Raw genomic sequence first — 576716 nt, 5'->3', positions numbered from 1 at the left:
ACAAATATAACTCATTTAAATACTCCATATAAAGCACGAAAAATCATATGCATACGGATGGTAACTGACAATATTTATACGGGTTTAGTTACATGAATAATTACAGGGGAGAGAACTGACATTACTAGCTATGTGAATACCGTAAAATTTTCAGTATTACAATATTTACAACGATCGCTGTACCTGCTCGAAAAGTTAATCACAAAATAATTGCAGTAAATTTCTTTTACTGTAGCTTTTAATAAAATCGGAGAGATCCTCAAATTAGACAATTTGCGTGAATACTTAAGACAAAATGTTTGTTTTTATCTTCAAAGACTATGGTTGATAGGAAAGAGTTTTAACGAAATTAATGAAAAATTATTCAAGACGCATATAGGAAACTCTTTTATGAATTTCTCTGCAGTAAAAATATTTGAACTGCACAGCCTAAAAAATGAACATTTAATTTGTAAGACAAAGTAGTATTGTCACATATATTGTTATTTAGCTACCCTCAAAAGTTTGATTAGTATTACTTTGTGACTTTCTGAAAATGCGATGTGCAAACATAGCGTTAATACCGAGGATATACATGACGTTTCCGAATATTAAATATAATTATCTAAATGTCTTTTAGTCTTCAAGCCTTTTTAGTCTAGTAGTTCAATCTTATAAGATCTACTAATCAATTATAATAATTAACAGATTCATAATTAAAATTGCCATGTATCGATGTTGCAATTAATCTGATTAACCTTAACAATACGTAACACAATACAAATATTATGATTATTTCCGTACTGAAGATGGATTAGCTCGATTTAGGTATCTTGCATTCCTCATTGCTTGCGCATAATGAATCATGATTCATCGTTCGACGATGAAATCACTTTGTTCATCGTTGCGCCATGAGTGAGCCCAATGAATTTTAGATTCGCTTACGAGATAACGCAAAATCAACGTGCTCGTAATACATTTAATTAAACGGCAGGTACGTTTCTCCTTGATATCTCTTTTAAGAGCTATTTCCTATTAAGAATAAAATGATTATACAACAGGTTTAAAAACACAGCGTATATTTGCTATCCCACAAAACCGTTTTATCCGCGTCTATTTAAATAGATCGACACATACTGTCACAGTCTCCGAAGCCGACCGACTCGATTGATAGTATAAAAAAAATACATCCTTTCGCTCTCACATCGCGGATTCGCATTGGCTTTTGCACGGTCTCTAAATCGTGCTTCTTAATCCCAGGAACGTTCTCCTTTGCCGAGGCGAGAAAGCGAACGGCCGACTCGAGAAAGCAACAACACCGGACACTCCGCACAACTCGATAGTTCAATGCAAAAGGATTACGATTTAAAAAAAAGGATGATTTTTCAGTTGGTATTTTTATCGTGCTAACGAGGAGACTTGTGCTATGTAAAATAACGTTTTTTTTTTATCAATTTACCTTAAGCCTTAAAACTAACGGTTTATGAAAAAATATTTATATGTTAAATGGCTATGTTAAATTACCTTTTTAACTTTCTTTTATTTTTATGATAGTTGGAACATAGATTTCCTTATTCTTTCCCTTGGCTTGGTAATACCAACTGAAAAATTCGGTTTTACGCTACATTCCTTTTGCATCAAGCCGACATGTTAAGTACGTTTCACGCTTACGCTATTGAGTGTTTTGTCTCTCGGTGATTCTAACGAATGTATTTAGCGAAATGTACCAGGGAAATTTTATCTACACGTATAAGGCACGACATACACGCGCGCGTGTGATTACCTCGCGTATCTAAGAGTAGTGTTTCTGTATATGACCGAACGATTTAAGCGTTAATTGTGAGTTGCGTATAAATGTATTTTCTATAGAAAATTGAGGCACCATGAATAAACGTACAGCTATTATTGCGCCGTATGCGTAGCGCGATATACTAATGATAACGTGTCAGCCTGCATCTCTGTGTCTTCGCGACAGATCAATTTGGAATATCGTCGAATTTCGAAAGATACTGCAAATGGTAGGTTTGAAAAAAGAAATAAATATTAATGTATTGATATAACCTCGCTGAGAACGTAGCCTCGAGAAGAACGCTAGTCATTAACATCGCAATTTGGACCTTGATACGACATGCTTGAGGTTTTTACGTGAAATTTAAGATAGCCGATATTACACTAATACTTTCATCGATTTAATTTTATAGGCTGATAGAACAATGACAAAACGCGCAATTTCGGGCATATATATATATATATATATATATATATAAGCGCGAATTCACTTATTCCTAACTAAAAGACTTTTAGACGCCTGGATCTGTCGAGGGAAACTCGTCACTATTTGTTGTAGTCACGATTAATCGCATGATACATCGTCACCAAGTTATTATATATATCTCGTTATTATTTTTTCTCCGGCTTTAAACGATGAACAACGTGAAGCGTACGACAAAATGTAGTCACAAATAAGATGATTAAAATAATAGATTGATCAACGAAAATAAAGTTAAACAATTTACAGTTAATATTTAGAGTTAATCGTTGTAAGCTTAAATAAATATTATGCTTCACAAATAAAAGATAATTTTTATCTTTGTAAGTAATTGTTTCAAAGTTGATATAGCAGGGTCTTTAAATAATTTTGATAAGTCGCGGATTCCGTGATCGTACAGATCCAGCCTGTTGGAAGGGCATTTATCCTAACGATAATTTTCCGCCTGGACCGCCATCCCGGCTTCTCGGCGATGCCCCTCTTACGCTACGTAACCCCGTTACTCCCACATTAATATCTCGTTAAGTATAGTGACTATTTCTACATTATTTACAGAGCGTTACAAACGTTAGCCAGTAACGTTTGTACGTTTCCCGCTGAGATGCTTCACTCGCCACATCGGCATTTGCGGATTCGCCATTGCAGTTACGGATATAAGCCTTACACATCCTGTAGATATTTTTCGAATATTTCTAGAAGACATGCCCAAAATATTTTCCGCGACATGTTTTACAGTGAAATTGATGGTGACAACTAAATTTTAGAATCGTGAATTATAAACGGCAGTGAGTGACAAGCAAGGATGACGCGTAATAGACATAGCATAAATAACAGTGATGGGTGAAGCATCTGGAATATAATAAATTATCAACTGCCGGCAACATTATCTCTCAACGTTTAAAGTTATTGCACCTCTGAGAATGTTGGTCGTTTCGCGATGCCCAGCGGGGGCGTCGATCGCCTTTTTTTAACCCGTTGTCTCGCGAGTCTCCTCAACATCTGACTTTCCTCTCCATCGTCTTTCTCGCTCTTATATAGTCACTCTCGCGAGGCAACGGGTCGACATCCGTCGGATTCCTCGCTCGATCGATCGCCGTTCTCGAGCTGAGCACGCTCTCGAGAACGGTTTACGAGGTTGCATAGTTGAAAAAAAAAAAAATCAATATTACAGGCTCTCTACTTTACAGGAATATGCTACAAGTATTGTATGGACTTTGGAGCGTCTCTCCCTCTCTCAGTTTCTGAGCTCGTCGTTCACACATTAATGAAGGAACGGGTTCAGCGCGTTCAGCGACAGCGGTGGCGTGATGGGTGGCAAATGGTCACCGCAGGTCGGGAAGTTCGGCGGTATTGGCGGCAAATCCGCCTGCGTCCCGACGTGCAGGATCAGATTCATGCCGATCAGTATGTGGAACAAGAAGTGGCAATGGAACAGCCAGTATCCTATAAAGAAGCTCGGCGTTAATATTTCTGCTTATAATATTAAAATAATAATTGACGTTGATTATGACGACTATTTTACACCGCAATAGCCTGTGATGATAAAATTTATAATCAAAGTAATAGTAGCTCTTTTTAGTAAATGTTCATAATTTAGCAGCAATACTTATTGATTTTATCGTTAGAAGTTTGAATTATAATGATTGTAATTTAATTTATTATAATTCTAATTAAATTTATTATAATAAATGATTAATGTTATGGTATTAATACCATAACATTATATTAATACCATGCTTGTGAAGCAAATACAAGATTAATCTTGTATTGGTTTAACAAGTATGTGGGAATAATTTTGTTTAGTATAAATCTTAATATTTTATTATGCGATATAAGCTATTTCAAATACACAAACTTTTTTCATTAATATGGAATTAATTTTTATAACAAAAATAGTTCTGCTAATAGCTTTTGTTACTCAACCCCAAATGTTTATTTGCGAGAAATTATTTCTAAAATCGCCAAGTACGAAGTTGACCGGATATTTTAGAGTATAGTTGAACAAAACGCACAACAGAGGTAGGTCAGTGCATGCAAATGTGCCGTGACTGCCGTGCAAACTTTCGCAATTATGCGAGCAGCTATACGAACGGAAGCCGCTTTGCACCTCATCGGACTATCGCGCGAGAAGTTTTCAATTGTCCTTGTTAACTTACCCGGATTGTCCGCGCGGAAGCGAAAGATGACGTAACCGTTGTTGGGAACAGCGATGGTGTCTTTAGCGGGGGGCAGGTTGAACTCTCTGTGCAGGAGACCTTTCTTATCGAGATCGAGGGCGTGCTTCAAATTGATTTTCTTTACGTTCCTATCGGGAGAACGGCCGATACCGACTACGTTGAACGCGTATCCGTGCAAGTGGAATGGATGCGACAGGTTGGGTTGTTGTACTGTAATCAATCATACACAAAGGCTTAAAAAAAATTACGTAGCTTTATAAGATTAATGAAAACAAATTTGTTTCACGATCAAAAAATTGTGTTGTAATAAAAAAGAAATTATAGGATCAAAAATATAAGATTTTTGCGCTCCTTTTTAACGCGATTTCTTTGAAGTGCAACTTTTTATTCAATACCGGAATAGTCTGTCTGAAGACAGCTAGTATAATCATAGTGAATGCGGTGTGCATACCTTCGTCTACGAGAACCACTTCGACGACCGCGTTATATGGAATGTCGACCTGATGTGTGCACATACAGTTGGCGCCGCAATCAGCTGGTCTATTATCACCGTTACAGAATTGTTCAGGTGGGATGTCCTCGAGCTGCGAGATTGGAGGCGATGGCGGGAACGTGAACGAGATCTCATCCACGAGGGAAATCACGTGGTCACCGGTCGGCGCAACTGCGGACATATCGGAATTATACAGTGAATCGTTTCTCGTGTATTAAATCAATGTAAAATAAACTCTAAAGTGAAAGAGCTTAAAAATCGTGTAAAATGTTACAAAAAGTTATATGTATATTTTTGTTTAAAAAACTTCAAAACCTCAAATTAATTAAAATATATGCAATTGAAAAACGCAACGATGGTTCCGGAACACTGTACGTTTGATTCCGTTTCAATATTAGTGCTTTATTCAGTTTGTTATATTAGCGAGTCTCGAAGAAAAAATACCGCCATAGCAAATGTATCTTGTGAAGTACCTACTGAAATACCTCGCGTAATTTTTGTAGCTTTAGGGATCGCATGGTGTTGCATGCAACACGTACCTAAATTGTATCCCTTTTCGAAGGGGCACATCTTTCTAAGAAAGCCTAAGAAAATGCAGCGTCTACGCCAAAATCATACGCAATCATCGCGTGATGCGTTTGCTTCCTTTTTGCGAATTAAGATAGTTATTAGCGCTTTCTTACCGAGGAAGCGATTGTAGGTTTGCGGCTGGAAGACCTCTTCTGGTCTGTACAACAGGAAGCGGAACGGCAGGAAGATCTTCACGTCAGGGCGTTGCTGCAGAATACCCTCATCGATGTGACGAGCGTTTTTCAGTTGGCTCACGCAAATCGCATCCTCGCGCTGTCGGTTGCAAATGGCATCCAGAGGATTCAGGACCTGAAGAGAAAAAATGCTTGAAGGTTCGTTCCTTGCGCCTTGAGCTTTATTAATTTATTAAAAGACATTCTTAAGTCTATAACTTCTAACAACTAAAAATTGTGTTGTACTAAGCTCACATCGTATACAATTAATTTTTTCACACTTAATATCTAACACGAAGCGTATTCTATAGAATATAAAAGCATATTAGTTCCTCACTTGTAATATAGTCGCATTAATCCTTTCAAAAATTTATTCTGAATTATAATTTATAACCATTCGACAGATTTTTCTTTTAAATAAAAAGATTTTGAATTTGAAGGGATTTCAATTCAATTTCAATTTATCAGAATTTTTCTTCTATACTTAATATTTTGCGTAATATTTTTTTTTTTTTTTTTTTTTTTTTTTTTTTTTAATGTGTTACGCACATCTTTTCTTCTATAACTGATATAGATTAGAAAGCTCTCTATTGTATCGTTTGAAGATAATGTTCAAATCTTCCTCTGTTACGTTTCGTTCATATATACAAGTCACATTAAAATTGATGTCTTAGTTGACTTAGTTAAAACGTACAGATATTATAGTATTTAAATTTAAATAAAAAATTATAGTTTATTTTTACGATCTATGTAGCGTTTTTTCACTTGTCTCATTCGCACAGATGGCAGTGCATACAGAGAAAAAATTTCATAAGATCACAGAAATTGGATGTATTTTAATTTTATGAGAAAAATTTAATTTTGTCTTTACGTCAAACGAAGAGCTATATGATACGTATATCTTTGATTTCTTAATATAGGAAATAAATATACTTACAACGCCCTGAGGAAGACCAAAGTCATACGTAGGCGGTAGAGTAGATGGTTGATAAGGACCACGAGCATATCGCAGAATACCCAGCTGCTGCGCTCGCTGAATTCCGCATTCTCCGAGAGAACGAAGCTGAATCCAATAAGCGCCGACAGACTGATCGGCATTTATGACGAAATCGTAACGTTCACCTAAGAGAGAGAGAGTACAACTGTATGTGCCACTTGGTGCAGGATTGACAATGGAATCAACTTTTAATCAGTCTTGAGAAGAACGCACCATTAAGGCGCTGATTGTGTTCAATCAAATCTGTCATACGAATAATTTTCCTCGATATCATTATTTAAATCAAGCATTTAACTGAATTAATTATTTGCCAAATGACATTTTAACTTATTAAGTTCATGCATTTACAACATGCTTCAGCACGCTTTAGTGATATACCTATATATATTTTTTTTTGTGATCTATAATTATTCTAATATAAAAAAAAATTAATCATCTTTTTAATAGTAATTTTTCTGCTTGCCTTGTTTCATAAATAATTTATTCAATAATTGTTTAATTTTAATAAAAAAATTTTAATGAATTTGGATTAGTTGCTTTACCTGAGAATGAAATTATGGTATTCACTTGTACTGGCTGCACTGCTTCACCATCGGTGGCGATAACAGTAAGAGTATGACCCTCGACTGTAATTTGGGAGGGACATACTGATCCGTAGGAATTAATCAATCGGAATCGGTAACGACGACCTGGAGTTATCGTGAACACTTCGAGAGGCGTGTTCGTCATGAAACCGGTATTAGGATCCTGCAATAAAAAAATACAAGCTGTTAATGCAACAAAATATTGGAAAATAAAAAATTTCCGTTTAGTGATTATAATATAAATTTATTTTTTAACAGTAATTTACACGTTGTATGAAATGTCTGGAAAATCGTAAATTTTTTATTTGCAATTTATATTCAGAAATATAAATCTGCTTAGAAAAAAATTGTGTCATAAATTGTAAATTAAAATCTGCTTATCTAATAATGTTAGATAATATTGTTCTCTGTTCAGTATCAATTAATATCCATAAGTAACGTACCCTGAATTGACCTTTCCCGTTGATCAGCGCGCTTTCTGGTGCTTGACCAACGTTGACTGCAAGGCGGCCAGGGAAACGTTCGATAGCGCTCTCGTGGAACCAGTCACTGATGAGTACTACGTGCGTGGTTAAATCGTAATCGTACAGATTGCTGTTGGGATCCTTGCTCGGTGGCTGTCGGATTATTACGCTTCCGTAGACACCATCTATTTTTTGCATGCCAGTGTGAGCATGCCAGAAGTGTGTACCCTCATTTCCGGCTGTCCATTGATACCTTCATATATGCCATATAATTATTTTATTTTATTTTATAAATCACAAAATTTTTATGTATAAATTTTACAATATATACATATGTTAAGAAACGTGTATGTTGTATATTTATGAAGCTTAATTAAAATTTTGAAAACCATTTATGAAGACATTTCTTCGATAATAATCGTTATACATCATTTTAAAATGATGTAAGCTTTTTAAATCTTTAAACAAGTCCTTTTTTAAAACATCAAGTAAAATTCTCAGTTTCTTCGAATTATGACAAATTTAATAAAATGTTTTGTCATTTTATTAAACGTAGATAATCTACAAAAATAAAAAAATTACATGCTATATCAGCAAATAATTAAAAGTTACACAGTTTTTCTTCAATAAATGATATAAATTTGTTATAAAAAATATACATTTGCTAAAAGTAAGATTACGTACCTGAATGTATTACCCAATTGAATAGGACACTGCGTCACGAAAGGTACACCATCGTAATATTGAGATCCTCTTTGCCATACGCCATGCCAGTGAATCGTGACTTCCATTCCTTCTATACGATTTTCTACATCAATAACGACTTTGTCACCCTGACACACCTGAATGCTCGGTCCAGGGATCATCCTGTTCGTGGTTAAGATACCTCGTTCCACTCCGTCCGCCAAGACACACTGACACTCGCTCCACACGGAGTTGGTAGCGTTCGGCGTGCATATTTGACACGCTCTGAAAATTCATGTTTACACAATACTAGTTAAAAAAGTTAAGCAATACATATATTTTAAAAAAATTGCAACTCTATATAGACATAGAGCAGCTCAGTTTTCAACAATATTTTTGTCAATAAAAATTAATACTAATTTAAAAGAAAATCTATTTTTCTGGAAAAAGATTATTTGTGTAAAAATTATAAATTATAATTTTTGCTTTGCGGACCATACATAAAAACAATATTAATATCATCTCTCTCTACTGAATAAAATAATAATTAAATAAAGTAATATCATAAATATAAAAAATTATAAATATAAAATAATATAATAATTTTTTTTTAGTCGCTTTACAGCTTCTATCGTTAAAAGTTAATCGAAAATACTTCGTAGATATGTATACTTACGCGCCGAGTACGGTGTAATGCTCGAGTGTGAAGTGATAATAGCATATTCTGGGGGGCTCGTTCTCACGGCAGGCGCGAGCGCACTCGTCAGGCGATGAGAGCGACGGATTTCGGCGCAATTCAGCGGTAGAACGTTCATTATAATTGAGAGGCCGCGTCCTCGGCGGCCTCATCGTCACTCCCCGAGTGCCGAGGTTGTCCTCCCCGCCGAAACCGCTACGGAATACACCACTTGTCGGGTGAGTTTGCACCAGGCCATGGGCCGTAGGGAAGAAAGTCCCGCGGTTGTCTTGAGAGAAGATATTGGTTGATTTGAGGGGACTCCAGAAGGACGACACTGACTGAGCCGCTGTTACTTGATCTGGAACTAATATATGACATTTGAATAAAAATTCGAGAAAGAATTAGCCAGTATTCAATTAAAGAAGAAACAATTAGAAATATATTAACAATGCAAGAAGCAGGTCCATTTAAGCAAGGTACATTTTAAGAATAGTTAACATGCATTTTACATATGAAATGTTAATTAATACACGCAAAAGTTATGTATGGGTGTGAGCTTATGTCGTTCTCGTAGGATTATTCAAACTTAATTTTTAATAACTTTGACGTATAGGGTGAGATTGAAAACAGACAAAATGCAGTTTTATCAAACTTTAAAAAAAATAAACATCATTAATATTTTTTTTGATATTTTCTTAACGTTATGCATTCGAGTTATTTACAGAATATTGCAGAATATTATTTCTGAGAAATTTCATTCTTCTTAATTTAGTAATAACTTGCGTAAAACGCAAAGTCTTGTTAGCTTTCCGTTTCACAGATTAATTCAATTGCAATAGAAAATAGCTTTTCAAGAAAATTTTAAATGAGAAGCCATGAAAGATATAAAACAGAACTCGTGTCTATAGGCATTTATTCTTCTATTCGTAAACACACTGGATTTCCAACTTGCGAAATAGTAGTCCCTTGTTACTCGCGAATTTTTGTGCGACCAGCGTGTGATATATCATTATTTTGTCGTAAGTTACGAACGGTGGCGTAACTCTATCATTACGCGAGCTGTCTTTCTGTTTCTATTCCGGAATTGATTAGTCGTGTGAGAATACGATGCAGAAGAAGCAGGAAAAGTTTGACTACAGTAATTCGCAACTCGTTACGTATCACGTTTAATAGAATTTCTTTCAATTTGCAACAATTCATGAATAGCTACGTATACATCGAAGTCGAGACACCCTTCGAAGAGAATCGAACATTTTCAATGTAAAATTGATATTCTGCAAAATCTTCTAAAACTTTCCATCGCGATTTGCAGTCCCGCAATGTTTGTACATACTTATTACGTTCGCGGACAATTGGGTCGTAGCTCAGAAAATCAGAATATCGTCCGCAGAGCGGAAATGATTTTCGAGTAGAGAAGAAAGCTGCCTTTTTCGCAATACTGTCAGATTTAGATTAGGTCTAATAAGTGCACTTGAATACAAGACGTGAAAGTTCGATGAAGTCCTGACATTCCTGGCGCAGATATAAAACGGCATTCTTGTTTAGAGAAGGTAGAGAGGTATATTCCGATTGTAATTTAAGAGATCCTACGCGTCTTCTTAGTCGCGAAGTAACTGATTTGTACTCGCAATATTTTAAAACCTTCACATCAGGCTTTACATATTTTCATTTTTATCGATTGTAAATAAGTGAGTATATTAAACTGTAACTATATATATATCTTTGCATTGAGTCCAACTTCTACTTTTCGTAAACAAACATATTTCTTTAAAATTGATGAAAAATTAAGAAATTGTAAAAAAATTATTTTGTACTTCCAATCCAACTTTTTTTAATAGTATCTATACCCGAGACTTAAATATCTGAGATTGAAATTTCTATGTATTTCTATGTAATTGGATGATCGTTATCGGATATTGCTATTTTCAGAAAATACCTTTATTAATTTCGTCATTGCATAACAGATCAGATTAGCTTCTTCGACACAAAATTCCATGAATCAAAAAGAAAGAGAAAACTATTCGCGTATTGTAAGTCACGTTTGACGTCAGCAAAGGCATACTGCGATAGAATGCGCTATTAGTAAAGATCAGCTACCATTGTCTGTTGTGAGATCTTCAGATCTATATCTCGTGGGATTTTACAGATATGATGTTTTACCGATTGATCGTAAATGCTCGATCGGATAAAGTACAATTCAACAACATTCTAGTTTATATGATGTAGATCTAGAATTATTGCCCAATTTTTACATTACATTACATTACACATTAATTAAGCAATATCTTAAAATATTGAATATAAAATTGTCTTTTAAATCAGATTTTACATTTATTTCATATAAATTTTACCTCTTTAATTTGGTCAAAAATAAAAAAATTGCACTTCGTTAATACATTTATATGTGAAAAATCAATACAAATTTATAATCTTTGTTGAAAGGAAAGAAAAATGGCGTTTTTCAATAAGTACTGCAACAAGTTCAGCGTGATTATTACTGTAACACAACTTTGTGTCGCTTCTTTGCGGTGGCACCGACATCTCCCGTTCTTATACTCAAGCGAAACTATTTTCTTACTTTTTATCGAATTGTTTTCTTTCAGTGTAATGATTTGCAGCGTCTCTTTGGGATTGTTACCGAGATAACCGCAGAAAATTTCTGCAACATCCTTGAATACACATCACTAACATATTATGTACACAATAGATTAAAATAAAAAGTTATAAGCCAATAAAAGAATATTAAAATAATTTAATAAAATTTTTGAAAATTATTCGTTTGCAGCGAATTCGGGATCAGATAGGTACAATTGAGAATTAGTTTTGTGTATATGACCAAAAAGCTTTTATAATAATATAAAAGTAACAAAACTACATTTTAATTCATATTATTTCGAGATATTTGAAGTCATTAACAAAAAAAATTACATTTCATAAATCTAAATCTATTCAAAATGTTATATAAATTATTTTTTCCTTAATTATTGGAATCTTTTTATATTTATAATTGTTTGTCTGTTTTCAATGACCTAAATCACTCTGGATTGTTCTACTCTGATTCATTCTGTGATTACGTAGACGACTTAATGTGAGCGATTAATTCTGCGATCGGTCGCGTTTCGGACCCCGCGAAATTGCATCGGAGTACAAATACTACAAATGCGCGCCGTGCGCTAGTTAATTTTTTCCCATCAGAATCGTTACGTGTTACACGGCGAGTGATGTAACGGGGCACGTATTGAATTACGAGTTCCTGCGATCTGTCCGATCGAGTTGGATCGACGTCGATCTGATAGACGTCGAAGTCGGAGTTTTCCGGCCGTAACGCACCGCGAGAAATACCATTCCAACTGCCGAATGATTTATACCCCGATAAAAGTCATGCGGTGCGCAGCACCACCGTGTTGCATTTCGCTATTTTGCCGCACGCCGATTCTACGAAATTTATCCGTCAGTCGACAAAATAACGACTTACTATGGTCCAGTTTCGTAAAAGTCATGCCTGTTTGTCCATATAAGAATTTTTCATCCGCCAGTTATCGCCTGGGAGAGTCTGTAATCCGCGAGAGTCTGTATTGTCGCGAGAACATTATTTATTGATTTATGCTTTCACGTTGATTATACGTTTTATAGGTGTATGATACATTTCCGTATGATATAAGATTGCAAAAAAATTCATTTTGCACTTAATATTTGCAAAACAATAATGGAAACAGGAAAACATGCTGTAAATCTCTCTCATTACGCACTTGGATTTAAAAATATATATTTTCGAGTCACAATTTTATGTGTGTATGTTGCTCAAAGACAGTATAGGTACACGTAACATGTACAAATTTTATAATGCATATATATCTTAATAGAGTATTCGATATTTTAATTTTAACAAATAAATAGTATATAAAAAACTATGAATTTAAGTTATATTATAATAAGAAAATATATAAATTACATTGTGTGTTTCAATCATAAATTCTGCGTTGAATTTTTTAGTACGTACGAAGAGCCAGGTTTCTTAGAATGTTTTTTTAAAATATTCGGCGTGTTTCGTTAAAAAGAAGTTTTTATTGAAGAAAGTCTGAGACAAGAGATTTCTGAATCTTTGCCGTGAAAAATCCACTTTGCGCGTCCGGTAGGAACCGTCACATGGATGCTCGCCGTGACGATGACAATGCGGCGATGAAGCAACGTCGTGCTAGCTCGGTCGCGTCATTTAGAGCGAGTGCATAATGCGGGCGTGTAACGACTAGCCCTCGCGACTTGGCTGTTTATTATACCGGGCGGGATGGGTGACGGCGTTGTTGTAAGACGATTTAGTCGTAAGTCACAGTTGTGCAAGGAAAAAAAAACAATGAATTAAGTAAGACAGAATCACGCTTTCACGCTGCCCCGCCGCTCCTTTCGCGCGGCAATTAATTCGCCACACTGCTATTTTTACCGCCTGCCACGATTGTTCGACCGGTTTCCGAGTAACGGTACATCCTGAGGCAAGACCGATGCTCTCGCGATAATTGTCCCTATAATCGCTGCTGACGTAATGATGAGCGACTTCTGAGCGCTCCGTCAACTGATATTCTACATTTTGATATATTCGCTTTTATTATAATATCGTAGAGCTGGTCGGATTATGAATAGACGTACCAAAGCAGAACGTGTCGAGAAGTTGCAGGTTCTCCGTAGCAAATGTCGCGAAACGCAAACGTCTCGATCGTTTCTACTGAAATTAACTATCTAAATTTCGACACAAAAAACGTTACTTTCGAGTTAATTATATGCATTCTACTATAATTCGAGCTTTCGCGAGAGTATTGATCATCTAACTTGACGTCGAACGTCGAACTCGTGTAATGACACAAAAAACAAACACGGCACAACGTGTAATTTACATAATTTTCTCTTCCGCATGCTTTGGTGATTGGCATTGATTTCTTTTTTTTTTATGTTTACGCCAGAAGAAGAATTAAAAAAATCGGTAAAAGCATTCAGAAAAAACCTATCAAATTCGACAATTGAGAGATAAACTCTGAGCATCGCATATTTCTCTGTCCTACCGCGTGCTCTTTGCAATTTTCATTTTTACATCAGCAGCATGCCTGAATAATATATAAATTGCTCACTCTTCTATTTTACTTGTTTAATTTACACCTGTAAGCTATAAAGATTGTTATAATTTTCTTAAATCGTAGTAGTTGAAAGATTTAAAACTCATCCATTCATTTCTTCTCTGAATGTAAATACTTATGCTGTCAACGTCAAATTTCTTTCTGTTTCATTCTGTATTGCATTAATAAAGCATACTATTTTCTTTATTTCATACAATACTTATATTCAATATATTCAATTTACAATTTTACAAAAGAAACGTCATTTGCAGTCAAAGATTTAACGTTGCCTTTTTAGTATCGAAACAGAAGTTACAGCTCATTTTCGGTTGATTGGCACGCGATCTCGCGTGTCTGATCAGTCGCACTTTCTTCGATCACTTCACATCTCTTTGCTTTTCTTTCACGCAATTTGACACCCTGCATAATAATGCACTGCATTTCTGGCGTGTGATTAAGTTCACGCCTGGCAAGACCCTTCAGAGACGTCGGTATCCGCCCCCATTAATTATCTTATGTTACTTTAACAGCTTTAATTGAACGGAACCGCCTTTCAACCAACTCAATTTTTTACAACTCAGAACAGACACAGTTCCCTTTCCCATATATTTTATTTTGTTTTATTTGGACTGCTTTTGATATCTGAATGAAATTGAACCATCTTTTCAGCGTCAGAGGAAGTGTTTCAAGACTACATGTACATTCGATACGTTTAAAAACATTTTTGAAAAAAGTTGTTAGCAAAAATACAAGACAGAGCAAGAATTCGTGATATTATACAAAATTTCACAATTATTAGCGATTGTGTTTTCGTTCATTGATACTTTCAAGGCAATGAAGCATTATCGTTTGCGAGTACATCGACGTCTTCTATGAAATCAGGAGCGACGGTCAAAACGAGCATAATTAATGATCTCCCAGTAGTTAAATCAAAACTAAATGTCAAACAAGACACGTAAGACACCGCGGTAGTAAGATATCGCAGGATTTGAAGCGCACGTAACGGGTGTGCGCGTTGTTTCTGGAAAAGTAAATGTGAACGAAGTAACATTAAAAATTTTTATTTTGATTTATTTTAAATAAAATTGTATACAAATCCTGGATAATACTATCATTTTTTTAACGGATTAATTACGATAGTGATTACTTCAGTGTGATCTTAAAGATAAGAAGATGCAAAAGTAACGTTTACAAACGGACAATGCGATGCGCGAGGAAGTGAGAGCGGAATCACGGAATTGCGTGATAAATAAAAGTGCACTTTCGTTTCGAGCAGTTAAGTGCTCGCGTGCCAAATTGTGTGAAGGATAAGAATCTATGCGAGCTCTCATATTTACGGAACTATTGATTCATCGTATCAGCCAGAACGAAAGTGTGAAGAGATTAACACCTCCATGAAGAAGAGATATGTTTCCGACGATTGCGCTACAAGTTGCAAGAAATCACGAATAAGAAAGATCTCGCGTCATTATCCGTCTTGAACGCTTCAGAAGGATCGGATTTTCTTCTCACCATATATGCATGTTATTGATATTTACCGTGGGAGTCACTAGACCGAGATTGCGATCCGTCTTGTGAAAGTTCAAATAAAATGCCAGCAGTCGACTTATGATGCGACGGTATCGAGTCGAGTACGCTTATAATGTCGCATCTTGATCGCAGTCCTTCGACCTCGTTTTGCAGGCAAAAAATGTACAGAGGATATTCGCAAGCTTGGTTCGCTTAATTCAATTAATTTATACTGTTTCATTTAAGAAACTGATTTACAAAAAATTACTAACTTGAGTGTATATATGCAAGAATTTTATTATTAGATCTGTCTGCAGCAATTATACAAAAAATAGTTATATATATAATAGTTATTTTTTCTTTATCTAAAGTTCTTATTACTTATTAAGTCAAAATTCTTACATTAATCTAGATTTTATTGCCATTAAAATTAAAAAAAATTTCTGTAGATTTAATAATGTATTTTTTAGCGAATTTTTTTCGCAAAATTCAAAAAATAGAAAGACTCGATTACAGTGAAATTGCGAAGCAATCTGTGGTTACTTGAAAAGATCTAGCTGAGAAGTACATAAGCCGGAGGGAATGCAGATGGAAAGTGTGATGATCCGCTCACAAACTTGGCCTTGTCCTTGCCCTCGTCTCGTCTTATGGAACGGCTCGAAGAGTTGCTCTTGCCGTTGCAACGCCGATACATGCTTGCGCGAAAGGAGAGAGACGGAAAAAGACTGAGAAACGGGGGGGGAGAAAAGAGATTATGTCGACGTGACAAGAGGAGCGGTCGCGTTAAGATCGGTATAATGACGGCACGTAAAGGCCGCCTCGATTGCGCTAATGGACGTAATAACAACGATTTGCTCCGCAAATCGAGGGAGGGTCTTTCCGGTACTGTGCGGAGTTGTGTGTTTCAAATTACAACCTACGACATACGGAAAGTTAGTCGCGGCCACGTGCATCGTGATAGGAGAAATTATCTCAGGGAACGTATTCATCATTAGCGTACGTCAATTTCCAGCTTGATCGGCGCATTATTGAAAGTGCTCGCTGTGGAGAACCGAGTGTGTTTCTCGTATTAAACCGAAGATCAAGCGCGCGAGAGAGAGATATTTCTCCTCATGATTGCCGTTACGAATTGACGTGAAAGATATCCAGGAAGGCTGGAAAAGTGTCGAAAAGCGCCCTTTTAACATGCTGCAATTGCTGATGGAAGATCGCAACGTTCTACATCCGCGTAGTTCACACCAATCCAGACTGATTTAAGAGATCTTAATGTGTCCGGAATGATAGAAGACTCGTCGCATATTAAAAATAAGCTCTTCCGTCTATCATCCATTTATCTAAACGTTCATCTAAGTTGAGATCGAAAAGTACCTCGCACCTTTGCTCTCCTCTTAATTGCTCATCCGTCTTCGAAAGTTAACGTTTCGTTTCCACGTGATTTATCTCCAAAACAAGAATAAAGTCGTTACCGACTTACCGCTAGAACCACTAATTGTAAGAACCGACCGATTTCCTGCGGACCTTGAGATAACGCGATTGCCTGACGCCTTACCGCGCGGCTCAGCTCGGCTCGGCCGGGCAATTAATCGATAATTAATACTGAGCGTCGGAGTCAATGTTCTCGCTTGATCTTCATCGTCGTTCGTAAAGATCCTCACCGCGATTGCGTTAGCCGCGGGCGAACATCTGCTTTCCTAGCGCCTCCGTAGTGCAAATAAGACGATCGCGGGACACTTAAATAAATGATTCGCTTGAGCGATCGTTATAAGAGAAAGGCTTATCCCGCCACTGCGTCGTCGTTGCCGCCGGAAGTGCCTATTTATACGCACACGCACAGGAATAAATTTCACGGTCAGCAATATCGTTAGAATCTACTAACTCCTGGTTCAAGTACCTAGCCAGCAAGTTTCCTCCGATCGTCTCCCACGCCGCAATTTATGCTCGCATGAGCAATTCGCAATAAAGTACTTTCATTGGCGATCGTGACACAAAGTTGCGACTCCACCTTCGGAATCGGCCGATATATCGAGAAGTTCTTTTTTCTACGTCGACCAAGCGGCTGACCGATCCGACTTGGACGCTAGTTCACGCATTGTAATTTCCGCAGTACCGTAATTATCGGTACCGCTCGCCTAACACGATATATAGATTGCGATCGTAAAATATTCCCATGACTTTCCCTTCTGCCGATGAACGGCAGTGTTTCTGATATAATATTCGGCCATTATCGCGTTCGAGCATCTCTCGACGCTTTTTTTTGTCGCTTTTCGGACGTACGAGGACCGATAATTATGAATTATATGGTTGTTATAATTATTATAATTATTACAGGATAATAAATATAATTAAGAAGCCATTCATTTCGACGAGTTAGTTGTCGTATGAATGAGAGATAAGATTTAAGCATGTTCAGTAAACGATGCAGATGATGTAGATATAAAATAGCGTATTGCAGAACAAAACTTTTATGCGCACATCAGTTATGTGTTCATGCGATACGCGATATCACCAACCTCAACTTTGATTACTAATTGTAAGTAAATTTATTTGAAATTTATTATTTAAAATCCGTAAAAGAGACTGAAATCCTCGATGTTGTCAATGTTACGTAAAAGATTTTAAAAAATTGTATATATATATATATATATAGTTATTCTGTTTAATTTTAATATATATTTTACTAGAAATAAGATATTTTATTTCCTTGATATGCGTCTAATTTTAATTCCAAGTTTCACTAAGGCTGACCTTCGTTTTTGCATGTTCCGTTGCGATATAGAAAAAGCAGAGTATGCTGATCGTTACGAGAAGTTAGTCATGAACGTGAAATTTTCCCAACAATCTGAATGCAATCGTACTTGAGAGGCGTGTACGTGAAATGCAATAACGAAATAATTTGATTGCAGTAATGATAAAGATCGGGTCATTACGTTAAGGCCTTTTGTTATTAAGATCAACGGAGAAAGTGAAATTTTAGTAATAACGCGTACATGGCACGCTGCAAATTATAACAGAAGGCACGGTCAATCAAGATACACAGTTTTCATTCAATTTTTTATGTCTCATTTACCTTTATTAGTTATTTAATAGCATAGTTCGAGACACTCTAGGCTTTCTAAGTTTTGAATTCATTGAGTAACGAGTAACATTTTTAACGTTTATTCGGAAAGATGCCTCTCAGCTTTATATCTCCTTGTACATATAATTTTATATAAGTATATAATTTATATATACATATATATATATATATATATCCTATATATATATATATATATATATATATATATATATATATATATATATATATAGACCGAGAAAATGTCTAATGCATTTGAGGATTAATGTCATCGCGCTTTATAATTCTAGCCTTTAAATAAGTTCAACTGTAACATACTTCTTGAAAGCAACCATATTGCGTAATGTCAGAGGCATGTACATGGCACGCTGCAAATTATAACAGAAGGCACGGTCAATCAAGATACACAGTTTTCATTCAATTTTTTATGTCTCATTTACCTTTATTAGTTATTTAATAGCATAGTTCGAGACACTCTAGGCTTTCTAAGTTTTGAATTCATTGAGTAACGAGTAACATTTTTAACGTTTATTCGGAAAGATGCCTCTCAGCTTTATATCTCCTTGTACATATAATTTTATATAAGTATATAATTTATATATACATATATATATATATATATATCCTATATATATATATATATATATATATATATATATATATATATATATATATATATTGGTATATATATATATATATATATATGTAGGTCCAGAGGTATGTTCCGGGACTGTTTACGTTTTTTGAAATGTACAGTCCTGGAATATAACGCATATATATGTAATCAGATTCAAAAAACTGTCCCGAAAATTGCCGTAGGACATCAATTTTTTCCAGGACAGTCCTGGAAACTGCCAAATGTCCCGGAATATACCGATATCAAAAATAAAAGTCCCGGAACATACTTCCGGACCTACATATATATATATATATATATATATATATATATATATAGACCGAGAAAATGTCTAATGCATTTGAGGATTAATGTCATCGCGCTTTATAATTCTAGCCTTTAAATAAGTTCAACTGTAACATACTTCTTGAAAGCAACCATATTGCGTAATGTCAGAGGCATAATATTACACGTTTGCATTGGGTAAACATGTTTCGTTTTCCACGCAACGCCACGATCTTGATATTCACAACATGTGCATAAATTACATATCTCTATTTGCGGATCAATCTATGGAGAGCGCTTTGAGCAACCGGCCTGTGCCGCAACATTGTTACATAGCTCATAGAGAGATGCTAGGTAATTGCCACGGAGAATCACGTCACGCTCGCAGACCCCCCGGCAAACACCTAGACGCCGAAGGTCTTGGTCCGAGGATACCGCTGCATCACGATGCAGAGATGCACGCGTCGCGCTGCACGGTGGTTTGACTGCACGGCTAATGCACCCTTCTGGTTGGTTCAGCCGATGCCTGGCGTCTTTATTGCAGGCGCATCAGTAGAACCGGCCAATTAACGTCAGCCGTGCTATTGCGTTACTACATTGAACTTTATGCACCGTTCGTTGCTCTTTTTGCTTCTGTTCATTGATCAAACAAAACGCTGTAGAAAATAGAAATGTACGGTTCTATGGTTCTAATAATTCAAATATGAGAGCAGTATAAAAATCAAATTAAATTTTTAGGTTTTATTTTATCAAAGAATTTATCGTCCAAATATGATCTAACATTCTAACTAGAAGATTAGAAACTGTCTATATACGAATGAGCAGAACGGTAACTATTATTAAATTTTTACCAGGGTAAATCACATTTGGTTCAATTTTGTTTAATGAATTTTGAAATAAAACTCGCGATGTGTGTCTTGTAATGGGTAGTCACATTCTTGTGGAGTCATGAGAATTTAATCTCTACTTGTGCTGATCGAGGTAGCTAAATAATGCTTAATGCTTACTCGATGGCATGGTTCAATATTCCTGTGTCGCGTTCACAAAATCGTGATAAGATATTATTCGTTTGTTTATTACGTTAAGATTTAGTATGGAACATTATTTCATCTTTTTGTAACAACAGTGCCTTTTATATAAATAATATAAAGAATAAATTATATATAGGTGCGCTCAAATATATATATAATATAATAGATTATTTTTTTTATTAAGAAATATAAAATAACACATTAAAACGCATTCACGCCTTACTTCAGTCATTACTGTTCAAAATGCGGTTTGATATAGAAAATCTAAAATATCCTCGAAAACTAGAAAAACTTCATAGAATTTATAACTTTTTATTAATACAAGATAAAAATAGTTTATTTATGTATAAATTTATATATATAATTTTATAAATGCGATTTAAATTAGAATTGCAAACATTTTTATATTTTTATATCATGAGACAAAAATAATTATAATTAAAATTAATAGCAACAGAGACAGAGACATTGCTCTTATATTAAAATTAATAGTTCAATATATGGGACATAAGTTGATTTTCATGTCCCGATAGAATTTACAAAATCACTCATTGTAGGGGTGCAGAAGTATCTAGGACATTCTATTATCGCTATATTATAGTTATTAATCGTCATTAAATTCGCACTTCAATTTAAGTCGAGAGTGCGAATGTTATCAGTTAACGCAACGAGAAAGTATCGATTACAGTCTTGTAGAACTATAATCAAACGCTAATATCATTTATTATCGACATTTTGCTTTTTCCTCTATATAACGTTTTTTTTTGCCCTACATTGCGCGAAATTTTTCATTCTGAATTTCAATGAAGTTCTTTTTATAAGATCTTGATGTTAAAATGTAATTTTAAGTAGGATTTTCGATGTTCGAAATTACTTACTAAGAAATTTAATATAAATTGCATAAATGTTAATAATAACTTTTGCTAGAAAAAACAGAGATCCAATCCATATTTTATTGCCTTGGATATTAAAAGAATTCATTCTTGCTGTTTATTAATTATTATGTGCTGCTTGCCTATTATTTATTTCCATTGAATCATTACGTTTTTAAAATTGTGGACTTAAGTAACTTAGGTGCATTCAATGGGATTTTAATTATTTAAAACTGTTCTGCAAATGATATTATTTGGCTAATCATTGTATCTATTCAAGAGCATAATTCGCTGAAAAGTATACGGATTATGCGCTCTTATCGGGTATAAGATCTCCGAGCGTATGTATGAATTATATATCCCGTAATGGCATAGTTACGTCTGGGTCATTGCCACTTGTCGAGAAAGAGAGCTTGCTCTGCTCCTTTCTCCCCTTCATATTTTTTTCATTTTCATCCGTCGGCGAAACGAGCGGTATATAGTTCGATCGCTCGCTTGTTTCCGCTGAGATTACATTTCGTCCTTTGTCCGCGAGCGAACGGGGTCCAGTAAAGCCCTGATTATAGAGAATTATGTGTAGCCTTGCGTTACGCCGTATCATTTGCCCGTCTGGAACAGTTCCCGAAGCGTCGAACATCATCGCGTTATTTAACGCGATTGCGAAGTTATGCAAAGGCAATCGCTTTCCTGCTCCTTCCCATGGGGGAGAAGTTCGTAATTTCATAATAATGGTTACATTGTCTAAGTAAGATGTTATGTAATGGAAACTGCGCGGAGCGGGAAATTACGCGAAGTCGATTGATACGATTATTGGCGCCGGCACAATTTTTTTTTAGGCGATCGCGTAATCGATCAAATTCTTTGCGAACTAAAATGTACTTTAATTATCTTGAGAAGACACGCTATCTAATTAGTTGCTAACTTTGCTAAAATTTTTTATTCAACTATTACATTATACATATATTGCTTCATATATATAAATCCAGTTTTTTCTATAATTTTTTTTTTTAGAAAAGGCATAATAATATTTTATGTTGGTCAATTATTATAAAATATGTATATAACAAATATATGAAAAATTTTACCTTAAAACATTTAATTACAATGCCACCGTGTATCAACACTTTCAGAACCACTTTTTGTCAGTGAATAAAAGAATACGAGTACGAAATTGTTCTCCCGAGAATCTAAATTAATAATATTACCGATTTGAGTTCAAAATTATAATGAGTGTCTCGCGATTATTTTTTCGTAGATATCAATATCATTTAGTATGATGAGCAGTTTCTTTGCTCTTCTCCTTATAATCTGATACTGATTTTGTACACCTAAATGTCAAGCGACATGCGTCTTTTGTAATACATATAACGTATTGATTAAGTAGAAAGTTTTGATCGTGTTGTTACGACATAGTTGTTATAAAATGCGTCGCAAATGAAAATAGCATCCATTACTGTAATGAGAATATGCTGGATATTCTTTCATCTATAGGTACATTTTTTTACTAATTTTAATTTATGTTTTTCTAAGAAAAAAAATTTCTAAAAACTTATTTTTTTACAGCTTACATTGTACAAAATTATTTTGCTAATTAAATCTTAAATTTTAATTTAAAAAATACAAGACGTAACTTAAAATTATACGTATTAATATTTTGGTCCGTAACTTTTATTTTTAATCTATTAGTTTGTTATTGATAAATCCTCCGATATTTCTTTAAGCAAAAATCGTATAAGCAATCAGAAAATATAACAGTTTTCCGACAAATTGTATTGTTTGACATTTTATAAGAACAGTAAACGTGTGTCAAGCTTTTACAGTATGATGTAAATTACAGAGAAAGAAAAAGGTCGTACAAGCGTATAAACATTTGTATAATCAATTAAATTCTTCTGATGTACTGTCACATTTTTAAATTAAGATATTAATTAAACGAACACAGGAATACGCTTTAAAAACGAATCTGCCCTTTCGCAGCTGATATACCATCACGTAGACTCATTTATCATCTACCCGACTTATAAGTACGAAGGATCATCTTTGCAGTAGCCATCGGTGTGTTGTTCGAATTCAACTGATGCCATGCACACGGAAACGCAATTCTTTTTATTACGATCAGATTGCACTTGATGAACTGCCTGTGCGAGATATTTGGACCCACGCAGAAAGATATCGATCAGCATTTCACATTTTGCGCAGCAGTAAATGCGAAACTTAATTTTGATAAGATTTATATTCTGTTATAATATTTATATTCTATTTTTCTAATTTTAATAAAACTTTAGTTATATATATAGTCGTTACTTAGTTATTATTAGCAGTCGTTACTGTCGTTAGATCATATTCATGCAAAAGAACGACGAGTTATATGAATTATTTCGCGAGATGGTTGCTTTAAGGTGAGTTAACATTGCGTTTTACAAAACTGATAAGTTCGTCTCCGAAAGATTCCATTTAAAGGCGAGTCATAACACTCGCTGAAGGCGACGATCGGTTAGCCGCGCCCGCACAAAATCGATTTTGCTTCTATTTGACCGGCGATTGTCTACGTGCCGGCGAAGTGATGCAGAAAGCGTGACACAGTTTTCAACGGCTGATGCCTCGGACAGCTGCTTCGGAAATAGAGAGTGGTCGGTCGGTTTCGCACACGGAGATCCAGATAGACTTCCTTCTTATGTCTGCATCCATGATGTTTTCACCGGCGAAAATTACCTTTCGCCTTCGCTTTTACAAATCGGAGTACACGTATTGCTGCGGTCTTTCGGTAATCAATTAATAATGAGATTCACGTTGAATTTTACTCCCAAAATGTCTAACTCTCGAAATAGTATTTTTCTAATTGCAATGTACAATTACAAAAACACATATCTTTGAACAATAAAATATTGTATATTAAATATTGTATATTTTCCATTTAATTGGAAAAGACTTTTAAATATGTCTTCAAAAAATTCCTCGAGACACTTTATGCATAGGTAAATGTATCGTGTTGAGATATAGTTCAAGAAATTTAAGGAATCGTATTATATTAAAAGCAAGAAAGTTTATTGGCAATTAGATTTTTCATAATATTTTGTCAACACTTCTCATATTTCAAGACCTTTCAAAAATTATTTTACATCCAAAGTGCTTAGATTTTGAAGAACTTTGCGCACCTATATTAAAGAGAGTTTTTCATGGTTTTTTTTAAGTAAATTTTTAAATGGCAATTACGCTTGAATGCAAATGATTACAGTATCTTTATAAGAAACAAGTAGTTCAGTCTGCAGGTTTTTTGATCAACGCGTGGCGGGCGTGATAAAAAAGCGGCGGTATCTTTCGACCTTGTACGAGATATACTGTTGTTCTTCGACCGATAAAGAGAGGATGGCATTAAGCAGTCAACGACCGGCTGGAAACCCACCGGGCTAGTTTCGTAAGGCCGTATACATCGGGCGCGCCGCGCCAGTCTCGCCCAATGTCAAGTGCACGCGTTCAAGGTACTCCGGCTTCATCTCGTTTAACGCCAACTTAATGACCCGCCCGGAGTGCGTGCGATCATTACGTAAAGAAAAATCCGACAGGGTCATTTAACTTTAAACTCAACAAATGCGTATAAAACGAAAAATATATACGCACGAACACGTAGCATGTACGAATAAACGTACAATATACACAATGTAATTATAATCTTGCATAAATAAAGAAAATTTGATAACGCGTTATGACAAAATTCTAAATTTTATCTCATTTTAAATGTGATGTTTTAAAAGTAAAAGTAATTCTAAGAAAAGAATACGAGAAAATAGTCTAGCAGCATGTTGAAGTTTCACTTTTTGAACCGTGTCATTCTAATTGTGTTAGACTCGAAGCAAGATCAACATCATCATAGTAACAATATGTCATATATAATATTAGTTTAAGGTAAGCAAGCGTGTGTATCAACAGCAGCCGAGGCTCTCTTTACGGGAATGCGAAAGAACGCGAGTCTCGTAGCAATTAAACTAATTAACGGAGTCATACGGTTAGTGGCTCCTTTCTCTGCGACCTACTAATTAGGAACCTTGGCCTGCACGAATTGGGCTCGCCCTGCAGATCACCGGTCACGAGGATGCATCGCGCTTGCAATCGTTTGCAAGTATGATTGCTAGTTATACATTCGGTCGTTAATTGTCAATCCGTATGTTTTACGAATGGCGAAGTCGATCCGGGGCTCGATTCTTGATTTTATTCGCGAGAGAAACGTATACGCAAATTCTGTTCTTACAGAAACATTGAAAGATAATGCCATGCGATAGCCAATCGATTTGCAACTTTTCTGTAAGAGCAAAATTTGCGCATACGTTTCTCTTGCGCATGAATTCAAAAATCGAGTCCCACAGCTGATATAGAAGCTGTATTAAATATATATATTATAAAATAAAAAGATTTTTATAATTTCTTTTGTTGTATAAAACTTGAAATATAATATATATTAAATAAAAATATCGCTGACGAAAGAAGCGTGTATTCTATTCCTGCGAAAGAAGAAAATAATTAAATAAGAGATGTTTAGCTCATTTAAATTACAGATTTTTTAACTAATTTGGAAACCGTGATATTGTATATAACAGAGACGAGTACTTACGAACTAAGATAATTTCTAGTATGTTATATATATAGGTAGTATGTGTTTTCATTATGACTATATAACTTTCATTACAAATAACTTGTAATGTATCCTTAACTGTTCGGATAAGTCGACAAACAGCTTATTGTGACGATATATATTGTCGCAACAGAAAAGATATCGATTTATGAAAGATGTGAAAATCGTAAAAACTTGATTTCCCGTGATTCGAATACTCTATATAATTTCACAAATCTTTTTTAGAGATATGCAAAGTACCGAGAAACATCGCGCGTTTTCTTTTAACGAACGATAACGTCAAAGGTGCATGGAAAGTTTGTAGTCGAGAGATTTAATGTTTCAAATGTTTTGTATAACTGATTACAAATCTGTTTTTAATGTAGCTCGGGAAAGTTTACATCGCGCGCACAGATTAGAAAAAATACATAAATTACGCAATTTCGAAAAATAGTCAATTACTTAAGGATAAAAAGATATATCCAAGGTACTTTCTTGATTAAAGTGAATGCACATAAGTCTGCCCCATTGCCCGGTATCGTTTTTTACATCGGGCGATCGAGTCACTAGCGGAAACGGGAAAAAAATCCACTAAAGGAAACCTATACCGATCGTTACTTCGCGCACTGTAAATCTGGTCACGATTTAAACGAAGGTAATTGGATTTAATTAATGATTCAATTCAACTGCTATTTTGATTTCTTATTTCCATTCATAATGTGGTATTAAACGGATAATGAGAGGAAAGTTTGTGTAAATAGCCGTAGTTTATGGAAATCAAGTAAATTTATCAGCAACGTGCATCGAGAAGAAGTAAATGCTATATAATATATAATATTTCAATATTATAATATACAAAAGTATATACTCTATATTTTATAATATCAAAAATTATAACTATATGAAACACACATATATAAAAAATAAATAATTTTTTAAATAATTGAATCTAAATATTCGCTAGCTCTTGAAAGAATTGTTATTAATCAATATATGTGCACAATTATAAAATATGAATATATATACATATATAAATATATATATTGATATTGTTATAGCTTATAAATACTTTCACATGTGATAATTTTTTCTTAACTTCCTTAACACTTTTATAACTTGACTATTAGCTATTATCATGTTTTAGAAACTTCAAGATAAACACGCTCGACCTACATGGAGCATAATTTATCATTGTCAAAAAGTAGCGACACTGTCATTTATCATGAAACTTTTTAGTTATTTTAAGGATTTGTGTAAATAGCGTTCGCGCAATAAGGTCGTAAATAGAAGCAGATTATTTTATATTACAACGGTCAATTTATGCAAATAATTATGGAATAATAGATCGGAAGCTCTCAACAAGTTTCTATCCATCATCTTATCTCGTTGATGCGCAAATCTATCTCTGGTAATAGAATTATTACATACCCCACGACTTCATTAAACTGACACGTTGTGTCATTGCAGAATCGGATGATTAATCCACGAAGACACACAGCTAACATTTTACAAATGTGACATACTTGTAAGAATTCGCTCACTTTTCTATGATGCTTGCCATATTAACAACGTGACATAATTTTTCTACTGCTTTCTCTTCTTTTTTGTATTTTTGATGCATTTCTTGTCGATAATTCTCGCGCTAAAATAATTTTCAGATGAAATACGAAAGGTCCGATATCACGTAGGTAGATAGTACATGTGCACATGAAGACTCATGCTAGATACAGTCCCTTTTGTCGTATAGATATGCGAGTCACGATCTTTCTTTTTGCCTCTATAATGCCGGGCCCCTTCATTTTACATTGCACGACCTTTAACGTATACCGGCTGAACTTGCATTGGTTCACTGCATCAGAGTAATAGCGATTGCAGATATATTGACACAATAACGAGATCTCTTAAGATGATTACTATTAACTACCAACGCTCCATAGATTAAGATTAGGTAATACTAATTTAATCGTTAACAGTTTTAAGCTCCGTAGACTGCTCTGGAATTGATATTTCATACTAATTTAGTTGCGTATATGTATATATTTGTAGGATACAAATGTTAACAAATTAGATTAAATTAAACATTAAACAATCAAAATTTGACTAACTAAAAAAGAAATTTATTTTCGATCAGATTATTACAACCATTTTTGAAAAACAAATGTTATTTTAATTTGTTAATAAAAGATTATTATAGATTATTATAAATTACGGCAGTCTTGTCTTAATCAAGTTTCACAATTAAATTTATATAAAATAAGCTTTTTTATAATCATAAGAGGTTTTTTTGAATAATTTTTTTTTAATATTTCTCATTATTTGTAAATTAAGCATCTGTAAATAACTATTTCTTGTAACTCTCTTAAAAATTATTACGGTATTGTTCGCGGAAAACAATCACAAAAATTCAGATAATTAATATTTTCTTTGGTTAGAAAACTTGAATGTTGTGCACGTCATGGACATAATGTTAAACACGTACTACATTGGCCAAAATTTCTCTGTTGACCATGCACGATTTATATTTATACTACCATTCACGTGAGACGCATACTAATCTCGGTTCATTTCTTTTTCTACAGTTCAAAGACAGAGCTCTGAAATGTGTCTTCTTATTAAATATTTTTATTGCATTATATATATATAATTAATTTTTTAAACTTATTTCATTAATTTATTTTACCAAATAATTTCTAATGGTTATGTGTATGTATATAACCGATACCAATTTGCGAAATAATAACGTATAGAAAAAATACGAAATAATATCGTGATTCTGTGATTCTGGCGCGTCCAATGCAAACTTAAATATCCCGAAGGGACAAGATTATAGGCACCTATATCGATTCGATGTCGTTGCCTAATTCAGACGGAGATTTAGCCCGCAGGCTGATGGACGTTAATCCGATTCACGTGTCGCGTGACTTCGTGAAATTGGTTCCGCGATACTATATTGCCCGTACGATATTATAGCCGCAAAGAAATCGCGCGCATAATAGCGCAAGTATTATAGTTCGACAACGAAACGCAACGAATGTGTGACGCGTATTAAAATTCGCCGACCGGGATCCTGTAACACGAATCGAAATAGTATGCCTGTCGGACAAGTAGAAAGTAGGAATGAAGCTGTGCGAAGTAGCAAGAAAGACATTCATTTTTAGAAAAAAAATACGGGCGCAAACTTTTTGTGTAAATGACTATGTAGGATGTACTTATTATTCCTGTTATGCTCATCCATTAATATATATTTCGTGTTGAAATAATTAATTGCCCGATATAAATTCCAATACGCACCACCATACTATTATTCGGCGGAAAAAAATATAATATCATAATGATAAACTACTCTCTCTTCGTAATTAAATGCTTATTAAATTTAATTATGTAAATTAATTCAGATTAGTTAACAAATCAATGTAAAGGCTTGCTCAAATTTGAACTTGAGTGCAAACAATATTTCATCATATAAACATATTTGTGTTGAAATTGCACATCAAATGTCATTCAGCTTGCATTAGCGATAATAATAGAAACTCGTTATCAACGGTTTAAATAATTCCGGAATTTTTTATCTAACTATCGCGAATACTCTATTTTTTATTAATCCCTGACGGGATCGCGATTAACTTTATTGGCGTCCGTTCGCGGATTATACTATCACGAGTACACGGGTCGATTCCGCGAGTACTGACCACGCTAAGCACCGAGCACTATTGTGCGGCGATTAGCATGAGCCGGGATAAAACCTGGGAAAGGTGGACTTTTGCCATTCTCAGCTAATTCCTATTCATTAAGACGCAACTGGTTCATTGTGCGGCATGAATCATTGCGAATGCAACGCGATCGCTGCAAAAACGACACCGGTCACTACTGCACGGTGTTTATTCGCGCGTGAAGTACCTATATAATCGCGTGACAGGTGAACGCAGATTTTATGAAAAAGAGAACTTTCTACTTTTCGATATAAATTATATAAAATCCTTATAAAAATCCTTATAAATCCTTATTATTTTTTCAATATGTCTGGTAAAACACACACACACACACACACACACATATGATTAATTGGATTTCAATTATTTTTGTTTTATTCTTCAATTTCAAGGATAACTCATTAAACTGTTTATATGTATATAAGCAATGTAGGATATTTATACTTAATTACTACTTAATTATTATTTTTCTATTGTTTATTAAAGTTAATTTATAAGTGTAATAGTCTAAATAAATTGTATGTATCATACTTTAATAAAATTAAGATAAATTATGATATATAAGTATTATCGACATTCGTCAATTGAAACCCAGTGGCGAATTTCTAGAAAAATTAGTAATCGCCGCTAATTGAGGTGAGAGGTCTCTTTAGCCAGCTGTTTTCTATAACGATATCGAAGCGCGCGATATTTACTACAAAACCGATAATAAATAAGAAAAAATGTAACACGTGCGATATCTTCTTTAGAGCGGATCCTGAGAATCATTATATTTTATAGAAAATATACCATACGGAATAGTTTTATAAATTATACAATTTAAAAACATGATAGGGATTTTTTACATATCGGGAAGATCATATCGCAACACACATAAAACTTGTAAGTCAAAATTTGATAATTAAATTTTGAAAAAATAATATGGAGTGACCTAAAACATATATAATATACCAATATATAATCGCGTGCAAAGAATATTAATCAAGAATTAATTAATTTATAAAATTGTCACAAAAAAGGTCGATATTCCGAAGTGCAATAAAGATATCGGTCTTCATAATTCCAGCATTTTTTTTTTAGCTTTTCATATACCGCTCTGCAATAACAAGCCGATAGCCGGTAGTAGTAGTTTCATTCGCATCACGTTCATGTTGTTTACGAAGGAAGAAAGAGTAATATCCTCGTTCGCAATCCTCGCGAGCCGAAAGAGGAAAGCTGATGCGTCAGTTTAATGAGGCAGCGACAAAAGCTTCGTGAGCGATAAAAAATTCTCGCTCGCGTTCGTCGTCAATGCGCGTAGTCGCGTGCGATAAGAGAGATTTCACTCGGGCGCCTGTGTCCGGTGCGCATCTCCGAAGAGGCATAATCACCTCCGGTGAAATGCAATTCACGACATGTGCTGTGCTTGCCGGTACAGCGCGGAACGAACAATTGGATAAAATGAATAGCTATACGTCACACTGATTTGTTGGGAATTTAATGCCCGAAGTAATTAGTCATAGGAATGCTTAAAGTGTTTAAGTATACTCAGGGTTCAATAATACAACGCATCCTGTATAAACTATGTATAATATGTGGAAGAAAGAAACTTTAACTGTTGTCGTGTTCTTTTCTTTTATTTATGGATTCTTTTTTTTACTAATTTGTCTTTTTCAAGCAGAAATAAACTATTAAAATTATGAACAGTATATATATTATCTCAGTGAAATTGAACGACTGTCAGCCAATTAACTCCGGAGTCTATTAAATAACCGTTAATATTTTTCATTGCCGATTAATATACTTTACTTATATGTTAACATATCTTTTTTTCTAGAGAGTAGTAGAGAGTGAATAAATATCGTCACTCAAAGGCTACGAGTATCCTAATACCTAGAACTAATAAAGTACTAACATTAATGCATCTTGTATTAATAAAATGCTCGTCTTTCTTATTTCTTTTTGTAAGAGATCGATGATATCGAAAGACACATTCGGCAATGAAAGTATCAAGAAAATATAGTCTTCAAATGAGAAATCTGTGATTAGGACCTGTGATCGTCCTAAATTTTACCTCACTATCTTACATTTCGTTGCCCAAACAAGAACATCGAATTCCAGTGAAAAATGTCGTATTTAAATTTATGATTTCCGAGTCCCAGTTTCGCTAGCCGCTTTCCTGCGCGATCCTCAGACGGATGTATAAAGTTCCACTCGAGAAAGCTCGCCTAAGTCGCTTATACACTGCTAAAGCATTGTCCCGGGTACAAACACGTCACGTTTCGCTGTGTCACCGACACCATGTCACTGGTGACATAGACGTAATAAACAGTATTACGGATATCTAGATCGCGTCCGGACCTAGAACGAGAAGATTTACGACGCGTCAAAACGCATCGCGCATCTAGAGCATTCGAGCACGAGTCGGAACTAACAGCCCCTCTTGTAAACGCATGCGTCTAATTAAAGGAACATGGCTCTCCTAGCACGATGTACAAGGATTTGAAGACACGACGAACGATCTGATAGTACTGCAAATGTAGCTGACTTCCTAAGCTAAACTAATGGACATGTATGTATAATGAAACGTTATTCTCCATATGCATAAGCCATATGCTAATTTCTAAAAGAAAGGGTTTCAATTATTTTCTGAATATGTAATTTGTACATATTTTTATTAATAATTTTAAATATATTTAAAATAATTATTAATAATTTTTTTGAATATTTCATATTTTTCGCTGAAAGAGGAAGTTTTCGCTGAAAGAAAGTTGCATTATGATATTTACCAAGTGTTGCATGTTAAGATGTTACGAAATTCGGCCGTGAGTGCGGCCTGCGTGGTCAAAACAATGTTGTTATACGCTCAATAAAAGTAGATTTATGCAGCATAATTATTCTACAAAAATTCTCACGAGCTGACTCGTTCTTTAAGGCAACGTTTTCTCATCTAAATATATGAGCAACCACAACGGGACTCGTTGCGTGATGCGCTCGATTCATAACACATCCATTCTTAAAGCAGAATAGAGCAAACGACCGTGAGTTGCATGGCGTGTGACACGTTTTCCCTTACCACCCGCTCTTTATTCGTACCATTCGCAGGTCCACTTTTCCTGAAACGTATTATAAAAAAATTCTGGACGGTAAAACTATATTTTCACCACTCGCTTCGCAATTATTTTTCGTAAATTTGTTCATTTACATTAAACATGTATATGATATAATTTTATGTATGTTTATTTTTGATAAATCACGTTATGTGACGCGTCAGACTTTAAATTATAGTATAAGACAAAGCATTACGTAAAATGTTATTAACTTTTAAAGATAATTTTTCAATGTGTTCAGTTAAAATTTGAACAACTCGTTGATTTAGGTTACGATTAATTTTACTCAAAATAAATATAAGAACAACATCGATTTCACAACCTGAAAAAGGAAAAAGAAAGATTCGAGGCGTTAAAGAGTCGGAACTGACGTGCTCGCGAAGCAATTTGGGCGATATATTTTCAACGCTATTCGGTGAAAGATCTTATCTTTGAATACATTTACGATCATTAAAGACGGAATTCTACCGTTAAAATGCAATAAACTCCGTCGAACGCACAAGGTTTTCAATCTTTATCGAGTTAATGACTTCATTTGACGACGCTCTTATTCGAGGAGGAAATCGCTGAAACTTACGTATATACTGGGAAGAGAATTCAACAAAATAAAATATTTCTGCAATATTTCTTGCTAATATCTGTTTGTTTAATAACAGTTAAAAAAGTTACCGTAATATATTAATTAAATTATCAAATAAACTCTGGAATAATTGATATATAAGTATATTGAATGGAAATTGAAAGTAATCTAGTCAGGCTGTAATACTATCGGCAAGTTGTACTCGTTTATCTTTCTGTAAGAACAGTTTATATGGCTGTTGATTGGCTACAGAATTAGTATCGTAATGCATTGGAATAGTAAACAATTAAAATCTGAGCATTTTTATGTTAAAGTTGATAATGTATAAGCGCAAATATTTCAGTCCTCTGATATCAATTTACTTTATTCTTTCAAGACAAATTTTTTTATTTTAAATAAAGGAGAATAAGTGTAAATATATTATTAAAATAAATAACTCTCTTAGTCGCGTTTTAGAATCGTTAATTTCAATTGGAATGGAAGATCGTTCGCGATAGAAAATCTTTCAAGACTTGATCGATGCCGCGTGATTCCTCGTCTGCGTTTGTGCTTCAATTCAATTGTATAACACGCGTAAAGAATCGTTGATTGCGCCGATCTGACGCAAGTTAGAGAACCTGTCTGCACTTTGACATATCAGTGCGAATTACGGAAGATGCCGTGGAGTGTAGTCGCGCGGAGGGTGTGGTGAAGCACACAGGATTAGATTACGGCAAGAATCGAGAACAGCAGGTCGGCAGTCGGCACTTTCCCGACCTCGTCACGCCGCGCCGCGCTGTCGTCGCCACGCTTTACACGCTCCTCTATTCCTGCGGAGGATGCCAACTGGCAAAAACCGGCTTCCCGCTCCCAGACGGTGTAGGTGCCGCCACAGACAATAAACCTCGCTGGGATAAGTGGTTTTCGCTTTCTGCCTCGTCACGACTGATCGGTATGTTAGGGACGAATTTCACCGTCATTCCGTGTTGCGAACGCTCGCTTTCCGCGGGCCGATTTTTATACCGATCTGGGGAAAATGTGTAAACTTTCAAGAAAGCATCGTTGGCAGGCTCCCGATATTATTCTCTCGCAATTTCAATAATTGAATCAGCAATTGTTATAGTGATGATACATTCTTCGTTCGCGTCGTTTAGTTGTAATGTACGATATTATCATTATTTAGTTAAAAATATCTACGACCTTTTTTTTAAAGTCAAGTGAGAATAGCCAAATAAACCGTATAATATTTTATTTATTTGCTTATTTATTTATTCTGATTGATGGTATTGTGCTTTCTGGGCACGCACCTTATTTTCTTAATGGAATTTCTTTATATGAATGGATTACATGTATATAATATATCCATATATTATATGAATGAATTCAATGAATGATTAATAAGACGGAATTATAGTATGCGATGGAAATACTATCTGGTTGGAACGAGAAATCACGAGTAAGCGTAGGCAATATGCGCATTGTTCCAGTGCAGTGCAGCGAAGCAAGCTAGGAAAACACGATCGTCAATTATGTCGGAAAATTATATATTTCAGAACTTACGTTCTGCCGTGACGCAGTCACATTGAATACTGAAACTGTAAGGCTATTTCCTTTATATAAAATAAATAAAATGCCTCTGCTGTGCAATAAATAAAATAATAAAACTCTTGAAATTTAATTGTGTTAAATATTTTATAAAAACGTCTTTTGTTACATAAATAAGCGCCGCTGCTTATTCATTTTATTATTCTTCGGCTTGTTGCTTATGCGAAAAAAGAATAACATTCGCAAAATTCCACGACAGTTATTTCTTGATTTTAAGAATAGCAAATACGACAAGAAGTATCTCACGTTACAAAAAGATGTACGAGAATTGCAGTCGTATCATGGACGATATTTCCTGAATGCACTCGTCTCGCGTAACGATATTACAATCGTTATCGTACATTGTGCTAGCAAAGTCTAATATAAAAATAGCGAGACAGACAGAACACTCTCCTATAGTAGTGCGTTTCTCATATTATAAATTATACGCACGCATTACATAGAATTATTATTTAAAAAAAATTATAACTAAACAATTTTAAAATTATTTGAGTATTAACAACTTCAGAAATCAATGCCATAATCTCTGATAAAACAGCTGACGCAATGTAGAAATGGCAAAACGTAACGAGCTATTACAACAGACAGATATTGGTTATTAATAAAGCAGAGATCAATTTCAATCCCGTTGCTATATTTTAAAACTTCGCAAGTTTTCAGTTTTATTTGTTTCATTAAACAGATTGCGCACAGTAAAAAAATCACTGTTTTTCTCATACTTTTTTTTTTCGTAAAAATGAAGAATATCCGTTCATCTCCCAAAGTTAAGTAACCATCGGCGGGCGTACCAGCTACACGTAACAACAAGCTCATTGTCAGAGAAACGTTGGCAAATGTCCGCGCAAAAAGTGACACGGTTTCGCAAGTCCAAGAAGATCGTGACGTGCGAAAAGTAACGAAACGAACGAAATGTCACAGCAAGTCGCGCGAGCTGTTGCATCGAAGTTCCGGAAGCACGTATCGCGCCCAGGGATTGCACGCGTGATATTATATCGTCGTGGCGGCGCGGCGTATGGTGCAACTTATACGAACGGTGTCCTATTAGGTGCAGGAAGTGAGGCAAGTGCGCTACGAGAGCTTACGGTTCATAGGATCGTAGTATTCCCAGCATCACGGCGCGGTTTGGCCGACTGTTAATTAGTAGGCGGACGGTATTCGTGCGTTTTGAGGTTTCGCGGACGGACAGGGGACGAAGATGGCATAATGCTTAATTGGCTCGGGATCTTAGGACGGCTCTTTATTCTTCTGACTTTCGTGTCGCGAAAAGTGCGAAAATTCTAGCCGGTGTGAATTTTTTAACACTAGGGCGGTCGAGAGTTTCTGGTTATCGAGGAGAACAGTTTCCCATTCTTTTTTTGTTGTATAATACGTAAGAAGATGGAGGAAAAAACAAAGACTATGAAATAATATTACGTTCTTAAACATAGAATTAGATTTAAGATAAGTAGACAGCACACGTTCATTATACTTCATTATACTTATCTTTATGATTTATATGCATCCCAGTGTTGCAAAAAAATAAGTTATATACCTATATAAGTTATTTAAAAAATATATTTAAAATTTTTTAAATTTCTTTAAAAAGATTAAAATAACATGTCGGTAATTTTACGGTATAATTATACGTTATTATATTATTTCATTATTGTCATTTTTCTTCTTAAGAACTGGTTCTTTGTTATTAAAAAATATATTTTCGATTTTATAATATATATGTATCACTTTTTAATATTAGATGAAATTTAATATAGTCGTTACGGTTAATAAAAAAGTATTGCACAATCAAAGTAATTGGTTTTACTGTTTTATTTATAACGTGCGTATATATAAGATGTTAGAGCACACGTGCTATAAAATATTGCCGGAATAAGTATAAGTATAATGAATTGAACTGCCCTCTAAAAGATTTTGTAATACGTATGATAATAACATTATTGTGGATCTAATATCGATTTGAATACTATGGTAGCATTATTGCTGGCATGCTTGAGGTGTTAATAAATGTTTTATAACCAACTTTTTAAGAAAACCGTAATCAGCGCTGAATTAGAGTTACTGACCACTATCAATTATTTCAGCTGAGCGAATCGGATACGATGCAAAGGACTCTTCTGCTATGGCAGTGGGCAAAGCAAGGTTCATAATAATTTCGACATTCCAAAGACAGCAGCCACCGCGGATTCTCGATAATTATTGTTCGAGCACTGCCACCTGTTCTCACGGTGGAGTTAATGGTATTATCTCTTTGTCAGATTATCCGTCGGCATTTGTTTTTATCGCGGGTCAAACGGTGCATGGTATGGTGTGGCGCGTGGACTGCCTTTCGCTTTTACCCCGAGCGAAGTCGAAGGCTCAAGGTGATCTTTCTTTCTGAAGCGGTCCACGCCGCTGCATCTCGTAAAGATTCCGGACTGATAACTAGACTTTTATCGTTACTGATCGAAAAACTTTACTCCTTGACTTCTTATAGCGATGCGGCGTGCTAAATTGCTCATTAAAAAAAATAAGACACGCAAAACAGAAAAATTACAAAATTAATATCTAAATTTAACAGTTCTCGTTAAACTTGTAAAACAGAATTAAGAAACCTTTCCTTTCCAAAAATGCAGATTAATTTTCCGGAGTGGAAGAATTACCTTTTACATACTTAATATTTGCAATTCTTTCTTCATCAAATCGATAATAATAATTTTACATTCTTTTAGCAACGATCATAAGTAATATTACACGTTTCAAAGATTTCAAGATGTTGCGCTTGAATGAATCACAAAAAATAATCACGTGGCAAGAAGGCCGATCAAGGCTCCAGAGGACGCAAAGATTAAACTGTTACTTGTCTGGGGAGACCTTTCGTTTAGAGTTTAGACTTCAGAGATCACTAGATGCACATGATCACGTTTCGTACTGTGCCTCTCGCTTTGGACCACGTTCCGTTCAGCTTCGACGCCTTTAACTTCGAAGTTCTGAGACACGCCTTTCGCGCGCAGCTCGTGGCAAACCAACTCCTTTCAGCATTCTTCGACTTAGATACGTTGGCATAGCAAGTACATACGTATTGTATCCCTTTGTGCATTACGTCTAATTGCAACCTAACGATTCTCGAGACGTATATATTCGTACTCAACAATGAATTTGCATTTATCTCGCAATTATCACGGGAGACATATGACTGTATCTCATTAACGACTATCTATCATCCTGACGTGTGCAAATTAAATCGACCGAGAACAATTCTGTGAAATGATACTTCGTTGGACGGGCTCATCGTAAATAAAATTGCACGAATGGATAATTACTCCAGAATAAAATAAAAATTGACGAAACAAAATCAGAGGAATAATTTATCTTTTCAATATTGTCAATTTTGTTATTACATTAATTGTTCTTGATTAATCTTGCTTTCAATCAAATTTTTTCTAGTTAACTATTCGCATTAAATTATTTGCGTTTTTAATTAATCGTAGTAATGATAATTATAATTAGAGGTATAACGCGTACATCAAATATATAGTAGATTAAAAAAACCAGTGCTTATATTGTAGTGCTCACACGCAAGAAAAATGAAACGTATTACGAAACGTGGATTACAAAACGAGTATTTTGACATAATAGTAAATAACGTTAAAAATTCATGACGATAGTGTGCCATTAACATAAACCGGAAGCCAAAGTGGAAGGAAATTATTCCATCCCGGCGTTCCGGTTTAATAACTTAAACGATTACACGATATATATCTATGTTGTATATCGACAAAACATTTATTAGACCGGACGTATAGCATAACGAAACTTATGATAGCTATAACGGGAAGTATTTTTTTTGTTTATCTTTATGCAAGTACTTGCACGGAATCTTTGGCAACTAGTTAATATAAACGATACAACAGTTGCGGAAACATCAGCAGTAAAAAAAAATTGCATCTTCCATTAAAAAAAAATAAAGTTTTTCAAAGGTTTATCTTTGGAAATTTTTAATCTTTTGGTGATATTAAAAAGACTAAACAATATAAAATAAAAATATAATATGCAGACTATAGTTTGCACCTTGACATACAAATTAATGCTGCAAACAAAAAGCTTTTTAAGTAATGTTAAAATGTATAAACAAATAATTTTATAGAAGATATTTTTAAATTGCATCATCATGTAATTATATATTTGTTATATTTTACATAACCGGTCGTATTTAGACATACTTGTTTTATGTAAAATGTAATGTGCATTCTGTCGAGGCGATATCCTGCGGTTATAAAAAATTTGAGAAACAGGATGCAGGAAGACTGTGCTATGCTTTTTACCGGTAGCATTGCACACGCCGGAAATGCCTTTTAACGCACGCGAATTCGAGCGCAAAGCCGTCGCGTAAGCCGGGAAATTCCTCGAAAGTTTCATACATGCGTTTACGGCCCGACCGAAGAGAAAAAGGAAAGCGAAGAGATAAAGCGTTAGATACTCTCGATTCTTTTACGTATTGCGCCTCACTGTCCGTCGACAAGACAAAGATGGATTTACAAAGCGTGGGGTTTGGCGAGAATCATGGGAATTTCTCCGGTTTCTACGGGTAACACATTACGCACTGCTAACTTTTATGCATTGCTAATTCGACGGTGCTTGCGCGTAATGCGACTGTCAAAAAGTTTAACATCAAGTTTAATTTTCACATTGATGATGTAATAAAGCTCTATTTTCGCTTTATTATATTTTATAATTATTATACATACATATATACATATATATATATAGTTTCAATTATAAATAATGTTAATCTTTATTAAGTTGCATGGTTTTGTTTAAAATCAAATAAAGTATAATAATAAAAAAATTAATGGTTAGGTATTTAATAATTTTATAAAAATTAATTTCAACATTGAAAAATTATCATTATATTTAGCTTCTTCATACCTTTCCCACGATTTCGACCTAATGATTTCAATTACTTCATTTGAAGTTATAATAAATGCGACCAAAATTCGTAAATTTGAGACGTTTAAACTCTTTACATATTAGAAAGCAGTTTAGACACGAATTTCTTTCGATACAGAATTGTTTTTTTAACACAAAAAAGATCAGCATTAAAGGAGTTACTCGTCCTTTTAAATGTTATAAATAAAAAAGAAAAAAAAGTTAATTGTGTATCAAAACGATAACTCATTGCGGTTCGCCACAACTGGAGTTCCGGAAAAATGCAAATAAGCGCATGAAAATCACGAAATATAGAAACCTGCGATTGGGGTGAAATCAGCCACCGATGCGGAACTGGAATCCCGCACGTGGTATGTACCTGAGAGCGCGGACGCAGACGTTAGCTTCCCGATACATTGCGGACTTTCTCCCAAAAACTATTACTCACTCACCGACTCGGAATCTTGCCGACAAAAATAAAGGACTTATTTTTACGTTGTTGATTCCGATCACTTAGCTGTTTCTTAACCTATAGACCTTGAATGTATTGGCAGACATGAGAAAGCTATAATCGAGGTAACGCTTGCAAAATTTCTGATAAAGGTATCAGCGAGTCACCGTTTGACAGCCGAACGAGACGGTTGTCATTTCGGATCAGAACTATTATTTATCTAATTATTAGTATCAGTAAGTATTAGCTTGCAAAATTTCTGATACAGGTATTAGTAAGTATTAAAAGCATGAATTTAAGGTAAATTAAACTTTTGGTTTTTACTACTAAATCGTACTACTAAAATAAATGGATTTTAAAGGCAAGAGAAAAACTTGATCTGTTGAAGTCTAATTTACATGTAAAACGTATTTCATTCTAGACCGTATCAGTGCCAACACATACTGGAGTCTATAATTACATACATTAGGCAGGTCTGTATGTAAATGCAGAATTTTTTACTTTACTTTTACGCATGGCACATTACGCAGATAATATGCGAAAATGTTCTGATCGTAGATAATTGCTCATCCATCAATCTGCCCCGTTATTACTTAAAATTACTTATCAAAGACCGATTAAATGTGATCGCCGACAACGATGAGCCGACAAGGCAGACCAAACGGTTGCAATAACGGGGGAAGTAAAATTCACAATTGCTATAATAAACTTAAACAGCTGCAAAATAACGGTTTCTTATTCAGCAATACAATTTTTTTACGATTTTCTAACAGGAACATAAAATGCGTGAATCATTAAAATGTGAATTGTAGGACCAAAATAAAACTTCTTCCTTAATACTAAAAAAGTTTTTTATAAAGATAATTTACTTAATTCTTTGAAAAAATTTTAAAGGTATTATTTTATTTTTAAACTAATATTAATAATTATATATATATATATATATATATATATATATATATTATATTATTCGAAATAATTTTACATCATTTTTAAAATAAAAATATAATTATACTTAATGCGGAAAAGTATTATACCTCGCAAATTTTTTATTTTAGAAATTTGAATGAAAAAGATTGTGTTAAAATAATTAACCCGGACACGCGCCAACCATCGCGACTAAATTGATCGCCGCAACTTCAAAATATGCCTCTTAATGAAACCATGCACCTCGTAAAAAAAACCATCTGCCTGCTGGCGATTTAAATCTACTCGTTGCAACAAAGTACCCTTCTATAACGTTAATTGACTTGATCGATGAAGGTAAATTGATTGACCGGCCACGCCAGGAGCGATCACTGTGATTCGATATTCATTCACATTGATTGTCTCGCTCGTTATGTCCTGAAGAATCGCGGATGCTGATTATATCCGCGTGTTGAGCTCGCAATTTCGAAATTGGATGTCGTTAAAGTCAACTACGCGTGTAACACAAAGCGTGAGAAATCTCTTGTTTAGGCGGCAAAATGTGAAACTTCTCTCGCATTCATTCACGAATATTTCTTTGCAATTCATATATGTGTGAGGCACATCCAATTTTTTAATTGTTTATTTCTTTTTTAATTGTTTTTTTAATTTTTATTTCTACTAAAATAATATAAAAACGTTTTTATTTTAAACAATTTATATATAGTATTAATAAGTAATTAATTTTTAAAATATTCATTATTTTATTTGAATTCTCATTTATTTGCTATCAACTCGAGTATCGTCGAATTTACATGCCACAAAATTCTCAGATGTATTTTCGAATTAATTATCTGCTCGCGATCGACAATTGTGTCATTAGTAGATATTCGCGAGCATCGGTTAAAGCCGAAACGTGATTGCTAATATCAAAATTACTCCGATATTATTCTATTCTATACCAACAAAGAAAACGTCCTTAAGTCTCGATGATCATGCAGAACTATATAAAGGATTAATTATTGTACATCATATCCAGATTGAAATTTAATCGTAATTTTCTTAAAGAGTTATATACATACGCCGGTTCTATATTAAAACTACTCAAAAGTGTCGCGCTCGACTGGTCGTATCTTGTTAACGAGAGCCGTATAAATCCAGTCAATTAATCTAGCGTCGTTTAAACGGCGGATTGAAACGCGTACGTGAATTACTTCGACACATAAATGTCGTGCTTTTAATTATCGATACGGTTGCATTTATTAGCCAGTTATTAATTGTCATTCGACCGTTAAGAAAGGCAAATGAGAGCTGCACTAGTCAGAACGAACGTCGGATTCGCAGTTCGGACTATTGGTGCGCGTCATATACGATATTGCTGCAATTTTACAGCTGTTAGAAACAATTTTTTTTCATTTATCAAGCGAATACTGTAAACGCATTCTGAGTGTTTGAGTTTGCTTCGTGATTCAGCCGATTATTTATTGCTCTCTATATCTTGACAAGCAATTATTTTCCGTTATTTTCCAATTATCTGCATTGCTACTCGGCTACCCAGTCGTTCATAGTACAGATAAATTACGACAAAACTTGCTGCACGTCAAAAACGGTAAATTGTTAAGTCATTAAAAGCGAGTGAATGTTGCTAATTGCAGAGGAAAATCTGTTTCAATTTAAGAGAGTTTCTTTAAGACTTTCCTTTCAACTTTAAACATTTTATAAAATATTTATAATATACACAATATACATTTATATTGTGTATACACAATATAAATATTAGTATATTTAGAAGAAAAGTTTTAAACAATAATAATTTTGGAACTAAAATTATATACACATGTGATCTAGGATCTCATATATATCAGTTAAAGATTGAATGAAATTTCCTATATACTTTCATTTCGACGATGATGACTACCATCACAACGATCGGTTGATGCGCCATTCATGTTAGCCGAAAAACGTGCAATCGCATTACTAAATAAGCCATTGGTGAACGGGCGTTGGTGAAGCGTTACTTTCAGTCGTTCGGGGTACTCGTCCATAACTATATCTATGCAGAATCTCCTCGATCGACGATCGATCTGGCGGCGCTCTGGCAGGGAGATTGCAATTTGAAATCCATTAAAATCGGTTTTCCCGGATGGAAACCAGACTCGAGCGCGAGATACGCGTGACGTATCTGCGGCACGTTCGCTCTTAGCAGTTTCACCGTGATTGCGATCTACCGCCGCGACGAAACGCGCTACGATGAAAAAGAAAAAGAAGACGAGCTCGATCGTTGATCGGAACTCCGAGTGTTTAGAATTATGATACGAGAATACGAAGTTTAACCCAGATTCTCTGACAGACGCATTGCGGAAGAGCAGCGATTTTGATGACGATAACGATAACGACCGCAATGATACCATAGCGAAAATCGGTCGGCGACTCGCGACTTTAGCCGCGATTTCTATCTTATTCCCGCTCCGCGCGTCTTACACGGTCGTTATCCCCATCCGTCTGTAACGATACTGCTTGTCCGGTGCGTGGAGAGAAACGCAGAAAGAAAGAGAGGTAAGAGAGGAACCGGTCTCCAGGTTCAGTGACGCACGTATTTCACGAGGCTCGTTTGTCCGTGAAAAAGAGCGACCGCACGTCATCGTTGTACGCGCGGATCCCGAGACAATATACTGGTTTTTAACTCGGCTCGAATTGTCATCGTTTACTCGTTCGAGCTGCAAGCGATTGGCATTGAATATCATTAGGTTTCATATCTAATCTAAGGCTGTTTCATGTCTGTTAGCGATCGGGAATCTCGAAATTGATTTCAACAATCAGATGGCAAACGAAGAAAATTATAGAATTATAGAATACGTACATGTGTGTGTGTGTAGAAGTCCAAAAATCTTATCTCTCTCTTTCTGGTACTATAATATTTTATTATAATAATATAAATTGGTTCGCAGGCATTTATTTGTAGGCAACATCATGATTCACGATGATGTAGTGGAATTCCCGAATTCAAGTGATCTAAAATTGCAATGAGTAATCAAACCCGAAGGCGGACCTAACTATGAATAACTCTGATAGCTTGTGTAATGTTCATTTCTTCAGACATTACTGTAAGTAAAACGACATGCAAGTAAAAAGATATTAATAAAAACTGAGATATTAATAAAAACTGAATTTTGTAATGTATTTCTTAATTGCCAAAATACGTCATTAAATTTACGTAGCATAGTGCATAAAAATACAAAAGCTTCAATAAGTTGTTATTTAAATGCAGCGACTATATCGAATTATTAAGTATAATCGAAGACATCGACTTCAGAATAAATCGATTTTCTTTTTACGATAGAAAATTATCTTGTAAATCAATCAATCATTTACAGTTATAGCCACTGATTACTTATAGTATATCGACAGCCATATATAATAAACAAGCTTTACAGAATAGTTCCTAATCTAATGGGTGGTCTCTAACTGGGAACACGTAGCATAAGAAATTACATGAAATACTTTTAAGGAAAGCACTTCAACTTGGACGTGATCTAATAAGTCAACAAAACTTGTTACCGGAACGGTTTATGCTTTAGTACAAAAGTATTAAAGAACAAAGGCAGAAAGTGTTACGTAATGTACTAAAAATTAATTTTCTTTCTTTATGAATGCCTATGCTATTTTTTGCGGATTGAATGTATAAAAATCGCAAAGTATACAGTTTTCTGTTGTGTCACATGTCACATATATATAATACTGAAATAGATATTTACATAAATCAGACTCTATTATGTAGTTTGTAACATTTTGTATAATTTTTAAATACAGATGTTGCAAGAGATAATAAAAAGGAACTATCTCAATGATGGCGTATTTAAAAAAAATCCGTTCTATATACAACATATTTTTTATATAAAAATATGATGTACCTAATAAATAAAATATTTTAATACGTATTTGCTGCGAAAAGTCTTTTCACTTTCATTTTTCATATAACAAGTTTAAGCTAAAATTTATTTTTTTTTCTTTGAAAGTTAATTAAGCAATTTTAGTTATCTGATAAAATGCGATTAAATGTATTTTTCCGCGAAGAGACCGATTTCACTTGTGGCTTCTCTCAACTCTAACATAAATTTAGTCACTTGTGTAGCGGGGAAGAAGTTACTTGTATATGTATAAATTACAGAAGACTTACGAATGTTATCTGTCGGGAAAACCGGTCTGTGAGTAGTTCGGTTTTACAATTTTCTCCTTCTACGATTTACTGATAAATATGTTAATAATTGAGAGTCAAGTTCATAAATTGTATTGAAATAAAGTACACTTATACAAGAAATAAGATGTTTTGTCTATTTCATCTTCAAACATCTTTTTTAATCAAATATCAAAATAAACACTATTCTTTTTAGTTTAACTTGCTTTATGCATTTCGATTATGACAATTTCAAATTCCTTTGCATGCTTTATGTCGCGTTATTAAGATTCGTTTGCATGCTTTATGCTGCGTTATTAAGATAAGATAGTGCATCATAATGCAACATAATATACAATTATTCATCTTAATAAATCTAAAACCGAATATAGTCACATGAGACATGTAACACATTGCTATTTTTAAAAACATTTTTTTTTTTATTCGATCTGTAAACAATAATCGATTTTGGCGTATACGCGCTGACAATCGTTCGGCAGTGGAGATGTAAGGCGATAACGAAGGCACGAGCGGAAGGATTCCGCGGCGTGTGAATGGCTGCTGCATGTAGGTGAGCAAGTTACTTAGCCAGTCCCGCGGTGAACTGTTATATGCACTGGCATGCCGCCAGTCGCTCGTTGAAAAGCCATTTCTGGTGGCAATGCCAACGACGAAGGCGCTATGCTATTAGAAAACACTTACAATTCCACGTGCCGAACTTGTTTCGAAGGCCCCGATAGCGATCGAACGCATTTGAGAGGTTCATGGTACATGTTTCCAAGTCTGGGAAGCAGTCGTAATAGAAGCACCGAAAACGCTAAGTCTATTTTCAATTTGGTTCGCAGCAACGCAACAAAATTTACACTTAATTTATTCACTTCAATCTTTACATGTGTGTGTGTGTGTGTGTAAAAATGACAAATTATTATGCACTTATATGTATCTATTCAAGTACTCATATCTCTTCTTGCCACTTTGCAATATACCTTTCATCAGATAGCAATATTCTTTTTTTTTTATAATATTAGTATGCGAGCACGCATAATTTTTTACAAGCGCAAAAAACGCGGTCAAATCAATTTCAAAAATGAAACTTTTCGAAAGTTATAAAAATTTCGAAAGTTTGCATCAATAGGATACTCAGGTTTTTATTCCAGAATAAAGTAGCCGTGTTAATAAACGTCCAGAAAATTTTCGATTTACAGGTAAAAGTTTGTACGCAGCAACAGCATAATTAAAAAATTCCGAAGTCAGCGTTTCGCAGGAAACGCGTCCGGATTCCCAGGTTAGGAATGATCGTTCGTCAATCGTCGTCGTTCACGTTCCGCGGTAATCGAGATCGGCCAATTTAGGATGTATGGACCGCCGTTGAATCAATTTAGCGCTGTTCTATTTAGCCAAATGTACGAGGTGTACTGCGCTTATATATAACGAAGTAACGAAATATACTGGCAGCTCGAGGGGAGAAACTGACGTGTTTCGGTCACGATTTTGTTCTCGGCGAACTCACCGTGCAACGCTCGCATATATTTCCTTGATCGAACTCCGATATATATCGAAAGGTCGTGAAATCTCACATAAGATCTGATTCAAATTAAGAAACGATAGCGTTTCTTCCTCCTTCCTTAAAGTTTCATTGACCTTTGATAGTCGATACCGAAAGGTGACGAAAAAATTTCATTTTCTTTATCTGAATAGCAAATTCGAGTTAAAGATATATAGTTCTTAAAATAATTTTTTTTTAAATCAAGAGACAAATTGTTTGTAAAACATTTAATTGCTATTTTTTTTAGCAATTTTAAATGTTACATATGTAATTTCTATAATATTATATATTATCAAATATTATATTATCATAATATTTTATTAGTTTTCATGATATTTCGTGCGTATATTGTGCGTATATAGATAATTATTTTCTCAAAATCGAATTGCTCAACTTATAATGAGTACAGTTTTTATTTAAATAATTCCTATTAATTTCTGGTAATATCTTAATCTATGATCTCAATATTTTTAACAACATTTATTTCTTGATTTCTCAACAGAAATAGAATAATAATTTTATTTTTGATTTAATGTGATTGGTAATAAAACTAATAATTTTTTTCATAGTGCTATTATATAAAGCGAGCATCGCGATGACAACAAACGGCTATTTATTTTTAAAAATGTCTAATATAAAAAAATATTTTCTCGATTAATACAATGGTTGTCATTTCACTCTACATTAAACACGTTGGAATTCATGTCTTACTAAAGATGTGCGCGCAAGAACTCGTTACTTTCTCTCCACCATTCTCCGTCATCATCAATCTCTATCAGTTAATTGCAATTGTCACGCAAGGCTGCAGTATCGATGTTTTACCTAGTTTTGTATTATATAGGACACGTGGAATTCTTTACGATTAATTGCGTTAGAAACCGAAAGTAGAACTTTGTGTAGGATTCACATAAAATGTCTATCAGAAGAGAGGAATAATATGCGGATTAATCGTGGCTGAAACATGAAGAGAAGCCATCAGCGTCTGTAGGTTTGAAAAATAATTGGCACTTGCGCATAGCGATTAGTCACGCTTACTGTAATCACAGTAATTATTTTCATAGGTGGTGATCGTGGGTCGTCTGTTATATTTTACAGTTACGACGCGTCTAAATTGGCTTTTACAAAGAATAAGGCATTGCTTGAAAATCGACCACCGACCCGAATCTTCGCGGAAGCGCCATTTTCAACGAGAATCTATGTCGAGTGCTGTTAAACTTCGAAATCATGTCGTCATAATTCGCCGACCTAAACCATGAAGGAGAAGCAGCTTGGCGAAACTGATGGACGTAACGGTGTAGCATTACGTGTCACACGTTCCGTTTTGTCACATCAGTAGATTTACTAGCAGAATTCTTTCGAGATAAAAAAAAAATGGATAAAGACTTTAAGATGCTGAAAAGTCATAAACTATAATTGTATTTTGCGGAACTGTGTAGCCTCAAAGATTTGATTTATCACAGCTAATCCATCCGTTTCACTTATTTCGACCTATTTAAGACAGTAAGTTTAACAGTAAGTTAGTAATAAACATTAATTTTAACTTTTCAAAATTTTTCAAATTTTTTCTTTATTTTTAAGATGTGTATTTTGTAATAAAATAAAATAAAAAAAGCACAAACATATTTAATTATAAACATATTAAAATTTGTGATATAAATTGTATATAAAATTTTTATAAATTTAAAATTTTTTAATTTTAATGATTTATTTTTTGTATACGCTGAAAATTTCATGTACATAAACCCAGCGCCACAAATTCTCGGTCTAAGTACCGCTATTGCGGAGGACGCTCTAAGAATCAAGATCTGTACGATATATTTCAAGATTTTCTGCGTAAAAGTAACGCTACAAAAAAAGATAGTAACTAAATCGTAACTATACATAAAAAGTACAATAATATATATACTTTTCATACTAATTAGATTATAACTATTTCCTTTTGTATGTGGAATATTTTTGTCGAATAATTTTATAGATAAAAATTGACTTTTAGATTTTTTTCGATCACGCCATTTTCTTCAAGAATACAAGCCAAAAATATTAAATGTATTTTTCTAGTGCAAGAAGCAAATCGATAGTGTATCGAGAGCCGAACGTATTAAGATATCGTTTGCAGTTTTTACCCAGATAGCATATATTAGTTTCATGTACGTTTTTTGAACGTATGCATAGGTTCATAACCGTAAAGAACCATTAAGAAACGTTTGAACAAAAATGTTTTTAAAACCATGATTTAAGAAACGTATTTTTTACGTTTCTACAGTTAACATTTTTTCTTTCAAAATTATTATTTGCTTTATCTATATATACAAATAATAGCTTTAATAGCCTTTCTTGAAACATTTAAATTTATATTGAACTAATTATTGCACAAAATAAATCATTTTATCCATGTTCACATATATCCACTTATTTACTTAAATTAATTTTTTCCTACCGGTCTTAATCTATTTGTCATCGGACAAATCTGAGCTTAGAAAACTTCCAACAGTTGCAAAATAAACGTTCTGCTGAACGTGGCCATTGAAAGAACATTTATACGTGTGTTCCGTTTTGAAGAACTTCCTGAACTGGTGCACATCAGTAAGACAATATTAAGTTAGAGTAAGACAAATATATTTTGTTTCACTTTAACTTATTGCACGAATGTGCACCAGTTCAGGAATTTCTTCGAAAAAGAATAGACGTCATAGATGGTATATGCATAAAGCTTCTAGAACATTCTCACGCATGTCTCAAAGACGTCATAAACACGTTCAAAAGACGTGAAAAGTAGGAATTTTAAATGTCTTTATCTAAAATGTCTTTATCTAAAATGTCTTTATCTAAAATGTCTTATTAAAACAAAACGTTTCTATAATAGTTTTTTAAACGTTATTTTATCGGAAAAAAAACGTTCCAGCGAACGTTTTTTGAATGGCATTCCGAAAGACATTTTTACTCATGAGAAACGTTTCTAGAAATCGATTATAAAACGTTTCGGAAAAACGCTTATAAAACATTTCTAAAACGTGTATGTGCTACCTGGGTATCGTTTGCAGTTTTTATTTTTGTGCAACTTAATGCAGCAAATCACATGTAATACGCCCACTGTAATACGCCGGATTATGTTAGTTTCATTGTATTCTTCATTATACTCTGTCTCGGGATATTCAACTCGCCGATCAATGTTCAAATAGACACAGCACCGTGATTCACTTGCGTGTTTGTCGTCATCTTCCTACGAATTTTGCACAATCCTACACTTCACTTTATTTATCGATGTGCAACCGAGAGTACTTGAATGTCTGATATGATCACGACACACGGCTTAAGCAGAAAGTTAATTGTTAAGAAAACAAATATACAAGAAAGCAGAAAAAAAAGCGCAACAAAAGTAAAAGAATAAGAGACAAAAGAAAAAAGGTCAAACGGTATCTTAATTAAATACTCGATGGGAAAAGAGTATAAAAAAAACTATAAGCAAAAAGAAAAAATAGAAAAAAAAGTTAAAGAATGTAGATTAAAAATTTTTAAAAATAAAAAAATAAACTGAATATGAAAAAAATACGAAAATATATAGAGCAGTCATTTAAAAGAGCAAAGAAAGATAACAAGTGAGAAAAAAAAATAAAAAAATAAGATGTATGAAATATAATAAAGAACACATTTAATGTCTGAGAAAAAGTAGAATGTAAAGAAGGAGTCAAGATATGTGATAGATTCGACAGCACGTCGCACGAAGGAGAGGAAGAAGTAGACGGCGAGACGAAGGATGCGTAACAAGCGGCGCGCGAACGAGGATGAAGGTAGAGGGGTCAGTAAGGCAAAAGAGGAGAACATGGGTAAGTAGCGAAAGCACGAGACAGGAAGAGAAAAAGAAAAAGAAAGAGAAAGAGAAAGAGAGAGAGAGAGAGAGAAAAAGAACCAGAGCGAAGAAGATGACTTACCGCTCCTGCCGTTGGCCACTTGTTTTTTGTCGCGTGCGGCAAACGTGCCGGTCATGTGGGCGAGAACTGTCGCGAGCACGACGAGTGCCCGGTAGCAACCGTAGGACCTCATGGCCGCCCTTTTACCGAGGGTTTATCGAACTAGAGAAAAGAGAGAACGGTAAAACGCGAGATCGTAGGCGACTCTCTCAGGATTCTCTACCGCCTCGAGCGGACCTGCTGAGCGCACTGCTAGCTCAGCGTCGACTGAGACGTACTTTGTGCTCGCAGCTCTATCAGCAGGAGGACCGTCACTCCTCTCGGTACGTTTCACACCGCGGCCCGTATGTTTCCCTCGGGTAGGAAACTACCACCACAACGAACGGACAGTGAGTGCCGGGCAAGTGCTACTACCCGCCGCACAATGGGCCCCCACACTCTTATCACCCAAATTTCAATTCCAGGTGGTGCCACTGCGGTATCGGTCACCGCCAACTTTTTCTCTCGTATCCACGCACGGATCCTGCACATCTATTTAAAACCTATCGCTCCACCTCGCGCTCCTTACCATTGGCTCCTGCCCCAATTCTTTGCCCAATGGTACTCTCTCGCGCGCGTTCACCTCCTTTTCAGATCGGCAACGGCGGCAGTGGTAGCGGACGCGGTCTCGGGTAGAGAGAGAGAGAGAGAGAGAGTGAGAGAGAAAGAGAGAAAGAGAGAGAGAGAGAGAAAGAGAGACAGAGGGAAAGGTGGCAGATGGAGATCGGGTGGTGAAGTAGGCAAGGTAGTAGGTGGCGAAGTCCCCCGATTTTGCCAAGAAGGTAAATACTATTGTCGGGCAAGTCCGACGGGCACCGCGCGCGACGGTAACGAACTTCTCGAGTTCGTGAAACGGTGACGTTGAAAATTTCCCCCCTTTCGCGTGCTCGCGCGCGCCGATCGCAGTCGACGAAGGTGAAGGGAGTTTTAGGTGGGGTTCGCGTGCGAGCAAGCCAAAGATCGGGCTGCCGCCGTTGCAGCCGCTGACTCCGCTCGGTTCTCTCCCGGTTCTCTTTCCGCGTCTCTTCGCATAACTGGTCTAGGGTACCGCAAAATTGTCCAGCTGTTTGTCTGGGTTTCGTTACGACCAAGCAAAATTATAAGCGTTGTGTGGCTATTCTTAGGAAAGATCAACGTTGAGACACGACTTCCGCAACACGACTGTATGTATTTACATGGGAAAAACCAATGAGGAACTTTAATGTATGGACAAGATTGAGGTGAAAATTGGCGAACGCCAATCCGCTAATCCATGACATGCGTTGTTACTATTGCAATATTCTATCCGCACCGACATACGAACGATAATAGAGTGAACAAATGCTAAAAATACAGATAGGCAATCGTGGGCTACCTAATAATACTATATTTTTGAAGATGTAATGAAAGTATTGAGCACTGCTATCTTGTGTTTGAACGATATATATATCATATTCTTCCAAGGAGAGAAAGAGAAAAAAGAAGTGAAAATAATATTATGACAATTACTATTGCAAAACTATTTATAATATTTCATTTCGAGTATCTAAAGAATATATTGGATTAAAAAGTTGCACTTATATATATTTTATCAGTTCTGGACCCAGTCTAGAGAAATAGAATTATTTCGAGTTAAATTCATATTTTCAGTTTTAATTTATATATCCAAAAAGTTCATAAAAATATCAGATAATCGACGAATTTGCAAAAGGCAAAACAGCGTTATAGATTGTTTATTAAAAATGAGCATAAAACATTTCGGAATAGACACACTGATAAACATCGCTGGTAAACGCTGCAGTGGAACCCCTCCAAGGCTCTTTCGGCCGCTGTACCGTTTGGCGAACGCGTGCTCCACTACTGCGCGTGCACCGCGATATGGCGCAGCTATCGGCACATGCTGTGCAATATCGGGATTGCGCACTTTCCTGTTCCTACCTTTCGATTTCATCCGCGTGTTCAAGACTATTTCGATTATAATCGTCCCGACACACCCCGACTTCAAGTACCTTGACGTACCTTGGCAATGAGCAACGATTCACTGGCTCCTTAGATTGTCTTACCTTGGCACTTCCCTTTCTATATAGCTAGTACAATGCCGGTATTTCGCGCTTGCAAAAATCATGGCCGACTTTCGATCGGCAGTGTCGGTCGACAACTGTCTAATCTCGCGGTGATGTCTTTGCGACTAGATGTGCAACAAAATCGTTACTCTTTCAGACAACTTGACCAACTTGAGTATCGCATCGACGCTTTCTCAGATTGTGATGCCCATTGATTTCGTATTGATGCTATTTTAATATTAAAAATGATAATAGTTATGTATCTTATATTATTTATATAAAACGCACAATTATTTGATAATAGAATAACAATAACATGATAAAAAAAATAATAATACAACAATAATAATAAGCGTAAAGTTACTACTCAAAATTACATTCATAGTTACCCTCATAGTTAAAATGTTCATTATTGTTTTTGTTTCCCAAAAGACTAGTTTCAAATATTTCATTGCCATTTTAATCGTTTGTTTTAAATTTACTGAAATAATGTTGCATAAACATTTTCCGAATTATAATTCGGAACTATAGTTCCGAAAAAACTATTCTTTTTTCAAAACTTGTTTCCTTGAATCATTTATACTGTCACGCTATTGGCAATTAATAATACAACGCTGTTTAATTGATTGATCAATCAATAACGATTACGCGAGATTACAAGAGTCACAATTGTTCATGCGAGGCTAATTACAATAGAGACACGGCGATCGTAGTGTACGCCTTCGTAATCGATTAATGTTTTTAATCAGCTGGTCGTACTCGCCAGGCAAAATACGACTGCACTGTACTTCGGTAACAATCTCAATTGTTCATCGTCCTTCAGATCTTATTAAGCATCGACGATGAGTCGCTCGCGCAACGCGGAAGCTCGCCACGCTTGTCCGTGGGCCCGAGAGTGTCGAAAGGATTCGTCATGGCGGGACAGGTGTGACGATGTTGTGTATTCATTGGCGTGATCTCGAGCAGCAAAACCGTCACACATACTGGAACACTTTCCCCCGGGTGGCCCGTCTACCGCGACGTCGTCGTTGACGGAAAATAGGAAAAGACGGGTGCGCGACCGCGCGAGAAAGCCGACGTGACGATTCGGTCAAAGATTCGCTATAGATAACGGCTCGATCGAGTCGCTTATACAATCGGCAGTGCATAAAAAAAGTGATGTTGTACGTGTATTAATTATAGCTGTTATTATAACAATAATATTGTCAATTCAATAACAATATTAATAAAACAAATACATCAAGCTCTTGTTTTAATAAAATGTTATTTGTATTAATACTATTATTGAATTAACAAGATTATTTTCAATTAGACTGCTGTCAGCTGATGTTGTTAATACATCACTCTTTTCCGTATCGAGTTTTACGTCTTTAATCTATTTAATGTTTTGTTCGCAAAAAAAACGTGAGAAGATAGACAACACGTATAAGAAGATAGAGCTGTCCATCACAGTCTAATCATCGTAAAAAAGCGAGTTCATAAAAAAGAGATATGTACTTTCCACCAGACACATTTAAGTCGAGAACATTAAAAAAAGCTTCTGTTATGTACACAAAGAACACCTGAATGAGTTAAAAACCTATTTTATTAAAAAAGCGTTATAGCTTCTCTGGCTTGACGTATATATATACGACAAATTTTGGCAAGCATTACTAGAAACGGGAAGTAACGGCGAGAAAAGTACGGTGCTCAGTGACAGACTTGTGCCTCTACCGAGACGAAAGCAATCGATTCGATCGCGCATCTTACGCCGAGCGTATCAGTGAAATGTGTTTTGCACCGGCACGCGACGCATTCTAATGCATTCGCACTGGTCTCTTTCTCCTTGTGAGGATTCCCGAGATCGTGCGGTTTCCGCCTGTCCGTTACCACCGCCGCCTCGTTGCTCCGCTTCACCGGTATCCGTGATTCGTGATAGAAATTGAAAGGGAATTCATTAACGTGCCGAGCGGAACGATGTAGATTGCCTCGTTGGGGTTTTAGCCTGTCGTTCGTACTTTTTAGCCGGTCATTCGGCCGACTGAAAAATGCCGGGTTTCGTTTGCCGGTCGCACGAAGGTGCCGCGCGAACGGGTGAACGGAATCGAGCGGCGCTGCTCGATAAGCCTCGATTGCTTTCCCGATTTTTGTCACGCATATCTCGCCGTGCAAGGACGTCGTCTATAGCAGTGCTTTTCAAAGCGGTTGCTGATTCCTGCCAATTGTTACAGGAAAGAAAAAAGAAGAAATCATATTTTTTAAATAGACTACAGTGCTAAAGCACTCTATTTTAAATCACCCTAAAAATATAATAAACATATTAAAGAGTAAAACAAAAAAGATGTAAAAACGTGAGATAGAAAAATTTGAAGCATCAGGCTGAGTGTGATTTCAGTTTGTTAATAAAAAGGTATAAAACCGTTTAATATGTAATGGTCTAGAGTCTAGACAATTTGCTAATATCATCGAAACGCAAGGAAGTTGGAATTTATTATGTATACGCATCAAGAATTGATGACATAAATTAGATGGTTTGAGAAGCACTGCTTCAATGCTGGATTTGTTTATCAGGAGAGCGGATAGTTTTTGCTTCGAATTTGAATGTGTTCCTTATCCATGCGAACGAATCGTTCCTTACGTGCGTGCACGTAATATATGCATATATTCATAAATAAACCCGTCGAAAGGAAAAGCACTTCTATTCGTGTCTATGTGAAAATAGGGCATTTCAATTTTTCTTGTCTGCATAAAAATAAATAACTTTGTGTTTATGCAGTTGAATAAACAAAAAGTTATAACTTTTACCAAGCGATAAACATGAGCGGAGATTCAAAAATAGAAAATATAAATTTTTCAATTCTATATTATAATATATCGTATATTAAGAAGAGGGAGGCGGAAAAATTTTGCCTTATATGTCAACGGCGGTCTTAATTACCCATGTAAGTATTGTAATTAAAAGGTCTGCATTGGCCCGAAAGCCAAAGTGACAAACAGTAAAATAGAGTCTAATTATTTTCTACATTTAATATAGCTTTTAGCTGTGTATTTTTCTGCAATTTACTCAGATTAATAGTACTGAAATAAAGTAGTTGTAGAAGTAAAGTACATGTTTTTAAGCGTACTTATTAAGCGAAGACATGTGTGTAATACACACATTGAGTTATGTAACACATGAATTTAAAGTCAGTTATAATCATTTTAATCTTATCACGGATATTGTTCTATCGGGATAACGGTTACGATAATAACAAAAAAAGCGTAGTTTTCGTATCATATAAGAATTTTTCTCGAAAGACATAATAATCCGCTATAAATAAATAAGGAATTGAAGAACAGTCGAAGAGAAATCACGAAAGCGTATTCGGAAAAATCACTGCGCCGATTTCGTTCTTACGAACTACGAGAATATAAAAGTGAGTAGTTAAGTCAAATGTACACGGATACGTAGCAGCACTACGAATCAATTAGTACTTTCACTGATCCGAATTTTGTGAAAAAGTGTTTCGCAGCCTCGCTTCGGTTTATAGGCACGCTAAGTTTTTGTTCGCGTGAAAGTTTAGCAATAAGCAACGTCTTTCCTTTTTTTTTTTTTTTATCATAGCGCATTTAATTGCTATATAGCTTTGGAGTGACATTCGCGTGGTGAGGAGAACTGTTTTGCCCAAAGGGACGCATGATTTGCATAAAATTTATGATTGTTTTTTATGAACAGAAAGTGAAGTGTGAATCACACACACGAGATTTTATCAAACAGTAAAATATTATTATTCATAAACAAAAAAATATTTTATTCAAATCCGTGATAATGCATTTTAAGTATCTAATTGTTTTTAACTTAATAACTAAATAAATTATTTATTTATTTATTTGAAAAAGTTAAATTTATCTTAATAACAAAGTTATTAGTCAATCAACATTTAATGGAGTACATATATAAAAAAGGTAAGATGTTTCAGATCGCTTACACTTCTTTTCATCTGTTGACAAACTCGAAATTAATGTTTCTTTAACCGTGGAGGAAGTGCAGAGAATGAAAAAAATATAATTAATGTGAGAACTGCGGTATATAAATCTTTTTTACACTAATTAGAATTGTAATTAATGTGCAGCTATGAGGTGCAGCTATATGCGTTGTAACTAACACGACTCTGACCAAGATAAGAGATGATTATCGACCATGATTGTTATAATTAGAGCTGCTAGAGAGTGATATAGCTACAAATGTAATTTTGTGTACACGGACTTAGACGCAGCATTGCTACGATACTGGTATTTGGCTAATTGAATAATTTTGCAAGAGAAGTCATTGATTTGCGAGGAAAAACTCGCTATAAACGAATCGCTGAAATATCAGAGGATGCCATTAGGATAATTATCCTCATTTATAAGCGTGGACTCTATTGCTCAAAACAATAAAAAACCGCTTTGTTTAGAGGACAATGGAAACCTGTTAAATAACAGGCACGCTGCTTAACGAGGCATGCCAATTAATCGCTATAATTATATGAGAGCTAGCTGATATAAAGCTAGCTTTAAAAATTGGTAGTTTTAAATTATGCGCAGTCGAAGCTTAGCGGAACTGAATACCGATTTTCGAGCATCAACGCGACATGGTACCGTTAAGAAATACTGCGATATATTCGAGATTTGCGTGAATGCTGAGTAATCGCTTTCTGTGCTACTTTCGAGTTCATATCGAATCTTCGCATAAGAGGCATTTTTATTCAAAATAATTCTTTTAAACCTTTGATGTCAATCATATAAGAAGCTCAATAATTAAACACCAAGATCAATAAAGAATTAATTAATTAATAGTAAGATTAGTAAGCCGTCTTACCATTAAGATAAGTGTAGAATTTCGCATAAGTTTCAATAACTTACTCGTGTGTATATTGATATTAAAAACTTTTTAAAAATTCCTTGTAATTAAATATTTTAATCTTCAATTCATTAATAAATAAGGTAGTTTAATAATATAACTAGTGTAATATAACTATTATAACTAATACTAGCGTAATAATCTCGTTGCTCAAGATAGATAGTTTCCTGAAAAAAGTCGCAAAAATCGCATACCGATAATTTTAGTGTGCCACGACCTTCATCTATACGAGAGAAATACTCTGGTTGTGTGTATTTCTGGCGTTCGTTTGCGTGATAAAAGTTTTGTTCACTTTCCGGAGACATTTCTTGTGTACAGAAACGACAAACCGTGTTAAATCGATCTCCGGTCAGGCATGCAGATTGAGGTAAGAACAAAGAGAGACACGAGTGTCGTAATAATCTCGGTTAACTGAGCGACAAACGACTGTAACAAACATGGAATTTGCCTGTTTCACGAGCCAAATAAATCTTTCACCCCCTATTTTTTGCCATTTAACACAAAATAACGACATGTCAATTGCGTGTCCCTGTTCACATTGAATGTTTTACGCGTTATATTATGTAACAAGACAGGATAACAAATTTTTAGTCAAATCGATAAGTTTTAGCATGACGAGAAGCCATTAATTATATATTCATTATTTTATATTATTTTATTTAGAATGTTTTTGAAGTTTGTTTCTTTTTGACAAACGTATCGCTTGAAAAGAACGAACGGCGAAAATGTAGATCATGAATAAAATGTCTTCGGGGGAATTCCGTTCACTTAAATGACAACTGAATGAGAACACGAGAGATACTTGAAGAATGCAACAATAATTACCCCCCTCACTTGAGCGGCGCAGATTAAAATGCATCGTTAATTTCCAGCCGTTCGCACAGTTCTTTCCACGCATGATCGGCAATATGTGGGAAGACATGCCCACAATTTACATTTACATTGTTACCTCTTTCCGATGCTTCACTTCTCGCGACTGCGAGGTAAAAGGTAAAAGCGCTCGTAATGCACGCGCGCGCGCGCTTAAGGCCTGTTTATTTCCTATAGCGATCTTTGTGAATGTGAATCGTAACGGTTCTGTATCGATCCTACGATGCCGGTATACACGAGGTGCACGGATCAATGACGTAATGCCGTAAGTGATTGTGCAGAACAACGAAACCAGATAGTCGATTGGATATAGAGCACCCGGATGGGCGATCTATGACCAATATTCATAGTCAGATTTTCTATTTAAGATCGTCCCAAAGTTTTTATCTTTAGATGTACGACTCGTTTCATTGGCGGAGTATCTAAAGATGAACTTAAGACGATCTTATATATATAAGATCTGACTATGAATATCGGCCTATGATATACAACGATATATGAATTCTAACAATCGTCGTAACTATCAACGATCAACGTAATAAATCGATTCACTTTCAATGATGAAGTGAATACGCTGAATGAACAAGTTGTTTGGATAAGAGTGTTTAGCTTCTCTTACGTTAGGAGTTCCTCTTAGACTAAACTTATTTGTGTACACATCTCCTTATAACTTATTAAATTTACTTTTCTTTTACAATTCTTTTACTTCGTATACTGCGAAATAATATTTGAACGTGAAATAATGTTTGCAAAATAATTTAACGTTGTTGATACTTAACATTTGTTTTAATATTAATGTCGATTATTCAGAAGTTATTTTATTGCTATAATAATACACGGTACAATTTTATTTGCCATTCAATATAAAATCATTTTTTTTTTTTAATAAACCTTATACAAGTTTCCTTAATGTTGGAAAAGCGATTTTACATATTATAAAAGAGTCATGTTCATTTTAAGAAGATGCTCTGATTTATTAAAATTATGGCAACAAATGTAAAAAATCAAATAAAACTTAATCTTTATTTTTTATAAAAAATAATGCAGATACTATAATAAAATTTGGCTAATAGTTTACAGTTTACACAATAGTGATTATAAGTTACCAGAGAAATTTTATTATTTTATTTTTTACGGCCTCTATTTTAAATCTTCTCCGTCCCTCCAGCAAAAAAATAAAAAATAAAAAAAAAAGCTATGAACGCCTATGACTATGACATGATGCAGCAAAAGCGAAATGCAATGTTTTTGTCTGCCGAACATCGAGTCGTCGACTGTAATCTGCGAGTTTTATACGGTATACTCCGTAGATGTTCCGCCTCGCGTGAAAAAAAATTTCATTCGTCATGATCCGTGATACTTGACGAGGGATGGGCCACAATGAAACGGTTGTCGGACACCGGCCAGCATTATAGTATATGCTAGCGCATGAAAGCGAGAGTAATGCGTACATTTGATTGGCACATTTATTGCTGCGATTTTATTCTACGGCTTCGTATCTTTCATATGATTGATATATTCTTCTAACGTCTTTCATTCGGGAGAGAGTACATTTCCCATGACAATATCATCAAAAATTTTTTTTTGTACGAATGTGAAAAGCGAGATTGTTGACAGCGACGCTGAATGGCTCAATAGTGGAGCAATATATTGCAGGCTATGGGATCCTATACAGTGAAGGCCGAACTTCCTCGATGTCGATAATGTCAACATTTCTAATCCTGTTTTCTCTATACCTGTCCTTGTCTAACTATAAATATCTGTCCTTGTCCGATCGCTGTGTTATCTCTCGCTACACGAAATACTGCTTATCCTATCAACCTGCATGTGCTTTTGCACATATAAAAGTTAAAAGCATGCAACTTTTTTTCTAGGCTTTTATCTTATAGTTGTAATTGCACGATATTGTTCTTCAATGTTTTCCCTAGAGGGCTTGTATCTCATTTTGTATATAATATAAACTGCAGTATTTTTGTATAAGCAAATATTGTCGTCAGTGACAGTTTATGTGCCCAAACTTTTAATTTTTTTTTCGTTTTTTTTATGTAAAATCGACCCTAGTCCTCTACATTTTTGTGCGTACTTAAATTCTGTAAAAGAATTTTGCAATTCCGTAAAGCTAATTAAAAGTTTAATGTATTTAACTAAATGTCGGTAACGACTGCCACTATAGGATCCCTATAGTTTGTGGCTTCGACTGCCCGACAGGATTACGCTTATGTAAATGGGCGGAAAATGAAGAGCCAGCTCGGTAGCGGTCTGGAACGCACGTACGTTTCCGGAAACGCCGGTAACTTTGAGTAAACATTCGGGGAGCGCTTGTGCAACAGTTAAATTACTCTTGGCAAACTAATGACATCAATATACACGCGGTTGAATACTATCGCCCGGTTAAATCTCGCCTCGGTTCGACTCGATCGATTAAAAACACATTCTGAAGCGGAAAAAAGATCCTATAGGCTCTCAAATGATTTCTCGCGCCCTCGATTCACTCCGCGGATTTCACATCTCGCGCTCACGTAAACCGCAGAAACGCACCCACGGGGAAACCGCGTGCGTGAGCAAGTGCGTGTGTGAAAAACACTTTCTTCTCGCGCGGAAAACCGTGTTACCGCGCGGTTTCTCTCCACGGGCGAATATATGGGCGGGCGACTGTAAATTTTGCGCGCCCGGCATAATTAAAGGCGAAGCGCGGCACTGCTGTCCGCCCGCGAGTGTTTCTCTCAACACTTCATTAGTCCATCGAGTAATTTTGTTATCGAGTAGTTGCATATTTGTAATTAAATGCACATGCGATTGGAGGATGTAATTGAGATTTATGGAGATATTTCTAAAGGCAATGTTTTAATATAGTGCTTCGCACTTTCTATATTATTCAAGATATAGCGCTATCGCACAATTAAAAATATATTACTGTTTATTGAAATTGCAACAAATGCTTGCAACGTTAAAGCTTTCTACCTCTCATAAAATTCTTATCAAAAACAAGATATTGATGATATCTCGCATACACCAATATTAAAAGAAAAACTATAAAATAATTTGTGACCAAAGCAAAAATATCCTTAATAATATTCAAAAATTCCTAATGATATTTTCAAATATTTCTAATAATATTAAAAAACTTACTTGACATAAAATTGTTTTGCACAATCCGTGGGAAACGTTTCGCTTCTGGTGGCTTCTGGGCAGTTGACTGAGTTAAGATCCCTGAAAACATAGACGTACATGAACCATAAACGATTAAACTTTACAAAGTAACGCACAATGCGATGTTCGCGGCGACTAAATGAATTCAGTTACGCCGGTAGAATCGCATTTGCACATGTATTTTATACACGTGCGAGTTTAGTGCGTTTACAATCGTCGAATGGAACTATTCAGAAAAAATTGCAGGCAACGTTTCTTTTTTAGGAAAATTGTGTCATTCTCAGGAATCCTTCGTACTCATGATATATGTGGGTCAATGTATAAAAAATGCGAAACATTTTGCGATAAATCGCAATTTTTCTGTTTAATTACGAAACAATAACACTTGATACAAAAGCCATATATGTCAATGTGACGTGAATAAAACAAAAAATAGTAAAAAAATTTCAAAATTAATTTATAAATGTGATAGTAATAATTTTGGTTAATTAAAAGCGACATTAATCAACTAAAAATGAAATTAGATGCCTTATCTCCGACAGACTTCTTATATTCATAAAAAAATTTATTTTGAGAAACGTGAAAAGAGAAAAAGAAATTTAAAACGCTTGAAACAAGAAGAAGATTGAAGAAAAAATGAACATAATAACTCGGTCTTATTCATTTTTTAAAAAATAAAAATACTTTTTCCTTTACTTAAATCTTTTAATATATATATATATTGAATACATAAAGTAAAATATAATAAAAGTAAGAATTGATTTCATCTAGAATGTGCGCATTTACGTTAGCCATATTTTTCCTTTATACTTTCATATGATAATTATATGTGGACAGGTATGGTGCAGAAAGAGAAGGTCCAAACATCGCGTTACCTTTTTCTCTCCTATCTCCCACATGCTTCACCGATCAACAATGCTGAGGTGGGCCGTGCATCGTATATCCGCGTTGTATCTGCAACATTAAAAAAAAAAGAATTCCGATGAAAGTGATAACGTCGATGAAACGTTTCCGCGCTACGAAAACTCAGCCGTCAAGCTTCCACGAACGTCGCCGTAGACACGCATCGTTAGAATACAATTTTCTCGCGAGACACTGATATTAATATCCCGCTATGCGAAAACAACATTAATGTCACGTATGTTGGCGGTGTGTGCACGGTCACGACGGAATGATCACCAGCCGACACAAGCCAATTTTCTCGGATAACGCGAAACAAAGTCTTCGTTTCCGAATCCCTGCGCCGCGGAATTCTTTGCCGCGCAGAGAAATGCAGCATAAATCGACGCGTGACGGAGAAATGCGGAATATACTGCAGAATTTACTGCTCTAATCTGTTCAGATATCTATATAAGATTATCTTTTCTTTAATGTGAGGCACGCTTGACAGAGGGAAAAAAAGAGAGAAATCGTAGACTTTTCATTCTTTCAACACTTTCGACATACGCTGTACCTATACGCATATATTATAGCAATTAAATCGACCAAAAAAATATTACTGTATTATTTTTGAATATTTAATAGTAGATTATTATTCTATTTTAAATTAATAATAGAAGACAAAATAATGGGAAATCATATTATAATAATCGATATGTGGCTTTTTGTATGTGCTTTATATTTGATGATCATAATTGTATAAAGACGCAATGATGAAATATTAACTTGATAATACATTGGCCTGAATTTACTCCAACTGATATTTTGACCAGCCCATCGAGGGAAGACATAAGTTGCTAATTTTAATAGAACATTTAAATTATTGGTTATTACTTATTGATTTGTGTACCACAGATAGCGTTAACAATAGTCTTCGGCCTCCATAAGAATATGAAAGCCAAAGGTTTTATGTGTGTATCGATATTTTATATATCATTTTTTCTATATCGAGTTATTGAATCTCTATTATAGTGAATCTTTCTACTACTTTCTAAAATGGCTCAACGGCTCAATATTAATTTAGCAATTTAGCTCATATCAAACGTAATTCAATTAGTAATAGTCGAGATTTTAAAGATACTTGAAAAATTAAAAACAGAAGTTCTCTATTATATTCATCAGTGATTTATAGTCTTGATTTGTGAATATTTTTGCTACTTAATTTAAAGATTATCAGAGAACAATTTTATGGCGTTTTAACACATGTTTCAGTATAAATACAATACAAAAACGATCATAAATTATACATCCTCCATTACGCATGGGTGCTTGGAAGTCCTTAGTCGAGATTATATTTATTGCGAAAGACATGACAAATGAATACAATGATACCCGTGCATTTGTATCATACGTATTATAGATTAATAAACTGTTACGCGCAACGCCAGACTAATCAAAATCAATATTACACGTTCTTCCTCTCCAACGGTCATACTCAATTAAAATGATTCGGCGCGCGATAAAACAGTATCAATTAAGCGCTGTGACTTAGCGAATCATGAGAATAGCTGATGCACAGCGTGAAAATAAAACATGTCGGAAACATTAATTTCAGCAAGTCGAGTGCGCTTATAACCGCGCTCGACGCGCCTGTTAAATAATCAATCAGAGCCTAAACGTGCTAATTGGAAACTTGAATGAAAGAACGGTGCAATAATTCTTCAACGTAAATTTTTTACTTATGCTAATGATCGTGTTATTAAACACTCAGTATTATTGTATTCATGCATAATATACCTAATATATTTATTTGTACGTACAATTATTTTACTGCTCTGATAAGAGAAAATATGTGGAGCTTCGCTCACAGCGACAAGTTCATAAATAATTATTTATGTAAATTAATGTTTTACTAAACTTTGTATGAGCGTTATCAATAGGTTTCCAGGAAATTACGTCTGCAACGAGAGAGATGCTCGTTCCTATTTACATACTCACTGATGTACATGAAGATGAAAGTCGCGAAGCGACAAGTGACCGGCGTGTATATCATCACGCCTGTCGTTTATTAAAATATTGCAGTCAGGACAGTGCCGCTTATGCAAGACTTACGCGCTGGTATAAGTGGCATAATTAAGTACAAAAAGTAATTGGGTACAAAATCCGCGATGTCTATGACTGTATCGATGCATCGGCGTCGCATCATTAAGGTCGCGATGTTATTACTAACTGATTTCCGCGTTATGAGACAGTCCGTTACGCGAAAGACCGCCTTTAAAATTTAACTGCATATCAGTTGATGACGCGTTCCAACACTGTTAATTAGAACGTGGCTCTCTTGCAGACTAGTGCTTCTTTTTAAAAAGCTATATAACGGCGCAAACTGATGTGCAAGGATGAAGTGATTATATTATCCATCGTAATAGGTGCTGAGCAAATTCGAGCACAACTTGATGATTGCGTGTGCATACTCATAAGTAATTTTAATTGGTATTAAAATAATGGCAATAATATTTATGAGTAAATCTTTGCAACTGCACCGATTATGTCACAACAGAGAAACTCCGTATGTGCATAATTCATTATACGTATGAATTATTATAAAATTATAGTTTCTTTGATTTTTTAAAGAAATCTGACTATACGCGAAATATATAATTTTTATTTGAAAGTACTGGCGTAATCTGTTACGTTTTGTGAACTCCGATTTCTTTCGTCTTATTCGTGCAACTTGAATTGAGAAACCCCAATATCACGTAACTCCTTCGATTTTATATCATTATATTTGATGTGCAACAAAAAGTCGAAATCATTTGAATTTAGGGAATAAAATGCAAGTATTAATACTAACGTATAAATTAGGAAAGACTTTTCTTCAAATTATGGAGAGTGACGAGATTCATAAATAAAAGTGATACTCATGAAAATGTTAACTACATTGTAGGAAAAATATCGAGAGCTTTTGATAATGTTACAAATAATTAGCACGTTTAACCAATGGTGTAAATCTAAGGAATGTATTGCTATTAATGGCACTCATAAGTATTAATTATGAGAAACCTATCTATTTGGACCTAATATATATGATATGATGTAATGATATGTAACCCCTCGAAATTCTAATTGGAATTATGTGTAAATATCAAACGTACGATTAATAAATTTTCTCATTAATGTTTACATAATATTTAATAATTACACACACATTAACCACATTTATATTACATTATATTATCCTGTCAGAATCAACAGTACTGAATAAGAAGAATTACGAATAAAATCAATTTTTTTTCATTATTTTTCTTCATTTGTTTCTATAATCACAATGCACAATGCAATACTAATTGCACATCTTAAACAACTTCATCTCTCTGGAACAGAAATATATCCGATATATGATACGTTTTGTTTCCTATTTCAGGTTCTGTCAGCCATAAATCATTCTTCTCTTGACAAATGGAATTTCTCGTGGGAAATTAACAAGATCAGCGATCATACTTGACAATGATTCTGAAGTTGACAAGATTTACAAGTTATTTATACATGTGAAGAGAATGATGGACTTTATATGCAAGCTAACATAAAAAAGACTATTTATATTTTGCAACTGTTTCGCTGAGTAATGAGAAAACTTTTAATCTGGTCGTTGCGCTCGTAACCCCAAACAGTCACGGGTTAAGGATGTGAATTTGATAATTATAGATACTACGAGACATTGTACAAAGTGCACTGAGAGGCAGAGGTATGAGTTTTATATCTAATGAGTCATTAGATAGGCATCAAATATTAGCTGTGCGTTTAACTCGATACTAACGAAACTGGTTTAACGAATAAATACACGTTTTACGCGGATACCGTCGTTGTAGGGTCTCAAAACAGCGTTCTAGTTGATCGTGATATAAGAGGTGCTGCCGTTGTAGAATGGCCAGGTGGCATTTCACGGTACATTTCGTAATTAGATTGAAAGCGTGGAATGACTTTTAAAGATAACACACAAACAATGCGCTCGTAAGAACTAATTAAGATCTTACAAATCTTTTCGAGTAACTATTTGATTTGAAAGAAAAATGACAACTCAAACATATGCAAAATGAGACAAGTGTTCCTTAATTTGTGTTACAATATTTTTTAATATTAGCCAAGACAGCATGAAACAATTGCATATTTTTCTAGAAATTGTGCTCAAAACTCGTAATTAACAATTTAAAAAATTGATTATAAGTAGAACTAAAGTATTGATTTCGAAGTGATTTTTTAATACTAATTTTTCCTTATGTATATCGAATGTGTCAATTTCGTAATTTCTTGACTTTTACTCATATATTCTTTTCATGAAGCAAGGCTATTAGATTAACTGGTTTCACAGCGTTGCGCTGAGATATTATGAACATTACGTATGTGGTTATTTAATACACAGACGGTCAGACGATAGCCTAATTAATGACATTATTTTTATTTTGCGAATAACATTTTATACCCTATTCTGTTATCAGTAGCGTTACGTGAGAAAAACGAGAAATAGAATAAACACTTTAATTAATTTTTATAATGTCTAGAGGTACACATGTACGTAAGCACATGCAATATTACGTAAATGCTGGCGGACACAGGGGATATTAGTATCTACTCCTGATATCTCTTACCGGTATTTCGAGTATCAAAGAGGAAAGGACAAAGTTACTTCGCAGTTTCTTAATGAATTTAACGAGCGGGTTGCGTCTCGTCTTTTACGATAAGAATCGCGACTCATCGAGGGCGTTACCGAATGCTTGCTTTCGGCTAAATTAAATCAATTCGGAAATAAATGGATATTGATTACTTTGAAGCTCGTCTTTTCTTTTGAATATAATAATTTTATGCGCTTATATATAACATAAAAAGTAAATCTCTCTTTTTAACAATATATCCGAATAGAAAGAACTTACAAAAAACTAAAAGAATTTAGTATCTATATATAAAAATAAAACAAGATGTAGTAAATAATTAAAATAAAGCCACATGTATATATTTTAGATAAAAAACATTGTATTAATTATTTCAATTTGTATTTAGATTTTTTTTACACCTTTGTGTTTCGTTTGCTATAAATAACTTTAAAAAGAAAAAAAATTAAACTGTTAAAAGTTAGACTGTAAACTTATCATTGTTTCGAATTGACAGAATTGCACGATAATAATCAATTGGCATCGCGGAAAAGCGAGATAGATATGCCTTTGAAATTGGTTTCGTTCAATTTCTGTTAATGTGAATATGATTGATCGACCCTGTCGCATAATGGACGGTATTGTCATACTCATTGGGGCAACTTGCGGCATGCAGAAATCACAGGGGATCGTCGTGAAATGGGAGAGAGATTTTCAAAGGGGCGATTAAGTGATTGCCCGGCCCAGAGAACCGTCAATCAGCGATTGTTCGCGCTCCCACACGTGTTCGAGAATGATTAATTACGATTTTCACTCGAGGCGCCCGTGCGTAGCGTCAGCCTCGAACGTCGCCTACAGTACTTGCGCAGTGCATTTCGCCGATGCATTTTGACGATGCACATCTAGCATCGTTTCATTCGTTAAGTAACATAGATACAATATTTAGAGGAAGAGATTTTCAACAATTTAATTTATGTGAAACGTAATACTGTGTTCAGTATCATGAAACATATTCATGTTATTTTATGCCATCATAAAAAAGTGTACATATAACAAATACAAATAATATAGTACTAGTAGTTAAAGTCAATTAATGTTAGACACACAGATATACGGCATGAAGGGTCAATACATTTCTCATTACCAAATAAAATTTTTATCTTTCAAACAAAAGCTGTTAATTTCATTAAATAATAAATTTAAATCAGTAATGATAAAAAAATATTAAAATTAAATGAATAATCAACGCATATATATATAAATGTCAGTTTTACTAAAAATAATTGGTTTAACGAATAACATGAATAATGATTATGGGCTATTCTTCTTCTTATATATTTTTGAAATAATAATGTTACGTTGTTTTATCTAAGTGTACATATGTAGACGTTAGAAGTAATCATTCTAAAATTTTGATACTTTGATCGATGAGTTATTGTATCTCTGAAAAGTACGACTCCACCCAGGTAGCACATATTAGTTTCATATACGTTTTTTGAACGTATACATAATAGTTTCATAACCGTAAAGAACCGTTTAAAAAACGTTTGAACAAAAATGTTTTTAAAACCATGATTTAAGAAACGTATTTTTTACGTTTCTACAGTTAACAAAAATACCTATTTGTTAAATTTTTTCTTTCAAAAATATTATTTGCTTTATCTATATATGTAGATAATAGCTTTAATAGCCTTTTTTGAAACATTTAAATTTATATTGCACTAATTATTGCACAAAATAAATCATTTTATCCATGCACATATATCCACTTATTAACTTAAATTAATTTTGTCCTACCGGTCTTAATCTATTTATCATCGGACAAATCTGAGCTTAGAAAACTTCCAACAGTTGCAAAATAAACGTTCTGCTATGAACGTGGCCATTGAAAGAACATTTATACGTGTGTTCCGTTTTGAAGAACTTCCTGAACTGGTGCACATCAATAAGACAATATTAAGTTAGAGTAAGACAAATATATTTTGTTTCACTTTAACTTATTGCACGAATGTGCACCAGTTCAGGAATTTTTTCGAAAAAGAATAAACGTCGTAGATGGTATTATATATGCATTAAAGCTTCTAGAACATTCTCACGCATGTCTCAAAGACGTCATAAACACGTTCAAAAGACGTGAAAAGTAGGAATTTTAAATGTCTTTATCTAAAATGTCTTTATCATTAAAACAAAACGTTTCTAGAATAGTTTTTTAAACGTTGTTTTATCGGAAAAAAAACGTTTGCGCGCGAACGTGTTTCGAATGGACATTTTTACTCGTAAGAAACGTTTCTAGACGTTTCTAGAAATCGGTTATAAAACGTTTCGGAAAAACGCTTATAAAACATTTCTGAAACGTGTATGTGCTACCTGGGCATAGTGGTCTTGAAACGGCTATACCTATATTTCAATCGCCGCGAAATTTCCAAGGAGACGCAGACATGCATTTGCTCCGGTATGCAAACACCGCCGATCGGCATAATTGGCTTTCGGATCTTTATAGTGCGCGCAATATCGGGCTCTCGGCGACGTACGAGACGCGAGATAAAATCTCATACACGTGCATAAGGGTTTGCTATGGGGAACGCGGCTTATGTTGTCGTCCTCGTCGTTCCCGCCGTCTATCGTTGCATTCCACAAGACGTAACGCACCGCAAAAGCCGCGTCACTCGCATTATACGACGCACACATTCGCCGATCTTGTGCTCTCCCGCTCGGCGTTATCGTGGGAAGGTTATGTTGCTTTCCACGTGGAATTCAAACATATGTAAAAGCAATAATGTGAAATTATCTAGTGTGAGGAAAATAATATAGGTAAAACCTGGGAAAAATGGACATAACATTATCAAATCATATGTTTGGAGTTGTATAGAGTACTCTGATACTCTGTAAAAAGCATGTAACATAACGCTCATTATTGCAATATAAATGGCAAATTAGTATCTATAGTTCGGAAATATTCTTATTCTAAACTTCCTCGTACTTATATGTATAAAGAAATTTAACAAAATACGATAATGTCTGCTAGTACAAATAGATAATCACTGACTATAGAGAGAATAAAATAAAGACAGATAAATAGATACTCATTTATAGGACAATTGTATTTTCATAGCTTACTTGTATCCTCAAATCGACAAATTCAAATAAATTTATCAGATTTATTACGTCATTTAAATTACTTCTCTTTTTTCTTTTCTTCCTTTTCTAATCAGCTTAACTTTTTAATCAGAGTTAACGTGTACGTTAAATTTTCTTTTTTTATAATTAAATCTTTATTGGTGGTGATTTGTTCTGCAAGATTAGATGTTATTTATTTAATTTGTTCATTTTTATTGCGTTTTACGTAAAATTTACGTTTTCCACAAGCAAGTGTTTTACTGCTGGGTCAGGCGAAGATAAGTTTTCAGCAAGCAGGGACACATGCAGTAGGACAGCACGTGCTCGCGGACACGGACGCTCTGCATATATATTGCGGATAAGAGCGCAGCATCTCTTCGTTTTCTCCGCCTGCCCGCCACCATGATGTAAGCACGTACACGCGGCAATCCCTCTGCGCGTAACACGCAAGTCCTTACAAGGTAGCGTGCATTCCGCGATGGTAGACACCAGCGGTAACGAAGTGCCGCCGCGCCGCATCGAAACCGTTTCCCTCCTCGACAAGTCCTTAGTTACAAAAAAAAAAAAAAAACTAAGAGAAAAAGGACAATAAATGGGCGAGTTTGTGAGTGTAAAGGCTACTGGCAGCAAGGATGTAAAATGTGTTAAGAAAGATGTATATAGCTTTATTTAAGTTTCTGGTGTCCGATCAGTTAAAAATTACAAGATTACGGCAGAAAAATCGTGTAATATATTTTTATTTTATATATTAGATAAATTGTAATTTAAAAATCTTTTCTTTTATTGTTAAATAGAAATTTTCTTAATTGTCAATTGCGTACAATTATTGCAGATGTTTCTTCAACGTATTTTCAGCTAATACATATCGCGTTTGATAAATCCAAGTTCGGAGATTACTTTATTACTAGCAATCGTAAAAATACGCTGCAAGATTTCTTCAGGAAGATGTACAAAAGTGCAATGCGTGAATAATAGCATGGTAGGAAAGCGGAATGTATGTTTAGTACGTATTTTACCTGTAAAAGTATAATTAGCAGATACACAACAATTACATGCACATCGCGTTTATTGCCGCAAGCACCTTTAAAAACTCAAGTCACGAGAAAGTGCATACGGTCTTCAAAAGCAATGAAGATATCGCTCGGTTTAATGACTTCTTCAGCGCCTGAAATTATCAGAGTTGCAACGTTGCCCTCCACGCATACGAGAATCATTTTACTTATCTCTCGTGCGGATATAGAATATATTTTTCATTTAATTTACGAGCTACACTTACGCTTGCATTGAGCGTTATTAATTCGTTTATAAATATCATAAATTTTTAAAAGACACGTACTTTGAAGGGGATTGCGTGCGCACGCGCGGCGCATTCCTCCGCACGTACATTCGCAAGTACCTGCATGGGAAACGGATACAGACGCCATAAAAACGTTACGACTTTCTTCTATAAGTTCTCATACCGATACCGTATATATTTGAATATGGATCAGGCTGCGAAGTTTTGCAGTTGCGCGGCGTGGCGTACGATTGTTGATCAGATCTCATTACTTCCGGCGAAAACAATTTTTCATTGCTCTCGAATCCTCTTATACGCGGTGCGTTTTTGCATACGCCGTTGCATAATCGGATCGCATGCGGTACGTTGCACAGATTATGTTTTTATTCCGCGACATTTGCGACGGACGGTATTTGCCGGTATTTATTATGCAATGCGGCATTTTGCAATTTTGAATTTCGTCAGCTATGTAAATCCGCTTCACGGACGTCAATGCCATACTCGGTAGAAGAAAAATTGCATATCGCATATCTCATTTGCGATTAGTTTGGTTGACATTTTAATTCGTACGTTAGTTTTTATAAACTACTATCTTAAACACGACTCACTTCGTAGGCTTTTAATGAAATGCGTCGAAGGTTTTTCGCCATCGCCGATCAAAATGTAAGATTGCAACTCAGGCACTGTATTTCAATGATGGCTATAGTTAGCCGATATTGATTCTAATCTACAGAAAAAATTGGCGAATGATTCAAACTACGGTTTTATGTTATATGTATATTGATACCAGCTCCGAAAAATGACACATAAATTTTATTATAGTATAAAATCCGACATACAAATTCTAAATTTCATTCCAACACCATTCTAGACATTTATTATCAAGGTTTACTATCCTATTCATTACATCGATCCATAAAATTCCAAGATGCTTTCTTTTATATTGCGATCAAATATTTTAATTCATTGTTTCCAAATATTAAATTCTCCTCATCCATTTCAATCAGCTGTTGCTCAATTCACTATTTTATTTTTCTTAGTTTGAAATAAAAGTCTTCATAAATTCATGTTTATCTTATTTTTTTGTATCTTTTGTTTTATTTTATTTCATTTATATTTTTTACTACAGTGTTAACATATTCATCGGCATGAGACAGTCACCGATGACCAGCACTGAGCTTTCCGTTTATGTCTTGTCGGTCATCAGTGAGCATCATGAAGCGATAGTCAAATAAATACGTATTATAATTTTGTGCAATTCAATAGTATAAATTTATTACTATTTTATTGTCCTTTTTAGTAAAATAATTCAATTGTCGTGAACGAAAACGCTTGGCGGTGAACGTGTTAAGTATAATAGCAATATTCTCGCCTTTTGAATGTATAATCTCTTTCTTCGCTTTCGTGTATATACATATGTCAGTCTTGTAAAATATCGAACATGCAATAAAATTATTACTAGTATTATTTATTATTAATATTAAAGTGAACGCCTTTTGGTCATTTATGATGAATTTCCATCTATATCTATATTTTGATCTGCAGTTTCTTTGAGACTGCAGCGCTGAATAAAGAATGCTCTGTATAAGAAACCAAAAAGGTATCTACTTGGCGTGCTGCCAATTTTATGTCAAGCCAGACCAATTGGTAAATACATCACAATATATACGCGATGAGTAATTGCGAATTATCGCGGAAATCGTAAAACCATCTGCGAGGCTGTTACATTTACAGGAAGTGACCAACATCCTGCATTTCTAGTCACCAAACATTAAGATAACGAGTTGCTATTGTTTTTCCTTTCATAAAAATTTACATTTTACGCATCTTTATGTGTGTAACGGGCGTCTTGAAATTATTACTAGTATTATTTTCTCTCTTGACTATAGATTCTTTGAGCAATACATTAGTAATGTTCGATATCAAACATTTATGTAATTAAAGTTAAGATTAAAATTTTGTCAAAGATCATTTAAAACTGGATGCAACATAAAATTGTGTTGTTAATTCACGTTTTTAAAATTTAATTTGCGACAAAACTTTCAAATTTCTTATAAAAAGATCTATTTATAATAATTTTACGCACGAAGAAATCGGCTGGAAGTAAAAGAAAATCGTTAATAAATATTCTTGTATAACTAAGCTTACTTATTTTGCACTAATTTGCATTAAATTAGAGAAATAATATATAAAAATTGTTTCTTTTATTCTGACTTATATAATTATGACTTTGCGATATAATGTTGCGATATAATTGCAAACTATATTTCTTAGCGATAACTTTTTATATAGCGGTAATGTCAGCTCAGTTTGTCAATCAACGAGCTAATAATTGTGCCTCATGCATTTACTTTCTCCCTCTCTTTTCGCTCGAAATTTTTTGTATATTTTACTGGACTCGCATGGTTCCGCTCTATATATACATACTCTATACATATGCACGCAGGTGCACTCGTGCCTACGCGCACGATTGCATTTACGTAAGTGCCATGTTTCCATCGTGACGTCGACCCGCGAGAAAAAGATCGTACCGGAACGGAAACAATTCGGCAGTTCTTTCGCTCATCAGACTTTATCACGCAAAACAGAATCCCATTCCCATATTATAATTATCGCGTAATTACACTAAATATGTAAAACATCGATAAAGCAATAAGTTTAATATAGTCGTGCAAAAATTTAATATTCTGCGAACTTATTAAATCGGTTTCTATTTTGTAATCGGCTGAGACTGTGAGAAACCATGCGATAAATAATGGCGATACAAGCGAATGTGTGTGGGCAAGATAGTCCATCATCGCTACCCCCAATAAATAATTTGTAGCAGTTCTTATTTCACATCTAGTTATTCAGAAATTTAATAGAGAGAAAATTAACACAAATGGCCTTGTATGAAATTCTCATTCGCAAAAAGTCAGTTCCAACTTCACTAAAAAATTCGTAATTGAAAGGTGCAATGGCAAAACCATGTAATCTGTTGTAATGTACGCATACATCGAACGAGGTTGGACGAATTGAGACCCAATATGATAAGCGCGGCTTGCGTTGTATTTTTCGTACATATATATGCGTCGGATAACCGGTACGTTCTCCGAAACGGTCGAGAGTTGCAATTCGTTTCGCACGAGCGAGCGGCCGCGCGATTTTCGAATCTTTCAAGTAGTGCTAGCTGAACAAGTCGTTTTTTCCGCGACAACGTACGCACGACTTGGGATATTAAATAATGTCTCTCAGGTCGATCGCTTTCACCCACTCTATACGACACGCTTTGCAACGCCGTGGCGCCATAGCACTTCACGAGAGTTCGGATAAACCGCGATACATTAGATCGTGAACAGTTGTTCCTGCACGCAAGATGTAAAAGTAGATGCAGCGGTCGACGCATGCAACTTTAAATGCGTGTAATGCACCTTTAACAAACGCGACTGTTAAACCCCGGTTAACAAGCTCGCTCAAAAAGCCGGAAACTTTCGTTCCTTGCGCGCGATCCGATCTTCTCGCGGGGTCGTGCCACGCCGGACCGTTTTTCCTATCAAGTCCAATCCGAGGCTTGACCCGGTGCACCTTCGATGCAGATATCAATATACCTGATCGATATTACGAATCTCGTTTTCCTGCTGCCGACACGCGGTTATCACGATTGCAATCGTTAACGGCCGGTCGCGGTAATTTCGGCCGCACTTCCTTCGGCGATTCGGTACGTGCGCATGATTCGTGAGATCCGCCGAGAGAAAGTCCCAGGCGAAAACAATGCGCGGTTCTTTCTCTCCCTTTTTCTCTCCGGCCGATTTAATGCGTGTAACGCGGGACAATAATTAAGGAGCTCACCGCGAAATATATATAACGCACGAACCGCAGAATCGACCCGGTAGGTGCGGTCGGTCGATGTTCTCTCGATCGTAAAGGCAAACTTACGCAGTTCACTCTCGGCGAACTTGGTCGTGAATTACCTGAAGCAAATTTTACTTCAATGTTAGCAAAAACTGTGCAGCCGCATATATAGGTATGCTTCATACGTAACACTCTGTACTCATAAAGGATCTAATTCATATTTAAACGTCCAGTCCAAGCATTGTAAGTTTCCATTTATATAATATGTTACGTTATAAAAACGTTCATCAAAAAATCGATCAAAATCGAGGATTTACTTATCTACCGATGTATCGCTCATTTAAAGTAGCTAATAGAGTGACATTTCTTTTATCGCGTCGCACAATACGGATAGTAAATTTTTCAGAAACAATCATTTATTAAAACAATTATTTACAAGATATATTCTTTCTTATCCCCGCGATCAGCATGAATAACAAAAAAGCAAACCGTGTAAATTCACTTTAACCCTTCCACAATGAAGCAGCCCACGCGCCGTACTCGTCCCTCTTAGTTGCGATCTTTAATTTATCTCCCGCGGCTCTCGTAATAACCACTATGCGCAGCATGTCCTTGTCGCGAAGGATACGATTTATTACACACCTTGCACACAGCGACTGTGACGAAATGCTACCCGGTCAGCTTGCGTGAGTGCCCTTATTCGACGCGTATACGTATATGCGAGACTTATATAAACTTCTAAGCGTATCCCGGTATGCTGTCGTTTTCCATTAAATCGATATCCTATATGATTATATACGGTTAACTCATGCTTGTACCATGTTGTGCTTATAACCTGGACTGCTTTCAAAGGGTTTTTTAATCGTATACGTTAGGAATTCTTCTTGAAATATACGAAGGAAGGAAATGGATATACGAACTAATGATACATATCTTTCACAATTTTGCAAAGAAAATGAAAATAGAACTTTGATATATTATCGTATTATACTCGGCTTTGGACAAATATACTTTATACTTAGAAAAAATTACTTTACGTAGAATTTCATTATACTTACAAATATGAAAAATGTGTATATATTTTTTATAAAAAATATCTCTTTGCCTGGCATGTGCAAATGCTTGGTACAACTATTCTTTAGCTATAATATTTCTATTCTCGACATGAATAAATACAAGTTTCTTCATTGCACCTCGATTAAATAATCAAATTAATAATTTTAATTAAAAGCACGTAATCGGTTGATCTGACAGCTTTCACAAATTATTATATTTAACGTATTTTATAGCACGCGCGCGTTGCTAAATGATACGTTTATGCCGAAAGAAAACAAGATTTTAATGATTGTAGGAACGCGCTAAAATACACCCACAAATACGCACATCGTGAGATATAGATTGAGATAAGAAGATAACAAGGAACGTACGTTTCTCATGAAAGCGCAAACGGAAAGTGGCAGATCCGGAACAGGTGTAGTCCGAATCAAGATAAAGTGCCTTAAGAATACTATACGCCGTCTTTTGTATAATGTTAAATCCATTCTCGCCACGCTACTAAATGTCACAACACACTGGGCTACAGACAATTATTATTAAATTTTGATGCGCTTATGACAATTTTATATGATGTAAAAATGTGACATTCGATAAATATTCAAAAATTATAACATCAAATATCCTAAATAAGAATTTAAAAATTATTATACAAAAGTTTAAATTAGGAATAATGTCGGAATTTATATATACGTTTATGTAATAATCTCCTAAATACATTTCAATAAAAAGAAAGAAAGAGAGAGAGAGAAAATAGAAAAAAATCAGAAATTAATCTAAATTATAAAATTTAGATTAATTCTCTAATCTAAATAATCAAATTTTAATAATAATATGTAAGTAAAAGAAAGTCAGTACAAGTCCACTTTCCGGTATCTACTCAACAGTGTACATTGTTCATTGCGGCTGCATAATTTGAAAAAATGAAAGGCACACGCGGAATGTCACCATACATCCTGGCAATCTAGCGAAGTAGACCGCGATATTTCATTTCGTGTACTTTCACCGAAAAATCTCACTCACATTGTCCTGACACCGATTTTTCGCCGCAGTAAAGTGTCATTTAATAAATGACCATGTACATCATATTTTAGTGGCCTCATCATTTTTGTTTAAGGATATTTCATAAGGAATTCTTAAAGAATACATTATGGATATATCACCTTTACTTAAGAACATGAGGGTTGTTTATCCTTCCTGGATGCTGCTTTCAGATTTCACTCTTTGTGACATTCTTCAAAAATATCACAATAAAATGAGTGTCGCGTTACCTTTAATATTATTTTGAACAGCTTTACTATTTCGATATTAGACTCCAATCATTTTTGTGTGACAAAGGTATTTTTATCCAATATAAAAAAAATAATCTAACATAAAAAAAAATTCGTATGCCATTGCAATGACATTAATTATCTCACGTAAAACGCTGCTACATCATTTGCCACTGCGTCAATCCTGAAGCGAGTTTACGCGTTTCGATTGAGACAGATTACTCGGCGTAAATCAATACATACAATTCGAGTTACATCAGATGCACCACTACGAATTAAGGATAGATTAATGATCCAGATCATGCCAGCCGAACCGTATACGGTGTAAGTTCGTCGATCGACAAGTTTCTTTTTGTATATCTGTAGCATGGTTAAGTGCTCTCATGCGTAATTGGCAACAATTACACTGCTTATACGTAAACGGCTGGTGACACGTACAATGTTAAGTTTTCTTCCTACATACGATAATTGCTTAAAAAAACGTAATCGAGACGATCAGATTACCGATTAAACATGTGCACGTGTGTAAATTCAAATTGATACTTATATATTTCCTCTTGCAATCTCAGAAATAGACTTCCATTAGTCGTTCTTCCCCCTTTTTTAAATCTGTCCTGGTGTATTTTTTCCTCACAAAGAAAATTATGTTAATATGAAGCAGTGAGAAAGACAATATCACAATAGACCGTTTATTAATGTTAACTACTAGATGTGTACAATAATAATAATAATAATAAAATAATAATTACTAGCATGTCAGATTTTTATAAATACAAAAATATTTTTATAGTAAAGTATACAGGTTACGTAGCAACCTAGAAACCGATGTAATTACAATTTTCATAGGGTGCAATGTATTTAATTGATATATGAGTTAATCATTTCACAGTTGAAATATATACGTTTATCTCCGCTGAGCTGATTTTCGAATATACGTTCGAATAATTTTTCTCCACGCTTATTACCGTCTGTACCCTCGGCCACAATAAGGTCGAAAAATTCCCTCAATCCCCAGTGCTCGTAACAAAAAGATTGTTAGCCTTCGGTGAAAGGCACGCTTCCTGGAAAATGTGTGAAGGGAAAGGGATGGTACACACATTCACGAAATTACCGAATGACTGTCTTGGATTTACCGATCTGCAGATGTACGGCAAGAAGAAAGCCCGACTTAATGAATGCCGTGGAAGGAAGGATAAAGCCTTTCGAACGGGATACCAGCTTGAGATTTGCAAAGTTCTTTTTAACTAACGTAAAAGAATACATATTATTTACTATTTGTGAGAAGTTATTGATGAGAAAATATATATTTTTGATATACATACATTTTCAGAATGGTTAAATTCTTCTGATTTAATTCGAAATACCGATTGCACTGCGAGTTTTCTCATTACATTTGCGATACTTCAGGAGAAGAACATGTATTAAAAATTCATTTCGTTTATACCTCTTTTTTATCTCTCTACATAGTTTACATGATTGCAAGTATAAGAAAGTTGTTATTACGTGATGTCGAAAATAGAGCGTATGGCGACGAAGTTTATGCAGCGCACAAAACAACGTATGCAAAATTTCGATACCCTTCGCGTGCATTTTCTGCACGAAGAAGCAATTTCCTTCCCCGCGAATTATTATTGTAATTTTACAACAACAATAACGGTAGTCGCGAACCGTAACGAGTGCGCGCTTGCAAATTCGAGTGCCGGTTGTAACCCGCCGTTAGAAGATATGTTGTCAGTAATGCTTGTTAAACATTGCCCTGACGTCAATGGCATTTTTTATAAAAGGAAAGAACGGTAAATAAGTCGCATGACAGTATATAATCTGATCGTATTTGTTCCCCTTTCTAAATTTAAGAACTACTCCGTGCTCTCCCCCAAAGTAATATATATTTTCAATATCTTATGATTATTTTTTTTAAATTACTAATCGATTCAGAAAATACAAAAACTTAAATATTTATCGTGAGTTTATTGAAGAAAAAGAAATGTATCAAGTATCTGCTTGAATGACTGCACTTTTGAGACGCAAGATTAGCTTTTAGCTGATTTAAATACTTCCGTTTTTTTTTCTATATATTTTTACCAATAAGAGTATTTATCGGTAATTATATAATAATTTCATGTCAAGGTTGTAGTTTACTCAATCCATCACGTCAATAAAATTAGTTAATATTGTAGATAGAAGAAAGAAAACTGCTGTTTTTGCTCACAGTGTTGCAATTGTGTAATAAGTACTGTTCAAACGCATGGCATTGACCAGCGACAGTTTGATATTAAATAACGGAGATGTTTAATTTTCGTAATTTCATGTTACGCGTTCGTTTTTCATCCACGTGCCAACCGATTGCCGAAGATTGTGACGCGTTTAAGTTATTAGAGTTAAGTGCTGCGTTTAAGGGGCGCAATTTTGCTTCTGTGATGGGTTCTGCGCCGGGTTCGTTTCAGTTTTGACGGAAGGGAAGAATGGAACAGCCGGATGATAAAGACGAACACGAGGCGAAACAGGTTTAAATAACGATCCGGTGGGTCGGCCTTGCAACCATATTAACGCCAGAACGCGTAAATTATGCTCGAGGATTATCCAGTAATGGCACGTCCATCAACACGCGATATTATGATTCGGCACGCGGCATGCATATCGCATAACTATTACCGAAATTATAGCAGGTAATTACTAATTAGTATGCTTTGTTCGTGAGATCTTACGGGGAGTATACGTACCGTTACAAGTTCTGACGTAAGAACTCTTACTTTTTTTTCCGACTATTTCGCGTTTTAGGTTCTCGCATTATGATTCTTGTGCAAGAGCGAGTACTGGAGTTATGTGATCTGCGAATTTCTTATAAGAAAATGCATACTTTTTAATGTTATTATTTTCAGATTTTCTCAGCGAGAAAAAGATGTTGATGGTTCACAAGACAATTCATTATATAAAAATAACAATAAGTTATTATTGTACTTCAAACTAGCCGAGCAATATGACAAAATATTGCTATTTAAAAAACGAACATTAAATAATATAGTACAATTAAATATTCATGTAACTAATATAAAATTATAATTGTACCTAATATTACATGCGCTGGATAATACGAAGCGAAATGATAAATTATTTTGTTTTAATAAACTTAAATATTCCATTTAATTTTTTACTTTATTCGTAATGTATTTGAGTAAAAAAGTATAAAGAATCTACTTGCATTTTTAAAATGTTTTTATACACGAGCGGGAAAAGTAATCAATTAATAAAATTTGCTGCTCGATTATTATATTTATATTACACGCGCCGTGCTTATCAAAATTCGAATGTATTCTCGAATAAAAGATACACGACTTTTGTTTCTTATTTCTTCTTATACATAACTTCTTCAATTTACTCATGACACTGTAAATAATAACGTTAGTTTTCTGTCAGTTTGATTTCTATGAACGTATAGCCTGCGTTCGTTTATTTTCTCATTGGAAGTTATTGAGAAAATAAAATATATAATACACGTAACCGTGTATTATAGATTTTATTTTGAGACATTAAACTCTCTACTATGTGTGTGTGTGTGTGTGTGTGCGTGTGTGTGTGTGAAAGTGTTATAGATGTTATTTTATAGAATATTAAATCGATATTTTGCAGTATAATGCACATTTGTATAATACTTTATCATGTATTACGATATCAAAATAAGAAAGCATATTATACGGTAAAACACGTTTCATGATACGTTTACAAAACTGATCAAGTATCCTTCTCAAAAACATACTGTAACATAACATTGCTCGTAAAGTGATTTATAATCTAGTTTCGCGTGATGCAAAGCAACTCGTATTTTTAGTCGGCAAGATCGCCTTATTAAATCAAAGCAGTAGAAATATATGATGAGAATTTGTAGAAATCATATAATTATATAGTATAAATTACAACTAAGCGTATTACATCATTTAATTTTATTCACATAAATGTAAATTATGTAATATAGAAAATTTTTGCATAAAAATTTTCATGAATAATGAAAAATCGTTCAGTTAATAAAAATCGATGTTAATGCTATGGAGGAATGCGATTGTATAAGCGTGAAAGAAAAATTGCACGTCATTTTATTACAATGGAAATTGAAACCATGAAGTTTCGCAGATAAAAGGATTCCTCCTTCGCATAAAGTCGCGTTGCTATAATGGGAAGTTTGTTAAACATGGGGCTTACATTAATCTTTAATAGCTCCTTAACAACAAAAAATAAAAATGCAGTGGGCGTGGTTTTCTACAAATTCTCATTATCCGTCGAATGTTTAGATAACGGTTGAAAAACCGGACATGTATCATAGTTTTGTAAAGCAAGCGGTGGCATAAGCGATCTATGTTTATTTATCATATAGTCATGCTGACAGTTTTTCGACATGCATTTTCACATTCGATTTGTCGACGAGAAATTCACTCATCTAAAGCGAGCATTAATTTATACTTCCATGCTCGCTTTTTACTTAGGAAGTTATTATCGAAGTAAATGGACACTTAAATTATGTAACATACAATAAAAGAAGTTCAGATTTTTTCTTCTATTAAAAGTCAACTTAAAATTATTTAATTTTCTTTGTGTATGACATTTCCGTGATTCTTTTTATTTGAAGTATTATTTGTTAAAAATATTTTATGATATCTTAATTATTTTTTAATTGTTATTTTACAAATTTTACAATAAAGCTGAACGTGCGTATGATTTTAATATATCTAATATATGATCTATGAGGTATTTTCTAAATTATATTTAAAAAATGCTACCATTAAATGTGTGAAGAAATTTATAACTGTGGGAAAATACATAAATTTCAATGTAGATAGTATAATAAAGAATAAGTATAATTGCTCTTTTTTTCTGTTAGAATAGAGATCTAGCCGGAGTAAATACTTTTCTCGACATTGATTGGGCATATTAAATACACGTTAGATGCCGCATTAGATAATTTATTTTCATGTTCTTCATTTAAGTACCTTTCCGAGCAATTAAATTTGAAACATCGACAACACGCGGTGAGGCAAAAGAAAACTCGCTCGTTCAACGGTGCATTTAACGTTTAAATTGTTCGAAGAATCTGTTTGTTTTGACAGTTAAGTAATAATTTAATTCAGTATATCAAATCTAAAACAACATTTCTCATAATTTGCAGATTAATATAATCGTTCACCTATTTTCAAAAAATTATTACAAAGTCACAGTAAATATTGACAAAACGTTTTATTTAGCTTTCCATTTCAAGTATATTAATTGTTTACTAAAAATGTACAGTATTTGAAATAATGAGATATATTAAGTTACATAAAAAATTATAAGAAAAGCAGTATTACATGAGAAACGCACTTGCGAAAAGAGTTTTATTAAAAGGAGAAAATATGAGATCTGATTTACTAATTTCCTATAATTAACTTGCGTTTCTTCTGAGGTACGTATAGCTAATAGAATTTTAATGACATTAAGCCTTGCAAATTTAATATAGAAATACGATAATCTTTGCGACACACGTGAAAATGCGTTTCTTAATAGTAACGTGTAATCACGTGAAAGTGTTTTCCACTGAAGGAATGTAAAACGAAACGCTATAATTTCAAAACTTTTGATCGTATACACTTTCGTTTTTCATTTTTCTTCTTTTTTGCAAATCACCATATGATTTTCGATAGGTATGCGTGCGGATGAAGCAAAATATCATGTAAAGTATTTTGTGACGCAAATAACGCTCCATAGATGTTTCACTTTGCGTGGGCGAAACTAGCGTGCATAATCATTATTCAACTTATATAATTTCCTGTTTGTTGAGTGACGAATTTTTTTTGCACATAATGTACTTAATAAGTAATTATGTATTCACGTTACGTTTCTGACGCATAAAATACTCAAGAATTATTTCTGTAATTCCTTGGCAAAAATTAATTTTCCTTTACCTTAATTAAACATTATCTTATCGAACATTTCGACAGATTAGATAACTTAGCGGTTTTAAATTTGAATTTTATTAAAGTAAAGTATATTTACACAAAGTTATACAAATAAAATATCATAATCTACTTATTCTTTTTAAGATTTTAAAATATGAATTAGATGATTATATAACTTGTGTTATAATTTAGAATATAATTTTATTCATAATTTTACGTATCGTATAATTATGTAAAAAACATTTGACAAGTCAGAAATATACAGATGTATAAAATATATATTAAAATACATATATGTGCGTGTGCATCAAAATACACAGCATATAAAGTTATAACAGAATTATATTCTGAAGCCTGAGGCAATTAATTGCTAATTTATCCACATATACCCTTGGCACATGTTTAGATATATATTCAACAAATAATCATTTTTCAAATAGATATAAGTTATATCTATATATTTTATTATATAAGATTATGTTATATCATATAACATATATTTTTTCATATATCAAATTTTTAAACTGTCTTTTATTTTAAAGAGAAAGACGCATAATAACGTTGTGAGCTTAGGTCTATTGTTAAATCTGACCAATATTACCACATGAAAGCTACTGTCTCATGCTGATGTCAATGGCCAAGTACACCAAGCAAGCTATTTTCATGCACAGTAAAGCAGTGCCCGACATAGAATGCTGTAATAGAAATGTATACGCTTAGACATTCCGGACAGACGAGTCTTAATGGTTCTTGTCGCGATTCGGTATGCACTGCGACTCAACTTTTGCAAATACACATGTGATATAATGTGTTATACATGATAATTATAGAAATATTTAAATTACATCTTTGTGCTCGTAAGCATAATTATGTATGATTATACTGTGATTATAATATAAATACACATAAACTTTGATAATAGTAAAGTGCGCATTACATATCTTTCCCCATGCAATTAATTATTTCGACTTTATTATTTCTGTATTTATTTCTGACTTTATTATCTCTATACTTAAGGTAGTGCGGTATCAAAAAGAAACTCTTCTGAAACAAATAGACCGTATATAGATTTTTCATTAAGAATCGATAAGTAGAGAAACCCCACTTCGAGTCAGACAATGGTTTTCACGGAAGTGCGATTATTCGTGTTACATATCTTAATGTAACTATTATAGAGTATGCTATATTTATCATAACCACAAGAGCAACAAGTAGTATATCAGAATAAATCATATTATTCTATCTCATATATTTTTCCGCGCACGTAATTCAGTTATACATAATGCAATTAATGCATTTCACTCTGAATTTGTTTATAATATAAATTGTGCCGTTTGACATTATATACAATAAAATTCCCAACGTAGAAGTTCAATTGAAGTTCAATAGAAATAGGACAATGTCTATAACAAGATTCGCATAATTTTACGTAATGAACGTGCATTCAAGCCTGTGAAAATTGTGCGCGTACAGCAAAGTGCGTAACAGATTAATTTACAAAATTTACCGTGCTATTCTGAATAAACTAATTAGACAGATTAACCGATTTCCTAACGTATATCGTGAAAACTGGCTACGGTAACGATTATTGTACAAGTTCCAGATAATAAATCTGTGCTTAAGTGATGCAGCGGGTAATCTTCTAGTGGTCATATATATCGGTCGAACGTTTATGTACTTGCTATAGAATAGTCTATGCATCAGGTACGGAGTATTCAACCCGTGATTTATGTTCCCGAGGGGAAATCTTTCTCTCATCCACTATGGTACGTCGCTTGTGGTCTAGCATAGTGAAAAGCACGACGGAATTTCGCCGCGCTTAAGAGTAACTTCCAGTGAATGCAAAAGCGCATTGTTTCGCGTGGTGCAGCTCGCATCCGTGGATACTATGTGCTTAAGCAGAATGATTTGTAGTAAAATTGTTATCGAATTTACGCAACCGTGTAACTTTCAGTAAATTTATTAATACGAAAACGATACGAGAAATTAGGGAAACGTAATAAGTAAGTTTATAAATCTGTGATTGTAATTTAGTATTTTTATACTTCATCTAGAATCGATCAGCCTTCAAATTTCATATGTGGTTTTCAACTTTCATCGTAGTAAAACAACATTCACTCTTAATGCGGATTCGTGGATTTATGTGCAAAATTAAACAGGTGGCTTTTATAATATACAAGTAATATGAGCAGAGAGAGAAAGGACAAAAGTACTTTATATTTTATCTAGAATTAGTAATTTTAATTTCAAGAAACGTAAAAATCGCGGATAATCTTTCATAAAGCATCGCTGTGTGATCCGAAAAAATGACATTGTGTATTACACTAATTGATAAAAATATTATACGTATACAAAAATATAACGGCTTATCATCACAGGACATTATCACTGAAGTAATATCTGCAATTTACATTTGTAGAACGATGTGTACAGTTGACTTTCCTGCTGGCATTTCCTGTGCAGCTGCACAGACTGGAATTATCGTGACATTTAGAAACTGGTTGAACCACGCATATAGTTCGGCAAATAATTTTATAAGAGTTTTTCGTTGTATTGGTATATAAATATCTGTAATAAATAGTCAAAAGGATAACTGTCGATATTCACGCTTCAAAGAGAATTGCGTTTGAAGAGATGGTATCGACATATTGCTTGTTTCCAATTTACGTTCCGTTTCTAGAGAAAAATACTCGTGTATAACTATGTATCACATGATACATTTCGCGCGTGTCACGCGATATATTTCGTACGTTTTGCGCAAGAGTGAAATTCTTATAAAACGTTCCTACGCGTTAAATTCATCGTGCAAAAGACACGTTACATTTGCAATGCCCGTCTTATTATGTAAGTGTTTTGCGCGCGTAGAAGAATTTCCCTTCTTAAATTAAAACTAAACTTTCGTTAGCGCCTATAAGGCAAAATATTTAATGCATGTGTTTTATTCCGCAACAGTTACATTTCCTCACATAATAGACGCTTTATGTATCACGCAAGTCACCAAACGATTTATAACGACGATTTACATCTAATCGCCGACGTGGTTTTTAGAATCGCCGTTTGTGCAATAAACGGCGAGCCATAAAAAGTGTGTCTGAAAAAGAAGTTGCTAAGTACCTAAATTTCTCAATTCATTAAATTGTTGTTTCAATAAGCACACACAAATATTTTTTCCTTACTTTGCGATAAATATATATAAAAGCTGGAAAATTCTTCGAAAGGCTGAGGATTTCTTTCCGAGTAAAATTATCATATCGATGTGCGGCTTTACCAATTGCATTCGTTGCAACTAACACGGCTATTACCATATCTTTCCTCTCAGATTTCTCGCAGATATAATCACATTAGCGCAGCTTGTTTATCTGTTACGTAATGCGTACGGTCTCGTTGCTGTCGTTGCCGTATTAGAATCAATGATATGTAAATAGATCAGCATACTTTTTATTCTATTTGACTAAACTTTCACCGATATTCATTCCCAGACCGTGTAGCACGTTACTCGAGGACCATGGCGGATCGAGTCCACGGTACTAAATCGCTTTTCCTACACTGTTCGAAAGCGATTCCGCTTTCTTTTTACATTGCCGCGCGCAAGTGCGTCGATTTCGCGATGCGCGCTTTAAATGACAGAGCTGAATAGTAATAACAATGATTAAACAATTTTATAAATAATGTGTGTGACTTCGTAATTTTCTAAAATTGATACAAAATATAAAATGAGCAGTAAATTAAATTATATATTATATTGCAACTCTATATATATATGTATATGTAGGTCCGGAAGTATGTTCCGGGACTTTTATTTTTGATATCGGTATATTCCGGGACATTTGGCAGTTTCCAGGACTGTCCTGGAAAAAATTGATGTCCTACGGCAATTTTCGGGACAGTTTTTTGAATCTGATTACATATATATGCGTTATATTCCAGGACTGTACATTTCAAAAAACGTAAACAGTCCCGGAACATACCTCTGGACCTACATATATATATATATATATATATATATAATATAAAACGTAATAATATATTCACAGAATTTTCAATCATTTTATAAATACTAATACTTCAGATGTTGCGCGGAACTTCCATATCAGAATATAAATTTTTCCATATAGTTACATGGAGCTATTTTTATAAAATCAAATTTTAGTCAAAACATATGACTAAAAATCATCTTTAATTTCTAATTGTATAATTATTACCTAAATAATTCGACTGTTTTGATAACAACGTAAATAAAAAAAAAGAATTAATGCTCTATCAGTCATTTTTATACATTTTTGTGACTTTATTTTAATTTTTTATTAATTTCGTCGATCTTAACTGTTTTATCATTTTTTATACTTTTGAATTTGTTATTTTGTATATAAGACATTATACAATAACTATATTCGCATTGGAATCTGTATTAAAAGCTTGAACGAAGCAAATTAGTCCATCAAGAAAGTCATGCAATTATTCTTAATCATACGCGCAATTAATTACTTCCACGTCCTGCCACAGTCATGTTCGTTATGCTTTGCGCTCGCGAGGGTTTGATTGTGACGCCTAATGAAAACGTTTAATCCAAAACCAATGTACAATTAACCTTGATTTATGATGGACCGCGGAGATTCGATCGTAATAAACTAAAATTGAATCAATGATGTAATTTGGCAATAACGAACCACAAACTTATATTAGTTTGCACTTAAATTGACTAAATGGACGCAGAACCAGATCTATATCTTTTCAAACGAAGAGTGAACAAATAGAAATAATTCTCTATCCAAACATTTTAATGGCCATCAGAAATGCATCGCGTTGCTGAAAAGCGAGATACAAACAAGATAAAAAATGTAGACATCTAGAAATGTGTGATAATGTAATTTAGTAATGAAGTTATTATCACATTAACTAAGGTATCGCGAGAAACTGCTACATAAGCTAATTACTTCTAATTAAATTTCTTTTGGAACGAACAATTAAGTACATTCGCACGGTCTTTGAAAGCCAATCTCTGTTTCAGTTGCTAATCGTGGTACTTTGAAACAATTCGTTTTTCCGCACGTGTCAAACATTCTCGGATCTAGCTCGTGAATCTATGCTAGCATTCGTCGTTAGAGCACACAAGAATGCACGTTCTTGCGATTTCTGCGAGCTTACGACCCATCTATTACGACCGAGAGAGAGCCACTTAACTGTATACTTCACTTTAATGTCGATACGATATTCAATCAACGCGCTGGTTCTGGTAATTGTGGAACAAAGTCGTAAAAAAGAAATTAAGCACCGGATGAGTATGTGTTTCATGCCACTACATTTCAAGGTCCAGGTTCGCAATAAATCATTTCGAGTTCCGTTAATGGCGAGATCAGAGGGTCGTTTTAGTCATTAATCATTATAGACGTTATATGTATTAGAATTTTCAGAGGTTTATCAAAATTTTTGAGGTAGTCTTAATAAAAAGACTAATTTACTAATCTTGAAATGCAAAGAAAAATAATAATGTAAAATTTTTGAATTATATAATAAGTAAACTTGACCGCTAACACAATAATAGAAAATGTGCTTTATCAGGTTGGGCTGAATCTTTATGGTGTGTATAATATTTTTGCATAAACATTTTTAAGCTCAGCAAACTACGTATAGGTACTAAGTAATGTTGGTCTTGAAAGGCAGTCTCAAACTGAAGCTGAAATAGCATAATTAAATTGATAGTCAATTTAATAATAATAATGCTAATAAGCATTTTTAGAAACAACTTCAAAAGATTTATTGCGAAAAATATCACCCCAGCATTTCGAACCTTGGACCTTTCTACTACATATATAAAATTTTTAATGTTGGATTAAATGTTTAGAATATGGTATTATAACTAAAATTGAAACTAATAATTATAAAAAATTGTTTGATATTTAAATAAATATTGGGATAAATATCAAAAGCTTTGAAATAATCCTCTAAAGAAAATCACATATTTTACAAAAAATTTTTAACGGATTCTGTAAAAGGCATATATGTATCTATATTTTAGCATTTAATATGAGAAATATCGCAACAATATTTGAAGTATCGCTCTACGAAATTTCTAATACGCCTCCACGCAAAACCAACAGAATTATGTATTGTGATCGTTTACAAGCCACTATCACAGCGTATTATATTCAGTGACCACATCAATGGTCACGCATGGTATGATTGATCTGTTCCATATGTTAATATCCAATTAACACGTTTCGACATCCTGCAAATTTGTTTGGAATGTGCGAATTGCAGTTGACACACGCAACCTGATGTGACGGAAAACATTTCGTATCCGATTATGATCGGCATTCTGACAGCCGCTCCCAAATTTTAATTCAAAACAAAAAGAGAAATGTACCGTTCAAAATTAGAACTACAGATTGAGTGATCTGACGTTGAAATAGTGCAGGCCAACATGTAGTCACATCGGCATATGTTATAGTTACAGAAAACGCAATGCTAGATTGCATCAACGACATATCTTTCAACAAATATCTCAGCGAGTGTCTCAAGGCAAGGTGTCTCATAAAACAAATATTAGTTATGACAATTTTGTGCCAAAAATGTCAATACTTTAGAAAAATAATGCAAAGAGTAACTTATAATTTACTTTAAATAATAATATTTTTACATACGCCAAATCATTATATCTTAATATGCCAATGATGTAAAGAAAATATTCATCGCTTGCAAATTCATCGTCTTTATTCTTTTTACACACGACTCTGCTTTCTACCCCAGATCGTGAAAGATAATGCAATTCTTTCTTTGTGTGAGAAAAGGCATCTTCACATCAAACGGTAATGGTCGTAGCGAGCACTCCGCTATGAATAATCCGATACTATTGTGCATCTCCCGGGGCTACCACTTTATCTTCGGGATTTCGCCAAAGTGCAGGATGCATCGATCGCGTCGCGGAAAGCACGAGATTTATACGTAAGCAAATCCCGCGAGCAAACGGAATCGATTCTCATAAATATGCGCGAAGGTGGACCGAACGTTTACTTTCCTTTCTAGAGTAGAACGCGAAGGCGTACAGACACCGTTTCAACAGTGCAGTCCGCCCTCGTCGGCGGCGAACGGCCGCCGCGCCGCCATCGGAAACGGTACTTGCTTTATAGCCCACCTTCCTCTCGTCGGTCGGTCGGTTCCTCGAAATTCGCGACCGTTACTTTCCCTCGCGAGACAGAAACGATCGACTACGGTTAATTGACGACGACTCCAATGCTACGAAAACCGCACGGTTCCCGAGGGAGGAAACATAAAGACATTTTATGTTACAAGAAGTGAAGTAGAATGATGAAGAAAAAAGATCAAAATTTGATCAAAACGAGAGACAAGTTGGTTTCTTATCGCGCATTCAATATTTTTTCAGTAGTAGAGAAAATAATGTAAAATTGTATACTGTTTTACAATTGAGGAATAATTTTGCGAAATAAGTCTCAACTTTTTTTTGCCGAAAAACATGTTTCAGTTAGCTGAATCGTAATCTGTGCTCAGTGACTGTAGCAGAAAGTGTCAATTCATTAATCTCGTTATCCTTTAGTACTAAATAAAAATCTGCAATAAGATATGAAAGTAAAAATAAACGTAATAGTTGTAATTTCAAGCTGCTCAATAGAAAATCTAGTCATTGATAGACTTGTTCTTGCAGAAAAGAGAACTACTGATATAAAGTTATTGACACTTTCAGCGATTACAATTTGTGCGGAATTGGTTATCATTAATCAAACGAGTTCTTGCGGAACGTTCGCGTGTAGATCTCATTATCCTTATTACTCTCTATGATGCGCGAAAGGTCGATGATATGGACAAGATGAAGAACAATACCAAGATCCGAATAATAGAAAGCCGGAATCGCAAAACAATGCTTCGTTGTGTTGTATATCAAGACCTGCCGGTGACAAAGCATCTTTTTCCAAGCTTTCTCATACGCCTAATACATCCGTATGTACATTTGGCTGCCTCATGTATTCACGTTACATGGGCCTGTGTAAATACATATTATACAGTAACCGGCTCATATCCTATTTTATCTGCATGATATTCTTGCATAATATATATACATAACCGATTTGCTCGAATAATTCTGATTCGATTAAAATCGATAATTCGTGCAAGCATATACGTCAATGTTTATAATAAAGTATAGTAAAATCGAGAATGTAGATATTAATCCATTTTTAATATAACTTTTTCTTACTCATTAAATCGTAGATATTAGATAATATGTTGTTATAATAAAATAAAGATATTTTTAAAAATTACGTTATTTTCTTGATATCGTTAATTTGATAAAATAATGTCAAATTATTCAAAAATATCGATCGCTATACTTATATTACTAATTATTTGAAACTAATTTAATGGTATTTAATGGTATAATAGTCAAAAAAGTACCCTTAATTATTCATTGCAATATTATAGTTAAAAGCTCGTAACCGAATTTTTGGAAGAAACGGTAAAGAAGAGAAAGATAGGAGAGTAACTTGAGAATAAGGTCGTCTACGCATGTCGATCGAGAAATCGAGGGGTTCAGTTTATTATTTCAGAAACTGAAGTCACATGTACACCGGAAGCATCGTTTTCTTACTACGAGGAAAGGGAGAGTGCAGGGGAAGAGAATATCATAGTTTGAAGTGTGCGTACATTGAGATTGCGATGCATTGTGCATCGCGAAAATGAAAATAGACGCTCGGCTTACACACCACACGAAGGATTTCGCGAAAGTGTCCCGTGTGCAGTGAAACTTCATTAGCAATCCGGTAACATTGAGATTAGATTGCACTTATAATCAGATAATTTTGCATTAGAAATCCTTTGTTTCGTTCCGGATCCGTCCATAACAAAAGCAGGCGGAAAGAATTAAATCGACCCAGATCAAGCCAATTCATGACATTCGAACTAACTCGCAATCTATAAAGTTCTTGACAAATTGGATTAAATATCTACGTTAATTATATATTTAATTAAAATGTAAGTTTACTTGTCCAAATTTTAATGTTTCCAAAAGTAAAATAACTGTTTTCATTTTGCTTAATGAAAATTTTGGTAATTAAACAAATTATGTACTATACCTACTTTAAATATGTGATTTTTCGAGATATTTTATGTACAAGTTTTCCTCGATAAAAGAGAAAGTGATAAACATTGTAAAAATTCTATATATTGAGTAACGAAATCTCTCTACGAATGTAATGACATATATATATATACAATATACATATATATAAACGCATATATGCATCAAACATACAAAATAATTGGAATATATCAGGGCAACCAATTTCCGTATCGACAGAGAAATCGTGTCGCAAATTTATGTAACTTCGAAGAATTCGCCAATTTATGGAGAGAATACAAAGCGACTCGTGCGAGAAACCTTGTGCAAAGAACTAAAAAAAAAAGTAAGTTCACGGAATGTCTGTGCACACGGTTGCGACCACCGGAAATGCATCGAAACGAGATCACAGCACATACGTACTGCTGATTCCATACGTTTGAATGTAGAGATCTCGAGGCGGTAGCGACTGTCAGCCTTCTGCTAGCCGCTCCTTAGTTTTTTATCCTTGCCCGAGATGACGACGGAAGGTCCGTGCCGTTCTCTCGCGAAACGACCGCGAGGAAATGACGGCAAATGATATTCAAAGAGAAAGAGAGAGAGAGAGAGAGAAAGAGACTAGCGTTTTGTTCTCCAGTGACCTCAAAAAACCTAAACTCGTCGACAATGCGCTTTTGACGTCGAATCAAAGTGAAGCGATTACGAGATCGTCCCCGATTTATCAGCTCGGAATCTGTGTTCGCGTTTTGCGTTGTGTCCCATTTATCCGCGATATTCCATATAAGAATTTTTTCACTTAAATGAAGGTTGCATCAAGACGCGCACTGACTATTAATCATTCGACAAAGAAGTCTTTTTCGCTAAACAAATTGATATGTGAAATTACCTGAATTATCTGTCTCGTTACAAACGACGATATATGTACTTATATCGTTTTTTGACATCTTTTAATGACGGTTATTAGCAATGTTGCGCAGATGGTTCAAGTTTTATAGTTTAAGTATTTATGAAGAACAATCTTTTTTCTTTGAACGCGAAGATAATTTCGTTATATGTAATCCGATTTTTAATCAGTTGATAATAATATCTACTGATTCAGTGTAATTATAATAAGTCAAACTTCGCAAAAAGAATTAATTATTTTAAACAACTATAAATATTTTTAATTAAGGTACATAAAAAAATGGGTTTTTGCTATATTATTTTATGTACATCAAGTACATTTATATATATGAATCTTGTTCTTATCCCTATTTATTATTTTTATATTAATTTAAATCTTCCTTTATATATAAATGTATGTGCGTATCTGTATTGAGCTCAAGTCCGTGGGTTTGCTAAGCCTAAATGACTGTACGGTTCAGTCATCCCAGCGGAAACGCCAAGAGTAACGCGATCAATATCAGCTGTTGCCATTTAAACTCGCATAAGGGTAGAATGTCCGGATCGACTCCAGTGGTTGCGTGCCGAACTTGCAATATCTGTCAATCTGTCGATCGCTGCACGAAATATGCATGTTACATGCACATTACTCATTGACATTAAGATGCTGTGAACTGACATGTGTCACTTCGTTTTACATGGCCACGTCGTCAAAAATTTCTGCACGCGTGCACAGATTCCTGTCACGCGAGATTAATTTGATAAAGCTGTTTCGTAGATTTTACAACACAAGTGTTTCTCGGAAATTGATAAAAAATAAGAATATCTATATAAAAAAAAAAAACAGTATAGCTTAAAATATTATCAATTTTAGTATTATTTTATGTTTATTATAACTTAAAATAAATAATATTTACTGCTTAAGAGAATATTTATTATAAAATCTGTTAAATTTTACTATTTTTTAATATATCTTGATAACTATTTTCATAAATAAATAAGATATGTCTAAAATCGGCGGAATATAATGTAAGATTATAGTTTTTAAACGAATTGAACAGTTTTAAAATCTATTATTTCTACTACATATTATATAGATATGCTTCAATTAATTATATAAGAAAAACTTCGTACATGGAACTTTGTAACAAATTCAATTTTCTAATATAGAAAGTAAAAAATCTTGATAAAACATAATATACGTATAATGACGATTCAATTTATTAATCTCAGAAAAGTTATCGATATAAAATGATTTAATCGCAATATCCGACTCGTGCCGGCAAGGGATCATTATGAGGAAAAGTCGATACAGCCGATCATATACTAAACGAAGAAATATTAGTCAAGTGTATCATTTAATGCGATTTCGAGCACGGTAATAACGAAGGCGCGTAAATCTTCGCCACAACCTGCATGGCATTCACCACTGTTTTCGCGATTGACGCTACACGCGATCTTCATTTTTTTGCGCGTCACAATAATTATTTTGCAGCGCGTTTCTCGCCGGATTACGATCCCTTCGCGCGAGCTCCGTCTATTTACCGCATTCGGATATCTTTCGCGGCGATACTAATGATAGCGGCTAATTACGTACGTGCTGCCGGGCGGTGACCCCTTTAACGAACGGAGCAATAAATAAGACAATTCGCGAGACTTCGCGCAGGTTTAACCATTTCTGCCATACGTGGATTCGCCATTAACTCTTTCGACATTCAAAAACAATGATACGTATTCTCACTGCACGTATCATCTTAAGTATATCTATAATATCTAATCTTCATCTAATGTCAACGTTAAATAGATAAAAGAATAATACTGAGTAAAATGATAAAAATTAAAAAGATTATGATATCTCAATGATGTAATGTATCAAAATCTTATCATAATTTTCTTGAAAAGATAAATCTCTCTTTTGCTACAGTAATCGCAAAATTTTTCGCAACAATACGGCGAATTTTTGTTAATTTATTAACAGATGTAGCGATCACTCGTTACAGCCAGTGTGAAATTTAATACATACTACCCTCAAGATAACATCACTATGATAAAATATTGCGACGTTTGCGAAACATGCGAATGTCATGTCATTTGTTATCGTTTTTTTCTCTGCAATTATTGATTACTTTAGAAATCTATATTGTAGCACATAATGTGTTCTCCGGTTTCATAGCATTTATTCTTGTTCAACGTATAACGCGATTAATTATATTGCAGTTCGACTTTTGTTTCGACAGGGATTAGTTACAGAATATACAATGCGATGCGTTTAATAAGCTATGGATGAAACTTTGCTGCATGGTGATAAATGCCGACAAACACTGATAAAATGATTTATGAGCTTAATTATGCAAATACGCAATATCTTACATTTATTACGTTCATGTAGTTTAAATATAGGAGACTGTTGCAATCTTTTCATATTAAAAATATAAATTTTTCTATGCTTTTTTTTTCTAAGGTGCCAACTCTTATCGCGTAATGTTGAAACTACTCGAGACTTGTCATCGTTACTTGTTTCTTATACCAAGTATTATAAAAAGACTTAATAGTTGTTGAATATGTAAAATAACATATAATGTCATGATATATATAATGTCATTATATATCGCTTTTCCTCTCACTGAGATGCCAAATTACATATTCCGAGACCTTGTCGTGGACAACGCCCCGCTCGGTTGTTTCGTAAAGTGTAAACTGGATTGCTCTCAGCTAACCACATTACACTGAACGTGCAGTCAATGAGCTATCTGCATTCGCAATTCAAGGCCGCAGTTAAAGAGAAATTCGCGAGAATAATTTCTAAGTAACTGTTACAATGCTGGTGTAAATATACAGAAAAGATGCAGCAAAGAAATTGCTACACAATAGTTGCTACACAATTCTTTCTTGCGAATTATGAGAGAACGAATCATTAAAGGATCGTTAATGAACGGACGATTAATCGTTGCAGAACTAATGATTTGGATGATTAGAAACCTCACTTGGTAATGACTAATTAGCGGAAAACTTAAGGGGCCAACGAAATTATTGTCAAAATAATTAAAAGTTAACAATGTGATTCATCTAATTATTGTTATAAAACTATTATCAATGCAGATATCATTAAATTATTATTTTTTGATTAATTAATTATTGCAGATTTTAGAGAAACGATTATTATAGTAGAATTAATATTGGTGATTCATTTCTGTAAATATTTATGTCTACAAATATTAGTGGGTACTCTATTTCGATGTAAGACGCTCATTACATCGAGAATCCATGCAACCTTCATTCCGCTACACGGCAATCAGTAGGAATGCGCTCGGACTGTTGCGTCAATTTAAATTGAAACTAGGTCGCACTGCGACGTTAGAACGATCAGGAAACTTAAAATCTCTTCTCATCGATTCGCCATCGTTATCGTTTATCGCGATTCGCGATTCGTAGCTTTGAACAAACAAATCTTACGCATTGTGCAACCGATTGCCAGCATAAAATTGGTTAATTGCTTATCGTGCGCCGAGTATGATTAGTCAGCGGTCCAAATGTTCTATTGAACGGCTTATTGTACAGATATCTAGTCCGTGATTTTGAAATTAGTAATTCTCCGTGTCGCCTAAAATAATTTGAAACGCGCTGAATTACGGCGCATTATACGCAACGGTAATTAGCGTAATTGATACACTATGTTTTTAGCTGCAACACGTAAATATAATATAAACATCTGTCAGCAAATTCTTTAATAATAAATAATGCGTTACATTCAACCTTTCACTCTCAGCGTTTCCAATTATGTGTAGACATATTTCTTATTTATGATATACCTACAAACCTATAATTTTAGATTCTCTCAATCTTCTTGACTTAATCTAAGAATATATTTTATGTAAACACGTGTACATCATCAATAAGTCATTGTCAATAAAAACAAATGTTATAACAGTTATTTAAAAATTTGTGAAGCTCTTGTAGAAATAAAAATAATGCATAAAAGGTTTAGATCTTTCTATTAATAGATAACAATTCTGTTATATTCAAATAATTAATAAATATATAAGTATGTAAGAAAAGATTCCGTATACTGAGAGAAAAATATTTGATATTGGGCGACTATAATTGCAGAGTAAAATTATCATAGTAGGGGTTCCTATTTTTATAGTTATTATTGCTATAATATTAGTAAATATATTTACTAATATTATATAGCAATAATAACTATAAAAATAAGAACCCCCACCATAATTATTTTACTATGCAATTATATATATATTTTTCTCTCAGTGCGGGATAATCTATGCGCATCACGTTTCTTGTGTCGTAAAATGCTATTGCATATTAAGCAAAATTTATTCACTCATAATGTGGCTATGACATAAATAATTCACATCAAAGCAAATAAGCAATTTGCACGTGCCTTTTTAAAAAACATAATAAAATGCGCATAATGCGCATACGCGACATGAACAAAATATCTATTTTCGTTGAGGACATAATAATTATGTAACAGCAGCATTTATTACTCTCAAACGCATCACTGATCGTTCTTGGTGCCTTTCATAACCTAATCACGTTTCACGTGATATTTTCTTGTGAATAACGGATATCTATTACAGCAGATTGCAAGGAGAAAGAAGTTTGATCAAACTGCACGGTTATTACAAGAATTAACGAGCCTCACGAGTGCCCGTAGGACCTGCCTCAAAACTAACTAGTTATTGAACGAATACGATGTACACGATATTTCACAAATTATTTTTCAGCAAATTATCTTTTTCATGTCGTGCATGTGACATTATATTATATCCGTGTGTTTATAACGACAATAATTTATGTAAAAATATTAACAAAAACAGTTTAAATAAGAAATTTTAGGCCACAAATTATTTTAATATTGCGTATAAGACATCCGTTTTATTATTGCGTGCACAGAGGCATCTATAGGCGTTGCGAACAACAAGAACGACGTTACATCTTCTATAACTCGTGAAAGCGCAGCATGTGCGTAACTGCTATTTAGTAACATTTTTTAATCTTTCCATAATGTTATTTCATTGAAATTGTATAAATGTTCGGGCTAGAATCTTCGTAACGCTTTCGGCAAATTCTCACGATCCTCGCCCTCTTTATTATAACATGTCTCGCCATTGTGTTCACGTAATCATGCGTGTCACAGAAAGTTGTTCGCTCTAATTTTATCAAGGCATTGTTTCTATTTATTTAAAAAGATCTCGGCTTTCTCTCTCTCTCTCTCTCTCTCTCTCTCTCTCTCTCTCTCTCTCTCTCAAAGAGCTATTTTTACGCGAAAAATGGAAGTGCGATGCGTGTGGAAATTCATAGTTTGCATATTGCAAGTGAAGAAAATATTTGTCTGTTACAGTAGGCGCCGGAAGCAAAAGGGTATGTCTTACAATTAGAGAGACTTATTACGATATATATGTATATACACGAGCGATGAAAGAAACGGGAAAACTCCACAAGTGCTAATTAAAAAGATTTACGAGCGTCAAGAGCATTAATAAAGTTATAATTGGAGTTATATCTGACGTTAATATGTGCTGTTAAAAAAAAAGATCACATTGATATCGCAATGCATGCGATGTGTCTCACGCGATTGCGTAACGAATCGTCTGCCCTGTGCAATACAATTCATAATAATCTCTTTTCCCGGTTCGATCGCTGCGAAAGCTCGGCGCTCGCTTATCGAACTTTCACGATCGATCCACACGTCTGCTTAGTCAAATTGCACGTTTTGCATTTCCACGTGATACACACATAATGCAAAGTCATACAACACATAATGGCGACCTTAGTCGAGGAAGTAGAAACCAATTTCCCATCAAGCTCAACATCCACTATTCGCCGTAACTGAAGTTATTGTCTAGATTCTAATTGAACTTCCTTGATGGCTGTCATACTATATTATCAATGTAATATTGCATTCTGGTAAAGTAATTAAGGTATAGGCATTAAGTAGTTATAGGTTTAGTAAGGTATTAAGTAATTTGATCTTCAAATATACAAGAGAGATTGTGAGATAAAACAAAAATCGATTAAAATACACGTAGTAAAATGGATTATTCTCCGAGCATTAAAATAAATATTCTCTAAAATTTAAATAAATACGCAAATTGCCAATTTAAAATTAAAAAAACGCACCAAAATTTTATCATAAAATACGTACATTTGGAGCTTCTTTAAAAAATTCCAAGATGCAAAATTTCTGTGCAAAATTTTGAGAAAATCAAATTTTTGTAATCTCGAAACTTCTTCACATAAAAGAAAGATGTTATGAGAAAGTAGACAAAATGTAAAATAAAATAAGCAATAATAAATTCATCGCGATTACATGCTTGATTATAATGCCTTTGTATTTATCTTTTGTTTTTTTTTATGAGTTTTATCACGATTTGATGGAGATGAATAAACCGCTTACACAATGCAATATTATCTTTCAAAATCTCTCCTGTGCGATCAATCTATACTTATCTAAATAATCATTCTCCGTACGTTCACAAATAAAAAATTTTTCTGAATGGAGAACGCCCAACTTTCGCGGCAAATCGTGCAAGAAATTCTGTATCGTAACAATGAGAATGCACGCCGATTGGAATGCATTCTGAACTGAGAGAGTTCTCCTTGCAATATTATTGCGTTCTCACGATTAATGCATGTAATATCGACAGGTGCGTTTTACGCTTTTGCGCGTAACCGCTGAAATATAATGTAATAGTAAGATACAATGGATATCGTCATGACGATTCATTGATCTAAAGAATATCGTGGTGTAACGTGTAATTACTATTAATATGGGCTTTGTGCGCAATTGTAGTCTTATACATATCATCAAGAATAATGTAAATTTGAATTTTAAGTGTTAAAATTTGAAATGTAAAATATATATCCGAAATCTCTTTGAAAAAAATTCAAAGATGTAAACTTCGCAAAATATAGAGAAAATTGTAGTTTTGTGATCATAAAACAATTTTGTGCAGTAAAGATAATAAAAAGTCAGTAAAAAAAAACAAGAGATTAGATATAAAAAATAAAATAAAATAATCAATAACACGTTTAATGTGCTGTTTTAAGTGCAATTGTTTAAAATATATTACTTAAACATTATTTAAAACATTATTTTAAATAAGAAAAAAGTGAAATAAATTACAATAAAATTACTTTTTACTTTTGTAAGTAAGATAACTCATTGTGCAATAAGCAGTTCATGCAAGCCATAAACTGTATAAATTTACGTATAAACAGGTGTTAGAGAGAATCCCATATTATACATGTATTAAAAAACCAGTTTAATTTATTATTAATTTAAAAAATTATTATTATTATTTGTCAAAATTAGATTATAGCCTAAAGAATTTACATAACAATCTTTAAATCTGATGACATAATCAACATTACTGTATCGCGTGTTTATCTTTGAATTTGACGCTCTAATTGACACTTTACAAATAGTCCTGAAACATCTCAATTAGTCATTTGCGTCTGTTATATGAATGTCTCACGCGTTTATCTTTGAATTTGACGCTCTAATTGGCGTTTTACTAACAAATCTTAGTTCTGCGAACTCCTCAGTTACTCATTTGCGTTTGTTACGAATGTCTCTCCCACGTAAAGTTGGTGCAAAACATGCGATGTATAGTACGCGATATTTCTTGAGTCAAGAATAAAAGCGGGAACGTGTTGACAAAGTCTCTATTTCGGATGGTTAAAAGAATACACCAGCAGATAATAACAGCAGACTCGCTTGCTAATTAAGAAGATTAACAGTCGCCACCGGTACATATCGGTTAATTTGTATGAGCGCAGATGAGCGCGAATTTAACGTAAGTCATTAGCAAAGAATGCGAAAAAAAATACATTTTTGTAGATCATTACCCTTTTAACTTGTAAAGAATGTGTCTTCATAAGATGCAATACATGCTTGTTATGCTGAAAAAGTATATATATTTTTTTTTCTCCGAAAGTAAAGTTTACAGAATCGATTCTGATGACGATAATTTGTCGAGTGCGCAACATTTTTATGCTTCATGTATTATAGAAAAATAAAATATATGAGAAACGTGAAAATTCCCTCGCGTATTAACAACAATTATTTGTCGCGAAAGAGATGCAAATTTTATGTATCAACAGTTTATTAGAAAGGGTAACTGTCTTTTAAGTAAAACGTGAAATTAAAAAATAAAATAAAAGTATTATTTAAATTCTTGTCAATCAACTCTGAATTGAATGTATACAGGTATAGGTCGACCGCTTTACACACGCGACTGTGCATATACCAGCCAGCGAAATGTCGCGAAGTGATCGTGTATCGCTATTAGCACTTTAGATACAAAATTGGAGATATTGAAAAATATCAAAAATAAGATCTACTTAAGAATGTTCATGGAAAACCTAACAATTTCCAACCTTTAAAAGAAAATGAAACTAAAAAAAGTTCTGATAAATCAATAAAAAAATAAGAGTAAAGACATTTCGCTTATAAGTGTATGCAATGTGTATCCGGTAATCTCTTTTTATTAGCTTTCTATGGTAATGTAAACGACGAATTTATTCATTTCGTAAAAAAAGAAGGTCGGAAAATGACTTTCATTCCGCTCTGCACGATTCAACATCGAAGTCAGATTAAAGAGCAAATCGGGCCACATTAATATTATGACTATATATCACCATCGAAATAAAGCAACGTTCAATGTAATGCAGAGCTATATATAATTGTAGATAATAAGCAATTGCAGTATTTTAGTCTTGAATTGACAGGCATAACTCTCTCCTAATAAAACATTAATAAAATGTAAATATAATTGATTAGTATCATATATTTTCTTGTATCCTTATAAATCTAAGATATACTAAATTACAAAGAAACATCTGCAAGATAACTTGGTCGTGAATGCTAAAATACAAACATTTATGCTTGCGTTGTACAAAAAATTTGATTAATAAATAAAATTAATATGTTGTATAAAATAGCGTTATTTGAAAGTTGTGCTGATTAAGAAATAAAACGGAAGCATTATTATCCCGCATTTTTGACATTGAAGTAATTCGTATCACGCCTAATCAGGGTGGGTGTGGCATTCGTGACGTATTTAATATGGGCTATACAAACTAATCACTACCAATAATAAAGAATAATTCATATAATAAATAGCACTTATGGCAAATCGTAAAAAATTTACACACACTGACAAGCGAAAGTATACGCATTTCTATTCGTAACTACTCATTGATTTTCAAGCAAATGTGTTTAACGTGTAATTTTCAAAACGCTGTACTTAAAATTTCAAAAGTTCAATTAAAACCAGAGAAAGATTAAAAAATGTAAAATAAAAATTTAGTATTTAATTTTATTCTAAATATTTAACTTTATTCTGGCCATTTTTTTATATCATTTCTTAATACAAAAATTAAAAAATGATATAAATTGTACAATATGATTGCTCATGAAATTAGAATATTTTACTGACACGATGTTATATGACAATGTCTGAAATGTGCACAAAATTCACTTTATATCTATAACAACATTTAATTGCATAATAATACAACGTTAACTTTGTGTTATTATACAAGATTTTTATATTGAATACATTAATCTAGTTATTATCGACATATCAATGAATGACCATTAATTCCACTAGTTTTATTATAAATTATTGACTTGCAATCATGTTTATTAAAAATTCTCGAATATAATTATATTTCAAAATAAATCTCGAATTACTATTGCGCTTTATAATAAAAGGTGGCTTTATGGTAAAATGTTACATATGGTAAGTAAATACTTTTCGTATAATTGTGGGTTTTTAATTTTTTTATAAACTTCAAAAAATCTTTAAAAATGCGTTATTGCCGCTGCTATCTGTTGTAGCTTTTAATATTATATATATATACTATGCAAATAAGTTAAAAAAAAAAGTAATTCTTAAGAAAATATTTTATATTTCATATTTTATTTTAAATTTTCAATTTAAATACAAGATATTCAAAGAAATAATGTAATTATTTGATAAAAAATATTGAGTAATTTCCTAGTTCTATAATAGAAAAGTATATGTATGTGGATAATTTTGGACATTATATAATTAAGATTTAACAAAAAAGTTGCACATATAATTCTACAATTTAGCAGTGTTGTACGTATCAAAAATTTTAACAACCACTTTTTGGTAAACAGCAATAAAAAATAAGTCGGTTTTAATGAACAAGAAACAGCAAAATGACTGTAATAAAGATTGACCTTTGCGGGCATGCTAAATTCCTTCTTCCTTGATAGTGTCTACTTTCAACTCCATAAACTAGAGAAAGGGAAATGATTTACGTGAAAAAGCTATAAATGAGATGCTAAAACGTAATAATAAAGTTGTTCTTAGATAATTGTTATGTAATTATGTGCTATTCTTTTCATATAATAATTTGTTCGTTCGCTAATATAATAATATACATAAATATTTCAATATTGTTATATAAAATGTGATAAAAAATTTAAATTAATTATTAAAGATTTTGTAATAGAAAATACAAAAAAGAAAATTGACTCCTATATTTATTACTACTGTCAGATTCATATTATCATTTATATTATCTAACATTTAAGAAGTTGAGATTCAGTCAAATCACATTTCCAAATGTTGATTAAAAATAGCTTTGCGACAATTTTTTCTGCAAGAAATTATTATTTAAAAATTAATATTCTTTCTCTTTTCCTTTCTCTTCCCTCCTGATTAAAAAGATTACTTGGCAAGTAAAAAATTTTACGTAGATTGCTCTTTTGTCGAAATTGCATGAATTTTTAGTAAGTTAACTATTCAATGACATTGCTGTTTTTATAAAATTGTCGCGTATAGCACATCTTCATCCAAAATCATTATCTATTCTGAGAGCGATCAGCGACCGTTTAAAATGCAATCAGCGGAGACTACCGATTAAATCCTTGTAAGGACGACGCCAATTAAACCGCATTGCACGCATGACGAGACTCGGTATTGCGCGCGTCCGAGAGACAACACATAGAAGATTCCTTTGATCTTCAAGTTCAGGGCGCGCGTCTCTCGGCGTTATAGCATAGGTTGGCGAGAAACGTTTGCATCATCGAGTCTTCACCACGAAGAAATTACGGACACGTCTACGAGCAAGCCGTGGTTACATCACTGAGGATCGTTGCACCTCGCGAGCCGTCCTCGGATCGAGCAAGATCACGGATCGTCCTCGAGACACGAGCGCGCAACCTCCTCGACTCTTCCGCACTTCATTCAACGTTTTCTCTGATGAGTCACTCGCGGATCGTGATTCCACGTGCTCGGAGATCAAATGATTGAATGTTACCACTTTGCAAATGCACCGAATTACAAATCTTTACGATACCAACGTAAACTGATTTTAATTTTAAATCTCTATATATAAAGCTACTTTATCTACGATGTACGTTAAATACAATTTTTGTTTTTAATAAATTATTTACACTTTAATTAATTAAACTTTTGTATTTTTGTAAATTTTAATTACTTTCTTTATTCTGTAATACTATTAGGAACAATTGTAATACATAATTCAAACAACTTAATTGAACAAAACTATCTTAACGTTTCAACATTAAAATAAGATTAATAAACTTAATTTTATATTATTACTAGAAAAATCAGTTTAATACATACATTGCCTAGAATCTTTATTATCAAAACTGCAAACGATTATTTCCGCCTTATTATTGATTTTCCTCAATACGAGCGATATATCTTGCAGTGCCAATTTTTTGTGCGGTTTAACGATATGCTTGTTTATTATATTGTTTATTAACACATTCATTTAATTACACTCGTTAAGAGCGTTATAACTCCTACGTGTTAATAATTGTATAACTCCTATAGCTTTATCAAATGTGAGATCGCGGCATACCTTATTTTCCGTTCGAATTATCATCGATTGGATCTCGACACGTCGCGGCTCGCTACCATCAAGAGAAAATTGGGGGCAGCTAGGTAATCAATTAAAACGCACCGCCCGCGAATAAGTATCACCTATCTAACAATCGCGAAGTGTCAATGTTTCGTAAAAGGCTCCCTGTGAAGGCTCGCTCGCTCGCGCTCGCTTCACGCCGCTTAATGGCTACTTGCACGTCGACGCGATATAAACCAGGCCGCTGGCATTGATCGCTAGATATTTCATAATCTGTGCTCGCTGGCCTGTTATTTTCCTGATCCTGTAATAATTAGATTCCGCGACTACAAACCGCCCGTCCAAACCCGTCCGTTCCGGTATAGAATGATGATCGGCCGAAAGGAAAACCGTTGATAAGTACCTGCTCGTTTCTCGTACCTGTTTTCCGCACAATTATTCGTCTTTTTTTCGTTTTAAACGGCTGTTTTGAAACTTAAAGAGCGTGCATGCACGATCAAAAAGTCAAGTACAGTGTTGAATATAATCGTAATCACCATAAATCGCGAGTAGATCGTTCACCTTATAAATCTAAATGCAATTTAAAAAACTACAAAATAATATTAAAAATAAAACAGAAGTATTAAATGCAAGGAATTCATTTTTAATCTGCAGGGAATAAATTTTTAATAGTTATAACCTTAACAGATATTAATTACTTATAAGAATAAAAAAGAAATATAACAAGTATTGCATTTAAATATAAGGAAGGCGCTATTGTCACATCGCATAATGATAATTCACTTCCCGCAGTTAACAGAGATAGTTATTCTCTCTCGGCGATTACTATCGATACCGTTTCTCGCAACACAATACACAATGAACGAGATACGTGCATTGCACGCGATGGATATATGCACGTACATACTGTCGAGACGATATGGCTCCGATAGTAGGGTTGATCTCTCGTAACGGATTCCACGATTAAATTAATTCGTTTCCAATTAGATGGTCCCCGGTGCGGCTCATGCGAAGGTAGGCAAAGCGTGGATCCCGTAGCGTGCAACATTTTAATTATGCGCCGATGCGTGGGACGAATCGCGCGTGACGCAACGGAGAAACTACGCGATAAAAGCTGCCGCAATTTTCCAGGTTGAGCACAGAGGCTGCTGTCGACGCCTTTATGGTTGCGCGACTGCTGCGTGTCGTTGATTAATACGGAATCGAGGCACACATATTTGCGCCATACGATCAATTCTCCATTTGCGATGATAAAGGCGCGATATGCCGCGTTATCTTTTCGCTAATCGATCTAATGCAATGGAATCCACGCCGCCGTTCCTAATTACAATCAAGATGGTAATAATTTCTATTATACCTTGCCGTTGATGTGCAAAACTCAAGCTTTCAACACTTCACGTTTCGTATACACAACGGCGTAATACGTTTCCATGACAATATAAAATATGTCCATAGATATTTCAATAACATGAAAAATTGATTGATAATAGATATATAAAAAAGCGTATGTCATATTATCATATTTTGCTGGAATTAAATGCGCGTGTACGTTTGTGATGTACGCTATTAAAACAATTACATAGTCGAAGTAGCGTCGTGTGCAAGTAACGTTTCATAAAACTCTCATTAACCATCGAGCGAATATCTAATGAATAATTCGTAGCGGCAAATTTTTTCGTTTTCAACACGCATTTCCGTAAGTAGAACCGTGCATGAAAGACAGTCACAAAATCTTGTTTTATAATCTTTCTGCGGTCTTTCTTTTTTATAACGCAATGTTGCAATTTTTACTATAAAGTCAATTTTAAACGAGATGTATGAGAACACTGAATGCCATGGTCTTACTTCGTTTAATGCAAATTATGGATCTAATTATTGCTACATGCATGCGTACGGAATGTAGTTTGTAAAAGCGTTATTGTGTCAGTTTATGAACGCATTGACTCCTTGGTTCAGTGGAAAAGATCAATCAACACACAGCTCAGCTAATTAAATCCCTTTGGAAACATTTTCGGTGTTTATAACAGGACTATTTTTGGCAGTGAAACGGGATATAATATTCACACCGAAAATTATACGTTATAAACGAGATTTTGAGCATGAGAAGCTGCCTTTTAAGTAGATTTAAACATCCTCGGGAAAGTTCCTTAATTACAGAATAGCAAGTATACTCGCTATAGAGTTTGTGCGGAAGAGCAAGTCGAATATTATTCCGGAAATTATTATCTCCTTCTGAACGTGAATACATATCTTATTTAAAATTAAAATTTATCTTAAATATTTAACTTTTGTTTATTTGTGCATTTTCTAATTTTATCACTATTTTTTTCCTTTTTAATTTCACAATTTATATTAAACTAGAAAATTGTAATTTAAAAGAAACAGATAAGCGTACAAAACTTGTTTCCACATTTTTATGTTATTTATATTTGTTCTAGATATCTCGTTTCTAATATTTATAAGAATATAACTTCGAGTATTTTTGCTTTCTTCTGCCAAGATAGCGTGGATAAGTTTTCGTCAAAATGCGCGAATGTCTTAAGAGATGTTCCACATAAGCTATTTGCGTAACAGCACGTACGATATTAATGCGTGGGGCCTCGCCAATATTCGCTTATAGAGCAGCAACGTGGATATCTTATGCTATTATAGAGCCATGCGTGTAACCACGGAGAAAGTTCAGCGTGCGGCTGCCGAACCATAATGCAACTGACGTTAATGCGCACTAAAAATGGATCGCGTTTATTAACGTTGCCTCCTTGCGGATACACTGCCGCGTATTTATCCGGATCTATCGGAATGAAAGGAATTGCCGCGGACGAATAATCAGATACCGGTAGGAAATAACGCCCCAGCGTTAATGCGATTTTGTCGGGAACAAATAATAATTTTATCTCTGATCGATGCAGCGGATTGGCCGCGCAGCCTTTGATTCGTTCATTCGGCAAACGATAGAAATGAAATTGTTAAGCAGCAAGCAGGAAATTAAAGTCCTGTTTATTGCGCCGCTGTTTGCTGTTCGAAAGTGCATGTTACCTTTTCGCTACGGCCACTTTTGGAGTCGCCGAGTCCATTTGAAATAACGAGAGAGAAAGTTGGATGACACAAAATAACATATAAACATTGCGCGAAATATGAATTCCCGCGTAGATCAGTAACGCAACAATGACCGTGTTGCATTGATAATATAATTTATAGTTTATCTGATCCATAATTTTTAATCGCACTTCATAAAATCGTAATACAATAATACTGAGACGCAAAGTGCTCGCGGAAATTAACTAAATCGCATCGTGTACACACACACACATGTACTGATTTCAACGCGGATATTCTCGTAAGAGAAATTATAACCACACGGATATTTTTTGTGTCTTTGGAGAGTTTGTATAGTCAACGTAACATGACGTAAATATAATAATTGTCTGAACTTATGTACTAACTCTTACTATATGTTTTGTCGGACATACACATTATAGAAAATTATATACTTAAATTATTATGAGTTGTATATATGTTTTGTAGGTCTATTAAAGCTAGCAACATACCTATATTTTGCCAGAAATATTTAGATTTTTAAGTAAAAGTTTCATAATTTAATTTCCATAAATTATCTATTCAAAGAACAATTTACGTAAGATTTTATTTCTTTTTTCAGTCGTAAATTTTTGCAATACGAGTAGCACTTGCTTTTTTATCAAAGCATTTCTTTGACTGTTAACATTATAGGTGAAACTGAGTCATTATAAACTTTTGTTGCTTTAATTGTTGAGGCACACATTTAAGCATACGTGTCCACGCCGTTTTTCTTCTCCCTTCTCTTCAAAAATTAAAATGGAATTCGGAACAGGAATTCGCATTTACTTAAGGCGTATATCCGATATGTTGTAAAGATGTAAAGAAATAAAGAGCATGTCAAAGTAATATTTTTAATGGCAATTTTCACACGGTATAGTAACTGTGTTCGCTAGTTTTATACGTAATCATGTACAATATATTTTCCCGGCCGTCGTGCCGTTTCATGGTTCGAAACCTTCAACAGCTGGCGTACGAGATCCATTAATCTTGCTACGTGATCTACCTGATTCTGATTGATCAAGAACGTTGATGTAACTTTAAAACGTTTGTAAGCTTGCCGGAAAAAGACGACAATTTATCATCGCGTAATAGATCCCATTATTATAACTTCACGCTAGCTTGATTCTATGCGCAGCATGTGTCCTATCCTATTTAGTAGTCTAATGATAAAATTATCTAACGGTTTTAATTTGCTAAGCCAAAAGCACAAATAGCTTATCATTCTATAGATTTTTTCTTATAAAGATATTTATTTGTCTGCAATTTTATTTAAATTTGTTTTAAATACATTGTACCATTATATACATATATTTTTTTAAATACATTTTTAAATAGGATCGCCCGTTTAAGTTCTTAAAAGAAAAAATTGTAGAAACACGGTTTTAAAACATAAACTTGTAGAAGAGAAATGTTTTGCAATTTTATAGATTATTCGTATCACTATGCAATCGATTAGTATAAGTTTAGATAGTATTTCTTAAGTAATTAATTAAATGCATAATAAATGTGGTCTTTGACCACATAAAAGCGCAAGTTGAAAGATTTACGCAAGATTTCTCTTGCAGATCTTTACATTATCGATTACTATAACGTGTCTTAAATTTATTGATTTGGCTAATTGCTTTATTATAAGATTTTACGTAGGTTAAGTATTTGTAAAATAAAATTCGAGAAAAACAACGTAAATTGCATGCATACCGATTAATTATATGTTGTCACATAAAATATATGTAACCACAGAAACTTCAATGATAAAGGTAAGAAAATCCCCCGTCTCATGTTAATGCATGCATGTCTGATCAGTGTTTCAATATTATAATTACTACCAGAGCCGATTTCTCTATGCAAAACGGCACAAAATAAAAGTATTCAAGTCATTTTAGTAAATTTAAACGTGTAGGTATAACTATAGTACAACTTGTACATATGATTAATATATCGATTTTTAATCAATATCGATGATTAATAACGTGTGTTTAATTCGTTCAGTTATCTTTATCAACTTTAATACAATGTTTTTCAGTTAAGACATTTTAATTAATTATTTAAATAAGCAAGACAACCGTTAATAGTTCTGCTAAAAAATAATTCGTAAATTCGCAGAATTTTTAACTATATAACTGTGTCGTAAAAATTATATATTCTGCGTTTTTCTATTTATATATTTTCTAATATATTAGATATACATATATATATTATTTTTTTCAGAGAATATATGTATACTTTTTTAATATAGATAACATTATTTAGACAAATTATCCAATGTGATAACGTTAATCCTTTTTGTATTCATCAACAATTAATCAACTTGCTTTCCGTTAAGAATATATATGTTTTTGTTGATGTAATTAAATTATAGCACGCACAACAGATAAAGACGTGCTCGTAAATACATCTGATGTGACACGTAAGATATACCATCGCGACTGGGGTGGTAGATAGTAGAAAAAGCGATTTATACATCTAAAAAAGGCATTAATAATATTTCTGTCTACCGAGTTGGGTGTGAGAAGTAAATGACGTTCGCGCGAAAATGGCTCATTAGATTTGCGCGATAATTAACATGGCTGGATGAAAAGAGAAGTCTAACGGTGGGACCAGCGCGGTACAGCTTTGGATAAAGTGCCCAGGAGTGAAAGTATCCGCAATTTCTTTCGTAAATGTATGTATCTGGCCGCCCAAAGAGGAGGCCAAGAAGAAAACGAAACAGAGCGTTGCACAAGGATTGCACAGTAGAATTATTATACAAATATTTAATTGACCGTGAATATCTGAATATTATGTAATTGAATGTTTAATTGCCCTAATAATGCTGTAAATTTATATGTATACATTATAAAAAAGATTTCCACAGTGCAGATATATATAATGCCCTTTTATATAAGAATATAAAGGTTTTTTTCTCAATCTTAAAACAATTTCGTGTGAATAATATCTCTCAAATTGTAATTATATGACTAATAAAACAGCGGTAGCTTGTCAAATATAATAAATATAATTTCACTCACCCCAATCGTTGCCGTTCGTAATATTGGATCGCCACTATAATACCACCGTTGCGTTGGGTTGGTCCTATACGTTGTATCATCGTTGCTTCACAGTCATTTATATCTATAAACATTAAATTACAATATTATAATTATATTGCATATCTAAATAGAAGTTTTGCTAAATATTTTCTGTATTTTGAAGTATTAAATCTAGATTTATATATATTTTCATATTACATATATACGCGTGTATGTGTATTGCATGACAAAGATGCATTGATAAAATATAAACGTAAAATTTATATTAAATCCATTTTAGACGATCCCATAATTTTCATCAGATTTAAGATAGAATTTTGTTTTATTAGATTTCTCAATTTTAGATACCGTATATCTTTATATATGCATGTATTTTAATATACATATACTTTACATATATCTATATTCTAATTTTTTTACGTTCTGTATTACAGATGAAATTATAAATAAAGTTCTACCTTGAGTTCTGATACGAATTATCTCAAGTAGAGAGGTTTTAAACATTTATTTTATTAATTATAAAGTAAGAAGCTTCGAGATAATGAAAAACACGTACAAAGATGAGCAAGCTAATTAATAGCTCAGCGTGGTAGATGGCAAATTGTTCTTTCTCGGGCGAAATCGGAACTCTTCGGAAGTGTGACGTTCTAGAGTTAAAAAAAAATGTAATTTAATTTAAATATTGTTCTTTCTTGCAGAAAAAAAAGACCTGGCACGTAGATCGCAAGAAATACAAAGAGAATTACCACGGCCCGCAGATGTGAATATGAATATTTTAAGACCGTATATTAGCGCGCTATTAGCGCTATTGCATCATTCTATCTTTATCGCTCATCAGGTGTAAAACAAGGATAAAATAAGCAAATAGCACTAATAGCGTCTTCCCGAACGCACCCTAGACCACACTGCCGCCTAATTTATTTTGTATGTTTCGATCTTTTTGTAGCATCTTTAGCAAATAATAATCGATTTACTCCCACATATGTCTATCGATAATCCTAGCTCACGACTGAGAATGGTCCAAAACTATAGAAACAAAACATACAAAATAAATTACACTCAACAAAAAAAAAAAATTTGCGCACCATTTACCGCGTAAAGTTCTTAATTAGCCCACTCCTTCTTTATATGTAAATATTTTATTAAATATTCATATTGCTTGTTGCGCAAAAGAATTTCTCATCTTTCAAAAGTATTACAATTGGCCGTAATAATCAAGAATTTCGAACAGCGTATTTTACATACGTTAAATAATTTTTAAAATCGCGACACATTTTAGGATAGAATTCTACTTATAATTTTATGTCATGTATTTTGATGTACAAGTGTTTTTTTCATACATATTTTATATACGTATATATTCCGATATACTGCACTTATTCCGTGTATATACTTCAAACAAAAAATTTACGTATTATACAATAGATTATATTAAATAATAAATAGACTTCTATATCCTCTAAATTCTGATATAAATTACAGATCGTTTAAAAAAGCAAGCGTTAAACATCGATATTACTCGAGAGTATGCAGAAAAGAATTATATGCAAGAATAAATAAAAATTGTCACGACAGTACGAAAGTAATCGTCCCACGGAATACTGTAATCGTATTTATAAAACGATAGTTGTGGCATTTTACTTTCGATCGCGGAGAATGTATCTGAATCTCTTCGGTAACGAAAAGAACGCAACGAGTTCCGAACCTCTTCGCTCCTTCTCATTTCTCGGAGAGAAACACGCTTCTCCGCTATCTATTTCCACGGTAATATTTCGGAGCTTACTATTATCGCCGATATAAACGCCTCGTCTGTTCGCGCTCACCGGCCGACGCGACGGCCGACTCGAGTTGTAAACAAAGCGGCTCGCCGGCGAGGGCTCCCCTCCCCCTCCGCGGCCTCGCGCTTGTCCAAAATAGTTTTTCGCCGAGGACGGCGAGGAGCGAGGACGTCGAGTATCGCTCCGCCTGTCGTAGGAGCTGGTCGGTGCGACGCATCGCAGGTCTAGCAATAATGCTCCCGTGATTCCTGTGTACAAATGGATCGACGGTTATGCTCGCGCTGTCTTCGCCTATACTTCTAGGCGATAAACGAAGCGACTTACCGTGCTCGCCGACCGACGCGACGTTCCGAGTTCCGAGAGCTTGTAATAATTCTTCCCTGCGCAACGATGTTTTTGCGCTCGCCGGCCGGCTCGAGCCGCCGGAGCCGCTCGAGTGGTAAACAAAGCCCTCGTCGGCGAGGGCTCCCCTCCGCCGCGATCCCGCCGCGGCTTCGCGCTTTTCCAAAATTCCAAAATAGTTTATCGCCGAGTATCGCTCCGCCTGTTGCAGGAGCTGGTCGGTGCGACGCCTCGCAGGTCTCGCAATGTTCCCATGATTCCTGTGTGCAAAATGGATCGACGGTTACGCTCGTGCCGTCTTCGCGCAATACTTCTAGGCCTAAGCGACAAACGAAGCGACTCACCGTGCTGACGTGGACGTTCCGAGATCTTTTAATTCTTCCCTGCGCAGCGATCTTGTGGTTTTCCGAAATGTTTTCCGCCGAGTATCGCTCCGCCTGTCGTAGGAACTGGTCGGTGGCGACTCGCGACTCGCGACGCTCCCGTGAATGTGTATGCCCGTGTTCAAACGGATCGGCGGCTATGTTCACGCTATCTTCGCGCGCTACTTCAGACGGTACAAACGTAACGGCTCCACCGGCTCAGATGCTCGCCCGCCGGCCAACGCGACGCCATGACGCGCGACGTTCCGAGAGCTTTCCTTCCCCGCGATGCTTTTCCGAGATAGTTTTTCGCTGATCGTAAGTATCGTTCAGCCTGTCGCAAGAATTAGTCCGAATCTCCCGTGTTTCTCACCCGCGCTATAGCCGAGATAAGATTCGTTCCGATCGGAGTAGAGGCATAAGGTACGAGGCGTAAGGCGTAACAGATTAAAATTTATCTATAAATATTTCGGCATATTGATTAATAATTAATAACGATATTTGTTGTGCGATATTCTCGCGTTACGATACGTGCGATTATACGATATGTACATTTGATTAGGATTCTCGATACGCATGCACGTTCGTTGTCTCGTCACGTTCGACGTCACCCGATATATCGCGTTTAACGGAAACGGCACTCGGTTGACTACGCCGTTGACGGCAGCCATATTTGACTCGCGTAGTAGATAAGATAACAGCGAGGCCCGCCGGACGGCCGAGCCGGAATCGCGGATTCGGAGCTCGGAGCACAGTGACGTCGGTGACTGAGTGACGCAATAACACGGTCGGTAATTGAGACCCTTCGTGCTTTTGAATAATCTGCGGCGTCGGGACGCCCGCGGCGCGGATTTCGTCGCGATCGAGCATCGGGAGTGCCGAATCAAGTATCGGGCGTTAATAATATACATATAATCGTGATCAAATCTTGGAAAGTTAAATTTTTGCGAGTGAGTGCTTTGTGAAATCTGGATGAATTCGTCGTCGACAAAGGGGCTCTGGCGGAAGGGACTGGCAACGTGGGAACAGCTGGTGAGTAACTTTGTTATATTCGTGTATTTTGATCGAGTTATTATTTTTGTTGCACTCTTACATAACTTGATAAACGAATGCTAGAATTAAAATTGCTGTTACTGGGGCAAAATTTTAAATAAAGCCGTAACGAAATTTAAAAAATACTTGAGATATTAATTAGAAGACCATATATGTATATTTTATTTATTGATTATATATATTCTGTCGCGTAGAACTGTGAGAAAAATAATTACTAATTAATAATCACAAATTGTTAATAGATGCAGCCAAAGATGTAAGCAGACTGTCATCGGAGATAGAATGTCATCGCGATGGTGAGTGATGTTACATATTCGTGTCACTACAGATGCAATGATTTGGTATTGTTACATCAGAGTAAAATTCTTAAATCATTTCTCTTCCAAAAATTATAAAAGTTTAGAGATTATGAATATATTTAATTTAAAAAAAAATTTATTTATTTAACGCATAACAGATTTAATTTATTTTTTATAAATTTATTTGAAATTATATATACTTTCCAAGTCTCTTTTCTTTTAAATTTATTTATATAATAAGACTTGTGTGTGTGTGTGTGTGTGTGTGTGTGTGTGTGTGTGTGTGTGTGTGTGTGTGTGTGTGTGTGTGTGTGTGTGAATAAAACAATAAAAGCGATGTATGTATTTTTAAATTGATTCATTAACTTTTTACATTGATATTCTGAAAAGATATTATAATTATATCACGCAATTAAAATTGCTAGTTACAGTTTTAATTGGTATTATTAATTGCGAACTTATTTCGCAATTGGTGAAACGCTCTGATGTAGCAATAATCATCTTTTACCTAATGTTCAGCGACATGATTCGATCGAACAAAGATTAGGAAGAGAGAAACTGTCCATGCTCAATTAAGTTATTCGTTGACTATTAAAGATAGTGAGACCGATGTTAAATTAGAAAGAAAGACTTTCGAAATGTAGCACGAAGAGCAGAACGGTATATTACTAACATATACATGGCATATAAATTGTCTGCCGTTTTCACATGAGCTTTACTTTATTATCGACGTCATAATTACAAACGACAATCCAGAATGGCGCGAAATCGTAAAACGGATCAATTTTACCGCGTCAGTCTCGGTATTACCGAACCGTAAACAGACTTAGCTTTGCTTCCCTTTAGTTGTTCATATAATTCTTCGCGGATTATAATGCCATCTTACTATAACGTGTGAGTATTATCGTACTCGTGCAATTATATTGATGCATGGAAAATATCGTTTTATTCCAAATGATAAGTAAGTAATTTAAAATCGTTGCATCTTTAAAATTATATTTTATTGTGACAATTTCTGAAGCATGTGCATATTATTCCTCAAATTTTGTTGTTCAGAAAGTGCTGTAATAAAAATATTTAATCTATTGATGTAATATGACATAACATTGCAGAATTTTCGGTTTATTCTGCTCTAAATATTATTTGAAATTGAAGGCAATGTTATATAATTCGTTACATTAGATTATCCAATTCGTGTAATAATTGTGTAATCGATAAATATAAGCAAAAAATATATATTTGCAATTACAAGAAATATGCGTTACATTCCAGTTGACGTTTATCTAATAATAAATTTAGAATTTAAAATTATCTAAAAAAATAGTTGTTCACGTTATTATTCATTGATTTATAAAAGTTTTAACGAGGTTCGATAGTAACAAGATTAATTCATTCTATTGATTTATATATATATAAAGTTACAAAGAGCGGTGTCACTTAAGAATTTAACAGCGAGTTAATTTTTGCAACGAATTAGTGCACATATAAATGATATCTAATTATACTGATACGTAAGAGCAGAAAACTTATACATTTATATTTAATTTAATCGTAATGTAAAAAAAAAACGCACACGCAAAGTCGGTAAATTCTTAGCGGATTAAGTTCAACGTGCGAATGACCTCACGCTTGCAAAAACAGATAGGTATGCGTCAAACACCACGTCACGTCTGGTAAGTAATCCTTTCTCCCACAGCCTTTAATTTTGTGCCGAATTCCGAGTCTGAAATAGTCCGGAGTTCAACGTATTCACGTGTATCACGTCACGCTATCATTAACTTGTCCTTTCTTTTACCCGTCTTTTTAACAGGATGTTGACTTGCGAAAATACGAGTATTATTGCGAAGTGAAGTAATTTCTTCTTTTTAATAACGATAGATCTGCACACAATGTGTCAGTATTATATTTGTGATCAGTACTAATATTGTGTGCACATCTTGAAGGATGTTTATATCACATTACATTCACATTTGTAATTACAATTATATGTATAATTATAATTATATATAATTATAATTAGAAATTTAAATATAATGTGATGTGAATCTTTTGTATCAAAAATATATGTATCAAAAAATATAAAAATGTTATATTATTTCTAAAACAAGTTTAGAAATTGTATATGAAAGAAAGAGTAATTATATGCGATATGATAAAGCGATATTTTCTGCAGAGTTATTGCTTTACGGTGAAACCGTATCTTTTCAATAGTCTCTCATATTTCTTCTTATTATATCAATTAAATATACACAATCTCGATATTACTCGCTTTACTTCATGTACAATGTTCAATTTATCCGCTACAACTTGGTTCTTGCTCGCTAGTGGATCCAATTTCAAGTAGCGAGCGGGACCAGTCGGTCGAGTTTAGTCGTGAATCACATTTGAGAGTGGTCATTCGACCGGTTAGACGCAGCGATCCGTCTGTAGCATGCTCCGTTGATCCGGTGGTATGGTGAAAGGAGTTTGCGCGGCTTTTAACGCCCGCGCGTTCCAACGAATTTGCCCGCGATCTAATAGTATATGGCTGATAGGCATTCGCGGTAGCGTAACACAGGATTGTGTTCTCGCGTATATGACCGTGCAAAACGCACGTCCCATCAGGCTAGCAAAATGCATCATTAAACTTTTAATTAACTCTTTTAATTAAGTCGGCGTGTTGGGCGGCGTGATGCTTTACCTAAATTAAAGCGGCTAATAAGAGAGAGAAAGACATCCAGAGAAGTTATATAGGCGTTTGCATGTGTTGGTAGTGAGCAAAATAAAATTGAAAATTTTATTTTTTTTTAAGTAAATTATGAGTCTCTCTTTGTCGGCAAATATACTACGATATATAGCAGATTCACTATCGTGGATTTGCCGACTTTGATCGCACGGTCTAGCCTTCGTTCGCATAATAAAACTAGGACTCTCTACGGCCCTGAGTAGCACCTTTTATCGGTTACCATCAGTGAATGCAGCTGTCGAAGGACACGCTCGGTTACAGCCGGTGCCATGTGGATGTTGTTACGTACGGTACTGAATATCCGTTACCGCGGAGTAAACGTCACGTCGCGCAAGTCATCGGCTGGAAAGCGCCCCGGGTACAGATCACCTTAGAGTGATTCTTCAACACAGACTCGTGCGAACCGAGGTCTAGACTTTCACGGATAGCGTGCGATCGGTGCACGTGCTGGGCGCATATATAGTTTTATCCTTTCTAATACGACGGTTAACATTAGAGTTTACGATCCCGGAATTTAGTTTTCCGCACGGAACTTCAATTGATCGTATCGCGAGGAAGATATGAGTGCTTTGTTTTCTTTTTTCTTCTTTCTTTTAATGAGATGACTTCTGGAAATTAATAGACATGATATAATTGATATATAATTGATATTTCTCGCTTTTTTTTATTACAGCGAAGTTTGTGCAAAATATATGCACGTACATATATACAATATTTTTATATTATATATATAATGCGAAATATATTGATATGTATATACAGTATTCTTTTATTATGATGACAATTTGAATATTGCTAAAGTACTTCGCAAATTTGTTGCCACGCGATGATTTATACCTTAAAAATGAGTGAACAAAGATAAAGTGATCAAATAATAGAAAGATATATAAGGCTTTTTTTATACAAAAAAAGATACATATTTATCCTCTATTAATAAATAGATAAATACATCTATTTCATTATATTGCAAAAATATTTTTGCTATTATCATCTCACGTGAAGATTAATGTGATTCAGTTATCTATATTAATAGATATCATTATATAGTGCATTCTATTATCCGTACTAATAAATATAATTAGCGAACTCTTCTCTATGTAAATTCAGTTTCTTATTGCGAACGGATTATGAACTCGTGCAATTTTTATCCAGATTTAAATTAATCTTACCATTACTTACTTACCATTACTGCAAATCTAAGAAAGCGTTTAATTACCACGTCAAAACGTATAATTAGTTGAAATATGATAAATATGAATTATATAATATATAAATCTTTACAAATCATCTACCAAAACAGCACGATAAAAATTTGTTTGAGTCTATTTATTATAATTATAAAAAGTTAAAAATAGATGTTAAGTCAACAATAAGGAAATTAATAAAATAATTTATATTAATTATTTCTATTTTACTAAAAACATAGGTAACGCACATGACAAGTTAGCAAAGATTAAAAAACGTAAATGAAGAAACATAGTTGAACCTACTCGGTCATCTACGGTGACTTATGTTTTTCGGCGTCTAACTTTCTGTATTACATTCGTACGTCTTATCGATCTAAGTACGGTGTCGATTTGGTAATATTGCAGATCGATCGGAACCAGCCTCGGAATTATTTATGGTTCACTTGTTTATGTAGAATATGATCGTATCCGTCGATGACTTTTACTTTCGTGAACGTGGAGAACGCTGTCGTTGTACGCTTATTCGTGCGTGGCAAATTCGCGAAATGTGTGTAGTTTCTGTACCGTTTCGCATATGATATAATTATCTAATCAGAGGAAAAACAATTTTGCTCGCACTTAACGCACGCGTAACAGTACGTTTATAATTTCACATTTTATCGTCATTTCCGTCAACTGCCGTGAAGTAACTATTGTTGTCGTCTTTTAATTGTGTCTTGATGATTTATCCCCATGACGCAACGTGTATAATTAGTCTTATAGTCAATTCGCGTCTATCTTTATCGTAACATAATTATCAGGATCAAAAAATAATTGAATTTATTTATAAAATGTTTACACGAGAAATGTACGTAAATATTTTTATTTTGTAAATTTTGTTTTAGAAAGCTATTTTTTTGTGAATTTAAATGTAGCGGAACTTTATTCTAATAAAATAAAGATTTCTTGTAAAAGCGCGAAGAAAAAATATCCATGATTTAGTTTTGCATAAATCAAACAGGATCTTTATACCATGATTGCATCGTAAAATTTATGTAAAGTTATTTTTTGCGTTCATTGAATAGTGGTAATGTGTACCTACTTTGAGACAGTGTTTTAATGCGACGACAGTTTCGATAGCATGCGAAGTGCGGTTGCCTTGGTTTCTCGCAATAACACTTTATGAACGGCCGCTGTTGAATATCAATCAATCGGGAGACATTTTCCTTTCTACGGGATCTAAGTAACGCGTCTGGCCTTACATAGTTACTATGCGGGTGTTGACCAGATCTTTAAGATATTTGATGATTCTCAAACATCATTCTCGGTCGTAGCGAGCTTTTGACATTCTATTTTTGTTTATTGCGTTACATTATTACGTTATACAAAAAGCAATTTTTTTGGCGATTCTTAATATCTCAATTTTCATATAAAAGACTTATGTTTTTTAATATTAATCGATTAACGAGATAATCTCCTGTTGTGTATATGTATAATATACATATTATAGGTATGAAAAAAGAAATAAAATGTTTACCTATAATACTTTCATGGAATTGTGATTTCATTCTATAATAGTATTACGTAAAAGATATATAATTTCTTATATTAAAACTACATATGTTTGCACGCATGCGACCGGTTTTTTACGAGGTTTTTTTGTCTTGTACTATAACTTTCATTAATGATATATTTGCCAGTATTTTGCAAAGACTTGCCGTGGTATAAGAAATTAGGTGTTACTTGGCGATTCCTCTGGCTGGTCATGAGCCTGGTCGTAACAAGACGTTCTCTACCCATTCCCAGCTCGGAAACCGCACCATAAAACATTTATGGGAAACGTGATTGGTTTAACTTCGAACGGGCGTATGATCTTGTAATTTGTCCCATACAAGGTATACAGCTATTTTCCTTAGAAAGCGCCAAGGGAGATTTCGACTGCTACACCAATTAACCGCGCGCGCGAATTTGTATTATGTTTGAAGGAACGGATAGAAAACCCATACGCGGTATGGGCGGTTTGTAGAATACAGTTCTTCAACCGTCAATGGGCTGAAAGTACGATCGAGAAAGATTTATACAATCGCTTTTTATCAATGAGGTACGACGAGAAAATTGAATTGTTTTAACTGATTGAATTTTCATAGAAGAGATATTGAATTAATGTGCGAATATCTCAAGTTTGTATAAGTAATGCAGGGGATTACATCTTTTACAGATATCTTTTAAAGATATCTTTTATAGCTGTCGAAATCAATCAAGTGACTTTCACATCACGGTTTTGAAATTAGTAGTCTGATGATTTCGATGGATTGCAATTGTCGACAATTAACATTATGATAAATCATCACGCTAGTTTGTTACCGTTTACATAAGATTTGTCGGCTTCATAGTATAATAGTACTCAGTTGTTTAAAATATCCGATTCTGATATCAGATATTGTCCGAAGTATGTACTGATTAAAATGAAATACGGGCGTGGTGGAGGATAAATGAAATTTCCTTTTAATATCTATCTTCAAAATGAATCTGATTTGTTTGGTCGGTACGATAATCACTCGCGAACGATTCTGAAACGAATTTCAATTTACAAAGAAATGCGGGCAAGGCCGTATCTTTAACGGAATGCAGCCAAGTTTATAGTAGATTCTATTAGCTGGAATTGTGTAATTTACTGTAACTACCGGCCCCGCGACTGTGAGTAGCTTCGAGAGGCAATGCATGCATAAACTAAGCTATGCATCGCATTTTATCACGGAACAGAATGTTAATTACACACTTTTCTTCGCGAAAATAACCCTTAGCAGCGTCAAAACAGACCGAATGTTCTCGTTAATAGGCAGAGCCGTAGTTAATCATAAGTCACTCAATTATATCATTTTGAAGGTTGAAAACAAAAGTGATTAAGTCAATTTTTTTCTTGTTTACATCATTATGTCACTTATGACGAAATATACTCTCTTACATATATAAAATATTAATATACCCATATCTTTATTTTTATTAAAAAATTATAATTTATAAAATAATTTATGAAAAAGTATTTTATATTTTATAGGTAGAATACATACATACATATATATATATATATATATATATATGTACATATAAATATAAGATATATATACCTGCGTGCATAGCTTTTGGCTTATAAATTTAATTTATGCATTTTCTTTTAATCATATTTCAAATTTTATAATAATACGAATAGAAATTGCATATAGATTATACACTTGAAATTTTTATGCAAGAAGTTGAACTTAAACTTTGAGATTGTAATTATTCCTATCTTGTTTCATATATCCTTGTTTTATATCTTCTCCTTTAAACATAAAGTATAGCAAGCCAATAAATGTTACGACCAACAAAATAACTATACATAGCATTCTGTTTGCTCGCGATTGGCAATTGGTATACGTGCATCAGGCCAATTTCGGTCGATCGCGTTTTAGGCACTTGTACTTTCTCGCAGCGGGACTTGTTTCGTTGACTAGGTGTAATACGCGAAGGAGACTGCAAGTAATTGTGGCAAATCGTTCGTTCTAGCCTTCACCCACTTTCTCTTTCATAGGCCGAGTTTAAGTTAACAATCGGATCTAAATGTGTCGAGCCAGACATACAATACAACACGGCGATATCCGTGTTTCGCTATTTACAACATATATTACAAGAGTGCTTTGAACTTTAAAACAATTTTCTCAAACTATATATAGAATTGATTCTATACAGTATCGATACTTACCGAACTATCTATATTTCTCTGATTCATAAATTTTTTACTATTTTTTGTAATAAAAATGTCGAGATATTAGAAATGTTGACATGCAAGCTATTAAAGATTAGTATAACATTAAAGTGTGTTCAATTCGAATTTGCACTATTCTAACAAAAGCTTGATTAAACATTTGTGAAGCTTAAATATAATTTTATAATAAAAATAATTCGACATTCTCTTAACGTATTTTCAATATTATTCAATTCATAAATTTAAATAAAACTTGTCCCGGGGATAATCCTAATATGAAGAGTTATATATACTTTGTTTTACATGGTACAATAATCGACTTTTAAGGTCTCATTCTTAGCTGAATGTAATCTCAATCGATTTTTAGGCAAAATGCAATTATTGTAACATCCATTTTCAAGATATACAAATTTATTTTAATCTTATTTTTTTACATTATTAGGGCAAGATTTAAGTAAAGATAAGCGACTTAATATTGTAAATTAATAAAATAGAGAAAATATAGAAATGGATATAGGAAAAAGATACATAAAAGTCAAAGAATCATTAGAATGAAAGATATTCAGTATGTAAATAACAAGTATAAGTGAAGAATCAAGCGTACTCGACAAATCAAATGTAATCACACATTTTCTTTTACTTTTAAAAGGACATATTACATACGTACATCATGATAAAATATTCGGGAAGCGTCGATTAATACTCTGCAACTACGTGAACTCATGCAGTTATCGAATTCGCAGCAGCTGACTCGACTTAGGCGCCTAATTGGCGGAGAAAGTCCCGTCAAACGTGGCGTGCACCGTAATTAAACGAGTGTTTAATCGCGGTAGTGCATTTCTGAGAGCTATGGTTTGTCTCTTGAGACTATTGCGAATAACCATAATGACGTTAGGCACGACGCGATGAAGAAGTACATACGTGCGTTATTCCTGCTGTGCGTTATATCACTTCTGTCACGTTAGTATATTTTTAGAATTTTGATGTCATTAGAGTTTGGTTATTTCTTTAAAACGTTCTGAAAGTTTTAACATTATAAAAATTCTGCTATAATTAAATATGCAAAGATACGAGGTATCAATATTTGACACTTTATTACGCTATATTACGTTCTTATTATATAAAAGATAATGAGTTTTTTGTCTTAATTAGAATAGATTTAAGTCATAAAAAATGTTGAATTGGTAAAAGAAATATTTAATTCAAGTTTATTAATGTTAAATTAAAATTAATTTGTATAATATATTACTGTATTATGAATACTCTTTAATTTATTTTTAATTGTGTGTTGTTTTGCTGTCACGTAGTGGGCGTATATCTGTGTATGATATATTTAAAGTGGAATTTATCGTGGACATAGCAATCAGATCAATATTTTATTGAAGAAGCTTGTAAGGGAGATCACGCGATCAGAGTTACGTCGTAACTTACTTTCGAATGAGTCTTGCTTTAATTTGAGTCGTACATCATACGCGAATGATGAATGTAACATGTAACCCATTGTCATATCTTATACATATATGAATACTTATTTATTATTCTTAATAAAGACTTAAATTTTTCTTCGATAAATGTAACCGTAACAATAACTCTCATAACAATCATCAAGAATTAATTATATAATTAATTTGAAAAAACAAGACACATTTTTTTTTATTTTATCAACTAATATTCATTTACATACAAATTGTTAGATATGTTATATCGATATGAGCAAAATGTAAATTTACTTAATCTGTTATCATTGCATTATTAATATTACTATAATTTTTAATGTCGGAGTGAATTCGTTGATGAAACAATTTTGTTCGCATAGATTTTTTGCAGTAGAAAGCGGATGACGTGCGAAAAAGCGTAGCTGTTCTCAACACTCAAGTCACATGTACATTAATATTAATACATATTTCCGTGATGCAATCAGATGCGGATTTGTCGAGTGTCAAAAACGATTTGAGATGAGCTACAAAGAATTATTTTATAGTTGAAATTAATTATAAATTTACTTCAAATTCAAATTCATTTAAGATTTTTACAGTCTATCAACAGTTATATATGTACAGGTTTACATGAAATCGTTAAAATATATATTCCAATGTCAATATACATAGATATAAATGAGAGCAATTTATAGGAAAAAATAAGAATAATTTTTGACATTATATAATTCAATAAATTGTAGTGCCGCATCAGTAGTTTTATATATCGAAAAAAAACTTACTGCGCAAGTAGGTATTAGTCATGAGAACCGTTCAATAGGAAATTTTGAGAGTTATTAGACTTATCGATAGCACAGGTTTTTGATAATGTTGACTAAAAGTATCAGTTTATTCCAAATTCCGCTCTTCTGATAAATGAAAATTATCACGCAATAAACTTTCTCGCGTAATTCATTCTCAAGTGCAAAAATAAACCACCAGCTTCTTAGGTAACGGCGTAAATCAGGCTATTTAATTTGCTCTTCGTTTTTTGCAGTCGATTCTTGTCAAACTATCCAAAAAATTGCCAGTCATGAACGATACTGTAAGAATTATTTTACTTTCACTGAACAACGATACAGTGGCGCGGTTCAAATTTTGACAAATGCGTACCGTTTGCACGTTTTCTTTAGCGTGATGCACTTTTTCTTCTCGGACACGTATTGAAATCATTTCCGTTTCACCAATATATGAGCTCAGTCGATCGTAAATATATACCGGTTGCGATTTCTCGAGTAATTTTAGAGGCACAATACTCTACTAAGGGAACATTATTTTAATATTGTTTTTAATAGGGAATAAATCTGTATTAGCCACAACGAAAATTCATAAACGACAGTTGTTAACATACAAGATACAGTACGAAAATGTTATTTGTTTTATTATTTGCTATCATAGATCATAAATTGGGTTTAGAGAATTGTCATTTATCTAAAATTATAAAAAGTACAAAATTGCGCATGTGTGCAGCGTGATATTTACAAGATAAATGGATATGTTTACAGTCGGAACGAATTATATATTTCGGTTTGTGCAAGATTTAGGAGTTAGAAATTTCATTGGTGAATATACTCGTTTTGCCATCACATTTGACTTACATGTCGTTGCTCAAATAAAGATTGTTGAACGCGATATTCACCATCACAGGATGTGCGAATGTTATACGCACTTTGATATAATATACTTATTGTTTCGTAATAACGAATGCTATTGCATTTCGGAAGCAGGAATTATTTCGTTTTTTATGTATTGGCTTTCTATAATGGAGTATCGAACCGTTAGTGGCATTTAATTCCCCCGCGATTATTACACAATTTCAAGTGCGAAAGAAATTTTATAGTCATCGGTTGACCGAGCTATAGACCAGTGAAAGGAACTTTTCTTCTATTATTACGAATGGCGCCTCGTTTACCGAAATATCCCGGATAATTAGTGCGGAAATACAAGTAACCGTAAAGTATAGGAGCTAATTTTAATTATAAAATATATGACGATAGTCACTTATTTTATCTTTATGATCGAGATAGGACTGTCTTTCGTATAATCGACGTGAACGTATACCCCCTTCGCAACGCAGAAATCTAGATTCAAAATTTTCTAGTTTTGTTATTTTGTTAACGAAAGTAAATCGCTTGCAACAGTTATATGATACTTACGAGCTATTATTTATAACGTTCAGCGCACTGCACTTCAAATTTATTGCGTTTGGGATAAAAAAAAAGTATAATATGATATTATGTTTAATGTAACGTTTATATCATGATGATTAACTCTCATCAATATAAAAATGCAATTTGTAAAAGAAATATATTTTTTTTACCACTAATCCTTGAATTTCTATAGATTAGGAAATATCCCATTTATTTTATAAATATATTTCGCTAGTTCTCTCTCTCTTAAATATATAACTCAATCTTTAATTTCTATTTTAGAAAGCTAAAAATGAAATAAAGATATTTTTAATTTATTAAAATTATGCTTATATGAGAGAGAGAGAGATAAATGATGTGATATATATTAGGATTTAAAGCGAAGATTAAAACATGTTAGAATTGTATAATGGAATTGAAACGGTTCTTAAAATTACTTTATTAATGCTTAGTCTATTACGCGTGAGATCGCGTGTAATACGCATTATATGAAGTCAAGAGATTATCTTTTCCATATTATCATATTATATTTTTATGACATCGACTTTATTATGTAGTGAAATCGTATTACAATAATGCTCGAGTTGACTGTATACATATAAGAAGAACTGGAAGGTCAATAGATTGGATCATCGGGACATAAAGTTACGACACTTCTATAGTTTCAGTGACTCTGACAAATAATTGTGCTCTCAGCGAAATTCATGTTCTCTGATGTATAATAAATGGGTCGGCCATTTTCACGCGAAGCAGATTAGTCTACGACGACGTGAGAATCGCGATATAATTCCGTGACTGAACATTTCAGATACCCGATTTGGTAATGTTTCTTACAGCATGATTGCATACGCTGCGACGTTTATTATTGCTGTACTTATTATTACGTGGCTCATTTTCAGAACAAAAATGCCACCGGTCGGACAGCTATAGTGATCGGTGTGAACGATTACGAACATTTGTTTTAGTCGTGTGAGTTTAGTCTATTATTATTTTATTCGTCATTACGATTTGTTTCGTACAACGTGCGAATCTTACTATTAAAAAAATGAAAAAGATTTTATTAAAATTAATAACAATTTTTTATAATACATTTGCTAGTAATTAAAATAATACATGATTATTTATAATGAGAATTGTTTTATTTCTAAAAGAGAAAGAGCAATTGTTGTAGAATATAATCTATATATTTTATTTAACAAATTTTGTATTCGTGCAGTTGCACGCAAGTATAAAAAAGAATGAATGAATATAAATATATAAATATATGATTACAAAATCTCTTAAAGATCTTTATCTCAAATCGCTTGTCTAAAATTATAACACTTTTCTTTGATAAACATTTTTCATAAAACTAAATACAAAGTGCTTTCTCAACCTTTATTTTAAAAATTAAAATATTTTCTAATATAATTTATTAATTCTGTATGATCTCTCTACATATATCAGTCTCTATCAGTATCAGTAAATGTTATGTATGTATGATAACGTTCGGAAGGGGGTAGCCCCGGACATTATTGAAATTCAAGTATACCGCGTATCTATATGGTCATTAAACATTCTGCATATGTCGAGATACGCAGAAGGGCATATTATAATGTTTAAACAATGGCCATAGATACGCGGTATACTTGAATTTCAATAATGTCCGGGGCTACCCCCCGTTCTCCTAATGGTATCGGCATTTGTCTCATTAATAGTTTATCTTTTTCGTTGAATATATTATAGAATAAAAGAAGATAAAGGAATATATTAATAGGGAATTTTGAATTGTAGAAAAAATATATTTATTTTCTAACGCATCTCATATATTATATATACTCGCATATATGTATATATGTGCATATATGATGTGGAAAACAGTCTTTATTGCAGATAATGACAACGACATTTTCACAGATTAAATTATCTTATTTTTATAGTTATTAAATTAACTTTTTAAGATTACTAAATTATTAACGTTAATAAGACTTACTATTATAAGAATCATCTTCAATCTGATTACTGAATCACATACAGCGTTGCAGAAGTAATATATTTAGAAGACGAAAGAAAGTTACAATTTTTTTAATTAATTACAACTGAAACAATTTCGCATTCATTAGGAATTAAGTTATAGAATCTGTTATAATGATGTAATGTCAAGACTTATACGGAGAAAGTAGCGCCTTGCACATTTCAACGCGATGCGCTACTTTGCGCACCGGGAAAATATCGCTCAGGCGCAAGGCACTCATAAAAAGGCACGCATAAAAAGAAATAAATACGCAATATTTACGCAGACATCCTTAATAATTTAATAACTTATTACATATGATTAATATTACATATTGAACCTCTCCGTACTTTCACGTGTAAAATCTCGAAACAATATCTAATGATATTCGTAGAGTAGAAAATTATAAACTTTCTTCGCGACGTAATCAACTAGAGATAATTGCGTTGGGCTTTGCGCGCGTACTCATTTCGCCGTGATGAAAAAATTTGCATCGCTACTTTACTTCGCACAAACGTTGATTTACTCGAGGCACTCGATTTTCATTGCTCCTGGCGTCGATTAAAAACGGAAACGTTGTGATCTTCACTTTGTATGATGAAAGTCATCGAACGTCAGCCAACGATACCACGGATGATCGTAAACGTCCAATTTTCCTCGGTATAGTTTAGTGGTTTGCAAAAGCGCCTGAATGATGAAGAAGGAACGCTCTCTTTCTCTGACGGGCGTTGCCAATTGCGCGGCTAACAGCCAGCTACCGAGTGCCCATCTTCATTATCAGCTCCACTTAGTCATCGCCTCCCGTCATGACTTCCATAAACTCTGAAAGTGCGCAAAATGCGGGCGTTAGCGTAATCAGGCGGTGCCTTGCATTTCCCGCGGGCTACAAACTTGGCGAACCACCCAAGGCGAGAAACTTATTGAACGTTCGATCGACTTTGCTATTAGTGCCGGATACGTTAAGCTTCGCTGACGTTGACGTGCGCGAAACGAATTTAAGGCCTATCTACATAAGACGCAGAACGCGAGTCGCAAGACACACGCACAGTCTACATGTCAATCTAACAAAGAGGTTAGATTGACATGTAGACTGTGTGTGTGCTGTGCGTGCTTGCGACTCGCGTTCTGCGTCTTATGTAGATAGGCCTTTACTTTTGGCTCGGGGGGCTTCGTAACTTGAGCATATTTTAAATGAACTACTTGGCTTTCGAAGCGTGTCACATATTATCGTATTTTGCAAATTACGCTTGTTAGGTGCAATGTGGAGCACTTCTCAAACACATTATTTTTAATGTCATGAGTTTTTGAACATGTGCCATATAGCTTTTAGTGATACTGACACGTTACCTGACACGATTATAACACTGAATCTAGTATAAAAGGTTCTTTCTATAATTTAACATTTAATAGTATCTGTTTTAATAAACGCCAGATCTAGCGTTATACTCTATTAAACTTTAATGAATTTTAAAAATATATTTGCTTAAAATTTATTCAAGAATAACTAAATTTTAAAAGTTAATCTAAACCATTTTTCGAGGTTAATAATCAATATCGCGAAATGATAGAAGAGATATGTATATAATAAAAATACCGTCAAAATCGAGCGTTCCTGAACCATCAGCGTCAATCTCTTCGATCATTAGATCAAGTTCTTCCGGTGATAGTTTGTCGTCGAGTTCGTGAAGAATATCGCGAAAGACCTCAGTAGTTATGTAACCATTGCCCTCTTTGTCATACAACCGGAATGCCTCGCGTAATTCTTGCTGCATCGCTTCCTGATCCTCTTCTACTAAGAATCTAGCAGCCAGCGTGCAGAATTCTTCGAACTCGAGTTCTCCGGAACCTGTCAGTACAAGAAATGCATACATGAAGAAACGTTAAGCGTAGGGAATGTGATCTCGATGATGGATAATCAACGGAAGTTTATTTACCATCCTCGTCGACTTCTTTAATGATATCCTGCAGCGTGCTGTCGCTGAGCTCGTAACCCAACATGGTCAATATTGTGCCTACCATGTTGGTGCCGATACTGCCCTTCTTTTCGTGATCGAAGGCATCGAAAGCTTTCTTCAACACTGTACAGAGATATTATTCGATATATTCTTCGATTAGTGATAAAACTTTATATTATTTTGAATTTTTTTATGATAAAAATGTTTACTTACGAGCTATCTGGTCCTTATTTAGGTCATCCTGGAATTATAAGAGATATTTAATTGTTGTTTGCGATTATATAAAATATTAATTCACTGAAAATAAAGTCACTAAAAATCAGGTTTTAATATTGTAATAAAAATTTTGCATTATGCAAAACATAATTCTTGCGTTTATCGAAAGCATGGCATATATATGACTTACCATAATGATGGTAAATATACGCGCTGCCGGTGGTACACGTTAGCGTCGACGGTTTATCCGGGTATGCACCAGGTTCTGGCTGTGGACTTCTGTTTTAAGTGATCATAACGATGATCTTCTGGCACGTGATTGACCAGATAATTTCTACATCCCAAGTCTAGCGGTTTTCAAATTCATCGAGGACGTTCTCCCCACTCTATTTTCTTAGACACACTTTACCTAATTATACAAAACTTATAGCAGCACATTTAATTTCGAAAATCATCCACAGCACTACCAGTGATAGATTCGATTTGTTCCAAATATTTTGACGTTCTTATAAAATTAATACATTGACAAAATTAATACGCGTGCGATATGTTTACATTAATTTTGTATTTCTTGATGCAAATAATTAATTATAATGTCCAGGTACAGGTGTATCAATTATATTAAAGTTTATTTTACATATTTATAATGAAACAGTTTAAATTTATTAATAACTAAAATTAACAGTTTTTATATATTAATTATTAAAGTTTTATATATTAAATTTATTAATCAATTTATGTAATACTTTATAAGAACTATATGTTGCCAAATATGTAATGTGGTATTATGTACAGAAAAATATACCATATCAATTTCTTACTACATTAAATTTCTTCTCGAGAGCTCGAGTAATTGTACAACAGATATCCAAATTATTTTTTTTTTTTATATTCTTATATGAATGGACCCTTATTTTGACATATTGATAATATACATACATATATATGAGAGACTTATTTTTTTATATAAATAATTTACTACGATATAATATGTATCTATAACGAATCTGAATTCGTTCATTTTAAAGAAATGTTTCTGTGTATGTCGTCTAAAAAACTATATAGGATATATATATATTATATTATAATTTAAAAATACACCACAAAAAATAATTAATTTACTTAATATGTAGTTGTGATAAATTATTACTCAAGGAGATGACGAAATCTTTTTCTCAGGATTATGTCGAAACATTTATCGAAACATACAACGATGCGAATTTTGCTAGTACTTGCAATTTTGCTCGTAATTTTTTATTGAAACGTTTCTTTCAATTTCTCTTTAAACTATGATAGAATTGTCACGAATCTTCCAACCAGATTATCGCGAAGACATTTTATGATTAGAACTTGCGTCGCCATTGCCGAAATCAAGCAGTTTGTCATGAAATTTTGCAATATGTCTGAATGGCAAAATTTACGAGCGATATAATGTGTGTGACTGCTTAGACGCAACAATAGACAGAATTGGCACATCGCCGGAGGATTCATGGGTGATGCTGACCCAAGAGGGTTCTATGCAATAATTGTGCATGTCTTATTCTTAGAGTCCTAATTATAAGCTCATAATGCCCGGTGACTGCTATTATATTTAGGCGATTTTACCGTTCATTCCGGAATACAGTCGCTTGCCATCGCATGCATTGTCGAATTTCTTGGTTCACACGTGTCTTTGCTACTTTTCCGACAAAAGTTTACAGTAGGTTACGCTACTATTACGAATCGAGCGTATAATGTCACGATTGATGCGTGTGAAACACGTGCCATCGTTGTTGCCAACACGCGAGCATATATTTTTAAATGTGACTTCTTGTATATTAGGTATACTGCTAGTAATTACAAATATATAGATTTTCTACAATATAGTGAGATTGTTATAGGGAGTAGTAAAAACATATAGGTATCTTCGTGCAATTATAGCAATTATATTTAGAAAAATGTCAATGTGTTATCAATATCTACATCAAGACATTAGTAATATTTAAACTGCGATTTGATGATATCAAAATTTAATAGAAATTAAAATTTTATTCTTCTGGTAATTATTAATTTTCTTTCAAAAGTAATAGAAAACAAAAAAATAATGAGTAATACATTTTATGCATATCGCATATTTTATATTTTCTCGAAGTTTGAAAAATTAGAGAATAATCCGACATCCTATTAAAGTTTGATTAAAATAAATACGTACATTTTTTTTAAGTTTATTGTTTTATATATATATTTTGTATTTACATAATTGATATTTATTAATTTTTTGATATATATATACGTTTAAAATTTAATAATATATTTTAAATATATATGTTTGTTATGTACATAATTACACACCATTTTAAATAGTAAATTATGATATAAAATTTAATTAAATTAACAGTTAATGGGAATTCAGTGTTAAAATCCTAGTAGAGAATAGCAATTTTGCAATCTTGACAAATTAAGAGCTCTATAAATTTCAAGGTATCGATAATTGTCATTATTATAATTGAAATATTATTTCAGAGATACCAAAATCTTTCTCGAATTCTATTTGATATATTTAACATTTGGCAGTCTATTTTAAGTAGAATATTAAGATTCAGGATTTATCTTTAATCATCTCTCATCGCAACCTCGCCGTAAAGTAAGTTTTACGACGATTTTTTCTGATATATGATAAACGAACGAACATTATATTCTGCCAGCGTCGATTTTAAAAAGATTTCGGTTTCTCTGTTTGTACAGGCACACTCGTTGTTCGATACGTGGGCGATCGACACGGTGTATTTGCGTGGTGCCAAAGTCATAATTTATCCTGTCATGACCTCCATGAATTCTGTAATGTAAACGTTGGGTTAGGTGCGCATAGACGAAGACAAAGTGAATTAACACCTGGTGCACCACGCAAGATCTCTCACCATCGAAATCAACCGTGCCAGATCCGTCAGTGTCCACCTCCTCTATGATCATGTCAAGCTCCTCCGGAGATAATGCGTCGTCCAATTCGTGAAGGATGTCTCTGAACACGTCTGTAGTGATATAACCATCGCCTTCCTTATCGTACAATCGGAATGCCTCTCGTAACTCCTCCTGTATCGCTTCCATGTCAGTTTCCTCTTCGAGAAAGCGCGACGCTAACTTGCAAAACTCCTCGAATTTTAATTCGCCATTTCCTAAAAATAGAAATTTTGATTGATATCTATTATTAGTCTCTGTTATGTTATAATACATGTATTCTTTGTTAGAGTTGTATCTTTATAAATCTATCATACATTTTAAAAATAATTTTCTCTGAAATTTTTTGACAATAGATGATTATCGCGCATTTCTGGACAGGTTCTAAATATAATATAAAACTAAATAATTTTTTATTTAAACAAAAACTTTGTAAAATTTTATTGGAGTAAATGTATTATAAAATATCATTATTGCTTAATTAGAGAGACAGTCGTATATAGTTGAAAAATGCGATTTCTCTTTCGTTCGGCTTTTCTTTTGTCGTGTTATTAATAATAATATGTATTTACCTTCTGTATCAATTTCCACAATAATTTCTGCGAGCTCTTCTGGTGAGACCTCGTGACCAAGCATACCCAAAATTGTGCTTACCATATTCGTGCTGATACATCCTTTTTTGTCATGATCGAACGCGTCGAATGCCATTTGCAAATCTATTCAGAACAATTGTTCCTCAATTTTTATGTGCCGAACATCTAGATATGTTAATTATAATCTCTAATAATAATTTTTTTTTAATTGAACACATTTAATATATTAATAATAAAAATAATAATGCTTTAACACGCAAGTTAATACTTACGAGATAATTGGTCTTTGCTAAGTTGAACTTCTTCCTGTAATCGAACTAATATTATTAATAACGAAATATTTACTCAACGTATTATAAATGATTAGAAATATATTACAAAATCACGTAAAGCACTGAATGAAGAACTTTTCGCGATTATCACTACATAATTAATTCGGATATTTTGTAGATATTTGCCGTAAATTTACGTAATAATTACCATTGTTGTTAAAGTTTACTTTTCTAAAACTCGAATTAATCACAAAATCGGACAATTAACGCGGATCTTTTTCAGATGCAGCTAACTTTACTCCTCCAACGAAAAAGTCTTACTGAGCCGTAGTAAACTAATTAGCAGCGCGATACAATAGAGACACACCCACAATCGGTGTTAATAGATCATCGCCAATCATTCGAACCAAACTCGCTATAAAAAGACTTTTATTTAGGACACCTTCACGGCTGTCTCTTCGCGAAACAATTAACGTGCTGAAGCAATTGAATAAACATACGAGTTCTTTTAATTGGTATCTTTGAAAATTAATGTTACATGACATTATTAATTGTTACAAGCACGTGGGCACGTGAATTACATAAAGGTTATAATTTTATATTTTTTAGTAAAAAAAATTACTGTAACATTGGATATATTGCACCGTTCTTGGTTTTTATGTATACAGTTTTTTGCACTTCTATAAATCTATTTATTTAAATAGAATCAGATTTTTATTTTATAAAATGTGAAAAAAAGTGCTTAATTTTTTTTAAATAGATATAATTAATATTTGTTACTTGACTTGTATTCAGAGATGACATAATCTAGGGAAGAATTCGTAGCATATTTGATGTTATCTTTGTATGACGTAGATGATAGTTATAGCGAGTCGGTTCCCCCGCACAGCGAACTATTCGCGAACATGAAAGCGGTTATACATTGCATCGTATCGCACATACAGCGGTTTGGCATTGCATCCTTTTAGAGGATTGCAGTAGATTGCTGACAGCTCGTACGTGAAAAAATCATCTGGCAACTACCTTTAACTTCGACATATAATACTTACCAGCCAATCAGATAAAGCTTCGACGTTAAATCGAACTACTGATCTAACAACTAAAAATAATTCTGGGGAATTGCTTCATTACCATAATAATAAACGATTCATTGCAAATCACTAAATTTAGGATAGTTAAAAGTGCACGCTTTTATCGGTTATTTTGATTTTATCAGTTTCAACATATATGTGTTTTTTGTCTGGTAATTTTCAAAATAATTTTCTTAGTATTTTTTTTTGTTTTATTTATTTGATTATATAGCTTTTTATCTCTGACATGAAAGATATCATTTCCTCCAGAAATCAAACTAATCAACTTCATTAAAAAGTAGAAATAATTGACGAAATTATAAAGTTATCATGTATGTGTGTATGCTCTGATATTAAAATTAAGAAATTTAGAAAAAAGTAGAATTGATCAGTTAAGAGAATCCTTATACAAAAATATATATATACCGGATACAATAATAACTGTTACAATAATATTACAATAATGATTGTTATAGAAAGCATATGTATACAAACATATGTGTATGTATTATTTTAACAATAAAATTATAGAAATATTTTAAATTAACATCTTGATATAAATTTCTAAATCAAGGTACATACTTTTAAAGCAAAATTAATATTTTATCAAGTTTCTTAGAACATTTTTAATAAAATTTTTTAGAAATATTATTATTATAGATTTTAATTTTTTTTCAATTTTTTTTTAAATCACACAACATTATTACCGTAAACCTATCACATGCGTTCTTAGAACCTGACATTGACTTTGGGCTGTTAGCCAAATTTAGCTTAGCCCAAAGTGGATCGAGAGTTTCGAACATATTCATTAGCTATAACATCATGTAGAATATATGTATAGTGTTTGAAATATAAATATAAATATAAATATATATCGCAAAAAAATATTTTGATTTTGTAGGGTAAAAAGAAATAATTAAACAATTTAATTTAAAATTAAAAAGAAAAGTTTTTTAAAAATTTGTAATTTATAAATTACAAAGAAGTAATTTTACAATATTTTGTTACATATTGTTGTGCATATTAAATCGTTAGAATCACAACTTTCGTTCAAGTCTGTTTCCGTTGCATGATACGAATACGGAAACGGCGATAAGGGTTCGACTTCCCGATTCATGTTGAAAAATCTTTTTAACTTCCACGATTTCAGTTGCGATAATATCAGTTCGACATCAGAGATTTAACTCGTGTCAGCGCTTTATACGTCGACGATAAAGTCCTTATTCAGTTCTTGCGCATTAGATTTTGCGCTGATAGCAACGATGTAATGTATTCGTTCTCTTTTAAGTTTTGCGAGATAGTATAGGTATTGCGTCCTGCTTCTCAAACTCAATAGTATATTATATCGAAACGAAAGTTTTTTCTATACAGCATCAAAGCAAGGGTTCTGCGTTTCACGTTCACGGATCATTTAGTTCTTCTCAGCATCGCAGGGTGTTGTCACACCCTGAAAGCGACACTTACATGTTATACGTCATATTAATATACATTAGGAAAACTATGAACGACAATAATCACATTCTTGTTGCTGCTGATCAGCTAGGATTTAGATTTGAACGACGATGTAGTTAAACCCAAACAATTTAACAACGAGAATTTTATATTATTTAACGAATAAATTGTGTTAACTTTCTCGTTTCTGGCTGCAGGCCCTGCAGTAGAAAAGAATCTCTGATTTTGTTGACGTATCGCATCGATCCTTTTGGTCCAGTTACGCTTGATTGTGCATTTTTGGCGAATCAAATTAAGGATACGTCGTTTAAATCCGGCAGAATAACTGAAAACAACATTTTCGATTTCTCTTGTGGAGAAATTCCGTAATCGTATTTCGAGATTGATCGCGGTTATCGAGAATATTTGAATTTATTCGAATAATTCAATTAAATTAGTTGGCTACAAAAAGGCCGAAAATAACACGAATTATCTCTATTGTGCTAGACATTGTAGCGGGCATAGTTGAAATAATTGTTGATATGTTATGGCTATAATATATATCGCGATATCACCATTTGTTGTGTTTGGCACAGCTTTACCACAAAAGATTGCAAACATGAAGGATTTACCGGTATTCTTTTTGGGCGAGCTACAGATTATTTTCTTACATTCGGTTAATCTCTGATCATATTTTGCACCCATTTGAGACTGCAATTGCAGTGCCACAGATATTGCCAGATCAAACTAGAGATGCCGCTGAATTATCGAATCAAACAGACCTTCGGTCAAGATGGTGATACTGTTGTGGCTCATCTCGGTATCTGTTTTCACAGATTCGGAGATTGGCTCGAATGCGTTTCGCGCAAATAGTCATGAGATAGTTATTACATGCAAATCGGATAAATAGAGAGATATCATATTGGATATCATATTGGATATCATATTGGATACATCAGAGAAAAGATGTGAATATTTTGTTCATTATCCACGAGATAATAAACAATTATATAATCTAATCCACGAGATACTTTCAACATTTATATATGATAATTAAAAAGGGGCTGTGTGATTTTTTAATTTCTATGCCTACTGTGAGAAATATTATTTTTTTTATAATTGTTTTATACATATATATATTTCCATATTTCCATTTAAAATTTACATAATGTAATATTCATTTATTACTATTTGTATTATAAATTGTTATAATATTGTAAAATGATGATTATATGACGATATTTTGAAAGTATCCTTAATGAAGATCTTTATCACTTCTCCTCGAATTGTTCTGGTATAAAAGAACACATTAATTTGACATGTTTCAAAATAACATTACGATGGCTTCAATGTCCAGTGATTTCCAATAACGGTGATATTCTGGGTCACTTGCTCTGTTATTTCATTGTTGTGGTTTAATCTTGACGAAATAAACGGACGAGAAACGAAATAACCGATTACACTGCATAGTAATGCAACCGATAAAAGCTTCCGACATGCAAGGATACTGTATTCCAATTATGTCTACTTCAAAACAATATATGATTAGATAATGAACAAATATTGACTGTGCACAGATATTCAAATATTTTTAGATTGACAGATCGACAAGAGAAAATTGAGGAAAATAATATAGATGCAATAAAAAAAGTTTTAAAAATTTTTTTGTGTAATTTTATGTATGTAAAAAATATTAATTTGCTAAAAAATTAAATATTTTATTAGCAATTATGTTTCAATATTTATTACAATACGCTTTGCTGCGTTTTTAATTTAAATTTTTTTTCTAGATTTACATAATTTTAATTAAAGTATTTAAAGCAATATTAAAAATCAAGAATATCTTTTTTTCCAGAATAAAATCACAGATCATCTCTTTGACATTATTGCTTGTACACCAAATATACTATTACTACGTGATGCTGTTCGATCGATATATCTTAGGATATTCTGGCATCAAATCTAGAACCTGTACCTGTCTGTGTTTGTGACATTGATTAATGTTATCTCATGCACTTGTCGATACATATCTCGTATTGATTACCGACGTTACTAAAGTGGAACTTTGATAAATTATCTCGTACTTGTATTCCAATTAAATCACATAATGTATTTTGGATATAAAAATATCTATATTTTAACTCGATATATTAAAAAATATCTATGTTTTAATTCTGTATATTAAAATATCTGTATTTTTGCAATCTGTTAAAAGAAATTTAATGAGTGAAAGTAAAATTAAGTAGGAGTAACAATAAATAGTGTTTCTGCTTATATCATTTTTATTCATTTGAAAGTTTCACATATACACGTTAATCGTTAACGACATAATAAACAATGACATATTATAGAATTTGAGTAGCGAGTCGCGAGTCGATAAGGGAAAAATGTCTCATAATACATACATATCACGTAATAGTTATCATATAATGACTATATATATTTAACATTATGTATAGACATATATATATATACAGACGAAGTTCGTGTATGTGTGTGTCACATAGTAACCATATATATAACATCAATATAGCATTAGGCGTGGTTTAATCTCGTGTACGTGTGTTCGTTTAGATACTGCGTGTATACAAGTATACGTATCTATTAAGAGCATTTATGCGGAAAGATGTAGACGCGTGTGTACATTGATTCAAGAACTAATCTTTCTTTATATATCTAATAATTCTACACGAACTCTTTATTTTTATATGCACGTAAGATTTACGTCCTTTATCTATATAATCTAGAAGACAGTGAAGAGAGAAAGAGAGAGAGAGAGAGAGAGAGAGAGAGAGAGAGAGAGAGAGAGAGAGAGAGAGAGAGAGAGAGAGAGAGAGAGAGAGAGAGAGAGAGAGAGAGAGAGAGAGAAAGAGAGAGAGAGAGAGAGGAGAGAGGAAAAGGAGATGAGAAAGGCTCGTAAAAGTATGTAAGACTAACGTATCATGTTTCGACCATGTAGGTGGCGTGTTTATTCCGTGTACGTGTGTGTATAGTGATGGTATGTGTTAACACAGATACGAGGTTTCTGGAGTCGTGCGAAGAAGCGACGTGTGAGCGAGCACCGAGATTACAAAGATAAATCCTTCGATCGATAGTTAAGCTCCGTTTATCGTCCTTACGCGCGGGTGGGACTGTCGATAATTTCGTTAACACGTCCCGCTAACGCACACACATGCGTGTATAATATATATGCATTTATATATAGGTATCATCGTGTCTGCACACATACGCGTTTACGCGTCTTCAGGGTATCGCGCGCTATTAAATGAAGTAAGTATGGCGAGCCGGTCGTGCGTCCGTCGGGCGTGCCGGTAACGATCCGACCACATTGTAAGACGCTGTACAAAAATATCCGCTTATAATAATTAGTAATAATAAATCGGCGCGCCCGACAAGTCTAGCGCCGGCTCCCAGCGATATGTCTCGACATGGTTCTGCGGGCTCGACGTCCGGCGATCTGTAATCCTTTCGGCCGCTGATAAGTGTTCTTAGCTGTGCAATGCCCATGAAATGTTAAAACTCTGAAAACGATTCCCCCCCTCTTGATTTTATTCAATTATTATTCAAGTAGAAGCATAGAAGATGTAGACAATTCTATATGCATTGTACGCGTACAGTACCTTTTCATGTACAGTAATCAGAGCATATCTTAACAGCGTATACCGTTATGGTATTCAGCAGAAAAGATTAGAGTCGCACAAACTCCCGTTTTCGCTTTCGTCTCTAAAACTTGTCTAAAGATATGTCCTATAATAACATCCGAGCCGGAAGTTCTTCAATAAAGCAATCTTTCGCGTGTATGAGCAAATAATCAATTTGAATTAAACTTTTGCCATGACAATGTCTTTGTTCTATTTCAGTTTAGTAGCAAAAAAATAGACTTTAGAAATAGGAAAAATATGTAGAGTAAAGAGATAAAAAGGTTCAAGTAACTTGAAATATTGTTAGGAGAATGATTGAAATCCAGAATGCTTATGGCGATGCTTAAAAAAGAGCTCTTTTTATTACATTATTTCTTGACTGCGCAATTTTTTCTATAATAGCAAAGTATATATTTCAAACTTCTGACTCAGGTATAATTATGCTATTTCACTAGTTTTACTTTCATCTCTATCAACTTTTTTTAATAACTCATTGCCGTTCACACACTGCCGTTTTTTCCTTAATAATCATAATTGTATATAGATTTTATGGTAATCGCAAATATGCTCGTGATTTATTCACATGTAATTATGAAAAGAAGAAAATTTAAAATGTCGTGCATTAGATATGCCTCGTACGAATCCTAAGCTAAATGTAGGGCCTGCAGAGGATTGCATTCGGCGTATCATTAATTTTTATTATCTAACGTATTAAGATTTAATGTAGCAATCACGAGCATTTTTTAATCAGATCTTAATCAAAATAAAAATTTTATAACTGACAATAAGACAAAACAAAATATACGAGTAGAAAGGTAGACTTTGAGGATTTAAGTGGAAACCAATTTTACAACGCCATAGTATGTGCCCAGCAGTTTTATACTATTATCAATATAACTTCTTAGGAAAAACATTTAGTGCATATATGTATATATAAGAGATATAGGTATATAATATATATCTTTTATAATCGTAAAATAATGCATAATAATATACATATTATATGTAACGTATGTACATATATATGTATATATATATATATGTATATCTTAACAAATAAATTCTCTTAAATCTCGTTCTTCACGATATGTATACGATCTTTAGTCGTTATAGCTTCGTCAAGCCTTAAATCGACTTAGTTAATCAATTTATCTTACAAGTAGATTTGGGCGTATAAATGATATGTGTATGTGTGTATGTGATATCGTCGCGCGTCTCTGCCTACGTATTCGAAAGGGAAGATCTTAGCTCTGCTATTGCTCGTCAGATTTTAACATTTATTTTTAAATTAGGTATAAAATCTTACAGTTACAATACAATTCCTCTGTTTCCATTTTGAGTTAAAAAATTAAAGTAAAATATCTTAATGTCTTTATTTTTTATATAAATTATTTTGTTTACGTAAATTTTCCTTACTAGTTTGTTGAAGTAATGGACTCACTTAATTAGAAAAAGGATTTTAATATTTTATACATGAAAAATATTGGCGACGAAACTGTTGTAGTTATACAAGGTTGCGTATTATTTTCCATACTGAACCGAAATGTGGAAAAACCAAAGAATTCAGATGTTCTCTGAAATGTTAGCTCCAAAATTCACTTTCGAAAAGAGTTCGGCTTGACACGACATATAACGCATATCGGTGACCTTAACATCCCGCCATACGGTGTTTGCACTTTATAATAATGCCTTAGGCTTAATTCTATCTTATTTTCATACGTATCGAATAGCAAAACACATATGTTACTTTCTGCGTTAGCACTGTGATCAGCACTACGTCCTGTGAACTACATCCCTCGTATCAATCGGTCTCCCGCACGATGTCTTCGCTAAGAAATGCGTTCGTTGCTGAATATATTCGCTTCGAACGTTTTTCGAAGCGAAACACGCCGAGTGTATTCTCATATGCCACGATCTTCCGTATATAAGCGGGAATTATTGTTAAAGGACGGGAAATATTTTAAACACAACTGACAGATATTATGCTTCAACTATTTGTATCTCGTGTCTCGTGATCGTCGCGAACACGTGCATCGCATACGTTTCCTTCTGTAAGATGATGCAATTTTAGTGCACACGTGAACTGTCGCGGCGGCGAAGTAACCGAGTCGTAAAGCGAGCGCAACGAGGCGTTTGAATAACCGCGTTTGTGCTCTACCGGCTTTGACAAGTGTCGGTTTCCTGTTGAGAGTATCGTTGGGAGTATTACGTGTCATCAGCACAGTCGTTATCTCATTTCGCGCGGTCGGGTCTTTGCGAATCGAGTTAAGTATTGGGGCGATCTCAAGATGTTAGCGACTACCGCGCGGGGACATTCTAGCAGAAAACTTGATAAAAGATGAAGTCCACGAGCGTTATTTTCTTTTAATTCTCGATTTTAATTGATCCATTTTATTCCTTGATCGTATCTTAATTAATAAGATTTAATAAAAATTATTCATGTTATAACGAATTTAAGCAAGAAGATCGAATGACCTACTTTCTGACAATTTATTTCTTATCCATTTTATTCCTCGGTCAATGTGTCTTAATTAATAAAAATTTTTATGTTATAACGAATTTAAGCAAGCATGTCTCGAATGACCTATTTTCTGACAATTTGTTTTTGATGAACATAAAATGTTATAACCGTCCGGATAATTGCTGTAAATTTCCAAGCTGAAAAAGGTTCTGAATAATTAATAAAGAATAATACCCAATGACGTCGAAATCTTGGAAGATCGTGGTGTACGGAAAATACCAGTGTGCGGAGGATGTCGACTATTCGCAGCACTGTGTTCAACAGGAACGCATTGATATGTATGTAACGAGTGGCCCGGAATCTGACTTCCGGTCACTCAAATCCGCTAGTGAGTATACTACGCTTCGCGCCGCGAGCTTAACGGATAACCACGAAATAATTGGCAACGATGCTGATATGTAACGTTCCGGTGAAGAAAACTCGTGCGCTCCTCGCGAGCGAGAATTCTACGGTCCACTGATCGATCGATGTGATCGACGTTTGTTCCTAGCAATCGCTCAGATCCTATACCATCGAACTACATATCTAATAAGAATTAAAGATATGTACTTTATTAATCTTTATTTGGTGAAAGTTTTTTCGACGAATTATCATAAGCAATCATGAGGTTTGCAAGTCCATTGTTTACTATAGTTGCCATGACTGTTTGCAATTCGATCGTAAAGCATCTGAGGGTTCTATAAATAACAATGACATTATTAGAAATAAATCCGTCGCATAGCAAATGTATCTCCTACACATTGCTCGTTATATTAATATCTAGCGGTCCTACACAATGTCTGGTGATTATTTATCATTTCGACATGCGGGAATTGAAGGGATTGCTCGTGATACTCTTACTGCGATCTGACTTACCGCAACGATTAACTTTTTAACACGATCATTGTACTTTCGAATTGTATTTCACGGGCTTGATCAAACGCGGCGAATAAATTGGACTTATAGCTGAACATTAATTTATCACGAGAATTGGAGTCATATTACGGTATCAAGGAATTTAAAAATGGCACTGAAAAAATGGGTATCGATTCGATTATAATCCAAATATTTCGGCAAACTTTCTTGCAGGCAATAAATAGATTGTCGTGCGCCTGATCGAACCGAGTGCTTGACAAGGACCATTTCGGTGACTGGACTGGAAAAGAAAATAACGCGGAAGCGCCCGGAGAATATCCGGAAAAATTTAAAGTATTCAATTTTCTTAAAAGATCGATTGTCGCTGTTACCAAACGTTATATGATTGTCCACGCGGGATCGCATCGCATGAACGCGTGTCTGCACAGAAAAGCAACCGTCACTATACGCATAATATACCTCTCCGCACACGGAACAGACATATATGTCCTCGCGTGCCTCCTGGGAAATAAAAAAAGCAGCTTTTTAAAGGGCAAAGGAATCAATCATTCCTACCCTCCGCTTCGATCGTAGCAATCCGTTCGCGAATAGTAATGCTAGATGCTCGAGTCTTCTTTTGTCAGCCAGTGTTCAAATTTTGTTATGACTCGGCCGATCGTGACAAACAGACATCGTAATAATGCGCCGACTTTTCGTGTCGTAACTCCCTTGCGCCATTTCCATAACAAGCCGCATCTATCTCACGAACGTGTTAAATTATTACGCGGTAGTACATGATAAAAGCGTTTCAATTTCTGCAAAAGGATATGGCTATCATGGAATCGTGACGCGTCTCCGCTGTCGCGTCACGATTACCTCGAAAAGCAAGAAACCCTTATTCTTTATAGAACTGAATGACGAAATCGAAAATTTATAATAAACGGCAATTATGAGTTACTATAATAACAGCTTGATGAAAACGGCACATATATGATTATTAATCGCTCCTTCGACACTGAAACGAAAAGTCGACCGTCTGTCATCACGATGCCGCGCATCTTTGCGGGATTACACTAGAACAGCAGTAAGAACAATCAACGGTAATGTCGCGTCGACGTACATTCTACACCCAGTAGCTGACGAGAATTTCCCGACGTTCTTGCCCGCGCAGCCCATCCTGTCGAGCGGGATATTCTGCACGGAATATTCACGATGTTCCGTAGGCATCGTACAGACTGTCCGCTTCTTTGACATCATCTCGTCGTCCTTGTCGCGCAAACTTCCAAGCCACGCGGCGTACCATCGTAGCTCGCAGTCGCAAATCAAAGGGTTATCTGCGCGAGAGAGAAAAACGGAGCGGAAGAGAGACGAAATTAATAAAATCGCACGAAATGAATTGAGCTTGTTTTCTATTGAAGTTTGCTTTTGTTAAAAGTATAGCTTTGACGAGCGTGATGCTATTTAACTCGGTGATTACTTTAAATTTTCAATAATATTTACATGCAGTAAGAAAGATATTAATGACTTGTGAAATATATTTCATTTGTTTAAATTAAGTACTAGAGACTTAATGGTGTAGATTCAAACAAAAGGAGTTAATAAAAGCTTCGGAATTATTACATATTTGACTGAGAAAAAAGCAACGTTAGTGTTAAATGTTAAATAAAAGGAAAATGATATATGTTACCTGTCATATCGATGTGACGTAGAGTGTCAATGATGTTCTCCGTAACTTCTTCTGGGATATGTGTGAGTTTGTTGTTTTGCAAACTTAAAGTTTCCAACGAATTGAGATTTTCAAAAACCAATGGCGGAAGTGTTTTAATCCTGAAAAGATTATGTAATAATTGAAATGCCCTTTAACTTAAATTTCTAAGTTGTGTATGTGTGAAAGAAAAAGATATTACATATTTTTTTGCAGATTCAGGAAAGTGATGGAATCTCCGTAGCCCGTGAAAGTATCCTCCAGAATTACGGTGATGTTATTTGATCGTAAATCCAGGTGACGTAAGCGATGCAAACGTCGCAGAGCGTCACTCGGTATCGAATGCAAATTATTATCACCCATTCGTAAATATTGCAGATTTTCTAAAATAAAAGATTGAAAATTACATATTAAAAGAACGTATTAAATATATGGTAAAAATAACGCCAATAATTTTAAAATTCTCTTATTACAAATTTTCATGGTTACTAATTTCTTTGTAAAGGAGTAAATTGATTTTTTCGTATGATGATATGAGTAACGTAATTGAAATAGTCGTACAAGGATATGAAATATGTATATTAGAAAAAGTGATAGGAATCTGGGTTGCAGTAGATAGCTTTGTTACGTGAAGAGCATTAATAATAGCTTCAAGAGTTACAATAACACGCTCAAACAAACTTTTTTAGATGAATTGTATAGCTAGTTATAATTAAATCAAGCTGACGCTCGTAGAAATGAATAAATAACTCTCGATCGGCAAGAATTTACGCAAGCATGAATCAAACATTTCGTTCGCGAAAGCTTTAATTGGATCCTTCAACATTGATAGAAATAATACATGATTGAAAAGTTCTAAATAGATGGGCTTCTAATAACCAATTTTAATTATATAAATATTGGACAATGAGTAAAAAATATTTAAGAGATATTTAATAATGATTTTGTATATAAGGAAAGAACATATTGTGTATATTATATTATAATACTTTATTAATATATTAGTACTAGCTTGATACCCGTGCTTCGCTACGGTGTGTGGGGGGTAACTATTTTAAATAAAAAATCAAGTCGATATCTCATCGAGCCTAAGAGATATTGGAAAATCCGTGAGAATACATTTTACCATTTTTTATTTCGTTAACGATCAAATTTTTAAAAATCCCTTCTTAATGGGTGCTTACGTCATGGAAGGAATATACTCCCCGAATTTCATGTTTCTAAGGTTTAGGGGTTTGGGCTGAGCGTTGATGAGTCAGTCAGTCAGTCAGTTATTCAGGACATTTGTTTTTATTATATATAGATAAATGTGAAAGTAAAATATATTCTTACAATAGAGACGCTTTGCAATTTAATCTCATTTTGCATTTGCTCTTTGCCGTATAAAATTATTCTAAACAAGATAGAATGCGAAGATTATCTTATCCACTATACTCATATTTCATTAATATTTGTTTATAACGGCGTTTGTGTCTGGTTTAATTATTATTTATTTTATTGATTGCGAAGCTAACCGTGTAAATCGTTTTGATATATATGGTCGTCGAAATCATACAACTGTATGATTAATATAAAAAAGTAGAACGACGCACAAGCCTTAATTATCTCTTCGCACATTATTAATAAAAAAATTTTGTATAACAATTTGTTATACATATTGATCTGTTAGATTTTAAAATGTTTTATTTAAAAAAAAAAGCAGTGGATGAAGAATGATATTAATATCAAACGTACTATAATCTAAACATTTTAAGTATGTTCGTGTATTCTTATAGTCAACAAGTTAAACACAATTAAGTATATTAAATTGTAACTATATATACACTTACCCTCAAGACCGATGAACGCATTGGCATCCACGTGGGTAATCTGATTTCCGTCGAGCTCCAAAGAGTTTAATTGCGTCAAGTGGGAGAATACACGCGCCGGGACCTCACGAAGGTGATTGTGCGCCAATCCTAATGAATCGAGCGCTTTTAATCCTGAAAGGATAAAACGTTTTATCGATGAGCCCATTTCATTTAATTGTATGAAATGCTCGTTACACGTTTATTTTATAAAAGCGCTTTATTTATATGCAGATTGAATATATATATATATATATATATATATATATATATATATATAATGTAGCACACACATTAAAAAAGACATTGGTATAATTAAAATTACAATTGTTCTGCGAAATGGTTCAGCAAAAACTGAAATGTTAAAAAAGACACGTCTTATAGAATAGAATAGATTAGATATTGATTTTACCTTCAAAATCTCCTTCTGATATGCTAGATATGCGATTCTCTTGCAGTTCTAGTTTCTTTAACAATTCTAACGAATTTAAAGCTTGAGTTGGAATTCTCGTGAGTTCGTTTCCGCCTAAATTAAGTCTTTTGAGTCTCCGGCTAAAAACGCGAGATTTAAAATTATTAAAATTAGGCTAAAATATTGGGACTTATTTTTTATTTAAAGTTTTTTATAACAATGTATAACTTTAATAAAATCACAAATTTAGGAATTAAATTAGCTATATTGGCATGCAAATAACACATCTTAATTCAAGTCTCTTTTGCAATTTTGGGTAAAAGAGCTTTTTGATTTGACTTTTATTGACTTGGAACTTATAAAATCAGTAAAGAGCAACTTACTTATCGAGTCCTTTAAATGCATCTGCTTCTATACTGGAGATCTTGTTCTCATAAAGGGTGAGGATTTCGAGTGTGTCGAGACCTTCGAAAGCTCTACCGTGGATGGCTGCGATTTTGTTACGGTTTAAATTCAAAATCAGGAGATGGTGAAGGTCTCGCAACGCGATAGATGGGACGCTACTCAGCGAATTTTGGGAGAGATCCAGCTGTGTCAATCCAGTTCCTGTAATGACGTGTATTATTTGACTCTCTATTTGTATTCGCAAGATCGCTTATATAAATCTTGTAATTTGACCAATGCTGTTTTCGGGAATTTCTCGAATTTAATACAATAATTTTACATATTTATTTCATAAAAATTATTTTGTTAATTTAATAATACGTATCTAATAAAACGTAGCGTATAAATTTGGAGTTTACTATTCATAGTTATTGTTTGAATAGAAGGCAAATTTTAAACGTGATATCATCTTGACTATTATTGACTACCGTCTTGATTACTATTGAAAAAAATGCGATTATATCAAAATTGTTTTAAAGTTAGCTAAACTTATGATGTTTTGTTTAATTACAAAACAGTGATTTACTATGCATGTTATATGTATATATTAGAAAATTTTGAAATTACGTACGTATATTTACATATATATATTCACAAGAATGTAAATATTATTTATAAATCTGTTGAAATTATCTTGCATTTTGCGGAAACTGATGAATGGTTACTTCGCAGAGCATAAAATGCCGCACTGACTAATAGTACAAAGTTTCCTTCCTCGTTCATATATAATTAATTTGCTGTAAAACACACGTGAGCGCAAAACCGGTTGAAAAATAACATTTTCTACATTTAATGTACTTTCGACGTTGCGAGTTAATGCAACTGAGTGATGTCACGCCGAGACGCCTCGCAGTGCTGCATTCCATTAAGTTCCCGGTATACACGCGATGTCGTTATCTCCGCGTATCTTGAATACGGTAAATGTAAAAAGAACGTATTTTCCAGTTCCTTACAGTAATTTATTCCGAATCTGGGTGGCCGCAAAGGCGATGTGGCAATCGCGTAAGTCCGGGATTTTGTGAGTTTAAAGGCGGGTTAAATTTACATTCGACTTTAACGTGAGTCTTGCGTGACAGATTGAGTGCTTCAATGTTGGCTTTAATATAAAAATATTGCTTTAATATAAATCGTTCAATAAAAATATTGATTTTAAATTGTCCATGAAAGTTTTTTGACGCTTGAGAGACCAAGTACTGTTTTACGCTGTAAAATATATTACATGGAATATGTATTATAGAAAAATATTACGTGAGCTTCACTACTTCTTATTGACCGCGATACACTTTGAAAATTAAAACGTTGATATATTCATGGCTGACCTTATTCGTGAATTGAGTTTTCTACTGTCTAATTTTCTTTAGAAATTATTTCTAAAAAGAATTCTCAAAATGTGAATATTTGCATGAATGTACTAGATTACTAAAAAAAATTTATGATTCAATTAATCACTTGTCAAATTATCATGAAATGTAAAAATTAATATCTTAACAATTTCTGAAGTTAAAAATATTTAAATATTTAAGCATTCAGTATTTGGTTTTTTATAGCATTTAACTTTATACTCAATTGTAATGAAAATGTTTGTGTGTGATCCGAGGTGTGATCGATAGTAGCTATCTATTGTCAAATGACTTTTTAACCTTTGTTAAAAGTCTTTAACCTTTTGCGATCCTATTCGAATAAATTAAACACTCGGCAATCCATAATGGTTTTTTAAATAATTTCCTGATCCAAATATCAATAACTAGGTCACGCTGCGATAAAATTAAAACGTAAATAAAAAAAAACACAATTTGCTTATTTGTGGAAATTAATTCGGATTTTGCAAACAAAATTGATTTCATAAATCGTCGTGTTTATTTTGAACCTTAAATTCAATATATTTTAACGAAACATGTAAATCATATAGATTTCATATATCTCTACTTTTTCTGAAAAAGAGGTGAAAATCTTTTATAGCTCTCTTTCGCGCGTACCACTGATATTTCTGTTTGACTCCGCTATAAGTGAATATTAATCACACACTCACCGATAGAACTAAGGGAAGATTCCTCGAGTACCGCGAGGGTACTGTTATGGATGGTGAGGTGGCGTATGTCGAGCCCGAGGAACACGTATCCCTGCAACTTGGGCAGGTTGTTATGCCTGAGCCTGAGATAGAATATTACAAGGTTCGGCCTTCCCTTAAGCACGGCCATGGCCTTGGAGATGTGTTGCAGGTCGGTGATCTCGCACACAATGTCCAGGCCGGATTTCTTTAAGCTGCAGTAACAGGGCGCGATCTCGGCGTGGGACGGACAGACGCCTTGCGACGTTTGCGCTAAGCTCGTCGCCAGAACGAGGCAGAGCAACCACACCAGCCGCCACACATCCGACAGAGCTAATTGCTTCCTCATTTTTCGTGCGACTCCACGCTTTCTCCCCCACGACTTTGTCACAATGGCCGACCCTCCCGTACCTTACTTTCGCCCTCCGTGTCTATCCCCTTGGCGTTCACTCTCGTTTTCTGTCGGCCGCACGCCTCTTTCCAATCTTCCCCTCGCGCCGTCTCCGTTTCTGTACCTGCAGCCTGCTACTTAGCCTCTGCTCTTTTCATATCCATTGTTCGCTCTGCCACGGTGTACCAGTACACCGAGTCTGCAAGTAAAACAAAAGCTTGGTAAATCGAAGAGAGATAAGGAACATGTAGCAGTAGTCGGAAGAGCAGGAAACTTGATATAAATACATTAGTCTCTCAAACAACTTTCTTTGATAATGAAGCATAATGGAAAATGTAGCTTGTGCAAACAAGGTTGATTTTAATTTTTAATTGTGACATAAATGGAATATTTCCAGCCTATCTATTATGAATATCATAAATGTCGTTACTTTGTTACGGAAATAAAATGTATGTATCGATTCAACAATTTCTTTGTTTATTTAAACGTAATCTGTCTTTTTACAAATCGTTTAAAATACTAGTTAGTGCATGCGCGCGGGTACGAAAAATGCCATGACACAATAACATTGCTAAAATAGTGCAATGTTCAGCATCCTTCAGTTTCATATTTATCCAATATCTGTGTAGTTTATATGTAAATGGAAGATGGAAATTCACTGAAATTATTGCTAGCGCAGAATAGCACATACATTCTGGCACGAAGCAATAATGGCGTTACGAGCGGTATTGTAACGCCACTGATGTATACTGCAAACTTATAATACGAAAATATTCATGTATATGCGTAATAAAACGTCGACTTATTGGCAGTTACGATAACTGCGCGAAACTTTTATGCAGAGTCGTTAATAACTGTAGTAACTGTAGTAACATTACGTTTTAGAGTATTTATTAGGCGCTATATACAACATTGCAATGCAATTAACATAATAATATTTTTAAAAATCTAGCATGTCGAAAACCAGCACAAATCACTCTTGCACCTTATTTATAGACGTTTGTTAATTTATATAAGCAGAAATGAGACATTAAAAAGAATTGATCTTCTCTTTTTGGATAGACTTAAAATTTACTTTTTCTTCATTAAAAATTTACACAATCCAACAAAGGAATAATTTTATATTGGAAATAAATAAATTTAATTTATTTCCAAATTTTTTAAAATTTCGATAGGTTATAAACATTAATAGTACTTTATATTTAAATGTGTTAAAATTTTAGTTTTTAACGAATTTTAATTAAATGCTTTTATTCCAAGAAAGGAATTTTATTTTATTTTAAAAATTAATGCGATTAAACGTTTATTATGAAAAAGCCGACTCCGGATTTGATCTTGATGATGTTATCGAATTTTAATATCAGTGTGCGTGTGTTATTCATCTTGTAATAAATTGTAACGCGCCCAATTGCGTCATGAGCAATTTACACTTACCGAGCCATGCGGCGGATACCGTATCTTCTTCTAGCCCGTAATATACTCAACGGAAGACGCAAAATGGAATGACGATGCGTACTCGCGTGATCACTAGGCATCGCTTTTGATATCACTATGTGAGTTATTTCAAGCGATTAGCTAATCGATCGCACGCACGCAACACTGACGTCTTCTCGTACACTCTTGCATTCTTGTTATGCAACAAATATATTCAAGCGATTAACAACATTTACAGATGTCCACGAGGAAACTTCTCGGCCCGTGAAGCAAACGCGCTTCAGCGCATTGCAAGTCGGTCAATTCTCACTTCGTGCACGAATATTGAAATCACTCTCCCGACGATGATATCTGGGGAAGTTTCAGGCCACAATCGCAAAGTAACGTTGATATTGTGTAACGAATGTGTTACTATTATGGTCGTAACTCATGATTCCAGTGGTGTGCGTGAATGATTTATTTTCCCGATAAACACCTTTCACCGTGGTCTACACTCTCCACCTACGCGGCCGCAAACCCGATCAACAAAATCGCCACAAAGCAGACAAAGCTTCCGCCACCACCCACGAAGTAATCACTCACTGCTTCCCCATTTGGTAGTAATATTCACACTGCTGTCCATCCGGCGCAATTGCGCCGCGAGAATCGCCTCGGTATGTTGCGTCACGATGTTATCGTCGTTCGCAGACAGTTATTGACAGGATGTATCAGTGACTCGTTAGCGCGGAATCAGTCTCTCGTTAATTTCCCCCGGAAGAAACACATCTGCGGTGCGACGCACACATCGATACACAATTCACTTGAATCCGTCACTGGAAATGTAAGGCACGATCAACGTGATCCCAGGTAGATTTGGTAGTGATTCGGTAATAATCCACAGTAAAGCCACAGCAGAATCGATGATACCGATAGCGAAGCTATCGCTAAGACAGTCTCCTGGCCAAGATGCGAAAGCGTTACAATTTGTAGAACCGAGAGCTCTCTGCTGCGTGGCTGGTGACCGGGTGTCCGTTGGCATTATCATTGCCCGACTAATGGACCCCTTCCGGTACACGGATCATGAGATTGCGACCGCGAGAATACGCTGGCCAACATTATTGTTGCGCGCTTACGATCGTACATAAAGTGTTTTATGTAAAGAGTTTGTGACTGCGAGGGAAAAGTAAAGAATAATGAAAAGCTTAATATCTCGATTTATGAGTTTTCCATGTTAAAACATCACGTTCATATATCTCGGCATATTCTTTTTCCGTCTTTGTTATATGAGAAGATTCATAAAGCACTTTTGCATTTCTTAATAGAAATCTTTTTAGAGTAGCAATATCGAAAATTTAAATATTAAATTATGTATAGTATATTTTTATTAATATACTTTCAATGTTTTTTGACAGCTACGTCATTTGAAAGATTGTATTTGAAATGTGTGATACTCTGTTTACTAATTCTTTTAATAACTCCAGGATATAGGTGTGACGTTGTATATATGTATAGACATTAACAGAAGGATAATGCAAAACGAATTGATTCCTTTTTACTTTGAAATGTAAAATTCTCTTTTCACATTTCCTATATGCGAATTTGCACGAGTAATTTCTATATATCAGCTTTGTTAATTCTATAAACGAAACGAATGGATGGATGCAAATATAAATTCATACTCAGGAAATATAAAGTTTTAACACAAATGTCATCAGCAAAATGAATGAGTTCATATTCTGGGCTTTGAAAGCATATATATGGAATAGATATCTATACTATATGTTTGGAAGTAGAAATGTTATATATTCCGAATTCAAACTATTCTATTATTATTGTGTTCAAATTAATATTTTGTAATAACTTTGTATTACTGTTTCCAAGTTATGCATGTTCAAACACATCTTTTTATCATCAAATTTATACAGCTGGAAACGACATTAATCTTTCTATATATCTAAAGACAATTTGTTTTGGATTAATATTCTATTAATCATGTCTTAATCACAGATTATTAAGCCAATCATTGCAGGAAGATAAAGAAAAAGGCAGACGATATACATTATTCCGAATAGGCCTTCATACACTCTTTTTGAAATTAGGGCGACAGATATAACATGATTGCTAATTGAGTTTGATGATTCACAGAGAGGGAGGTATGAGTGACATTTTTGCGCGATATCTCTTAAATTCCATTCTTATTTAGCACAATGAGCGTAAATTTAAAAAGTTATCGACGTGTCACAGTCGAGAATAAAATGTATAAATATAAGTTATGCGATGAAACGATATCGTCATCGAGATGAGAGAACATAAATATTAAAAAAAAGTGGTAGCAAAAGTTATAATAAATCCCTTTCTGCAAATTATGTCGCGCTGTACGTTACAAAATGTAATACGCTTTTAGCGTCGTGTTTCTCAAATTGTGATTTACGATAAAGCACCGAGAATAATGTGGGGCCGAGAACAGTAATTAGCACATCGAATATTTGGACAAGGGGCGAGGTGCGAGTCCTTTCGGTTAACCAGTCGACCAAATCGATTCGTCTTTGCTTGCCCGACAATAGCTTACCTCGTTTTGTTTGTATGGCGGTTAACATAGAATAAATTGTACAATTTAATGAGAGAGAGAAAGAGAGAGAGAGATATATATATATATATATATACTCTGCAGTTAAATTGAATGACGTCGACACTTCGATCTGCCCTTCGTTTGCAGCACCCGCTTTTTTCATTTTCCATGCCAACGCGCTTACGCGATTGATTTTCATCTCGAGCAGAAGGAAGAAAGAAAGAGAGACCGCGAAATCTAATTTAATAATCATAATCTCAAATATTACCGTTTTTTTTTTATAACGCGATATCAAAGAAAGATGCGTCACGATGCTTTTAACTTGCGATTAATGTAGAAAAAAGATGCTTGTTCACATTTCATATTGTGTGATCTACAGGTCATACAAACGATTTTATCACATTACGATTAAATTATCTAATTGTATTCCATGACTTGCGTCTATTTTATTTTTCTTAACAGACTCGAGCAGATGCTTTCAGCTTAATTGTGACAATCAGGTTTGCAAGAAATTTTGTGATATTTTATCAGATTAGATTTTTATTAATTTAGCGTATGATAGTTCGATTATCCATTGCTCAAATATCTGATAATACAGATCAGAATGATTTAAGATAAGCTACTATTTTGCTCTTTACTTACCATTTTCGTCAATTAACTCGTAATGATTATAGAATGTTTCTCTTCGCCTCAATTACTCCATCAGTTTTATGTGTTTTCGCGATCGCATGACATAGCCCACAGCTTGATCATGTTTCCGATTTTATTACATTATCATACTATGATCCTCGTTATCTCACCACGATCAAAACGAGACGTTTTACGGTTGAATTATAACGATCCGATTCATATCAAATTTTCGGGATGCGGCCTAAATCCTTAGCATGCTTCAGCGTTAAATATATGATGAGCTTGTTACGCTTTATTAGCATACATTGCGCGTGATTAACATGCATCGTTGGGTGCATCGACGCATATGAGGATCGACGTGTTCGTTTGCGTAGAAGCAAATCGATGGCAAATGTCGCATACGATTAATATGCATTACGACCAACGAAATCAAATGATAGAGTTGCTAGAATATTTTTATTGCTTCATATGTTCGCGCACAGCGATACAATATTGGCTAAAACCTGCCTGCGAATGATCGTACGCTTTGTGGATTTTATGATGAATCCGGGATTTATATTACATTTTAATTTATTCTCTTATAAATTGTAAATTGTAATTATAGAGAAGCATTTAACTCTTCTGAAAGAGCAGTATACTTTAATCTTGCATGCCCTCATTTCTCATCGCGACATTTGAATTCAATTTGGACGTTAGGAATTATTAAAACGATTGATTATACGTGTGTGAAAACGCTAATTATAAATTTAAGATTTCCGCACAACATATACATATACATATACATATATGTCATTAGAACATTAACTAATTGTAAGTAATAATCCCAAACGATCTCATCTCCAAGAAGCTGTGTCGCATTTGGGTCGCGAGTAGATTCGAACGTCGGAATACCTAGGTTTAATTGGATATTTGCATAAATCTTTTATGCATATCGCGTAGGCATTAAATGACAGCATTGCAAAAGAAATATCCTACGAATTCGCAATGTTCTTAGTTCGTGAAATTATTTCCAGAAATTGTCCGTTATTCCATCTCAGTCGCAAAATGATAGAGACAGTACCCTGCTTTTCCATCCTGTCGCGTAGTTATATATTTCTCTCCGGTCGAGGGAAAGCTACATTTTCTCTCAACCGACGGAAATCGCTGAACTTCGGCGTGTCCGTTTCATGGATGCTCTTACCTCCACTGTGTACGTCTTTTACGAGAGAAGAACTGTCTGCCGTGTGACAATTCGGGTGGGTGACAGGTAAAAAGGACATTTTATAAGTAACGCTGTGCCAATGGAGAGTGCAAATCTCGCAGAGCCATTAAATTATTGGCTTTGCAAGGACTTCTGCGTGTAATGTGGGGCGGATTGGAACTTTCCAAAAACGCGCTCGTATTCTGCCGTAAGAAGATTACGGTGGAAGATTATGGTACGAACTCTCTTTACTGAACACACATGGGAAATACGTTATTCACATTTCCCTTCGCTGGTCGTTTCTACCGTTTCTAGCCCCAATTAACTCGATTTGCCTTTATATTAACGCTAGCGGATATTACGTTCGAGCATGCATATCAATTCACATCTCGGCTGCACGTCTCGGCTGAAACTTACAATGTATAATACATTAATCTTTCTCATCCCTTCCGTAACGTTCCGTATACGGGATTCGTACAATACGGAACACAGTTGATAACGTATCCAAAGATTAAACCGGGCGGGAACGTATTTATGAAACGGCGAATTATCCCGTACGTCGTTTTATATCCGGAAATGAGAGCGTTATTAATGCATATACGTCTGATCGTATCGGAATAACCTCGATGTGTGTATTATTTCATTCTTCATTTCGGTAAATGCTGTCCATCTGTGTACATAGTCCGTCCGTGCGTTTCGTCTTCGCAAAATCGAACCGTCCATACTCGAGAATATGCGCGGCGAAAGATTAAACCGTTGAAATATCGGCTGGATATTTTTGCGCCGCTATTTCAGAATTAGATTGATAAGGAGAAACGGAAGTAGCGTAGGCGCACCGGAGCGTATACGTTTCGCGATTACCGTACAACTTGCAACGTTATTCACTGGCAGCCAGCATCGCATGTTCTCGGCGAATCCGAGAGTGTGCCGCCGGCGCATCTACTGCCGCAAAATGCGCGAATGCGAAATGCCGAATGCGCTTCTCGCATCGCGGCATCCGAATGCGCCATGCAAGGCTGAACTCTTGGTAACGCTCGTCAGGTAGAATTCGCAGTGCACTTTTAATTCTGCAGGAGACTGTACAGTATATTCACCCTTTACCCCCGCGGCAGCGTGACGGGATGCGACGAGTTCTAACTGAATATTTTGTTTCGAACACAACAGGTGAAAAACTCACAGACCTGCATTACGTTTTCCAACCTCGGGAATGTTTATTTTGATCAAACTTTTAATACAAATTGTTTCATTGCGAGTTTCTAGATTGCATATTTTCAAAAACATTAAAGACAGAGGAAGATATGAAGTAGAAAGAAAACTAATGATTGGAAAATGAGATTGAAAATTATATATCAGAAATGATGTCACTGATATAATAACATTCTCGGAATTATTACACTTTTCTAAGTATTTATTTTCTTTGTTTTTAATTGGTTTTTAATAAAACCATATGCATGTGCACGGAAAACTAAAACGCAATAAATAAAAAAATTTTGCCATTGTGCAAAAACGATTTTGGATTGTCATTCTAACATTGAAATACAAACGATCTCTTTTTACTATAAAATCGTGTGAACGTCGCGAACATTTGATCCGACGTTATGTCACAATGTGCATTTTAACGTAAAAATACGTCGCGACGTTCTGTCAACGACTTGACAAATTTTCGATAAGTGCCTGAGGCAGGAAGAAGAGAGCACTGCGCGAAAATCCGACAAAAAACCATCTTTATAGCTTGAAACGGGCACGCTTTCTTTGGCGACGCATTCGCTATAACAACTGGATAAGTCTTAAAACGAGACGACAGACAAAATATTCGTCCGTCAGGTTTTTCGCCTGGCGCCTGATGCTTGAGGAAAATATATCTAGCATAATGAAGTGCCCCCAGTTCCAACTAATGGCGTACCATTAGTCAAAACGAGGCGCGCTCGTAAGAGGATTTCACATTCAAACACTAACGAAAGGGGAAAAGGAACGATCACAAAGTTTCTCTTCCTTTTTTCCTCCCGTCCGTGCAAACTCTCCAACAGCTTGCCAATTTTTTTGAATGCCCAATTTGTCGTCCGCGCAAGCTTACTGGAGATTTATCGCTTTGTGCAATCTATATTTTCGTTTCAACAACAATCCACTTCGTGTTCTTATTCTTTCACAAGCTTTTTCTACTTTGTACAAATATTATATTTATCCTCTCGATTTTACGATTTATACGCTGTTAGAGCTTACATTTATCTTTAATTTTAAAATTTTAAATCCATTTTAATCATTATGTTACGTGGAATATGTTTTGCCCTCATTAATATTTATATTTATATTGTATAAAGATTTCTTGTTATTTTTTCTGAATTTTATATATTATTTCGTAGTTGTAAAAATCTGTACATTATTTTATGGTTTTAATGTTTAAATATCCATAATGTAAATACGATATAATCATAAATAATTTTCTACGTTGCATTCAATACAATGTGTCATAGCACCGATTTTATACTGAAAAGATGAAATTTTATGCAACATCCTGCGCGTCACGTTCACCACGTCCTTTATTAACTATCTAGATTTCACTAGATTTCAACATCCCAAACAGAGCAAAATTAATGGGCAAACCTACATCGCTTTCCAATTATCGCCTGTCTACGGAATGTGTATTTTCTGTTGGTCGTTTCATCGACGTACCATTTCACCTGTTCGTATTTCGTGTGTCCCCATAGTCTGCGAACTCTCAAAAGAAAATTGCACAAAATATTTTAGCTTTTGAACGTGGCAGCAACGCGTACATGTGTAACTCTATTCTTTGCCGAATACGCCCGGTAACGACAGTCGTTAAAGAACAAAAACCGACGTTTTATTTTCAAACGGAGAACACACGTACATAATAACAACCTACGCAGGTTAATGCCAAATCCCACTCTTTAATAAGTCTCCATGTTTTGCTTCAATTTTCCAATACGAACGGACGGATATTAAATCATCAACGCATGAAAATAACGTTATCGCATGCATGAATATCTAGAAAAAGATTGCATATTTCTCCGTGTACGCGGTATCCATTTAATTATGAAAACAGCTATGACGCAATTTTTACATAAACCAGCGCGTAGCTACAGGCAGTTTTCAACTTTTATATTTGAGCGATAGAAAAATCGAATTATCAAGAACATGCGATATGCAAATTCAATCACATGCGAGTAATCGAACTCTATCGTTCATGAGCTAGTTTCTCTTTCGGCCCGCTCTTATTTCCTACCGAAAACATTTCTCGCTTGAATCGCCATAGATTTTCGCGAACGAGCTGCGCTGTGTCTGCGAAACATATGCAAGTGCGACGCGCAGCATAACAGCAACACCGTCGCGCATCGGAAGTTTGCATATTTTCCACATATATACATGTGCGTGGCAACGGACGAATGCGTTGAATAAGGACGCGTCGCGACGTCCAACTTGGTTCCGGTCGCGGAATATGGCATTTGTCAGCGCCGGTATAACGGCTGAATGACCTAATGAACCGTGCGTGCGTCCAACAGCGGACTCCTAATTAGATCTGACTCGTATGCCATGACATTGTCCTGCCGCGCCGTGCGTATTAATAAACAGTACAATAGCGTGTCCATCATGGTTAGAAGTTAGAACATGCTTTATTTAATATTAATAATTTTAAGCTTATATTTTAAACACACGTATAACAGTTATGTAGTTATAAGAAAGTGATATATTAATTTAATGGTGAGCAATATATATATATATATATATATATATATATATATTTTATAAAAAAATATGATTTCAGAGTACATTCCTTATTTACTCAATTAATTGTGTAATATATATAATATTAAATCGTTGTACAATTAGATTGGTTTGGGATTGATTATTTTGTGATATAAATATATTTATATTTATACAAAATATAAACGTCATTTAATAATTAATTGTTGTTAAAATAAAAATTTGGCAAAATCTCTTGTTGATTAATCTAATTACAGCAATTAAAGAATGACTGGTTATGAAATTTCTCGACAATATTAGTTTAAAATTGAATAAAACTATTACGTGGAACAATTTCAAGTGTAAATTTGGAATGAAATTGAGTCATATCACTTTTAAAAGTTGGATATTTTTCTTTCTAAGAATTCAATATTTCAAATATGATAGTGCGTTTTTTGTTTTTGCCATTAAAATTTTCATATTTCTATTGAAATTTTATCGCAATTTTATTGAAAGCAAACTTCAGAAATGGGTTATTCGGGAAATTGTTAAAACACAGCTAAAATATAAAATAATTTATTACAAAATAATTATTTACTTTATATATTTTTTGTAAGAATATAAAATATCATATAAATTAATAATTTATTAATTTTTTCATGTATTATTTGTAACAAATTATTTGAGAAATGAAACACATTATACAGTAATATACCGTATCGGCATAATACAACATTAACATAATATATTGATATTATAGTTAATCTACATATAAATGAGAAATAAAGATTACATATATTTTACTAGATAAAAAAGAGAAAATTTTTTTTATAAAAAAATTTTAACGGTGAACATTATCAAATCTTGATTGAAAGTATTTTATATATGTGTGTCATATAAGCATTAGATAGGATATTGAAAAATATAGTAGTAAGAGAAGCCTTAAATAATGCGGTGTATATTACAAAATTTATTATAAATCACATCGAGTCAGGTTTCTCATTCTATTGACAGAGAGATTTCATTCTCTGGCAGATATAATAAACCATAAAATCCGATTACCGCGTATTATCGGGCCCTTCATTATGCGACAAGAATCGATAGGTGAGCCTTCGCCATCACACGCCATCGCGGCGGAAATCTATCGAGTCTTCATTACGAAATCACGGTGAAGTTAGAACGTTTATTCGAAGAATACACGCGATAGTTCCGAAAGAAGGACTACAGGTTGAAAAAAAAGAGGCGAAGGAAAGATGGCAAAGGCAGAAATGCTGTGAGAAAGCCCAAGGCTCGTGCATCAAGTGATCCATCCGTGACAAACTGAGGTCGGCTACAGCTCTCCACGAGAGGTAATTTTATATTCTCCCCTTGGCCTCGTACTCACAGTCACGACGTTACTTCACCTGTTGGTTACTCGACGTTTCGCTTGGCCTCCCTCAACGTATACGTAATATTGATCCGCCACCACCCGGAGGGAGGCGAGGTGGGTTCCGGCTGTCCTGTAAGACCTTAGCGAGTATAACGTGACTCGGGCGTATAATCACGATCGCTCCGACTGGTATTCAGGGAAGACAGCGCCGAAAGAATGGTCCCCTTAAGGGAGATGACCCATATCCCTAGATTGGCCAATTATACGCCTTGAAACAGACTGTCGCCGTCTGTATTAACGATTCTCGGAAAGAGAAGAATACGGCGCCTGAGACTATCTTCATCATTTGCACTTCCACGCTCAAAACTGTACGCAATGCACAGCAGATACCAGATATATCCATACACGCGTGCAAATCTATTAGAATGTTTAAAAATAATATAAATTTATTTCTATTAATACGTTTATTTTTTCTTGTTATTCAGAAAAATAGTAGTGTTATCTTTTATCTCTCGATACGAAAAAAAAAATAACATATAGAAATAGAGTTTGCTATTTTAACCGATAGTTGATATTAATCGACGAAGAAACAAGAACTGGTTTTTTGGCCTTGAAAGTATTAAAATCGTGCTGATAAACTATAAGCCGCACGCTTTCGTGTCTTCCGTTTTTGGTGCATTCGTAAGGTATAGATTAAGAAAACGCGGCAGCTCTTCGCAAACTTCCACGAGGTTTCTCGCGCTTAATTACCCACGCGCCGAAATTTAATTCGCGGTCTATTTAATTTGCCCATAAATTTCGAGCCGTGTTGCTTCCGCCTGTATCACGCGATGCCATTTTATGGAAGAAACATCGCGAGTAATCAGTCTTGACAAAACAAAGAAATATCTAGCAACAGGCGAAACAGATTTTCGTGGAATCTCTCTATATTACGTATATATCATTTAACGTCATTGCCGAATAAATAAATAAAAATAAATTTTGACCGAACGTTGATATTACTGGGTCAGTTGCATTTTGCCATTTATTTTATTACGAAAAAATGAATTAAAATAATTGCACATATTGAAAATATAATTCGTTATGTTTATATGTTAGTCGCACGGAATCGAACAAACAGATATGAATAGCGGTAGTTTAATTAACGTATTTTTTTATGTATAAACGCCAAATGTAAAACTGGCAATTACATCTTACGACTGCGTACAGTACGCGACCATTTATGATATTTACGTTCTTCCTGTTAAACGAAAAATTTACTTCACAAATAATTAACGAAACATTCTTTAGTAATTAGTTTTGTAGATATGCGCAATATTCCTATAAAAAAAAGTTATATTCTGTAAATTTTTTGTGATTAAATTTTCGAGAAACTGCTCTTTACAATTAATCTGTACTTTTTTAATCAGTTATCGCGCGCATTTATAATATACAGTTGAACTTGCATTTTACATTTTTGTCATATTAATGAGCATCTACCTGATGCTTCGATTATTACCATCTGAAGTGTAAACGTGCTTGCATCAACGTTATTACGCGAAACAAGTAACTTTCTATGTCAATCAGTCAATTCAGAGAGAACGCACTTTAACCTTGTTTATAAAATAAAAATGCATCTCTCTCTCTCTCCCTCTCTTTATAAGTCACGTTAAAAAAATACTGCAAATCTTATTATAAAAGTTAGACAATTCTGAAAAAATCAAATATACGTGGTCAGTTTTTGTGCTATCACGATACCTTATTTTAATTTTTTTAAATTAAAAACAGATTTTTTTTTTCAGAAAAATTTGATTGCAAGTGACAAATGATATTTTATCATATAGAATATTTTAAAGTGGCATCTATTTGTTACGTGATAGCAGAGAAATATAGAAATATTAAAGTTCTAAATTTTTTGGAAGAAAGTTGAGTGTTTTTTATATGCAAAAGTGTTTTTGGTATAACATGAATAAAACACGATCAAGTCAATCATTTTGGCAAATATGACCATTTTATTGCGGTATCGTGATATTACATTTTTAATGTATTTTCATGATTCTTCCCGACATATCTTATTTTACGAGAAATAGTGAAATTGTCTACTCTACGAAGTTATTTATATCTCCATCATAAAACTTGATTTTATATCGGTTTAGAAAGGAAATTTATTACTATTTTATTGTGTGTATTGGAAAAAGTGTTTGGTATTTATAAAGATTAACTTTTTTCTATTTTTGGATATAAACTATTATTTGTAAAACTTAAATAAAAGTTTTAACTGTTGCTTAAAAAATATAAAATATTTAAATTTCTTAATTTTTTTCTAAATTTTATAAAAAATATATAAAGAATATTATTAGATGACATAGTCATATTGTTTATCAAAATATATGCACGTTACTTTTTTTTAAACTTGAGCTATAGTTTTATAAAGATTGATGACTATTTTTTGGTTTTGAGGGAGGGAGTAATAACTTAAACTTTTTTTTTTACATAGCATCTTTCCTCTCATCAATACCGTAATTTTATGGCGAGCTTACTTTTATTTAATTTATAATAGTATATTTTTATAAAAATGTAGAATAACTGAAATTTATTATTATTTCTAAGCAAAATGGATTGCCGAAGTTGGTACATATATATATATTTTTTTAATAAAAACACCATTTAAACAATTATATTGGCGCAATAGCAATTATAAATTATTTGAGTCAATTGCGATCGAGTCAATGTTATGAAAGCTTTAGATGGATTTCGCGGTTGGAATAATTTCATATTAGCGGAGATGCATCGCATACGTGCAACAAGCTTTGCAAAATATCGTTACCAGGCTTAACCTCGTTTTTCGCTCCGGTGATATACGTGAACATTACGATGTCATCGAAGTCACAAGCATCGTCGTACCGGTCGCGATAAAACGTGTCAGATTTTCTCCAGAAATTTTTGAAAAATTGTATCCTCTATTATAGGACACGTTCCACGCGACGATCTGAACATGCAAAATTCTGAGAAAGAAATCCCAGAATCCGAAAAGTAGGATAACATACCGTAAATCGTGCAAGTAAACAACACGTCAAAATATATTTTCCCGAAATATTTGAAAAATGTATAATTTTGAAATTAATCACAAAAAATATAAAACGATCACAATACATAAAAATATTTCTGTAAAAAAAACGCGAATAAAGTTTTAGTATAAAATTTTTTATATAGTTTTATATTTTTTTTACACACAACTAATAACTTTATATTCTTTACTATTATGTAATTTTAATTCAGATGATTTGGTTTGTTTGAACAAAATTTTAATACAGAGTACTCTCGTGAAAAAGAAAGATAATTATGAAAATTATGAAAAGTATAGCAAATAGATATTTATTAAGAGAAAAACGTTTCCATCAAGTTATTGAATTCGCATATGTGAAATTATTTTGATACTTGTATTTCCATTCAAATAAATTTTATGTAATGAAATGATTCAATTATTTGCTTTTATTAAAACATACGGTTGGCGAACAGAAAGGGAATCGTTAATTAAATGTGTATGAGATATCGTAAAATATTACAGCCGATGTATTAATCCGTTGCCCAATATCAGCACGCGATTATATTAATTCGTTATGTCAGCTGCATGCGTTGCCAGCGTTGCCAAAAAATGACTTTACGCCGCATCTATGTCCACGGCATTACCGTGCGCTGGAAATGAAATTGCTACATTTTACAGCGTCGGCGATATGTTATGGCTTGTTGCTGTTTTAATGTTCCTCTTTGTCTACGTGTTATTATAGTTCTAACCTCCAGACAATACCCACCATGTATCATATCGTTAAACCCTACATCTTTCTTCTAGTCGTTATCACTTTCACGGAGATATCTTTGCAATAAGAGGCACTTTTAGTTCCGTAATACAAAAGTATTTTACAACATCAGCTGCTTTGCTCGCATATTTTTGACATAGAAAAATATCGGTACGGTTTCGTGGATAATATTTTTAATGTGTTAAATGAAAAATTTTTTTTGAACCTATTATTTAGTTTTCCGTATATGTACTCGTATATAATACATTATGTGAAATTCGTAATGTATTGTTCTCATAAGTAATACTAATTCAGTAACTGAATTATTCAATTCGATAGTTTAGCCAATCGTTAATAGAATCATGAAAAAGTAAAGATAATTCGGTTAAAGAGAGGCATTGAGGAAACAAACAGTGCTCACTAAATGTAGTACGAATATAAAAAAGGTTGCCACAGTTCTATTTTGCAGGACATACAGTCTTTTAGGGAAGCATAATCAAATACAACATAAAATTTATGTTAACAAAAGACAAATAGTAAGCGCATACGCCGAAAGAATTTATGACAAAAAGAATTTAGTTATAGCTTTTATCAATTATATATTAACAGTTTTAATTATTTTGAGTTAACAACACATTTCATTATTTAGTTATAAATTACGCTTTTTTATTTCAACTTTACTTTATTTAATACAAAAGAAATTTTAGAAGTCTGTTTCTCATTTTCAACATTTATATATAGATTCACACACACACACATTTATTTCTTTTAATTTAAATAGATAGTTTTAATACTCTTTGTATAAAGATTTTTATCTTATTTTATAAAAAATAATTAATTCTTGCTAATCATAGAGTATACAGTGTTGCAAAGCGCATACGAACAATCGACTATCAGAATTCGTACACTAATGCTGACAAGTTCTCTGAATAAACTGGCATCTTGATTTGATTAAACTGTACAGAGAAACTTGTATCTCGGAAATCCCGCGCGAATCAAAATTACAACTGTCTGCCCAAGCTAACTTGTGGAACTGTAGGAATATTAGATTATAACATTTTGCATGAAAAATGTGTGTTACATGGATAATTACGCTAATGTATAATTCGAGACAAAAGAGAGAGATATTTGAGATAAAGAAAACGTGACTGTTTTTTAGAAACAGCTACCAAGTTTTTTTTTGCGATTACAAAAAGAAAGTTGCTATCACAATTATCGCTATTACTGCATATTTTTAATTTAAAAATTGAACTTGATATAAAAGCTACCATAATTATTTTTTTTATATTATAATAAATCTTTTAATGTTCGTTTAGCACATTATGGTTTTTCAAACCCCTAGCATGCTTCCACATGGTTAATATTACAGTATATATGCTGTGTATATTACGTGATATTACATACCAGTCATGAGAGTCAATATTGATCTTTATAAAAACCTTGTCTTTGCGGTGGTACATGACAACGTGTTTAACAAAAGTATATCGAAACATCTCGAGGATTGAAACAATATTGCGCATAACACGAGCAACTATGTGGCTGCATAGAATCGAGTATCAGAAGATAATAATCCGGGTTAAGTTCTGGTTTAAGTCTCGGGTTAAATATGCGGTCACCCTAGATTTGCCGCAGGAGTTAGTAGTTTTAGTCTTAGCACTCATTATTCATCGTATATGCTCGTATATATATAGAAGAGCCGGTAAAGATTTCCTGTATTTGCGGGAGACTTGACCTCTGAAACCATGAAAATTTATAACTTTTTTTAAATTAAATTTGAGCATATGTTATCTTTAAAATATCGCAGTCAAAGTAGATTATGATTAGCTCTAATGAAATCTTTACTAATAAAAACGACATTGAAACATTGATTGTAATTTTATCAATATGCCATGCATCTCAAAAACAACGTTTTTGCAACTCTTAGTGTTTCTGCTTTCAATTTATGAGTTATAATGGTAAAAAATCGCTCTGAATTAAAAATTTAAAATTCTGTGCATTCTCATAAAATTATTTGACCAATACTTATATGTATACATAACACACTAACAAGGACGAATAACATTCTTGGTAATCTTCTGTGTAATTAATATTCGTGCGCATGTTACGCGATTATTCCCCGCGGAGACGGTGCAATGTCCTAACTTGGAAAAGTTATAATCATAATCGTACAGTTACTATTTTAAGCATACGTATATTATAATTGATGCCGCGGTCTAGACTCGGACCGTCGTTAAAAAAGACTCATGCATGTGCTTCCGTTGGCCATAAATAACAATTAGTGTCTGGAACTCTCTGCAATGTTAACTAGGATTAGCAATGGCCGTTTCTCTCGCGAGTAAAATTAAAATATTCCGGCGCGCAACGTCCAATTATAATTCCCCTGCTCACTAGCCGAGTTCCCAATCGGCATTATAAATATATACATAACATTGCATGCCAAATAATTACACAACATAATTAATCACAGGCGACATAAAGTCTTGTATTTAATTATATTAATTAACATTATATTAACGCAATTGTCATTTTATTTGAAGATGAACATTATCGAATTAATGACATAATGGGATAATTTTTAATTGTATCCCTACCGCGTAATTTGTACCGCTTGATTATTATACTAACACGTACAATGGCAAAGTAGTACCAGTAATATTCACATAATCGACATCATATATACCTATGTACCGACATACATGAATCACACGGCGGGGCTAATAACTTCAGCGCAGGCGATTTGTGGGATACCTTATGATGAAATTCATTATGGAAGATAATCAGATATTAAATTTTTAATTTGCAGAACAAAATTGGGAGTGAGAATAACAAAACCCCTGTCCTTTTTATTAAATCTATTTGAGCGAGGCCATGATGTGAGGTTAAATCTGAATCGAAATTTGAGCAGAGATATTAAAAAGTCTTAAAGAAAAAAAAAGAAAAAAAACCTAGGAGAAGATTAATATACCGCGACGTAAATTATAATTTCGATTGTATTTCATCGCACAGCCTCGCGTATTTATCTTCGAAAAGCTTTGTAAGCCATAACGATTTCCGATAGCGAACCTGGCATAGGTGTGACACGAGTGCCGCTCAAGTTTTATTCGTTGCGCCGGTGTATCTCGGGTTTGGTTGAAATGTGACTAGAATTACATGTCACAATTTTTACAATAATGTCGGCGATTCTATTTCCGAGACAGGAAAGAAAATCTCTTTAGTAATATGCGCGCCATGACAAGAATAACGGTTTTACAATATTCTATACCATTGCCATATACAATATTCCTTTGATAGTAATTCCACATGAAAAAGTTCTTATTAATAAAATTAGAAAGAGAAACCTATTATATTATTATCTTAATTTTCATTTGCGTAACTTATTAATTTTTAATATTAAATAATCCTGATCATCACATTTAAAAATTTGGTTAATTAAAATTTATTAAAAATTAAATAAAAATACATTTTATGTGTTTCCTAACTCCGGAATTTATTTCTTGAAAAGCATTTCTTACTTCTAATCGAAATTAAATCAAATATTTCGTAATAGATTTATGCCTTGCTAATAAAAGCTAATAAAAGTTTACCCACTGTTGTCTATGTATAAAAATTAATAACCCATTCGTTATATTAATCGACTACGGAATAATCAATGGAACCGAAAGAAACTACAGTTATTTTGATATGCTTTCGGTATCTGACATATTGATTTGCGTCTTTTAGTAAGTAAGACTGTTTCAATTATTGCATCAAGAAACGAATTTTCCTTGACCCGCCAAATGTCGCGTGTGCATATCCCACGTAAAATGACTGTACTAATTGAACGATATCTGTCGATTGGTGGAGCATTAAATATTACCGTTGTGATATAGTTCAGAAATAGCCGATTATCCTAATTACCTTTCCCGGCATTGATTTCCATAATGGCTATGTGTATATGTATATCACAGCGTGAACATTAATTTCTGGTGTGAAATAGTGATTTTCGCATTTGAGGACGAATATGCGATGATGGATGTGCTTAGAAGGTAGAAAGAGACCGGAAACCAGCAGCTCGGCGGCTGCCGAGGCGCAACGGCTGTGGTCATGCTTCATATAGTAATCAGAAATCGATACACCGTTATGTTTTTCTTTATCGCTCGCGACGAGGGGATGAGAAATAAGTCATATGCGTATGCAAATATTGTTACTTTTAAAATAGTTTTTCTATTGAGTAGATTAATATGTTAAAAAATAGGAAACGTAAAATTACTCTGTGTATTATTTTCACTTCTTTTTATGAAATTAAACCAAATAATTTTCAAACTAGCGTTAAGACAGTATTTTTTTTTAAACAGAGAACGTGACCAACACTAATATGTCATATGTAGAAAAGTGCGCTTAAAAAGGGCGGGTAATAAAAAAAATCTTGCAGGATGATTTAAAGTATAGTAGTTTCTAACTTTCCAATCTTTTTTCAAGTCATTTGTAGAAAGATTCTTCTCTACGTAATGTCAATGAATTCGACATAACTTTAACACGGAAGTAGAGCAGTTGTAAAAGTAATAAGTTTAATTATGTATTTTTTTGTTTTTAGCCTTTAGTTTATAATGTAAACGCTTTTAATGCTCGCGAAGAATTTAGCTAAAATTAATTCGTTGTTTCTACGTCGGGATAGGACGTAATAAACCTGCGGAATTGCCTCGACTGACGTGAATTTCATCCACGTGTAGCATCAACATCAGCATCAGCATCAGCATCACGTAGCGACGCGATGCGGGCATGGTAGCTGCCATCTAACGCAGCAAAGCCGACGTAGTTAGGGAACGATACGTGTCGCGAGAGATATCAACGTAATTAAGGAGAAATGATCGTGCTCGTAATGGCCGTGACGGTAATCCGTAGACGGTAATCTCGTAAAGATTTAATCGGAGTTAAGACTGAATTTTAAGACATGGGCGTTATTTGCAAGAAAATTCTCGAAAAGTACTCTGAACAATTTTCAAGTTTCCGCCGAACAATAAATTCGAAAAGTCTTGGCGTGGCGTATCGATCGCGAACGTAACAACTTCGATGATGAGCGCCTTCGAAACTCGAGCAGGAAAATTATACGCCATAACAATATGGATTAAGGCTAGTGGTTAGAACAGGCTTCACACGCGATCTAAAATCGCAACGGCTATCACTTTAACGACATCATTTGGCGTTTTAGGAACCGATATTTTGACGAAAGCTTAATGGAACGTTATCGTGCAACTATTAAATTTTTGATATTGAATATGATCGTACCTTACTCTTACACATAAATAAAAGTTTTCTTAAAGTTAAGTGCGCTTAAGAAACAATAGAAAAGCGAAAACATTATATGGAGAAGCTCGTGAACTTTAAATAATATCAGACAATTCTCCAAATTCTCGTTACGGAAAATTTGACATAGGAAATATACAATAATAAATCAGCGTATAGGAAAGAGTGAGGTTGGTGAACGTACAATTCTGATGTGACAATGATGAATCTAAATCCCGTTCCGATGTACAAGCTGCAACAAGAGAGCATGCAAAATTTTTCCGAACGGATAGAAAAATGTCTGTTCTAAATGATGAATTATTAGAGATGCGGGGTTTTGCAAAAAGAAAATTAATATCGCGCGTCGCTATTTGATGCCAGGCATCGTTGCGGGGGTTACGTCGATGGAACTTTGCGAAGCCGCGAACAAAAGCTTGTGTATTGAATAACCGAGACAAGCCGTTTGAATCCCAAGGGAACAACCGAGCCTTACTCGTTAAAGGCGTAAAATATTCCGTAAAATATATCAAAATACGAAGCTGCCATGGTATACTCCTGTATATATTTACTCCGCTCCGCCCGTCTTTCGACTTACGGTGGTCACGTAGTTAAATCCTCCCGGACGAATAGAATTAACTGCTCGATTATATTCCTGGATATAATTAATTCATTTATGCCTCGCTCACGTGACCCAGAAGCAAAATGTATAGCGTCCTTCCGAGAGTATGGAAATTGATTCTATGTACAGTTTAGTAGAAAGATATATATAGTTTTACTAGAATAAACCGATAAAATTTTTAACATATATTCCAACAAATGAAAAAGTTATAGTAAAAATATATAAAGCTGCCTGCATTACATATATGTATGCAGGGTGTACATATAAAAAATGTAAGAAATTCCGGGACGACGAAATATTTTGAAAAATGTAAGTTTTATAAAAAATATTTTAGATAAAAGCTTTGTAGGATTTAAAAAGATCTATTCACTGGCCTTATCAGTTTAACCTTGGATGGCGTCGCGGAGATATCAGGTCAAGATCACCTTAAATTTTTTTTAATTTACCCATATTTTTTATCGCGTATTTTTATAATCCCTCTTGAGACTTTTTTAAAACACTATAATTTTACCCGCTTTGGGTCGTTCGGAAGTTATCGAGTTTTTATGGTAAGATGTCGGCGACTATAGTTTTACCCAAGGTGAAAAACCCTCGTATTATATCATATTATACCATTTGCGCGAGATTGCGCTGTTTTTGCGACAATTATTTGTTGATCAATGCAACAAACGTTATATCTTTGCATTCGTTTTTTAACCAACTTTAATGGACTGCATAAAAAAAATACATAAGTTTATTTAAAAAATCAAAGTAGGAGCGAGAATCTCTACAAATAAAAATCTACAAAAAACTGTAATTCGGCAAATTATATGCCGAATAACAGCCGAATAGCCGAGTAACTAGTCTGTGTGTAAACGAGTTTGCATTTTCAAAAATGTCACATATTCCCATCAGGTGTGCACTAAAGGCTGCCCAAAGACTATTCGCTAACGTTTCAGCGAAGTTGTGAAACGGCTGTCTACGGTCACATGTACTTTTCTCGCTTGCATTCTGTTAAATATTTAAGCCGACACCGCCTGATGCTCACACAGGTTGTACGTATAGCGAGACTGACAAGATCTTTCCCGCGTTATGCAAATTGTGCCCCGAGGGTGTCGTCAAGGTGAAAATTGGAGAGCACGGAAACGAAGATGGTTCTTCATCTCGGAAAGATACGCTTAGCAACGCGCCGACTGTAATTTCACTGACTTTGTTATTGCAGTAGAAACAAAATATCTGAGCGCCGTTGCGCAAGAATGATTAGCTTCCTCATCACATCATTCACATCGGTCATCTCCGTTTATGTAGGTTGAGCGGTTTCTACGGTTTTACGTCGGATAAACACCTTGTTCTCATGAATAATATTCTTGAATTGTCAACAGTCTGATTTCTTCTGCGATGCAGTCAGGAATTGTCGTGCTCTCTCGCGGACCAGCAATATTCCGGGCACGTGTTATAAACGTTGCGTATTAAGGAAACTTGATCTTGTAGAGAGAGGAGATCGTTATAATATAATATGCGTAATTTCTCCAGTCACGTGTGCATACACTGTTACCTTGAGATGATGCCAGAATAAAAACGTAACTATAATTTTAGATACAGAGAGAGAGAGAGAGAGAGAGAGAGAGAGAGAGAGAAGAAAATTAACTATTTTATTTTATCATGTCTTGAATACTTAATGAGTTTCATGTATTTTTCGCCTATACATGCACAAAATAGAAAATACGATCCATAATACATAAAAATACATGAAACTCATTAAGTATTCAAGACATGATAAAATAAAATGGTTAATTCTCCTCTCTCTCTCTCTCTCTATATATATATATATAGGACATTTAATTCTAGACCACAAAGTTGGCCAAATGTATGCCAGCTGTTCACGTGTATAATTGTCAAATCAGCGATATCTGGTGTCTATGTGTCCTTTATTTATTATGTTAAATTATAACGATCGCTGAAAGATACATGCTGTTGGACAGGCTATCTATAATTAAATCTAACGCGATTACTTAATACGTAATAATTTGTTATTGACGTTTAATTAAAGTTCGTGTAATTATATTTTCTACACAATTATTTGTAATTATTTTGTTACATTAGATCGAGTGTGGATACAAAGTACGTTTTATACATAGAATGAGTAACTACTAAAAATAGATCGTTTTATTTAGTATTAAGCTTTTTTATATTCTTTTAGAATAAAAAAATTTTTTAATAAACATTTTTTTCCGAAATTGTGAATTTATATATTTGCTTTATGTTCCGATATTAAAGTCTGTCTGGGTTACGAATATTATAATGACATTAACAGACAAATAATCTCAAAAACGAAAATATTTGTAAAGACAAAGAACTTTAGATTTATATTACGTCTGCAAACTTTGGAATCGACCTAATACATTTATCATTAGCGGTACCATCAAAGCGCAGAACCATCAAAGACGAAAAGATTCCGTTAATTCTATTTGTCTTTAAGTCATTTAATTTTGAGATAATATTTGTTTAAAATGGATCCAAACCCAGCCCATTAAGTAGGCGCATTAATGCCAGATTACTGTAGTATATATACACGACGGTGTGCCAAGACAGTCAATTTAAGACTAATTAGAACATAGTACGCGACGTGTACGGTCTTACGATCTGACAGTGTAGGGGTGGATTAACATAGATCCAAGATGGTAACTTAAATTACCATAATGTTCTACCTTCAAGTACCGACATAAATACAACTAATATTACAGGAAATTTCATAAAGTGCTCGAAGAAGCTGGAATGTGTGCGTGTGTGCATTCGTCATTTTTATTAAGTAATACATAATCTTGCAAATGTTTCTCATTGTTTCTGGTGCTACTATACCGATATATTTTTGCACGTTAAACACAGCAGCAATAAAGTTGCGAGGGAAAAAATATATTCACATTTATCGTACTTATGAAAGAAATCTGGAGTAAATAAGTACCAGATAATAAACGACGTTCCGCGTAATAATGTTTGAATATGCACAGCTGCACGGCAGAAACTCCTGCCTTTGTCCTGAAAAGAAGGAGTCACCGTAGCTTTTTTCCGAATAGCGTATTTGTACAAGGTACAAGGTACTTTCATCTCTCTTAATTTAGCGAAATATTTTAATTGGTATTCTACAAAAGAGAATAAATAATATTTGTGCAAAGCGAGACGAATAATGGTTTGTTCAAAGTAAGTACGGTTACCTATGTCGCGTAATCATGCAATCTCAAGTAGTTGCTTTCATTACCAGAAATGAGATATTTCTGCAGTGCTATTATTGATTAGCTCGTTAATTTCTCACACAAATATATATATGTATATATATATATATATATATATACACACACACACACAACTTTCAAAAGTTGATTTATAAAATTGAAGTATTAAAATTGAAGTATTCTTATAAAATTGAAGTATTCTTCGCGTTAGTTTTTATTAGTACGACTCTTTGCGTTTCTATCGAATTGTGTCTTCGTATTCTTTGATCGACGAAACTTGTCATTCCCGTAATATCGCGATATCTCGGTCGTGCAAGCGAGTAAATAAAAGAGTCGTCGAGAAAAATATATGAGTCTCATGCGGTGTTATAGCATCTAGATACATCAGCACTTGGATGTCTATTTTTTTATTTTTATACCTAGATAGACAATCGAGTTCTTTTCACGTGTCACTATTTGCGCGTGGTAATTTCTTGTCGATGTTTGGTTCAAAATGTGTAGAAAAATGACTATTTTATTTCATTTTCTAATTAAAAAAAAATTAAAAAAAAACTAAAGATTTTGTAAGTATAATACATTAAGTAAGAAACTCATGCTCGAAAATATGCATAAAGACTTAAAATATTTTTTGCGTATAATTTTTTCTATATTTATAAAATTCTCTCGCATTATATATTAGGGTTGCCACTAAGGGTGGCATGATTAAGTGTCAATATATCCCAATTCTTAACATGCGAGAAACATTTTTGAAATATTCAGATATATCAAGCAATTGCCCATAAATCGCCCTGGACCATCAATCGACCTCATGAAAAAGTATCTTTTATGGCTCGCATACGAAACGGCCTGAAAAAAAGAACTTTGTATCGATTTCGCATGTGAGTGGTTGTCGCGCACTCGCCAATCGCGATCCTCGCTTGGATAATTTAAGCGTAGTACGGACCGGATTTTAAAGAACCACATGCTGGGCTGCATATTTCATCGTTTATTGTCGCACACAGATAGCGGCGCATGAAAAAGTACGAATGTTTTTTAATCCGTGAAGCGAAGTAACATATTTCGTCGACGAATCGTGGCTGCCGCCACGGCCGCCGCCACCGCCACCGCAGCGGTTTCGCCGCGTTTACTCCTTTTCTCTGGGTTTTGTGCTCCCGCCTCCCGCCTTTATCTCCTTTTCTCTCTTTCCCCATTCTCTTAGTTGCGCTTTGTCTATCTTCCATGCATGCAAAGCACTTTTAAAACTAATCTGAAAATGAAACCAACCCGGTACCGTGCAATGATACGTTTCGCGGTTGACCAGACAACGAGCAATCTCGCAATATCTATGCGCGTAAGCCGATATTTATTTCCCAGTTCTTATAACTTGTGGAAGAACGCGAATGAAAACGACGCCAGGTAAAAGAAAAAGAGAACTGAGGAGTACCAAGTTCTTCATACAAAATAACTCTGAGCAAAAGTGATGTTTATTTTAAATGATGTAGACTGTGTCTTAATAAACCGAAATAAAACAAGCAAATCTATTTCAGCATAATACCAATTAGTTAATTAAAAATAGTCTTTAACTGACCGAATTTTAATTTAGAGTTTAGTTAAAAATGTGATATTAAAAGTTGGCAAATTAATGATTCTTTAACTCAATACACAACTTCAATTTATCAAAGAATCTGTATTTAAAGGTACACCTAAATTTTTTTGATTAGCTATATTTAAAACCTTTGGTTTAAATAATCTATCTACTAAAAAAAGTATGATATAATTACAAAGGAAGACATTAAAATGCGGTGAGGCACGAGTCGTTTTTTTTTCTTTTCCTTTCTCTTTTTCTATCGATTGCCGTAAGCCCCGCCGCCGTAATTGCTTCGAAAACAAAAAGACTGCACGTCAACATAATATCGATCAATATCGCCGCGGCCAAATTATAAACAGCGCTATTGGCGCATCGAGGAAGATACAATGTTTGCGCCGCAATTATAACAGCCGGGACGTAACTCATATCGCGCATGTTCTATTATTCAGATAAATGAGGCGGAAGTGAATTCTCATTTGACCGAGACGCATGCGCCGTGTTAACTTTGCGCGTATGTGTATGATGTGATAAAACTGTAGGGATCCTCCTGAATCCGACGCGATAAATAATGTCGCTGTATAGCGTTAATTAAAAAGTTCCAGACGGTTCTGTGCACCAGACGTGGCGGTTGCGTGTGCCTCAATTTCACGTCTGCGATTTACATAAAACGTTCCAAAATTGCATTTCTCTGTCGCGCTTGTCGTTGCTTCATTTGCCTTCCCCAGAATCTTCGATTTCCCCGAGAAACGTTTCACCGGCTTATCATAGCGGAGTTTCATTAATCACCAATTATTGGAACGATTCGAGTAATTACATCGAATTATTCGAGAAACGTATAATTAATTGTGATTAATGTATAATTGCGATAAGTTTAAAACAAAAATAATTTACACAATTAAGAATTTAATTGACTATATACTGGCAATGATTATAATCGTGCATGGTAACGATTATAATCGTCGTGACAAATCGTCGAGTTTTTTATTTGGCCGAGTTTCGACTAAGGATTCTGGTAATTCTAAAGTTGATGTAAAATTAATTTATCGAATACAACGTTATTTCTCTTTACCAAGCTACAATATAAAATAATGATATCGTTGCTGTTATACATTAATATTTCTTTGATATTAACGAGCAGAAAGATAATAAATCTTAGATTCTATTACACATGACTTATGAAATATTAAGTCAATTTATCTCAATGAAATAAAAATCTTATTTTATAATTTTTATATGTATATGTAATGTCTAGTATTTATTAATATTGTATAATCATAATGTATTAAATGAGTCTCGAATTTAGACAAAATTTGCAATTAATTCGCACAGTTCACGACGGTCTCAACTCTTCTTTCTTTTTCACTTTGTATGCACACTCGAATATAACAAAATAATTACAAATAATTGTGTAGAAAATATAATTACACGAACTTTAATTAAACGTCAATAACATATTATTACGTATTAAGTAATCGCGTTAGATTTTATTATAGATAGCCTGTGCAACAGTTCCCAGGTCTTCATGTCAATCAATTTAACTTTTGACATATTTTTTACGCGGGATGATCGAGCGGACAAATCGCGCATTAATCTTTCAAACCAATTATTCTACTAAAGTGGAATTTGTTTCCTTATTGTTAATGAATGAAGTTGTATCTGCCTGATAGCTTCAATACGTTACGTGGCAGATTGATATTGCTGCAAAGAAGTGCAGGACAATCGAAACTTTCGTTCGAATAGCTTTGAAACATTAAATCTTCCAGTACCTACAAACAATGTGACTTTTTCACGGGAGAAAAATCGATTCGATTCTCCGCGATGCATTGTCCTACAGAGAATTTTGTCATTTATAAGCATTCCCGAAAGGAAACTGCAGCTTCTCCTGCAACTTGAAGTGTGCACTTTGTAACAATATGACCTGTATGCACATATCACACAACGTGTAATATCGTCAGAGCAATGCAAATATGTATTTCTATAAAAGTTTACGATAAATACACGATACGTGTGATTATAATACGATTTACTCGTAAAGCACTATGTTAATTCTTTCAGTATAGTTAAGAAAAGAGTTTGTACTGTCAGTAACATTGTCATTATAAAAAATTTAAATTAAAATTAAAATTATACATTATAAATCAATTTATTGACCATAATAAAAAATATAAATAAGATACATATAATAATATCCATTATTCACTCGTTTTTGGTTTTTAAAAATTTATTTTTTGCTAAAGATGGTTTTATTGTCGGAAATTTCGGGTGATTTCTGTGATTGGAGACAATAATTGTCGCACTACAATTTATAATATACATATCCGAAGGTACTCCAGATATAGTTAACTCGACCGAGAGAGAGAAAGAGAGAGAGAGAGAGAGAGAGAGAGAGAGAGAGAGAGAGAGAGAGAGAAGAGAAAGAGAGAGACGTGCAGATGTTTAATATTACAAAAGACGTGTTTTGCGCGTAGGTTTTTTTCACCAACTCGATCTTCGCATAGTTCATGGAACACGCTGTTCATCCATTAATTTCGCCGCATATATTCCAGAGGATTTCCAACTCTGCGAAATATATTCTACGTCAGTTCGCGTATACACTTGGGAGGGTCAGAGCGAAATCAGAGAGTTGCAACTCCGACGGGTTTACGCGGACAAACGCAATTGTAATAAAATCTCCACGACTGCTGCCCGACAGTGCGATAAACCCGCCTCTCGATTATTGTTTCTAGAATTCCATTCATTACGTATGGCAGTACTGTCCACCGATTCGGGATATCAAAGTACACGTGTTCGATGTTCCACTGTGCAATTTCTCCCACTTCGATTAACGTTAGTTAATTAACGTGGCGTTTAATGTGAAATCACGTTACACGCTTTGAATGCATGAGACCTGTACGCGATGTAGTTTATATAATATAATGGATACAAATTCAGAAACGGATGATTTATCATGCTTTCTGCGAGCGTATAGCGCACAATGTTTCGTAAAAATCGATGGAAAAATGGATGACGTATGGATAAACGATTTTTTATAATTATAAAAAATCCATGCAAAACAAAAGAATTGTAAGCCGGACGTTGTTCGATTTCGTGTAGAATTTCCAATATCGGGTCGCAAAAGAGTTTTGCTCGACATCTTTTTTTTTTCGTGCTCTGCGCTGAAATAAAAATAGCTTTTCGGTGCTTCATACGCGAAATTAAATTTTTTTCAAAGCAACACGTAGATAACGAAGAATTCCAGCAGCAGTTGCATATTTACGTTCATAAATCTTTTGCGTAAACAGCGATTACAACACGATTTAATACGCATACATTGCGTTTTCATTATTTTTTTAATATTCCTTATATTCTCTCTTATGGCAATTCTAAAATATGCATAAAAATTTGTCTGTAACTTTTACAATTCAACGAACATTATTTTCACCGACAGAACTAGTTTAAATTTGTTATTCATTTCATTCACCTAGCCTAATTAAAGTTTATCACTACAAACAAATGCAATTCAAAAGTATTATACGTATAAACAGAAATAGGTGAGTAAATTGAACATTTTGATAGTTATTTCAATTAATTATTAATTATTATTGGTCAAACAATAAAGAACACAAGATAAAATCTTATTTATTCTAAAAAAATAATTTAAAATAAAGCAATATTTTAAAATTTGCAACAAATGATACCAAATAATGCAGCAGTAAAGATTATTAAGATGTTAGTTAGATACTTAGTAATTTTTTATTTTTTATTTAAATAGATTTTGCGGCAATTATTATATAACATTATACGCATATACCATATGCCTTTATTAAATCGTGCTTTTGCTTCGTCATATCATAAAAATATTTTCGATATCATTTTATTATTCTTTTTCTTTTATTTTTTTAAAAGCATTATTTGACTAACTTTTTCGAAGTAAACTTAATTACCTACAAGTTTTTGTAAACAATCCACTACTAGTGTTTATAAAAAGATTTTCGTATCGTTATATTTTTCTCTACAATTCTACTTTATTTCTCCAATTCTTCGACCATGAAAGTGCATTCGTCTGCCAGCAGAGAAATAGATGCACAAAATGTCATTCTAGACTATTCCGTGAAGATTTCATTTTCTAGTTTGTCGGACCGATACCTTCGATCGTTCTTATCGTGTTACTTATTTTGCTAGTCCTCCAAATCGTATTTTTATGGATCGAGTAACGGAGAGGAAAAAGACGTACGTATGTGAATAATAGAAAGTTTACTTCTCTTTGTACTCTTTCGGTTCGAATTATCTCGAGTATTGAATAAATATTAACTGGAAATCCACATATATACATATATAATTCTAAGTACAATTATTTCCTGTACGTTTGTTTATTTTAGTAAGATGTACATGCTTTTCAACAAGCTACTTTACGTGTCTGATAATTATTTCACAAAACGCATATATCATGACAAATAAAATTTACGAGTTGCAGAAACCGCACCTTTTGTCACGCATTGTAAAACCGTACTTTCTTTGTTACGTGTAAAACATGCGAAAATATACGCTTACGTGTTACTTTTCTCCAATTAAATGTAATAATAGTGTAAAACGCTATGGAAATCATCTGTTTAACAAATTTTAAAGTTTTTTCATTAAAATAATCAAAAATTGTATATGCATGGAAAATAATAAATGACATGTTTAAAATAAAAGAATACACATACGATTCTCACTCACTCTTCTTCTCTCTCTTTCACTCTAACAACATTTAAACAATCCATTATTTGCAACAATTTGGTTAACAATCGTTCTAGTAGATTTGCAATAGAGCATTTGAATGAACATAGAATAGAGTACTATCGATTGCAATTAGTAAAAATACATATTTATATTTATTATATATAAAATTATAAATAAGAAATTTTTCAATCATATACATATATCTGGCTTGCGGCATTTGCGTGATTTGCGTAATCCGCTGGAAAATCATATTTTATGTAGTTTATATATATGTTACGAGGTATGTATATTATTGTATTTTGATAAACTTCATGAGAATATATGTCTCTCATAGTATATTGCAATCAACGTGTGAACTAGTTCCTATATGTGTATATATATATAAATATATATATGTATATTTGTATTTTTAACCTTTTATATGTATGTAAAACAAGAATTGTGTGACGTAACAATGTGTTTATCTCGTTCGAATTCGCGATAGCGTATTATTTTATACGTGGCGAAATATTTACTCACCGGATGTTGCGGGCGTTTCTCGTTTAATGGAATTCTGCCAGTTGAAGCTTACATTCTGTACGGTACGTACCTGCAATGAAAAGGATTGCACAAATGGAACCAACGAATATACAATACAACAATACGACGCGCATTATTTTGAAGCGTCAATTTAAAAGCTCGCTTGATATAGAAAGGAGTACAATACGACTGCAAATTGTATACGTATCGAAAGTCAGAAATATTTTAGGACAAACTTTTAAGAGAAATATTGGAAATAATTATTTCGTGCAATATTTCCAAACAGTTACATATCCATAGAACACGTCTGATATAATAATTTATATTCACTTCTAACTTATTATCATGATTTGCAATTTTAATTTACTTGTTTTATTAAAAACATTTATTCTATATTGTTTATAATCGTGTTAGATATAATTACAGATGTTATAATCACAAATGTGAAATAGAGGAAAAATTTTAGCCGCTTATAGTATACCAGGTGCAATACTCAAATACTCGTAAGAGCATGCATGTTTGGATAAGTGTTATCATTGATTTCGAAGTGCAGAGATTTCGTGATGTCCCGGAACAACGTACATCCAATTTCAATTAGATTGTTACTACTCGCCGAGATTCGCTTTGGACAAACGGCTGATTGTTATTAGCGTCTCTCGGTGCTTCGCGATGAGATATGAACATTCGCTGCACTCTCTCTCTATAACCCTGCACAATTACAGTTTTGCGCGCGAGGCGCAATGCAATGTAAATTGTGTATCAGCGTATAATCGAGAATACATTTCGTATGTTTAGAGAGACAGAGAAATCTTTGGAGAAATCATATGGGATATGTTTTATATACGAAGCGCATAATGCAGAAACATTTCCTGCCGAGTTTAAATTTTGTTTTAAAACCCTAAATATTTAAGTCCATAATTGTATAGGTATATAACGTGAAAATATAAATACGGCATGAGAACAGCTTTTACTTGAAAAATATACAGCGGATTTAAAATTAGCAAGGATTATTATCGTTATTCTATGCATTTTATTTCTTTATATTATACATTCTGCAAAATGTTCAGACCAGACTCTATCTTTTCTTCTGAAAAATAATTCTGAAAAGAAAATGGTTTGCGTATCATTAAAATTTTTTTTGCGATTTGCAAAAAAAAAGATATGTCATTAAAATTATACGATCTAGCAACGCGGTAATGTACTACTCCAGTTTTATATTAAAGTCGAGAAACTCGAATGAACATCTTGGATTCATCCTTTTGGCGAATGATTGTAAAAGTGATGTAAAAACGGATGTATGAATTTTAATGAACATTCGCCTAACGGCATCATTTATGTTATAAGATCTTGATTTCCCCATGCCTTTCGAAAGAGGTATGAGGTAATGAGGTACGCTTGACTTAATTGTAAATTGACGTTCATCTCTGAGACCAACGATATTTTAATTCAAAGACACAGACCTTAAATCTCTTTTGTCTAAAGGAAAGAAATTGTGTTTACATAAACCGAGATCGAGAAACATATATACGCTTTATGTGTTGCCGCTCGAGATATCAATGCGAATTGTTTGTAAAGAAGATATTCTCGCTCGGTGTCAAATACAACAAAAACGAATGAAAACGTTCGCGTTCTCTAAAAATTTCTATAGATACCTGCTTTTTACTCTTCCCTCGAAAACGGATTTCTTTATACAGAGCACATTTATCCTAACCGCGCAAGTTACTCTTTATTTATTAACATATTTTATAAATAATTTTATTTTTTCTCTTTATATAAATGATTTTATAGTGAAATATAAAATTTGTAATTAGAGCATTCCATTTTCTAATTTATTAATAAATTAGCAAGAAAGATAAATCGGAATCATATATTGTATATATTAGAGAACAAAGATTACAAATAGCATTATAAATGAAATATTTTATCTCGGAAAGGCAAATGCTCTTGCATTATTCATATAGAATTACCTTTTATTTTTGCAATTGAAGGTAACATCGTGATTAAAATTACTTTCATCTCCCGTTTTGCATATTATCACGTTTACACTTTAACGCCGCTTGATAGCGCGGAATTTCTTGTTATGCTTTTACGCGCGCGTTGAACGCTGTGATTCTAATTATTCATACATCAAGATGCGTCGCGATAAAAAATGCATTGAAGTATACGTCCGTGATATATTTTTGCGTCAGAGTAGTGAAAGAAAGAATCTGCGAAGAATCCAAAGAGGGAACGTTCTATTGATTCCGTCTTTGAAGTTTCGTGAATAAGAAAATTCGATTCAGGCATATATGCCATTTCTCCAACGGAACATTATGGTATTATTTTTCTTATATACGAATTTAAATAGACGTTCTCAAAAGATACGATTTTCCATGTGTTCTCGAGAATAAAAATATTTACAGAACATTTCAGTTATGTTCGTTCACGCTCTAATTGTTTTATAAGCATGTAAATGGTGCAAAATCGGGAAACCGAATCTCGGTGATAAATCTCTCAGAACGATTTTACTAAATGCAGTCTCCGCTCCGTGCAAGCAAGTTGTACTGCCGCACGTGAAATTATTGCCAGACATTACTCCTTATAAACAATACCGCGCCGACACGAGTAAAAGTTGCAGTGCATACATTTTACAAAATTGAACTGCAACACAAAAACGGTGTGTATTCGTTATGTATTTATGTAAATTCTTTTGTTATATCACACTGTATGCAAATTATACAAAGTTACAACCGTAAGGTGAACATTATCACTGACAATTGATATCTATTTTTACGAGCTTGCTTTTTCAATTAGTTAACAGATTGTTTATACGATATTCAATCATCAAGTACATTTTAAACATATATATAAATAATGAATATTAATATTAATAAGAAGATTCACGCAAAATTACGAGAATATTAAGAAATATCGATAACAAGATACATGGATGCTCGATTGAGCAGAGGACCTGAAATGGCAAACCCATTTTGATGGACATGACATACGAAATAGATCCTAAGGGCCCTTGTTAGAACTGCCCGCTTCAGACAGGTCAAAGGATGGACATAGACGTTGTTTGATAACACGACAATCAGATTGCACAGTTGGAAGTGTGACAGACTGCAGTCGGGGTCACGACGAAGGAGGGTATCCGTTGCCATAAAGAGTTACACCGAAACGAGACGTACGGAATACCTGTAGCACTGTAACCTTTCGCCCCGCGGCTACATTCACATACTTTGCTATTCTTCTGGGTCAGCAGTACTCTCACGTATCGATGGAAAAACGTGGGGGCTGAAACAACATTCCAGATCTGAAGGAGTCAGCTTTACGAAGCGATAGTCTCGGTATTTTAGTGATAGTATACATGTTTCAAGTAGAACAGTAGTCGAACGGGCTCGTTGGTTCCGACAGTATAGGTGTTAAAGAGGGCACTCGCGCGAATAAATCTGAATGGTAATGTTTGATAACGTGTATGCGTTCGATCTCGCTTTTTCGCGATTTATACTGACGAAAAAAGAGAAAGCAAGAGATACGTGCAGGTCTCTTTTTGAGTCGGATAACTATGTATCAGAAAGTAGCCGACAATACGATTGTTTTTAGTCGATTTCAAGCGCGCCTGAAGAACAAATTTTCATTCTTTAGAATTTACAGAAAAAGCATGACTTATTATGTAATAAAATTACATTGCATCTAATTGTCAATAGTGAAACGTAAATAAGTTTTATCATAATTGTAAAATTTAGTATGAGAGACACGATATTTGCTTATAAAAATTAAGATAATTCAATAATTTTAAAACTAGTTTTAGCACAAAATTACTCAGCACTTATCTGAGAGGAAGTCATTTCGCGGATTTCAATCTCTGTGAAAAAGTTACAGAAATCCACAAGATTGGGTCTTAGTAACTTTATGTAATTTCACGCTTTAAAAGACAGCTCGCAGAAATGCAAAATAAGTCGATTTAACCGCTGCAGGTTACGAGGAGAAAAGTCTTTTCACGGATATCAAGAAAGATTGCGATTTCGTTCGTCAAGACGAGAATAAAAAGAAATTTATCCAAAGATCCTGTACAATTTTCGCCGGCGTAGGGCCGCAAATAAAAAATGTGTTGCACATCGCGAGCATAATAAGATTATTACCTTGTAGTAGCAAGAATTTACGGAGAAAAATGACATTTATTCTTTGGAGGATTTCTAACGGCAGGATGGTATTGGTAATTGGTATATTCTCTAGCGATTTCAGACCCATCATGGGGTATTTCATTCTGGGAATAGTAACGTGTTTCTAATATAAGAGTATTCTCGTAGGCGGCATATCAAAAGGATAGCATATCAAAAGAACGATGTAATATGACGCAGATAAGACGAGCTATTGACGTGCTACGATCAAAATTCTGAAATCGAAACCTCTCTTAACATTTCGGTCAAAACTGATACAGAAGTTCACCTACAGTAATAATTTAGTCTTCGTTTCTTTCGATTCGTATACAATACACGCGCGCATCTCCTCTTCTAAAGCATAGGAATTATAAATTGCCCCAATAGGAATAAAAATATAAAAATAGAAATTATGTAGAAAAAATTGTATAAATATGTATGAAATGCAATGTATGCTCTCATATTTTACATACACAACAAATTTTGTTAGAAAATATCGTATTTTTGAATGTTTATTGTAATATTCAGACCCAGGAATTCTTATTCTTCGTTTTTTCTTGCTTTAATGCATTCTGTGTATAAAATTTTCGAATATTATTTTAGAAAAAATATGAATAAGAATTTGGAACAATATATACCTACTTCGGTTCAATTATTTTTACACTTTGGAAAAGAAAATATTATTTATTATAGATAGGAGAGATAGTATATATTGAAGAAAAAAGATTTGCGTAATATATCGTGTGTAATACATTTAACTACATATTAATTAACTACACATTAATTAACTATATATGTTATCTAAAAATATATAATAAGTATTACATTATAAAACTTATATACATTTTATTTTTGATCTTTTTATTATGATTTATTCTAAATGCTATTTTACATTATTTTATTCAACGCGTTTCGTTCCATCGCGTGCATGATCTCACGTACTCGAAAGCTTAATCAGAACAAAGGTTCGCTATCTTACAGATAATTTCTGAGCAACATGTTTCGTGCAAGTCTACGTGATCGTAGTGGTAGGTCTTCCGGGTCTTTCTCCGCCAGCCGGGAAAATCACGCGGGCGACGTGAAGTAATGCGATTTTGGCGAACAGGAGATCCGATGCAGCAGAAGTAGCTTTTCGCGATTCCGGATTCTCATGGGAGTCCAAGAATTTATAAGAGACTGCGAGTCGGATAAATCGTATCGGAACAAGAAAGTAGAAATGTATTGCTTAGTTTTCAACAAATACATTGTTTGATGCGCGGAAGAAACCGATTGGATTTTCTAGATGTATACTATTATATAGATAGAAACTACAAATTTCAGAAAATTATTTATTTTTGCCGTAAACTAGATAAATTAATGTCAGGAAAACTTTCTCAATTTTGATATTCTCTTGTAAGATTCCAAACACATATTTCTGAAATTTTTTATTGATAATTTATACACGCTTATTAAAGAATATAAATTTGAAATCAAAGAAAATAAAAATTTAACAGTATAAACAATACAGTTCAGTATAATGCGATAAACAATTATCTGGTGTGAAATAATATATAAAAAAAGGGCTACCAAATAATTATAAAATATTAATTGCACGTAAACGTATGCTTGTTGTAGTTATTGATTTTATTTGTCATAACAAATTAATGTGTCGATTATAATTATACGTGAATTTCTTTTATATAAATTATTATTTCATTATTTGGCTATTACTAATTCAAATATTTTAGTAGAAAAATGTAGGGAAAAAATTCTCGTGTAAATACTAATATTTATTCGAGCAATTTTGCCATACTCATACACTAATGAAAATAACAAAAAAAAAATATTGACGCGTTTTACTTTGAAGATCTTAATTGGAGATAATCAAATATATTCCTTTTACACGGACTCCAAAAGTAGCCCCTTGGCTGAAAACAGAAATTTAAACATCCTGCTCAAAATTACATTTTTATTTGAAAGTAGTTGTAGTTGTAACTAATGCTTCTCGAAGGCGAGACATGCTCGTTATAGCAAGAGCACGTATAGGCGATAACGTTACGACATAGTTGATGCACTTGAAGCAGCTACTTCGGTGCTAGCAAAAAGAAATGAAAGCAATGCGAAAGCAAAACGTGCTGCTATTTTCACTGCCGGTGTAAAAATCCAAGGCAAATAGAATATTCCATAAAAATAACTTTATTAAATTTTGTACGATAATTAGGTACTATTTATTGCCAAAATATTTGCGTTTTTATACATTCATATTTTTATTTAATATGAAGACATAGAAAACATTTTGTTAAAAGAAAATAATTACACGACTAAATGAAAACATTTTTTTAGTAGAAATAAGTTAAATTTTTACTGAACAAATTGTTTTAAGTGAAGTAAAAAGTTTTAAAGAACTGAACGTTTGCAAATATTAATAGAAAAATTGCAGATCAATAGAAAAATTCCGAGAAACGATATGCGAATGAGAGTTATTTAAACAAATATATATTTCTACTTCAAGTACTTATCAGGCTTTATGCTTTTATAATTACGGCTTTATTTTCAACGAGGAATACGTCACTTTATAGCTATCTAATGTGAAAGGAACTTTCGCAAAGTTTTAATTGAATCTAATACAAGAAGTAAAGTTGAGTCTCGGTTAACTGGCTTTTCATCTGTACGTAAGATGAAGTTACAGAAATTGGCAAGTGCAATCTGCATATGCGTATAGTAAACGGCGGCGAGTAAAACTTGCATCATGCGTTTATTGCACTCAACTTATGGTCGTGACAAACTACTTAACGCAAGTTTCGAAATACGCGATTTCCACGTGTTAATTTCACCAGGAAATATCCAACTGTCGCATCAATTTTTTTAATTAGTAAATAAATATACCTTTCGTGTGGTTTATTAAAAATATGATTTTCAAACCAAGATTTTATAGGGATCCAATTTCTAGCTGGAATATTTATATACGGTACTTATAACCGTGAAGTTATTAAAAAAGAAGTAAAAGGTATATATATAATACACTTAGCGCGAAGATCTCCGACATCGGTTTACCGGATGGAAATTCTGCTAGATTTTCGTATCCCTCGCTGTATACCAATGCGCCTCTAAATCCTTGGATCACAGCACGGTTGGAAGCATAAACGGGATGTAGTTTCATGGCGGACAAAGCACCGGGACGTGGCACGAAACTATAATAGGTCGTATCCTGAATGAAGGATATGATCGGTAGTGATTCTATTCTCTTCCGCTACGCTTAGCGCGTAATACCGCTAATAACGTTAAACATTATACCTTACCAGCATGGATTTTGCGCACCGAGGTTTTAATAAGTACACTATACGGCAAAGTGCACATTTATATAACATTACGGTTTTCATATAACGGTAATATCTCGGGATAATTGCTTTGGTTAATTGATCCCGTGACGCGACGTCTAGGTCTGATAGCGACGCCGGAGAAGAGAGACAATGTAATTTTTTAACATACCTATATGGATCTTTCGTACAATGCGTTCGAGCATATCGTAAGTTCGAGCATGCATCATGCAAGCTACCGCTCCAGGGCGAATTTGCGATTCGACATCACGACTTTCCCTCTAAGTCACGCGCGCCCACTCGAGATTACTTCGCGGAATCGAACGTCGAATGGCTCCGAATAAGAGCGTTGCACTTCTGAGACTTATACGCCGCATATGCACAGGCATTTCTTTTATCGGCATTTTCATTCCCTTTTGTGCCAACAATTCCGAAAGCACAAAGGGCCAGAATCACCTTTCACTTGATTTATTAAGGCGCATGTTTCGTTTCAATACACCAGGCGCTTTATAAGTCTTCTGTCGAAACTTCACAATACCGTCACGTTAGCGGCTTTTCATTTGCGAGGATTCTTATCTCTTACGTTCCCGCACGCTAATAAAGTAGGCACAATTGTAAAAAAGACTTTTATTCAAACTAATTGAAGAATAAGACTTTTTAAAAAGTCGTTATACAAGAAATATTATTTTTTTCTGATTTTAATTACTGTTACAGTTATTAATAGGCTTTTTTCAAAATTTAAATATTTAGTTTGTCTATTCTTAGATAAAATTGCTTTTTCTTTGCAAAAAGAGCATAATAAAAAATGAAAAAAAAGTTTTGAATATTCTATACTATAACTTTATCAGTATAACATTAATTTATAAGAATGTCTGAAATTGTTACCGTTAATGATAGCGATGTTGTCAGAACTGCTGAGTTCTGCAGCATTCAACGTAGTTAACATAAATTTTATGAAACAATATAAATCAAATTATGAATTATTAAAATTCTTCACTATTATTTTGTATCCTTATACATCTCTATCTTTTCAAGCTTTTTCAATTTTATTTCAATTTCAGAGCAAGAAAGTTAATAACAGGCGAGATAATTAACGCGAGATAATTAACTAAGTGAAATAGCTTCCTCGTTAAATTTAAATGTTTTTAATTAACGAACTTTTTTTTGTTGCTTCCTTCGTAAAGACGTTATGAATTAAATGTTCTGCCTTTGAATTTTTTCCATTTTTTTTCCAATTATTGTAATATTGATTTTATAATTATTTTATAATTGTTAAATATACGTTTAAAAATTATTGAACGCAACGGAGAAATATTCTTATTTTTAACAAAAAATTATTATTTTGGATTTCAAAGATTGCATTGTTATTTGTCATACGCGTATTAACTATTGCCATATATTTTGTTTTATTGTGTTTAGATAACAACTGTAGAAAATAATGTAACTAAAAATAAACGGCAACAAAATATGAAATCGTACATTTTCACTTTCTTTCACGGCGCGGCGCGGCGGTGAGAAGAAACGCAGTTGGCATATTGAGTTGTAATAATAGATTAATGTTCAATATTACGTCGGCAAATAATGCTATTACTACCGTTTGATCGTCTACCTTCATATCGATTAAAACTACTTACTCTCACAAAAACATGTATAATCTCTGCTGTTTTTGCATGAATTGTGAATGTTTAGTAGCAACACATTAACGAGCATTTAAATAATACGTAAATTATTTCGACTTTCGTAATAGGGATGCGCGTATGTGTACATATACAACACTGAAATTTTCTTCGTAATAAAACATCATCAATTTTTCCTCAAGTCGCCTCTCGGTGAGCTAATAAGTAAAGGAATTATATTCCACGTGATAATATAAAGTGGTTCAACCTGTATACACAGAAACAGTGGCAATGACTTCCCGTACTTCATCATACAACTTCGCGTTATATGATGAAATATGAGGCGGAGAGGATCATCTATATTTTCTTACACGTTATATCACTTTAGCCCTAGCTCGCGCTGTACTTGTCCGCCCGCCAAGCCCGTGTCGGGCGATCCTTAAAAAAACACAGAAGTATTTGAGCTTGTAACGAGGCGAAAGTAAAGCCTGCGATGATGATTTTAAAAAATTAGCATTCCGGCGTGCCAAGAATAATATCTCCTTCGATAAAGTGAGCGAGCGAATTGTAAAATTGAAAGCAATTGCCGGCGCGAAAACTTCGAAGTAATTAAACTTCCGCCGATCTTATACGCGTTTCTCTGTCTAATTTATTTATTTTTTTATTTATTGCGCAACCTACTTTCTTTTTTCACTTTATTATATTGGAAGCCGCGTTATTATCTCGCCACATATTTCATCCCCGCGTAAAAATCAATTTCCGTGCGTATCTTTGATATGTGCTTCGTGCATTATAGCGAGGTAAATATCGAGGGTATACATTTTATGAGAGTAGAAGCATATGAAGCTGCGTGGAACTAACTTCCATCGCTTCTAATATTGAATGACGACGTTATTAGTATCGTTTTATCACTATCTTCAAGAAATTACTTCCTTCTTTTTCAGTAGGGAAAAAACTTACTGTGATTAAATGATGTAGGAACCAGAAAATGAAGATGCAGAGTGTCCTATAACTATTCCACAACTATCACGTAAAATATTTTGACAGCTTTTCTGAATATTAATCAGATTTGAAAATCATGTAAAAATAAAAAATGTAGAGATAGTAATAGTTTTCGAACTCCAAACGCTCGATAAAGTAAAATTGGTCAACGATAACGTTTCAAATTCGTGAGCTTATTAGGTATACCTTGCACTCGTGTACATGTTTAAAAATTGTAATAGATAATAGTATTCATAATATACATACTATATATATTACTATATATTAGGTACATACAATTGTAATTGTAAATTGTATGTACAAATATATATGTATTTACATATAAATGTATATTAAATTAATACAATATAAAAATATCTAAATATAACATTGTATTAATCCATTGCCTAAAACGAATGGAATAGATTAAGATCGATATTATTTAATCTGTAAGATATACGTACAATATTCATTGATTTCTTACACATATAAGATTTCACTTGGCACGCGAACTTAATGATAAATCATGTTTTATATCGACATGTTACTTTTAAAATAGACACATTTTGATATCTCATTTCATAGAGCCATTATTACATAATAGAGTAATTATTGTTGAGATACGCTAATCTGACATTTATAAAACAATCTCGCAAGTGTAAATATTAAATACGATTAGAGGAAATGTATCACATAATAGAGCAAGCTCGGCAAAAGAGTGATAAATGATGTAATTTTCAGGGAAGAGATACATTATTTTTAAATCCTACTAAAAAATATGATCTCTTACTTATATGCTAGATATTTTATATACAGATAAGATTGGTAGGGAACGCAATTATAAACAGCATTATAAAGTATATTAATATACAGTATATAAAAAAATTAATTTAAATGATTTTATTACAGATTTTATTACATTATAATTGATTTTCTTAAAAAACATATATAAAAAAGAGAAATTAAAATAAACTACAATCAGAGTGAAATACTGATTTTTTAAATATAAAATTTTTAATTTTTTTATTACAAAAAATGTTAATGTATTATGTATAATACGCGTGGTAGGAAAAAATTTTTAATAATATAATTAAAATTGCTAATGTGTCATTTGGTTTCCTTTCTTTTCCTTTCCTGAAAAAATATATTTAATATAATATTTAATTAATATTATATAATTTATATATATATATATATATATATATAAAATTAAAAATTTACGCTTAGTCTCTTTATAATCTTTTTATCAGGATTAAATATTAAACTGATGAAAGAAAAAGTAATAATTTTTTCTACATATATGTCACAAGTATAAATAAGAGATAGAAAAGATTTCATAGTCACGTAGCATTCCAATAATTTTTCCAATAATTCATTTTATAAAACAAATTGTGCTGATTGTGATTATGGATTTTATTTAATCTTATAATGTTATTTTTTTATTTTAATCTTTTGTCTATCCATTTATTGGTAAATTGATTTTAATAGAAATAAAGTAGGATAGAAAATAAATAACATTGAATGTAATAAATATTTGGCCGAAGAGCAGAATTTTTTACAAATTATCTGAAAATTAATTACTTATATGTGTCAATAAATTAAAGATACTTAATAATGAAATAATTTCTAATGTATCGTACTGGAAAAAATATATGTATATTCACATATATACATGTGTGTGTACATGCGTGTATTGTATATACAATATTGTTTATGGAAAACACGATTTAAAATTTTATAAATATAGGAGAAACGAAATTTGTATCTTTACTTTTTTATTTAACCCTCAATGCTTCAGATTTAGATAAAAGTATCAAACTTGCCTCAGTTGCGGTATTAAATAGTCAGTATTACGAGTTAGTATTCCAATAAAGAACGTCTTGCTCCGAATAAGGGATGTATTTTACAGAGATCCACGAGAGCGAGCGAGCGAGCCAGAGAGAGAGAGAGAGAGAGAGAGGGGGGAGGGAGAAACTTTAGCGTATTTCCAGAGTGTAGATGAAACGCGCAAGGGGTGGATCATCTCTGGGGACATTCAATCATTCTGCGCTCTCTGGAGCGTTTCTTCCCTTCAAACCGGCGAATCATTAATTCGCCCTCTGCATCGATGCTAACCCAGATGGGCGGGAAACTGGAGAATAAAATAGCACGTTAACGCTTGTGTGAATCGATTTCGATAAAAGTTAGCAGAATTACAAATATCTTAGCTAGTTGGAACAAGCATCATCCTTTTAAGGAGATTTAATTGCTTTTTTGAATGACATTAAAAATAATAAATATTATTTTGAAATTTTGCAAAGTTTCTCTTGGAGACTTTTGAGGATAAAATTTATAAATTGCTGTAATAATGTGCATAGTATTTTATTTTATATGTTGGTTATTTTAAAATGGCGTTAAAATAGTGACGTTTCATCAAGTGTGGAAAGTTTGATACGAATTATTTAAAAATATTTTTTATTAGGGAGTATTCTATATTCTAAGTAGTGCGTTGTTGTTTGAAAGAGCTATGTCAAGTAATGCTTCGTGAAACTTCTTAATCTTTAGTTTATTATATCTTTGTTTTAGAGTAACAAACAATCTTACAAAGTAGTTTAAAAAGGATTAAAGTATTCTCGTTAGACAGTTTCTCGGGTCAAACTGAACTAGAAACTTATTTTTAACTGAATTAAGGACTTTTTTCCTTGTTAGACGGATCTGAGAATATATTATTTATCCGTGCTGTATCAGAGACATATCCGAAAGTTTCGTACACAATAAGCGAGGAATCTTTAGATCTTCACGGATCGCGTTTATAATCGAGAGAGAGGGACTTAAACAAGGAGTAAAAAAGAACTTTAATCTTATTTTGCCGCACTCTATTCAGAATTAGGCTTTGAGCATACTTTAAGCAGGCGAGCGCCGTCTTGGGTACTTCTTACCCTCATAACGGGGATCGTTCGAGGGATCTTATCGCTAGTTTTTACAGTCCGGGCCAGAACGCGCTTAGCCGCGTTTTCTGATTTTAGCATGGGATAAGACCAATACGTGAGTCGGCGACGGGGCCTGGCCCCCGGGCTTCAGCTTCGCTGTATACCACAACCGTGATTTTATCGCTGAACTTTTGCGCCTTCGTTTTCCCCTGGTATGCGCTACCCTTGTCCTATCGATTTCTGTGACGTAGCTCGCTCACCTCGACTCACTTCCCTCGGCGTCTCTCCTCTCGTCCTTTTCGTATTCGCTCACTATATCTCCTCGCTTGCTTTTGGTCCGTTCCTTGATTCTCTCGAGTCCTTTCGAAGCGATTGACGATGCGAGTGACGTTGCCGACAATGAAACAGCTTAGATGATTTAGTAGTTTGTCTTTCACTTCTCCACGTTGCTTATATACATATATGTATCTATACAGAATGCTCAAAGTCATCAGGCACTCTCTCTTTACTTCACTTACGAGCTTATATCACTTATATATGTTACACCGAAATCGATATTTTCTCAATGAAAATTTGATTGAATGCTATTTTTCTAATAATTTTCTCTGGCATTTTATTTTAAATATTGTGTACATTGACAAAATGATTTAGTTTCTTAAGAGTTGTTCCAGATACTGTTTTAGAAGATGAATTTGTTGCCATTTGTAATATTATTGCTAATTTAAGTGTACATCCATTCTTTCTTCTTCTTTCTGCAATGAATTGTCATTTGTAGCGTTTGAATTCGTTAGCATAAATTTATCTTTTGGTTTTCGAAATTTAAAATTAAATTTGTGTGTTGAGCAGTCTCTATTTCCTGTCAATGCGTTGAAAACTGCTATTTTTTATCGAAACGTCAATATGTTCGGTGTCTGCCCGCTGTAAATTTCAATCATTGATCGGTTAAGCAATTGATCATCGATTGAGCTACAATTTGCATCAGCATCAATTTTATAGTTCCGCAATTCAACCACTTTGGATAAAAGTTAGGTATATTAAGTTATTTAATTGTAAGCCAAATTATTAGAACACAAAAAATTTTATATGGAATTGATTTGCTAATTATTTGCTATTTTTTGCTTTTAAAAGTAATTTTTTAGATAGCTTAATATACTTATAAAAGTTATTCTAAACTAAATTTTGTATATTTTTGGCATTTATTAAAGTAAAGTTGATGCAAATTTAGGAATATTTTAAGAAGGATCAGGTATCTTTTATATTTTTATTCTATCCTATTTTCTTATTTAAAATATATTTTAATATAGCTCATCCTGTAATAAGATCTGGTAAAATATACGTGAAGCTTTTAGATGACCACATTGGGAGGTACAGAAATGCGGACTATGAAGCTATACCTCAAATAAATCCTTTTGCTATAACGGCTGAGTCCAGCAATATCTTAGCTTTCACAGTCGTGGAAGCCGTTGCGAAGACCTTATATCTTACATCTTGTTTCACTTGTTTGTTTTTGGGTAAAGATAAGGATAATTCTAAATTTAAAGAAAGCATAAGAGTGATAATAATGACGAAATAAAGATGAAGAATATAATTAGAATAGCGCGGAGAATATAAGAATTTAAAAACATAAAGTTATTTTATGTTGTACGAAGGAGTTGGTCGGAAGTATATCCGATATGCGGATAATGGATACGTAAATAGATCAAAATACGGAAATACATTTTCCGTTCTGTGATCTTTTCATCGGCGTCGCATGTATATATAGGGAATATTCAACGTTCTACGTAAAACGTAGAATATAAGAGGAAAATGGTGATAGGAAGCAATGTAAACGAGGCTAAACAAACGGGGGAACAATAATGGACGGAGGAGTCAAACAACGATAAAATCATCTAAATAGCAAAGCACGACAAAGACAATCGCTATGAATAACAAAGCAATCAAAAGAGCACAAAGCACTCTCATGCATACGTATTCATCATGCGCGAAGGTATATACAAAGGCGGTAATACTATCCGGCGGAGAATACTCCGAAAGACTCTCGTGTTTGTAGTAGAGTATGCGTACAACAAAGATATAGTTCGCAAATATCCGTTGAAAATGATAAAAATCCGATATTCTGTTTTTGAGGCGAAACGCGTGTGAAAGTATTACCGTGTATATTTTCAAAAGGGTATACTCTGATATTAACATCGACGCGCGTGCGTAACATTAAAGGTTCAAATTTTCGATATTTTTAAAACCGTCGGATATAGATATCAAACACACAGTCCACGCTGGCGCTGGGTGACAAAAAAAGGGTGTAAATGGTTAATATTGAAGTTTCTTTTTTCACTGGAATTTACCGTTTTTTTGGTCAAACGCAAAAGCGACATAGAGGAACACGTGGTTAAAGAGAATACGTTAATAAATTTACGACTTTGTTAGAAAATCTCTACGACGTAAGTTCATCTATTTTCAAGTATTGAATAAAAGGAAAGATGTTCGAGTGCCGCACTGAAGAAATAAGATAACTGAATAAACAGAAATATGCGGAGATTTGACTTCTCTTTCACATTGTACTTACGTGTTTGCTTTTGATAGAACCAATTAGCAAGCTCAAACGCCGAACACTGTGGTTATAATCAAAATTGAAAGTTATTATAAATATGACAAGTGTAGAAACTTCAAACTGTATTTCAGATAAGTATTTAAATGTGTCAGTGGGAAATTGCAAAATTGACTTCACAATTCGTAAGATATGTAATTTTTATTTTATAGAGGATAATTAATCGTATATGTTTTGAATAAACTTTGTTAAAAGTTTGATTTACATTAATTTTGATGGTAATAATTATACTTTCAAAAATTATCCGAAAATATTTACAAAGACTAGGAACAATACTTTTATTCTATAAATAAATTTATTCCTGATTAGAAGATTAGATATGATTTAATTTTAATTAAATTAATTGTCAGTCTTTATTAGTTAATCCTATAACATCAAGATTCGATTAATCTGCAATCTGTGTTAAGAAAACTCAACTTTGATTTCATATTATTCAACACGCTAACAGTAATTCAAAATATAATAACGATCTCGTAAGCATTTATACAACGATGTAATTATAACTGAACTTGAAATGAAAATGCACGCGTAATTAAAGAAAATCACACACACACAAAATGCGGGATTTATATAAGTCAAGAATGTTGTCGGATATAAAGAAAAGTACAGCAAGACTTTTACCTAGGAGTTCGTTCTTTATTGCCTGGAATGGCATGCTTGTGTGCTGCGGTAGCGTGGAATCTTATTGCTTTTCCGACAGCGCTGTGAATTTAGAGGACTCCTACGTTAAAGAAAAGGAAAAAAAAGTAAATTGCTAAAAGAACATTTCTATTCAACGGGGCGCAAAAAGCAACGCGCGTATATTCTAACCGCTCTAAAACGCTCTAACTACGACAGTTTCCACATGTTTATTTTACTTGAATTTAATTAAGCAATATTAAATATGGAAATTAGCAATTTATTGAAATTGGCATCTCGTGTTTAATATTATTTAGCATTAATTACGCATGTTTATTATCTTTGTAATCTCTTCAAAAAGTTATTATAAATGTATTGGTGACCATCAGTAATACGTAATACCAATTAGGACATAGATTTTCATCATAAATCGATGCTGAAATATGATGATTACTCTATTAGCGCATTATCATTTTCTATCTAAAAATAATAATGTTGAAATCGAAATTAATATTTCGATAGCTATTCATTAAGTCTGTAACGTATAAGATTAACCCAGTTTTATTTCATACGATACGAGATGGATTATTTTAAATGCATCTAACATTTATAAGGAAAGAAAAGAAAATTTATTATTTTAAAAGAAAAATTTGTTTTTACAACAAAATAGATTAGATTGTGATATTGGATTGCGCCAGGTACGATATAAGAACGAAAGGATAGAGGGAAACGAAAACTTTTGGCAGAAAGTTGCCCCTGTCGATTTTTTTCTGTCTATCCGTACATTAAAGTCTCGTTTTGACTTCGTAAAATAAGTTTGGATTTCTTTTGACTTTAATCTCTCTTGAAATTGGCTTACAATGGGCAACATTTTCTCGTTGGATCAATACGGACAACAGGATCTTACAAGTGCAAAGAAGAGATAAGAAATAATTATACAGAAGTTGCAGCGGCCATCTGTCTCGGAATGAGCCATACGTTCTCTTGCGAGGAAACGCTGAGGAAATGTTGATTTAATGAAAACAGATTAGGAGAAAAGAAAACAAATGTGTAAATCCTGATGGTGGAGGCGAACGAATGTTCGGAGCCATTGAGATCGGTCGGCGCAACTAGTGAAACGAGATTGGCGTCTGCAGTTTATGGAAAGATCCACTGAGCTGGGGTTATTTCAGCCCTTTAATGTCTTTAAACCGCTATTATATTCCTCCCCACACATAAAGCGCAGATCAATAAACGGACCGAAAAAACAGAAATGGCGGTTGTCTGGAGACGACAAAGAGTGAAAGAGGATGGATGGAGTGGTGACAAAAACTCTTAAATGAATCTTTCTCCGAGGTTATCCTCGCTTTGCACAACGTTCTTTTATTATTATTATTATTATTATTATTATTTTTGAATATAATACAGAGAAAAAGAGAATTTTTTTAAAAGAAAAATTTAATTAGTTTTTACAAAATGAACGTTGGTAAAATCGTACTTGCTTCATTTAAATCCTTCGCGGAATTCACAATAGAGTTTTTTAAACAGAAATGTTGAGATATTTAAGTTAGTAGTTTAATATAGCTTTTATGACGATTACGAATATGAACAGAAATTAAGAACATTTCGGCCCTCGTCTTTAAAGTGACAAATAAGTAAGAAAATATTTTTTTTTATTTAATTTTAAATAAGTTTTGTTTTAATAAAATTATTCTTTGACTTCAATGATTTAGTTATGAGAATATATGTATATATATAAAATTGAATGCTGAAAATGTTTTTAATAAATATCGCATTTTGTTCGATTATTTCTGGATCAATAATATAAATTAAAATTTATGATCATTTGAAAAGAAAAGCTCCTGAGCATATGCGCGTGCATATCTCATTTATAACGAAAAGAAAGATTATTCTATTAAAAGAAGTATCAGATATTGTACTTTTAGTTGCAGCAATCGGATTATTTCGCGCATTTCTTTGATTCGAGAAAATTGAGACTGGTATGACAGAATATTTATTTTGGAATATCTATATGTTCGCTTAATAATTCTTTTGTTGCATTTTGCAACAAGGCACAAATAAATTTCTATTATTTCGTCGAAAGGACAAAGGAGAAAAGATAAAAGCAGCAATTTATTTGAATCGCACATAAAAGGCAATTGCAAGAACATCGCGTATAGAAATGGGTAAAGGTAAATTTCTAGATGAAAAAGAAATATGGGGCGGGTGTCGCGCGGGCGTACGGAAAATGGGATATGCACATATCGAGAAATACTGGCACGAAGAGCCATTTCCTTATCCGCGAGCACAATGTGACAGTCACAACTTCTTTGAGTCGTTGAGATACACGAATCGACAGACAAGACGAGCGTAAATCGGAAAACAAGGCACAGAAAAGTCGGAGAACTAAGGAAACACGCAGCCCACGGAAATTAAAAGGTCAGGGATCAAACTTTATACCTAATATAAGATATATGATTATAAATGGAAACGCGAAAGCAACAATTTTTAGCGGAAATCGCGCGTCAAGATAAATATCCGGATAGCTTCAAAGCAGTAGGATTGCGTTGCTTTTTAACATGTATAATATAAATTGATATTAAACGTTTTGCAAGACTTTACATAGTTTACATGATAAAATTGTGATAGCATGTATTTCGGTTTTTGTTTGCCGACAAACAATGAAATTGAGTCTTTACTGTTTGTTTTTTTTTTTTGCAAGAATAGAAAATGCCATGAAAACACCTTAAATGCACATTAAAGATATCCGGCGAGAAGGGAAGAAACTGATTGCTTCTCAAGCTTCCTCGGGAATGTCAACTTCTTCAGTCCACCGTAATCGATCTTAATCTGTGAAAGGTTGCGTTACGAAAAATCACATTCTTGTTCGCCGTAATGCCGACGTGTTAAATCTCGGATTGTATCTTTGATTGATTTTCAAAAAAGGTACTCAGATATTACGCGCGCACGTTCTAATATAATTCCTGCTTTATTATCCTCACATTTCTTTTCGTAGTATTTCTTACTCAAGTTAAACTTTATTACTGAATATATAGTTGTTCTGTTTTACTTAGTAGTTTGTTGGTTTCCAACTTTCGGAAATGTAATCTTGTCGACTTCTATAGCAAACGAAAAGCGGAAAGAACAGAATAAGCAGTGTTGCTAGTCGCGTTCGGTTCTCATGAAACGACTTTCTTTAAATTAAAATTGCATATTTAATAACACAAGAACACACAAAAAATATATTTATTTATTTACAGATTAAAAAGATTTGCAAAAAATTGCATCCCACATGTGAGTATTACATATACATATATGTAATACTTGAGAAAAAGACGCAATTGATTGAAACCGTTCGAATACTTTTATACTGCATATAAAAAATGTCTTTATTTTTATATCAAATTTATTTTTTATAGCGGCACACAGATTTTTACCTTTTTAATCTGTAAAATAGTTTGAATGTGTATGTATAACGTATTAGATTAATGAAAAGTAATCCTGAAGTGGAATTCGATTTAGGCATATAAAGATTTTTGGATAAAAGAAAAGATATCAGCATCGCCTCTCGCGCAAATCGGAACATATAAATGCAAACTAGATGCCTGACAAGTGCAACTTCTTTTTCTTTCAAGTTGAAGCATTTCTGTCCCTCGAGTCGAGTCGCAGAACAGTCGTATGTAAATGTAAAACCAAAAAGGAATAAAACATAAGGGTAGAGTGAGAAATGCAACGAAAAAAAGGTCAAAGAAGTTTTAAACTCTCTTCTGCGTCTTATTATAGTTAGTCAATTTGAATTCTTAAATAAAAGCTATAAATAAACCTTACAAAACTATAATGAATTCACGAGATGTCATAATTTTAATTTTTACAGATTAAGAAGTTTAAGTCAAAATTAATATAATTTCACGAAATCTCTCTTATACTATACGTCGAGAAATTTGATTAACGTACAATTTAAGATCCTCGTGGTTTAATATCTCATAAATGTCTGTATATATTCAGCAAATAAGTTTTCATTGGTAATTTCTACAGCAAGCCACTAATAAAATCATAAAACGCAGATCACAATTTGAAATTACACCGAATGAGATATTATGTGGATAGTCCACGGTATGGAACGTGCTTGTTTTATCCATGTAATAGTGCTTTAATCTATGCTTCGGTGCGAATTGAATCACACATTTAGCAGTTGCGACAGGGGAAATTACTTCCCAGGAAATCTCCGGAGAATTAAAATTGTATTGGATCATACTCCCGTCTCGTCTCTTATCGGAGATCGAAACCTTTAAGCTTCGCTTCAATTTCCTTTACTAGCGCTCGAAATCGATTTGATTCAATTAAATATAAAAATTATGTTGTAATTATGTTATTATATCCATAAAAAAATTTATATTTATAATAGTAATTAAATATGAAATATGCAATTTTTGAGAGAAAAAATACATTTCCACTTATAAATATCGCAAATATCGAATATATGTATATATATATATATATATATATATATATATATATTCCCACTTACATTTATATGTAATTGATGAGCACTGCTCGTAAGTATCATAAATTTTTTATGTTCTTTAAACGCAGCTGCACTAAATTATACTTGACGTTTCGCATTCACAAAGATATTTAAACACTTTGCATTCGCAATTATGTGATTGACCGTTTGAATCTTTTCTGTTATTAAAACTTATAAAATCATATCCGCGGCTATATATAAAAGGATGACCTCACTTAAACGAACGGATGTGTTTCCACCGTCTATTTCTAAAATTAGTTCGGGATCAATATCCTTCTATCTTGAAACGCATGTCGGCGGAGGGCATATTTCTTGCAAATCCGATCTTTAAGTATGCGTGTACTACATGCACTATACCTAGTGTTTATTCGCATAACATATACAAGGCCGACCCGCATTATGAATTTATTATATATAGCTCCGATATCGTTACTGTTACGGCCATTACGGGCCATAAAATATTGCCGGGGGCATTACGGCCGAAAAAGCGACGTGTAGCAGTTCCGCCGGTTTGCCCGCGCGTGCTTTTTGCATACAGCGCGGAAAGATAAATCGAGCAAAAACATCGGAATTTTGATAAGGTCGTAACGATACGTATGACCGACGACTTCAAGTAGCCAAACTCGCACTCGGAACGAGGAAACATTTTTTGCATGGTAAAAGCCGCACGTAGGACCGGCGAGAGAAAGCACATACGGGCCGAGCAATAACACGCGCGCGTCCACGACACGGCACGGCACGACGGTATATTTGCATAATATTCACGTGACATTCTGTATAAGTTAGCCTACTTTGACCCTACAATTTGCTCGGAGAGCTGGGCATTAACATGGGCATGTGACCTTCTCTTTCTTCCGTTCATATATTTTCCTATCTTCATAAAACAGTTAGACGATCTGGTAAGGAAAGAGAGGTCCCTCAGCTTCGAGTCACCATTATAAAGAATTTAACCGTTTTTCGCTGATATTATTGTAAAAATAATTAAAGAATTTTTTTATTAAGCTAGCGATAGGAGAATGGCTGTCGCATGCACATGAATAAGTAATGATAGACATTATCTTTTTATTTATTCGCGTGACCTTTGCGTTCTCTTTTCCTCTTCTTTGTGTATTTTATATTTGTATCATATTATCTTTTACAGTAAAATGTGATCGCGTCATTTATTTCTTAATCGATAAGATGTACTATATGGAGAGAGACAGGGGAGAGAACGTTATTAATTTCTAATTAATAAAATATAAATTACAAATGTGGCTGGAAATGTAAAACGTTTGGTAAAGCGATAAGAAAGTTCAGGATAAAGTTTAAGACACTTAATTACTTCCCTGAATATTCAAAAAGCTGAATTCGTCGGAATTATATCCGACGAATTTCAGTGGAGTTTCAGTTCTTGCGCAGATAATACACCGCGCTTTGTTACATTAAAATCAACGCATCATACTTTCATTATTGACCTTATGAGGCACAACTGGCAATAATATCTCGCGCACATTTACGCGTTGAGAAAACCGACGAGTTTTCAACATCCATCATGCAACGTCGCGGAGCACCGGGAATCAAGGATGATCGAACGTTGCTCGTAGAACCACGCTCGGCGAGAAATCCCTTAATTTATCGACTTGATTTGTAACCATCACGTGCGCGCGCGCCATAAGGCGCGTAACGAGAACATACAAGGAAAACCAAGTCAAATTTACACTGCTAGGCGGGACGAGAGTACCAGCGGCGGCGGTATAAATGATCGAGCCCGATCGATCCGAAGACACCACGTAGGCGCTAAAGCGAGATTTCCTCGCGCCGTTGCAGCCGCGAATAGCTAAGTTCGTTATCGCTCAGCATCTGAAAATTGCTGCCGGCCAAACGCGCGAAATCGAATATTCGCACGACAATTCGCGTGCCCCTGTGCAAACCCGCTTTTCACACATTTACGTGCACGCGAGAACAATAGGGATTGTTTTAAGATTCGTGACGCACCGTACACAGGCACTGTCTTGTATTAAATTGAACCTAACATGCATTCTTGATTTTTAAACGTAGCCCTCGCGTTTTCAAGAAAATATATTCTTTTCTCCAAAATTGTATTAATTTATAAAATAGCTTCTTTTTAATTATGTATAGCTTTACTTTTTTCTTGCGTGACTTTATTTCGGCGATATTTATACGCCTAATGGAATTTTACTGATTAATGCAATTTTACGTTTTAATGATTAAATAGCGTTGCAATTAATTAAGTCTTTATAAATTTAAATTTACTTTATTTGTTTTGTATTTTGAGACTGATAAATCTTTAATTCTGATATTTTCACAGTCTCTAGATATCTAGAGATAAACCGATCCTCCTTTGGCTGGCCAAACGTGATTCGAATCTTAATCTATCTCAACGATCTATTCTCAAACTTTTATATTATGTTTGAAACGTCACGCGCATGAGAAAATATATAACCATAAGAATATAACCATATTTACTGAAAATATAAATATATTCCAATTTTATTTAAAGTTTCCATTAATTATTAAAATTTGTTGAATATTATATAGTTTAAGAAAATTGGATAATGTTGAAATTTGTTGAATGTTTCAAGACAATCGAACCATGTACTCGAATTATATTTCAAAAAACATAATGAATATTTTTATTTTATTGGTAGGTAAAAGAACAATTGCATTGTTTGCAAAACTATCTAATATAATCATGGTAAAGTAAAATAAAATTTTAAGTATCTAATAAAAATGTGTATCTTTTAAAAATATGAAATTCTAAATTGAAAACGTCAGTTTTAATTCAAGATTAAATTATTGAATTATTAAATAAATTATTAAATATTGATATACTTATAACGTAATATTTTTAATTAGCTTTAAATGACTTTGACGGAAATTTAATAAAGATTATAATTGAATCTCGCTATATATACGTACATCTGAGATAGGTATTTAATATTGAGAAACGAGACATTGCCAAATATTTATATCTATCACCAAAAAGGAACCCGGTTCAAATTTCAGTGAAAAACATTAACAGATATTGATATTCTCCTTTATTTGCTGAACAAAATGAAATAGCTCAGAATATAATTTAACTTGAGAGAGCAGATTATAATGCATATCCCAAGTATGAATTCTATGAACTAAATTACTTGCTCAATCACGAATAGCGTTAAACTGAAGCTAAAATTGCATTGCGGAGTCACATAGGTATCTCGAATGATTTATGATTATACGCTTATTAACCGTTCGATTTGCCCTTTGATCAACCCGTCCACATACGTCATATATCGAATGTAACTCACAGGTCCTCGGTGCGAGTGTGCTTGACGTCAAGAGCCTTGCTCAGAAAGATAGCTGAACTTTTGCCGAAGAGCGTGATCGATATATTGAACATGGTATATCGACGGCGAATCGTGCTTGTTACAACTAAAGTACGCTTGTTACGATCTCTTCGATTGACAAGGACGATTGCCTGTTGACGCAAATTAATCGTTTGCGAGCTAAGGATTCACAAAATTCACGAGAAGCAGAAATAAATTTTTACTGCCTTTAGCCACGGGTCTGCAATTTCGTTCAATTTGTATTGTATAAAAATAAAAAGAAAAAAAATATGTACCATGATTTTTCAATAGATTGGATTATTCCTTTTTGACCGGTGAAAATTGCAATTTATTCGAATCTTAATTAACGCAATGTGTGCAGCACGTTATAGTAAATGAGTAATTGCGTGATTTCTACATATTTTGTCATATAATTCAAGCACACCTCGGTGCATTGAATAATGCGCGAGAGTTTCCAAATTATTCCAAGCGCATCATAAATTTATTATTCAGATTTTAATTCGCCAACGTCAGCATGTTACTCCCGTGTATAATATTTAAGAGAACAACAGGGAGATGCTTTACTCGTATTTCATATTTTTCGCGAACATTTACAATAACACACACTGTCGAACGCATAACATACTGTTACATTCATAAAAGTCGTCTACGAATGTTAAAGCGATCCAGATATTACAGATACACATATATCACAGAGTAGTTATTCAATATCGATAAATAACACATTGATTTAATTATAATTTATAATTAATAACATTTAATTAATACGAAAGCATACAAATCCAGATAATATTTAAATGCATTTATAAATTAATAGAGTATCAATGAAACTCTAAATATAGAGGTCGACAGCCCAGTGCGTTTCGGCATTTTATATCTATATATATTTCGTTATATCTCTATTTCGTATATATTTATATAAAGAGATTAATGTACAATTTTTCATATTTATAATGAAAAATCAAGCGATTGTACTTATAATCCGTTTAGTTATTGATAATATACAGCACAGTGAGTTCTACATTTATTTATCACAATAAAGGTGCGAAAATTGGTGCGAAATTACATGTTTTCCAATTGATATTTGTATCAGTTGAAATGGAGCTCGTACACGGAAATTGCCGGTGTTACTTCTCAATTTAGAAGCTTATCGCGAGGCTCTGTACATCGGGATATTCAATGGTTCGTCAGGCGTCGTGTAACATCACTCAAAATCGTTATATTTGACACACTTCGGAAACGAAGTTAGCCCATTGAATTTGTCTGAGCTCTTCCTGAAATTGCGCAATTGTGAGTGACATTACCGAGAACGTACTGACATCGGACTGGCATTACTGGTTCAGCGATTCTCATTCTTTAGTCTCGGTCTTATAACCGCTATTTTTCGACCGCGACCAAGACGCGAAGTCGTCAAATAAATAATGCCGCGGATATAGGTCGACCGGTTGGTCGATAAGCCGACCGTGTTTAAAACGGCTAGCTAGCATAGATGAGGAGCATAGATGAAAAGTAACGTATGCATACTAGTGTGAGATATTCTAAAGTGCTCCCTACATCATTATTTATTCTGACATGTATATGTATAAGCGTGCCGGATCTTTATTACCTACTTCCTTATACGTTAAATTTATCACGGTTAACATCATTTTGGATCCAATTGGGCCATCGTTGATTTATTTTGCAATTATAACTGCAATTATAGCGTTTGTTAAGTCATTATTCAATAACAATGTTTAAATAATTAATGCATTTAAATAATTAAAATAGATGATAGATTAATACGCTGGTAGAATTGTAATTAATAGCTGCGTTGCTAGTTTGTATATAGGGAAAGTGTCACAACAACGGACGCGTTTGTAATTTTTCATATCTATATAATTATTGCAATATGTGGATTGTAATCGCTTAATGGAATTGTATCCAATATTACAGCTATTCAGACATTACCGAAACACTCCATATTTGATAAATTATACATAGTAAAGTACGAGAATTTTTAGGATGTTACACAGTTGCAAGCATGAAGCAACATCTTCATATCGTATTTTGTGTTACAACTTGAAGTGAAACATATACTTAAAATGTTTATTTTATTTTTATTTTTTAAATGTTTCTTTATTATTTCTTTCGATAATTACATAAAGTTATTTAGAAATTTTGGAAATATATATGTATTGCATTATTTACATAATTAAAAATAAACGTAAACGATTTTAGTTAATTATAAACCTTAGAATCATAAAATCAATTATTCGATTAGAATCGAGAAATTTATAATTTTCAGTTAATTTTAACTATAAGATTTTAAGAAAATAATGATCAATTTTTTAAATATTTGATGTTTTCAATTACAAACTGATATTTTAAAATGCTTTGCTAACAAATAACTAATCTTGAAAGAAATGGTTGAAAATTTTATCTTTTTTTGAAAAAGAAATTTGACTTACGTGAACGCCATTACAGATTAAATACGGCAAATAATAACTAAATTAGAATCAGCATAATGAAATTTGTTCATTACACTTTTATGTCGCTTGGATCATAGCCAAGTCGTTATTTTCATTCTCGCCTCAACGTATGAGATATTTCCGAATTATTCAAATGATTTCCGACACATCAATTTGACGTTAAAGACTTAAAAGACTTTAGCAGTGACCAATTTCATTATTTTCAAAAAATATATGAAGATTTAAATAAATTTTGAAAATTCATGCATTTTCCAAATACTCCGAATATTATAGTTATAACTTCATAAGTTTGCCGATTAATAGAGTTCATTTTAGAATTAACCCAATTACCGTGATCAATAATCACGACAGTTTTAGCCTACTTCGAAAACCAGTAATTCTTGTAAAATTAAAATATCTTGCAGAATATTTGTTACAAGTTTTCAATATTAGTATTTATTAATTTGCATTTTAATACAATCGATCACATGAAAGAAAAGAGATCTCATGTTATAATTTTAAATTTTCAACTAAAATATAGATAATTTATAAATTTTTAGAATAGATCTATTAGACATCATTTTTACATATATTTTTACCATCAAAATTTTTTAGAAGCAAGAGATTTAGTAAATATGTATCATATTTAAAGAATGTTTTTATACAAAAATAAGTTTAAAAGTTTAAACCAAACGGCTATCTGACGAAAATATGACTTTTACGGTAAAAAGAAATTTGTTTTAAATTATAGACTTAGTTTTACTTAGTTTTACTCAGCAAAGAATTTGTTATCTTCTCATGATAATAAGAGAGTTTTAAATATTTGCCTAACATATTATTACGTTCATGATGATATACAGCAAATATGCAAAGCATAATGCTATGCTCGTAGATGAAAACGCATTAATCATTATGTCATAACACGTACATTCTTTCAACATGGTGACTACAATTAACATGTTATTTTACGCAAAATCTATATACAGTACATCCACGCTCATATATATATCGAGCGATTTGATATTCGCTATTTGATATGACGTCCAAAGCGGTATGCAATCCACCATAATTATCCAGCTTTGCATAATAATTAAGAGCTAACAATTCGCAGGACAAATACTACTATGACTAATTCTGCATAGTTGCATCTAATTATTACAAAAGCATTTGTTATACTATATCTAATAGAGTAAGCGCACTTTTTCACATAGACGTTGAAGTCGCCGGTGCTGCGACAATATAGTTAATAATTTTGTCGATCTGGTTACCCAAAATCTAATTTTTGCTTAGATAAACAGGAAATGAGGAAATAGTGATTATATTCAAATAAAATTATATTTACATAAAGATAATTAAAATATGAATACTCACACAAGTAATATTTAATATATTTCTAACGTACGTGACTTTTTTTTAGGCAATATCATTAGTACATTTTTTATGATGTCTGGAAAAAAAGAAAATTGTCAAAATTATTTTACTATATAGCTAAGAATACGCAGAATAAATACCGTCTTATATCAAAATCATTATAGTTGTATTTTTATTACATGGATCAATCAAACGTGCTTTCTCCGTTTTCAACGCGTATTTATTAAGCCGTCAATGTTATACGCGATACATTCAACGATTCTTCAATACAACGAGGCAACATTATAATTTGTACTAAATTTATTGTATTCGTTGTCCAGTCGTTTTTACGTGACCCGATAACAAACAAATAAAATTTAAATATTATTTGCATAAATTTAATCGAAGCTGCTCTTGTGCAAAGAGATAAAGCAGTAACATTTTTCCATAACGTTCGCAAAAGCAAATCTCGTTCCGATAACCGTTTCGATGGAATTGATAATTTCGATATACCGTGCAAATGTCAAATTAGAATTAATTCGACATACTTGAATGGTAAATTATACATTATACATATACCTCGACTCGTGTACAACAGTTATTGACATGCGTTACATATTTCGATAAATGATATATAAACGATTCGTTTGCATTTGACATGACAGAGATTCTGATTACAGAGGAATGTGCCCGCGAGTGTTCTGTTTTGTCGCGTGGCCGATGATCGTTCGTTGAAGCTATCACAGATTGATACGGAATGTTGATCACATCCCCCGCAAAAGTAATACAAGTTTATCACTGCTGTCGACACGAAAACTGTATTGATTGGCGCTTGTGAATTTTGAATTCCCGCTGGGATTGAGAAACAGTTTCAATGCCTGTGACGTTATACAAGTTAGCAGAAATGTTACGGGATGATGGTACGTGAAACTGAATTCTGTATGAGACGTATTTATTTTATAAAATTAAAGAAGGGGGAAGACGAAGAGCGTAGCTTCTTGACCAAATCTTTCAAGTGGAATAAATTAAAAAATTTAAGGGAAATATTAATTTATTCGGGAAAAAGTTTTTTCATGTTATTAGTGCGCCGTTTCTTGAATATCTTATAAAATGGATTCTACATTAATAAATGTGCGTAGGTAAATGCACTTATGTACACAATATCGCAAGATCTGAACTTTTTTTACTTATAATTTCTTTGACAATGTTGAAGTCGGAAAGAATTTGATTAAACGCCAGTTTTTTATAACATTTTAATATGCATTAAACTTCTCTGAATTTAATTGTAGAATTAAAGTTTTAGAACAAAACTTGAAAAAAATATAAGAAATAAAATCTGACGCATTACCTACATCCATAACTATTTTTATTACGTCATATTTTGAATACGTATTAACCCGGAAAAACAAAGGCTCCATAAATATATGTCTTTTAAAAAGGAAAAAGACACTGTACTGGAACAATAGGATAAATTCGAGCAATTTAAATATTGCTTCGTAAAACGGGAACTTCCAGCATTATTTGCATTTTTCGGCAGCAGAAACGTCACGTTGAAAACTTTACAGTACACAGCATTTAAATTTTTCAAATTTATCCTATTCTTTTTCAAAATGTACCTTTTTCTTTCTTCGAAAAAATTTGCCGTAACAATACATGAACGTTAATTTTATATTGCACATTAATTATATGCGAAAATTTTACGTATCGACAAAATACTCGCATTAAATAAGTCATTTATCATATATTGCAATAAACCATTTCAATATTAGTCATATTCGCAAGCGGCATGGAAACAACGACACGTAACGTTAAAATTGAAATATCTTGATCTCGTCGAAATCTCACCATGTTTATTAGAAATCGATAAAATTGTCGGAGCGTAATTGGGACAGAATTATGGAATCATTAAATTTCACGGACCCATAAACTGGATAATTGCCGCGTTCTCGTTCTGCTTTTTTTCTTGGCCCGGGCAACTTTTCCTCGGAATTAAATTCGTCATAAATCCGTGACACTCTCGTAAGATATTGCTTTATATAAGATAAGGTCCAGCTTTCGAGTAAGATCTATTGCTGCTCCTTCGTTCTTTTTTTTCTTACTGCGATCACATCGGTCGTGGAAACAGGTGGCTCGTTTCGATTCTATCTGACTTTTCAGTACCATTTTTAGTGCCGCGCATGTACTGAATTAATAAGAGCTATCGATTCTTGAGATCACGAAAGAAAATACAGAAAATAAAAAATGATTTGCTACCGTTATATTAAATATAATAACAAATGCTTTGACAAATTTGACATCTTTGTTTGAAAATTTCATTGTTCGTTGCAATCTCTTTCAATTTATAATATCACATATTTTCGTAGTCCACGGATATTATACATATACATCAATAAACTCATTGAAGTAAAATCACTTTTAAATTAAAAAAAGGACATCATATATTATTTGCAGTTGTAAAATTTAATTCGCAAAACGTCATTTATCTTCAATTGCAAAAGGAATTTGACTTCAATATTACAATTCTAAATTATTATCGTATATTTTTATGACATATATAAAATCGCAGATTTTGGGCATTGTTTTTTTTACACATGTGTAAACATGTAAAATGTATTTGGGAATATTTTCATTAGATTAACAATGATATGAAACAAAAACATTGATTTTCTGTTTCGCTGTGATATAGAAATTACTATACAGTGATATAGACGAAAAAAAATTGATGAAGCAATCAATGCTCTACAATGGCCTCTGAATAAACAACAACTTGTTAAACAACTATGTGGATACAATGTAAAAAAGTACCGAAATATTATAAAATAAATATACTGTATTATTTGCAAAACATGTTTCGCGGTATGTAGTAACGCGCGGTATATATATTTTCTGCAATATTTTATAACAACACGTTTGATTCCATTTAAAGAAAGACGATCGATTCGATAACATGTCGCTATCAACTTTTAACTCATTTAGTTAACTGCAAAAGAGCTTCCTTTATCGCCCACATCTAGGATTCCATAAAAATGGAAATTTGCCGAGCGCACTTATGGTACGAGGTCAATCGATGCCACGGAAATCGTATCCACTATACGCGAATTTTTCACACACCAAGTTACTGCGAGGTGAAATACAAATTGCTGCTTTCGCCGGCCGATGTATCACGCGCCGGGGGCGCCCCGTCTTAATATTCAAACCCATCTAGTACGCCAGAAAATTTAATTTCCCATCTTATACATTTCTTCCGGAAGATATATAGAAGATAAATGTATCACCGCGCGAAAGAATATAGAATTCCACCGAGAGAGAACGCAAAGATCGTTGTCGACGCAGATGACATAAATTTCGTACGTTTCCGCATGCAGTATTTGCGCTAGATCGATTTTGGTAAATAGAATGATATTTCAAGAAAATATTGTCTAGAAAAAAGAAGGGAATATCCGGAATATAATTGTTTTCCGATTTACATCCGTATGAAATACTATATTGATCCAATCCTTGCAAACTGCGGAAGTTTATTCAAACAGTTAATGTCGAAAATGATATACATAGAACCAGTGTACGAAATACATAAATAATAATTTTAAAATGTCAATTAAATTTTAATGTTCTACAATTGATAGTTTCCTGCTGTTCAATAGGAAATAATCAAATTTGTCGAAATTGCTTTTGAAATTATGCATTTCAATTTGATCGCGGAGTATTGCAGAGGAAAATAAACCTTCTGAAATACAAGGCCGAATTGAAAGAAAACAATCCGTGGAAATCTCTACCCTTTACTCTGAAGCATCGTGATAATCTGCTTTAGGAAAACAATCAAAAGAGAAAACACGCGGAGCTCAAATTAGAGCTGCGAACTGTTTTAGTGATTTCTAGTGGCCACTTGTCGAACCTTCCGAAAGCAAGTCTGGATTTGGTAGTTCTTAAATACAAAAGAAAATAAACTTATAACGATAGTAATTAATTGAAGAAAGATTTTGAAAAATTTTTCTTGAATTAAACGTACATTTATGCCAATTTGTGAAAGACAACGAGAAGAGGTCACGATTTGTTATTTTATGTTCACCGGTGAATATCATCTGTTAAAAATGTTTGTTTCGTTTACCACATATTTTTTTTGTCAGAATACCGAATATATATGTAAAAAATATGGATATAATAATACGCTAATTGCAGGGTTTGAGGCAATTGTGGTTTTTCTTCTGGAGAACTCCCCGCGGTTACAGTTTTTATGGAAGAAAATATCAAAGTGAACTTTCCACGTTGATGGCCTATTTTTTTTTATTTTTTATGTCATATGTCAAACAATGAAATGTCAGGTTGTAGATATGTTTGTATAGACTATCGCCTGCGCGATATGTGACTGCAATATATATTCGCCGCTTTAGGAAATCGAGTTGGTCTTACAAGAAAGGATAGCAAAGGGTGTCAAGTAGGAACGCTTATTACTCCGCGCTATCCCTTAGGGATACTTTTCAATATCGATTCGCGCGATTATGCAAAATTTCTTTCGCTTCGTCTTTCTATCCCCAGCGTTACATTTCGTTGCAATTTCTTATTACAGCTTTAAATCAATTTTTATCTCAAATTGATACATAAGATGAATGTGCGCGGCAGAACGAAATAAATCTTATGCGAGATAATGAAGAATAATATTCTATCGTATTACACTGTGTTCTATCGAACGTGCAAAATTACGCATGGATGTAACGCGCGCGAATATCTTTATTAAACGATGCATAAAATAATCGCGCTGGTTCTATATTTTACCGACCGTATAAAAGCAATAACACATTTATGCAGTAACACGGAAAATTGCAATTATACAGCGGAAACTTAGGTTTTTTACATCGCGGGATGTTAGTAAAAATGTATTTGTTTAATATTTTATCGCAATGTGTGTGTTATATTTACGAGCCAACGTCGCGACACCGCGTAAATGATGTGGTACTTGTGCGGTTTGTTGAAAACAGGATTAACGTTTATAATCACTGACGCGTCACCGAATCATATTACACGGGATTGGTCATCGACAGCGTTATATTGTTTTTTTCCGCGAGCCGATTGAAACAGTCGCCGACAGTCGACCGGTCGGTCGTAGCCGGTGCCTGAATAAAGAATCTCGTTGCGGCATAAATCCGGGTGAAAAGGGTCGGATAGGCGATCGATTCACCTCGAAGGATTTCCGCCGCCGGCAAGAATATCTCGCGAAAGAGCGAAATCGCCCGCGATATCGATGCCTGCACTCCACATCTTATTTCATCGTGCTCGCGTAGATCCCGATAAACCGATACACTTGACAGGAGCTCTACACGAAAATAGTGTAAAGGAGGTATTGATTTTCTATACGCGGCGACGCGTCCGTTTCACTCGTCGGACGACGAAATAGGAAAATTAATAAAATGTTTGTTTCATACGTCTCAGGCGACGTGGTATCCGGCAGATAAACAAACGAGAAACACAAACGTTTGATTGGTCGTTATTGCCGCTCTGTAAACGCGAATTTCTCATAAGTGCTACGGCGAAAAATTGTTCCAGCGCTAAAATATGTGTGCAAAAATGAGCGATAATACCCAGAATCGTACGGTTAAAATTAAAGGTAAAATTTACATGGATAATTTAATTACGTTTTTAATTTAATTACAATTTTATCAGGCTTGGGATTTTCCCGAGCAAAAGCAAAATTCGAACGAATGGCTTTGCGATTTCCCGTAATTTAATCCGATTTTCTGTTTTTGTGCGCTCTCTCTAATTGCTCAATAATATAAAACAAATAATATTTTGATCAGTATTACAATCTTCTGAAGAAAGACGATAAATTTTCATCTTATTTAACATCATCTCTCCTAAAAAAACAATTTGCTACAACATCTCGTATTCTATATCACAAAAAACTGAGCAGGATTAAAGTGGAAAAACATTTTTCGCCACTTTAATCAAAATATTCTTCTCCGCGCAATTCTATATAGCAAAAAAAGAACTAAGCAGGATTAAAATGGAAAAACATCTTACGCCACTTCAACCAAAATATTCGTGCGATTCTACGCAGGAAATATCACTTCGCCGGCATCGACCAATATTTATTATATACGCTTGCTCGTTTATTTTACCATGTACTCCGTGGACGCTATCGTATCCAAAGTTTTGATTAGAACCGGAACGGCAGGTTGGGATCCCAGTTTTGCTGGGAATGACCCGCAACAGCGAGGGAGGGCTTCACTTGGTTTGCTCACGGACCTAATTCGTCACTTCTCGTCTTGTTCTATATCTATAAAAGGGCACTTAAAGCCGACAAGCGTATTTCGTCTTTTGTCAATATCATTTAACGATATCTCGAAATCTTCTCGTGTATTGTACGGATATCAGCTGTATCAATACCATCGCCGAGATCTATTTGCGAAGAGCTTTGAGTTTTTCTCGCTTTTTTTTTCCAAAAAGAGAACATTTGTACGTGATACACTTTCAAAACGATTTTTATAAATGATCTCGCGATATAGGTGAATTAGCTTCAATAAGAATACCGTATCCGATTAATGCTGTTGACATCCATAAAGCGTTCTTGTATCTGTGTAGCGCGTTGCGAATGAGCACCATACCAGTTCGAAGTGCACTATTGATCTGTCCTAAACGTGTTCGGAGTGTCAACGGATGAGATGTATCGTAATTAATTGCTTCTAGCAATCTGAATAATTGTGTTGGTCGGAGAATAAGACGTACGCCGGTATACTAATAATTAAAGAGAAATAATAATTGGTAACCGGAGACGATAAACTTGCCTGCTAATCTCCTTGCTTTGCTACGAATGGGACACGTCAATTAATATTATTAAAGGAATTATTACTAATTTACTAACTGTTTTGAAAATGCAAATGTACATCCGACGTATAAGAGATACGTACTTAAGCGTGAACGTAATTGTCTGCAATAAGAGGCGCTCCGTCATCGCAAAACTCCATTCAACTCGAACAAGAGACAATTCCGTTTCCATGCATTAAACGCCATCCAGAGTCGCGAAAATTGCCAGTTAGCCGACGAATGGACGGGCGTAAGTTCTATGTAGTGAATCGATGGCGAGGCCGAGTTGTGTACATCGTGCAAGAACTCGCGATTCCAAACTCGCCCAACTCCGTTTATAGCTCGGTCGCTTCCCGGCTGCATCACTCGACGGTGCAACTTTACGACTGGCCGAACACCTGAGGAAACGCGCTATGTCTCTCGAATGGGAAAGTAATTCCGCTTTCTGATTTCTGGCGCTCAATTCGCCGAGTTGTCAACTCCAAGTTTCGGACGATATATGGAGTCTCGGTTTCATTATTGCGGCATTTGTAGTGCGTAGATTTAGGCCCAAATCGGTTTTCTCTATTGTAGCGGTTGTGAATTGTAAATTGGGAAAAACAAAGCAGTATGCGTAAAAAAAATTGTTGTGGATAAGCTAAAGAAATTTATATTCGTATATCACATAATATATTTCTCTTTTAACAGAATATTATTTATATAATACACTTTCCTTAATTTTTATTAGAGATGCAGTTTTGGAGGGAGAAAAAGTGAGAAAAAGAATTTATATTAATTTATATATAAATATTTCAAAAAGTTCGGTATGTATTAGTTGTAATTACATTAAAATACAGTTATGCTAATATTAGAATCATATAATTGTAATTTAAAAATTTTTATAAATTTTAGATTTAATAGTAGTGAAGATTTCATCGTTGGATAAATTATTTATCGATTAAGCTTAATGAGCTTAACTCGGACTTTTCAACGGTTTTATGTCACAATTGCAAACGAAATTATTATAAACATTAATATTTTTCTTCTCTTTATTGGAGAAAAACGAGAGGATATTTATAGCAAGATATGTGATTGATATTCTATAATAATTCATCACGGAAATCATTTGCATATGCACTTACTCATTGCACTTATTTTGAACGATTAGAGAGAACAGTTTCAAAAATACCTTTTTTAATCAATCTTTATTAACTTCAGCTTATACCAAGAAACTGACTTGGTTTAAAATAACTCACTCATACCTTTCATGCAACCTTAATACTTAATCCTATTCAGAAAACCTTTATGTGTTATATCCAACAGTAAACGTAATAAAAGCAAAATCTATTAATAATTTAACGACACATCATATGGAAAAATTTGAACATTTTAAATTATTTTTGACATTTTTAGCGCAAAGTTCAAGCCAAATGTATGTTGTTAAATGCTAGCAACATTTCTTGAGCGAAAGTAATTTAGAATTCAGGCTTTCATGCTAAACTTATACTCTACTGAACTTATATATGCAATATTACATATATGCAATAATTTTGTCTAACAAAGTCACGTTAACAGCACAATAAGTTTACAAAGAACAAAGAAGTATTCATCGTTATATCAGATATCCATCATTACCATTATGCTGTTCTCTGTTAGTTAATGTGAAAGAATAACATTATATCATAAACGAGAATTTGTTGTTATATTATTTCTCGAGTATCAAAGAAATGCATAGTAAATATTATATATTTTCAACCATGACTTTAATCAATTTTGTAGATATAATCTGAAACACGATATATTACACACATGCATTGAAGTGGCAATATTATTTCAGTTTATACATATGTTACATGTTAATATTAATGTGTACATAATGTATTAGCATGTGTTCTGTCTAAAGCCGCAATTGCAATGGTTTCATGTTAGCAACTAATTGATTGTAAATATCGATAAACACATTTTATGACGTCGCATAATTTATCGTTACTGGTCTTAAATATTTTTACTTCTATCGAGGGTCAAATTTCCTTCACAGAAGAATCTTGTTCTATTTCTACAAACTAAAATTATAATTTTTACGTTACACTGTTATCAAAGTAAATAATTATGAAATTTACTTACATGTAACTAAAGATTTTTGTAAAAATACATTTTTCAAGTTTGTCAATTTTCGAAATTATGTTATATATGTTTCTTTTTTCATGACATACGCATTTTTATTTATTTCTGTAAATATTGTCGAACTAACTGTATGAAGTAGAGAGAAAAAAAAGAGAGATTGGCAATATTGACCTGACCCTTGATAAAGTCGACGCATTTACTACCAGCAAGGGACATACGCGTAGAAAAATTGAAGCAAACCAGAACTGTTCTATCAAACATTACGGAGCCAAGCACTATCCCTCACAGGGACAAGAATGGTATTTTTTATCACGTTTCGCGCCATTATCATTTCATCCTCCATTTTCCCTCAAGAACGGAGTTAGGTCCTTTTTCCGAGTAGACTTTTGCAAACTCGCACGTTACGTATAGATACGTTCCACCCTCGATACATATTTCTGTCACTTTTTATCGATACGAATATGTATATTAAATATGCCATGCAAACGTGATTCTTTGATATCGAAACTTATTATCAATGTTTTCAAAAAATGAAAGCTCGATTAGATAACTCTCTAAAATACAGATGTATAAATATATAGAAACAATCTGAGAGAAAAATATTCAAAAACTTGTACTTAAAAAAAATACACAGACAACTGTGCTGTCACAATTTCTCTCTCACTAATAGTTAATATTTAATGTATACAATATATAAAGTTGCATATTTTCAAATATTCTGTAAAATAAAATTAGAAATTTACATTTCTTTTCTTTTTTATTTTGTGAACAAGATTCTTGTTTATTTGCCCTTTTTCCAATTACTCCCTTAATTAATCTGAGTTGTAATTATCGAGAATGTGATTAGTTTGTCACATCGTTACATGTTGCAATGTAGATTGAGGAAACGCGGCGAAGCGTATCGCAATAAATCACATAAAACCGAGAATTTAGTTCTGTAATTTTAAAGTTTCGCAATGATGCGAAATCTAGATGATGGATTATTTCCATAAGATGATGCGTTTTTCAAACTCTTGCTCGACTTGTAACCGCAGTATTTCTACTTTCGTAGTTAACTCAGTTTCAACAAATTTGTTATTATGGCGTAGTTACATTTCCATGTAAACAACTGCAAAACAACGAATTATACACCGTGGAAAATAAAACAATTTTTCTTTATAAACATAAATACTATTTTTTTACTTTTCATAGTAAGATAGAGTTTATCAGCGGTTTTTTTTTATTTTATTTTATGCATTGGTTCGTATCTTGATAAATGTTTTGCGTTTTGTGATTTATTGTTATAATTTAATTTTATTGATAAATATTATTTTAATTTCAAATATTTTCAATATTTTATGCCATTTTGATATGAGATAGTCTAAAACAAATTGAAATAATATTCCAAACAACCACGTTAAATGTTTACCAAACAACTGTTTTGATAAATTTCATAATAATTATAAGCATTATTTTTTTTTTTTAAGATATATATAATTTATTAAAACGAATAGAAAAAGTGCATTTTCCACGCGTTTGCATGCTGGGCACTCCACAAATAATCGAGCAATCAAGTCCATTCTAATTCTCGTTGATGGCATTTGTGTTATTATTTTATGATTAAGTCTGCACTTCCACCGAGGTATAAGCTGTGCACCAACGTTGCTTCCTACGTAATTTATTTAAAGTCTGTTGCACCACATATGCGGATGTTACAGCCAACAAAGATGAATTAGGCAACAAATATCGCTTAGGTTCGACGAATTTACGCCAGCAGCAATCATTATGCAGCGTTGTAACCAAGAGATAACGTACGGTATTATTATATGCAAGGATGTTAGGCGGATACGCTGGTGAATGCCTGCGGGATATCGTCGGGAATATCGACATATCTGAATCGCGTCTATACGCAGATATTTCCAGGATATACCAGATTATGTTATCTCCCTGTTGCCAAGCTATACGTTGCAATATCCTGAGATTTCTGCATGTTCACGTGAGAAAATAAAATCGTGAATGTACGTAGAGATTGAATGTAGAGATTGAAAGGCTCCTTAGAAATAATAATAAATTACCTCTGTTTATATGTAAATTAATAACAATATGTATACATATATAGGAAGGAGAGAAACCTTTTTAATCGTTTTTAATCAACAACAAAACAATTACACTAATGGGATAATTAAGAACCAACTCCAATAGGGTAATTGAAACTAGCTCCAATTATATACCTCGGGCAATATACACATTGTAAACGTTTATTTGTTTTGTTAAATAATTTTATTTGCCATTTTGCATTCATAAAAACGTATTATAAAATGATAAAAAGACTTAAAAATGATTGATCTCGTCTTACGTAATAGAAGATGATAAAACCTATTTTATATATTTGATTACTGTTTCCATACTTTGTTACTCACTAAATGTTCCGCATAGGTAATCTCATTACCCTTCAGGTGGTTCTCATTGCCCGATGCCTGATGGGGTAATGGGAGTCTGTTAATTTACAAAAAAATTAATTTTTTGTTGATTTTATTAGAATTTAAATATTTTTTTACGCCAAGTTCGAGTTTAATAATTTTAGAGTATAAATACTAAAAATTTAAATAAACACTTGGTGAGAGATAACAGTTTTATTTTATTTTCAAATGAATACTCGGTAACACACACACACACACACACACATATTTATTTTATTTTTTTCTTTAACTGATACCATTTTCCTCCGTCTTTCTCCCGCCCCCACACACACATATAATATATCTGACGATAATTTTCCTTCATATATTAAAAAAAGATTAAATTACAGTGCTAATATTTAGAACGGATCTTTTATTGTTCTATTTAAATTGATATTATCGTTTCAACAACCGTATTGTACTGATTTGGCGATTATAATGCACGTGTGCATTATCCGTGCAAAAGTAATCCCAAACCAGGCGGGTCCCGCGCGGCATTCCATCCATAAATTATGCCCGAAACAAAGATTCATGTGTGGTAAATGCAAAATACCAATATCCCATTGAATCCGAGGAAAGTTACGTATATATGACGCGATAGCAAAGTTACGCCTTGTTAAGACGTTACAATATTAACGCAATTGATGTATTCTTAACGAAACGGGCCGTGGAGTGAGTTTAAGAAACTGTAAATAAGTTCGGAAGTCGAGATGCGTATAGACGAAGTTAAGTTGGATTGAAGAACATTTAGTACCTACTATAGACACGGCGTTAACTGCGGACTGCAACTTAGCCATCCCGTCCTTCGGAGTAGTCTGATTAAATTAATAAGAGGATTGCGTAACGGTAAGGTCGGCTAGCGTAAAATAGATATACGCAATTTTCAGTTTATTTATACATCCGCGATATATTTTAAGCGTTTCAGGGATCGCTCTTACAAGATATGTTCAGTGAAGTTTTTTAAATATTATAAAAAAGTCCGTCAGAAATCAATATCCGATATTATTGCAACAAAGGTTGCATTGCGATCGTTGTCAAGTGTGAAAAGGTTAAAGGAACACATATTGCTCTTTGAAGAAAAATTTCTATCGAACTGCGCGCGGAAAGAAGAAAAGGTTTAATTTATTTATCGTTTTTCCCGCAGAGAGAGAGAGAGAGAGAGAGAGAGAGAGAGAGAGAGAGAGAGAGAAATGACAATTTGCTTTGTTTCGTTGCAACCGTAAGCTATCTAGCGGCGATACAGATATAGAAAACGTCAAAAACGCATATCTCTTTAATGTATGCTGATTTAATTTTTTTATTTTTTAATGCTTTCAAAGTCGCGACTTAAAATTCATGCCTCGTAGCATAAAAATTTAATTTTGTGACACATACGAATACATGTAAGAAATTAAGAGTGTTATTTTCTCGGGTTTTTAATTTTTTTTACACACAGAATATTTTTTAAATTAAAAAATACTAATTAAAATATATTTAATGAGACGTACGTAATAGTCTCATAAAAATGTTACTTCAAAATTATTTTCTCAGTTTGATTATGCAAATCTTTGTGTGTATGTATATATATATATATGTGTGTATATATATGTTGTGTGTATATATATATATATATATACATATATATATATATAAATGAGAAGGTATTTTTTATTTAAATAAAAAAATGAATAAATTTTTTTTTTTTTAAAGAACGTGCATCTCTTACTTAAAAAAAATAGATAAATTCTTTTTTAGGAAAGTATACGGTTTTTATTTGAATAAAAAAGTAAATACATTTTTGTAGAAAATTTTATATTAAATAAAATACCACAAAAAATTATTTTAAAACAATGATTTTACGTCGTTCATGCATGTATGAAGAAGATAAGATTGTAATATAGGTACAATGATATTTAATCTCTACTCTCTTATTTGTTTTACGTAAATGAGACCATACTTGCGGGAAATCATGTTACCTATAAGGTAGACATTATGTTATTATTTCTGAAGTTGTATTCACAATCTCCTCCTCTTCTAAAAAAGGCATGTCGTGGGTATTGTTGTTACTTTTCCGCGATGCCGATTAGTTATCTTGCTGCGCTTACTTCATTTGCAGCTGTCATTGTATATTTTGACAGTTGTGTGTATCAAGGGTTAATAGTGTAATAGTAATAGCATAATGTTAAAGCTAAATAGCGCGCGCGAAGCGCGCGTCTGTAGTGTCTAGTTCCTTTAAAAAATCTATAGAATAATATTACAAAGGAAATATAAAAGAAATCTTGCCAACAATGTAGTCATGTGACAACAACGTCGCAGATAAATGTTCTTAAATCAAACAAGAAAACTATTTCAGATTAATTAAAATTTTATCATTGTACAATATCTGTATGGTATTAATCTGTCTTTCACTTAGTATACAAAAACATGTCTAATCTATTTCTTCCGTCAGCGCGGCGTATTCTACATTAATGAATGCCATCCATTTGAAATGGAGCATATCGCTGACAACCAGACATTTAACAGTAGCCAGTTGTATCGTCTTCAGCTTTTCCCAGCTCTAACGATCACGTTCCCGCAAATGTTAGCAATCGGTTAACGAAATAGCTTTTTCAGCAACACCATCATGTAAATAATTCAAACACGAAAATGTATTTCGATGATGAGTCATTTCACGGAACTTTATGATCGTTCTATCTATCATCGCACCGCAAAGGCAAGGAACCTTCTACGAAGGGAAAGCAAAACTGCTCTCCATCTCTTCGTGCTAAATTATACGGACTTAGTTCTACGGAGTTAGTCCTTATTACGTTCACGAAAATTTCGCTCGACAAATGCAATTTTCTATATGGCTGATAGGACTGTACATACACGTGCACATTGCACATGCGTATATACGAACGTGCATGCAAATGATGTCGCGTAGCGAGTGCGAAGAGACGACGCACAGCGTACACATAAATATACACTTTGTCAACGTCTCCTAAATCAAAAAATAAGATTCAACATCAATTTGTTAAATTATGCAATTAAATATATACTTAACTCGACTAAATTATTTTGATTATTTCATTCATAACAACAGATGGAGTCTGTTGTATATTAAGCTGAATCAGTTATATATTCAATACAAGTAATTATACACATAACTTTTTTGATTAGAAACAGATAAATAACGCGGTAGGTAACGATCGCGTCTGCTTTTACTCTCCATCACGTATCTTTTTTTGTCTATTTAATTATATTAAAGTATTACATATAAAATTATTTTTGAAAATTACGCATTTAATTATGCATTATTTGTTTATAGTGGTTGTTTGTAACTAATTTAATCTTGATCTACACGTATAGCTAACTGCTTACATTAATCCAGCTTTGACATGTTTGTAAGGGTTCATGTAAATTCCCTGTAGCATAGTTACTTATATGTGCATGTATTACTATATGCCTCAGCGGACATTACCCTAAGGTATAATAAAATATCTCTCTCCCTTCCTCTCTCTCTTTCTTTCCTCCCCTTCTCTCTCTCCCCCCTCTTTCTCTTCTTCTTACGTCTTTCTAAGGCTACATTATGTACCAGTCACGCACGTAAAGACATTGTGCTATATTTCAAGTTTTCGGATGCCTTTCTGTTTAATGGCTCTATAAAGCGCAAATTTCGAAACCGAGGTAAGAAACGGTCGGTCTTTACCGTCCATAAATTCAGACGTTTCTCGCCGACACTATTTCAAATCTTACTAAAATATCAAGTCACGATTTATTCGTCCGCGGGGCGGTAAAATTTTGTGCGAACGGTAAAGCGAGATTATATGTTGTGCACTACATCAGTGATCTCGCGACAAGTAATATTGAGAATACGGCCTATAATTGAAAAATATCAAGAGAGAAAGAGTTAGCCGAAGTAATAACGAGGTTCCTTTATATCTACGAAGGCATAAAAGAAACGTATAAAGAATTACAAAAATGTAGAATTATGGAGATGTGGAAAACTGCAGAAAAAGTCCATTCTCAGAGTTATAAGCTTTTCCACGCTTCTGAAAATTTTACCGGGAAACGAGCGAACAGGTAGCTAAAATTGCATGATGCACCCGGTTATGCGCTGGCTTTTACTGCTGAAATTTTCAAAAACCCAGAAAGACTTGTATCACGGAAGGGATAAATTTCCTCACTACGGCACACACCCGCGTGCGCCCACGTGTACATATTAATTCATATATGCTTCCATAGAAATGAATATTTCTCTACGCGAAATTGATTAATCGTGAATTCAATATACTCGGTCCATTTATTTGATTCCGTTCAATTTTTTTTATGTTTCATAGTCACTTCGTGTTACTCGTTTATTTCTAACATTTTTCAACGTCGATATTCTCCGCGAGAACATTGAAAATGGATGTATGCTAATGGATTGTATACACCCTTCGCAATTTTTCTCGCAAATGCGGTGAAATCATGCAGAAAGTATCCACGTAGCAGAAATGTCGGAAGTACAATGCCAAAAAAAAATGAAATAGCATCTTCTATAAAGATAATGGCCAAAGTTTACTTTTTCTTTATTTGAAGAAACTCAAGTTCTTTCTTTCCGCAATTTTGATATATCTCTAAGAACATCTTTTGAAAACGAGCTACGTGCACACTTGTGCAATGTAAAATGCGTGTCGCCTCTTTTTTACTGGCTTTATATTTTGAATTATATAACAAAATTCGTAACATAAAAAAAAATTTCCGTACACGTGTTCGTGCAAATCTCTTTTATTTCAACAAAAGGAATTTATTCGGCATGGAATTATATTTACCATCAACATGCAAATATTCTGTACGATACGCACATTATCTACAAGTAACGTGGAACATATGCAAATTAGTATTTTGTTCATTTTGCTCACTCTAGAGTTTCTGTTAAAGGAATTCTCTTGCAAATTCAAGCGGCGGTTTACAAGTAATGCGCGCATCGAACATAACACTGTCTGTTTATGCGACTGCGAGCGATTCTGAAATGTTTGGAGAGCATCAATTATTATTCGTTCAAAAAAGCAACGTTACGCGACAGGAGAATAATCTCGCTGCCATGCACTGTAGTGAAACAACGTAACGGAGTAACCGCGAATACAAAAGAAAAGGGGAAAAAACAAGATCGACGGTAGTTTGCCTCGAATCGAGTTCACTGGATTAACGAGCGACGTGGTTGCCTTCACAGATGTAAAGATAATACACGCGCGGTCAAAGCCTCTGCGCACAAAAGTCGACCTGGATCGATCCGCGATGCTTTAATGAAGCTTACCGTAAAAATACGAGCGAGAGCGCGCTCCGTTTTGTCGCGTTGTCGCGCGAATCACTTATTAGTCTTATTACCGAAGAGATTCTCTTGGGTCTTTTCTTTACGCTAACCACGTTAAAGTTAGGCCTCCATATTTTTCCGGCCTCGAAGATGTCGTACCCATTTTGCGCGCGTGCGCGCACGATTAAAAGTTAGTTTAAACACCTCGCGAGAGGGTAATCCTGCTGCACGTAAGGGAAGTCTACGAGCGTGAAACGCGCAAAAACTCGACGGTACGTAATCGGAAAACCAGCTTATCGCTTTTCCAACGGCTCCGAGAACTTGCATGCTAGCGCCTTATAACTCTCCGTCTCCCGATGGCACAATCGTGAAACTACGTCTAACAGGATGAATCCTAATTGGTCTGAAAAAGTTTCGCGAACTTAATTTCAGTCTTTTAAATTAATTAGGTAGGTTCTCTTTTAGAAGATTTTTTTATGATGCGCTTGACGTTGTACTAGAGAAGCAATACGATATACCTAACTACATATTCGAATTTTAAATAAAACTTTTCATAATCTTTCGTTGATGTTTTAAAATATATTTTTTAATAAATACGCGCAAAAGAAAAAATATAACAAACGTGCGAAAAACAGAAATATAAAATAAATTCTCCACGGAGACTACCTGTTTCTTTCGAGATTGAATTTACAACGTAATTATATAATAATATAATTGATGTGATTAATGTTATTTCTTCCATTTTTTTATTTCTCTCTGTTTCATTGTTTGTTAAAAATCTGTTTTTTCTCTTCATGTTAAGGTCGGATACGCTCGTAAGGTCCACTTTTGTATGAGGCATTTTTGTCTTTTTTAAACAGGCGTTAAGAAAGCTCTATGCCGTTTTAAAGAGTAAAGTGGAGGAAATACGTTGCTCGCCAAGACTGCAGGCTCGAATAAAACAGGGCGAGTGTTCACAAACAGCACACCTTTCCTTTGTTCAACGACTTGGGGTGGAAAAGAAGTGGCGTGGCAACGCCTTTCCCACCGCAACGAAAATTCATAGAAGTTAGCATTGTTGCGAGCCTTGACTTGCGGCCTTCGCGAGTTTTTGTACGGAAAAGAAATGCGCGGATGCAGCAAACGCATTACAATGTGACGTGATCCTCAATAAAGATGATACACGTTATTGCACGCCATCCAACAAGATCATACATTTATGTTGAACGCAATGTGAATCCAACCCCATGGTCGTACATCGTAAAGTATAATAAATAAAGATGATATGTGCGCGAGTCGGATTTTCCGGCAAAATTTATACGATGCAGAAAGTTGCAAGACGTCGCATCTTTGCATGAGCGTCGCATATTCCGCGTAAAATTTAAAATCAACTTTGTTTTCTTAACAAGAATGTGATAAAAAATTACTTTTTGCTAGATTTTTATCTGTTCAATTCATTACATTTAATTGATAAATGTAAAAAGATCCTTTACGTGAATACGCAAACCGGAAAAAAACGCGAAGGGCGAATACTGTTTTCATAAACTTAAGTATGAAAAAGAAATTCCAGCATATGTTCAAATGTAATAACAAAATGAAAAGTGAGTGCATATCTTTCCTTTGTACCTCTTTGATAAAATTAATGTGCGCCGCTCGAGAGAGCACATTTTTTTTTAGTTCTGCAAGAACGGCGTAATTGAGTTTCTTCAAGGATGTCCAGGACATTGTATGCGCGCTTGCCTCATTTAGACATTCGCCCCCACTTATCTTGATAACGCCGCAAGGAAGCACGATAAAGGTCATTTGCGTATCAGAAAGAGCGTATACTTGGAGAACGAAAGTATAAAAGTATGAATAATGTTCGCGGCGCCGCATCGTTTTGCATTCCCGGTGTGCAATTTACGAGCGACCAGGGATAAACCGCGTATCAGCCCGCGTCGTATTTTCCAGTAAATTTCTGGGGGTCTGGCAGAGGGGGAGGGGGAAGGGGGACGATGCGCATTTCTTCAAAGCGAATCGGCACAATTCTCCACGTGAAAGACGAAGAGCGAATTGCGTGGTTGCTTGACTCGCGCATTATGACGGCACGAAATGGCGATAACGCCGGCCGATAACATGCGATATTGCCCTCGCACTGCGTTATGTATGTACGTACGTAGGACGCAGGTTGGTATATCTTTATGGTGGACGAAATCTAGGGTCGCGATTACAAGCCGTGCACACACGCAGCAATGTAACGAGGGGATGAATCGACTCATTTGTATCGTAACCTCGGCTATTTTGCTGACATTTCGCGACGGTAGCGGACTTATATCTCGGACTTGTCCCTGAACATGCCAATATTGCTGGAGACACGAATGTTTGATATTTGAATAAAAGTTGGTAAAGAGTACGAGATACCAAAGGAGAATCGAGAGCACGGAACATTTAAATAGAAATAATAAAGTGTGACGTTGAACGTGGTTTTGGAGAAGTGAAAATTTGAGTGAGCGATTAAAATTGCTGACTCGCGTCATGTCTTCAACTTTTCAACATTTTATTTTATCATTGTCATTCACGTATTCTGCAATAGCGCTTACAATTAGCCACATGATTTGCACTTCTTTCACGTCTTCACGACCTCATTGTCACTCAAAATGAAAAAATTTAAATTAAATTAAATGTTTCTAAAGGAGACAGAGTAATATATATTTCAAGTGATATAATATCTCATATTTTATGCATTTTTTTCTAAATCAATATCCATATTCGATCGGAGGAATTGTTGGATATTTAAATAATCAGTCAACGGGTGGATTATTTTTCTTATACATATATATGTATTGATTTTCTATAAACGTTTTTGTATGCGAATTAATAGTATTCCGCAGGCACTGTATTCACGTCGAAAAGCGCATTAACCTTTGCCCTCGGTATAATACGCGATGCGATTTTACCGCGATTCGCGAACAACCTCTTGAATTAATTGGCGAAAAGATTCCGGGGCGCAGCGTATGGTAATGGAACAAACGCGTACTATTAAGGAAATGCGCACGAAGGCGCGCGGAGGAAATTACTCTGATAAAAGGAGGGGGAGGGGAGACAAGTAACAGCAGAGCCATGTTCTATCATTCCCTCGGGATTACGTAAACAACCCTTGCGCCAACACGCGCACTCGAATTGGACACACCCTGCTCTCATGCTGTGGCATATCGCCCGAAATTTCGGACGTCGACCGTCCAGGTATCGCGCACGTAGGTGCGCGCGAGCAAATAAGACGCCCGCGGGGAGCGTTGCCAAATTTACGACCCCGTAATTTCACATTCGTGAATGTGTACGGCCGTTTCGTCATGTGAAACACATTGGACTTTAGCTACGTTGAGTGTATACTGAGGACAAATATTATCCGACTGCCATTCGAAAAAAAGTAATTTTTAGGATACGAAAATTTTTTTTACTTTTGATTAAATTTCTCCTACGAAAGTTCAAATATATATATATATATATATATATATATATATATATATATCCTACCAATAAAATATGCTTGACAAATCGTAGAGTTTGCAACTCAAAGAATTCTATTTTTTCTTGTTGCGTATATCTTTTTCTGTTATATATCTGACTTATTTACGGAGAAAGATAAAGAAGAGAACAAAACTTTAACTCAATCTACCTTCGAATCCACGTCTTGCATTAGACGTGCGCCACAAGTTAATAACTTTTACAATACGAAATCAACCCCGGAACGTCATTGTCTAATTTCGTACACGTATCTACGTTCCGTCGGATGAGCTTGATGAAGCTCCTTCATCCGATATGCGAGAAACGTTAATGTTCAGCACAAAACCATTTTCATTGTCGCCAAATGAGTCTCGGTCTCTGAATAATGGACGATGGGTTAACGCCTCGCCGTTATCATCGGCGCATGTCTGCCGCCGAAACGGCGAGAATTCTGGACAATGGGCCCGAACGGAAGTCCTACGACCCGGACAAAACGAAGCCACTTGTTACACGTTAATGCGATAGAAATTGTTTCCTCGACGCCGCGCTGCATCGCGCATCGCACGCTCGCATGCATGAATCTTGCGTCGCGATCGATATTGCGCTTATTCCCGTGCAATCGCCCGTGGTAAGGTCGAAAGACCTAAAAGGAAGCTCCTGTCACGGTAATTGATGGACAAACGTTTCGACTCCGGGATACTGCGTATTGACTACCCGAGCATCCTCAAAGCACACTCATCAGGCTATTGCACAACAAAGAGAAATATATCTTGCTGCATTGCAAATGCGAGCTTTCCTGCCGAAACCTATACATCGAACCAAACACGCGTGTTTCCAGCTAATACGTAATAAACAAATAGCAACCGCAAAATCTTAAAAAATATTTTTTATGAGAATTTTTCGAAGAGAAAGGGGCAAAATTCACAGGAGACGCGACATCGAGAAGGAAGGAAACCTGATGCATGCACCGGAAACAATAGGTCTCTGAAGACCATCGTTATCGTATACATTAAGAATAAAGTATTTATAAGAAGTTAACTTGAGAATGTAGACTTTTTATTGGAATAGAGATACGATTAGTTTTGCTTAAGGAATCGTTGCTGTACTTGTATCCAATTTTTCTACAAAAGATCGTAATTAATCGTTAAGTAACTTCGAACTTTTACTTTTATATTTTACATTGTATGTTTTATGCTGCACATTTTTATTCAACTTTTTTATTTAACTTTTTATCAGTTTCTTTATTTAATTTTCACACGACAAGCAATTTTCTGAGACGTATTTGTACACGGAAATATTGCATTTGTTAGTGTCTCTATTATAAATGTCTGCTTATGTGTTAATTTTACGAAAGTTTAATTTGTCAATTATGAGCTTTATAATTTATTATAAATTTCGTTGCATTAACGCTTGATATTTTTAATTATTTTTTACGAACTTTATGAAATGCATCGAGTTTTGATTTACTTTCTAAGAAGTTTTTTTATTTATACCACTCAATCACGAAGGTGAGATAACTAATTTATATTTGCATGATGATTGTAGCACAAAACTCATTGCAAACCGCAGTCAAACTTTCCTCGTTGTCGTTGTTAAACCCATGAAACTATAACGCACGGACACCATTTTGCGCTATGGAATACGATTTTAGTAATTATAACTACACATTTAAACTTCGCTACGGCGGAGGTGCCTTTGATGTCGCAAGGGAAATAAGTGTAGTTTTACTACTACGCACAAGTGTAGTTTTATACGTCGTGACTTGATCAATACATCAGGGAACAAAAGATTGATCGTGCTGGATCTCTCGATACCTATCGTATATCGAGACGTGCTATTCGACTAATGCGACTGTCCAATTTTGAAAAGATCGCATTCGGTTGAAGATTACACAGGAGGAAGAGACAATTATTAATTTAACACCTACCTAACTAACAATTTTGCGTTAATCGGGTTTATGCAAGATCACGGTATTTCAGTCTTCTACAATGTGGAACTTCTACGTCGTCACCCCTCACAATTGACGCGTTCCAATCGAAGTTCTAGTTTGTACGCTAGTTTAACAGGTGTCCAACTTACGCGCGTCGTCTCTCCCGTGAACAAGCGGGCACCTTCGAACGGTGAGCGTTCGCTAAAGGCGAATCTTCCACGGAGAAGATTCTTCGAGCGAGAAGTTGTACGAGGAATCCAAACTTCCGGCGAATTCGAGAAGCGTCACCGAATCCACCACCCGCGTCTTTTCACTTCACTTTTCCTCGCGACATTTCCGAGGAATGTGGAAAAAAGAACGAAGGTGCTCACTTGTTCACTGGTAGTCCTCCAACTCCTTCGAGACTTCTGGATTCGCCCGATTTTTTGATATTAAATCAACCGGTCGCGAACAATCGGTCTCACTCGAATATGATCCGTACATAAATTATAACTCGCGAATTATAAACTCGACCGATTGCACGAGACTGAGACACTGATCCCACGACAATAACGAATCTCACGTGTGTGACGTTGTTGGTGACACGTCGTGATACTCTGACTGACCTGGTTTCCGGAGAGGATTCCTCTTCCTAGCTGACGAACGCGCGGGAACCGAGGCTCATGTCAAAAGTCAGTCGAGCGGACGAATAGCGAACCCGGCGGAGAACCGACTCTCTACGATGGGACCTCGCGATCCTCTGGGCTTCTGCCGCGCTCTGTGGCGTCGCACGTACCTCAAGCTATCATCCAACAGAGGAGGAGGAGGAAACACCGACGACGCCGACGCCAGCGTCGCAGCGCACCTGCGCGCCTTGCTGGTAAACGCGCGCTAGCGAACGCGAACCCGGGACCACCGTCAACCGACCGGGACACCTGGAGAGCTTCTATTCCAGCAACCTCCCTGTTCCAGCAGCCCCTCCGCGTCCTTGTCGCGCTTCGAGCGTCTTCCGGCGACAATGAAGTCGATGACTGGCCACCTGACGATTCTCCTGGCATTCGTCCAGCATATATTCAAGCTTTGTAGTGAGTTTGGAAAGGTGTAAACTCTTCGAGGAAAATAAAGCAAGTAGGAGACGATCAAGAAGCAGCGAAAAAGATTGGATATAAACTTCTGAAATTTCTTGCTACGATAAATAGATATAAGATAAAAACTTATCTTATATGTATATATTATATATATCGTAAAAAAATATATAATAAAATATCTAAATGCAATCGCGAGCTTAGCTTTACTCGGAATCTTTTTATAAGCTTTATTTGATTCAAGGAAAAAAATTGAAAGGGCATTGAAATAATTTCTTTACTTGAAACAAGTAGTACGAACATAACACTCCTCTCCGACCAATTCCGCGAATAACTTCAAGTAAAGCATTCCGCTTACTAATTTTTTAAGGCTATTTTCTCAATTAGAAATTAGCATTTTGTCGAAGATATAGGAGCATTTGAATAAGATGATTTAAAGGGTTATTGTTTACTCAGGTATATTGTTTACTCAGTTGGTATTTAGAGACGTTCTACCACCTGAGTTTGCTCTTTGCTTCAACATTGCGGTGAGTGTAACGCTGAATATGTTATGCCGTTAATCCTCCAACTATAATATCTTCATGTAATCCTCCAGTTTCATGGCTATAAAACGCCAAAATCGGAATTTCGTGGAAGGAGAAGTCCTTAATTGCAAAACCATTGCGCCCACATAATCTCTTCGTCGAAGCGACACTTTACGAAATGGCGTGAGAGAATATTCGCATGTACGAAATGTCTTTGCCTTATATTTTCTTTAATGCTTAATATTAACGGGAATTTCGCGTGAAATTTATGTCGCGCTTGCTAAATTGCTCGCATTATGAAAATGTCGTGACTCGCAAGTTTTTTGTGTGATATTAACTAAATCTTAAGTATTCGCGAATACTTCTCAGGTAATAACTACTTCTAATGATTACCAGAAAAAATCTAATATGTATAATTATAAGCTCACAAATAAATACTGAATAAATTGTAACAAATCACAAATTCGTATTTTTTGTGAGCTTATAATCATAGATATTCTCGAAATTTTATTAATTTTTAGCTAAACGTTCGCAAATTAATGTGCCACACTATTAGAATGTTTATTAAAACACTGATTTTAACAAATGTGTTGAATCTATTTATACACTTTTAATATGACAGTAATACTAACTTAAAAAATATCCTCAGCTAGGTACTTATAATGTCACTCGGCTTAGTTGTAATTCCGGCTATAATTCCCGGATTGAAATCGATGAAATCGTTGAATCATTCATTTGTTTCGTTCCGCTCTGTTCTGAAGAACCTTGATGTTAGCTTATACAAAGAGAAGGTTTTCTTTGTACGAGAAAAAGTATATTTATATCGACCGGATATTCTATGAATTTAATTCGAGAAAGATTGTCGTTACCCCGCCCTTATTCAGATACGTGTGTTATATCTTCCACTCTTTTGTAAAATGCATATATGTAGGTATATACATATACAGTTCGGAATATACGTATCTATACACTATGCACATTTATATATGCTAATGTTCAATGATACATTGAATGTCGCGCGTATTGAACGGAGAGTAAAGAACAGAAATCTAGTTATATATAATATATTGTGCTACAAAAATGGCACAAGTGACCCGTCAGCGATATATTTCACTTCCATAATATTGGCAAGCGTGAAATTCTCAACGAAGATATCTAACTTCTTGCCTTCGTAAGGCAATTATAGAAACCATAACTGAATTGCAAATGACAAATATTCGTTATTCAGCTAGTCTAAACTTATTTGAACTTAATAGTGAGATTCAATTGACACACTAATCAATAAATCGATAGAGATAGAAGGTTGACATTTTATTGTTCTTTTTATAGAGATCTTTTTACATTATGTTATATTTACAGAATTTTATATCTTTTTTTTGCCAACAAAACATTATCAAAATTTACATGAATATCGATTTATAAGCATGAGTTAATCGCTTATTTATTAAATTTTGTAAAATAGAAATTACATTTTAAAATAGCTTAATAAGTACAATTTAATATATACGATGTAGACGTATCAAATAATTTATGCACTTGGAAAAAGAAAGCATTGTTTAGTGACTATGATGTAAATTACATAAAATAATATATATGATTGTCAGCTAATATTTATTGAATTGTACGGAATAATAATCTGTGTATCGTTGCAGAAAGAGAGGGTGGAGGGGAGGGAGGGAGGGAGGGAGAGAGAGAGAGAGAGAGAGAGAGAGAGAGAGAGAGAGAGAGAGAGAGAGAGAGAGAGAGAGAGAGAGAGAGAGAGAGAGAGAATGAGAATGAGATAATGTTTGTATGTAGGTGTGCGGATATTTTAACGAATCGATCGATGCAAAATTTTCATGTTAATGGATGCGTTGGCGTTGGGTCAAACGCTCATATTAGAGCCGGCGAAGTTAAATCCGTAAAATCTATCTTCATCCGCTTTACGCGTTAAATACGATAATCCATGTATTTTAAATCTTTGAAATATTGCACATTATTGCTAACATTTCGTCTTTTAGATAGTATAGTGTTATACTTCGTATTATTTGTTTTAAATTTTAATCTTTTAACGCGTCCTTTTTTATATTAATTTTTATATTTATAAATGTTTATCTTAGGATGGCATAAACCTTACCATTCTACATTATTACAAACAGAAATTATAGTTAGTATCACAAACATAATTTAGTACATGGCGAGACTCTGTCAAAAAGACATTGTGTCAAGCAACCCTGTTGAAGACACAAATTCTTACTTGTATGCTTTGGAGTCTTAAATTGAAAAGTTCTTCTCTATTACAGTCTACTTAAAAATATTTGAAGAACAACGTTCCATCGAAACTAAAATATCTACGGAGCTTAATTAATATAAACTCTTCAATTCATTATATGTATACCTAATAGCTTCGTAGAAAATCGATTACTGAAACCGTCAGCAAAAATATTTGATAAAAGAGTAACAGGATAACGGAACAACACTGTTCTTTTTATTCGCTTTCTGCTGCATTCGGCAGCTCTGAAATGTTCTCTGTGAAAAATTAATTTAGATTAACGTTGCTGACATGTCGAATGTATCAAAGAATTAACACCTTACACTCACGGGACTGTGACTAAATTTGGCTTACGGGGCTAAATTGTTAACCGTAAACATATCGGTCATGCATTAACGTCATTAATGGCCAGCGCGTGCACGCATACACGCATTTTGCCTTTTGCCACAGCAAACGCCTAATCAACGTCGAGCGTGGGGAAAGAACCGAAGAGCGAAGAGGGTGAACGAGCAACAACGAGCGCCACCGGCAACTGGGTCAATACTGCCACTTCTGTCCCACGTTCGCTTCCATCTCTAGCCACTTCGCTTCCTTTTCGCTACCTTCCTAGTCTCGCGAATAAGAAATGAGCAAATACGAGCATGATAATGATGCATACGAAATACACGACGAACTAACCGTATCTATCGCGAACTTTTTGAAGAGGATTTTTTATTAGAAGTACTTGTTGCCCGTATAGTCAGTATCTTGCTACAGAAATCAGTATAAACGCAACTAAGTTTTTCAGACAATATTATTAATTCTTTGACTGCAATAATTAAAAACTTTTTTTGATATTGCCTATTGATAAATGAGATAAAAATGCGAATACGATGTATCGCTTTAATATTTACCATCTTTATATTAATTATAAAAATAATGTTATAAACTGATATATATCATAACAAAAGAGAAGCTTAATAGATTACTTATGTAATATTCATTTGCTTTTATACGTTTTTCAACTGACATATATGTGGGTTTGTAGCTAAAAGGTTTAAGCGATAGGATATGAGAGAAGAAATGGTGGAAATTTAAACGTTGAAAGCGGGCCAGTAGCCGCATGTATCACGCATGATGTAGTGTGTAAAGTGTAACATTCTATATATTTTATCTCGTAAAAGACCATATCCTGCGAGCGAGATGTCAAATATTGCAGTAAATTATACTCACATTTGTGTGTTTTAATAATTATATATAATAAATATCCTATCATCGAAATATTGAATTAATATTTATAAGTAAAAGCTCTGATGAGAAATTTTTATAATTTTTTTCCTTTGAATTAAAAGCAAAAATATTCGGCGACATAAAAATGGAAGCAAACATAGAGTAGATTATAGTCCGATTCTTCGATCGGACAGAAGTAAATTTGCGAACGATAACTGCTTTACAAGTTTAAGAAACGGAGGTATTCTGAAAAGATTTTGCGCAATTAAGATAATTGTAAAGGACTGAGGAAAAGAGAGATAAAACGACCGCCAAGTTTTCCCCGAATCCTCTCGAAATCTTCTGTGTCTCGAGATCGCGGCGAAACTGCGGTAGTCGTTGAGAGGAAACCGACGCTCCTCCATCATGAACAGGATGCGCGTAATACTTTCTCAGGGTGTGTAACCCAGGCGTCGCGACGATGAAAAACGGAAGAGCCCGCGGGTGTAAAGGGGCTGGAAAAAGAGTGAGACGCCGCGCGCCGCCGGCGTCTCTCGGATGAAATTCAAGGAAGAGGAAGCGTAAGTGACTAGCCAAGCGAGACTTTCGTGTTATATTGTCTTCGGATTCTCAGCCACGCGAAGGAAACCGCGGTATTCCGCTTCCGGTATTCGCGGCCGTGCTATTCGATGCACATTTTGACGCTTCTGACTGTTCACTGCAATAAAACGAGAAATTTCGATATTCATGCCTCATTGAGGACCGAGTGACCCAAAAACGTCGAAGCCAAATTTGGAGAGTTACGATCGACAGAAAATGAGAAACTTTTTGAAAAGTATATATATATATATATATAGAAATGATGCTCTCAGCAATGCTGCTCTCAGCAAAAATTATGAGATTAACTTGAAAACTTATATTCCATAAGACTCCATAATTGAAATTATCCTTAATTGCATACCGATATTTCGATCGTTAATCACAGTTTATGGTGAAAGAAATTTAAATATGTATCTCAATTGCTTCGCGCTCTTCATACATCAAAATTTTCTTTCGATATACATTGTGTGTTGTCGTGTCGCATTTGCCTGTAATTCCACCGTTGTTCTTTTTCTATCTTCTTAGCAGCATGTTATTTGCATTTAAATACTTATCCAGCGGAAAGCAGGCAAATTCCGTTACTTGCTGTTAATGCAGCGCGAGAGGATTTCTTGAAAGCGACGAGTAATCTTTATCACCTTAAGTACCCATGTCGCCGCTTCCTTTTTTTCGGTTGCTAACGGATTACCCAGAGCTTCTATGAGAAATGTGAATAAGCGAATCATGAAATAAATATTTATGGGAGGCAAATCTAAGCTGCACTCCGCTCACTAATTAATATTACTTTAGTCGCAGTTGTACATTTAACTTTTAACAACCTATGCGTTCCAATCTAAAAAAATGCGGATTTTACTTTTCAAAAAAAAGAAGACAAAGAGAAATTTATTTTTATAGGATAACACATTTTTTTCACGATCCTTTTCAACAGGTTAAATATTATGGTATTGAACACGAATTGCCGAATATTGTTCACTTTATCCAATAAATTATAGGAAAAAATATGGCGTAACATTTTCTACGCTCTGAATTATATTGCTGCTTGAAAATTCATTTTTTCCAATTTATGTTTTTTCGAAGGTTGTCGAATTTAATAGTTTCGTTCTGCTCTTAAAGAACGGAAGAAAATTTATGATCTAACATCGATAAATCCATAAATATAAAATTGTCATAAAATAAAAACAGTTTTTGTTTTAAAAATATTGTAAAATTAATAGTATTATAAGTTTTTTTAAATATTTATAAATGATAGAAATTAACAAAGCATAAATTTTTAATAAAGGCTATCAGTGTTTACGCAATTCTTTAGCTTTAATGCAAACGATAGATAAAAAGCATATTTTTTTTCAAGGTAAAATAATCCGAGGTAACCGATCTACGTGAATTTTCCGCTGTTTTATATTTTGACGTATTGGGAAACCGAAAGAGACAAGATAAAGAATCGGCCTATCTCGACGCTCTAAAACTGGAGCGCTCGATGCATCGAGAAGACTCGGGCCGAGTTTCGAAACTTGATGCGACGTGAGACGTTGAACAAACTTTTTTAAGGTTTCGCTTTTGCGTGCAACACGAATATATATAAAGATATCAGATTTCTGCATGAAGTATGCGCGGCAGTTTGCAATACACGAAGCCAACGCACGCCTATATAGGTACGAAAAACGCGATGCGTGATGCACGTGAAATTCTTTTAATTCATATTCCCGTCGTGATCGCGAAATCGCCGCCATCTGATATGCCTGCCAGCCGAGTAATCGTTAAACGCAAGACTTTTACACGGTTTACGACCGCGAAGAATTACGGAACCGCGTTCTTTCAATTACAGCCGTGTTTCGGAATTGTCGCCACAAAATTCTATATATCTCGTTGCAAATGCGAAACGCGATAAAGCGTGTCGCGCGAGAAATGAATGAATGTCTTTTTGTAACGGTGCGCGTTTACCTTATTATTTGCTCCGTTTTCGAATCGAAAGCGATCAGTTACATTGAATCCATTGCAAAACGTTTTCACTCCCGCAGATTTTTGCTTGAGCACCTGAAATTTAACTTCGATTGTTAAAAAATTGTACGGTGTTACACACCGTAATATTATAGCGGCAAAATTACAACAGTGAAACGCGATAAACACCGTGAATTTGATATATCGGTGCCAAAAAACCGAGAAACAACGTTAGTTTCCAGATATTATCGAAAAATGATAAAATGATAAAAATGTTAACTGGCAATTACTTACATTTGGCGATAAAAAGGTTGCATAATAAAAAGGATCGGTATAATTTTCAATTTTTTATGTTATTCTCTACAAAGGTGCGTCACAAGCGGTAAAATGTATATGCTGTGAAAATATTGCACAGTAATCTCGTTTAAACACACATGAAGTAGTTTAACTATTAATTGAAATTGATTTTAGTATAGGTAAATAATAATTTTAATAAACTTCAATTTTTTATTGGACGCGATTGCTACAGATGTCTTTATTAACAAATTAAATCATGACTTCATAATTCCGTATTTGATTTATGAGAAGTAAATGTCACATATCGAATTTTGCTTCATTTGCAATTGATGCCCATCGAGTACAAGTTTTTTATGAGATTTTCCCGAATTTACATTTTACATTATAATATACTGAATGAATTATCTCATTCGTTACATCTAAAATTTTTAATTAAATTAAAATGAAAATTTTAATATAATAAAAACAAGTTTTTTTATATGAGATTTATAAGGGTTTACTTTATAAAAATCTGAAAGTATCTCGTGGAAGATCTACATGCCTCTCCGATTATCATGAAATATCAAAAAATGACGGTTATACGGTAATGTTATGAAACATCTACGTATATTGTTAAAATAAGAAAATAATATCTTAATTGAACGAAAAACAGAAGTTACTCAATGGAAATATAAATTATTATTTTTGGGCATTAATTTTATTTTAAACTGTTACCTCTTCAACTGCAAAGCTTATTTTAATAAACGCATCGATGCGGGTAGGAAAATGTTCCGTTATTGATGGCTAAAAGCAACAAATTATACGAGAATTCTTCAAGGCTGCTTAATATTGTACACTCCAGATCAATAAGAACATTCAATGGCTATAACTAGTCATATGATACTTGACATATTTTTTTTGTAATGCACATCTCATAGGTCAAATAAAAGTATATGCGATTTATAAGTAATATATATTATCCCAATCAGAAGACATATATTTTATCCGCGTGCGTGCGTACAGCACTTCCCGGTTATAAGATTACTTCTTGTCCTGGTTAGAAAATCACCTCTTTTTTAGAACGAGCGCATCACCTTTTGCCCCAGTTAGAAATTCACCCTTTTCTGGAGCCAGCGCGTCTCGACTTTTATCTGTTGCCGAAAGCTAAAATACACGATTTCGTAAAATATTATATATCTCATTCTCGTTCTCGTTTAACTCTCATTCCCCATGAATTGCTTAGAACAGTTCTTGAAAGTTAAGTCTGCTGAGTTTCTGACAGTATAACTTTGTAACTAGAGAACACTGTATATATATATATATACATATAATGATCCAGAATTTTCATCTCGTTACTTCTGTGATAATTGTACAATTAACAAACAGATATATTGTATATTAGCAACAATACATATAATATACGCAAAGATATATAAATATGCTACATTTACGCGAGTTAGAAGTAAATCGGAACTATAATATGAAAAATAACTAGTACGTTAACCTTTTCTCTCTCATGCATTTCCAAATAAACGAGCAAAATTTAGATATTCGTAAATATCGACAACACACGCTAACTATACTGACGTTTATCGATTATTCGACATGTAGCAAGCGAGGTTGTTGCACGCGACTCTCAAACACACACGGAGTGGCCTCTCGGTCAGCTCACAAAACTAAAATCTACCGAGTTTGATCTCGGACTTTCGCGTGTTGCAGCGATCGTTAGTTGATATAAGTAGCCACCGTTATTAAATGATCCCCTGAGAAATGAAGTGTTATCTCGTGCTTAAAGATAATTTAAAAGAACTACGTAAAACAATAATTGTTCTTTAAGATAAAAATAATCGCATGGTTTCTACATGGTTCGTGGTATTTTCTTATCCTTTTCTTTTTTATAATAATTATATGTTATTTTCTCAATAAGAGAACGCGAAATCTTCTTTAAATTCTTAAAATGTAAATTATCGGACTTAAGTTTAACAGAATTTATAAATAGTTCATTAATATTTCATAGATTAAAAGTTATTTTAAATGCGGCACATTTTTAATATAATATAATATCGAAGGAATATGATGATTTGTATTCTAAGTTGTGCATGGGAATTTGAAACTAGAATGCAAAAGAGTGGTATGAGATGTCGAAGTAAAGCGCGAGTCGGTTACAATCGTCCGCGGAATAAATCTTCGTTATGTGGAGAAGTCTTTTGAGGCAAGTTTATCTCTTCCTTAAGTCTATTCCGGCTTCCACTTGCATACTTCTCACATCCGTGGATACAGGAAAATTTTAGAAGTCCCGGAAAGTTTTTCAAGTTATGGAGTGTCATGAACAGTAAGGTGCTCGAATAAAAGAAAGTGCAATACGTGAAGAGTTCCTCGCGAGTTCCTTGCATAAAATCTAAATTTGCATAAATATAAAAATTGTGAAATGTTGAAGTATTTATACGCCCTTTAATCAACTGGTTAAGAAATACAAAATGTAGATAAAAAAAAGTTGGAGAGTTCTTAATTGCAACATAGAGAACTTTATGCAATGCATGTCTTTTTCTCTTGCAATAAGGGCATTTTCTGAAACGTTCTGCATAAGAAAAACTCGGTAATTTTTATATCTTCTTTTATTTTTTTAGTCGTAATTATATTCTGAATTGATATATTCTGGAGTAATATAAATTCGTAAATAATTTCTGTAACGTAGCGCGTAATATTATTCCATTGTCGGAGAAGAAAGTGTACTTCGTCGGTAAAAATAGTTGCAATCCTGATGAATTATGCATAAGCTATAATGATAAAGTAAAGAAACTGGTCGATGATATAATATTATACGACCGAAAGGATCCGATAATAAGATAAATGACAATATTAGCATTAAAAACGACCGTTAAAGCGTTATATGGCAAGTAATAAACCTTCAACATAAATTAGCGTGCTAATATTGCTGGCCAACAGAATATAATATAAAAACGTTACTTTTTGATAAGGAATAACATAATTTCCGGAAATTATTTAAACATAATTTGCAGAAATTTTCGGGCATGTAAATGGTATACATGTGCGTACAAAAGTAAAATCTTGTAAGAAGTTATGAAAGACGTTGCAAGTCGGATTTATAATAGTTTCTTACAACTCGCCACGGGAGTTTATTCGTGGTAATTTTTTAAGTGCACTTTAGCTTCTTATATACTCTTGCATATTAAAATACTGTTCTACTCATAAGCATGAGAAATTCTTGAATATATCATGGTAAGCTTAAAGGTTCATTTATTGCGGTTTTGTAATAATTATAGAAATGAGGCTGCGAATATCTTAAGGCAAAAAATAAAATATTTTGAATCTAGGTTGGCAGAAAAAATATTTCACAAAATTTTAGTTTTCAAATATTTATTTATTTATACTTACATTTAATTTATCTGATCACATCAAATTTTGTATAAAATTTTACAGAATTTTATCTGATTTACATTTATATAAAATCTAAAATGGTTTTATAGGTAGTAGGAAATACGTAATTGAAACTACCAGCAAAAGATACATAGATAAAATTTTGTATCTCTCACTTTGAGTTATTTTTACTCCTATTTTACACTCGATCTCGATCTTTCTTTCGGTGTGAACGCGTGTGTCAAGTGAGCGCGTATGGCTTTGATCGAGAGAGACGAACGATTTGATGTGATGGGAAGCGAGTACACCGTAGTGGAATTAAAGGAGGCTCTTCGCGAACGGGGACTACCGACGGGCGGAACGAAATCCGAATTAATTAAACGATTGAACGAGTATAGTTCGGAGGTGTGGCGCGAGCTCGCGGCGCGACGGAAGAGTACCTCGCAGGAGGCCGATGGATCGAAGGACGGGCACCGGCCGACGGAGGAGGTCACGGAGCTGGGGAGAGACAGTGAGATATTGGCGCGGGAGGAGCGGATGAGAATTGCGGCGCTTGAGTTGGAGGAGCGCGACAACGCGATTCTAAGGACGGAGGTTGAGCTCCTGCGTAGAGAGAAAGAGCTCTGGGAGATGGAGCAGAGACTACTCCGACGAGAGATGGAGATGCTGCGGAGTTCCCCGGCTGTCAGCGTGGCGGCGGGTAGCAGCGCGACTTCGATGTCCGGTGGCGTTCGGGATGTAAAGGAATTGTTGCCGGAATTTGACGGGACGGATAATGCTTTTTGGAGATGGAGGCAGCAATTGCAGCTACTTAGACACACATACGATTTGGATGAAAATGCGGCGAGGATATTGATTGGCTCGCGGTTGAGAGGACGTGCGTTGATGTGGTTTTATTCGAGGGCTGAATACTTGACGCTGAGCGTAGAAGAATTGCTGAGAGAGATGGAACAAATGTTTGACCTGCGTCCGGGGAAATTAGCTCTCCGAAGAGAATTCGAGTCTCGGACCTGGAGAAGGGGTGAATCATTCTGCGATTATTACCACGACAAGATGATTCTGGCCAACCGCATACCGATCGCGGAGGACGAGATAGTGGATTATTTGATTGAGGGAGTGGTGGATCAGCGATTACAGAATCAGGCCCGATTAATGAATTACCGGACGGGAACTGAGCTATTGAAGGCGTTCGAGAAAATCCAGCTGGATCCGTGGCGGTCGAGCGGCGTCGGGGTAAGGAGGGACGGAGCGAGAGCAACTGGCGATGGGAAGACGGAGATGTCGACGGTGAGAAGGGGACCGATGAGATGTTATAGGTGCCAGGAGACGGGGCACATGGCGATGCAGTGCGGGCGGGCGATGGTGAGGTCGTGTTTCGCGTGTGGATCAGCGGAGCATATAGCGAGGGACTGCCCGAAGCGGAGTCAGCCCCCAACGACGGAGACGGCGAGAGACCTTGCGCGGGCGACGTCCACGAATGTGGTACAACCTGTCGAGGTGCCGAAGCCTTACATGGCTCGTGTAAAGATTTCGCCGGAAAATACGAGTAACGGATCGTGTTGTTACGTTGTCGACGCGCTGGTCGACTCGGGCTCGCCGATTAGTCTCGTGCGGAGCGATGTGATCCCGGGTGAGTCGCATCTGCTGGAGGAAGAGGAATCCAGTCAGTTTTGCGGGATTAACGGCTCGAGATTAAAAATCGATGGGGTATTCCGCGGTGTTTTGGAAGTAAATGGCGTGCGTGTTGAGATAAAATTTTATACGGTACCAAGCGATACGATGGCGTACGATGTTCTGTTGGGAAGAGATTTTTTAAATTGCCCGCATTTACGCGTTACATTCGGGAAAACTCTTGAGATCGCAGGGGTCGAGGAGGCGCGCGCGATTGACCAGTTATTACATATCGAATACAGCGATGACTTTGCTCGAACTTGCGACGAGTTGAAAGTGAATCCAGCTGTAGGGGAAGATGTGTCCGCGCGAATCCGCGAAGCGTATTCGCGTTACCTGGCGAATGTTCGAGAGGGAAGTTTTGCGCCCGAATTTGAAATGGTTATTGCGCTTGATCACGAACAGCCCATAAGTTCGCGTCCACGTAGATTGTCTTTTGCAGATAAAGAGGTTTTGCGTAAGATTTTAGACGAGCTCTTAGAAAAGGGAATTATTCGACCGAGCTGTTCACCATATGCAAGCCCGATTGTCTTGGTAAGAAAGAAGGATGGTGGTTACCGACTATGTGTGGACTTTCGTGAATTAAATAAGATTACCATACGCGACAATTTCCCACCGGAACGGATCGACGATAATATCGATAGCTTGCGGGGTAAGAAATACTTTACTAGTTTAGATTTGAAGGACGGATATTACCACATGAAAGTACACGAGCCGTCGACAAAGTATACGTCCTTCGTGACGCCCCTGGGCCAGTTCGAATTCATGCGTGTGCCGTTTGGCTTGAAGAACGCGCCGCGTGTGTTTTGCCGATATATACATGCCGTTTTCCAGGCGTTGATTCGAGGGAACCGAATGCTGGTTTATATGGATGATATGTTGGTCGCGACCGAAGATCTAGAGGAGCATATCGAGATTCTATCTGAAATCTTTGAGATAGCCGGCAAGCACGGGTTACAATTTAGGTTGGATAAATGTTATTTTGTACAAACAGAAATTAAGTATTTGGGATATTGTATTAACCGATACGGTATTCGTCCGAGTGACGACAACATTGAGGCTGTGCTTAATTACCCGATACCGCGTAATGCGAAAGAGATACAGCGATTTATCGGACTTGCGAGTTATTTTCGCAGATTCATCCCCGGATTCTCGGTATTAGCGAAACCATTGTACGATGTAATCAGAAAAAATGCCACTTTTAAGTTCGGATCCGTCGAGAATTCAGTGTTCGAAGCGCTCAAGCGACATTTATCGGGTAAACCAGTGCTTGCGATTTATTCTCCACAGGCCGAGACGGAGCTGCACTGTGATGCGAGCGCTAGCGGTTTCGGTGGTATTTTGCTCCAGAAACAAAGCGATACTACGTGGCGTCCGATTTCGTTCTGGAGCCAGCGAACGACGCCCGCGGAGTCGAGGTATCACAGTTTTGAACTAGAGTGTTTGGCTGTCGTGTACGCATTAAAGAGATTTTATGTATATTTGGCGGGGCTAAAATTTAAAATTGTCACCGATTGCGATAGTTTCCGTTTAACGTTAAAGAAAAGAGATGTGAATCCTCGAATCTCGCGTTGGGCGCTCTTCTTACAAGATTATGAATATGAGCTTGTTCATCGTCCGGGAAGGCGAATGGGTCATGTTGACGCGCTTAGTCGTTGTCACAGTGTATTGGTGCTCGAAGGCAGCACATTAGAGAGAACTTTATCGGTTTGTCAAGATCGCGACGATGAGATTTTAAAGATTCGTACGGAACTTGAGAGCGGCGATGTAAAATATTATGAGTTGCGGGACGGACTTGTGTATCGGAAGGACAGAAATAAGAAGTTACTTTTCTATGTTCCTCGATCTATGGAATCAAATATAATTCGAACATGCCATGATGATCTGGGTCATGTGGGAATCGATAAGGTTGTTGAGAACATTACAAGAGTTTATTGGTTTCCTCGTATGCGCGAGAAGGTGCGTGAACATATTTTGAATTGTCTTAAATGTATTGAATTTTCTCCATCGAGCGGAAGGACAGAGGGATATTTACATAGCATACCAAAAGAGAATTTGCCTTTTACAACCATACATGTAGATCATCTGGGTCCGTTGGAAAAAACGGGGAAGGGCTATCGGCATCTGTTTGTAATAATTGACGCGTTTACAAAATTCATTAGACTCTGTCCTTGTAAATCGACTACGACGGAGGAAATCATAAAGCATCTTAATGATTATTTCCGCGCGTATAGCAGACCGAAGCGTTTGATTTCCGATCGAGGAACCTGTTTCACGTCCGACGCGTTCAAAGAATATTTGGAAACCGAAGCGATAGAGCACGTACTGGTGGCGGTAGGCACACCACGAGCGAACGGGCAGGTCGAACGATTTAATAGAATAATAACGCCGATGTTGGCGAAACTCAGCGAGATGCCCTCGAAATGGGATCGTGTTTTGGAACAGGTAGAGTTTGCCGTTAATAATACTGTTTGTCGGGCGACGGGTGAGACGGCTGCTCGCCTATTGTTCGGTCTTGAACAGCGAGGACAGCCGAATGACGCGCTGCGCGATCTAGTTAATCAGAATTTGTACGAAGAACGCGATTTTACGTTGCTTCGAGAGAAAGCCCGATCTCAAATAGACGAAGAGCAGCGAAAAGGCGCTGAGCGATATAACTTGCGACGGAAGGCCGCGCGTGAATACAAAGTCGGCGACTATGTTGAGATTCGGAATATCGAGACAGCGGCCGGAATCAATAAGAAGTTGTTGCCGAAATTCAAAGGCCCGTATATAGTAAAGAAAGTATTAGACAACGATCGTTATGTTGTGGTAGACATCGATGGGTTTCAATTGACACAGCGACCGTATACCGGTGTACTGGCGCCGGATCAGATGCGTCCTTATTTATGCGTTTAATATTATATTGATGACCGACGAACATTTAGTTATAGTGTGAATGTATTTAATAATTTATTGCAATTGTAAAGATGAGAGCGGATTTTTTTTATGTGAGTTTGACCGGGTCGGTCAAAAGGTCAGGATGGCCGAGCTGTAGGCGATTTTCCATAGACGTTGGTAACGGCCGACGCGCGGACCGTTGACGCGGTCGTGTTTATCTCGACAAGCGAGTCATTGTTGACAAAGTCAAGTCGCACGAACCGAGTACGTGAAATAGATGTAAGGACGCTGATCGCCGAGGCCGAGAGAACCAGAGTCCTCTCAGCCCGGGAACAGACAAGACGGCATGCGAGGAGAGGCACCGAGCCCGGAGATCGAGCGGAAGAGTCCACCCGCGAGGCAGAGCATTATTCCTGCGGTGTAATAAACGGTCGCTTCAATAAAGTATTACGGACATTATTCTTTCTGTGGCCATTCCCTACATTTAGTATAAAAGTTTACTATATATATTAATTATACTTCAAGCAGCATTTCGATAATATTTTAGTATTGTAACAAGTCAGTTGATGCGTGGCTTTTGGTGTTTATTTTGTGCCTTATATATATATAGCGTGTCGCTGCATATCCAAATTTGCTGTGCTATCACTCGACACAGTCGACAACTGCTATTAGTCAGCAGTACTCGTGTGAACAAGTAGAGACGCGAGATGCTTCTCGTACCATCTCCTGAAACTTGATTAACAGTAAGTGATCATCAAACATCAGTGTATAATCAGGTTTTATAATTAAGGTTTTATAAGAATTTTATTGCGCCGACTATTTATCGACGCAAATATGTAGTTCAAAAGTTTTAAGGTGCCAATTCATGAGACGCTGAAAATGAGCGTCAACAAGGTGAACGTGGTGGTTTCGCTTTGACGCTAGCGTCAAAGAAATGAAGTTGAATTTGTTTAATGTTCAGCGTCGTCGCTGAATCGTCGTTAATCGTCCCAGTACATACAATCAAACATAGACTTCGAAATACGTAAAATATTAATTATTTTTAAGTAATATCTTCAAGTAATTAATATTTTATGGATACATATATAAATAAAAAGATAATGTTTCTGAAGATTTTTGCTTGCTGAAAATGAGCGTCGAACGTCAACGTGAAAAGGCACCTTTAGGCTCAATGATATAAAAAGAGATAAAACCATGCTTGTTTATTTTTTAATATAACCATATTTCGAAACGCGCGATAGCTCGACGTGCGACCTTGTCCTTTGCTTACGCAGCGAGCAGCTGGACCGTTAAGTACGTACACAAAGTCGTCGCGCTCATTCGTACGCCAGCACTCGAGCAAGCTAGTAACAACGCGAACCGCTCCGCATACGGTCTTTTTTCTTGAAACGCGATAAAAAGCGTTATTAAACTTTACGATTATTACAATACGTGATCACTTGCTAACGTGGTCAACGATTTACAAACGTATCGATATATATAATCGTTTTTTATCGAAGTAAATATTCCGCACGTAACACACAAGCATCAATTCAATGATTCAAGTAACCATAGAGTGGTCACGTACATACAGATATTTTATTGTAAATTTTAACCTCAAAAATATTGCGCAATATTCGTATTTTGACAATTAATTCAAGTGCAATGTAAATTACCTGCGTTTCCGCGAGTGTTGTATTGACGCAACGAGAGGATTCTCGAGAAAAGGAAGAAGAGAGCAATAAGTTCACTGTTATACATCAATCGGTGAGTCACAAAATATCTTTAATTTTATTTTGAGATAACGGAAAAAAGTTATGTTAGATATATGCTGCATTTAGATACATAATCGTATTATGTTAGTAATATAAAAAACTCTTATGAATAAATATATAATATTACGCAGCTCCGTTGCTTCAAATAGGATAGGCTGAAACAAAGGGTTATTATATATTATAGAACTTCGGCGATATAAATGTAATTTGTCTACTATCACTAAATTAAAAGCAGGGTGATAAATAAATCGTCAAGTCGAATAATTCAAGTAAAATCGTACGTAATTTATTACGAGATTGTTTATTAATAATATTTTATACACTTTAGCAGAATTATATATTTCATATAATTAAACATTGTAAGTTTCCAGCAAAGCCGTATTGTATATAAAATTTTAAACATGATAATTATAATTTTATTAGCGGTATTTGGATTCAATATCTGCATAACATTTACAATTATTTGATGATTTAAAAGTAATTTGACTATTATTTACAAATTAGAGAGCGACACACGAAGCATCGGATCGAATGAATCGAAGTAACATTGAGATTTCATATATTAATCGCTTATTTAATTAAATTATAATGCGTTAGATGAAACATTTGGGGAATTGATTTTATAATACATTAAAACATTCTGCAATAATGACAAATTGGTATACGCTCAATAGTTATTTTTTTAAGTATATATCAATAATCACATGACTTTTGGTCGACGATAACTCTTCCATGGATATGATCTCGAAATAGAGGGACTCACAATCAATACTACAACGACGGAGGAGCTAAACCCGTCGACGTCGATTTAACTGAATAAACAAACCGTGTCGTGCAAAATATCGGCGATTTTAATAATTATATAATCGCGTTCTTTTTCTATTCTCGGGCACAATTGCGATCGATCTTGATTCGTTGTATTACTATCAATAAACGGTTGTGAATGGTTCGTTTTTGCTCGGTGGAAAGCGAAAACAGTTTTTATTGTAGATCTACACTCTCAATTTTCAAAGATCTTTGGATACTAACTTATTTATTAATCAGTGTTAATCCTTGTTTTGATTAAATTGGACGTTATCTGATTTTTTGAGATAACACAATTATATTGCTTCCGATTTTTTCACAGATAAAGTCATGCGTTAATTCACAATTTTATTTAATTTTATTTAAAATTGCAATAAATATTTGCAGAATGTTATCACGTTCTTTCCACGTTCTTGACTGCGATCGTTGCTTCGACGAAAACACTTTATCACCAGAATTAGACCTGAATTTTATTGAATTAATCCAAATTCTCAAAAGCACTGGTTTTAGCAATGAGTTCATGACGCCAGCCATACAATTTTTACAGTTGAAATTAATATTATAGAAATTTTTATTTTTAGTAAAATAACGTTTTACATATTACAGAATTACGAGAATATTTGACAGAAATTCGAAAACCGATATTATCACCGATTATATCAGAATTCGCAAAGCGGAGTATTTTATCTCATTTTCGATTGAACATATTTTCGCTTTGTATTAAATATTTTTCAAATGAATTTTGACATTAAATCGATATCGCAATAAATATTTGTTAAATAATAATAATTACGAAATCCCACAATTTGATCATTGCGAAATGCTACCGCGTTCTTTTCATTTTCTTGAGTGCGATCGTTGCCTCGGTCAGCCTCGCTATACATCTTCGGTATTAGATGGACGTAAATAAATACATTTGTATCGATAAAAAGTCATAATAATTTTTACTGGAGGGTTATTTCTCGTCAGTTTGGTACTCTGTTAAAAATCGAGAATATCTATTGTAGAGCTGGGATAAAATCAGATTCTATTTAATTAAATACTGATTTCGCCGTGATGATGACTATACAACTTTAGTCATAAAATTAATCAGCATTAACGCTAATTTTATCGAATCTTACTTATGAAAAAACAGTAATGAAGTCAACGTAAATATAATTGTTGTTTTATAAACTACATGAAAAAAAATAAAAAATGAAAGAAAATAAAAAAAGACTAAAACAAGAGTAAAAAAGAGAGAAAGTAAAAATTAGTACGAAATAGAGTTACAAACGAGTAATTTTATTTTTTAATTTCTTCAAAGAACATTACAACGTTTTAAAGACGTTTTTAAAAGGCATCTTATATTTTTATAAAACATTTTATAAAACTATCAGAGAGACGTCGTTATGACATCTTTAAGACTTCTTATGATCCGACTTATGACATCTTTGAAGCATCTTATAGACGTCTTATTTTAATTAATTTAAACCACATTTAGACATTGTAAAATAAAAATTAATAATACGGAAACGCGTTAACAAGAAAAAAATGTTGTACGAAAGAGGAGCTACTGTTGCTTGATAAATCTCGTACATCAATATAAATAACTTTATCATACTATTATATAATCAGCAATTTTATAATCAGTATATAAATAATTTAATATTTACATAACTTTGATAACAATCTATATATTACAACAGAAATGGGTTTTATCGTTACAATTTAGAAACAGTCGCTTTGATATTTTCATATATCTTAATTTTTGACACTATATAAGTAATTCCAAAAATCGCTATTAAAGTATTGCGTCATGCTTTTTTATTTTATACAAATTGTCTCTAGTTTATAAATAGATATAGATATAATAAATCATATATTTTACGTCTATATTCCACATCTAATATATATACATTTTTATGTTGTGTAAGAAAACGATCTTTTATTACCATAATACGGAGCAATCAGAAAAATGCTTTTAGACGGATAATTGAATTATTGATTGTGCCTACGTATTGCGTGATTCTTCTTCAGTTCTCATTCTTGACACATCGGTATCTCTGCGACTTAATATGGACAATGCTTGATGAATTACTCTCACAATGTAGATTATAGTCTGTCCCAACACATTTCTTATGATGAAGATTAACTAAACGTTTTCTGAATAAAGTATTACGTTATTGGTATAACATACTAATGCATAGATATATATTTAATTGTGTAATAAACACAGATATATTTAGATCATTATTGTTAAACTATTAGAAAAATTATGAAATAATTTTATGAAATTATTTCGGCGGAGGATCGGTGGAGTGGACGCCGGCCGGTGGAGGGTTGGCGGAAGATCGGTGGAGTAAACGCAGGCCGGTGAATGGTCGGATATTGGAGTATATATCTTATAGATTTACGAAGAAAAGAATTAATACTCTTTTCTGGGATCACTCCACTAGAATTGCAATAGAATCTGATCAGCACACGAAATACAAGTCGGAGGCGAGGAGAATGGAAAGCAAGGTGCAGCTTGCTATTCTTTCGTGGTACAAATGTAACACGATAGCATATCAGTGCTGTCTTTTACCCCGTTTTCCGATAGCTAAACTTAGTGGATCGGTTATAATGGATATGAAGCACGAAGAGCATTAGCCATTTACGGTAGTCGAAAACAGTGATAAATCGCTATTTTTGTGTCGCGCTACGTAATTATGTCCGGCAAGAATAATTTTATTTGCAATGTTCGTAATAACGCAACAAACATGTATAGCAAGTTTTATTTTATGCTAAATTAAGAATTAAATGAGCTGTAAATTAATTAAATGTCAGTGATTTAATTGTATAAATAAATATACTGAAATGTATTTTAATTATTAAAAATTGTATTATAATTACGGTTTTTTTTTAATTTATATGCAAAAGTTAAATATTGGACGTGCTATATAATTTATTATTTGTGTTTCATGCAGCTGTCTTGCAAGTGCAACACTAATAGTGTGTTTTAAAGATTAATTAAAGTGAGAAAATCTTAACACGAAGATATTATTTGAGAATATAATAATGTTTCTTGTTATAGTATATGTATAAGTATGTGTATGGGTATAAGTATATGATTTTATTTAAGGAAAAATGCAATTTTAACTTGCAAAAGCATTGGTGTGTATTGTTCGAAAAAATATAATCATGGAATTTGTAGATTGTACTAAACAGTAAAAATATTTTCTCTACTACATTTTTATCTTGATTTAAAATAGAGCTATAATCTAATCCAGTTATTAGAATCACGCTATATATACGTACACGTACCGAATTCTCATTTATTATTGATTTTCACAACTCAAGTGATATTGATTTTCTCTGCTGGACTAATTTTATTCCCGACATTTTCGCCGTAGAATCTTTCAATTTAATTAATTTTTCGAAATATGGTGTATAAAAATACAAAAATACAAAAATATATAATTTATATGTGGAAAAAATTAACTGTTTCTCTTTTACTCTCTCATATTTTACCGTTGAAATAATAAGCTAAATTAAGAAAAAAACGCTCCAGTTTTGCTTTACTCTCTTATCAATTCTGGTTAGTGAAAAATGATGCAAAGTAGAACGTCCCTTATACGCCAACTTCCAGACTTGAGCAATTTTTTTTAGGTCGTCCACAGACAAAGTGGTAGGAGAAAATAGGAGTTTATTAGGGAGCAAAATTGAGAGATAAAAGACGTACTTTAGCGTCTCGTTATTTTTTTACCGTTGAGAGTTTTACAAATTACAAAATTAAAACATTCTTGTTCTTGTCTTCAGAGACACGACATAGTACAGTTTAACAATGTTTTCTCGAGCGCGGTACATTCTTTTTGCTCGAGAAACGTGTACACGAAACCATATATTTACATACGTCAAAAAGACAAAAAGGAGGAAGGAAATTAAATACCGGTCCAATTTTTTCGCGAGATTATTTGCTCAGAAAAATTTCTTCGTGCATGGTCGAAAAGCGTTTCGCGCGTATTATAAGAGAGTCTTAACGGTGACGCCCATCTACGTAAAAGAGAATGTTTGCCGGCGACCGGGGTAATAGGTGGACCCCATAGAGAGGATGCGCTAGTAGCCCGATAATAGCCCCAGCGGCAAAATAAAAGACCGCGTAACGATCGGGTTTAGTGTGGTAGACCGAGCGACGTACACCAGGTCCTTCCGCGCTTCCGCTGCCCCGCGTCGTCGTCTATATCCGTCGTAAAACACACCGCGGAACGACACGTCGTTTCACGAAATGAGAAAAAAGTCGTGGTTGAAACGCGCATGGCGCAGGAGGATGTTCGAAATACAACGAAACCCCACCCTCTCGCGCGGGAGCCACATGTTGCGAAAGACAGTTCGCTTTTCTATTATGGTGCATCTGTCCTGCGCTTAATTACCAATTAAAATACTTTTGTGATTGTTAATTGAAATGCACCGTCATCGTCTGTGCATGGAAAGTTTCGAACCGAATATATTTTTCGACAGCGATTTTTCTATAGATTTTTTTTTGTTAAAAATAACAAATCTCCGACTAAATCGTTTAGTAAAAGCCATGTTAATTAAAGATGAAGGAGTCACCGGAAATTCTATATGTATAATAATAATTTAACATGTTGTTTTAGTAAACTGTGCATTGCACTTGTTAATGACTCTGTATGAAGCGAAATATTATAGAAGCATTACACAATCACATTTATTACAATCTCTATTACCGTATAAAATGTTATGTTCACGTTCGTTAATCACGAATCATCTATGCAGAATTATATATACGCGTTTCTATTAGGATTTCAAAATACTGGTGTCTATGATGATAGTTAATAGATGCTTCTAATCTGTTAACTACGTCTGAAATAATTATTAAACAGATGAACGTACTACGCAAACGTCCACAAATGATATACAAACAATAGTAACAATATAACGTAACAACGTTATACTACATAACTATGGTAACAGGTATTGGATCAGCAGGATGGAAAGTCTTATTTACTGCTGCGGGTACGGATATTGCATCACAATAATTAGGCGTTAATGTTTATTTAAGTACATATATCGATACAATTTTGCCGGAAACGTATGCGTAATGTCACAAATATGTGAAACACTCAATGCGTCAAGCCGGTATACATTCGCAAATAACGCATTCTTTTTACTGCAATGTATGTCGCTCGGAAAGTAAATCTAAACGAATTTCGGCCTTCAAATACATGTGACTCGGATTATACACACACTATTTGATTTACTAAAAATATATTTAAAAATTCTTACACACCTCTCTCTCTCTCTCTCTCACGTTCCGGAAGATTTTCACTCTTTTACGCGTTTCCTACGTTTCTTCAATGTAGTGTTCTGAAATGTAGGAAAATGTAGCTCTCAAGATACAAAATGTACTATAAACCCGTGTCGACGCAGTCGATAAATCTCGCAGATGTTAGTAAAAAATTTTGAATAGAAATTATCGAAAATTGTAAAATAAATCTAGGTGATATAATTAACAATAGCAATTAAAAGCACATCATCAGGAAAGAATTTAAATCAATTTACATAAAATTTCAAAAGAAAATTTTGTGATATTATATCAAGATATATTCCATGTAGGTATGTTGAATATTTATTTCTTGAAATAATACAACAAATCTACATCTATAGATCTACACAAAATTTTCTTTGCATTCAGCGAAATTTTATATTTTCCTCAAAATTTGATAAAAATTTGAATGAGAACGCATGTATTTGGCAAAAAAATTTGCAAAATATTTCACGGAATACGTGTTCGAGTATCGTGAACGCAAATAATTCTTTTAATAATTCTGATTTTATTTATCGAATAATATAAATGATACAAATAATTCTTTCATGCATCGAACGCGTATGACGAGGAATTAAGGATTTAATCGAAGTTTACGACCAAATTTCAATGAAAGGAAAGCAGGTTTCCCCTTCATTTAATTTCCATTCATATAGGAACAATACTGCTAAACTCAGAATTTTTTTGATTTTTAAACGATAATATTATACACTGTATAAAACGTTTATACAATGTATACATGTATACAGAAATATAATTTATGTAACACATTTAGTTCTTTGTAGGATTTTTTTTGGCAACGAATACTGATTCGTTAGAGCCGTGATTAAATTATCCGTGCGGTCGGTAAATACGCTCGACAATAACGCATATGCAGATAATACAGACATTGTCGTGTAGTAAGTAATTGCAGAAATTTATGCTCGTATAGCCCCGGTCGTGCCTGCGCACATTGCAACATTGAATACATTTACAGAATACAGTTACACACGGGAAATACGTTATTATACTATCACGCGCTGAACAAATGTTTGCAACGTTACACATATAATTGCAGTGTTGCTCGCGTAATGGGTGTGAAAGAATTTTTTATGTTTGCGTGTCATTGAATAATTTGTTGATTAATAATCAGATGGTCGCGGGATTCGCGCCCGCGGCGTGTACAACTATTTTGTTCTAACATCACGATCATTAGCAAGCAGTCGCCGTGTTCAAATTAGTAAAATATGTATTGCAATTGCCGATCTATCAATCGCTAAGCAAAATTACAAATTAATAATGCTATAGATACACGTTGTTCAACGCACATACCCAACTGGCTTATAATATCGTTCGGTTCTTAGCTTACTATTGGAAGTACTTCGCATCGCAACAGTACGGTACTAAAATAGAAACGAATATCGCGTTAAGCTATCAGCCATTTCTTAGTATTATACAACGTCAACAATTGCAACACTTCGACGAATAGCGTTTTCGCGATTACGAGTACTTTACGGACTAAATAAGAGAAAGTATTCCCAATTAATTAGGCCGGTTAAAAAAGCGCTCCCTCCATTTGTCGTTATTGTTTTTCTATTTCGAATAAATGAGAAATTTTTTAGACAAAAATGTTTTTACGTTAAAAAAATAGTATAAAAATTTAAAAAGAAAGTCGTGAGTATATATATATATATATGTAGGTTCGGAAGTATGTTCCGGGACTTTATTTTTGATATCGGTATATTCCGGGACATTTGGCAGTTTCCAGGACTGTCCTGGAAAAAATTGATGTCTTACGGCAATTTTCGGGACAGTTTTTTGAATCTGATTACATATATATGCGTTATATTCCAGGACTGTACATTTCAAAAAACGTAAACAGTCCCGGAACATACCTCTGGACCTACATATATATATATATATATATATATATATATATAATAGCAATTTTCTTACTAATAATGATTTTTAAACGATTTTATTACTAAACGACAAAATGATTTTATATTTTATGCTGAATTTTTGCAAGAAGATATACTTTGACGTTTGAACCGATTCGAACAAATTGAAATTCTAGTTGCAACTTTGATTTAGAAAATTACCAAGACATCTTTTGTGGAATAAAAGTTTCAATTCCTTTCGAATAATTTTATAAATATATAACATATCCTTTTTATATAAATTTGATTTTAATTTTATATAAAATACTGTTAGAGAAGTGTCCCAGACACTAAATATTCTACTGTAATTGATCGCGAGTGCTGATTGTAAATGCAAATGTAATTGATTGAAAATGTTTCCTGTTTAAATTTGAGAGAAGCAACAGTTACCATAAAATTCAAAAAATACATCACCGGCGTTAGATATTTTAAAAATAACATTGAGTTTCGAGTAAAAAACGGAAATTTTCTTTAATTCTATACATTGCATCTAAACGCATTACTTATAATGTTTGCTTTAAAAAATGTGTAACTTGAAAATATCTAAAACTTGTGCCGTCGAAGTTGAATGCAGAGTATAACCTGCTAGAACTTTGTGATAGAAATATTCTGTATCTTGCTACAGTCCAGTTGATTATTGCGACTGGTTGGAATCGAAAATATCTCTTCTCGGTGAACGCGTCTCCATATTTATTACGAATATTAAAAATTATATTTTTATTTCGTTACTTGTACTTCAGATATTGAATATATTTCGTAACTGTGTGTGCCAGTATCCTTATTCTATATACACTATATTCTTATTATATTTTTCATGTAGTTGCAGCAATTCTCTTAACGCGCTCACCAGGAAGAGCCTTCAACTATGTAACATTCACCAGTGTGTACTTGGAATAAATCAAATCAAAACATAAATTTCTCTTCGCTTTGCAGACCATACTTCAACGTGAGAACCTTCTGTTTCCTCAAACCAGCCGAATTATCAACTAAACGACTTCTCCCTCCGTTAAAAATTCATATACTTATCGCGATATGATCGCGATATAAAAATAGACTTCTTTCAAATTGCCCGTAAATAGCTATCTGAATACTAGCGCGGTTTAATACTATTATTACTTCTAAATATTCCTTCCCGTTCCGTTTTCAATACTTATTATACCCTTTATTGAGTATCTTATCAGCTTGGTCAACACGTACGAGTCTAATTGCGATAACCAAATAATTTTCTTCTCGATTAAAATTCTCTATCTTAAAACATTAACAGCTGGCATAGTATATATATGTTAACAAAGAATTTAAATAATTGAATTTTGAACATGTTTTATGAGACAAATATATCCTTATCTTCTTTTTAAAACATTAATCTATTATTAAATTAGTATAAAATTGTCATATATATATATATATATATATTATATATAATTTCTTTTAAAGAAAGTTTCTTTGAAAATGTCATTTCTCTTGTAAGCAATAAGAAATTAAATATGATAATGTTAAAATGCTACAGTCAACCAGCTATTAAAGAATTAAGGAGAATCTCTGACATTCTTACCAGAAATACGTCACTAAAAAAATATATTACTGACCTATTATTAAATAAACAATAGTGTAATGATTGCTTAACTGAGCATACCTGTATGAAACTGATTAGTTTGACACGCGTCCATTTTGACACAAATTACTACTGAATGTCCAATTGTGCTGGACCCACTATATATAGATATACATATTTATCTTACTATAAATATTACTTTTAAGATAAGTATAACCTAACAAGTCAGAAGTGATCGCTAACGCTAATCATGTTTGACTCAGGAAACTGTTATTTTTCGTAATTAAGCCCGCGCTGCTCTCCGACATGGGTATCACGGCTGACTTTTCGCCTTTCGGTAACTTTGCGTGCGATTTTATATTCGGTTGTAAACCTTTCAGGATATTCTAAAAAAAGAAGCCATGATGGTAGATTACATCTACAATTCAAATGAAGTTTGCGGCAATAATTATAGCCATTACCGCGAGAGTTACGCACGATTATAGCCCGGGTATATTTTTCACATGCATATGATTTGCACGCGAATCCGTTCAGATTTACCTCTTTAAATGATCCTGGCGTAATTATGACGTAGAACAACGCATATCCTGGTATCCATAACATAGATGAGAGACTCAGGCATACGCCTACTATTTCTGCCCACGTGGGATACTCGTAGTCGCTGCCATATTTCAGTGGTTTGTATTGCACAATTTGAAATATGAAGATGAACTGCGAGAATAAGAAAAGAAGCTTTTATTTTTGCTGCACATAATACATAGGAGCTATTCCGCACGATCAGTTCCCTTTGAAGGGAACAATAAATATTGATTTGCTATATAATTGGATGCAAACGTGATATGATACTTACGAGCATGATCACCGGCGCGAGTAAAATCCAGCATATATACCAGAATTTACTTAAACGAATACCCATCATCTGATGCACGCAGTCGCAGAACTTCTTCGCCCCGAAAATCCACGATATCGCGATCGTTTGGAAGAAGCATACCCACAGAATAGACATTCCGCTCGCGGAGTAGAAGTCCATCAGTTGGAAAATATAAATTCCCCCCTGAAACAGACGTAATATTTTGATTTCTTTCTTGTCGATAAATTGCGCCTGGAATTTTCGGTTGTACATAACGCGTATCGGATAGAAACGTGTTTTCGGATACTAACGTTTGTGACCATCGGAATTCCTAGAGCAAACATTATCAGGCAGATAGCGATGGTGAATTTGATTCTGTGAGGACGAAGGGTATTTGGCCAGTAGTCGACCATGCCGGTTATGAAAGATTCCACGATGCAAAATTCACTGTCGATGCCGAGTATCTGCATGAAAACGGAATGATTCGTATATAATTTAAGATTTAAATAATGACTCGGTAAAATTCTCGTTTCTCCATATGCTTGACCGTTGCTCCAAAATCTAGATTTAAATTTAACACGATACATTTACAGCGTTACATTAACATTGTTATTTAACAGCTATTAACTAGAAATGTATTTCTTATTATTATTTATACAATTATTTTAATTTACTATTCGATATTTATTAATCAATCTTGCGAAAAATAATTATACAAATAATAATTTGAGTTGGATTAGAAATTGATATTCTTAAGAAAAAAATTGAATAAAGTTTGATTTAAATAATTATACTGAATTTATAAATTGTGAAATTGTCTATAGGAAACTTTTAGAAATTTAATTTTTTGTGCAAACATTTAAATTTGCTATTAAATAATTTTTTTTAGAGAAAAATATTTCTTGAAGTACGTTTCTTAAACTTACTTTTTAATTTTGCACTTATATCGTTTCCTATGAACATTTCACAATTTCTTTTAACAAAAAGCAGCGATATTAAGTGACGATGTATCGAGAGAAACTTCCTGCCGAGGGCAACAACGTGTTCAAACCCTTTTATAGCGATGCACATGAACAAATATAGACGGCGACAGCCGATTCCGTCGTTGAAATAACAATTTCTTACGAGCAGCATAACGAAGAATATAATGGCCCACAACGAAGCACCGGGTAGCTTCAAAACGACCTCGGGATACGTGAGAAAGACGAGACCAGGTCCGCTCTTGACGACCTCGGACACCTGCGTTTGCTGTTCTTGGGCGATGTGACCCAGTATCGAAAACGTTACGCAACCGGCCAGAAGACATGTCAGGGTGTTGACTACGCAAGTGATTATTGCGTCTCTGCAAGACAAAACTATCTTTTTGAGAGACCCCAGCAGCGACGTCACCGCGTTTAGTGCGTCGTGATTAAAGACTAGAGCACCTTAAAGTCATAACTACATCTTTCTTGAATCATAATTTACGAAATAAGAACCAACGAATTCTGAAGTGGCTCAAGTAGCGATTATGTGGATTGTTCGAAAACCACTTGGAGCTGCAAGACCAAATTAAATTTAATTATAGAGAATCATATGTTCTTATCATTTTTTTTTTTTCACACATTGGTACCTCAACATTCTGACGAAAAATCGAGGAATATTATTTAATTGGGTGAGCAAAATCTATTATCAAAATTTTAACGCTGTGAAAGCGAGGACGTCTTGTCAGTGTCCAGCTACGGGTGGAAACAGCTGCGCGTCGCTTACCTATAACAATTATGATGGAACTTGTTGTACGAGCCCAGAGCGGGCAGGGCACCGGTGCCGATGCTGTACGCGAAGAAGATCTGGGTAGCACCGTCTATCCACGGTCCGGGATTGAGCAACTCCTCCCATCGTGGCGTCACGTAGTAAAGCAAACCGTCAACGGAACCCTCCAACGTCACCGCTCTTCCCAAAAGAATGAAAAGCACCACGTACGGGAACAAGGCTGAAAACCAGATGATCTTACCGCTCTGATGAAGACCGCGACGGATGATAAAGTAAACGAGCAGCCAGCCGACAATCAGGCAGCCTAGCAGCTCCCACTGGATCTTGCCGATGCTCTCGATGCCGGATGTAATGCCGAGGACCCGCTGTCTGAAAGTTCAATGCCGTTTATTTTCAGTCCGCGGTTCGTATTGTTACATTCGACATACAGCTGTGATAATCAATGTGAAATATTGCAAACGTTATTTTACAGAAAGCGCTTCTAAAAGGAAGGAAATGACGTAAACTTAAATATCAGATTGTGAATTAAAATTGTGCACGTTATCTGATTGCACTAACAATGTACACGTGTGAAAATTGCATTTTTACAACGCAATGATTTTTTATTTTGCTTGACTTGTTTTGTAAGATATATCTAATCTAATGACAGTTTTTTTATGTCGTTAATTTGATAAATTGCAAATCTGCAATGCACGTGTAAACGCATTCTGCCAGTATTATTATATCGTCGATATTTTACATTAAGTAATTGCATTTATACACGAGGGAACTCTATATTATGACCTGATTTGAGAAAATCAATGTTGCATTTCTTATATAGTTGTTTCATCGCGTAAGTCCCCTAAAAACTTTCATCTTACATCAGAGCCTATATGACTCACAAGCGCACACTGCCCAAGGGATATAAATCTGATGCATATATAATACCACTTCCATTTCATTAAACTCAAAGCTTTCGAGTTTGAAAAGTTTCTTTCGAGAGATTACACTTTATTGAAAAAAATATGGAATGAGATTGAGAGAGGGTTTTTTCCATGACATTCATTGTGTATACACTTTATGTACAGCATTTTATATGTGTTTCATATTTTGTAGCACTTTTTTTAATGCTTTACTTACTCCCAATATTCTTCTACTGGCGTGGTATGATGATAGGTACTATTTTCAGTGAAATTTGAATAGTTTATTTTTCCGTACATACTCTTGTTTTCTTGGTTCGCATCGTAACAATCATCCGTGTTCCACCAGTTTCCTGAAAATGAAATAATTTATTACATTTTATGATAAAGAGACATTATTAGATTCATTCAGAGTTTTATGGTATATTATAGTATCTTATATCAATATTGTCTAGAAATAAAAACACGCAATTAAGAACATCAAAATATTTTTAATTATCTTATTTTTTAAGCAATACTATATGAAGTACGATACTACATAAATGTTAGCGTTTAATAATTGAAAAATATGTTATTTACCACATCCATTCCAAGGTACTTTCGGTAAATTCACGAATGTGCTTATGAGGTAGAAAAGAGTCCAAGAAATAATTATGCAGTAATATACGTCGAGAAAAAATACAATGGTCATTGTAGCATACCCCACACCTGAAATCCGATAATATATTTGCGATTATTAATTTCTTGTTGACATACCTAGATTATATAATCTTGATGTCGAGAAATATCAAGAAATAATTATTACCTTGCAAAAGAGGACATAATTGTCCTACTAGCGACATTCCGCCAGCTCCAAGATATTGTCCAATGGCGACTTCTTGAAAAAATATAGGGATTCCGCAAAACAGCATTGCAATACCATAAGTGATCAAGAAAGCGCCTGCGACAAAATTCCAAAGTAAAAAAAAGTTATACTTTTATGGAAATAATAATAATAATTTTTATGTCACAGAAATAATCTGTCGCGATCGCGCAATCTAAACTTAAGCAACTTCGACTTGTTTTCTTTTTCGATTTTATTTTATTTTAAGTGAACATGAAAGAAATTTAGTTAAACAGCGAGATAGTAATTAAACTCGAGAAGACCGCAAACATTAAATTTTAATGCATGCCATTAAATCATTATGTTAAAGATTGCATGACTTCATAAATTAGAGGGCAATTATAAATGTCGGACGTTATTGAAATCCAATGCTGTCCTGTATCCTCGACTTACAGCGGCAAATTTAATTAAAGCACGGAGGAGAAACTTCTAAATAGAACAACAGAGTTCTGTTACTTTATATTAAATTTATATTAAATATTTAATATTAACACTATTAATATTATAAATATTCTCTATGTTAGCTACGTTAGCAAAATAAATCTTAAAGTGAGAGATCCTTTTAATTAAAAATAAATCTTGTAATTTGTAATAATGAAAAATTTGATAACATTTGATAATATATAATACAATTATGAATTTACACGATGATTGAAAATCTTAACATTTGAAGAGCGTTTATAATATAATTATGACGTAATATTATGAATAAAAGTTTTAACATTTGAGAACCGTTTATGTGTGTAAATCCAGCAGGGTTGACACTTACCACCACCATTTTTATAACACAGATAAGGGAATCGCCAGACGTTTCCCAATCCGACAGAAACGCTTATGCAAGAAAATAGGAAGTCGAGTTTATTGTCCCAGCCGCCGCGTTCGGCATCCTCCTCCCTTTTACCGAGTTCAGTCATTTTACCCTGCGGCGAAGACACCGTCATCTTCGGCACAGCACGAGACGTCTCGCGTCTCTTGTCCGCCACTGATTTGGCCTTGAATTGTATGAAGGTCTGATCAGGATCGACCTGATCCTTCTCCTCGCCCCAGTAATACATTTTCTCCGCCATGGAGCCTGAAACATGTCGAAAGTTGACACTAAGTATCAGAGAAAAAAGCGTTAAACCAGTCCTTGAACGTAATTGGAAGGATGAAACGCAAATTCTTGCGACCTTCGTGCGATCGATTATTACGAATTTGTCCTATCTTATAACGCAGTTAATTTAAGCTATATAATTCTGCTGGAAAGATACACGCGATGTCTTGCTATAACTTGGTAGAATATGAGAAAACTTTACAGTTTCATTCTTTTAATGTTTTTTTTTTTTTTTTGAGAAATTAAAAATTGACAAATAAATGAAAAATCGCAAGCATTTATTCTGTGAAAATAATAATCTAATCCTCAAGTAGTTCTATACTAATCAAGTAGTTCTAACTTATATTAATTCAAGAATATTTAAGCTTCTTCTCGTTTCTTTAAATTTCTTTGAAAATTAAGTTTCAAAATACATTTGGGTTTTCTTCTATTTCTTTAAGTTTTTTTTTCTGAAAAAAGACAAGAACGTTTCTTTTTTTTACGAGTTTACAAAATTTCACAAACTTCTTATTGATATCTTTTTGATTCGACTAATTATAAAGATTGCTTCAAAACATGCAGGTTTCTTTCTTGAAAGAGAATTAATCTCATTAATGTTAGCAACAATTTAAATTTCCGAGAAAGCAGTAATATAAATGCATATTTGCTCTAACACTGACATTTCGTCATGACCTCTATTGCATTCACAGGAAAAAAGCGATGCACTTAACGGTAAATTTCTCCGCCCACGCTCCGATAAGGTCCGGGCACGCAATTTTACGATACGTAAATTACGAGTGTCGCGACGACGATTGCTTTTCCGATATAGCTCTGCTTAGTTTTATTTACCTCGCCGATTTTCTAACATGTTTATAGATAGCGTATATACATATCATAAATATCGTTGACCTTTTCAACAATGTAATGTTGAAATGACGCAATTATACACTAAGAATGAATCATTAATAACAGCGTAAGCTAAAAATGTAAATATTTTTTATATTTACATTAAACATAAAATAATTTCTATATTTACAATATTTATCGAGAACAACAGCTTGCATCTATTTTTTATTAATGTTTTTATTAAATTTTCATTAAATTTAATATTATTAAAATTGTAGTGCACTCTGAATATTCTTTTGACCATATTTTTATACATATAAAACAGTTTTCTCTTTTAGGTTTTTAAGAAAAGAAAACAAATTTGAATTATTCACAGAAAAAAATAAAAGTAATTTTGCAATATTTCTTTTAGAGTTTATTACTTGCTCTATTCTTTCTCTATATCTTCTTTAAATAATGTAAAATTAAATTCTCGCGGAGAGAGGATCATTTCCGACAGACTTTTAATATTCAACTTCAAACATTTCTGTGATCGATGCTGCAATTAAACTTTCATAAAAGTTTACATAGAATTAACCGAATGATAAATTTTTGCCCGCAATGCTGGATATCTTTCAGAATCATTTGCGCTCAAAATCGCATTAACAGCTGAATTCTCTAATATCGTCGATGAGATTAATTTAAAAAAAATGCAGAGATAATTATCTAACCAGGTTTGCTCAATTTAGACTCCTGGTCAATTGCCTTGTACTTTTTCTGCAAAAACTTTGCATCGATCCTGGTCGGTGACCAGTGCGGAACCGGTTTCTTATTCAACGTATTCGCAACCATTCGTGCGTATTGTCGTTGTTACACGCGTTGTTTGCAATATCGCCGCGTCTCATTCTCATTCAAGTTCTTCCCTCCTGCCCAGGAATCCTCTCCCTATTTCTTTCACGGTTGTAGCCCGGCTGATTCGGGATCGCCGATGAAGAGGGTGCACGTGCCAAAGCGTATACACGTGCTACGTGCGTGCGTATATGTAACGTGCATATGTTTGCGTTTAGATGCGCGCGCGCAGTTTGCCGTGCGCGCGCTTTACGCGCACGGATGCTGGACGCAAAATCAATATCAAGTTTACATCGCGCGTCTATGTACACACGTGGACTGTGAACCTCGTCGTCGAAAATTCGGACGCGTCGCAACGCCGAGGCCACTGATACCCAGTCGGATTGCGATTGCGTCAGAACGCGATTGTACTAGGATCAATCAGGAATACTTTAAATTAAAAGGTGGAAAAGGGGAGTCACGTAAAAAATAAAAGCGCACATGTTAGACGCAAAAATCCATGGAAAATTTGAAACGAAAGATAAACTTTTTAAAGCGACGTAAATCAAAAATTATTATCTTGTGTAATTATCAATAAGAAAAAGAAATATTAAAATTATTGTGTTTCGTTAAAAGGGATATCTGAATCTCTAAAATTAAAGTCTTGATATTTTATTTTAAAAAATATTAAAATCATTAAATTCTACGTTCTCATAGCGCTAATGAAAATATGCTCAACATTTGTTTACTACGTTACTTAATATTTTTTAGCCTTTTTTAATATCGATATCAATATAATAAAAGATATTTTCGATGTTTTTTTAACACAGATTGATAAAGAAGTAGATTTAATGTAACGCGACTGCAAGATTCTAACGAAAAAATCATATATATAGAGCAAAGAGCATTAAAAGATAGTTAAATAGTATAATTAAGAAAAAATAAAAAGAATGTTAAAGCGTAATTTAGTTATTTTCTCAAATATGTTTAAAGTATTTGAAAATTTGTGACTTATAAATTTATTATTACGCGTAGTGCACTACGCGTAATATGTCATGCTATACGTCCATTCTTGCCATAATTAACGGATCCTACATGCTATAACGATGCAGCTGCTGCATCATGCGCTTGCCTGTGCGAGGGAAATACTTAATCGTTAAACGAATCGCGTAGGTCGTGTACGAATATAATCTTGATCATTATACGATACGTGTTTATCGATTATCAGATACTTAAATTAGATTTGTTATTGTGTTAATTACAATGCATTATCAGCATTATCGGCTCAAATACGTAACTTTACGCAATCTCTTTCTGATATGAGTAAATATAATTATATCATTTATAATAGTATTAATTTATAATAGTATTATTTATAATAGTATTATTTATAATAGTATTAATTTTTTTACCGCCGCATGTAATTTGCGTTTCAGCCGGTGTGAGAAATTTTTGTTGTTTATTTACATTATTTATTCTAAATTTAAATAGAGATTTTCAAATCATTCAGACAACAAAAAGAATCGTAAAATCTTAGTGTCTCAGTCGTGACAAAGTGCTATGACATTTATGCGATAAAAAATTCTATTTTAATATTATTTTTCGAACTTCTCTCGAATTGTCTTACCAAAGGGTGCGCACGGAGTTCCAACGTAGCAGCCGTGACCGTTGATTTTATTGTCTGGTGCGATAGTCGTAAAATTCAGTATTGCGTATAATCACATCGTACAATGAAGCAGACGTTAGTTACGCCGCGTAGGACCGTTCACGCCCGACTCCGCTTCGGAGGAGCAAATCCTCTTCCTGAATGTCTTCTGGGGCGGCTTTTCCGACCGGAATCGATCCCGGAGTGACTCACGCGAATTCACTTGTCAAGGGTGGCGTTCGGAAAAGCGCACTTTCAGAGCAAATTAGGTTTGTTTGCCGTATATCGTCACGTTGATCACGAATATCTGCGACCTACCCCACAAGAGTTGTAGTTACAGAATAATGCTCCGGTTCAAGATGGGGAATGTTACCCCTTTCGGACGCATGCGCATTTCTGTGCATCCCCTCTAAGCCGGCGAAGCAAAGTGACGGAGTCCTGGGGTCTGGTGCGGAGGCGGGCAGGACGTTTTACCCGATAAATAATCAAAGGGAGCGGGTGGCTCGACGCGTACACTGTATTTTACAAAGCTTTTTTTAAGATACTAACGAGAAGATGTGCTAACGAGAAGAACTCTCGTCACCGTTTAATTTTTTTTTATACACAACTTTTCTTTTTCCGATGTTTTTCACAGTACTTTTTTTATTATATCTTTTAATTAATCAAAATTAATCGAACATTTAGGCATATCTTCACGGAGAGAATTTTCTCTTAAAATTTACCCTGAAATAATGGTAGTTGTGGGACAACATGTACCACCAAGAATTTTACGCGAGCTATTAATATCTACCATAATAAAAAATATTAATACCATTACATTAAAATATAAAATATGTTTGATTAATTTTACTAAAATATATCTAGGAAATTTCAATAATTTTTCAAAATTTACCAATCTGCTTTGTAATTTTTATCACGTTTGTAAAATTGTCTTTTGTATATTTTAAAAATTCCTTGGTTGCCAAGTTGTCCCAAAAGTTCGTAGTGAATTTAAGGGTAAAATATAACGAAAAATTCTCTCCGTGTTGTTATTTACTTGAAAAAATATTATGGAAATGTAATAAAATTGCATGTAAAATTTTAATATTTAGAACTGTTTGTATAATAAAATATAAACAGAATAATATACAAAGCAATTTTGTTCATTCTAAACAGACATAGCGGTGAATAGAGTAATATTTTTATTGGAGATCCTAACATTGTTACTAAAATAAAAACATTTATGTCGCTTATTGATAGATTATCAACATAATCATCACTGGGACAAAAATTCAGTTTAGTTCTTGATTGGTGTATATTACAATTTATTATAAATTCGTAGATTTGAGAAGAAGATATTCAGGTATTAGAGAAATTTGGACCAAATGTTAAAAGTTTAAATATTTATTTATAAAAGTTTTATATACATACATTCTATTGATATAATTGATATGAGATAGCACATGACCTTACGTAACGTTACGCACATTAGTTTTACGTAACTATTGCACTTCTTTAATGGTCGTTCGACTATTGTTCAATCTCAAAAATAAAATCTAGATTTTACATATTACATGTATAAAATATTTCTGTAAAAAGTTTTATAAATTTTTGTCAAATATAAATATTAGATAACTAAAAATCTCTTATCGGTATATATAAACGCCGTCTCATCGTTTATGCAAATTACGTGTCATCTGCAAAGTTGACGCGCCGCCTTCGAGAAAACTTTTTCCCATCATGAGCATTGCTCAACGGAAGACCTCTTTGATGACGATCGTTCAATGAACATTGACAAGTCCCTTCAACATTCGCTCGATTGCTCGCTGGAATTGCTCGGTATCACGGTCTGACAGCCGCGTCGGTGTCGCAATTGCTTTGCTAATTTGTCAAAATCCTGAAAGCAACAACCCGTGTTACGGTCATATCGCATCAGCATTTGTCCAACACAATTAAAATTTCTTTCGAAATTCTAACGAATTGTTGCAGTTGTATCGCATCAGCATTTCTTTAGCGCAATTAAGATTTTCTTCAAAATTCTAGCAAAGTTTTTGAAAAGTGTCTTGCTCTAAAATGGTATAACTTCAAAGCCTTAAACAATGTAATCGCTCAGCCTATATCAATTTCTTTTAAAATAAAGTCTTGATTTTACATGTTACAAGTTACAAATATAAATTATTTTTGTATAAAATTTTATGAATTCTTTTGGGGCACAAATATTAAACAATTAAAAATGTTATCGGTATATAAACGTGTTACCGTTTATTGAAAAAATTAAAGGTGAGCGTAGAGATCGTTGCAATATTAATTAAACATTAATCTGACATTAATTAAACACAGAAAAAAGCTCTCTTTCTCTTTCTTTCTTTGTCTCGTTGTTACCTGAACGTCATTTGCGCCTGTCACTGTGTGAAGGGATTTCATTGATATTTTGCGATGCGCTTCTTTGAACGCTGAGAAATTTGGCTGTGGCATCCAATTTGTTCCGTAGGAGATCGGATGTACATCCCCGCGCGCCGCGTTGTTTGCATCATTCGACGTTTCGGAGCGACCGCGTTCACAAACTGAGGTGATTTCGCCGTCGTCCATCGCCGCGTTCGCTTCAGTGGTTACGAGCGTCTCTTCCGCTCTGAGAGCGAAAATGTTTGCTCAAAGGACGTTTTATTTTATAAATTGTCATTATTATACGTAACACTATTTTTCTCGCTTTATTTTGCTTCTCTTGCAACGAACTAACAAGCTAACGCGCGAAGAGAAACAATTAAAACACGAATCGCGATACTAACTCGTCCTGTGAACATTCCACGTAAGACTTGACTACCGCAAACGTATTCCCAAATTTAGATAAGGTTTCTTTAATGACAGTTTCCAAGCGATCTGTAGAGTTTGCGCATCCCAGAGCGATTATCGCGATCGACATCGCGACAATCCAACTAATAAAACTGGCCGACATCACCGGCGGCTGTATAGGTACAGGATAGTACGAGGACCAGACTTGTTGCCACCAGGGATACGAAATATCTCGATGTTCAGACTCCTACGTCGATGTAAATTGTAAAATTAACTATAAAATTTAACGCTTAATCATTAGTTTATTCTTATAATAATTAGTTATACTAATTATAATAATTAGACTAAAGTTCTCTTGTTCCATAAAATATTTTTAATATTTTCTTCTTTGGAAAGAGTTCAATTATGCCCTTTTTTTTAGCGTATACGGGCGCTTATCTTCTCTTTCATAAAAGCGGGCAATTCAAGCGTTACGAAAGCAATGCCTTTGTTAGTTACGGCAAGAATATAATAACGAGTTCACTTACGTAACTCCAATAATGCCAGACGCTGCAATAGAGTATCCTCTGGAGGATCAGCCATAGCCATAGAAGCGCGTTAACCGCGAGCCAGCTGACTGACACCTTGAAAAACGCACGTGTATAACGCACGGAAGGGCATTAGCCAACACGGAAGATCGCAGAGACTTTTGTACCTGAAACCCTTTATAAATGAATGTCTCGCCTACGAGGCCCATGAGCCGCGTGGAGGACGGGGGATTCTTCCAGAGGACAAGTACCGCGGCTGTCAGAATTAGGAAGGACGGCAGGGTGTGGATAAAGTCCGGCCCGACCGCGATTTTCGCGTATTCGCGGAAAACCCTGTGTCGCAGAAACAAAATCTCCTGGGGCACGGAAAGCAGGGTCCCTATCTGCGTGTGCAGCGCGCTCAAGCAGGACATTACTGCTAACGAGGCTACGCGTCAGCCTGACCTCGGAATTATCCGTCACCGGCGAAAGAACGAATCGCGGTTATGGCGGTTATACAGCCGGTTACATCGAAACGTGTCTGACGTGCACGCCGAGATGAACCGCGAAAGCGAGCCTATCCTTTGTTCGAGAAAAAAGAACGAGTGACAGCGGCGGAAACATTGTAGCGTAAACGGTATATTCGCGGTAGAAGTCGCGCGCTAATTCCGCTCGCTAGGTTCTGAGATACGATTGCTTTACGACGATACGAACGTTGCTTAAAGCTTAGTTGTTAAAAGTTGAAAATTACGAAGTCGCGCCACGTCTGTCCCAACAAACTGCGAATTTCCTGGAACGACTTGTTAATGGCAAAATTGTAATTAGAATTTTTTTTATTAATATTAAGTTGCTTGAAGTTGAAAACGGAAGAGTTGCAAAAAAGTTCAATTAAAATTTTGCCGAGGAAATAATTATAATGATATGAGAATTTTCGAGAAAAAGGGGTGAAAGAGTTTTCAAGCGATTAGCGAACGTAAATGGATATTTATTCATAAAAATTTGTAAAATTTATCTAAAAGCGACTGTAGGTTCTTGTCCGGCTATCATTATATACAATTATATACAATTTAACGTTTAAACAGTCTATATGAGGAAGTAATCAGGTCCAACAAAGGATCCACATTTAGGAAAGTCTTGTGGCGCGGTCACCATGTCGCTAGGTTCTCCGACTTGCAGGATAACATCTAAACCACGTGTCCAATCGGTCGCATGCTCATCCCGCAACATCCAATAACCTGCGAAATCAAATAACAGTATTACAGCCTCATAGAGTTAATACACCGCGTCGCTATTATACATTATGTCTCATATTTTGACATTAAAAATTAGAGCCAAAACGTTCGACAAGTTAAAGATCGATTTTTCTCGAAAAAATTTATAGAACAATTTTAATATTGGATATCTAACGATTAAACTAAAATTTAAAATCGAAAGTTTTCTTATTTATTATACATCTTGAAATTTAATTCGCAAAAAATTCTTTATCTGATCGCTAATAAATTATGAATTGCTGATATATCATATATAGCCTATTTTGATGATAAAATTTTTATCTCCAAAATTTGTCGAAGAAAATTACTAAATTAACCATTAAAGCCGTTAGAATAGAAGCCTATATATTAAGTATTTATGTCAGTTCGATTAGCGAAGAGAGGATTTACCTGGATTATCGGCTTTAAACCGCAGCGCTACGGCACCGAACTTGGGCACGATGACAGTATCCTTGGATAACGCGCAATCGAGATTCCGCGAGAATAGCTGCCCCCTCTCATCGAGTTTTTTCACCTCTTGCAGTGACATACTTCGCCCAAATTTCCTGGCTCCCACCATGTAAAAACTATAGCCGTGTAGGTGATAAACTAGATCATCCAGACCACCTGTGGCAAAATGATGTTGAATTAACGTCCGTTCTTTAATAGAATTTTTTGTGGCGAAAAATTATTATCAAATTACCGCTATTCGTGACTTTAGCTAGAGAATTATTCTAATAATATTCAATATTATTATTTTATGATACTAAATTATACATTATGATTCTGAATATACACTGAATTATATAACAAGAATTTTGTCCGTAGTATGAATAGGTCTAATAGAAAATGTAGTAAAAAATAATCACGTCATGTAGGAAATCGTTAGGCAAATGGTCAATGAAAATATAATTTGACGAGAAATATCACGAACCCATGGTCGACTGCTACAATTAGTTTCGACCATGTAATTGCGAAGCTTTACGAAGGAGACCAATCGTTCCACGTGCTATTATCAGAAGTCGCGGGATTTCTTTCGGCTGTCGCAATCGTATTGGAAGAATCGCGCTGACGCGTCAAATATTATTCTTGAGGCGAAATAATATACACCTCCCTCACGAGAAGTGATTTATGATTATGGTAATCTCCAAATCAATAGCTTGAACTTTCGCGGCACGAAACGCGGACATTGGGGTCAAGCGATAAATTCTATTATGCACAATGTTCTCTCAGAGTCTCTCACGTGCCGCTTCGCTCTGTGAGATTATCCCCAAGCATCGGGGACTGTGTAATAAGCTTAATAAGCTACGTCGCATATAATATTAGACAGAAGACCGTATACTCCTTCATATAATGAGTTTTTGCAGTAACCTTGTCATGTGTTTCATATTATCTGCTTTATCTTGACTTTTATGCAAGATTCTGAAGTGCAACATCTTAATACATACGATGATTAACAAATATATACGATAATTTAAAAATTGTTTCTTAATCATAAAGTGTCCATTGAAATATTGATCATTAGAAATATGTTTTAGTATATAATCTTTGATTGGTATATGCAGTATAATGAAATGAATCTATAATATTTATGCTTAAGAAAGTATATGATTCTATTTTTTTTTATATATATAAATGCAGTTGCATCTTACATCAGTACACTATTCGAAAAATATATAGATCTCATACTAAACAGTGAAAAATCTTCCTTTACTACTTTTTTCTTTTTTGACTTCAAAATGCTATAACTCAGCTCAGTTATTAAATCATTCCGTATAATATCGATAAAATTACAGAGAAAGAAAAATGAAGAAATCTTGGGCCTCGTAAAATTACGGATGAAAAATCTATCTTTGCCATCTTTTCTTAGACTTTCTAAACATATGAAATAAAACAGACATCTGGACGTCGGATGAGAACGGAAGAGAAAAGGATTGTAGACAAAAACGTGGAAAACTCAAATTAATCACGAACGTACACGAGACGAACGTACACGCGTCATCGCGAGTCGCATTTACGTTTTGATCACGTTTAAATGCGACTAATTACCCTGGTCCAAGAGAATAATCTCGACGGTGGCCCCGAGCGGCACGTGACGCACGTGCACGCATTCGCATGCGCCCGCGCCAATATCACCGACCGGACGGCACCGTCGTCGCGATACGGTCTCATTGCCCTCATTGAGATCGTCCTCGTTGCCGTCGCGGTTAGTGCACATCATCCCCGGGGACACATCCCCACCTTGGGTCAATAGCGGTGACGACGGAAACGTGAAAGTGGCGTTGTCCACGTTCAACACTCGCGTCTCCGTCCCGCCGTTACCTGGACAGGAGGAAAGATTTTTGATTGAGTTGCGATTAGATAATTGAGCTTAATTGCGCGTCGCTCCCTCGATTCGAAACTATCCTGCGGCTCTCTTAATATCTATTTAATTACGCACTGTTTTCTCGATGTGCGTTGCGATGCGAGCGTCCGGAAATTTCTTCTCCGCGTGTATAAAAAGTGATTGATGAAAATGTAGACCCGTCCCATTATCGGTGCCTCATTAGCAACTAGATATTTCTAAGTGAATTTAGAGAGTTTTTCATGTCGAAAATTTGATGAGAAATCAATACAGCATCTTCTACATTCAATATTTTGATGAGTTACAATAAAATCACGTAAAATTTTTTTTGCAATCAAATTAGTTGAAATTTAAGAGTAAAATTTTTGTCTTTATATTTTTTAAATGTAACTTTGTTTTAATTTTTAATAATATTGTAGTTAAGTTTTTTGCGTTAATCATCTTAAGGGAAAAGATAAACTCTTAACTTAATTCATTAAAAAGTTAATCGGAAAGAAGTTTTGTGATTGTAAAAAAAAAAATAAAAGTGGTGAAAGTGCTTTCTAATCGGGATATACGCTTTATGTAGAGTAGCAGCAAAATGTTTATAACCCGGATTTGAATATAATGCGGTGAATAAAAAATAGTGGTGAAACTTAGTTGGAAGAATTTGTATGGGTTAAGTCTGCCCGCGTTAATTAATGCCCCGTGCAATTATATCCCAGTCTTAATTGGCACTTTCACTCCCATCAGGCGCTTCCATTAGTTTCTTTTTACGTTAGTTACGCACCTATCAGTTCCGTCGCTTGCATCTTGTAGTTAATCGGCAAGTGCAGTGTCACATCCGTCTTGAGATTAGTCAGTATCTGCGGCATTTTGCGGATATTTTGAATGTCCATGGAGCACAAATTCTCTCGATCGCCGCATTTCTCGGCGGGATTCGTCGTCACGGCCAGCCGGTCCGATCCTATCTCGTGGATATCGCGTTGATCGATAACTTCCGCCATTGCTGCAGGATTTTCCGAATTACCTTTATAGTTGAGTATCGCCGCGCCATTTATCGCGCTCGTTCCACATTCCTTCGTTGTATGAACATTTATCCAGTAGGAACCGATGCGTTTGCTCGCTTTGAGGACAAAGTCCGCCCTTTCACCTTTAACGAATATTGAAGACTGCTCAAGTCTCGGCGTACTCGATGAAAATCGGATGAGGATGAGGAATCGGGAAATGAAATCTCGCTTTGTGTGAACAATGACAGAGCTGGGGGGCCATCGATCTTACGTTTGCGATATTGAATTCTAACTCGCTTAAAAATCCTTAAAAGGTAAAAGTTGCGCGGCGTGCCACTTGAAACTCAGTGTACCCGAAAGCGGAAGCGTTTAAGAAAATAAATGTCATCGACTGTTACTTAATATCAAGCCAACTTGTGAGACTTGCGCAAGATGTTTTCACCGTTTGCCGTTCTTGGGTCTAATCGCTTTACGCAATCAACTTCTAACTCTTAAAAAAGTTTGCAGAATGTAAATCGGAGATATTTCGATCAAATGTATTCAATTTTTTCTCTCGACGATATCGGAAGATCGTTAAACGTAAAATCGATATGTCTGCACCGTGCTTAGCTTATAGAGATCCGATTGAATTCCGAGGGAAAAATTAACAGGACTCCAACCTTTGGCCAGAGTAATCGAAGTGACGTGTCGCGACTCTATAGGATGTCCGTCGAGCGCGATCAGGAAAAGCGGATGGACGTCGACGGAAAGCGTCACCGGGCATGCACCGGCACCTCCGGCATTAGCGACGCGAAATCTGTGACGTCGTCCTGGAATAACCGTGAATGTGCTCAGAGGAGTCGCGGGTCCGCTGGGCTGCCGACCTCGTCCATTGATTAAAAGAATTGCCGGTTTCGAATGACCCTGATTAAACGATACTTCCGGCGAATGTTGCCACTGGGTCACCAGAACTACGTGATTAGGATCGTCGATGTCGTAAAGGGCACGATGGGGTTCCCGAAGGTCCGCCTGTCTCACGATCAACGATCCGATAATGCCGTTCGTGATGTCGGCTCCTGAAAAGTTTTTGTTTGTTTGTTTGTTTGTTTCTCGAAAAATGAATCAAACAATTTGTATGCTGGTCATATATATTGTATAATTCGTTGCGTTGAAAAATCATAATTAATGATTAATATAATCAAAAGTAAATCGATAATATAAAGTCAACATCGTGAACAATTAAATCTATTGACATCTAATATAAAACAATTTAAAAATAAAATATGCATATATATATCCTCAATTTTAAATTCTATAAATAATTTTATAAATGATAGATGAAATATATATGTATAAAATAATTTTATAGATAATTAAAATTAAAGAAATATAATTTTATAAATAAATTCTTATTAATAAATTAAAATACATTAATTAATTTGATTAATTAAATCGATGGCAATATTTGCCAAGTATAGATATAAATTTCAATTAAATATGTGAGTTTTGTAAATGTTTTTTATTGCGATCCACGAAATGTTCAGCGCAAATAACAATTACCTACCTGCATGTGCATGCCAGAGATGTGTGCCCGGTGTGGAAGCGCGAAATTTGTATTGGAAAGTGGTGTAACTTGGTATCGGACATTGCGTGACCAATGGTGCGCCATCCATGTAAGGCATCTCCATTTGCGTTTGTCCACGCCAATGTACCGCTGCTGCTTTGCCAGGAAGACGATTTATCACATCCACCACTAGGATATCGTTTTCACAAACCTGTAAAATCGTAAACATGTGTGAAAGTTCGCAACTAATCAGGCGCGATCATTAGAAATGTTTACTGAGACGTTAGTTTGTGCTTACGAACAAGGCCACTATATTAATAACTGACTTTAATATATATTGTTCTTGTTTCATTTGCGTTCTTGTTTCATTTGATATATCATTGTTACACATATAAATACATTAAAATACAAAGAAACGATAAAACAAATATTCAATATTTATATCTTTAGAAAAGTTTTATTTAATTTTGATTTCATATAGTTTTAAATATAAAAAATTAAAATTTTAACATTTTAATTTGTATTAAATAGCATCTGATTTAGTTCTCCCCTTAAATACTTTCAATTTCAAGTATCAGGTTTAAGTAACATGTCCGATGAAACTTTCTTCTCTTTCTCTGTTAGAAATAGAAATAAACGTTTCAAAAGATGTATTATAAAGAATACCAAACAAAAATGACATAACAGATTTAAGAGAGGCTGTTAAAAATGGGTAATTAGCACTTGATTCCGCGAAGTGAGAAAAGGCACTTAGCTTCAATCAACATTTCTAAAGCTTCGGAATGTTTGCGGCCAAGGAAGACCAATCGGATGCCTAGCAAATTTTGCTTCACTTCAAAGTGTTCACTCAGTTAAACGAGGCACGTGCGCGAGATTATTCCTATATATTGAAGGAGCGTAATTAATTACCAAGAGTGTGTATATTGAGTACGTGTCTCAATCATCACGCGGCATTTAATTTTAACACGAGATAGAACCTCCATTTTCATTGCAATTGCGGATTACTTAAGTAATTGCATATGAAAGCGTATTGATGTTGGCGAAGCCGCGTGAAACAGAACACATTCGATTCTACATATGCAATTTTTCTAAAATTATAGCAACCACATAGCAACGAGAACACATTTGTATCATGGAATTAATCGTACATTACCGATCAATTGCATATCTGTGCTCATCAATTTAATCTCTCGAGTCCCAAAGTAAAATTCAATATTCAATTAATCACAAATTCAGTTAATACCTAATTCCGGATTCAGTTTAATAATAATCAAACTAAATATATAACTGAATTGTTATTTACTTGACAGCTAAACTCGTTCTATGATTGCTCCCGCTTCTTAGACAATAAAATTGCAAAATGACACGGAAAATTCTCAATGCGTATCTACTGAAGCTTTAAAATATAATAACTGTGTATCAAGTATGTCCAATTATTTATCAGTTTTTGTATTTGAGAATAAATCATTATGGTGTAGGTATAAGCTCTAATTAAATAGAAAGGGAGAGTGTAGAAAAGAACCGTGCGATATCGTAAACAAATTGTGCTCTTGCACTGAACTTCATTGAATTCCCGGCGGTAAGTGTGATGCACCCGGACTATTGATCGCTGGTTGAACATCGAGGTCATACCTGAATACTGGGTCCTGGCATTTGACGATTGGCCGTAAGTACACCCCGTCTCTGTCCATCCGCGGAAATGCAATGGTTAGCCAAGCATGCCGTCTGATTCAATAGACAGTCACCGCATGATCTGTAAGGAACGTCGTAAAATCGCAATCTCTATAGCAACTTTAAAGCAAGTACGTACACCTACTGGAAGAAATCAAATCGTCGTACTGTAACTTTGTTAAGTTTTGCACGAGAAACTTTTCGAGAAACTTTTCGTGAAATTCCTCATTTACTTGCCTTATACAGATTTGCCGGTGACCTTCTAAAAATACTTTCACATCACGCGAAGATAAGTTATTGCATATAAATGCAATTTTTGCAAGAAAAATAATACCGGATGATTATACAACATCTTAATTGAAGACGGTTGATATGAATGAACTATTCGTACGATTTATGAAAGATGAAAGATAGCGGACTGTATTATTCAGTGTATCAAATACTTGCACCGTTTATTTAATTTCCTGTGCCTAGTGCGATATTCGTTTTGCTTGTCAGTTTCGACGACACATCGCACGATTGATCGCGAGAGTTTTCCGCATTACACCGGTTAACGCTTAGAAATTGCGTAAGAGCTTATTACGCCCCGACGAGTCCGAAACCGCCCATGCGGCACTATATATATGCTGCCATAATCGTTGCACGGTTAACGTAACACACAGTTATAGAAAAATCGCTACAATTGCTACAATATGCTGCAATCGCAAAAAAGGAATTCTGTAATAATAGCGCACGTAAAGAAAAATATAATTGCCTTGCATGAGGCAATTACGATCTAAGACGTGTTTTATTAGATACATATAGAGATACTTTCCCATTCGAGTGTATCTTTTTGTTTGAAATGTTCGAATAAGTGAATTTTCCATAAAGGATACACAAGTTAATGTATTCATGACTTAACTTCAAAGTTGTTACCTTGATATAAAATAGATACAATTATAATATAGATATTTTACAAAGTAGAAGATAAACGCAATTTTCGCGTTTATTTTTTGCGCAATACTTAGCAACTCAACTTTCATGTAATACATTCTTATCTAATTTTCTTATATTTTTCATAATACACATATTAAATTTATACACAACTGGCTGAAATATATTACTATGCAAATCCATTACAAAATATAAGTAACTAACATTTAAATATCTAATTCTCTTCGCGAAACCTTTATGATATATATTCTTCCCTAAACCCTTCTGGCTCGATTTATTTATTGCTTTCTTTATTTTCCATATACACAACATTTAAATATCTACTTTAATTTGAAGAATTCTTCGAAAAATTGTAAAAGAAATATAAAAGGAAAATGAAAATATAAAGACACGTAAAAATATCATAATTCGACGCTTGCTGATTATTTATTAGATTATCAAAACGCTGATCACCTATGTTAGTGCGATACTCAGCCCCATTTGACAGTCCGCGTAAAAACAGGATGAGTATTATGGCTTTTGATATTTTTTTACGTATAACGAAGTTTATTGAGTGTCACGAGTATGTAGATACTAGATCTTTACAAAACGGATTTAAGGCGCAGCTAAGTGATTTTCTGGCTTACTTGCTGAGCGTTTGGAAGACTTCTAACGTGAGTTTCACCCGGCAGATCATAGGCCAATCCAAGTGGTGACACGGTCTGTCACAGGAGAGAAATGTTTGTTCTGGAAAAGAAAAATAGAAAGAGTCAAAGAGAAAGAAAGCACATTTTTATCCTCGAAGCGAAGAAAGCAGTTTTCCTTGCCCCCGTCAACCGCAAAAGAAAATCCAAACCGCCAATTGGTATAAGAGATGAAAGTTCAAATCACATAGAAAGTGCCACGTAAAGTGCGTATAGTAAAGAAAAGTTAATGATGCGCGCACATGGTAGGTACACACATCGGATGCTGCGCGCATTAGGAAGAACAAAAATACACTTTGCACATTATCATTATGGTCATCATTATTTATCGTTATTGTATAACAGAGCTCTAGACTTCGTTAGAAAGCATTAAATCGTTTTTAACAGATTATAACTACTTATAAGTCTTCCTGTATTTTCAAGTACTTCGTACATCAATTAACGTTATTAAACATATATTCTAAAACGTACCGTTTTAATGAGGGAAATTTAGGGATTATAGGACAGAGGACTTATATGAAGCCTGCGTATGCCCGCGCGCACTTTAACTTTTATAAACTAATTGTTTCAACTTACTGGGCCTGTAATTGTTAATATGCAAAAATGTGGCCGCAGCGAAGATCATAGTGACAACCACGAGACATCGTAGAATGTACGTAGTCGGTGTCGCCACATGATGGTGACCAGATTTAGGGGAATACATCGCCTACCAACGTTGTTATGCGACGATAACAAGAGGTGACGACATTTATTTCTCGTGAGAGCTTTAAAGAGATCGACGGACTTCGGATGCAATTTAGGTGAACGATTAATTTTCACAAAGTATACATGTGTCGATTAAATTGTCGAAAACCGTGGGGGCTATATTAAGCAGCGAGGTGTGTGTATTTAATGACCAATTGTCGAGATATCGTAAATTTCTGTCAATAAGCGAGAATCATTTTTTGTTTCCATTAGATTGAGTTTTCTGCTGAAAGGCTTTGAACCAAATATCGGTGTCAAGGGTAATAAAAATGGAGGCGCCCGGTGGAGAAAACCGACTCTGAAAAGAAAAGAGTAGCCATTTGTACGAGACGAGACCGAAAGTTGAGTCGTTGCTTGCCTCGTTAGGCAGACTCTTTCAAGCTCCCGTCTTTGAAACAAGCCGTTCATCGATCAACTTGTTCGTGAGGCAACTGTGAACGAATCGTCGGAATCAATTTTGAAGAGTAATATGATTAACGATGATTAATCACGTATTGGATTTATCGGACGCTATTTGTCACGCTTTAACTACAGTGCTTCTGAAAATTAACAAGTTCTTCATTTAATTATAATTGCAAAGTTGATAGGTTGTTCAAAGATTTTTCAACAGATTTTTATAATTATAAATGCAATGAGTTGTAATTATTTCCTTAAACTTAAATATCGCTATATTCCTGAATAAAGTGAGTCTTATGGATGAAAATCAACGGAATAGTAAAGTAAGGTCAAGAACGTTTGTGCTATTGCCTTATAATCATTTTTTGTCCTCCATTAGATGATCATTATCACGTAAAGGCTTATTACGTGGACTAATCTAATATATTGTGTAATATTCATATAACGTGTATAGTAATCCGGTCACGCGTGACGCACGGAATCACGCATTCGAGAATTCTCTTGACCGAAAACGTTAGTCACACTGCATGAATTTCACTACAGGAATCTTTTTGCAGCACGGAAGCGAATTGTATAATACAAACGCATAGAGTTTGTCTCCCAATTATAAGGTGATATGTTATCGAAATTCTATATGAATAATTTCAATGTAAATTGCGACTGGCGTAACTTTTTTTATAAAGTTTGAATCAACTATTGATACAAATATAGGAAATCTTATCGGTGTTTTAAATCTAAATTATATCCTGTGTGCAATTTCGTTTATCTATCAATATATTGCATTACTACGTCTTAATTGATTTATTCTATTTTTGGACATCAGCCTTCCATTGTGAAACGCAAAGTCATGTTTGCGTCAATCGATAATCTATTCATGCCGATGTATCCCGTAGTTAATGCAATACGCGGGCAATTATCAATCAAGCATCGTATCCCTAAACCTAGACGCGACAGAAAAAAACGCAAGAAAAATACGACGAAAATAATTCGATTCCCTTAACGCGAAAAAAAAAACGTAAAAAGAAGACGTATATGGGGAAGAATATAGATCTTTATGTCACTGCACCACTGCGGACATTTACGTGGGGGACCGATGTAACAAAACCGCGGGCACAGTCGCGCTTCTCGTCGAAGACTGATAGGAACACCGAGACTCCGAAATTCGTTGCCAGAACTGACGTTTCTCTCCCGCTCCCTTTCGCCGTTTCTATCGTTTCTCTTCGCTTCCTTGTTGCCTTATGATCGATAGTACGTCTAAGTAAGGATTAGTTTGGGCTTCGCTTACTCGCGTAAAATCGTCTAAAGCGAATAAACCGGACCCGCAAGAAGAACAACGGTCAAAAGAAATAACACTGACAAAAGTCGCGGTAAAAGTATTTACGATGACTTTACGAGCAGCGTTCGCTACATGGGAAATATGAGACTGCCTTTTCGAATTACGACGTTGCCTGCATTATGTTTTATGGATTCAGTCGCATCGAACAATCGCGTCGTCGACAATAAAAGAATATTTCGTTACGCAAAAGCGGTTACAAAAAAGTTGATTGTATCAAGACTTTTTCCATTCGAATACAAATTTCTTGTTATTATGTTGTTGCAAAGAACCGCTGGGGCTGCGTACATTGATGCGGATGATAAATTAATCGAGATCGATCTGAAGCTATTGAAGTATATACGTGATAAGTAACAACGCGAAGTCTTTTATTTTATATTTTGCTATTAAATTGATATATCTGTCGTATATTATTTCATCTCAGTTTGAAATTGATTTTTATTATATAGTATAAAAATATATCATGATGGGCTTGAAAGAAAAGTATTGAAACGACAATATTTTTAACACCCGGATAATTTATCTGTCAACAACTAATAAAATCGAAAAGCGAATTTAGATCGCTAATGAAACGACGTCCTAAAGATGCCTAAAGATGATTATGATCGGGACGAAATGATGGCTGGATTCTCATAAATTACTACACCACTGTCGGTTATCGGCACGTGAACCCGCCGTGTAACGACCGACGACGTCGCCGGTACCGTCGCGCACCCGGTAGTCAACTGACGAGGAGGCCCAATTTCGTTGCTGCGGTCGTGCAAATGGTGACGTCATCGTTTTCCCTCTCTAGCCCATCCCGGTGGTCGTCCTCGAGGACCAAAGATCATGATCGTTTTTTATGTACCCAACCAGCATTTTATGCGCATCCCCGCGCGATTGCGCCAACACCTCGCGTGTGTTGAACATGAGACGACCTGTATGCCCGATATATGTGTCAGAGACTCTGTAACGTCAGTGAAAGTTCGCCGGCGGGCCCCTCTGATCGCGGGCCCCTACCATCCTCGGGCAATCAGACCCCCGGGTTCCATCTCCCTCAGCCGGCCGCGCGAATACTTTCATCTCCCGACCTTTCTCCTTCGAGTTGGTCCAGACGGCGCATAGATTTCGCTTTCGCTAATGCCCAGTCGATTCCACTTTTACTTATGGATGGATAGAAACAGTCGCTACTATATGTGATGGAAAACAAGTGACGTTTCGCTGTAGCAGGATACGTCTAAGCTCGCGTTTTCTTCGGCCATTCACTGAGATTGCGACATCGTCGGCTTGCTCGAGCAAAACTTTCTAGAGAGAAAGATAATCAGATATTTGGAATAATGTACCTGCATGATAAATCCATAGATTGAAGATGAAGGTGTAAAGTCGATGAATTTAATTATCCGTGCCGCGAAGTATTTCTCGGTCAATACAACGAGACGTTGGCATATCGAGAGATACTATCCAAATTCGTTAGCGTAGTACAAAACATATATATATATATATGTTTATATATAATATATATATAATGTACAAAACATATATAATATATAAATATAATTCTCCCTATGCGCTTTTTTAAGATATACAATTAATATTTAAAATTGTGCAGTAGAGAAAAAAAGAAAGGATGAAAGAAAGGAAAAAAGTGAGAAAAAAGAAATAACATAAAAATTGTAATAAAATTTGAATTATGATATAACGCCTACTTTTTCTAAATTTCTCTTTTCTATCAAATTTCAAAAATTTTTCAAACAAGATTACTTTCTTCTTAAATCTAATAGCAATTTTTTTTAAACAAAATTTTCTTTTAAGTTAAAATAAAATTAGAGATATAGCATGCAAAAGAATTAAATGATGAATGGCGTGGATTTGTGTAGAGTTAATTAGAATGATCGATTTAAGTTTAGAAATAAATAAAATGGAAATTGCTGAAAACGACATGGGTTTGCATTTTTCTCCGCGGAAATGTATTACCGATACGTACAAAGCACTAAAGAAAACCGTTGCGTTTCCTGTCGTCATGACACAACAGTCCGAGCATTTTTTCTGCGCAAACATGTCAAAGATAGTACACGAAGGAAAGAGCTGTGTGAAGCCACGGTACGATTATTAGACTTCGAGATCGATATGTCTATTAGAGCATTTTTTTTGTCCGAGTATTTCATCCGCAAATTGATACGCAGAATGTTACATGAATAAAAATTTTTTAAACTTCGATGATTGGTAGTATATACCATAAAATTATAACTCAAGCAAACATATCGCGAAATGTAAGATTCCTACATTTCTCTTACGTGTTATTATCTAATACATATTGGATAACAAAGTTACATTACACACTTAGATCCGTACACATTACGTTATCTAATCGGTACTTAAAAAGCGGTTGTCATTCACGTCATTCTGAGCAAATATATTGCTTCCTAACTTTGTATTAGGTAAGAACCGTGTTTCCAGTTGTCTCAAATAATAATTCGACATTATATCTTTCTGTTATTTAGTAGCTCTCCTTTAATTCCATTACGTTTCCGTCTTCGTCTGCTTATAAAGTTGCATCAGGGAGAGTTGCTGGTAATGCAATCATCCGATCTAACTTAACTGTAACTCGCTGTCGCTCGAACATTATACTCAAAGTGAAACTGTTTAGTCGCGAATTTACCGAAGTCATCGTAGTAAAACTAAAAACATTATTTGTCACTTAGGAAAGTAAAAAACACATCTGTTTCCATATTGCTAATAAAAAATCTCTTCTCTCTTAACAAAGTTTCTTTTTCTTTAATTGATATATTAAGTAGTACTCTCGAGTGAAAATCTCTTTTGCATAAAAATGTTTTGCTCGATAACATTTCGCGTTCTGCATTCAGCAGTTGCCGATATTGATCTCTATGTGAGTCACTGGGTAATCAAGATTCTATTTATCTGAATGTTAGGAAGGAGGTTAATAATTTTGGCGTACGCATATACGATTGAAAATGCTGTAAAATAAGCTGTAAGAAAGAGAGAAAGGCTTTATTTAAATGAATAACGCTTTTCCACCCTGTATCTTCTTAAGGTAAATGTACCAATGCCTGGATAGTCAATGGACACGTACCTATCTGGACACCTTTATCATTTTAGTCCTTAAATAAGTATAACGCGAATTAAGATCAAAGATATAAAAATACATTTTTCTTGTATTTCTTGAAACTTTAGTTATAGTATCCAAACGTTAATTCGCGTTATACTTATTTAAGGCATAGGTACATGTCCACTGATTGTCCAAGCATTGATACATTTACCTTAATGATTTTATGAAAATGCAAAGCAATGTGAATACATCGATCATATTTTTCTTCGTTGCAAATTAATATTTTCACACTTCCTGCATTATGTTTATTTCAATATTTATATTAGGTGACAATATATTTTCTATACTCTCGTTATATATCAGGAAGTTTTCGGGGTGAGACTCTCGGAATTATAAGTTGTTGAAACAGCTTCGTACAAAATAAAAGTCCACGCTTACCGCGTGTGATAATAATTGACGCTTTCACTTGTTTTAATTCAACGTAAAGCATCTCTCATAATTTTTACTATCTATTAAATTTATAGCGTTTTTCACTGGATAGCACTGAGTGCGCACCGAAAACTCGTTGAGTTCAGATGGCACTGTCCGAGTGCACTGAAAGTGCGAATTTCTTGCGCTTCCAGCTAAACATCTCAGTGCAGTTCTGTGCATATTTGTCGCTCTGAATATGGAAAGCTTTATCAGTAATCGTGTTGCACAAAACTTCTTATTAAATTTTTTCTGTTTATCGGACAGATTTCCATAATCCCTATAGGGAATCATTAGCCATTCCCTTATAGGGTATGCCGCATCTCCCAATATATGAAATTTCCCTTCACAAATTTTTTGTAAATTATCATTGATGTCCGATAACTTTAAAACTCGGGAATCATGGATCTTTCCTGGAATCCCAGTGAAGACATCAATGAATCTTTTTCGAGCATCACATATACCCTGTAATGTAATTGCAGGAATATCGTGCCTATTTACGTAAGTGGACTTTATTTTATGTGCTGGTGTTCGAACTTTAATCGACGTCCCATCGACACAACCAATCACATTAGGAAAACCAGCAACCTAAAAATTTATATATCTTTATAAATAATTTTAATTTATATATACTTTACTCGCCTAATTCTTAAATTAGTGTTAATAATTATTGACATACATGCTATATATATATCATATATAATAGGCACGATATTCCTGCAATTACATTACAGGATATATGTGATGCACGAAAAAGATTGATTGATGTCTTTACTGAAATTCCAAGAAAGATCCATGATTCATGAGTTTTAAAGTTATCGGACATCAATGATAATTTACAAAGAATTTGTGAAAATGACAAAATATCCAATTCTGGAGTGGTAGGTTCGCTACCTCCTTTGCTCCGATCAGATGGATAGAATCCAGAATGTGCATACATCTCTATTATCTTGTAGGCTGTTGTTCGTGTAACGCGAAAATGACTTTTAAACTATAATAATATAATTATTTGTAATATTGATACTAATTTATACAAAACATATTATTGTTTTACATAATAATACAATAATAATACAAATTATAATCTATAAAGATAATAAAATGTACATATATGTATGCTTACATCCTTATCCGTAAGGTTATGTACTACCTGAAGAAAGTTTGCAATTTTTGGAATTTTCGCGGATTTTTTTCTTGTAAAAAATTATCTTCATCACTGCTAGATGATGATGATGATGAAAGCAAATCTAACAGCTCAAATATTAATCGTGCATCCCGCCCAGCCATATTGCACTAAACTGGCACCGTCTCTCAGAGCTCGTGCCGAATTCTTGCACTAAAGTGCGAAAACTCGGCACTAGACTTTCCAGTGAAACAGCACGCACCGTTTTCATGCGCACCGAAATGCCCAGTGAAACACGTTGCCCATGACGAGTGCGCACTCAGTGCGCACTAGTTCTCCCAGTGAAAAACGCTATTAAACAAGTGTCTCGCGTACGCGTATTTCACTAATAAATACAACTTCTAGGAAGCGCGAATGGATCATAGATAGATTCACGTGCAAGTTACTAACATATATCTACGCAAGGCTGATCACGACAATCAATTTGATCGTCAAACATTTGCAAATGGCAAATGCACAATCGCATATGTTTTTTTACCGAAATCATAAAATGTGTGATAGGTATAATCACGATCATCAGCGAAAATTCAAAATCATGCATGTATAGGTATATAAATGTATATACGCTCATTTACTGATTGCGCAATTAAAGCAATAGATATATATATATATATATATATATATATATATATATATATATATATGTAGGTCTGGAAGTATGTTCCGGGACTTTTATTTTTGATATCGGTATATTCCGGGACATTTGGCAGTTTCCAGGACTGTCCTGGAAAAAATTGATGTCCTACGGCATTTTTCGGGACAGTTTTTTGAATCTGATTACATATATATGCGTTATATTCCAGGACTGTATATTTCAAAAAACGTAAACAGTCCCGGAACATACCTCCGGACCTACATATATATATATATATATAATATGCGTACACAAAAGATGTGTTGGTTGATTATATACATGTCGACATAGTGCAAAAATTATATTACGGAGATATATATATATATATATATATATATATATATATATATATCCGTAATATAATTTTTGCACTATGTACGCATATTAATTATTTCCTATGCAATTTGTCCTTTCGATTAACAAACGTGTGCAAATTATTACGATGAGAAACTGGGAATAAATCGGAACATTTTTACACGCGATTTGTAATTTCCATTACAATGGCCAGGGAAAATTAAAAAGAAGTTGTTTAAAATTATTATACAAGAAATTATATATACAAAAAATATTAGTAAGATTTTGTCTCCTGATTGAACAGATATCTATATTATAATTGCAAGCGAATAAAATGTTAGCGATCAGCTTTATAGCTTTTTAAATACATCAGTTTGTGAGTTACAATTAAAGTTGCTGATGGAAGACAAAACACCGGTGAAACTTGCTATCAAAGACTCTGAGCAATCACAAAAAATAAATTCTTGACAGATACTTTTTCAAAGTATAAAAGAGGAGAAAGTGAAAGATATTTAGTCAGCCACGAAAAAAGACATTGATATTTGGACACGTTAAATTGTGATTAATAAAAAAATTCGAGCACCTCTAAAACGGAAGTGACCCATTATCGAAAAGCGACATTGCGTGGGCGCGCATGCTGTTGCATACTTTCACACAGGACTTTCGATTTTAGTGTCGGTACATTTTAACAATATATTACTAGACGCGTGAAAAAGTTTATCATATTATTCACGTTTTCAATGTTGCGATAATGCGAAATAATAAACGATAATAAACAAAATTTTTGTCACATATTTTATTATTTATATTATTTTTTTACACTGCATTCATCCTAACGATAATTTTTTTATCAGTTTTACAAATAATTCAAAATATGTATAATAGAACATAGATATATAATAATAAAAATAATAATAATATAAAATAATGTAAGATAATATAAAATATAATAAAACAATTTAATGTGTAATAATAATAATATAATGTAATAAAATTTTTTCCAAAGTTGCAATTTATTTATAAGAGCGATGTGTACTTGTATTATCAAGAAAATTGTGTATATATATAAGTATACATAATAATTATGCAATATAATAATTATAAAAAGAATTAAATTTATTTTGTTATAATATAATTATTTTCTGACGTTCGAGACAATCGAGTTATTTTTAGAATTAATTAAATGCATATAAACGTGTACGCAACATATTTTTTCGGTAATTTTATCAAAAGAATTAAAAAATACGTTTGTATGTAAGTGAATAAGGCAAACAACTTTTACATTCTTATATAAGTGAAGGCAAACAACTTTAACAAAACTGGTAAAAATAAAAATAATAATACTATATATAAAATATATACGATTTCTGCGTGTAAAATGTGCGGACATTTATTTAATTGTGCTCTATTTAAAAAAAAACATAACAAAGATATTTTTTCATTACAAAATAGAAATATTTTACATTTTGTATAAAGTAAAAATAAAAATCTTTAATTGCTGCCAGTTGATAAAAAAAAATGTTATTAAATAATTATATTATCTTTGTATACTTTTATTTGTTAATAGTAATAATCCTTTTTCTACTTGATTTTAAAAAGGTCCTATCTACTTGCTTTCTATCAGATGCTAAGATTGATGAAATTATGTCTGAAAACACGACAGTTAGTACAATATGTTTCGAGTTGACATACACTATACACTATCACTCGCATTATATCTGAGAAATGTAGCCGCGAGCGATCAGCATCCTCGGCAGTGGGTAGTTAGTAACAGAGTTGCATGTATGTACATACATATGTGCATAACTGTAAATTTTGATTAAGGTCATTCACCTCTTGTACAGACTCGATCCAATCGTGCAAAACGCTTTTTTACTATCTCAAGCACCCTTGGGGACATATTAAATGGTATATCGTGATTCGGAAGAGGAGAATTTCTATATTCCTTTCTATATTGGAAATCTTTCGCAAATAGCATAGTCAATAGTTTTGTCAATAATAAAAAATAACCTGGAGATGTATACTTTTAAATCCTATCTCGAAACTTTCGAAAAAATTGGAACGTATACTCTGCAATTTTAACAAAAACATTCTACACTGTAAATCATGTGAGAAATAACTTAACAATTTAATATAATTAATGTCAATGCATTTATACAATATAAATATGTACAATAGGCTGATTTTAAATTTACATTAATTAAGCTAGTTTAAAGTCAACAACTTATACGACTCGGCATATGAGAATACTGGGTCGTATACGTTGTTGACACTTTAAACTAGCTTAAATGTAAATTTAAAATCAGCATTATATTATTTACTATATATATTATTTATATATATAATATAGTATTATATTATATTATTTACTAATGGCTGTGTCGTAGTCTTTTATACCACTACTTATATCACATCTGTTTACGTACATTTTGATATATAAGAGACAGAAAATTGTTTTTAGAAACTAATACTTATGAGAAATACCGATAGAAGCTGATATTTTGGCTGCGCTCTTTTTGACGCTTTCAGCGCTGAAAGCATATCACTCTATCTTCGTTTGATATTCGATATGCAACGAAGATAGAATGATGTTTACAGCACTGAAAGCGTCAAAAGGAACGCAGCCTTAGTTTAACCCTTCACCCGCAAATCTGGGTCATTTATGTCCGGGCGAAAATCAAATGTAGTTGTAACTTTTGAATACAAATTATGTGAAAAAATTAAATTGTTTATAATTTTATGATTGATATTTCAAAGTGAAGCTTTGAAACACCTTCATGAATTTTTAAATAAATATAATCCATATATACATATATATATAAGTTTATATGCATATTATTAAAGATTTTAAAACAAGATAATGTATACAGTGTTTCATTATCAGTAGTTGCTTCTTAAGGGTAATTTATATATTTTTCGCTTTTATTTCTTCCGGAAGTATTGCCGAAAGCTATATGCCAAATATAGCCGCACAGCATAAACTTTTGAACTGGTTCGACATTTCAAACTACAAAGCTGAATGCTTTGCGGTAAACAAAGAGGATTGCTCTCACGAGTGAGGCACAGCTGTAATGCTTTTATCTCCATATGTTCCAATACTTCAAAATGGACGTTTTTGCTTTGGATTTATTTAATTTTTCTTAGTATTAGACCTTTTACTCACCTGGTATGGGCGTGAAATAAATAATGGTCGTGACCACGGAGCTCAGGCCAACAAAGATCCCGAATCTGAAGAGCATGGTGCGCCTGACGGATCGCGACTTGTTCAGCCGAGATAGCCGGAGAGTCGCGAAAGGCGCGAGAAAAGCAAGCCGAGAGAAGGAGCACGGACTGTCCGATGTCGTAGCCGCGGACACACTAACGCTCCTTGAGCAAGTTCATTGCCAGGGAGAGAGTCGATTCCCGGTTAAAAGAAAGATGTTTCAAGTGATGCGGAAGCACTAGCGTTACACCGTGCCGTTTTACGGTCTCCCGGCGCAGCAGAGTATACATGCATGCACATGTATCTCCCCGAAAGATCGCGATACCTGCTAATCATCGGGGAAATCGTGAACTTCGTGACCCTTTCGCGAAAAGGTATCCAGTATCCTTCTCACTTTGAACTTTCCTCAACAATATTATTATAATAGCGCGAAATAATTAAAAACCGCGTTCTTATAATACGTGAATTATTATATTTTTTGCGAGACGCGAAAGTTGGAATGATTATAAGTACTTTGTAATTACAAGGGAGAAGGCAATACAGGGAGAAGGCGATCCCTTCCATGCCTTCTGTCTTGTAATATATATGTATATATATATTTTTTTTAATATTTAAAAAAAATCCAAGTTGGCTTACAGTTTTTCAATGTTCATATCGGAAAGACGTTATATATTGCCAGTCACGGTCGATTTAAATTACTTTAATTGTTATTCTATACTGGCGAAAGAAATTTATTATCCTGTTAATTATATTAATCAATTATTATGTAATATTAATATTTATTAATTACACTACGTTCATTTTATATTATAATATATATATATATATATATATATATATATTATTTTTAAAAATGTATAAAATCTACAAAGAAATGTACACTAAATAAAACTGTTTATACTGTCTTTATGGAATGAAGACTTTCCTAATATTCGAAAAAAGGTGAAACCGACCCTATATAATATGAATGTTTTATATGTGGTATATCTTCCATAGAGTTAGAAATAAATAACCCTAATAATTTAATATTGTCTATAATAGAATATGAAAAAAATACATATATGTATAAATAAAACTTTTGTGTCTATATACATTTCATTTTTAGTTTAAAAATGTTGTATAAATTTTAATAAATAAAAAAAACAATATGCAAGTAAGACGAAGAAAAAATAATATTTAATGCAAAAAATAATATAAAAATGTAAATTAATATTTGTAAAAGTTCAAAATATTTGAAAGCATTCAAAAATAGCTGAAGAAAGTACATAAGTAAAATCACACATTACATTATACTTTATAAACACAATTAGAATTTCATTTAACAAATATTTTGTTCGTGCATTATCAAGGGAAATCATTGCAGATTAGTGTACCATGAGAGAACGTGATGGCGATACCGCCGCGAACAGCTGGGACCTTCCTAACCTTCCTTCACTCTTCCTTGCGTACTGTTGCGCACTGCACAGTAGACCGGAAGACCGGAAGACCGGTCTCGCAGTCGCATGAGGTCGTCCGGCATTTTAAGGTTATTACGCACGTACGAAAAAAAATAATATTATGATTGAAGTGACGAATCATAATTTCAACAAGGTGTATCCACACCTGGAGCACACGTTGAAAAATGCGAGTTTTATAGCGATTGATGGGGAATTCACAGGTATAGAAGGCGATGACGCAACAAATAGGTTAGTTTGCCCGGTTTGCCCTGTCCCGGGGGAACGCGTAATCGAGCGTTTCGATGAATATTGGTAACAACGCTTCACATTTCGCAACATTTTGTTGCAGCTTGTTCGATTCCGTACACGAGCGCTATGAGAACAATAGGAGGCACATTCAGCCGTACATAATAATTCAATTCGGTATCTCGGCGTTTCAACGAGTTCACGATGAGACCAAGTACACTGCGGAGACCTTCAATTTCTTTCTGCTGCCTAGGTCCATTCCGTCAAAGAACAGACAATTTCTGTCGCAGACTACAGCGTTAGAGTTCCTGACCTTGTATAGATTCGACTTCAACAAAGTATATATGCATTTCTTATGTATCCATTACAGATATTAACTTATTTCTTACTGCGAGTTACTACTAATTATAATTAGGATCTTAAATTATATCTGACGTTCATTCTGTAGGAATAAAGAATCTATGTGTATGTAAAAAATTTCAGCTTGTCTATGAAGGTATTTCATACCTGGATGAAATCGACGAGGCAATCTTACAGCAGCAGCTACAAGAGAATACGTTGTTCGACAATGTGGAGCAGTCTCTCTCTTACGGAGAGGAAAATGATTTTAAAGATGTAATTGTTCAAATATATGAATGGCTGAAAACAGCTGGTGAAACAGACTCGTTTAAAATTGAGTCCCCTACTCCAACTTTACAGTATTATATGCATAAAGAATTGAGGAGACGTTTCCCAAATGTTTGGACCTACTCGGGGAACAATATGGTATGTATAGCCATACGTACTGCTTTTCAGGAAAAAAGACTTTCTTTCAAATTTCTTAGGATTTCTTTAACTTTTTAGGTAAATGTGATTAAAGTGCCACCAGACTCAAGAAGAATTTTGGAAGAGGAAGAAGGCTCTATATTAGAAAATGTATTGCTCGAGTCATACATAGGTTTTTCAAAAGTGTTCAAGCTTTTAGTTAGTCTGAAAAAACCTATAATTGGACATAATTCTTTTTTAGATTTTATGTTTATGCATCAACAATTTTACAAGCCATTACCACGTATGTATAATTTATTTTTTAAATTTTTTCGTTATTCGCGATACACACCAAGGGGGTGAGAATTAAATCGCAATTAGTTATGGATAACGTTTTGCAGGAAAATATATTGATTTCAAGAATAATGTACATCAACTATTTCCAACAATTTACGACACAAAATTTTTAAGCTTTGAACTGAGAGAGATTCTCCAAACAGAAGGTAATTATTTAATATTTATTTATTAGTTTGTATGATTATATATTGTGCAGAAACATATTAAATACATTTTTTTTTCCTTTCAGAAAAATGGAAACTTAATACTCTAGGTGCTTTAGTCAATTATTTTACAGACGAGCGAGGAAAACGTGTAGCGCTAGGATCGCCTATTATTAAGCTCATAAATTCAGACGAATTAGATGGTAGATATGTAGTTTTTTCTTATATTGATTCTGTATAATACTACTGTAAATTTATGAGTTATAGTATTTTCCAATTTTTAGATATGTCTTCTAACAATAATAGATATCACACCGCAGGATGGGATGCTTATTTTGCCGGTTACATATTTATTAGATTGGCTCATATATTTGTTACAAAACAATATGGACAGTAAGTTACGTATTGCAAGTACAATTAAAAGTCAATAATTATTTTTTTCTACTCTTAGCATATTTAGTAACCATATATTTATTTTATTCCCTTGCAATTTTACAGAAGTTTAAGTTCAAAGCAGTTTACGCATACAGAATTAATGAATAGCGTAAAAAAATATGCAAATTGTGTAAATATTATACGCGGCCATACGTCATACTTGGTAAGAAAAATGCGAAGTATTTTAACGATAAATATATTATTTACTTTGCGAGAAGAATAGTCGACCGTATACCATTTTTTTTTCATAAAGAAAAAATTTGCTAGAGATTTGACGGACCTGAACCGAAATCGACTCGACCAAAATGGCTTTATGTGAAAACGTTAGAATCGAAACCGATAACCGCCTCACAGGTATTATTTTTCATTATTGCACATAATATTGCAAATACACACAGTAAAATTAAAATCTTAAATACATATTTTGCATATCGCGATGTACGTAAGATGAATGGTTTGCAATCAGTCTGCATTATTATGAATTATTTGATTTCAGATAGCTGAAAAAATGTCACAGTTTGGCGCCGTTGACGTAAAGCAATATGCACCGAAGCGCCTGTTAGTTGCAGTAGCAAATCACGGAAGGTTAGTACTCTGTACTTTCTATCAAACTCTTTTTTTTTCTTATTTATAATAGTTTTTCCCGTGTTCTACGTTACATATATAAATTACGGTCATTATTACACGAATTTTGAGTGTATGAGAAATAGGACGCAACTTTACGCATATATTGAAAAAGCGATCGCTGCCAACTGCGTCCGACTTCAAGATGTGTATGAAAATAATATAATTTAGAACTTTTGAAAAGCGCAAGAAATTAAATCTGATAAAGGCCAGAAGTATCTTATATTCAATTTTATTCTTCCACATATCGAATAAATATGAATATTGACTACATAGTTGTACAAAGAAGGGAGGGAAATTTATAATTGTGTGGAGCTGCTTCGGTGCAAGGTGGCGGAACTATTTTGGATACTCTTCAAGGGCAGCTGCATATACTCACCATCGCATCGTACAAAATATGATTTTAGCGTACCTTACTTGCCCATTTTCATATAAGACAATTATATTACGGTGCAAACTCTCGCACGTTTATCTCTTTTTCACATGAATTAAAGATTGATCTCATTCGAGCATTCAGAATGTAATTAAGAAAACGTTAATTTAAAAAATTAATTTTATATCTTTGAATTGGTATAAAACAAAAAACACAGGCAACTTGAATTTCTTTAATTTTAATATTTCTGAAGAAATGATAACTATTAGTATTTGTAATAATTATTTTTATTTTAAAAAGTTACCGTGAGAGTCTGATGATGTAAAATATAATTAAAGAAACTTCGCGATCAAGAAGATGACTCAATATTTTCAATCTAAAGTATGCTGTATCTCAGCTGTATCATTATATTTAATTAAAATATTTATTCAAAAAAAGATTTAGCGATTGAGGGGATTGGCACGATGTTACTTATATCGAATTATTACATCATTTCGTAACGGTGAATCGCCGCACACGTTCGGCCAGAGAGTTTATTTTTCCAGTCTGATTGTACGATCCATCGATCGACTGTGCGCGTCTGTCTAATTCGAATAGTCTGAAAACACAAACCGTCGAATATATCGCAAATTCAGTAAATCTATTACAATCGTTTGTTCTATGGGGAGCACGTTGAGATCACGAGCGCATTAAATACCTTGCGATCGTTTTAACGCTGCAGGTGTTCGCGCGGCGCACCTTCGTGTGAGTTTCGTTTTTTGTTTTTTTAAATCAACGAACTAAAATAATATTTTGTACGCTGCCGCTCACTGACCTATCGTCACGGCACCACGTTTGATAAATTGCGCGTTCTCTGTTATCACTCTTGAAAGTATCGAAAATTTTTCTCCTTATCTTCAAAACGATTTGATAAGAGAGCACTTGAAATATTAACCTCGCGTGTTTCTGCACAGCAGATAATCCAGAAGACATCTTTCCTACACCGAAATTAAAAGACTAAATTATCCCATGGAATGTCGATAAACGATACCCCTTTTATGATGAAACTTTTCCGAATATTCGTTAATGACAGATAATTGACTCGATGCCGTCATATTGTACGCGTAAGATTTTCTCCGTCATTGGCATCGTTCCCGTCTTTATGTCGCTTTTACCAACGAACTTTTGCGGATATATTTACAGACCGCTTATTAAAAGACCGCCACTGTCTACACCACCGTGTATATTATTATTAACGGTCTATTATTACACTTGATGTGCCACACGTGTGCAACTTTTGTCACGCGAAATTGGCTTAACGCGTTATTACGTTTACCTCGTCGAGCGGGGGACTGTCGGAATTGATGGACACGTTCTCATTTGCGACGCAACCGATTAAACGCGATTTCCTTAATCGTTTTACAGCGCACGGGACATATTGAAGCACTTCAAGCAAAACAAGGAGCTGTACGTGGCACCTTACAATCCGATACGGCATTCCCCCTCGGTTCAACTTGTCCTATGGTATGTATAAGAATCGATAATATAATTAATCAAAGTGTTCTACAGTTTCTACACTGTTCTACACCACGCATGATAATTTGGCATGAGTCCCGTTAACAAATCGTCTTTCGAGACCAGACGTATGAAACCAGACGTACGTACCGGTCTGCTTAACTTATTTAAAGTGGCTTGTGCATTTTTCTGTTTATTGGCGATTTGCAGCATATCTAGACGAGATTATCGGCATTCGTTGCCTTATAATTTACACGAGTTAATTATGTCACGCTGTTGCAAAATATCTCAGAAACTTTTTTAACCTACAAGTAACTTAATCTCTATTCGATAAAGCGTTCCTCCTACGTTTATTCTACGTATACGATCTTCATGCATTATAAACAGGGGAATTAAATTTATTTCAAAGTTAAATATATTTCACAGAAATAGCTTCAGCTTTTCTTCTGTATTGAGGAACTTTCACCGTCTCGTATCATAAAGTCAAAGTATTATTAAATGAGACGAAAATACTTGGAAGTCATTAGTCAACCAGTTAAAAATTTTCTTTAGTAATTTGAAAAGACACTATAAAGCATAATTCTGCGATTTGAAAGGAAACTTGGAGATTTTTGTTTAAGCATCAAGATATTTAATGTGGAAGAGACTGGTTTGGATAATCAAATATTGGTCGTTCGTAGCCGCGGCAAAATGTTACAAAGTGATTCTGGGATATCTGATCCTTACGCATTATAACTTCGAAGCACCTCCCGGTGTCGCAATCGCGATTTCGGTCGACGGTCGCTGATGCATTAAGGCTGATCCGATCTCTATTAGTGGCGGAACGCCGTTGATCGCATTACGTCAAACAAATTAATGGCTCCCAATTGAGCTGTGTTTGCGTAGTCTCTAATTAGCGTCGACATTGCCGTAGATGCAGAAGCCGCGCGGCTTGCGTTGCCAATTGTTGCGTCGGCATTAACACGACTTAGTCGATCGTTGCATTACTTAACGCTCGAGGGCTCGAGGGTCAAAGAGACTCGCCGTTCCTTATCGTTTTCCTGGCTATCCCATTTCATACGATCGATATATCAATCCGCGCTCATCATTACTGCGTTCCAAGTGCAATGAAAATGCTATATTTAGGTCACCAAACCCGTCCCGTTTGCATTCACACGCGTGTGCTATGTAATGAAATTCTTTTCTAAATTTAATATAAAGAATAAAGACTCGGTGTGCTCATCGATGATTTTCGTGATTTTTTTTCCGCGATTTTTTTTTTAAACGCCTTTTATAATCGATAATGGCAATGCGAGTTTTCCTCGAATAAAACTTTCATCTTATTGACGAAAGAAAGAATACATGATTATATAGAAATTAAATCTTTTCACGGTGTTTTAATTACGGAATTGTTCGTGCAAATTAAAATATTTAAATTTAAATTTTATTTATTGATTTTTTATTGTCAAGTGATATGTTCATATAAGTTGCTGATTTTTTGTTAACTACAGGAGCAGTATAATCGTTTCCGGTGGGATTTTCGCGTGGGTGATGCATCAGAAGTTACAGAGAAGTTCTTAAACACAGACTGTAAATATCTTTTTAAGATATAGCAAAAAATCTAAAGTTTTTATGTATTATAAAGACTGTATTATCCATCGAATACATTAAGTTTAAACAAAATATTAAGTTTTCAAAAAGATAAGATTTTAAATATATGACATGAATGAGATACATTTTTTAAATAATAAAAGATTAAATATTGCAACTTGTAACTATTTTGCATGCCTTTTCTTACCCTCGATTTGCAGCCAGGATCTCTGAGAACATCGACTCCAGGTTGGTGAACGGATTTATCATCGAGATTAAGATTGGCGACTCTGCGTGTAAAAAGCTGTTTATGACGTAAACAACAAAGCTGCTTGGCATTCTGTAGAAGACAGCGAGCATAGGAACGGTTACGGGTCCAAAATGCAGAAACGATGAGCATTTTACGCTTCGCCTGTTGCCTGAAGCCATTCTGTTTAAATTTAAGATTCAGCTCGGCAGCAGAATCTTCGCGGGAGTTGTTATTATTATGACTCGTGGCGAGAGCTCGAGAATTCTGAGCCGGACGGAGCTTGAAGCTCGGGTTTTCGAGTCGAGCAGGAAGTGTGCTCCACCTCCACCGTCCTCGCTTGTCAAAGAGACATTCTCTCTCGTTTTTCCTTTTTGAAAAAATCCAATTATTCCTGTCACGATCGCGAGCCGTCGATCCGTCCACACACATCCATTCGTCAGGTTCTTTTTCCCTCGATATTCTTCTTTTCGTCACCGCCCAACCGTCCCGAATAATCATATGTTATAGGATTCTTTCACGTGTGTTTTCCGCGATACTTTTTTTCAGTAATGCGCGGGAAATTATCTGCGAAAGAAAGTGAGGTGAATTTCTGTGAAACTATACTTCGGTGTCCGGTATATGTTCGGAAAAAGTGGGAAAAAGTAAGACTGCTTTCTGCTACAATATTGCAAAATACACTTACCTTTAGGGGAAAAAATGTTTTCTTTCATTTTTATGCGTAATGTAAATCTTACATTTTTATTATACCTTTATTTGTATATCTTTATAGAAGGATATAAAAAACCGTCTCTCTGAATATATTTCTTTCGAAGTATCCGTTGCTACATCTGTAGGTGTTGAAAATAAAGAATTCGCGAGTGTGTGTGTGTGTGTGTGTGTGTGTGTGAGGGCCGCCGATTACGCTACCGGATGATGCATCTTCCCGATCGAAGTATAGTCCGCACTTTATCGTGCTCCTGAGGAATCGGCGCGTTACGCCGATATCCCCGCAAAACTTTTCTCTGGCCGTTACCCAAGGCCAAAGCACTCGAAATAATGCGGCAGAAATTTGTGTGGGCGTGCGGCCGGACAGTCAGCTTGGTCGCACTGGTATATCCGATGGCAGGTGGACTCCTCGAGAGACGGTCCCTCCCCTCGTTCTCATATCTCGCGCAGATGAGGCAAAGGTCGCCCGCGTGGGCTCGGGCCCAGGGTTATGGAATTGGGTTAAAAAACTGCGAAAATCGGGACATCTCGAAATTGATTGGATACTCGCGATGCAATCGAGCTCGATCTGATCTAGAAGTAAAATAAAAGCTGAAGATTAAGACTGCCTAATCTTTTTCCGCAACGGACCGTGATCTGTTGTAAAATTTGACATTGCAAAAGAATTCACCGTTGTCACATTACATTTGTTACACTTTAAAGATATGGTCTTTTTACAGCCAATTTTTCTATAACTGAAAATTCGGTGTGTGAATACCGTTTTAACGGATCCTTGAGTTACAAATCTGTGCTTGAAGGAGAGCGAGACCTTACATAACAGACTAATTTCTAGTGCGATTAATTTAACAATTAACATTAATAGTTAATTATCAGATAATTATGTCTTTTTTTTTGCTGTCTTAATCTTATTTAACACGCTATTTTATAATTTAACGATCTAAAAAATAGCGTCGAAAAAAATCACATTGACACATAAATCTCATGCAGTTCCACATGCGCAAATGCAATTCTGGCGAACGATCAACGTGTACAAATACAGAAAATATAACGTCGGCGTGGGCGGACGACATTTCTCAAACATATAATAAAAAACGGTATTGGATCACGACACACGTAAACACGTTTGGCAGCCGCATCTACACGCACGCCGGGTGTGAAATTGAAGTCCTCGGCGATCTCCTAAGAGGTTATTCAACATACCGGAACATCTATCATACGATCATATGATCACCCATCATCGCAAGATTATTATATCATATGTGATGTGTAAGTTTTGTTTTATCGTCATTATATAATTTTCTACACCTTATGCACCATTAATCAATTTCAATATCGCACCTGTCATGTTTCATGTTTCTTTTAACGACAAACTGAATATTATTAAAATGGAATGTTTGAGTGATTGCTTTTATGATATCGAAGTTATCATCAACTTAAATTAATGATTAATATTTTTTTAAATCTCGGTTGCAAACACATGTTTTATTATAATGAATTTGTTTGCCATTGTGATTTGAGTGGTATATATTGCGAAATTTTTCGTCCAAATGATTATAGAAGTATCTAACATCGAGTATGTATACACAATGAAAAAAAATTGCAAAGAGTTTAAGAAAAAATTGACACCAAATTTGTCAAGTATTATAGGTGTGCGGTATGAAAGGGATGAATCAGGAATGCTTCGCATCAAAATGATTTATCTCAATGTATAACGTGCAGAACGACGACGAATCATTAATTCGAAGTGGGACAAAGCCACGGGTAGGTATTAATGGAATTTCCCCGAAAATTGGCTGCCGGCAATGTCGAGTCTACCAAAAGCAACGCGAGTCTGTCCTCTTCAAACACCCCTCGTCTATCTATTTTCCTTCATCGTCACATGTATATTACGCGTATCCTTTGTCTCCGTCTCTGGCACTCCCCCCCCCCCTCTTCTTTTCTTTCCCTCTCTGCTCCTCGTTCTCTTTCTCCACGACGAGCTCGTTACCGCTCGCTTGCCGCCCGTAAAATCGTATCTCGTGACTGCCAGAAATATGCTCTGCGAACCCACCTATCCGTTCGCCTTCACCTATCGGTCCGGTGCCGTGTTCCCAGGACGACGCGACGCGCGACGGAGGAATATCGCCCAGCGACCGTAAAAACGATTGAAAATACTCCGTCGCGAGCTTCTCTCGTCGGCGGATTTTGAAATCCTCACGTACCTCGTCGTCGCCGATGCAGCATCGCGCCGCCGCCTGGCATAGCTTAGCACCTGTCGCACCGTCGCCGTCGGCAGTGGAAATAGCCGTTGTACACAGACCGGAGAGCGACCGCGGACCCGGCCCCGCCGAGTAGTACGAATAAACGTGGGCGCATTGACACACGTACCCGCCGCTCGTCGTGACAATTAAAAGGAAAAAAAGCCTGACTTTTCGAATTACACTCCTCTTCGCTCGTATTCTCTAAGCCACTTAGACAATCTAGAATTCGTGTCAGACTTTTTACTTACTATTAAATATGTACACCGTATGTGTATTTTGATATATATACTTTTTTACATACGTATATTCTGATTTTTCAGATACTTTTCATATTTACACGGCACATAAGACTGTAAAAACAGAATTCTATCCTAAATTCTGAATTATAAATCCAAGTGAGATATAGGAAATAAAAAAATATATAAAAGGAAATATCTCTATTAAACATATAATTATATCAAAGATGTTGGATGTGTCCGTCACACTTACGATTCTTTTATAAGTAAAGATCTATCCAAGTAACACACTCTAATTCTTTTTAATTTAGTACAAATGTAGAACTACTAAAAATATTGCACCCATCTTCCCATTTTTGTCTATATAAGCTGTTTTACGGACAGGAGTTAATCCCCTTCAATTTCTTTCTCATCCATAAGTACAATAATAATGCGTAAGAAACAAAATGTAATACAAGACATAGGAGCTATATTTTAGCTCGCTGATTACGAATGTGAAATCGTCTGATTTGAAAAATTATTTGTTTAAATAATTAAAAATTGAAAAAAATACGGTGATATATGCTATAAGAGTTATTCGGGCAAATAATTTTAAATATGGCGTTAAATATGTAAAATAAATTGTTTTACATTATTCTAACAATAAACGGTCATTTTGTTTCTTATGCATTATCGCTGTACTCACCTATTGATAGGAGAATGAAAATTGATTGAGTATTAACTATTAATTGCCCATAAAATCACTTACGGGCAAAAGTGGAAAGATGGGCGAAATATTTTTCACAGTTCTACATTTGCGACTTTAAAACAAAGTCGGAGTATATCACATATCACTTGGGTATTTACTTGTTATAGTAACCAGACGATATTAGACAAAAAAATCATTGTCTATCTCGTTTTTTCTTGCTTGTATTACTCGAAATAGTTATTACTTCGCACCTTAATTTTTAAATGAATTATTAATTGATCCCCAATATGTTTCATTAATTAAAAGTTCCAAACTCGGCTTCTTGCAGCCAACGTATTTCTTTTCTTTGTATATGTAATATAATTTTAAAAAATATAAGGAAAGTTAGATTAAAAAGACTTATTTAATATAATTCTGAAAAAGGTTTTTTTTTTAATTTGATAAAAAAATATGGAACGATTTTTATTTCATCGAAGACGTTAAGCAATTTTGCTACTCTTCGCTTGGTATCGTTCCAATACATGGTAGAGCCGAAAGCATATGTACTATGTAGTAATTATTTAATAATAAAAGTTACCATGATACATATATATGTTAATGTATAACTGATTAGCGCAATAAATCTTCTGCTTTACATTATTACAAGTATTTTTAAAACATGAAAAAGGAAGAGTGAGAATTCCCGAAAATGTTTTTCAAACAAGACAACCAAATCAAGATAAACCGGCGCGCTTGTAATTCCCTTCATATGAAAGTCAGCCATTTATATTTGCCGCTGTGTCCACGTATTTTCGAAAGAGACATTATATAATCCGCAGAGATCTATAGCGACGACGTCTGCTAGATTACTGTCTATCTTAATCCCGATGTGTTTAGAAAACTAAATGGTCGCAAGAACATCAGCGAGAACTCGAATTCTCAGCGGCACGCTGTGTTGAACGGTGTTGTTGAACGGTGATGAAAAATCGGTTGGAAAGAAGTGAGATTAATCCCGTGCTAGTCAGATACACTGGGATTCTCGTGGACAGTCCCAACAGTTTCTTGTGTTCCGAACATCTCTCTCTCTCTCTCTCTCTCTCTCTCTCTTTCTACGACTATTTCGGTCCATAAGCTGAATCGCGGAAATAGCCTAGCCTAGCCCCTGGCCTAGAGCGTAGGCTTGACCGGCCGTAATAGCGGCTTTCTCAAGGATCCTTCGGGACGTCACGTTCTCATCGGGTGAATGTAGCGGGAGATTATTTTCTCGGATCCAAATAGGATTAGTATGACTCGTTTCTTTACTAGCAATCGTATATTACGCGAATGCCGATCCGTTGTAAACGTGATATATTTATCGCATGCCCGACCGACAAGAATCGTATTGTTCGCAGAAATAATCCCGCGTCTGCCACGCGAGTTCGTAAAATTATTAATACTTCGCACATTTATCTTGCTCAACCAGCTTTCTTTATCGGATATAGAAAGCACTCTTTCCAACTGTTTTTTGAAATGACGGAACGAAATATTCCACACATATAATATACATGCAGCATTACGTCGCGAGTAGTCTGTAGCGAAATTAAAAAAATAAAGATATAAAAAAGTGCCTTAATAACTTAAATTCTATTTTACTAATGTCTTTTATTCATTCATTTTTTTCAGAACCAGAATTTGTTTTTTGATTGAATAGAACTTAACAAAATACTTTAAACAAAGTACTTAAAATTTTAATTGGATCATTGTCGAGATATTTGAAAATTATAAGAAGCGACAAATTGATAAATCCAAAGGGGTTTTATATAAAATTTTCTCTAAAGAAAAACCCATTCGACATTTATTAAAATAGCTAAAGAGACGCTATGTATTAGCTATACAAAAAAGTCAAAGTTGATTGTCGGCGTATATTTTTATCATTCCCAGTGTGTGCGTAATCGACACCAGCCCTTGCCCTCATGTTGCATCTCGAAATATTCTTCCTATCGTTGCATAATAATACGTCTTTCGCGTGCTCTTAAAAGAATGAACCTACTTTGCCCTTTCCACAGCTTGAGATACCTTTTATAAACCAACGAAGCACGACACGTACATAGACTTTCCTTAGATATCTATATTTAATATTATACGATTAATATATATATATATATATATATATATATATATATATCCGATGATTAGCGTATCAAGAGGCGCAACCTTGGAAAACGATCTTTTTCCACGCGCAAGAATTAATTTATTAATTTTTTAGTTAGTAATTTTTTGGCACGTGCGTACATAGAAATGAAAAAATTAAAATATATTCGAGATTCCTCAGAAAGTCGAGAACGCTAAAAAAATCATAGAATTTGCACATTTGTCTGCAATCTCGAAGTGATATCTCCGTATCCTCAGACTTCGCTTTTACGAGTGATCTGTCTGTGACAGAGATCAGTGATAACGTCGCGACAATGACGTGGCCTCGCACTACTCGCTCTATCAGGGATCTTGGGAGTCCGATAACTCATGCCGGCATGGTCGCGCACACTCGCGTGAGCCCAGCGCCAAGTTCGACCCCGAACGTATCCTTGCGACTATTTTCGCGTTACGTATTTCGACATGATAGATGAGACTTTTCTGCGTTTCATCGACGTCGCGTCGGACCGTACGGTACCTGCCAAAGAGTCCCCGGCAGTGGAGAACGACGAATAATTTAGGATCGCGGGCGATACCTGCCGCGCGCGCTCCTCGCAGTCGTTGGAATCTTTTTTCATGGACAATTGTATATACGTACTTATTATAATTGTTTTTGTCCTGTATATAAAAATGACTTAGTTTTTCGAGACTAATTACTCCGAACCTTGCTTTATATATTATTTTTATATTTTTGCATCTGACATCTGTAGCATTTTGGGAATCTTAATGTTTCACAGTCGCACGCATGCATGTTAAATTAAATAATTAACAGCTTAGAAAAGATCTTTCAGAATAATCTCAAGTTTTTTCACATTTTTGTCTACCTTGGATATATTTAGATTCAATTTACATACTAAGAGGTTACCTCACAAACTTATTTTTAAATAATATTAATTTTCCTGAAATATTTTTAAATTCTGATGAAACCTTTTTTATGAACCCACGTTTACAAAAATTCATTAGAAGTTGCAATATTTTTGTTTACGATGATTTTATTAACTCTTGAGTAAAGATCACAAATCTAATATTTTATGTTTCAGCAATAAATAAATTGTAGGCCTTCTCCTTGACAATTCAGAGAGGCGTATAAGTTTACTCGCTCACGACGTCATGCGTCACGCAACAACCGTGACGTTCATGAAGCTATGACGTTGCCTTCCTCAAGATAGATAGAGACCGTTCTTAAAGTGCGACAGAATTTCTGGGATGTCAGCACGCACATCTCAGCCTTCGTTCATCCGCTACTTTTGTTCTTCTTAACGACGCGGGCAATTTCGATGTTAAAGAAAAAGAAAAATAACAGTGTATCTTTTCTTACAATTTAATTTAACATATAACATGCTTGTGAAACATTAGGATCCTCAAAAGGCACTATTAAATCCCTTTCAGGATTTTCTTTTCTGTGCTTCTTTGTTTTTTTTCAGAATACGTTAAAGAAGAAGACGACGACCGCGGTGAGCGAATCCATCGGGGAAATCGCCGGTGACAGATCACGAGTATTATGCCACCCGAGATGCACTACGCGATTGGGCGACGGCAGCGATGCATCGGCGGCGCGGGATAGATCGACGGCCATGTAGATGTCGGACTATATTTGGGACGTTGAGCCACGGCTACTTTACTGGCCCAGTTGGCCGTTGATCGGACCCCCGGACCCCCTCTGGCCGGCCGATTATTTTTAGTTTAGGTCGCTAGCCGCGCGCGGCTAAAACCGCCATCGGTGTGCAGCATCGCGCAAATTGCACACGCATGCAGGCTGCAGGCAGGTGCCGACAAGCGTCGGCACGAATCGCAGCTAGGCGGCCGTGTTTATAATTAGCCCCAATGTTACTCGTTCAAGATTTTACATAAGTAGGACCGATCCGAGTTAACCCTGAAAGAGGCGTCGTCGTGCGCGTCATATTCGGCGGCCGGAGTCGATCTCTTCCTCGATCGATCGGGGGACCATCCGTCGCCGTCTGAGGCGACGGATCCAGGCCGAGCGAGGAAGCGCGAATAAACACGCGAGTGAACAACTTCCTTTCTTCAACGAGTCCGCTAATACTCGCGGCACTGTTCGCACACTCGTTGAAACAAAAGTTCGTTTATTCACGTTTGTTCGCGCCCGTTTGCCTGGTCTAGACCCGGTCTGGCGCTAATAAGCAGAAGAGATGGGTACATGAGAGTTACAGTGGAAATAGGAATACGAAGTTGTAAGATCGGCAATATAAACACATTTTACGCCTGAACAAAAAGAAAAAATGTATTATACTTGATCATCTTATTAATTATACATGTACAGAGGTATACAGAGGTTAATTGAATGTTTATTTGCGTTTATGCATAAAGATTGAAGAGTTTAGTTTAATATGTCAGGTAGGACCGCATAACGTATAGCTTAAATAACAATTTTATGCTAAAACTGTAGGTACTTATAATCTCTCTCGTCATAATCTGTCATCATTTATTACCATTACAATATATTTTCGTCCATCATTATTAAATATATCGTTATCGTATATTTAAAAAATGATGATGAATTTCCAGCTATATTAGATCGATGGTGAGAAATTTAAGACAGATTACATAATTTCATTCCGCGATCACGATTGCAATTATTAGTCCGATCATTTTGATGATAACAATCTTCTAAAAAATATCATTGTTAATAATATTAAATCTATAAATGACCTGATATTAATTGAGAATGTAAATTTAGATTATAATCGACCCATCTAATCTGCAAGATTAATAATATAATAATCTACGCCACGGGGAATTAATTATAGTCAATTGCAATTAAGTGCTTCCGATGCCGGTTCGGGAGATGCGCATTCGCTGCACCGCTCATTTCGTCGTTCATTCATGCCGCGCACGCAAGAAATCATCGACGTCATATACGCGATGACGGATTACATCACCATCGGCGTCTGTGCATTGCGCGGGGCATGCATTCTTGATTCGGGGGCCTGTCGCTTGGTATAGGCCGTGCGAGCTTGACAGACACGGCTCTGACCGTGGAGACTCCTAACCGGAAGGAATGTCATGTACGTCGCGAGGCAAAGACCCGTGATGAATCATATAAATAACAAATAAATAAGTACTGATGTCTGTCACTTTCGTTTGTCGTGCAAAATGTTTTCAACTTGCGCTAAAATGTTTTTAAATTTAAACGAGTGGCTTCTATCTCGGAGAAGTTACTGTAAGTTTATGCGACGTTTTAAAGAATTCTAAAAGATTAATAAAACACTGGATAAATTGTTATTAATATAAAATTAAGCCGCTACAATCAACGCGCTGGATATTACCCGTTGAATTAGTTTGTCTAATAAATTAAACGTACGGAAATTTCTGACCACGTTAATTCATGGCCGTAACAAGAAAAATTTAATATTTGATCGCGCAGTCTTGTCCGATATTAATTTTACGCGGATCAGAGAGGCGCATACAAATTACAAAGATATAGAGAGAAATGGAAACCATTATATATAAAGTGTACTAAGCTTATCGCGTAGCTTCTCACAATCACAGATTTTTTTTACAGTAAATTTAAATAGATTTAAGGAATCCAGATTCCTTAAATATTTCCTTGGATAAAAATTTAATATGCAACCGCGAATTTTCGTTTCTTGACATTAGACTCATAAAGATCGCGTTAATGAAAGAGTTTGTAGAAGACTGGATGTCGCGTATATATCATGGACATATATTTGATGAGAAAGAATCATTAGAGGGCTATTAGAACATGTCATCGAGAGGAAGCGTATTTATGCGTAATGTCTGAGCAGTTTAGCAGCGAAAGCAATTGCTCGGCAAAAGAAAGAGCGAAAACGGATGCGGCTCCAGTCACCCGCATATACGCTCGATGCTCTTCTAGCTCATATGCCCACAGTAAACGTATTTATGGAGCAGTACTGCTCACGATGTGAGTATGTTGAGAGAGCACTGGCAAAGATACAGAAAGACATAAACTCGTAGCCGAAGTGAAATGAACAAACGGGAGTTCATTTAACTTACAATTAGATTGGATTTCAAATATTCTCGGGTGCTTATTCTTTTTTATATTACATTTTAAATAATTTCTCGCTATCACATAACATCATATCACGCATGGTTGTTATGAAATCTTTAAAGGAATAGTAAAACAACGTAAATTTTTAGCGCGCATTAATCGAATGCTCTATAAATCATTGACTTGAAATTGTTCATCATTTAAAAACTGCTGCTCGGACATAATTTTGCTAAAGTTACTTTTTCTAGCATAAAGAATCACATTGTGCATTCGTATGCGCAAAATCCTACATACATTTCTCAGAAATAAATATTAATCTCGGAAATAAATGGATACAAAAGAAAGAAAGAATCTCTGAAGTTCTTTGAAAATGACATATGTATAACTGCTAATATTTTTATTGTATTCAGATTGAAATTCTTTGTTAGAATGTGTCGTGCTTCTTTACTCCAGTTGATTCCCGGAATTTACGTATATGCGTAAATTTTTTTATCTTTAAATGAACAGGGCTGGTGCTATCTCTTTTCAAACTGTCGCGGCAGCAATTTCCGGATGCTAATGATATCGTTAGACATTGAAGCCGCCTTCAGCAGCAATAGAGCTCTTCTGACCAGCGATAGGGGAAAGACGTGAATTGCTCTTTGATAATATCTCATAAATTTCGACGAATGAGATCTTACTCTGACGATGATTTATTATTATTATTCCAACGATCTTTCTTCAGAAACATCTCTGACGAAATATGAAAATACGCGGATCGTTTAGCATTCATCCTTCGTGCAACGAAACATAGCGTTTGATGTTTTAAGGGGGATTGGGACGTTGATGCCCACAATTAACGAAGTTCTTTTAAAAATCTCTCGTCTGATTAAATCTTTATTAAGACATCCTTTCTCTTTAAAAATTTTATAATTATTTTTGAATATTTACGCGTGTATAACATTGTTATAATTATCAATTATTTTTTATCTATTAAGCTATCTATTAGAAATTAAAACGTCACTATGAAAACAATTTGCTCAGAAAATATCGAAACCACATTTTTCGAAAGAAGATACTCTCTCATTACAGTAATAATTTAAATATTTCTGTATAAAATTCATTTCCCTCTTTCTACAATCAATTTATTTTAGTTCTATGATTTTACTTTCAATGATATTTTTACCGATAACATTAAAGCCGATATGCTCGATTCTTGTCTGAATTGATATCAGTTCAATGTAACACAAAACACAGATACATATACATTTTGCGAATAAAGCAATCGAGTGGTAATTATTCATGCATATATCGAATCGATGGAAACATTAGAGAATGGAGACATGTATGATAAAGATGAACGGCAGGCAATTCATTAGTCTGTCGGTATTTGAACTCGTTTTAGAATACGTTGTGATCGATCGCCTGTTTGTCTGGCAGGTGGCTTCATCACGACTGTTTAGCACTTTATTTATAAAAATCGTTTATAAATAAATACGATTCTCTGTGCCGTCGTCGACGCGTGCTCCGTAATACTTCTCGGCTCTCTTTTTCTCCCTCTTCTCTCTTTCCCTTTTCTTCATACATGTATACATATATATATTTAGATTAACTCCTCTCAAATTCGCGTTAGCGGCGAATAAAGCTCGCCGAAAACACATGTTCGGCCTGATAAACTATTATTATAAAAGTTTTCGACCATGTTGTCGCTATAAAAAACGACATAGTTTTCTGGTCTAGAGCATCGAAGCAAGCGATATTTACAGTATACATATAAAATGGAAAACTCTTCACTATTCTTCCGCGCTCTTTTCGTATGCAGGATGTGACATATGTATACGGGAGGTTACTAAACTTGGTGATTTATAGATTTTTCAAGCAAACGCTTGAATTTGTGAGTTTTTACAGCGAAAATTCCGCCGGAAGGCGAATTCCTTGCAGTCGATCAGAAAGGTATTTCTAAATTAATCTACGAGCTTTCTATTTTTATCCGTTAAGTCATTCGGGATAGCCGTCCGTGCTGCACTTGTATGACGTACCAGTCTCTTCCGGGTTGGTGAATCTATACCCGCGCGAATGGCCGAAGACACGTCGGGCATGGAGAAACGTTTCTAGCGCTAATGATGCTCCAAAACATCGCTATATCGCGGGCCGGTTTTACGTAAGACTTTGAGTTTTGGCTAAGAATAACGTCCGCTTTTGAGCCGCCGGTCAGAGTAAGCGACGAAGTAACGACGTCTATTTTCGTACGCTATAATGAGAGAATGCTGATAGCGCGGATGTTTCATGGGGACGGCCGTTTAGCTGGTTCCGACAGTTCGGTCTTTCGACAGGCCGCCGGCCGCGGCCGGGGCGGTGATCGTGCGTGTTACGGATTCAAGGACCGCTATCCGTCAGTTTATGGCGCATACGTCTGTTTTCGTTGTGCGATAAACGCATATGTTTACTTATTTTTAATAGATGCTCGCACATCTCTCAAAATGCATTACAGTCGATAAGGATGCATTTTTTGCTCGGAGCAATCCATTTTTACATCCCAGACCGAAAAAGGTGTGGAAAAAGCATCTCGTTTACTTATGACACAGTAATATGAGATTTCAAAGTACTTCGACGAATTAAAAGTTTCTTTTAATTTGAATATACTGATAAGACAACGACATCCCCGACATTATCGGTCAATAAAGATAGAGTCACTGATCGAAAAGTTTAACGAAAAAATGGTGGGTAACTGATAGGCGAGAATTATTCGTTTAAATTAGGAAAAATAGGAAATTTAAATTAGGAAAATTAGGAAAAATAATATTGTCTATGCAGAGCGAAGATTGTAAATTGTAACTAATACATACCGATTATACAATCCAATATTGAGAAAACAGACTTGTCTCTGCAAGTATTTTGAAAAGACTGTTACCGAAACGTATAATCGCCAACACCGCACACGTCCATTGATGTATTTAAAACAAACGTATTCGAGGCACTAACTTTCGCGATAAAGCGTATATGGCACCGACATGTTTATCCAGCGTGCAGAACTGCCCGTTGCTTCATCTTTGAAGTATATTGCGATGAAGAGATCTTCTCAGAAAGCATCCGCCTTTATGACACACTTTTTCGCACTTATCTCCCGTTGTCCCGAGCGAGATCTATTCTCATCTCCTTGTTTCGCAACGAAAGGTTTTTGACGAGTTCGCACATGTCAATCTGTTATTAATCACGAACGCCTTTCATCGCGGAGCAGACAGCAGACTTTCGTGTATTTTTTGCATATTTTGTTACCGATTGTTCGTAATGAAATGCGGTGGAACGCGTTTTATGTTACCAGAAGAGAATACATTTTAAAATCGCTATACTTAGTTCGCGCGCGCACGTAGTAAGGTTCAATTTTGAAAAATAAAAATAAATTTGAAAGATAATTTGCAAAATTGAAGTCTGATTTGCATGAAAAAAATTTACCTGTAACAACGATACGATCTCCGCAGTGTAAAACAATTTTAAGGACAGAAATTCAGGATATTTTTAGTGAAAAATTATACAGAAAAATTAATTCATCGTTCTGAAAAAATATATTGAAACAAAAGGTAATTATACAGAAAAATAAAAATGGTTGCTTCATTTAATCATCTTTTTTATATTCTTGAAAGCTTTTGGACTTTATATGTAGTTTTACTATTTTTCTCTCTCTTATATTACACATTATAAAAATTGTGATTAACAGGATTAGATAAATTGAGACTGACGTCAGTGTCTCTATTATCCGAAATCTCGTTGTACTCCACGGTATATCAATATTTCGCCATTTTAAATCAAATCGAAATAGCTCGAGCCAAGCAATTATGTGCCATGCGGCAAGCTATACGGCGCGGATTCTGACGTTATTGTCATTAAAGTGAAACTAGGACAGTATTTTGCTACTAAATACCGCGTACGGTGCCATTGTCTCATCATATTACGTTGCCGCCTCGTACAGCAATGCCCGTGCAATGCGATACCGCGGCGTGGCGTGCGCGAGATAACCAGAGGACTTGGCAAAATCGACGAGGCGCACGCGGCACGGTGCGGTGTGGCGCGAGGGATATCTCACAGGCGCGAAATAACGCACGGCGAGAGTGCGGACGGGCACTCGTACATTAAATGTATTTGGGATTCGAGAAACGGGACGTTGACCCGACTCTTTATCCCGTATTCTTCTTCGCGTCTCTCAAGGTGTGCTTACACTTGGAATGTGCTCCATCGCTGCCGGGGGGGCATGCACGATAACTCGTTCGTTCATGCGATAGGTGCATTTTTCCGAAAAAAAAATAAAATTATGAATCGCATTACATTATAATTCCATAGCTATTAATGTTTTTAACTTCTATAAAAATACACTTTTCAGTAAGTAATCCAATATTCCGATCCAACGGTTCTCTTAAATTAATTCCTTGTAAATTGATTTAAAAAATTGAAAATAGATTGACATATTATTCGTATGATAAAACATTATAAAAGATTGGTTACACATGAACGTATTGATCTCAAACGGAAATATACGCCAATTACGTATTGAAAAACGTGCACTTGTATTATAATCCCATGTGCATGTGCATTATATCCCTGTATGCACATGTGTGTATGAATGTAGAATAAATTAAAAAACGATATTGATTAAAGGGGATATAGATAAGAGACTACACTAATATCCCTAAAAAGTGTTAGGTACACAGAATACGGGGCGGTTACGAGGAAAGATTGATGCTCGCGCCGAGAAACCTTGATCGCGTTAATGCGAAAGATGAAAACGGGATGGCCGAAGAACAAATTTCCCAACATAATGCCCGCGGCGGATTGTCCTCGAAGATCTGCCTGATATCGCATTTGGATATCCGCCAATCGGTTATTTTTGTTCTTGAAGAAAACGCGAGCCTTGTATAATTCTAATAAGAATAATGCTTGAGAGCGCGGTCGAAGCGGAGTTGTGTATTTATAGCTGAATCTAACGTGGTCGTTTATGGCCATTTTTTTATTTTAACATATTTTTTATTTTCTTAAATTTCTGGCTGTAACGAAAGGATAGGCGTGTTGAAAGACTTTATTTAAACTTCTACATATCTCGATAAGCAGTATTTTTAAAAATTATTATGTGATACGTGATATCATTATATTGACTACCGAAAAAACTTCGCTATTTATATTTGCTATTTATATTTGCTCTGTTAGGAAATAATTTAGAAAATAATAACAACTATCTCGCCGAAAATAATACATTAGAAATCGTCCTAAGGTTTGCAAGCGCATGAACGATGGAAAATGACCGAGTTTATTCGGAGTAAATGATTAATTATAGCTGAAGACTCTCGATATTAAAATTAACGAGTAACAAGGAGAAGTAAACTATGAAAGTCAAACGCGGTTATAGTTGTGCGTGAATTGACGCTATATAATATTCAATCAATTAATAATTTAACTATAAATTGTACGTTTACCAACTATAAATCGTATACATTTATAAACTATGAATCGTACGTTTACAAACTATAAATCATACATTTTGGCTCTGTATTTGAGCCAACTGCAGCGAAGCGATGATATAGATGAAATTAAATAATCTCAAGCTCTCCAAAAAGTATAAGGTGAGAATGTACAAAGAAAGTGTAAATTTCAAGAATAAAAATCGAAAAAATTCTGCAATTATTCATAGTCCGCAAAATATTCGGACTAGAAATGAAAATGAACTAATCGACGCGAAGAGACATGAAAGCTACTCACCAAACCAAGTTCAGCGAACGTAAAATTGACAAATTGAAACTTTGAAAAAGACAACTTTGCACTGAAAGTCATGCGAAACCCCCCTGCTATATCGCGCCGGAGAAGGACACCCGGGGGTTTTAGCCGGTAACAACAATCTGGCATAACGCTTTTGGCTTCTCCCCGGGCCGAGAAGATTTCCCCCGCGTTAAAAAAAAGTATTCACATAATATAATACCATCCTTCAAGTATAAAACATTACAAAATAAGCGGCCTATAAACTCCAAGAAAAGAAGACTCTCTTCGGGGAACAATTACTTACGATATAACGTCATGCGTCTATATCTATCTACTTATTCGTTTATTCTATAAATGTCCTATTACTCTAAGAAAGAAAAGAAAAACCTTCCGGGCATCTTTGTCATCTTAAGAAAAGAAAAAAACATTCCCTTCTTTCCCAGGTAGCAAGCACTCGTCATTTTGACGTCAAAATTGACGTCAAAAGACGTCAAAATGACAGACTTTTTTCGTCAATTGACGTCAAAATGACGAGTGCTTGCTACCTGGATTTTTTATTAGCTCCACCCTCTAGGGACCAACCTGTGCCCGAAGAATCGCGGGAAACTATTTCGAGATTTCGATTTTCTCCTTATTGTTCCTTTAGTGAACCAGAGAGCCATTCTTCCGCATAGATCAGCACGCCGAAGTCCCGATGATCGAAATACGGTGTATCTTTACGCGGCGTTTGGATCGGGCGGCACTGCGCCTCTCCTTCTCCCTCTCGCTCCCTCCGGCTCTTCGAATTCGAAGGTTAAGCGTAAAAAAGCGACGACGACATCCACGACAGCCGCCGGGGCCACTGGCTTCCGGCCAGAGTTTAGGCTTTCGTCGTCTCGCCACCAGGTAGCGATGGCTACGGACTATTTAAGCGAATTTCGCGGTCGCTCGGCGCTTCGTTTTGTTCAGCAGCGCAGGCGTTGCCCCCTTTTGAATGTTTGTTTGTTTCGCTTCCCTTTTACCGTCGCGCAAACGACTCTTCTGCACGTCGTAGAGGGCCCAGTCGAGAGCGGTGCGTCGACGTACGACAATGCGCACCGAGGAGTAGTGGATCGAAAGGAAAAAGAAGAAAGGGAGAAAAAGAAAAGGAGAGAGCAGTGTGAAAGGTTTTAAACGGGGGTGGTCCACACCCCCCCGCAGCGCTTCCAAGTGCAAAAGTTGAAGGATTGAGGACAGAAGCACTGGTAAGTCCCTCCCCCCAATCCCTCGCCGCGCAACCATGGTGTGCAGTTGCATAGTGCTCTTCGTGTGACCACGCGTAGTGACGAAATACTCCGTTTCCGGAGTGGAGAACGGAGCGGGAGAAGGGAGCGCAAGTGTAGTGACAGAGAAGCCAAGAAGGATTAGCCGTGAAGTATCGTATTATTATCGTGATCAATTCTGAATTATCGTGAATATATATAGGCCCTTCCTCTGATTCTCCATCGAAGGGCCGATCTGCGTTTCCGGGGTGGAGAACGTAGCTCCTATGGTGCATGAAAATTGCGAAATTTCGCGCGTCGAGACTTAATTCAAAATTCAGAAATTCGTAAACGCGATGGTGGTTAATAGAAAGCCGCTCTTATTTTGACTTGGAGTGGCGGCAGCTCGAGATTACTTTTTAAATAGCGAACCAGGCGAGAGGGATATTATCTATCTCCAGAATATTATTCCTCCCCGTAGTGAATCTCGGCCGTTATGGAACTTTGCGTATATATCAATCCTGGAACGTTTCCTCCGTTACGCAATATTCAGAGATCTAGGAAGTGCGTGTTTGCGAACAGAGTATCTTTTGGGAACAGAATAATTCACTTTATATACCGTGGAAAAAATATATGAAATTTTTCGTTGGAAATCATGTGATTTTTATATTATATTTGTTGTTCATGTAATTTTATATTAATCTTAAATGGCTATCTTAAGCTGGCATAAAAATCGCTAGAATATTAACCCTATAATCCCTCCAGCCCTTTCGTGTCCCACGCGTTTCTAACGGTCGTTCGTTCTGGAAAACCAATGGCCGTGAGATAATGCCCCCACACCTCAAAAAATTTGTTATAGTAGGGAACATCAAGTAGAAATTTCAAAGCCCTAGCTCATTTACTCTCGAAACGGCAAACAGTCAAAATCGCGTTGGGACACGAAAGAGCATGGTTAGAGGATTACGTCAGTGTTGTGTGTAGGTAAGTGAGAATTTTTTTTTTTTTTTTTTTTAATAAAAATGTATTTTTGTGTACAATTTATTTGAGGCGACGAAATTAAGTATTTCTATTTAATTAATAATTATTTCATATTTTTTTTCTCATTTGTACTACTTTTAGCTTTAATTTGCGCGCTGAAACATTAAATTTCGTTAATTTGTTCGTGAGTTATGATTTTTTAAATAAAACAAATCGTAACGTGCATTTTTCAACATATAATTGTTGTGAAAAAATAGTTGAATAAATAATTTTCAAATTTTCTTTACATTGATTTTTAGTCGAAGATATAAAGATATAATAATTTTGCGGGAATTATTCAAAGTTATTAACATACTGAAAATCGCGTGGGACACGAAAGTGCATGGTTGGAGGAATTAAGTGGCGGAAAAAACGTTGAAGGGATTAGGGTTAATTTTCAAAGCAGAATGTTTTAATAAATTTCAATAAACGTAAAATATCCAATAATTGGAACTAAAGGAAATGGCCCCCATTATAAATTTTTATACTTGACGTAGATGTTATCTCTCCGGTCTTGCTTTTACGTAAAACTTGCTTTTTTCGAGGTAGTGACGCTTATAAAGAATTTCTATGAATATTTCATACGTGATATTGCATATTGCATTCGAAATGTATAAAAATAATACGGCAAAATTGTATTGGAAAATATAGTTCGTTATTGTTTAAAGAAACATCATCAAAAAAATGTAATGATTATTGATACGACGTTATCAAATACGATTTTACCTCATTTTGGAAAAATAGGGAAAAATTCTTATTGGTATTACGTAATGAAAATTACGTTGAAACGAGTTCCGATTCTGTTACATTACATATGCGTTGTTTTGGTGCGTGGCAATATAGGTATGCGGTTGCATAATAAGCGCTTACGAAGCGAAATCCTCGGATTAAAAGCTTGTCGTTTCGCGGGAAATAAAATATTTTAACGCGCCGTAACGCTCGCGCGGAAAGGTCGCGCATACGTGAAAACAGTTGGGCGTGCATTGGGAAAGTCAATAAAAAACGCCGTAAAACCAGTTAACGTCCCCGATCACGCGTGAAACCGCGTAAAACCCGTGGACTCCTTCGTCGACGAGCGCGAGAGCACAGTGCGTATTACGCGACCTATAATAAACTAGAGCCAAGAATTCATTTTAGTTTTTGTAGGTCACCGCCGCATTTTCGCGCGCTCGCGTAAAACAATTTTCGCGGACCGAGAAATTATCTCGACCCGACGACGCGCGACGTCGCGGTAATTTGTGCAATCCAAAACTATAATTAAACGCCCGTTATAAAACACCGGGCGACGCGCGCGGGTCGCGCGCTGTGAGAGAGATATTCAATAAAAATAAATCCGCGCATTAATAAGAGATAACACGTGTTTACGTGTTTATTACATGTTAAGCTTCGTATTGCTTTGGCAGACAATTTTTACGTTTTAAGCCCAGCGAGAGCGTTTTAAACCCAACGTTTTAACGCTTGATGCTTTAGTAAAATTTTAATGCACAATACACGGAGTAGCGTCCATTGTTTTTTTTTTCTCTCGTGTACTTCCAGTCCTCCGAGTAATTTCGAGTCGCTTGTTATGCGCGCGTGCGACGCATTACTATTCATAAAAATTTCAAAGGCATTCTGTTATCTTTGGCGATGGGTCCGCGGCAGAAATACGTGATGGGTGATTTCATATCGTGGGGGAATGCGTTAATGCGTGCACCGTCCGCGACGTTCGGTCGGGGTATCGAAACGCGCGTTTGCGCGCTTGCATTGCCATGTGGTACCACGTCACAATAGCATAACACAGGATATATCGACATTGCGCTTAACATTACAGGAAGTGATCTGTCGAGCGGTGAATAGGTCAAGTCAATATTGCAGTCAGCTTCTTAATAAAGCAACCAATTTTGTGACGAGGATTCGGAAATACGATGTGCCAAATGCGCTCGTTATTTTAATTAATTTTGCGGGCAATTTTAATTCAATTTTATTAAACGGCGCGCACAAACACCGGTCGCGATAAATTCGGTACGAGAAACCAATTCCTTAAAACTGTAGCACCGATTTTTCAAGTCTGATATTGCTAAATTTTAATATTTTCAAAAGATTTGTTTTATTCTAAGAATTTTGAATCAACTAATCGAGACACTATCATTTACAAAGCGAATTATTTAGCGTAGCTGGGACAATGGCGTGCGCGACTTTTCACACAAACGCGACGGGATATCGGTTTCTTTCGAGAATGGACAATCCAACGGAGCGGATTACCTCATCCCACATGCTTGTGTGAGGCATTCGTCACATATAATATCGGCGACCTCTACTTGTTTGCCAACAAGCGCACTGCGTTTCTTATCCCTTACGGCCATCCCGTCCAACATGTTGCATCTCGTCTTCAAATAGATTCCGCCAGTCCACTCACTCAAATCGTGACCACAAGTCTGCTTCTCCCAGCTGCGCTTTTCGTGCTTTCCGTGCTTAAAATGGAACAAAATGTATGCTCGTGTCTCGCCAGAGGATCCAGCCCTTGTTACATAAAGGGGTCCAAACGTAATTTGTTGATTTAATTCTCGGACAGTAAGACCCCTAGTCTATCTTTTGTCACTCTTTTGGCGTTGAAAATCTTTCCCGAGGCTTAAAATAAAAACTTTTTTATTGTTCAAGTACTATTCATATATTTATTTCGCGTTTTGAGAGAAGAGCTACTTCCTTTTATAGTCTGCGATATTATGCATTTAAATTGCAGTTGAGAAAGTAAAAATTCAGCGATCGTTGAATACTTAGTTTATAAGATAGATTCGAAACAAAGAAAAGCTCTTTAGAGAAAAAATTTGGTTTGTGATTAATAAAATCAAAACGATGAATGTGCTATAATTAAGAATTTTTACGGATAAAGGAATGAAACGTTTTCCAAAACATTCTCACCCCGCAGTAATAATCATTCTTATACACAAACTAATCGAGAAACCACCTCAAGAGCGTCGTAGTCCTTGGCAGGACGCGCGGGACGGCGGCGACGCGCGATAGAGGAGGAGAAGGAGGAGAAGGAGGAAGAGAAGGTGGCGATGCCGGAGATCGGGAGAGCGGCAGCTCCCCGAGCTGATCACTGCCAAAATAATTAGGAAGCCGTCGTCGAAGACGTGCTAAAAACGTTCGCTCGGGCGCGCGCGATTTGGCCGGCTAGTCGCGTCCCGGGCGCTCGAGCGAGCTGGTCGTCCGGACAGTCGTCGACGTCGAGTCGTCCTCGGCAGAGAGCAGTCCGCAGCGGAGTGCCATCGGCGTACGGGGTGCCGTAGTACCGCGCGACCGGTCGCCGAGTCCGTGCCGTATCGCGCGGCGTGTGTATCTGCCCTTCGGCCCTCCGAGGCCCTTGCGACCCGTCGTCGGAGGGGATAGTCAGCGTCGAGAGGGTTAGTTTTGCTACCCGCGATTTTTCAATCCTGCCCCCCCCCCCGCCACGGGCTCTCGCCCTGTCGAACAGGGGAATAAACGAGGCTCCTTTTGTTTTGTCGTTATGACACTAAACGACGCGATTGTAACTGACGTAACAGTGGCCAGTGAGTTAATCTGGCGAAAGCGTCGAAATGACGAGTGGTCGCGCTGTCGATCGTAAAGCTCGACCAGAAAATACATAATTGTGAAATAGTTATTTGTGCAACAAGTGCTGTAAGATGAAAATTCCCGGGTGCCTCGCCTTCGGCTCGTGCGTCAACTCCGCACCCGGGAATTTTCATCTTTACGCACGACTTGCATACCCTATTTTATGTTGCAAGTGCGTGATAGACCACTTTCCATGCACGTGTTACATAAAATTATATGAGCTCCGTTATGATTCTCGCAGCTTATGCTGATCTGTCGCGATATAGTCGCGATTTAAAAAAGAAAAGCCTTAGCTTAAAAAACTTTGAATCTGCATTTAATTACGTCAAAGAAATTAATTAAAAACTGTGTTTTTAATTAAAACACTTGGAAAATCCCTGTCCGCGATGGAAAACCAATATGTTGAGACGGAGGATTCCGCGGCGCTGGTCGAGCGTTCTTCGTTTCGATTACGTTGCCTCCGGATTTGTATGCCGCTCTCGGAGTGTGAATGAGCGCACACACGAGGATCCCATATCCCATTGGAGCCGCATGTGACGTGTGTAATTAACCGCTTGTCAGCATTTTAGCGGAATTGTTTCGCCCTGGCCGCGTTTTCCAGCTGTCAACGTTGACGTGCGATGATTACAGGGCGTATCTCGCGGGGAATTGGAGATACGACGTGTTTAATTAATTACTCAGCCCCCCGGCACTTCGGCGGGCTCTTCGTTCCCGGACGTGTTAAACTTACAAAACGACGCAGGTGATCGACCTATATATCGTATAAGCTAAGCGGGACCTTATGGGAATCACACGTGACATATTCCGTTGACATCGCAAACGCCTAAGGTTCGATATCCAATGTCCATTTTCTGTAGCGATGCAGATTAACTTACCTTTTATCCTCTTCTAATTGTTAGGCCAGAAAAAGACAAAACGTAAGTTAAACTGAGATTAAAGTTAATCTGCGTTGATAGAGATGGACATTAAGAGACACGTTATAGGAGCCACGAAGTAATCCAATTTTTTTTAAATATATCAATCGCGTTGTCTTCATTTTAATTCGTAGAAACATTTTCAATCGCAAAAAGATAGCGTGAGTAATTATCCGTGTAACTCACCCGCTGATAATTACCCGCTCGTTAATAATTGTTATACGGCTGAACGTGCTGTCTCGGTGACGCAAACTCGTGCGGAAAATTAAACGTTCGATAATTACAGGAGATTATAGAAGATGAATGTTCCAATGTTTTAAGCTTCAAGCTTCCATATCTAAAAAAAAAAATTTTAAGTTATCGAAAAGAATTATCGCAACGCGTCGGGATTCAATACACGCGAGGCATGTGTACTAACCCCTTCGAATAACGATGAAACGTCCCTTCGGCTTTTTCGCGTCCAAAGTTCAAGGAGTGTATAAAGTATAGCTAAACAATGTCTGAAATATCCGGGGGCTTTTAGACGCATTTCAGACATCTCTTGGAGCCCCGCCAGCGAGATCTTCAGGCGCTCTTCGTTCCGCCACGAATTTGCGAGTTAATAAGGGAAGTTAACGTCCAATGATCGCGAGACGGCGGAGAGCGTCGGTTTAGAATCAGTCGCGAGAGTTACGAGCGGGTGCGTTTAAACCGTCAGAGCCGGGAGCGGGTGGTCGTATAAATGTCTCGCGGAAGGCACGAGGCAGAGGAATTTCGCGGAACGTCGGAGGCCGTGAAAACGACCTTGGGAACAAAAGCACGAGCTGCCGAGGCTCGTCGGATAGATTCAAAGATCGCGTGTGTGCTCAAAGTTTCCAGTTGACTCGACGGCGAAACAATTTTCCGATAATTTCGTCATCCCGATCTTTCCCCACGACAAGGTCGTGCCTGGCACCTTCGAACTCGACTCGAATTTTAGAATCGCGTCGCGTTCGATCGAGCGAGAGAGGTCTGGAATTCAATTGAAGGGGACGTGCGTCTTTTGGTGCGCGCGTCCCTCTGCATTTCTCCTCTTATCATCCTGCACTTTTGGCGCAATTCATTATACTTAATTGTTTATGTCGCGCAAGTATAAATAATAATTTTATCATGTGAAATGAATAATTTTACGCTGGTATTATCAATGCGGGCCGTCCGTTTGGATTGAATTATTTTGATTAAAATTTCGTTTCTCGGCAAAATGAGGATATTCGAGCTGTCTGTTTTGTTGCGAAGTAAAAAACCAGCTGGATCGCGTCGCGCGCGATATGCGTGCGTAAGAGATTCGAAATAGCTGTAAAAAAAAAAAAAAAAAAAAAGAGAACTAGCGAAAAAGTGTATTTTCGGAAACCTCGTTACCCTCCGCGGCGCGCTCGCTCGCACAGCGATTCCCTCGCGAAAAATCCGCCCTTCGCGAAACAAAAAATTCGGCGAGCGGGTTAAGGATTCGTCGCCGCGCGAGATCGCGCGTGGTCGGTCAACAATCGTATACACGGTCGCGGTTACGTAAGGGGAAACACGCACCGCGCGCGGTCGGCTCCCGAGTCCCGCGTCGGTCGTGTGCCGGACGGCCGTCTTAAAATACGCGCCAAGGAAATAGCCTAGCAGAAGCCCGAAAATAGCCGCACCGCGTCACGCGCCGCTCGGCCAATGGCGTCGCTCCACATGCTCGCTGCTCGCTGTCCGCGAGACGCGCGGCGACGCGTGTCGCCGGCGCGCCGCCGCCGCGCTCGCGCTTACTCACCGGCGCGGCGTCCCCCGGAAACGGCCGTGGCGGGAACGGAGAGCATCCGGGCGTCCGATTAATCGTCCGACGATCGACCGTCGTCGGACTCCGCGGCTGGGAATTGCTGGGAATAGCGGGAACGCTGGGAATCGCGATTCGTCGCGGCGCGCGTCAACCGCGGAGTAGTGCGGCGGCGCGCGCGTCGCCGGCGCCTCGCGCCGCCAGGCGGCGCTGGCGCTCGCGCGATGATTCGCCCGATTCGGTGTGTCAGTCTCGCGGAAGCGGAGGTCAGGTTGGCAAGTCGTTCGCGCTGGTCACAATCTCGTCCGGGGAAAATGAAGTGCGTCCCGTTCATCCGCGCCTCGTGATAACCCGCGCGTGCAGCAACCGATCTCCCCAGCCAGCAACGGATTTCCCAGGCGGCAACGGCAGCAACGCTCCCCGCGCGGTAGACTCAGCTTCGGCACGTTTCTCCACCTTTTTTTCTCCCTTCGTCGCTTGCGCGCGCGCGCGCGCGCGCCTGAGTGTAAGAGAGAGAGAGAGAAAGAGGGACGGACGGGGGTTTGCGCCAAGTTACTCCGAGTACTCCGACGACAGTGAAACGTGAAGTTCGTCGGAAGTTTCGTCGTGGATAAGCACGCGCGCCGCCGCCACCGCCACCGCCACCGCCACCGCCGCCGCCGTCGCCGCTCGTCGCTCCGCGCGGCTAACCTAAATATCCGGCGGCCGTAACACAATTTTCTCTCTTTTTCTCTCTTTTTTCCCTTCCTCTCCTTCGTCTCCTCTCTCTCCGTCCTTCTCGCCGCCCGCTGACACGTCGGCGTCATCAACGGGCAAGTCGTGCCCGTCAAGGCGACGTCAACGCCGCGAGTCGCGCGGAAGAACCTCGGCGAGGAATACCGTAGCGGGCCGTCCGCGAGTGCATGTCGGCGCGCGGACACGTCGCGCACCGAACAGTGAGTCAAAACCGCGGTGGTGTGCGCGCCGCGCTTCTTCCGCTGTCCTCGTTCCCGTTCCCGTCGCCGTCGGCCCGTCCTCGTCGCCGTCGCCGTCGTCACGCGGACCCACCGTCGCGTTTCGTAATTACGCACCGAGGCGGAGCACCGTGGGACAGTCCCCTGCGTCTCGACGACACCTTCGGTAGTTGAAGTTTATTTTATTCTTCTCTTTGTCTCTCTCTCTCTCTCTCTCTCTCTCTCTCTCTCTCTCTCTCTCTCTCTCTCTCGCTGTGTCTCTCTTTTTCTCTCTCTCTTTCTCGCTTCTTCCACCGCGTCCGTTTCCACAGCACTTACGTGGACGAATTTCTTATACGTGGCGAGCTCTCAGTGGATTCCCCAATCCGCAAAGTTTAGCATCTCTAGTGATTTTTTTGTAAGGACACGTCGCGCGGTGTCAAAGCCCCTTCTTCTTCCTCCCGCGCTCCGTTTAGCTGACAGTGTATAAATGTGGCTGGGGACTATGTTCTAGAGATTGATATGTATCGCGAGGAATATCGGCTGGAGAATTAATTTTCCACCTCTCTGATCGAGAATTTTATATAAGTTGAGAGAGAGAGAGAAGTGCGATCTCGTTGTTTCATGCTAAATGTAATTTATCTGAACTTGTGTATGCACGTGTCTTATCAGGATTATATTTGCATAAATTGTGGGAAAAATATTGAAATCTACGCGAAAGAGTGAATTATAAATTTTGTTCTTTGTGAAGCATAACGTTTGAGAGGTATCTAGGTAATTGAAAACGTGAGTTCTTTTGTGACTTTGTAAAACAATATTTTTAAAATGTAGAGATAACTTCAACCTTGCACAATTCAATGTACAGTAAATAATACGAGTAATTGCTAATAGATAAGAAAATTTAATATAGATCTTTAAAAAGAAATGATGTTTAATTCTGTGGATATTCTAAAAAGAAAGATTTTTTTTCTTCCAATTTTTTGTCTCGTGACTTTGCAAGCGGACGGCAATCCTGCATGCTTGAAACATTTGGCAGCCTTGAATACAGTACGAATTGAGTATAGCGTTTAGAATAGCTCCTTTGACAGCATTCATTAGTCTAATCAGTTTTTCAACCCGTTTCATTCGGAATGAATGAGCTTCTCATTAAAGCTCACTCGTATAATTCGTGCTAATTTTTTTTTTACTCCGCTGAAAGTTTATCTACATTGTAAATAATTCTTTAACCGTGTATTCCGCTCTGTTAGTCTCTGTATTATTTTCAATAGGCATGCCCGAACATTTTGTCTATAACAAACAATACTGTTTATACTTTCAGAAATTGTTAGTGTGAATGAACGTACACGATCGCTGAAAGGATAACATTTGGTGAAGCATCTACGAAGCAGTAACCATGGAGGACGGCCATTGTAAAACTGTGGAAGAAGTGGTAAATTACTTCAACGTCGATCCTGACCAGGGATTGAGTCCCGATCAAGTCAAGAGGAACCAGGAGAAGTATGGTCTCAACGGTAAGTAATTCGTTTTCTTTTTTTTTTTTTGTACACATTAGGCGTTCTCGATAAATTCGTGGATTATTCGTTCGCGTATCTGTCAACCCGAGCAATTTGCTCGTGTCCAAGAAGCACATTCTCTTAATGTCATATAAATTGACGTTGCCTGTAAAATATTCATGATCCGCGTTTGAGTTAGCTCGATTAATAAAATAAAATCAAGTTAGTGAAAGGAGAAACCGTATATATTTTTATTATTTACTCCAGCTTGTGTGGGTGGGATCAAACTCTTTAATATGCAATCTCACGTGGACTGTACAATGACGTTTTAGAATATTGTCGCCGTTCCAAGTCGTTTCCTTTCAAGTTTCCTTATCAGCGCTGAGACGGCTGTACATGTTCTTTTGGATTTAATCACCCTGCAATTAAATTCTAAATCAACTTTCCGCCACTAAGTGCACTTAAGACCTACACAAACGCAAGGCTTTTTATTGTCAATTAGCAACACGGTTCTCCAATCGCGCTCGTGTTTAATCAAGAAGGAGAAATCTGCTATACAGATCGCTCCGAGGAAGGGAGGGGAAAGGCGCGACGGTGGTCGCGGGGGGTGCCCTCGTAGATATTTGCGCATTATTGGCGCGTAATACGCGCGGCCACGGAAGCGCGATATCATCGTGGCGCTCGCGGAAATAACGCGCGTTTATTCGCCCTTATCAGCCTGATACGTCGTCGTGCGTGCCACGCGTGTTGCTTGTCCCCACCATCGGCGCACCGGGGTTACCACCGCCAACTACCGTATCCATTGCCTTCTCACGCACGTGTTCGCAACCGTAGTTTTCTCGCAATAATGATTACGCATGTGTCGTTTGCTTCCGATAGGATGGTCTTCGTTTCCGCCGTTTCGCCGTTCGTACACCTGAAACGTTACTGTGTGATGTGTGCAGAGTATCTTTTTCCATCCACACACACACACAACGCGTAATCTATATATAATATATAAAGACTCGAAATGAGAAATTGGTGCTTGCTCGTCACCTTTGATCTATGTCCCAGGTAGTAATTTATTATCGTTAAAATGTCTCCTCTGTTATAGCCACGCGTTTGCCAGAGGATTATTTGTATCTATATTACGCGAGATTAAATCACCATTTACCATCAGAACCGCCGTGCAGTTATTTGCATGTGGATCTGGTTTCCACGTATGACGTGTGTATCTGTTTATGGTATGATGGTTTACAATAACGTAATTGGGTAAATCATCGACGTTCCAATTTCCGTCATCGACAAACCGCTTGATTGAATCGCCATCGCACGTATATGTATTTCGGGAGACACCTGGAATTATTCTGACGTCGAAGATTCAGTCGCGCTTGAGAAATAATTTCTTGCGATAGCATCGGAACTTAATCTCCCTCGATAACGCGCGATTAATTAAAACGTCAATGAGTCATGACAAGTATCCTATATTGTGATAAGAAACTTGTTGTTTTGAAAAACTTTTCGTTGTACATATATCTCATTTTCACTATATCTAAAAATTAGAAAAAAAATTAGAAAACTTGAGAACTGCATTAAATATTCAAATACATTTTTATTCTTTCCTTTTCTTTCTTTCTATTCAACATACGTATAATAAATAACTTGAAAATAAAAACAGAGTAAAGGTTGCAAAATTTTATAGAAACTGCCTTATATAATCGGCTTAACATAGAAATCAAATTCTCATTTCGTTTTGTATACGTTACAATACAATAAATTGCTACCATGTGTGCTCCGACTCTCAATCTCGCGGAATAAGACATGCTGTAGAGAATATATTTGTGATCGAATACCGATAGATTCTGTGGTCGAATTAAACTAGGATTGCTGAAGCGGCATACACATAGTTGGATTGAGCGAAATGTCAGCACCGTTGCACCCCACGCTTTGTAACTCCTGTCGATTTAACGCCAGCAAAATTAATCCCGTTCGGTGATCGCGCGGTCCGAGGAAGAGGAGGAGCGCGCAGCCGCGCACGTGTCTCGAACGGTTTATTTTCGCAGGTTAACGCTTGTCGAAATACCGGACGTTCTCCTCCCAGTTTCGAGCTAGGAGGTCGAGCCGAATCTGCCGAAATGAATGATCGGCCGAATTGCCTTATCGCGCGCCGAATTGCCTATACGCTTATCCGCTCCTCAGCGAGATTTCCGTGTGAGAAGACAAAGCAAGTTGTGAGCGCTCTCATTGCATCTCGAAATAACAATGGGACATCGCTTTCTGGATCATCGATCCTGATTCTCTCACGAGTTTCGCCTCTGTCGAGCGAATTGCAAAAATTACGAGGAAGGAAGAAGTGGACAGTTACTTCATGTTACTAGGGATTGTTTATTATTAGTTCCAATGCAGTTTGTGATGTGTTGATCGTATCCGTCGTCTTTGAAAGGTGCATAATCGCGCGCGTACATGCACGGGCCACCGCCCGGGGATTTCGGGGCTATTCGCGTGTATATTCGCGATAAACATTACGCGAGGATTACGGCGCAGTATCGTCGAAGTATCGTCTTTCGTTTACGAAAATAAAATACAGCGAGCACAACAAGTCTGCCCGTGGAGTCGAATATTATAGTTAGACGTTATCTGGCGTGTCCCGACGCTTTGACGCTCCTCCGAAGCGCTCCGAATCCGCGATACAATTTTTTTGTTTTAAATAACACGTGGTGTCTCCCGGCTCCTTTCCGCACCTGTGAATTTTTCTCGGCTGAAATGATCAGAAGCGTAGGTCGTCGCAATTAAATTTTTCAGTCTTAAGCATCGTGAGACGATCCTCTTTAAAATTTTATTGGAGTTCACCTATAATTGAAATTGAAGAGCTTTATGAGACTTTGACCCTTCACAGGCTTGTAGTTTGTGATATAGAACTTGTCGGTGTTCCAATTTTTTTCATAGTTTTTAGAATATCGAAGTCCAGGAAAAAGTCCAGTAATTCTATTGACGACACGTTCCGAGACATATTAATCATACGTACTAGGCTATAATTACGGCTATAATCGCTGTATTTGATTCTCACGGAAATGTGAAAAATCCTGCGGAGATATATACCGCTCGATAATCGATGACGATTATTTACCAACTTGTAGCAAAACTCGTTTTTATGCGTAGTAATATGATAATGATAAATTATGGGTCTGTATAAATGTGTGTTTATCAAAATGCACATTCTCTAATAAAATTGACGTCTTCTTTCCGATAGAATCAGGTTTTCTCTAATGTTAGCTGTTATAAAAATTGTGTCACATTATTATTATTTGTCGTATTGCTCGATTCTGATAAAAGTATGAAATGTTCATGAGCTTTATTAATTAGTTCTTTTAATTACGATCGAATAATCAAAGCTCAGCGATACAAAATGATATGCATCATATTTGTTACGTATAGAACATTAAATAACGGAATAACATCTTTCTTGCAGCGTGAAATTAATCGTATATTAATACGTTCGTGCCAATATGTCACGCATTAAGCGATTTTAAGTTTAATTTTGAAAATTAGTTGAATGTGGCTGAGAGGAATAGGCGCACGTATAATAATACTTTAAGGCTAAGGTTCAGATCGATCCGGTAATACGATCGTGCCGCTGTTGCGAGTTTGATGGATAGCGTAACTCAATTGCACGTGGGCGAGCGTTGCGTTTGGCAGGCTGCGCATGTAACCTGATGGCCGACGTTAATTGCGTCAAGAAGAACAAAAAAGAAATATATAATCTTATTCAGGATAAATTCGTGACCGAAGTCAGTTTCTCCTGATTGGGAAGATTTTGAAGCATCAGCTTAGTGGGCGTAAAATGCAGTACTTACTCGAAAAATTGGAGCGCGAGAGGACGAGCTTTTCTATCAAGCAAAAGGTCTTGTTACAATGAACTATTATTATATATATATATATCGTGATATATATTATATATATATATATATATATCACGAGAAGATAGTTTAATTCTTGCGTTAATTTAAATCTAAATGAAGGAGCGAAACGTTAATTAAAAAGATTTAACATAAAAGCGAGAGATAAAATTATGGGGAGGAAGAACTCGGCTGACGAGAATATCGCGATGATTTCGCTTATAATGGTTTGAAATCTGGATATTACAGAAACGTTACGTGCTTATTTTCATGTAGTTTTAAAGATAAAATTAGAAACCAAATTGTGAAATATAATTGATCGAAGATATGGTTTACACTGACATCGTAGGAAAGGAGCTTTGGACATCTGCCTCAAGATAGTGCTATCTTTTATGGAGACTTTTGTTATTATTTTCATCGGATAAGTATAATAAACGTTAGACAGAGACTTTGCACGCATTATGATAATCTAAATCGTAATGAACGCTTTATTTATAGGCCTTTTTTTTGTTTTCCAACATTGCTGTTTGCACTCGGAGAGAATTTTGTATCATTACATAATTTAATACGAAACGAGAGACAAATATTCATTGTCGATAGATAAACTTAACTGACCTATGTTTTAAATATGCCTTTTTATGAAAAACAAAATCTATTTATTTATCTGGGTTCTTAACATCATTCTTTTAATAATTTTCGCAGAAACGTTAAGCGCGAGCGAACAAGGAGGAAAAAAATTTCTCTTAAAGAAGAAAGGAAATTAAAAATAGGATAGTGCTCTGTTATCAAATTATTTATCAGAAATACATTTCTTCTAATATGATAATAACTTTCCATTTATCCAATTATCTTTTAAGGTAAATTGCAGCGCGCAGATTTCCATTGAAATTCATTATTAACAACTTAATCAACAATTAATTTGTTGTTACAAAGTGGCTTTTTATATATAAACTGTAATTAGTTTTTATTCTTTTTGAACATATCATTTGTGTATCCTTGTTCATTTTCTCAGTGGAAAATTTTATTTTCAGAAGCACCCACTATCAGTAGTATGAATCAATTTAGAACTGATTACTCATTAAACTGATATATCGCTCGTTCAAGATTCCCATTGTTTAATGTTTTCTTATTTGCATATTAAAATGACATGGTTATCGGTTCAGCATAAATCAGTCTTGATACAATCAGAAGGATCCGTGTCTGAAGTCTGAAGTCGTGCTAATCGGCCCAGAAAATTATCATTATCCCGCATAAATACTACGCGCGATTGACGTCCGATGAGCGTCCTCAGAGATTCACATCGATGACGTCAATCCTTATTGGATTATGATTTGTATTTTCGCAGGAAAAGCGCGCAAACGGACGTCAGTAGGTACGCGATATTCGGTGAACGTTATCACATTGAACGTACGTGTATCGCGACTGCTCGTGTTTGCACCCGTTCAAAGGTAAACAAATTGTAGCTAGTTACACAGAGCGATCCCACTAACTCGCTTTTATCAAGATGCGGCCGAGGAGAATTTCTCGACGAATAATCGCGCGGTAGACCGCACGCTACAGCGATAAAATGTCGTCGCCCACATAAATTTGCATTACATCAGCCCCGGGAAGAAGCTCCCCGACTTCCCCGAGACCGAGAAGTCGGCCACTATGCAATCGCGTCTGCACCTTGCAATAAATACCAAGAGTAAACCCGCCGCGGGGAAAAATTTCCATTTACACTAATTCGCACTAATCCTCGATCGCGTATCTCAAAATCGTATTCTTACGTATACGAATTCCTATACGTATTCAACGTAAATTTTTTATGTATAGCTTTCAACTTTCGGTTCTTAATCGTCTATCATCGATTTTTTCTTAACATACAAGTCGCAATCTTTAACTTAGCATGAGCTGCAAAGCGTACATTTATTAAAAATACAGATATTGAGTAATTATTAAACTTATTTGTTAAAAATGTTAATCGACGATGTATATAATAAGCGATCTATTTCATGGATAATTAAAGCTCAAATAAAATGTTTCGGTGCGTTGTGCCAAATAAAATGCCTGTAATGAGTTGCACATACAAAAGAATAAAATATACATAGATATATATTATATAATTTACAGATTTATAATTCGTTAAGACTTTACACATTAGAATCTATTTATAGTCAAGATTATAAACTACGCTAGTCTCAATTATTAAAATTTTTCCAAAATTAGTCGAGACATAAGTTTTAAATTCCTACAAACAATATCTCAAACGCAGAAGATAAAATAATATAATTTGGAGAGTGAGAGAGGATGAACACCTATTCTAACGATGTTGCTCAGCCCGTCTTGAACCGAAATTGCTAAAGATCTTGATTGACCGATTGTATACGTCTTCGTCAGTAATTGGACACTGCAGTGAAAATCGATTTCTCTCACTATACTTTCTCGAGCCCTATATGATCCCATGGCACTGACTCATAAGTAATGATTTCCGTTTAATAAGTATGCTGAATAATTTCCAGCTCGGATTCGTTTTGTCCTTTCCAAGGATGATTACTTTTCGCAAATGATAGCTCGGGCTCGACTAAAAGCTCACTTCTTTCTCTTTGGTTTCCCTTTCTATCGGTTTTCTCCGACTCTCTCTTCCTTTCACTTCTCCCTGTCTCTATCTAACTTCCTAATTTGTTACATGTCATTCTGATAACGTTATCACGAGTTAATGGACTTTAACAAGTCGGCTTAGTTGTGCAATGAAAAAAATTTAGTCGTTCTACCATTGCAGGTTTGTAAATTAATTTATCTTCGTGGACTAAGCAGTTATGATTGATAATTCTTTTATTTGTATATTTGGTTTGTGAATATTTCATTCACATGCATTTAACTCAGATTCCGCGAGATAAGTCCGCTCGGCATCTATATAGAGTTCGTTCGCAGCGTGCGTTTCCTTATCTTTTCGGGTCAAGGATTAAAACTGCCGATCGAGCAGTGACGGATGTTCATAATTGAAGAAAAGTTCATATATCTCTCTTTTATGTGTATAAGACTTTTATGTACTATACCCTTCGGTAGTACTCTTTGATACTGGCTCGTATCGAGGATTTATCAATTAAAAGAGAAATCTGAAGAGAACAACGATTCACTGATATAGTCAGAGCGAGAAAGATACAACTCGTGAATATAAATTAGTAGCTGAAGGCAGGGAAAGAAATAGACTGATTAATAATTTCATCGTATTCAAACTTTTGTAGTAAGCAATTCTATTTCAGTATCATAATAAGTATATAGCGAAAAAGAAAGTAGCGAATGACCTTTCGTGAGCCAGAGTGAATCGACGACTCGAGAGCTGTATTTCATTTACGAGCCTTAACTCGCCTCGCGGCAAAAGCGTTCGACAGCGTGCTTTTACACGATAATTGCATTTCTTCACATTCTCTCTCCGACTCTTTGTGTTTCGACGCGTCGCGCTCCGCGCGAGTCGCGCACGAGGGACACCTGACGTGGACAACTTTCAGCGTAAGCAACCACGTCAGAGCAAACGTCGTTGGCCGATTCATTATTAATGTGCTGACTGCGAAGAGACTTTTTCACGGCGCCTTCCTTATTCGCCTCGCGATCACGCGATCGTGTACGAAGGCCGAGATGCACTGCGAAGATAAGAAATGACGAACTTAATGTTTATATAGGCGTATCTTCTAATCCGATTTTCTTCAACTTTTATTTTGTCAAATACTGTGTGTAATTAGATTAGGTACATACATATTATATAAGAATTGTTTCTTATTTCCTATATCTTTAGCATTTAAAAAGTATAATACCTTTTCTAACTTCATTATATCGAGGATATACCAATTTTGCATGTAATTTCGCACGTATGTCAATTTTTAATTCGTAACTCTAAAGTCTCCTTGATTATCGGAGTCTGTTTTATTTTGTCACTCGTCATTTCAATTTGTGTTATTATTATTGGACAAGAATACTGAAAACGATAAAGAATAGAATTACATATATGATTTAACATAAGAGAGTCAATTGTAGATTGCATAATAATTCGCGCCGCGTCTTTGAGTTTCATAAATAGCCGCGACAGGCAGGCGGCTGCAAAAATCGCTCGGCGCTTAATAAATTGCTTAATAAATCGCACATGTGTGGTGAAATTGCATTAGGAGTCGACGCGGCTGAGTGAGGTTAATTCATTTTAAGGTCGCTCTTTAAAGTCGCGGCGTGCCGTGATATTTAGCGCGCTTGGGCGCGTTGTACCCACTATCGATATCACTTCACGCGATTATCCATTTAATTAATTTATTCTCGATCGACATACTTGAACGTTACATCCAGCATTATCGTCCCTCGACGTTTATATCATTCGTTTGCTATTGCTATTTCGCGTGTCGCGTGACACGTGTCTGACTTTTAAACGTGAGGCAGTCACAACAAATAATTCGAAACAAATCTCCTTGAATCTTATAATTCAATTGTAACATATCATTGATTGACCTTTAACATTGAAAAATGGGAGAACGTCAAAATCTTGGAGACCAAGTCACAAAAGCATTTCAATAGATTACATTGATCAAAATAATAAGCTTTGAATAAGTACTGTCACAGAGAAATTTGTGCAATAATAAAACAATAAATTTTTTATTAAAATTTAGAAGAGGATGCATTTATTAAAACTATTTCTTTTGATTTACATTTTAAGACGCGATATAAGGACTTCGAAATGACACAAAAAATTGTTTTCTTAAATAAAAATATCAAAAAGTTCAAGATAAATTTAATACTGGATATTGCAGATTTGCAACTGTTTGATTACATCCGTATATTGATCCAAAGGAAATGCACAAGATGTGCATTTAGAGTCAAGTTTGACACCAAGTTTGAAATCAAGTCTCATTAGCACACTGCCATTATTTACTTCTCACTGATGGACGTGGGTCAAGAAGAATGTGTTAAAAAGAAAACTCAGAGCCGATGCAAATAAGTGTGAAAGAGATAAAATACAAGGCTAAGCGTACGAGCGTCTCGGTTAACGAGGCTTCGACGAAAACTTCCAGCGGAAACTCGCAAACGCCAGCAAAGTTTACTTTGGTTTCGTCGAACGCTATCGCCAAGTAGTCCAACACTCTAACCAATCGATACTAGAAAACTTCCGCACTCTTCTGTTTCTTAATGGGAAAAACACATAGATATGTCTATGGAAAAACACGACCGTGCGGGCAGTTGAGAATCTTATTGCCGCGCGAAAATGCAAACTTGAACATCGAATCTGCATGTAAACAAAATTCGATTATTTAAAAAGCGGTCTTGTAACTTTCTTATAATTTCAAAAATGATCTTATAATTTGTGTGTGTGTGTGTGTGTGTGTTCGACATTTTTAATACTTTTCGAAACGAACTTTTTCTGTCGTTTGGATAGATAACGGTGTAGTTTTAATTAAAGATTAAGATTTGTTACACGTTAATTTCAAGATAGTACTTTTTATCTTCGAAGTTTTGGGTTCTGACGTAACAGTTGTATATACACTAATAAATATTACACGAACTCGAGAATTTTGTTTTTCTTTAATGCTGAATTTGGCTCATTTACCATGACACTCGTTCTAAATATACTTGAATTTTCGTGCGTGCACAATACTGATGGCTTCTCAGGTAAAATGATGTAACATATATGATCATTGTAATAATGTGATGTAACACATCACATGCATATTATCTATAATATATTAATAATAATAAAAATTTTCTTAATTCTCTGTGCGATTACGTATTAACACATGGATTGTCATCCATGCCTGCTGATTTTAGAGGCGCTTTCGTAGTCATTAGGCTTGTTCGTTTTCGCTGCACTTCCGAACTAGTGCAATAAGTTAGAATGAAACAAATATATTTTTTTTTATTTTGCACAATTCAATACTATCTTTAATAGTACCTTCAATACTACCTTCAAACTAATTCAATATACTACATAAGAATTCTTATTTAATTATATTTTTATACTTAGGATAATGAAAATTCTACGACAACATATTAAGTGTTTTTTGGGCAATTTATATCCGGATTAAAAAATATATATATATATATATATTCACATATTTGTGAAGCGAATCTAGCGAAATATTACAATTAAGAGTATCCGAGCGCGAAGTATAATCGAGAGTTTTCCGCGCAGTACGAGTGGCCGAGTCAAGTATTCTTAAACAATGTTGTTTTATCTTCTCTGCGTTTGAGTGTCGCTGTACGACATACAAATAAGCACTCGATATACACGTGTATTAACGCTGCTCGCTCGTGCGCGTAATGAGGTTTCAACTATCGCAAACGCAGTTGGAGATTAGTTTCACGGATGACCTTATTATAGGCATGGAACTTATATCGCGCCCATCTATTTCGCGTATACATGACGGAATTTATCTTCTATCTCCGTCGTTTATCAACAGCGTATTATTCTTGATATCGATTTGTCACACACTTGACAAATAGGGTGAGTGGAAAAAGAAAAAACATCGTGTTCTTATGGATACTATAATTTATTGCTATTAATCTGTGAAACACTGTAGACTGATTATTTTACATTTTCTTATTTTTTATTTATACCTTGTCAACGTTCTCGGATTTTTTTCTACATATATGTATTTTTTAATGGTATACTTTGATCGAAACAACTGATGTATATTCCATGCATTAATTGTTCAAAACGTGAGTTGGTACGACAGTGTTCACAGTGTTCACTAAATTTATCTAGAATTGTTTCTAATTTTTTGTTGATGCGTCTTTGATGCGTCTTTACACGAAATATATTTCCGAAGAGAAATCTTCGGAGATCCTCAGCATATATTTTCCAATGAAGCGTGATATTTGACGTTCTTATAGTTTACATAAATTAGGCGTGTTCTCTCTCAATCGTTCGCGTTGCGCTATTCGACGAAGGTTTCTCCGAAATTCGGACGCTCCGGAACTTATTTGCTACTGCTCGTTACACACAAATCGTCCCGACGTAAGTTCGCCGGCTAAAGTTAGCACGTGCACGGTGCGCGGGAGCGGAGCTCCCGACAACGTGTCGTTCAATGCACGACCGACGGATTTGTTTGTCGCGCGTTTCTCTATCGGCTTTGTGCGGCCGTTCACTGTCGCGTGATAATCCGTACCTCCTGACGCTCTCGCACACGGCACGGGGAGTACTCCCGGTGCTTTTTCTGCACCTATTCCCGCCTATCCTCGATCGTGCCGCATTTGCTTCCGTCCAGCAAATACGCCCTTCCATAGCCTGACTCCCGTATTCGTGGTGGTGCGTAAAACGCGATCGATGCTACTCGCCGGAGAGAAACGTGTGTCCCCAGGTGTTCCTACGAGTTACGAGAGTATCTTCGACGCTTGTTCTGCATTGAATATTGATTACGTTAGTATTGTTATCCTTGATCTTAGAAGTATATCGTATAAATATCCGACAGATGGTTCTATGAAATTTATCATTCGTTATATTTTTTGGTATTTTTATGGTACAATTACAGCTTATCTAGATGATTCTATATACCTTCCTTTTTTGAAGTGAGATTTATTATTGGAAATTGATCGTTAGAAATAATTCTCGTACTATAGATAGAGCTATATCTAACGATTTCTTCTTAAGATTTCCATTATTAAAGATATCGATATTTTTTTCGGTGCCAATATCAATTTCGGGTATCATTATTACATATCTCGATACTAGATTACTAGGTACAATGCTCGCGTACGAATTAGCAGATTTTGCGACGGTGCAAATCGATGTGAAATTGAAGCTATTATTCGCGCGACAGACGCTTTCACGGCTGGCTTTGTGCGAGTCCGAGAATTACACGCGGCCTTTCAGAATCCGCCGCTGATGTGCGTTTCACGGGAAAAGCGACGTGTTCTCTGTTGAACACGTCAATCGCGAGACGGCCATTCAAGGAAAATCTATGCGGATCCAGTATGCGAATCAATGACTCCCACGTGTCTCTGTTTTTCCTCGCGTGTCACACCGCGCGCGTATCGCGAGCAAGCAGAGGCCGCTCACGTTGATAGACAGTTTGCTTTTCCACATTGCTTTTTCCACGATGCCTCCCCGCATCCGTCCTCGATCTCTTCCAACAAAACGTATCGCCTAACGTCATTTATTCCCAAGTAAACGGCGCCACGCGATATAGAATTCCAATCTCAATTTGCAAGTTCAATTTGTGCGAGACTAATAAAAAAAAAAGCGAAATACTTAACTTTGACGATGAGAAGCGTCGCGGAAAAGGGAAGCGTCTAATGAAATTTTCATCCAAGAAAAGATCCGCGTCGAGTGAGAAATTTGGAACTGATAAGAAATACTATGAATTTAGAACACCTGTATATGACTGCAATGGTAATACCGGTTGGATGGCGTTCCCACCCAGTTTTCTTAGGAAAAGCGTCTTACGAGGGGATGCCTTCTCGCGACGCGTAAATATTTACCTATACGACGGTGCTACTAGCTAGAACATATACAGAGATGACGCGTGATCGCCCACACACCCAATTTCGAGACGTTAATGAACGCTCGGGAGAGTAATCGACCTCGTGGATTAAACTGGATCGGGGATTCTCTTATGTATACGATAAAAATATCTGACCTTTTGGCTCCGCGTTATAACGAATTCTTTTCAATATTATATCGATATCATACGGATAATCGTAATATTATTGAAGTTTTGCTTATAATTCTGCACACCTCTGATATACTTTTTTAAACATTAATTGTTCTGTAAGCCATTTTTATGTTAATTATTGATTTCATAATGTCTGAAAAACAGCTTTTGATATAATCGCCTATTGCGTTCTCGCGACGCAGACACTTTTAGAAGCCGATATTAAAACGTATGCAAAATTATAGACATTTAATATAATATCGAATAAGTTTCTGTAAAACTCCGATTTATATCGCATTAAAGCGAGAGAATGTCTACTATAAATCTTTTCAATATTCAAAAACTGTCATCCGCACGTTCAACTCCAACACGCCCATTTTGCACGCCAAATTCGTTTTCACGATTTCCATGATTTCCATCAATTTGTCCGCGTCAATTTATGGAGTTCTGGGACTCTTGGCATTTCTCTTGGTTGAAATAATTTAAACTAGAACACCTTAAAGTGTAGATCCTTCAGGATTTTGAACACCTCGGATTGTGGGCATATAATTTTCATATACATACATATAGAGTATAATCATTCATTTTTTTTAAATTTAGAATGCTTTTTAAAGTATTTTTCAGATGATTATATTTGCATTTGATAATTATTATAAAATTATTAAAAGTTAATTGCTAAACTTTTCTATTTTAAACTCCTATGAGAAATGTATATTTTGCAACAATAATTGTTGCATAATATTATATACCGATTTAAGTCTTCGCTGAATTTTATTATTCGATAGCCAAATAATGTAATATAATTCTAATAAATAGGCAAGTAATAACGTTCTAATGCAATTCTAGAGCCGAATTCTAACGTTACTCTTTTTTTTATGTTGCAGAATTGCCAGCTGAGGAGGGTGAGTACCGAACCGAAGACGAACCATCGTCTTTTGACGTCGCTCGACGTAAAAAACAGGTTTGCGACAGATTGGCATACAAATTACTTTCGATGTGGCAAAACAAGTTTGCAAATCGGAAACTCATCCTCTATTTTTTTCTTACAATCCGTCTTTATATCGAGCCGTGACTCTACCGTGTTGTTTCGAGCCAAACGTTAATTTGTAATTTATAAGTTTTCGAAACTTCTTCTCGTCTGCCTCGACAAACGTCGCCGTCGGTCTGCGGAAAACAACTTTCGCCACGGGTCCGCTGTCAAAGTAGGCCAGCTTGGAACTTCCTGGAATTTCGTAAGCTTTGAGAATTAGCGTCGCACGCGCTACGTTGTCATGCATTTGCGAATGCGACACATCGATTTAATCTGCCGTTTGCAGCAGACAAAAGCACCAGAATCGTCTTTGCACCTTCGCGCGGAGATTCGAGATTCACGAACTTTAATCATCAATTAATCAAAGCAAAAAAAATGTGAAAGATGAATGTCATCTTTAACATATTCTTGCCTCTTTTAAAAAGGAATAGAAAATAAGATACAAAAAATATGATAAATTGGGATATAAAAAAATAAATGTTTATTTTCAACATTTTATGTTGAATGCTTTTTATATTTGAGCTCTTTGATTGTAATGTCAAGCGTAGATCTTTTATTAGTATTTTCTTATGGTTTTTCGATCATCTCTTTGGCAAATGTTTCTTTCAAACTCTATTTTTCTTTTATCATTAAAAGTCTAATTGATAAACTTAATACAATAACTTGATACAATAACATTTTGAATCTTTTCCAAAATGTTCTTGTTCCGAAACGACTTTTGCCTACCAAAAGGCGAGCGAAATAGTAGCAAAGATGAAGCACTTGGTACATAAAACGTTTTATGTAAAATAATGTAACGGTGGAAGGAAATATATATAGCACGACTGCTATGGGGAAGGATCCCTGCAGGATCCAGGGTACTTGGGACACTTGCCCCATTTACTCGTGTCGAAAGACGTCAGCGCCGTAGCGCCGTACGTCGCCTTCGACTCGGCCGTAATTGCATCGGCATTGCACTCGACCCGCGCGGAGGCCCGCACTATCTTCTCGCCGACCTTCGGCGATGGATCGACCCGCCGTAATTGCGGCTCTCGGCTCGGCGTTACCGTTATTCGTGAATTAAAAAACCGTACTAGAATTAAAAAATAAAAAGAAGAAAATTGAGCGATAAATTTTCACGGATTTTATCGGAATTGACTTCGATAAGTCGGAGTTAATTTGACTCAAAAGCGTGACAACTGACATTGACGAATAGATCGATTGCAGACATGCAATTTGTATCGCTGATGCGTATATACATGCGTAATCAATATGCATTTTGCTGAATGACAATTGCGTGAAAATTAGGTCGATCCTACCGCGTGATATTAAAACGCATGATTTATTGTAATATACCTTGTTAATCGGAAGATCGGTCTTGCCAATAATAATTTTCGGCTTTATCGGAGATAAATAGATGATAAGATAGGCTATATGGCGCGCGTCATTGAATTAATACCGTTTGAACGCAATAATATCCTAATCCCGACGAGTTCTCATCGACTTGTCCTGATAACGTAGAAGTGAAGTTTTTTTTTACCTGATAATGTGAGAGACGTAGGTACTTTTCATGTAATACGCAATTTTTTGCGAAGCGAACTCGTACAGAAGTAATCTTTTTTCACGCACGAGTGAATAGACGTCGTTCCTTCGCGAAATTGCCGTCATTTGAATCAACGATCTTGATCTCGTGCGGCAATTAGCATTACTCAGACTTGGCTTTCTAGAAAATAGTATCCGATATTTTTGGCCGGCAAATTGCACGTGGTGATTTCTGAAAGATGTGATGATGAAAGCTGCTTTCTTCGCGGATTTAGACGGCGAGTAAAAATTCGCGTACGACGAGAGAGCAGGGAATACGTGGCAGGCATGCTCTCCCTTGAAGCGAAAAGGGTCGAAGTCAATCGGACACACTATATTTTATCGTTTCGCCGTTATTATCGCACTTTATATAATCCTGAAACGCGTCGGAGGAAAGTGCGATCAAGGTCGTATTAATGTGATTCCTGTCGTAAATTAATCGCGCGGCCAGTTACGAACGCACAACTGGCCTGTAATCGTTGCCGCGCTCCGTTCCGTCACACATGTGCGCGCCGGTCTCTGTGCATACCGCGCCACGCTCTATTGGCCGATTGACAACGCCTATTGTCACACGCTGAATCCGGTAATGAAGCATGTTGCACGTATGCACACGTGGGTGAGAGAGTAAGGAGGGAAGAGAGGGAGGACGTGGAGAAATGTGCGCTGGTCACTGCAGCACTGTCACGCCACGATATTAATTTCCGAGACGCGGTGGAATGGGCACCGCAATATTACGTGCAATTTATGTAACGAAATGTATGCCATGCGTGCGTAACGTGTTTGCGTTACCGGAAGGCGTGCGTTAAGACACAAAAAGTGGTGTTAATATGCCACATTAATGTCGTATGTGTGATAGGAATTAGATATATAATTTATATGATTCGTAAAATTAATAATGTGAGGTGAACATAGTCAGTAAATTAATTGATTGAGAGTGGAGTTATATACGCGGCTTGGATTGAATTTTACTAGCATAACGCAATTTTGACTTCTTAAGCAATTATTACGTGTTTAGCTATTTAAATTTTAATTTTATTGATTCTGCTTATATATAGGGCTATTATTGTCAACGTCTGTTAACTTCCAACTGACCGTTAATTATCAAAATAACCAACTTCTATTGGCTATTCTGAAAAGTTAACGGTCAGTTAGAAGTTAACAGACGTTGGAAATAGTAACCCATAATTAAATGTTGTAAGTTATCGGTACTTTGAGCCAGCGCGATTATATCCATGCAACAGCATACAAATGTGGCTAACATAAATACCTAAATTCATTAATTTTTACGGTAATGTCGGCTATACATTTATCCAATTACAAATGATTTTTAATGTAAAACTGCGGCTATTTCTATTTATTACTTATAATCGTTTAAAGAGAGGCCCATTTTGGAAATTGTGTTTATCAATTATTTTTTATTTGTATTTTTCTTCTGACTTGCGAATGAATTGTTACAATTTGCAATTTCTATCGACACACATTTTATTTATTATTACTTGATCTACTTTTTTGCTTGATCTAAGAATCAACTGTCGTTATTCTTGGTAATCCTTTGTTACAATAAGAAATATTATTTTACCATCAAAACTTTACTTTGTCGTTTGCAATTTCCAAAAATTCGCAATGCTATTAAAGAATAGGAAAGAGACACGTGATCCAGCTTGATTAAAGCAGAAGGGCGCAAGGAAAATGGGAAGAAACGGAGAAAGGGAGCGCTACTTACATAATTCAGCAATCGAATTTTCGTTCTTTGGCGGCTGCTGCAAATTACAATTAATGAAATTGTCAACCGTGGAGTAATGACGTCAATCGCGTGCAGGCAAAAGGCGCCAACCATCAAGGACGCCCAGGGCTTGCCCCTGACTACTTTATAATTTTTATTCTTTCCTGATGCATATACTAGAATATGTTTCTTCAATACGACAACGTGTTCGCACGTTGAGATCTGCGACGAAAATCTTTTCTTACGACACCAAATTAACTCCTCGTATGTACGAAACACGTGTTGCTTTCGATTAAAATAGAATGTAGATTAGCACGTATAAATATCGCATTGGAATTACAATTTACTTAATTTTTCAATAAACTAGAATAAAGAAGAATAGTTTTATAATTTCTGCGTAAGGATAAAATAATTCTTGATCTGAACTTGTGACATCACTACGTTTATGACAAGATTTATAAGAAATGTAAACGTAATATATGTTAGTTATTAAATACATTTTTATTACATATTATAAGATGAGTCACAACAGCTTTTCTTACAATTTTACGGCAATGATTTCATGATTCTTTTTTGAAAGAAATTTTTTCCCGAGACATAAAACTATGTAAATGAGATATGCTATTTGCAAACATTATTATGTTGCTAATAATAATACAAGCAGGTCATGTACAATGAGGTATTGTTAATCTGATTCCGTATTGATTTCATCGTTATACATTATAATTGATGTGTGTGGATTCGCTTTTTTGTATAATTAAAAACTAACAGCGATATATTTATACGATCATAGCAATTAAGTATTTGTGTTATTATTATTTAAGAAGAGATTAGGTGCAATTTGAGATTAAAAGAGTTCTGCATTTTATAAATTTTATTTAAGTTTTATGCCAATTTGTCGCAATAATTTTTAAGCTAAATATCAGATAAAATAATATTAAAATTGTTGTTCGTAAAATTAAATTTTGAATATATACACTTATCCCTTGATTTACGCGGTACTTTTTAAACGCGATCTCAGTTGTACGCAATCAGAAAATATATCTTTCTACGATATTTATTGAATTATTATATATCAATGAACCAAAAATTCTTATCTAATTGTACTTGTTACATTATTTTGACTTTTTATTGACTTGTGGAGAGCACATTAAGTTTATTCACATAAATAATAACAAATTTACTTTACTGGACTTCGTGCAAATAAAACAAAATAAATGTGAAATAAATATTTTTATATTTACAACACCTGGAACGAATACTCCACGTAAATCGAGGGACAAGTGTATATCGAATATAAAACTTGTACGAAAAATATTTATTATACTAATAAAAACTCACGTTTTCTTTAAACTTTTTCATATTTTATCTCGCATCGCGCGAAATTATTGACGAATTATTTTTCGCTTACAGGAAAATCCATCTGGCAACTCGTCCTGGAACAGTTCGATGACCTTCTAGTTAAGATTCTTCTATTAGCTGCTATTATTTCTTTTGTAAGTATAAGCTGCGACAGATATCATATTGAAAAATTATAAATAATATCTTATAAAATTTAAACTGTGGTATAGAAATTTGCATAACAATTAAACTTCTTGCAAAGTAAACGCATCTTCGAAAAAGTAAAATCTAGTATAATGCAAATTAAGTTTATTAGATATACATGATTGGTATTATCATTTGGTATTATGGTTTATGAACTAAAAGTGTTTCATGATCTAATCTTTACAAAAACTATGAGAATGCCAAATGTGAATTCGTGATGGTCCTTTTTTTCGTGAATTCTTGTCGAATTTTCCGGTGTATGCCGCTTTGCGAAAAGTACCGTAATTATATGTTTACGGGGGTTCAAGGGTAAATGAGGCTAAATATATCTTCTATGAGAGGTGAAAAAATAGCATATTGATTTCAAGTAACCGTGGTGATCTGATTTTCTCTGAGCGCACAAGAGAAATATGTAACATTCATTATGGAGTTTGATCTATAAATTGTGGAAATAAAGTATGTTTAGTTCAGTACGTTTATATAGCTTTCAGAGAAAAGAAATTTTTTAGCAATACATTTATGTCTTGGAAAATTTTTCTTTGATTTCCTAACATACATTTTTATATGTATTTTTTTAAATATATTAATTTGAAATATTAGTTAATATCGGTGCGATGACTAAGAGAGAAAACTGTTTATATTTTCTTATTAATTTTAACTTGGTGCTCATTTTTCCACAAAGTTTTAATTAGCTGAACTGTTATTTAAAGGCGACAATGTGAAATTATTCAATCTGCTGAGAAACATAGGCTCAATGTATTGACTTTCTTTACTATATTCTGTAAGTCTTTCTGATCTAGTGATCTAGTGCTTTTTTTCCTCCTCAGGTATTAGCCTTATTTGAAGAGCACGAGGATGCGTTCACGGCCTTCGTCGAACCCTTCGTCATCCTGCTCATCCTCATTGCCAACGCTGTGGTCGGTGTCTGGCAAGAACGAAATGCCGAGTCTGCGATCGAGGCGCTTAAGGAGTACGAACCCGAGATGGGTAAAGTTGTACGAAGTGACAAATCGGGTGTCCAGAGGATTCGAGCCAAAGAAATCGTGCCCGGCGATATTGTAGAGGTGTCGGTCGGCGACAAGATCCCGGCCGATATCCGACTGTCCAAGATCTTCTCGACTACCCTCAGGATCGACCAGTCCATTCTGACTGGGGAATCGGTGTCCGTGATCAAACACACCGACCCTGTGCCCGACCCACGCGCTGTCAATCAGGTAAAAAGTTGCAGCTGTATAAAAACATTTCCGCTACTTTTTCTCAGGCATTATCTCGCAAATATCAACGGCCTTATATACCTTTGAAATGAGAGTTTATATTCTATAAAAATTGCAAAAAACTTTCATTCATAGGGGCTTGCATAGTTTATTTATGTGATATTTGATCATGACTCTTGAGAACGTTTATTAATAAATTCTGTTTTGCTTTTCCTCTAGGATAAGAAGAATATCTTGTTCTCTGGTACCAATGTCGCCGCTGGAAAGGCTCGCGGGGTCGTTATTGGAACTGGCTTAAGCACGGCTATCGGTAAGATCCGTACGGAGATGTCGGAGACGGAGGAGATCAAGACGCCATTGCAGCAGAAGTTGGACGAGTTTGGCGAACAGCTGTCGAAAGTTATCTCCGTGATTTGCGTTGCCGTGTGGGCGATCAACATTGGCCACTTCAACGATCCGGCTCACGGTGGTTCCTGGATCAAGGGTGCCATTTACTACTTCAAGATTGCCGTCGCTCTCGCTGTAGCCGCTATTCCCGAAGGTTTGCCTGCTGTAATCACGACTTGCTTGGCCCTGGGCACCAGGCGTATGGCCAAGAAGAACGCCATTGTACGATCTTTGCCGTCCGTAGAGACTCTAGGTTGCACGTCCGTCATTTGCTCCGACAAAACTGGCACTTTGACAACTAACCAGATGTCCGTTAGCCGGTAAGAGGATTAAGCAAACAAGATTACTATAACGTTGATGTAGATTTGACTTATTAATCTTTAATAAACACTATATAAGGATCTTTCTCTATTTTTTTTTTGATGATATATTTAAGCAGAAATTTTAATTTAAACATAATTTTAAATATTTACAGAATGTTCATCTTTGACAAGATTGAGGGTAACGATAGCAGTTTCCACGAATTCGAAATCACCGGGTCGACTTATGAACCTATCGGCGAGATCTTCTTGAGAGGACAAAAGATTAAAGGACAAGATTACGAAACATTGCAAGAGATCAGTACAATTTGTATCATGTGCAATGATTCTGCTATCGACTTTAACGAATTCAAGCAGGCATTTGAGAAGGTCGGCGAAGCCACGGAGACCGCCTTGATCGTTCTCGCTGAGAAAATCAATCCGTACGGAGTCCCGAAGAGCGGTTTGGATCGTCGAGGTGGCGCCATTGTCACTAGGCAGGATATGGAAACAAAGTGGAAGAAGGAATTCACGCTGGAATTCTCTCGTGATCGTAAATCCATGTCATCGTACTGCGTGCCTCTGAAGCCATCGAAATTGGGAAGTGGACCAAAACTGTTTGTCAAGGGTGCGCCGGAAGGTGTATTGGATAGGTGCACACATTGCCGCGTCGGTGGTCAGAAGGTTCCTCTTACTTCAACCCTGAAGAATCGCATCTTGGATCTGACCCGCCAATACGGAACCGGTAGGGATACCCTGCGCTGCCTCGCTCTCGCCACTGCTGATCACCCGATGAAGCCTGACGATATGGATCTGGGCGACTCCACTAAATTCTACATATACGAGAAAGATCTCACGTTCGTAGGTGTAGTGGGCATGCTTGATCCACCTCGCAAAGAAGTGTTTGATTCAATTGTTAGGTGCCGCGCCGCCGGCATTCGTGTAATCGTTATCACCGGCGACAACAAAGCCACTGCCGAAGCCATCTGCCGACGTATCGGAGTTTTCGGTGAGGACGAAGATACTACTGGCAAGTCATACTCCGGACGTGAATTTGATGATCTACCGATAGCAGAGCAGAAAGCGGCTTGTGCCAGAGCTCGCCTCTTCTCTCGCGTAGAACCGGCTCATAAGTCGAAGATCGTGGAGTACTTACAAAGCATGAATGAAATTTCTGCTATGGTAAGTCATATTATTCTAACATTTATGATTATCATCAATGCACTACAGCCCGAGTCAAGCCTTGGCTTCCGGAAGAAAAACCATCCTATATAGAGTTTAATTTTCCTTTGGTTTACAATTGCAATTTTTACGAAAAAGTTTGTAAGTCCTTTATCCAACTTCCATTCTGCAAGACAAGAGATGATACAGTATTGCGATTTGTTTATTTCCAGTTACTTTGCGATTGAATGCATGGTTCAGATACTTTGTTTCTATCGCAGAGAAATATTTTCTCACTCAAAATTTTTAATATTATATATGCGGAGTGACAATTCCGAGAATCAAACCCGGATCTTTTATTTGACAAACGATTACTCTAATGTAGAACTTTCCAATGTTCCATTACTGTAATATTAATTACGTTAATGTAAAAAAAAATATATTTTTTATTTGAAAGAGTTAATTCAAAAAGGTCACAAAATAATGTTGCATTGTTTTATTTCTGCAGACTGGTGACGGTGTGAACGATGCTCCTGCCTTGAAGAAGGCTGAAATCGGTATTGCTATGGGCTCTGGTACTGCAGTCGCGAAATCAGCTTCGGAGATGGTATTAGCGGATGATAATTTCTCTTCCATCGTAGCCGCTGTAGAGGAAGGCCGTGCTATCTATAATAACATGAAACAATTTATCCGTTACCTCATTTCTTCCAACATCGGCGAGGTCGTCAGGTATGTACGAGATATATGAGGGCAATGAGGAAGATTAGAGTTCAATTTTTATTCATGTTTCTATATTATTTTACAGTATATTCTTGACCGCCGCCCTTGGTCTTCCCGAAGCATTGATTCCAGTCCAACTTCTGTGGGTCAACTTGGTCACTGATGGTCTTCCAGCTACCGCTCTCGGTTTCAATCCACCCGATTTAGACATTATGAGCAAAGTAATATAACAATTAAAAAGATGCACTGCCATGTCATTAAATGCAAGTTTTATTGATTTATTTTATTGATTTTTTTACAGCCTCCTCGTAAAGCTGACGAATCTTTAATTTCTGGATGGCTGTTTTTCCGTTATATGGCTATTGGTGGATATGTAGGCGCTGCCACTGTCGGATCGGCTGCTTGGTGGTTCATGTACAGTCCGAGCGGCCCTCAGCTGAATTACTACCAACTTGTAAGTTTTGACAAAAATTTAGTTATGTTCATAATTATTTGAAAACTTGAGTAATTATTCTTTAATTAACATCTATTATTTGCATAAAATATAGACTCATCACTTGGCATGTATTGGTGGCGGACCCGAATTCAAGGGTATTAACTGCAAGATCTTCGCTGATCCTCATCCCATGACTATGGCTCTCTCTGTGTTGGTCACTATTGAAATGTTAAATGCCATGAACAGGTGAAAAAAATATTCGTAATATATTTTACATAAGAATCGCGGTTTCAGGATTATAATAAAATCTATGTTTTTCTATATATATATAGCTTGTCTGAGAATCAGTCGCTCATCAGCATGCCGCCTTGGTGCAACATGTGGCTCATCGCATCCATGGCTCTTTCTTTCACACTCCATTTCGTCATCCTGTACGTCGAAGTTCTTTCGGTAAGTAAATATTTATTTATATTAAGACTGCAGAAGCGAATGGCCGAGGACCTTATTCTTTCAATTTGAAGCGCAAAAATTGTAAGTATCGTTAACTCTTTTGTGTTTCAGTCCGTATTCCAAGTGACTCCGCTATCGGGTGAAGAATGGCTTACCGTTATGAAGTTCTCCATTCCAGTGGTACTTCTCGACGAAACCTTGAAGTTCATTGCCAGAAAGATCACAGACGGTGAGAATCCAATTTACACCGTGCATTGGATCGTTCTAATGTGGGCTGTGTTCTTTGGACTGTTGCATATCTGTCCCATATAGAACGTCCGTGAAATAATAATATTAGTCTAGCAGACGATGTTTTTTTCCTATGGAAAAGCATCCGCGACTAGATCCTTGGACTCACAATTTGCATTTAACCGAAGCTCTTCCCACCGTGACGCGGGAAGGCGCGAGATAAGTTATTAACAGAGTGCGTTCAAGTGAGATTTTAACAAGTTTGACTGTTGTGCATGGTGTTAGTACGATCATATATGAAATATGCCACCAAGGCCCACCATGCCCGCATCACACACCGTACCCTGACGTCGCTCAACGATCACGGGTTTCGAGTGGCATCGAGTGATCTAAGAGAGACCCCGTCGTAAATCAAAGATTGTGATCGTTAAATTATTTTCTACGAGTGCCTTTTGAACATTGAATTTCCTCTGCAACAAAACACGAAACTGTTTATAGATGTTCTTTCCGATACGTTTGACGTCCTAATCCTCTTCCTTTTATTGCACAATTATGCACTTTTTTTTATCGTCATGCACGTTTCGGTATAATTAGCAACAGATAAATCATTTGATAATTGTAGCAGATTCTGATAGTGCACTAACACAGTTAAAACCTCCATTAATTTATGCATGTCTTCCGTCTGTGTTTCTCGCCGATTAATAATATTACGACATGAACTTTTATATATCTTTGCACGTTCGAAGCATATTATTGATCTTGGTCGATTTTTGGAAAGTACAAAGTAGTTCGCCCGCTAACCATACCGGGGATTAGTAACTTCGGTTTTGACGCAAACGAACGCATTTGCGACGTATCATTTTCGTAAAGTGATACGCACATTTACACAACGAAGACAATAAAACATTCGGCAGAAACACAAATGGAACGGACAGTAGTAGTAGTATTTTATTTTGTCTCCTGATTTTATTTTCAAGCTCAGTTTAATGCACGCACGCAACAAATTAGCACAATATTCGGTTAACGCGATTAACATACAATCTTGTTTAGTAAATCTCTTTACATTTACACTTCTTTTTGGTTGCTTTCAATGTTGCTTGTTATAAATCACGTTTATTAATGAATTCTTAGTGTCTGGTGTGCCTCTTTCTACTCTGAAGTCAGAACTGGAGCAGGCTGAGCGTTTGCTGAAATTTCAAGGAAATACGAGGGTTTCGCACTAACGGATCTCATTTTGTATCCTGCATACCGTGTCTTCCTTCCCGTAGAGATAATGCATGCACGGTATAGTTAACGCAGCACGTTTCGTAAGATCCTTTCATGTTGTAAAATTTATTCTTTTCAATGATACTGTCCTCTGCTGTGCCACGCGATCAATCCATCATTTTAACTTCGCGCGTCTTTCATATTCATACTGAGATATATTCTTAACATTTATACGGAACAGACAACTTTATTTTTTATTAGATGATATCTTTGTGAGTTATTCTTCGATCGAGATGTTGCGTCATACAAATCTGTAATAAATGCGTCAAATGTGAAGTAAACTTTTGTAAATATCCACATAATCGATATATATTTTTATTAGATAGATAATGAAATAGATCGTTACAAAATTAGTGAGAATCGTCGCGATTGGCACAGCGGGGTTTCTTCTAATTTCTCGCATGGGTTCGCGAACACAACATCTGTTTCCTATGTGTATAACCCGTACGTGTGATTTATGCATTAACGCGATGCAACAGATTCGCGTATCGCTAATTTCTGGATATGGACTGCAAAGGCTCGTAAGTGTAAGATAAGGCAATCGTTAAGCAGAGGAAAATACTTGACCTTATTACCTCTCTCGTACGCTCGAAACTGATGGGGCAGTCCATAGATTTTCTAGTAAATTCGTTCAGGTTTAATATCTGAGCAGTGTTCCGAACGCAAACACACTCATTGTCGGGATAAAATTCATCATTTTTATTGATGGTGATATCGAATAGCTACATTAATCATAGAATTAATTAACGACGCATAGATTTTTTAAAAATAAATTTGTCCTTGATAATATTTAGTGATAGGCGCATCTGTTTTCTATTCCCGGCTCCCGATAATCTTTTCATATTTAATTTATCTTTCAAACGCGCAGAAGAATCATAGTTTGCTTTTACATAGTCGTCCGATAAATTATTTAAAATGTTGAAAGATATTTAAGACATGTGTATAAACAACCTAATTTGATTAACTGAATCAATAAAATTGGAAAAGTCGATTCTTTTGTCGACAATACAGAAATCTGAGGAATGAGATGTGCTAAATGCGTAGTAAAAAAGTTTGACTAGTGGTTTTTTTCATGTATATAATTTTTTTCGTTAAAGATCGGCGATAATCCTGTTTCATCGGACCGTAATAATTTTATTAATAAACAATCATTCATTTATGTGTAAGTTACAGGGGATCTCTCCGTTTGTTCTCTCACTTTCAACGTCACGGTCTCAGATGATGATCGCCGATCTTTCAAGTATTTGTATATTGGGAGCAACTTTAGTCCCCTAATTATTAGTCGAGGATATTTCTCGATTGAGTGAACGCGAATTCGGTCACTGCCACGTAACGAAACGAATAATCGGTGTCGTCACGAGTACGTGGGCCTTCAATATACATCTGGCTATTTAGTCAGTTCATCCCTTGGAGCGTATCCTATCGGCGAGAGCGGCCGCCAATCAAAGAAGGAAGACTGAAATCGATTAGTGCTGAAAACAGACGGCATCAACTTCTCGATTCTTTCTTTCTTATTTGTCGACGTAAAGCCGTCGTCTCTTACGAAGCGATATTTCTAACTTCGCCTTCCTGCTACGTTTACAAAAAAAAAATTGGAATAATCGGCAAGAACTACACTGAGGGAAAAATATTGTAGAATCAACCAAACAATTTTGTTGATTTTTCAATTTATTGATCCAATTATTTATTTTATTGAATTTAGTACACGTCTATTATTTGAACAAAATGAAATAATTAAATTCTGAAAATGGTATCATACAAAATCTTTTTTTTTTTTTTAAGTTAATGATTTCTGCCCATTTCTGCCCATCATTTAAGTTAATGATGACAAGAACATTATAACGTTTTTAAAAATAGTAAATTTATTCAAAGAAATATTTAGTTAATGTTATATTATACATAATTGAGATAGTATAAAATATTTAGTTAAAAAGAACAAATCAAACAAACAAAATAATCAAAAAGAACAAAATATTTTGTACAAATATTTTGTTAAGCCAATCAAATCATCTGCTTGGCAACATACAATCTTCCGGTTTTATTAAATCAACAAAAATTTTTTTTTTTGAAAAAAATAATTATTTCTCTCAGTGAGTATCGTCTCGCGAGAGACGGCGGATTTAAGCGGCTCTCGCTTCCGCCGGCAGCGCAGGATCCAAGGTGTCATCCAGATCTTCGTATATAGAGATCGCCGTGATATTCGGCCGTTCGCGATTCAGCGCGCGAAACGCAGCGCGCGAGACGCTTCTCCGCAAAACACGTGCAAACGCAACAAGACTGACGATGTGTTCCGGTCCGGCGAGGAGCGGACGCGTCCGCTGCGTTTTCTTCTTCTTCTTTGTTTCTTTCTTCTTCGGCGCGCGACGCACGATAATTTAATTGCGCCGCTACCCCGGCGCTTCAGGAGAATCGGCCGTGGCCGCGCCGCGCGACATTGTAATATAATTAATTAATTAATTAGTAACGGTTAAGGCGTGATACTTTGGTATGGGCATAATTAAAACTTAATCAGACCGAACGAGTTAGCGCTGCCGCACTAACGAACTTGTGTCTCGAGTAGTGTTTCGTTCCGCAGTTTAATTTTTAGCGCGAGGATAATTAAGCTACCGGCTTTGCGCCCCGCGTTCGATACCTGTGTCGCGATGCGTTTGTCGTTAATGTCGAGAAAAGTGGAAAGAGAAAATTTATTCGTGGATGAGTAAATTTTCGCGTTTCGCGCGAAATAAAAATCATCGAATTGTCGCCTGTAAAAGGATAACCATTCTCACGATCCTAGACCTGTTGTATAGACATTGGTTAACTCTGAAATTTTTCGGCCAATCTCGAATTTCTTCAGAGATAATCTTCGAAACCCGAGATATCCTGTAACACTTACTATTATCAAGTTTACCCACCGTGGCACAGAACAATGGATGCATTATTCGCTTGTTTGGACGCGCGATTGGGTAACCAGCACGGTTATCGGAACACAGGTACGCGCGCGGGGATCAATGCCGGTGAAGAGTTTAATGCAGTTCTCTATGACGCTCAATGAGTTCGACGAAATTAATCGGGAAATCCGGATGCAAGACGACCCCCCGAGCAACGGATCTCGAAAGAATCGCGCGAAGAACAGCTGTGAATTACTGAATTGTTGAATTCGGAAGTCCAGCAATCTTGATGAAGCGACAGAGAGACGCAGATTTATAATTAAATTGAAGAAACCGGACGTTGCTTTCTTTCTTTTTCTTTTTTGTTAACGGGTTTGTCGGGTTTACGATTTCCTCGGGATTCGTCGCTCGTTGCTCCCTCGTATTCGGATCTCCAGCTTCGTCCACGATGTATCTGTAAGTACTTGAGTGTGCATTGTATTTTACGTTGACCGAGAATGACGGGGTAGTGCCATCACGACGAGAGTATACTGCGCGACGTCACGCAAATATCGATGCGATTGCTTGATTAAAAATCCTAGCAATCCTGTTCCATTAATATGTAATTACATAAAAGGAAGAAACGATTTATATTTATTCTATCTCCTTGCATATTATATTTATTAATTATAACTTATTGATTGCCATAAAGTAAATTGTACGTGCGCCGAGAATTAATTAGCTCGTCGGTAGACATTTTATCATTGATCCTTGTGTGACGTTGATAATTGAACGCGGTGTCCAGCGATGATGAGACTACAACTACGCGTCGTTTCCTTCAGGAAGTACCTATTTCTCTAACGATAACGAAGTAATATTAATATTAATAACTTATGGAAATACTATGACATCGAGTGATTTCGAGTATATACACTCGCCGCGGACGTCGCTCCGCAGCGGAAGATAATAGAATATATAATTCCGGGTGTGAAACAGATTTCATAGAGACGAGACGGATAATATAGAAACAGAAGGAATAAAGAGAAATTGTATACACGAATCCGACTGTTGCGCGTGTTACGATCCAGTCTATGCATATACGATAAGTACAATTACGTTATCATGTAATTATCGCGCCGTGTCGGCGTTTCGCAATTTGTTTTATTTATCGTCCGATTTACCTTTGTCGTGTATTCAATTTGAGTTCGTACGGAGCGACCATTATAACAAGTGAGAGAATATGACGACGGAATGATATATAATGCATTACTTGTTATAATAAAAGAATCATGTGTTACTAATGCGTTTCTCGATCCTCCGACGGTTGACCTACTAATCGACGTAATAATTCTCGCTTAAATCCGACAGCCTATTGCCGTCGAAAAAAAAAAAAAATTGAACGCTTAGTACGACACTGTCGTGATAGGTGTTCGGTTAGTCCCTGCCTAAAACCCATTTTAACTTTTCGACTTTTTTCTCTCTCGTTGTCTGTTATCCACCCTATCACATTCCGAATGTTCATTGTGACCATATAGCTGGCTTAAGACATTCAAACGTTGGTGGGTCAGAGTTAGAGATTTAGAGCTATATGAAAAATTACTGATTATACATTTAAAATTTAGAAGAAAAATTAAATTCCTACTTTATTTCTAATTTTTTTTTGTAAATAATAAAATATTGAATCTTTGACGAAACGATATTTTTAAAATTATAGATAAGATGCATGACGGAATTATACTTAGCAACAATTATTCAGCTCGAAATTTAAAACAAATGAGAAGATTAATCAATTCCAAAATATACATGTGTAAAAAAACATACGAAAAAACATTTTAGTATTTTAGTATAAAATGAAATGCGAATTAGAGTATAATAAAAAAAATCACAAACGGCGCACACTGTGGCCTAACTTATTCAATGATTAAGGCAGCTGTCTGCTTGTATAACCCTTATAATTTTTCGATGTAACAAATCGAAAAGTTCGCAAAGGATTTGGGGACCATCTTGTACAGCTCACCACTGTCGCACTGTGTGTGTGGAGGCAAGATTTCGGAAAATAAAACACGCGTGATGCCGAAATTTCTCGACACATCGCGCGTACCCACACATGACGAATCTTTTTATTATCTACTATATGGCTATATACTGTGGTGTACACTATCTTCCTTTCCCCCCCCCCGGCCCCTCGAGATTTGTTGTTTGAAGTTTTTTGCATGCGTTCACTGGAAAAAAGACCGATGTGATAACTGTCGTGTCGACCCGGAACGAGTCCTAATAAATCGGAGGCTATCGAAAACATTCCCCGACACATCGACTTCGACACCCACCCCCTTTTGCTAACTTCCCCCTGCCTGCTGGTGTGCCAAACTGTACAGTCACGGGGTGAGAGCGGTCTTCGAGGACGACTACGGGCGCGATACGTACGGATGACACAGGTAATGTTGAATTTGTCAATTTTAAAACTAACGAGATTAACGTTTAACTGTTACGCTGTAACACGACACACACACGCCGTCCACGAACTGCAATCCGCAAACGAGCGACTTACGGGGCCGAAGCAATTTTTTTCGTTTGCTGGTGGAAAAAATTGCGGTCTACTTTTCATCACGTAATGTTTATAATTTGTTTATAATTTGTTCATTTAATTAATGTGCATTCCGAAAAAAAGAACTCATTGTCAGAGGACTGTGGGGCTTCTCCTGTTCTACAATACGCGCGCGCACATTTCAGCCACGTAAAATAGAATTAATATCGCTTTTCAATATCTCTACTGTAATTTGTTATACATTACACATTTCATTCATTTGCGTACGATCCATATGTACAAATACTTCGTTCTTTAAGAGTTCGTCGTAACATATTTGCTTATCTGTACAGATATACATATACATGCACACATATATGCTTGTTTTTATATGTCAAATACTTGATACTTTCGCGATTAAGCGCGCTGCTCACACCGCTGCGCTAACACCTCATCATCGCCAAGGTTTGCAACGACTAGCAGCTGCATCCGTAGAGTTGGAGAAGCGCGTGTGGCCTATCGTAGCTGAACCAGCGAGGATAGTAGCTCAGCGTGTAGTGAAATAATCAATGTTACCCTCGTATGATTGCAGTGGCACCGCCGGTGACGCCGAAATAAAGCTCGAGAGGACGTAGGGCGAATCTGAGAAACACCTAATCGGCCGCAGCCGAGAAATCGGCGACACCCACAGCACATTGCACTCTCGAAGGGACTGGAGATGTCTTTACCTAACAGCCCAAAAAAAAACAATCGAATATTTCCCGAATGAAACCACAAAGTATACTCTCCCACCGACACCCCACACGCACCGCAATAAGCACCACCACCGGGCCCACGAACGCGAAATGTGCAATGCACGCGCACGTTCGTCTGCGTGGCGATCGGCATTCAAGATCGGCAACGATCTCCCGCGGGATGGCGAAGAAATAGAAAAGGGAACGAATGTACGAGTGTAGTTTTATGGCGATCAGAGTATCGGACTCTCGTCCACCTCTGATTCGATATTGTTGCTCGTGTTATTCATGCGCCAGTAGATTTCTAACGATGTCATGATTGTGATGATAAGCAAATAAGGATATTAATTTTATTTGAAACGTTTCATTTATTTGAACAGTTTCATTTTTATTCATTAAATTTTAGTCGTTGCTCCATTACCGAAAGGGTAGCTGCTCGTAACAGCGACGAGAGCGTCAAAACGCAATATTCCTCTTTTTACAAAAAGGGATAGTTGCACATACGTCAGCCGATCGACGTCAATTCAAAACTACAACGATCTCGTGCATGACCATTCCTTTTCGAAGGAGATCCGTACATTCGTTCGAGCAAGCTGCTGCACCCAGTTAGTCCGATTAATCTGAGGACCGATCGTTTCAGACCGCCGAAGTCGAGAGGAAGATGCCGGGGAACGCTGCTAAAACAGCCGTCCAACATTTTTTTTCTCCCCCTTTAGTTCGCCATTTAGGTCTCCGCCGCTCGTTAATCGTTCTCGTGTGTGTGTTATGTTGCAGTCAATGAGGTGGTCGTCGACAAGTGGGCGGCCAAATAAATGAGTGAGTCGTCGACAGGCGTAATCCCACACTCCGTCGCCGCCGCCACCGAGTGCGCGCGAGGAAAGCTCAACCCGAAAATTTAAAAAACAAAAGACCCAAACAAAAAAAAATAAAAAGATGCAAAGACGAACGAAAGCGTGAAAATAACCCGGCGCGCCTGTGCTTCGTAGAGCGCTGTAATAACAACACGAACGGCAGCAGCAGCAGCAGCAGCAGCAGCAACGCACTCGATAACGACTTATCTACCCGCCAACCTTCGGGGGACCTCTCCCCGCGCCCGGGACTCCCCCCGATCGCTGAGTAGACGCGCTGCCACCACCTCTCGCCGCTGCTTTTATTCTTTTCCCCCATCTTCTCTTCTCCCTTCTCCGCAAGATCGCTGCGCGCGAGGGGTCGTCGAGTCGGGGTCGTCGTCCCGAGGCCGACGAAAGCGAAGCGAACGAACGGCTTTGGGAAACTCTTTGTCTTCTGGTGTCTGGAGCCACATATTAACACGTTCTTAACTCAACGACTGTGCCTTCTTAAAGCCGATTGCGCCCAGGTCGGTCAGCGCTAATCTCGATCGAGAGAGAGCCACTCTTCTCCCTTTGTCTGTACAAGGTATCATTTGCAGTTGCACTTTAAAATATATAAGAACGGCTCTTGATCGGCGCTTCATTACGAGCCATGATTATGTTTAACATTAATATTAAAAATAATCGGTTTTTTAAATAACTTTCTTCGAACGTTTTTTCTGGAAAAAGAAAAAAGAACTGATTTGGATATATACCGAAATCAATAGAGATTCTTTCATTTAACACCTTGTATTGGATAAAACTCGAGTAAAAGATTAGCTGACTCGAGCCGTCGGCGTAACTGAGCCTTAGCTTCCTATACCCGAGCGAGGAACGATGCGATATAACTGATTACGAGAAAGTAGAGGAGCGGCTGGCCTTTAGTAGTCCCTTTTTAATCCCTTAACGCCTCGGGAGCGTGTTAACGCACATAATGCAATCTAACGGCCACGCAGCCCTTTCCTAATCCCAAGTAATTCAATCAATCACATCGCTCATGCTTCCGAAAGTAATCAAGACTTGCCTGAAGGTCTTTGAGCGAGATTTTTCGAGTAAGATCGTATTCGACATATAACCGAAAAGGTCAGTCGATCGTCTCGAGAGTCTCATTAATATAAAAAAAAGACAAATTTGAGCGTTCGCTTTTAATGTATTTAGGTTTGCATTCGTTTCATCTTATCGTCTCTTTTTCACCTTTCTTTCTCGCCATTTTCAGACGCTATTTTTCTCGCTATTTTTCTTCCTACCTCTTTTCCGCGCCGATATGGCGTTCCACCTCTTTTTCTATTTTTCTCTTTTTTGTTCTCATATTTTTCTTCCTTCTTATTTTGTCTGTTTTTTTCTGACGTGAAGATCTCTCGCTTGGTGGTACGTTCTTCCATCCGACAAACTCGACGGTCGTGTCCTTCGACTGTACAGGCAAATGGAGGCAACAATCTACATTTCCGATCGAAGCCGAGCTAATGACAATCTCTCAACCTATACGCAAAAGCCAGTCCTATTAATCTGTTCCTACGAGCGAAAGCTAACGATCCATCATTCTGTGACATGTTCAATCGAGTTTTGTCTCTGATAGTGAAGATTGTTGCCTTGGAATTCTTCCACATCTTCCATAGAGGTGCATATTGTATCGTCAGAAGCGATCAACCCTCCGGTGACACAAAAACGGTCCCTTTATCAGGAATCCCCTTTTAGCTTCCAAGACGCCGTATCCTGCCCGCGATATAAGAGAACCCGCACGTAAATTAGGTACCCAATCGCACGCGGAGATTAGGTACTCCGGTCCCCCCTATCAGCCACGAACGACGGAATCCTCCGTAGCTTGGAACGTCCGGTTCGACGAGAAAAAGACCGTCACTCGTACCAAGAACGCTCAATGATGCCACAGTCCGTCCGCGCGCGCTCGCGTTTATCCTGCGGACAGTCGCGAGAGAGAAAGAGGGAAAGTCCTCGACAGTCTTGTATATGCTGGAGAGAGAGAGAGAGAGGGAGGGAGGGAGGGAGAGAGAGAGAGAGAGAGAGAGAGAGAGAGAGAGAGAGAGAGAGAGAGAGAGAGAGAGAGAGAGAGAGAGAGAGAGAGAGAGAGAGAGAGAGAGAGAGATAAAGTAATTGGATGCATGTGTGTGTGTGTGTGTGTGTCTATCCTTATCGCGCAGAACGAACGAGGAACGAAGAAACCTACTCGCGCCGTTCGTGAATTCTTCGGCTCGTCGCGCCATCGCGCCACTGCGAATCCTGCATACCCGGTCATTCGACGATTACAGCGAAGATGCACAGCGAAGAGAGCACGTGGAGGACAATCGGACGGTGGGGAGGAGAACGAAGGAGAGGGTTGACCAGAGGGGTCGTTCGACTCCTTGGAGCGAATCGACGAGGGTGTCGAGTGGTGCCTCTGCGGAAATGAAACGAAGCGACGACGGTTTCGAGCAGTGACGTAACTTTCGCGATCGGAGGCCGGCCGCCGCGATGAAGCGAGCGTTAATTGTGGCTGTGTGCCGGGTTGCGCGGCGCGGCGGTGCGCTTCGTGATGCGAATAATCACGGAGCAGCGCTATTATACCGCTGAAACTCCTCTCGCGCGAGCCACTCCGCCCCGCGAAGGCGTCTCGAAGAAATACTTCGCGGAATACCGCCTTGAAAGAGAGACTTTTTCCCTTCCTTTCTTTCCAATCTGCAGAGAGGGGATGATAGCGAAAAGTGGCTCGTGCGAGAAGGAATCGCGGAGCGAAGAAGGTTCGCCTCTTGAACACGCATGAAACTTACGCCACCGGGGAATCCAGTAATCTCGCGAGAGTTAAGTAATTATTGTAAATATCCGTCACGCACGCGACGATATGTAACAGAGGAGAGATATTCTACATATAAATATATAGTGTATATATATATATATATATATATATACACATTATATATATATATTTTTTTTTCTTTCGTGAAGAAGCGCACAGATGGACGCGTCGTCGCTGCGGACGATAATAAATTATTGTTATTGATAATATATTATTACTATTATTATTATTATTATTATTATTATCGTCATCGCTACTATTGTTAGTATTACTGTTATCATTGAAAAAAAAAAACGTCACCGGTTTGGTGATATACTGTATATTGTACGGCGGAAACGCGAAACCTTTCGAGGACCGGGCTTCGAGCGAGAAGGATTCAAACTGTCGAGGCTCGTGGTTGTGGTTTTTCTTCTTCTTGATTTATATTCATTACACGATTGATCGTTCTTCGTGGTGACATTAGAGGCGGAATTAGCCACCTCGCGGCGTTCTGATTGTTACTTATAGGGAGAAAGAAAGGAAGAGAGAAAAAAGAGAGAAAGATAGCCACTTTTCCTCGCTCCGTTGATCGCGACTCTCCTCGGCTTTTTCTCGGCTAAGACTGACGAGAGTTCTCGATATAGCGATAGGATAACGAATATCTGACCGTAGACATCGTTAAACGACTGAATCGCGAGTGTATCTCATCTTTCGCGTTCAAAAATCGACTCATCTATATTTGTTCGAAACGGACGCAAGTGGTAACATCGCTCGATGTCGCAAACGCGGAGTTGGATTTGTCATATTTGCGGACCTCGTCCTTGCGTGTTCAAGGTAGAATACAGGCGGACGGGGTTGCCGAGACGCGTATTGGCTACTTTCTCGTCCACGGTTTTGCTCCCGACGTTATTATCGTGTGTTGACACCTCTAGTGATATACATCCCGCGTCTCCCGAATTTTTCTATTTCTCTTTTTCCTCTTACCATCCCCCCGGTCTCTTTTCTCCCCTCGTTAATCGTTATACTTCTCTGCCTCCGGTTCTCGTCGGAGCCCGCGCATTCGTCTCACGTCTCACGCCGATCGTCTCATTTCTCTCTCGCCCTATAACTACTAAATATATAATTAGCAGTTAAGAGTTTTAACGACCCGCGACGCAAAAGTTTATAGGAATCGTCGCCGATATATAGGACGCGAGATTTCTGGTCGACTTTAGCTCTCGGCACGAAAGTAAGATAAGTAAAGACCGCGCGACGCGCGAGTTCTCACCGGGAACTCGCCGTCACTCATCGCAAACAAATGTGTGCGTGTGTGTGTGTATATATATGTATATCATTATGTACATTATGTCTGTTACATATTATGTACATACGTATATGTATATATATATATATATATTTAAAATGAAGGCACCTCTCTCTCCGTGCCCGATAAAATTGCTCCGTACATATACACATCGCTCGCGTCATCCTAATCGGTACACGTATGATATGTACGCATCGACGCGGACGTTCCGATTACGCCGATACGTATGTGGATACGTCTATCAATCGCCCATCCTGTAATTAAAGCTCATCATTTTTAATGTATGTAAACTATTGTCGTGGAGTGTAATATTCGTACTTGTATAAAGGCAAATCGCCCGCGCTGACGCTCCAATCGTTCTCGCTCGAATCGTCCACGTTGGAGCATACTCTTAAGAACGAATTTCACTATTTTCTTCGAAAAACGGTGACAAACCTTACACAATTTCTAATGTACGCCGACAGCTCTGTACGAATAAAGGTTTGGAAGTAATCTCGCTGTCCTGCCTTCATTCTGTCGTGACCCGTTTTCGAAAAAGGTCTTTTTAATATTTGGTTTTCTAGCACCTCAGTGACTTTTATCTGTTAAGAAAAAATATTTGAATTGCATGTTTTCTTGTACGATTCAGCTTATATTTAATTTATATTTACAATTAATTATAGAAAGATGAATCTTCAAAATGACATTACGTTTGAAATTAATAATTTGATCGCAAAATCGCAAATTTAATATACTTTATATAATATACATCGCACCCTCAACAATTGCACTCTATGAAAAATTGTAGTATTAATTTATTAATCTTTGAACAACAAATACGAATTAAACGAAAATTCGTTTTCTATGCAAATGCTTAAAAAGAAAACGTTATTTATATTATACACGACACATGGCAGTGAAAGTGTTAAATAATTATTCAAAAACGCATCTCTCACGTAGTCTACATATTTGGAGCATCATTTATTTTTACTGTCGTAAAAGATAATTTTAAAATATGCTTCGCAAAGACAGCACGAACGGTGCTCATAAATTTCCCAGGCGGAGTAAATAAATTTTCTTCGTCTGGTTAAAAAGTAGAAACTAAAATAGGACAGTTCGCGAATCGTATACGGCTGCGGGCCGGCCGGGACTTATTACTACTTTGCATTGCAAATTTAAATTGTTTTCAGCGACCGGGGGATGATGCGGTCTTTGAGGATAAAACGCATCCAAGATATACACGGCGCTATGTACGTAACACATATTTTAACTTTTCCACGAAACATTGCATCGCAAATGACTGCAGCACTTTGTTCGAAGTACAAAGTACGTAGTATTTTTGAAAATTCTCAAAATAGTAATATAGTTTCTTTATGTCTATTTGAAGTTCCAATCGTACGTTAATTTGTATACATTTGAAGCGTAAACCAGCAAAATTATTTTAATAACGAGGCATAAATTGTGAACAGTTAAAGACTTTTAATATTAAAGATTACATGATGATTAGAAGATGACGTCTCAAATAGATACGTATATCACAAAACTTGTTTCTGAACTAATACTAGATTTTATGTGATTTTTGTATTTTTAAAATTTTCTTAAAACTTGTGAACTCATTAAAATTGCAAATTTTTAATATGTAAGTAAGCTTCCAGCTTTTGAGAATGCACAATTCTGAATCTCTGGGATTTTTTTCAAGTTTTTAAATCTGGAAACTGCTAATTCTTCTTAAATTTGAAAGACTTGATATTACAACATCAGGAACTATGTATCTTTCCCTGGATCGGAAACGTAAAATATTTACAGCCTTCAATCTCTGAAAGTTTTAATTTTGGAGCTTAGAGCTTATCTTTGAAGATTACCCAGATCTTTATTTTTTTTAATCTGTTTTAATTTAAATATTTTAATCTTTTTCTCTCTTGTATTTTTTGATTTGATAGTTTTTGTTAATTATATTGAAATAAGAACCGCATCGCTCTCTGGCTCACTCACAATTTCAATAGCTTCGAGAGGAATCGTCATCCTTCGACACCGCGTCAGCACCACGCTTCCGCGCATAGTAAAATCGCAGATTATTCCGCGTATAAATCCGCGGCATAAATCTTCATGGCGAAACAAAGTCTTGTCTCGCGAAAAAGTAGACATCAAAATGATACAGTTCGCGATTCGTCGTAAGATATATAGGCTCCGCATTATAAATTCAAATTGTTTTCAGCAATCATGGGACGATACGAACTTTGAAGATGGAACGCGAGAACGTATATATTTTCCGCACTGCACACATATATTTCGCAACGCGAACGTTGCGCCGCAAATACATTCTTGTTGTCTACATTTGAAATTTAACGCGCGGTAGATTGCAACATTGCTAACATTTCTCACATCAGTTATAGTATACCTTTTCTTATTTTTTACAGATAGTGTTTGCGATCTGGAAATTCCTAGTAGGAGCGTCGATCAATTAAATGAAAGCTTAGATTTCTGTAGAAGAAATATAACTAAATTAAATCATCTCTTCAGCGAATTATATAGATAAATAATTAAAATAATCGACACCGTTTCTTTGACCTTAAAACGCTCACACAATTATCATAATGCGAATTAAACATATTAATATTGTTAATAATAATTAATATCCGCGTGTAGTATCAAAATTATATAATTTAATATAATTAATAATATAATTTAAATAAGATGTCACTTCATACGTTATAAAAAGTGTATCCCAATCTGAGTTCGGCGCTACACGGATCACCACGCATTTTATTCATCTGACCGATAATCCTGCGGTTAATACATTAATTTCCTCCCGCTTATTATGAAAATATGAAAACTAAAATTCACAATTTGTTCCATCAAATTTCTGATCACATTATACTTAATTAACTCATGTAATATAAAGCTAACCGGTTTAAACTGTAAATAATTAATTAATTAAAAATTTTACTAACTGTTTAGTAATGATTAATTTAATTTCATTCATTAACATTTAATTTAATTAAAGTTCACTGTTATGAATAGCTCCAGTGTGCGGTTACAAATTTGAAAATTTTCGTTTTAATTCTTTTTCTATTTGAACAATCGTATCCCCGAATTCGCGGGCGTGTTTCTTTATTAATTTTTCTGCAAAAAGTTGAAAAATCGCTTTCCGAATCATATGGATTCATCACGAATTATTTTGCGTGTTGTTGAGTTCTATTTGTTTTGCGCATATAGACCACAACAGTATATTTGTCCGCACAAACGCGATTGCAGTAGTACATGTCTACCTATTTTCAGCTACAGTAGAGTACATCCTTGTGTTGTACCTACACTTGTGGTATATTTGCACTTGGATATAACTGTTATATATAGGTAGATAGTCAAAAGCTGCTGTATTCAACGTTCATTTCTAGAGATTTCACATATTAACTTTACCCGTATATGTATATATTTATTAACTTTTCTCATCGGGCAAATACAAGTAATTTTTAACAGCAACACATTTTAAAATAAAAGTCTGGAAATTCGCAATTATATATACTAAAGCTCTATTATTATGAGCTCTAATTAAATTAAATTAAATTTTACTAATTGACGAGTAACAATTTTTATTAATTAATAGTTGAGAATTTGGAGCAATTCTCCCACTTAGTAAACGTGAGTTAATTAAGTAATGCTATCGGAAATTTGATAGAATAAATTCCTAAATTTGATATTTTTATTCTTTTTATACTATTATTTTTAAACAATAAGTATACATTAATGTTTATATAACCACGATTATAAATTGAATAAAAATACGCAGATCAAAATAATCCGTGTAAAGCTATTTTAAATTCCGACTTTTATTAAATATATTTGTATTTATATACTTTTTATATAACATGGTATAGTGACACATCTTGTTAAAGTTAAATGTAAATTCTCAGTACTGCACGCAGATATCAACGTATAATTATAAATGTTAATAATTAAAAATTATATCCACACTTTATAGATCTGTTTCGACGTATATTTTTACAAAAATAATCACGTAGAAATTATTCTGTGCATATGTATACGTCCCACGCGTAATTTAATTTTTCATTCGCCTTTTCAAAAACTGTTGAATGTAGCTTAATTGGCTGCGTGGCTTTGGCTCATTCCTCCGAGACTAATTCCGTCGCGCGTCGTAGTGAATAACATTACCTTAGGTTCGCACACTAGCCGCATCGCTGGAGCATTAAGTCAAGTTAATCGTGATATATGACACGTTGAGCATGTGGAGAAGTTGTCTCGCTCATACTGAGTTACATCCTATATCTTCATATGTGTCGGCTTGGCTTTAGGTAGTACGCACATCGAAACAGATAGCGTATTGTCTGCTTGTAACGTACAGTAACATAGTACTTCGTGTATTCAAGGATTATCGGAGATTTTCAAAATCTTTGAGCTATACACTGAGGGAAAAATTTTGTTGAATCAACAAAACAATTTTGCTTGGCAACATACAATCTTCCGGTTTTATTAAATCAACGAAATTTTTTTTGTTTTTCAGTGTACCTGTACAATTTTTGTTTAAATTTTTAGATTTATAATATTGAATTTCATCAGCCGAGTTAGTATTAATGTATAAGATACTAATAGTTTGTGTATTAGATACTAATTCTCATTTTAATTTAATTTATTTAAATTAAATTAAATTAATTTTATTTCAATTACATTTAAATTAAATTAAATTAATTTTATTTCAATTACATTTAAATTAAATTCAATTAGAGTAAATTTAATCGAGTTTAATTAAATTCTGCCTATCGCAAAGTTTCAATAAAAGGACACTATTTATATTGTATACACATTTTTTATTTACAGTTTTTTATTCCATTTGATGCTACAAAATTCTTAACAATGTCTTAAAAAAATATGTTTGCTTCCAACAAAGATAAATAAAAGGGAATTTATATATGGATTGAAAAATTTATATTCTATTTTCATGTCATTTTGTTATTTCAATAGTTTTTTACATATCCAAAAAATTTTTTTAAATTCGATCACAACGAATAGATGAAATGTTACGATCGATCAGTGTGAATGCGGCTTTACGGGTAAAACGCGATCAATATGAATGCATACGCATAGTTTTGCGTACGTAAAATGTTTGAAACTGCATGCTGGGTTCGAAACCAAAATTATACGAGACGACAAGCATTTGCATTAATGCGCGTTCGCGAGTGGATATTAATATAATTGAAGCGTATGATAATAGCTATATACGTGCGATAACTCCTTTCTGGGATCGACTACAAGCATTTTCGTCAGCAAGAGTTTAATTTCATAATATCTCACAGTCTGAATTTTAATGTATGATCATTGTTGAAATTTTATCACGTCTTTGCGCATCGGTAATAAGCAAACGTTTGAAAATTACTATTACACGATCAAATAAACGTATTACACACACGACAAACTTCACAAAGCTCTTACAGCTAAATGCATTTTCCGCGAGACTGAACGTTTACGGAGCTTTATATGCTTGTTTAACGAAATAGTTAATTAATCTATAAATTAATTAATTAATCTATAAATTAGATTAATAATAGAATTGTGTATAATATCGCGATATAAACGACAAATCACGCCGAGTTTACTTGTAAATTACTCTTGAGCACTTTTAATCCAAGAACCGCGGGTGTTTCAACGTTTCTGTCGAAAAGAAAACGTCGGTTCGGAAATTAATTAAAAAATTCGTGGTTAAAAACCACGCGGAGACTATGATCGCTCTGTACAGAAGCACGCGATATATCTCTCGATATCAATTGCTCTCTGGTCGCCGTTCGCCATCCCCAAGATAGCGCAGCGCGATCCTCTACCGATTCGCCCCTCCCGGGAGGGTGATGTAAAAGGCGAAAATCCGCGGTGCGCAAAGTCGGATCCGATGGTGCCATAGATAGAGAGACGTGATCCAGAGGACAGCGCGAATAATTCATCGAAATCCGGCAGGATTTAGAGTGGAAGGCGGCGAATTCCGGACCTGAATGCCGAAGGGTCGTCATTCTCGTCGGGAGCTTTTCGTTCACCCTCTCGTATGCCATTAGTCGATACTCTCGCGGACGTCTCCGACAGATGGTCGTTTCACCGAGAAGACGCAGAGTGAGAAAGGGCGGTGAGGTGGGAGGGTGAGGTGGAAGAGGAAAATACCTCGATTTCTTCTTATGAGTCTATATATATAAATCTCACGCTCGCCTTTTCCACCGGACATTAATATCGCTTCTTTACGTGATCCTTCATTATGATTACTCTCGGTGAGCTCTGCGATTTTCCTCCGTGGAAAACGCAGCTTCTCTACGAGTAACTCCGACGATTTCTCGTCGCGACAATATGGTCGTGTCGAGTTGTGATCCCTTACCCTTTGTTCGTGGATATGATCGAGACGAAAACTCGATTAAAGCTGTTCGCTTTTATTGCACGGCATACCAAATCTGCTTGCCCGTTATATTATCCGCGTCTTTACTACGCAAATATATTCTCTCGATAATATACTGGAGATGGAATAAAACGAGATCTTGAAAAAAAAATTATTTCTTTGTCATTAAAACAAAACAAAGTTGTAATTAAAATTATAATATTGTATTATAAAAATTATAAGAGTTAATAAAATATAACGAGTTATAATAAAAATAATGAAAATTTATTTCTCATGCTTTATATGTATCAACATCGGAGATCAACAGTTGTAATAACAAATCACATTGACATCGTAAATACGTGTCGCGCCAAAAATTATGCGTACGTAAATCGTAATGCAATATACAAAGCGCATAATACCTAAAAGCCGATTGCTCAAATGCCGATTAATTTCTATTGTCTATGGCTTTGTATCACTCAGAGCGGCAACGTTAACCGCATTAATTAATTAATCATTGGCCGAGCGACGGGCGTATATAGACATCGTTGAGGCAAATAGCTCGGTGCTACTTGGAATTAATTAGATTTTGCACGCTAGAGTTAACGTTGAAGGATATCTTAATCCGCCTTGTTTCCGGTCGAGCGTGCAGACATATAGTGAAATCATCTATCTGCGTCGGTTAACTCGACTGATATGATTGAACGATTGCGTGGAATTGCGGAATTTTAAGCGTCACCCGTTACGTTTGATTACACTGTAATGAAGTTCCGCCGGAAATTCAGAACTTCCTTTTTACGAGAGTTTCTCTTAATTCTGCGTTATGTCAAAATTCTAAATTGCAAACTATTTAAATATTACGGATGATGTATATTTATATATCTATCTCTATGAGTATATATATTAAAATATATAATTTTTAGAAATATTGTTTAAAAGATTTACATAATAACAATAATTATGTAACTAAAAAATAAAATTTTACATCTAGAAGCACAAAAACGACATGTCTCATTCACAAATGAAGAAGCAAATACATCTTGGTTACTTCACTTTGGCACTTTTTGATTTATATACATATATATAGGTACGTAGTACCTTTCGGTCCTCCGAATGCCGTAGGTTATTACTGGATGTATGCAATCGACACGATAATTCGACACGTAATCGACAGGTAGCAGTCGATTCATCATGGTGCATCGACAGCATTTCAGGAAAATCCTCCCATCTGCGTTCCCGCTAGAATAACACGACGTTTTGTCCCGAAAGTGAAAAAAAATGACGGAACACTGGCAGGTAAAATGGGAAGTACCCATGGGAAGATGTATTGTCGATTATTATTTTTCATAAATTCTTTGCTGTCGTTTATTTTATTTTCATCATTTATTAAATAAAAATATTTCTTGTTCTACCATTATTGTCATTATTTATCCCTTATGGGACTTCTAATTTACATCGATGCTTTATACTTTAGTCACTTGACCTAAATTGTTGTTATTGATAATATACTTGTTAAATAACGTTTTAGTTCGATCTATATGCACATTGTGTTATGTTTACCGTCATTATGTGCAACATTGCATGTTGTTATCACAAATATTTGACGCGCAAATACGCATGATTAAATAAAATTAGTGGTATGCTAATAATAATAGTCGTAAATTCATAGGACTAAATTATGTTTTTCAATGTGTTACGCAGAGCGTAAAATTGAAATCGTGTGAACCAGTAGCACAGATTATTTAAAATTAAATAAAAATTTAATAATAATCACATTGTGTCATCCATTTCCCAGATTTTAGTGTTTGAGAAGACCTTCAAATAAACTTTCCATTTTGCAGTAGATCCTTAATTAAGTTTTAAGACATTAGTGGGTAAAGGAAAAGTCAAATACGTATATATATGATAAAGACACACACAAGGTACGAGAATTGTAGAAAGATGATAAAGCAATCTTTTTAAATTGCTTTATCATCTTTCTACAATTCTCGTACCTTGTGTGTGTTTATCATAGGTTAATGTGTGTTAATAGAACTGAAAACAGACAGATAAGTATATGTATAATAAGGCACGATCGATCCTTTCTTAGCCGAAATTTGATAAAAGGATTGATAAGAAACCTAAAGATATTTAAATTAACTTAAAGTAAAAGAAATTTCATACTAATTGTATAAATAAATTAACGATTTTCGGCAGGCTTAAGATAAAATCCTCGGATCTGTAGATCTTGTAAAACGGGTGCATTGCAACGAATTTATGGGATATTTACAGCGATAATAATTGAGGAAAATTATGTTTGTACTTGTAGAACGACGCAGATACCTCGATGCCTGCAGTTTCTGGTAGGTAGGTATATAGGTAGAAAAAGAGAGAAAGAAAGAGAACTAAACTAAGCTGATTTATTAAATTATTCTATATTCACAATTTAGTTAGCAGAGAGATCAATTTTCTTATATTGGAACATAGTCGTTTTATCTATAAAAATATATATAAACTATATATATCTTTTAAAAATAATTCTCCTCTTATATCATAATTATATTATATAGAATTTTAATTATAGAGTTATTAAAAATAAATGTCATCCAAGATTCCTTTCATTGAAGTAAAATATTTCAGATCTTTTAAGTATTTCAAGAATGTATTATTACTATTATAATCTAATCATTAGATTAAATTTAATCCAATTTACTTTTTTTAATTATTTATTTACATATACATACTTGTTTCAAAAATTATTATAATTTAAATTTATTATCTGATCTAAAATATAATGGGATCTATTATACTTTACAATGGAAATCTGCATATAAAAACGTGCGTGAAAGAGATTGTCATTAGTTACATCTCCATAAGAATCTAAGAATTCCAATTACACCGCTGCACATAGTACAATCTACGATCGCTGTCTCGAAACTCTTTACAGTATGTTCGAGCTCCAATCTGCTTTCGACTCGCCTGACTTGGCAGAATTTCATCTCCATCCATCGCATTCGAGATGCGAGGAAGTGCGCTTATTGAAAATTTTATTTGGTTGAATCGTCTACACACTCTACACGCGTTTTACCCAATTGACTTGAAAATTTTTCCAAAAGGATTTCAAATTATATTTTAATAGCGAACGCGCTTGTGTACACGCCACAAATATCGAAAATTATGGAATTGAGAAAATTATGAAACGGAAAGAAGTGTTTCAATCAAATTTTTTGCTGAATCAGTTGCAAGAAAATCAACTTTACTCATCTACGCCAATTCGCTGTGTATAATGAAGAAATTATGTTTACGCGTCCTCTCTCTTTCTCTCTCTTTTGCTTCCTGTTCTTCATGCATGGTTCCCTTAATGAAAGATTAATAATTCAATTAATATTTGCATCACGACGTATTTGTATATGCACGGGCTTGTTCCACGATATAAAAAAATATCGGTGCTCGCCGAAGTTCTCTTCCCTGCTCGTGTGGTTTTCAATCAAGTCCGCGAGCTGCTCGAAATTTGACCGATACAGAAAGTTTCGGTGCGCGGAAATCGGCGCGCGGAAGTATCAAAAAAGGGGATGGGAATGTCGACAGCGCGGATCTGCGGGAGGTAAGTACGGGACATTGATTAATCAATAGTGCAATAAGTGTTCGCTACGACGAAGGATCAAAGACCGTCAGATGCTAATCGGGCAAACTTGCCACTTTCATGTCTGTCGAAGAGTTCGCGAAGCTGCGCATCCTCAGGTTGCGAAAGCTCTACCTGACGCTTTTCGTCTTTCTAAACTGTCTCCCGGCTGAAGTGACATTCCTTCGCATCGGTTTAATTTTGAAAGTGCACGTCACGAAGATTTCTTATCACGTTTCAGAAATTAAGAATAGAGAACTTTTAACGACGCAACAAAGTAACGACAGTCAAATTGACAAAAAGACTACCTATAAGTGGCATTTCTCGAGAATATTAACGCAAAACTGATACTTGCATCGACGTTATTAGGATCTCGGTTCACTACATGATCGCCAGCTTTTGTTCCCGCCACGTTTGCTCCCGTGTTGCAATAATTAAACGCATTCCGCGTATTCAATCGGCAGTTCTACTCTTTTCATTTCAATATATGCACATTTCAGGTTTTAATGAAAAAGCTCTGTTGATCCCTTCTCGACTCCGCTCTCCTTTCCCATTATCTGCGGCTCGTAATTCTAATAATTTGTAATTCTATCGTACAGCGCTTTCCAGATCGCACCTCTCTCAGCGCATCCATGCCGATTCCGCTCATCACGGCCCATTACCTTTTCTCGTAAATATCGTCTTTCGAGTGTTCGCCCGTGAAAGGGATCATCAGCGCAGAGGGCGGTATTGCAGCCGATGCACTCAACCGCGCGACTAATACCCTACCTTATATACCCCCGCCGCGCCCCGGCAGAAATTAATTTCTTTTTCTCGACTCGCCACGTTTTCGATTCGCGTTTATCACTCGCGGCACGGATCGCGAGCGCTCGCGCGATGTCGCGGGATACACGCTCTGTTTACGGAACGTCATTTTCACGCAAATCCGGATACGAAACCCGGCAATTATCCCTTCCCTATCCTCTCTCTATTTTTTTCGTAATTTTATCACTAAAACTTTATTACGATTCACGTGTTCCGCGTTGTAGTACAATTACACGTTGCAACACATTTTTTCGTTCGATCGTTTATTCGACACGTTGATCCAAAACAACGTTTCGAAAAATTGTTGGGAATAAAACGGCTTAAAACAAAAAAATTTGATGATATAGGGGTAGAGAGATAGATAGATAGATAGATAGATAGATGTAGAGAGAAAGAGAGAGGGTTTTCTTTTTTCGGGAATTTATTTTGACAATCTCTTTCAGCTTTTTATGTCGTGCGTACTTGCAAATGTTGCGTTACTTATGCGCGGATAAAATCCAGACAATAGAAAATAACATTCTGAAGCAGTTTGCATTAAATACATTCACCATTTAAAAGTTCGTTTACATTGCACTCAAAGAAAAATATAGCAGCTCGGAATGCAAAGTTAGTCGTTCTAAAAAATATGTTGAAATAAAGGATAATTATATTAAAAAATAGAAATGATTGGTTTATTTTGTCACTTATTTTATATTCTCTTGGATCGGGGGGAAATGTTTCTACCTTACTATGTTTGTACCTACGTATGTTTGTAAACATAGTCTCGCATGTTTTTGTTTTTGTTATAAATTGTCACGCTCTATCTAAATAAAATTCAAATATACTCTATCCCCGGAAATCTATCGTATCTCATCTCTCTGGGATTTCGCTCTCTCAAGTTTGTTCAACTATTGCCTCTTCTCGGTTGTCGACGATAAATTCGGAGCTCATCAGCTGTAAGACAATGTTTGTCTAAAATTTGAAATTGATATCGCTACAATGCAAGTTCAGTTACGAGCGACTCGCAGTCGAGTAACTTCCCGATATATCCCCGAATGTGTTCGGAAATTTGACTTACGCTTATATCAATCCTGTCAATCGATGCTGAATAGTTTAGACAGGGCACCAAAGGCAATCGATAACCGGATTACGTTGCACTCTCGCGATCTAACGAGACTGGCTTTTATAAATAAATAAATAAAGTGCAGAGGAGACGCGTATCAGATTTTCGTTTGCTCTCGCAATCTTTTGGCAAACGAATTATTTAAATATCGCCGCGACGGTATCTCTCTACCTGTCGAATATGCTCTTTTATCGAGAGTCGCAAATTCACTGGCGCATCTTCGCCTACGTCCTCTTTCAATAATTCAAAATTAAGAAATTTTTGAGAGCACGGAGCAAAAATCGTGCAAAAAGCGGGCGAGTTCGATCGGAGCGTCGAACCCGCGTTCAGCGTGACTCGATTTCAAATTGCGGAGGCATCCGCGATAAAAGAAACGATGACAGTTCTGCGACTTCTCGTACATACATCTTCCGTCGTACTTTCCATCGGATACAAGTACCGGTGACTTTCATCCATCGACGTACCTGGTAGGTTTTGCGAAATGGATGCGGAAGGAGTTCCCAAGCGCTTTTATACAAGTCGTATCGTATCGCGTGACATACAGCTCAGTCTCTCTCCACCACAGGCGCTCGCAAAGGAATCTTTCGCGAAGGGGTATTTATCAATGAGCTCAAGCAGAGAAAGCACGCAGGCAAATGGATCTTGCGGTCGGAAACCCGATAAAAACATATCATTATATAACATTAATTCACGCCGATACGTTTAAGTCCCATTAAACATGAGAACTTGACCTTTTCAAAGCACAAAGCCGCTATTCATGAAAGAAAAGATCTGAATTTTTCATGAATTGGTTCTATACGGTTGTATGTAATTCAGAAACTTATGAAAAAATTTTGAAAGTCTTGGTTGGTCCACAAGGAAAACAGGTAATCCACGTTTATTCACATAAAGATGTAAAGAGCGTTTCTTGGCGCTCTTATAAATATATAATGGTTAATTAAATATCATCCCCCTATATTACATTACATTACATTATTTCGTATTAATGTTACATTACATTATAATCGTATTAATTTTATATATTAAAAGTCTCATATCTATATATCATATTACATCAATAATTATATACTATTAATTTACAAAGTAAAAATTTTTGGCTAAACATGTAATATTAATAAAGCAACAATCGTACGTGTTAAAAACTGAACAAAAAATATTAATTTTATATTAATTCATATCTATATCATACTATATTAGTTTTATTCTGTTATTATATTAATAAGTATTAATTCACAAACGAAATAAACATCTTCGACTGAACATGTGATACCAGTAAAGTAATAACCGCACGTGATATAAGTAAAAAACAAGGATTCTTCTCCGGTCTGTTTTTTTGGTTGAGAGACAAAATTTTCAATTTTTCGATACTTCTTTGCACGGCACAATTTGCGATCGCGACGTCTCTTGCCTCTCGCGTGACGGCTGCAAATCGCGTACTTTACAAGGGCGTAGTCCCCCGCGCGCTGTTCTATATTTCCAATAAACTTATGCAAATACATGACCGTCCTTGCTCCACACCCTTCCCCGTCCTCCGAGCCAAAGGAAACTAAACAACCTGTCGTAAGCCAGTTCCAGCGGAGGAACGTCGTATTCCCCGGCTGAGCATTCGTGCCGCTTCACAATTTTCACGGCATTTATGTCCTTTGCCGTTTTCGTCAGGAATTTCCATGACAGATGCCCGATTCCGCCGAACGATGAATAAATCTCCTCGCGCTCGCGATGCAAACCGATTCTTCGACGTCCGCGATGATCGATGTTATTAGTCAGCTGTTTAGCCCGGGCATGCAGTACACGTCAGCCAGCGGTAGGAACATGATTACGATCTTATCGGGGAACAGAATGACAAATTGTCCCTAACGTCAGGTCGCGGCCCGTCGTCTGAACTTGTATCGAAAAAAAAAAAGGGCGGACAGCGAGCACGATTACTTGTAACGCAACGTATTGCTTTCGCGAGGCTGATTGTGTTCATGATTAATCTTTCTGCTAGCGAGGTATTTTACAGTTTTACAAAGACAGTTTACAAAAAAAGGGGAAAGAGAGATAGATATAAAATCAATTTTAAGATTTGAAATTTCAAGACCGATAAACACAAGATGTAATCGAGCATTTATTTGAGTATAGTTATTATTTGATATCGAAAGTTCAACCTCTCTGAGATTCGCTTTGACGTCCGTGTGGTAAAAGAAAACATTGTGTGATATTAATACCAGGCGTGTGTTTCGTTTAGCATGCACGTATTTGTGTATGTTACCTCGCTGTTAAAAGCGAAATTGCAATGTAATTATCGATTAAATGTTATGTTAATGGCTTCACTAGTAAATATTCAGAATAAAGGATTCTATGCATGACCGCAAGCAACTTGGCACGAGCGCAAATGAAAGGCAGCCGCCGGAAATAATGCGAACCGATCGAAAGTTTTGCAAAGCGTAATAACAAACTCGACGACGCAAAAAGCTTCTAATGCGAAACTTCTAGCGCCATACTCCATCGGTTGTTTAACCCGTGACGCTTTATCAGACTCGACGTGCCACGATAATTGCCAAAACGTTAACTACTTGTTGCGCGACGACAAATTTCAATTCCAATTCGCGCCAGATAGAAATGCTCGTTAGACAAATATAATCGATATATCGGCACGCTCTCGGATACGTCTCCGATGGAATTCATTTCGCGAGAATTTATATATTTGCTCGCGGAATCGGCGAAGCGTCGAAAAAGAATTGATTAGGATACCCCTGATGCAGCAGTTTGATATAAATGCGCACCCAAAAAAAAAACAGTTTTCAGAATAAAGCTCTAAATTAAGCGAGCCGAATCCGGTTTCCGTAGCGTTTCGGCCTGCCAAGAAATTTCGACGTTATAATGTAAAAAAATTAAAAAATGAAGATATTTTATTCTTATATAATTTTCAAAAGTGAGACTTATCCGACCCTCCGTTGTTACAAAAATTTTAATAAGTCCATTTTGACAAAGAAAGTTGGGGATCGCTCTAAAGGATTGAGTAGAAAGTTCTTTCTTATTTTACAATTGATATACGTAACGTGCAATCATGTTTATATTCGATTCATATTCTATCATATTCATATTCATATTCAAAATCAATTTTTTATTAACCCTCGAGCTACGTGCCATTATGGTAGTTTTCCATTACCCGATTCTTTAAAACAAAACGTCACTATAGCAACTTTCCTCTATAAATGATCTCTTGATGGAACGAAACACATAATCACTATATTGACTCTTTTCTAAACCTTGAAACCTCGTCGCTATTGGGCAGGAGTACCTTAATTACTTTAATCTGCATTTGTTTCATCGAAAAGACATCGAGTTTTTAAATCGCATTCCGTAGCTGAGTTTTACGTGTACTAGTATAATTTTGCATTCAGCTCAACCGTAGCCAAAGGATTAAACTTAAAAAATATATTACACACTGATTCAAGATTTTTATAGGAATTCTAATTTATAAAAATCCGTGATTTTAAAGTTCAGAACTAAGGCAAATAACGAAATCAGAATTGCAATATCGAGCAATATTTTATGCATTTTATGCATAACGTTCAAAGTGGAAAAAATCGTGTATTTGTATTTGGGACGGTGAATAACTTCTTATCGATTTGCACTATTTCGGAATGCGTCAGACCCTCCTACTCTTACAGAGGACTCACAGGAATGAGGCAGAGAATGGGGAAGTGAAAATACCGATCGCGCATAAAGTACGCTCGCCGGACAGCTCTTTTCTAGATTAAGCGCCATTTCAGAGCGAAAGTTTCTGTTGATAATAATAAAATTCCTATAGGGTGTCTCAAATTTATTACAATTTTTTCTTAAGGCAAAGAAATTTTTTTTTATTAAAGCAGTGATATAATTAGTAAAAGTTTAAAAATCGCATTCAATTATAGTTTTATTTATAGTTAAATATAAAAACAAGAGAAAGTTCTAAATAACTTCCTCTTTGGAGGAAGACACTTGGGTATTTTGTAGCGGAAGAAAATGCAATGTTTTGAGACACGTGTATCTTTTATGGATAACTTGTTAACACTAACATTCACCTCGTAACGTTACTTATTACACCTTTATGCTGCACTAACAAACTTTTAACGAAGCAACGATGTTACAAGCAGCGCCTGTTTGTAATACATGAAACAACGCCCACCATAAACGAGATGCGAGATCTAAAGTGCATTCTGTAAACTTAATCTGCAATGTACACCACATGCCACGAATTATTCATTAACACATAAAACTGTTCTGATTTTTACATAATAATATGCATTGTGTGCAGACATTCATGCATTATAATTATTTATAAAAATAGCAATGTCACAAAATAATCGATCTGTTAGTTTGACAATTTTGTTGTTTGACATTAATATATAGATAGTTAAGATATACTTAAAAAATAAATAATAGATAAATATATGTTAAATTGTGAAAGTAATAAAAAAATAATTCTTGGTTTAAAATAAATTTTAACACTTATTTAATTTGACACGTTAACTCTAAATATAAATTAAATTAAATTAAATACTTATATCTTCGTGCAATATGCAAGTTATATAACGTAAGGCTGTATTGGAACATACATGTATTAATATATTTCATTCATAATTTATATCTTTCATTATTCTTCAGGCAGAGTTAAAGAATAATGCAACTCACCATGTTAATGATTCCTATGAAATATGTATTGAAATTGATGTCAGAATATCGTCAATAATCATCTTATGCATTATTTATACTTTAATACAAACCAAAGCCAAAATCCAATCGCCGATTTATCTTCCACATTTCATATTTCTACTGAAGAATATTATTCCTTCGATATTATATTACGTCTATAAGTAGTACAGCGATCATTTGAAACTAAAAACCGATAGTAACAATAAATTTATTCCGATTTATTTTTTTATTTTTAACTTTGCTTTTGATTTTTACTGCCGAAAGAGAACATTATCCTTCGAATATCATATACATAAATTTTGTCCTGTTTATCCCATCAGAAGGAATTATCTTCTTATAGGGAAAATACTTATTAAAATACAAATGTAGTCAATAAACATTCAAACGATTATACAGAAATAAATATTCCAGTATCTCTGATGGCACATTCAATCGGGAATAAAAATAAAAAACGAAACATCGGGCATGTTCAATCACTTTTTAATAGACAACATCCTTTGGTCATCTTAAACAGATAACAGTTTTTCCAAATAACAAACGTTTCTCGAGCGTACACGAGGCAGTTTAATCGCCTAACACGCTTATAGCCTCGTAAAGTTCTGCCGCGGACATGTAACAGGATGCAATTCCTCTTCGTGAACTGCGCGAGTTTCTAACGTGCCATTTCTAAAGTTTCAAAGCTAGTATGCTACAATTTAATGTATCGCGTCGTTATTTGAAGATTGTTACATTAAGAAAATTGTTACTCTAAGATGACACGAAGATTGAGGATTGTTACACTAAGGTGACACACTTCCATTGCCAGTAGTTTTCGTTCAAATGTTCTTTGAGAAGGCTGTTACTATACTATTCAGCAGTCGCAATGATTACCGCCTCTTATCAGACTTGACGTATTGTTATACTGTTGCATTTGCATCAAAATTGGGAGCGGAGAAATCAGCGTTTCATTACGTAGTCAAAGAAAAGATAAAACATCGTTTCTGAAGTAACAAAGCGCCAATTTCGAATGAAAAGAAATCGATCTTAATTCTGCAAGTCGTGTCACAATTACATAGTAATTCAAATTATTAATTTATTTCTTCACAGATTATTAAACACTCGCTTTACCTTTAATGCACAAACGCAATCATATCTATATCATTAGATTTCTTTCATTCGCAATTTAATTGTTAGAATTAATTCGTATATTACAAAATTATTGTTACCTTTTGATTATTATGTTGACAATTGTAAGAAATTAGTTTCAGTAAGTTAAATTAAATTCAATTACAGTTCTTATATTTTGCAACCAGAAGTTAATTGCGTAATATTGTTATTAAAATAAGTAGAAATTAACAAGTTTCTAACAAAGAAAAGTGGTTTTTAAAAGTCAAACGCGGTTAGTTGGGCGTGAGTTAACGCTATGTTATTTAATTAATAATTTAATACAAATTATAAATGTACGTTTTGGCTCTACTTTGAGCCATCTTCTGCGACGCGATGATATAGAGAGAAATTAGAGAAATTAAATAATCTGAAACTCTCCGCGACAAGCATAAGGTATTTAAAAATTGAATGTACAAAGACAATGTAACTTTCAAGAGAAAATACCAAAAAAATGATGTCAATATTCATAGTCTGCAAAATATTCAGACTAGAAATGAAAGTTGAGACCGGCAAAGAGAAGTAAAATCCACTCATCAAACCAAGATAACGTGAAATTGACAAACTAAAGCCTTGAAAAAGACAACGGAAACTGAAGTGATTTTTAAGCGGCGGTGATTGAGGTAATCGAGACAATGATACAATAAAAGAACGGACTTGGTTTCAAAGAGCAGCTGGTTCGCCTGGCTGGTCACCGTTGACAACTAACCACGTTTGACTCAAAGCCCGCTTTTCCTTGTTACTCATTAATTTATCAAGAGTCTGTAGTTAATTAATCATTTACTTAAAATAAATGAGAATCTTTTGATGGGTGTACCTCGATATTTCTGATGTTGGGTTTAAATATTTGTTTCATTGGTTTCATTTATTTTAGAAAAATGTCAATATATAAATCCTTCAACAAGGATTTATAAAAATTTATACTACGAGACATCTGTGTAATTGCTTCACTTTAAAATTATAAAATAACGAGTAATTGAAGACGCAATGTGTTAGAGTGAAACTTCACAATAAATTATAATCTCTGAAAACTCATATTTTCGCCGGCACAGAAATATTTTACTAGAGATGAAAGTCTTTTTCCTTTCTTATCAAAATTCAGTGCAAAATTAATTGATTATACATGACAACACAATTTTGGGGAAAACAAACACAATTTTGATTTTACAATCTTTTGACGAAAAGAATTCGCAGGTAGAGGAGTGCGGGAAACGTGAAACTATATAAAACGTGAACTCTATCTAAAGCTAAATTGACTGTCGCACCATTTTCATCTCCCGTTATCACCTGCCTGACGTACCTGAGAAAGGGACTCTGACGTGACCCGTCCATAGATGTTCCATCCGTTGCGCGCCGGCAGATACCTGAAACTTCGCAGATACCTGTCTACAGAGCGTTTCCTCCAACAACACCTAGGCCGCATTAGCGGAGGACCGCGCGAAAGATCTACGAGCATCCGTGGTATGTTTGAGAGCAAATGAGTTATACACCACTTACGGAATAATGCTCGCACGTAATCATAATACGACACCGTGAGATTTATGGCGTCCCGCCACGGATTTATGTTGCGTTCACCGTTGACCTTCGCACAATCATATAACACGATAGAGAAAAGAATCAGGGCACTTTATCTTACAGCTGTTGCGATCTGCTATCGAGATACGTGATCTGAAATGTAAAAAGATTATTTATTTGTTATCCTGAATTATCGGCACTCTATTTAATCATCACGCAAATAAATTTATGGCTTCTTGCCTGTACAATTTGTCCTGCCAATAATGTCTAGTTTCATCTCTTCCTGGTACAATAAAATAATAAAAAATAAGATATACATATAGCGATGCTGAAAAATAATTGATGATGTTACTTTCACAAATTTGCGTTTTACATTCGTGAATTTTTGCAGTCAGCTACGCTTCCTTTTTCCCCTCGTTACGATCAAAAAAAAAAAAAGAAGGGAAGTGTATGAAGAGAAAGGATAATAAGGGCAGATAATAAGGGCAATACACAGATGTTTTGTGGTTTCTTTTTTTTACGAAACAATAGTATACAGATATCTATAGTAAATTACATTCTTAATAATTCGTGGTTGATGTTCTTTACAGAAATATATAGATCGGTGAAGTCGTATCGCGTTCACTTGTTGTAATTTGGTCTCATGTGATTCGTCGCACGATCGCTAGAATTCTATTTGAACATAAGTCCCTCGAAGTGTATATAAGCTCGGCTTGAATGCTGACGGCTTGAATGTCACGCGTCACGTGTTCGTGATTTAAACGTTTTAGATTATGTGGTGCACATTGACGCGTTTTCTCATTAATTTACTATTAAAATTAATCAGAAGTCAATGGTGGCTGGCAATATTATCAACTATGGAAAATTTATGTGCTGCAATTTATGTAATTTGGCTCGTGATAATATATCAACATCATTATTACGTGTATGTTTAAACATTAATAAAATGCTAATTTCTGAATTTAATTATTAACGAAAATTATTTTCCGCTAAAAAGAGGATTAGCTTTGTATTAATGCGTTATTGTCGGATACCATCAAAATCTTTTGCGATTCCGTAACGCAAGCCTCGACAAGCTTGTCGTCAGCTAATAGCATTGTGATAAGTTTGCGATTCCGCGACGATTTAAAGTTTAAATAATTCGTAATTTGCAAATCTCGCCTAAAACACTGAGCAATTAAAACGTGCGCTTGGTAATTTCATCCTAAACTTCTACTCCAGTTTTAAACGGCGCGAATGCGAGTCAAAGGAATGTAGAGCCGTATTTTACGGTGCGTTTAACAATACGCAACGTAATTCGCAAGTACCATCATCTTGTGTACCTTGCCTGAAACATCCTATTCTTTCACGTTCATTACAACCGTTTTATACGTTGCATTCAGTTTTACATGACGCGCCAGCGCGAATGGTACATTTATCCATCTATGAGTCATTGTTACTCGATATCTTGCATTCAGACTGCAATTAAGTATCTCAAGCTATTGAAAATCTAGGAAAGCGCGGCAATTACCACGTTCATTCCTTATTCATAACCAGTTCAAAATGCCTTGAGTTATATGCGAAGGAAATGCGTTTGCTCCGATGGCGAATGATGGCAAATAAGCGATGCAACTACTTGTATATTTTAACAATTTTGCAAAACAGTATATTTATATAATTTATAAAATATTTTAAATTGCACATATAAATAATAAATTCACGGTGTTTATTTCTCCTTTGTCAGAATGTAGACATTATATTTCGCACGGCAGTTGAAATTTTAACATAAAACATCTCTGTAAAGCTCAAATTAATATTTTCATATTGTTTATGTATAATATATAAGTTATAATAACCAACTGAGAAATAAAATTTGTTATTTGCATTTTCCAGTGTGCACTATATCAAAATCGGCTTTCTCTCACCAAATTAGAGTTTGTGAATGGTGTATTAAAACAGCAATCTGTTGGCGCAATTAGTTCGCCAATTAACCGAGGGGGATATAAATCAAAGCCGCGAGCTTTAGCGCGTAAATAGGCAAATCATCTCTCAGGACTGCTCGTGAATACGCGCGAAACGTTTTATAAAATTCATACAACCTCGTGAAAACTGGAAACGCTCCTCGCGAGAATGGATTCTGGAGAATTGAATGGTAAAGGGACTCTCAGCTCGCGCAGCTGCAATTCCCTCGGTACTAGTCACAAATACATGAATGCGCCGCCGGTTGATCTCCAATTCCCACTCAGCGCGAGATCGCGATACATTACGAATGAACTTGAAAAGACGGTACGGGCGGATTACTCAATAATAATCGCTCGAAGCGGGCAAATCTAGAAAATGGAGCGACGAACTGTCAGACTAATCGGACAAAAATGCACGACTAATCTCTGTAATGACGAAATCGCGAAGACTACTTTGGAGACTACTCTAATACGTTGCGAGAAGCTTGAAAAAAAAAAAAAAAACGTAAGCGAAGCAGCGCGATGTACATCATAAAATGCGATAATTTCACCTGTGAATTACTTTTTCTCTCAACCGCTCGGTGCAAAATAAATTTTGTGAAAAATCGTTTCACCCGCGTTGTAATTACTTCTCTCTCTGGTCCAATTTAAAATGATCCTACCTAAAAAAAAAAGCACAAAAATGAAACAAACACAATTACAAGAATAGCGTGCCAGCGTGCGCTGATAAGGAGTCCGTCTCGATTTGCTGATTAAATATTATCTATAGTTTACATTCGATGTGTGGATGCGTGTCTCATATTTATACATTGCGTGTCTGCTTCACTCTTAATATATATTTACATTTTATCTTACTTCAGAATTCTCACGACTCGAGAGCTGTTTTACGGCCTGTTCGTTGGACAGTTTAGATCGAGGCCGCATTATTGTTCGTTGTAATGCGCTATCATACGGCAAGAAACATGCTTTCGAGAATTTACGGTAAATCGCCACTTGAAAGATAGGCGAATGAATCTCCGGAATGTGCGAAATGTGTCAGAAACATCGCCATTCTTTTCGTTCAGATTCATTGACTAATTATAAACCAAAGATGATTTTTTTCTTTCTTCCTTATTAGTGAAACTTTGACAGAAATTTTAGGTAATGCTTATAGAGATTTCACGGTATAATTGTTTTTTGAAAGAAATCCATTTCATCCCAAATAAATTCTATTTTAATAAAATCTTTATCTTTAAAATATATATTTTATTTTTTAAATTGATCGAGAGAAAGAAATATAGCCGTATAGAAAGTAGCAATGGTTCCGAGACATTTCGCAGAGTCGACCAATGTAATTAATCTTCTCATGCAAGGATTTCCTTCTTTCAATTGGAAGAAAAACAAGAAATAACGTAATTATAAAGGATGCATTCCTAAATAAGTAGTAATAATCAATAATAATAGAGATTGTTGAGAAAATATTAGAAATTAAATGCTATTATTTTCCTTAGCTCTTAAAAGCTCTTGAAATAACAAGTAAGACTTCCTCTCCCAATCTTCTCAATGAAGCTCTTTAATGAAAGGGCTTTAATCATTAGCATAAAGTTTGTAGAGCCTTTGGGCGATCTTTCAAACAAGAACTCGTATCAATTAAACTATCACATAAAGTACAAGTACTTGATTATATTCCGAGACACGGGATCATGTAAACGCATGAGAGGACTAACAAGCGATACGCCGTCGTTTCATCTCACTGACGTCACGCGACGTATATCGTCGTCGATTTTTCAGCCGTTGATTCTTACGCGCGAGGGGATGTAGATACGTCTTTCTTCGAAAAGATCCCCACGATGGACCATTCCTATTAAATCGCTCTCAAATCGCTCTTCGTCTCGCGAGGATTTTCCGCGCTGTACCGTGACGTTACACCGTGTGCCACTTGCGCCAACATTCGCTGACGATCATCACTATACTCGTTCGGAACGAAACCACTCTCGAAGGCCCGCGTCTCGTCAAATTTACACTGCGGTCGCTCGCAATCGACCATTATTACTACGCGTTCGCGTCAGGATGGATTTTCCGCGCTGTCGTGTACCTCCGACGTCGCACAGGAGGCCCGCTCTCCTCCTCGGACGCGGGAGAAAGGAGCGCATTAACTCGTCCTTTCGAAGGGACACCGAAGGGGAATCAGCATCGGAACGACGGGCATCAGAGGCATCAGCGGCGACAGCAGCAGCAGTAGCAGCAGCGGCAACAGCAGCGTGGGGCTGCTGCCGACCGACGAACGGCTAGGCCCGGCGGCGGATTTCGTGGGTGGATTTCGCATGCGGTCATTCATCACGTCGCTGGATATCGCCGCGCTGTTCGGCTCTGCCGAGGGACAGCTTATCGGCGCGGCGTTCATTGTCTCGCTGGCATTCGCGTTGTTCGTAGGATCTCGGGAGCAGCGGCTGGCGTGATGGGCCAGGCAGGCGGCGTAGGCGATCGCGTGCGGGATGTAGCTCTGATCGACGCTACCGGAGAACAGGGCGCTCGCGAGAGGCCCGACGGCGAACACCGGCACGTCCTCGCCCCCGTGCGTCGCCCACGCCCTCGGCACGCCCGCCGTCTGTAATTATAGTCGTTACTGATGCAATTACTGCGCCTAAATCGGACGGGAGAGATTGCACGGCCTCCCAGTGCGTCTTGGTAGAAAATTTGACAGAGGGTTGATAAGAACGCAAATAGACGAATTGAATCTATGATAGATGACTGCCACAAATTCATTGACGGCTATAGAGTTAATTCGTGAAACGATCAAACGAACTTATGTAATTGATTATTGGGTTGAAATAAACCATTTTTTATTTAACGCGTACAGGGTGAAAAAGTTATGGAAGATTTACATTAATATTTCTTTCTTGCATAAATATTAATGAGATATGTGAAAAGTTGTATTAAATTCACTTTAAACGATTTATAATTCGTATTGAAAATTAAGATAGAATTCTATTTGTCACTTTATATGCCGTGTAATAGAGGAAACATTTGAAAAAACAAAGATACAAACTGAGCATTATGATGTTTAGAAAATTTTTCGAAGACATTCGAAGGATTCTATGGAACTATCAGAAAAACATCTGACGTTTTTAAAACGTTAGTTCCAATTTATGACGTCTTTGAGATACTTGCTGTTTTAAGACGTCTTTCAGACGTTTTATTTGAGATTACTTTTAAACATTTCATGTAAGAGATACTAATTAGTATAAATAATTACGCGTTAACAAAAAAGAAAACACAAAAGAGGAGCTGGTACTGCGCTTGATAAGTCGGTACAAATAATTTAATATTTATATAACTTTAATCTGTTATAATAAATAGGGAATTTTTGTCATTAGTAAAAAAAAAATTATGATAAATATTAAATAATTGATTTGTCAAATAATTCCAGCTCCCGTCTGGAATTATTATGTTTTCCACTTAACGCGTTTTCGAAAAGTTTCGTTTTAATTGTGTCGATGCGATACAAATAATATAAAATATCGAAACGCCAGATTTTAACTAACAGCATACATTTTTTTATAGACTATATTATTTATATTCAGATTGGTCGACAATATAAATATAGCTGCATATTCTAAAAAATTATCTTATAAAATTTAAAAAATCTTGAAAACTTTTTAAAAAAATCTTAAAAATATTATAAAAATACATCTTTAACCCTCCGAGAACACACCTATTTTTTCATTTACGGAGAACACTGGGTCAATATCTGACCCTACACACACTTTGATCGTCCACCATTTTAAATTGACGAGTGCGATCAGCTTGAAAAAATTTCCAGATGTACTTGAAACATTGTTAAATCAATTGATATAAATAAAAAATACCGTTGAAATTTTTTACATATTTAAAAAAATTCCAACGGCATTTTTTATTTATATCAATTGATTATTACATTAATTTTTTACTGTATTTCTACTTTCTTATATATCCGCAATTTCTAACGTTAGAATCAATAAAGTCCAAAGATAGGCAAAAGGTATTCTACTTCATCTCATTGAAATTCGTATTGCTTTAAAATAGAACTTCTTCCAACGGAAACGGCACACATTGTAGAATTAAAACGAGAATAAAATTAAAATGGCTAGCTCGAAAAGATATCGCCACGAGATATTCTAACTACGACCAACTGCAGTTCCCTCTGAATTTTATTTCGCTTGCGGTTACGCTGTACGGCTCAAATGAGGCGGGCTGTTGCGGCGAAAAAGGGAATTTTCTCACAATATTTCCTTTTCGTCGAGACGCCGCAAACCCTTTGCCGCGATCTCGTCTCGACGACCAGATGAAAGGCCACGGCACGTCCTGGAGTAGTGCGGTCGACACGGGGAAAAGTGGTTTTGCGCAGGAACTTTATGTCCATAGGAGAGACAACAAGTGCCGGGAATATCGGCTGGAGTGGCGATGATAACGATGCGGAGATGTCTATTTTATCTTCCTCTTATTTATCATGTTTTCTACGAGCTTATATCCCGAGGAGCAAAAGTTGCAAAAGAAATTATAATCGATTTGATCAAAATCGATTTGTGGCGCGTTAAATATCGCAAATAGAAAAGGCTTTAGATTTATCCTTACCCTCGTGTCGGATGTCCAGTATAAGATGGACACGATTTCCTTATTTCACCTTCTCTCCTCCTTTTGTGGTAAAAATCGAAAAGAATAGCTCTAAAAGCATTGGATATCGTTACTTCGGTTAGACATACTCTGAATCACATGATTTAAGTAGAATAATTTAAAATTTTGTGTATTCAATATCTCCTTTCAGACATCGAGGCAGCTCTCGGCCCAGCTGAGATCGGAAGCAAACTATTCATACAAAGGATATTCAGTATCGAAAGCAAGATATCAATAATTCCACAGTAAGCGTCGCTAGTCACGACAAGGATCCAATGGGATGCGCGCATTCACTGAATCTGTGAGAATAGTACACACAAAGCACGGAATTGTGTGCTTTTTCTAAGAATATATGGAACTCGATAACAAATTTACTAGAAACAAACAAACTAAAAAACAATACTTATTATAAAATTTGTCAATGGAGAAAGAGAGTTTTCTTTTCGAAAATTAAAGGCGGTTTTCTTTAGTTCACGTGGTTCATCTTTCAAAATATAAAATTATATTAAAAGACTCAAGATAACAAACGGAAAGTTGCTGAAACTAAATAGCTGTTATTTTGTAATAAATGGGCAGAATATAAAATTAATTGAACATCATAAAAGAAACCTGTCATTTTTATTGGTACACAGCATAAAAAAAGAATATAATAAATGTATAAACTTGTAAAAATAACTATAAGAAGGGGGTAATAATTCGGCTACTTGCAGCAGCTTAATGATACATTCGAGATGTTGATTTTAAATTCGCACAATAACCGAAGCTCTCTCGAAAACTATCAAATATCCATTCTAATATTAATAACTGTAACCTTTTGAAAATATCTGGATTCTATATTCCTTTTATGGAAATGGCTGCTGAGATATTTTGAACGAATATCACATATCCATGCAAGTAGACGAATTTTCATCTTTCTAGTAATGTTATTTTACAAATAGAAAAAATAACTTCCTCCGCCAGTGATTAAAAACCAAAAATATTCTTTTATTACTCGACTAACTGGTAACAATATAAATAGTAATCACTACGTTTCGACTCTATTATAGGTTTGAATCCTTATCAAGTGCAATCTAATCATCAAAATTGAATCGTCAGGTGGTAATCAAAAGACATCCTTGTGTTTATGGGAATGTTCCAGCATGGTCATAAAGTACAAGTGTCTCATGTGTCAAAATTCCAAAAATATGCATATCAAATAAGAGATTCTCCAACGTGACGTATCGTGCGTGTGGAAGTACTTAGAAGACTCAGAGTCTCAATTTTGATGATTAGATTGCACTTGATAAGGACTCAAACCTAGAGTCGAAACGTAGTGATTACTATTTATGTTGTTGCCAGTTAGTCGAGTAATAAAAAAATATTTTTGGTTATTTTACAAGTTTATAAATACGTATAGCCCTTTTACGCTAGCAAAAACAACGGGTTTCTTCTACAGACAAGCGTTTAATTCGTTTAGTTAGTATTTCATTATACCATATCAATAACAGCTATTTAATTTCCGCAATTTTCCGATTATCAATCTGTGACAATTTACATGAAAAATTCCGAGAGAATCTGCCCCGCGACAGAATATACCTGCTCAACTGTAATTGCACAACGCAAATAATCGCGTTTGTCAAAAATAAGCAGATAAAAATTCCGCCGGCGTTCGCGCATCCCCCAAATCCTGCCGGCGTCCACGCGTTTTCCCTGAGAGAAATCCTGCCAGTAGCCAGATGCGATTGCGTAAAACAACGTCGGGCTGCTGGGCGGGTCGGAGCAGGATGTAACTGGGGAAATGGCGTCTTAAGGAATTATGGTCCGTCGGGAGAGCGTTAAATATCGTAAGGGGTTAGCCTTATCCGCCACTGGTACATCCCGAGCTCGGTGTTTCTATTGGGTAATGCGAAAACTCGGAGATATCGCGGAGCGCAACATATCTCGTGCACTCTTCCCGGCAACAAAATCTACGGAATGGACCGGGACACAGAGCGCTTACCGAGATAAACAAGAGGATCAGATATAAAAGCAATATAATGGCTATAGCCATTAGATTTATCAAAGGAACGTCTAACGCCGCGGCAGATTGGATTGGATTCTTAATTCGCTTATCTTGCGCACATTTATCATAATATAAGTTGTATAAAATCTAAAGCCTTTATATTTTTCGAAGAATCTTTGAACTGAAGTCACGTTTTAAGCTTCCGTCCCGCGCGTCTCTCACTCTCCCTCTTTTCTACAAGATAAACCTTGGTGAAAGACAAAAAAGGAATATTCACTAGCGAGTTTTATACGGAACAAAAAATTCTGGCTGCGCGAATGAACAGCGTGGAGGGTTGCTTTAAGACGTCTACAAAAAGCGGATATTCCATGCGAGGTGAACACCCCTGCGAGAGTCAGGGTAAAGTCGACCGCCCGGGGCGGAACAGATTTGTACCGGTTTGCGCTTCGGGAATGCAGGGAAGTGACATGCGCAGCGTAATACGAGGGCGAAAGGAACGGGGCGAGTTATCGAAGCTGAAAAATTCTCATTAATTTGCGCGCAGTATCGCGCGAACGAAGGGAGTCGACGTCTACTAAATAGCTCGATATCAGCCCGGCACGGTGTTTAATTCGTCCTGGATATCTGAAGCATTAACTCCCAGCGTGTAATTGCAGACATAAATCTCTGAGGTGGATAATAACGCTGCGTTTTTTATATTGCACCACGTCGGTACATGTAAAATGCAAGTGTAGATAAGTCGCAGTACCAGCATAGAACGTTTTCATAAAGCAAACATATTTCTATGTACCACTTACATACAGATTATACGATAATTATTTCCATAATTAGCATCAAGCTACGACACCATTTTTGTTAGTCAAAAATGTAAAAATTAATTGTTACATTGTAAGCCACAAAAAATATGAATTCCCATGCACAGATTAAACTACAGAGATAGAAAATAAATAACGGGAAACATTATCCATCGTTTAATTTATACAAATATTTACCGTCCACAAATTTTCGAGCGGTCTACATATCGTATTATAACGGGATGTATTTTTATAATATTGAATTTTGCTTTAATAACCCGTTTCCGCTTATAAATAATACAATCAATTTCAAATTTTACTTTACTCATCAATAGCACTATTATATAATCGTATTTTGTGCCATAGCATAATTTTCCGATAATTATTCAATAATTCGTTTCAATATCGGATTACGGAGATGGACAGTAGCTCCGAGTCATCCACACTCTCGAGATAGACAATTTCGATCGGAAATTAGGTCACTGTGTTTACCTTGGCACCGCCACGTTTACTACGTACTTTGTATTATGGCCATGAGATTTGCTGCTAATACCACCTGGTAGATCCAAATTTACGCGCTTAATGCATACCTGACATTCACTGTGTAAATCACATTCTCGTAAAACGAACGCAATCTCCCCGCGTAAAATACGGGCGCTTCTTGTTTCGCGATATCGATTTATGCGAATTTACGTTTACATGATAGCCCGTAGGAAAATGCGACCGCGTGAACGAGGTTTACGCGATACAGGTACTATCGTATCAATATTATATCATTATGCGACATTATCCTAGATGGTACTAAGCATTCAGGGTGGTATTATAATATTGTATGTATTCCAGCAAGCACATAACGGTAAAGTATGCAACTTGCAACGCAAATTATTTTTCAAGTATAGCTAAACGACATGTATAGAACTAGTCATAAAAAACCGATTTATATTAATAAGAATTTCCTAAACTTGCAGATATACATGGTAATCTGTGTGGCTCTTCAATTCTCCAATTAAACAAACGTTTAAATTAAGCAATTTTTAATAGGCCTCGCACAGTAATACAAAAAATTTATTTTTTTATTCGAATATTGTCAAAATGCTTTATGTCTTTTTGTATCAATATTATTCCTTCAAGATATTTAATTGTAAGTTGGATAAAAAGTTGCAAAGACGGATGTGGGTTAACTCACAGATACGGATATTTAATAATATTAAAATAAAATAAAATTTGCAGGCATTTAAGCAATCATGTTTCACCGTACATTTTCCGGCAATAATAATTTTTCATCCGACACATTCCTGCATAATGCTCTCGTTCAGATTGCCGTCTGAATTCTATTTAAGGTGACGAAATGTCTCGTTCGGTCCCTTGCAACTTATAACACAAGGATCGTCGGTGAGAGAGGACAGGCGGGACGTAATTTATCGCCCCAATACCCATCCAGATTTTAATCAGTTTCTTTCCCGGCCACTTACCGCTTATGACGATTCACTCTGACGGAGCATTCCGAGGAATTGAATAATCATGCTCGAGAGTCATTGCCAGAACCTTCATAACTTTAAAATGAATTTTCTCAATGCATTCCGAGAAGCGCCGCGAGCAAAAGATTGCGCGGATTGTTACTTTGTAATCTCAAGCGAGCTAGATTTTTAATATAGCATGTATGTACGCGCTAACGAGCCTGAAGAGTACCTGCAGAATACATGAGAAAGATAATCTTTTTAATTTTCAACATTAAATATTTTGACAATTACAAACCCAATTAAAATCATTTTGAATTGAATTAAAAACAGGTTGTAGTTTCTCCATCTCTGCATCGCTTTAATCTAATCTCTGTTTTTAAATAGCCGCGTAACGCGAGGCATTTTGTAAAAAAAAGACCGTGTATACGATTGCAAAAAAACGTGTAATCCAATATGTTATAAGCAGTCACGTTTTCTATTAATCAAGATTAATTTAATTAGTCTTGTAGTGAAGCATAGTGGTATGGTATATTATGTTTAAATAAGGTAGTAAAATCGTAATTATATATATATATATATATATATATATATATATACACCAGCGCACCGGATTTGCGCGTAAAATTTATTAATATCCACGCACCTACCGTATCGGAGACTAAATTACTGCACGTACGTGTTTGGCATAATAATATAAAGCGAAGTGCGAAATAAAAGCGCCGGATGATCCTACCCCATGTTCCGCGATGTGACTCAGCGGCGTCAAATAATATCCGTAGCGTAAATATTCGGCGGATGCAAATGTCTCCGCCCGATACGTTGTAAATACAAAATGATATAAAACCTGGCGAATACGTGAGAAATCGCGGATAGTTGTGAAACGCACAAAACATTTTTGTTTGCAGATTATATTAGTATAAATTCAAATCTCGGTGTAAACAAATGATGTGTGAAAACCTGTAAAGCGGGGGAACGAGCGTTCGCGCAATGTAATATACGTAACGCGTGATCGAAAGATAAATACAGATTCTCGGAAAGCTATGTGTGTGTCAGCGAAAAAAAATTAAATCAATAAACGATGCGCGCAGATAGAAGTATCGTAAATAAAATATAAACAATAAATAAGGTATAATGTATGAAATTAAATGAAACGGTCGACGCATGTACTATATTCTGTTGTATTTTTCGTAAATAATTGGACATGTGTCATATTTGCGATTTCTCTTCGTATGTTATTCATTAAGCATACATTTGAATTTTAAAAGGTTATTGTTATTTACGGAAGATTTATAAAAAAAGAAAAATTAATCTCACATCATAGAAAAATTAGACAAAATATAAAATCCTTCGCAAAGAAATTCCAATATTTGAATATACTTGCAGTCTCTTGTATCAAATAATTAAATCATAATTTTAAAGTTAATTCAATTTTCTTTTCAAAACTACTTAATATATAAAATCATATATAATGTTTTAAAAAGATTTAAATGTAATTATTATTTTTTAGCAGTACAATTTCTTTTTAACACAAAATATCATCACGGTCTATCATTATGTGTGCGTGTATATCTTTTGATATCCTTTTTAAATTAAATTTGCTTCGTGCCCGATCGTGTAGCCCCTTCATTAATTTTATGGCAAGATTAAAAATTCCTAGCGCCCATTGAACGTGATATTTCAGGATACTGGAGAAAATGGTTGGGGCTATAATAGGCAGTCGGAAATGTTTGGCAGAATATTTCACGATGGAGCAGAGATGGTACGTGATGGATTTTCGAGCGCGGTCTCGATTTCGCCACTCGATCATTCTCCGATCCAATAAACACTGGATAGGTGAGCTATAGGTATACCTACCGCGCGCGTACGGAAATGAGAATCGGCCTCCCTTACCTGAATGGAATCTTTTCCAGCTTCCCGCAGGATATTCCGCGGGTGCGTGTAACCCGGGCCGTTGCTGTAGAGCAGCGTCGTGTAGGGCTGTCCGTCAACGTCCGACACCTTGCTATCGGAGCCTGAGGGGGAAAAAAGAATCGATCAAGCGATTTGTCGGTGGGAATTATTGATGATTCATTTTATGAACGAATGGCTCGAAGCAAACGAAACGTGTAACTTTACATTCATCAACACGGTATATCGAGGTTCAATGCCATCGTAAAACATCAGCCATCATTGCCATCAAAACTGATTTAATTTCACGCTCTGGGCAGAGTTCTCAAGTTTCTCTGCTTGTTAAGAAAGTTAAATGGTCTTGTGTACGTTAAATACCAATGACTGCGGAATGGCTCTCTTCGAGATTGCCACACTTTCGGGCACTTTCTCTCTCGGCCACAATGGCAAACTTCATTTATCCAAGTTTCTCGGGCGCAGCACGTTTACTTTATTACCGTCAACGGGTCGCTATTACGCAGCGTCGCCCAAATAACCTCGCCAAGGATGGACGGATGGTTAACGGTGGAACGGATGAAAAAAGAGGAGGCGGAGAAGAAGATGTAGGGAAGGCTATGAAGCGAAGGGATGAGTAGAGAGACTGCGGGACATGCCCGACGGTAGATATGTTTTATTCAAAGGGCTTTCTTCTTCTTCCGCGCGCAGCCACCTTCAAAAATAGACCACCGCGCCGCCACCGCCACCGCGACCGCCACCGCCACCGCCGCGCGCCGTTTCAGCCTGTCCGTCGTTTAACAATGTATAATTTAACCGTTTATTTGCCCGTGCGAACGCGCGAGCGTTCACTCTAATCGAGGCTGTCGGTGCCGCTTCTCTTTAAACTCCCTCTCGCATTTTACGCCCGATAGACCGAAACACTTTCTTGTTTCTTCGAGTAATTGCACGCTTGTTGCCGCGGCACGTCATGACTCTTGACTGGAGGCGCATATATATACATCCACCGTTTCGCGTGCCACGGCACGGCCGCGTCGGCCGACCGGGAATAACGAGAGAAGTCTGGGCGAAGGAAATCATTCGTAATCATCCGTCAATCTGTTTGTTAATTTTATGCAGGATCCTCGATAGAACGAGGTAATTGTATTTACCATTATACGCTACTGTGCAGACCAACGCGAGGCTGTCACGAAATGAGAACAACTTGGACAAAGTTTTTTCAAGAGTCGCGAGACCGATATCTAGGTATACTTTTACGTTGAAAGCGGCGGAGCTTTGGAAAATATTGCTGCCGGTGACGGGCGAGTTAACCAAGATTTTAAAATCCTTAATTTCGCATCGATCGAGTTAAAGAGCTCGCTGATAAGACTGTGTTGAATTACGCGAGAAGAAGAAGCGGGGAAAAGAACGGCCATCGTTACGGTAAACAGCGGCGCATCCCGCTGATGCTAAGCACTTCGCGGGGGGTAGGTTGTAACACTTTAATTGCCTATCTGTAACGTCCGACCTGACGTGTAATACCCGGCATCGGGATAGCGAAATGCGCCGCTACTTCAGGCTGCCCGACAGCGTCCGGAACGAAATGAGCCTTTGCGTTCCTTTCGAGCGCGCAGTTGGAACTCACGAATTACACGTTAAGAGCGGGGTAGAGGGAGATCACGAAGTCAACGAAGTAATATCCTGCAATCTGCCTCTATAGAGACTCGGTAAAGTCCGAGATAAATGGATAAGTACGTGTGAGTGCGAAAACTAATATCGTTCGAAAAGCCAATAATCTTTTGTCGATACAAATGAATCCTATAAAGTTACCGAACTGAAAAGCGACATAAAGTGGCGATTACATCAATAAAAACGTATATATTCCCGTTGCGCGATTCTCCGTAAAGTTAAATTGTATTTATGCGTAATTAATTAAATTCTATCTAATAAAACAGTTTGTAGCGCTTTTTCTTACATTTACGTTCATAAAAGAGATCTACATTTCAAGTGGACAAGATAACACTGATGGAGACACTTTTACAAAACTTAGAAAACGGGCAGAATCGTATAAGTTAAATTGGAAAAGAAAGTTATAACCCGCAAGTTAATATACAAGCTAACCAGTGCTATGTTAAGTACAGGTAAGTTATTCGAGCAATTTGAAACTGTACAACCGCCAATTGCCGGCTCCAAGTTAATCAAGCTCAAAAGAAAGCTTAGCGCCCATTACGCTGTTACACTCGCGTTCAGTAAATAGGAGTGAGATACAACATGGCGGTTTATTCTTCTTCGATAGTATATACAACTATTTTACTCCGGTTGTTTACATAGCATTTCGCATTTTAGAACGTCGTAAATAATACCCGATGCGCTTCATCACCTCGTGTTACATAAAGCTACGTAATGTAAAATTAAGGACGGCGGTTACGAAACGCGACTCGCATCTTGTGAAGCGTAATATACCGCGCGCAAGTAATTAAGGACGATCCTCTCGTCGAAGAAACGTTCCGCGTCGTGTCCACCAAATTTCTCAACGATATTGAAGCGCATCCATGGGTCACGCTGTTACGGTAATACCTTGTACAATATTGTTGAGCCGATTATTGTGCCGATATTACGTCATTAGATATTAATTAATGCCACAAAGTATCATCAGAGACCACTCCAAAAAGCAAATTTGCCAAGCGGATTACACAAACTTGATTTCATGCTGATAATAGCAGTTATCACGTGGCATTTGATAATGTAAGGAAAAATAACATTTGTACGTAATAATACTCGATATAACCTAATTCTAAAGTTTCAGATACCTACATAAATGTATATACACAACGATAACAATCTGCTAGCAAAACTTGTTATTCTAAAACATATATTCTAAAAATGTTTATAATATATTAAAATAATAACTCGTGTAATATCTTGCAATTATTGCAATTATTCTCATAAATAACAACAAAAATAGTAACTTTATAACAATAAATGATCGTATCTTAATGGATGTAAAGGGTAAAAGGCAATCGATAAATAAACCGAGTTCGTTATAGATAAAACTGCACAGTTCAGTCGAGATAGCTGAATATAATAAACTACATATAAACAAAATACTCCAATTCAATCGCGTTTGTGACGCATTTTGCGCACCGCGTTAAATGGACAAACATCATGTTTTAATCTTTTAATCGAGTTTATAAAAATATTCGTAACGAATGCACACGATATCGAGATCTCGAGTAGGAATTTCACGGGTGAATCTCTATCCGTCTCAAGTCTTCGTGATCGTGAGCCTAACCAGCAGCGATATCGCCGTGTCTTATATGCGCACATAAAAGAATTCTCATCGAGCCTCGACATAAAAGTCGAGGATTTTCATCGTGTAATTTAACTTCCCGTCGGCGGGGCGTACCTTCGTGAACGGCTACTATCGCATGACTTTCCGACTCCGTGATATGCTTCCGTGATCTTATATATTTCTAAGTTAATGGGTCGAGCCTCCCGTGGATGGCGTGCCGCGAGCCTCGTCGTCCTGGCACGATAGGTCCGACAGGACGTACCCCCAACTGATTTACGAACATTTCTCGAATTCCGGCGAGGGACCGCCTAAAATATTCTCGCAGCGGCGATACTACAATTTGATAAGTTTCGGTAATTGCCATATATTTATCGTAAGCAATTTAGCAATTTCTGTCTAGTACAAAGAATGTGAGAATTACCTAAGCAAGGTATTTTGAATTAATTTCTTTTCAATAGTCTTCCACAGTGGCATTTAAAACAAATATAAAACATATTGCTCAAATATTTTAAGATTTATGGTCAAAATAAAAAACAAAATATTTTCTTCCAGAAATATTATAATTTTTAATAATTTTTTCTTTTCTATAAATAGGTTTAAGTTTTATATTTTAATTGTTTGAAAATTCCTTTGCCATCTTCTCCTTCGTATTTTAATTAGAGAGAATTATTATATTTTTCTATCTACAAATACAAAAATAGATCTTCAGCAGTGCTAAAATACTTCCTAAGGCTCTCGGCATTCGATAAAAATTCCATTTGATTTGTTTGGCGTATATTATATGCTAATCATGTCATACCTCGCATGACGGATCGTCGTATAAAGAATCCTTTTCCTCAAGAACCCTTTTTCAATATCTCGTGCGTTTGGATCTGACGTGCCGGACGACAAATTCGAGATATTCCAAGAAGTTCACGATTCGCTTAACTGAATTCCGTACCGTCCTGGAGCAATGTGTACCACGGCGTCGCAAAAACATTACGCTATCTTTTCGCACCCTCTTGAATTTATGGTGATAAATTATCGCGATCGAGATAAACGCACTCTCCGGATTGCCGGCCGTTACTCTTCACTCTGACCCATTTCTTTGGAATGCCAACAGTCAATGCCGATTGGCATAAGCAAGAAGCATTCTTCCGCTCGAGTGGCAAGCAACCGTCGAGCTCTTAGCGAATTAATCGCGCAGCTTCCATCTTCCCTTGAGTGATCCCGCAAGCTCATTCGTTCGAGACTTCTCTAAAATGTCTATATGTAAATTTGTTGACCGCAAATGCAGCAAACGTTACACAGGTCGTGTCATTGTTACGGATATAAAGGGCCAGATGTAAGAAGCAACTGCCATAACAATGTAATTTTTTTATCAGGAACGTCAAAATGGCAATCTATCGAAACGCGATAATATCTTTCATACAAAACATATTTTTACGCGTTACATCAAATATACAGATATGCTAATAGCTGCATTCAGTTTATGAATACACACACATATGCATCACCATTTTTATTAATAACATTACTCTCAGAACTCCGCGATATCATAGCTTTTACCGCAATTCCGTACCGCGTTAAACATGCCGGCATTCTCTTTGTAGTCAATCAAATGTCATTCTTTAATCGAGCAAAGTTTATCGCATGCCGCATGTTTGCCCTCTGCACTACGGTTACCTTGTGCACTTATTCTTAAGCTACACTTTCAATGACTTGCATCTCACAACCGCAAATATATAAACTTTCCAGGTTCCGCTTTCTGTACGTTATGTACTCATTAAGAACTTCACGTCGCGCTGCTGCTCTTTGTAAAAGCATTAAGACGTCAAGTATCTCTCGCGAAAAGCTCGACGAGAAGCTTCGCGAAGAAAACACTTTGACCATTGCTTGTGCGCACAGTCTGTACGCTTATATATATATGTTTCAATGCTTTTTATTCTACAATTAACATTCGTATATATGAGACCGAGAGAAAACAATCAGAAGCGAAGATATTTTTATATATTTGTTCTATTTCATATTTCTCGCGTTTTTATTTAATATATAAAAGTATCGAATATTTGTGACAAAAAATCTTTTACAGGCGCAAATCTAAAAATAATTAGCAAGATTGTAGCTGATGGCTTTTCATTAATTTCTGTAGAAAATATTTCATGTGTTTCAGAAAATTTCATGTATCGCTAATTACATCATTTTTTCATGCGTAAAAGTTTCTGTTTATCTTTCATCAGCTACCACCATGTTTATATTTAACGTCGCGTAACTAATAATTTTGTCACAAAAGAAGTATTTATTTCGACAACCTTTGGCAAAATAAATACTTCTCTACTAACGGTCAAAATAAATACTTTTTTTGTTATTAAATATTGGCAAAACAAATTATTTATTGTATAATAATTTTGTTTATTAGAGAATGGAAAAACAATAAATGAATTATACCTAAAAGATTCAATGGAATAATTGGCCCAAGAGCACGAGGCCGCTCGTATTTCATAGTACTTATTAAGTTTTAATGGAACTACTTTTAACGGTACGCCAGCTGTAATGCATAGATCCTCACAGCTGCGAGGATCCTCAGATAAATGTGCGCGCGACACGTGTTCAATATCCGAATTTGGGCCGTTTACAGACTTTGATCATATAGAAATCATTATACTATATGCCTCACTCACAAATTAATCGCATAAGTGCGAATACATCTGTTTTGTGTCACTGAAAAATTGGTATATTAAAGAAACGACTTTCGGTTCCGTGTATTTGCAGCTACTCCCACTTCATCTTAAATCTAACTTATTGTTAAATTTAATTTAATATAATTCCTATTTAATTCTTTTTTTTTTAAATTGCGGTCTAAGCTCGAGTTGATCTGAATGCAACGAACATAAATCTTTTTCTCAAGCATCTCTATAGGAGCCGCATGAGAAGAAGACATTTGTCATCCTCTGGTCATCCTCTGTGAAATTCTAAAATCCGTGATACACATTCCATGATATATACGCAAGTGGCGACGCTATTGTCGAACTTCGGATGACTGTGCTTATTTCATTCAAAACCGCGTTGGAGACATCTCGGAGCTCATACCTTCCTGCAATGATGGCTCTGACAGCGACGTCTTTCAATATGAAAGATTTTCGACAAATTGCAAAGCCGAATAGGATGTACAACAAATATGATGATAAATTGCCTATTTTTATTATAATTTACTAAATTCCGAGTTTTGTTAATTTTAAACAAAAGAAACGAGATAATTGTGATAATTAGGCAAATGGGATAGTATAATCATAAAGAAAAATAATTCATAGACGCTGTAGAATTGTTATAAAAAAAAGATAATAAAAAAGAATTAATATTAATGATATAATCTCGGGAAAAAAAATTTCTTTCGTAAATTTTTGTACATAATCCTTTCTCTTAAATTGATTAATGTAGCAAAAACTACAAATAATTCCATTGCATTTTCCGAGAATTTGAATGAAGCTGCTTCGCTTGCAGGAATGATGAGCGAGAACCGAAGCTTTTCTTGCTCCAGTTGCTGTCCCGCACATAAACGAGCTTAGCCATCTCGCTCGGACACGAATACGCGTCCGGTGAGTTTTGCAAGTCCCGAAGAACTCGCGTTTATTTCCTGCTTCGAAATACATCGGACACAGTGTGGCCACTCTCCCGCCGAGCATCTCGTTTGTCCGATTGCTTCGTCGAACCGCAATTCCAATTCAACTTGAACAGTATCTCTCAAACGATATTCCGTAAAATCGAGATAAAGATAACTTAATGCGAGAAAGATTTTGAAAATTATAAATAAAATTACACTGCAGATAATCAAGACGGCAAATTGTTAGTGATAAAACTGATAAATATATATATAAAAAGACTGAACGTATACAGTACAACATAATATAATACGCGATACTTTTCAATTTCACTTCCTACTTGAACCAATTTTGGTTTCAATTGAATCTGACTAAAATGTCGGTCACAATCTCTAACTTAATTATTTGATTGTCATCGTAATTACTTGCTTCAGATATAATTTTGCAACTTTAAATAAAAGCGTAGAATTTACACTCTTTTACAACTTTTCATCAGATTCCAAAGAGGTTCGCAATTAAATTAAATTGGGAGACACTGACAGAAGAATCTTCCTCTCTCTCCTATTCCTAGTCGTACTCCGTATCATTACATTTCGGATACTCCAACGCGGATGCGCAAAAGTTGAGTAAATTGACGGAAACCAAGCTGCTTCACAGCAATGTGATCAAATTCGATTAGCGTTAAATAATTATGAATGCGTACTTGTTACAGACGAGATCTTTAAATTTATCTACGATTCTCTTAATCAAAAAGAGAAAAGTTGATATAAATTGAGATACTAAAAAAAAAGAATTAAAAATTCCCTGTTTTTTTCAACGATTAGTTGTCAGGCGTGAATTTCCTGTGTTAATAGATTTCATTTAAATTAAATAAAAAAGGCTCGATATTATTTCCTCTGGGAAATGTTATACATATATTTATAAATACGTTACAAAAATATTCCTTTATTGTTTAATGACTTCAATTTTATCGAATCTGTAAATATCAGATATTATTTTTGAATTATTTAAAAACCTAAAAAGATTAAATATCAATAAAGACTAACTATTTAAAATATTTTTAAATATTACATACACGCGATACAATCAATAAAAATGTTCACGCGTTATTTTCCCTTTGTCCTTCTTTTTTTGAATATTTTTCGTTGGGTTTTTAGTTTTTAGTCAAAAACTCGATATAACTGGTTCTGTTTCAAAATATGTTTTTTCATGGTTGTAAAATCGATGATAAAAATTGCCGAACTCGTGAACCGAACGGGGCTCATCGTTTCGATAGCGCGAGAGAGTCACGCGTTTCAATTATTCGACCAAATTGGTGACGTTGTTGATCAGAATACGCTGCGACCAACTGTGCACAGAAAACTGGTTGGTTAAAGTTTCAGCGTTTTACGCGATACCGTTCGACCGTAACGGAGCCGCCGAAATCGTCGTGGATATACCTAACTGAAATCGCGCGGCGGACCTCTTTATAGTCTTTGCCACAATCGCCGTTGTAAAAAGCAGTTTTATATGAGTAGTTACACGTACGCACTGATGCGTGCTCAACCATGGCTCAACAACAGTCGTGCGTCACCTCCCCCCCCCCCGTGGAAACGCTTCATTTTTATGACAACGGAACACATTATTCTCGGGTGAACGACGTGCGATTCAAATGCGTCGGTTTCGATCGTCGGTTATTGGCCTGCGTTCCGCGTATACAGAAGAGCACACCACCAAGTCTCAAGATAAAGACATTAAGAGAACTCAATGCAACTTCACTGCAACATCGGCGTATCGCACAAAGAGCAGAATAAAGATTTCTTTCTTTACGACAAAGCGTTTTTTTTTTTTTTTTTATCTTAATAAGCAGTTTAGAAAAAGGGTGTTTCAATTTCCCGAAAATTGCTTTCGTAGATCATATATGAAAATCGTGTATACGACATGTATACGAAAGTACATAATTCTGATTTATCTAACTGCTAAATATTTCATCATCTTTAACTGTTACGTGAAATAAATTTCTATGCATTTGCGCACATGTTTATACGAGATACGAGATAATAATTCCAAGGTATATCTTAGAAATGAGATAGTCTGCGTGAATTATTAAATTTTGCTCGATTACAGCTATCCAAAGTGAACATCCTCAAAAGAAGGAAAATACTGTTAAGAGAAATATTTCTTCCTTTATTAACGATCGCGATCACGGCCTCGTTTTGGAGAAAGCGGAAGAACTCGCTTTGCATACTCCAGTAAAACTGGAAACGCGTACCGCCGCGTAGCCTCGACCGTCGGCGTCGTCTCGCGAGCGAAATCAGGGTGAACGAGATAAAATCTCTAAGCGTAACACCATTTCTCTCTGCTCCACGAGCAAAACTAGTCGAAACTCTTCCGAACAAAAGCAAAACTGTTGGCGCTGCCGCTCGTGCCTAAAAAGCCTAATAGGCACGCTCAAAAGCATTGCCGCGCAACGTGAACGAAATTCAGTTGGCCAAAACGGCGAAAAAATAGAACTTGAGAAATGTCTTTATTTCATTTAGCTTGAAATTCAAGCGCGTCTGTCGATGAAAGCACGAGGTTATCGCGCACTAATTCGAAAATTAAAACTTAAACACAATGCTGCGTCGAAATAATGATATTTCAATTTGCCTTCGGCAACGTCTTTCTTACGGCTTTCCGAGCCGATTTGTTTAGCTAAATCTCTTTAATCTTAAATGTTAAATAATTTAATAAATTAAAATCTTGAGACATTATATATAAGTCTCCGAATAAAAACAAAGCTAAAACAAAGCTATAACTTTTTTAATAATTAAATTCTATACCTCTCAAAAGAAACTTATAACGACTACAAAATTTGTATAAGGTATACATTTTTTTCATCAGGTTTACTCTTCATCGCTTTACATATATCTTATTGGTAAAGTGATTGAGCCGAGAGTTCTTATGTATCAAATCGGCTTATCTTAATGGTAAATAATATAATAAATTAAGATCTTACTTCGATATATAAATAAAAAGGAAAATAAAACTTAGCTACAACTTTTTTAATATATAATCACAAGTTTTATATCTCTCATCAAAAGAGACTCACGACGAGTACAGGACTCGTACAAAATGGATTTTTTCAAGTTTGCTCCTTAACGTGCTACATTTTGATGTAGAATGATTAAGAGAGTTATTACGTATCGCATTACATCGGCTTGTAAGCGCCAACAACCGTACTAAAAAAGTTGGCAAGAGCAACTCCAAGTGGCTTCCAAACAATTCCTCGCGACGTAATTCAAGAGCGGGTTAACTACTTGGGAAATTTTAATTTATTCTGATATGGAGCAAGCAAGTAACCGCGCGAGAACGAGAAACGCGATATCAATTACGTCATTAGCGGTGGCGAATTTTCTCTGTTTTATAACGAAATAATAAATCTTCGCAATCCAGCACCATCTTAATTGCAAGTTGTACCCTAAATCTGGAACTACTGTCCAAAAATAAAGTTGTACAAATCTCTTCATTTTTCAGCGAGAAACATAGTTCTTCGCGTTAATAAAGCTCTCGTGAAAAATTATGTTTCTGAAGAAATGGACGTCACTTTGTCTCGTGGTACTCATTATATATCTTAAAGGACCGAGAAGACGAAAGTACACACTTGTAACGCGTACAAAGTAAATAGTTTCTCCGCGCGAAACTTCATCTTGTAAGTGGTCGCGAGTTAAGGACGCTAAATCAGTCCGCACCAATATCGGCGCTAGTCAGCGTGGCGTAAATGCAATTAAGTTCTTAGCGGGCGCGAATCGCCCGCGCGAGCGTACACGTAACTTTACGTAAACTCTGCGGCAAATAAATTATATCTCAAATCGGCGCGTGCTTTAATTGCTTCTTCAAATATACTCGCGTGAGCGAAGTAACGCGGCTTAATAAACGGCCAGCAATAAAAACCTTTACAGGCGCTGTATCGTGTGAATCGCTCGTACATTTCTCTTCGTTTCTTACCTATGCTGCCTTCTTTTTTTCCATTGCTTTTTCTATCTTGTTTTTTGCCGAAACCTTCGTTCCTTCGTCCTGAACGCTCACGACTTCTCCGCGACTATTTCCTCGCGAGGACGCGAAATGGCTGATGATAGTATTTTCCTTAATCCCGAAAAAATAATCCTCCCAAGAAAAGTATCTCGAACATTTATAAACGCTATACTACGCGAAAGAGTTCACACATTAAATTTCGTGATACATTATAAATTTCAATAATTCTGATATTTTCTCGACGAAAGAATCTGGAGAGGAAACTATCTCGCGTACGTGATCCAGTTAAAATAAAAATTCTAGGTAATGCGGAAAATTTGGACAGAAAACTACAGTGCATTAGCGAATATTGAAAAAAAATACAATAGTTGAGAAAAAATTGTCTTAATAACGCACACTACGTACTGTTCCTGTTCGCCTGAAACTATGGTATGGTAAGTTAGCTCATGTATTAAATGCACTGCTGCAAATAAAAAGCTCGAAGTTTCAAGTAGTTCAAATGGCTCAAATGGTTTTCAGTTTTCCGTAACATTTCGTAATGGCGGAGCTATAAAAGTAACGATATATTAGAAATTAGATGGGTCAATTTTATTGACAGACTCAGCCAGAGTCCCAGCATTCAAATATATTATTACGAACAAATATGCTAGCTTTTTCAGATATTTCCTTCTTGATGAATATTCCGAGCAGTTTGAACCATCTTAATCTCTCAACGGAGACAGTCGGCGTCACTAGCGGAGATTTATAGCACTGCCAGAGAAGGTCGATTACATCAAATTTCTCTTGATGGTCGAGGATATTGAACGGTGCTTCAGTACTATATTTTACAAGCCTAAATACGTGCCAGAAAGCTAGAAATCGATCACAAGCCTATTTAATGCTGCAAATTAATTACGTGCTAATTAGGGAAGGAATCATACGCTATCATCGTTATTATATATATACATGTACAACATAAAATTAAAATTATTAGATATTTATTTTTGCAATCTCTTTATTCCTATATCTTTAAATGTTTTTTCATTTATTTCTAATTTATTTTTATTCATCTTTAATGTGTTTTTTATCATTATATAAAATGTTATATAAGCAATCACTGCTATCTAATAATGCATACGATATATGTATATTACTGGAAAAAGAAACAAAAAGTACGATATTCATGTAATTATTACAGATATCGTTGCAGAGTATAAAAAAAAATAAAATGACAATAAAACAACAAGGGTATACGTTTCTACAAATCATGCGACTTTTTTACCCTCTGTTGTATTAACGTAATTGTATTTCTTTTTTACAGTAGCACCAATATCACACAGTTTTCGATAAAATACATCATTTACTTCGCTCCATTGATTTAATCGGGCTCTTTCTATTCCAAACAGTCAAATGACGTTAACGCTACAAACGAGATGAGGTAATCATATTTATAAAATATAGTATATATGTTTGTTTAACACCCTGGATAAGCTATATCTAAAATCTATAATTATTGTTGCTCGGTAATCAAATGTCTGCACAACGATGTTTACAGATCTGATCAGTGAAATAACTAAGTTATCGGAGAAATGCAGATTGAAAGGTAAACCATCAGCGTTATCCGATGCGTGATAATTGATCGAATTTTTCAACAACGTGCGGCGCGCATTTTACTTGTTAATTTATATCTACGTATATTAAATAATTTTCAAATAATATTCGAGCTCGCGTTATATATACTTCAAAAACAAAGGGGCAAAAGAGTGATTGTGTTCTTATATATACCGAGTACACTTTACTCTGTACAGAGATATAGAATTCAATGATTAGGTGGTGGTAAACGGTAAAAATGTAGCGACTTGTTAAACAGATGTTACAATGGCCATTTAAATATTTTTACCTGTGAAAAAGAAACATTTATGCACATTGCGTCCGTGCAACTTGGTATTCGCGGCAACGCTGGCAAAATCTATGTTGCCCCGAATCTACGGCCGTCCCTCTCGTTATTCTCACTTTAAATTCTCTCCCAGGTCGGTTCTCACCTGAAATACTCGTTGCCGCGATTATAATGCCCGAAGCGAATATAAGAACGACTGCATATTCATTTCGGTTTACGTCGTTGAACCGTGGCGACGATATAGACGCGGAACGTTGCAGGACAAAAACCTGATCCCTATATATCAGACGTTTTCCTAACGGACCGTATTTCACGCGGCACGTCAACCGCGTGATTTAACGTCTCTGCTTACGTTCATTACTTTTATTATGTGCGAGACTCTCGTGCGACCTCGTTCCGGAATTTCGACGCGACAAACGTTTCGCCGAGGTGATGCGAGACCGCTGTTGCCGTAGATCAAGACGGTGTTAAGCCTTTCAACTCCGAGCCTTTAATTTAGATCAAATGACAAATTTGAATTTATATCGCCTAAATAAGAAATATGAGAACTTTTTCACCGTGATTCACACGATGCGGAGTTTTATAGCTTTTCCGTGACGATATTGAGTGGGCAACTGCAGAGCACCGGCGGAATTTCTGAGTGTTATATTCGATCCTCGAATACGAAATTACTCGCGGTTTCAATTTGGAAGCGCAATCGCACAATATCGAATCTAATTCGAGCCAAGTGCCGGTATGCCGCGGCATTGGCGCGCCGTCCAGCATTGGGTGACACCGATACGCTCATATAGCGTTACCCGATTTTTTTTCAATTACAAATGCAAACAAAATTTGACGTGCCAAAAATTAAAAGCGTCCAATACCGCGTTTTCGGTACAGTGGGCAAATTGCAAAATTCGTCGGTTCGACAACCGCTATTTATTGATGGCAATCAACGCGATCGGGTAAAGTGGAACCGGCGCGAGCCTTTCTGCGAGATGTATCGATTATATAACGACCGGCGCAGAGTATAAATTACTTCCCAAAATAATAGATCAATATCGTTTCGTTTATCCGAATGTATATTTCCTATTTAGTGACGAAAGTAAATTATTGAATGTTATGTCACACATTCGCATGGCGTTCTTCTTCACTCATACAAAAAATACAAAATCAACTCCTTTACTTCTTTTTATATTATAAAAAAGTAATATACTTACACATGGAAACAACGGTTTTGTTAAAGTATCTAAAAATTTAGTTAGATACAGATCAGAAAATATTTTTGCACCATCAAAATAATTATGTAGAACACTCAAACTGATTGCTAAAATGTCAAAATTTTTTACAGTATTACCATCTTACTTCAGTGACCTACTATAATTATTTTAATGGCGCAACAAAATTATTTCCAGATCTGTATCTAACTAAATTTTTGACACTTCAGCAAAACCGTTCTTCCGTGCAAACACATAAACTAATATAGTATTTGAAAAATACTTTAAAAGAATTGATAAGTATTAATTAATATTAATTCTAATTTACTGTTAAGTCATCTGTACTATTTATTTAAACTTTAAACTAAAATCGAACAAGACAGAAATTTCTTTACAGACCATTTTAAAAACTTTTCTAATCGATTGCGAAATAGCTTCGTCAGATCATAGTGCAGGCTTGCATAGCGAGCGATCTGTTTAATTAACAAAGCTATCTCGTTCAGATTATGTCCGCTATCAAACATATACATATAAATTTCTATTAAATCATACGGAATGTTGTTGAGCATAATCATGATGAGGGATTGCATTATTGGATATCTTCCACTCGAGTAATTCCAGTAAATTCATCGTGGATCGGTTGGAAAATTTACGAGACGCAAGCTTGCAATATCAATGGACTTAAAAATTATTGCACTGCTCGCATAAACGTGCATCCTTTTGTTAATAATTCCCCGATTCTAAATAGCACTCCATGAAATAAACGATTTGCGTTATCGGTCATGTGCTCTTCTCTTCATGTCATCAAATGTCAGATATTTTTATTATGTAATATATATATATATATATGTGTGTTACTGCAAAATAATTTGTTGTTTTTTATCAACCTTTGTATTAAATAAAGCTAGAAACTCCAAGTTGTTTGAAAAAAGAATTGAAAAATTCTTCTTCAGATAAAAATATGAGAAAAAGAGCATATTGAAACTCGTGGGAGGGGAGACGACGGCAATTTGATTTTGATTTTGCTAAAATTTTATTTTCAACTCTATTCGGCAATACGACAAATCTTTTGCATTAACCTATATAAAATTCAATTATTATTAAAAATTAAAATAAAAATATAAATTCTGATTATTTTAGAAACCACATGCTTTTTATTCCGTTGGTTTTTGCATGATTTCGAGCAGGAACGCGTTCTACAAAAAAGTAATATACAAAATAATACGATAAATAAAAGTATGTATATCAAATATATTTGTATTTCGTAACAGTACGCTCCGTAAAGCAATAATCCTTCGTAATAGAGCTTGCGAAGTCATGCGAATCGACTATAAATAAATTAATTTCTCAACAGGGACAACAGGATATCCGACAATGTCGCGAGAACAAAGTACAAAACGCATGAAAAAATTCAGAATCTGCAAATTTCGGAAAACAAACACCCCTTGGGGTTATTCCTTTTTTCAACCGGCCGTTATCAGACGGACGATACGGGTGAACCGTGAACCCTTTGCGACTCCACGTATACGATCGGCCGAAAAAGCCGTCCGGCGATTCAATTTAACCGCGACCGGGCGAACCGACGGACGGACTCCGTCATGAAGTTGTCCAAGTAGATTGGATCTTATTGAATTCGGAACTGTCCTGCCGGAAGGACGGACCCTCCTCCACTTGATGGGAACGAGCTCGCGTCGCTTACTCGGTATTGGATTGCGACATGGGCGTTGACGTCCGAATCGTTGCGAATCTCGGGGTCAACACCTGGCACCACGACAGAGGGAAAAGACAGCGGCCACGCCGAATTTAACTCGCAAAGAAGTTCGTCACGGACGAGCGGAGTTCACTTTTGATTGCTTACGATCGAACGTTTCCGCATCGTTCGCCGCGGATCAGTACGTTCGCCGTTTACTTCACGGATAGTGGGTCGGCAAAAGCGAAGGAAACGAGTGATCGAAGGGAGCAAAAAGGGACGGGCCGTCCCGGAGGACGATCTCCATAAAGCGCGGCTCACACGACGCTTTCGTTCGCCGGCAAATAGCACGTTTCTCCGAAAATATGTCGAAAGTTTAGTAAAAAATACTGCACTAGCGGAAATATTGCCGGTTAGGCCTCCGGTACAAAGTACCGCTTTTATCGGGACGTCACAGAAAATTGGTTGTAGCCGGTAACAGTAAATAATCCATCAAAACGTAAGTTTTGATAGAATTTCGATGAACTGTCCGTTAGATGTTAAAACCAGATAACTGCGCGAGCTATGCATCATTTTTGTGTCAGAACTTATAGCCTATAGTGCGGTACCATTTTGCAAAGTGAAAATGTTTCGGCTTGACTAGCGGGCCAGTAAAATCTAAAATACTCGATGTGTCTTTAATAGCCATGCAGGTGTTTGCTGTGAAATATATCCCTGCCTTCCAATATAGTTCCCCAACTCTTCTGCAGCTTGCAAGTGAAGACATTTTCTACGTTACAAAATCTTAATCCATACATGGAACTTTTCGAATATCATATTTTGTTTAAACAAATAGTTCTCTTTCATTTACGTGTCATTAAAAGCTGGTCATACCAGCTGACTTATTTGTTTGCTATTATCTTTATTTATTTGTTGCCTATTTTTTCAACTTTAGTGAAGAAACGCGCAATCGACGTCTTCAAAACTATTCGTCAAATTTGCCGAGAATTTGCGGTCGAATTAGATCGTAAAACATCGCGCTTTAGTTTGAGCTAGATTGGCTAATGGAAGAAAACATGTAAGCTGCGCTTAGGCTCTGCCGATGATATAGATATGCCCTGGCACAATTCATTCGATTAATTCACGCGTGTGATCCAATAATGTTACCTACGAAGCCATGCTTTTCGGGTCAAAAGTCGGTTACCGGCGCATCCCTCCCGGATATTGGAAGTCCACAGACAACAATGGAAAGGACGCTTTCTTCTTCGACGGAGGAAAGTTACGGCACTTGAAACCGATCGCCTAAACCGGCCGTCTAGATCGTACGAACTTTGTTAACGCGCACAGATAACGTATTCACGCCGTAACGCGCGTATGATTAAACATCCGAGTGAGAAAGAAGCAGATGTCGAGATAAGCGTTATGAAAGACATTATAAAACTTCGAAATATTTCGTGTTCAATCAAAGACAAAAACGCAACAAAACCGTGTTGATAAACATATGTATCTTATTCATTTGTATCTTTTTATAGTTATTTATTGTCAATCTAATTTAATTGTAGAATAAAAATAAGATAGATGCAATAATGAGTTATTAATTATCATTGATAGTTGATAAATAATTACTGAATCTACACTTATTTCTTGTCATAGAAAATATAGTTACACACTTCAAAAGTCAATACAAATTAGAACATTATTTAACAGACAAATTATTGTTTCGTCAAATTATTTATTCTAATTTTAAATAATACATTTTTCAAACAAATTCGATGTTGTTTGAAAATTTAAATTTTATTTTATGGCTGAAGATAAGTTATAAATATAGCTTTTAATTAACCGTTCTCTCTCTCATTATTTTAACTAGTTATTCACTTATTGGTGCATCTATTCCAAGAAGTAGAAACGCCTTATGTATTTCGGACGGATATGGTGCACTAAGGGCAAAGTATATGTGGTAACTCACCGAATATGGGGTTCCCACGATGCGTCGCCAGTCCGCCGAGGGTTAATACGTGCGAGTGATCTGCCGTTACCACGAGGAGCGTTTCCGTGAGATCGACCTCCTTCATAACTGCCTCGACGGCTTCCTCCAGTGCCAGGGTCTCATCCAGGGCGCGATAAGCGTTGTTGTAATGGTGAGCATGGTCGATTCTTCCACCTAAAATGAAACGCCAACAGATCTCGCTCATGAAAGGCTCATGAAGATGCCACCATTTATTAAAATTATCTTCAACTACTTCATAAAGCGATACTTCGTCTCTCGTATTTGTCTTAAAATCTTTGCAGTTTCTGGCTATTATTATACATATATCAACATCCTGGTAGTATCTTTTCCATTAAAAAATTTATTTTTCAAATATAATTTAATTAAAATAATCTCGAATGTGTGTAAATTTTTATAACACTGTTAATTTTCAATTTTATTAAAAATTTTGTATTTAGCTTAATAAAATTTTCAAGTTTTATTGTAATATTACGATTATGATGTCCTTGTATCAAATATACCATTTTATTTTAAACTGTTATTATCTATGTGTTTCTTTATCCGTGAAGCCGCTTCCCGCTTTCCTGTTTGTCTACACAAGGAGAGAGCTATATCCGAGTTTTGTTTACTCCTATCCACTTTCGCGCCTGTACAATATTTGTCATTTGATAGCTTCATTAATAGTTCTCAATTGGATTTTAATCAGTGGTGTCAATCATGGGTGAGACGTTGCTCGTTGCCCACGTAGTTACGGTCTGCGTGAGAGCAGCGGTTCCCGTTATCGCATTAACAAAGTTACACGAATGGACTTAACCCGATCATCGTGATAATTCTATCATGGCAAAATGGCGGCGTGGCTGAGCACGCGAACGTTCGCCGTAATAGCAATGATCAAAAAACAGCCGCAAAATTTTCACAGAGAGAGAAAGTTTCACAGCGTTATACACTTTCCAGTTACATTTTCAAATTAAATTGTTAAAAAATAACGAGAAAATTAATAAAAGCAGTATAAATTGTCCAGATTTTAACTCTAACCTCGTTGAAATCCATATAAAATTTGATTGTTAAACAATTTATAGTTTATTAAGTGTTGAAAAAGAATAAAAATATTTTTTAATTAAAATTATATATTTATTGGTTGGATATCTATTTCGTTTCTTTCAATTTCAGTAAAATTGTGGAATAATATTAATATATATAATTTAAAGAAATTAAGAAAATAAAGAGGAAATAATGAAATAAAAATACAGACGAGATAAAATAAAATTATTTTACAGCCACCTTTTGGTTTTTGGTAAACCGCGTTATATACGTAATATAGATTTGACCCGTCCTATTTCGATCCACACAAACACGGTCAGTGCATCGAATGCATTGCTTGCTGTTCTATATCAACTGTTATGCATATAGAACAATATAACTCCTATAGCTATTTGTTCTTTCGTGTATCAAATAGCATTATTCGTACATACAGGCCTTGAGCCTGCCACTTTATTCCGCCATAACATATTCATTCTATAATTAACCCGTAAGATACAATTTATATCATTATTTGTTTCTAAATATATGGTAACAATAAATGTTTACATATTTACCAATATCTTTTAACACTTAGTTTTAAAGTGAATTACGTGAGTCTTCGCAAGAGTTTCATCATTCATTTGTGACGATTTTATTTACCTAGTTAAGACCCTAGTAGCGCACTGACGTTAAATGACGTTTTAATAACGTCCCTAGACGTCTAGAGACGTCATTAAAACGTCATTTAACGTCAGTGCGCTACTAAAGGAATAATTTTACTAAATATTAAAAACAAGAAAACCAAATATTAACCCTCTAATGATAAGGTTGGGTCGAATGTAACCCACGGCTTCGTCTATTTTACAGTTTTTTGTCTTACTGCAATTATTTAAAGTCAGTTAATAAACTTTATTGTATTCTTTTTCATATAAAGTAACAGAGGAAAAAGTTTTATGTTACTATTTACTTCTTTTACCCATTTTGTACATTGATTAAATAGGTTCTGAAAAACCATCTTGCCATTATCACATATAATTATGCTCCTATAAGACAATTTGTTTTTAGATAAATACAGGTAAATCATTCGCGAAAAAGAATATATTTTAGAATTATATGCATTATCTCTCTCGAATGTGCGTCTGAAAAAAGAGCTTATTTTAAATTTTCAAAAGCGTGCATGTTGGGTAGAACACGTCTCCTGGTTATCGCGTAAAAAGTCAAACTATGTTTCGTCCCGATATACTTCAACGCGTACGCTCGACCCTCGATGCGACTGATCATGAAACGCAAAAAGGCGAGGTCACCGACGGGATACATCGTCGGTTTTACAATCATTAAGAGCGTCGCTGATAAAAGCGGTTATAAAGAAGCTGCGAGATAAACTCTGATAAACTATCGCGACCGACGTTCAATTGCCGGGCGATGCCGCGATGCTTAAGAACTTGCATCGCTTGCACGTTACGAGCGAGCATCGATCCCCTCGTTATGTGCGTGTCGTTCACGTATACACACTCGCTCGATCGAAGTCAGACCGGCTCTTATCCAATTGCCGTGCGCTGCAGGAACAAGAGCCGGCTTATTACAGATATCATCCTAAAGAGTTCAATCGATTCCACGCATAGATAAACGTAACTGTATTTAATCCTCTGTTGCATTCAAGTCTCGTTCCAATCTACTTGACTTGGAAGCGATGCATAAATATGTTCTTGTTCGTACATAGAGCGATCTTGTTTCCTGAAGCGAAATATGCCGAAACATGTAAATTTAATATTTAAGGGGGTTTAGCTACCTCTTCAAAACTCTTAAATGGTAATAGGCATTATGTGACATTTTACAGGTTTTTTAATTCTCATTACTGTATCTTGTTTTTCGAGAAGTAACATTTGGAATGTATTAAAAATTGGAAAAATTTCCCCTAACAACATGATTGACGTGTTTCAGCATATTTTCCACAAACTAGTCGATTACAAAAAAAACGGGGTAGAAAATTTCCGTTGACTCATCCTGTATCGTATGCTTAGATGTAGTTTGAAAAGCATCGTGACTTGAGGAAATAAAAAATTGTAAGGTAAAAAAGAACTATTATGTTTGTATAAACGTAAATTTTTTTTAAATTCTCAACTTTCTTTGTCGAAAAAGATAAATCGAACAAAAAAAAGAATGAAAACATTATGATTTCCTGATAATCCATGGTTTCATCTTTTAATTAAGATATCTACAAAACTTTCTTTATCGGAACTTTACTATCTGGACATAATAGTCTAGAGTTTAAAGTTTGTATTTTATTTTTCAGATATTGGGATATATAAAATAAAAAGTTTTTTCATGACGAAATGTAATTATAATCATTAAGTTTGACACAATTTGCTTATTGCTTTTATCGATATTTCGCTAAATTGTACTCTATTGGATATATTTTGAACGTGCGGCTTCCCTTTATGTTGCGTATCATAAATAACAAAGTAGCTCCGGTATGTAAGAACGCGCGGGCGTCTCGATGCCCGGCTATATGTCACAAATTGTATGATGCCTTCGTAAAATTGCCTATTTCATCTCAGGCAAGCAACGCGGAATCGTTATAAAATGAAAAATACCGAAACGTCGCTGGGGAAATAAAACATCGCTAAAAACAAAGAGAACCCGACAAACTGTGACCTGCAAGAATAGCAACGGGGTAGAATACTCGTCGTTGTTAGCCTTCGCCGATTAAAGTGTAAACAATCGATAGCGCGTTCCAACATTGCCGTAATAAAGCAGAAACTGGTGTTGATTTCGATTCTATCTCTATGCCGTTCACGTAAAATAGTCGCTATTAACGCACGAAACGACCGGGAAACGTTAAGAATAAGACACAAAGATATGTCTCGGTTCGCTTCATCCACTTTGTCTCGTCGTCAATGGCGTTACGCGGTGTATCTTTTTATAGTATCCCATAAGTAGAATAATGTACGCACTACGCAGCCGATTGTTTCGTGTACGCAATAACATCTCCGAAATATGATATTTTTCCGGGACAGGTTCCTTGACGAGGCTGCGAGTTTTCCTTCGGCGAATATTTATCGCAGTAAAAAGGCATTACTTGCTGCAACTTCGCGTGTTTCGTTAGAATAACTTCTACTGAAATAAATTAAACATGGATGACACATTAGCTACATTAGCAAATAAAATTTATTATCGATTATTTCCACTATAGCGACTGCGACACGAGGAATCTGTTATTTCTTCGTATTAGTATCGGACGATCTTCACATTATCCTAGCCGCTATTCGATACAATGCCACAGTATATACAGTAGCGCAACTCCTCTGATTTCGTGTTGGCCAAAACGGATTGCGCATGCGCGAAATAAAGCACTACCTCTGTCTCTTTTCTTCTTACTCTCTTTCTTTTTCTAACGGATTTAGAGGCACATTTAAATGCTAAGACGTTAAAGTGCTATAGACAGCTATAGATTGACTTGATAAAAGTCGGGAAAAAAATTGTGTGAAGTGTGTGATTGTAAAGTGTGTGATTGTGAAGAGATTTGTGAAGTGATTGTGAAGTGATTTGTGTATTGGAAGTATAGAAAGGAAAGTTAACCTGTGTAAATTTTATACAGGTTTTCTTTTCTTTGAGAGCACTTTGATCTTAGCTTTGTTTCAGATTTTTTGCTACAAGAAGGAATTAGAAAATGGAAAAAACCATTAAAAACTTTAAAAAGAAAGTCATTGGTGTGCAGTGACAGGATGTATGAGCACCATAAATGTAGAAAAACGACACTTCTTCCTCTTTCCAAAAAAACATGATAGGACAAATACTATTTTAATAATTGTTTACATTATTATTTCATTATTTGCGTAATTTAATTAATTATTCTGACATATATAGGTGGACTTATTTTACATTTATTCCTGACTTATTTTATATAATATATATTTATATATATATAACATACTATTATTATTAGTATAATATTTCATATTAGTATTTATATTTCATTATTTTGCATCATTAACAATTTATCTATTATTTATGTAATATTTTTTAATATTTTTTAATTTCTTTCATTTTTTTGCGCGCATTGTTAACATTGTACATCGTTAACAATAATTCTGCATAATTTTTATTGAAATTAACCCAGCAAACACAGAATACACCTTTGATAGCAAATTGTCGCCAAGATGGCATCAAATTCCAAATTTAATGCCATCTTGGCGACAATTTGCAATCATAGGTGTATTCTGTGTTTGCTAGGAACAGACATAGTTGTATCTCGCGCCAACTGCGTTAAACTAACCTCAATATGGGCTAACGAGTAGGAAAGAAAGAGATGACGAAGAGAGAAGTGAGACAGAATACTGCTTTATTTCGCGCATGCGCACTCCATTTTGGCCAACACTAACATCAAAGGTGCCGACCGAGAGTTGCGCTACTGTATATACTGTGACAAATGCCGCGCTATCTTAGTGATGACAGTTGGCGAACAGTCCGGCGAACAGTCACTGCACTTCGATTATGACGACCAACTTATTACAAGCTATGATTATTACGAGCTCTCCTCTATCTCTGATTGTACCAGTTTTCCTTAATGGCCACTTAACTGACAGCAGAGTAAAGATAGACCTTATATACTGCGAACATTATGAGAAACGCTGAGATAAAAAATAATCGACATTCGGGGGCCAAATAATTGTGTGAATCCGGATAAATATCGATTTACATTAGAAAACATTATTTTATATATAAATTATTGATTCACATGTCTCGTTTATGTAAAAAGAGTTTATTTTTGGGCCCCTGGAAAAGATCTTTTAATTAATTTATACCCCAAACGTCAATTTGAATTTAAATTCTCTAATTCATCTTCTCTATGATTTTAACGTTCTGTTCGTCAAACTTTGTTGACGATTGTAAAATTTACAGTGCAAACGCATCGCGAATTTGACTTCTGTTTCCAGGATTGTTTAAGGGCGCTCGCAGTTATCGGAATAGTCGTTTGAAAATTTATGGAAAGCGCCACGACGAAAGCCAGGTTGTCTTCGGTCGCTTTACCCCGCTTACGAACTTTAGATTTTAATCCGAACGGACAGCGAGTCGTCCGACAAATTACGTTCGTGCCGTTAATTTTAGGAAGCCGTTTTATAGAGACTATCGAGTCCCCTCGCTGGTTTAGTGACTCCGTATCTGGCTTCTTTACATTGCGGCTGGCTCCCGAACTAAAACTCAAAGTAAATACCACGACGGTGCAAAGGCGCACTTACTGCAAAATTAGTTCTGCTGTTTTCAACCGAGTAAATGTGTAAGAGGATTAAATAATGAATTCGTGAATATGATTGATTTTGAATGATTTGAACTTGGAATAATACATCGTTAATGGTATAATTAACGTATTACGTACCACTAATTATAATTTTACTAATATGTTCGATAAATGTGTATGTGAAAGATAATACACCAACAAATTGCACATCGAACAGAATATCGTATGATATCTAATTAATTGATGTTATGCCATATATCTTGCGATACTGTAAATGGTAATTAATAAAATAGATACTCAAACTATTTTCGTGCTCTGAACATTACGTCGCCTTACTGTTACCTACTATTACCGTTATCTGAATATTATTTTATCAATATAGTTATATGCATTTGTTCTTTTCAATTATCTACACTTTACCAAGTTGTGAATGTAAAAGCCGCTCACACAGTACATACATAGATACAAAGCTATTCTTTATCTAATCACGACCTCTCCGTCTCATTTTCCTGTTTTTAATGTTACCGTCACGTTACTGCTGCTAAAAGCGCTGCCGGAAGTGGATTCTCTCGTCGGATTAGGAAGAATGATAAGACATTAGCCTTAGCGGCGTTATCGCTCTTTTTACGAGTAACATAGACCAAACGTTAATTCGTAGAGGTGACAATCTATCATAGAACCGTTTTTATTATTAAGAAAGATATGAAATTACGCCGGATACATTTTCTTGCTCTATTTTAATTTTATACGAGTAACTTTTATTATCTCATATATTTGTACAAAAATAATACCGGATACAAAAATTGAAATTATTTTCTTGAGATTAAAATCTTAGTGGGACTCCCCAATTGTTCTAATAAAAAAGGCTTAAGCATTTAACAAAATAAAGTTTTGTTTCCTCTAAATCATAAAAATATACAGCGTCAAATAATTGTCATTGATAGGCCATTATTTTATACGGAGGGAACATATAGAATTGACAGTTGAATCGTGCAATAAGCACTAATCTTACTGTTCCTTCCATAAGAAAATCATAGACGACGTCTGAGCCACTTGGACCGCGAAAATATGGTTTCAAGAGGCAATAAAGATATTTTATCGCGCGATAATAATACATGTTCTTGTGCGTTCAATGACGCAAAGCCTCGAGGATGAAGGAGATTATGTAGTGGAATAACGTGTGAGCTCTAAGCATCGTATAAGCGAGTTCCGTTTTTCTGCGATAAATTGTACGCGAAAACATGGGTACATGTATCAGAATAGAAGAATATTCTAAATTTCTCAAACAGTACTGTAAAAATTGCGTTCATAAAGAAATAATAAACAATTTCACAAACATCATACATGTACAGTACATATTGTAAATAAAAAGAGAAATTAACTTAAAAGTTATGTGAGAAGGTCAAACCATGGCCAATTATAAAATAAGGATGTTGGTTTAAAAAGACTTCTTTTAACTCCTTTTTACAGAGTATGATTAAAACAAATCTGTGCCGTATTTAATTAAAACAAAAAAATTAAATATTAAGTAATCAAATATAGAAATTATTAGTATTGTTCTAATACTATTAATTCATCTGATGTAATCTTTCTTTCTGGCTTTTCTATTTTAATTTCGGTTAAAATTACTATCATATTATTTCTAATGATTCTAAATTGGACATGTGTGTTAAAAACCGTCAGCACTCCTAAGACATATCATTGCCAGCATTCACCGACCAGCGACGTGTGCAACGTTCAGAATTAATATTCAGATGACCCATTTAGCTTCCGAGCTTGACATTCCCTGCCTTACCCAAAACCTGACCGCGTAACTATGCATCAGAGAATGTGACGTGTAAACACATCCATCGGCTACTGAAACTCAGCCGACAGCGGCTCGACGTGCAAACGAGCCTCAGGTCGACTTGAGGTTTATCTCGGATAAGGGCTTAACAGCAAGTCCGGATGTTATGCGTTTATCTTTGCGGACGACTGACGGGAAAATACGACTTCCGATCCAGATTCGCTATTTGTTCTCGGATAATCAATGTGAAAATCTATATCTGGGAGCAAAGCTATAATAAAAAGCACGGCTACAGAACGTGAGATCTTTGAATATATCGTTTATTCATTCACAATCTCTGGCTCTCTCTCTCTCTCTCTCTCTCTGAAAAAAATATTTTCTTTTAAAACCAGTATGTTATAAATTCTCTATTTTTCGTTCCACGCTTTATACATATACAGTACCAAAAATAAAAAGAAATATCAAAAATATCTTTATCTTTTAGTGATAGAGAAATGTAGTTTTATCGTAAATTGGAAAAGAAATATATAATTCAAATGTCACTGTATTAATAAAAATTTTGACGATCTAAAATCACAGAATCATTTTCATTATTAAGGAAGATTATGAAATTATCGCGACCACATTTTTCCTCTATTTTAATCTCATGTAAGTAATTTTCATTATCGTTTCATATTTTTAAATGTTTGTATAGGAATAATACACCAGAAATAAAAATTAAAATTACATTTTTGAGATTAAAATATTTAGTGGATAAACTGCTCTTTTCTCAATAAAAGACAAAGAGACTTAACGCAGACCTTAAACAAAGCAAAATTTTATTTCTTCGCAATCTTAAAAATATACAAGGCATCAAATAATCATCGATGAAATATGTGGTTATTATCGTACGATAAAATATGTTTATTTCCTCTTAAAATCGTATTTTCGCAGACCAGAGAGAGAGAGAGAGAGAGAGAGAGAATCGGTGCATCAGATTATATATATAACGCGTTTACCGCGCTCGAAGAGATACGTGGTGCTTTCGATGATCCGCGAGCGGTAAATTGCGTCAAAATGTATTAAGGTGCAGCGAACTTTCCCAACTAGTAGCCGGGAGCAACAGTTGTCGCGCGCTGCGAAACTTTAGCCGCGGCATCGAGATCTCGACTGCCGATTGCGAGCAAAACGAGGAAAACGCGACCGCGGAACGGGGACAGGCCCTCTGATAAAGTTTCCCTGGAAGTGCCTGAATGATCTCAAACTCGGCAATCAGCGTTACCACGGCATATACGGCATTTTCGCGCTTAGATCGCTCACACTGATTTCGAGATAACATTACGATAACATGATATATAAGAGATATGCATCTCACATATATGCCAATATTCTAGAAATCCGTTCCAATTTTCAATTTAGAAATGAGCGACAATAACATAAAAATCTAGTAATAATAATTTCCGCGATAATTTTATAGAAATCACAAATACACAAAATATGCAACACGTGAAAAATTACCCGCATTAGCTGATTTATTTTAGATTCCGAAAGTGTTTATGGGAACTTGAAGTATCTGCGTTAAGTCAGAAGTCAAATGTACCATATGGTTATATAGCGCTTTCTCTCTTTGTTTGCAATCATATTGTACAAATATTTTATCCATAATATACTGCCGCATATTTCACGCACACAATAAAAAACCGTATACATTGCAGACAAAGAATATTTATAACTCGAAAAGAAAGAGTGTTTTTTTTTATTCATGGCCATGTGGTCTCCTTTCAGCTTCAAAATGAGAAAAATGTAAGTGTGTAAAAAATATGAGAAAAATATGCTCTCAGAGTTAAATATATTTCAAAGACAATTTGCATGTTCTCTATGTGTGTATTATTGAATGATTGCAAATTTTATTATTGAAAAAATTATTCAAGAAAACCTAATACATATAACATACATATATAATATATATGTATAATATATATATATATATATATTCATATATATATAGTGGCATTTAAGGATTTCTATTTTTATGTTGGTTCTGTTCTAATTATCGAAATTCTCTATTTGCAAACAAACTTATTTTGCGTATGGGTTTACCTATTCAATTAACCTACCGCTTTTCATTAATCAATACAAGGGGTGTCATAAAAAATGTATTGCACCCTGTTACAGTTTAAAATGTAAACAATGTTCTTAATGAACCTTGTTAATTTATTCTTATGACAGTCGTGACCAAGTAACCCACTATTGTATGTAAATATATGCAACATTTCACATATCAAAGAAGAGAGAAAATCAAGGCGTATATCAAATATATCAATGCAATATATGGCATAATTCAGTATTATTTCTATTGTTAGTCTGCACAATTTTATTGCTTTGTAAATAAAAAAACAAAAATAATAACTGATGAATTGAAAAATTCCCGAAGAAATTTAACCAAAGTGAAAGAAATAATTACTTCATGAGAACATCGATTTTCTCAGTTAATTATTGCGTGAAGTTGATAAACAAAATAAATTTATGCTTGAAAACGTACCGTCAAAATAGAATTCACTCCAGAATAATAGAATTGTGATACACACAAGAAAACACAAATTTTTAACACAATAATTCCCTTCTCAGCAAATTTTAATTTAGCAACTGACTAACTTCTTAAGTGCATTAAAGAAAATTGTTTGCTATAAAAACCTAATTATATAAATTCGCCTTATTTATAATTTCACTTGCACCTTTAAATATTAAATATTAAACCTTTCATAAAAATATATCTTTTAAATGGGGAAAGACACACAAAACGCTAATAATAATGATAAAATTATATTGATCTATATGATTCTCTCTACAGTTTTGAAAAAGAAAAATAATTTGCTTAAGTTTTTGGTGCAATGCATCCTAATTCTCAAGTAAAAATGTTTTAGCACATCGGGTTTTAAAGAAAAAGGAGATTAAAACTCTTAAAAAAAAATCACTTTTAATCATTTTTAAAAAGTTGATAATGTGTTACAGACTTCGAAAAGAGTTCAAATAAAAACTCAAATATTATGTTCAAAAATAAAAATCTTTTACACACAGCAGGTATTAGCGAATTTCAAGTGCGCTTTATATTTTTAGAAGTATATAGATATACGCGATGAAGTATGTAGGATTGCTCTATTGGTCCAAAGCAAAATCGTTGCTCTGTCTTTTTTTTTCAACAAACCGAGCGATGGTAAAATTTTTTAATACATGGATCTAACTTAATTTTTTCAATAAAATAAAAAAATCACAATAAGTTTTTTTATCGTTATTATTCCAAAATTATTTCAATATTAATAGTTTAAGCAGACATAAAACACAATTTTTTTACAATCACGTTTTAATCCCACGTATTAAATCCACACTTGACATTTTTATTATAGATTTAATGAATTCGCAGTGTGCTTGAACAAGAGACAATTGTCCTATCGCAATTGCAATCGTGTCTCTAAAAACCAAGCGCGTGTTAGATTTCAATGATGCCAACAGTAAAAGATCCAATATTTTCATTTTAAAGCACAATACTTAAACTTTAATTTAAACTCTTTTTGAAATCTCTAAAATATCGAATTCACCATCTATAAATAAAAAAATAGCATTAAAATGCGTTTTTGAGAAATTTTAATATCTTTTTTTTTTAACTGAAGCGATAGAACATCTTCTTTTGTGGATCTAGATTCAGCGCACAAGAAACTTTAATAAACTGCTTTTTTGCAAAAAAAAAATAAAAATATTCATATTTATGATACTTATTTATATATATATGAATATATTACTTTTATAAAATTTTTAGAAATTGAAGAAATACGTAAAAATATATATATCTTCGTTAAAATTAAAATGTATTGTTATATTTTATATTAAATATAATATAATATTAAAACGATATATTGTAAAGAATGTAAATATTAAAGAATAATAACCTATTAAAATGTTTTATTAAATTGTTATTTGTCATATGTATATTAAATATTTTACTTTGCGCGCGCGTATACAAAAGCTATTTAATAAATAAAGTAAACACAAAGCTTTTTAATAACTAACTAAACATAACACTGCCTTTTTAAATTATTTTATATAAAGAGCAAAAAATGCCATATGTCACATTTTTCCTTTTAATACTCAATTCATGTTAATAATTAAACAAGTTTTAATAATTTACTTTATATTTTATAAAGCAGCAATGTGCGAAAAATTCACGCATATAACAATTTTAATTTATTAAAAAATTTCTATTTTAACACATTTTTTCAGCAATACAATAACGCATTTTCTGCAGTATGTATAGCAGAGCTTTATAAATATATCTCGTACATTTCTGTAATACGTCAGTCCCTCTGAGAGATAGTAACACACTTCAGCGTACCATCAATCCGGAAAGTGCTAATCAAATTGTTGCAATCTACAAGTGCACGCAGGTAGCTCTTCGCGTAAGCAGCTTCGGCGCGAAGTTTCCGAACACATTTATATATGTATGTACAGAGAAAATGTGGCGAAAAATCCCAATCTGCCAACAAAGATACATTCCGGATCAACGCTTTTCGATATAGCGTCCCATTTATAAAAATGTTGGACTGTAACGTCGATTTCAACAATTTTTTTTACAACGGCAACATGTCAGTTGCCAGTTATTCACAGAAACTAGAAAACGATGTATTCGATAGAGATACAAAATGTTAGCTCAATTTTCGTACGAGAAAGATGCTTTTCTCCTTATTCCCTCCGCTGTGCTCCATATAGCTATTATAGCTATTATAAATTTGTCATGTGTGACTGACATATTACGAAAGTGGAAATCAAATTTGCAAAAGCTATTAATGGATTGAAACAAAAAGGTTCTATAACTGACAAAGTTGTCCAAGATTGTAAATATCGATATAGATATCGTCTAATACTATTGGATGTATGTATATCTACTTGACCGGAATTTAACATATTTAAAGTCAGTACGTTATTTCAATAGCGAGATAAATTTAGTTCTGTTGGTTTCAAAAATAAAAAAATAATCTATACAATTTTTACTTTTAATCCAAAACTCAATGTTCAAACTGAAACACTGTTCGTTTTAATTTTCATTAAAAATTCCGTTTTGTATAAAGCGGCTTGTACGTGAAAAGCCATATAATTTTAGGATTATTTATAAAAATGATCCACTGCACTTTTGGCTTCTGCCATCCATCGTTACGTTAGTTCATGATTCATTCCCATTATGAATTGTCCGCTATTTGTCATCTTCGACACGTCGATGGTTTTTCCGAAATCGCCGAAACAACTCGCTGACAACTCGTGCGCGTTCTCGATTTACAAAATCAAACAATTCGAATACGTTGAAAATGATTTATCCTAATGCACTCGACGCTCATATATAACCGCGGTTTATTGTATTGCTGACTAAATCGAAATTTGAGATGTGCGAACGCGCATAAAAGCGCGTCGCTTTCACACGTCGGACAGCCGCATTGAATTGCAAATGCTTTTTTTCTCCCCGCACGTCATTCATTGCTTTTTTTAATCTCTCCGCCATTTCGTACCTACGCGAACCCTACTTTCCCCCCTGGCAACATTAGATCGATGGAACAACCTGCGGTCGGATGTCATCATGAATTCTGATGTTACTGCACATTCATCGATCATCATCATTCATCTTCAGCCGAATATATTTTTTGTTTTTGTCACGTAAATTGACAACTAATTAATTTTTATGTTCTCATTCGATTTTCTGTGCCACGTCAGGTATATTAATCACGCATTATTTTCATAACAGGAGACAGTCGCTGTTTTATAGATAAAGTAATATAGAATTTATGTATTAATAAAATATGAAAACATTATTTTTTGAGGGGCACAAAAATAAAATTCAAATAGCAAAACTTCACGAAATGTGCCGTACAACATACTGTTTGAGAAACACTAATCTACAAGAATTGCGATTCGTATTAGAAACACCGTATATGTGCACAGAATGTAAATATGAAAATTAATCTTCTGAAATACGCACATCGGAAACCATAACCGCATTGAGGAAGCGGTCAACTGCTATAAAAGCGTGGAAGCTCGTTCACGGCGATAGTAGTTCTTCGATAAATGTGAGTTTGTATGTGTTTCAAAGCTTATATCAAATATGGCTGCTATTATAATAGCATATTACTTAAACCTGTAATTTCGCAGATACACATGCGCTGGTAAGAAACAACTATTTTATTTTGCTTTCAATTAACGTGAGAATAATTTCAATCGCATTAATTTTCAGACAATAAAAGTCACTAAAAAATAATATTAAAAAATTCTCCGCTCAAGTTTTAGCACAAAATTTATGTTACGAGATCTCTTTTCTCGAGAATTGCGAGTTTTGTATTCAGGAATGTGACGTACGTGTTTTATACGATGCTAAAATTGCGTTGAAAACAAGCTATCTTAATCGCATTAATTCACAAGCAATGAAATCACTAAGAGAAAATATTAAAAAATATTCTCCGTCCAAATTTTAACGCAAAATTATTGTTACAAGGTATCTCTTCTCCAGAATTGCGAGTTTTGTATTTAGGAACGGTCACATGCAAATGCGTCGTCGCGTGTGTAGGGGAGCGGCAACTCTTATTTCTCAGAGTGATGCCTCAAACCAACTCTCAGTGTTGATATCTCGCTGGAAATGTATTTCGCGACTGTTACTCCTTTCGCCGCCGCGAACAAAGTTGTAAGTGGCTCTTTCTCTCTGATGTCGTAACTTCTGACTTACCCTCCACGAAGAGGAAGTATCCCTCGGGATTGTTCGCCAGTATCCGAAGCGCCTTAATCGCCATCTCAGCCAGAGAAGGATCGCCAGTGTCGTTCGTGTTCCGGTCGACGTCGAAGTCCATGTGAGAATAGGCGAAGAGACCTGGGACGAGGAAAATAAGTCTCGGCAAGTAATCGGATCGTGTTACGCGGAAATAAGTTCGGAACCTTATGGACAAATGTGAGGAAACGCAAAGAAAAATATAAAAACGTCGTACAAGAGATAGAAGCAAACATATAAAATACGTAAAATATAAAGAACAAAACATAGAGAGAGTCAATACAATCACATAACTTATAAAATCTACAATAAACTATTAAAAAAAATTTAAAAAAACCTAAAACTGATCATTTATAAATTAATAGATTAAAAAACACACATGTGTTTTATATTATATATAAATTAATATTTCGTTACATTTTGCAATTGCTATTTTATTGTTTACTCGAGATGATTTATATCTTGTCCTTTATAATTTACTGTATTAATAAATTTATTTCGGATGTACGCTCGTTTTAATGTTATCATACTTTTCACACATTACTATTGCTGGCTGACATTAATTGATTGTACATGACGTAACAGTAACTCAAAATTCGTTCCATTGATCAATAGTTAACATTCTATCTTATTAGCCAGATACACACAGAGAAATCATCAATAGCAATCGATAGGCACGACGTAATTATCCCGAACGCTGAATGTCTAATAATTAATACACTGATTACGGAACTGACAACAGCGTGCAATTAATACAATGCAACAGCTAATCGCATTATGCCCAGATCTAAAGCACGAATGGCCGATAAAATTAAATTATTGAAAGTCATCGCGACACTCGTGCATTTTGCGAATTCGAAGTCCATAATTTGATAAATGCATTTCTTAATGCAAATTAAACTGTCTGTAAAATTTGGTACGAGAATGCTATTTATACTAAAAAATTTCAATTAATTTATAATTATTTAATTAATTTAATAAATTAAATAGTAAAAAAATAAAGTCAGACAACGGAAAAAAGAATAAAAATTTAAAACTTTAATTCATAAAATTTTAATAAATTCAATGTTCCCAAATTTTGTAATTAAATTTGTCAAATTTTTGGAATAAAATACTGCGTTAAAACAGCCGTGATTTTATAAAATCAAATTTTATGATAATTCTCACAGCTAGTGTAAGATTTTAACAACCATGTAAAATAATTTTTCTACGAATTAAACAAAATACACTATAACGCTACATAATTAATTTGTGAAACACAGACTCGAATGCAGAATAAGCTGATTCAGCATATTCCAACATGATTAAATTCCAACGTGATTAGCTAACCATGCATATGTAACTTAGTTAGGATATTCTGAATAGAAATTATATTATTCACAAGATCAAGTGGCACAATCGAGATTGTTCAGCAAAATGAGAAAGAATAATTGTCCAATATTATGAAAACACCAATAATGTTAGGGTATTTATTGAATAATAATAAAAAACATTTAAAATATTTAGAAAAAAACACCACTGTTGATTACATAATTTAAAATCACTAAGTGGCCCATTTATTCAATAGCCTTAAGGCTCCTGGGTAGTCACCGCGGCCATATTGGATTCTTACTATCGAGGCGAGGAAAACACCCAATTTTGTTGTGCATGCCATTTTCAAATAAAAAGACATTTCAATAAAACATCACTATAGATCGTTTCAGAACCCTTCCAAAATTGGCCGAAAACTACCCTTTTCCCTCGACAATAAACAAACAGCCATAAAACGAAGCCTAAACATACGAGAAAAACAGCCGTTTAACGACTATCGAAAGGAGGTGAAAACGTTCCTTCCGCATGCAAATCTTACTTTTCGGCCAATTTTACGAGTTTCACGAATACGTTGAACGTTAGAGCACAAGCACAGAGCAAATAATAAAGAAATAGCACGCACAACAAAATAGGTTGTCAACATGTCACAAGACAGAATTCCCCATTGGAGAGAGTGAGAGGCGAGAGTGGCGTCGCCACCGTCAACGCAGAGTTCTCGGCTCAGGGACCAGGAGCCTTAATAACCTTAATTTTATAATAATTAATAATTGACCATAGATTTTTATGTGATGTAATAATAATTCAGTGGCTGATAAAGCAGTCATTAAATTAAATCTAAGTATAAAGAGATGTAAATGTATTAAAATTTGTTACTATTAATTACCTAACAATCGGCTCACTCTTCGCGTGTCCACCTTTTCAAATTGCTCCTTATTGGCAACGTATTTCGCGACTATGTTCCTCTTACGATTATTTCTGGACCACTCTTCAATGAGATTTCGACCGTCCAATCGCCTGCCCTCTTTATCCGGCTCTTCGGGATCCAAAGTCACTTTTGGTACAAAGTGGCGTCTGCCACCACCAAGTATCACCTATATCGATTTATTGGGATGAAAATAACACATTTTTTTATTATAATGTATAGTTTTTATACCTATATAATTTTTTTATTTGATAAAATTCGATAAAATTTCGGTGAATAAAATTCAGTCTTTCCAAATTCTCACTCGGTTTGTTTGATAAGATACTCTCCATCGAATCAAAAGATTTGAATTTTTACCCGAAACGCCGTACTTCTCGGTCTCTGATTCCACCTATTCGTGACGAGACACGCGGAACCGACTTTAATGAGAAAGAAAGTTTCGTCTCAACTTTGTCGGAAAGCAGCGCACCAATGAAATCGCCCGCGGACTTCTTTGCTTCATTCAGACTTCGAAGCAAAGACGCTTTTTCGAAAAATAGCACAAGTTATTCCAAAAAGTAAAGATCGCTAATTAATCCTGTCGCTTAGTTTGTCCATTACCTGTGACCTGTGATGCACTTTTCCTTCGTTTTTAATATGCAAATGTTTGGTCATTCAATATTTTATTTAATAACACGAACGCGATGTGTCTTTCCAATTGTAATCAGCCTAAATTTCTAAATTTTCCGGTCAAAGAGTTCCACGAAAAAATATTTCCAGAGTATAAAAAGTTCAGATTTTTCTCCCACGTAAATAGTTTTTACTTCAATGCTATACTTAGTAATCTATTCTCCGTTCGTTTCGCTGATTTGATTGAGAGAAAAAGATATATGCGGAACAAGCATCACGTGATAAAAGACGTGAATAAACTGCAAGGCATATATTTTATGTCTACTGATACAAGATAGAAGGCGCAATAAAGCGTGATAAAAGAGACGAACGAGCTCCGATACGGGTTTTATGTCCACTCGTATGCAGGAACGAATCATAACTGTGAAAACCTCTATACGTCATCTGGCGATCTGGCGAATGTAATCGTATCGGACAAGCTTTGTACCTTCAACCCGTCGCGGCGTACCTTTCAACTTGTCGCGAAACGGACAACAGAACATCTAAACACTTTATTTTTTAATTTTATCGCAATGCAACGAGAGAACGTTATACCTATCTGTTTCGTACGAAACGCGCTCGTTCGCAAATAATCCCCCGTCGCTAAAAAGATTGATCGTAAACCAAAATTTCATCATTTTTGCAGTTTGCGTGAAAGATTTAAACTAAAAGTAATATCTGTCGAATTTAATGTTATTTGAAATATTGGTACACCAAGATACTCGCAGTTATTAAAAATTTTGTAAAACGCTATGAAATGGTAATGTAATGGATTTAATTCACGGCTGCAATTGGAAGATGACGTGTAAAATAAGGATATTAAGTAGTAAATACCAAAACGGAGTTCTGGTACCTATAACCTCTACTTCTCGAATACTGGAGTTTGCTAACTACATCCAGAAAAATATAACCATCGAACTTACATAAAGTGCAAAAATTATCGAATATTCTCGCCACATGAACACTAGGATATTATTACGTACCGTGATGTTACAGCCGGGCTCGTCTTCGAGCAGCTGACGCGCGATGTCTTTGCAAGAGGTACGTGCAGCAGGTGGCACTTTACCGTCGTCCTCCCAGTAACGGCTGGCCGCATGTGCATAAAGAGCCGCCGGTGTCGCGTGTGTAACCCTGGTGGTTGTAACCAGCCCCGTCGATTTGCCTGCGATCAGAAAAATCGAATTATTACCTCTCTTCGCAGTATATTTATCTCTTTTTCCTCCTCTTTTTTTTCTCTCTTTCTATCTCTCTTTATATTTCGATCTCTATCTCTTTTTCTCTCTTTCTCTCTTTCTCCTTGTTCTACCAGCGAAGTTTCCGGCGCGTACGTGCTTTCGTAAATCACCCCTTCGGATCCTCGCGGTCGTTCGTATCCGCGTCTGACTTTATCGCGTTTAAGCGGGCCAAGCGTGCACCGTCACTGACGTAGACCCGGAAGACAAATTCCCCGAGTAGCGACCCCCGAGGCGAATCAGCACGATTTATACTTCATTGGAGGGCGAAGTGTATTTTAGAATGTCGAACTGAGCCGAAAAGGTTACAGCCGTAGATTATTACCAGGACCAGGCAAGGTCGGTCGATGTATTATTTAGAGGAATCTCGAATCTTGTATCGTTATACTTAGCCGCAATGCGGTTACCACTAGAGTCACTATAGACTACTCGAAGTGTAAATACTCGATGAAGGCCTGAATCTTTCAAAATCCACTGGGATTCATTCCTCTTCCGACAAATATTTAACATTCTATTACGGTTACACGCCTTCGTGTATACAATAATTTCCAAATAGGGGAACAAGAGGTAGCCCCGAACAGTGGATAGCCCTGCGGACATTATTGAAATTCAAATATCCCGCGTATCTATGGCTATATTGCTTAAACATTCTAATATGCCCTTCTGCGTATCTCGACATATATGCAGAATGTTTAAACAATGGCCATAAATACACGAGATACTTGAATTTCAATAATGTCCGGGGCTATATCCACTGTCCGCGAGGCTACCCCCGTTTCCCTACTTAAAACTATTAATACTCTCACTGTTCTCCACGAGTAAAGATTTAAAAAATATTTTCTCTTTTAAAGATCTAAATTTACACACTTATTACGCAATATTCCAAGTTAAATTTTATCTTCAGAAAAAAAGACAGAGAGATATATAAAATATATAAAATATAAAATATTTTTTCAGATTAATATTACATGTAGGTGTAGTAATCAATTACATTTAAGGTTAAAAGTAGGAGTGTTATGTTTGGAAGCTCGGCCACACGCACGATCGAAAAATCGGAGTTGTAACGCGCCGTCCGACTCATAGATCGCATTTTAATTATACAAAGTGTGCGCAATAATCTTGGCAGCCGTCTCGCAGGTTTCGCTTAGCGCGAATAGGCTAAGGAATTAAGTTGGCAGAGCTTGTGCAACATGTGCAAGCTCTCTGCTAGGGTCAGTAATTACGGAAGTGGCTCTAGCGTGGGTGGTTCGATGCTAATCGACCCGAGTGTGTCGATGCGTGGTCCTTCATTAAAGATCCGAGGTACGCTTTGATCTCGATATCCCTACTCGAAATTATCTCTGCGTGATCCCGTTTAATTCATGACGTTATATTACTTCTCTGAGAGCGAAATTGTTAATACTAATTCGAAAGATTAGAATTTTGAAACCACATGCTGCATCATCACGGAATCTAATTTGAGGAGAAACGAAGTCAATTGTATTTCATATAAGCGTAGAATACTAACGATATATAACAATAATAACGATAAAAAAGATATTAACTTACGACATATATATATGTATTAAGATATAGATAAATTTCCGTTCAAAAGGAGTGTATATTACAAATTCCACATACAATTAAATTGAACATATCTTTAAAAATATATTAAAACAGCTGCAAAATGTTATAATACTAATATCATAATAAAAATTAATAGTTATTAGTAAGTTGAGTGTATTATGCAAGCATGATGAAACTTTTACACGAGTTATCCTTCTTTTCAGATTCTTCAAATAATTGAAATTCAGTAGCGAAAGTTTAGAAAACCTTGTTACAAAAACATCAAAGTCATTAAAGAGATATTTAATTATATATCCTGTTTCGGAAATTAAATTATTTTGGCAGGCAGCAAAGACTTCTAGTAACAGCGTGAGGGTACGACAGAACTTTGTTGCTTCGTTAACTTCAAGTGACTTTGCTTTAAAAAAAATTTAATTTGAGGCTTAGCTGTCGAGTTATCTGAAGTTTAAAATTAAAAAGTTGCGAAAACAGCTGGTGTACCGGTCGAATTTTTGCGAGAAAAGTTCCCAAAATCGTTCCCGAATGTTCACATTCAAGAAATATGGAAACGCCCGAGCGGCCCATTCTTAACGCCAAAATGGCGAAAAAATTCAGCCAACGTTATTGGTCTTTTTTTTTTATGCGTGCCCATAAATTTCGTCGAAAGGGAACGAGGTGGCCTACATCAAGATGTTCTCGGGTCGGCGATTCGCGAACGTAAATATTCCTGCGGGATCGTCCGCCGGATTCTCCGCGGTCGTACCCAATTCGTTCCCCGCTTTCCGATGGGCGAGAAGACGATGGTGCGCGATTTCGTAGGTCGTGCACGACCCGCGATTCACGATGATAATTCAAGGAGTTCCGGAGCGCCGAATGAGAGAACTGGTGGAATCCCGATTCGCCCCTCGAGATGCGCGAAATGGACCGTAGTAAGTCGCGCCGCAACTCGAGAACAGGGACCCTTATTCCGTCGCAACTTATCCCTTTCGTGAGCGAAGTCGCTTTAATGCGCGAACTCCTTAGCGAAATCGCGATATCGGGAAATGACATTTCGAATATCCGGGTTTACATCTAACAGGGTACAGACATACTTTCTATCGATCCGCTCTATGGAATCGGATATCGATCTGATGATACTTTATTTTTAAGTGTCAATACTGAACGGTATTGGAATCACACGCAGACTCAATAAGTGCAAGAAATATATCTCTGCTATAATAAATTGGCGGAGAAAGAAAAAAAATATCGATATACATATAGAATAAATATATGTCATAAGATAAAAAGTAAAACATATAAGAGGAAAATATACGTCAAAATTGATATAATTATATCGCAGTCGCGATAAACACAAGAAATATCTCTGCTACAGTAAATTAATAAAAAAAAAATATAGATATAATGAACATAATATCGCGCGATGAATAAAATATATAAAAGAGGAAAATATATATACGTCAAAATTAATTTTAATTCCTATTGCCATTTCTTATACCCTCATCCATCCTAATTCCCTCCCTATTTCACTTTCGTTTCTTCAACGTTTGTTTTAATATCCCTCGCGTTTCTCGCCTTATTGCAGGAGAACGACGATTATTCCTCGAGTGATAGATATAACCGTATACCGTTCGCTCTCAATTACCGCCTTTATTATCTCCGCTATCTCCCGCCATCGTTTTTCCGCTGTCTCCTCTGTTTTCAATTCCCCACTTCTCGTTCATCCGACGTCGAATTTCCATCGCTGCCCGTGCATCACACGTACCTCGCGTCGCAGCGTCGCGTCGCTCTAAAGAACGTGACAAACCGCCAACGTGAGGGCTAAAAAGCCGCGGCGCGGCCGCGCGGAAAGCCAGGGGTGTCAGCGGCAAACGGCGCGCGATTAATCAGCTGGGCCATTCATCTTAATGATCGTGCCAAAGCAAAGCTCGTCCTTTCATGCCCGCATGTACATACAACGGGCCGGTGGCGCGCGTGTCGGCAACGCGTATACTCGCATACATATTGCCGGGGTCACGCCGGCCGGTTCTGGCAACGTGTCAACTGCTCAAAAACACAATGCCGCTGTTTGTTACCGTAGATACGAGCACGGAAACGATACGTGGCCCCGCCGGGCCCTGTCGCGATACATCGCAATATACCCGCGCGTCTTGGTAAGGAAAAAATTAAACTCGCTTGACCTCGATTCCACCGACAATCGCGCGGACATTACACCTCCGTAATTGCATGGCAGCAAGATCGTGCTTTCAATTAGCCACTTCTCACCCGTCAACAGGAGGTGTTCGAGTTTGCGAGTAGAAAGATATTTACTGGAGAGAAAGCCGAGCGAGAGAAGATGTAATAAGGTAGCGAAGGTTAGATTAACTCGTTAGATAAACTAATGCGTCGTTGGAGCTCGTAACGCTTTGCGTATATTGGATACCGCGTAACGTGTATTTCGCCGGTGTTTATTATTTATTCAACACGCGCGAGAGATTCACGAACATCTGCGCTTCTCTCTACCTCGGCGTAAGCAAGAAATTGTATTACAAGCGGATTACACCGCGGCGCGCTCGCGCTCGTTCGCGCGTCGTTCTTTGCAGCGACCGGCCATCGCAAACAAACCGTAAGCGATTACTAATGACCGCGCAGAAGCGCGGGAGAGTGTAACGTTAATTCGCCGCCCCATCGCCAGCACGCTCACTCATAAACTTACAATTTGGCGGTAGAAGCAATTACAACGGTATCGTCGATAATTACTTCTGCAACAGACACCCAGCAAATCTCTGTAGCAATATATATTATATATACATATACTTGCGTACATACATATAGTGTATATAAACATATACACGTCGACAGTTTTGATTTAGCTTTACAGCGCCGTTTCGCTTTTCTCTAATTGCATTTTCTATTGTCGTCGACAAAACGACCGTTTCGAATACCGTGCTCGTCTTTGACGTGCTCGTCTTCAACGCGCGCGCACCTGGATTTCCTTACGCCACGATGCGCCTCCTGAATAGCTTGGCATCACAGACGAACTGATTACGCGGAGTGTGCTCCGTGATTATTGTCTTCTAGAAATTTGAAGCGTGTAAATTACAACTTGTGGACACAACAATGGATTCCTGTCGATCGCCTTAATGTTGACACGTGCTAAACGGCAATTTTTTTAAATACATTTTTATATAAATACAGATATCCAATGTTCAAAAAAGCAATATTATTATACAAAATCCCATCATCATTTAGCGTTTAGTTTGTGTGATTTGTGATTTCAACAAAACAAAAATATTAAAATTTTACGATTTGTTTAAGATATCCATCGACGCGTCGGTGTGCTACGTAACGCGAAAGTGTGTAACAATTGAGAATTTTCAAACTTTCTAATCTGTTTCCCGGCAAGTATGTTAATTAGCGCATAACGCGCGTATATGCGCAAAGCCGTAAACACCCGAGCTTCGAACTGCGGGGGCATGAAACTGCGAAAGTTCGGTAGCCATGCGTCCAGAATATTCTCGTGTGCACGGGGACGCGATTTAATAAACAGCACGTGAAATCTTTCATTAAGCAGAATCGCTCTAGCTTGTGCAATTAGCGCCAGCCGTAAATTAGATATCGGCTTCCGGTCAAGCGCCGCGCCAAGAATACGATGTGCGCCGCATGCCGCATGTGCGGTGCGGCGCGGTGTGAGGCGCGCGTAAGCGCGAATTCAATTTATACGTGGACATTTAATCGTGTGCCGTGTTTGGGCAGTTTAATCGTTTTAACGCCCGTCCCTGGCAAATTGGATGTATGCGCAGATTAATTACGTTTGTTCATAATGACGAGATCGCAGGATCGTAAAAGCCGCGCCATGAAATTCAGTAGAAAGTAACGACCCGATTAGAAAGATTAATCTGTATATGCCGAGGGTGTATATATTATAAATCATTTATTGCCCTTTCTTCTTCTAATTATCGATACTGGCTGCCTTTGCGAAAGTGTTCGAATTTTATTTTCTTACAGATCAATGCTGCAATGATCCTAAATTCATCAAGTAATTAACGCCGTACATATATCTGTATACTTAAAATAATAAAGAATAAACTGACAAGTTTCTACATACTTTTATCTCGTTTGCGCGGCTACTTAAATATTAATCCCACGCTATATCGTCGTATCGATATGCGGACTCACCTTGATCCTGGGCCCAATTAATAAGCGAAGGAACGCGCGCCTCCAAACTGGAGTAACAGTCCTCGAAACGTGCCGATGAATCCAGACCAACAGTCTCGTAATTGGCTTTAACTCCGCAGAGCAGTGCCGTCGCGCATGCCGACGATTCGCCAACTTGCGCGTCCATGTTGTACGTCTGGAAACAAGATAACAGAGATTAATTGCATATTGTCGCGTAATCGATTAACACGAATTCGTGATCTGAAAGATTTTTACTTCTATATGCGAAGAGAAAACTGTATTTTTCAGTAAATTGTATCACGTATAGAACTAGGTCAAAGCGGTCCGCACTTCATTTCATTTGCGGGTCTTTTAATCAATTTCCCTTCCGCAAAATTCTGCTAACGCACGTAAAAAATTTAATGAAATGTACACTTTTATTTCTGTTCATATCTCCATAAAACTTGAAATTGCGAATACGGAATACTCTTGAATTTTGTAATCGTTTACAATCGCAGAAGCAATTACAATATTTTATAATTAAGAGGAAACGATATTTTGCTCGCGTATTAAATTCAGATGAATAATAATAATTTGGATCTATTGCACAGTGATCACTTCACATTGACAAAATATCTCTTTCGACGTTGAAGCTTGCGACTATTGATGGGAACTTAGAAATAATTCGCTTAAATTCAAGCAAATTTCAGTTATGTTACCATTTGCTTCGCTTTACAATGCCGTAATTTTGCTGTTTGCTCACATGGTTAACAGGAAATAAAGGCCCGCATACATCAAATTCCGCGAACGTCAGGAGCATCGAGGAAGGAATGATAAGTTTCGAAGTAAAGAGAAATTCCGATGTAAGTGGACGTCGCGTTGCCTCTATGTGTCATGACTGGCGATTTTCGTTGGGTAACAGGATATGGGTCGAAGTATGTCACCGCTGTCTAGGAACCGCACGTCGCTTTCAGCGCTCTAGGGTAAGCAACGAGCAAATGGACATTTCCGTCCATCGGCTCGCTCGACTCAACCCACTCTCGAGCTTTGATGAAAACGACAGCTGCGCTCTACTACCGCTGACGATTCGCGAATAAAAACTGCCGCTTTTCATTTTCTGCGGAAAATTAATGAAAAACGCGCGCATTCGACGATGTAGATTCGGCTAATAATATTTCCATAAGAATTTTAATCGATACAGGAGAATCATCAACAAAAATAAAATATCGGAAATGTTGTGCGCGCGTCGTAACTCTCATAATCAATTATCCCTATAAAATTATAATAATATAAAAAATTATTACGATTTCCAGATTATTATATCTTCCTTCGCTATCACGAATACCGATTACGTGTTGTAATAAACGACCCCTTAAATGGAGTTTAAGAGGTCTACACGTAAGGTGGCGGTTGGGACAAACTCGGGCGCATAAATTCCCGCGGCAATGTACGAAGGCGGCGCTTTTCACGCTAAAATACCGCTGATATCCGGTTTTTTTATTACACGACTACGTACGCGCTTGGGCATTGCTTCACCCCATAAAAAGCCGATTGATTCGCTCGAGTACGCGTTCCCTATTTCAGGATTCGACGACCCGGCACCACAACACCCGGCTGAGAAATGCCGATTTCCTTTCGCGCAAGAACACCCATAAAGCACACTCGTCATTATCATACTAAAAGCCATGCATCGTCAATTCAAATACCGTTATGGATTAACTGCGGGACCACACGACACGGTCGATCGCCAAGCTTATAGCGGTAAAGTAGAACGCCCGGAGCCCTGAAACGCAGCCCGTAATAGCGAGCAGCCGTATGCCGACCAAACACGTTACAAACTCCGATATCCTCAGCATGAAATTGTAGGAGGAAAGCGATGACTTGGTTAGTGATATCGAGCAAAAACGAAAACTCGAAGTTCTAGTTGGATACGCGAGATCTCGCGAAGAGAGAAAAAAAATCGCCAGCCAAGATACTCTGCTCTTTAATTTTTCAACACGAAAATTACTCACTCGAGATATCATTGACGATTATTATCTGTAGTAAGAAAAAATATATAATATAAGGAATAACACGTAATGTAACAAAATTAAAGTAATAAAGTTTAATGATAAACGTACGAAATACCCTCTCACATGATTACGCAATCATTGGGGTTATTATGTTTCAGGGAAATAATCTTATCTAGCGTTTTCCTAAACAATCAATGCCAATTTCCTTTCCGATATATGCTGTTCGCTGTACATTCGCAATTGAAATCTATATCCGCAACGTGTGCGCAAAAAATGCCGAATTTCAGAGAACGTCCGCAGAAATCTGCGTCTGCGAAATCTGCAGCGCGCGTGATGTGCAACGATATGCCGTTTAACTGTCCTCGATAGGCACGGAGGTGCCGTAGATTATGGTCGAGTATTATCGGCGATGCTTTTATCAGGGGTTTCCTCAATCGGGCACGTCGATAAGATAAATTCGGTGAGCGCGAAGCGTGTCTTTTGGCGTGAGAGCGAACGGCAGTAAGCGAGTAAACGCAAAATCGGAAGATCGTTAAAAGGTGAATCGGCAGGAGCAACATGCAGGCGGACGACAAGTGCATTCCGCAGCAGAAACAGGAGGGTGTTTCAACGTCGGGCGGATCGCAACGGAGCGTACCGGACGGATGGCCGTTCAAGAAGGCAAAGTAAGCACCACTTTGTCACGTCGTGACCGATATAAAGCACAGAGATATAGAGGTATACTGCAAGTAATCGACGTGCAAGTGACGCGATAGGTGCGCTTTTCAGCGCTTTCTATATACGCTTATTCTCTTGCTTTTTCTTCTTTCACTCGCTAAAGCAAATATAAAGGTGCAGTATCAGCTACTAACTTCACGATCCTTTATCATTTTTATTGCAAACGGAAACATAAATTGCATTCAAATATCGCATAGAACAAATAAAATTATTAACATAGATATTAAAATTTCATGATCTACTTTTTTTATAACTTTTGTTCTTGTTAATAGAAGTAAAAAAATATCTGATGTTATACTAAAAATATACACCTTGCATTTGTTTTATTTTCAACGGTCAATTTCTTTATCTCTAATAAAGATATCGAGAGATAATTATTTCTTTATCTGTTTTTCGACAGTGTGGCACTGTTTATAACGCAAATAGAAAATTGTAATTTACTATATGAATGCTCAAATAAAATATTGACATTTAAGATGGATTTAAACTGTTTGCTTTTTACTTGCATTTTAATTGCTTTCATTTTATTTTAATTCAATTGCAAATATCTTTGATGTTATTTCAATCTATCGTTTATTTAAATATTGCTGCGCATTTATATGTCATTCATATTGTTTGAAGTTCAAACGGAAATTCGAGCGACTAGCGCTAGATCTGCTAGATCACGAGCCCGCTGCGTGCATTTTTCACCAAACGAGCAAATATAGCGATGCGAGCAAAATAAATATCACCCGAAAGACGCGCGATCGTACCTTCAGACCAGTCAGTCGAACGTAACGAGGAACAGAATACGGGACAGTCGATCTCTTCATATCTCGCTCGGCACCCTCAATCGCAGTGCGTTGCGATGCGATCAAGGACGCATTACGTCATGTAGACGCGTTACGTAAAAAAACTTGATATTGCTTTGTTATATTATCGAGGTTTTCACGTACACGGGTGAAAGCGAGTAGTGCTCCGACGCGCGTTACGCGCTCATTTTCGCAGGCGCGCATAACGCATGGTTGGTGTAATTGTCGGATACCGAAGAGGACGCGGGCGGAAAGCCACGGCGGAGTAGATTTATATTCATAATAGCGGGGAGTTGGAGGCCGTTAGGCGCAAAATGTTTTAGAGCCCAAAGTAAACGCCGCAGTGTTCGCGGTAATGCCGGTAACTCACTTCTCCCACGACGAACATTTGTCTCGTAATGGCCACTGGTTCACCACGTTTATGACTAGTTCGTAAGCGCCCCGCAGTGGTTTTGTCACATCCGTTCCGTGTTCTCCCCCTGCCTCGATTTCCCTCTTCTTTTCCCTCTCTCTCTCTCTCTCTCTCTCTCTCTCTCTCTCTCTCTCTCTCTCTCTCTCTCTCACCCTCTCTCTCTCTCTCCCTCTCTCTCATCTCTCTCATCCCTTACACATTTTAAATTGAGTGTTCTTGATGACTACGTTGGCGGTTGTGTGTGCGTCATTTCCATATATTCTATCTATACAGTTATGTGCAAAGCAATAGCACCGGCTAAAAAAATTAAAAAATTCTAAATTTTAAAATTAATTAAATAAAAATTACTTTATTTTATTTATTAAATATACATCAGTTAATATATATATATATATATATATATATATAGAAACATAAAACATCTTATTATTGCAAAAAGATTTCAATAAAAAATGGAATTTGTTAAAATTTAGAATTTTTATTTTTTTTTCCAGCCGGAGCTATTATTTGTACATAACTGTATCAGTATATGTATATATGTGTATATGAGTATATATCAGCATATCTATCACACATAAGAATCACTCGTACAATGACTTTTGTGCTGACTCCTTAATTTCACGGTTTCTGCCTTAAAATTTTAGTCACCATAATTTCATATTTTTTTAAAAAAATTTTTGATGCGCGTTAAATTATTCCGATAGTAAATGTAATTACAGCGTGCAACATAATATACCTTTGAATTCTTTAAATACAGTAATATAATAAGTAAAATAATTAAAATATAATTCTTTTCACGAATATTTTGTCGGAAATAAGCTAAATTATTTTTTAATAGGCGCAGAAATAAATATATTTCATAAATTTTGAAGAGAGAAAAAAAGAGAAAGAAACAGAGAGAAAAAAGAAATGGCTAAGCTCCATTATATTATTTAAAAAGAACAGTGAAATATGATGCTGCAAGATAAAAGATTTATAGATCATTAACCTAACGGTAATAAAACAAAAACGTTTTGACAAAATTTGGAATAATATATAAGACACGGTTAAATAACAAGATATATCTTGTTATTTAATACTTATAAGTAAAACACAAATTTAGAATAGAAATTCTGTATGCGTACACACAGACAGATATTGATCGTTACATAAGTATAATGTACGTTACATAAATACATTTGGGGCGAATCAATTAAGTATCGTTGATATGTATTACTTTATCACTTCGCGATGTGTATCTTGATAATAATAACATATACAGCAAAGAATCTAATATAATCACGTCTACATAATTAAAAAATAAATTAATGTCTTGTTGTGTAGAATGAATCGTGGTTTGCATGAATAAAGGACAACTCTTTCTTTAAATAGATCAAAACCAGCACAAGACTTCATAAATAAAAGACAGTACAAAATAGCTCCCGGGTATCGAAAAATATTATAATATTTGCATTAACCTATGAAATTATTTCCAGCATTGTGTCTCTGTACTGATAGAAAATTATTTCCTTTTTAAATAGAGCAAGATTTCTTACAAATAATCTCACTCTTATTTTCAATCCAGTAAAAATTAAATTTATAGTGCAGATACCTATTGCCTAAATTTGATACACATATTCTTAAAATTATAGCGCGGTGTCTATGTGCCATATCTGGCCCGTGGGTTGCGCCCGTGGGTTGCCCAGAACTTTTACGAGCACGCACCTAACCGCGCGAGGATTAAACGCTTCGAGTTTACGGTCAATTCAGTTCAACGGGGCTCAGACAGTTCTACTTCCGCAGGCTCCGCATCCTCGCGCTATTCTATACAATAATACCACCGATTTACTTTCGACCGGTGTAGCCGGCCCGATCCGGACTCCGGAGCAGTCGTAATCGCGGTAACTCGCGAAAGTTGGATCGCGCGTACGTGCGCGAGAGCCGCGGAAAGTCGAGGGCAAGGCTCCCGCACGATAAAACGCCGTCGAATCGCAGCGGAAATTCTCGATTGCGATCTAAGTTGAAATTAAATTGACCATGGTATGATCCCGCCGCGGCGGCGTTGCCCAAGTCCCTCGGCTAAACAGGATATCCGTCTGCGTAAGCGCACGTGAGCGGAAAGTACGAAGTAGACCGGGTGCACTTTTCCGGATAAGGTCCTCTTTTGCCGTCTGCCTCGCTTTAAGAAGAGAAATGCTCCGATATTTCCCTCCTCCCGCTCCCAAAACCAACCGCAAAGAGGCAAAACGTTCCGGATACGCCCGTTTCTTCCTCCCTTTTTCGCTCGTCGTCCTTTCTCCTTTGCCGCGCATTGCCCGGGCCATCTATTTGCGACTGTCCTCAAGTCGGAATTCTACAACTAGCTAATACCGCCTAATTACACCAACTACACAAAGAGACGTTGAACTAAATGCTGCTGACATTTATTCCGCCCACAATGTCGCGTACTTATTTCTCTTCGTCTTTATTTCCTCGTTGGCAACATATACTCTAGTTAATGTACGGGCTTATACAAATTTCTTTAATGCACCAAGATATCGAAAAATTATATAGGATAATAGAAGTATTGCATTTTCTTAAATAAACGCACACCGCGAGAGTAATCCGCGGTAATTAGTCTATTGAGAACGTAGCTCGAGCATTCACCACAATCTTCAATCTTTTCATTCTTGTTCTTCGTTTTATGTAAAATATTCCACTATTATCGGGTATCTTCTCTTCCGTAAGTTTCTTCATAAAAATGATGATTTTTACGACTTATAACATTTGCGATTCGTGGTACCGAGTGTTTTAATTTGCAGTAAAGTGTCAAGAAAAGAAAAACGTTAATATTAATACAATATTTCTGTCTTGAAACACGTTTTTCTACGGAGAAAATAAAATTTAATTAAGATCCATCCAAGACATAAATAACTATACTGAGTTCCGCTCATTTCGTTCTGCAGCTCCGTTGTGTTATTAATGGCGGAACTACGGAATCATTTGTTTCTCGCATCTCGTGCAACGTACAGCAGTAAATTCGCAGTAAACTTCTTTATCTACGCTATTTCGTCCAAACCATATCAAAACCCTGAAAAGTTCAGGTTCAGACACTTCAACATATATTCTAAGACAATACCGCAGAACGTCATTTCCAACATTAATTAACGAAATAGGACCGCGAAGTTAAGCATTCGCTTTAATATTCAGCGCTTCGGTATAACATTACCAACTTTCTATGATAAGATAACGAGGGTGTAATGTTGCAGTCACCACGAACTTAATTATAATTTCAAAAGATGTCAACCATTGTTATTGAAGTAAAATGAATTTCCTGTGTTATGTTTCGCATTCAAAACATTTATATATCAACGTGACGGCTTTAAATAATAAGATACACTTTTAATATTCTCTATTAACTCTGTCATTATTAAATATATCTAAATTAATTTAGAGATATATCTCTATTATTAAATATCTCTAAATTAATATCTCTAAATAACTTCTCAGGATATTGTAATTTTGTTAACAGGGACTTGATCGATGCCCGACAAGCTGTGAAAATCAATTTCGATCCGTCCGCTGAAGAATACAATATGAGGCATAAAAGAAGAGGAGTGGCGCTTATAATAAACCATGTTGAGTTCAAGAACATGGCCACGCGAACGGGCTCCGTAAAGGACTCCGATGACCTCGAGGTTTCATTAGGCAAGCTCGGGTTCGACGTTCGAACTTGTAAAAATCCGACAGTTAAAACTATAACCACAGTCTTACAGTCGAGTAAGTATAGCATTTCTGTAATCCGGCTACTTGTAATCGTCCACACTTTGTTACGCATCACTAGCTCAATGACAGATCAAACAGATAGATGACGATGCCCTGAGTACTATATTTGGATAATGAACGCGAACGGCTTCCGTTTGAAAAAATAGCAGAAACAAAGAGGACGATATCATTATTTCTGTTCATTCGCAATATTGCAGGCTGTCGTAACCACATCGTTAGCTCTCTGTGTACCATCTCTTATTATTTTCTTATCTCTCTACAATGAGCGCACTTTCGTTCCGTCTCTCATCGTAACAAAGCGATAGTTTTCTCAAGATGGAGAAAAAATACGGAGTGCATGAGAAATCTCCCTTACTTTTTAATCGTAAACTTTTTAAAGAATTTGAACTTAATTATCGTTTGAAAGGGAAAAAGTTCATGAAAAAACAATTTTATCTACTTTTTTAACGCTTGATATCTTCGTGATTAAATCACAAAATGGAATTTTCCTAAAAATCCATTCGATATGATATAGCATAGCGACTTGCAATCCATTAAATAAATGTACTGGTAATTTTATAAATAAGCGAAAAATGAAAAATTCCAATGCAGACATGTAAATAAAAAAGTCTCGGACACTCGGGACACTGCGGTGATAGAAAAAATACGAAGTGTCTGAGAAATCCCTCTTACTTTTTTAATTGCAAACTTTTTAAAGAATTTAAACTTAATTATCGTTTGAAAGGGAAAAAGTTCGTGAAAAAATAATTTTATCCACTTTTTTAAACGCTTGATATCTTCGTGATTAAATCAAAAAATAGAATTTTCCTGAAAATCCTTTCGATATGGCATAGTATAATGACCCGCAGTCCATTAAATAAATGTACCAGTCCAATCTCTATTTTCAATTTTACAAATAAGCGATAAATGAAAAATTCCAATGCAGGCATATAAATAAAAAAAGTCTCGAGCACTGGTGATTGGAAAGTCAAAGTCGTCATTTGTCGTACGATTACTTTTATAACCAGCTACCCACACATTAATAATAATCTTCCGCTCGCCTAATGGCACTGCGTCTACAAAAGCGAGAAAGCTTTCCAAGTGCATTGATAATTGCCGATGAATTCTTTGTAGAGTCCCCCGAGCAGACGAGCGGGTTAGATTCTGGCGGTTAACGCGAAGCGGATAATGATGGGCGCCGATGAAGGAAACCCAGCGATAAGTTATACAAACATTTTACAACAAAACGAGCTCATTAAACGTCTATTCGTCGCAGTGAACCGAGTTCCTCACAAATAACTAACAAAGCAATCTCGTGAATACGGCTGCGGCAGGTGCCGCGGAAAGTGAGGCGGAAAGTCTGATGATTACGGAACTTCGCGCTGGATAAGAAAAGTTTTCGCGCCTTCGTCTCAGAGCGCGACACGATGCGCTCTATCAAGCCATATTCATTTACCACTCGCTTCGAAATTCTAACCGTCGCGCGATCGTGTAACATGCATGCATTCGGAGGCTTTTCGCTCCCGCAAATGATATAATTCGAGAGAGAGAGCATATAAAATATCTAGTGAGATAAACAAAAAGTATTACTACAAGTACTAGTCTCACGAGACTTAAATTTCGAGCAGATAACAAACGCTGCTGGTTGTACGAGACTAATCTGTCAGTCGAGTTGATACGAAGAAAAATATAAGAAGAGAGAACGCCAAAACTTGGCTGCACACACACACTCACTCACACACAAAATTTTTTAGCAAATTTTTGTTCGCTACTTCCCTCGGGAGCAACTAAAACAGACTTTCCTCAAACTCCGCTTTCCGCCGATATGAGGGAAACAACGGCGGTAAACTCGGAAGCAGGAAAATCCGGTCGGATTCTCTCTTGCCGATAGACTTTACACGTATTCGATTACCGAGTCGAAAGTAGCGGGTGTATCGGAAGAAAGCGCGTTCGTTTACTTTGGGAAGCTGATGCGGTCAGGGCATGTTATAACTGTGCTGTCGCATAAATAAACTGCGCCGCTTCGTACTTTGCGCGGGGCTACCATTGCACCCCGCCGGCCGGTATCAATGCTTTAATTTTGTCTGGCAGCGTTCCATGTAAGCCGAAGCGAGCGGGTTTCCTCTTTTCAGAAGTTTCACGAACGCGAATCGACTGCCGAATGAGGACCGAACTTTTCAATTGAAACGGTCCGCGTGTCGTTGTAGCTCCGGCTTTTCTTCTTTTCTTCCCATTCATCAGCCAGCAATGCGAGAGGTACACGTTGCACTGCCGCCGTTTTTCTCCTCTTGTATCAATGATTCTTACTTCTCATCTAGATTGTCACGGTGCGATAAGACGATAAGATATGGTCTAAATATAGAGAAGATTGTCTATCAAATCTATATAAAGTTTTTTTTTTTTAAGACATATACTAACTTGATCGATAAGAAAAGCATTAGGTGCTAGAAAAAGCCGGAAATGCTATTCGATAAAACTCGAAAAATAAATATAATTCAGAAAGTTATTTATTTATAAATATTTACGATATTACGGTTATAGATGAGAGAGCAGAAAATGTAAATTGAAGCTTTCTATCGCGGAGACGTATCAAGTCTCGTTCTCCGCGAAGAAAGTGCATATCTTTTAAACTCCATTTAACAGAGGCTATAAAGGTAATTAATAGTCATAAAATGAGGATTAAACTTGTTCGCAGAAACTTGCTGATAAATTATATTGCTTCATAGCGCATTGATTTATTCGCAATGCTGTACTTCAACGAGTGTACTCAGTGTATAAAACATCGCTATCGTGGCTTTCCAATGCCAAAAACAAACTTTTCCCGCGTCGCAGTCGAGTGTGCCGGCGTGGCAGATGTCACACTGCGGAGTAACGCGACACATGCGACGGCACACACGACGGCACGTTTCGTCGCCGTCTTTCCGATTTCGCCACACGCTGCCGACACGGCAGCCTGCCGTACGGCCGCAATCGCAAGATATTGCGGCGGAAGACAGGTAAACATTTGTGCGACTCCCGCGAACGGCGGCGACGCGGTGCAGCGCGGCGCGAGCGCGCGCGACGATGCGCCGGCACGTAAAGCACTCTCGATGTTTGCCGACACTTCTCTGCCGAAAAGCGCGATACCTGTCGCGATAGCGTCCCTTGACAGGCTCGTCAACGCGGCGGCGGCATCCACTTACCCAAGTTGCAGCCGGCAGCAGCCTTGCGCGGAAAGGACTCTATGTGTATATACGCGTCCTCGAAGAGCAGATAGGTTTTCGAAGTTACCGTGTCAAGTACAAGCATCGTGAACATTCTACTTCGGATAAGTGGATGCTATCGTAGGAAGGAGCCGAGTGTCGTTCCCTCTGCTAATGTCGTCTCCGCGTAAGTAACTCCGATACACCAACAGAGAATAGACGGAATTTTATACTTCTTCCCGTTTGGCGATCCGTACGTTTCTTGACAAACTCGTTAAGACAGCTATTTTTCGACATAGTCGATAACTTCGTACTGGCGTATATATATAACGGGTTTATATACACTCGAAACGTACGTTTCTTGTGCCGATACGTCAAAGGCAGATATCTTGAAATGAGAATATTTTACTTCGGGTAAGAACATACTACTGCGCTCGAAGTTTCCGCGTTACATATTTCCTCGTGTTACACACGCTTCCGTATAATACAGTGACTTAATCACGCTCTAACATTGCGCAAAACGCACCACTGCATCTACTTCGGTCTATATTATACAATATTAGACCATTTCAATGCTAAGTCACTTCTGACTTTAGACTGTAATGCTTAAACTAGTTCTATTGCCTACCTGCTTTGTAAGATCATAAATTACTCTTCCACTATTTCAGTCAGTACCGTAAATCGTAAATTACTTTGAATTTCAATCAGAGTTGTAAGACCTACTTAAACTTCCATGTTTAGCAAGTATGTATTATATTATCATGTTTCTTTTGAATGTATATTGAGGAATTACAATTGTCGTAAGTCCGAAACAGATGATATTAACCCTTTGACCATGGCTGAGCTAGACGTGGAGCTATACCACTGAACGCTTATGTCGCAGAATTTCGACTAAAAAACGCGAACGATCCTTCGATGAAACAAATGCAGATAAAAATAATTGAAGACATCCTTGCTTGACACAAACACTGGGTGCTCTCTCACTATAGTAACGTTTTTATCTCAAAAACCCGTTTAGAAAGAAGTCACTATAATGGTGTCTTGCTTCAAAAAATTAGATTAGCGGGAAATCATTATAATGTACTAGCCAACGGGTAAGAGAACAAATCGTATTCATATCTACTTTTTTACAATGTCAATAACTTACAATAATTTAATAAATATCTATAACGTAATATTTTCCAATATACAAACTCAAAAAAAGGAATAATTACAGCTTAAGACGATACTTACAAATTGCAAGTTTGATTCTCATGGTGAATAAACATTTCGTAAACGAGAGAAAGGACGCGAGGGAACCCACACACACACCGTCATACCGCGTCACCCTACTCCATAGATTGGAAAAAGTTAGTTTACATACTGCGCGCACTGTGATATGTAGACTTCGCTTGTAAAAATTCAACGTTGCTTCGAGTCGACTGGCGACAATTTCCGGTTTCACCAATGCGCGGCCACTGCGGCATCATAAACGTCGGGATGTCGGGATCGCAAAAAGCAAAAGTAAAAAACAAAAAACGAAAAAGAGAGATGGAAAAAAGGAGATTGAGAGAAAAAGAGAGAGAGACAAAAAGAGAGAAGAAAGGGACAAAAACAAATTCAGGCAAATTGTTTGTATTTCGAAATTCCGCGTAGCGCGTGCAGCTGGAGTCTGATTACAATCGTGATATTCAGTTGAAGTCGACAATACGCGGCACGATGCAATGATCTCGAACGCGGCGACCACGAGAGCGCGGGATCCGCATCCGCGAACGCGACGATCCCGTTGTGTATCGATGGAGCACGATGGCGCCAATCACCCGCGATGCGCATAACAATACACAACGCATGATTTAATAATTCCACGCGCGCGCACATGGGTCGCCTTCTGTCAAGAAAGATTCGTTGCCAGGCTGCCATGCTGCAGTTCGCCACGTCGTTGCGGGTTTCCCCGTTTTGTCATCCTGACCGCCAGCGAGATTTTTGCATGTTTCGAAAGAATGATTGCCCGCAATTTGCACCGGACCGCTCGATATTGCGGAGAGGGTTTCTTACCGGTAATAAAACAAGAATACTCTCCCCGTTTCCGAGAAGCTTTCAAGAAAGAACCTTTAAGGATGTTGAAAAAATGATTGAAAACCGTCGTTTGCTAATTCGCTTGTAGATTACCTACTCTAATTTATTATATTTATTGTATATTATGAGATAGAAGAAAAATTGTGACAATAATGTATCGCAGAGAAACAAATAGTTTTATTTAAAAACTGATCCTTCTTAAAAATATGATGGACTTAACTTTAAAACTAAATTGCTTTTATCTCAGCATAAAAAATATTTCTCTGAGAAATAAATAACGGTCGATAATGACGTTAAAAAAGTTATAAATTTATATTGATAGCACTCGCTATTCACATAGCAATGCTTAATGAATGCGCATAATTGACTTAAAAATAATACCAAATTTATTCATGAAAATATCAGCGATATTGACGAGTACGTTGATCGCTCCTACTTTAGCAATATTATCACGAGAAACATCTCGTATTCATAACAAATAATTTATTAAAAGCGCGTACGTGGAGTATGATCTAATGATAATACAATATTAACTGCGCATACATATAATAATACGGAGAATTGCAGTAAAATTCTGTAAGAAATATACGAAGTGAAAAAAATACCGCGATTAACAAACATTTCAGGTGCTTGAGATAACTTTCCATTGTGTACCATAAATGCGATATTAATCCTCAAATGTGATCAAACATACGTAGCCGAGAACGAGCGCTCTCTGTTCTTCTCTATTTTATCTGTATACAAAAGCGTAAAATCGTGCGCGCGTTACGAGGCAAGATTGGCCTCGGGGTAATAATGTTATACCACATCGCGCAGCTCGGGACTGTAATGCTTTAATGCGCAACGGATTAAAAAATAGCCAAGATGATCTTTCGGAGAACAAGAGCAGCATCAGCGGCGTGTTGAATTTCCACCTAACGTATTATTCCCCCCGGAATATAAAGCGAACGAAAAGGGCGGAGATACGTAAGCTACCCTTTTCGAATTACGCGAAGCACGATATGAAACTCAATTACACAATAACTCAGCTCTTATCCGGTTACACCGGTAGCTTATTCGCCTTAAGAGTCGTCAATATCCACATAAGCCGAGTCGAAACGTGACGTCAGAAACGAGAGAAATACTCGCGAGCGATTCTTGCGACTTATGTCCACGCGAGTTACTCTTTGTCAACAAAACCGTTTTGGCTCGATAAAGCAGGATCGTAAAATGTACCACAAATTCTATCGTCAGCCTAGCACGTCAAGCGGAAACGCAGGTTTCTTTTCTAGAAGCGTTTCGACAACCACATTGTCAACTTCCATCATATTCATAAAAAAGTTTCCTTTTCCTTCTTCAATAAATTTTGGAAAATAAATTTTTATTTTCGGCGTTTTATCGCCAACATTTTATGTCGAAAGATAACTTTTGGGTAAATAATAATTATGAAAAAGAAATAATTTTAATTCCACAGAAAAAATACAAATTCCAAATATTAAAATATTGCCCTTGTCATTTATATTAATTAAAATTTTGGCCGATAGACCGTGTACGTAAATCAAATAATGTCATATATTACTCTTACATACTTTACAATTTATATAATTGTAACTCTCTGTATATTCAGCGAACGAAATGAGATATTGTCGCGCGACTCGATCAGAATCAACTATTAATATAAAACGGAAGCAAAATGGAAAATTATGCCACTGCTCAACGCCGATAGATATTTTCGCGGATTTTACATTGGTTACACTATCTGCGCCATCTATTTTTCTTCCTCTTGCGGGGAATTCATCCAAAACTCGCGTGCATTAGCGTTACATCAAAAGCGCAAGAATATTAATCTATTATATCGCTTTACTGTCTATATTTTCCCAATAAAATGATATTCGTTCTATTTCCGTTTGATCATCCACGCGCAAAGATAAACGATAATCTCGATGAGGCTCGCGTTAGATTTATTTATAATAAATGGCAAGATAGAGAGGGATTTAACAACTTGTCCAATGCGCTTTCGAGCAACGTATTTCTAGGATGAAAAGTTTTAACACAAAAAAGTATATAAGCTTAAAATAATTAAAGAGTTTTTATTTAATTACATTTAATCGTAATTTAATCGTTTTTTATAGCTATTATATATTAAATAAAATTGAAAAATGTGTGTTATCGGTTATTTTTAAATACTGATTTCAATCCTTGATAGTTAATAATTTTCAGTTTCGTTTAAAAGGGCGTTTATTTTATTTTCAATGTGTAATTTAAGCAGACTGAACGTAAAGAATTTCCCGGCTATTCAAGAATGCTTTCGATGACAAAATGAATAATTAGATGAATAATTAGGCGAAGGGTGGAATAGCGCCGTAAAGTGAAGTAATACTGAACCTTACCGAGAGCCCGTTTAAGTGTAACGAGTTTAAAACTTGGTGTGTAACTATTTGCATTTCCTTAGTATAATCTACCTGATGCATATTACTCGTTTATACGCAGATTTCATTTATTCAGCATCGATATTTCATTGATAACTTGTAGCGATCCTTTCTACAATTTTAATTCGAATATATCTTCATTAAAAAATATTAGGTAAAAAAAATTTCACCTTTTATTTTAAATGTAAAATGTGTAATATATATTTGTATTTTTTTATTATATAAATAGTAACGAGATACGCGTACATGCGTACAAAATTTGTCTTTATGTTTTAAATGTTATAATATACAATAATTTTATCTTTGCGCTTTTCTCACGGATATCTATAAAGTATATGTTTTATCTGTTATTTCAAAATTTATTGCTTTTAGCAACACTTTGTAACCAAAAAGTGTATATGACATGTAATTCAATATAAATAAGAATTTAAATAAAATTAATAAGGCAGTGGAGAGAGGTGATGGATGTAAATGTAAAAAGTTTATGAACGTTCGTTTAAAAAATGCCTTTCAAACCCTAAGGAGAAGAAAATAAACGAGAGAATCAATCAATCAATTAAATAAATAAATATATATATATATATATATATAATAAATATTTAATTTTTAAATATATTTTAAAACAAAATGCCTGATATTGAAGTTTTTGCAAAATAAACATTTTTCATATATAATAAATAATTTTCATATAATTTAATAATTTCTGTATATAAATGTTTAATATCGAGCAAAAACGTAAGCACGTGTTAATTCTTTTAATAAAAAATATAAAATTCATATAATGAAATATAAAAACTACTACTTCTCTCTCAAAAGACTTAATTAAAATATATATTCATGAAGTTGTAAAATATAAAATTAAATTATCTTTCACATTTTCAAGAAATAAAAATTTGTTGTTAATCGTTTTATCATTTATATAAAGTTAAAAGTTCTGGATTTAATAAATTCAGTTTTTTGGAAAAATAACGTTAATCTCAGCTCTCACATAAATTAATTTTAAATTGATCAAAGGATTTAAAAATAAAAAACAGTTTGAACAACAATCTTATGCAAATATCATTATCCATAGAAGCAGCTATGTAGAGTACATGTTCTTTGAGCGTTGCGTCTTCAAAATTTCAAGTATCGTGAGGTAAACGTCAACAAATTCAATTCCCCTTTAGACTAAAACGAAATCAAGGAACGCAGATATTGTCGGAAAATGTGTCAACCGTGCAATTCTGTCACGTTTCTCGAACAACTCATGCGGCCGCGACTACCCACGGATACACCATAATTATTCGCATCTCTTAATTCACGTAATTCACACCTTCTCCAGTCTTGTAACATGAAAGGATGACGTTGCCACTGTTCGCATATTCCGCGCGAGTATTTTGCACCTACCTCACCGAGCATACTCGCCAATCTTCCCGAGGTGCACAGCCAAGCATCGTGAACCTTCCCTTGAATACAGATTACTCTCGAACACTGAATTTTCCTCATCAAAACTCTAAATGGAAGGCGCGTCTCTTTGTATCTCTCTGCCTGTCGCTGCTAAACATCTCGGCGAGTAAACTTCTGTCGATACTTGTTAATATGTAACATCCGCAACGTCAGCGCATTATTAGCCGTAAAGATTACAAAACTTTGTCCAAATGACTTTATAGAACATCTCTTCATTTTCAAAACCATTCGTTCCATTTATATCTCGACGTCGAAACAAACGGTACTCTTTCCCGATGTGACCTCCGGTCTGGTATACCCACATAGTGGAGTGAAGATACGAGAGATATCCAGTTCATCCCGCACACTCGCCATGCGGGGTTGGTTCCACTTACCGAGAACTATCAGCCAGCGCTGGTATTAAACTTTCGAATTTATAGCGCGCGTCGTGGCTATATATCGATCGAACGCGAGGGGCAACCCATCGCCCGCACCTTCATCGGATATAATATTTCGCTAGAATATTATTAGCAAGAGCTTCATCGAGTTGTTAACTGCTCGTGTACCGCTGCACTGTACGCCGAGCTGAATTTACAACGCGCCGACTGTTACTTCGGGTTCGGGCGATTTATACTTCGCTCGAATGACGGCGATATCTACACGTCGGGACCACCTTGAATTATGACGGAGTAAAAACGGGAGAGAATGCTCGTAGTTCGTGTTTGTTCATGGATATGGTTTTTGATAGATGATGCTAGCGAATGAAGTTCAATGGAGCAGCAAAATTGTTATTATTTTCAATCGATGCGTTGGGTTGTGGTATTTTCTTTATGTCTCTTATTGGAATTATGAAATTTACTGATTTTGTACATTAACAGTATAGATTATTATTATTGTTGTTATTATAACATCATAAATCTAGTTAATCAAATTTTGAATAATCTTTCCGTAAAAAGTATAATGAATTTTTAATGCATATTTTCTTGTAATTCTAACATTACAATAATCGATCTTTATTTTCTAAATGCATCATGTTGAAGAAATCACGAAAGCATCATGAAAGAATTAAAATTATTGAAAATAGTTGGCATAAAGAGAAAATTACAAAGAAATATGAATATTATATAATGAGGTTCATCGACCAGTTTATATTTTACGACCAGTAAATATTTTCCCTTTCTTTACTCGAAAATACGTAACAAAGGGTACAGACGGTAGTTAACGAACACAAAAGAGAAACAACGCTACGGTCACGAGAGATAATATCAGATAATTACCTACCGCGTAAGGGGTATTTTACTCGATTATTTTTTTATATCTGTATAACGACATTAAGCCAATGGTAGCTACATGATCGTTACATGTGCAGGACGGTACTATGATGATTTCTTCACGTGATATAAAATTCTTTTTCTTCTTCAAACGGGATCGTGAGAAGCCCGAGTAAATTTCTGTTACGGTCCACGGCAAATTCAGAGGGAAATGCGTCCCTCAAAGGAAACGGCAGCGTCATTTCACGTAATCACACAAAGTTTTTTGCGAAACATTTTCCTGCCCGCACATCATGTGTAACTTACGAGCTGAATATGCCGCACGTCGATTTTGCAGCTCCCCATGCCTTTTATACGGTTTATATCCAACTCCTTAATTACACCAGCGCCGCAGGATTGCCGGACCGAGGCGCAGTGCGGATTAATTGGATTATCGACCGTCGTTGGGCATAACGTTTTCGCTCGAAAACAAAGATCGATGTTTCTGGCGAAGGGTTGAGAAGGGTCTTTTGGGGATCCACCACGCATCCGTGACTTTTCTGCCTTTATTTAAAAAAATTAAGGCAAATTTCTGCGTAAAAGTCGAAAAAGAGTCTCGATCAAAATGTTCAATAATTTTATCATATTTCATTTGCTAGTTTCCAATGGTGGAAAAAAGTAAATAATGTTTAATTTTGTGAAAAGAAGACTGCAGAAAGAAAAGGAAAGAGCACGCACCAGGCGGAAATAGAAGAGAGTATACACTCGCAAATTCTTGGATTTTCAGAAAAATGGAGAAAGGATTAAATTCGTGAAGCTTTCATAAAGTAATACTAAAAGAAATATATATTTTACATTTTATTATATTTTAAAGCGTTTGTTCTATGTGCAGTAAAGGATAAGTAATTAATAACGGAAAGAAAAATAAGCACTGATATAATCCAACCTATTATTCCCAATACGTAAACGATGTGCTTTCTTTTGTTACACAACGTTATATTAGGCGATATTTTTGCATATTCATGATTCCGCTATAAAATTTAGAGATACGTGAATCTCGCTTATACAATTTGATTGTGATAAGAAAAAGAGTAAAATGAGCCGCTGAAAAGAATCCTGTCATAATAAAAATCAAACAAACCACTAAGAAAATAGAATCGTAACAAACAAGATTGATAACACGATGGAAACGATGGAAATAGTAAAAACGGCAATATCTGAAAATATTACACGTTCACGATACTGCACGGTTATACAACAACGGTATACGTGCATACGGTGGCATAAAAAGAATTTTTTATGCATATCCACCAAGTTCTCTATTGTTTACGTGTAGTTTTATATTTTTTTTCCCCCGACAACATGGAGAAGGGAAAAAAATATTGCTTCTTTCACACGGTTTACCATTATTTCGTTCTGATAAAATAACAACCACAGCGATGTAATCACTGATACCTGCTGTGAACATCATAATGTTCATTATAATAAACAACCTCTGATGTTGTTATCCTAGATATGCGGAATTAATAAATCTTTCCATTAAAACCGTCACGAAAATTACATACGTGTCTCCGGCGATTTTGTTTTGAAAAAAATGCAATTTCTGACCATTTTATTGACTTCACAAAAATTATAAAGCTATGATGAGAGAGAGAGAGAAAAAAAAAAGAAAGAGAGAATAATACATAGCTGGTTTTGCGTAATAAAAATTTTTATTTCACGCAGGCGACATATAAACGACATTTATTATAAAATGAACGTTTATATATCTATTCGCAATTAATCTCCTACACAAAAGCGTTCAAAAGCACAAAGCCAATTTAACCGAAGCCGGAAAAAAGACTGATTATTTTCATGCTCTCTAAAAACGAAAACGGACCGTACGACCTATATTCTGTTCCATAAAAGCAATTCGTTTTATAATTGCTGAGATGATTTTGTATATACTGTTCTTTTTTTCCTTTTTTTTTAAGACAAAAGCATTCCACTTACTGGCACGTCATCTGAATAAAATGTTTTGTTTTAATACTCTCAGTTTTACTTCTCATATAACGCAATTCAAGAAAATTCATTTACCTTTCAATGTACATCGTAAAAAGAGCTAGATATAATTCTTAACTGTCTCATGATTCACGATTACAACTTGTTTAGCGGGCCTTAATAATAAATTACTTGGTGCAATTTTGCTTCGAGGAAACTTCATTTAATTCCTTTAATGCCTCGTCGCGCAAACCCGGAAGCTGCACGTACAGCCGTTCGTATAGCGTTTTCGACCCGCCGCGCCGGGAGGAAATTCGCAATGCAGCGAACAGTATCTGCACAATCTCACCTCGACATAGTTTGTTTGTGCACAGGCTATTAGGCCAGACCGCGTCCGACGACTATTAGCGTCCACCGCGAGGAATTAATTAATCCTTTCATTAAAGCCGCTACGGAAGACCACACGGATGCCGACTGCCTGATCGTGGTCGCAATGTCACACGGCGAATCGGGTCTATTGCATTCGACCGACAGCCTGTACCCAGTCGATATGCTGTGGGCTCCCTTCACGGGCGATCGATGCTCCAGCCTGGCCGGGAAACCGAAGTTGTTCTTCATTCAGGTACGCCTATCTAACAGATCTGCCGCATGTACAAGAATCGAGCCGATGAATCGTACGTATACGCCACCCGTGTGTTCGCGGCGAACAATGAGCGATTCCGCGAAGAAGAGAAGCCACTTTCCACTTTCATTCACTGCGGACGATCGCCCAAGTGATGGATCGACCCAAATGAACTGTCTAAGCGATGTTACATGCTGAGTAATTCGCGAGAGATTTATACGGATCATGTGAAGTGAATTATGGGTTAATATAGGCTATTGTACAGCCTGGTGTTGAAGTTAATTGTGCTTTCCAGGATAGGCGCGGCTCTCAGGTACTTGAATACCTTTCTTTTCATAGTTTGCCTTGGCGAAATGACTCGCAGAGATATCAAAATCTTTATTCGCACAAATACTTTTACTACAATTATATTGGTTTATATTATTTAAATTTATAAGTGTACTGCGGTGTGAATGTTTTCGTGGTGAATCAAAGTTTGATGCACATTCAAATTACCCGGTAGATAATTTATTTAAGATACCTAATAAAAAATGCGTATCGTGTAGAATCATTCCTATGATTTTTGCATTGGCCACATTTGTGTTTCACGAAAATCTAGTTGTATTGTAATAACGTTAGAGGGACAAACAAAACGCGAGAGCAAAAAAAAAAAGATTATTACGTTTTCCGCGCGGTTGGTTTTGATATACAATATTCTTGCGCGGCAGATATAAATTTAGTTAAATGCGATTGTATATTCCGTGCGCTCGTAACGTAACGTAATAGCAAGAGCGATATCCATGTCGGTTATATCCTGATCGGAAAAACGAAAAAAAATCATTACATTATTTTACAAATTTGACATACAGAGTAGCCAAGAACTATCGCTATTTGTTTTACTCGTATATATAGATTTAAATTTGATTTGGAATAGACGACATATATATAAGAGTAAAACAAATAACGATAGTTCTCAATTACTCCTGTATGTCAATTTTTGTAAAATAATTTGTTTCGCTTTTCCAATCAGGATAACCGACATGGATATCGCTCTTGCTATTACGTTAAGAGTTTATCAAATATAATCAAATATTTGATAACTCTTGATTTTGATTGACTCGCTATTCAAAGACGGGAGAGATAGTTTAACAATTTTAACTTGCGTTTCACCGTTTCTAATTCTTCTAAGAAACAGGGTTATAATACCCATTATCGATATCCATTACCCGCGTATTTTTCATTAAGACTGTAATGGCAAAGTTTTCTTCTGATTTTTCTGTAATTGTGTTCTAACGGATGAGAATAGACGACGTCGAAACTGATGATACCAGAATGGATGGCCATTCCGCGAGAGTCACGGAAAGAGGGAGTCAACTGTAAATAGGACCCTCGTGTCGCAACGGGGGATGACGTATAATTGCGACGATCATCCGCGTTTCAAAAATGCATCAGGTTGACGCAGCCGCGGTGTAATTCCGACAACAATGCCGCGCTAGATCTAATTCTTTCTCCGGGCATAATCCTACCGAGATCGTTTTCCATTTAGAGACACTCCCCATTTATCTGCCTCACGACGATCTCCGAGGGATTTGCGGGCTCGCGCACATTAGTGCACCGTCGGGTTTTTAGCGGGCGCAGCCAATGAAATATGTGCATTCTGCGATGTAATGGAAACTGTTCGCGCGCTAGAAATGCAGAAGTAATTAAGATTACTCCCCGTCCATCCTCGCCGGAGAAAAAGAACGGTGGCAAAAACTGTTATTTGCATAATTCCCAAAGTAATGCGAGCGGCGTGCATCGTTTCGGGGATTTCGGCCACCGGCCGAATTAAAAACTGCCGAGCGAGCGGAGCTATTCGTGTCGCGCAATATTCTATACAATTGTTTTTTTCCCCTCTTTTCCATTTTTTTTCTCCTTTCCATTATTTTGTCCGCGAGCATTTCCGTCATGCTCGCTTTCCGCGCCCGCTCGATGTGCAAATGTTTAGTCGGCCGAATGCTCGAATATTTTAAATGGTGGAAACACGCGTTCTTCTACGCATGTTATTATCCGCTTTTATATTCACGCGTGACATTTGTACGCGCGTATACATATTCAAGTGACAGAAAAAAAAGATATAGACGATATAATTTCATTGTGAGATATGAGCTATACAATCACATTTATCTGAGGTGACGTGTACGATTATGTGACATTAGAATTATACACACAGGCAGGGCTTATCAGAGCTCTTACACTATCGCCTATGTCCTGTTTAGCCCAATTTTCTTCAAGGAGGGATGACTTAAACCATTATGTTAAGAAGTATAGCTGGACTAGGGATTGATTTATTAAACTAGGTAAAAATTGTGTGGAAAGATTAGTAAGATTATGGAGTGATGAGTTGGACACCACCAAAACAAAGATATTGGTGAGTTTATAAGGAAAAATTAGTAAAAAAAAAAAGTGAGAATTATATATATAGAAGGTTAGAAAGTAGAGTAGTTGGTTAGACTGTACAATACATTATGTGTGAATGATAAATTTAGTAGTGTATGGTATGAGTGGCATTTAAGAATTTTTTTGTAGACCAAGTTCACTTCCTGGTTGTAGCTGAAGTTAATAAATTATTATACAGACAGGCAGGGTTGCCACTCGTCCCGATTTTTCAATATTTGTCCTACGTCCCGACAGGATGACAGCTGGGACGCTGAATGTCCCATTTTTTAGAGAGCAGTTTTAAATTATTTTGACAGTCATTTTGTGACTTTGTTTTCTGCATGTAAACAGGAACTATAATGTTCCGAAAACCGATATTACTAAATATTTCTGCTGAAGATAATCAGTATTGATCAAAAGTATAGGTAAATATCTTTAAAAATGTAAAGGAAACGCGAAGCTATGTGATTTATCAATTGTTATAGGTATATCTAGCGCTTTGAACATTTCATCATCTAACGCATTTGTGCAGAGCAAGTATTTTTCTACATGTCACTAAAATGGATAAATATTAGAATAAAAAACCATACTAATAAAAAGATAAAACATAGATACTATGCATACTTGTAAATGTTTCCAGTTATTAAACTCCCTTCTTTCTAATTAAAAGTCTCAATTTCTGTTAAAGAAAAGATGGTAACCCTGTATATAGGAAAATCTAATTTCCAATATCGTGGAAAAAAAATGAAACGCAACAGAAATATTTTATCAAATATCAGAAAAAAGCGAAAATTCATTCCTGCATATCTTCATAAAAACGACTTGTAAGTAGCTTTCGGTCATATAAAATCGCCGATTGGTATATCATCAGTCGCGACAAAATTGCGGAGATAGTTCGGGGACGATCCATCAAGAACAACTATTCCGACAATGATTGTAATTTACTTTGTAACAAAAGAAAAAAGACCGGAAGACCAACTTACTGGATATCTTTCGAAATTACAGCTTCCGTCCCAAATAGAGTTAGAGGATCGATGATCCCAAAGATAAAGCGCAGCGGGGATAAATGAGCGCGATAAAGTTAGCGCTCGTAACGATCGAAATGATTAATAATTTGGTCTCGGGTCTCAAATGCGCACGCGTGCATTCGAAAGCCTAAAATGGGTAATCATTCGCAAGACTCAATTATCTTTATTATTAGACTCACGCCAAAGTCGGTCGAATCGATTATTTCGAGAGCAAATCTGGATGAGTTTCGATCCTCTCTCAACGTATAAACATATATCTAACCAATTTGTTTCTATGTAAACGCGGCTATAATCAATTGCGAGCTAATGATTCGCCCGATACCCATATGAAATGTTAACGTGATAGAGATGTGATAGAGAGTTATAATACAGAAATTATATACAGATGAGATTATTGTAAATTGCGAGCGATGTAAATTGTATGGACGCACAAATTCTGGCTGCGTTATCTATCGAAACTAACGGGCCATTTTCTGTACACTTGAAAGCTGTGTGCAGCCACGGCAGCCTCAAGTAAGTAGCCTCGATATTTCTTGCTGCGCTTCGGTTCGAGTCGCTCGTCTTTCGTTAACGACGCTGTAAACATCAATAGATCTGCGTGTAATTGTCTCGTACGTTCTATTACCAGTTTACCGTTCCAAAGAAAAGTAATTGCAGCACTTGACTGTTGGCCATTAAATATTTAGCTCTTTAATATATCAAACGGTCGTAGCGCCGTTTTTACCGTAACTGTACAATTTTCGTCAGAGAAAACAAGATCTGCTGAATACAGAAGCTGTAGCTTATATCAATTTCTCTCAAGTCTTTGACATTAATATAGTGTAAATTACTATTTAAATAACACAAAAATACGCGTGTATCGGTTATTTAAATCTGAAATAATTAAATAAGTCTGTTATCAAAAATTAATTTAATAATTTATATGTTACACGTTAAGCAAAAATATATTTTAAAAAATAGCAGCACTCCGTAAACAACATTTGCTTGTCTGCGTTAGAAGAACAGATTGTCGAAATAAGGATTAATTAATTGTTTTAGTACGTGCGATTGAGAGGAATGTGCGTTCGATTCAAAAGTCGAAACGGGAGATATTGAAATTAATAATCTAACAGTTTATTATGTTCCGATATTTTTGTTGATATTACGATTACGGATTGAATATTGCTCCCGAAGGACTGAATATTTTATAATATCTGTATTGCAACTCTTTTTCATGTTTATGTAGTTTCATGTTTATTTAATTAAACAGCCGCTAACGACTCATGTTGCATATTGATTTTTCCGTGTTAACAACGAGAATCTGGAACGCGAGAAAGATATAGATATAGATTATTCAGTTTTATACTCTATATGTATAAGTAACACTTTGAAGAATTACAGTAACGTAAATGAAAATCGGAATTGTATGTTCGCCGATTGAGGCCCATACATGTATACGTATTGCACGTCTCTCGTTTCGTGAATGTTTTAATAATTTCGCAAATCGAATTACGACGCCACATTGAAGCATGTTAAACAATTCGCGGAACGCTTTTGCATGGAGGAAATCTTGCACCGTCGCGGATCCCATGCATCTTTTACGTGCCATGCCGGGAAACTCTAGTATCGTCGCTCACTCGCGCATTTTTCTTTTCCGCAGGCATGCCGCGGGATGCAACTGGACAAAGGGGTGAAAGTCATGCATGAGACAGATAGTAAGAGAACTACGTACACTATACCCGCCTATGCAGATATCATGGTCGCGTACTCTACTTATGACGGTATGTACAGGCATATGCGCGTAAGTACAAAAGGCTATACAGAACTTTTATCCATCTAATTCTAATTTGTGAATACCTACAAAAAAGTTACTGAACCCCAAAAGTTTTTATTAGTAAATTGCTGGTATTATTTCGTTGAACAATAATAAATATTTAAAAATTAGAAGTACGCGTTAAAAAAAATAGGATTATACACAGTAATATTTTCTTATAAACAAAATTTATAAGAAAAAATTCAGGACTTAGAAAGTTACTTTCAATAAATTGAACGCAAAATGCTTAATCAATGCTTAATCATTATATTATTAAGAAAAATGTAATTCAATTTATTCAAGCTAGAAGCGACTTATAGTTACGGCGATACTCATTTGCTTCCACTCATTACATACGATATAAGTAAGCAAAAGTATATCGTCCAATTCTTTTTCATGTTTACGAAAAGTATTCTAGATATTCTATTACCCTTTCTGTACACGCATCATATCTTCGTCTCACAATTTTCTTTGAACAGCATCAATTTTGTTTCATTTATTTATATAAATCTAAAAATTTTTTAGAAGGAAAGAGTATACGATAATTCTGAATCACTTTATACGTACAAACAGTTACATCGAGTAGCTGCTATCGCGTATAAATGCACGCGTAAGCTCCATTTCGATGCAGCCCGTCCCAAGATAATGCAGGGAATCTGAACGAAAGCGGCGTTTCAGTGTGACGAAGAGTTATAGGACTGTCGCGCGCGGATAATCCAGTCCTGGACTATATATTTCCCGACATGCTTTTCCATTCAATTTTCTGGTGTAAGCATTTACCTGATATCCGTTTGAAACTTTGGCGACAAGGAATTATAATTACGTGAATGAGATTATTATCGTCATTTGTAAGCGATGCAAGTCGAATGAACTATTTATACTATAGAGTGGCATATAGATATAACAGAGTGGCGAGGATAAACTAGAACTTCTCTCAAAATAATAAAAAATAGACATAATAATATGTATTAATACAAATGATGCATATTCAAAATAATTTTTTATGTTTGCAATGTGAAATCATAAAAAGAGATGGTTTCTATAAATTTGACCCTCTTTTTTTTGCTAGTAAAAAATTAACTATGATTTAATATTAATAACAAATCGATCGATGTAAGAAGACCTCTGATTATTTTTTATTTTTATACGTTACGCGTTATTATATGTGTTATGATGTTGAAAATGTGAATAATACATAGACCTGTATAATCTGGATAATATAGAGAGCGGTTGAAAAAATAATGATGCTCACCGCTTGACTGAAGCTATGCAAATAATGAATGGCCTCGTGCACGGTACTCGCTAATGAGGATTTTTACTCAAATTTCAAGCCTTTAGCTAAACATCATTAGTACGTGTAACATAGACATATTTGAGAGCATTTGCAAAGATACTCGATAAATCACACTCGTCGAACACTACGCAAAACAAAATTCTACAATCTATCAAGTTAAACATGGAAGCCACCAAAGAGAACATGCAATATTTTCCCAATCTTTCCTGCTTCGAAAATCAATGAAGCTTATTGTTAGAAAGTACCCAATTTAAGATTTGACCGTTATATTTGTAACATCAAAATTTATACTTAAATGTTCAACGATGTTAAGTAAAATATGAGAAATTAGGAGATCTATCTTTCTATTAAATTTCTGTTGTCGAGGAATCTAATTCGTCCATCAAAAAAATCCGTATTTAAATTTGACGCGTTATACCGAGATACCTATTGCACATTTATTACGTATCATTTCCCCGCATCCTTATTTATATTTCTTACTACTCTTTGTGTTCGTCGCGAATGCCTTCCTGAAGCGCCTGGCGACGCTCAAATTCCCGACGATAATTTCATTGAAATGCATTTCCGTGCCAGTTTTCGTACTCCGCCGAGCGAAAGATATCAAGTATCAACGAGATATATACTCGATTGCTAAACAATAAACGGATATGGCAAATGCGAATTAAGCTTCTTCTTCTGGCACACGTTCGAAATTCTATAGCGTCATAAGCTGCTTATTCTGAATAATGCAGGCATCGCGAACGGTATGCCCGCGTGATGTATAGATAATCTGCGCCAATTCCTCGATTACACCTTGCCTCCTAACGCTCTTCCGCTTCCATGCCGACCGAAACTCGGTTAATGAATGTAAACCAATATTATTTGCAACTCAATGCCTCCGATATGAGCCAGCTGTTCTTTGAAATTTCCAATTATTATACCGATCATTGTGTGTTTGATTGCCTCGCTGTATTTACAATTTCTCGTAATTCGACATGACAACTTCCTCCTACTACAGGGATTTCCAGGTACAAATTTTCAAGAGCCTATTCTTTGTCAGAAAGAGCTGACATCAAGTCTCATGACAGTCACGAACGGTATTTAGGGGGGTAAGATGTCTAACCCCACACCGTATACAACAACGGCAATCCCCCAAACACCGTTATAAAGAATATAAAATATATAAAACTCATGTATATAAAACATGAAACTTTTATATAAAACATTTTTTCATATAAGTACCTCATATTTTCAGGATATTCGCTAAAAATGAAAAAATCCGTTATTTTGTTTCAGTCCCTAAACGTTGAGATAAGCAGCTAAAAAATATGGGTTTAATATTTTTTTATGCTCTACAACATATTCAAAGCCCATTCAAAATCGGGACAGTTTCGACCGTTCCCTTGTCAGTAGAATCTCAATAGTTACGACCGTTTTCAGAGCTGCATTCGCAGCACGCACCTTCGTGTTTAACACGACTGGAAATCACTCGCTAAAAAGGCCTCTAAAAGCGAATGCTTTGAGCGAGCATCGACGACGACGGTACCCGCATAATACAACACGTACATTTTCGCGCGGTTTCCGCTTGCGTGCAAACATTTGACTTGCTGTTACTAATGGAGTGCGAGAATTTGTGTTGACAGTGGTGCACGCACACCAATGAGGAACAACAACGTGGTGTCTAGCGAGAACGTCAATCAGTCAACTGATAAATCGATACACGCGCGCTTGTAATACTGTCTCGAATCGAACTGAATCTAGCATTCAACCTAAATACGATTACAATAGCTCGATATATCATACGATAGCAATGTACAATACATTCGAACGTCTAACATCCCCCGTTTCTCCCGATTGTCCCTTGCGAAATTTCCTTCGCGAAAATTTTGCTGAACGTCACAGGCCGCTTCAAAGGTTTCGACGCATTCAATGACTTTATGACTAATTGTATACCTTCATTGTTTAAATTAAAAATTTTATATAACTATAAATTAATTCTGTTAAATAAAGTTTGGAATTATAGTACATTACGCATATAGTAAAATGTAATCGAGTGAAGTAATAATTTTTCTTCTTAGTTTCTCGGCGATTTTTATCAAAAGATGTGAAGCATTCTATATAAATCAGAGACAAAATATAAGTCAGTCCATGTAAAATAAATTCTTTGAATACATGAAACGATATAATTTCTCAGCGATCGCCTCCGCGAAACCAGCTGTGGCATATGCGTAGTATAAAAGATGTAAAGAGCATACACCCGCACCATGAATCCATGACTTGGCAAGCGTATTTACCGCGAGTGTGTTTTTCGACGTGAAAAACGAGAAAAAAAAACATTTAAAAACATCGCACGTATGTACAGCGATGTATTGATTCATTATTACCGTTACAGGAAACGAAAGTGCATTGTAAATGAAAATAATCGTATAATTTCTGAAATATTGATACAAAATAAATATCGGCATTTTTGTGGAAACCAAGATGTTCAGTGATTCAAAGTTGGATATCGTCCAAACTTGTCCAAACGATTATTTTGAAACAATCCGGGCCATTCGTGGCCAAGATTCACGTCGTGATACATTTTTTCGCTCCTCTTTCATCCCCGTTCGCAGATCGATGTAGAAGAGCATTGTTCTTTCTTTCAATTTTATATTTTTCTCGTGTGCCCATTAGCCGGCGGATAAAAGTCGGATTGTCTGTTTTAAGACTCTTAGCCCAATTCTCGAATCAAATAAGAGATACGTGTTGTGCAACGCATTACTTTGAAACTTCAAGTGGAAATCATACTTTTAAAACTTTACATATCAAAAAATTAATACGACTGTATAATATTGTAAGGCGTATACTTGTAAATATGTTTATCAACTGTTCCTATAAACAGTATAAATACGTTTTAAACAAAGCATAATCTGAGCGGACAGAAAACAATCGAAAATTGATTTCGTTCTCTTTTCTTGTAAATGCACTTGTAAATTATTAACAAAAGAGAGAAAGAATTATGATATAAAGAAGATAATTGACAGAGCATTAATTACGACAAATCAGGGTAATTACGACAGCGAATTAAATACAACGGCATTTCTCTCGATCATAAAATTTATAATTATATATAATTCCAGAAAGATTTTAAAAATAAGTAATAAATCCACAATTATGTGTGTGTATATATATATATATATATATATATATATATTACATGCTTAAATAATTTTATAATTATAAATTTTATTGTTTAAATATACACTTATACAATATTATATACGACCGACGTAATTATCCCGATATGCAAGTGTAATTATTTACACGATATTAACGCGATTGGTGTTATATAAATATAAAAAATTGCATTTAATCATGTATATAAATTACAAAAAGTAGACTGACTTCCGGTTGGGTAAGGAAGGAAGACGGGTGCTCCGTAAAGGAAAGAAGGAATAAGGGAAAGGACGGGCGGAGTAGGAGTCAAGGAACGAAGAGAGAATAAAGGGAACCCCGAAGGAAGGAAAGAGGAAGGCGTACAACTGAAGAAAGGCCGGAGGGCAAGAAAAATCGGAAGTAAATCAAGAAAATACGGCGAGGAAGAAAAGAGGTTAGGACGGAGCAAGACAAGGGAAGGAGAGAAGAAGAGAGAAGAGGGAGGAACGCAATTGAGGTAGGCGACCGGAGAAGGGAAGAGGAAGCGGGGAGCACGGGCATGCGCGAGCCACGGAAGCGGAGACACGTGCGTGGAACAGAGGCTGTTCGGTGCTGAGGCGGCGCGGGGTGCCGGCCCCTCCAAAAGAGTGGGTTGGCACTACTGCGGATCGCCGAGGCGGCGCGGAGTGCCGGCCCCTCCTAAAAGAGCGGGTTGGCACTACTGCGGGGCGACAAGGCGTGACAGGAAAGCAAGTGACATCGGCACGAGAGTGAGCGAAGTGGCGCAGGTCGCTGCGGTGGAAACGCGGTGAGTGAGAGGGCCGATCGAGATAGGGTGGCACGACTGAAAGTCGACAGAGCGGCGGTGCATGCCTGGCAAGAGAAAGAATACGAGAAAGTGGACTGTAAGCACAACGCAGAGCAGGTGAAGAGCATATCGCGGAAAGAATAAGAGAGTAGGTTCGAAATGCGAAGGAGAAAGGAATCGAATAGAATGGAGGAAAATCGTAAGTAAGAAAAAATAGAAGAAGCGGGGGAGAGGGGGTAAGAATAGAAGTAAGAAGAGATGAATCATGGGGCAAGAAGGCGGATAGGTTAGGGCTTACAAAGAGAGGAAAGAAGGAGGACAGCGCAATAAGTAACATAATTCATTATGTACACAGTGGCAGACAAAGAAGAGGTACAGACAGCGGCGCGAAAGAGGGAAGAGACAGGATGGATCAAGGAAATTACGAGGGAGCTAAGGGAAATCGGGCATGAAATTAAAGAGGAAATAATACGAACGGGAATGGAAGTCAAAGAGGAACTGAGAAAGCTAAAAACCCAACTGGAAGTGGAGGAGAAGAGGATGGTGGAAGAAAAGGAAGAACGAGGGGAAGAAGGGTGGAGAGAGGAGTGGGGAAGGGATTGGAGCGAGGGTTCGACAGACTCAGGGGGAAGGATCACGGAAGGGACGGATAATGGTCGTGAAGGCAAGAAGAATCGGGAAGCTAAACAAGATAGCCAAGGAAGGAAGAGGGCGACAGAGAAAAAAGGAGACGGAGGAAGAGAGAAGAGCGAGAAGGAATGGAGAAGACCGCCGGAAAGCGACAGAAGGAAGGAACAGGAAGAGGAGAGGAACAGGACGAGGCGAATGATAGAGGAGAGAGAAGAGGAGATAAGAAGAAGAAGAGAGAAAAGAGAGAGGGAGGAGGAAGGAAAAAAAGAGAGAGAGAGAAAAGAAAAAATTGAGAAGAGGAAAAAGAATCTGATCTGGAGGAGAGTGGCAGGAGAAGGACCAAAAGAAAGAAGGGAGATGCTGGAAGCGATAATGGAAAAGGTAACAGGAAGAGAGATACCGATAAGAAAAGCATGGGAGGTGACTGGTGTGGATGGTAAGATTGTAATTTTCACGGAACTAGAAGAAGAAGAGGACAAGGAAGAGGTGATAGAAAGATGTGATGAGATATGGAGAAGGTGGGAGATTGGCGTCGACGAGGAACTAACACTTGAAGAGAGAGCATATAGACATAAGATGGTGGAGAGAGCAAGAGAGGAAAGAACGAGGGGCAACGCAGTGGTGTTAACAAATAGAAGAATGTGGATAAACGGAAGGGAGGTGAAGTGGGAGGAGGAAAGAGGCGGTTGGAGGAGAATATGACCGGACAATATTCACGACAAAGACAATTAGGGTTTGGGACGGTGGATTAGTTTTCTGATTCAAAAGATTTNAANNGTTGATTGNNNGANAATTAAGANTTTGAGTTTGATTTTGATTTTGATTTTGATTTTGATTTTGGTTTGATTTTGGTTTGTATGGCATTGTATTGTATAGAATCAGAGGAGGTGGTAGAGTTTGTACAGGGTTGGGTACGTCCCTTTAAAAACGCCGGATGGAATGGTTTGGGTACGTTCCACAAAAACGCCCTTTAAGGCCCCTTTGGGGCAAATAAAGTATCCTTAACTAACTAACTAAATTACAAAAAGTATCACAATCCAATAAATTAAAGTTATAAAACGTAGAAACTCTAATTATACCAATTAACTGATAAGATAATTTGCATACTTCGATACATAATATTTCATAGAAATATTTTAATAGGAAGTTGTATCTTGTTTTGTACATTCTATATTGTCAAATTGTACATTGTAAGATATTTTTCTTTCACGTTGACAGTCTGGTTTTCAATCCTTCATTTTTTTTATTCAAAAAATTTCTTTTATATTACGTTAAGGAGGCTCTTACCTCGATCATAATATGACAGATCTTTATGAAATTAATATATGTTGTAAAGTGAACCACAACGGACCGATGCCCAAAACTTGAGCATAGGTTGACGATAAAAACTGTAAAAATATCAGTATTGAAATTCGCATTTTTAACACAGGGCATATGGTAAACACTAAAATTTTTACCGGAAGTGATGTATTTTCTTGGCAAGTTTGCGACCCAGGTATACAAAAAACCACGGACGTGTAGATAAAATAATAATCTTTCTAATGATAAGAAGAAAACTTGGTGTTGACGATGAGTTATAAAAGATATTGTAGTTTTAATATGACGTACGACAGGTTAGGCGAATGATCTTCCGAGTGTCAAAATAGCGCGAAGTTTCTAACCTCACTTGCACATGTCTTTTCTCTGCGCTGTATGGTAGCGGCATAATTATTCTCTCGCGCATTGACAACCTTTATTTTCGCGAATTTTCCTTTCATTTTCCCTCTCAGCATTCTCACGTTATATCTTTCTTTTGGCTCCATCTCTTCATCGCATCATTCGCTACAACGCTACACGGCTACACCTCACTTAGCTGCAGACTGCTACAGACGACGTTGTGACACGCGCATGTTCTGCTCTTTAGCACTGACGTAGTCAACTGACTTATTGTATAAATTTTAATATTTACACTAATAGAACATATAACTTACTCTTACACTATGTAAAAATCATTATTTATTTTTTTATTTAATTTTCCGATAATTTTATAACCAATTATTAATGATAATTTTTCGGTTGCTACATTGATTAGAGCAGCCGGGTAAGAGCCTCCTTAAGAGAAGCTTTCCTTTATATCTTCGCTTCTAGTACGACGAAGTTAAAGATAATGCCCTAAGCGCAATTCTGGAAGAAACTGCGCGATAACTTGAACTTTGCAAATCTAACGTAAACGCACTGACAATATGCGTGGGAATATCACAGAAGGTTCTGAAAGAAATATTGCAAACTCTCGACTGAGATTCGCCTAAATTCGGAATCGAATGGCGCGAACTTTGTTACGATCACAGTTTCGGTGATTTATTGCGAGTGCGAGCTGCAGCGCGACAATTCGCGAAAAACGAGGAAAACTAGAAAAAAAAAGACATACCGAAACTCGGCAAACCAACAAATGCGTTGGTGGACGAGAATTTCGCGCAGTGGCAAAGCATACCACGCGATGTCAATCCTGCGGGATTGGATTAATGAAAAATACCTGTCGATTGTCAGCGAGATAGCTCAGATAATCACAAATTGCGCCCGACAAAATTAACACGTTTTGGTACCAAAGCGTTCGTATCTTATTTGTGAAAATAAAATTGCAATTAAAATTACATTTGCACGCGTGGTGTGAATCAAGATAAAATTCAATTTCTCGTGTAAAACTTGAATGAAACCTTCTTTTCCAAAAATAGTACTATATACGTATGCGGTGAATATATAATAGTGTATACGCTCAAATATAATTTAGAGAAGATACGCTTATCTTCCTACTAAATTTAATAAAATTATTATAAAAAACTGTTACTTATGCATTAACATCATCTGCTTTAAAATCGGATTTTGCACCGCCATGAGCAGCTTATTTGTGGAAATACACCGCAAAATTTACTCGGTTGCTCGCAACCTTGCTCACATCTACTTTGCACGTCTATCGATTAAGGAGGGTAAACAGAATTTATGTAATGCGAGTATATTCTCTCTACAGAATGATGTTTGCGAATACACCATACACCCTGTCTGTCGTATTAAGCGAGTCCGATAAACAGGATTTGTTTATAATAGAAACAGAAGACACATATATATACACCCACACACACAAAGCAGATGATGGTTTACGTTGCTTCTCGTATGACCGCAACATTTTTTTTACACCTGCCTGATTGCGTGTAGTTATTATCGATATTGACGAATTAATATCCATGCGATTGAACGCGAGTCCATTAAAATGAAGCGCAGGGTAAAAACTCCCAATAATATCCCAATGTATTTACACATTTCAGAATAATTTTATAATTAATAATTATTACCATGCATACACATTGATTGCATAGTGGATTTATTTGAGAATATCTGGAGTTATTCCGATGGTAATCGTTGCAAACGAATAAACGGATTTTTCAAATCTGTCTCAAAGAATGTCGATTCTCTATGTGAGACATAATATGTATAGAGTAATTAGCCGTTAAATAATAGCTGCGCGGTGTATAATGATGCGCGACACGCGGGTGGTCATGCTATTAATATCAAGGAAGAAGCTCACTTGTTAATGCATGTGCGTGTATGCGTGTCGTCTACATATGGAGCAGGAAGTGGACGTATTGTTAATAATGTGGGCGGTGGTGAATTCGCGGATAACACCTGGCTCGATGCTAAAGGCGTCATTAATATGCCGTGTAGGAGATAAGCGCGTAGTTAACATACCGGTGATAGCGAACGTGCATTTAACACTTCGCTATGGGAGTGAACGTATGGTTAATACATCATCGAGCACACGTGTACATCCGGTTAGCACTAAGATGTTTCGCGTCACACGTGTTATTGTTAGCGCTCAACGCATATTGCCCCCGATTCTCTCTAGCCACCAAAACTGCAAATAATTATAAGTTTGCAAATTATTGCGAGCCGTGTTAAACGGTATTGATAACCAACGCTAAGATGAAAATTCAATTTTAAACTTGATACGAAAAGTTTGATAAGGATTTTTTTTCAACAGTTTTTTAGTATTTAATATAGAACGTTTTTTAGAATTAAGCTTTTAATTAAAGTGTCTTAAACGGAAAATCCATCTGGAGTTAAATGATATATCGTTATCTGTAGATAAAAATATCATTTGTGTTAAAAGCTTTTTATATGTTCAACTATTTATATTTTACGAACAATTAAGAACATATTTGGATTTTCGCAGAAAAACGGTCTCTATTGGTATAAGTTGTAAGACCCCTAGACAAAAATAGCGGTAGGAATCTGGCGCACGTTGTATAAGAGAACACGTTGTCAGAATATATCAAGAAATCGATTTCTCTTACATATTCTTGAATGGCAAGTAGATGCAAATATAATTTTTGCCTATTCTAACAACGTGTTTCCTGTAATACGCTTCGATCCTACAATGCAACCTTTCAGATGTAACGAATTCTATGTCGCGGCGATCCTTCATTTTGCTCGTAACCGTCCAATTATTAAGATTTATCAATGAGGGCATGGGTAGTTTTCCTGTAACTTGAAAGTGTCTTTGACCATAGAATCGGTAGTGAAATGGTAGTTGGACTGATGCAGTATTCGAAGCACGTACCGGGTGAATTGATCGCATCGTGTTTGAGCCAAAGTCGATGATAAGCTCTCGTCGTGTAAGATCTATAGAATAGCGAGATGAGAGAGACGGAATAATTAAACAGTTTATAATGCAGCAAGATCCGGACGTGTATAACGCATTCAAAGATTAGGGAAGTGCAGGCGTTCCAATCCAATTAGTAATACACGGAGAAAGGGAATGATCCAAATTTGAACTAACAGGCATTAACGCTATTCAGCGTCCATGCAAACGAGTTTAAGGGCAGATTAAGGAAGTAAGAGGTCAAAAACTATTTCTAACAATTAACCTTTATTCCACTTGTACCACGATTTATGCTGAAACTTCGGAGTCTGTAATTGTGTTTGCATCATTTCTGATTCTACATTGTCGTTGGGGTCGCGACTTGAGCATTAAGAAACCCGAGTTTTGAATAACTATAAAGTCAAATACTGTGAATAAATGAAACACAATATATTACAATATTACAACATATAACAATATAAAATGTAATAAATAATATAATATAATATAATAATTTTCTAATAATTATTCCAATAGCATTTTAAATAATTTTCTTATAATTATTAAATGAATAATTTATAAAGATCGTGTTTCATATAATGTTGTTGCTATCCCTATGTTATTGCTAATCCCACGTTACTTTGCTTAATCTCAAGCCCATTAGATGAGGTCTAAGACTCGATGCCATCTAAATGTAGAATATACGCAACTTTCCTAAGAAGTTTAAGTGCTATACTAAAGGTAACACCAAACTTTGTAATTTCGGGTTAAAATATATCTGTTCCGCGCAACACAATTAGCAAGGAGTATGCGGTTGCTCGTATATGCGCGGAAAGTTAAGATTAATTTAAACTTATTGCCCTGGAAAGCTGTAAGTTTTTATTAGAAACCGGGTTTTCTCAAAGTCGTAACAAATCCGTCAACTCGACGACGTGAACTATCTTTAACAGCTCTATATGAGAGTTTCAATAAATTTATTTCAATTTTGTTTCACTTTTATTCTGGAAACCTTTTTAAAGCAGGCGCTATTAAGATACATGACCTACTCTTATCTACCTATACATAGGTCGTTATACTTGGGTTTCCATATTTTTCTATAGTAGAGCCTAAAAAAATAAACTTACTTTACATATTTTAACGCGTTAGAAAAGGCAGCTACACGTTAAGCGTCGCGCGTGTATACAGCCAACGTATACTCGATACATATATTATCTCTAGAGTTTTAAATTTCTATCCCTGTCCTATATCGCTACCTTGCCACTATCGCATGGGTCATAGGTCATTCGCTGGTGTATCCACTTTACCGAGAGGCGAGAGCCCGCTATCGATAGCGTCGCATACATCCCGGCTGCGCGAAGTGTATCTCATTACGTGCCGGGGAGAGGCGAATCAATTCACCGCAGTCCAAGAATAAACCGCGCGTTACGACTTTCAGGTTTTTACTCGTGGCGCAATCCGGACTCGGGCTCCTGGTTCATACAGGCGCTCTGCGAGGAGCTGGAGCTTCACGGGCGCAGCCGCGATCTACTCAGCCTAATGACCTTCGTTAACCGTCGTGTCGCCATCGAGTATCAATCCTATGTGCCGGGGAGTGAAAAGTTCCACGGGAAAAAGCAGATCCCGTCGATTGTCTCGATGTTGACCCGCCTGGTGTACTTCCACGACAAGCACACACCGGACGATATCGATGGCGGATCGAAGGGAAAGGAAACCGAAGTCGAAAAAGTAACGTAAGAGTGGCAAAACACTCGTTCTCGAACAAACTTACGATGATGGATTTTTCGGCAAAAACCGACAGATTGAGAAGTTTTTGAGAAGTAATTATCGATCGGCGTAACTCACCGAACACATTTGGATTGTTACAATTGAGTTTCATAGTCGCTATAGAGAATTTAAGAGCGTAGTATGCGAAAAGAAAAAAGGAAAAGAAAAACGTATTGTTTATGTAGTTAAAAATTTTCTGCCTTTCTGTTGTTACTTTTTACTTTACTAAAAAAGAAAGCGATAAATACTCTCAAATATATTTCGGATATCTATTACAATTAAAAATGTATAATTAAATACTTTTAACACACACTCTGAGGTTATTTTATATATAATATATAAAATTCAACTTTGCTTGTATTTTTTACTTGAGCGAGATGTATATTATTAAATACGTATTAAATACATATTAAGATATCTCATTGCATTTATATTATACTAGAACCCTATAAGAATGCGCCATTTAGCTTTTTTACTATACATATCATTACACAAAACATTTGCACCACAATAAAAACAAATATAACCGCATTTTGAATAAGTAACATTTACTGTCAATCGACTTTTGGGGTTACAGACACACAAATCACATGATGAAACAAGGCGGGATACAAGCTTCGAGACAACCGATCACCCTCAAAAAAAAATTTAACATGCCCTCTATCATGAACACGCATATGTCCACGACTTCGAAAAATATTGAAGCTTTGATTAATACACATTTTTTAGAAAGGGAATTGCTATTATTAAACCAGAACGTAAAAAGAGAAAAAATGGTTACAGAAAGAGAAAAAAATAGATTACAGAATAAGTTAATATCTAAATAGCATTTATATACTTTTCTGTCTACTACTGCGTGTACAACTGCATGTATAAGTGCATGTATAAGTGAATTTGTAAGTAAATTATGAAATATATATGGAATGTACGCTTAATAACACTCGATAAAGTAAAATAAATCGCCAGAATGCATTATTAAGCAATACGCCACGAATCATTATATTATAATTAAATTCACAATATTATTCTTAATTAGTATGCTAATTATATGCAGATTTTCATAACGAAATAAAAGCTGTTATCATAACGGTCAAGAATAATAACTGACGTTCCTTAGCTATTCAAATTCATCTCGACGATTGTGTGATAAGTAAAACAATGCAAAGAGTTTTATTTACGAATAATTAGCCAATATATTTCCTTACACAAAAATTTAATTATTATTTTAAGATAGTTAATTTAATTTAGCGTAAGATCATATTTACTTGAATTTTCTCGGGTACGCGAGGGAATAGGCGATAGAAAAATTTCTTGAGACCGATATGAGCCTAATGAACAGAAATTGCTTGATGGTGTTTGCTTGCGAGAAATCGGTGGAAACTAATTCTGCCCCTTAATACATCCCTATATGCTGTCGGTGAACCAACAGGGAAGATCCTGAGGATCTATTAAGCGCAATGCGTGCGACTGCGATGGCATGTTCAACGTCAGATTAGATACCTGCGGTCAAAGGAGTTAGACGCTATTAACCTTTGTCTTGGAAGACGCAAAGTGGAATCCACGAATTATGCCGTTAACCAGATGCTATCGCGAAATGTAATCTTCTCCGTGCCAGGACTAGATCGATCTGCGGCGATAATACGGACAGCTTGTATCCCCAGAAATCTCGGCATCGCTTAATCGCGTTGTTAAATGTTGTTACAGAGCATAGCGTGGCTATGTGCCATGGATATCTTTATATTTATTCGTCTCACAACGTTTCGACCCCGATTTGGGTCCTTCTCAAGTGAGATTATACAAAAGCCAGTGAAGAAAATGGATAGTCCTTTTCTCTTCAGAATTTGCTTGGCGGCTCTCAGAAACTTGTTATTTTGTTCTTTTGACGCACTTAATATGTAAGTTCTCACGATGTACTTGCGATATGTCTCCCACTTTTTCATAATTTATATCTGACATACTTATATGGACATTTTATTCGTTCTAGCGTGGCGTTCGCATGATGTGGTTTGGGCGCAACGTCTTGCGACGAATAATATTGTTGCATAATTTTGTATAATCTCACTTGAGAAGAACCCAATCGGGGTCGAAACGTTGTGAGACGAATAAATAGAAATTGGCCAGTTGAGTCGCTTAATCTCGATTATTATGATAATAATGAGTATGAACAACTACACGCGTTATTACGCGGAGAACGAATGTATATTTCGAATTTATTTTAAGATCAATATATTTGCACATTTTTCTGAATTTTTATTTTCAATCAAATTCGTATAATGTTTTGTATCGCTCGTATTCTGGATGCGGTAAAAAAATTTGAAAAATATTGCTAAAAATTGATGCTGAAAATCGACGCTACATCGTTTTATTTGTAATTCAATGAAATTCATAACGGTTCGTTATATTGAGACTATGAATAATGTAAAAAATCATAAAATAAACCCTGTTTTATTTTTAGTATTTTTTCAATAAAATAATTTTGCTGCTGATTAACAGTATTATTGATTAACGTATGTATGCGAAGAAGAATGAGGTAGGAATAACAAAGAAAATTACATTTTTTTCTACGACAGAAATATAATTCCGTTTGTAGCTTAAAACTGTAAAATAATTGAGCAAAATATTATGAAAAATTAGCTTACAGAAATTATTTTTTAAAACAAAGAACAACGCATAACCACATTTATTCACTATTTACATTTTTTACTATTATATCCCCAGTTCGCACTTAAGATGTTTTATCATACATTTTTCTTCGGTCACATTTAGATTTCAAATCGCTTGATTATATCCTTCATTAGATAATTAAATTATATGTTTAATAAAAGAGAGATAAAACTTTTAAATCAGAACCCATTTAAAATTTAAAATAATTTAACGAAATATACGGAATATTTATCTTTCATGATATTAACGGCATGCATGATAATAAACGTATGATCCTTTTTTTCTAAAATGTAAAATATTTTGAGAGTATATTTTGTAAAATATACTCTCCTAGCGTGTTCCACAGAATGTAATCAATCACGAATCTCAAAATTATCGCTCGCAATCTAGAACTTCCGTTCGGGATATGTATGTGCGACGAATGAACGTAAGAACAGTGAAGTAAAGCGCAGGCGGTAAAAAGCCGATTCAATCACTGGCACGAAGAAAGGGTCCAGCTGTCGAGGAAATTCTTCAAACGGTTTTGACTTTCTAGCTGGCAATTCGAACGATTGCGAATCAATCCCATCTCTTCGCGCTGCTAAGTGGAGCTCTCGAAAAGCGAACCCTCGAATCTGTGCGGACGGCTTGTCAGAAACGCGATCGAAAGGGATTAGGTTTGGCAGGCCTCTTGTCTCTTTATCGAGGCTCGTGAAGTACACCGTGTCAAGTAGAAACCACTTCGTTCGACGATCGTATCGTTGATCCGATCAACATGGATGTATATACAAGAGTTGCGCGCGAAATATAACTCTGCATGCAAACGCCGCATTTTTTTTACAATTCGAGGCGTTCGATATTTTACAGCTTATTCACCATCGGCCAACATATAAGCTTCCTTGTCGCGTATAAAAACGTTCAAATCGCGTTTCTTACTTGCTTCCTCCTTCCTCGCAACGGCGCGGCGGAACGTTGACTTTCCCTCGTCGTAAATATGCAAAAGAACGCGCCTACATATATCTTTTTTATAAACCACCAAGCCGCTGTTTTGCGATCTTATAAAATGATTCGTGCAGGGAAAACGCTCAACCGTATTTTACGGAAGAAATATGTGAATATATTTACATGTACTGTTCATCACGAATGTCATATAGCTTTGAGACATTTAAAAAGAGAGCATTTCCAACTTGGATACCTCAATTCGAAATATCGTATGTAAGGAAAACCGAAATAACTGAATCTACAAATTGTCGAATTGCAAACGAGAAGAACAGTTTTCTTTCTCTTACAAATAAAAAAAACCGAAACGCGAGCGTGGGTTGCGAGTGGTAGTATTTCATCTTGGAAGCAGTTTCGACTAGACTCGTAATAAATCAGTCTTCTACAAGCGGCTGCTGTATCATCGATATATTTTATATATACTGCACAGAAAGATAAGTTACAAGATGTTGCGCTGTGTGCTACACACTACACACGTGCCTGCCGACGTCATAATTTTAGACTCTCGCAACGATAGCTAATCCACACCATCCGTGCCGCGGAAAATCGAAACTGCGATCGCGATACACCGCGCGGTGTTCTTATAGCTAGCTAATCACCCCTTTGCCGTAGCACAATCTGCACTACATTCGGTGTAATTTCGGCAAAATGAAAGCAACGTACCGAGCATTCCGAGACGGCGTCACGGCGGTAAACTAAGGTGCCATTCGTCTTAATCTCATTTACAAGTTTCGTGCGGGTGCGACTGAGTGAGTGTTCGCGACTGTGAGCAAAATTCTGTCCTATTCGCACTCGCGAGTATTCCTATTTCGGTTTTGTTTCGATAGAACAGCGCCACCGCGCTTGGTAAAATACGATGCAATGGGTAAGAGCAACCGCTCTTAGGAATCGCGTTTGCGTTTTCATCAACTTACGGGTATATACATACATATATATTGTATATATATATGTATATGTATATGTGCAGCCAGCAATCCCTGTCGCTATTAGAACTGGAAAGAAATTGGTATTAATTCCATTAAAGGCAAACAAAAGCAAAATATATCCAAATAAAAGAGTATATGCAGTATATGCCGAAAAAAGACAATTGTTTTAAAATAACGATCAGTTCTCGAATCGAATTACTATTGAGTGATAAGCGAGATTCGTAAATTATTATCAATAATAATGTATAAATAACGATAAATTTGACGAGAGCAGTTTCAGTTTTCAAAAGCTCTGTTTAACAAATTCGTTTCTGATTGGAAGGATAACGAAGCAATTTATTTGCGTCACTACGGAGCAGATCATGCCAATTTCTCACCGAAGTCCATTGACGTTGCGGATAAAGCAACTATATACATGGAATTCCGCTACGCGAGATAGATCGTCACGATGTTATTTACTCCGCCGCTAATTCGCCGACCGTCGACACGCTACTTAAACACATCGCGGTACTCGCGAACTCGCGAAAACGGTCGCGAAAGTGATGGCTAGATCGGGGTAAAGGGTGGTCACTGGGTGCTGGCGCAAATTACTGCGAACGGGTGGGACATGTCTCCAATAATCCGTTTTGATTCGCGAATGCCTTTCGGTACATCGCGATGGCGCGGATCGTTGGACGAGCCGGATCGGATCGGTTGGATAGTTTTGACGCGATTCGCGACGCGTTATCGATCCACCGCCGGCCAACAACTCGGTCAGCACTTTCGCCACGTCGGTCGCGTCGACAACCACGTAATCTTTTTGTCAACCCTCTTTCAGCATGCGAGCCATAATTCCCGCACCAACGGGATATCCATCGGGCGTCGGCGTCGGCGCGAGCGTCGTTGTCAGCGCGTAAACGCGGTCGCTCTTTTTTCTTTTTCCCACCCCCCTTCTTTTTTTTCACGTGACGCAACCCCAAGCGTCGAGATCGCCGAAGCGTTCGCCGTAACATTCGCGCGACAGAATGCTGAGAATCATCTCCCTATCGCGCGCACCTATCCCTTTTGATATCTATGCAAAATAAAACTTCGGTTTTCCGATACGTTTCATCGGGCTTTCGTTTTTGCCAGGTTTTACGGCGTATCGTTGATTACATATCGCTCTTCAGCTGTAGCTCAACGTCAAACGACGAGTCAGAAAATGTAGTACGCTTCGGTGATATCTCTACAAAAATGCTGAGAATGATCTCCCGTCCCGTACACCCCTGTCATAACCATGCATTTTATGTATTTTCATTTTCGCTGTATTTTACAACGTACATCTATGATTGTACATATACGCGTTCGTTTATCAGTATTATAGGTTCAAAATTTATCTCGAGTGTCTGTACGACAACTCTAAAACAGTCCTTTGCGAAATACTTTTATGATAGATACGTGAAATGAAACTCCCAGTATTCCGGATACATTTCATCGGTTTGCATTCCCGCCACGTTATACGATATTGCTCATTACATTTTTCTTTAATAACAATCCATTGCTATAACAAACACCGAGTCTCTGATATAAAATGTTGATTTCAGAAACATCATTATGGAAATGTTAAAAATAATTAGTCACATACGACGTAATATTAGCAATAAAATGCTGACATTTTCTGCATGCATTCATGCATTTTACTCATTTATCACATATCTTGCAATTTTTGCTTATATGTTCGTTATTCCATCGTTCATTATTTGTTATTTTATCTTTATAATTTAGTAGTAACAACAAGTCGCTCAAATTAAGAATACATTTGCACAACAGTATTTTACATATGAAATCCAATGAAACTATCGATCTAATTATAAATTAATTACTTAATTATTATCAAGTTACGTTTGCATATTTATTCTTGTTTATATCAACGTTTAATTAATATAAAATTTTTTTCATTTAGTAAGAATTTACGTTCAAAAAAGGTGGATATTTAATCCCTAATTAGTAGTGTGTAAAAAAAATGAAAAATGTATGTAATCATATATTTTAACTGAACTCGGTAAAGTGGGAAAACCCGGCTGCAGTAAATAATTCTATGAAAACGCAAGAAATTCAAAAATTCAAGAACAGCGATCCAAGAGTATAATAAACGTCTTGTCGAAATGTCCAAATGCACCGTGCGAGCGTTTTGAATTAGCGATATTGGAACGGAAATTCGCATTTCTCGAGAAAGGGAGAGATAGCTGGCCTCAGCGGGACTCGCGGTAAGCGGGTTTTATTTATGGCGGTAGATGTATCTTTCGTTGTCGCTCGACGTTTTCGAAATGCGGTCGAGCCAATTACTGAGATTTCGTTTAACGTCGGTGGTTGGTGCGCGCACGCAAAAAGAGAAGACGATACCCGCATTTACTCGGCCAGTGCCATTTGTAAAATATCCGGCGTTGGAGGCTGCTATACGGTTCGCCACCGACGGAACATGAAGTGAACTACGCTGGCACTTAATTCGCGGTAAAAAACTATATACGTAAATTAAAATCACAGAATCTCACGATCTATAGCTGATTCAATTGAAAAAAAGACAAATTTCTAATCTCCGCCGCGGGTGTTCGATAAACGATTAAATATCTCCGAAAGTCTCACGAAAAGTAAGAAATCGAAATGTGACTTGTCGCGATATTTCTTTCCCTCTTACTTTCACCACCGAAATAGAACTTAACAGAACGCGGAACGCTATTAAATTTAAAGCTTTTGCGTCGTGCGTAAGCCGCAGCGGCAATTTTCAAGGATTTCGCGCTATATTCCCCTCACGTAATCTTCTTTCGCCGCAAGTACTACGGCGCAACCTTCGCCGGTGCGATTCTAAAAACACTCACCCCTGGTAACCTGGCAGTTAAAAATCTTTTCGTGCATTTTCCGTATCTAGCTGAGTGATATATCTAGTTTTTCGCCGTCGACACAATTTTCTTTGTTTTGCGACGGATTGCATAAGACAAATGCTCCCAAGTTTTTATCGCCACGTCAGTTTCTCATACTTTTTACGAAGACAATAAAACTAACAAATTCCTGCCGTTTTGTAATAATTTACTTACAGATAAATTCACCCCGCGCTTTCAAGTTAGCTGAAAAATATCGCAAAAATGGGTGTTTGTTTAATTAAATCTAGCTAGCGAGAATCTTTCTGCGCGACGTTTTAATGGGAAATATTTTTACTCTCTTTGCTGAGGTCCGCTCTTTCCAAAAAGATCAATATTAGACCGCGGCCCACGTCCATCGGAAAAGCTTGCGTTAGCCTAATGGAATGTATACTGATCGTCTCGATCAAAACGTGCCATCCATGGTATATCGGCGCGCATCGACGTTATCTCGTTGCATTGTTACGCGAACCATAACTCTAACATTTCGTTAGTGACACACGAGTACGGGAGACATTGCTCCATTCCGTACCGGCTCGATCTGTAGACGGCGTGAATTTTATGCGAGCGTGTCCGACATTTTATAGATGGCTCGTACATTCGAATCGCCGGGGATAAATCTTTTGTTTTACGTATGTGTGTGTGTGTGTGTGTGTGTGTAAAGGATGCGTAATAAATAAAAGTTCCTCGGCTCCCCGGTTAGTGCAAGGATTTATCTACCGCAAGGCTTTATTGGCTCACGACTCAATTCGTGTCTTCCCGGTCGGAAATTATTATAAAGTGACATCAACGCTGCCACAGGACTAATCTTCTTATAGAAAAATCTTATTAAACGGATTCTATTAAGCAATTATTCTTAATAAAATTCCATGTTGATTTCATAAAGATGTTCCGGCCATTACATAACTGTATAATTAATTGCGTTACATATACTCCTAAATTTTTTGACAAACGCAAGACTAATTGTAAGTAATATATGAAAGTTACTCTTCGCGTGTGTAATTAACTCACAAAATGTATCATGCATTATAAAGTTTGATTATGAAAAATATTTAGATATTTTGTACATAACCGCTTCATAGACGTACTAACCGCAAATAGTTGCGAAAGTCTAAAAGTCAGAATAAACGTGCCCGTGAAATGGAAGTTTATCGAAAGCCACGAAGGACCGCTACGAGGACGCTTAAGAGAGGATATCGACTTTGGTGCAAATCCCACGTGGGCACGAAAAGCAAATCTTCGCCGAACGTAAGTACGTGACATGCAAGCGTACTTATTACTCTTCTCGAAAGTCTAATTTGTAGGGCGGTGCCGGCCGAGCGAGAGACACGAATCGATTCGAGGAGATGGCGCTTGCAAGAAATGGTACGTTTTGCATTTTACGCGTAAGGTTTTACGGCGACTACGACCACGACCGTGCCACGACTATGACAATTATCTTTTAAGTAGCTTAGTTTAATAGCACGCTTTCCTTTCTTGCGTATACTAAGAAAAATTAATTAGAACCTAATTATTTATTTTTATGTATATACAAGATTGTTTAGTTTTGCAGCATAATTCTTTAACACCACACTAATTTCTGCGAACAATGACAAGATATTCTAACGATCTTACATTTTTAAATGTTTATAAAATTGAGAAATTGTATTTTAGCTAAATACATACACACATATATATAATTTATGTATATATTATATTAACCACAAAAAGAATATATTTATATCGACAGCAATTGGCAAAATATATACAAAAAAACTTCACTACATTTCAACCCAGGATTCGGGTCCTTATCAAGTGATCTGATGAGATCATCAAATCCTGGGTAACCTGGGTTGAAACGTAGTGAAGTTTTTTTGTATATTTTGCCAATTGTTGTCGATATAAATATATTCTTTTTGGTTAAACATTATTGGCGGAACAAACACATACTTTTTGATATATTATATTATTAATAAAATGTTATAACTTTTATAATGGAATATGAGAATAAAATTGGAGTTTCTTTCAAACTTCGTGATACCAATAACGATTTTCTTAATGTTGTAACACTCCTTACACCGCCATTAAACGCTGCGAAAGAAGCAGAGCTAAAACAATCAAGAAAACTGCGATGGGAGCGCACAAGAGAAAGCACTCGTCGAGTCAAAGAAGAAATTATAAACGAAACGTACCTAGCTGAGCTTTTGTAAGAATTGGAGAATAAAGTACATATCTTATATATATAAAAGACTGTATTCTTTAAGTTGTATCCTTAGAATAGAACTCCAAATTCTTCGATTCCTCGTAACAGCGGCGGATTCAGGCGGATATACGTAACGCGTATAACCTAGTTTTCGGGTTATACTATAACATTCACGTTCTCATTTTGCAGTTGCATTTCGCAATAGAATTGCAATCACGTGCATTACATTTATCATCTGGCATATACAATTTGCCGCGTGCTTCGACATAACAACAAAAAGCAATTAAAGAGATTAGAGTTGAGCAGAGAGTAGGTATTAGTATCCTAGAACACTGGTATTACTGGAGAGGGATTGAGTTAATTGCGTGTCCTCTAAAACCTAAAACGAGAACAGTGCAGCGAGTCGTGCGCGATGATCGGACGATATTCTAAACGAGGACGATTGCCAGATACGCGTTTCCAACGGATTGATTCTTATAGCGCGCGCGGAGAGAGATCGTTTCGCCGATTGATCGGCGATATCGCGAATAAATCGCGCGGCGTGAAACACGGGCGGGGCCGAGGTGTCGAAATCAGTCTTCCGAGCGAGCAAACGTCAACGGAATTGTGATCAAAATGCCACACACCGATAAAGTGCCGGAAGACAGATGCGTAATTAGCACTACGAACTGGGAACAAATGCGCGGCTCTACCCCGATTCGCCCACGCGATATTCTCACCCTCCTTTTGACCCTGTAGATAACATCCACGCGCTTGATAACAGCTCTCCCGCGCGCACGGGATACGAGAATGCAACGATTTACAGTTTCGCTGCACTGCACTGTCGGCGTCCAGCAGCGCGACAGCGGCGGATTAGCAGCTTTGAAATAGTCGCGCTCGTAGCGCCGGGTATATCATACAGCTTTAACGCGTGACGTTTCCACATGCGTGTAATTCAGTGCACGAGATGCGCATGCACGCGCTAAACACATCAAATGTTGAATTAAGTTTCTACCAAAGGCGTTTAATTGAAATAATGTAACGCGCGCCATTCAACCGAGAAATGAAACTATAGCGCAATTCTGTTTTATCTCAAATTACGTTGTTGCACAAACACAAAGTTTATTCTTGGTATTTATTTTGTAACAATTTAATCACTGTGACTACAAGCGTAAAGTTAACCTTCCGTCTATTCTATAGATTTCAACGAAATCATATCGATTTTAACTCTTGTTTTAAATAAATCAAAGCGTGATAATAAAAGAGATACAAATGAAGTCTATCGAAACTTCCCTTCAGCGAAAAGTGAAACTTCTCTTCATTTTTAATTCGATTCAGTAGGAAATAATAGTAAACTTTTAAATAACAGGCAAAAACTTCAATAATTTGTAATTACAAGAAGAGAAAGAATTCACGTTCGAATAGAAACGAAGATAACTGCAATCCTTAAATAACAAAAAAGCATCACGAAATTATATCCGATACGAATCTATTAGCGAAAAAGAAAGATTTACATTTATTGCCGTAGCTTTCCACATTTAGCAAATGGCAATGGAATATAATATCTTATTTTGTTCTGTTCAATTCAGACGCGATATACCTACATATGTATAGTACTTCAATGTAATTTACATGCTCGGCAGATAACAGCATGTAACGCGAATCTCGCACGCACCATCAATAACTCACGAATAATGTCCCTAAATAGCAACGTTCTGAGTAACATGGAATGTTACACACTTCTGATGCTAAATTAGAATTGAATTCAGTGCACGAAAATTTTTTTCGATCATTGTATAACATGCCGTTACAATACAATCTAAAGACCAGAATAGAAAGCATGCCACGAAAAAGTTAGCGCAATTAAATTATAATAAAAAAATAATTATCGTTTCTCTCTCTCTCTCTCTCTCTCTCTCTCTCTCTCTCTCTACTCTCTCTCCTCTCTCTCTCTCTCTCTCTCTCTCTCCTCTCTCTCTCTCTCTCTCTCTCTCTCTCTCTCTCTCTCTCTCTCTCTCTCTCTCTCTCTCTCTCTCTCTCTCTCTCTCTCTCTCTCTCTCTCTCTAATAACGTGTACTTAACAAGAAATATAAATTCTTTTGTAAAAACGTTAGAGTATAGCATTTGATTAACCTAATTAATTTTCAGTTTAATTTTATATTTATATATATTTAAGTTATACCTATAATATCTCTAGCTTATTTTATGCGCGTCTCTTATTCGGAAACGAGGAGAGCTACACTTCACCGCAAATGCAATTTAGAGAAAATTACTGTTGCTCGTCCTACAATCAACGTATAGTACTTTTATCTGAAGATGAAACAATTTTACAATCAGAATGTCTTCTGTTATATATTTGTATTCCTTTCCTCAACCGAGCTCTCTTTCTCTTTTCCGTGACCTCCTTTATTTAGATCGTGTCCACATCCTTATCCAAGAAACGATTTTCTCCACCCCGCTCAAATGGCACTGCAGTTTCCATAAGAACCTCAATGGTGCTACTTCTCGGGGTGATCCTATCCTCATTTAACCTCCTTTTGTTCTTCGGTATTACAGACTTCTTCTTAAACGCTGAACTGCATCCGCTCCGCCCCACAAGAACTTTATAAGTAAGCTAACGGCTTGATTGCTGCCGACAGTGTTAAATCTTCTTGCAAAAGCGAAATCGCGATATTCAGCGGTATAAATTATTGCAAATTTATTAGGTTTACGATTAGGTATTCGACAATTCCTAATTTTCATCTCATATATATTATGTAGATTTTAATTTGACTGCGATATACAATCAATTGAAAAATTAAAAATGAATCAAAGTGTGCTATAAATCGATGCTTCCCTCATATTTCTTTCGTTACTTTTTACTCATATTCGATATAAAGTTTTATATTACATTTCAACGTGATAAAACTGCAATTGTGTAAGCCGATTGTATGTGTTCGACACGTCATATGTCGCATTAAGAGCCGACAGTAATCCCAACTACTTTTGGATTATGACGAGAAAATTCGTGCGTACTCTACTCTCACAATTTATGTTCCCATAAATAATTTTTCGGACAAAATCAACCCAATAGAACAAACATTTAAAATACATTTAAAAATATATCCGAAACTCTCTCTGCCGCTAATCGTGCTACGCAGATATGTGAAATAAAGTAGCTATTATTACAACGTTTCGCAATTTAAAAAAATATAAATCACATTTTTTACCACCAGATATCGCGGATTGTGGACAGCAGAGTCTCAAAAGCCTGTTTTACGACGATAAACGGATGTTATTTCAAAAAATCCCTTGGGGATGTAAATTGCAAAATCGTTTGCCTAAGTCTGTTTATTTCTGACATACAAAATTCGTGATGCCTTTTTTCCAACGTTTCGAGAGATTTAAAAAATACTTACTTATAAAGAGTCGAAACTAAAATAACAAAGAAATAAAGCAAAATAGAAAAAACTCGATTCTTAGTGATTCTGATGCGACGTCGAAAGTTAGAATATTTACGTAATTTTACAGAATTAGTTGTTTATTTTCAAAGAAGGAAATATGCTCCATCAGACATCCTCGACGTTGCTGCACGATGTTACATTTATCAAAATATTCGTCTAAATGGTAGAAGCCTGCATTCGGAGCTTCATACATGACACATTTTTACGAATATGGAAACGTATCGCGGGGGGCAAAATCCCAACATATGAAAGCCATATCCAAAGTTTCCCGGTTTCGGATTTCAACTTGTTCCCGCATGTCTGATGCTGATGCCTAACAGGATGGAAGAAGTCACGTATGCGAAACACGCCGCCGCCGCCGCGAATCTTGGATCGAATCCCGCATCCGCGTAGCGCGGGGACCGAGATGCCAGGCCGATATATACCACAGGCTCAATATATATACCACCGAGATTGATGAAGTGTAAACCGTGCGAACGGATGCCGGCGTAGCTAAAAACATCAATTGCGCGAAGTGTGCAAAAAAGAATAAAATTTGCGATGCGGGCGGGTTTCTCCAATCGGAAGATTTGATTTTTCGAAACCAATGTAAACTGTATTCGAGTAGTTCTAACAATGTACGTATGCGGAAGTATCTCGTGTGTGAAAAGGGAATCCACATACTTTGATAAGCGAACACCGCAATGAAGTTCGTTTAAGATTAAATAAGCTTTTGATATAATACATACATTATTTCTTATTATAATTTTTTACGACAAATAATGTATTTAATTCAAAAAGAAAATTCATCAATTATACGATACACACCCACAATCACTATACACCTATAAAAAATATATAACAATCTAAAGGTGCTGATATAAATAATTCACTCACACAAAGTCTAATACGTTATAATATGTCTTACGGCATAAAAGCAATCGTCGCAGCGATGTAGTGTCGCACACATGAAAATGAACGAAAATTAAAGTCGGTTTGGACTTGAAAGGCAGAGCTCCATCTCGAGACGATTCGCACAATCGCGCGAATTCGCACCGCAATTTTTTCCAGAAACGAACGTTCCGTATTTCAACGAGATCCCGAGATAATCCAGCCGACCCAGGGAAAACCGTCGTCGGTGGCGTTCCCTCCACATAAATCCGTTCGAATGCAGGGATGCAGAGGCGCAAGGGAAGGAAGTCGAAACCGCCGCCGTGCGGACGAAAAGTTGGTCAATATCGATGTGTGTAGATTCGTTCCGGTCGCGCGGTTGTCGACATCAGCGTGGTCAACGAGTTTTCTTTGTCCCCCGTCGTCTCGTTGAAAATCGAAGTGTTTGCGTTTCGTTCTGAAACTCTCTCGATACCAAACCGCGGGACAGAGACGGAGCGGCGAAGAGAAAGGATGAGCGAGCGAATAAGAAAAGGAGAGAAAGTGCGAAGCGGCATGGTAGCCGCAGGTAAAACGGAAATGCTAGAGAGACGACGGAGAGCGAGAGAAAGAGAATGAGAACGAGGATGGAAAGGAGACCGCCGCCGCCCCGACGAGAACATTTCCGTTATTTTATCGAGGCGAGACTTTTCTCGAGTTCGTTCGGCTGTTTGCTCTCTCGACTAACTTTTAGAGCTTTCGCATTTTACTAGCGTTATTGCCTGCTTCTTTCTCACTTTTCGAGCGTACTGATAGTATAGTCAGATAAAGAGAGTTCGCAATGCCGACATAACTCCGACTTTGTCCACGCGAGTCGGTAAATGCCTTCCTACATCGAGATAAGGATATGTTATTCTCACGCGATATTTAGCGTTAAATCTATCCATTTGCCTGTTTCCGAGCATTATTTATCTTTGAGTACCACAATGCGAATATATTCCATTCGATATTCATATAAGCTATACGAACCTTACTCAGCGTATGATGAGAATATGAATAAAAATAGTAAAATCTAATTTGATTGATGGATATTTGAAAGATATTAGCACGATATTTTCATAATATCAGTTTTCCTATGTTATTATTCTATTTTTTATTAAAAAAAAAGCAGTATACGAAAAGCATCATTTTACTCCATTCTTGATGAAAACGGAACGGATATGTAGTGAAATCATGCGACAATGCATGATGACCAATGACGAAGAGAGGAATTGAATGACGATAATGCTACATAGAGAAAATTATTATGGAATATATTGAGAGAGAATCTATAAATTACCTATCTAAAGCTTTATGCTCGAAATTTAATTAGAAGATGATTTATGCGATCAAATAATTGAATATTAATAAAATTCAGAAATTTTTGGAACTTGGAATTTGACTGTAGAAATTTTTAAATCAAACAAATGGAAATGTTTAAGCCGACAAATTTCCCTCTCTCTATCCTGTTTAATATCTCTCTCTTAATGACAAAAAATAATTTAACTTTTCGTGCTAAATAAGTATCCTGCGAATACTTTCTTTTCTATCTGGGCATCCCCTACCCCAGACAAGAAACTAGGAACTTATTACAGAGATTATCTGGCTTAAGGATGGTTATTATCCGTCTACGACTGGAGATCGAGCATCAGTGAATTTAAGAAATATTGCTTCCCGCCTGAAATAATTCGCGCGTTGAAAAACTTTGTTGCGGATAAGCTTGCAATTTATCCATAACAGCAGAAACATAACATCACGAGAAAACATGTCCACGTTTACCACTTTTCGCTCTGCCACTGAAAATGAAATTTCCCGTCTCTGGACGGACGACAAGTACACCAAACTCTGTTTGTGTCACGTAAGTCTTCTGTAACGATAGATCGTAAACTTACAATTGCTTCTGCACTTTGAAGATCGTTAAATGGTGGATTCAACAACACGCGATTGAAAAGTTTAATGAAATCACAATGTCTCGCGTCTCCTTAAACGTCTCCTTTCAAACGCATCTAAATACAATTATAATTATTTCGGAACAATTTTAATATTATATAATGTTTATATTTAATGATGTTTCGATTTACAATCAATGGTTCATTAAATAATAATAATTCAACGGTGTTGTATACTTCTGGAACGCTCCCAAAAACATTCTTTCAGATTTAATTGACTCTTTCTTCTTAGACATAAACAAAAATAAATAAAAAATCGACTTTTTTAGGACAATGTTACAAAGCAAGTGAAGTGTAAAAACGAAAAATATTCTTTCTAAGCTGAAACCACACATTTACTATATAAATCTGAATCAGTGAATATAGTACTGCTGAATCAGTGAATAGTCTAGCTGATATCAGTGTAAAGTATGCCACTGATTCGAATGACTATTCACTGATTCAGATTTAGAGAGTAGATCTAAATAACGAATGATAAATGTACTTATCAGTAATTTATATTTTATAGGGACAAGTCTTAATTAATTTTAACTTATAGTATTTTAAGAAACGCCCCCGTCTAAGTCATAAATACCATACAAACAAATGAGATTGTAACATGTAATTACTTTTACCTCGACCTAGCTAACTGCGAAACAAAGGAACGGTATTTGTTCGACCGACCGGCACTAATTATCAAAAGGCTCAACGAATCCTCTTTGAGGATTCCTTTGAGATGAATCCCGTTTTATCCAGATCATTTTGGCCTTGTTCCACGCACGAGTGACGATCGATATGACCGTCACCACGGATGTAATTTCCATTTGGGCGCCTTCGCGATGAACTTTTGTTACAAACTCGCATGGGTCGCTTTCCCGTCACGCGCCGGATAAAGTTTTTGATGTCTCGTGCTTGCAATGCGAGTCCTAACTCTCCCTAGAACCCATTGTTCCGTCGAATTAACCCTTTCGCTCCCCCAATCGTGGACATACTTCTCTCTTCGCGCGTAAACATGGAATTTTAAAGTTATCCGGTATTGTTCTAGTTCATGTAGAAAATTTTGAGTTGTCGTTTCCAGTGCTCAACATCATCTCTGATGTCTAAGCGGAATAATGAATAGATGTAAAACAATTGAATATCAATCATTTTGTAATTTTGAAAAATATATCGCCCTGATATACACATTTTAAAAGATATATATAAAATCACGACAACTAATCTAACAAAAATTGCGTGTAGGTAAGAAATCAAATATCAGTTAATCGTATCGTGCAGTAAAAAATATACTTTGCAATTATAATAATATTATTAAATTATTTAAACTTGATATATATATATATATATATATATATATATATTATTAACAGATACGATAGAGAAAGTTAATTTTATGGGAGAAAAAAATAATAATATACATTTACGATTTGCACTAATAATTAACGAACATTCTATTATATGTAAACTGATTTCAAAAATAGACCCTTTCCCTCCGCCAGAAGAAATGGTTCTCCAGAGAAATTTTGTGCTCCGACAAGCGTAGAGGAGTTCCTAAGCGTATTTACGTCAAGAATACAAATTTCTGGTTGTAACACTGTTGTAAGATCTGGGTTGAAAAATGACGCGGAAATATGCAAAAACGTTTCAAGAGAAAATGGTATTGTTATGTCAGTACACAGTATCATATCAGTAGCAATTTTAAGCGTATTTTCCGATTGATTGATCAACTTTCCAATTGATTTTTTTCAGATTGATTGTGTATGGTACAAATCGTTGCATTTGTGTTTCATTTGATTTTACACAATCTCAGTTCAATTCGCGACAGGTTAAATGTAATTAAGTAATAAATAGTAATTAAAGGGGAATTAAATAATTAAATAATTAATAATGAGATAGCAGTTATAAACGTGAATATAGGAATAATCAAATGACGACTACAGCTATATCAATTTTCAATTTATAAGAGTATCAGCGTGCCGGTGCAAATCATTTTCCGCTAGAAATAGATGTATTCATATTACACAAAATGAAATGTAACGAGAATATAATCTAATTTTACCGCGAAACTTGATAATACGCGATTACAAACTCGTTTTAATGTTGCGTTAATTCGTACATGTTCATACTGTGTTCTTCACAATTGTTGAAAAGTTAGTAATTATCAGGTCTTTGTATGCATGGATATGTGTGTGTAGGTGTAAGACCACACAATGTAATAAACTATTATGTTACTAATATCAAAACGCATTAGGAGAACGTTGCCAGTAAGTAAGTAATATCGTCCAGCAAAAAATAAGAAAGAAAGTCGTCAAACAGGCGAAAGGAAAACTCATCTTAAACTCATGAAGAGAAAGACCTTAATATCGTCGGCATGTAAAGATACTCGAACTAAAGCGATATGTCGTTTAGACACGCCAGACAAAGTACTCGACGTATAGTATCGCACGTAAGAATAAATTCATATTCACCCTGTATTATTTCAATATTCATTTATAATAGAAATGTGTTAATATCAAGATAAAATAAAAATTTTTCCGCGTATTATTTAAAAATAAATTTTTCAACAATTTCAGTTATTTTAGTAAAAATAAAATAAAGTTTATCTCTAACTGAAACAAAAACGATGATAAAATCAACGTTACCATTGAAAAATTACAAGTGCATACGTATTAATACAAATATATGTGCGTATTCCCGCCGACGATTTTATGATGAAAATGTACTTCATCACTCGAAAGAGAGCGGAATGTACCGAAATTATCCTATCGTTGCAGACGGTTTACGAATAAATATCCACTTTACAAGAAATATAAATGGACAAACAATGCAAAAATAGCTTTTCACAAGTTGTTTATGCAGATTACGTAAAGTATTGCTTTAGCGTCACTGAGATTTTCGCAAGCAGCGCTTATTAAACTTTTTGTCTTTCTTGATGCTTACTTTGAATAAATACATTATGCGATTAATCCGCTATCCACCACGTTATGAAAAAAACTTCTTATGCTAATAAGCATTATTGCCGAACAAATCTATACTTATACAAAAGATTCTCTCGAGACTATATCATTATTTTACTTTCCTAAGCGGTAAGCAAAAATAATAATCATTATCGTGCATTGTTAATTTAAGTAGATTATAGATATAATGAAAAATTTAACATCTTGAGGCAGAGATTTCTCTTAAAGTATCAAAACTTTTACTTTATTCGCTTATTATTAAAACATAAACCCTCCACAAGCACTATTCATCGCTATAAAAATTTCTCTTGTATTAAAATATATATCATTTTTTCGCAAGTTTACTAAGTATTTTCTTTCAGCTAACAAAATATATGCAACATAAAACTGTTTTAAATCTTGCAAACAAGTTATAACTTTCCTCGGATTTATCTTTCTAAAGAAATATTATCTTTAAATTTTCTTGAAAAAATCTGTTATTTGAATTACAATTAAAGATACTACTGATTGTGAGAGATTTTATTTAAAAAACACCTATTCTAGAATTTTAGAAGAACCAATTTCATTAGATAACAGAAGGCAATACGTGCACATTACAATTAAAATATTTTAGTATTTATTTCGTCATGTATTTCGTTTCTTATTATGTCTTGCGAAAAATTAACCTGCAATGGAGCAGCTATATGTATATAAAATTTTGCATGCATAGCTTGACAATTAAGTTTTGCTAAAGCTTGTCATCATTAACTGCGATTTTCTGCGAAATTAATACTCCGCGTAAAGAATATTACATGTATACGGTATATCTACGCCGAGATCTGACACTGTTAAATGAGATTTGTGCCAAAGCCACGTTCGTAACGATATCAAACCATCTTTCTTCGTATTTTGCCGTAACCTGAATGAACGTAAACCAGTTTCTCTGAAAAACGCGATTAATACTCCGTTAAAAATATTCATGCAATTACGTGCGCAGCATATAACATCAGACCTCGTTATCGTGCCTCACCTTCTCGTTGATGTAATCATTATTTTCCGTGAAAATAATGCACGCGCGAGTCTATCGTGAATATAATGTATGTGCGAGGGACATGTACTTAGATTGAGACAATAATGTTATTAACGACGTGTTTAAATTGTTTTAAGGATAAAATCAGTTTGTTTTAAAGATACCATCAGTTTGCTTCTACTAATACTATAAAGTTTCTAAATTTTCCTCTATCGCGATAAAAATATATACATATATATTCGTAAAATTTATGTACAATATATCACGTAGAAGTTTTCAACAGAATTTATTTCCGTATGGCGCTATGCATTCTGTATGAAATATGATTCAATATAAAAATATGCGTATTTTGATATATGAATTTTTTAAAAGACTTTCTCGTACTAACATAATGTACTGAAATTTCTTTATCCCAGAATTAATAAAACTTGTTTTAAATTATATTTATAAACACTTTAATGAGTCAATATGATAAAAAGATATTAAATAAGCACTTTATCTCAATATTTCAGTCGATTAACAATATTTACACTTAAAAAATGAAAGATATTTTCCATTGCAACAGAAGTAGATATATGTACGCGTATAAAAATAGAAGGTAGCAAATATCAGCATTAACATATTTCTGACATTTTCTCTATAGAGATACCCATCAAACAAACAGTCCTCTGAATAATCAGTTAATTAATACGTAAATAGAGCAAATTTGTTTATGCGGTTAAGTAACGATCCGATTTAGTTGCTGTTATTCGTGAAGAATGGTTTTACGCAGAACCTCACATAAAACTTTACGACACGGGTACGCTGCTAACAGCTAAATCGTCTTTTTGGCCGTTACATACAAAGAATGCTCTGCGACGAAAGTTTAGCGCGTGGAAACTCGCGTGTTGTCGCAGGAAGTCCGCTGCTTGTACCTCAGCTGCGCCAAAAACAATTAACTTTTGCGCCGCTTCCTTGAAGCCTTTGTAACTACTTAACTACGTGAAAGCGTAGGTAGATAGTTCCGTGCGGCATGAAATTATTTACGTCCTAATGTAATTCGCGCGCACAGTCGCGGCATGCTCGCAGATATAGATGCTTCTTAATCGCATTAAATCATTGGAGCGCAGTTCTGAGGCTGTATTCGCAAAAAATTCTTCAACTTTCGAAGCGTTAAATCCGCGTAATTAAATCGGATAAAGCTATGTTTCAATGCGAAATAACGAGTAACTTCGGGCATTCCTGCACAACGTGCAATTAATAATGCATGCGTGCAAGGAACTATCGTTCAAATAAATATCTATATATAAATTAATTTATCGCGCGCATGTAAACAGATGACAGATATGTGGTGTCAAAACAGGGATTCCCATCATCGAAACGCGCAAAAACTGCGTGTTGGAATTAATTAAATTTAATTCAACGCCGCAAGGAACGAAGATCCAAATTCGAGACTCGTAACATTTCTCCGCTTGAGTAATTAATGAAATTAAATGCGCGCTACGATACACCAGTGACTATTGCCCAAAATCCAACCCAACCCGATCGTTGCGCGATGTTTCGATCAACGATCGTCCGTATCCGCCGTATTTTCTGAAACCGAATGAGCAAAAGCGATTAATGTACACGCTCGCGAAACTACGTTGAGAAAATCCTGTTGAAAAAGGATTCCTCGATAAGTCCGCCTCGGTAACATCGCGCGGCGTTGGATATTCCGGGAAATATTCGAGAAAATCGTGATTCATCGCGCAGCTGCTCGAAAAAGCACCCACGAATTGGTTTAGGCAGACAAAGGCAGCCTCCTCGTTGATTCTCCTTGTCTCGACCGCGAGAAGAGGAAAACGAGGGAGTCGCCAGCTATCTCGATAAAAGGAAGGAAAGCGCTGAATGATGAACGACGTCCCGTACCTTTCTTGAAATTCGCTTTGGCGGATACGAACGAGTTGCACCGTCGCGACCGCGTTTGCCTTCGTGATCGCGAAACACTATTCCCGCGCGCGTTTATTCCTTTAAGCCCGGTCTACATAAGTCGCAGTTCGCGAAACGCAAGACACACGCACAGTCTACATGTTAATTTAACCTCTCTGTGTATAAGAGGTGCGTGTATCTTGCGTTTCGCGAACTGCGAATTATGTAGGCCGGGCTTTAAGCGCGCGCACGATTATGGTAATGCATACTAGTTTTATGCCGTTGGAACACGTATTCACTCCCGGAAATTGCGGGTAGTAGACGATTGTAATTGAAGAGTCTAGACGTGAGGAGATGGAGGTGTCGAACCATGAAAAACCGAGTTAATTCATTAGAATGGAAGATTATTTGTTGGATCAGCTTTACCCATGTAACTCACGAGACAAACATGGTTTTATTATATGTTTCTACATGAACGAGAACCTCTTAATTTCTTTAAAAAAAAATTAATTTTTTCAAAATCGAGAAATCATGCTACTTGTAGAACCAAGTTTACCTTCAATTTGATAAAATTAAAAAGATGATATGATCTAGGTAGTCAACATTTTGACTAGATCAAAGAGACTGATGAAAACAGTCAAAATTATTAGAGGCTAGAAAATATACCAAAATGTTTGTCGAGGGGAACCGTTGCACAGATTGGAGCATATACGGAATTGGCAAACGACTATACGTACGGAAACTACTGTGTTCGAAGGACTTAAGAAATGTTTCCAGTTTCACCGTGCGCATTCTCCAACTTCGCTGCTTGCTAAGTAGACCTAATCGCGCGCGCAGCTCTGATACCCGTGAATCCAACCGGATTCTACACGAGGTGAATCATTAAGATCAGTAATTATATATACTCGGGAACAAGGCGACGAAAGCTACCTGCCCGCAATAATGCCACCTTCGGGTGCTAACGATCTTTAAGTTACGCGCTGAGGTAGCGCGAGATCGCGACTCCATTTATTACGGGTCAACTCTCGACAACTCTGGAGCGAGCAGTCGATCGCGTAAACTTGGATGCGGGTAACCCTGACTGGTACGCAACAATAGCTGTTTCGCGCGAACATCTGCGCGCAGATCGGTCCACTTCCGCGTTCGCGGCCGAACATGCCTGCCTGCGCCCGTGCACCTCTGTCGACACGAAATCGCTCCCACGCGCTCGTTGCGCCCGAATTTATCACCCGTTGCGTTGATTTCGTGCCGCACGCTTCGCCGTCGGGGAAAGCTCCATCGCGGGATGGATAAGACGGCAGGGAGGCAATCGCGAAAGCGATAAGAAGAGTGGCGAAAATTACAAGTATAATATACACGGTTACTCGTGCGCTCGGTGCGCCATATCGTTTATACACGAGATGCGATAATGAAATACGATACGATAAATGAAAAATCAGAGCTCCCGGACAAGTTATTATACACCAATGATAATATGTATTATTAATAATTAATTTAACTCGTTTAATGTTTCTTGTACACCTGATGTTGATTGCCATTTATTATTTATTAATGCTGATACGATACCGATTTCGGTAATGATAAAAAGATGCTAATCTATCTGTTGTCACTGAAACAATCTCATTCTTCCAACCATATCTCCTCATTAAATAATTTTAAATAATTATCGTGTTTTACGTGTGTATATATAATATTTTGCAATTCCGTGTGTACATAATTTTATTCGAATATGTGGCGGAAGAGATACGACGAAAGTAAATAAGTATTAATTGCGTTAATAACATCATGCCGAATTACATGTATTAACGCGCGCCACGTGTTACATTAGCCCGTAATAGCATAATCTGCTTTATTCGCATTTCATTAGTTGGCAAAATCCAAAATTAAAATGTTAGTCACAATTCAATTAATTCTATATTGGCTCAATAAAGCGCAGAATCGTTAATGATTTAGGCCGATACAGACATTGAATTACTTTCTAGCTTTACCGATATCAGGTAATCCCATCTACTTCGTTAAATGCACTGGACCATACGATACTATAAATTCTACGTATACCGTATTCTATTAAAAGCGCGACGCCCGGCGTGCGTATTGTAAAACGTGCCGCGTTTAAACGATTCGATCTTTTAGACAATTTGTCGCGCGTATTGCATATCGATGCAATATTGGATTTGTATCGGCGCTATAATCACACGCTACTATCTCACGCGCAACGATTTCATTTCCACGCCGTTGGAATACCGTCGCGCGCGTTTCAGGATGAGCATATTTATGTGCCTTAGAACCATTTTTGGTACATAGGAAAGAATACTTTATTCAGCTAACCGAAAAAAAATCACAAGTGACGTCCAATGAAATTGACGTTTGTCGGTGCAGTTATTTAATTAACAAAATGAGACCAGAAACTTGTTACTCCCGTTCACAGAATCACGGAATAAGGTTGACACATGTGCACAAGGCCTTTTCTAAGCAAACCCAAAGAAAAGTTTTACATTAATGTTAAACAGTACGTCTTCCGTGTCCCCGCGTTTCCCCATTTGAGATTTTCCATCCCTTTATGATCTTTGCGCGCGCGTCTCGCATCAGGAAAGAAAATAAAATGAAAACTGTGAATTGTGAAACTAGAATAATTAATTTCACGAGAAAAAAATGCAATATGCGTGAATGCACTGCTTTAAATGCCAAGCGTTGCATTCATAAATAAATGTATACGCTCATAGTCTGTATAAATGTGTAACGTGATAGTATATACAAATAGTATGTACAAAAAACAGCCTCATCGCCTGACATTTCGATATAATTCTCATACCATTATTCAATACACTAATGTAACTGTATTCAGGTTATTTTATATTGTATTAATATGAATATATTAACCATGTGCATTATAATAATTAATAAATCAGTTATATATTCTAAATATTCTCATATATGTGCGTATGGTAAATATGCATAATTATATTTGTTTATTTTTACGTATGTACGATGTAGTTACTCCAGTTCTTATTAGCATTCTATGTAATTGCAAAAGCAACATCATTACACATTGAACGTATAATAATAAAACATTTTAATCAAGTAAAAAATTTTGCACAATTAAAAAGTTCTGATATTTACTGTAAAAGATAATGCATTTTTCTACACAGCAAGATTTATATAGCACAATAACTATAAATTGTTTTGTGCGTAAAAAATAAAAAACAACAAAAAATAAAACAACAAATTGAAAGCGTTAGTTGAGCTGAACGCAAATAAAAATAATTATATTTCATTGAAATATGTTTGCGCAAAATCTCCTATCCATATATTGAATGAATTACATAAATAATTTATCAATTTAATCTATTTATTATATTAAAATAATCACAGCAATATCGGCGATGCAAAAAATAATCGAAAAATTGATAGTGGTCAGTCGATTTTTCACACGCGCAATAAGAAAAAGATGCAGAGAGGCTAAATTTCGTCGCAATTAATCATCGATGACATTTCTGTAGTTTAATTACACAGCGAGACAACCCCTCGCTGACAAAACCAACAGCAGGGTGGACTGATAAGTAACAAAAAGTGTTAAAGCACTACACCATCTTCCGGCTATTACTATCGTAGAATGCGGCTTCAAAGATGTAATAATGACATGTGTTTAAAACATCGTTTAATTTATCGTTCGCGCTACTGAAAAGATAATCCTCTCATGCTGACCTACATTGGATTAACTTTCAGTCGTGTGTCCGAAAACCACTCCGTATGCATAACCGTGCACAGGTGATTATCATTGTGAGTCATAATTGAAAATTATACAACGCAGTAAACATAATAGACATTGCTTCGTGGTCGATAAACACATGTTTTGTTCTAACATTTAATTCACACACATACAAGCGGCCTAATATATTTACTTCCCCATAAATTTAACAAATTACTTATAAAAATTATGCGAATTGTTTCTTTTATCATTCAAAAAAGGTTTTGTAAGTGTTAGATACTAAAAAAATCAAGCCATAAACTGTGAATACAACGATCGTGATTGTTTACTGTTCATTTATCAATTAATTCAGTTAATTATATCTTTATTCAGCAGAATTTTAATTTGTACTGCCGGAAAAAAGAAAGGATATTTAATACTTTAACAGCTATCCAAATTTTGTATTAAAATATTAAATTCATATAAATAAAATTTCATATAAGTAAAATACAGAGCCAACTAAAAGTTCTACATTTTTATTTATATTAATAAGATTTGTTAAATTGTCAAAGCATATAAAAGCTTAAGCTTTCTTTTCTATTTCTACTCTAATACTGGCCTATAGTATTTCAAATATAGTCAACTGCGATAAAATTATCTCTCTAATATAAGAAAATAAAGTAACTTTAATATTTAAAATTTTAATTTCTCATATTTTATTATTCTAGAAAAAAGGAGAGCAGCTCATCGTTAGCAAAGTAAAATTTTAAATCGTTATGCGAAGAACAATCCCGGCAACTTATTTAGTTCGCTATCATTATGCATTTCTGGACAACGCATATAATCTCTATTATGCAAGCGGGATGCGTCAGCAATTTGAAAAAATTTCGTTGAACAAAACTCAATTAGCGGGCCGCTCCTCCATTTTCATTCTCCATTTTTCTAGAACTGAGAAGAGCATTGGAAAGTCTCGCCCGTTTTCCTTATTCAATTATTATACGATTCCGCGAGAATATTTCCGCGCAGCGTATTCCCGCCAACGCCTCGAGAGAAGAGTACTCTTTTCCACATCTATATTTCTTACCCAGACGAGCTCAAAAAACTTCTCCAAGAGTATTTTTATATCCGCTAATATTATTGTCGTTCGCTTTTGCGTGCCGGTCGCGAGAAGAGAGCCGCAGAGTTATAATCTGCTAAATATTCCACGAGATCGTTAAAAAGTCGTAAAACATCATTAAGAGGATTTCCGCCGTTCCTTTAACTTTATCCACCGTGATGACCCTCGAGAGAAAGGAGTCGCTCGAGACTGCCTTCGAAATCATTTTTATAGCGGAGCAATTTGGCCGATATTTTTTCTTCGCCATAAATTTTAAAATTTCAAGCGTGTGTATGTACATTGAGATCTAGGGCTTATCGAAGAGACTAGATCAGACGAGATACAAGTAATTATGGATACGCTGCTAACTGAACCGCGTGAATAATTTGATCCTAGTGTCGTAATGTCATGATTGATCACGAATAGAAGTCTCATTGCACTCGAATGAAATTCCTCTTCAAAGAGATGCGATGAAACGAACTGATATCGATGAGCGCCGTCAGGAAAACTTAACGACGCAAAACGAAAATCAAGCTGCTACGCCTTAAGTCCTTCGTTCTTTCTATGACATTTTCTTTATTTGCAATATAAGACGATCAAAATTGATGATCCAGTCGAGAGAATTCACCAAAGATTTCGGAGCCATTTGAATATAAGCAACATAAAAATATTATCAATAGCTAAAAATATTAGTATAAAAAGATTAAACATTCGTCAATATACGGATATTTTCTAAACAGATTTACTTTTTAATAGAAAAAAAATGCAATTTTATTTAATTTAAGGCTATATACGAGAAATAAATTATTAATCAAATTTGTAAAGCGTAATGAGATCCCGAATTATATAACCCGCTAATTCGTTAAACTTTAATTAACAAAAAATTTTTTTAACAGACGTTTTATAATACCTGCTAAATCCCCCGCCCATCTCTCTCTCTCTCTCTCTCTCTCTCTCTCTCTTTCTCTCTCTCTCTCTCTCTCTCTCTCTCTTTGACACACTTATTCGTGCGATTAAAATTTAACATTCAGTGAGTTCATTGAAATTGTTAATTACGGAGTACGAAACACTATTAATTAACGCTTCGCCTAAGGTAAGAATATTATTGATTTATAAAATTTTTTAAACTTTGTGCTATTTACAAAAGCATCAGATATACGATTTATGATACATAAAACTTTTTTGTAAATTTCGTTCATCGCAAATATGTTTTTCACGAGTCTTACATCAATTTCATTTCAATACTGCCCTTCAATATTTACCATGATAGCCATCAAACTATTCTACCTTTTCATGTTGTGTCTCGTAGAAATGCAATCATACGGTATTTCTTTATATAACAAAAATGCGTGCATGGAATGGCCAATCTACATAGTATATACCTACATATAGTATATACATATATGTATATATGTATATATATATATGCATACATATACTATATACATATACAAAGACTCTTTTATATCGGAACTCATAGAGTGCAATCTAAAGAAGAGATCAATAAATGTGTAGCGGCGAGTATTCAAAAATATAACAAAAAATTGTGCAATTAACACAAATTTGCGAATCGCTTTGATACAGTCCTCTTTTTTTTAAAGACTGTATACCAAACTGTTCGATGCGTATCATTCACTCGAGAGTAATCTCCCAACAAACGACTAATTCAAGACAACTCTAATATAAAAACTTTTAAAATTTTTATCCTTATTTTATCAAATCAATTAGAATCAAAAGCCATGCGATCCAAGCTTAGGTCTTGGACAGCCTTATCGTCGCCTTATCGTCGCCTGAGAAAGACGTTTCAAATTATTATTAACCGGTTATTGCGATAAATATTACCACATGCCTCGGTGGTCGAATTGGTACGACGCCCTACACGGAATGAGGGAGATTCCAGGTTCGAACCCTGGCTGAGGTAATATTTTTCGCAATAAATTTCTTTACAGTTTTTAGATAATTAAATCGAGTCGATTTAATTCCGGGGAGGGAAGGGTTTTTAATTCTAACAATTACTGTGTTTTAAGTCCGACAAATAATCGGCGCGCAGTTTGTTGGAAAAATTATATATATATATATACATATACAATAGACATATATGTATACAGAAACTAATATAAGGCTGTCAAAGACCTAAGCTTGGATCGCATGGCTTTTGATTCTAATTGATTTGTATATCGTTACGATCCTATTTCTCTTACTCTTATTTTATCAAAATTTCAGAATTTTGTTAATCTATATTTTCACACTGAAACATATAAAAAAATATATTTTTGATAATTTAATAAAGCATCTAATAAAATGTCTAGTAAAATGTCACTAGCAAAAAAAATTGTAAACATAAAACTGAGAAGACTTATTATGTGTTGGACTTAATTTAATCAAACCATAAAATCGCTAACGATACAACGGGCGAATAACAGCACTGGCGCATGATAGCGCAAACAACTCTAAAATCGGGATTGCAGCGAGTCTTCAAATGAGAACGAGCTTTCTTATATCCTCGGTTGTGAAGTTACAGGAAGTAATATGATTCATAAAGCCATCTCGAGAGCGTCGTGCTTCAATTCAGAAATTGAAAGAGATTGCCAAGCGCCTTCAAATTGGCTCGCAAGCTAGTACTTGCATCGTTACCCGATGCCTCGTTCGACGGAAAATTTCAATAAAATATTCCACTATTCTAATTCTTATCCAACTTCTCTAAGCATCTAAATTATCATCAATAAATGTTTGCAGGATAATTGATCGCGATTTCTTTTAATCAACGCTATATCTGTGCAAAGTTTGATAACAAATTTTCAAAATTAATTGTATAATATATTTATAAGACTTTAAATAATCGAAAAAGACAATCACTCTCAAGATCAGATAAAATAAATTTTAATAAAGATAAAATCGCTATCTTTTAAGCGCTGACGATTAATAATAACTATTGTCTTATAATTTATCTTTAAATTATAATTGAAGAATTTTTAGTGTAAGAGTAAGGACTTGCGTTCTCTACTTCATGTAGACTTACGTTCACGCGTGAATGCATATAAATCAATTTCACACAGATCTAAATTCATATTTAAGAAATAAATTTTGCAAGAATTATAAATCTACAAGAATTATAGAACTCATTCTCGTATTGAGTCTTTCAATTTACCGGACAGGACGTGATTCAACAAACGCATTCCGTTCGAAATAGTTGCGAGTCTTTCAAACGTCTTCGAATTTCCCATTAAATCATATTCCTCTCGCAATCACAGGAAGACAAGAAAGCGCCGTTATGTGACTTCTACTCTGATGTAATGCACGAACTGGTATACTCATAGATATCAGATTGCGCGCAACTATATCAGATTCGAAACGAAAGAGCGCGGGCGCGTTTGCCTGCTATTTCGCTACCCTATAATGCGCGCAACGTGAATGCTTTCGCATTTCACACATCAGAAACGCATACCGAAGTAGATAGCGCGCACACGGTCCAGAAGGGTAACTTTTGATACATATGCTCGCACCAGAGCTGTGCATTTAGTACATTCAATGCGATACATTCAGAGAAGCAATGCCCTCGAAGGTCATAGTTAATCAAAGTTCCCGTATATGTATACTGTCTAATACCAGTCTCTGTGTAACCAGTCTCCGGCATGCCTCAAAACGGACCCTGTCATAACCCGCTATGAACATCGGGCTGTCGAGCGGTATGTTATTATATAGAGCCTCGAGGACCAATACTCAGTTTGCTGCATCCAGTCACATCAGCAGGCCTGGGTTGCCATACTGTTTTTGATCAATCCTGATCTTCCATTAGCAAAAATTTCATCAAGCATGCTACCATGACGTCGCGAATCGATACTTAATTTGCAATCCCGATAAAGTTAGCATTTAAAATTATACGAACAACCTTACAATTAGTTGAAAATCCTCCCTCGGTTTCCTCCGCGCTGTCAGCTTGCAATTTATTTCGACTTATGCTTAGACTTTATGCTTTGAGAATCTCCTATGTATATCAACAAATTAATATATAAATTAATATATTAATATATAAAAATGATTAATTACCTATATGTCTAGCGATGTATTTAACGAATCATTAAAAGAGTGAAGGTGTGAAGGGATTTGGGTGGTTTCTAAATCGTGATATTTCGGCAATGGCTACAAAGGTTTCGATTAAAATTTAAAAAAAAAATGTCATTCTCTTAAACTTTCCAACTTTTCATTAATATTTTGAAAATAAAGCATTAAATTAGATTTTTTTTAAGTAATAAACTTAAAACAAAACGAGTTTAATTGTTTGATATTATAACCCAATAGCTGTGAACTTGGTACATCAATTCTATAGTTTCAATTTTATATGAAAAAATATAACTCTACAAAAACTCAAAAACTGTCAACTAAAATACGCGACACAGTTGATGACGCGATATAGCTTTCATAAATGTTTTGATCTTGAATCATGAGCCTTGTTCAAAGTATTGAAATGGCAAAAAAGGTAGAATGGTACTCGGCACAAGTATGGTAGCAAACGAGCAGTTATTTGAAGAGGTTTATACATGTACAGAAAAACTTGGGAGCAATTTTTTTTAATTAAAAAATCATAGATAAAAATAAAAATAACTTTTATCTGCCGCTATTCTACTCCATTTACGTCAAATACGTATACTGGTCTTGTTTTTGTTCTAATTCTGCTCATTATTCTTAAATTAGATTGTATTTTACTTTCGTTCTTTCTCAAATGTTTATCGCATAGTATCATAAAAACGGGTATATACATGAGCTGTAATGCGTAAATGTATGCGAGCTTGGCCGCAATATATCGAAGTGAAATCCATTAGGAATCGCTAAACCTAAATTGTACATATTAGTCGGACTGCGGAAGCCTCGTTTTAATTAGTTAGATTAGGAGCGATTTACATTTCTGCACAATCTCTCAGTAATATATCTTCGTTCTCCAAAGAAACGTGCTTTGGCATCGCTTATCTCGCTCGGTATCAACGTAATAGCAAAAACGCGCCAACTTTCTGAATAATCTTCGCGGTACGTGCAGTGCCAGGAGAAAAAAAAAAGCAGATATCCAGACCTCTCTTCCCTTCCCTCTCGCTCGCTCGAGTGGTACACGAATGATACACGAGCGCGGGACAACGCACAATTTTCCGGGAGAACGAAAGGGAGAGGCGCAATTTGTAGCCGTTGACAGCGCCCGGCAATTTATGATCTAACTGCGCCGGATGTCATAGCGGTCGGGCGGTTTAGAGCGCTCGGTGGTTTTCCGCCCGTTTTACCTGCAACGCCCGAGATCCATGGGTCGCGTCGCCGCGGAAAAATCAGCCGTTGCCTTATTGCGTGCTTAAGGATTTATGCGCGTTAGCACGACGTCGTTGTCCCACCTTACCCGTGTCCCATGCGCGTGCATTTGCAACGGATGTCGGCATTTTCCGTGCCGCAAGGTTTAACCCGCTAGTTGCTCGCGATTACGCCACAGCTGCTCGCGAAGCATTAGCGCGAGCCTGTTCGCGCGAGAATGCCAAGACCTGTCCGTAAATGTCATCTTGCTAATATACGGAAGTACCTTCTCACACGCGCGCGACATGCATCACGCGCCGTTTTACGTGCAACTAAAGCAAAGTTCGTGCAATATTATTTACTTAATAACATTATTACTTGGAAAATAATGTGTCCTCTTGACATGTGCAATAAGCTTTCCCAGGATAATAAAGATTATATCCGTTTCATAAACGTAAAGCTTTTATACGTCATATAAAACGATAAAATATCCAAACCATGATTGTATCGAACCGGCATTAAACCGTCATAACAGATATTAAAAATCTAATCGCTAGATAAGCCATTAAACATCATTAGATACGCGATAAACCCATATCCATATCAAATCACTTAGAGAGCATTACATAAACACTTCACGAGCCAATGTAATATGCATATGTCAGCATTCGTATGCATGTGGGCGCACCGCATTTAAAGGGATTTATCGATCGCAAGTCGCGTGTGACTCTAATGCCTGTTTAATCTACGGCAAAGTACCTACGAATCATGTTCGATTTATTTACGACGCCAAATCTCACGGACGTACGCGCGTCACGCGAAGCGCCTGAAAGCCTTTTATACCTACCGATTAGACTCTAATTATTAGAGAAAGGGACAATCAAAAGTTCCAATACGGCACACCGCTGCGCGTTGCCTTTCACAAAGTTTGATTTATACAAGTACGGCAGCAGCCTGCCGCGGGCGCGCTTGCTCTCTATCGAAATAGTTCGTTGCAATTTTGTTGGATGACGCGCGGTATGCGCGGTTTGAGTAGTACCTACGTGCACGCTTTCGGAATGTGGTTAGAACTCAAATATTGATGTGGCTCACCGACACGGCATTGTTCCTATTGAGTCGATTGATTTAATCGTTCGTAATTAGAGTCGTTAAATAATCAGCTCAAATTTCGTCGATTCGCGTGTGATACCCGAAACACCACTGTGCATTTTTCCAATTGCATGTCCCATGAAATTGTAAGAAAAACAAAAATCATTTTTAGAATTAAAATTTACGAAAAATTATTTAATATTGAAAACTAGACATATTTAAATTCAGATTTAATCATGCACAACTTGATTATAAAATCTAATTTTCCAGTCGAACTCTACTGAATTTTATTAAAATCATCGCGCTTTGAAGCCAGACTGTTATTTAATTTAAGGTCGAGAGATCAAACGTTAAAAATTAAATGCATCATCAAAATATCATATTACCAGCAAAATAGTTTTAATTACCTACATATCTCTAGTGTCAGATATATATATATATATATCAGCAATTATATATTTTTAGACGTGCTGATCCAGTAAATTCATCATTCGATAAACATATTAGTAATTAACAGATTCATAATAATAAGTATATTAATTCATTTAGACGTACCGATCCAGTAAATTCATCATTCGATAAACATATCAGTAATTAAAAAATCCATAACAACAGATATACATTAATTCGTTAATTTCTGGCATGGGAGAAAATTAGATTCAGATAGAATGCGGATAATCGCACAAGCGTTCTTGTAATGTGTAATGTGCACGTTCATTTTATCTGATTGTGAGTTTTATTTGAATAATGACGCAATATATTTTTCAAAGTACATATTTCATATGAGATATCTCAAAGTTATAATAATAATGGATAACAATTTCCTCTGTAATTTATATTTTTTGTATAAGGAAATATCGGTATGTCAACGCAATTCTTGAATCGCGAGTTATTAATAAACTAAGAATATTAAAAGAATTGAATTTCAGTAGTATATAAAATAAATTCTACATTCTTTAACGCTATCTTAATTTGCAGCTTAGTTACCAGAGAATTTCTCGTTAGGGAAAAATAAATGCTGAGAATAGTGATAGTTCTTTAGATGAGACATACATCCCGCATAATTAAATATTCAAATTCAATTCTCCATATAATTCAAGCTTGCGTGAAAACTATATTTTAGCCTGTCAAAAGCTCGGGTGCCCTGCTGTAGAAAAACGAATGTAAACGGATTATTTTCAGGATGAGTGAAACCTAATACGTGCTTTTAGAATACTAGCTTAAACTTCTGCTTGCAAGAATAAGCATTCGACACCGTATTCGTGCGGCGAGTTTAAAAACGAATAAAAATATCAGCCTCTCGTTGGCTCTAACAATGATGCGTGGCTACGCGGGATGCAAAAGCTAAGTTTACTCTCGCATCGAACTTCGAGCGAGGGTCTCGCCGCGACAGGAACCCGCACAGAAGTATATCGGAAAGAGAGATCCCGAGGAGGGATTGAAAGCATTCCAGAACGCGGAGCGAAAACTTGTTCGACCATAAGGAGCAGCCCGCTGTAGTGCCGGCACGTAGTCACTTGCTAACGCGTTTCTTCGAGCTTCGCTATAGCGAGCATGACGCCGCAAGTATATCAGAAAGCAAACGAACGGGGATGTAAGCATCGCACGTTTTGAAGAAAGATCGATATCGTTGTGAAATTCGAAATTGAATTCTCCGCGAGGTCCTAGCCTTCTTCTGTTTTGCTCTTGACTTGAAACTAAAGAAAAAATTTTACGATACGTGAGAGCATTCTTGTAAAAAAAACGTTTTCTTCTGAGTCTTTTACGATTTTGTTTTCAATCCAAGCGTTCGTATAAAGAATTACAATTTGATTTACATTTTACTGGAATCAATGTAAAAATTTCTATTTATTTTAATATTTATTATTAAGCAAAACTGCGAAAAATTAAACTTTATCTACTTTATCTTATTCTTTTATTTAAAATTTTTAAAATTCAAAGACCATTTATTATATCTCGGTATATGTATAATCCTAGAAATTAAGATGTGTGAAAAAAGAACGAATCTCATGAAGTTATCGGTAAGGAGAAATCACCCCATCAAACTTATCAACGAGTCTGTCGTGAGAAATTCCGAGTTACCAGGCAAGCTCTGTGTAATTGGCGCCAGTACGAATATCAGAGAGGCAAGGCAAAGATTTATATCGGCATTATTACCACGTTTAATCTCAATTAGTCAGTCATGTGCAAGTTCTAGACCAAATTTACGTACGAGATTGGTTATCCGGCGCCATTCATGTGCTATTCTAATTCGCAGCTGATAGCATAAATCACCGAACGAATACCGAATAATGCACAACATAATTAAGTTCAAATTATTATAATTATGTTGAAGTAATGTTATCACACGGTCGATCACAAAAATTTCGACACATCTATCTAAAATTTTTTATTTTGTTACTAAAAATGTTATAAAATAAACATATTTAAATTTTAATCGTATACTTTTTTATCGCATTTATTTAATTACTTCGGAAATGGTTCAAGACTCAACTTATCTCTCTTTCTCTCTCTCCCTCCCTCCTCTCTCTCTCTCATCTTACGTACGTTCCAAAAATCTCTGCTCAACACTGAAGGGTGAATAATATCAATCGGCATGCGCCTGAATTGGATGGCTACTACGCGAATCAGAGACGTTGTACGCTGCGTTTGCACATGCAGCTGCTAAGTAGACGAAAGCACCGTTGCATCGGAAAGGGACCAGCGGAATTGAGCCCTTGTTCACGTGTTTCCCAGAGCCGCACACTCGAAAACTATTCCGGTTATTCCGCGCACTCGAACTACGCTGAAATGCCGAACCTCGGCCACACACAGAGACAGAGGTAGAAAGGGAGAGACCGAGGGTTTCCACCGCGCGTTAACGCTTCTCAAGAAAGCGTCTCTCCAGAAAAAGTTGTGTGCTGCACCGATCCCAAAAATGTGAGCAACGGAAAGCGGCCAGCTGCATTTTTGATGCGGCGTATTCCGTTTTTAAAACCCGACTATTCGTTCTGTCCGTACGAAGAACGGGTAAACTTTCCTCGCGGTTCTTCAATTTTCACAGTTATAGAGAAACCTTTTTCCCATGGAAATTTAGTTTCACAATGCGTTTGCTTTGTTTCTCGTTCCCAAATAATTTTTAATCGTTAAATCTTTTATTCGACGTAACCCGTTACTTCAATATTGACGCGAGCATTAACAACAATTGCAACTAATATTGATAGCTTACGATAAACGAATTTCTCATTTTTATAATAATTAGTATACCTCCTAAAAAAACTCTGTTAAAAAGTCAACGTTTAGCATTTCAAAATTAATTTTGCTAATATTTTTGATTTACTGCAAAATAATTCGTTACATATTTCTAAATGTATATATAAGATATATGTATATAAATGTTTTATTATAACAATTATGTAATAAATTTCAAATATCTCCTCAAAGTTCACGTATTTTTAACATTGCATTCGAAAACAATATACCTTTGTATGTGTGTCATTTTAAAAATAATGAAGCATTTAAAAATACGTGAAAACAAATTATATTTTTCGGAATTATTTGTTTGATTAGAACATTAATGCGGCATTTGTAAAAACATCAAAGATGCATAAAAATAATATATTTATAGCTGATGAGAAAATTTGTTATTATACAGATTATAGTTGGCAAACAGTTTCAAAGCTGGATAATTCATGATATTTTTAAGAATTTATGCAGCGAGAAAAGGCGATTTGCGTGAGAAATATTTCCCATAAAGTTGCTGCTTCCGTTTTAATTACGAAAAAAGAGTTAGTCAAAAAGCAATTCCCCGAGCAATTCAATAATTTGTGAAATCTGGGCCGATATCGCCGGTTTCTAGGTAGGCAAAATCAAATAAGCTACGCTATCGGAAAAATTATTTTCACGGCTAAACGAATGTTATTTACGAGTTTTACAGCCAATAACGATGGGAAATTTACTTCATCGCAAAGCACCAGTTTAAAGTCGTAAAATTCACATACTGACTAAAATATAGAAAATATATATATCATATGAAATCATTTAAATATTATATATTGTCATATTAAGATACACACAGATCTTAATAAAATTGAGACAATTAAGATAAATCATATTAATGTCCATTTCTACCAACGTAGATTAACTTTAATCTCGGTTTAACTTACTTTCTATCTTTTTCTAACTCTTAAAACTAGAAAAAGATGAAAGGTAAGTTATATAAACCAAAATTAAAATTAACCTGCGTTGATAGAAATGGACATAAGATAGACTTTTTATTAATTAAAGTTTAATATAAACGTTCCGTAGCTCAAACATTCTTAAAATTCAAATAAAAAATGGAATGTGCAATTATTGTACAATTATTAATGGGCATGTTTGCTAAAAATAACAAATCTCATAAAGTTTTCGAAAAATTGCGGTAACGAATTGAGAAACTCTTAAATTAATATTCCTCGCAAATACATTTTCTGGTGCATTTCTATATGTCTAAAAAAAGAAAAAAGATCTCCCACCGCAGTGTTCGCGAATTTTTTGTCGATCCCGTTTCTTATCCGTCTGTCGATCTCACGACGCCCGAATGATGGACCGACATCCAGGAATTGTACCAAACATTATCCTGGATCTCTGCCAGGTGTTCTCTCACGTGTACCCCCCCGAGACTCGCTGCTTTGTATATATCGTCGTGGTTATTTACGCGCGCCGTTTCGTCTATTAATTACAATTTCAACGACCGTATTTTACCAGGAGAACGGCAGACGTTATTTGGAAAACAAACAGCAGAATGTTTCCACATAATTATATTCTGTTCGGAAATAATGGCGCGCCGTTTGGGTAATCCTATTTTGGCACCATACACTTGATGATGCAGCCGTTAACTCCGAGTGAGTAATATCGGGTGTGAAGCACCTCGTGGCAGTGCATCTATCTATTACAGAGCCTTTTATGTAATGCGTTTGATCTAACATTACAACGCTGAAATTGTAATCCCATAAATAATCCCAACAGAAAGAACGAGAGAGAGAGAGAGAGAGAGAGAGAGAGAATCACTCTTTTCTACTATTAATTTCTTTCATTAACTTATTTAATTTATTTGTTGTCAAAAAGCGATATATCAGCCTCTTACAAAACGATACTATCAGAAATATTACAATATTGCTTTAGCATAAAACAGCTTTTGCATAATTCAGATTTCTAATTTATGAATATTCATTGCTAATAAATGATGACATTTGTTATAAGCAAATTGTATCAGAGATTTTATCTTTCCCAAAATGTTTTCCAATTTCCGCCGAATTTAAGCAAGCATTTCTCTAGCTTTCTCAAACATTTATCAGAGTCACTAAAAATACAATTTTTAAGAACGTTTAATTTATTTTAAAAACTCTAATTATATCGTACTTAAGTATTTATATATTATAAATAGATATATGTATTGAGAATATACAGTACAATATATTAGAAAGAAACTTTTCTTGTAACAAAACTGCGATTTCTTTTATAGTCCAGAGTTTACAGTGTTTAAAAAATTTTTTGTAATAAGTAATCTTATTTGAAACAATTGTATTCAAAGTTTAAAAAATATAATTCTACAGAATACGGACAAAAATCTATCAGTAAGATTGCATAAAAAATTGCAAAAAGTATAAAAGGAAAAACTCGAATGTACTATATTTACAAAAGACTAGTAGAAACAAAAACAGTTACCGTATTTCTGGCCTGACACTTGTGAGTACAGAATAAAATAGAGAAAGAAAAGTGAATTTGATCAGATTTTTCTGTATGTGTGTATGTGTATTAACAAGCTGCTAAAAATAATTCCCATTTTTTGCATATCTTTTTTAAAGTAAAATAAATAAAAAAAATGTGTTTTTAATAACTGTCATTCGGGCATTCTATCTATTATCTAATATCAAATATTAATGATTACTTCAATATGCTAACAAGAACCAATTACAACACAGTTGACAGAGTTACTCTCAATTCCGGAAATTTCTCCATTCCCAGTTGGGAAATGCTCGCAATTCCTTCGTGTAACATCTCATCAGATACGGAATAATATGAACCAAGTGCGACAATTCATTACACTACATCAAATCGTTCCTTGCAGTAACATTAATTATAGCAATTAATAATCATCTATTGGCGCTTGTGGAATACCAATTTAGGTTTCTATTTTATATTCTTCACATCTTTTGTCTCCAAATTATTCTCACCTTATCACTTTAATAATAGCATTTTAATTGACAACTTGCTGAATTATTTTAAGCCAATATGCTTGTCATATTGAAAAATTTGTTTTTCAAAGAAAAGAACGAGAAAAAATGGGGACATTATGCCAATCAGATTTTATTTGAGATCGTGGAAGACCAGTGATATAGAAATCACATCTCGTATGGATCAGAACTAATATCTGCCAATGTCGAATGAGAAATGTTACGGCTCCGAGAGAACGTTTACCGAAACGTTCCTGATTCCGATGCTGATTTAAATGCAGAAATGGTTTTCGGACGAGCGAGCGCTATTAGTTTGTGCTTAGGTATACAAGAGGAGAAATTCGGTCAGAGAGCGATTAGTCATTAGTAGAAACTCTCTTTGTCTTCCTCCACTCTCTCCACCTTCGACGTACGGTTCATTCGTGCCACTTGGGAGCTATTCACATCAATCTCCTTGTCCCGAAGCGCGGATTACATGGCCTTTGAATTTGTAAGTGAAACTACCTGAGCTTTTCATCTAACTTATCTACAATACTCTTTGATAATCTTATATAGTTCGTGCGTTAATTATCCAAAGCAAAGACTGACTTCTATCACACGTCGCTTTCAGTATTCACGAAGTTCGAGCTACGTTTAGTAACTCAAGTTAGTAATACGCAAATTACGCCTAGCAAAATCCAGATTGTAATATCAGATTCTTTTTATACGGTCTCTACATAAAACTTTTTATTCCAATATAATTGTATCAAACGGTTAAAACAATATCGATTAGAATCCATATTCTATCATGTATAAAATTGAAAAACTTGTTATTCAATTTAATTTAATTTAACAGTTCTGTTCCAATTGAGTCTCAAATTTTTCTTGCGCAAAGGTATTTTGTGTGCTCTCGTGAATATAAAAATATATTATAATATGACACAATTTTCTTGCAAATTTGCAGAATATACAAATACAAGAGGTTTCCTCAGCAATACTATCACGCGAAATTCCCAAAGAAATAATATAAATTACACGTCGTATCCTTACCTCTAAATAACACAAAATAGAAACTCGTCTATCTATTTTACATACAAAACTATAAACTTTCGAAAAATTTAGGGGTTAAAAGACAAAGAAAATGTTTCAATATTATTTCAATGATATTAAAAAATAAAAATTCTAATAGAATTATACATATAATTTGCCACTAGTTAATTCGTGATCCACATCTTTTGTTCTAATGTACAATTTTAGATTTCTTTTTCTACGATTTAGTCATTTCATATGCAAATCCAGTAAGCTCGATCTTAAGGCGGTACATCGTCTTATGTTATCAATCGATCGATCGAGGTTTAAAAGAGCTTGCGAAAGAAAGATTGATCTTGTCGGTGAACCATACCATGATAGGTCGCAGTGGGATTTCCAGTACAATCTATTGTCCCGACTAGGTGACTCTAGTATCCACCGGGAGTTAACAAAGGATTTACGCCACGAAAGAGATAACAATATTTATTGCATCCTGATAACGTATGTTAACAAACGAACTATTAGATTAGAACAAAAGGTCGCAACTTCGAATATTTTCGGAAAAATTAAATAAATCTAATTAATGGTAGCAATTTAATTTACAATCTTTACATTCTTTTCATAATGAAAAGCTATATTGATCGTTATAATAAAATTCAAACACTTGTTAGAAGTAAAAGTAATTGAAAATGATAAATTTCTATTATATTTAATATTCAATTTTATAATAATTATATTATTTCTATTACGTCATGCAACATTTTTAAAATTTATATTTTATATTTATTATACTCCTGAATTAAAAACTTTGTCGTAAAGCTAAACCTTTATTTCTTTACCTTAAATACGTCATCTTTTAATAACGTAATAACATCAAGTATATAACCAAAAGATTCTGCGATTTTTTACATTATAAATAAAACAAACAAATTTACGTAATAGTCAACGTACACTGATTGATTGAAATTGGTATGTGTATGTCATGCAAGTTAAAATTTGTGTGCTGTCAACTATTACGACATAAAATAATTCATAGAAGTATCTTCTAAATTAAAAATAGAGAGAGAGAGAGAGAGAGAGAGAGAGAGAGAGAGAGAGAGAGAAAGAAAGAAAGAGAGAGAGTACAAACTATTCTTATTATCTATAGAACTAGATAGATATAATGTTTATTTTATGTAAAAATTATCTCACAAAACTCACGCATTCCGAACGCGATGTAATCTAATATTTGCGTGATAATCTAATATTTTATGTTTTAACGGCAGAAGTTTTCAAGGAATAATCCTATTCTCTCGAGTAAAACCATTGCAACGGTTCCCTAAAACCGTGTGTATGTGTTACGTGATTCGTAAGCATTGGCAGGCTTATCGAAGCTTAACATAACAAATGAAGCTAATTACCATCGTAAACGTTTCATTTAATGAACGTGCATTAGCGTGCGTATTACTGGTGCTGAGCACGCGGAAACCCGCAATAATTTGAAAAGCATTGCAACGAGATGCATTTTTGTATATGCAAATCGAACCCGTTAAACGCAGTTGATATTCAGAAAAATTATAATGTAAATTTAACGGTATCAGTTAACAGTTCTCTGTAATATCTGATGAAACCGCGATCAATTGCACTATGTGTAAAAGACGCTAAAACAAATTTGCTAATCTGTCATTCTCACTAAATGGCCATTTTATATGCCAAAATTATTAATATAAATTTTACGTCAAATCAAGATGTTATAAATTAAATCAAGATGTCATGGAATCAAGAATCCATAAATCCGAATGCATGGCACTGACTGACAATTAGCGCATAATCAATCATTTAATAGCACAAACAGTAACTACATATTAAATATTTCACATGTAAAATCTGAAATCATTTCTGGCACGTTTTCAATAAAATGTAGGGTATAAATCGCGTTTATATTGTTAAACATATTTATGCAAAATAACTTGCAGAAGAAAGATGATACCGCAAATTCAACATTGTAGAAAAAATATAAAATTATTTTTATTTATTAGTGTAAATTTTTTCATAATTTTGCATGCTAACTTAGCTAGGCATTTTCCTTTTTTAAGGAAAAAATATAAAATATAAAAAACAAAACTTACAATCTCTAATTTCCAGCATTTGCGATTAAAGATTTAAAAAATTTTTCATATGCAGATTTGAATAAATTGCTTTTGATTTCTACTTTAAAATTTAATTAAAACTGGCTAAATATTTTGCTACATACATTTAACTGAAAATATATAGTAAGATTACTGTTTTATATCAATAACAAAAAAGAAAAAAGTTTTACTCTTTGTTTTACCTTCTTCATTCTTTAAAAGATTTATTATTGCAAACTTGCATGCATAATTATTTCTGCCAAAATCGAATTTTTCTTAGTTTTATTTATAAACTTTTTAGAATAATAAATCTAAAATGTAAAATTTTTTTTAGAAATTGATACTTGTATAAAAATCAGTTAAATTAATGATCTAAATAGTAAGCTAAAATAGAATCTAAAAATTTGAAAAATATTGCGTTGATTTTTCGCACACACATATATCTTTTAAAGAAAAAATAATAAAATGAAAAATATTACGTTTTATACTACGTTTTAACTTGTAAGTGAGGATTAATCGCATGGTATTTCAATATACACACATATACTTATATATATATTTTTTTTTAATTTGTCATATTTTTATTTTAAATATATATATATAACATATGTATCGATTTTCAACTCGCGTATATTTCATAATGAAAGTCGGCGCGTAGAATCTATGTCGACTATGGCTACTTTAGTAGCCATCGACACTCATAAAATTGAACGTTGCGCATCTGCTTTATATTCATGAATTCGTCACCTGGGCTGATTTCTACCGTCGAAGTTTCTATCGGTCCTCCCGACGGATATTAAAGTGATAACGGTATGGCTAATGCGAGAATAGGAAAATTTATGGTTAACCATTCCGTTCGCCGAGTTAACCAGCTTGATTCCGCTAACGAATCCGCGACTCGAAGCGGTCAGCATCGCGTGTCGCTATAGAGGGTCCGAAAGCTGATCTAATCCAAAATTTATCGTACTTACAGAAAATTTCTTTAAAAGATACATGTGTATGCAAAATATCAATACAATATTCCCCAAATTTTTTAATTTTATTTTAGGTTAATATTTAGATCATTAATTTAACTGATTTTTATATAAGTATATCAATTTCTAAAAATATTTTAAATTTTAGATTTGTCATTCTAAAATGTCTATAGATAAAACTAAGAAAAATCTTTAGGATAATTAACACTTAAATAACTAATATAAAAAAATGTAATGTATATCAGTAGTGAAAGTTATTTTATGTATATTTTAAATTATGGCGGGATAAAAAAACTAACATGTTCTAAAGTTATTTGTTCATCGAGCAAATAATTCCTCGTTAATAAAACTATCATAATTCAATGAAGGAAAGTTGTAAAATGTATCAGAAATTTTATAATTAATTCGCATTTTTCGTTACATGAAATATTTCTAAAAAACGCGATGTATTTTCACAATTTGGCGTTGTTTTGACAGCTATAACTTCGGTGATGAAAGTTTAGTTACTGAGATCGCAGCTTTCCATCTCGTACTTTTCCGAAATAGTTTCTGGCACGTTCTGTAAGTCTGTTACGAACTATGATCTACTTTTATTGACGGAAAGTCATCAGTTCGAATGTAAGTTTCAAGAAACTTTCCCACTTACTTCGCCGTCGTTGACGCCGTCATTCAAAATGACCGACACATGTTCCGCGGAATCTTATTATTCGCCGTTATTATTTTTATTTCCTTCGTATCTTGCTATTTCATTTCTGCCTCTCATCATCATCAAATTCTCAATCCGAAGACTGCAGGTTGGACGCGTGTCTCTATCCTTTCTTGTCCTGAGCTAACCTACACCTGAAATTTCTACCTCTATTCCTAATAATATTATCCTATCCTCTGTAGTAATATCTCTCGCGCAAAATTTCCAATCATTAACTCGCTGCATAATTTCGACAATAAAAGAGCTAAAAGTTTTGCGATATTACGATATCCGCAGATCCGCGTGCAGCAATAGATTGATCCCTCGGGAATCGACCGTATTAGGAAATAGCTTACTGATGCGAAACTTTTGTCACTGGAAACACGGAACGCTCGACAGTCTGCCGAAGTTTACAACCACTAACGTTACGATAACACGTGCGTATGCAAATCGCTTTCGGTGCTTTAATTGGCAGCAACGCAAAGCCGCTAGCGAGCATTACCTTACGGTTCATAGGCTAGGATTCAAAATAAAATTGCGGTCCGAACAAAGCTTTGTCCTGTTAAACGAAGATATCACTTTATGGTGCGTATTCGATGACAAACAAATTGCATTATATTTTCTAGATTTCAAAAATTTGTTATTGTTAGCCGAAAGCATATACACGTAAATGGAAATTTCGGAAATATAAATTGGGCATTTCACCAGACTGGAAGTAGATGACAGTATAAAACAGCGTATCGATTAACAAGCAACAGAAGAGACCCGAGTATCGTTCCCTCGCACAATAACGTCTCTCTTAATAATGCTTATATACTTGTGCGATATTGCCGTCTGATAAAAATGGCACTTCCACCACTAGTCCGCCGTCTGATAAAAGTGTACTCACTCCACTTCAGCTGCTTACTAAGCGAACTATATTCAGATACCAAGCTCATACTATTAGCAACAAATTGCTTTATAAATTTGTCCTTTCATGGCATTGTTAAAGACTTTAATTTCATAAATTTTTTTCAATTTCTATTTTAGCTTTCACTCATTTATGATAATAAGATATATTCTTAACTTCAGATTGCTAATTCATTTATTATATCCATCCTATCATCGTTTTACGTATATACGTTTTAAACTACAACAGTATAATATTCTAGTTATCTCTCTAATTTGCATTATGACTGCTATATTTGAAAGTAGTCGATCTTAATTATAATCATCATGCGCTAATATAATACATCATTGGCGTAGAATGTCTCGGTAACATCACGTTGGAGAATTGCCGCAAGACAATAAACTTATGCATAAATTCGGAAAAAATGAGATTCCGCAATTTCATCTATAATGCAGCGGCTTTGAAGTGTTGAATGAATGCTTTAGAATGTCGACAGTAAATACCGTCAAATGATGCTAATGCATTTCAATTACTTCTATTATTTTGTACCAATGCAAAACGACACAAAGTGATTGCAATAAAGACCGCATAAATAATTACGTAATAATTTAAAAGAACAATATATGTAATTAAAATAGGTTAATCACACATATGGAAATGCAATGCACTTAATTATTATTAATCAGATATAATTTCGTTTGTTTTATGTAATGTTTTAACTATTAATGTAATATTGCAATCCGATTTATGATTGTAAAAGTCATTCTATTGATGAAAGAGAAATTAATTAGTCATATATAGATATTGTAAAATTCTCTACCAAGATTATGCAAAAATTTTAAAACTCCAACATCCCCAAGACAATTTTAATCCTCAAATTAAATTTTCCTTTTTTTTTTTAGCAATCTGAATTTGCCTAAAGAGTAATATTTTATCTATTTCCCAATTATCTGTCCCAATTATCACGCATACATATATTTCGGAGAAAAAAGGAGAAAATTAAAAATTACAACTAATTGTAAGTAATAAGAATTTCTTCCTATCATATTTTAAAGATAAATTTATTTTTATTTCATATATCATATATCTTGTTCCAATCTGTTGTACCAAGATTGGAAACACCATGAGAAAACTAAATAAAAATTTTATGTTCTAATAATATTGGTATTTTACTTGTTATAGTTTCATTTTACTTTCATTTCTTTTTTGTTATTTTTCTCTGTTTATCTGAGTAATAAACTGAAAAATTTTATGACTTTTCCAAATAAGTTCCGTAAGAATCTTATTCTATGGAACGCTTGGCAAAAAGATGCAAGAGATGATAACATCTTTATCAGATTTTTCTTTCACAAAAACATTTTATTATTTTATGCTGAAATATTTCTTCTATTCATTTTTTCCAGTTCGTTCTTTTGATTTCAGAGGACTAATACATATTGTAATTAGTACTCTGTTGTATAATGACTATAATAATGAGGCATCAAGATAAATGATGTGATAAACTTTATTTTATCAATTTTATGCGCGCGCATGTGTGTATTCGTGGTTATATGCATCTTCGTATATACAAAAAGTAAATAATTTCTAGAATTAAATATTAACACTAATCTCTACTCGTCCATTTATTTTAAGATAATCAATTATCAATAATTAATTCTATAAAATATCAAAATAAAAATAATTAATCACCTCATGTTGCTCTGCCATCATCCGATGCTTCCCATGCCTCCTCCGCCTCTCAGGTTCCATCGTAACTCTCGCAAAACACAACACTCGCGAAAACACGATTAATTAAATCACGAACTAATTATCAGATTAGAACGATTACATGGCACTTTACATGTCGTTCTCAAAGTTAATCACACGCGACGTACAGTTCATTATACGATGATATGGAGTAACGCGAAAAGAATACAAATACAAAATTACTATCTTTTTTCGGCACACCAAATAATCGTCTTAAATATTACGATAAAACAATAATTTATTATCCCCTATATATTTTCTAATTGCTCCGATTCCTATTTCTACTAAATACATCGCGCGAATATCTACTCCAATAAATAACCGTTAATTCCCGACATGCTTGCGAAGTAATTAATTACGAAAATTGATTGAACGCATCTGCTCATAATCATTTTAGGCATTCTTAAAGAAAATTCACGTTTCAAGGATTGAAAACGTAGCAACATGGATATACGGAGCGACTCGAGTCGCTCCGACCCGTTGGAGAGTCGGCGTACGAGTGAAAGCGCGGGCAGCGCGGCGACCTTTCGTAAACACTAATTGTAAGCGCTGTTTTTGTGCGCGCCGCGATATAATTGCCAAGGCCGCGCGCCAACCGTCATTTCCACGAAATATTTTTCGCCTTGATAATTGTTATTGCGGCGCGCACGAAAGATCGCCCGCGCTCTTATTTGTACGCCGATATCGCCTCGAACAGACGGATAGCAACGCGAATCGCTTCTATCACTGTATCTGTGGTGCTACGTTATCAACCCTTGAAACATGATCATTCTTTACGATCCCCTAGATTATGAACAGACACGTTCACAGTCATGATTAATATTTTATCGTGTAACTTTGTAAGCAGATTCGTAAGCATGTCGAGATCATGATCGTTTATCGGAATATTTCGCGGTTTATTTGTCTCAAGTCGGAAGCGATAAAAGACAGAAATTTTACATGATCGTTTAGTGATTCTTACGGGCGATAATTATTCTTTTACCCATAATTGAATTCACATATATATGTCTATTTTATGTCGCGCTTTGCCGCTTCAAATTTTTAAACAGAGTTAGTGTAATTTGTCTATTGTTCTCAGATTGAAAGCGCGGAGTGTTACGTAAGCTGTCGTATCGTATGATTTTGTAAACTGAGAGAAAACTCGTATAACGTAATATATATATATATATATATATATATATATATATATATATGTGTATATATATATATATATATATATATATATATATATATCGATAAAATATTTGGTGTGCGGTTACGTGATACGTTAAATGTTTTGTAGAAATTAGTCGGTTGGCACGTTATCTTGATAATTGTTATGCAGTATACGATGCACTGTGCTTACACAAGATCGCCGCGCTATTATTCGTACGCCAAAACAGGTAGCAGCGCAAATTGCTCTGTGTACTATCACGTTATTAACCAATAAAATGTCAGTCTTTACGATTATTCGATCGTTCAACTACTGCGAATAATATAACTTCGTAAGGGAGTCGACAGCTATTTATCGAGGTAGATATTTTCGCACACAATTTATTTAATTGAGAAATCGAAGCGATTAGAGGACAGAAATGATCGTTTTATCACAATATTTAAATATTTAGAATAAGCTATTTCTATGTCGGGAAAAAATAGCAGTTTCACGCTTGTACTCTTTTCGCATTATTCTTTCATCGCATAATAAAGCGCGCATCGCATATTATTAACTTCGAAAATGACGTGTAAAGAGTGCCGCGTAACTGTCATATTTTAATAATTGGTATATGCGTACACGCGATAATAATTAACTGTATTTTCGCGAATGAGTGTTATATATGCAATATGGAAACTTAAAAAAAGAAAGAAAAGATCTGAAAACAGCGATGGGGCAGAGCAATCATGGAGAATGAGTAAATTATTATTTGTATCTTATTTGATACTTGCAAAATTAATTACCAGTATTTATTCCGTTAGTAATTATTATATGCGTGTAACGATTATTAATTATTTTGATTGTTATAATTTGAATATGTCTATATTTACTATTATAGTTCAACGTTTTTGCACTTCTACTCCGCTGTTACGCGTTGTATTAGTGAATCATCTTTTATCAAAAATTTTTAATTAAAATAATGTGGTGTAAAAACTGTAACAGATTTTTTTACGTATATGTAAATATACGTATCTCTAGAGTTAAAAGTATGAAAACTTTAAATTGTATAATATTCCATAAATTTATTGCTTTAAAATAGAATGGTAGTAAAATTTGATACCTACTCTCTAAATCTGAATCAGTGAATAGTCACTGAATCAGATTTAGAGAGAGTATATAATATTTATAACATTCAATTTTAAAATGTAAAATTATTAGAAGATTGTGCATATAAGAATGCATTCAGGCGTACATAAAGCTTATGAAATGGTTCGTTATATTATTATTTTATTAGCTTTTTTTTTTTAAGTTTTATTACGTCAAGAGAAAAGAAATAAAAGGATAGTTTTTAGAATATTTTATAAATTTGTTAAAGAGATCTGAAGTGTTTTTTCATCCAAATATCTTTTTATTTAAAAATGGCACGCAAGAATTTTCAGCGTGACATTTCTCGCCTTATGTCCCGATCTTTATATAACCGCGAAAAGATCCCAGGAGCCTTAAGAAATTGATCGGTCTAGCCATTAATGTCGAGATCCGATAATCGTGCATCCGCACTCAAATAGGCTACTCGCGTAAAGATACACGATCCGGTAAAAGTTAACAGTTTTCGAGTTTCATTTTTACACTCTTGTAATATAAAGAAGACGAAAACTATAACGAATATTCATCGAGTCTCAAATGATTCAACCATCGCCAAGCAAAGTATACGTATTTGTGGTACATTGCGTACATAATTGTGCCACTTTAACATGATTTACGGAATTTAGCGGGAAATTTACAATTATTTCTGTTATCTGGGTTTACGCTTATTCTAAAATCGCTCGTGCAAAAATATGAAATGCTTAGCAGAGGCACTGCTAAAATCTTCAGAAGTATACAAATAGAAAGCAAATCCGTGAAAGTAGCGAAGATCAAATACGAAAATACAAACAGAAGAACTTCAATAAAAGGCACTTTCAAGCAACTTCTCGGAGATACGATTTTCTGAGCATGGCATAGCCGAGCGCAGCTAAAAAGAGATTATGAAGTGCGTGCCTCTTAAATCTAATTTCTTCGTAAATAGAGGTCCTCTGTACACATGCAAAGGAACACAAGCCCCAGTATAATAAAGAAATGCAATATTAATTTAAAATGTCTTGTCCTCGGGAAAAATTAAATGCAGCTACTGCTTTTAAAAAATTATATTTCCGCCACAATACTATGGCAGCCAGTGTTATATGTATATACAAATTTAAAAGAATAGAATTAATATTTATTCGATTGCTCTCACTACGTCATTTGTTTCTATGTGAATATCGCTGATAAATATATTCGATAAATTCTAGAATATTTCAATAGCGTATTATATAAAAATTAAATGTAGTCGAAAATTTTCTCACAAAAAATCTAGGGCATAATAAATTTTTAATTTTTCTGCACCCTGTGCACAATTTTTTGTGCGTAAAATTTTTTTATCACGTACACGGTTTCTACGCATAAAATTTTTTTATCGTGTATCAGTTTAGTTTCTATGCATAAAATTTTTCTATCACGTATGTACACAATTTCTGCGCGTAAAATACAAAAAGGCAAAATTACAAAAATCAATAACAGATAATAAATCAATACGAATATATGCATTTATATCAGGAGTGTGGACGTGCGAACTTTACGCTCTATTGTTATAGCTAATCACTTAATTGGAAACTATTGCAATCTCGGCGTTACCGTACGAGAGTTTTCGGTTTCATTAATCTTTAGAATATACTGCTAAAATATTGCATGATAGTTACGGGATACGTATAAATATATCTTAAGCATTACGGGACAGCTAGGAATATGCGCGAAACATTTCAGTATGATTCATGAGAGTGATATTGCAACGTTACAGCTATCTGTTATTCTATCTGTTTCAATAGACGCGTATACTGTGCTTGATGTAACGTTCAACTGACACCGACACGGAAATAATAAACAGTTTAAACAATTGTAAAATTAAGTGAGCTTAATGATGTACATTTTCGCAAGACATAATTTGACCGTAAAACGATGCACTTTAATTGTTTAAAATCTGCTAAAAAAAGAAGCATATAAATAAGATGTGACACGTAGTCAAAAAAATATTAAAGATATATATCTGTCTTGATATGTTTGAATAATTCAATCAAACTTTAATTTTTTTAATTCCAACTTCATTTTTGCTTCGTTCAATTTTAACTTTAGTTTACGGATAAACCAAAAAATATATATAAATTTCGGAGATCGGGTAATAAATATATATTGTTAAGCTTAAATAATAAAAAGTTACACACATATTGTGTTACTTGTCAAAGAAATATGATACTATGACACAAGATTTTATTTATTCAATATATAGCTATACGCGCGCGAATAAATATTCATTGAAACAAATGATAAAAATTTTGCCTTCACATCCAGGGAAAAAATTTCCATAATAATTCATTTTGTATAAAATACATACTTTATATATTTTACGAGTTATATTTAAAATGTGACTTAACATTGCATAAAAATACCGTTAACTGGAAGATTTACATATCTATTAAAAAGCATTGTATCCAGTTCTTCACAACAACAAAAATAAAGAATAAAAATGTTGCGCGTATAACGAATATCAAATATGTAACCAGAAATTTACGATTACAAGTTATAAACTACTTTATAAAAATTTATTAAAATAATGTAGGCTGTAAAATCGTTTTCAATAATGTTCTTTACTTTTCTGACATAGCGAGAAAATGCAGCTTGAATTCTTTATTATTATCAATTATATGTTGTTTAATGTTGTTCGTATATTTGAGCATTCAATGAACATATATTCTCGCTGTCAGTGAATTGTTGCAAGCGCAAGTTTACATTAGACATCTGTAAATTGCGTTCTACCACAATTTGATTACATATCGCGTTAAAATATGATATTGGCGATACGGGCGTAATACGCGTCGATGCATTTGAGACGTAAATTCAGAGTTGCCGCATTTAATCGTATTTTCTTCGCGTGAAATATTACAACTAATTTGTTTCGACGAATCGACGGTGGATTATTATTTCATAACGCGCATTGTACGCGCGCTGTGACGCCATCAAACTGCGAATTTCTCGTTGGTTCTTGCTACGTGATCGATTTGCAAGTTTCATTAGTTTGCCCCCGGTCCTTCATTTGTTTACGATACATGCCCGCCTCGGTCGCCGGAAACGAGTCGTTTGTTATAATGTATTTTCGCTTTTCGGCCGTCCGGGGAGATCGCGACCGTTGGATGGAACATCTCGCGGAATCGCAATATGCGCCGAACGTGTTATGCATACACGCAGACACAGGAAGAGAAAATCGCGACGGTACGCTCCATCGCGTTGGAAGCGTCAACTCGCCGGATTTATCGTGTTTCTACTTGTACCGAGATTAACCCCGCATGAATAATATCCCAAAATAGAGACGTATAAATCGAAAAAAGGCGTGTGCATCGTCCATTTTTAAGTTATCAATTATTCGAGTTAAGAGAATACACTCGTACGTTATGCCCTATACATTATAAATGGAAATTTTCATGTCGATAAAATATTAAAAAAAACCCTAACGCTAATTGTAAGTAGGGAAAAAGATCTTAGAGTTCTTATAACGTTTAATAAATCGCTTTTTGCAGCTTTCTCAGTTTTTTTTTTTAATTGAGAAATTTATTATTAAATCCTTCTTTAGCTTAGATACTTAATTTTAGCAATTTTTCTTTGATATCACGTAAGATATACATACACAGAATTGAAGATGTTTTTATTATATTTTTTATATCAAATTAGAGACATTATTGCCAAATAAATAAATTAGATCAGATTCCATTATAAAGAAAATGGTTGGAATCTCTCCAATGGTAATAAAATTTAGTATTTCTTTCCCAGACACGTGTATATATTCTCTTTGTATTTCCATATCACAAAATCAAGTTTAATATAGAGGTTTCCCATTGTTTTAAATAAATTATCCGTACTTCGAAATATACCTCTGCATTAAACGTTTGAAAGAGCTCTCTCCAGAATGTGTTATTCGGAAATGTGTCAGAGGAAAATTTTATGGTAGTGCAAAGTAAAATGCAAAATGAAAGGCGCGATTGTAAATTTCACGCAATTTGTCCGATATTTAGCGAACCGTGCCTCGATTAAATTGACGCAATTTACGATGAAAAACGTGTCAGTGGGCAGGCGTTTCAAGTGCGGAATTATTTTTATGTTTGCAGACCGGGGGGAAGAAGAGAACAGGAGCTCGCTGTTCCGGCTTCCGCTTTGACTCAGCGCACGACTCTTTGTGTCTCTTTCTCGCGGTCACTCTCGGTGTTGAAAAAAGAGGATTCAAAAATTTAACGGCGCGAAATATATTCAAGGCACGAGAAAAGGATTTAATCAGCGTGTGTGTCCGCGAAAATCTGTACATACATAATACTTTTAAAGCCGCGGTGATTTAAGTAATTTACTTATTGTCTTTATTAATGTTACTTTACTAATATCTCTCGTTCCGTGAAGAAGCATCACTGCTAATGTAACCCAGTTAGGTACATTACAGTGTCGTCACCCAGTGTCACACTTTCTATGTTCATTAGCCATAGAGGCACGGTATGCGCATGTACGGCATAAGAAGGATTTATTGTTAGAACGCGTAATTATATTCACTAGTCATTCGACGTAGTAACTGTTCTATATTCACATAGTTTGCTCACACACTCGCTTATTATACAAAACATTACTCTAGAACAGCCTATATAATGCTACCTTAAAAATTTAATTTACTATACGTTAATAAAGATACTATTAATTACAAAGATCTGGTGAAAGATTATATTTAATCTTAATTCTCTCTCGCTCTGATCATACTAACAAGAAACGCGATAGCGTCTCGCGCCAAGTATGCTTTTTAATTATTCTTAATTAATTAATTATTTAATTATCTTTATTAAACTTAGTAATGAATTTATTTATTTTTCTAATTAGTGAGTTTTTGTACAAATGTTAAGAAAAGGATAATAAATTTGAAAATTTGTAAATGGCATGATCTTGAATAAACACTATAAAACTATTTTAAAATATTAATAAAATTTACAAGTATGCGTATTTTATTTACAAAATTATTGATTAACAAGTTTTTGAAAAATAAGAAAGATCCAAATTTCTCATTTACAAGATTGAAAAAATTGATCAAAAGAATCATAGAGGATTAAGTTTATACCCAATTCATTCCACAAAAAGTTCTAAAGTGAATCAACGTGGAGTTCGCGATCTCGCATGTAATTAACACGCGGTGCGATTGAGAAAAATCTTAATTTCGAACATGTAGTGTAGCTAGCCTATTCAAGGCAAACTAGCTTCAAATATACTTTGAAAACAGCAAAATCACGATTTATATTTTGCAAGGGTTTCAAAGACAGCAAATTCCTCTAGTGATCGATGTCGGTTCAATGTGCCTTGGTGATTTAGCCATTAGTCATCCGCGCCCCCCTTGCGCAACCCACAATTAATTATTATCCTGATAAATGTCACACACTACGTGTTTCGACGATAAATCGTTAGACCGGTGATGCGCGGCTACCGCCGAAGTGTATACCCAATCGTGCAGGTGTCATGTAATTTGATGATCGGTTAATGCTTAAGGTTAACAGTCGATTGCGCCGGGCAATCACATGCGTTAGACATTCAAAAATCAAACACTAATTTCACAAATAATATAATATATTTTATTATCCATTACGCTTTCGTTTTGCATTTAACGTAGGTATCCAAAACATGAACAATCTCAAACGTCAAGAACAATATTTCAGAAAAGTTCTCTGCGGGAAAGATAATAAAAAGTTAGACTTTTATATCACTTATATAAAAGACAGAAATAAAAAAATTTTATAAGTTTGACGTTATTACATCTTGGACATATAAATGTCTATCTTCGATAACATTGAAAAATCTAACAAAATGAAATATAAATTTATTTCTAAGATTATAAATTGAAATTATGTTTATCAAAATATATGGGGAAGACACATTAACTTTTCCGATAATTTAATTCTCAGTTCATTCTTTGAGAAAATTATTATTAATGAAACCATCAATGTTGTCTCGTAACTCTAGAGTATTATATATACAGAATGTCTTAGTTTTTTAATAGCCAAACTACGTTAATGTGTTCCATGTGTAAAATTAAGAAAAAAAATTTTAACATAGATCCATAGAAATTTTATTAAAAAGTTACGATAAAAAAATATAAAACTCTAGTAATGTGAGATCTGGTGATCTTGGAGATTGGAGAAATTACGCTGGCCAACCATTGTTTTGGCATGTTTATAAGGAAAATTAACAATATTTGCTCTGTAAATGTCGCCTCATCAATTTATCGAATTTGTAATTAAAACCTAAAGATCCTATATATAATAACGCTATACAAATTCAGGCATAGCGGCTGATCGCTACCTCAACTACCTAAATATGGCCCAACTATATTTGCGTATGCAGCTTGTACTTTGTTTTCGTTCACTGTTATAAACGCTATCCGGCTTACATCTGCACAAAAATAAACAAGTCCCCTATCAATACCAGTCTAGTCCTTCAAGGAAGTTCCCAGGGGACTATTCGAGAAACTTTGTTCCCGACCAACAACGTTTCCCAGGTGCGTCACCGAGGAACAAGAGTGCTAGAGACGACAAGAGAGAAAAACGAGAAACAATAATATTACTTGACAAAGAACAAGAAAAATTACGAGGTAAAGAAAAGGTTGTGCACGTCGTAAGACCACGAACGCGCTTCAATTCGCAGAGATAATATTTACTCCTCACCATCGACAGAGAATCCAACGGCAAAATCGATATTTGTACAAATTAGCTTATATTGTTAAATCGACATAAATTTTAAGAGGCGCACGAAAGTTAAAAGTTTATAGGTATAACGTCTCGCAGCACTTTTCGCCGTAAGAAAGTGGAGAGATGACCCAGTTAAATTATAAAAGAAATTTTTCAGTAAAGTTTGAACGTCATGTGTGCGCATCTTACAGTCTCCGGAAGTCGTATAAATTCAAAAGCTGTACTTCGACTTCAAACTCATTTGCTTTCAACTTCGGTTTAAGAAAACAGAAGGCGAGATTATATCAACCCGCGGGTAATAAGTAAACCCGCAATTAATACGGAGTTGGAGTGTTAAAATCCTCCGAGACTTCACTGGAGAAGTTTCATGTTCCATGGCTTCTCAATGGCTTCGGAATGCGCCACTCTCGGAGTGAAAAGTACGAAAAAATTCGATATGGGGAACAGAACGATACACGACAAACACGCGAGGAGATAATACATATATACGATCTTACATTTGTGCGCAAACACTGATATCATTCGTGATGGATGTTTGAATCCCCTTACGGAAAACAAATTCCGACAACGGATCGCTTGTAGCACGTCATGTATAATTTCGAGTTTAGAAAGTGTACCTTGATCTTGGACATGCATTTTTGCAAAACTACGCATGTACATTGTACGATATTTAACAAAAAAAAACTCTTATTAATATAATAATAACGCGTTAAAATAGTTATTATATGTACATATATTATTATTATACATATACGTATGATTATTTTTTTCTTAAAACAATTTTAAAAATTTAGATTTTCTCTAAAATAAGAAAAAAATGGTTGACTAAAAGTCATGACAGTTTTTTAACGATAATGCCAAAAAATACGCGTTTATAGGTTTGATAATTATAATCAATAATGATAATTCTCAAACACATACATTATTTTTAAAATATTCTATGTACTGATCTCTTTCGTTTCGAAAAATTTCGTTTTTTATAACACATATAATCCATATTTATATTATAATAATACGTGTTTATTTATACAGCCGTGTTAACATTACTTTTTTAGCCGAATAATCTGTAGGTGCTACGAAATTAAACTCTTTTAATAAAAACTTTTTAGGGAATGCATTTAATATTTAAAGAAGAGCATTTTAATGAATAAATCCTGAATTAAATTTTTGTAAAATTTACTTGAGATTAGATTATAATTAAAAAAAAGTTTTTATCTTATCTTATAATAAAATTTCATTACTTATTTAAATTCTTGAGATTGAATTAGCTTATAAATAACATTATACTTTATTATTAAAAATTCTAAATAGCGTAAGATAAATCGGCTTATTTAATTTACATTTAGATATGGTAAATTTAAAAAAATATATTTTTGAAATCTCGAAAAAGATAATATATCCATTTGTGTATTTTCCTATAGATTTTCCTAAATGGAAATAACACAGTAATATAATAGCGAGATAGCATATATTACATTTCTGTTTGCATAAAATTCTCAAAAATAAACAATTTATCTTCATATATATTTTATAATTACGGTTTCTGAGTATCATAAATATATCTAGAATAATAAATACGTTTAACAAATTCGATACGCGACGATATTTCTTCTTTATTTTTTTATTCTTCAGTGGCGAGAGCAAAGGAAGTGCCGGAGATTAAGAAGAATATTTTTCTCAAGCTTCATGAAGCTAATAAATTAATATTATGAAAAATGACAGATGGAAAAGCTGTTATAAATCTTCAGTTCTGTTATAATGACAAAGGAGAGTGCCAATAAATCTTCAAGCAGTACCGAGTGGTTTTCTCAATCCCAAAGGGTCTTCGGCAAAAATTTTTTTTTTGCTTTGCTTGCCGAGGAAAATCAAGGAAAATCGAAAAAGAGCACTGAAAAAAGGTTTTAGTTATAATAACCAAGGCTTGGTGAAATAGTTTCAACTAAAGGGTTCAGTGATTATGACGAAATATTAACCAAATTTATTAATATTAACCAAATTTGATTAACATTAACCAAATATTTTGTCATAATCACTAGACCCTTTAGTTGAAACTATATTTCACCAAAAGCCTTGGTTAACCTTTTTTCAGTGAGTTAACGAATAAATCTTGACACATGTCAAAAGATGGAAAAATAAAGCGAAGGGATACGAGTTTTAACAAACTTGTTTGGCAAAACAAGACCAACAGATTTTACATTAATTACATAAATTAAATACAACGCGGATATTAATATAACGCGAATACTTTTGTTTGCCAGTGCGCGGTGCAGAATATGTCCGCGACAATAAACAAAAGAAAAGCAGACACACGAGCGTTTAACCATTAGCTTAATTAAAATACGAATAAGCGATCTGTGATCCATGCGCAAGTGTGCGTACACACGTTTCGATTAAATTTCCATGCAAATATCTCGCTGCCTTAACGAAGTGAATTCAGCACATTGAATTTTTTTCTTCGCGCATATTAAACGGCCATCAGCAATTTCTCCAGGTTATCCGCGTCATGATCGGAAGAAAAACACGTATGCGCGATAGTTCTCACAGTATAAGTCGTAGGTGTTGTAGGCATTATGTGTGCCGTAATCATTTTCGACCATAAAAATCGCCTAATTAAGAAAAATGTCGAGGCAGCAGCAGCAGCAGCATTTTAATTAAAAATCATTGGAATTCAAAGTTTGATCCATGTGATGCGGATAAATAACAATATTTTATTTTTTATTTTATTTTCCGTGTATTTTATCTCGATAGCAATTTTCATTTCATGCATAGTTATCGAACTATTTCATGCGAAAAATTGAATTCTGCAAATAATATTCGATCCTATTTTTACCGAAAAAAATTTAACTTTATACCAAGGAATTCACCAAGTGTCAACAGGAGGGGTTATACAATAAGATGCCAAATATCCGAACGGGTTGAAGTAATATACCTGCTCTATCGATTATTTACATACATTCTCAAAAAAAAAGGAAAACAAGCGCGAAATATTAAGAGAAAATATATATATATAACAGAAGAATATAAATAAAATAAATATAATCAAAATATGCAGCTTTGATGTAAATTAAGATTTCTGTTCATATATAGGTACATGCGTTCGACCATCGCGATCAAAGATAATCGACGTTTAAATAACCAGTGTCCGAGTAATCGGGGAGTATTTTATTATATTTACTAAAATAGAATTTGCCCCCTCTAAGAGCAAAACTTTAGGCCGCTGCGCATACCGGAAATTTATGTTTTAAGAAGTAAGAACTCGTGTTATACAAAACGCTGTTTTCGTTTGTTCGAAGACATTTTTCAATTTCCAATTTACAGCAAACTCGGCGCAACGCGTAAATCGTCGGTCTTACGTGCGCCAATTTAACGATTTGCGTGCTTCGACCGCACGGACAGTTTACCGCAACAAATTTGATGCACGTAAAGCAACGGTTTTACGTGGCGCGTTTCCGAGAAAAGAAAAAAGACGAAAAAAACAATCTGCGCTTTCTCGTACTCACCCGCGCCAACGCCACCGCCGGGAAGCTCTCCCACGCGAGCTGCGTCTCCTCACCCGGATTCCCGTGCCGCTGACCCGCGAGGATCCGCGCCGCCGTGAGGGTGCTCATCCCCATGCCGTCGCCGACGAAGAGAACGACGCCGCGCGCCACCCCGGCCGGCGGCGTCGTGCCGCTGACGCTGCTGCTCGCTGCTTCCCTGATCCGCGTCTCGATCGCCCGCGTCGCCGCTTCATACCAGACTTCCCTCTCTGCGAACAAACAGGCCCGATATATATATATATATATATATATACATATATCACGCGCGAGCGATGTAATCGGATCGGCGACATCGTCACAATTGCGAAATGAAACATCGCCGTGGGTCGTACGTAACAGGATTCGAGTCTCAGAAAAGGCAGGTCAACATTGCAGTTTGTATTTACGCAGAGTCGTTCTGTCGTAAACTGAAATTATATTCGGGATGATGCCCTCTGGTTTCTCTTTTTTTCTCTCTTCCTCGTTCTCTCTTTCTCTTTTTCTCCCCTTCCTATTATGCCATATATCTCTTTAATCCTCTAGCACAATAGTTTTTACCGCGCAAAAGCCTGATAAAGTTACCCCATTGTTGATTTTTCATCTAAGAAATATTTGGCGTCGCGAAATGGCCGACATATTACAATTGTTTGTTAAAAATATAAAAATATTTAAAACTGTATTGAAGTCATATGCAATATGCGGTCCGATTAAAAATTAATACATTTTTTTATTTATTTTATAATTAAATATCTATTATAAAATTAATTTATAATTTATTTTTTTATTGTCTTTTAGTGCAAAAAAAATCATTCGTAGAACTTTAAAAATACCAAATAAAAAATACGAAATAACTAATATATCCATTTAAGGATACATCCGTTTAATATGCCAATTTGATGCGTATTCACTTAAGAGTATCCCAATCATTAAAAGTACAAACATTAAGAGAAAACAATTATATAGGCACTTCTCTTCAACTATCTTCACTTATCTAAACGAACAATAAGACAAAGAATGTATAATAGCATAGAAAGCTTATGTCTCCTTCAAATATATTACTTTTCTTATCATTTTTTCTTTCCAATCAGCAAAAGCGAGCAGGAACCCCGAGCAAACCCTCGATCTTAATATCAGTCAAATGATCATAATTGTTCATTTCTCATTGAAGAAAGAGCTCTACGAAAGAAACGAATAACATATTTTTCCATTTATTATTCCATTTGCTAATTATGTATATATCTTACAAGAAGAAAAAAAATGGTACAATAGGAATTAATCTTAAAATAGCGAAAGCAATAATAAAGAAATAATTGTGTTTCCTAGATCACTTGACACACACATTTATAGTAAGCATTGCATTTCATAATAATTTCAAGTCTTTAGCATCTTTCACAAATACTAACATAAGTATATTTGATATAAGTAAAGTAAATATAAGTATATTTAAAGTATATGCAAAATTTATATATATTTATATTTTATATCGCGCACAAATGTGCAGCGTCTTAAGTAAAGTCGCGTGTCAAGCAAGTTTTAAGGTTTTAAGGTTAAACGATGTCGTTTAAAGCTCGACAACGATATTGCCGGAAGCAATAGGTTTACCGATGGAGGTTTCTCCGAACTGCGGCAAACGAAACCCACCGTGCGGTTGCGGTTTCTCCGATTTCCGTAGCTATTCTCTGTTAATGGACTCGATAATGGATAAGTTGAATCGTTTCAACATGATCCATAAAATGTCACAAGCCAACGCGATAACGGATTTTCGAAAAAAACAATCGATCGGATCGAAATAGGATATGATCGGAGTCACTGAACCCACTGATAAAACTCTCTTTCCCCCTGTGATTCATGCAAATAACACACAATGAGTCATATGAGTAAAGTAATCTTCAAGAATATTTCATAATTTCGCGCAAGCGGTTACGGAGTTTATCCGTACTTTTTCCCCGACTCTTCGTGTAATCCTGAAAACGCTCGAAGATTCTGAATAAAACTCCTATCTATCTGCCCGTTTATCCAGCACCCTATACCAAAGACGTTTCGCGTTGAACTAACCCATCCGGAACTTAAACCGGTACACGAAGAAGCAGAAAATCTCCTGCAGCTATACACTATTCCAGCTAATTCGTGGAAAATTCAAACCCTACGACGGCGACGCCGACAGCCCGCAGCGCGAAAATACGCGGGGCGCACTATTCGCGAATGTTTTATCTGTCGACTCGCACTTCCGCTGATTCTTGCTACATCGCATGTCGTTAATCCGCGCATCGTAAAAGTCTGATGGGTTTTTCGTGAGAAATGGTTTCAAAACTCGTGTCGGACGAGACGAGAATATAGTTGAAATATATTCGGCGGAATAGGAATTGCGCGGCATGATCACAACATTTCTATGCATTTTTAGACGTGACGAGCTCGCGTTTGCATATCTCAGCTGAACGGCATAAAAGTAATTTTATTTTTAACTCTATCACAAAGTTTGATTAATAATACTTCATGCGACACAAACGTCATTCTAATGACGATTGTTGACGTTGTGACCGCGACTGGATCAATTCGAAAACAATTTACAATCAGCGCAAAATAAAAGAATACTCAATTCCCCAGCAAGCTAATAAAATCATTTTATAAATTTCGCAATTTATTAAATAGAGTTTATTAATTTATCGCATCAACCGCAATCATTGAACATTCCTATACAATTAATAACTCGCGATTATATATTTTGCAAGCGAATCAAAATATGTAGAAATATATTTTTAATTAATAAACGCAACAATTGGCAAATATTATTTAATAACAATATCAAATTTTAAATAACCAAATTAATACAAAAAGAAATGCACTCGTATATAATCGAAACAGATTATAAGTAGTATGAATAGTATGGTCAGTCTTCAAAGATTTCTTTTATATTTCATTATACTATAGAATTCTTTTATTTCGATATTAATTAGATGATAAATCCTGTTATGCAAGCAATTTCAAAATAACTAAACATTTAGAGATTTAAATGTTTTATCGGTTAAGCCGACGATTACGTAAAACGCAATGCTCGTACACAGTCATATTATCAATTGCATAATCCCTCGATGCGTAAATGTATTTCCTCGACATCCAGATATCTACACAATAACGATATATAAAATTCTATTTAAATAGCTTTATCGAGGCTTTTGGGAGTATTACGAATGCAGCGAACCAGATTACAGCTATAATAGCGGTAACCCAATTATTACCGCGTACGGAGACTGACAAAGTCCCAGCGACATTCAAATTTTATATCTCACGGTGGAATCCTTGCTATAAGATGATGTTAAATGGCAACGAGCCTTTGCGACCACAAAAACGCTGCAGTAAAATTTCCAGCTTAAAAATTCACAGCACACAAATGGATTACACCAGTATACGCTTATGCGAAATACGATTGTTAAGTGCGTGAGTATGACAGCAGAGAAGATATTAGCAAAGCGGGGTAGCATTAAAAAAAATTGTTAAAAAATAAAAAGGAGAGGCGAGGAAATGAAAAGAAGAAAATCGTCAAAAGATTCTGCTGCTTATCTTCTTATACAAATTAGATAAAACACATTAATAATGATTTCAATAATCACACTATACTGATTCTTTGAAATAAAGATTTTAATACGACAAAGATACGGAGAGACGTACATATGTACAATAAAAATAAATTTTTTTTTCACATTTTCTGACTACAACATTACAATAAAAAAACAATTTTTTTATCCATAAAAACTTCTTATAATCTTTGTAATACTTTTCGATAATGTAAGAATCTATTTTTTAATTTAATCAAGGACAACTTTTCATAACATATTCCAGAAAAAAATTCAAGAAACCCACGTTCTTGCGACCATCCTTAATGCACAATCAATTTTACGAAGAATGATTTTTCCCTCGGTCTACAACCAACTTAAGAAAACATAAAGTAGAACGTTCCTTTTAAAGGGCAAACTTCGCTAGATACTCTTAAAAGCGTCCTTTTTCCGGATCCTCCGTATAGTCTAAATTTTTGTCGTCAAGAAAAATGGAAGGCAACTACGATAAAAATTATGAAAACTTCGACGCAGAATAAAGATTAGGTCGCGCAAAGAAGGCTGCAGGGCGGGTTTCATTGGCAGTCACAACGCAGGCTCTATGATCAAACGAAAGCTGTTATACGAGCTGTATAACGCCTGCTGCTTGCTGCTGCCTCGAACACCTTTGAAGATTCTGCAAAGAACCTAATAATTTACACACGGCTAATTTTAATTGCATCGACATTCAAGATTAAAGTATTTTCTTTTTTCTTAAAACACGTTCCCTTAAACACTTCGCAAAATTTCACGACAAAAAGTCGTTTGATACCGACACGGAATATTCAGTAATATTATATATAAAAGCCTGAATCATAATTAATGTCGCGCAAACACGTTTTTTAAAAAGAAATTATTAATATGGAAAAGCTTTGAACTTTCTGCCGCAATCTGTCGCAGAAATCACCGAATGTAAATCGTATATTATAGTTTCACACACAAAATTTCACATCCCCAAATTTTGTATGTAAATTTCGTTAATTATACAAATTACATTATGATAATTTCTAATGTCTGCACTTAAAATGTGTGAGAAAATTTCTTTACAGAAACAAAAATTATAAAATTGTTTTGCAGCAAATAAAATTCAAGTTTATATGTATATTTCTCAGAATTGTATTGATGAGAGAGATAATTTTACTTTACACACATATAAAACAAGTCGGAGGAAAATGCCATAATCAAGAAATATTATAGAAATATGAACAAACGAATAATGACAACGCTTCGAAATTTTTGCAAGATGATATTTAAGCGTTTACATATAACACTGCTGAAAATAATCGTCCTAAGTTACCGTAAAATGTCGTAGTTTTATATAATTATATGTTTACCTGTGCAAAACTGGCACATCTCGCACCCATACTTAATAAAAATTTTAACAAACAAGAGTACAATATTATAAGAACCCTACTCATCATCACTTCGTTTAAATAAATCTTCGCAGATTTTTCGAATATAACACGAAAAACTAAAAATTTGCATACATCACTCATTGTGTGAACAATTTCACGTTAACAAGTATTACTATATCTTTCGGATAATGAACGATACATTAATAAAATTGCATCTTCAACGTGCCGACATCTCTTCCCCCGACTTACTTTATGTAAAATAAAATTAAGAATAACAGCAGAAATTAAGAAGCGTCAGAAATATTTATACAATTGCCTTCATATCAATAAATCACAATAAAAAAAAATATTCTATTTTATTTAGAGAAAAACGATATTATACATTTATATCATATATTCAGTATTCGATAAATATGTAAAATCCAATTAGTTCTGTGATTCATAATATCATTTCGGATATCGTTTCTAAAATGCATACTTGGTAACAAAAATCTTTTGTTACCAAGTATGCGCTATGTAAAATCTTGAAACCCATAATTGATTTGTTCCTCTGAGAGAGACCTTAAGGCATATATAAATAAATTAAGTGTGTATATATGTATAGCTTGATTGGTCTCGTAATTAATATAAGCCGAGATCTGAAATTCTCAAGAGACTTCAAGTTCCGCAAGTTTCATTTCAAATAGCTTCTAGCATCCTATTCGTCCTGTTGGGAGCAATTTACATATTACAAATGAAAATAGCATATTGTACGAACATAGTTTTCTTCAACGATTAATTGTGAGTCCAACCGTAAAACGTATAATACAAAGATTTTAATGTTCAAAAAGCAAAAGTAGAGAGAATTAGTTTTTTCAATGTACTGTAAATAAATTTTGAAGTGATTGGTTATATTTTTCTAGCAGTTTCGAATGTATCCGGAATCAAAAGGCTTAAATAAACTTGACGTATCTTTCCTGACTCTACAAATAGTTACAGAAAAAAAATATCTATCTCTTGTTCGGAACGATGTACTCGTCAAAATTGGCGAAGCGTATATACCGAACGTTTTTTCATTTTGTTAGACAACTGAAAAATGGAATTGACTGTACGCGATCGTTAAATGGTCGTGCAACAGTTTGCGATATTTTCGTAGATGCAGTCGTGAAATCGTAAACGATGATGTCGAAATGCGGCGTGCACTGGGTTTTTTTTTTTTTCACCGACGAGAAACGGATTCTGCGAATCGGTTGCAATCGCGAATTGCAAACTTTAATTTTCCATCGTTACTGCGCATGTCGCCCGAAACTACAGTGCAACTTAACCGAAACAACATTATCGTTCCCTCAGGTTTATACCCGGCGCACTCAACATCGTTTTATTTATGTAGTCGAGAAATCACGGAAATCACATTACGCGCGCGCGCGCGCGCGCGCGGAGATAACGCGTGAAAGATCGTGTACGTGTAAGAAAACAATTCTAGCAGGAGTTTATACGATAGCGTTAAAAAACCGTGCGTTTCAATCTCGCTAAATTCGTAATTAAGGCGAAAACTATCGCGGAAGAATTACCGTGATAATAGAGGGTTTTCGTACAATATATATATACATATATCCGCGCGCGCGCGCGGTCGAGTTACTGTAATTACCGCTTACTCAGGTCACCGCTCATGATGCAAATACAAGAAGAACTTAGTACGCCAAGGGTTAACCAAACGTTGCTGTCGTAGCTCGTATCTATTAATTATTCAGCCGTATACTTCTCGTTTGCAGCAGAAATTAACTACACAATTCACGCACACACGTACACGGAGATAAATATGCCTAATGTATGACAATTATTACGCGGGAAGATGCGAGCACAGCCGCGAGATATGAAATTCATATGATTGAATTCAAGGGAACGTAGACGGAAATGTTTAAGGAATGAATATCCCGAGGATGTCTCCGGGGGAATTACGTCGTAACGCGCGATTTCGAATTATGCGAATGTCCTGTATTGCGACGATAGTATACGGGATTCAGGCTTTTCACATCGAAAATTCGATATAAAAGGTTTGCATCTCAGCCAGTGGCTACAAATCGCTCGGCGAATATAGGATATATCAAAGTTCATACTTTCACGTTTTATACATCATATAATATATATATATATATATATATTATGTTTATATGTATGTGTATACATATATGCAGTTACAGTGAATAGAAATATGTATAAATACCTTTCTTAGAATCTAATGTGAAAATCTATAATATCTATATAATGCATATATTTATGAAAATTTCGTTTATAATTAATAGAATGATTTAATAATTCCTTTTGTATAGCCTTGCACACATATAATGCGTTTTATAAATCACCATTTCCAAATAAAAACTAATACAAACATCATAGTATAGCAAAACTAAAGTTGCGTGCAAACAAAATCGGGACGCAAAGATTAAATATTTACAAACGATCGACTAGATTTATCGTCAACCTCTCTGTGGCGGGAAGCGAAAAGCCGCGGGAATCTTTTAACCTGCCGCATCTACGATGCAGATATCTGGATGACTGAGGAAAAAGTTGCGGGTAACCACGCAGATTTTCACACGCCACACCTTTTAACGGCGACCCCGACGTCCCGCTTCCTATTAGACGCGGCGCGGCGTCGCGTCGTGGCGAGTGGCGATGCCATTTACAATGCAGAGCGCGCCGATGACTATCCGCGCTTCCAAAGGGCGCGCGTACATTCGGCTGCTCACTTTTTAACGAGCCATTACCATTTTTCCGCTTGGACTCAATCGCCGAATAAACTCAGTGCGATCGAGGTCGCGTCGAGAACTCGCGCGATATAAATTCGAACCGGATCGAGTTCAGCTTCGGCATATTTCCCTCCGCACTGTGACACGACCAATTTCAGAAAGTATCACGCGTCAAAGGCTTGCAATGAAAATATCGAAGGATCTCGCGTGCTGCGTGAGATTACTTTGCAGGTTGATTGCTTCGCTGCCCGTGGCAGGTTAATTGCCCTGGTTCTGATTGAAGGACGATATTTTTCGCAAAATTGAACGCTCCAAATATTTCGAGCATAATTATACGGCAAATCATTAAAAAACAGCGTGCAACTTCACAAAAAGTATTCGCGAACAGACTTGATTTTTATATCAAAGAGAATAAATTATCTTCTGTTTTATTTTTATAAATGAAATTCATAATTGGGTATGATTGCAGGATATATCCCACATATTGTTTAGCGTACGTCGAAAGGATCACTGACATAATTAAATAGGAGAGAACTATCCTACCTATATAACTATCTCTATGTAAAATATTTCAAATTTTTTGCACTCCTTTATACATCAATGAATTCTTTGAGCAATTTAAAGTCGACTTTTCCTTAAAGAAAGTTCGATCGTATCCCATCTCTCTTCACAACTTTTTAATATTCGGGATTAAATATCTTTCTATAATTAATTAGATAAAATTCTGTAAAGTAAGATTCACACTTCAAGTTAAATGAAGAATAAGATATTATGTAAACTTAATTTAAGCACTCAAATTCACGATCGAATAAAGATTTGAGTTTCATTGTATAACGCATGCAGAATCCAGTTTATAATTGTAAAGCTCACTTTAGATATTTGCATCTAATATGTCATTCTATTTGTAATTTATATGCCATTCTATTATATGTATGTATTATGTATATATTTTAATTTATATTTTATATTAAAATAAATACATGCGTAATCTGTTTTTTTTATAACATATTTTATAAATTATTATTTTATAAATTTATCATATATTATTTTACAAACACATAAAATATTTTTTACATTAGGACACATAAAATTATAAACAAAATAGAATCAATTATTTGATTTCTGATAAAAATTATAAAGCTTTTAAAACAAGCTCATCAAATAAAAGAGAAAAAATTCAAATAACCGATTCAGAAATACGTTCTTTCTAATGAAAATTTTTTGTACCTTTAAAATATTTAATGGAAAATACATACAGATAAATTGCATGCAATTGCAGGTCATTCATTTTTCAAAAAGTGCTTTCAAACCACAACGCAAAATCAGCAAACAAGTTGTGAACTTATCCGAGCTTTTTTACATTGTTTCCTGATGCTAACAAGCTTTTTCATAATGTTTAAAAGTATAAAAGTATAATTAGGAAAAAAATAATTTTTCTATCGTATACGTTGTAGAAATTTTATGATCGCTATTGTTCAATAAACCGATTTTGACAAAATTTACCGTCAACTTTTTGAATAAACTATTCTCGCATATTTATAAAAGCCGACCATACACGTCAAATAAGTTATTTATGTTTTTAACATTAATTATACATATTTTTTCTTTTGTAAAATATTCAAAAGTGGATCTAAATATCGGTCAAACTGCCCAATCTACATAAAAGCAAATGTTTGATATATTCATTGATTTAGTGATCATAGTTCAGCAACAGATGCAGTTACCATTTAAATCCGTATATTTCGCACTATGAAATATTCGTGCCCTTTTCCCGAGCTTGTAACGTATATACGAAAGGATATTTATGATCGCGGGACACCATCGTGAAACAGAATAAAAATGCAACAATAAAGTTTTTCGGTTTACTCGTGAGATTGTATTTCTTATGCATCGTGCCGTTGAGCACGCGAGCACTTTTCATATATACGCACGAATGATCATCGGTATAAATATAAAAATGAGTGTATAGACCCATTCAGAAAATATCAAGTTTTAACTCGATTTATTTATTAACAGAATGAATAGATTTACACTTTGATCCTGAGTACATTTTGCAGTAAAATTTTCTACTTTTTGCCATCAAACATCGTATAAAAGTTGAACGTGAAATTAAAGTCCTATAGCGAAACTTTCAAAGCACATTTATTCATAAAACTAAAAAGCGAGGAAATTTAAGACTATTAATATAAGAAAATCATACTTTTCGAAACTTTAATATATGTATATATGTATAACATATGTATAAATTAACAAAATTGTAACAGAAAAAGCACAATTCAAGAGAATCAATATATTAGAAAACTATAAAAACTTTATATTTCTCGAGCATAAGACGTTTACTTTTATTCATCTCATGGCATTCGTCTCCATTAATCAACTATTACCGAAAATTAAAGGACATTAGTGACAGATCGTTCATCTATATCCTGTTTTTTTGTCTTATCGATATCTACTTCACGATGTTTAAATTGCGCCGTTGTTATTAAAATCGTATCAATCGAATTCGAGCTTGACACTGATCAGTTTGAAAGATTCACTTTTCCTCGTAACGTCGTAGGATCGAATGCCGGTTGCTGCACGATAACGTTTACGACTGCCGATCCTCTCGCGCGATGCCAATAAACTAGGTGCGAATAAATTTCAAAATTCGCAGAAACTTCGCACGCTCACAAAGTTTTATGAAGGTTGTAACGACGTTGCGGCTGCTCGCAGATGTAGAACGAGAAATAGAAAGGTACAGGTACAGTCCAACATCAGCTAAAGAAGAATACAGGAAAAGAGAAAAGAAGAGACATACATAGATACATCAAGAAAGCGGGTGAGAGAGAGGAGAGAGAGAGAGAGAGAGAGAGAGAGAGAGAGAAAAAGAAGGAATATAATAGGAAAAAAACGGAAATAAGAGAATAATGATAGAAAGCTAGAGAGATATAGATGTAGACATATATATATATATATATATATATATATATATATATATACGGGATGAAGATAATTAAGTTGAGCTAAAATTGTAATTTAGTTATTAGGCGATTTATATCCATGGAAAAAATCACCTGATAATCTTAGTCACTTGGTCCATCGTGCAAAATAAAAAGCAAGAATTCAACCGAGATTCACGAGGTCTATTTATAACCTACCAAATCTGTGCAAAATATAAGCGAATCAGAGAAATTTGGAACAAGCAATTCTATTTTGAACACTGTATAAAATTCATGTTTCAGTTCGTCCATATGGGTCATTTTTTATTTTAATTTCTTAAAATGTTAATTTAAAAGATTAAACCGTCCATTTACTAAAAGAAATGAGAATGTAATGTATAAAATCAAAATTAGGTCAAAGAAAGAAAAGAATTCTTAATGTTGGAAATCACAAATCTTTCACATAGAAAAAAATAGTTTCTTATAAATACCAATACAGTACTGCCACAATATATTCGATAAAAATCAATATCTCAGATTCACTAACTATTACAGTAAAAGTCTATTGGAACAAGTCTAAACGATTAACTTATGTGGATATCTACTTTCAATAGAAAGCAATGACACAAAAAAAAGTAATTAACTTTAAATTCACTAAAAAATATAAAGAATATCACAAAACTAGTCTATTCATTTTTATTTACAAGTTCTTTGGTCTGTGCGATATTTAAATTTCCATTATTAAACAGACTTAAATAATTATCAATCAATACGAGTAATTAAAAATTATAAAGTTTTTGACAAATTAAATTTTAGAAAACTTATAAACTCTTTTTTTTTTGTTGCTCATCTTGAAAAATTAAGCTTAAAAAAGCTTCATATTACTTGCGAGTTAATTTAATACTTAATTATCAAGATATTAAATCTTAAAAATTAAATACTTAAAGCCTATGTATGTTACACTCACTCATAATATAAATATTTCTAAATTTTTAAGATTTAGTACTTCAATACTTCAATATGCCAAAGTTGTATATAAAAACGGTTTAAACGGTTTTAATATACATGTATATTAATATAATTCTAAAATTTCCTTTGTGTATCCTGAAAAAGTTTATCTGCGAGAAATGTAAATAAGAAGATGGAATGCTTCATCTAAATTTATTGTAATTTCATTTACATACTCAGTTTGGAGGTACGTTTACCAATGACTGCGTTATTAAACAGATAATTGTTAAAGCCAATCTTCGAACATAAAACAAAGTTAGCCGAGCAAAATTATCCAATATTTGCGGCTAGCAAAATTATACCGAAAAGTGACATAATTTGTTGTGTGGTAGCAATAGAATTACATCGCATATAAATGAAGTTATTTTCCATATAACGAACCACGTGAGAGATGAATGATTCAAAACGTGATTTAAATACATAAGATACGGATTCACTATAATGAGTTCTGTGGTTTCGGTGATTGGCGAGTAACGAAATTTAGATAATCTCCATAATTTCACAATCACTCAAATTTAATTAGCTAAGTTGAGATGATCAAAATCACAGCCAGAGTAACTCTAATTGAGCAAAATTCCGACAGAGCTTTCCAACATTTTCTAACAATTATGCCAACAATTCAGCCAAGTTTACTGGATTCAAAATCAATCTAGATACCACTCACACAAGAAATACAATTATTGAATAACATTAGAAACGCGCTACGCAAAACAAAAGCTTAGAGAAATCGAAAAATGGCTGCACAAAAGATAAATAGAAAACTCCAATCTATTTGAACAAGATCAAGTTTCTGTTTCGTTCGCTCTGTTCGTTCTGTTCGTTATCGCGCGTGTGTAAAAGTTGGGATTTCCATCATATCTGAAAGCATATTCAGAATAGTTTCGCTTAAAATACAGATTATACGGAGAAATTGAATAACTCTTTTTATCAACTCTAAATGTATATTCTCAGATAAGCGTGTCGCGCGCGGAATGCTGCCAACTTTACCAACAACGCAACAGCGTAACAGCGCGATATTTGCAAAGCAAAACTAGTCAACGCACACCAACTTCTGCGCAATGCATTTAACCTCATAAACACGATTTTTATTATTATTTGCTCTTTTCTTAGCAGCACTGCGGTACCCGATAAGCTGTCCCAAAAATACCTGCACGTACAATCAGCCAGTAAAGTAGGAACGTGGACTCAGAGTCGGTGTCATGAGAAAATAATTTTACCTTTTCGGGTTTACCGCTCTTCCCTGCGGCTAAATAAAAAAGAACTATTGCGACAGAAAAACCATATAGAGTGCATAGATTACGCGACCAGAGATACCAAAATACAATTTGTGACGTAAGTCTCGATTTAACTGTATGGGTGTACCTATTCATTACGTTAAAAACAGGATGTGAAAAACTTATATAATTAGAAAAAAAATAAGGACTTAAAACTAAAACCTTCATCCGTTTTTATTTCGCTGCAGTATATGAAAAATGTATTTAGGAAGAATATATTGCATCTATCTTGTCATATTAATATAAAAGATTTCTCTACTTTCGCAGATTTTCAAGCTTAAACCAAACCGTAATATATTACTTCTAAAGTTTAAACTTTATTCTAAATTCTTTTTCAGACGTTATTCTTTTTTATACGTTTCTCTATGAGTAAAAATATTTTTGCCACATTTCATTTTTCTGATATCACCATATTAATAACTAAATCGACTACCATGCAATCTTAATAATTGCGATTTTAAAAAAACAAAAGCAATAACCTTCACTTATATTATTCACGATCGATCCGAGCAGCCAAATTGTGTCAAAGCTTTTTATTTGAAAGATCATTACGTGGAAGCATTATAAGCTCTCATGTTCTACAATGAGAAAAAGAGACACGGTCGAAGAATTCTGTATTGGAGTCGCGGACTTCGAATTTTAATGCGCGGTACGAAGGCGCTCCGAAGAAAACTTTAGGCGGCGCGAGATAAGTGGGACTTAAGTTACCCCCAACTGGGCGATTTACGTAACGTTACTTCCGTCTCTCGCCGTGGCACCTCTTTTCATCCTGGCGGTGGCTCCAATAGGGGCGCATAAACCGCGAAGTCTGATAAGCGGTACAGTGGCGGAAAAGATCCGCTAAACTCCAAACGTGACCGAATATAGTGCACGAGATTGCTGCGTGTTGGAGAGTTGCCGTGTGGATTTATATAACTCTTTCATGATTTAGTCTGCAGTATGTTAAATCAAAGTTTAGCATTAAATAGTACAAAAATTTATATATATATATATATATATATATAAATTTTTAATTTTAACAATACTAAGTTCTTATTATGCCTGCACATATTTTTCTAAAAAATAATTATCTTTTACGAACAAACTTTATAATTTAAAATTCGCATAGTTAATCAACCGTGAAACGCTGAAATTTAGCTTGTTATAACGTGAATTTTTAAATTAGGTCTTGTTAACGATGGTTTTGGATTTAAAATAAAACTCACTATTCAGATACGTGTCATTTTATTACGAAGTTCTGAATCACGAATTTTTCAGCGAACGAAACGTCCGTTTTTCCGTTTTTTCTCCACTGAAAAATATATGAAAAACGTATAATATGACTCAATATGTATAATTCCAACATAAAATATTTTTTTAGAATACGTTCACCGGATTATTTAAAAAAAAAATTAAAAGCGAATATTTTAGTGAGAGCACTAGATGCAATACAAAAAGATTCAATTGCACACCGTCATCGAAAGACAGTCGATTTACTCAATAATCCCATCTTCTCGAGTTCGATCCAATTATTATCGCGATACAAAATAGCGCGCTGCATCGTGAACAGGCGGAAAACTCGTATTTTATTTTCCGGATGGCGTTACAAAATTTCACTCGCTCGTGCGCCACTGTAAATTATTGTTTCAATATTTAACGCGCGAGCCCGACAGTTTGTGATTTTCATGACGATGCGCGCCATTCTCAAAATCACGTAGTCAAAGAATAATTCATATTCGTTACTCGTGCGTGCGATATAAAATTCCAATTGTAATTTCCCTTTGATTTACCGACCGTATGGTTATACTCCATTTGTCGGATGCATAAAAGCGCAGGGTAGCACCGGCTATCGCTATAAGCCGTGGACATGATGGATAATGTATCGGGCACACTAGCCCATAAATTGCGCACGTGACAAATAAGTTCTTTTATTTTAGTGACATCTTCCGCATTTGCATTATTTCTTTTATCTTAAAAGTACGAGTATGTATATATCTCATTGAAAATAGGAAGAAAGAAAGAAAGCAAAAATGTGAAAAAGTACATCTAACAAACGCGTGCTTAATGTCTGTTGCAAAAAAGATTTGCAGAGCTTCTTTCAGAATATTCAAGAGAAAATCGCTGGACGAAGAAACGAGATTGTTTCATCAATTATGCATTGGTACTTATAAAGTCTTTAACGTTCGAGCATCTAGTCTATACGGCTCTAATCTGGTCACTTAAATGTGTTGCCAGTCAATCGTAATTACTTCCCAAGTACCACGTTTGTACAATACATGAGCTAATTGATGACCATTGTGTCTGAGTGTCTTTACTAGCACTCTCGTATATGATGCAATGTGGAAATTAAACGTTAGATGCCATGTAATTAGTAATAACTAACTATTGAGTGTCCATATCAAAGGAGATGGAGTAATTCAAGCCTAGCTTGTTATATGCATGTTGTATGCAGTAATATTCACGGCATGGCAACACCTACACTAACACTAAAGATTTTTCGACAGAGAGAGAGAGAGAGAGAGAGAGAGAGAGAGAGAGAATCGACATATTTTCACTCTAATATATTAATAAAATTTTAATATATTTTTTTAATGTCAACATCTTTTATTTTTGTATTTACGTATAGCGGCAAATTTTCATTAAATTCAATCTTTTTACTTACGTAACATATATATTTATGTTAATCTTAACTGACTTGATGTCACAAAAGTTTTGAAAAATAAAGATGTGAAAGCAAATGCCACAATTAGTGACGAGAAATCTATCAGTAAACTATACTTATTAAAAATTCGTTTCGAATGATTTCATATTACTTGTTCTCGTTGTTTATTTAAGATATCTATACGAGCATATATAAAATAGGAGAAGAGAATCATTACGTTAAAATTAATATCTTTGAATAGGAAGTTTTTGTATAGATACAATCTGAATTGTATAGATACGTTCACCATCTATAAAATCACATTAGGAACTTCGTTACGGTGAACGATGTGCATGCGCAGTTTCGCCTTTCGACCGATAATGTGAATTTAGATGGTAAACGTATCTATATAATTCAGATACGTTTACCGTATTTGAAAGACGGTATGGTAAAAACTCCCTAGAAGGCAAAGTTTAAATTCTGCGGTCGAACTTCTTGAGACGTCCTGCATCCCATTATTAACGAATTTTGCGATCGTAACACGTCACGAAAATAATTTGAATATATAACGTTACAAAGGACTAGAGCGTGAGTATTGTTCGTACGTTAGGGCTGATCGCGTTTAACGGAAGCCACTGTGAAATAACGCTTTCCGCTTGCGCCGTATATATCATCAACGCGAACGTCTGGTATACAATATGAATATACGCTCAAACGGTCAAACTCTTGGAACGAGTCGTTACTCAAGACCAGTTTGTATTTAACTTGGTTGAAGCCCTGGCCGATTCTGATACATACCAATTAAGTGAGCTAACCGCATAGATGTAACATTAAGCTTGTTAGTGGCTACAGACTGTACGTGGCATAACTTCGTGTAAATGGAACGACATCGGATCTTGCGCCAATACTAAATAACGATCAAACAAAAGATATCGATTCAAGATTATTCTTATCGTTTGTGTGAAAAACGTAATAATTTTGCAGAATGTTGAGATTCGCGTGACAGTATTATAGTACGTCAAATATGGTACATGATGCGTTTAATAGTTAAGTCAATTCATCAGTAATTTCCCGGACATTTCCGCTGGTAATACGGACGTCAGCATCAGCAGCAAAGCCACACGTGATGCACGATTACGCGAACAACTGACAGCCCCGGCCGTGTAATTATCCCAAGCATTGTACGCGGTTGCTCCTTGCAACTGTCCTCCGTATTCGGACGAAGACTGAGTTTTACCGGCAGGAAGCGACTAGATAAAGCAAGGTTCTGCCCTATTACCAGTAACGATTTTTTTGCTCCGAATAACGATTACGTATGTCTCGAACGCTCGAGGAAAAAAAGCGGAAAATTGAGAAAAACAAGATTTCTGCTAACGCGAGAGATTGGAAAGAAGTATAAAGATATATAAAAGTTCACAAGTGACACACGCACACAACTGGAAACGCATTAGGACCTCAGCATATCTAAAATAACAAAAAATACAGTACACACGTTTAAATTTTCAGCCCCGTTTCTCCTTTAAAAAAAAAAAGAGTATACCTTACATCCATAAATTAATGTCATTAACACAGTCATTTGTTTTAATTAAAATTCACCCCCCATATTATAAATGGACATTCTTTTTGGGGAAAATTTTGCAGGCGCTCTCATTACTGCGATATTACGTCAAAGATTAAGCGATTTTGGCGAATTATATTTCGGGACCGCGAGTAAATAAAACCTCATATTCCATTTAAGCGCGAATTAAGTTCATTTTATAAAAATTTTAACAATGAAATTTACCTGACATTGATAGAGATTTTAATTCAAGGAATAAATTACGCTTGAAAGTCCTTGATAAAAAAAGAATAAAGAATTTTACTTTATATACCCCAAGGGGCCTTAAAGGGCGTTTTGAAGGGACGTACCCAACCCTAACCTCCAATTCATCCACTACCTTACTGTTTCCTCCTTTGGACCAACGGTTTAACGTCTCTTCCGAAAGACGGAGCCCAGTTTTCTCCGCATCTTGCACGGAAGGGCGCGGTTTTTCGGAAAAAAACTTTTACATGTTACACGGCTCTAGTGGACTCGAACCTGGTTCCTCAGATTGAAAGTCCTTGATATAAATGTGTATTTAAAAATGCAAGTTTTTAAAACGTCTGAATTTGAAAAGTAACGCGAAACGCTCTCAAATTGAAATTGACATCGTTAATGCATAAGCTAATGCAAATTGGAACAAAATATATATCTACTATATATATAGATCACGATATCATACGAGAATTGGCTGTACTCTCGCACGTTCACATAACAATGTTGCGAACTGCTATAAGGAGACTTTGCAACTTGGTGTATTCGCGCAACGTGCGCGTGTAACTAACGCACAAATTGTATGCCCTGCAGTCGACGTCGCGCAACATTTTACATTTAGGATACCGTGCAATTGTATTCGCCAACTGCCGCGATTCGCTCCAATTACAAATGTTATCGTTATGCAGCTGTAGATGCGTACATTGTAAATGCAATCTCGACAGTGCGCATACCGGCATGATCAAATGGTCAAAAACACGTAAAGGGCTTTGGCGATATCAACGGGAGAAGAAATATATTATGTATAATGAAGACTTATGAACGCTGTTAACGTAGCGAACGTAAAATAGCTGGATTATTCGCGAAAAATGCAAAACTTTAATTTAATAAGAAAATAGTGCTAGTGCTTATATTAATGCTTATATTCTTGTTTTGTGTAGCCGTCTATTAACATATAATAGTCTCGGTAATACAGAATATCTGGAATTCACCGAGTGCCCTTTCAGTGGAAATACCATCGACTGATGAAAAAAATTGCTATTGTTCTTCGACGACGAAACACTTCAATCAGAGGTTTATTTAAAATATTTAAAATATTTATAATTAAAAGTGAATTTAACAAAGAAATGTAAATAAATAACTAAACTAGATTTTTACTAATTTAAAGCTCAATGCTTTAAACTTTAAAATTCAAGAAGCCATAGTATAGTACAATCAAACATCAAAATTCGTAATATTATAAACTCAATGTGTGATATTGCAAGATCGTTTTAGAAAAGCTAATCGATATTTACAGAATCCATATATTAAATAGGTACTTCAAATATCCACGATACAGATGTCAGCGTAATTCGCTCTTGAAAGAGCGTTATTTAACGAACCCTCTTGTATATGTGTTACTCGTAATAAAAAGTAACTAAATTAGCTCACTGCGTAACACATGCATATATGTGCTCTGTATGAGAGATAAAGAGTCGCCTGAATGTATATCGTATATAAAATTCTGTGTTATTTCTGAGAGAAAACTTAATTATATTTTATTTAATAATAAATTAACGCGATATACATATGATACGATGACATATCTACCCGTTTTAGCGCGAATGTTATAGCGATCGATAATTATAATAATTTAAAAACAAATATTATATAATTGTTATAGAAACGTTATTATTCCTTTCTCTCTCTCTCAGTACATATCTATTTTATTTGATAATATACGTGCTAATTATTTACGTAGTATTCTAATACCATAATAAGATTAAAAAAGAATATAAATATAAATTTTAAACTTTGAACTTTTATTTAAAATATATCTCTAGTTTTGTAGCAATTTTTTTATTGCACAAAAAAATGGAACCAAAAATAATATGCATTATTTTTAAATACGAGTTTTTATAACGTTAAATTATAATATATTTTAAAAGTTTCTTATTATAAATGTTAATTGAAATATGTTTATATATTTTACATAAAAAGTTTTGCCTAAATTTAAATCCATAAAAATGTTATTCTATTATTTCTTATGATTTTTAGAAGCCGATCAATGTTTCTAATATTTATATAATCATGTATGTTATAACTATACAGTATACAGTATAAAATGTCACATACTATTTTTTTCGCAGTTAACTATTGCGTGGTAAATGTTTGTCATAGCACTTAGTCTAAATGGAAATGTTTGCTTTTATTCACCGCGGCTTTGAATAGAGAAATAGAAACCCACACAATAAATTCTGTTCAGACAATGCATTGTTCGCACGTTAGCGTGGCGTTGATCTAAATCGTTCACTATCGAGTCCAATAAACGCTTTTACTATAAACTTTGGTTCTAATCTTATATGTATTGTCAACTGAAATAGGACTATGACTATCTATACCAGCCATTGCTGCGGAATAAGCAACTCGATATAGACATTCAATGACTATACACGAGAGAAACATATTCCGGAAATTTTAGCTGAAAGAGAGACAGAGACAGAAACAGAGAGGAAGAGAAAGAGATAATATTTAAATATAAAATAAAAAAATCACCAAATTTTAATAATATGTTCTGTTTTATCATATAATAAAGATATGAGTTAAACAATTAAATATAAAACATCTCATGTTATTTGTAAATTAAGAAATATTAATGTTTTAACATTAAAAACAATTAAATAATATAATCTCCTAAATTTGATCTGTTTTGCATACATATATATTCTGTTAATTTTATTTTATATCTAATTTCAATTCAATAACCAATATATATTAATCAAGTTTACCCAATAAGTTATTTTATTATAGGTAAACTTGATTTATAACGAAATTATTAATTAAAATTCCACCGACTACCGTAAAAATTATTTTAAAATTTTTTACTTGATATTTTCAAGTAACAACAAGTTTCCGGTCTATCGGTACATTGCGGCTATATTTTGGCCGCATATAAAATTGCAAATCGGATTACTTGGGCATTATCGTCCAACTTATTAAGTATCCCCGATACGTGAAAACTTTTGACTCTACTAAGAACTCGAGAGTCTCCGAAGAAAACTGTTATTAGATATCAAACTTGTACACCGCGTCGCGCACAAGCTGCTGGACTTAAGGATATTTACAAAGTCTAAATATCTTTCTGTATAAGGCTTCTCCATGCACAATATCTACATACATATATGTGTAGAATAAACGTCCGAAAAATTTTTAACGTTTTGCTATTAGTAACCTACACTCACGTTTCACTTTATGCTCACGAACAATTCTGTCCAACAAACAAGCAAACTTTTCGCCTAATTCTAATCTGGCAAACTTTTTCCATTTCGCACAGCGAATTCTAGTGCTTGTCGTAACAAAAAATATATTAGATTGGTAAAAACATAGCTGTAAAATCGATATCGAATTACATTGAACTTTCGAGCACCGTCGATAGTTTATATTTATGAAAATAATCAACACAACGGGGAAACATAAATTGTTCGGTTAAAGCATATTAAGCAACACACTATGCATACTTTAGACATACTATTAAACGGCAACAGCGGGTAAGCTTGATCAAGTTGCAAACGCGCATTATGTAGTGCAGAATGCATAAATTATACGCTAAACTAAACTAGATCGTCTGAACATGGTTTAGGATATGGGGATGACGAAGTGACGTTCATTAAACCTGCAGTTAGAACAATTAATTGACAGAGAGTTCTGCAAGCCCAGTGGGACGTTATCACTGCGAGCGAGCGAAACAGCATTTGATATTGAAAATAAAGAATATATAAAACATATTTTTATAAGCTGCTTCTCAAACTATATATGGCAGTAGAATACATATATTAAACAACATTTTATCCATACATAAATCTAAATATTGATTAAATCCTTATTTAATTTTAATTAGCTATATACACAGCAAAATCTATTTCTTGCAAAGCAAATAAATCCTGTCTTATTAGTTATATTTTTGTAATTAGTATTTTCAATTATTAAATCCGGAAAGATCGCTATTTAAAATAATTAATTAAAATTAAAATATTTAAAGCTTATTTAAATCTTAATTAATCACATCAGCGAGTATATTTATTATTATTCTATTAATATTAATAATGTAAAAATCTTTCTGAGAATAAAATAAATAATATAATTAGTTCGTTCATGTATATAATTACAAATTATATTGTAGTTATAAATAACTATTTCTTTAATACAGCAATTTGAAAAGCTAATTATTATAAATTAATGCAAATATATGACATATTATTATGCTAATATCAAATAGGGATATTCTAAAACAAGAATAATTTCGAGAGTAATTTCAACAATGATATAATTTTGAATATTTATGCCATTTACGCTATTCAGTTCTGCAGTGATATTAAAATGTATCTAACCGTACGGTATTTCTCTGATTGTGCAAGTTTTATTAAAATTATTACAATTAAAAATTTCATATATCATCTGGATGGTCGTTTTTGAAAGTTACATTAAAGAGAAATATATCATCACATTTGTCTAAGAGCAGCAATGTCCGATCAAGATTAACCATTATAACGTATTGTATATTATAGTTAATATACAGGATGATTTTAGTAACTAAGTTGGGTTATAGCTTCTTTTTAAGTCGAAATAAAAACAATGATAGGTACAGAAAAATCTTTCACTATTTAATGTGATCTATTATTCTATATATAATTATATTTTTTTGATACACCAATGCACTTGCAAAATGCAACTGCATTTTTCAAATACATAGAATCATATACATTTTTTAACGTAAATCGGTTCTTTTCATTATTCTGCGTATAACAATATTAGAGTGACGTAATCGGAAGAATTTTTTCTTATGAAGATTTTTGTATATATCATATAATATATTACTGTATAAATGTAATGTTTTATTGAGTTCGTATTCTAGAAAGAATTTGTAATATATCACTCGTCTTTATCTTTCTTTATTCGAATTATTCCGCCTTGCGTGGTTAAAAATATCTAGATCGAGTTAATAGATCAGAATAATAGCTCACAAAATACGGTATTTGTGGCAGTTTAGCTATTCTCTGTTTCAGGCAAACTGTGATGTCGTTACGGAGGCGATGCCGCAGCAGGAGAAAAATTCTGCTCTGGCAAGCATACCGAAAACCATCTCAATCGGAAATGTAAGGATAACGAATCGACGATACAATACGCGCGTCCATTGTGCCTGCCAAGAATCGCGGAACTATATTCACCTGCGTAGACCATGAAAAGCCGTTTTCTGGCCATAAAAGATACCTTCCACTGGCGAAATTGTTTTCCTGATCGATATTCTATACAAAGCTACTATTCTTTTGGAATAATAATAATGAGATTCGCGCGAGGTATGACACATCTGGACAGATACAGTTCACATTTAAAGATTTATTTAAAATCCTGTTTTAGATCGAAAATCTTTCCGATCAACCGTACGATTTTTATTTAGAAACATGTAGTTTGATTCAAAATATTATTTATTTTGTAAAACTTTTATGACCCATTTTTTTAACCCAATATTTTGATAAAAACATAGTAACGGGAGAATTTAATTAAATATTTGTAATAATATATGGATCACAGTTATGCAAAACGTGTAGGTTTATTGTCTAACTTTCAAAATTTATCGAAGAATTAAAGTAAAAATAAATAAAATTGTTCTTTATAATCGCTAAATTACGTTTTCCAAAATAATGCAAATAAACGAAAAGTACCAATGCTTTCTGTAGAAAGAGAGGTAGACCTTACGAAATAGGACCGGGGACATATTCGCTAACCATTACCTCGCTTGCCAGCCCGCACAACGGTTGCACAAATCGCCAATAGCACGATGGTGAGGGCGACGTTGATATGCAATGGATAGCGCCGCATCTCCGAAACGAGAAGGGGCCAGTCGCTACGTGTTATCCGCCGTACGCTTCTTCCTCATGCCCCTCTTCACAGTTCTTTGCTATACACAAGCCGGGATTCACCGTGAAAATTACCGGCTCGAGTAACTTGTCGACGCACTCACGAGAGATCAGAGTATCTCACTGTATTACCCTCTTCAAGTGCGTCCAGTATCTCACCGTGCGCGAATGCGCGCCTCTCTTATCCCTGCATCCCGTCACTCTTATCGCATTTCTTCGCGGAACTCGCCATCCATCGTCTTCTACGTCTCACCATCCGTTTTCGTATCCCGTACTTATCTGTAACGTGTCCGGCGCGTTCGATCGCGTGATATAGGATCGACAAAAATGCGCGCTCAACGTCGTCTACCTAGGATACAGCAAGCGGCGCGCATCGAATAAAGGGTAGAGCGTCAAGGAAGCGGACGCTTCTGGCGCGTCGACGCGATTTGTCTCGCGTGGCGGGAACTCTCGGCGACCCGATTCGCGGCAGCTCGCAACCGCGAGTAACCCTCGTTGTAGAAGTCCACCGTTCGGCATGGTGGCCGAACACGATGCGAACGGACGATCCGCTAATCGTTTTTTCACGCTCGCTCGTCGGCCGAATCCCATCGACTGCGAGATCCAACGAAAGATCGATCCGACGTGCAATTATCCAGGCGTCAAATACACGTCGCGATGCTGCAGGTTTTTCAAAATCGTTCATCAGTAACATATGTTTGTCTCATCGATTTAAGTTTTTAAAAATAAAGACTTTTGGTTGTCCCTCGTTGCACTATGCATAACGTAATATTCAACTGACTGAATCCTTTTTCTTTCTCTGTATGTATTATAAGTAGAAATATAATGTAGAAGGAAACAGTATAAGAATCAGTGATCCAAAGTCATAGATAAAACTGCCAATGTAATTTAGCCTCTAATTATAAAAGTTCTTTGCTTTTTATAGAAAATGGCTGTTAGAAGTAAATAAAACTCCATATCTCTTTACGCATGTCACTGACGAGGAAACTAAATTGATACCTGTCAATAAAGTTCAAGTCGATTAACGTGCCTTAAGTTCGATATATAGTTAGATGACTACGCGGGCGAACGTCCAAGTTTTCGTTTTTCTCACATCTTCGAAGAGTCTGTCGCAGTTCTTCTTTTTCACTATAAATCACCGACTTTGCCCTCCGCACCCTCCGTATAATCAGAGCTTTCTCTCAAAGCGAGAGGAGAGCAACCGTTTACCAAAAATTCGTTATCCGTAGACGGAGTACTACGGTTCGAAAACTTCAAAGTCGCCACTTCTTCACCTGTACCTGATGAACGTGAGTATTTACAGACGTGTCGGCGTGACACAAGTAATCGCGATAATCACGGTTTCCCGACAACTCGCGTGCGCCATAACTCGTCGTTAACTCGTCGAAGGATATCGCGAAAACTTTGTCACCCTTTCCTCTTCTATTCCGAGCTCGATTAATCAGTTTCAAGGCGGAGCACAAAGAGTGCTCTTCTCTACGTTCTCCATTCACTCCCCTCTTTGATCGTTCACATTTTTCGAATTCCAGCAAATCCTTCGATCCCTTCAATCCCCGACAATTTTCAAGCAAAATCCACCTAACGTGTATTGTTTGTCGTCGCTGATACCGAGGTTCGATCACTCAAGAGCTCGTTGTTATCTACTTCGATCGCGCGATCACACCGTTCATCCGGGAGGATCACCAGCACCAGTCATCCGTCGGTTTTTCACCGCGATAACACCCGTCACCGCCGCGAAAATTCTGTCTGTCGTTGATCGACTGTCACACGTAGATCCTCGGTCCGCGCACGGTACGATTACCACGAAAAACGGTGTAAGGATGAAGTGAGCTTGGCGTGACACGGGACCGACAGGGATACTGGCGCGCGTACGGGCGGACGCGGGCGCAGTGGCGCGAGCTTATCATCGGACCCGCCGTTCTCTCTCGCTTTCGGTGCGCCGGCCGAGCTGCGACGACGCCAGCCGTGCCAGCCCGAATGATCGCATCCGCGCTGCTAAACGCCACAGCAACCTGGGCGCAACCACCGTCGCACAGTGCAAAATTCACCCAATCTAGGTATCCCGCCCCGATAAATAAAGGAACGACATTTAATTCTACACGCGCCCGGCGTAGACGAGAGTACTGTGTAAATGAAACCTTACAATCTCTTTTCCTATATCAGACGAACAATGAAGAGAGGATGTATATTAACAAAATAGGGAAAAGTGGTTTATATATAATCGATGATTTATAGCGAGATTACTTCGGTTCTTGCCAATACGACACTTTGTCAATACCTAATTTTATTTTCTATTATGATATACAATCTATCTTTTCAGCAGTTGTACTACGATTTCCTTGTCACTCTATATATTAATAATATGTAGTCATATTTTATCATTATGACTCAAATTTTTTAGAAAGAAGGAGATGTAAGAATTAAGAATAATATACCCATTTTTAATCTAGATACAGAAAAATCTTAAAATAAATTGTTAATTAGAAAATTATGTTGATATAATATATCAAGAGAATATATATACTCTTGATATATGAGAGAAATACCAATTTTTTTACTTGTCTACTATAATGAAAAATTGTGAGACTATGTGTTCACATAATTTCTCTGTCACTATATCACTGTCAGTCATCCCACTCATTCATCTCGTGTTTATTCATGATAATTTTATCTTTAATACATCATATCGGATCCCCTTTATTCGGTCACTAATTCTCTGATAAATTTAGAACTATTTGTAAAAGTTATCGATTTCTATTTTTTTTTCTTGTAGTAAATTTTGCTCTCCCAATATGTATTTTGTCGCCTACATACGTATGTATACGAATAGCAACGGTTTTTTTAAGCCGTATAAATAGAAATGTTTGTTTTTTCCATTTTATTTTATATTTCTAAATTCAAAATGTGTGCAAAAACTAGATTGAGCACAATATTTCTTCACATACATATGTACACTTGTGTACACTTGTGTACTTTTAATTAATTTCAACAATAAATAGCAATAATCTTTAGCAATAAGTTACAGTTAAAGTACACATAAAGAATCTATTAAAATCCGTTTACCAATAAATAAATTATTTCATGTATGTTTCTTAAAAACATTATTTAATAAAACTGTTATAAGTCTCAATCACTCGTAATTTTATAATTACCGATCAGATGTTAAGAAAAATGTTATTTTTCTTAATTTGATCTCTAGTATTTATTGCGGATAGTGATAGCGCCTAGAACATTCCATATATCCATCAAGCATTCCAAGATAGCAACTTTGGAAATTGTTTTTCGAAGAAATTGGAAAAGCTCCAAAGTGAACCTCCCATCCATCGTAGTGATATTGGAAAAAGTACGCAAAAGTCAATGAAAATTTCACAATACCTATGTCAATTTAATTGAATAATTGTAATAATTATGTTATAAATAAAACTGCACAATATTTTATTTTTATTTCAGTTATAAATAAATGACTCAATTATGAAATATTCTTTACATAAGAAAAGCTTTCTTTCGCAATCAAATTCTTTATTCGCGCTATGGCATATATCATAAAGTTTGCAATTTTTGTAACGTGACTTTTTTATTTAATTATTACAATTACAATTTCAAGAATTACTATGAGCATCCTTGATTAGTCGCGCGGGATCATAACAATTGCATTTTAATTATAGTAAGAACGTACTAAATAAAACAGGATTATAAATGTATATAATGTTATTTTTTAACAATAAACATTTTTAGTGCAGTGAATCTTATTCTTTACTGCGTAGAAACAATTATAAATCCAAGACTATATGAAATTATTGTCTGGGCTACTGCAATATAACAAAAAATTTTCATAAAACGTAAAGATCTCTCACAAATACGTATTTTTATCTTAAAAACAAAAGAACCTGAATTTTTATCGAAAACCAGAATTGTTAACGTCTAAAAACTCTAAAATTTTCAGAAAATTTATATCTGGGAGAAAAAATTCGCGACATTCGATATATTCTCGGTATGAATAAAGAAAATCTGAAAAAAGCGCATCCTTTACTTGCGTACGTTGTGTAGTAGCACTAAAGACTGACATATAGAACTTTTTGCGAATTTTTCTTTCTTTGACCGCTGGTCTTAGATTCTTCGAAAGATTAAAAGGAACTTACTATCTTTTACGATAGTAAGTCTGGGCTGTCACGATTTTTCCCTATCGATTATTCGCCACTATTCAACCTTATCGACATATAGAGAAATTCTGATTATGTGAATGCCTAGAAATAAATGATCCACCAGAAATATTAATGCAATTATACGACAATAAATTATTCAATCTCATATGGATAAACTGTACTTTACGATTTAGATGTTCTTGGCAAAATTAGCACTTTAGGATTTCTAATACAGAATCGTCAAGAAAAATCTAATATGTTTGTTTCATTATCGTCTACAATTACAGAATAATTTTTAGTTTCAATAAGCTGAATGTTAATAAAGTAACAATATAATTCAGTGACGTTATTTCTCGCGTCAATGTCCAGAAACACGAAAATAATAATTTTTTATCAAATTTTATCATTTTAGAAGATAAATTAATATTGTATACATTTCTTTTAATTAGTTCAAGAAGTTGAATATCAACTCTACGCACTTATTTGACATACAATACACGCACTGGTCTTTACAATGTATACTTGTGCTGGAGAGAGATACGAATGGATGTTAAACGCGCGATTCAATTATGAAAACCATCATCCTTACCCGGAAAAGTTAAGAAATCGATCAAAAGGCGCAGCCGAGTGCGCGCCGTCGATGACAAATGCAAGTCAGAAACAGATTTGCATTTCGCGCGTTTAAAAAAAAGCACGGTGAAACCGCGGGCGGGACTTAGCGACGGGTATCAGTGACGCCGCGTGATTAATTAAGTACATGACGATGAGCCTCGGAACACTCGGGGAAGTACTTTGGCCATGCGATGATAGAATGGAGCTGCCGTTTCCAGACACCTGTGACTCTGGATAGCGAACAAGAGAGAGATGGAGAAAAAGCGAGAAAAAGAGAGAGCAAGAGTGAGTGAGTGAGAGAGAGAGAGAAAGGGGGGAGGGAGGGAGAGGGAAAGAGAACAAGCCGAGTAGTTCAATCACCTCTCGTCGGTTAGACCGTTGGCCGTACCGACGAATTTCCGATAGACGTTTAATTATCCCCGCTCAAACGAGGGACTACCTTTAAATTCCAGAGCTTGGCCGCCAGCATACCGACTCGCCTGGTCGTTGAATTCGCTCGTTACATATGGTTACCGCGTAAGTATCGCGAGAAAAAGATATAAAACGCGCCAGCTGCGCTTGCAATCCGATATCCATTGTAAATTGAGACGCGCCAGTGGATTATTTCTCTAGTATTTAAATAATAAATTCTTTCTTTCACTTTTCATACGTTGAATCGTTAGCGCACTCGAGGTGCGATAATGACGCCAAACAAAAAAATCCGGCGAAATTAATAAGATATTAATTAAACAAGATAAATTTTGATAAATTTTGTTTGTTCTAATTGTTTCTTGAGATAAAAGCTTGACTGTCAAAGAAAAAAATATACGTAGAACTTCGTCTTTCTTGAACAATTAATTACAGTAACAAAATTTGTTCATCACGTTACTATACATATAGGTGCTTCAAAAATCCTTTGTAGTAAGGTTTAGACTATATGGTTTAGATTATCTTCTCATCAACGTATCATATATAATTTCAAATCTTCTCTGTTACTTACACGATCGCGCGAATAATGAGATGATATCATATCTCTCAAATAAGTTGATACAGTTAAGTCGATCCACAACGTTAGAATAAAGAAAAACAAAAAAAATACAAAATAATTTCGATGTAACGCATAAAATTGACCGCAACATTGTACAATTAAAAAAGTTTTATATATGGCATAGATAAATTATTTATATACGTACAATTACACATATAAGATTTGATTCTTTTCACGTTTTGTAAACAAAATTAAAAGACGTTAAGAAAAATCGAATGTTTAATGTTAAAATTCTAATACTTTTATACGTAGTACTGTTATAAATTGTCAAAATAAATGGAGATACAATAATTAATAGATATATTTTAATACGTTTGTTACCATCGCAGAGAAAATAAGAAAGGCGATATCTGCGATAACAATCGCAGATAATTACAGTAATATTATTTCAAAAATTAGCAAAATTTGATTAACAAAAAAAATCAATAAAAAGATAATTAAACGCTCACCTGCAACGCACAATAGCAGAGCCGTAGTACGCAACGTTGATATCTGTAAAATATAAACATATCCAGATATTAAAACAATGTCCAGAATAATTAATAGATACTTCAAAAGATATAATTATTGCGCGCATTACATTTTTTATTTATATTCTTTAAACTTTATTTAATAAAAGAATTACATAATTTCCGAAGCAAGACTACAATTTTTTTAGATACAAATTTTATAAAATTTTATGCAAATAAGAACTTTTAATTCTCTATCGCTTTCATACGCGCACACATAAAATCTAAATAAATATCATTAAAAAAAATGTTTTAAGTAAAATAATAAAAATTTAAAATTAAAAATAAGATAGATATTATTAATATTTTATTAAATATCTTGAGCGTGTTACAAAATAATCTCAAATGTTTCATATGCGAGTTATTACATAATATATTGTTACAAAACGGAGTGCACCATTATGGCGACCGTTGCGAGAAAAAACGATTCGTAAATAAGAAACAGTAAATAAATAATAAATCGCTCACCCTAGGATCGCTCCGCTGAAGCCCGATGCCTCCCCGGGCCGCCTCCTCCTCTCGCGTTCCTCGTGGCTGCTCTTTCGTGATATTTATGCGACGTTTCTCCTCTGTCGTTTCTCTTTAACTATCTTTCGATGGCACTCACACGGCACTCGCTGAAACATGAGACACTCGTTACGCACGACCCCTTTGTGCATACGACGCGCTCGATACACGACGCGCGAATACAATTAATTACAGAAATGGTGGATTTGACGCGAGAAACGGCTACGAAACTTTCCGCGTCCGCGACTTCTCGCAGATTGAACCTTCGAGCGACAAGCAGGGGATTCGAGAGTCGCGCGACCAACTTTGCGCCGTACTCGCCGCGGCGATGATTATTATACCTGTTGCTCCAACCGGTACTTCCGAACGATTTCCGAAGAACGAGAACCGGGCTGATGTACGCCCGGTATATTTTTCAGGCCGATTATTATATTTCCCACGCGCGCGCGATCTTTACTTCGTCCTATATTATGACGCAAACGAGCAAGCGCGCGCGAGTCGGAATGGAAAATGCTATCTGCGGAATGCAAGATGTCCGAATGTACGATCGTCGCCTCGCCGACCGCTCGCGCGACGTACCTGTCGAACGGATCTCGCGCTCGCGGATTTCGCGTTCTATAAATGAACCGCCGATACGCGAACGACGAATTCAAACGATCGATCGACGATTGTCGAAATGCCGAGCGCTCAAGTGCGCCGCGATGCTTTCGCGATCGTACTCACCGATCAGACGCGTCGAGACGCCGGAAGAAACGGAGATTCGTCGTCGGAGCCGACCCGTGACCCGTCATGGCGATGGCGTCGTGCGTCGCGTGACCGTTCCGTCGTTCCGTGAAACGCTCGAAAATGACCGCGGCAACTTCATTTCATACCGACCGACGCCGGGCGATACGGCACGGATCGGCACGAGTCAATTTTTCTAACGACACATGATATCAATTCAAATATTCAGTACTTCTATATATAGAATGTGCTAAAAAATGTATCTAGATACTAGAATATATCTATAAACGATGCTATCGCGATTGTACTCACCGATCAAACGCATCGAGACGCCGGAAGAGACGGAGCTTCGCGTCGTCGGAGCCGACCCGTGACCCGTCATGGCGTCGTATGAGTATATGACCGTTCCGTTCCGTGAAACGCTCATCGAAAATGACCGCGGCAACTTCATACCGACGCCGCGCGATACGGCACGGACTGGCACGAGTCAATTTTCCTAACGACACATGATATATATCAATTCGAATATTCAGTACTGACAGTACTTCTATATAGAATGTACTAAAAATGTATCTATATATATACTATATATCTATAAACGATGCCGTCGCGATCGTATCTCACCGATTAGACGCGTCGCAACGCCGCGCCGGAATTAAGAGACGTTCGTCGTCGGAGTCGACCCGACATATGACTATGACCGTTCTGCACGAAGTGAAACGCTCGAAAATGACGGCGGCAACTTCACACCGACGCGCGACGCCGCGCGATACGGCGCGAATCGATTTTCCTAACGGCATATCGATACTATTTGAATATATTCTGTATTTCTATATATAGAAAGTATTATACTAAAAATATATTTAATATACTGTGAGAGAGACCATTCCTGTAATATCCTATACCTTTGCGTTACCTATCCTCCGAAAATTCTCAAAATCTACATGGGCTATATTATTATAAAGCCCGTATCACACTACGGATTGGGATTGAAATTGAATTGAAATGATCAATCGTAATAAAGATAGCTTTCCAGCAAGCGACACCAATAAGTCGACACTTTTCCAGCAATCAGTAACAAAGATAAAGATACTTAATTGTGTCGCTTGCTGGAAAGCTTTCGAAAAAAAAAACTAATCTCAAGTTCAGTGAATTTTGCTCTGATCGGTCAAATTTCAATCTATAAATCTTAATCCTACTTCGTAGTTTGATACGAGCTATATTACAGTTGACGGGGCGAAACGAGACTTTCTTCTTCGCGCGAGCGACATAAATTTATTAGATCGAATATTTTTCACATTTTATACATTCAAATTTTAAATTATAATTTTATTCGAAGTTTAGCTTGAGTGCATCTCAAGTTGTTCGCGAGATGCTAATCGCGATGACCGTTGACCCCTTATCATCAGGCGGCGGGCCCGAGCTATCTTTCGACGTGAATTTTCATTCTGAATTCGAGAAAAAGCAACGCGACGGAGAGATTTTGTGTAATATCGCGGTCGACGGCGACCATTATCGTATCCCATCGTATATCCCATCACGCGAGGAATTTTTTAATACCGCGATTCCATCTGAAAGTCAGATGAAATCCACTCCGAAAGATATAATTCGCGATAGCGGGCCGCGATTGGCTTTGGAGTAGAAATTTCTGATAGCGCGTGACAAAACCAACGACGTCGCGAATCCAAGTTTCCGAATCTGACTTCGCAATTTGCGATCCGTCACGCGGTGGAGGATTTTTGGCTCAGCGTTAATCCGAAAGAGTAAATACTTTAAATCGTTAAAATTTCGCAGCCACCACCTCTCCGTTAATCGAGTAATATTGATTACCGGTAATTAAATATCTGTAATTAGCGTGACGGAGTTAAATTTATAGTTGCCAAATATTACATGGGCAGTCGCGTAAAATAAAACGGTTGAAAATAAACTTTGACTCATTTGTTTACAGATAATCAATTAGCCACTCTCAGGTTAGGTTAGGTTACTCCTCTCTGCAATTACCGCGTACAAAACAATAACGTTTTTTATGAAATCACGTAACTCTCATAACGCGCTCTGTTCCTAACGCTTATTGTTTTGCATTTTTTCTTACCCTCGTACCTTAATAATATAACGTAGAAATAATACGCGAAAACATAAATAAATTCGCTAATCTGGGATAATCCTGCAACAGCATCAGCCAGAGCCAGCGACTGGTGCGCCCTGCGCCCTGCGCCCATCTAGCGGTGGAGCAATGAAGCAATTACGAGAGCCACTTTCAATTTCTCCGAAAGCTACTCTGTCAATCGAATAATTAAAACCGCTCAGTATATAATTGATTCGTGCTAAATAAACTACTGCGAGATGAATTAATTCAGCAATTAGATTATCCTGCCAGAAAAAAAATGAAAGCTTGCGGGATGGGAGCGTCGACGTTACCGACCGTTCTCGGGCCACTTGGTGCGCCTCGCTCGGCGCCTCGCTCGACGCCGAACGTCGCGGGCGCCGCAGCCGCCGCCGCGACCACGCAGCGCGGACGCGGAATCGTGCGGGGTGCGGGATCGGCGGATCATGGTGTCGTCCGACGTGTCCGTCAGCGCATCGAGCCGCATCGTCCGCGAGAATGTAAATAAAGCGTCGCTTAGCTGACCAGCCCGCCGAGCGTGAGAGCACGTCACCGCGAGCACCCGCAATATGCGCGCAGCCGAATGCGTGACGACAGCCGGCCCGTCAAACGATCACCAAAGGTGCGTAGATAACACAAGTTTTCTCCCCCCCTTCCCCCATGCCCGACCTCGCGACGACGCACGTCGCCCTGGACACCTGCGTGTCCCCGCCTGCTCTCCGTCGGCCGTCGGCGCTCCGTGTGCTGCTGCCTCGCCGTGATCTCGGAACCTCGCGTTCGCTCGCCTACTGTGCAACGTGCATAGATATATATGTATCGGTAGGGTGACAGTTGTTTTGTGTTGTTTTGCATGTGGGACGACAGGCGCGGGGAGGAGGTGTACGATAATGTCACTCGTTTCGGTTCCTGGAGCGAATTGTCGGCGACGATGAAACCTCGAGCGAGTAGATCTCGTCTTCGTGGAAGATAGTGGCTTCCAGCTCCCCGGAGTAGAGGTGAAATGATAACGAATGGCAGGAGGTGGCGAAGGCAATTTGTTTTTTCGAACGAGAGAGAACGTGACGGGGTAAAGGTGTATCCTAGGTTGCGTAACACTTTTTTTGTTCCTAGTACAAAACGTTTGCGCTTTATAGCTGTTATTATGCGTGCGCAGTACTCTGCCGTCAGTAGTGGCAGTTTACTGATTTCTACCGGTTTGTAATTGATAGTTACTTGTATCGTAAATATATGTTTGTGGAGATTCGTATCTCTCGAGTTATATTTTTAATTCCTTTTTAACTCTTGTGTGTATCTCGAGTGAGTGTTGTATCTCGAGCACACTTGTAGCGAATCATTTAACCATTATATCTCAATCAACTTCTTATCTTGGTAAGCTCTCGTGCGATATCTGCAGATTTGTTTGTTGCTTGTGAAAGAATCAGATCTCCTTATCGCCGCTGCTCTTCACAAAACTACGTTATATTAGTACCATATCTTTTATAAATATTGCTAAAATTATGAGTTTAATAAAAACATATGTATTTATTTATTTTGGAGAAAACTTAACTGAAACGCGAAACACGCTTCTCTCAATTGACTTTATTTTTCTAATCTATTTCTTTGTCTTTTTAAGCATTGTGTAGCAAACATTACTCATCACAAATTGTCAGCTTATTATTCATCACGCTGATGAATGATGCTTGGCTTGTTCGAATAGAAACGTCATAAATTAAAAAGACTAAACTGATAGAAACGTGTTTCTCCATTAAGAAAGAAAATAATCATTTGCTAAGTAATTTACAGATAAAAAAGAGTGTTGTGACATTTACTCGCAGTACTTTTTAAACATTTGCCCGCATTTGCCACTACTTTTTAAACAACGGTTAATTAAATTAAGATATGACTTGCAATTGTCATTCTTAATATAGATAGTTTTTATTATAATCAAACTGTGATTTGATACGATTATCTCTGTGTACGTCAGTTTTTCTTACAAATATAAATTATATTTATATTGTGAAACTTTTGATTTTTCATAGAAAACATTAATTGTTGCAGGTATATTATATAATCAGGTATATTATATATTACCAACTTTTTTTTGCTGACAAGCGTATTATATTAATTTGTAAAATATTATTTTCTTTGTAACGAACCAAGCTTTCGTTCTGAACACAGAGTAGTATTAAGTCTTGAGAAATGAATTCCATTCTGAGATAATCTGGCTTATTTTTACTGTTTTATCACTAAGCTGTACCGGATCTTTTCCTTTGTATTTCTCTGTCTATTCTCCCGTTACGAGTGACAAACCCTATTTAACAGGCGTACATGGGGAGACAGCTGATAAGTTGCTGCTAGAAAAATCTTAACGGTACACTCGTTTTGCATTATCTACGCATACCGTAATTATCTCTAGAGATAATTCCTATATTTCTAAAGATAAATGTTTTTGGAGATAATTGTGTATACTTAGCGTATGGCGCTGCTGCACAAATTCTAGAGTATGTGTAATTTCAGAGTTGTCGATTCATCGGTTGGTAATAGATTGTTATTTTTGCAGATGAACGTCCCATTGTATGGCGTTCTCGGAGCTGCCGCTACTCTGCTTGCTTACATCCTCGGCATAGGAACAGTTGTAAAACTTTTCATCTGCCTGCTTGCGTTAATTTTAGGGTAAGATAAGAAAGCTTAACTAAAAGCGGAATTTGCGTATGAAATGTACATACGCGAAGATATTAACAAACATTAAGTTGTGAAGATAATTTTGATAAATACGCATCGAAGAATATATAATAAAAGACAAATATTAATGGAATAATAAAATATTCTGTTGCAGGACATTGATCTGTATATATAGAACGTACTCACAGAATCTCGACGATGTGATTAAGTCTGAAAGGGAAGATTTATCTAAGAAGACTGAAAAGTTCCGGCAGGTAAGTGGAAATTTCGAAGTTGTTCGCCGCTCATTCGCGACTTGTCGCATAATATTCGTGTTGTTTTTTTACAGTATATACTAGATCAGTCTAAAGAGAGAATGACATTTACATTAGATAGGAGAATAACTGGTAGCCGTATCATTGATGAATCCCTGCAAGTACATATTTATAGAACAATATTTATAGAATAGTGTCGAATCGTCTGCTGATTATTGGGCGTAATGTATTTGTTGCTATTTTTTTAGGAAATTTTGGATTTCTTGATCAGAGATTATGTGGAACCGTGGTACAGCGTTGTTACGGATGATGAGGAGTTTATCTATTCCGTTCGAGATACTGCCCAAAAAATCGCCATCAACGTAGCAAATCGGTATATGGAAACGTCTTTCATTAATATTTATCTTTCATTAATTTTATGAGAATCAGAATATTTCGTGAGCTGGCTTTTTTCAGTTTTATTAAATTCATTTAAGACTTTTTCATATCTCTGCACATTTGTTATGCTTATTAACGCTTTGAAAACCTAATTAACTCTTTCGCTACGGCACACTTGAAATTAAAAGCGTTCATTGTATACGGTACGATGCAATTACCTCGATACAAAAGGCATTAGTAATGCGACGTTTCTTTATCTTTTTATTCACCGTAAACTTGATTGAGTTAAAAATAGTTTATTACAGCAATTAAAAATATTCTTTAACATAATATGATTTTACATTCTTCGCAAATAGACTTTTATTTTTGAAAATCGAAGATGTACGCCTTTCGTAAATGATTGTTTTAGAGAATTATATGTATAATATGTATATATAGTGTGAAGGAGTGTAAAAACATAATAAATTTTATATTAATATATTTTATATATTTTTAAACTTATTAAGGAGTTAAAAATGACCTATCTAATTCATTATTGATTAAAGTTCTATTGTGTAATATCGATGTACAAAACAGGGTCAAGAGTGTCGATTGGATACCGTACTTGACTACGCGACTCGTTGACGATGCAGCCTCACACGTCAGGTTGTATCGACGAGCAAGCGCGAGGATGAAGCAATTACGATCGAACAGGGTCCAGAAAAGTAGTGCCAGCTCAAGCACATCGGGCGGGACTCCGAAAAAGACGCCTACTCATCGACGAAATAAGAGCGAGACCGATGTATCTTGGTATTCGCAGTCGAAATTTTATACACCTAATCTGTCATCGCTCACCGAGCCAATTGAATCGTCTGGTGACGACGAAAAGGAGGACGAATCGCTGGAAAAGATATTCTTCGATCTCGAGGTGCAGATGGAAAGTAATCTGATATGCAGGGATCTGGTATGCACGAACGACACCCAGGAATTGGAGTTCCTGGGCGAGATATCCGAAATCCTGTTGTACCTGGTACTACCCAAGGCAGACTTCGATTGTTTGACTGTAAGATTTGTCTTAAGGGAATTGTTAGTGAACGTTATAATCAGACCGTTGTTGGATCTTTTCTCCGATCCTGATTATATTAATCAGGCGTGTGTATGGCTGGTGAGTACAACATTGATGCTTTGAAACTTTCGATGACGAATTTTGTAGATGTAAATTTAAGACTTAATCCTTGAATATGTTTAATAAAAGCTTATTTCCAAATTTAAAAAATTTAGTCACATTCCTACTTATTTATTTACCTATTTATTTCAACGTTTTATCACTTATCGCGTACTGAGAATAGTGCTAATATTTATATCTGAATAGTATGTAATTTTTTGATTTTTTTATTTCAGTGTACTAAGGATGGTGGTTTGCCAAGTGATATCTTTTTAACAGTAATTAGAATAACGGACAATTTAGATGAATTAATAGCGACAAAAAATATAATTTGTAAAGAAATAGCGCATCTGCGCTCAAAAGACTCGGGCGGAGATGACGATCTGTCGGTGAAGCAACAACTGAACAGCTTGGTTTACGTGAAGAAAATTCTGGAGACAAGGATCATCGGTATGCAGGAGGGCTTGGAAACGGAAACGGACGGTATCGGCGCTCAACCAGAATGGAACGGATTGCTCATACCAGGCCAGAAGCTAGTTAATTTACCATTAGATGAATTGCTGAAGAACAACATCGCACTCAGCTACTTCATCGATTATATGACCTCCATAAATGCAGAAGCGTACCTGTTCTTTTACCTGAATATCTATGGCTGGAGGGTCTCGGCCGAGCAACAGATATCAGATATCGAGTTGCAAAAGATCCAAAATACCCAATCTGGCAGAGGTGTGATCGGTACTAAACGCAAGAACGCGGATCTGGATAATCTGAAGGAAGCAGCCTCGAAGATCTATCAGCAGTACCTCAGTGACAAAGCATCGTCCAAGCTGCAACTGGACGATACGCTGGTAAAAAGCTTGCTCACGAGAACGAGGACAGAGCCGGTCAAAGAAACATGGTTCGACGACCTGCGAAATTGTTGCTACGAGAAACTGCAAAATGAGGACAGGTTCCTGCCAGGCTTTAAAAGATCATTGGCTTATGTAAAACTGCTCGCGGAGTTGGATCTGCTGAAGGATCCGGTGTCTGAAGACGACACAAAATCATTGGACAGCATAAGCTTGTCGAGCACGAACAACGAATTAGACACTTTGGAGGAATTATCCGAAACATACAAAACCGATGAGACAAAGCTCGTAGTAAAGGAAGGCGCTAAGAAATCGAATTCCTCGACGAGCTTAACGAGCATCGGAGAGACGAACGAAAGTAGAGGATTTGATGAGGTTGATTCGGACAATTTCAAAGGCGTGAAAAATACGCGTATAGGGTCTACCGCGGAAATCGAGCAAGTCAATGAGAAGAAGGATATTTCGTTTTACGTGGAAACCAATGCGGACCAGTTCGTCAAGTTGGACGAGAACAATTACGATCAAAATGCAATTAAAAAGCTGCAACAAGGCCGCTTTGAGATAACTGCCACAATCATAGAAACCGGCATCGTTAGCGATCGCGGAAAAACATACGGCATATATGCGGTAGCAGTCACGAAGAATTACGATTCGGGCTACAAGGAGAAATGGCATATCTACAGACGATACTCTGACTTCTATGATTTGCACCAGAAGATCAAGGAAAAATATTACGATCTGGCGAAAATACCTTTCCCCGCGAAGAAGGCCTTCCATAACATGGAGCGCACGGTGTTGGAGAGACGAATGTTGATGTTGAATGGATGGTTGTGCCAATTGACGAAACCCGCGATCATGGGCGGTCACATGGGATTGCAGAATCTATTGTTGGCTTTCTTGGAGCAAGGGGATTATGATAAAGGAGTCACTGGTGGGCAGATCTCGAGAACGGTAAATATGAATAGTCTGCTTATTTATTTATGATATATATGTATAAATAAATGAATCAAATTTTTTAAAAGTGAAAAGTTAATTATAAAATTATAAGAAATTACAAAATAATATATTCTTTATAACAATTTCGAGTACATAACATAGAAAAAACTAATTGTTTAAATATTTTTTTATACAGATAGACACTTTAATGAATCCCTTAAAAACATCCATGAAAAGTGTCACGCAGGCGGTTAAAACGATGCCGGACAACATGCTAAGTACAGTGGACGGCGTAATGGATAATCTGAGCAAATTTTTCGGCAATCCTAAGAAGACGAGTATATTTTACGAGAATACCAAAGTTAGCGCCGGTCTCGATACAGAGGTACTTTTCTATTTTACGCATTCGCGTAAATCGCGAGATACTGCATATCTCTAAGATGTCGAATCGGTCAATTGAATCATTCAATTCGTATTTTCTTTTACAGACTGATGATAATATCCCATTGCGAATTATGCTCCTGTTAATGGACGAGATTTTTGATCTGAAAGTGCGAAATCAATGGCTGAGACGGCGGATTATAACGCTACTGCGCCAAATCATTCGTACGATGTTTGGGGACATAGTGAATAGAAGGATAGTGGAGTATGTATCGTTTATGACCAGCCCGTCAAAAGTTGCAGGATATTTGCGCTTATTCAAGTAAGTAAATGGTGCTGATCTCGAGCGTAACAGTTTTATATAAAATTGACATTCATCGCTAATATTTCCATACAAATTGATTTCTATGTATATTTCGTTATTTTAATTATTTTTTATGATGACTATAATTATTTTGCTTCCATTCAACATCTAAAGGTAATCTGGGAACAAAGGGAAGGCTAAGTGAATTAATGACGTGTTACAGGAACAGTTTCTGGCCGAATGGCGTGAAGGCCGAGAGTAAACCATCGCGAGACACGGAAATGAAGAACAGAACGCGAGTGGCAGCTAAAATAGCTTTGCTTTCGTGCCTCTCGGATGAATTGAAACATATCATAGGCAGCGAGACGACGAGGCGCGGCTTGCTGAGGGTATTCGAGTTGTTTCAGCGGCCCGTACTGAACCGAAGATTGTTGTACGTGCTGCTGGAAGGTGTCGTCGAGACTCTATTCCCACAGAACAATCTAGTGACAGTTTTCAGGAAGCTTTATTCGGTATCACCGAGGGTGAGGAGTAAGAGTAAAGCAAAGTCCTGATGGAAGAATAGGACGGACTGATATCCGAATGCAATGGTGTGAGAGCGACTATGCAGTCGAAAGAAAATCCTATTAGGGATTAAGAGTTTCGACTTCATTATCAATTTTCAATAAAATGCATCTCTTTTCGGCTAGCTTAGAGATTTACGATATTAAAAAATACTCGTGCAAAGTGTCCACAAAATATAAAGAAACATATTTAAGATAGAAAGATCTGACATATTTAAGATATTAAGATCTGTGCCTTTAACCTATTGAGCTCTTATTTTATTTTACTCGTTATTTTCTCCGCGGTAAAACGTATTTAAAAATTGATAAAATACTATTTCTCTCTTTGTAGTTAAATCTTCGATTATTTTTATAGAAAGAGTCTCCCCCTCTCTCTATTTTTTTTCTTTTATTTAAAAACAACAATTGTAGTGTATCTATAATTGTAACATGTACTTAACATGAGTGTGAATTTAGTAGACTGTAATTAGTCTAGACTTTTTACGGCTTTCCATTGTACTGTTTCTGGAGCAAAATGCAAAGAGCTGACTGCAGAGCTCAATAGATTAAGGGAGTTAAGGAATCATCAATCGTTACGCTTATTAAGATATTATTGGATGTTTAGTCTCTTCAAACAGTCCTCTATGCCATTGCATCGGACACCCGTCGCGCCTATAGCTTTCGACAGGGAACAAAACGAAAGTCATACGCTTTCATATTTTAACGATTTATATGTTCAACGATGCGCACGTCGGAAAAGTTACATCCTGTTGATTTTTCTCGTTAGTTAATGCCAAAAAAAGTTCGGAATATTTCCAATGGAACAAAAATATCTCCAAAATTTTGAAAATTTGTAAAAGGAGATTTACAAACGTAACGTAAGACATAAACAAATTATCTCGAGAATAAAAGATAAGGTAATATTCTCTAGATCTAAAAAAAATAAAAATTACATTGGAATACTAAAAAACTAAGATATTAAAAGCAAGCTTAAACTTAGCTTGCTTACTTAGTCTCCTTCTCTCTCGTTAGGACACTTATAGGTAGATCGTAATGTGTACAATAATAATAAGACTTTTCCCTGCTAAATGCGATAAAAAAATTTCCTATTTCCTCGATATAAAGTATACTCGACGAATAACTGACTGCGCGTTTAGAGAGGCAGGTAATGTCGAACTTTTCCAAACGTGTGCAGCTACTCTAAGTGATCTAGTGGCCAAAAAGTACGATATGCGGATTTCAATTGCGTAAGTCTTACAGCTCGGGCTGCTACTCTCGTCGTATTAATGTAGGGTAATATAACTGAAACTCACGAATTCCTTGTGATTACCTCATAGAGGAATGCAATGAGATCGATGGAAACATTCCACTTGCATTTTAAGTTACAACGGCTAGTTAGTTAATTATCCTTTTTACAATTATCCTCAAAACTGCAACGTACTACGTAGACGTAAAAGGAACACTGTACATCATGATTTACTTAAACTTAAGTTCTAGACGATATGAAGTAACGCGAAGGATACGATCAGTTTAGACGTATAATTTACCGCCGATATTATATACTTAATTATTTATATTGGACTACACTGAAGTTGATTTGTGCCATTCGATTGAGCAGTACCTATTTATTTATTAGCGAAAAATTAACGGCAGTCTCGATGGCGCCCTTCAGACACTTCTGGAAATTTATGAGGATTACTCCCTTCGTTAAAGATGCGAAACGCAGTTGTATAAAATTGTTGTACATTACTCTATCGTACGTCTGTATAAAAAGTTATTTCTATCTCATGTTAAAACGCTATACACTTACCACGTTTACTTATTAAAGGAACTATTTATAACTTGGGTAGTTCCTGGTTTTACCCCTAAACGCATCCCCATATGCCAAAAGTATGCGACGTTTAATTTTGTAGATAAATACACCCCTCTTGATACCTGAATATAAAGTTTTACGTATCATCGGTAATTGCCGATGATAGTTTTAACATAAATTTCTTTTATCAGAGACTTGTATTTTTATATTAATTATGTGTACGTATTATACAACGAAATTGTGTTCTAAGAAAAATTTGTTTTGGAAAAGTTATCGATAAAATTAAGCACTGCTATTAAAAAAAAAGAAAATTACTCTGGAAAAGCTGCGAAAATTAAAATTAGATTAGTCTTCTCGAGTTTTTAAAAGAATTAATCACACCACTATTACATCGAATCTCTAAGTTTCTTTGACAAGTTACAGCAATCATTGAACTAGTCTATTTGCTAAAGTAAGTTGGAGCTAAGTGAACGCTTCTGGTTTAAGCATAGAGTTGGCCGCCGATTCAAACGGGCTCGATTGTTCGCTCGTCGGGCGCGCGCGAGCCCTCGTTTTGTCGTCGACTAAGAAGCGAAAGCAAAGAATGGACGAGAGTGTTCGAAAACAAAAGAAGTTTATTACCGGGCTCGCCCGTAGAAGCACGCAGAGGGCGGGGGGAGGTAGAAAGGGATGCTCGGGAAAGAATGACCGGTCGAAGGGGGGCGATCAGTGGTTCCGCCATGGGCAACCCCTATCGTACTTTTTGTACCGCTTCTCTCTTAACTAGAACTTGATGAGCCAGCGTGACGCGCGGAAATGGAAAACGCACGAAGAGTCTTCGCATTTAAACTTTAAACTGGTCATGAAAAATATCGTAGCAGTAAAACTGTAACTTTTCGGGAAAGAATTTTTTCCAAAATTGGAAATACAATAATTTTCCTTACAAGACAAAAATCCTTTATTTATCAGAATAATAGTAGCAAGTTAAATATATTAATGTTAAACTACACGGATTAGAATTCAAATCCTGAATATTGCATTTCCAAATTTTTGCGTGTCTCTATCGGGGACATTTTATTGAAGCGCAAAATAGCGTTGCAGGGGGGGTTAAAGCGATGAAGCGTCGGAGGTACAAGGGGGAGGGGGAATAAGCGACGAGGGCTTCGTGCGACGTAACGAGGAGGGGTACACGGGGAAGAGGACGAGGGTAGCAAAAGAGAAGGAAGAGAGAGAGAGCACAAGAGGGGCAGAAGAAAAGCGAGAATACGGCCATTGTGCGAAAAGAATCAGGTACCGCGTGCATACGCGTTTTCAGAAGGGGGTTCGCCCGTGGGGCGCGACGCGGCCCCCGAGCTCTCCGTCAGAAAGAAAGGGAGAAGGGGAGGAGGGGGGCGAAAAAAAGAAAGAGAAAGAGAGTGAGGGACGGGCAAGGGGAAAGTAGCGGGCATACGTGAGCGACTACCGCACGGCCCTCGCTTACTCCAACGAAAGAAAATCGATATGCATGATTCACGCACGCGAGAGCGTGCCGAAGAGGGTTGGAGGGGGGGCGAACGGGGCGCTCTTGCTAGGGGAGCAGAAGGATGAAAAGAGAGGGGCCGAAAGAAAGTCGTGCGACGGAGGGAGAGAACGACGACGGCGGGTACGGTAGTAGGTAGGAGAGGGTGAGGGGGGGGGGAACGGGCCACGCTCTCCGTCGCGGCGCACTTCTCTTCCCTCGAATCGCCTCGTGTTCTCGAAATGAAATGGGGGACGGAGCCTCCGGGTGTACGACAGTAGTACGCACACCGCGCCCGGACACACGCGTAATTCTATACGTAAGCGCCCGCGCGCGTGTTCCCGCGCGTGACGGGGAGGGGTATGCCCCGTGATGCTACATTGCTACCCCCTCGGTCACTCGATCAGTCGTGTCCGAGGTACCCGCGTTGTCACGTTAACGTTGCCGTCGCGTCTGCTCGGCCGGCGGCGGCGACGCGCCACTTCCGGTTAACCGAGTTTTCACCCCCTCTCAAACGGGGGGGAGAAACCGTTGTATATCCGCGGTGAGTTCGCCATCACGCGCGCGAGATATGGGTAAACGTGCGTCCTACGCAGCGCGAATCGCGGGGATTATCCTCAACGGATGCGTCGCGAATGTACCAATTTTGATTCGTAAAAACTGTTTCTTCACGTTCGCGTTTTCAAGAATTCCAAAGTGTGTTCCCCCTCGAATATAAAAACTTCAGCATGTGATGAAGAATTTTTTAATCGAGCGTGACGTCTCAAAAAAACCGGAAGTATATGTGAAATCTGAAAAGTGTCTTGAAAAATTAAGAATATCATTACCTCTTTGCATCGTTTCTTTTTTCTTTATTATAGA

At 35.5% G+C, this 576716-nt stretch overlaps 15 protein-coding genes and 2 long non-coding RNA genes across 46 annotated transcripts in view; 6 read left to right on the top strand and 11 right to left on the bottom strand.

The window, feature by feature from the left end:
* The window catches only part of LOC143896154 (uncharacterized), a 51600-nt gene extending 101 nt beyond the window's left edge, over nucleotides 1–51499 (bottom strand). The window contains exons 1-11 of the mRNA XM_077403751.1: nucleotides 51292–51499; nucleotides 51035–51175; nucleotides 9067–9433; nucleotides 8391–8675; nucleotides 7686–7959; nucleotides 7201–7405; nucleotides 6599–6783; nucleotides 5602–5797; nucleotides 4877–5089; nucleotides 4405–4635; nucleotides 1–3691 (exon numbers count right to left, since the gene is read on the bottom strand). The exon at nucleotides 1–3691 is cut by the window's left edge and continues 101 nt beyond it. Of these exons, the coding sequence (XP_077259877.1) occupies nucleotides 3510–3691; nucleotides 4405–4635; nucleotides 4877–5089; nucleotides 5602–5797; nucleotides 6599–6783; nucleotides 7201–7405; nucleotides 7686–7959; nucleotides 8391–8675; nucleotides 9067–9433; nucleotides 51035–51146 (2250 nt within the window). The 5' untranslated portion in view covers nucleotides 51147–51175; nucleotides 51292–51499 and the 3' untranslated portion in view covers nucleotides 1–3509. The remainder of the gene's footprint in view (nucleotides 3692–4404; nucleotides 4636–4876; nucleotides 5090–5601; nucleotides 5798–6598; nucleotides 6784–7200; nucleotides 7406–7685; nucleotides 7960–8390; nucleotides 8676–9066; nucleotides 9434–51034; nucleotides 51176–51291) is intronic.
* An 18077-nt stretch (nucleotides 51500–69576) lies between these two features.
* Nucleotides 69577–115067, bottom strand: LOC143896339 (uncharacterized). The gene is made up of 5 exons (XM_077404147.1): nucleotides 114949–115067; nucleotides 114017–114294; nucleotides 113698–113940; nucleotides 111894–111996; nucleotides 69577–71160 (listed from the first exon to the last, which is right to left on the bottom strand). The coding sequence occupies exons 1-5, from the start codon at nucleotides 115065–115067 to the stop codon at nucleotides 70872–70874; spliced, it is 1032 nt and encodes a 343-aa protein (XP_077260273.1). The 3' UTR covers nucleotides 69577–70871.
* Nucleotides 115068–129023: 13956 nt separating this feature from the next.
* Nucleotides 129024–131495, bottom strand: LOC143896258 (troponin C, isoallergen Bla g 6.0101-like). Its single transcript, XM_077403976.1, has 5 exons — nucleotides 131364–131495; nucleotides 131171–131198; nucleotides 130937–131080; nucleotides 130597–130848; nucleotides 129024–129824 (listed from the first exon to the last, which is right to left on the bottom strand). The coding sequence occupies exons 1-5, from the start codon at nucleotides 131364–131366 to the stop codon at nucleotides 129790–129792; spliced, it is 462 nt and encodes a 153-aa protein (XP_077260102.1). The 5' UTR covers nucleotides 131367–131495; the 3' UTR covers nucleotides 129024–129789.
* A 1991-nt stretch (nucleotides 131496–133486) lies between these two features.
* LOC143896259 (troponin C, isoallergen Bla g 6.0101-like) lies at nucleotides 133487–135326 on the bottom strand. Of its 2 annotated transcripts, XM_077403977.1 has the most exons (5): nucleotides 135181–135326; nucleotides 134973–135006; nucleotides 134680–134823; nucleotides 134071–134325; nucleotides 133488–133988 (listed from the first exon to the last, which is right to left on the bottom strand). In XM_077403977.1, exons 1-5 carry the CDS (start codon nucleotides 135181–135183, stop codon nucleotides 133963–133965), a joined length of 462 nt encoding a protein of 153 aa, XP_077260103.1. In that variant the 5' UTR covers nucleotides 135184–135326; the 3' UTR covers nucleotides 133488–133962. The 2 variants fall into 2 exon arrangements, with proteins under 2 accessions (XP_077260104.1, XP_077260103.1); XM_077403978.1 differs by lacking the exon at nucleotides 135181–135326 and having other exon boundaries at nucleotides 133487–133988; nucleotides 134680–134865.
* Nucleotides 135327–139737: 4411 nt separating this feature from the next.
* Nucleotides 139738–232374, bottom strand: LOC143896387 (uncharacterized). 5 transcript variants are annotated; one of them, XM_077404244.1, is made up of 9 exons: nucleotides 232213–232374; nucleotides 181829–181898; nucleotides 150907–151514; nucleotides 148817–149039; nucleotides 148434–148573; nucleotides 148004–148156; nucleotides 146377–146557; nucleotides 146157–146296; nucleotides 139738–145803 (listed from the first exon to the last, which is right to left on the bottom strand). In XM_077404244.1, exons 3-9 carry the CDS (start codon nucleotides 151271–151273, stop codon nucleotides 145538–145540), a joined length of 1470 nt encoding a protein of 489 aa, XP_077260370.1. In that variant the 5' UTR covers nucleotides 151274–151514; nucleotides 181829–181898; nucleotides 232213–232374; the 3' UTR covers nucleotides 139738–145537. The 5 variants fall into 5 exon arrangements, with proteins under 5 accessions (XP_077260370.1, XP_077260367.1, XP_077260368.1 ...); XM_077404241.1 differs by lacking the exon at nucleotides 232213–232374 and adding an exon at nucleotides 231757–232200; XM_077404242.1 differs by lacking the exon at nucleotides 232213–232374 and adding an exon at nucleotides 231605–231622.
* LOC143896388 (uncharacterized) lies at nucleotides 153436–153934 on the top strand. Its single transcript, XR_013256628.1, has 2 exons — nucleotides 153436–153569; nucleotides 153630–153934. It is a non-coding gene; the product is annotated as an uncharacterized LOC143896388 (long non-coding RNA).
* A 22572-nt stretch (nucleotides 232375–254946) lies between the features above and the next one.
* On the bottom strand, nucleotides 254947–267809 carry LOC143896246 (sodium- and chloride-dependent GABA transporter 1). The gene is made up of 11 exons (XM_077403957.1): nucleotides 267439–267809; nucleotides 263856–264158; nucleotides 263009–263143; nucleotides 262783–262911; nucleotides 262424–262556; nucleotides 261302–261673; nucleotides 260681–260897; nucleotides 259867–260019; nucleotides 259556–259759; nucleotides 259246–259416; nucleotides 254947–259091 (listed from the first exon to the last, which is right to left on the bottom strand). Exons 2-11 carry the CDS (start codon nucleotides 264151–264153, stop codon nucleotides 258954–258956), a joined length of 1950 nt encoding a protein of 649 aa, XP_077260083.1. The 5' UTR covers nucleotides 264154–264158; nucleotides 267439–267809; the 3' UTR covers nucleotides 254947–258953.
* Nucleotides 267810–268849: 1040 nt separating this feature from the next.
* On the bottom strand, nucleotides 268850–271165 carry LOC143896337 (uncharacterized). Its single transcript, XM_077404146.1, has 5 exons — nucleotides 270920–271165; nucleotides 270753–270848; nucleotides 270222–270472; nucleotides 269818–270064; nucleotides 268850–269332 (listed from the first exon to the last, which is right to left on the bottom strand). Exons 1-5 carry the CDS (start codon nucleotides 271163–271165, stop codon nucleotides 269240–269242), a joined length of 933 nt encoding a protein of 310 aa, XP_077260272.1. The 3' UTR covers nucleotides 268850–269239.
* A 530-nt stretch (nucleotides 271166–271695) lies between these two features.
* On the bottom strand, nucleotides 271696–291558 carry LOC143896245 (uncharacterized). Of its 5 annotated transcripts, none has more exons than XM_077403953.1 (10): nucleotides 283264–283352; nucleotides 280721–281186; nucleotides 280088–280187; nucleotides 278490–278610; nucleotides 276858–277068; nucleotides 275974–276369; nucleotides 275095–275457; nucleotides 274031–274303; nucleotides 272393–272608; nucleotides 271696–271966 (listed from the first exon to the last, which is right to left on the bottom strand). In XM_077403953.1, exons 2-10 carry the CDS (start codon nucleotides 280845–280847, stop codon nucleotides 271815–271817), a joined length of 1959 nt encoding a protein of 652 aa, XP_077260079.1. In that variant the 5' UTR covers nucleotides 280848–281186; nucleotides 283264–283352; the 3' UTR covers nucleotides 271696–271814. The 5 variants fall into 5 exon arrangements, with proteins under 5 accessions (XP_077260079.1, XP_077260081.1, XP_077260080.1 ...); XM_077403955.1 differs by having other exon boundaries at nucleotides 280721–280908; nucleotides 283264–283339; XM_077403954.1 differs by having other exon boundaries at nucleotides 280721–281064; nucleotides 283264–283279.
* Nucleotides 291559–292828: 1270 nt separating this feature from the next.
* LOC143896249 (pre-piRNA 3'-exonuclease trimmer) lies at nucleotides 292829–310637 on the top strand. 6 transcript variants are annotated; one of them, XR_013256596.1, is made up of 13 exons: nucleotides 292843–293129; nucleotides 293230–293464; nucleotides 293610–293891; nucleotides 293970–294174; nucleotides 294272–294373; nucleotides 294457–294573; nucleotides 294655–294763; nucleotides 294869–294968; nucleotides 295073–295159; nucleotides 295302–295390; nucleotides 297207–297305; nucleotides 300808–301006; nucleotides 306557–310637. XR_013256596.1 is itself a non-coding variant. In XM_077403959.1 (12 exons), the coding sequence occupies exons 1-12, from the start codon at nucleotides 293002–293004 to the stop codon at nucleotides 298854–298856; spliced, it is 1623 nt and encodes a 540-aa protein (XP_077260085.1). In that variant the 5' UTR covers nucleotides 292829–293001; the 3' UTR covers nucleotides 298857–299050. The 6 variants fall into 6 exon arrangements, 3 of the variants coding, with proteins under 3 accessions (XP_077260085.1, XP_077260087.1, XP_077260086.1); XR_013256595.1 differs by lacking the exon at nucleotides 300808–301006 and adding an exon at nucleotides 298787–299756 and having other exon boundaries at nucleotides 292848–293129; XM_077403959.1 differs by lacking the exons at nucleotides 300808–301006; nucleotides 306557–310637 and adding an exon at nucleotides 298787–299050 and having other exon boundaries at nucleotides 292829–293129.
* On the bottom strand, nucleotides 295578–300801 carry LOC143896253 (uncharacterized). 2 transcript variants are annotated; one of them, XR_013256599.1, is made up of 3 exons: nucleotides 299798–300801; nucleotides 299074–299679; nucleotides 295578–296779 (listed from the first exon to the last, which is right to left on the bottom strand). XR_013256599.1 is itself a non-coding variant. In XM_077403970.1 (2 exons), the coding sequence occupies exons 1-2, from the start codon at nucleotides 299292–299294 to the stop codon at nucleotides 296292–296294; spliced, it is 330 nt and encodes a 109-aa protein (XP_077260096.1). In that variant the 3' UTR covers nucleotides 295578–296291. The 2 variants fall into 2 exon arrangements, 1 of the variants encoding a protein (XP_077260096.1); XM_077403970.1 differs by lacking the exon at nucleotides 299798–300801 and having other exon boundaries at nucleotides 295578–296400; nucleotides 299074–299294.
* Nucleotides 310638–315773: 5136 nt separating the features above from the next.
* Serca (ATPase sarcoplasmic/endoplasmic reticulum Ca2+ transporting SERCA) lies at nucleotides 315774–361799 on the top strand. 6 transcript variants are annotated; one of them, XM_077403950.1, is made up of 14 exons: nucleotides 315774–316067; nucleotides 325584–325776; nucleotides 339127–339144; nucleotides 343969–344051; nucleotides 344928–345314; nucleotides 345534–346021; nucleotides 346177–347182; nucleotides 347670–347890; nucleotides 347967–348102; nucleotides 348183–348335; nucleotides 348430–348563; nucleotides 348650–348767; nucleotides 348879–348996; nucleotides 357143–361799. In XM_077403950.1, the coding sequence occupies exons 2-14, from the start codon at nucleotides 325659–325661 to the stop codon at nucleotides 357178–357180; spliced, it is 3018 nt and encodes a 1005-aa protein (XP_077260076.1). In that variant the 5' UTR covers nucleotides 315774–316067; nucleotides 325584–325658; the 3' UTR covers nucleotides 357181–361799. The 6 variants fall into 6 exon arrangements, with proteins under 6 accessions (XP_077260076.1, XP_077260077.1, XP_077260072.1 ...); XM_077403951.1 differs by having other exon boundaries at nucleotides 356227–361799; XM_077403946.1 differs by lacking the exon at nucleotides 357143–361799 and adding an exon at nucleotides 350127–354407.
* A 140-nt stretch (nucleotides 361800–361939) lies between these two features.
* LOC143896251 (caspase-1) lies at nucleotides 361940–474250 on the top strand. Of its 5 annotated transcripts, XM_077403965.1 has the most exons (8): nucleotides 424887–424980; nucleotides 436140–436348; nucleotides 436679–437249; nucleotides 437536–438042; nucleotides 442788–443035; nucleotides 455767–455942; nucleotides 461007–461127; nucleotides 473053–474247. In XM_077403965.1, the coding sequence occupies exons 4-8, from the start codon at nucleotides 437936–437938 to the stop codon at nucleotides 473349–473351; spliced, it is 951 nt and encodes a 316-aa protein (XP_077260091.1). In that variant the 5' UTR covers nucleotides 424887–424980; nucleotides 436140–436348; nucleotides 436679–437249; nucleotides 437536–437935; the 3' UTR covers nucleotides 473352–474247. The 5 variants fall into 5 exon arrangements, with proteins under 5 accessions (XP_077260093.1, XP_077260092.1, XP_077260091.1 ...); XM_077403967.1 differs by lacking the exons at nucleotides 424887–424980; nucleotides 436140–436348; nucleotides 436679–437249; nucleotides 437536–438042 and adding an exon at nucleotides 361940–362536 and having other exon boundaries at nucleotides 473053–474250; XM_077403966.1 differs by lacking the exons at nucleotides 436140–436348; nucleotides 436679–437249; nucleotides 437536–438042 and having other exon boundaries at nucleotides 424879–424980; nucleotides 473053–474249.
* Nucleotides 379425–557712, bottom strand: LOC143896247 (alkaline phosphatase). 2 transcript variants are annotated; one of them, XR_013256594.1, is made up of 10 exons: nucleotides 555368–557712; nucleotides 532299–532546; nucleotides 435387–435561; nucleotides 429438–429616; nucleotides 427768–427975; nucleotides 425535–425675; nucleotides 410733–410927; nucleotides 393193–393314; nucleotides 380478–385022; nucleotides 379425–380350 (listed from the first exon to the last, which is right to left on the bottom strand). XR_013256594.1 is itself a non-coding variant. In XM_077403958.1 (9 exons), exons 1-9 carry the CDS (start codon nucleotides 555453–555455, stop codon nucleotides 384567–384569), a joined length of 1812 nt encoding a protein of 603 aa, XP_077260084.1. In that variant the 5' UTR covers nucleotides 555456–557712; the 3' UTR covers nucleotides 379425–384566. The 2 variants fall into 2 exon arrangements, 1 of the variants encoding a protein (XP_077260084.1); XM_077403958.1 differs by having other exon boundaries at nucleotides 379425–385022.
* On the top strand, nucleotides 465818–467771 carry LOC143896250 (uncharacterized). Of its 2 annotated transcripts, none has more exons than XM_077403963.1 (2): nucleotides 465818–466574; nucleotides 466731–467771. In XM_077403963.1, the coding sequence occupies exons 1-2, from the start codon at nucleotides 466535–466537 to the stop codon at nucleotides 467705–467707; spliced, it is 1017 nt and encodes a 338-aa protein (XP_077260089.1). In that variant the 5' UTR covers nucleotides 465818–466534; the 3' UTR covers nucleotides 467708–467771. The 2 variants fall into 2 exon arrangements, with proteins under 2 accessions (XP_077260089.1, XP_077260090.1); XM_077403964.1 differs by having other exon boundaries at nucleotides 465818–466661.
* Nucleotides 557713–561723: 4011 nt separating the features above from the next.
* LOC143896254 (uncharacterized) lies at nucleotides 561724–565194 on the bottom strand. The gene is made up of 5 exons (XR_013256600.1): nucleotides 565114–565194; nucleotides 563326–563509; nucleotides 563014–563209; nucleotides 562252–562400; nucleotides 561724–561766 (listed from the first exon to the last, which is right to left on the bottom strand). It is a non-coding gene; the product is annotated as an uncharacterized LOC143896254 (long non-coding RNA).
* Nucleotides 565195–565498: 304 nt separating this feature from the next.
* On the top strand, nucleotides 565499–574406 carry LOC143896366 (sorting nexin-13). 4 transcript variants are annotated; one of them, XM_077404206.1, is made up of 11 exons: nucleotides 565499–565739; nucleotides 565982–566112; nucleotides 567657–567769; nucleotides 567933–568032; nucleotides 568107–568193; nucleotides 568281–568405; nucleotides 568987–569554; nucleotides 569791–571353; nucleotides 571535–571723; nucleotides 571827–572041; nucleotides 572247–574406. In XM_077404206.1, the coding sequence occupies exons 3-11, from the start codon at nucleotides 567657–567659 to the stop codon at nucleotides 572575–572577; spliced, it is 3291 nt and encodes a 1096-aa protein (XP_077260332.1). In that variant the 5' UTR covers nucleotides 565499–565739; nucleotides 565982–566112; the 3' UTR covers nucleotides 572578–574406. The 4 variants fall into 4 exon arrangements, with proteins under 4 accessions (XP_077260332.1, XP_077260330.1, XP_077260333.1 ...); XM_077404204.1 differs by having other exon boundaries at nucleotides 565982–566183; XM_077404207.1 differs by having other exon boundaries at nucleotides 565982–566200.
* The last annotated feature ends 2310 nt before the right edge of the window (nucleotides 574407–576716 follow it).

Source organism: Temnothorax americanus, unplaced genomic scaffold (genome assembly GCF_048541705.1).
Source record: "Temnothorax americanus isolate GAGA-0224 unplaced genomic scaffold, ASM4854170v1 Scaffold18, whole genome shotgun sequence".
NCBI classification, from domain to species: Eukaryota; Metazoa; Arthropoda; class Insecta; order Hymenoptera; family Formicidae; genus Temnothorax; species Temnothorax americanus.
This window is presented reverse-complemented; position numbering and strand designations above follow the sequence as displayed.

Excerpts from the sequence above, each read along its gene's own strand:
- LOC143896339 (XM_077404147.1), bottom strand. The coding sequence starts at position 115,067 with ATGGCTGCCGTCAACGGCGTAGTCAACCGAGTGCCGTTTCCGTTAAAC. Across the intron at positions 114,295-114,948 it reads ATCGAGAATCCTAATCAAAT|GAATCATGGGAACATTGCGA; the intron begins GTACATATCGTA and ends TTTTGCACACAG. Across the intron at positions 71,161-111,893 it reads TACGAACGGCAACGATTGGG|GACTTGTCGAGGAGGGAAAC; the intron begins GTGAGTGAAATT and ends TTTGTAACTAAG.
- LOC143896258 (XM_077403976.1), bottom strand. Across the intron at positions 131,081-131,170 it reads AAATAAGGACCAGATAGCTC|TGTTGAAGAAAGCTTTCGAT; the intron begins GTAAGTAAACAT and ends ATCTCTGTACAG. Across the intron at positions 129,825-130,596 it reads AGGAACGCTCGATTTTGACG|AGTTTATGGAAGTCATGACG; the intron begins GTATTTTTATTA and ends GCGCACTTTCAG.
- LOC143896259 (XM_077403977.1), bottom strand. Across the intron at positions 134,824-134,972 it reads TAGCAAAGACCAATTATCTC|ATTTGCAAATGGCATTCGAC; the intron begins GTAAGTATTAAC and ends TGTTCTGAATAG. Across the intron at positions 134,326-134,679 it reads TGTGGAAATTGATACAGAAG|GAAATGGCGAATTAAAATTC; the intron begins GTAAATACATAT and ends TTCTATTTTTAG.
- LOC143896387 (XM_077404244.1), bottom strand. The coding sequence starts at position 151,273 with ATGAGGAAGCAATTAGCTCTGTCGGATGTGTGGCGGCTGGTGTGGTTG. Across the intron at positions 146,297-146,376 it reads CTGAATCTGCAAAAAAATAT|GATTAAAACACTTCCGCCAT; the intron begins GTAATATCTTTT and ends TAATCTTTTCAG. Across the intron at positions 145,804-146,156 it reads ACGTCACATCGATATGACAG|ATAACCCTTTGATTTGCGAC; the intron begins GTAACATATATC and ends TCTCTCGCGCAG.
- LOC143896246 (XM_077403957.1), bottom strand. The coding sequence starts at position 264,153 with ATGGCGGAGAAAATGTATTACTGGGGCGAGGAGAAGGATCAGGTCGAT. Across the intron at positions 260,898-261,301 it reads TTCCATCATAATTGTTATAG|AGACGCAATAATCACTTGCG; the intron begins GTAAGCGACGCG and ends TTTGTCTTGCAG. Across the intron at positions 259,760-259,866 it reads GAATTCCGATGGTCACAAAC|GGGGGAATTTATATTTTCCA; the intron begins GTTAGTATCCGA and ends CGTCTGTTTCAG.
- LOC143896337 (XM_077404146.1), bottom strand. The coding sequence starts at position 271,165 with ATGTCCTGCTTGAGCGCGCTGCACACGCAGATAGGGACCCTGCTTTCC. Across the intron at positions 270,849-270,919 it reads TCATTTATAAAGGGTTTCAG|GTGTCAGTCAGCTGGCTCGC; the intron begins GTACAAAAGTCT and ends GCGTTTTTCAAG. Across the intron at positions 270,473-270,752 it reads TCTGGCATTATTGGAGTTAC|GAGTCTGAACATCGAGATAT; the intron begins GTAAGTGAACTC and ends ACATCGACGTAG.
- LOC143896245 (XM_077403953.1), bottom strand. The coding sequence starts at position 280,847 with ATGTATTCCCCTAAATCTGGTCACCATCATGTGGCGACACCGACTACG. Across the intron at positions 278,611-280,087 it reads GTCTTCCAAACGCTCAGCAA|ATCATGCGGTGACTGTCTAT; the intron begins GTAAGCCAGAAA and ends CGTTCCTTACAG. Across the intron at positions 271,967-272,392 it reads GTTTAAAGCCGATAATCCAG|GTTATTGGATGTTGCGGGAT; the intron begins GTAAATCCTCTC and ends TTGATTTCGCAG.
- LOC143896249 (XM_077403959.1), top strand. The coding sequence starts at position 293,002 with ATGATTGAAGTGACGAATCATAATTTCAACAAGGTGTATCCACACCTG. Across the intron at positions 294,175-294,271 it reads ATTTTACAAGCCATTACCAC|GAAAATATATTGATTTCAAG; the intron begins GTATGTATAATT and ends AACGTTTTGCAG. Across the intron at positions 294,764-294,868 it reads GTTACAAAACAATATGGACA|AAGTTTAAGTTCAAAGCAGT; the intron begins GTAAGTTACGTA and ends GCAATTTTACAG.
- LOC143896253 (XM_077403970.1), bottom strand. The coding sequence starts at position 299,294 with ATGGCTTCAGGCAACAGGCGAAGCGTAAAATGCTCATCGTTTCTGCAT. Across the intron at positions 296,401-299,073 it reads ATCCTGGCTGCAAATCGAGG|ACTATTCGAATTAGACAGAC; the intron begins GTAAGAAAAGGC and ends TTGTGTTTTCAG.
- Serca (XM_077403946.1), top strand. The coding sequence starts at position 325,659 with ATGGAGGACGGCCATTGTAAAACTGTGGAAGAAGTGGTAAATTACTTC. Across the intron at positions 346,022-346,176 it reads AACCAGATGTCCGTTAGCCG|AATGTTCATCTTTGACAAGA; the intron begins GTAAGAGGATTA and ends AAATATTTACAG. Across the intron at positions 348,564-348,649 it reads ATGTTAAATGCCATGAACAG|CTTGTCTGAGAATCAGTCGC; the intron begins GTGAAAAAAATA and ends ATATATATATAG.
- LOC143896251 (XM_077403965.1), top strand. The coding sequence starts at position 437,936 with ATGCAGGCGGACGACAAGTGCATTCCGCAGCAGAAACAGGAGGGTGTT. Across the intron at positions 443,036-455,766 it reads AACCACAGTCTTACAGTCGA|CCGCTACGGAAGACCACACG; the intron begins GTAAGTATAGCA and ends CTTTCATTAAAG. Across the intron at positions 461,128-473,052 it reads CGCGTACTCTACTTATGACG|GTTTTTACTCGTGGCGCAAT; the intron begins GTATGTACAGGC and ends TACGACTTTCAG.
- LOC143896250 (XM_077403963.1), top strand. The coding sequence starts at position 466,535 with ATGCGAAGGAGAAAGGAATCGAATAGAATGGAGGAAAATC. Across the intron at positions 466,575-466,730 it reads GAATAGAATGGAGGAAAATC|TGGCAGACAAAGAAGAGGTA; the intron begins GTAAGTAAGAAA and ends TTATGTACACAG.
- LOC143896247 (XM_077403958.1), bottom strand. The coding sequence starts at position 555,455 with ATGCGGCGCTATCCATTGCATATCAACGTCGCCCTCACCATCGTGCTA. Across the intron at positions 425,676-427,767 it reads AAGAGTGAGCCGATTGTTAG|GTCTCTTCGCCTATTCTCAC; the intron begins GTAATTAATAGT and ends TCCTCGTCCCAG. Across the intron at positions 393,315-410,732 it reads TCGTGGGAACCCCATATTCG|GCTCCGATAGCAAGGTGTCG; the intron begins GTGAGTTACCAC and ends TTTCCCCCTCAG.
- LOC143896366 (XM_077404204.1), top strand. The coding sequence starts at position 566,118 with ATGATAACGAATGGCAGGAGGTGGCGAAGGCAATTTGTTTTTTCGAAC. Across the intron at positions 571,724-571,826 it reads GCGCCGGTCTCGATACAGAG|ACTGATGATAATATCCCATT; the intron begins GTACTTTTCTAT and ends TTTCTTTTACAG. Across the intron at positions 572,042-572,246 it reads GGATATTTGCGCTTATTCAA|GAACAGTTTCTGGCCGAATG; the intron begins GTAAGTAAATGG and ends GACGTGTTACAG.